The 538,651-nt window shown below is 39.5% G+C and overlaps 8 protein-coding genes and 1 pseudogene across 20 annotated transcripts; 3 read left to right on the forward strand and 6 right to left on the reverse strand.

Moving 5' to 3' along the window:
* Nucleotides 1-7,115: 7,115 nt before the first annotated feature.
* On the forward strand, nt 7,116-295,047 carry MAGI3 (membrane associated guanylate kinase, WW and PDZ domain containing 3). Of its 3 annotated transcripts, XM_053590926.1 has the most exons (22): nt 7,116-7,605; nt 180,419-180,535; nt 198,438-198,557; nt 199,887-200,096; nt 204,538-204,712; nt 207,439-207,518; nt 225,146-225,203; nt 229,629-229,723; nt 232,783-232,971; nt 235,393-235,998; nt 237,210-237,241; nt 239,539-239,695; nt 242,041-242,132; nt 243,920-244,112; nt 246,653-246,841; nt 254,978-255,163; nt 270,789-270,891; nt 271,648-271,774; nt 272,417-272,560; nt 279,278-279,416; nt 280,274-280,364; nt 280,954-280,998. In XM_053590926.1, the coding sequence occupies exons 1-21, from the start codon at nt 7,290-7,292 to the stop codon at nt 280,321-280,323; spliced, it is 3,378 nt and encodes a 1,125-aa protein (XP_053446901.1). In that variant the 5' UTR covers nt 7,116-7,289; the 3' UTR covers nt 280,324-280,364; nt 280,954-280,998. The 3 variants fall into 3 exon arrangements, with proteins under 3 accessions (XP_053446901.1, XP_053446902.1, XP_053446899.1); XM_053590927.1 differs by lacking the exons at nt 280,274-280,364; nt 280,954-280,998 and adding an exon at nt 294,944-295,047 and having other exon boundaries at nt 7,145-7,605; XM_053590924.1 differs by lacking the exon at nt 280,274-280,364 and having other exon boundaries at nt 7,145-7,605; nt 280,954-282,060.
* Nucleotides 39,324-40,650, forward strand: LOC128585730 (nucleosome assembly protein 1-like 1; annotated as a pseudogene). The gene has a single exon (XR_008380098.1). The product of XR_008380098.1 is annotated as a nucleosome assembly protein 1-like 1 (transcript).
* On the reverse strand, nt 282,222-341,810 carry PHTF1 (putative homeodomain transcription factor 1). 6 transcript variants are annotated; one of them, XR_008380097.1, is made up of 20 exons: nt 341,532-341,810; nt 341,176-341,250; nt 340,519-340,575; nt 325,550-325,619; nt 324,971-325,129; nt 313,912-314,068; nt 312,515-312,649; nt 304,561-304,720; nt 303,315-303,488; nt 303,125-303,217; nt 299,559-299,780; nt 296,922-297,050; nt 296,280-296,552; nt 295,498-295,629; nt 294,959-295,045; nt 291,645-291,800; nt 289,603-289,698; nt 288,319-288,444; nt 287,639-287,942; nt 282,222-282,315 (listed from the first exon to the last, which is right to left on the reverse strand). XR_008380097.1 is itself a non-coding variant. In XM_053590929.1 (19 exons), the coding sequence occupies exons 2-19, from the start codon at nt 341,218-341,220 to the stop codon at nt 287,794-287,796; spliced, it is 2,292 nt and encodes a 763-aa protein (XP_053446904.1). In that variant the 5' UTR covers nt 341,221-341,250; nt 341,532-341,810; the 3' UTR covers nt 287,083-287,793. The 6 variants fall into 6 exon arrangements, 5 of the variants coding, with proteins under 5 accessions (XP_053446904.1, XP_053446903.1, XP_053446907.1 ...); XM_053590929.1 differs by lacking the exon at nt 282,222-282,315 and having other exon boundaries at nt 287,083-287,814; XM_053590928.1 differs by lacking the exon at nt 282,222-282,315 and having other exon boundaries at nt 287,317-287,942.
* Nucleotides 341,811-343,985: 2,175 nt separating this feature from the next.
* Nucleotides 343,986-406,843, reverse strand: RSBN1 (round spermatid basic protein 1). The gene is made up of 7 exons (XM_053591683.1): nt 406,076-406,843; nt 391,650-392,323; nt 358,199-358,336; nt 357,713-357,855; nt 350,357-350,524; nt 349,109-349,217; nt 343,986-348,569 (listed from the first exon to the last, which is right to left on the reverse strand). Exons 1-7 carry the CDS (start codon nt 406,779-406,781, stop codon nt 348,096-348,098), a joined length of 2,412 nt encoding a protein of 803 aa, XP_053447658.1. The 5' UTR covers nt 406,782-406,843; the 3' UTR covers nt 343,986-348,095.
* Nucleotides 406,844-408,169: 1,326 nt separating this feature from the next.
* Nucleotides 408,170-462,198, reverse strand: PTPN22 (protein tyrosine phosphatase non-receptor type 22). Of its 2 annotated transcripts, XM_053592552.1 has the most exons (22): nt 461,984-462,198; nt 446,943-447,051; nt 446,598-446,674; nt 446,360-446,455; nt 445,320-445,358; nt 444,127-444,198; nt 443,957-444,016; nt 443,276-443,418; nt 442,874-442,940; nt 441,729-441,806; nt 438,082-438,168; nt 434,871-434,947; nt 433,771-434,591; nt 430,855-430,938; nt 430,588-430,718; nt 427,802-427,829; nt 423,690-423,773; nt 422,157-422,272; nt 417,893-417,923; nt 413,738-413,815; nt 411,100-411,151; nt 408,170-409,605 (listed from the first exon to the last, which is right to left on the reverse strand). In XM_053592552.1, the coding sequence occupies exons 1-22, from the start codon at nt 462,068-462,070 to the stop codon at nt 409,536-409,538; spliced, it is 2,487 nt and encodes an 828-aa protein (XP_053448527.1). In that variant the 5' UTR covers nt 462,071-462,198; the 3' UTR covers nt 408,170-409,535. The 2 variants fall into 2 exon arrangements, with proteins under 2 accessions (XP_053448527.1, XP_053448528.1); XM_053592553.1 differs by lacking the exon at nt 411,100-411,151 and having other exon boundaries at nt 461,984-462,190.
* A 5,331-nt stretch (nt 462,199-467,529) lies between these two features.
* Nucleotides 467,530-468,207, reverse strand: LOC128586339 (mortality factor 4-like protein 1). The gene has a single exon (XM_053592071.1). It carries the CDS (start codon nt 468,205-468,207, stop codon nt 467,530-467,532), a length of 678 nt encoding a protein of 225 aa, XP_053448046.1.
* Nucleotides 468,208-473,391: 5,184 nt separating this feature from the next.
* On the reverse strand, nt 473,392-480,192 carry BCL2L15 (BCL2 like 15). The gene is made up of 4 exons (XM_053592534.1): nt 479,884-480,192; nt 479,474-479,592; nt 474,366-474,590; nt 473,392-473,723 (listed from the first exon to the last, which is right to left on the reverse strand). The coding sequence occupies exons 1-4, from the start codon at nt 480,008-480,010 to the stop codon at nt 473,706-473,708; spliced, it is 489 nt and encodes a 162-aa protein (XP_053448509.1). The 5' UTR covers nt 480,011-480,192; the 3' UTR covers nt 473,392-473,705.
* A 16,414-nt stretch (nt 480,193-496,606) lies between these two features.
* Nucleotides 496,607-508,306, reverse strand: AP4B1 (adaptor related protein complex 4 subunit beta 1). Of its 3 annotated transcripts, none has more exons than XM_053591262.1 (11): nt 508,234-508,306; nt 507,847-508,028; nt 505,837-506,061; nt 505,005-505,135; nt 504,387-504,534; nt 502,787-503,283; nt 501,293-501,376; nt 499,999-500,102; nt 497,782-497,989; nt 497,284-497,565; nt 496,607-497,043 (listed from the first exon to the last, which is right to left on the reverse strand). In XM_053591262.1, exons 2-11 carry the CDS (start codon nt 507,957-507,959, stop codon nt 496,616-496,618), a joined length of 2,220 nt encoding a protein of 739 aa, XP_053447237.1. In that variant the 5' UTR covers nt 507,960-508,028; nt 508,234-508,306; the 3' UTR covers nt 496,607-496,615. The 3 variants fall into 3 exon arrangements, with proteins under 3 accessions (XP_053447237.1, XP_053447236.1, XP_053447238.1); XM_053591261.1 differs by having other exon boundaries at nt 508,163-508,294; XM_053591263.1 differs by lacking the exon at nt 508,234-508,306 and adding an exon at nt 507,398-507,485 and having other exon boundaries at nt 507,847-508,226.
* Nucleotides 508,307-508,507: 201 nt separating this feature from the next.
* On the forward strand, nt 508,508-520,481 carry DCLRE1B (DNA cross-link repair 1B). Of its 2 annotated transcripts, none has more exons than XM_053591265.1 (4): nt 508,508-509,020; nt 509,681-509,846; nt 510,188-510,370; nt 516,994-520,481. In XM_053591265.1, the coding sequence occupies exons 1-4, from the start codon at nt 508,832-508,834 to the stop codon at nt 518,046-518,048; spliced, it is 1,593 nt and encodes a 530-aa protein (XP_053447240.1). In that variant the 5' UTR covers nt 508,508-508,831; the 3' UTR covers nt 518,049-520,481. The 2 variants fall into 2 exon arrangements, with proteins under 2 accessions (XP_053447240.1, XP_053447241.1); XM_053591266.1 differs by having other exon boundaries at nt 508,891-509,328.
* Nucleotides 520,482-538,651: the final 18,170 nt, after the last annotated feature.

Genomic DNA, 538,651 nt, shown 5'->3' on the forward strand with positions numbered 1-538,651 from the left:
CCCTGGGTAGAGTGCTGTAGCATCACAGCTCACAGCAACCTCAAACTCTTGGGCTTAAGCAATTCTCTTGTCTCAGCCGAGCCAGGTTCAAACCTGCCAGCCTCAGTGTATGTGGCTGGCGCCATAACCACTGTGCTACGGGTGCCGAGCCTGAATAACTTTATAATTTTGAGAAACAAATTTCACTTTTTTTATTCTATACATTAAAAGGACAATAAATATTGTTTTACTAACTTTAAGGTGATTTGAGTGGATGTTACTTTAGGGATTAAAAAAAGCCCCTTGCAATTAGCATTATATCCCTTTGCAAGCTCTTTTATTTATTTCCTATTACTATAAGGGACATATGAATCGGTTACAGTTTTTGCATTTTTTAGGTAGCATCTGAGTTGCGGTTGAGTCCTTCACCCAAGAGGTATGCCATATATCCCTATATTGTACCCTTTAAATGGGAACTTACTGAGGCCCCTCCCTCCTTCCCTTACTTGAATTTGTTTTCCTCTCATGTGGGCCTGTAGGGAAGGTCTTTTCAATAAACATAATAAAAGAAAGAACCCGTATAAATTTAAACTTAATTAAGAACTTTTCCTCATTTTTTATTTTCTTAATCTTCTTATCTTACTGGGAAGGGACATTTCAACAAAGCAATTACATTCCACAATACTTCTTATTAAATACAACAATTGTAACTTATATTTCTTTAATCATGATCGGTCTACGAAATTAAAGCTATAATTCCTGATCTCCACAGTGCACTCAACATATTTTTATCTCCATTGTTTCTACCGTGGTCCAAGCCACCGTCACCTCTCCGTGAGTTCTCATTCGAAGTTTCTATCTGGCTTCCCTCTTTCTGCTCTCACCTCTATCCTTCTCAGTAGCAATCAATCGGGTCTAAAATGTAAAACAGATTATGCTCTCCTTAAAACTTCTGGCTGTCAGGCCAGGCTCAGTGGCTCATGCCTGGATTCCTAGCATTGTGGGAGGCTGAGGCGGGGGGTGGGGTGGGGGTGGGGGTGGGGTGGATTGCTTGAGCTCACAAGTTCAAGACCAGTCTGGGCAAAAAGCGAGACCCTGTCTCTAAAAAAAAAGAAACCCCAAAACTTCTGACTGTGCTCTCAATAAAACCCAAATTCCTTATTTTAGCCTAAAAGGCTTTATGTATCTGGCCTCTGGGATACCTCTTTGACTTAATTTCCTACCATTCCAGCCACTCTTTGTTTCTCACAGTCAGACAAGGGCCTACCTGAGGTCTTGGTGTTGGTCTGGAATGTTCTGGGCTCACTTCTCTTTGTTATTTCAACTGTCACTTTCTCAGTGAGACCTTCTCTAAGCTCTATGCAAAGTAGCCTATGTCCACTCCTAACCACCCCATCACTTCGTTGTGTTTCATATTCTATTTAATTTATAATACTTATTATTACTGGAAATTATCTTGATCATTTGCTCATTTCGAGTTTGCCTGTCCTCTTCTCCATGAAAGCAGGAATCTTGCAAGTCTGTTAATTGCTGCGAACTAGTACCTAAAACAATGCCTACTAATAACACATATTCTCTGTTTTTGTTGAATGAGTAAATGTGTGCTAACTACACTAAAGAAAAGCACCTCACCCAATGAGAGATACACAAATGAATTAAAAAGAGATCCTGACCTCCAGGATGTTGAGGTCTACTGGAAAACACAAAATACGTAGGCAGAAACAACACATTGTTGGTTCTGGAAAAAGAGTAAATGACATCCACCTATAGGTAATTAAGGCCAGCTCTGGGAACGAGGTTGTATTTTAGCTGAAAGATGAACATTTTGACATTTTCTGTTTCATTCAATGTTCTTTTTAACCTGCTTTGTTAGACAAACTTGACCTCTGACTGCTTAACTAACTTTCCTTTCCAAAGCATGTTGGCACTGCAGTTGATTTTTAATGTTCCTGTTGTTCTGTGAATTTGAGGTAGATTCATTAGGTCCTTTGCAGGTAACAGCATCTATGGGCAAGAAAAAAAAAAAGCACATTTATGTGCATAGTAATACCAATTTTAGACAATAAATTAGTTTGTTTAACTGAAATAAAATTTTCCATGTTATTGCTTTTGTAATTGAGCATATTTTAGCATTAGCATACAAATTAGCCCATAGGCTGAGGCAAATAAAAATGCTACTAAAATATAAAGATACAATAGAACATTACTACTAAATTTGGTTAGGCTATTAATGTTAGATTATGTTACACATATCCTTTCTATTACATAGGTAAATATAAACATTTTCTAAGCCAGTGAAAGATTTTGTGGACTAGAATTTTAACAATTCAAGATAACTCTATTATAATTATCTGTGTAGGGGGGAGGATAAATTTTCTTTTATTCTGTGTAAAAGACAAATATATGCTTTGTCTACCCTACCTCTTTTCCCCCCACACCTGTCACCTGAGTACTTGAATACTAAGTAAGGATGGTTTGATTTACTGTAACTAGAAATTCGGATTTCCATGAAACTAGTGGGAACATAAAAATAAATGAAATCTCACCTCTCCCCCTACACGTGTTTGGCTTCAGCACAGGGGCAGCACTCACATAGACTCTGAACTACATCACCTGATGACGTGTCTTTGTACAAAGGACGAACTGAGCCTGGGCCACTTTAGAAAAACTAGAAATTTATACTTCCATTCTGAAGTTTTCTACTTAAAGGGATGGGCTTATTTAGGTCTTATCAAGAACATTAGGCACAACATTATGAAACAAAACAAACTTTCTACCTTGCTTAAAAATTATATTAGAAGCAAATCAATGCTTCTAATATTGGGTGGGTATGTGGCAGGTACTGAAGATTGCTTATCTCAAAGCCAATCTCCTTTCTTCAATGTTACTAAAAGACCCCCCAGGTTTGTTCAAATGTTGTGCTGCCCTGTGTTTTAAAAGAGGCTGAGCCCTTTTAAACAGTTTAAACACTGTGACCACCAGAGGTGAAGCTGGTGGGTAAGTAATAGTGGTATTTCATAACCTTTAGCAAAGACTGGGTTAGTAAAGGACATTTGGGAAATTGTGACCAATGAACCGAAGAGGAAGTCTCACTGTGGGCTTTTAGGGGAAAGTCTGCCTTCATCTACAAAGAGGAATTGAGGAAAGGTGATATCTTCTTCCCTTCTTTAAGTTTTTGGACATTATCGTGTGAGGGTGTGATAGCTGGAGGCACTGCAACAATCTTGGGACCCAACTTACACAGTTTTCACACTGAAACATAGCCATCTCTATCTCAATGGATTAGATGAATATAGTCTAATGAAACCTTGGAGATCATCAGATTCAACTGTCTTATTTATTTTTGTTAAGCCAGGTTCCATATTGTTTGTCTTATTAATATTCTTCAATGGAAATCACAACTACTAAGCCAATCAATATGTTTAGGAAACAGTGATAAATATGGATATAATCTAATTTTTTAATTAGATGCCTAAAATTTATGTTCTATTTTGGAGACTTGTAATATGATCCTTTTAACTATGTAAACATTTCCAGAATAGTATCCTTTCATAGTTAATTCAAAGAGGTGGGTAGCTTATTTTTAGAATATTTTACAGACTAAGACTATGCTTATTGAGATGTGTGAATGTAACATGTGCAGAATTGTAAAGATGGGCTCAGTGCCTGTAGCTCAGCGGCTAGGGCACTGGCCACATACACCGTAGCTGGCGGGTTCGAACCCAGCCTGGGCCTGCCAAACAACAATGACAACCAAAAAATAGCCGGGTGTTGTGGCGGGCACCTGTACTCCCAACTACTTGGGAGGCTGAGGCAAGAGAATTGCTTAAGCGCAAGAGTTTGAAGTTGCTGTGATGCCACGTCACTCTAAAAAAAAAGAATTGTAAAGATCGTTAGCAATGCTTTTAATCTTGTCACAAGTATTACAATATAGCACTAATAATTTATTGTTTGTGATATGCTACATCCTATGTAAGTTTTTAAATAACTTCAGTTCTCATGACAACTCAGGTAAGCATTGCTATCATACCCATTTTGTGGATGAATAAATTGTGGTTAGGTGAGGTTAAATAGCTTGCTCAAGGTCACAGAGCTAGTAAGTAGAAAAAGCAGAATTTGCATCCTGACAGCAAAGCTCAGACTGAATCCTTATGGTTTTCTGCCAAATAATCAGTATAACTTATTCTCGGTTGAGGCATATGGGTCCCTACTTAATAACTACTCCCCCTTTCTCCTTTTATACAAAACCCCTATTCTGGGGGTGGAGGTGGGGATTCACAACCATTTTAATGAACTGTGGTAATCCCATTTCCTTTTTTCAGTGACTGGTCTGACATGTCATAATGATCGTCTTCTAGTCAATAAGGGAGATTCCACTAGGGAGAAGTCTGGAAAAGAGTTTTCTCCTTTATAAAAATGGGAGCTGCACTTCCTTTTCTTTCCATTCTGTTTTGTACAAAGATGTTGAGGATGTGATATCTGGAGCTGTGGCAGCCACATTGCAATTAAGAAGTAAAAAGTCTAGAGATAAAAGCCAACATGTATCTGATGGCAGAAAACAAACACAAAAAAGAGATTAGATTCTTGTTTACAAGATTGTGCTGCTCAACTAATCCTGAAACTACCTGCACTTGAACTTCCTGTTAAAGATGTAATAAATGACCTCATGCTTTCAGCTAGTCTTTGTTAGGTTGCTTGTGGCCAAAGGCATTTTAAGGAATACAATCTAGGCAAGGAAAGATGTTTTCTCAGAGTTTCAGCAAAAATCAATGATGCGCAGGGAATCAACATTTCAACCAGGTGGCCATTAGTACAAGCAGCAGTTCAGAAAAAAACAAAAACTCCAGCTTTGTCTCAGATCTGGTTAAATTTGAGCAACCCACATCATTATCTGTGCTGGGTATTTCCATTTTCTCTCTAGATGAAGTTTCTTTTTTCCATAACACTTACTGATACAGACTGCATCAAAAGCCTCTCTTGCCCTCTAGTCTCTGGTTGGATTTGGCCACTGGGGTGCATCAGCAGGTGACTGGAGAAGAATATTGAGATAAAATTCCCCAGCTTCTTCCTTGAGTGATTTCAGGGGTGGGGAACCTGTGGCCTCAAGGCCACATGTGGCCCTCCAGATCCCCGAGTGCCACCCTATACTTTATAGAACAAATCACTTTATTAAGACTGACTGCATCCATTGACTGAAGGTCAAGCTCCTGTTCGGCAGCTCTCTCAGAGTCTGAGTTTTGGTAAATGTTCTTCCCACCACTTCTATAGATCTAGGAGCTGTGGCCCCAGGGTTCCACACTTCCCTTGTGGTTTCCCACACCCTGCCCACATCTTTGTAAGCATGTGTGTTTCCTGCCAGGACTCTTACTGACACATTGGTGTGAACAAAATCACTGCAGCTATTGAAGCTTGCACCAGTCCACCTAAGATATGGTGAGGTTCTGTGGAGTTATTCATAGTTTAAATAGGGGCTTTCTCCTCCCATTAAAGTGAGACAGGAGACTACATAAATAAATGTCCAGTCACAACATGGAACAAAGTCTCTTGCCCTCAGAGAAAACACTTTCTATCTGAGGGCAAGAAATCAGAGAAGGCTACTTGGGAGAGAGGCATTTGGGGTGAGGATGGATAGGATTTTTAAAAGACATGAGATGAAGGGCATTCCAAATACAAGAAAGAGTCAGAAAGGAGAGACAGCTCAAGAGGAGTTTTGAATAGATATCCCTATTCAAAGTTAGTTCTCCCTCCACCTCCTTTACAGATGAATAAACTTGAAACAGATTTGGTCAAGGTCAAACAGCAAGTAAGTAGCATGCCAGGACTCCAACCCAGGTCAGTTCCTAATAATCTACCTTTTACTTCCACCCCACCCCACTCACCTCAGGCAATCTACTTATGTGTCAGTCTCTCATCCTAGACCGTAACCTTGAGAGCAGGGCCACTGTTTTCTTCATCATTGAACCTCAGTACCGATCACAATTGTTATCTGATATAAAATTGTCATCCTCACTATTTGCTATCAAATGTTAAGAAGTCTCCATCCTTTGCCAGACACTATGACGACAGTCCATATGTATCTTATATAATCTTCACAACTACTTGGACCGGTAGACATAATTATCACCACTTTTCTGTTAAGGATGCTGCGGTTCAGAGAGGTTGTTTAATTTGCCTGAGGTCACACAGCAATTAAGTGTAATTTTACCTTTCATCAACCACACTCCCTAGCCCTTTGAGGAATGAATGAACGAACAAGAAACAACGTAAAAAAGTCTGGCCGGTCCGGACGCGGCACACTGTCTTCCAGTCTAAGCACACCAGTCCCCTTCTGCTCCTCCAGCACAGGCTGGGAGTCTGCCTTGCTCCCCAGCCACGCCCCCACTTCGGAGAGTTCGGCCGCTCTGTGTCCAGGTTTGCCTTGACTCCAGCTGCCTCGCGGACGGCCTCTCCCGGCGCAGCGACCAGCATCCAGCCCCACTCCCCTGTCCCTCCCCTTTACCCTCCTCACTCTCCAAACTTCTTTTTTCCACCCTCTGTAAACTTCAGTCATTCTAATACCCGCCTCCTTCACTCCCTATAACCAATCAGTGATTTTTATTCTCTCTAGGGCCCCGCCCCCTGCCTGCCGGGGGCCAATCCTTGGAGCGAGAGTCGAGTGCTGGGGATCGTTCCCCAGCGCCTGGCCTGTGACGGCAGCGCGCCGGGCGCCGCGCGGCGGGAGGGGGCGGGGCTCTGGGTGAGGGATGGGCGAGGGCGGGGGGAAGGGAAGAGGGAGGGGGAGGTTGCGGCGGGTTTGAAAGCGGCAGTTTCCTGGCAGCTTGGGCAGGCGTTGGTCTCGGCGCTACCGCTCCGCAGCCGCCACGATCGATCCATCGACGGCTCGACGCGCGCTTCTGCGCGCCCCTGACGGATTTTTCCCGTTCCGGCTCTTCCCCCTTTACCTCCCCGCCCCCTCGCCCCTGCCTTTCCCGCCGCTCGGGCGCGGAGCCTGGGGGCCAGCCGGCGGCAGTGACCCCGCCCGAAACCCCTTCTGGAACCGCCTGGGGACAATTCTCTTTTCCTTTCTTCTGGCTAACCCGCGGTGGCCACCGCGGAGTCAGCCCCGGGGAGCGCAGCCAGGAGGGGTGTCCGAGGGGCGTCTCGGGCTTGGGGCTGCCGGGCCCCCAGCAGGCTGTGGTCCGAGGGGACGGAGCAGCGAGGCCCCCTGATCGGGCGACGCGGGCCGCCTGGGGCCCCCGGGCTGAGAGGGGGCCGGAGCGGCACCCCGGCCGCCCGCGCGGGGTCTCCCCCATGGTGCAGCGGGGTTCGGGATGTCGAAGACGCTGAAGAAGAAGAAGCACTGGCTCAGTAAGGTGCAGGAGTGCGCGGTGTCCTGGGCTGGGCCCCCGGGCGACTTCGGCGCCGAGATCCGGGGTGGCGCGGAGCGCGGCGAGTTCCCCTACCTGGGGCGGCTCCGCGAGGAGCCCGGCGGGGGCACCTGCTGCGTCGTCTCGGGCAAGGCGCCCAACCCAGGGGATGTGCTGCTGGAGGTGAACGGGACTCCTGTCAGCGGGCTCACCAACCGGGACACCCTGGCTGTCATCCGCCACTTCCGCGAGCCCATCCGTCTCAAGACAGTAAAGCCAGGTACGCCGGTCCTCTCTTTCTGTAGCAGAGTGGCGTGGGGGGAGGTCGGGGTGGGTGTCCTGGGAGCGGCGGCCCCACCCCTCTGTGCAGCGCTTTGGGTAGTCGTACACATCTAGGGTGTGCCTGACTCGCGGGCGAGGTAGATGGGTGGCGGTGGTGATGCCCATTTTGCTGGTGGGAAAACTGAGCTCTGGCTTGGCAGGGCTGCTTTGTGAGCTATGGTAGAATCGCCATCAGAAGCTGGGTTACCTAAATTTGTAGTTTTCGACTCTCACCGCAAACAAGAGTTTTTGACTAGAGAAAGCCAGCCCTTTTCTGCTGTCTTTTGTACAAAAGGTCCTTATAATTGTAGCATTTTCTTTGGAACGGTCTCATGCATTTCCTAACTGGGAGGGAAAAGGTTTTTAGATTGAGGCAGTTGGTGTCAAGGTTACCACCTAGCGTACCTGGGAGGGCTTAGCTGCTTCAGTGTTTCTTGCACACTAGCCGGTATCTCGGTGCTGACAAGCCTAACTCTGTCAGTCTTGGTGGTTCAGGTGTCTGGGTACGAATGAAGGTACGGTATGTGGTATGTGGCAATAGTGGTTGTGTTCTTGCTGGAGCTATTGAGTCGAGTCTGGGTTTTGAAGGAAGATCTAGGTGCCTAGCTGAGTATTTTGTAAAGCTTTTGATTTTACAGAATTTTGTTGAAGTGGTAGATTAAAAGAGTCTCTGTTGCCGTGATGTCTTTTATGCTAGTAAAATCTGCTGCAAAGCCTGTTACGTTTATGGCATACTTGTCAGTTTCAAAGCATTGATCAGACAGCTTTGAGATCTGATAGTATGTAGTAGTCCTTATGCATCTGTTATGGACAACATTGTTTGGCCATTTCAACATGGGTAGAACGTGATTCTGTCTTCTGAGAGAGAATTATGATTAGAAGAAATCAAACTGTTTTGCTGAATGTGCTCTACTGAGTATTTGGTGCATCAAAATTGAATGGGCTTCTTAATTGTGACCTGAACTAGATACCAGACCATCTCTTCACAAAAAAATGCTCGAAAATTCTGGAGAAAAATTTAATATATCTCTCTCACATTTCTTTTTTCTTTTTCGACAGCTCACTTTGGAAATATATTTTAAATTGTCCTGAGCTTAATTGGAACTGATGGTTTGCCGTGCAATTTACATGTGTGTTGTGGATGTACTATATATACATACGTACAAGATCCTGCATCTTAAATACAGATGTTCTTCAGATAGCCTAGTCCATCATATTCATTTTAAATTTATAGGTTCACGTGAGGTTTTCTTTTCATTGTTGTAAAATTTTTTTTTTTGAAAACTTTGGCGGCCTTTAAACAGCATTTTCTGTTTAGTTATGAATTGTGAAATGCTTTCTTCACTCAAACTTTTAGAGCCATATGTGAAGGGTAGAGGAAAGGCTTTTGGTGCTATAACTTAAGCGCTGCAAGATTATATGACAGCATTTACTAGCCTAGGTGACCTTTAGTTCAAATCCCATGAGTCACTGAATAATGATAGTCATTGCTTTTTGTTTTGTTTTGATTAGTTGGGGGCATAGATGAAAGTATAACTTATTTTAAAAAACAGTCTTAAAGTTGATATATTGATGTGGAAGCAAGTGTATTCCAAGTTATTATGATTTTTTTTAGAAAATTGGAGAGATGGCTATTTGATTAACATTAATCTGGTTTACATGTTTTGCATTTTCTCCACCTTTATATCAAATTTATGAAAATAATTCAAGGTATAGAGTGTGTTTAGTAATATTAATTGTATTGAGCGAACATTCTATGCCCTGGAGTATAGTTGACATTTTTACAGTAATAAAATTTTACCCTCTTGACAGCCAAAGACACTGTCCTAATTTAAATATTTAGCCAAAATAAAGGGAATAACTTATATTAATGGCTGCAGAACATTTTGTAATGATTAAAAATAAAGTTCTGAATACTACACTTATTTTTTAAAGATGCATTGTACCCTAGTAGGATATCATTATGTCTGTATGTCTTTCTCAGTAGGTTGTAATTTAAAACTTGTAATCTCTTTTAAAAACAGTATTCTGAATTTCTTAACATCATGATAGATGCTGTATTAAATGCCTTTTAAAAAGGGCTTTGTGTGAAAGCAACATTTGTTATAAAATAGCAAGATTTCTGCAGGTTAAACATAAGACTTTAAGTATTAGAAATTAAGAACTTGAAGAGGTTATTTGTAGAACTTTGGATTTGATGAAAACAACATAAATATTATCCCCGGAGGAGACAGAGATTTTCTACTGTTGTTATTTATTTTGAAAGGATGAAAATACACAGTAAGGGAATTTAAAAAGAAATTTGCTGGGCACATTTCACCCCTTTTTAATCTGAAGTCAGAGAAATGGATTTTTCAATTTAATAAGGTATTGTAAAGTGTATTTAGCAGTCTATCTCTTGTCTTGACTAGTAGCTTTTTATTTGACTATATTTAGCATGCCATTTAGGAACTAGCACAAGGTAAGAGTAAAATCTAACCGCCTTGGTAAGATGTAATACTAATAGGGAATGATCTCATAGAGTCCAAGGCAGAAGGGTAAGCTTGACTGTAGGATGTGGCCGCTGCACCATTGATTTCTTCCTGGCTTTCTCCTTTTCATCCAGTTCTAGTGGATGTTCAGGGGAGCCTGCCCAGACCCAGTGCCATCAACCAGATGACTTAATGAAGGCTCTTTCTGGCAGTGACTGCCTTTAGCTTTGGTTTGCTCTTTTTCTGTCTTTTGCCATAATCTTGAATGGATAATTGATAGTAACTCTTTAATGTAAGGTTCCTGATCTGAGGCTTTTCCTGAATGGATTAAGGAATTTCTTCTTAAGTTTTAGTGTCAGCCTAGTACTTAGCAGTCGGTACTTTTCCTGCTTCTAGGAGAATCTTTAGTTTTACATGTTCCTTGGCCCAGCAAGTCACCGGTTTCTTGATTATGACTGTTGTTTATTTTTCTACAAAGAGAAAAGTTGTCATTTGAATTTGAACTTTGTATTTTCCCAGTAGTAGAGGAAGTTGAACTTTGGACCTGTGGTAAAATTGTTTCATGATATAGTCCTATGACCAGGATTAGTTTCTTTGATTTTACGTGGAGTATATTTTTAAACCATTTCTACACTGATTAATGATACAAGTACTTAATTTTGTTTTAAAATTCCCCAAACTGTGAATGTGCAGACTGTTATGGAGTATATAAACATTTGCTTCTTCATACACTCTTTTTTTTTTTTTTTTTGCAGTTTTGGCCAGGGCTGGGTTGAACCCACCACCTCTGGCATATGGGGCGGGTGCCCTACTCACTGAGCCACAGGCGCCGCCCTTCATATACTCTTAAGCACTTATTTCAGCATGGAGTTTATTCCAGAGATTAAATATTGATACAGTAAGGGCATGAAATTATTATCTATTGCCTTATTATGCATACATCATATTCACCCACTCTGATTCTGGGGGTATATCCAGGGATGAAAATCACAAGGAACAATGTTATAGTTTGTTTAAATAAAAACGAAGTTGAAACAGCTCTTGCATAATGTTAATTAAATGTATGTAAAAGTCTTAATCACTGACTCTGGGACATCTGATTTGTAAGGGAATTTTGTTAAAATGAGCTCATTCCTAGAAATACATTCCCCATTGGTGAAGAAGCATTACTGGATGCTTTTAAATAAGAAATGTTGATGCTGTTGAGCTAATACATAACTGTGCCTTTTTTCTTGTTATTTGTGCATCTTTTTGTTAGTTTTTTTGTTGTTGTTGCTGTTGTTGTAGTGAGTAATTTGGGATTTTTGGTGAGTTTTGTTTAGTAAGGTAATATTTGAAGAAGGGAAGGATAAGTGAATTTCGAGTTGATTGCTAGCCTCCCAGGTTTGCAGTACGGTAAATTCCTTGGTACCATTTTTTGAGCAATGGGAACTAGAGATTGGAAAAGGCAGCTCCTTTGTTAGGGAAAGTAGCATCACATTTTGGTAGCAATCTAATTTTGTTCCATGGGCCTTAGTAACTTAAAAGTTCAAGTTCTGAATTATGTTCATTGACATCTTCATTTTTTATGAGTAATGGGCTTACACCATTAGCAGCAGAACTCTCATTTACTTAGATTTGAGAACTCCTATTTTATCAATCTCTTTGTACTTTAAAATTTCTTTGCCATTCCTTACTTGTAGGAGTACTGCGTCCACATATCTTAGATATTTATATTTATTTTTGTTTGTCTTCTGAAATTTTGAGAAATAGTTTTGTTGAAATACAGTATATCATTTTGGTTGCTTTATCCATCCTGCCCTCATCCTGAAACCTTTTATAATTTAGTTCTTAAAATTTTCTTAGGTTGAGATATTTTAAAACTTCTTTAATTTCTTGCTACCTTCATGGTACAACAAATATTCGTCCCCTTTAACTTTCAATTATCTTTAATTTTATTCAGTTTCTTGCTAAAACTGATTTTCATGGAACATGACTGTGTTCCTGGGGAATATAAATTATATTTTTCCTTTGAGATCTTGGTATTTGCTTTATAAAACCTCTTATGAGAGGGTGGTGCCTATGGCTCAAAAGAGTAGGGCATCCGCCCCATGTGCTGGAGGTGGTGGGTTCAAGCCCAGCCCCTGCCAAAAACTGTAAAAAAAAAAAAAAAACCAAAAAAAAAACAAAAACCAAAAACCTCTTATGAGAGATAAATTTTAGGGATTTTTTTTCCCTCTGGTCTCTAATTTATGTAAATTGCTGGTAAAACAAATCTAAATTTGTTCAAGTATCTGACTTACCAAGTCAGTGCCCAATCTTTTTAAGTGAATAGCTTTGTGTAGTCTTACTGTGCAACCCCCAAGTGAATTTTGTGGGCATTTAGTGTTTTGGGAGTGTGTTAAAGGAGAATTTTATTTTTATGAATCACTTCAATATTATTTACCAATTTCAAACTCTCAGTGATTTCAAGGTCAGTTTCTGGTGATTTTGTGATTTGACAAAAGATAAGGATTTTGTCTCTTTATTTTTGAGATTAGAACTTTGTCTCTTTATTTTTGTCTTCTGAAATTTTGAGAAATAATTTTCTTGAACTACTACATTTTTGGTAGAAAGAGTGAGTGCCCTGAATTAAAACTGTTGCCAAGGGCAAGCTTTCAGTAGCTTGGAGGCTGTTGTGAGAGGCTTATTGGTGATGTGTAGAGGCAAATCCATTCATTGCTTTTCTTGCTTATTTCGCTAACAAAATATCTTGCTAATATTTTGCACTCGAAGAACAAATATCATTCAGAAAGTTTTCCAGGAAATGGTGCTTAGTTTACTTTATGAAAAAATTAAAAGTTCTTTTGAAATGAACTATACTGGTACACTTTCACGTCCTCAATGACTATTTAGTGGGTCACCGACAATGTGCCAGCACTGGTGATACAAAAATGAGTCAGAAGAAATGGTGTGTCTTCAAGAAGCTTACAATTTAGTGTGAGCTTAATGACTCATTGGTAAGGAATACCTGTAGTAAGAATTTTGCTTTTTTCACTTCTCTCCCAATATTTAAAACTCTTGTAGTATGAATTTTGGTGAAAACCAGATGGAATTAGCTGGCTGCATTGTGTGGTGTTCTAGAAAGCAGTTGTAGAGTTGCATTTTACAGCTTCTCAAGTCATTTCAAAAAGAGGGAAATCAAATACAGATAAAGGTAAGCCTTAAATTGCCCATGAAATACGAGATTGTGCCATTTTTAGGATGAGTTCTATATGCCACTTTCCACTCAGGTTAGAACCATGGTTGAATACTAGCTGAAGTAATTAGGTTGCATTAAAGAGAAATGTGTTTTTTTTTTAAGTATCTTTTAACTCTAATCCACCTAAGTATAATGAATTTGGGAAGTTAAATTGTACATGAGATGAGAAAAAGGTTTCTTTTTTTCTTTTTTAATGTCTCCTAGGGTTCTTGCCACCTGCTCTTATTTTCTGTCTTAACTTGTTGGGGAGGAAATTGTGAAAAATTTTGAACTTATAAAACTGACCTTGAAAGATGGACAGGTTTTGGTTGAGTGAAATTAGGGTCCTTTCAAAGGTAGGTAAGAAGCAGAGGAGAAGAAAAACACAGGGCAGGAATGTACAATACAGAAAGGTTTACGGTGTGATCCAGCTCAATAATTTTGTATATGCGTGTAAAATCTTTATATTGTACAAATGAACGTAGTCTACATTATAAAATACTTGGGAAATAGAGGAAAATCGTATTAATTGTTAAAATGTGTAATCGTTTAAATGTGTAGTTCCACTGTCAGTTGTCTCTGACAAGTATTTTTGGAAATGTGTTTTCTCCTAGAAATAATTCTGTAAGGTACTTGAAGTATTTCCGCCTTTAGCCATATTCAAGTCATAATGTAGTGCCGAGAGTATTTTTATTTAGCCCTTAATATAGCTTAAATATAACCAGTAGTTCCGTACTTTATAGTTAATAGCTCTTTTTTGGATTATTTTGCAAACCTAGCCAATTTATGGGAAAACGCACAATATTGCTAACCTAGTAAAAAGGAAACCTTAACTCTGCCTTCTCTCTTGTTACAGTCACAGGTCACAGGTAATTGATTTCAGTGAAAAGGGTGTCATCAGTCTTATCTCCATTTTCCCCCCAACCCTAGCACTTTTATTCTGACCGCAGCCACTTGGCTGCACCCCAGTTATCACAACATGGCCAGGGGAACATGGACTACACTTTGAGGACTTAATTTGACTTGTGAGAAATCTAAATCCCTGAGAAAGGACAAACTGTGCTTATAGATACTTCACTTTATTAACACATGCTAGAGACATTGTTTTAGAGACACTCTAGTAAGAGTTATAAAGGGTTAAACTTTTCTGCCATTTGGAGTTTAGGGTTTAAAAAATATTATAAACTAGGAATTGGAAAGAAATTTTGTTTCAATTTATTAATAATTTAGATCTATTCTATTAGACTTTAAACTAAGGCTTGACTTCCTGTTGTCTTGGGTATGCAATATGAACAGTAACTGATCTACTTAATTAAAAATTTCTAGTATTTTAATCTCTTGGCTATTGCTAATTTTTTTCCACATACAATTTTAAACATATAATTATTTTTTCTTGCTTCAGGGCATTTTGTGAGAGGCTAGCCTGTATCTCATTGCTTCTGTGTTTGGAAATTATATATGTCAGTGAAAAATGGGATTTTACTATACATGATGACATTTAATGGAAATAGTTCATTTCCAATGAAATGAAAATGCCCTGCAAGGGAGGAAAAAGGAAGTATTTATTAATAAATGCTTTATTTTCTGAACTTAAATAGAAATAAGCTAAATTGGCTTTGTTTTTTCCTCTAATAAAATGACTTTAAAAAATTCACTTTAATGGAGTCCTACAGATCCATTACTCTTTGGATATGATTATCTAGTTTGCAACAAGTATCTTATGATCTATAGCTTAGATCTCAGCAGGAAAGAAAAACAAATCTTAATTCACACGTCAGTTTCCACATTTGTAAAACTTCTGTAGCAAGTGACAGAAACTCTGCAGAGGTGAATTTAGGCTAAGAAGAAATTTGTTGACTTATATACATAAAAATCTGGGCATTGATCTGTAACAGCTAACTTCATGTTCTCCAGTGGTAGTCCGGACTCTGACTTGAGAGTCTTTTCTTTGGGTGAGCAGCTTTCTCAATTAGACTCTAGCAGGAAAGGTAGCTCTGAACCCTTGAGTCATGCAGGGTCCTTCTTAGAGAATCTCGTCTTTTTTTCTGGGGTTTAATAGCATATCTCGTGAAGGTACTTTGGCCCTGCATCTATTGCTTAGACCAGTTACTGTGGATAGAGGGCAATGGGGCACTGTGATAGGTCAGGCCTGGGGACATATTGACTCAATATGATTAATAATTGTTGCAGAACACCAGGAGATAAGGGAGGAGCAGATCCTTAAAGGACGGGATGCTTTATAGGAGTCAGCAAATAGCCTCTTTTAAAACATTTACCTCTCCTACTTTGAGATTAAATTCTCCAGCAGCCATATATAGTTGTCATAAAACTATTATTTTAAAAAAATAGATTGGCTGTGAACCAGAACTGACTTGGTTTCTAGGCACTGCTTTTACACAGATATTTTGCTCAAATATTGTCATATTTGGTGTTTCTTAATCTCAAAATTGCCTATATCTAAAAGTTGTTTCCTCAAAAAATTGAAGTGCTGATACCTTAATGTGCGTAATTTAAAAGTACTATTTGTAATTTTTCTTTATTTGATATTTTTTAACATCAAAATGATTCTCTAAATCAGTGTTGCTTGTTCTTAGAATACTTTGGAGGATCATTTAATTATCTTTGGCAATGAGAAAATGATTATTAGTCAGTCTAGTTAAACAATGAAGTATTTAAAACTTAATTTAGTTATTCTACCATTTTGAAAATGAAATTCTAAACGAATTGCTTTTCAAGCTGTTTTGCTTTTAAAACAATGGCCTTTTAGTTAAGGTAGCATCATTATTACATCTAAGGCCTCCCTAATGATACCTTTTAACCATGATTTCATGGAGGTTATGCATACGGAAATGACTTCACTGACTCCTTAAAACACTACTTAAGTGTGGTTTAATATTACTTGGCAGATATTACAGCATAAAACCTGACCCCCTTTTTAAAGTTTTTTTTCTGCCTCCACTGGGGGAACAGAGGTGCTTGGAGTAGGGGTTGAGGGTTGAAAGTGAGGCAAGGGTGCTCTGAGTATCATTTCAGACTTTTTTTTTTTTTTTTTTGAGACAGAGTCTCATTATGTTGCCCTTGGTAGAGTGTCATGGTGTCACAGCTCACAGTAACCTCAAACTGTTGGGCTCAAGTGATTCTCTTGCCTCAGCCTCCCAAGTAGCTGGGACTACAGGAGCCAGCCACAACACCCGCCTATTTTTTTGTTGCAGTTGTCATTGTTGGTTAGCTGGCCCGGGCTGGGGTCGAACTCACCACCTTTGGTGTATGTGGCTGGCGCCATAACCACTGTGCAGGGAGCGTGGAGCCATTTCATACTTTTTATATTCTAATTACTGTATCAATGTCTTCAGTTTTGGTGCCATAAAAACAAGAGTTTTAATATTAACCTTCAGTTTATACAATTATATGACATGCACAGTACGAATTTTGCCAAGTGGCATCTGGTAGTTAGACCTTTAATGAATATTAAATGTTGGTGGGTTATTGGTAAATACATTTTATATACTTCATTGTACGTAGAAATGAACACACATGGAATTGGGTGTGACTTGACAGTTAAGAATCATTGCAGGCATTTCATATATTTAGACTAGTTTATGTCCTTTTGGGCTGTCTTTTAGATCATATGTACTGCTTTTGAAAAGCCTGAATGACTAGAGTTCTCTATATGTTGGTTAATTAAGCCATGAAATCAATTAAAATAATATCGTCTTCTTTACTTCTTTTCACAGAACTATGTCTTAACCCATCTTTTAGGAGAAGAACACTTTGTCAAAACATTATTAATTTTAGCTAAGATGATTCTATTCACTAATTTCAGTGTTTGATTTAAGTTAGAATGCATACGCTAATGAAAATTTTAATTTCCTTTGAAGAGAGTTAGGTTTGCTAACTAGGCTGTCTCAGTAATGCTAATGAGTGAAATGACGCTTCTTCCTCCCTCTGGTGGTAACCCCAAGTTCAGGCAACCTTGCTCCCATTTGAATAAGAATATTCTGAGCTGGGGACTTGTCATGATGTACTACTAGCTGTCATTTGGAGTAACAACCACGTGTCAGGTCATTAGACACCTATCTCACTTGGTTTCTAAGGATGTCCATGTTGCCATTTGTGTCTTCCTGTAAAGAAATTCACGTGTTGTTATTCTCCAGGAGTCAGGAATTCCCATCGCCCAGTAGCATGAGAAAAATGAGGTTCAGAGAGATTAGCACACTAGACTCACGGGGTGGGGTGGCGTGGTGGGGGGACTAGGAGCTAGAGCAGTGTCGAATCTTTCTTTACTATCTGCATAAACTTTATTACGTCGGAAGTCTCTGTCTTATTTCCTTTCTCTGGTAAAAGGAAAACCCCACAATTCAGAATTGTTTGAGGGGGTTTTGAAAGCAGTAAAACATTGGGCAGGTACTTAAAATAAAAGCCTCATTGCTTGGTTCTGTTTCTAAATAAAGTTTGTGGCAGTGCCATTTAATCCATACGGCTAACCTGTGTGACAAAGCTGTTATCCCTGAGAATTACTAATCAAACCAAAAGTTAGTATTAATTCTTGCTACATTTGTAAGAGAATAGTTTCAGCAGTTATATGTTAAAGGCTAGATAAATATTTTCAGATACATATGCCCAGCAAAATTGTATATAATACTTTGTTCTCGAATTTCTAGTCTACTTGTGCTATAATTTAGCAGGAAGATGTTAGCACACTTATCTTGAGGCAGGTACCCTAGAAAATGTTTTTAGGAGTATGGGAATGAATATATTTTGGAATAAGGGATCTTTTATAAGTATGCAGATTCTTTTCATGGTATATTTAGCTTAAGTAAATTTTAGCCAAGCCAGATAGAAGAATAACTTCAGGAGACCTTTCTTCTTCCAGGTTTCAAGTATCATCCACCAAGATGGATCCTTTGGAGAGGCAGTTAAAGGATGTGGAGTGTTGGCAGCTCTTACTCTTTAAGTGTTTATGCCGTTACGTTTTCTATTCTGGCTTGAATCAGTCACTCAGTGGAAGGAGACATAGCAATCCAGTAGTCTATAGGTGAATAACTTGAGGCTTAGCAATGGCAGGAATTGTAGCATGGGTCTGGTACAGTGGGGACTAGAACTCAGATTGTCTGGTTCCTTTTATTGTTTTGCTTCTATGCCTTCTAGCATAGAAATTTATGTAGAAAATTGGTGAAAAAAAGAATGTGTTAAACATACTGCTTCTTTGAGAAATCTGCATTCTTTTGGAATTAAGCATAAATGTGCTAGACTCAGTTTGTTAGGCCATTGGTATATATGCGTATGGTTAGAGACAGTGGTAACCCAGAACTTGGAGCACAAAAAAGAATTGTAATTATTATATGCCACAGATTTCAGGACGTTTTTCACCTTACATCATGGTGTAGCTTATGGCTAAGATTTTAAACAGTCATAAAATTGTTAGCTCATATAAGAGCTGACAACTTTTTTTTTTTTAGAGACAAAGTCTCATTTTATCACCCTTGGTAGAGTACTATGGCATCACAGCTCACAGCAACCTCCAACTCCTGGGCTTAGGCGATTCTCTTGCCTCAGCCTCCCACGTAGCTGGGACTACAGGCTCCTGCCACAACACCTGGCTATTTTTTTGTTGCAGTTTGGCTGGGGCCAGGTTGGAACCTGCCACCCTCAGTATATGGGGCCCGGCGCCCTACCCACTGAGCCACAGGCGCTGCCCAAGAGCTGACAATATTTAAGTATTTATTCTTGTTAATTGTTTTGTCTTTGAAAAGTATTTTTCCCTATCAAAGAGATTCTTAGTGCTTTCTGTAAAATCCTTCTGAATAGTAGCTGCTTTATGGTGGACTGTTAGCATTTCTTGCCTCTTTCTGTGGGGGTGATGCTACAAGTCTTAGAATCAGCTATACTTTTATCTTAGAATAGACTTAGAATCAGCTATACTTTTATCTCCCCCTTCCCCCTACTAGGGAATGCAATGGGGAAAGATACATTTCAGGCTGGAGGACACTCAGGGATGTGGCAGATGAACATCAAGGGCACCTTTGGCTGTAAGGAGGGTTGACGTAACAGAAAGGAGGGAGGTCGTTTTGTGTTCTTGCTGGGTGCCGGTGGGTGGGTGTCTCTGGCCACGTAGAGCTGGCTGCAGCAGAAGGCCAAGTGCTCATGGTGAGGCAGAACTGAAGAAAGGGGATTGAGGCGGCAGTTCTGGGGAGACATTGGTGATTCATTAGGTAAGACTAATGGGAATGATGGGTCTTGCTGGGCTCTTTGTAGGTCTATGGAAGAAGCACCGTTGTAGACATGAAAAGCTCTTTATACAGTCTACCAGATACTCCTCTGCAGTATCATTAGGGTTCAGTATACAGAACAGAAAGAGGCAGAATGCAGGGAATTAGCTTGGGAAATCTTTGAAAGGCTTGGGGGCTGGGCTCTAGGCCGGGCCTCTGAGAATGATCTCCAGGATACCATGAGCACCTTACCATGGGAGCTGGCACCTCTGCCACCGTCAAGAAGGTGGCAATCAGGAGTTTGCCATTTGGTGGGAAGAAAAGCCACTGTAGCTGTGATAAAGGGGATCATAACAGCCACTGCTATTGCCATTGTAACTCTTTGACATCTGTAACGCAATGTCTGGTTATTGCTGTGACAATTTCTTCTTGATGTCTGTGAACTAGTGACTAGATGCTGTTCTGTTAAGCCAGACCTAGCCTCTGCTGCTTCTGCCAACTGTCTGTAAAAGAAATAGGAAACAGGGCGGCGCCTGTGGCTCAAAGGAGTAGGGCGCTGACCCCATATGCCGGAGGTGGCTGGTTCAAACCCAGCTCCACCCCCAAACTGCAAAATTAAAAAAAAAAAATTATGAAAAAGAAATAGGAAACAATTAATTTTCAATATTTATTATCTTTGTTTTTAATGTAACTTAATTGTAATTTTATGCAAATCAGTTCTTGATGTTTGTGTTTGACTCTTAAAATTTCTAAAAATGTAATAATTGGTCTTGTGAAACAGGATAGCCAACTCCATTGCATAACTCCAAAACCTCCTAGCTGAAGCTTCTGCCTCTAATTGGAAGTTCTCTCTTTTTTGTCTTAGTTCAAAGCCGGAGATTGGACACTGACATGTTCATGACCTTGTTTACTAGCTAAAAGCAGCTACAAGTTACAGCTGGTGGGGCTCGGCTCCATTTCTGGCTCTCATATCTTGTGTCTTGCATTTTAATGGTGGAATCAAATTTGCATCCAGAATACTGGCTGTAAGGGAGCCTGGAAAAGAAAGCTTCTAGTTTTCTAACTTATGCATTTCAGTAAGCATACTCTAAGGAATTGCATGCTGAGCGATAGCTGATCCTTTCCCATACACTCATCGTTTTTTTTTTTTTTTTTTGCAGTTTTTGGCCAGGGCTGGGTTTGAACCCGCCTCCTCAAGCATATGGGGCCGGCGCCCTACTCCTTTGAGCCATAGGCGCCACCTCCACACACTCATCTTCTTAAACATAGTATTTTAATTACAGTTTAGCCCATTCTCAATGACTCAGTGCCATTTCTTTGAGCTTCTCTTTTTGAAATGGCCTGTAGTTGGAATGATCATAGGGCCAGTGGATTTTTAACATCTGCAGTAACCATTTGTACTAGGTTAGTTTGTGTCTCTGCTACCGACTGTATCTGCTGCTGAGACATTTGTGTTTTATACCATTTGATCTCAGCCTCTCCTGCAAGCCACAGGCATCCAGGGCAGGGAGGGCACCTCAACCAAAGCCACTAATTTATAGGCTGGTCAGGAACCTGTGATTTCCATGGCTTAAAAAGAGGAGTGGGGCTTATTGTCTTTTGAACTGAGACAATAAGGAGAGAATTTCCAATTAGGGGGAAGAGCTTCAGCTGAGAGGTTTTACAGTGATGTGCTGGAGTTGGCTGTACTTTCAAGAGGCTGATTGTTAAATTTTTAGGAATTTAGTGAGTCATTTGTCAAACAGCCATTTTTAAGAATTAAGTTGCATACAATGATAATTAAAAGCAAAGGTAATAAATACTTGAAAGTAATCACTTCCTAGTTATTTTCCCACACTATGCTACTATCCATGCTCTTGAATTTCCTGGTGTCTGTTGTGCTGTATGGTCAGGAGTACCATATAGTGGTTTGCTGCTGTACCCATCTTCCCAGCCTCATTTGCACGGCTGTCACAGCTGTCTAGGGTGGAGTTGTTAGCAGTTATTTACCAAACACGCCACTGATTGTGGGGGGTTGGGAATGAGAGTCAAAGTTGGAAAGGTCTTGACAAACCACGTGCAATCTGCAATTATGGAAGAAGCAGCTATGAGTACCCAGACAAAGCTGATGCATGATGTAGTCCCGAGTGGTGTTGATAGCAGAGCACTGGACGCAAGGGCCACAAACTCTCTTTCCGAGATCCAGAGTCTTGCTAGAATTACCCTACATTCCTAGTTTCTGTGAGATTCAGCCTTATTTTATTAGTTCTAGGAATTATATGAAATTGTGAATTTCTGTGTATTACGAGCCTCGATAGAACACGCTGGAAAGTAATTTTAATTTAATTTAATTTTTTAATTTATGCTTTTGGGCCTTCCTGTCATGAAGAGGAGGTAGTATGTTACAAGTCTGAAGCGCATTTTCTGGGATTGAGATGAGGTAAAGATACTAAAGAAGGGAGGGAGGAGTGTAGTGTCTGGAAATTTCCAGAGGGGGACGTATGTAACTTTTAAGTATATGTTCCACACTTCCCCCAACACATCTTACACTAGAATAAGATGGAAATCTCTAATGAGGGATGCCTCTTGTAAGTATATTTTTTTATTCTGTGATATTTTCCATGTATAAACATTGTGTAAATTATTGTAGTTGCTCATACCTAGGAGCAACTTGTCTCTGTATAAATGCCCTAAGCCTCAAAGGCTAGAGTATTGGGGTTCAGGTGTTTTCTGCCTCTTTACTACTATAGCTCCTGTCTTTGCCTTTAGGAGCTGCTAAGGTGCAGACTAGATCTGAACTGTGTCTGTAGCTCACAGCCTCAACCTCTCTGCTGGCTTTGATCTGTTTTCTCTCCAGTTTTGTTTTCTTTTTACTCTGATTGTTTCTCCCACGCTTCTCTGCTTTCCAAAGGAAAAAAAAAAAAACACCTGACCTTGTACAGATCCCGCCAGCCAATTGCAGTGCTCCTTAACTTATTTGTTTGCATTTTTGGCCGGGGCCGGGCTTGAACCCGCCACTCCTGGTATATGGGGCTGGCGCCCTACTCCTTGAGTCCAGGGGCCTCCCCAATGCTCCTTAACTTCTTCACTGTGGGTTGTTGAATCTCAGGGGGTCAGGTGTAAACCTGGGGTGGTATTCTCTTTCCTGTTATGTTTGTCCTTGCTACACTTAATCCCTAGAACATTAGTGTATATATTTTTTTCTGTTCTGGTTTTGAAAGTAGTGTAGAGTCCTTGCCTCGAGATAGATAGTATTTTACTTTTTATTTGGTACCCTTATTTTAGAAGTCTAAACTGGACTACATTTAGTAAATCAAACTCCACCTTGGAAAAAATCATCCTTAAAAAGTTAGTGGTTGGAAATGGATCTTTGAAAAGCCAACAGATAATCTCTTGGAATAATTTCTTATCAGTGAAAGAATAATAATTGTCTAATTGTGGTATAAATTAATCCACTATTAAAGTGTTATAATATGGATGAGAATTTCCTCAAGACTTTTAATGTGGAGTTTGTTCAGATTAGGTGGTCAAGGAGTGTGTCCCTGAGGAGGGGTCATGTCAACTCTGGGTTGAATGACTAGAAGGAAAGGGTCTGCTATATAAAAATACTGTAGTCAGAGGGAATTGTAAGAACCTGGTACATTATGTTAACATAGCATAACACACCAGGTACCTGGTAAGTAACAGGGTAAAAAATGATGAGGAAAGACCGAAGAAGTAGACAGGGGCCAGGAGGGTCTGTAAATCACAGTAAGGGTTTGATTTTTTTTATTGTTAATACCAATGGAAAATATAAAGTTGGAGAATGATTGGTATATATTTCCAAAAGCCACTATTTCTGATTCAGAAGAAGGTACAGAGTGGAAGAAGGGAGACCTTTTAGTTTGGGTGAAGATTAATGATGACTTAGACTCCTTTAAAAGTAGTGAAGGTAGGCTCGGCGCCTGTGGTTCAAGTGGCTAAGGTGCCAGCCACATACACCTGAGCTGGCGGGTTCAAATCTAGCCTGGGTGACAAACAACAATGGCAACTGCAAACAAAAAAAATAGCTGGGTGTTGTAGTGGGTGCCTGTAATCTCAGCTACTTGGGAGGCGGAGGCAGGAGAATCGCTTGAGCCCAGGAGTTGGAGGTTGCTGTGAGCTGTAATGGCACAATGTCTACCCAGGGTGACAGCTTGCGTTTTTTTTTTTTCTTCTCATTTTACAGATGAGAAAACTAAGGCATGGAGAAAAACATGCACAAGGTCATTTAGCTAGTTACAGGTGGATCTGAAATCAGCATGCACCTTATCCATAGTCTAGAACTCTAACGTGATAATATTTTAACTTACAAGAATAGAAGTGAATTTTGGAAACAGAACTAGTTATCAGCCAGTTTATGTATTAAAATCTCTTGGACCCACATTTCTAAGACAAAAATGTAAGGAATAAAGTTCTACTGTTGCATTTGATTGGATTACAAAGTTAGCGTAGCACTTAGGACTGCTTGCTGGAAAGTAGCTTACAATATTGTAGAATTGGAACGTTTTCAGGTATTTGGTCCAGGAAAGTAGCTTGGGATTCTTCCAAGGATGAATACTCTTGTTGGTAAGGCTTTTGCATTTAATTAGCAAATGTGCCTTGCATACCTACTATGTACTAAGCCCCGTGCAAGGCCCAGAGCCACAAAAGGGAATGATTCAAGTTCCGTGCTTTCAAGGAATTCAGCCTTTGACTTTCGTTTCAATTTTCTTCTTCTTCTTCTTTTTTTTTTTTTATTGTTGGGGAATTCATTGAGGGTACAATAAGCCAGGTTCTTTTTTTGCAGTTTTTGGCCAGGGCTGGGTTTGACCCCGCCACCTCCGGCATATGGGGCCAGTACCCTAATCCTTTGAGCCACAGGAGCTGCCCTCGTTTCAATTTTCTAAAAATTTTCTTCATCATTTGCTATCTGTTTGTTAAAAAATATAATAAAAGCTGAAGTTCAAAAAGGTAGACAACTTAATTGCTTTAAGGGCAAAACTTCAACCTTTATGGTAAAATTATATGAATGTAGTATAGGCCCCAGTTTCGTTTGCTTTGTGAGAGCACTTTATTTTCTGAGGAGTAAAAATATGATATTTTAGTTTCTAGCTTATGGAGTTAACTAGCTAGATTATCAGCTAAGTCAGCATCAAACCTGGAAGTTAATGATAATTTAAGTTGGTACAGAAATACGAAACATGTTTGTCTTTAAAAGTCAGACCAGTTGAGTGTGGTGGCTCACGCCTGTACTCCCAGTAACTTGGGAGACCAAGGCAGGAGGATCATTTGAGCCCAGGAGTTGGAGGTTGCAGTGAGCTGTGATGGTGTATTCCAGCATGGGCAAAAGAGTGAGATCCTATCTCTAATTTGAAAAAAAAATTAAATTAATTGTTTCATGTTGGTGTTATTTTTATGCTTTCTGATAAAATAAACATTTCCCTTTATATTGACCTCTAAGAATTTGGAGTTTAAGGAAATCAACCGAGTCGAGCATCATGTTCTTTCCTTGTTGTGGTTATTCTCTGTTCTAGCATTCAATATCCTCCAAGAGCTCTCAACTCTTATCTTCCCAAATTCTTTTTTTATTAGTATCCAAAATGGATATTCAGTTACAGCCAAAGTATTTGCTATATTTCTTCAAAATCCACTCCTAAATGTATTTCCTTTATATCTTTCTAGGATTGACATATTTTTTATTTATTAATATATTGATATGTTAATTTAAAATTAATTTATATTAATTTCAACCCCAGAATACTTAAATTGTTTTATACTTTGCCGTATATGTTATTAATTTAATAGTTATTTAACACAGTAATTTAGATTTCACCAGCGGTCTGGGCTAATAGAATTGGTCTATTACCAATGCTTTAAAAAATGTACATTGATGACTCAAAGGACAAAAAATAAAATTTACATTAATCAATAAAATTTACATTAATCACACAGTTTCTAGACTGGAAAGCATCATAATACCTTTGACTGAAGAGGAGGTTCACCTTGGTAGAAGCTTTCAAGAGGAACATAGATAAAAAAGGGGATCTGTTCTTTTTATTTTTCCCCAGTTGACTCTTCCAAATTTGATGAGAAAAAAGAAATGAGTAGAATTTAGTTTCTTCTTAGTAAGAATTAAAAACTAAAATTTATGTACATTTGAACTTATTTGGGATATATATTTCAACTAAGAGCTGACTTTTTTTTTTTTTTTTTGAGAAACAGTCTCACTTTGTCGCCCTCCGTAGAGTGCTGTGGTGTCACATCTCACAGCAACCTCAAACTCTTGGACTCAAGCGATTCTCCTGCCTCAGCCTCCTGAGTAGCTGGGACTACAGGCACCCTCCACAACACCCGGCTATTTTATTTTTTATTTTTTTAGTTATTATTAAATCATAGCTGTATATATTAATGAAATCTAGAGACGAGGTCTCACTCTGGCTCAGGCTGGTCTGGAACTCGTGAGCTTTAGGCAATCTGCCTGCCTTGGCCGCCTGGAGTGCTGGGATTACAGGCGTGAGCCACCAGGCAGGCCCAGGAGCTGGCTTTTTAAAACCAACTAAAAAATTTAACACAACTACAAAATTACTTTACCCAGTTCAATTAAGTAAAGTTATATGTACTTATTTTTGTAATATTTCGTTTTAATTTAAGCTTTGGGAACAAAATTCTTAGTATTAAGGGGGAGACGTGCTATTGTTATCTATATAGTTCCCCATAAACGGATTACGTGCATGGTTTTGTAAGGTACGAAATTATCATATATAATTTTTTTCTTTGGCATCTCTGACTTATTCCTGTGAAATATTCCTGGGAGTTTTACACTGACCACAGGGGCTGGCTAGTGTGGTCAGAATTGATGTAAGTAAGATGGTAAAGTGAAATTAGCATTTGGCACCTCCTCTTTTTATTCTCCTGTCCCATCCCCATCTTTACCTGTTGGTGTCACATTTCCATGTCTGCACAGTCTCCTTGTTTGGTCTCGTCATCCTCTCCTTGAACGGCTGTCCCAGGTCTTGGTATTTTTCCATCATTCTATATACTAGGTAGGTTTTAGGAAAGCTACCTGATAACTGGTATTCTGTGCGAGCTTACTGCGTATACTAAGCAGATGTGAAGAGTGAGCATTGCTAAACCTACTCAGGGATATATCCTCTTACTCCTCTCTGTGACTGACAATAACAGGATGTCAACCAGTGCTGCACGTGATGCCATTAAGTTTATTCTGCCGGAGTGAATTGATTCTGCTGTGTGAAAAGGTATCTGTGGTTTCTGGCCCCATCTTTTGTCACCTGTCTTCAGACAGTTTCACTTCTCTTGCCTGGGGTTTATCTCCATGTGTTACCTTTCTTTTATCTGTCTTCTGACCATGGTCCTTCTATTAACAGTATTTTGTTGTTCAAAATAAATCAGTTGAGAAGTGACCTCTCTTTTCTGAGTGACAGTTCTTTTTGGTGAGGATGGATGTTGGAAAGCTTCTTATAAGGAAGTCTAGAACCTGGATTTTGGTTATTAGTCTTGAATTCAAATCTCAGATATGCCACAAATTTGTATTCAAAAGTTCCATAGAATATAAAGGACCAGGACAAAAATTTACTATTGTTTGCCACCTAGAAGCAATCATAATAATTATTCTTGTTTTCTTTTGCTATTATAAATTATTTTGTCTATCATATTCCTAGACATGTGATTATGTGGTCAAAAAATATGAACTTCGGCGCCTGTAGCTCAAGTGGCTAGGGCACCAGCCACATATGCTGGAGCTGGTGGGTTCAAATCCAGCCCAGGCCTGCCAAACAACAATGACAACTAAACCCAAAAATAGCGAGGCGTTGTGCCAGGTGTCTGTAGTCCCAGCTACTCGGGAGGCTGACGCAAGAGAATTGCTTAAGCCCAAGAGTTTGAGGTTGCTGTGAGCTGTGATGCTCCAGTACTCTACTGAGGGTGACATAGTAAGACTCTGTCTCAAAAAAAAAGAACTTTTTTATGGGGGGGTCCTGATGATTATTACCTTCTGTCTTTCTGGCTCTGGAGTGCATACATTTTTATCATACCATATTATCTTAATATCTTTTGAGCTTTCTGTTTTTTTAGTTTTATTTTCTTTTATAGACAACATCAGATCTTTTAGCCAAAAAGAGGTTATTTCCTTTCTTGGCTCCAAAAAGCCAGCAATGACTATCCTATTGATAAACAATCACAATATCCCAGGTTGTTAACTCTGCCAAAATGGTGAAATAGCCCAATGAGGATGCTTAGTACCTATTGGTGACTGGTTCTGTTTTGTTTTCTATACTTAAAATTTTGCCACGAATAATTAACTGCTGTGATCAACACAGGGTAGAGTCCTTTTATTCTATCTGTAAACATCTTTAATTTGGATCTCTGGAACTTTTAATGCTTCCAGTTTCTGCTCTTCTTTAGACAGCCAGATGGATCTCGTGTTAAAGTAGAGGTAGTTTTGGCTATACAGTCAGAACTGTTGATATTTCCATTTAAAGAAGCTGAATCAGTTTTAAGTTTGAGTCAGTAAGTAAAATAAAACCAAACCGAGACCTGGGGTAAGCTACCAGTAAGTTCCCAAAGTGTTTAAAAACTTGCCAGATGTAAAACTCTAATACATGACTTACTCTCAGCAACTTAAATCTCTTTATTGAGTGGTGATGTTTCACTACTAAAGCTGAGCTATTTGGACACGCTGACCTTAATCTAGTGGAAAACAGTAGGCTTTTAAATCGGCACGTACACAGACCTCCTTGGTATGCACAAAATGCCTTGTTTTTAAATTATTGTTTTTAAGTCTTATGTTTTCTCTACTTCTGATAGCATAATTAGGCATCTCTATTATATCTTTTTTTCAGAAGACTAATTTGTAAATATAGGCAGGTTTTCATGTGTATTCTGGTATATTGGGAATTACTGCCACTGATTACTTCCGAGATAATCCATTCTAACCATCGGGTATCTAGAAGTGACATGTTTTAAGTCACAATGATTCTTGAAAAACTGCTGAATTAAGCGAACTATAAATTTGCTGGAAATTAAACAAAACTTGCTTCTTTGAAGAGAATTGATTTATTCCTTGGTTTCCTCTCTGAACCTTGAGCAAAAATTGACTTTAAAGAATGTTTATTTCTGTTCTATTTTACTTAATACTATATGCAAATAAAAATAACTATATTACCATTTAGTAATGCTAATAAAACAGTTCTGTGAGTTAATTTCTTTCAATCTACATTAACATGTTAGTTACTAAAGCACATTTAAATCAATGACACGTGTAAGAATTGATATAAGATTTTAGAGTTTTATCCATACTTCTAACACTAATCCTAATTGTTGCATGAAATTTGGTGTATCATTTCCTTAATGAGATGAAATAATTATTATTACAAGTTTTACAATATTTATATAAATGTTTTACTGGACCAAACAGTAAAAACCTGAGGCAAGTGTTTGCATTTGCAGAAACTAGAGCCATTTTTAATTCCAGATCCTTTTCCCCATAATGCTTTTGGTAGCTTTCTTCTAATTGCTTTGCCAGTAGTTTCTTTGTAACACAAGGAATGCTAATAACCAAGTAAGCAATTATAGTTCAACAGTCTTTCTGCTAAAAGTTCATTAAAATTTGAAGGAATTTTTAGTGTTTTTGAATGATCCATGCCATTGCTTTCCAGATTGATTAAAATACTGTGTGGATAAATTTTATAACCACCCTCAGCACCCCACACATGATGGGACATCTGACATTGATTGATTATTGGGGGAGTTTATGCATCCTGGCAGCACCCCAGAATGGAGTGATCTGAATGGATAGTTCTCCCTTTTTCCTGTCAGTTTATGCCTAGATTATTGATGATGGTTGTGATCTTCCTTTGCCTCTATTTTCTATTTCTCCCCTCTTCTGCCTCATCCTCTACTCTAGCCCCAGGATAATTCTCCTTGAGCTTCACTTTTGTTGGTCATTCCTATTTTTAAAAATCCGTGATGATTTTCTCTGTTGCCTACTAAAATCCTCAGTTTGGCATGCAGGTCTTACCAGTGTGGACCCAGACTACTCTTCATCCTCAACTCCAGTTACTCCTTCCTATACCAGTGAAATTGGTCTATTTCTTACTCCAGGATATGCTTTATATTTCTTTTTAAGCTTTTAAACTTTTAGTGTATCTCTTTACCCCCTCTCCCAGTAGCTTCACCTTCTACAGCCTTTAAATTAGTTCATTGTATTTATCTAGATAAATTTGTATATAGGGGATTAGGTCAGATTATGGAGGATTAGAAAACTAGTCAGAGAAGTTTGCATTTTATCCTAAAGCCAATGAAAATGGAGAAATGTTTCTGAACAGATGTGTATATAAGTAATAAAAGAATATATGGTTAATCTGGCACTGATGGGTGGGACAAGAGGAATTAGACATTAGCGTGGAAACTTTAAAGGAAGAGTCAGATTTCCTGGATAGGTAGATTTGATACATGGGGTAAGGAAGAGATAGCAGATATCAAAGGTAACATATGTTGAGGGCCAGTGAATGACAGAAGAAGGGTGATTATGAAGAAGAGCTGGTTTAAGGAAGAATGTGAATTACATTTTAAATAGGCTTGGTTAAAATGATGGTAGGATATAAATTTGGATTTCAGATTTTAGAATTCTATTCAAATAACAATTATAAAATTACATATTTATTAACAAAGCATATCTTGTTGGGAGAGTGTTATATTGGCTTTGTTTCTAATGTAACACTAACTATTGTATCACCTTTGACTAATTGCCATTGAATTTAGCAATTTGTAAGTCATTAAGGATCTTTTTTCTTAAATGTCTGATTTTTTTGAGTTATAAGTGACATAGTAAAATTCACCCATTTTAGGAGTTTGGTTCCATTGGTTTTGAGGAATGTATAGAGTTGTATAATCACTGTCATGATTAAAATGAGAATATTTTCATCATCCGTAAAATTGTCTGGTTCCCTTTTGTAGACTGGTGATCTTTTGAGAATGCAGTTTCATCTTCTAATATATTTCATCAAAATGGAAGTGTTTGGTTTTAAATAATCAAAATACTATAGAATTGAATTTTTGGAGTATAGCTAGGTCTTAAATTGAGGATCACATTTATTGATTTCTGTTAGCAGAATCTGAATCTCTTATATTTAACTGAGTAATTTAAGGTACTAAATGTATTTGCCCGTTTTTACCTTTCTACTTCCTATTCACCTATCCCCTTTCACGTTTGATTTTTTTCCCTAAAATCAGTTTCTTCTCATGATTTCCATGTTGGGTTATGTGCTGTTCCAATGTGTTTTTCTTTGCTCACTTGTAGTATCCTTCACAGTTACAACTGGTAATCACTTGTCTGAAGGTATAAGCCACACTGAGGTCGTTCACTGTCTTGATCGTTGTTTGATCTTTACCACCTAACTGGCATAGGAGCTACTCAATAAATATTTTCTCAGTGTGTTTTCCTTGTCATCCAGGCTCAAATACTTTAGAATATTATTACATTCTTTAAACCCTCCTTTAGACAAAAAGAAAAACCAATTCCAAGTTTTTCCAGTTCTTCTTTCTATGTAACACTTTTAATATTTCTGTCCCTTCATTTTAATTTTCCTTGTCTGGGCTTCTACCTCCACTGTAGGGTCCTTGGTTTCACTCTTTTGTGTTTCTCTTTTCCCTGGCATACTAATGTTAATTTAGTTTTGTGGAAGTCTTTCTCTTACCCAGAAAGCTCAGTGGGATCTCTTTATTTTACCGGAGAAAATATAAACTCACGGGCAGCACCTGTGGCTCAAAGGGGTGGAGTGCTGGTCCTATATGCCAGAGGTGGCAGGTTCAAACCCAGCCCCGGCCAAAGCGCGTGCGCACACACACACACACACAAAATAAATAAATAAATAAAAATAAAATACTTTAAAAAAAAGAAAATATACTCATTTATCTAGCATTGAAGACCTTTATAATTTATTTAAAAAGTTGAGTGTCCGATGCATCAAATGCACTGTGACGGGTAATATGTTAGGCTCTGCTCTGTCTTTTGTCCCTAACCACTTTTCCTGTCACCTTTTTGTACTTCCCTACTTATAGTTCTCCAAAGTGACGAATTTCATTGCTCACTCTTCTCTGAACATGCCTTTTACTTTCTTGTCTTTACTTGTGTTATTTCAACTAATCTGGTGTGCTTTTCTTTTCCATTTATTTCTGAGGCTCACCCAAGTTCAACCTTCAACTTCATTGACCATTCTATTTCTTTTTTTTTTTTTTTTTTTTGTGGTTTTTGGCCAGGGCTAGGTTTGAACCCGCCACCTCCGGCATATGGGACCGGCACCCTACTCCTTGAGCCACAGGCGCCGCCTGACCATTCTATTTCATAAAGCACTCTCTTTTGATTTCTTTTAGGGGACTTAACTATTCTACTCGTTTGTTATATTGCCTTGTATTGTTATTCTCTCTTTTTATTTATAAATATGCCCTCTTCTTATACAAGATTGAAAGTGAGTTGAGTTTGGGCACCATTTGTTTCTCACTCTTTCTGACATAGGGTTTGTGCCTAGTAGTCCTCAGTAAATAAAGTAGAAGCTTATGAGTTGACCACTGGGACTGTAACAAACTGGTCAACACATGGAAGCGGTCAACCCAAGGAGCTAAGCCTTAGGACATGTGGTGCATGTCCAGTCTGTTAAAACTAGGTCAACTTAAGGAAGTGGTCAACTATGGAGGTTCCACTGTATAGATTTGATTAGAATATGTAGAGACCTGTTTACATGTATGCATAGAAGCTTAATGAGAGTACTAGAGTGAATCATTTCATAACTAATAAAATAAATCTATAATCATTTTATATCTTTAAAATATAATCATTTATATCTGTTAGCATTCATGAACAGAAATATATTAAAACCTTGAAGTTTTTTTTTTATTGTTTTGGATTCATCGAGGGCACAAAGAATTAGGTTAAACTGATTGTATTTGTTACATAAAGCCCCTCTTACACTTGAGTCCTTGCCCCCAAGATTTTAAAGTGAATTATACTATAGGAAACAATGTATATAACACTGCATTTGTTAAATATATATATATTTTTTCTGTGTCATTATTTTGCTGGAAGGAATTAATGTTGGTAAAAAATCTATATAACTATTTTGTAAAAACATTTGGCGTTACTAATGCTATATTTGTTTAATTGATTTTGTAATAAATTCTGTATTTCATATAATTAAAAGTAAATATGTAGTTTAAGGGGACCATGTGTAAAAAGCTTAAATTGTATATATAATACAAGGAACTTTTGTTTTTATCTTCAATTTCCACAGTTGCTTTATTAATCAAGGAGTCATAAGACTGAAAATTTCTTGAGAAGTTATCTAATTTCCTTACTGTACTCTTAAATTCTTATAGATAGGAAAACTTGATAACTCTAGGGGTTAGATTATATTATTATTACTCAGTTTGTGAGAAGTAGAGGAATAAGACCTTTTCATCTTTTAGAAGATTAGAACTTCTGAACAGTTTAGAGTTCTGAACAGTTGTTTCATTTCAAGAGGTTGAAGAGATCTTTTAGTTTGGAAAAAGAATGATTGTGTTAGTTTCTATTGCTGTTGTAACAAGGTCCCACAAATTTAGTGGCATAAAAGAACAGATTTGTTATCTTGCAGTTCTGGAGGTCGGAGGTCTGAATGGATATGGAGGGCTTCTTTCTGGAGGCTCTAGGAAATAATTCATTGTCTTGTCTTTTTCAGCTCCTAGAGCCTGCCTGCATTCCTTGGCTCATGGTCCCTTCCTTCATCTACAAAGCGCATCATTTTACCTTCTCTTCCATTGTGTTCTCTGATCCTCTTGCCTCCCTCTTCTAAGGACCCTGGTGATTATATTGGCCGTACAAGGATAATCCAAGATAATCACCCACAACAAGATTCTTAATTTAGGGCAAGCTCAGTGGCTTATGTCTGTAATACTAGCACTTTGGGTTTGAGATCAGTCTGAGCAACATAGTGAGACTCCATGTCTATGAAAAACGGAAAAATTAGCCAAGCATGGTGGTGTGCATCTGTGGTCCCAGCTACCTGGGAAACTGAGGGAGTAAGATCACTTGAGCTCAGGAGTTTAAGGTTGCAGTAAGCTATGATGACCCCTGCTGCAGTCCATCCTGGGTGACAGAGTGAGACCTGTCTCAAAAAGAAGTCCTTAATCATACCTGCAAAATCCATGAGATAACACACATGTATACAGGTTCTGGGGATTAGGATGTGGACATCTTTGGGGGGCTGTTACTCAGCCTGCAATCATGAGAACCATCTTCAAATATTTGAAGAAAGGGCTGACATGTGGAAGAGGGAAGAAATATTAGGCTTTTTTTGTGTGGTTCCAAGGGATAGAATTAGAACCAGTGGGTGGAAATATAGGGACAGATTTGTACTCACTTTTAAGAGAGAACTTTCTAACAGAGCTGTAGAGATGGAGTGGGCAGTCTCAGAAAGCAGCAGCATGTCCTAGACACTGGCAGTGTTGATCAGAGGATGAAATACCTTTTCCTGGAGTTGTAAAAGGGATCTGAGCGTCGGCTGGGTCCTTAGACCCTTGCTGTCCCTGAGATTGGGTGATTCTTTGTGGACAGCCCAGTGCTGTTATCCTTTGGACATGAAACATGGCCACGTGTTAAAGAGTTCAGTTTGGCTCCATTAGTTGCTTTACTGTTTTATTGGCCCCCCTTCAGTAGGGCAGCACACACGAGGCCTAACAGGAAGAATGAAAACAAGGGCTGCGGGTGTTAGAACCCACTGCTAAGACAATGATCCACTTCTGTTGGATAAAGTTCTTGGGGGTTAGATATATTTTCACTTATTTTTAATGATTCATTCAGGTGAAAAAAATTCAGACACTTTTTTTTTTTTGTTTTAACAAAATAGATGACATTCCTAAAAAGTTGTGTGGAAGTAAGTTTCAATATTTAATCCTATGGTATTCCAGATAGGAGAAGACATTTTTGGAATTCAGTAGGCTGATGTGAAAACCTAGGTGAGGAATGTAGCATTTATTTATCCATGTTGAATATTTTGTGGTTTCAGTTGTAACCAACCAATTTCCGTGGTTTCAATGGAGAGTTCTAGTCCCTACTAGTAGTTCGCTTTCAGGTATATTCTGAAAGCTTTTTTACATCTCAGGGAATCCAAGCGCAAGGTCTGTACATAGGGAAGAAGCTTTCTTGCTGGTAGTCCATGGAGATTATACTGGGAGACCTGGAAAGGTTATGTACTTCTGGATACCTCATAATGTTTTATGGAGCAAATATGTTTCCTCTGAACATTTTGAATGATCGTATAGATTAAAACTCTTTTTTTTTTTTGAGAAGGCTGACTGTTTTTTTTTGTGAATTATTTTTGCTGAGAGAAAGTAAAACATATTTTCCAGCCAGTCTGGCCTGGCAACATCATGGCATTTACCTTTTTTCCCCAAAGCTGTTGAGCCTCATGTTTCTATTTAAGTCTGACTTTACTAATGATACATGGAAAATGTCCATGGTTTTTCTAGCTTCTTTATTACATTTCAAACCTGTCTGAGATGGTAAATATGCTTAAGGGTCCTGTTCAGTTAAAAATTCTGCACTGTTAGATCTGACAGTGAAAAAGAGGTAGTCCTATTCAAGAGTTGGATCAGAGTGTAAATCAGCAAATAATATCGTTAAAAAGGGCTTTAAGAGGTTGTCTTATCTAACCCCCTGCTTTAAAGAGGCAAATGACCTAATTCACTTGAGTAGATTTTTCAAAATGCAGACTCTAAACCAAGGTTTCATAAAACGTGGGCTTTAGAACCTTCCAACAACACTCTGAAGCTACATATAAAATTTCTGTAAATGTGTCTTTTTATGGGATGAGGGCTTATCAACTTGTATTAATTCATTCATGAATTATTCCCTCCCTCCCTTCCTTCTATCCTTCAATAAATCTTATGTCAATGTATCAGGCGTTTGGGCCTTATTCTTAATATAATGTATAATTCTTAATAAACATGACCTTTTGTTTGATCTGTGGCCTATAGGAAGTAACTAATCCTAAAACAAGAAAGTATCTTACTATTGTAATAAAGGATGCCAATAATTATTATTGTCCAAGTTAAGTAGCTCTCACAGGAATTTTTTATTATTTTAGAAAGGATCTCAGGAGTGGATGGTGTCCGCATGCAATAAACTAGATATAAGGGAACTGTAGCTCTGTCATTAATTCTGCATTTGCTTTGCCATGAATTTCTGATCTAGTTCTGTCTTCTTGTTATAGTCTAATGTATGTAACCACCTTGGATTTTTTTTTTTTTTAAACTATGTGTGTTGATTTGGCCTTATTCACTGATTATCTGATATAGGATTTGGTAACCTGAATAATGGAATGAGTGCTTTCTTAGAATTCATCTTTTTTTTTTTCTTTTTGTATTTTCTTTCCCCTTATTAGTGTGAACAGATTTTATAGCTGTAGATAAAAGATGCCCTGCCAACATCTCTGTCTTTACTCTTTTACTGTCTGTAAGGGAGTGAGTTTAGATAGCAATAAATTGCTTTTTATTTAATTAACATTTTTATTGAGATGAATGAGAAATGTAAATTCACATGCGGTTAGGAGAAATAATAGAGATTCTATGTACCTTTTCCCTAGTTTTTAACCAATGGTAACATCTTGCAAAACTATTGTCCAGTATCACAGAATATTGACCTTGATACCATCTTTCTTACCATGTTTCCCTAGTTTTACTCATACCCATTTGTGTGTGAGAGTATATTTAGTTCTGTACAATGTCATAACTTGTATAGGGTCATGTATCTAGCACCACAGACAGGACACAGAACAGTTCCATCACCCAAAGGATCCCTCTTAATGCCCTTTTAGAACCACATCTGCCTCTTCCTGCTCCTAGCAGCCACTAATCTGTTCTTCATTTTTGTATTTTTTGTCATTTCAAAAACGTTGTATAAGTGGAATCTTGCAATGTATAAACTTTTGGGATTGGTATTCATTCAGCATAATTTCCCTGAGAATTATCCAAGTTGTATGTATCATTTGTTTTTTTCTTTTTCATTGCTGAATAGTATTTTTGTTTAACCCTTCACTTGTTGAAAGACAGATGGACTGATCCAGTTGTTGGTTATTATGATCAAAGCTGGTATGAACATTCATGTACAGGTTTTAATGTGAACATAAATGAAAAAGTAATATTGTCCTTATAAAATGAGTTGGCAATATTTTCTATCCTATTTTCTGGAAGAGATTAAGATTATACCAAAGTGTTATTAATTTTTTAAAATGTCTTATAAAATTGTTGAGTGAAACCATCTGGAGATAGTTGGATTCTCTTTTTTCATAGCTTTTAAGTGACAGTTCAATGTCTTTACTGTTTGTAAGACGATTCAGATTATCTATTTCATCTTGGTTGAGTGGTTTTTGAGGAACAGACAGTGAGTATAATTGTTTACAGTATTGCCTTAGTATCCTTTAAATGGCTGCAAGCTCTGTAGTGATATCCCGTTTCATTCCTGATATTGGTGATTTGTATCTTCTTTTCTAGTTTTCTAATCTTCTTAAAGGTTAATGAATTTTAATGTTTTGCTTTTCGAAGAATCAGCTTTTTGTTTAATTGATGATGATTTTTTATTTCCAATATCATTAGTTTTTTTTCCTTTATTTTCTTCCTTCTGTTGGGGGTTTATTTTGTTCTTCTTTTTCTAGTTTTCTTTTTTTTGAAATTTCAGATTAATATGAAAGTACAAATGTTTAGGTTACACTGTTTCTGTTTCAAAGGTAAAGTTCAAGTCGTAGTTGAGCCCTTCACCCTGGGGCTGTGTTGTACACCTTACACTGTGCACAGTAGGTGAGAACCTGCCAATCCCTCTCCTCCTTTCTTCTTTAACTCCTCTCTCCTCTCCCTCACTTGAATCTACATGCGTTTTTCTTTCCTCTGGGTGTGTTGTTGTTTATATATTAGTTTCATATTAGTATTGAGTATATTGGATACTTACTTTTCCATTCTTGTGATACTTTATGAAGAAGAGTATTTCAACTCCATCCAGGTAATACGATAGATTTAAAGTCTCCACCATTTTATGGCTGAATAGTATTCCATGGTATTATACAGATACCATGGGCACTTAGGTTGCTTCCACGTCTTGGTGATTGTGAATCGAGCTGCATTAAACATTCTTTTTCTAGTTTCTTGAGGTAATAACAAATACTGATTTGAGACCTTTCCTTATTTCTTCTATAAATATTTAGTGCTATAAATTTTCCTGTCAGCGCTGCTTTAGCTGCATTCTACATATTTTGATATGTTGCCTTTTCATTTTCATTCAGTTCTATGTATTTTTAAAAGTTCTTTGAGACTTTCTCTTTGACCTGTGCATTCTTACAAGTATATTGCTTACTTTTCATGTGGTTAGAGAGTACCCTGTTTTCTTTCTGTTGATTTCTAGTTTGATTTTATTATGTTAAGAGAACACCATATGTGATTTAATTTTTAATTTTTTAATTTTTATTGTTTTGAGATAGAGTCTGACTCTTTCACCCTGAGTAAAGTGCTGTGGTGTCATAGCTCACAGCAACTTCATACTCTTAGGCTCAAGCGATTATCCTGCCTCAGCCTCCCCAGCAACTGGGACTACAGGTGCCTGCTACAATGCCAGGCCAATTAAAAAAATATTTTTTTGTAGTGATGGGGACAGGGTCTTGCTCTCACTTAGGGTGGTCTCAAACTTCTGAGCCCAAGCCATCTACCCACCTCAGTCTCCCAGAGTGCTAGGATTATAGGCATGAGCCTGCAATTTTAAAAGGATTTGTTAAGGTTTGTTTTGTGGCTAAGGATAGTCTCTCTGAGTAAGTTTTCTGTGGGTGCTTGAAAAAAAAGTGTATTCTGTTATAGTTGGGTGAAGTGTTCTATTTATGTCAATTATTGATTTTGCTGTTTAAATCTTCTATAACCTTGCTGGGTTTCTTTCTAATAGTCCAATGAGTTGATGGTGGAGAATGTTGAAGTCTTCAACTATAATTGTGGACTTGTCTATGTCTCCTTTCAAGTCCATCATGTTTTGCTTCATGTATTTTTTAGGATCTAATGATGCATACACATTTAGGATCATTATGTTTTATTAGTGGATTAATCCTTTTATCATTATGTAATATCCCTCTTTGTCTTATAATTTATTTTTGCTCTGAAGTCTACTTTATCAAATGTTGATATAGCCATTCCTCTTTTAAAAAATTGCATATCCTTGGTGTGTGCCATACCTTTTGGGGGCAAGACACGATTGCAAGAGGGACTTTGCCTAACAAATGCAATCAGTGTAATCTGGTTTATTGTACCCTCAATGAATCCCCAACAAAAAAAAAAAAGAAAAAAAATAGTTCACATAGCATAACTTTTTTATCTTTTCCCTTTCAGCTTAAAGTTGTTGAATTTAGAGTGACATACTTTTAGACAGCATGTAGTTAGGTCATGTTTTTTGTGTGCATGCTGCCAACCTTCATCTTTCTGTTAGTATTTAGATCGTTTACATTTAAGATAATTGTTAATATGTTGTAGGGATATCCAATCTTTTTTCTTTTCTGCCACACATTGGAAAAGTAAGAGTTGTCTTGGGACACACATTAAATATACAAACACTAACAAAAGCTGATAAACAAAAGAATGGGTCTGTGCATACTTAGTGTAGTATTTGACACCACAGATAAACAAAACAGCCCTCAAATAATCTCATGTGCCTTTTTTAGCTCCATCTGTTGGCGGCGCCTCTTCCCGCTGCCGCTGCCGTCCTGAGTCATGGCCTGCACAGCTTGGGCCACCTGGCTCCCCGAACAACATGTCCCTTAACAACATGGCAGACGTTGACAACAAAGAACAGTGTGAACTTGATCAAGATTTGGACGATGTTGAAGAAGTAGAAGAAGATGAAACTGGTGAAGAAACAAAAATCAAAGCACGTCAGCTGACTGTTCAGATGATGCAAAATCCTCAGATTCTTGCAGCCCTTCAAGAAAGACTTGATGTCTGGTGGGAACACAAACAGGATACCTTGAAAGCTTGCCTAGGGGAGTTAAAAGACGAGGGAATGCTCTCAAAAATCTTCAAGTTAAATGTGCACAGATAGAAGCCAAATTCTATGAGAAAGTTCATGATCTTGAAAGGAAGTATGCTGTTCCCTATCAACCTCTATTTGACAAGCAATTTGAGATTATTAAAGCGATTTATAAACCTACAGAAGAAGAATGTGAATGGAAAGCAGATGAAGAAGATGAAATTTCGGAGGAGTTGAAAGAAAAGGCCAAGATTGAAGATGAGAAAAAGGATGAAGAAAAAGAAGATCCCAAGGGAATTCCTGAATTTTGGTTGACTGTTTTTAAGAATGTTGACTTGCTCAGTGATATGGTTCAGGAACATGATGAACCTATTCTGAAGCACTTGAAAGATATTAAAGTCAAATTCTCAGATGCTGGCCAGCCTATGAGTTTTGTCTCAGAATTTCACTTTGAACCCAATGAATATTTCACAAATGAAGTGTTGACAAAGACATATAGGATGAGGTCAGAACCAGATGATTCTGATCCCTTTTCTTTTGATGGACCAGAAATTGTGGGTTGTACAGGGTGCCAGATAGATTGGAAAAAAGGAAAGAATATCACTTTGAAAACCATTAAGAAGCAGCAGCAGAAACATAAGGGACGTGGGACAGTTTGTACCGTGACTAAAACAGTTTCCAATGACTCCTTCTTTAATTTTTTTGCACCTCCTGAAGTTCCTGAAAGTGGAGATCTGGACGATACTGCTGAAGCTATTCTTGCTGCAGACTTTGAAACTGGTCACTTTTTACGTGAGCATATAATCCCAAGATCAGTGTTATACTTTACTGGAGAAGCTATTGAAGATGATGACGATGATTGTGATGAAGAAGGTGAAGAAGCAGATGAGGAAGGGGAAGAAGAAGGAGATGAGGAAAATGATCCAGACTATGACCCGAAGAAGGCTCAAAATCCAGCAGAGTGCAAGCAGCAGTGAAGCAGGATGGTCTGCCTTCTACTTCCCTGGAAAGGATGAATTTACATCTTTTGACAAGCCTATTTCAAGTTTCTTTTGTTGTTTGTTTGTTTTTGTTTTTGCAGCCTAAGATAAAAATGTCAAATACACTTTTAGTTCTTACAAAAAAAAAAAAAATAATAATCTGCATGTGGCCCATGAGCCACAGGTTGGACACCCTGTTTAGTCTGCCATTGTTATTCCTCTCTGTTCATATATATAATTATATATTTATATGTAATTATATACTTAAAAGTAATTATACATATATAATTACATATATAAATATATAATTATATAAGTAATTATACATATATACATTTATACATGTATAATGTACATATATACATTTATAATTATAAAAGTAATATATATATAAATTTTATTTACATTTATAATTATATATAATTATATATTATGACCTTTTCTCTTTCTTTCTTTGTGTCTCTCTCCCTCTCTCTTTCTCAAATAAAACTTCATGCAGGGGGCGGTGCCTGTGGCTCAAAGGGGTAGGGCGCTGGCTCCATATGCCGGAGGTGGTGGGTTCAAACCCAGCCCTGGCCAAAAACTGCAAAAACAAAAAAAAGAAAAAAAAAAACTTCATGCAGGCCGTCATCCTGTTTAGCTGTAGCATAATATCATGCCACCTTTCTAGGGCTGTGATTTCAATGATGCCTTAATTCTTAGAGCCTCCCACTGTGGTGTTCTTCTGGTTTATGATGTTTATCTGTTACCACAGGGGCTCCCAGAGGTCTCTGTTGGTGCTGGCAGAGGAGGTAAAAGGACTTTTCCTAGGCCGGACTACCTCTTGTCTCTGGGCGGAAAGGGGAGTTTCAGGTCTTTTGGGCCAACAATGTCTCCCAGGCTGAATACTTCTGGAGAAATTCCTCTTATCTTTGCTGTCTGGCCTCCCACCTCAGTCTCATTCCCTCAGGCGGGGGAGTCTCTGATTTGTAGAAAAGTAGACTGATTCCCTTGGCTGCTTATTACTGGGGCTCCCAATTATGCCCCCTTGCCTTGGGTGTTGTGTTCACTTGGTGTTGTAGGGATTCCTGTTCAATCCTAGGGAACAATGAGTCCACCCAGACTGCCTCCCCTCCTGGATTGGGGGTTGGGACGCGCTGGGACTGGCTTTCCTTCCTCTGTTGAGTGAAGGGCACACAAGATGTCCTGCCTCGGTATTGTTTCTCTAATCCTGGGACCCCAAACCAGTTTGCTTTTTTCTCAACACCATTTACAGTTTTCTTTCTTGGGTGTATGGTTGTGCTGAGAAGGGAGGAACAGGGAGAAACCGGTCTAAACTAGCTTGTTTAGACTGAAAGTCCCAGTTACGTTTTTAAATATTTATTTTACTAATTTTAATTTGAGGATACCTTTTTTAAAGGATAACTTATTTCTTAAATACTGACTCTCATAGTGACCATGTGTAGTCATGTGTGTGTTATCTTTAAAAAAGAATATATAGATGGAGCGTGGTGGCTCACGCCTATAATCCTAGCCATTTGGGAGGCCCAGGCGGGTAGATTGCCTGAGCTCACAAGTTTGAGACCAGCCTGAGCAAGAGCAGGATCCCGTCTCTAAAAATAGCCGGGCGTTGTGGCAGGTGCCTATAGTCTCAGCTGCTCGGGAGGCTGAGGCAAGAGAATCGCTTGAGCCCAAGAGTTTGAGGTTGCTGTGAGCTAGGATGCCACAACACTCTACCCAGGGTGACGAAGGGAGACCCGGTCTCAAAAAATAAAATAAAATAAAATAAAAGAATATATGTGTGTATTTCTAAAATGAATCAGAATTGGCTAGCTAGATTTGGTTTCTTGACTGGGTAAACTTTAGTGACATGAAATTTTCCTTAAGTAGAATGTATTAAGTGGGAAACAGTGGTCAAATGGGAGGCACTATTTTATGGGGTGTCCTTCCTGTGTGGGTGTGTCCCTCATCACCCCTCTTTTTCACATGCTTCCCCTACTCCAGTACTTTCTTCCTCAGTCAGGCTTACCTTTTCACGCTCTCAAAAGTTCTTAATTTTAGTGTAGTCCAATTTATCAGTTTTTCAAAATGATTAATACTTTTAAAGATCCTGTTTTGAAATATTTGCCTCGCCCAAGGTAATGATCTTTGTTTTCTTCTGACAGCTTTATTGCTCTGACTTTCTTGTTTAGATATACAATCTGTCTGGGATTGATTTTTGTTTCTGATGTGTGGGCTCAAAATTCATATTTTTCCCTTATGGATACTCAGTTCGCTCTACTGCATTTATTTAAAGACCATCCTTTCCTCACACACTTGCAGTACCACCTTTCTTACAAATTAGTGACTCTTTTGGACTCACTCTAATAGATAAATAATGCAGGATACAACTGTGAGCCACATGTTTACATTTTTTTAGCCGCCACATTTAAAAAGATAAAAAGAATTCACTTAAGGACTTTATTTCATTGAATCCAACATGTAAATAATATTCTCTTAACATGTAACAATATGAAATTTTTTAATGAAATAATTTGCATTCTGTTCTTTGTGCGGTGTCTTTAAAATAGAGCATTCGTTTATAGCACATCCGACCTCAGTCTCAAACTTTTCATCAAAAATCCTTGATCTGTATTTAGATTTATAAAATTCACATTTGAATAAGTAGATTCATGTATTTAATTTGATCTGAATCATAGCTAAAGGTTTTCCAATAACTGATTCAATTATCAGTTCTTGAATTTAAATTAATTAAACTTTTAAAAATTATTTAAAATTCGGTTTCCGGATTACACTAGCCACATAGTACCTGATGGTCAGCTGACTCTGGTGCCTCCTGTATTTCCTGGACAATGCGGCTCTGTAACGTTCTATTGTTCTGTTTTTGTCCTTGCTCTAGTAATATACTTTCTAATTACTGTTGCTTTATAATACTTCCATCAAGAAGTATTATACTATCTCTGATAGTATAAACCTTTTATTCTTGGCTATTGCCTTGGGGTATTATTAATCCTTAAATTTGCATATAACTCTTAGAGTCACCTTGTCAGTGTCTGCAGCATTTTTGCCTCACAGTTCACTACTGATCACAATGTTAGCTTCATACGTGACAAGAAAAACAGAGTGATCTGGAGATAGGAAGGTTCAGTAATTAGCTGGTTTGGTTCTTTCCCTAATGAAAGAACTAGTTCTGAAATTTATAAAGTGTAATATGAGGTGGCATAGACTTTTCTGGATTGTTCTGAATTATTTGAGCTACAAATACCAGGCGTAGGTCAGGGTTTTAAAAATATAAAATAGTACGAGGAAAAAAAGTGGGAAATTTTTCCTTATTTCTTCTTCTCAGGGAATACAGCCTATGAAATAGAGAAGAGGTTGGAGTGGCTGCTGGTTTTGGCAATGACATACTTCTCTCTACTGTTTCTAGTAGCTAGCACAGGACACAGCACATGGTAGGTATGCAAATATTTGAATAGCTAAATGGAAGCATTATACTTAGCTGAGATCATGGATCAGATACGGAGCTATGGTGCTTGTAGTTCCCTAAACAAGGCCCTCCATTACTGTAAACTGAGAGTTTTTTGGTTGAAATGGCTGAATAATACTGTGCAAAGTAATATGTGGCATTTTGGCTATTGGGACTATTTTTTAGAATATGAAAAGAAGTATTTGGGGATGTAATTATAATAGAATTGTATACTTTGGCATAACTCTTGATGTATGATATATGACTAGAAAGTGAATCGCCCTGATTTAAATAGAACAGTATTAAAGTAAATCATCTCATGTTTTTTAAATAGTTCTCAAATTGTATTCATGCTACACTGGTTATTTGGTTAATTGTTCTAATACAAACATTTCCACATTTAAATACCTTTGATTTCATTACCACCTGCATGAACTGACTTACTAAATCCTTTTTCTAAAAAAATTTTCTATTGGAATAGGCTATCCTAAAGTAACTTCTAGAATAATTCCTTTCAGGTAGAAAATGTTTAAAAGGTTGATGTAACTTAAGGCCTTATGTTGAGCAGTCAAGAAGGCATTCTTTGCATTTCTTTTTTGAACAGTATGGCTGACTGAATCTTTTATCTATAAAACATTAAACATGTTTGGTTAAGGAAAAACGGTGACATTAAAAAGTTATTTTAAAGGAATGGATAATTCTGCAAAAAAGAATAAGCAGGAGAGTGGCGCCTGTGGCTCAAGGAGTAGGGCGCTGGTCCCATATGCTGGAGGTGGCGGGTTCAAACCCAGCCCCGGCCAAAAACCATACACACACACAAAAAGAATAAGCAGGAGACCAGGGAGGTGAGATAGCTTCAAAGCCATTAGATAGACACCTTGGGGACACACGTAGCTCTAGGTGATGTGGGACTTTAGAGTATTGAGGTACCTGGACCTAAGATTTGAGCTTCCATAGGCTGGGGAACCAGATGGGAAACTACTTTAGGGAAGGGGTGAGTAAGCATAAAGGGAACAAAAGGGACCCTACAAAAGTGGGCCAAGAAAATTTTCTCACTGGCCTTGGCTTTGAGCAGAAGAGGAAAAAAGTCTCTTCCGAGAATTTGTGGTCACTCACTTATCCTTTCTCATGTGTTTTTGGTGATAAAATCATGAAAGGCATTTTCCACAGCTTGTTGAGAATGAATATTTTTCTTTGCATGAAGTGGTCCAAAGCCTTCACAAAGAAGAAGTGGCAGTCAGTAGTGCAAGATCTGGTTAATGCGGTGGAGCAGTGTTGCCTGGGTGTCACGTGTTGGAGCGTTATCTTGCGTGAGGATTGGCCTGTCTCTGTTGACCAGTCTCAGCTATTTAATTGTAAGCGTCCTCGTCATTTCATCCACTTGTTTGCAGTAGGCATCTGCTATAATTGACTGACAGGTTTCATGAAGCTGTGGTGGATACTATCAGTGCTGGCCCACCAGTCGGACACTGTTATCTTTTTATGATGAATATTCAGTTTTAGATTGTGTTTCATCTTTATCTGACCATTGTGCTGGATGCTTGCAACTGTCAAAAGAATCCATTTTTCATTACAAATAGAATGTGGTGTAGAAATGGTTCTCCTTTTGTTGTGACAGTAAAGAAAGGCAAGTTTTGACATGATTTCTCTTCTGACTTGTTTAATTCATGTGGAACCCAGCTATCTAGCTTCTTTATCTTGCTGATTTGTTTCAAGTGGTCCAATATTGTTGGAATAGTAATACCAAGGCTTGCCGCTAATTCATGCATAGGTTGAGATGGATTGCTTCCATTATAGCTTTCAGGTCATCATTTTCGACCTTGGTTTCAGATCACCCACATGGGTCATTTTCAAGATTAAAATCATCAGAAGGGAACATCTCAAACCATCGGTGTACTGTACATTCATCAGCAACGTCCTTTCCAAACGCTTCATTGATATTTCAAGCTATCTGCGCTACATGGGTTCCACGATAGAACTCATATTTGAAAATTGCACAGATTTTTTTACTTATCCATGGTTTCACAAAAATTACTCTAAAAAGATATGAAAGATAATCACAAGCCAAAACATATGTTTGAAAGAATGAGAATGTATGTATCTTCCCAGTGGAAATAAAACAAGAAGTGTCAAAGTAAAATGTCAGAGATAGCAAATGTCAAACTCAGTACTTAAGGAAATGGGACATTTCATACTTAATATGAATATACTCTGCCCAGGGTCATAGTAGCGGAGCCGTATTTGAACCTTACCCTATCTGCTGTACTGCTCCCCCATTTAAATGTGGAGGCAAGACTCTTAAGTTTGTCAGTATAAGGATATGTCTTTATAGGGTGATTTCACCCCCATCAAGGTTTTTGTTTTTGTGTTTTATTTCCTGGGTTTTTTTGAAGGGAAAGATTTTATGCTTATTATAAAGGAAAAAACTAAATTTGGCTAAATTAAAATTAATAAATTCTGTTTATCAGGAGATGCCATAAAGAAAAGGCAAGTCAGAAATTAGAAGAAGAAATTTGTAATACTTAATAACATGGCAGGATTGTAACCATAAATATAAAGAATTCCTACCATATCAATAAGATAGACGTTTCTGTTGCTCCCTGTCCTCTTCCGTGATTGGTATTTTAGACCTCTAAAACTTTTCTGATCCTGGTGGCCGTAAAGTTACATATTGATGATTTTAACTTGTATCCTTTGATTTTTAATGAGGCCATTTGTGTGTGTGTGTGTGTGTGTGTTTCCTTCAGTCCTGTGGGAATTAGGACATGGGGCTGACCAGTTGGCACTATGGGGAGCTTGTGAGTAGGTGAGGTGATGTTACCTTTAGGTGTTCCTGGGTGTATACATTTATCAGAGAAACAGCCATGATTGGATCTCCTACTCTGGTTGATTTTTTATTTCTAGGAGATTTTTCCCTTAAAGCTGTGCTCCTGTATCATTAAACAGTATGAATTTGCTGGTACAGTTCATAACATTTGAAAGGATTAACATTTGGTTTATTCTCTCTAAATCCACAGCTATTAGGAAATAACCTAAAACTTCAGGATTTACTTTGCAGAAATAATTTCCTTCTAATGTGTGTTCTTTCAAAGGAATTTAGAATCCTGTTACATAAGAGGCTATACACCCTTAATCCCATGCATTGATATTTAGTGACCAGTTATACTTCAAAATTGTTTTTAATTTCCCTAATTTAAGAAGTAATGTATCCTATGCGAAATGTGCAAAATATAAACATGTAGATAATAATAAATCATTTAGAGAACTGGGCGACCTAAAACTTGTAATATATTCTTTTGTGTGTGTGTTCCGTAACCTTTGTAAGCGTAGTTGGGAATAACACCCCCACTTTAAAAGATGAGCTTTAACTTCACATTATGCTCTTCAGAACCCCATAAGTAATCATAATTATTTAGAGATTTAATCATATAGAAGTTGGGTCAAAATTTGCAGTCTAATTTCAGTAATTGTGTCTCTTTTATTTTCTCTTCTTGTGCATGACTTTTTTGTTTTTTTTTTAAGTTACGGCCACTTTAAATCGTTTTGAGAAATGAAATGGGAGCATGTGCCAGTTACCAATTTCTTGCCTCTCAGTTCCAAATCCATCCTTCATGTTGCACTGGTTTGTGATACTGGAGCTGCACCCTGAAACTTTTCTCCTTTGCCAGCTGGCACGTGTTACGTTTGTCGGTGAGGGTGCTGGAGGGACACTGCAGGAGGCAGGGGCTGTTCCTGTCCTGGGTGCTTTCCTCCTTCTTGCTGTTTGCACTCAGCTGGCAGCGAAGCTCGCTCCTTCGTTTTAGCAGCATCTTGTAGCAAGTTGCCCAGGTACCGTGGTAGGCCGTTTCTTGGTGAGTGTTATTGATAACTATGGGGATGATTTCTTGCTTGCTAGTCAAATGAATTTGAGGTGGGGAGTAGGCGAGGACATAATAATATTTGTATAATTTGCCTTATGCCTGGCTTTTCCCCACTAGATCACTGGATGCTGGTAGCACGCACTGCTGTAACTTTCCTGGCCCTTCTGGACCTTTGAGTCTACAAACTGGCATAAGATGACATGTCTGGCTTCTGTAATTCTTCCTATTCGTTATTTTATTCACTAAATATTTAGTGCCTACTAAGTGACAGGCACAGTTGTAAACTTTGAAGGTAGAATAGTGTATCAGTAGGCTTTTTTTTTTTTTTTTGTAGAGACAGAGTCTCACTGTACCGCCCTCAGTAGAGTGCCGTGGCGTCACACGGCTCACAGCAACCTCCAACTCCTGGGCTTAAGCGATTCTCTTGCCTCAGCCTCCCGAGTAGCTGGGACTACAGGCGCCCGCCACCACGCCCGGCTATTTTTTTGTTGCAGTTTGGCCGGGGCTGGGTTTGAACCCGCCACCCTCGGCATATGGGGCCGGCGCCCTACTCACTGAGCCACAGGCGCCGCCGTATCAGTAGGCTTTTGATGATTAATGTACCACTCTAAAATGTAGTGGTGAACAACTGCCACCATTTTTTTTTAAGCTCATGATTATGTAGGTTGACAATTTATATTGGGCTCAAGGGACAGTTCTTTGGGCTCAGCTGGGCTTGTTTAAGCATTTATGCTCAGGAAGACAGTTCTGCTTTTGGGGATTGGCTGCCCATCAGGGGTCAGCTGTGGCCCCCAAGCTAAGAATGTTATTTATAATTTGAAGAGTTATAATAAAAAACCAAAGATGAATACACAACAGAAATCACATATGGTCTTCAAAGCCTGAAGTTTTTGCTCTTCTGTCTCTTTACGGGAGAAGTTTATTGATCCTTTGTCGGAAGCAGTGGGAAGTAACTGGGCAGTGTGTCTCTCATTATCCAATAGGCTATCCTGGGTTTCCCACATGGCAGGAGCAAGGTTCCCAGAGAAAGGAAACATGCAAGAGCTGTGAGACTCACATTGAAGCTGGCACGATGCTGCTTGTTCTGCATTCTTTTGGCAAAAGCAAATCATAAGGCCAGCTGAAATTCAAGGGATGAAGTAAATGACTCCATTTTTTTAGTGGGAAGGGCTGCAAAATCATATTTCAAGAGGGATAGGAATAGGAGAATTGGGGCCATTTTTGCAGTATACTAGTAGTGGAAAAACAGACAAAAAAAAAAAATCCTGACTGTTTTGGAGTGTGCCTTCCAGTGCAAGCAATAAATTTTCCTGTTTCGTTATACCCCAAAATATTCCCTTTAATTTAGCCTCCTGCCCTGGTTGCACATCCCTGAACACTCCTCTGATTCTCACTTCCCCATACTTTGACTCATGCATTTTGTAACGTTTATTGAATAAGTCTTTCCTTGGTTAACTCTGCTTTTCCTCAAGTCTTTACTGACCTTGAAGGCATTTCCTAACAATTTCCTCTGTACTCTGTGCCTCTCTCCTCTGCTCTTTGTAACTGTAGTCCCCATCCCCTAGGCTGTGCACTGGTAGCCAACTGCGGCCTGTCACCGCCTGGGCTGTACAGCTGGAGGTGAGCAGCGGTGGGAGAGCGAATGAGTGATGCTGCTTCTATATTTACAGTCGCATCACGACCTGGGCTCTGTCTCCTGTCACATCAGTGGTGGCATCAGATTCTCATAGGAGCGTGACTCCTACTATCAACTGCACAAGTGAGGGATCTAGCTAGCATGCTCCTTTGGAGAATCTAATGCCTGATGATCTGAAGTGGAGAGGAAATGATGATGCTAGTGCTGGGAAGTGGCTGCAAATACAGATTGTTGTTAGCAGAGAGGTTTGACTGCACAGAGACCATGATAAATCAGTTGCTTGCTGACTCATATCAAAACCATCCTCCCCTAGCCCCCAGTGCATAGAGCAATTGTCTTCCACGAAACTGGTCCTTGGTGCCACAAAGTGGGGGGGGGATTGCTGCTGTATAACCTACCGTATTACAGCACTGCTTAATGTTGAATTGTGATTAGCAATTTCTTATCCCTTTCATGAGGTGATTGAAGATGAGGATCAGTTTTTTATTTATCTCTGGCTGTTCAACAAGTATTTATTGGACACCTCCTGCACGTCAGTCACTGTGCTGAGTGCTAGAAGTAAACAGAACACGCAAGGTTCACAGAAGTAGTATTTTTAATAATACTGTTTTTTAGCAAGGTTAGTATATTAGGTTTTGCTTTTTTCCATTTTGGCCCCCAAACTACTTTTTATCTGTGAGTCTTTTTATATTTTATTCTTGCAAAACTTTATAAGGTTTGATCTTTATAGCTACATATTTAGTTGTTATACAATATGGTGTTTTGCAAACTCAGCATCACTAAGTATATTGAAATTTATATACTGTTTTGCTTAGTAGTTTATTTTTTACTTGTTTATTCACTTTTTCCCTCTTGTTACTTCATCTCCAAGGACAGTATGGCTTACATATTTTAGAATTCAGAGTTGAAGTTCAGAATTCCTTTTCCTGAAGGGAAATTAGATTTTAGTATTTAGTATGGTGACACATACATAGTGGGCCCTTAATGAGCATTTGTTCATAGTAATAGCTTCTTAGGTTTTCTAGTTCATGGAATTTCAACAAAGATGATTATTCTTGACTGACTTTTAAACGTCTAAATGAATTCTTGACCCTCAGCATAAGAATAATAACTTTTTCCATTATAAATTACGATACCCCTTCCTCTCTTCCCTCTCCATTTTACTTTTAATAAATATTAATGTGTAAATTTGTAAGTGTCTATTTCACAATTGCTAATCTACCTGAAATGTTTTGAAAATGTGCATATGAATTTTATAAATTGATGCCTGCGGAAGTGAAGTTAAGGCAGATACAGAGACGTGATTTATTATGTTAAAAGAATTAATAGTATGATTCTTCTTAACATGTTATTACAGTGTCACGTCATTTATTTATTGATTGATTTGTTCTTGGTTCATCCATTTAATAAGCATCTTTAAAGAGCTTCCTATATGTTCAAGGTTCTGGTGTTATGAAGAGGAATTAAACATAGTTGACACATGGAGGGATGTCTTTATTTTATATTTAAATCTCTATTTAAATTTGAAGTATTGCAAAAAGTTAAATTTATCAGGTAGAAAAAGAGAACAAAGGATTATAAGGATTTTATTAACCTTTTCTAGTATCTGACTTGACCATCCTATAAAATGTATGTAGCAAATAATCTGATATTTTGGATTGAAAGCATGAGACTGTAGAGTGTAGATCTTTCATAAATGAAGGATTTTGGGAGATATTAATAGCATCTTATTAAGTGTTTTGTATTTGTTGCAGTGAGTTTGTAAGGATTGAATTCAGTGTTTGGAAATGATTATTGAAAAACGTGTACAAACCTATCTGCATCTTATGAAAGTTACACAGATGAATTATTTAATATCCAAGCAGTTCAAATGATGAATAATTGTTAGTTTTATAGGATGATATAAATTATTTTGATTACAGATTTAGGGGAGGAATAGTTTGACAGCAGAAAAGAACTGAATAATAATGATTTTCTCATCCTCTTCTAGTTCCAGTGTGTCATGTAAGATAATATACTTTTTTTTTCTTTTAGAGACCAGGTCTTGCTGTATTGCCCAGGCTGGAGTGCAGTAGCCTGATCATAGCTCACTGCAGCCTTGAACCCCTGGACTTAAGGGATTCTTTCTCCTCAGCCTCCCAAGTAGGTAGGGCTACAGGCACTCACCACTACCACATCTAAATTTTTAATTTTTTTTTTTTAATTTGTAGAGACACGGTCTCACTATGTTGCCCAGGCTGGTCTTGAACTCTTGGCCTCAAGCAATCTTTCTGTTTTGGCCTCCCAAAGTGCTGGGATTGCAGGCGTGAGCCACCATATCTGGCCAAAATTTACTCTTATACAAGTAGAGTCATGTAATTGCCATCTCTTTATATGTTTTTTATTTGTAGAAGACCAAATTAAGACACGAAAACATCAGTGAGATAAAAACAGAAAATTTCTCTAATGGCCATTTGTTTTATAAGAATGATGATGATGCTATAGAGCAGCTTATTAATTTTTACTGTCTAAGTGATTTTTATTCCTTGTTTTTATTTAAATATAACTAATAAATTAATTTGTAGATCAGCAAGGAGGTTTAAAGTATTCAAAAATCCAAAGCTATGCTATTGGGAGGTTAATTTTTTCATTTATTTAACTGATAAGGATATTATTAATATTTAACCATTGAGCTGGCAATGTTAATAGTTCATGGAAGGTGAGAAATGGTTCTTTTTTCTCTTTGGGGGATTCTTTATTTAATAAGCAAACATCATTTTTTGTGGTGTTGGAGTGGCTTGGGGAATGAAGTTGTAGCTGCTAAACTTATATAAAAGTGAGGTTACTCTTAAAATTCGGATATTTTTGAAAATTGTATTTAAAAAGAAGTCTTAACCAAGTTAATTAAAAGATCCATTTCCATTTTGCACTGCATGAGTTCCCAGACCCAAATTATTCCTTGGAAAGCCAATAATATGTATTGTTATGCTTATTTACTTTTGACTAGGGAAATTCAATTCTGTGTTTTATTCAGTCTCTACTTCCAGAATTTAAAGGCGTATGTATGTGGGAGATATGTCTATATTTACTGTATATGTGAAGAAAAGTGCATAGGTCCTCCTTTTTCTCCCTAAAACATTCCAACTTTTATAAAGAAGCATATCCATCTGTAGAGTTTTTTTTTTTTTGTAGAGACAGAGTCTCACTGTACTGCCCTCAGGTAGAGTGCTATGGCATCACAGCTCAGAGCAACCTCCAACTCCTGGGCTTAGGCGATTCTCTTGCCTCAGCCTCCGGAGCAGCTGGGACTACAGGCACCAGCCACAATGCCCGGCTTTTTTTTGTTGTTGTCGTGGTTTGGCCAGGGCTGGGTTTGAACCCGCCACCCTTGGTGTATGGGGCCCGCGCCCTACTCACTGAGCCACAGGCGCCACCCTGTAGAGTTGTTTGAACATCCCATTAATAGAGAAGATGCCAGGTATGAGTAAAATCATTATTGTACTAGATGTTTTAAGGCTATTTTAGAACAACATAATTCAAAGTAACAATTTTAGAAAAGATTTCTTTTATCTCCCTTTATTTTTTTTATTATCTTTCATACTTCCATGGTCAGTCTACTTTTTACATACAGTTGTTTAATATTAATATTGTTTAAAATTTAATATTCTTTTGCAGTCTTTTCCATTTCCCTCTCCCTAAACTGGGCTTGAAACTAAATTCATCCGTATCTGTTAATGTTTAATAAAAATAGTAAAGTTGGAATTAGAGCGAGTGTATGCCATCTTTTAAAGTGATTACTACTTTAGTCATTCTTAACTAATTAAATATCTTGGCCAGGCTCAGTGGCTCACACCTGTAACCCTAGCACTTCTGGGAGGCCGAGCTGGGTGGATTGCTTGAGCTCAGGAGTTCTAGACCAGCCTGAGCAATAATGAGACCCCCTCTCTACTAAAAATAGAAAAAAAATAAAACTAGCTGGGCACTGTGGTGGGTGCCTGTAGTCCCAGCTACTTGGGAGGCTAAGGCAAAAGGATTGCTCAAACCCAAGAGTTTGAGGTTGCTCTGAGCAACCTCAGTTGACTTAGTTATGACTGCACTCTATCCAGGGCAACAAAGTGAGACTCTGTCTCAAAAAAACTACAGAAAACAACAAAATATCTTGATTTTTCTAGCTCCTTTCTTTCCTCCTCCTTTTTCCTTTTGGTTAATTTATTTTTTAGTTTTTTTTCACCCTAGACAATAGAAAGGGAAAGAAGGTAGGTCATAAGTAAGAATTACTTAATGATTTTTCATTTACTTATTTATTATTCAGCATATTTGCCACTGGCAGAAATATTTCTTTATTGCCTTGGTATATATTGAATAATACATGAATTTTTTTTTTAAATTATATAAATTCAGTTACTCTTTTCTTTTTTTTTTTTTTTGCAGATTTTGCCTGGGGCTGGGTTTGAACCCTCCACCTCTGGCATATGGGGCCTATGCCCTACTCCTTTGAGCCACAGGCGCTGCCCCAATTCAGTTACTCTTTTAGTTAGAAAGTTTATAGAATTAATTTTTTTTCTACTTGTATGCTGGAGCACCAGATCAGTTATAGATCAGAAGCTCAGAGGCTGGTCTTCTTACTTCTTTTGTTATATTACTAACTGTTTAGAATCTTTGTCTCATATACCCCTTTGGCCCTCACTGGCAATCATTCTTTTTAAATAAGGACTCTTATAATCTGTTCCTGGTCTAACTTGTCAGTCCCTTTTTGCTCCTCATTTTTAGCTCTAACTGCATCGAATTATAGGCAGTCCCTGGAATATGGATGAGATATGTTCTTGAGAGTGTCTTTAGGTCAAATTTATATGGAACTTGGGTCCCTGATGAGCGGCACCTATTATTTGTAATTATAATTATAATAATAGTAGCAATACTATAATGGCTCATGTGGTATAATAATACCATGTCATACTGTTATAATAATAATATTAAAAAAACCTCTTTACCAAATTACAGAAATGATTGTGTCCTTTTTTTTTTTTTTTAAACAAACAGGACATAAAAATAAACTCATAAAAAGTTTAGAAAGGAGAAATTTCAAAAAAGAATATTAAAGGGTAATGTTTGCCTAATGTTGCACCAACACTAGGCTATTAGGAATGTTAGGCTGGGTTTGGATCTTCATAAATCAGTAATAACCTTTCCATTTCACTAACAAGTCCACTATGATGCTTAGTGGTTGGTGCTGTCCTTGGAGTGCTGCCGTTCATGTGTTCCTTGTTCTCACTTTACCCTTGGTAGTTGTGTGATAGTGGGGCTTCTGAAGCCTAATGCTTTCCCAGCAAAGCTTTCTCTAAGGCTTCATTGTTTCTCCTTTTGTCTTTATCATAGTTATTTTTCTCTTTACCGAAGGCTGACCTGGACTTGCAGTAGACTTTCACTTTATATACAGTCTTTTTTTTTTTTTTTTTAATTGGGGATTCATTGAGGGTACAATAAGCCAGGTTACACTGATTGCAATTGTTAGGTAAAGTCCCTCTTGCAATCATGTCTTGCCCCCATAAAATGTGACACACACCAAGGCCCCACCCCCCTATATAGTCTTGATCATAAGTGTAAACACAGACACAAAAATATTAAACCAAAACATTGAGATGAAAGTGATGCCGTGCAGTGAGCACCCGTATAAACAGAGAGACGGGCTGGTAGGGCAGGGTGCCGTGCCAGCGAATCACGTATACCGTGCCGGTTTGTTACACGTGTGGAAGAAACTAGTTCCTATACTATTAATTTAATTCTTAATTTATAAAGTATCCTCACGGGGAGCTTTGGGAGCCCGTTAGTTAAGTATAGAACCCTGTAAGTCAGGCTGTCTGTAACCTGGGGACTGCTTGGACTTGGACTTTCTGAAATACAGTAGTTCCTGCTTATCTTGAGGGGATACTTTCTAAGACCCCCTCACCTCCCCGTGGATGCCGGAAACCATGGACGGCCCTGAACCGATCGCCGTCACTCAGAGCACGTCTCTGTTCATGTCCTCCACCTGCCAGTTTATTGCCTTTTCCATCTTAACTAAACCGTGTAACTATTGCAGCGGTACGAGAGCAAAATTAGCGCACATTTCTTTTTCTTTTCTTCACAATTTCACAGATAGATTTGTTCTTCCTATAGATCTAAGCAACCTCAGCATATGCTTTTTTTCCCCTTGAGTCAAGAACTTCACCTTTCATTTACAGAAGCACTCTTTTGTGGTTTCTCTTTGGCATTTCCAAATTGCTGGCATCACAGTCTTAAGCTTTGGGGCCATTATTAAGTGAATTTAGGGTGACTTGAACTCTGGCTCTATGATACTGTGATAATTGATCTGACAACTGAGCAGGCTGCTAAGTGACTAATGGTGGGGAGCGTAGAGTGGATGGAGACGCTGGACAAAGGAATGATTCACATCGTGCAGGATGGAGCGGCAGTGCCAGATTTCACCACTCATCTTAAAGCAATGTGCAGTTTAAAACTTATCAATTACTTATTTCAGAAACTTTTCACTTAATATTTTTGGACCAAAGTTAACATGAACTGCCGAAAGTGAAACTGTGGATGATGGGGGACTACTGTACAGCCAGCCTTCTCCTCCCCTGTGGCTTCGCACATGCTGTTCCCTCTACTTGGAGAATTTATCTGGCCTCGCTGCTCCCTTTCTCATCACCTGGCAATGATGAGCCTGTTCAGAAGTCACTTTCTGGTGACAGTTCATGATACCTCCTTTGCTGCCTTCCTATTGCATCTTGTGTGAGCCTCTGAGATTACCGTGCTCTAGTGTGTATCACATCACGTGACTCTGAGCGCCCTGAGAACACAAATGGAATCTTCCTTTTCCCTCTTTCATGCCTTGGACAGAACACTCAAATGTTAGCACGGAAAGGGGAAAGGAAATTAAAGTTTGAATGTCTCTTATGTGCCAGGGAATGTGCTCAAATGTGTGGTTTTAGACGTGTTTGAATAAATTCAATTGCTATAATAATTTTACAAGAGCATATTATCATATTATTATGTAGTGTTATTGTCCTATTTTTGTATACTTTTATTACTTATTATCTCCATGTTACAGTTTAGAAAACTAATTTGTCTATTTATTAAGTGCTACAGCCAGGACTTTACACCCAGGTGTGTTTGACTGTATAGTCTCTGGTTTTTTCATTTTACCAGGCTGTTTCCTTACTTTTACATATGTAACAATTGATGGTGGGATACCGTAAAATGTAGTGTAAAGAACATGGACTTGGACATTGTACACATCTGGATTGTACAATGGATTGTACAATGTACAATTGTACATGGATTCTGGTTTGCCATTGTAACAGTTGACAAGTGTCTTAATCTCTACAAATCTCTATTCTCCCTTTTGAAAATTCGGTTGATATTATTGTGTACTTCAGAATATTGCTGTGAGAATTAAATAACGTATATAGTGGATTTTGTGCAGTGCTAGGCACATGATAATATGCTTTGCAGATAGTAGTTATATCAGATAAGAATACAAAGCAAACTGATAGTAGCTTAGCAAAAAGAAATCAAAAGCCTTCACAGAATGAAAAGTTTGGAGATCATCTTTGGTGACTCAGGTTCCAGAAGATACCTGTGAAGTTGCAGGTATCATGTCTAAAGCTGGAAAAAGGAATGGGTCAGCCACGTCTATCTATATCTTTTATTAGAAGAGAAAAACCTTTTTGCGAAACTCCCCTTACATCTCTGGAATTAGTTACACAGACGACTCTAACAGCTTAACTGCTCTCCTACCACAGTCTTGCCATTATCTAAGCTGTGAAAAAGAATAGGGAGTAGAGATCTGGCTGGTGGTGATTAGAGCAACAGTAATTCTTCTTCTGGGAATGTGTGCATTGCTTTCTCATATACAGCTGGAGAAGCATCTTCTAAGTAGCGGTGTTGGTGATGATAATGATGCATGTGATGACTGAAAACTGTCTCAGTGTGTTTATCAGTTCATCATTCTGAATGAATTTAATAGGTGAGCATTGTGCATTGTTTTAATACATATCAAGTAAGAGCTAAGAATAGATCAGCTATGACCTTACATGATATTTAGTTGCTTACATTTTGCAAAATTGGACGACGTTTAGTCATTTTCCTATCTGCTTGGCTTAACAGTGCTTAAAAGAAAAGTAACTGCTACTGCTTCCTACCCCTGACACACTCCACACAGCAAAGGCTACAGCCACCAACAGGCAGACAAAACAAAACCTGTGACATTGCTGGAGTCCCTCTCGGTTTGTTGGCTACTGTTCTTTTTGTAGATCTACAACTTTAGTATCAATTGCCCAGAGATGACAGTATTCTTATGGCCACTTTTTCTGCCCTAATACCAAGGTCCCTCTTGGTTGGGACCTCTCTGTCATTCTCATCAAACTCAGTGAAAATGGGATCTTATGTAGTTCTGCCCCCTGCAGTTTCCTATTTGGGAACCTTCCCCAGTTATTAAACCTCCTCTTGCCCTCTCATCCTGTTGATTTCTGGCTGATTGGGAGAGAAAAGGGAAATTGAACTGTGGAGGTCTCGGTGCTTTGCCAGTGACTGAGGTGATATTAACAATGCAAATGTTCTCTTGGATTCTGGAATGAATTTTGCCTTAGAAACAGTGGTATAAAGAATGTTTGGGTTGTGTCCTGTTGTTCTAGTTCAACAACATTTTGGCTTTTGAGGACTGCCCTGCCATCTAACTACCCTTATACATTATTCCTCTAGGGAAATAACTTTATGACTGCCAATCAATTGGAAACAAACATTTCAAATAGAATATATAATGAGTTGAGTGACCTGTGTTTGGGTTTTACCTTTCTGTTCCTTGAAAGGGTGCTGGACTAACACACATTCATCCAAAGTGAAAAAACAGAAACCAAGGACATAGTTCATTGCCTGATTAATTAGTCTCTCTATATGAAAACTTAAGAGTACAGAAAATCTGACTCTTGTTTGCTGAGTGAAGCATGTTCTTTCTTATGGGTACTTCATATGCTTTTATTTTCTTTTTAATATTTCTATTTTGAAGCAGTTTTTTTAAATTAGGTTTTGACTCAACTTATATATATGTGTGTGTGTACACACATATATAAATATGTACATATATATGCAGAGAATTAGCAACTAATTATTGAATGATTCTTAACGAGTTTCATTCCTTAGGTCAACTATATTTTTCTACAAATTAATGTTAGTGCCAGATTTTCTAGATCCTTAGATTTACTAGATGGTTTTTAGTCATTCAGAAGCGAATTATAATTTAATACAGCATAATAATAAGCATAATGATTATCATCAAGTTCAGCTTCCAAATACTGAGAAGGGAGCACACATTCTGTACTGAGACAACTCCTGGAAACTATTTTGAGAGAGATGAAGACAAAGCAGAAGCTATGGGGAGAAGCAGATGTTGTATGACTAAAGTACCCAGCTGTGTACCAACAAGATGAATCTCACGCCGATTAGTTAACAATTCTTTGGCAGTCAGAGACATATGTAAAGCAGTAAACACAGCATGGGAAAATAAAAAAAAAATTAAAAGCATTTTCTAATCCTAAAACATTGGCAATGTCTAGTCTGCCATCTGTGTTATTGAAGAATTGATTTTATTGTGGGTAAGTCATACCAAGGTCACTTCCAGAAAAATATTGGTTAACCCATTAGTCTTCATTCTCAAATATTAGTGCTGTGAATACTTTGCTACTACTTTTTGGCACTTTAATTTAGTGAAACATGTTATTTCAGTGAAATAAATTTTACTTGGTATATATAAATCTAATTTTATATTAGCTCATTTGTCATGAAGCAAGTTTTTGTTTTGTTCAAGCCTTCTTTGAATTCTTTGTAGGTCAAATCTATTAATTATTTTAAAATTTTCTTTTGAAATGCTTCTTTGCCATATTTAGGTGTATGACCATTTAAGTACCAAGTGTAATGTTCTTGACCCTTATTATCACAGTCTTCTGTCAGAAGGGACAGGGCTTTCTCACCAAACCGTTGTCTTTGACTGAATAGATGGTAAAGTCTTTAGAGATGACCTACTTAGGTTAAAGGTTTACTCTTCAGGACTCAAAGTAATCTTCCATTCTACTTTCCCTTTATGAATTATAAACTGAAAAATTCATACCCATAGATTCGTTTCCATATGCTACATCAGCTCTTTGCAATTGGTTTCTTTAGATTTGATGATTTTCTTCCTCAGTATTTAGAAATGTTACAGTCCTCAACATGGAATTTTCTTAGAGACATAATAAAATATCTTAAAACTACGGACAGCAAGGCCAATATAATTTGTCCAAAAATGAAAACAAAAAGTACAATTAAGCGTTTATTAACATATGGGTGTGATTAAATTAGGCTGCACAAAAATTGCTAGGTTTTGGCATGTAATCTTACTGTATTAATAGTCTGCAGTAGATTGAAAGCATACTTTTACTTTGATTCAACAAATTCTCTGAGGATAGAAGTTCTTATATGTATAATATTATGAATCAGGAAAGAGATTCTTTCTTTACAAGTATTTAAGTATCTTTATACGTAACTTATTTTTTTAACTAAAACCTAAGATACTGAGGGCCTTGACATCCACGTAATTTAATATTGTTGTGGACATGATGTCTACAAAAATTCTGGCTTATTGGTATTGTTTTTCCCTGTACAACTTTGCTTCTAATTACAGTTGAAAATATTTCATGCACAGAATATAGTAATGTTTACCTTGTTGAGGACTGAGGGGAAGTTCTGTTTTGGTTAAGCACCCCTAGCGGTCAGTACACTTTCGAGCTCAAGTAGGAAGTAGACAGAAAGTCCTGCATGCCGGGAAAGGGGTGAGTTACAAAAAGAGAAAACAAAGAATTGAGAAGAGAAGTAGGAGTCATTGGCATGTAGAGACTTTTATTGCAGAGTCTTCTAGATAATCCATTAATTCACACAGTATCTTCGTGAACTAGAGTCCTAAAGCAGATTATAGAAAGGAAACTTCTTATAACCATTGTCATCCCTGGAATTATGATTATTTTTCAAAATGAAGACAACAAATGTTAATTGAATTTCTGTAACAGAATATTTCAGGAAATATATTTACTTGATTAAAAAACCTAATTTAAAAATTACCGTTAAGACACATTTTAATATTTAAGATTTATAATATCATAATTGAAAAGGCAATGCTTGTACATGGAAGGCATTTGAGCTTTCATTAAATTCTATAGTTTATTTTTGAAGGAAGAGTTTTATTGAAAGCCTTTATTATAACCATTGTCCCAGTTTGCTTAAATCCTCTCAATTTTTTATCCCAGTAATTTCAAATTTGCCATTATCTTAAGAGGTTTTATGTAGGGACTCAGTTTTGTTAAGCAAATGAAGAGTATGCATAGCATTTAACTTATTAATGAGCCCACACCGTGTATTATCTGTGGATAATACTTCTAAGGTGTTTCTAAATTCTATGGGTCTTAGTTTCCCACGTACAAAATAAAAGGGATGATGTAATAGATGAGGACTACTGCTTTTAGATGGCAGTAGATTTATTATTTGTCCAAATCCTGTAACATATTATTCAAGACTTTCGACAGGTAGAAAGCTTTAAGAGTTATTTTTTATTTAATTTACTTTCACAAATTCTGTTGTACTACCCCTTGTTCTCCGGAATTAATACATTTTATCTGTAAGCCTCAAGCTGAAGTAGTTTGCTACTTTGCTTACCCCTGTCAGTAATTCTGTTTTCCTTATCGTGGCCAGAGAGACCCCTGTTTACCTTGTCATCAGTGTAGCAGGCACTATGCTAAGTGCTTTACATGCGTTCTCTTCTAATTCAGCCCTTATGACAACCCTGCTATCTTGGTACTATCATTTTCCCCTTTTAACAGAAGAGATGGAAACCTGTAGAGATGAAGTCATTGCCCACTGTGCACAAATGGAATGAGTCAGAGTCAGACCTCTAACCCAGGAGAATTTGGTTTCAAAGCAAATGCAAGCCTTGACCTCCAGGCGATGTTGCTTCCTCCATATGCAGTCCCCAGGTCCTGAGTCTTTCCTCACCTGTCATTCTCCTGCCATTTCCTTGGTTTAGAGCAGTGGTTCTCAAACTTCCTAATTCCGTGACCCTTTAATACAGTTCCTCAAGTTGTGGTGACCCCCAACCATAAAATTATTTTCATTGGTACTTCATGAAGCAACGAAATGTCTGCCTTGTTGAAGTAGCAATGAAAATAATTTTATGGTTGGGAGTCACCACAACTTGAGGAACTGTATTAAAGGGTCGCTGCATTAGGAAGGTTGAGAGCCACTGGTTTAGATTCTACATCATCCTTATCTCAACTGTTGTGTTAGCCTTCCAACTGGTCTCTCCCTGTGCCTAGTTTTGTCTGGCACGCTAGATGGTTCAGATTATTTAATGGTTTCTTCATTACCTGTAGGTTAAGGTATAAGATCCTTGTCATTTATATGATGTCTCCAGCTTATATTACTTGCTCACTTCCATCTTATATTGTAAATTTATTCAATATGAGGGTTAACATCTGATTATTCTTCACCATATTATTGACATAGTAACTACTCAGCAAATAGTTGTTGACTTAATAAAGCAGACCTAGGGAGGTTCTTGGCTTAACAATTTAGTATAGTTTGCTAGAATTAAAATGAATTACTCTGTGTAGTAGGAATAATAAAAATACTTTGATATATTAATACTTTGTACATTATTATTTTAATATAGCATACAGTCCTCTGGTGCTATAAATTTGAATTCATAAGATTATAAGTTATTACATGCAGTTATTCTGAGTTCCTGTAGAATTATTTTTTTTTCTAGAAGAGAATTAATGGAATCGAGTCATAGCAAGAGCTTACAGTAGGTTTTGAACATTTATTGTTGTACAGAGTAAAAATTAGCAGCTACTCAGCTCAGTGCCCGTAGCACAGTAGTTATGGTGCCAGCCACATGCACCGAGGCTGGCGATTTGAATCCGGCCCAGGCCAGCTAAACAATGACAACTGCAGGAACAACAACAACAACAACAAAAAACAGCCAGGCATTGTGGCAGGTGCCTGTAGTCTCAGCTACTTGGGAGGCTAAGGTAAGAGAATCGCTTAAGCCCAAGAGTTTGAGGTTGCTGTCAGCTGTGACGCCACTCTACTGAGGATGACATAGTGAGACTCTGTCTCAAAAAAAAAAGAATTAGCAGCCACTGACTTTTGTTAGAAATTTGACTCCTGACAAGAAGTTTATGAAGCCTGTTTTAAGACTTTATAATCTTTACCTGTGTCAATAAATCAGTAATCAGGATCATTTATGATGCTCAGAATGTATCAGTGGTTCATGACTCATCCCAAGGGGTAGTGTGAGTAATTGGTGTAATCCCATCCCTAGTTTTCTTTTGGTTTGCATCTGTTCTTTTTAAAGTCTTTTTTAACCTGAAGTTGTGATGAATATATTGAAATGTGGTAAAAGTTATAGGTTACAAGGTGTGATTTTTAAAAAAAAATAAAAATAAAAATGTTTACATCATAAAAACAAGTTTCTTAATAGATACAGACTTTACTTTTTATATATTCATTCTTTTAAAAAAATTACATTTAATTCAGATATAGTAAAATTTACCCTTTTATAATATACAATCTAGTGGTTTTCAGTATATTTACAAAGTTAGGAAATTATCAGAAGAGGATTCTGAGAAGATAGGGAGGTGGGAAACATCACACATTTTTATCCCTACCTAGACAATAATTGTGCTGGCAGAAATCTGTCTCATATAACTATTTTGAAACTCTGGAGTCTATTGAAAGCTTTCAACTTCCAGAGGAAGGCTTGGACCTGATTGTGGTTATTTCTGGATCAATTTCAGCTCTTTACATTGTAGTAGCTCTGCATACTCTACCCCTAGCCCCATGGCAGGCAGCTGTGCAGGTGTTTGGAGAGGAATAGCTTGCACATAGTTTGTGGGAACCAGGGTGAGCAAAAAGCACCCTGTCCTCCAAAGGTAAGGGATCTGTTCTCTGCTGCTTATGATCACAGAGATGTAGACCAACAAGTTGGCAGCCAGTGTTGTTGTATCTACCCCCATTGGTTCAACAACCTCCCCCACCCAACCCCTGTCAACTGAAGTGCCTCCAGGGGATTTGTTTAAACATTCTGATTTGATTTATTTTCCCTCATTTTTCCTTTGTCCCCTTTTGGGAGCAAATTTTAAAGCTAGGGCTTTCAAAAGCAACTGCATATGCAGGGAAAACTGGAAAATGATCATGCATGCCAAGAGAATAGTACAGTTTCAGAAAAGATCTTGGAAGCCCTTAAATTTATACTTCAGGACAATCATTGTCACAAAGATTGCCTATACAATCTGAAATACAAAATGGTAAATAAAAACAAAAACAAAACTCAGCAGACCTTAAGGAAAGGGGAGAATCTGATATCAAGAGTTACTATATTATTAGATTTAAATGTCTAATTTTCTTTTTTTTTTTTTTTTTATTGTTCGGGATTCATTGAGGGTACAATAAGCCAGGTTACACTGCTTGCAATTGTTAGGTAAAGTCTAACAATGTGGTATATACATATACCACAGCTTGTTAATCCATTCCTGAGTTGGTGGGCATTTAGGCTGTTTCCACATTTTGGCGATTGTAAATTGAGCTGCAATAAGCAGTCTAGTACAAGTGTCCTTATGATAAAAGGATTTTTTTCCTTCTGGGTAGATGCCCAGTAATGGGATTGCAGGATCAAATGGGAGGTCTAGCTTGAGTGCTTTGAGGTTTCTCCATACTTTCTTCCAGAAAGGTTGTACTAGTTTGCAGTCCCACCAGCAGTGTAAAAGTGTTCCCTTCTCTCCACATCCACGCCAGCATCTGCAGTTTTGAGATTTTGTGATGTGGGCCATTCTCACTGGGGTTAGATGATATCTCAGGGTTGGTTTGATTTGCATTTCTCTAATATGTAGAGATGATGAACATTTTTTCATGTGTTTGTTAACCATTCGTCTGTCATCTTTAGAGAAAGTTCTATTCATGTCTCTTGCCCATTGATATATGGGATTGTTGGCTTTTTTCATGTGGATTAATTTGAGTTCTCTATAGATCCTAGTTATCAAGCTTTTGTCTGATTGAAAATATGCAAATATCCTTTCCCATTGTGTAGGTTGTCTCTTTGCTTTGGTTGTTGTCTCCTTAGCTGTGCAGAAGCTTTTCAGTTTAATGAAGTCCCATTTGTTTATTTTTGTTGTTGTTGCAATTGCCATGGCAGTCTTCTTCATGAAGTCTTTCCCCAGGCCAATATCTTCCAGTGTTTTTCCTATGCTTTCTTGGAGGATTTTTATTGTTTCGTGCCTTAAATTTAAGTCCTTTATCCATCTTGAATCAATTTTTGTGAGTGGGGAAAGGTGTGGGTCCAGTTTCAGTCTTTTACATGTAGACATCCACTTCTCCCAACACCATTTATTGAATAGGGAGTCTTTCCCCCAAGGTATGTTCTTGTTTGGTTTATCAAAGATTAGGCGGTTGTAAAATGTTAGTTTCATTTCTTGGTTTTCAATTCGATTCCAAGTGTCTGTGTCTCTGTTTTTGTGCCAGTACCATGCTGTCTTGAGCACTATGGCTTTGTAGTACAGACTAAAATCTGGTATGCTGATGCCCCCAGCTTTATTTTTGTTACAGAGAACTGCCTTAGCTATACAGGGTTTTTTCCGGTTCCATACAAAATGCAGAATCATTTTTTCCAAATCTTGAAAGTACGATGTTGGTATTTTGATAGGAATGGCATTGACTAGGTAGATTGCTTTGGGAAATATAGACATTTTAACAATGTTGATTCTTCCCATCCATGAGCATGGTATGTTCTTCCATTTGTTAATATCCTCTGCTATTTCCTTTCTGAGGATTTTATAGTTTTCTTTATAAAGGTCCTTCACCTCCTTCGTTAGGTATATTCCTAGGTATTTCATTTTCTTTGAAACTATGGTGAAGGGAGTTGTGTCCTTAATTAGCTTCTCATCTTGACTGTTATTGGTGTACACAAAGGCTACTGACTTGTGGACATTGATTTTATATCCTGAAACATTACTGTATTTTTTGATGACTTCTAGGAGTCTTGTGGTTGAGTCTTTGGGGTTCTCTAAGTATAAGATCATGTCGTCAGCAAAGAGGGAGAGTTTGACCTCCTCTGCTCCCATTTGGATTCCCTTTATTTCCTTGTCTTGCCTAATTGTATTGGCTAGAACTTCCAGCACTATGTTGAATAGTAAAGGTGACAGAGGACAACCTTGTCTGGTTCCAGTTCTAAGAGGAAAAGCTTTCAGTTTTACTCCATTCAGTAAAATATTAGCTGTGGATTTGTCATAGATAGCTTCAATCAGTTTTAGAAATGTGCCACCTATGCCTATACTCTTCAGTGTTCTAATTAGAACAGGATGCTGGATTTTATCAAATGCTTTTTCTGCATCTATTGAGAGGATCATGTAATCTTTATTTTTGCCTCTGTTAATATGGTGGATAACGTTTATGGACTTGCGTATGTTAAACCAGCCTTGCATCCCTGGGATGAAGCCTACTTGATCATGATGAATGACTTTTTTGATGATAAGCTGTAATCTATTGGCTAGGATTTTGTTGAGAATTTTTGCATCTATGTTCATGAGTGAGATTGGTCTGAAATTCTCCTTTTTGTTTGGGTCTTTTCCTGGTTTTGGTATCAGGGTGATGTTTGCTTCATAGAATGTGTTGGGGAAGATTCCTTCTTCCTCAATTTTTTGGAATAATTTCTGCAGTACAGGAATAAGCTCTTCCTTGAAGGTTTGATAGAATTCTGGAGTGAAGCCATCTAGACCAGGGCATTTTTTTGGTTGGAAGATTTTTCATTGTTTTCTTTGATCTCAGTGCTTGAAATTGGTCTGTTCAGGAGCTCTATTTCTTCCTGGCTGAGTCTAGGGAGAGGGTGTGATTCCAAATATTGATCCATTTCCTTCACATTGTCAAATTTCTGGGCATAGAGTTTCTGGTAGTATTCAGAGATGATCTTTTGTATCTCTGTGGGATCAGTTGTTATTTCCCCTTTATCATTTCTGATTGAGGTTACTAGAGATTTTACTTTTCTATTCCTGGTTAGTCTGGCCAATGGTTTATCTATTTTATTTATTTTTTCAAAAAACCAACTCCTTGTTTCATTAATTTTCTGAATGATTCTTTTGTTTTCAATTTCATTGATCTCTGATTTGATTTTGGATATTTCTTTTCTTCTACTGAGTTTAGGCTTAGATTATTCTTCTTTTTCCAATTCCATAAGATCTCTTGTGAGATGGTTGATGTGCTCTCTTTCTGTTTTTCGAATGTAGGCATCTAAAGCGATGAATTTTCCTCTCAAAACTGCTTTTGTAGTATCTCACAGGTTTTGGTAGCTTGTGTCTTCATTGTTGTTCTGCTCAAGGAAGTTAATGATTTCCTGTTTTATTTCTTCCTGCACCCATCTGTTATTCAACAGAAGATTGTTTAATCTCCATGCCTTTGGGTGGGGTCGAGCATTTTTGTTAGAGTTGAGTTCCACCTTTAGTGCCTTATGGTCTGAGAAGATACAAGGTAAAATTTCAATTCTTTTGATTCTGTTGATATTTGTTGTGTCCCAGGATATGGTCAATTTTGGAGAATGTTCCATGGGGTGATGAGAAGAATGTATATTCTTTATCTTTGGGATGGAGTTTTCTATATGCGTCTATGAAGCACAGTTGTTCTAGGATCTCATTTAAATCTCTTATATTCTTGTTTAATTTCTGTTTAGAGGATCTGTCCAGCTTTGTAAGAGGAGTGTTAAGGTCCCCTGTTATTATGGTATTATCGGATATCATATTGCTCAGACTGAGTAAGGTCTGTTTCAAGAATCTGGGAGCATTTAAATTGGGTGCATAAATATTTAGAATTGAAATGTCTTCTTGTTGTATTTTTCCCTTGACCAATATAAAGTGACCATCTTTGTCTTTTTTGACTTTAGTTGCTTTAAATCCACATGAATCTGAAAATAAGATTGCAACTCCTCTTTTCTTCTGAATGCCATTTACCTGAAAAATTGTCTTCCAACCCTTGACTCGGAGCTTTAATTTGTCTTTTGAAGCCAGGTGTGTTTCTTGCAGACAGCAAATGGATGGCTTGTGTTTTTTAATCCAGTCAACCTATCTATGTCTCTTCAGTGGGGAATTGAAGCCATTAACATTTATTGAGATAATTGATAAGTGTGGTAGTATTCTATTCATCTTATTTTGTGAGAGTCCATTGCTTAGTTTTATCTTTTGCATCAGTGTGGAGGTTAGGTTCTGTCCTTTAATTTCTGAGTTCTTCCTTTGCTGCTGATCCATTGTGGTGGTCAGTGTGCAGAACAGGTTGAAGTATTTCCTGTAGAGCTGGTCTTGTTGTGGCGAATTTCCTCAATGGTTGTATATCCGTAAATGATTTGATTTCTCCGTCAATTTTTAAGCTTAGCTTAGCAGGGTACAGAATTCTGGGCTGGAAATTATTCTGTTTAAGTAGATTAAAGGTAGATGACCATTGTCTTCTTGCTTGGAAAGTTTCATTAGAGAAGTCTGCGGTCACTCTGATGGATTTGCCCCTTTAGGTCAACTGGTGCTTACTCCTGGCAGCTTGCAGAATCTTTTCTTTTGTCTTGACTTTGGACAGGTTCATCACAATGTGTCTTGGAGAAGCTCGGTTAGAGTGGAGGCGACCTGGGGTCCAATAGCCCTCTGAAAGCAGTGTGTCAGAATCTTTGGTGATATTTGGGAAATTTTCTTTTATAATATTCTCCAGTATGGCTTCCATTCCTCTGGGGCATTCTTCTTCCCCTTCTGGGATTCCTATAACTCGTATGTTGGAACGCTTCATAGAGTCCCATAATTCTTACAGTGAACATTCTGCTTTCTCTCTCTTCTTTTCTGTGTCTTTTACTATCTGAGTTATCTCAAGAACTTTGTCTTCTACCTCTGAAATTCTCTCTTCTGCATGGTCTAACCTGTTGCTGATAATTTCCATTGCATCTTTAAGTTCCCTAATTGACTGTTTCAGTTCCTTCAGCTCTGCTATATCCTTTTTATATTCTTCATATTATTCATCTCTGATTTGATTCTGTTTTTGGATTTCCTTTTGGTTATTTTCCACTTTATTAGCAGTTTCCTTCATTGTTTCCATCATTTCTTTCATTGTTTTTAACATGTGTATTCTAAATTCCCTTTCTGTCATTCCTAACATTTCTTTATAGGTGGAATCCTCTGCAGTAGCTTCCTCATGGTCCCTTGGCGGGGTTGTTCTGGACTGTTTCTTCATGTTGCCTGGAGTTTTCTGCTGATTCTTCCTCATGAGTGATTTCTTTTATCTGTTTCCTTGCCCTAATTTTCCTTTCACTTCCTCTTGCTCTTTAAGTTCTCGTGCCTGTGGACTAAGGGTTACAGGACCAGAAGGGTGTGAAGGTTGAAGAGCAAAAAAGGGATGAAAGAAAGGAGGACCGAGTGATAAGAAAAAAAAGGAAAAATAGAGAAAAGAGAGGGGGTGGGTAAAAGGAATATTGACAGAAAGAAGAGAGGCACAGAAAGAGGGAGACAGAGCAATATAGGTGTACAGTAGGGTACTTTGACACAACCTTAAAAAAACCCCACCTTCTGTGGGTGCCCAGTTGGGTGGTTCCCTTGAGGTCAGCAGCTCTTTGCTAACCTGATCAGACACAGTACCCCACCTCCACCAAGTAGAGAGGAAAGACAAAAATGCTATACATCAAACCAAAACAAGCAAACAGAAAACTTTACGGGATAAAATTGGGTGAAAAACCAAATAATAGCGGTAGAAACACTAGCAAAAATGAAGTTCTAGTTATTGAAAAAGGCAGCAATGGGAAATTATAATTAAACTAGAAAAATTGAGAAAGAAAAAGGATCTGTATGGAAAAGGTTGAAATTAAAAAACAAAACATCAACAACATTAAAATAAACAACAAAAAACAACCAAAACAAAAAGAAAAAACAAAAACAAAAAAAAACAGAACCAAAAACAAAGCAGTATGTATATGTTATTGAATATTGTCTGGGCAACACGTGGTCTTCTGGGGTATGAGATGTTAATCACAGTTCTGATACGACTGGAGGCTGCTGATTTCTCAAACCCCAGCAGGTAGACACCCTAAATCTCTCTTCAGCTCAGTTAAAAGGCACTTTGAACTTGTAAACTTGCTGAGCAGAAGCTTTCCCAGGAAAGTGCTTGTCGCTGGAATCACTGCTGAAGTGGCTATCCACTTACCCAGTGTGCCAAAACTGGTCTCACTCTGCCCCTGAGGGTTAGGGCTGCAATGCGGCTCAGACCCATCCCTTAGGCTACTCAGTCGCTGGGTTACCAGCTCCCACCCGATTCTAGCTCTGCGACCCTGAGGGCGGGGCTTGCCGGGGCAGATCGCTCACAATGGCTCCCTGTGACCCACAGCCAAACACTATTAGCTCCAACTGGCTCAGCGGCTCAGACTGGGGCCCTAGACAATGGCCAAAGTTCTCCGCACTCCCGCTCAGGCTCTCCCGAAGGCAGTTCAACTGAGTGCCAAGTCCAAAGACACCAAAACAGTTCACAGGTAAGGCCTTTCTGGTTTGCAGTCTCTCTGCTACTGAACTTACAGTTGCAGGCGGGTTTAGACGGATTGAACACACGCGACCACTTGCCAGTTTTCCACTGTTTTAGTCCTCCTCTTGGGGTCCAGAAGTCTCTCGCTGACTCCCTGTATCCTGACAGGGGTAATGATGGGCAGATCCCACCAGCCAGAGATGCCTGGAGTCCTATCTCCCCAGACTCACGGTGCCCAGATGCAAGGAAGCTGTTACTCGGCCGCCATCTTGCTCCGCCTCTAAATGTTTAATTTTCAACACAAAATGACAAGGCATACTGAAAGTATGGCTCAGTCCAAGAAAATAAATCAACAGAAAGTGTTTGTGTAAAAGACTTTGTGGCAGATGTACTAGACAAAGACTTTAAACAACTTTAAACAACTGCTCAGAGTTTAAACTAAAGGAGATATGGGGAAAATCAGGAAAATGATGTATGAACAAAATAGAAATGTCAATAAAGAGAAAACCTAGGAAGAAACGAACAAGAAATTGTGGAGATGAAAGGTATACTAATTAAAATGAAAAAATCAGAACAGGAATTTAAAGGCAGATTTGAGCAGACAGAGGAAGGAATTGGCAAACTTAAAGATAGTATGATGGAAATTTTAGAGTCTGAAGAACAGACCCCAAAAAGATTGAAGAAAAATAAACAACTAAAGGGACTTTCAAGTGGACCAACACATACACTGTGGAAGTCTCAGAAAGAGAAGAGGAAAAGAGAGGGGGAAGATAGACTATTTGAAGAAATAATGGCTAAAATGTCACAAAGTTGATGAAAGACATGAATATAAACCTCTAAGAAGTTCCACAAACTTCAAGTAACGTGAACTCCCACATCAAGATATATTATATCCAAGATATATTGGAAAGACAAAGAGTCTTTTATTTTTATTTTTATTTTTTTTTGAGACAGGGTCTCATTTTCTCACTCTGGTTAGAGTGCTGTGGCATCATAGGTCACAGCAACCTTAAACTCTTGGGCTCAAGAGATTCTCTTGCCTCAGCCTCTCAAGCAGCTGAGACAACAGGTGCCTGCTACAAGACCCGGCTACTTTTAGAGATGAGGTCTTGCTTTTGCTCAGGCTGGTCTTGAACTCCTGAGCTCAGGCAATCCACACGCGTTGGCCTCCCAGAGTGTTGGGATTATAGGCATGAGCCACAAAGAAGGAATCTTGAAAGCAGCAAGAGAAGCAGCTCATCACCTACCAGGGTTCTTCAATACTATTATTGGCAGATATCAGAAACTTTGTAGTGCTAAAGGCCATGGGATGACAAATTCACAATGCCAGAAGAAAACCCTGACAACCAAGAATTCTATAGCTGGCAAAACTATCCTTCAAAAGTGAGGGAGAAATTAAGATGTTTTCAGATAAATAAAAGCTGAGGGATTTCATCACTATTAGATACGCCCTGCAAGAAATGCTCAAGGGAATCCTACAGGATGAAATGAAAGAACACTAGACAGTAACTCATAGTTATACAAAGAAATGAAGATCTCAATTACGGTAACAATAGTTTATAACTTTATTTTTGATTTAAGAGAATACTACATTTAAAAGCAATTATCAGAGTAACAGCTCGTATTATTGTCACTTTGGTTTGTAATTCCACATTTTTTATATACTCTCAGAAACTAATACATTAAAAATAATTATTTATGTTTTTGGGCACACTTTATGTAAAGCTGTAATTTTGTGATCCACAACTGAAAGGGATGGGGATGAAGCCATTAAAGGAGCAAAATTTTTGTATGTTACTGAAGTTAGGCTGGTAATAATTCATATTAGAATGTTTTAACTTTAGCATATTAAATGTAATCTCCATGGTAACCACAAAAAATAGTTGTGGAATATATACAAAGAGAAATAAGAAAAGAATTTAAACATTTCACTACAAAAAATCAACTAAACATGAAAGAAAATAGTGATATATGAAATGAGCGACAAAAAATTTGTAAAGCATATAGAAAACAAATTGTAAAATGACAGAAGTAATTCCCTTTTTATCAGTAATTACTTTAAATGTAAGTGGATTAAACTGTCCAATCAAAAGACAGAATTTGGCAGAATGGATGAAGATTATGATTCATTTTTATGCCGTCTACAGGAAACTCTGATCCAAAGACACATTAAAGTGAAAGGATGAAAAAAGATATTTAATGCAAATAGTAACCCCACAAAGAGCAAGCATGGCATACTAACATCAAATGAAATAGACTTTAATCAAAACTGTTATCAGAGACAAAAAAGATATTACATATTAATAAAAGTTTCAATACAGCAAGATGACACAACATTAAATTCTGAATATGGTACAGCATGGCTAAACCTTCAGTACATTATGCTAAGGGAAATAGACAATCACAAAAAGACAAACACTGATGATTCCACTTATATGAGGTATATAGCGTGGTCAGAATTATGGAGACAGAAAGTAGAATGATGGTTTCCAGAAGCTAGGGATAGGGTAGGAAGGAATAGAAAGTTAGGGTCTATTGGGCAGAGTTTCATTTTGGAATGACAAAAATGTTATGAGGTGGGTGGTGGTGATGAGTACATAACAATGTGAATGTGCTTAATACCACTAAACAGTATACTGGTATACTTTACCACTATCTTATCTGTGTTGCTATAAAAGAATATCTGAGACTGGGTAATTTACAATGGATTGAGATTTATTTCTCCCAGTTGGGGAGGTTGGGAAGGCCAAGATTGAGCGGCCTGCATCTTGTAAAGGCCTTCTTCAGCATCGTTCCATGGCAGAAGGGCAAAGAGAGGGCAACAGAGAGCAAGGGGACGAAATTAATCTCTTACAAGGAAGCCATTTCTGAGAGGTCAGCAATAATCCTTGCCCTCGTGGCCTAATCGCTTCTTAAACATCCCACTGCTTAATATTGTTACAATGGTAATTAGATTTCAGATGAATTTGGAAGAAAACTAATATTCAGAGCATAGCAGTTATGATAAAAATAAACTGGGAATTGAGAAAAATTGTGCATCTATCACCAATATATAATTCCAGAACCTTTTAATCATACTCCAAAGAAACCCAGATTCATTAGCAGTCACTTTTCCTCTTGGCTCAGTCCTTGGCAACCACTAATCTTTCTATCTCTTTGGATTTGCCTATTCTCTACATGGATAATACATCAATAAGTGGAATTATACAATATGTGGCCTTTTGTGTTTAGTTTAGCATAGTATTTTCAAGGTTCATCCATGTTGTAATATGTATCACTACTTCATTTCTTTTATGGCAGAATAGTACTTCATCGATGAATAAATGATCATTTTTTTCATTAGTTGATGAACATTTGAGTGGTTTTCACTTTCTGACTGTCACGTACAATGCTGCTATGAACTTTTATATACGGATTTTTTTTTTTTTGAGACAGAGTCTCAAGCTGTTGCCCTTGGTAGAGTGCCGTAGCATCACAGCCCATGGCTGCCTTAAACTCTTGGGCTTAAGCGATTCTCTTGCCTCAGCCTCCCAAGTTGCTGGGACTACAGGCTCCTGCCTCAACACCTGGCTATTTTTTGGTTGCAGTTGTCATTGTTGTTTAGCTGGCCCCGGCTGGGTTTGAACCTGCCAGTTTCAGTGTATGTGGCTGGCGCCGTAATCACTGTGCTACGGGCACCGAGCATATACAGATTTTTATGTCCGCATATGTTTCTGGTTTTCTTGGGTGTATATGTAGTAGCGGAATTTCTGGGTAATATGGTAGCTCTATGTTTAATCGCTTGAGAACCTGCCAGACTGTTTTCCAGAATAGTTGCAATGTCTTACATTCTCACTAGTAGTATATGAAGGGTCTGATTTCTTTTTCTTTTTCTTTTTTAAAGGCAAGCATGAAACAAAGTTTATTGAGGAAAAGAAAGGTAGGTTTACAAAGTAAAAACAAGATACAGATTTATAGAGCAAGGTAATGTTCTGCATAGACAGTGAATGGCTCTTCATTGCCAGGGCGGGTAGGCAAAGTGGCAGAGAGGCCCACGGGTCCTATTTCTTTATATCCTTACTAACAGTTGTTATTGTCTCTTTGGTTAATAACCACTCCAGTGAGTGAGAAATAAAATAAGCAAGTTTTTTTATAATTAGTATTAAATTAGACAAAGATAATTATTTTTTCGGTTTGTAGAAAAGTAACTAATTTTTGCCTCTTCTATAACTGTTATTAAATAATTGAGACTTACTAATTACTTATACTAGCTCCAGATACACAGAATTATATATTAAGTTCTTTTTTAAAAAAATGACCTATGTAAATATTTCATAAATTTTTCTGGTACTTCATCACCTAAGTAAATTTGATAACTACTGTTTTTATATATTTAAAGCTTAAGTACTTGTGCTCATAGAACAGTCTTTTTCTTTTATTGTTCATGTTGATTATAAAAGAAGAATTCTCTAGTCAGTACATTCACATTGATTTTAGCAGAGGTGTAAATTAAATAGCACTCTAGATCTTTCCTTTTAAAAATGTGCTAATGTTGCATTTTAGTAAGATCACATAAATGTATTGGAAATTCAAACAACTAAAAATAAAACTGAAGCTATAATAAGAATACATCATATTCTAATTTTGGTAATACTCACTGTATTTCAAGTTGACAGATAATATATAGAATGAGCAAATAATACTTTTAATAATTTTTTTCAGTTGGATTTAGAGACAGGAAGCTTCTTTTAAGACACTGGTGCATGGAGGAGGCTGTTAGGATTTCTAGAATGATTCTCTAGGCTGAAGGTCATCACCTGGGTTTTTCGGTGGTTTTTATGTGGGCATGTACAGCTAATGTGACTATTTTCCCAGCTGTTTTGGGGGGATATATGTAAGCTTTCATGTTTCCTTTTTGAGTGGAGTAATGGGATTACTGTAGTAAAGGTCCTTTCTTTACCCAAACTACTGCTTGGAAGTAGAAATAACTGGGAAATTTCAAGCTACTGTCCTCCTTTAACATTATTATCACTGGTGTTTTTGAGGCTGTAAGAGCAGAATTGTCAGGTTATAAAAAAATTAGATAGGAAAAGCTGTTTCAATTGATGTCAGTCTGCGTATGGCAGATGTATCTGTGTTCTTTCCTCTTCTGTTAATGGGAATGATGTCCTCCAAACCAACATTAGAGTACTTTGGTTGCTGTGACATGCCTGCTCAGAATAATAGTGAGTTTTTTCACTTCAGTAACCCTATTTTCTTTTAAAGGAATGATTCATGGTATTACGATCTAACTGCATTTTTAATGTTACATTGATTGATAAAAGGAAAGAACATTTTGCAGTTTCGACTGGCAATAATGTGATATACTGGAAAGTAAAGGATATGGTGACGTAGGTGCCTGGTTGGAGCAAAATGGTTAAGAAGTTGCTGATTGTAACTGATGATGAGAATGGCATCTCAGTGGGATTGCGCTAATACAAGTTGGGAATCCTCTTATTTAGACTTACTCTGGGGCAGGAAATAAATCCTTGTAAGTGTTGCCTTACATTTGTTGGCTTTGTGTGTATTAGGTTTCAATGCTTAAATCATACAATGTTGAGGAAAAAACAGATCAATTCACCTAGAAGGTTTTAGGATTAGATCTGTTATATATTATATATTTTTAATCTTTGTTAACATTTTGGGGTTACAATTTCTAGACTGTTGGAATGGACATACATTCAGAACAGACAAGATCCTGGAAATTCTGAGTGAAGTATCTGCAAATATATATGTATATTTTTTCAATAGAGTCATCTTAATATCAAGATTCAATTTGATGACTTTTTTTTAATTTAAAATTTACTTGCATAATTAAAATTAGTAAATCATTTATATTAGAGAAAGCAACTCTTACTCAATTTTATTATCAGGATTATGTTACCTATAGAATTAGCTAATAAACTTTTTATAAGGATTATGTGTTATTTATTTATTTTTGAGGCAGAATCTCACTTTGTCACCCTTAGTAGAGTGCTGTGGCGTCACAGCTCACAGCAACCTCAAACTCTTGGGCTTAAGCAATTCTCTCACCTTAGCCTCCCAAGTAGCTGGGACGACAGGCTCCCACTATAGCGCCCAGCTATTTTTAGAGATAAGGTCTTGCTCTGGCTCAGACTGGTCTTGAACTTGGTAGCTCAGGAAATCCACCTGCCTCGGCCTCTCAGAGTGCTAGGCTTACCGGGGTGAGCCACCACGCCCACCTGGATTATGTGTTACATTAGGCTTTAACCTGTAAAAATCATCTCGTTCTACATGGCTTGGAGAGGATATAGTTGACTAGTTTTCTGATCTCTGATTTGGGGTTTCTTCAGATGGTCTTCGTCTTCTTGGATTTGTTTTGGTCATTTATATTTTTCTAAAAAATAATCAAGTATCTTTGAATTTTAAAATCTTTAAAATTATACACAATATTACATGTTTTAAAGTATCTCTCTGTCTATGTGGTTTTATCATCCTTCCATTTATCACGTTCCATGAGACTCGCTTCTTGGTACTAAGTATTCCTGTAAATGTCATAATGAAGATCATTGCTGGAACAGTGTTATTCTTGAGATTTTCTTTCCTTATGAAGAAAGTGACATCAGTTAAGGAGGGCTTTATTTTGTTTTTCCTTTTGGAGGTAGAAATGAGTAGTGTGGTCAGGCAAGTCTTTCCCTGGGGAATACAGCAGAAAGAGGAGAAAATAATCCCAACTACTAATAATTTCCTCTGGATGGTGGGGTTGGGAGTCGTCTTTCTTCTCTAGCATTCACTTCTCTATTTTTGTACATATTTTCTGCATAGATGGTAAACAGGTAGTGGAAATAACCCTAATAATCTTAATCGCCATGGCAGTGTGTTTGTACACATTAATTTTTGCTGTCTCCTCACCTTACGCTGGCAGTCTCCCAACTGGCTAAGCAAAAGAGGATGCCTGCATGCTAAATATTTCTTCATCATTACTTCCTTAGCTCTCACTGGGAATTCCGAAGTATTCCACTGTAAGTGTCAGTTACGGACATGCTGAAATGACTACTTTTTGCTCTGGAGGGAAGGATCGTCCTTGTTTATTGAAGAGTGAGAGATAGATCACAGTATCTTTCTTTAATGAACAGAAGTATGAATTGTTCACTCCTCTCTCTTTTTTCCCCCCTGCAAAGAAAGGACCTTGCTTCCTTTTCCTAACTTCCCCTTTGAGGAAGAGGGAGGAATGAGGCAGGAAGGTGAATGGAGCAGAGTTAGCATGAAAGGAAAAAGGAAATGTTCCTGTCATTGGTGTAATTTTTAGGAAGTTAAGGTATGTGTCCATAGGGTATTCTTCTTGGGAATGACAGTACAGTGAAGTCATTTGGCATTAATTCATTTTTTGGAGCGTTGACTCCAAAGCTGCCTCATTGCAAAATTTTAATCTCTTCTGAAGATTGATGACCTCTCTATGAGATCTCTCTGTAACTGTTCCATTAGGACATCAGACTTAGCCAAGTATTGGTGTGTTAATTCTATTGAATTACCTTCTGTGTATTGCCTCTCTCTCTGAAACATCATTGGTCCCTGAAATTTTAATTTTTTTTATTGTTTTACTACTTTTTATATGCTTTTAAGGAGAGTTATGATGTGAATGCAGTACTGTGAGTTTGCACTGACAATACAGCTGTTTATTTTTCCTTTAACATTTGAGAGTACACCAAAACCTTTTTCAGAGACTTGTGACTTAGGATGGTCTCTTAGAAGTAACTTCTTTAGTAATATTTTATAGTGAAAAAGAAGGGTCACACACCATAGTTGTTCTGTATGTATATTTTTTCTCTGTTGACTTGAACAGAACTAAACAACTTCTGTGGTGATTTGCCTGTTGGGCACAGTGACGCAGGCGCAAGAGTAAGAAGAGTGAAGGAAGATGAGGGAGAAATAAGGAAAACAGGACAAAGGAAAACTCATAGAGATTCAGTGAAGAAATTTTACTCAAAGAAATGCCATTGAATTTTTTTTGCGGTTTTTGGCCAGGGCTGGGTTTGAACCCGCCACGTCTGGCATATGGGGCAGGTGTATTACTCAAAGAAATGAAGAGGTTTTTTTTCCCCTCACCATCTCTAAAGCAAGATGCAGGAATTCCTACTTTGATTCTTTAGTATCAAGCAAGCGAGAATAGAGTCAGTAGTTGACCAACAGATGGATTCCATTTTGCATGCTTAAGTCAGGTCATTATAAATAAGTAGTTGTGTGTTACACATTGTAAGTCTGTAAGAATATGTGAGTTACAGGGTCTTCATCGGAAGGCCAACCGGCCCACTGGCCTGGGTATTACCTTGTGCTCTCTCATACAAGCTGTCATCAGTCAACTATTGACTCCAAATTAGTGGATCCAACAGTTGATTGATTAATTGAAAGTGCTAGTTAAGGCAGAGAATCACAAAAATTGATATATATATATTTCATAAACATGCGGTTTTTAATTTGAAGCATATAGTATACGCTGACTGGAGACTGCTATCATCTTTATAGCATCAATAACCTATAATGCTTATCTACTGTTTCCAATTCCAGTTTCTGTAAAGTAGGGCAAGAATTTACACATTTGCAGAACCAATTGAGTGTGGAATACTACTTGAGTTTCACATTTTTTAAAAACAATTTTTCTTTTCTAATTTTTAGAGATTTACCTCCCCCAAGTTCTTGATGTTTTCCCAAAACACTTATCTTCGTTTTCATAGAAACGCCCTTTTTTGTACTCATATTTCATAATGTTACATTAAATATCAATTGTCATTGCATAAAGCAGTAAGAATGAGCCCAAGTACAGGCGTATTTTCCAAGTCTTTTATTTGGAAAAGCAGACTGGGTGGGCAGATCGCTAATGGAGTAGTCTGTTCAACTTAAGCATTCTGCTTGCCTGTGGGCAGCTGCATGTTGTAAAGAGGGGATGTGGAGCAAGCCCATAAAGCCAGGAGAGAGAGCCCATTTGGGGAGCTGCTGCTCTGTTTGATTTAGCTGATGCCCACCTTCTTCTACAGAGACTATGACAGGCCTTTATGGCTGAGGCCTTTAACAATATTTGGTGAGGTGAGTTGTTAAGGAGCTAAACATACAGGCTACTGTGAGAGAGAGCGACGGCGATCTGACGTCAGAGCTTGTGCACTTGGCCGCTCTGCTGTTGCTGTTCCCCGTGTGGGAGGCGTACATGCAACTGGTCCACAGCACCCGAGTAGATGAGAGAGAAACGGTGCACAGAAAATGATGTGGTAATGTTGACTTATTTTCTTTATTAAGTATTGTACTTAAAAAACAAAAAGTTTACTTTCTTTTCAAGTATCTCTAGAAGAGTTACTAAAACTGATCTTCTATTAGGAAAGCAGAATGTCAGTAAATTAGTAAGAATGGAAATTAGGCAAACCGTTTCTGCAGAAAAAATTAAAATAGGATTATAAATTAATAACAACACAAAAATAGACACATAGACATGTGGAACCAAAATAACATCTCACAGCCACCTAATCTTTGATAAACCAAACAAGAACATCCAGTGGGGGAAAGAATCCGTAGTCAATAAATGGTGCTGGGAGAACTGGATGACCACATGTAAAAGACTGAAACTGGACCCACACCTTTCTCCACTCACAAAAATTGATTCAAGATGGATAAAAGACCTAAATTTTAAGGCATGAAACAATAAAAATTCTCAAAGAAAACATGGGAAAAACACTGGAAGATATTGGCCTGGAAAAGACTTTGTGAAGAAGACTGCCATGGCAGTTGCAATGACAAAAATAAACAAATGGGACTTAATTAAACTGAAAAGCTTCTGAACAGTTAAGTAGACAACAACCAAAGCAAATAGACAACCTACACAGTGGGAAGGGGTATTTGCATATTTTGAACCTGATAAAAGCTTGATAACTAGGATCTATAGAGAACTCAAATTAATCCACATAAAAAGAGCCAACAATCCCTTATATCACTGTGCAAGAGAGATGAATAGAACCTTCTCTAAAGAAGACAGAAGAATGCCAACAAACATATGACAAAATGCTCATCATCCCTAATTATTAGAGAAATGCAAATCAAAACCACCCTGAGATATCACCTAACCCTAGTGAGAATGGCCCACATCACAAAGTCTCAAAACTGGAGATGCTGGTGTGGATGTGTAGAGGAAGGAACACTTTTCCACTGCTGGTGGGACTGCAAATTAATGAATCCTTTTTGGAAGGAAGTATGGAGAACCTCAAAGAACTCAAGCTAGACCTCCCTTTTGATTCTGCAACCCCATTACTGGGCATCTACTCAGAAGAAAAAAAGTCCTTTTACTATTAGGACACTTGAACTACACTGTTTATTATCGCAGCTCAATTTACAATCACCAGAATGTGGAAACAGCCTAAATGCCCACCAACCCAGGAATGGATTAACAAGCTGTGGTATATGTATAGCATGGAATACTATTCAGCCACTAAAAAAGATGGAGACTTTACATCTTTTGTATTAACCTGGATGGAAGTAGAAGACATTCTTCTTAGTAAAGCATCACAAGAATGGAGAAGCAAGAATCCTATGCACTCAATTCTGATAGGAGGACAATTAATGATCTAGTACACGGTGGGGGGTGGGGGAAGGGGAAAGTAGAGAGAGGGAAGGAGGCCTGGGGGGCCAGGGTGTAGGACACACCTTTTGGGAGTGCAACACAATTATAAGAGGGACTTTACCTAACAAATGCAATCAATGTAACCTGGTTCTTTGTACCCTCAATGAGTCCCCAACAATAAAAAAATAATAATTAAATTAAATTAAATTAAATTAAAACCCTAAAAAAATTTAAAAAATAATAACTAAAAAATCATTTGGTTGAGAATTTTTTAATTTGGGATGCATATTTTGCTTGTTTTAAATTAGTTTTCAATCTTCCTTGTGAGGATAGCTTAGCCCAGTCTTTAGCCTGATTCAGTTCCTCAAGAGAAGAAATGGTAACTCTATTTTATCCAAATGCAACATTACATGGGCTCCAGAGTCACACACAGGTCTGTCCAGTTCATGTGTTTTTATTTCGCTTTGTAGCTGTGTGATCGCTGGCAAGTTACCTAACCTCCCGTGTGTCAGTTACTTCTTTATAAAATTGGGATTAATATCTATCACACACAGTTTCAATGAGGATTAAATAAATTAATTGTTGTAAAGTTCTTACAACAGTGCTTGTTTGTGGTAAATGCTTAGTGAAAGATAGCCAGCGTCATTCTTCTCAATTTTGAGAAGGGGGAATAGTGATAATGTTCTGAAAATGTGCCCAGAAAGATGATTCTGAGGTGTGGAATATTGGAAATTAGGTACAGAAATAAATAAGAAGGAGGAGAACCAGAGGAGACGTGCATGAGGAATGAATGTGTGGCCCAGAAGAGTTGTCTGTCATACTTTTGGGCTTTACATCTTGTTCATTAAAAGATAAATACTATGGCAGCACCTGTGGCTCAGAGAAGTAGGGCGCCGGCCCCATATGCTGGAGGTGGTGGGTTCAAGCTCAGCCCCGGCCAAAAATTGCCAAAAAAAAAAGATAAATACTAGATCAAGATGGAAATAAAAAATAAGCTAAAGAAAGGAAATAATAAAAATGACACAAAAATTGATGTTAGAGAACATGTCCAGCCCTTTATACACTAAGATAAATATGAGAATAGACTTTCGTAAAAATCCCAGTAGGCAAACCTACACCCAGTCTTAGAGAGAAGAAAAGAGGAAATGGTTTAGAAAAGTAAAAAGGAATAGTACAAATTGGGAAGAGAAGAAATCTTAAAAAGTACCCCGTTTCCCCAAAAATAAGACATCCTCCGAAAATAAGACCTACATACTGGAAAGATAAGACGTCCCCTGAAAATAAGACCTAGTGCATCTTTGGGGGGAACACACCTTAAAATAAGACACTGTCTTATTTTCTGGGAAACAGGGTATGAAAGACTGTTATGCAGAGTTTTGTGGTAATGTATTTAGAAATCTTGATGAAATCTAAAATTTCTAGGCAAATGTAAAAATCAACAAGGGAAGCAGAAAACTGATTAAGTCACCCCTCTGTTTGAAATTCCCTTCAATGGGTCCCCATTGTTCTCATGATGAAGGTGTAAACTTTTAACCTGTGTTCAGATCCTCTGTAATCTGACCCTCCTGCCCTGCAGCCTCCCCACTTCCTCTGCAGGTCTCTACTCCCGCCAGCCCCGTCTGCGGGATCATCTAACACTGTTCTCTTTCTGGTCTAACACCAGGACCTTTGCATCTCCTATTTGTTTTGCCTGTAATGAACCGAACATTTAATTCTATTAATCCTTACTTTTCAACCTAAATTTCATGTCAGTGGGGAAACTGGCCCTTAATTTTCACAGACTAGGTTTGGGAGACAACCTGTTATGAGAGTCATATGCTCTCGTGGTTCCTTATACCTTTTCTTCATACTGAGCACTGTAAATTATTGTTTCCATCATTTTTGTCTCTTTTTCTCCAAATAGACTGCAGTTTCTTTGATGGCAGTGTTTGTGGCTGTTTTGCTCACCCATGGATGCTGATCTAGCATGTAGGTACTCAGTACATGCATTATGAATGAATAGTATTTGCACAGTCAAATAACTTTTTAAGGTTTTTATTTAATTATGAGAATTACAAGCCTATTCTCTCTTTCTTAAAAACAACAAAAAAATGTCTAAATGGCTTTATGGACACATTCTTCTAAGCTTTACTAAGAAATCATTTTTCTTATTGAACTATTTTATAACATACCCGTATGCATATTGAAAGCTGTTCAGTTCATTTGTCCCAATCTCAAATTTGACAAAGTGTTAAAAAGTAGAATTGTTGGGTCTGGGTGCAGTGGCTCATGCTGTAATCCTAGCACTCTGGGAGGCCAAGGTGGGTGGATTGCTTGAGCTCAGGAGTTTGAGACCAGCCTGAGCCAGAGCGAGACCCTGTCTCTAAAATAGCTAGGTATTGTGACAGGCGCCTGTAGTCCCAGCTACTTGGGAGACTGAGGCAAGAGAATTACTTGAGCCCAAGAGTTTGAGGTTGCTGTGAGCCGTGGCACTCTACTGAGGGCAACAAAGTGAGACTCAGTTTCAAAAAAAAAAAAAAAAAATGGAAAAAGCCAATATAAAATTCTGGCAAATCAGAGTAAATAGGATATTAAATAGGATATAGGATTTATAATCAGAATTTATCCATTGAATTAAAAAATGAACAGGTATTAGGTTAAAAATGAAAAACCACATATTCAACCGATGTCAGAAAAGAGTTTGATAAAACTCAATGTTCATTCTTTGGTAAGCATTTAATAGTTAGGATGAAGAGTTCTTTAGTTAAAAAATGAAAGAAAATTTCTATCCAAGCCTAATATTAGATATCCAATATGTAATATCATGAGGTATGATGAAATCATAGAGATATTTCTGTGAAAATAGGATAAAACAAAGAGGGTCACTAATACACCACCATTTGTTACCATTTTTTGCCAAGTTCTGGACATAGTAGATCTTAGTAAGCGGGACTTTTAGATAAAAGGAGATACAGTTCCCTTTCTTTACAGGCAGAATGGTTATACCTAGAAACTAAAAGGAAAACGAGAAACTGTTAGAATTAATAAGAATAGATTTGAATTAAAATGAATGTTAAGAGGTTGGATAAAACATAAAGTTAGTGACATTTTATAGGATAATACGCAGTATATAGTGAAAGATAATAATAATGATGATAATAATAGTGAAAAATGCTCCATTTACCATACCATCAAAAAACATCTTAATGAAAAAAATGGTAAATAAATGAGAAAAATTATGCAATTCTGCTGAAAGATGTAAAAGGAAATTTAAATTAAAAGTCATACCATAACGGCACTCTACTGAGAGCGACATAGTAAGACTGTCTCAAAAAAAAAAAAAGTCATACCATAATCCTTAAAAGGATGACACAATAAAGATGTGAATGCTGGGTGGCACCTGTGGCTCAAAGGAGTAAAGCTCCAGCCCCATATACCTGAGGTGGTGGGTTCAAACCCAGCCCCGGCCAAAAAAACTGGAAAAAAAAAAAAGTGAATGCTTTCAAAATTGCTACCCGTTTTCCCGAAAATAAGACATCCTCTGAAAATAAGACCTACTTACAGGAAAGATAAGACGTCCCCTGAAAATAAGACCTAGCGCATCTTTGGGAGCACACCTTAAAATAAGACGCTGTCTTATTTTCGGGGAAACAGGGTATTAATAGGCCAGCGCAGAGGCTCCCGCCTGTGATCGTAACACTCTGGAAGGCCGAGGTGGGTGGATTCTTGAACTCACAAGTTTGAGACAAGCCTGAGCAAGAGTGAGAGTGAGACCCCATCTTTGTTAAAAATGAGAAACTAAGGCAGGAGGTTCACTTGATCCCCAAAGTTTGAGGTTGCCATAGCACTTTACTGAGGGCAACAAAGTAAGATTCCATCTCAAAAAGAAAAAAAAAAATTGCTTGATAGATTCATAGTGCCAAACACCTCAAATATTTCTTTTGAAATTTGATCAGAAAATTTAGATTCATTTAGAAAAATAATGTATGATTAAAAACTAAGACAAATCTCAATGAATAATAAGGAGGAAATAGCATTACCAAATAGAGTTGTTCCTTGGTATCAGTGAGGAATTGGTTCCAGAACCTCCAAGGGACACCAAAATTTGTGGATGCTCCAGTGCCCTATATAAAGTGGTATATTAGTGTATAAAGCTGCACACATCTTCCTGTATACTTTCAATCATCTCTAGATTACTTATAATAGCTAATGTAAATGTTATGTAAGTATTTGGTATACTGTGCTTGGTAAGGAATAATGATAAGGAAAAAAGTGTGTACACGTTTAGTACAGACACAATTATTTTTCCAAATGTTTTCAATCTGTTGTTGGCTGTCTCTACAGCTGCAGAACCCACAGAAACTGAGTGCCAACTGCACCATGTTTTTTTGTTGTTTTTTTTTGTAGAGACAGAGTCTCACTGTACCGCCCTTGGGTAGAGTGCTGTGGCGTCACACGGCTCACAGCAACCTCTAACTCTTGGACTTCCGCGATTCTCTTGCCTCAGCCTCCCAAGCAGCTGGGACTACAGGCGCCCGCCACAACGCCCAGCTATTTTTTTGTTGCAGTTTGGCCAGGGCTGGGTTTGAACCCGCCACCCTTGGCATATGGGGCAGGCGCCCTACTCACTGAGCCACAGGCGCCGCCCTGCACCATGTTTTGTAAAACAACAATTTAAACAGTATTAGTAATACCAAGGAATAGACAAACACCTTGGAATAAGCCCAGAAACAGATTTCACTGTATGTAAGAAATCAATACATGTTTTTAAAAAGAAACTTGAAGATCAGGCAATTAGTTTTGTAAAACAAAATACACATAAATGGCCAATAAGTACATGAAAAAATGATCCATATTATTAGTCATTAGGTAAGTGCACATTAAAAATGCAACCAGATACTACTTGCATGCACAAGTTAGAATGGCTAAAATTTAAAAGCTTGATAATACCAACTGTTAACCAGGATGTGAAACCCTCATAGACTGCTGATATGCATGTAAAATGCTACAGTTTCTTTGGAAAACTGTTCAGGGATTTAGAAAAAGCATTAAGCATATTCCTAATGATGCAATCTAGCCATTCAGTTCCTAGGTATTTGGTCCCCTCCAAATGAAAACACATATTTATCCAATGACTTATCATTGAATGTTTATGTCAGATTTATCCACAATACTTCCAAACTGGAAACAACCAAAATGTCCACTAACATGTGAGTGGGCTAAAAAATATCTATGTATATCTCCACCAAGAATAAACTGTGACTAAACAATAATAAGGGGATGATCCTCTGATACATACAGCAGGGAAATGCATTTCAGATCTTTATATTGAATAAAAGATGCCAGGAACTAAAGACTTCATACTGTTAGCTTGCATGTATATAAAGTAATGGAAACTTCAAACTAATCTATACTGACAGCAGCAGATCAGCTTCTCAGGGACCTTAACGGAAGGGGTCTGAGAAGTCTGGGGGTGAAGGAAAAGTTCTGTCTTTTGATTGTGGCATTAGTTTCATAGATATATATCCATGTCAACAAACTCTTTGAATTATCCCCCTGGAATGGATGCAGTTTCTTGTACGCACGTCAGTGTGTACGCCTCGTCTACCACGTCCAATTTGCCCGCACTGCCTGAAGCCTTTGCTTTAGAATGCATTTAGAATTCAGTGACTTCTCATTATTCCAGTACTAGTCTAAGCCACTCGACTTTTGTTTGGATAATTGTTCTAGAGTTTAAACTGGTTTTGTGATGTTACATCTGTCTTTAGTTTGTCAGTAGCTAGAGTCATCATGTTAAAACAGGTCAGATCACATCCATCTTCTGCTCAACACTGTGTATAATGTCCATGTGAAGACTAGAACCAGAAGCCTTACAGGCACTTGGGAGCTCTGCCTTCCTGACTCCCCTTTGACCTCATTTCCCATGGCTTTCCACCTCTCAGACTGAGGCTGTGTTACTTCCTTGCCTTTCCTTGACCATGCCAGGCAGGTCCCTACTTCGGGGTCATTGACCTTGCTGTTGCCTCCCTTTTAATATTTTTCCTCCGGATATATACATGGCTTGTTCCCTTACCTCCTTTGCACCTTTACTTACATGTTACCTTTAAAGGGGAGCCTTCCTTGACTCCTTTATTTAATATCACTGCCAGCCCCACTCTTTTTCATAGTTCCTTTTCTGGCTTGTTTTTCTCCATAGCACTTGCCAACAACTGACAAACTACGTTTTATTTATTGCTTTTTTGTTTGTTTATTGTCTTTTTTTTTTTTTTTTGTAGAGACAGAGTCTCACTATACCGCCCTTGGTAGAGTGCCATGGCGTCACACGGCTCACAGCAACCTCTAACTCCTGGGCTTACGCGATTCTCTTGCCTCAGCCTCCCGAGCAGCTGGGACTACAGGCGCCCGCCACAACGCCCATCTATTTTTTTGTTGCAGTTTGGCCGGGGCTGGGTTTGAACCCGCCACCCTCGGCATATGGGGCCGGCGCCCTACTCATTGAGCCACAGGCGCCGCCCTGTTTATTGTCTTTTTCTCTCTCTTCTAGTGTGTAAGGTCAGTGAGAGCAGGGAATTTTGTATCTCCTCCCAATCCATCTGTTTTCACAGGGCCTGGCACATAGTAGGTGTTCAACATGTGTTTGTGGAATGAATGAAATGCTTTCATTTGTTCTACATATAAATCAGGCTCAAAATCAAAAACACTGAATACAAATGATAAGCTTCTGAAGCATGTTATTGTAAAGTGTTTGTTCTTTGCATCGTCCAGTGGATATTCTTCTTCTAAAATACGGAATTTTAAGGACTTGGTAAATTGTAGAATTATGTGGTATGTAGTAGAGTACTTTATTTCCTTGTTGTAAAATGAGGTAGGTAGATAAATGAACCCTGAAGTTCCTTTTTGTTCTCAGATCTGTGACCTGTTTAACTTGAAATACTAAGTTTCTCACATCTCACTTGGGGATGTGAGAAACTTTCCTTTTGTTACTCAGCATAAGTGAAGATATTAATTCCTTTATTTTCCCCTGTCCTTTTTCCTCTTTTAAAATTGCTGTACATCTGGAACTCAGAGTTTGCAAGTAAAAGGTTAATACTAGGAAGAGGGTGGCAGTGGAGGGACCCGAGTTTATCCCAGCAGCTGGGTTGAAAAGGAAAAAACAGCTTGAAGTGACTAAGTTTGGCCTGGATGTAACCTGAGTAGGAATCTGGGTATTTCCTTTGTATACTAATGAGGGAATTTAATGGTGGTTATGCCCCAGAAATTGGTTTCAAGTTGTAAATATGTCAGGAGAGAAAGTAGAATTTTAATAGATAGGCACAATATTTTATAGTGATTTCTTTATATTGAGAGAGATTTAGGATTTTCATTGGCATTACAAAAAGATGCAGATGACCTCGGTCTTGTCCCTTTGGGTCCTGTGTTACTTAGACTGTGCTGTTACTGCAAAGTGAGGAGGACAAAATAAGTTGTTTTTATCATCTAATGTGCAGCCTTTTTTTTTTTTTTTTGTTTTAGGTTAGTTTGAGGGTACAAAGAATTAGGTTACAATGTTTGTATTTTTTAGGTACAGTCCCTCTTATAATTGTGTCCTGCCCCCAAGAGGTGTGCCACAACCCCTAACACGGTGCCCTTTAAGGGGCTCCCTCTTACCCTCTACCCACTCCTTTGTTCTCCCGCCTCCCACCTTGAGTTGATTAGAGTTTTTCTCTTATGAGGGTCTGTATTGGATTGTGTACTGACTTCGTATTAGTACTGACTACATTGGATTCCTGCTTCTCCATTCTTATGATACTTCACTAAGAAAAATGTGTTCCATCTCCATCCAGGGTCATACAGAAAATTAAAGTCGCCATCTTTTTTAATGGCTGAATAATGGTCCATGGTGTACAGACACCACAGCTTGTTAATCCATTCCTGGGCTGGTGGGCATCGAGGTTGTTTCCACTAAAATGTAGCGTTTTTTATCGTTTTAAATTTCAAGGTAGTATTGATAGTTGAATTTGAGATGTTGTAAGTTTCACCTATCCTTCTTTTTAAGGCTATAACTAATTTTACGTGTTTTTGTTTGTATGGTTTGGGTATTTTTTGGGGGTGGGGTGGGTAGAGATACCCACTATGTTGCTTGAGGCTGGTCTCAAACTCCAGGCCTCATGTGATCTTCGCTTTTGCCTCCCACAGTGCTGGGGTTACAGACGTGAGCCACTGCACCTGGGTATATGTTGACCCTTACATCAGTTCATGTTTCAGTAATTTGGGGAAGCATAAAATACTGATAGAATTGATGAGTTTTGATTAATGCATCATTTTTTGCCTCATAGGATTGTTTTTTTTGGCATTGCTTTTGTATCAGGGGATCAAAAGAAGAAATATGTTAGATATTTTCAGTACACCAACATAGTTTAGTTAAAATAGCTAGATATTGGTTATAGTCAATCTGTTGGAAATTTTTAAGTAAGATGACAGTACCAGTCATTCACAATCGGTAGAGCACAACTATAGGTTATTTTTCTAGTAGTAAAGATATTTTGAGCTGATTCATACAAAGGGTTTTCAAGTTCCCTTGCATTTCTTGGGTTTTATTTGCTGAAAGTTGGCCAGTCATGAGTCAGGCGAAGACAAAGAGCCTGACCAGCTCCTACATTGCTCTGAACCATGTTTCTTTCTTTCAATGGAACTAAACCAACATGAATGTTGAAAGAGATTAAATTTTGGCAGCTTTTCATTTGCTTGTATTTGTAAACAGATTTTTCTTTCAGGAAAGGAATTTGGAGGAGGGCATTTTCTTTTTTAGAAATCTGCAATTTCCCACTTGATTCTTAAGAGATTAAACATATTAATACTCACAGTGTATTTGATTCTGAGACTGTATGACATTAATGGATTGACAGACATTTCTTTTCCTTATTCAGTAAGGAGGACTGAGTTAAGTATAGAGTGCAGGCCGTATCCTGCCCATGTACTTCTCCTTTTGTCCTTAGCAAGGAATATATGGTAATTTTTATGGATTTTCTTTTGCTAATTTAAAGAGCAATATTTATTGAGTACCTACTAAGTGCCACTCCCTATTCTTTGTGGTAGGAATGCAGTGGTAAACAAGTTAGTTGCTATTCTTAAGAAGGTCACATTGTTGGTGGCACCCATAGCACAGTAAGTAGGGCGCCAGCCACATACACTGAGACAGGAGGGTTCGAGCCCAGCCTGGGCCTGCTGAACAAAAATGACAACTGCAACCAAAAAATAGCCAGGCATTGGGGTGGGCGCCTGTAGACCCAGCTACCTGGGGGGCTGAGGCAAGAGAATCACATAAGCCCAAGAGTTGGAGGTTGCTGAGAGCCGTGATGCCACAGCACTCTACCGAGGGCAACGTAATAAGACTCTGTCTCAAAAAAAAAGAAGATCACATCGTAGAGGGGATTGATAGATAATGAACTGTACATAAATAAGATAATGTTAATTATCAAGAAGATAATATTGATAAATAGGGAGGAAATAAAATATCATAGAACCTCCCCACATTTACCACCTCCTTAAGTTGACCACATTTTCATTGTCCCACATGTGTGGATCTGTAGACCTAATTTCTTTGTTACCCCCTGCATATGTTGGCCAGTTTGTTACAGTCCCTTGGATGGTCCCTTTGCAGAGGCTCTACTGTATATATTGGTCAATTGTGAATGGTATGCAGTATGCACGAGCTAATTAGTATTCAGCTGGAGTCAGAGAAGGGTTTGCTAAAGCGCTGACATTTGGATCGTGTCATGGAGGATGAGGAGGATGAAGCCTTAAGAGGACCTGCTATAGGGGCCTTCTTAGAAGAAGGAACTACAGAGTGGCAGTAAACTGAGAATGTTCAAAGACAGAAAGGAGGCCAGTGTTGCTGAAGAACAGTAAAGTAAGGGGGGGAGTAATAAGAAGTAATGCTGGAGAGGCTGCCAGAGGCCAGAATGCTCCGAAACACGTGAGCACAGGAAAGAGCTCGGATCTTTAAAAATGTGATGAAAAATCTTCAGACTCTAGAGAGTTTCTCCCAAAGTGAAATGTCGATGATCTGTGTGGAAGGTAGACAGGAGGGGAAAGCAAAAGTGGAAGTAGGAGGACCAGGTAGGACACATTCCTTGTGGTGGTGATGGTGTATGTTTTAGTGGTAAAGCCAGTAGAACTTGTCCGATAGATAGGAATGGCATGAAAGAAAAGAATCAAGGATGACCCTGATTTTTTGGTCTCAGTAATAAACAACAGTGTTGCTGTGGGCTAGTGTTGGAAGTGAAGGTGTGAGTTGGGAACATTCTCTTGTGTTTGGACTGTGTTAACCTTTGTTATACCAAGGAAAATCATATCTTTATTTATCATCTGAATCCACTGTATCTTTCATTTACTTTCAATTTTTATATTTTAAGCTATTTTAAAAATAATTTATAGAAATATAAAGGAATAAAGAAAAACAACTTTATTAGACATTTTAATAATTTAGACATAGCAAATCTGATTTTTTATTCTGTATTTTCCTGGTTTTGAAGGCCTTTACACATTCAAAATGGAAAAAAGTCCTTCAAATATAGCGAATTGTTCATCAGTTCCCATATACAAACCTGGAAAACACATACATTGTATAAATGCTGATTTTCAGATTTAGAATATTTCTCTAATAGGTTCTGACTTATCACATTTTCATTGTCAAAAGGTATGATAATACTTTTGAAAACCTTGATGGCTACTAATGGTTTTGTTGAAGAAGGGATGATCACTTTCAATTTAAGGGTTTTCACTTTTAGATTTATCAACTCTACTTGAAAGGATCAGTCCAAAGATTTTTTAATTTTTATAGTATCTGTTTCCTTTAATACACTTTCTGTGTAGATAACCTGCCTTCAGCAGTTATGCATGTGTGAATTTCATCAAGTAAATTTGGCTTCACAAATACCAGAGAAAGATGAAAGAATGCTACCACGCATCCTATTCGCTAAGCAAGATGGTCTAGGAGCAGGTTTTTATAACATACTGTGTGCTGCATTTTCTGGTTGATGACTAACTGGCTGAGAGTACCAATTTCCTTTTTGTCCTTAAAAAACATATTGTACATTTATTGTCTCATAAGTTTGAGAAAATTCATCTAGGATATCATTATCTGAAGATTCATAATCTGAGATTTTACTACTACCTGTCTCTTTACCTTCACCATCTAGTAATTGTGAAAAGTCTTTGTCATTTTTTCCTACTCTTTGTCCTTATGTGGAAATGAAATATTCTGAATTCCCAACCACGTTTGCTGAAACCCTGAAGAATACAGGGGTGATATCTCCAGACATCCTTTCAAAAGATGAGGCAGTTTTTTTGTGTAATGCAGGAAGAAAACTGAAGGGGAGTTCAAGTTCAGTGGTGCAGTATCCTTTTCGATAATTCCAGTATTCTCCTATTAATTTTAGGGTTTTTTTTTTTTTTGGTATAAATTGGGAATAGTTGATATATAGTGATGAACAATTTTCGGGATGAGTAACTAGCATAAGATTTAAAGAAATAGGAAAAATAAGATCACTAAGGCCCCATAATATATATTAGATTTATAAGGCATATTAGATTATAGAAGAGATATCAGGTTTATAAGAGTTCAATGGACCCATATGGTAATTGCAAGATAAAATGAGTTTTTCTATTTTAAAAAGTAAGTTAAATTTCTGTTTGCTCCTTGGAAGAACTCTATGAAGGATAAAAGCCACAAAATGCCAATTCTTACAAATAGAAGTGCCAAGAAAGAAAATTAAAAAAACAAAAACTCCAGTCCAGTGGCCTAGATGGTCCTACCAGTGGTTGAGTTTGGAATGTTTGTTAGATACCCTGGAGGAGATGGAGAGTGGTGTTTTGTCTCTAGGACTCTGGAGTTCAGAAGCAGCGTCTGGACTGGATAGATATTTTAGTCGACAGACGTCAGCATGTATGTTATTGAAGTTGTGGATTTAGATGAGATCATGCAGGAAGAGAGTATAAATTAAAGATGAAAGAGGCTAACAACAGAGCCCTGCAGCACTCTAGGCTTGGGAAGTCTGGGGTGAGAGGACACAACCACCTTTGTTCTTTTTGCCCAGGATTGTTTTGGCTATTCAGGGTCTTTTGTGGTTCCATTTAAATTTTAGGATATTTTTTTCTGTTTCTGTGAAGAATGTGATTGGTATTTTGACAGTGATTGCATTGAATCTATAAATTGTGTTGGATAGTGTTGTCATTTTAACAATATTAATCCTTCCAATCCATGAGTATGGGATATTTTTGCATTTTTTATGTCATCTTTAATTTCTTCCATCTGTGTTTTATAGTTTTCCTTGCATAGATGTTTCATTTTTTGGTTAAATTGATTCCTAGGTATTTTATATTCTTTGTAGCTATTATAAATGGGATTACTTTCTTGATGTTTTTTCCCCAGACTGTTCGCTGTTGGCATACACAAATGCTACTGACTCTTGAATGTTGATTTTGTATGCTGAAACTTTGCTGAATTAATTTGAGTTCTAACAGTTTTTTGATGGTGTCGTCAGGTTTTCCTAGGTATAATATCATGTCCGCCAACAAGGACAATTTGATTTCTTTCTTTTCCATGCAGATGCCCTTTATTTCTCCTGCCTAAATGCCCTGTAGGACTTCCAGGACTATGTTGAAGAGAAGTGCTGAAGTGGGCCTCCTTGTGTTGTTCTAGATCTTACAGGAAAGGCCTTCAATTTTTCATCATTCAGTGTGCTGTTAGCTGTGTCTTTGTCATATATGGCTTTTATTGTTTGGGGGTATTTTTCTTTTATACTCAGCTTGATGAGGGTTTTTATCATAAGAGATGTTGAATTGTATTGAATGCTTTTTTGGCTTCTCTTGAAATAATCATAGTTTTGTTTTTGGTTCTGTTAATGTGATATATTACATTTTTGGATTTGCACATAATGAACCAGGCTTGCATCTCTGGGATGAATTCAACTTGATCATGGTGAATGATCTTTTTAATATGTTGGTGAATTTGGTTTGCTAGTATTTTGTTGAGGATTTTTGCACCTATATTCATCAGGGGTATTGGCCTCCAGTTTTCTTTTTTGGTTGTGTCCTTGTTTTGGTATCAAAGGTAATGCTAGCCTCATAAAATGAGTTTAGACGTATTTCTTCCTCTTCAATTTTTTTGAAGAGTTTGAAGAGAAACGGTATTAGTTCTTTTTAAAATGAACTAATATTTGGTAGAATTCAGCAGTGACACCATATGATCTTAAGAATTTTTTTTATGAGAGTTTTTTACTACGGCTTTGATGTTATTACTCATTATTGGTTTGTTAAGGTTTTCTATTTCTTCCTGATTCAGTCCTGGTAGGTTGTATATGTGTGTCTGGGAATTTGTTCACTTCTTCTAGGTTTTCCAATTTGTTGGCATGTATGAATAGTTGTTCATACTAGCCTAATGATTCTTTATTATTCCTGTGGTCTCAATTGTTATGTCTTCTTTTTTGTTTCTGGTTTTATTTATTTCAGTCTTCTTTTTTTTTCTTAGCATGTTCATCTTTTCTGAGATCAGACGAGATCAGGCGCGTTCAGGGTGGCATGGCTGTAGACTTGTTCATCTTTTCAAACAAAAATTTGTTTCATTGATCTTCTGTATTTTATTTTAGTTTCAATTTTATTTATTTCTGCTCTAATCTTTATTATTTCTTTCCTTCTACTGATTTGGGGTTTGGTTTGTTCTTGCTTTTTTCAGTCCTTGATGTACATTAGGTCATTTATTTGAAGTCTTTATACGTTTTCATGTAGGTGTTTATTTCTATAAACTTCCCCCATAGTCCTGCTTTTGCTGCATTCCATAGATTCTAATATGTTGTATTTCCATTTTCTTTTTTTTTTTTTTTTGAGACAGAGTCTCACTTTGTCACCCTTGGTAGAGTGCCATGGCGTCGTAGCTCACAGCAGCCTCCAACTCTTGGGCTCAAGTGATTCTCTTGCCTCAGCCTCTCAGTAGCTGGGACTACAGGTGCCCACCACAGCTCCTGGCTATTTTTAGAGATGGGGTCTCGCTCTTGCTCATGCTGGTCTGTGAGCTCAGGGCAATCCACCCGCCTTGGCCTCCTAGAGTGCTAGGAGGATTACAGATGTGAGCCACCGTGCCCGCCCTGTGTTTCCATTTTCATTTATTTAAGAAGCTTTTAAATTCCCTTCTTAATTTTTTCATTGGCCCATTAGTCATTCAGGAGCATGTTGTTTAATTTCCTTGTATTTGGGTGGTTTCTGAGGTTCCTCTTGTTACTGATTTATGGTTTTATTCCACTGTTGTCAGAAAAGATGCTTGATATAATTTCTACTATTTTGAATTTGTTCAGTCCTGTTTTTTGCCTAAGATATGGTCTGTTTCAGAGAATGTTCCATGTGCTAATGAGAAAAATATGTAATTCTATGGCAGTTGGTAAAATGTTCTATAAATATCAGTTAGGTCTATCAAGTCTAGTATGTAGTTAAACTTTTTTTTTTTTTGCTAATTTTCTATCTGTGATCCCTCTGGTGTTGACAGTGGTATGTCAAAGTCTTTACTGTAATTGTACCGCTGTTTTTCCCTTTAGATTTATTAATATTCACTTTATACATGTGAGAGCTCCCATCATGGGTGCATAGATAATTGTTATACATCTTCTTTCTAAATTGACCTCTTTATCATCATTTGGTAACTTTCTTTGTCTCTTTTTACAGTCTTTGATTTGTAGTCTATTTTATCTGATATGAATATAGCTACTCTTTTTTTGGATACCATTTGCACGGAATATCTTTTCCCACCTTCTCACTTTCAGTCTATGTGTAGATTAAATGGGTTTCTTGTTGACAGCATATAATTTGGTTTTTTTTCTTTACCTGTTTAGCCACTCTAGGCTTTTTGGTTGGAAAACTAAGTCCATTTTACATTCAGTGTTATTATTGATAGGTAAAGACTTACTATTATACTGTATTGCTGCTTTTTTTCTCATTGTTTTGTGACTTCTCTCTTCCTTTCTACGGCCTTTCTTTGTGGTTAAGTGATTTTCTCTGGTAGTATGTGTTAATTTGTTAGTTTTTAGTTTTAGTGACCCTATTATAAGTTTTTGCATTGTGGTTACCATGATGCTTACAAAAATATTTCTATTTGGGCTTGTATGAGCTATAATAATGGCTATCTAAATGATAAGATAGTCTAAAATTGGAATTCAGTGTATCATGTTCTTATATGAGCATTGTTTAGGATTTTGAAGAACTAAGTTGCTGAAAGATATTTTATGTTTTTAGTTGCCAGTAATTAAAATGGAGCAAAAAAATCTTGAAAATCTTTACTGTAGAAACTGGTTTGCTAAATCTTATTGAATGGGCCAGTTTGGAGCAGTCCAGAATGTGTACTTAAGACACTATGTTGGATACTTTACTCCGTTCTTTTAAAAAATAATATTTCTCTAGAGAATGTAAGGGTTGGAGCCTATGGAGTTGACTCTGATCACTTCTGATATTTATTGTTTTATATTTGGAATATAATTATTAAAAAAGATTTGTTTGGAATATGTAGTTGTACTAACTTCATTATTTTGTGATTTAAAGCAATCAGAATATCTTCTTTATAACTTTTATTCTTTATTTTACTTATTTTATGTTAAACTCTTAATCCTTTTGTGTTATATGTGATAGCTTCATATTGTAAGCCAGTTTAGACAATAGGACTTTCTGGAACAATTTTAAGTACTGTTCCTGGAACTCAGTGGGAGTTAAATAATACAGATGGCTTTTGGCTTTCAAAATTTTCATGGTTGCCTTCCATTAAATGAGATTGTTGGATGCAGAAATTATTTAGTATCATTGTCAAAGTCCCTCCAGACTAATTTCCAAATCTATTTTTGAGCAAGTGTTCAAAATTTCTTAAAGTTGATTATTTAAAATAAAAGTTCTTTGGTGTTAACAATAAAATGGTCAGTTAAACTTATTTGAAGTTATTTGACAAACTGTTATTTTACATGTTTATGCTCATATATTTTATATGTTAACTTTATTTAGACTCTTGGATTGAAGATATAGCTTCTTTGATTCTTCCCTCTTCCTTCCATTGAACACTCACTTCTTCCTTCCTTGGTTTTGCCACAATTGTAGGAGGAAAGGCCTCTTCAGCAAATCTGTAGTATCCTGGGGTGTTATATCATGGGCTCTAAAATGTTTAGGATTTGTTGCCCAAGCTTTGACCAGTTTTATGACTTTGGTAATCCTGAACTATTTATAATTTTTCTAGTAAACTCTCTGACATTCTTGGTCCTTTTCTTATGGTTTTGTTCTTTTTACTTACACACTGTGTCCCAATTTGTCTATCTGGCAAATTCCTATTTATTCTTTACATTTTTGCCGAAGATTAACCTCTTCTGTAATGTGTTTCCCTTGGACTGACTTTGCTTCTACTTTTTCAACCTTTTTTTTTTTTTTTTGTACAGACGGATCTTGCTCTTGGTTAGGCTGGTCTCGAACTTCTGAGCTTAAGCAATCCGCCCACCTCAGCCTCCCAGAGTGCTACGATTACAGGCACGAGCCACCATGTCTGGCCCGGTTCTACTTTTTCAATGCTCCTGCTGCACTTGGCAGATAATTCCACTGTAGAAATTATCTAAATGTAGTTGTTGCGTATTTGTCTTCTCTCTAGACCTATGGTGTACAGTATTGTCAGTAGCCTTAAAAGGAACACTTTAAAAAGTGGCTACTGTGATAGAGGAACTAAAGTTTTAATTTGATTCGATACAAGTCAAATGCAGGTAGCCACATGTGACTAGTGGCTAGTGTGTTGACAGCATAGCCCCTAACTTCTGTAGCATCTCAATAGGTGAAGAAGGGAAGAAGTGGATAAAGATCATAGTATTTCTAATGAATATTTAGCACCTGTGTTCAGATATGCTATAAGTATAAAATACACGCTAAATTTAAAAGATATAGTATGAAAAGAATAATTTGTCTTTACTATTTCTAAAGTATTGATTACCCATTAGTGAGATATAGTCTGGATATATTTGGTTAATTAGAACATTAAAAAAATAAATTTACCTCTTCCTTTTATATAGGAACTGGAAAGTTTAAAATTCTGTATGTGCCTCACATTTGTGGCTGTCATTATAATTATGTAGGACAATGCTGCTCTGACAATGAGCTTCTTGTGGGCAAGGACTTTATCCTTTCCTTTTAATCTTAATTATTACTATGCCTTAAATACTATATGGTATGTACTCAATAACCAGTTGTTGAGTGGATGAAATTGGTAGTCTCTGGAAATTACAACCACAGCATTTTGAAGGATTAAAGTTTTGGATTAAATTAAAGCAACTGACTTTACATGATTTTAGGTGTATTTCTGTTTCATAGTTTGTTTTAATATGTGATTGATATATACATAAACACACACACCTGTGTGTAAAGGGAAGAAAGAGAACTAGAAAGACAACAGTAATCACACTTGTTCAGAGCTGAATTCTATTAATAGTTGAATCCTTAAGTTCTCATAATGGCATTCGTGGGCCAGATTCTATTAATTATCCCCCTTTATGGTAATCTGAAGTAGGGAGATTAAATAACAAAATTAAGACACAAAAATAGTAAGCGGTAGACCCATAATTTGAATTCAGGCAGTCTGGCTTCATGGTTTATAATTTTAACCTCTATGCTAAGAAGATTTAATATAATTTTGGTCATCTGTAATTATTTAACAGCCTCCAAACTGTGAAAGGATTCGTATGAGGGAACCCTGAGCACCTTTGGATTTGGGAAATTTTATGATGCCTCCTTTGCTTTCTTGGAATGAAGAAAGTTTAATTAGGACTTGCAATCTGCTTTTAATTGCTTTAACATTTATTAAAGTTTAGCAAAGTCTTTGCTTTTGTTCCCTCAGTATAAGCTTTTTCAAAATATTTAAATGGGGTCTCACTCTGTTGCCCAGGCCTGAGTGCAGTTGCAGATCATAGCTGATTACAACCACCCACTTCCAGGCTCAAGCAATCTTTCTGCCTCAGCCTCCTGAGTAGCTGGGACTGCAGGGACGTGCAACCATGCCCAGCTGACTTTTTAAAGTTTTTGTAGACATGATGGTCTCTTTATGTTGCCCGGGCTGATCTTAAACTCCTGGTCTCATGTAATCCTCGTGTCTCAGCCTCCCAAAGTGCCTGGATTACAGGCATAAGCCATCATGTCTGACCACTCAGTATAAGCTTTTGAGTTTATACTTTTGGTAAATTTTCTTTTTTTTTCTCCAGCTCACAGAAAAGTATAAAGAAAGCATTGCTCCTGATAGTGTATGAGTGAAAATTACCATTTGACTTTTGAGAAAATGAGATGGTTGTTTATGTAGTGATCCTAGAAATCAACTTCTTTCTTGCATTATTAATGGGGATATTTCTGCTTGGTAACAGGCTTATATGCTTTACTTTTGCGGATGAAGCAAAAGGCAAGAATGTAAGTCTCTTTCCCCTCAGCCTTCTGTGAACATTTCCCACAGAAAGCTTTATTTCATACTAATTGTAAATCCAGTATCATGTTGTTCTGAATAAATCTTATCAAATGTATACTCATGAATGTTAAAGAGAGAAGATAACTTCTTTCTCATTTTTAACATACTGCCACAAAGAGTTTATTTTTTTCTGTTCCCATGATTCTTTTCAGTAGTGATACAGCTTTTTGAGAATTCTTACATTTGTAAGGGTATTCTGGAAAACTTAGCTTGAAAAATATGCCATCCAAAGATTTAGATGGATTCTGGGTAGTAAAATGGCTTTACTTGTAAGTATTATCCTTTTGCCTGCAGAAAATAGGTTTCTTTCTCTTGCTTGCCTGAGTCTGAGCTGGCAGGCGGTTCTGAATGCTGGGCTGCTCTGTTTCACGTTGCTATCCAGGGACCCCATTCCTTCTAGCTCATTCTGCCATCCCCTACAGTCCGCAGAGATGAATCTGTATCTCCACCACCACACTCACATTCTAGTTTGTGGAAAAAGGAAAAGAGAAACAAGTTCAAGACAAGCAGCTTTTAAAAAAGTACGTGACCTGGAAGTTACACACGATACTTCATGCTTACCATCACGTTAGCCAGAACTTAGCCACATGGGCACATCTACCTGTGAGGTCTGGAAATGTAGCTGTTATATTTTTAAAAGAAAGAAAATGGTTATTGGAAGATTATCAGTCTCTGCCATGTTAAATCTCATTTATTTAGCACCTGCTATATGTTAGTGTGCCTGGGGCTTTCCCTATTGTTACCTCATCCAGTCTTCCTGATGGAGATGGACACAGGTTACATCCTCAGACCAGGTCATCCAGAAGCTAAGTAGCAGAGCTGGGATTTAAACTCCAGAGTTTGACTTCCAACCATCTTACTACTACTACCACGTGTGCTGGGGAGATTAATTTAATTTCTGCATATTTGTGACTTTTTCGATTTTCCTCCTGTTACTGATTTCTAGTTTCATATCATTGTGTTTAGAAATGATATTTGATATGATTTCAACCTTTCAAAAATTATCAAAAGTTATTTTGTGGCCTAATATGTGATCTTTCCCGTGTGCTTGAAAGAAATGCAGATTTTGCTGCTCTTGGAAGGAGCGTTTTGTGTCTCTCTGTTTGGTCCATTTGGCCTGTGGTCTTCACGTTCATTGTCTCCTTTTTGATTCTCTGTCTGGATGACCTAGCCATTGTCAAAAGTCGGGAATTGAAGTCCCCTTCTATACTCATGTCTCACTTAACAACAGGGACAGATTCTGAGAAATGGGCCATTAGGTTATGCACTTGTACAAACCCAGATGGTGTACAGCCTGCTGTACACCCAGGCTATGTGAGGTGGTGAAGGCTGTCCAGCCTGCTACCCACAAATTTACCCACAGATAAATTTTGTTTATCTGTGATGTTGGATATCAAGCAACAGTATGTGCAGACCTTTATTTTATGCTCATCAACTGTCATTCATGTTTTTGTATTTATTGTGTGGCCTAGGACAACTTTTTATTCTTCCAATGTGTGGTAGAAAAGAAAAAAAGGTTGGACACCCCTGGGCAAACTGTATAAACCTGTATAGAATATTACTGTACTGCATATTGCATACAATTATAGAATGGTAAATACTTATGTATCTGAACATATCTAAACATAGAAAAGGTACAGTAAGAATATGGTTTAGAATAAAATATCATACACATATGAACACACGTGTATTCACTTACTGTGAATAGAGCTTGCAGGACTGAAAGTTGCTCTAGCTGTGTACTGGGTGGTGAATGACTGTGAAGGCTTAGGTCATTACTGCACACTACTGTAGAATTTATAAACACTGTACATTTAGGCTGTGCTAAATTTTTAAAAAGAACTTTCATTATAAATTAATGTTAGCTTAGTATAACTTTTACTTCATAAATTTTAATTTTCTTTAAACTTTAATTTTAATTTTCTTTAAACTTTTTAGCTCTTGTATAATACTTAGCTGAAAACATAAACACATTAGACAGTTGTACAAAATATTCTTTATTTATATCCTTGCTTCATAAGCATTTTCCTGTTTTTATTTCTATTTACTTTTTTTTTTTGGTTTTTGGCTGGGGCTAGGTTTGAACCCGCCACCTCCGGCATATGGGACCAGTGCCCTACTCCTTGAGCCACAGGTGCCGCCCTTCTATTTACTTTTATTTTTAAAACCTTTTTGTTAAAAACTGAGACCCAACCACATACATTGGCCTACTTCCACACAAGGTCAAGATCACCAGTCTTCCACCTCTTTCACAGGCAGTTACATGGAGTAGTCATCTCCCGTGATAACGACACCTGCTTCGGGAATACCTCCTGAAGAACCGGGCAGAGGCTGATTTACGGCGAATTTCCTTTTTAATAAGTAGACTAAAAAGTATAAGTATACTATAAGTCTGTAAAATGTTAAATAACAAGTATAGTATAATGACTACATAAACTAGCAACATTGTCATTTATTAACAACTATTATTTATTGTGAATAATGTCATGTGCTACACTTTGATACATTTCGGTGGCACAGTAGGTTTTTTCACACCAGCATCACCACAAACACACAAGTAGTGTGTTACGTTGGCTGCGGTGTCTTCAGCTCTGTTGTAATTGTGTGGATCCACTATTACACACCCTTCGCCCCTGACGGAAGCGTTGCTATGCAGTTCATGACTGTATTATTGCAGTGTTATTTGTTCCTCCTTTCTGTTCTGGTAGGATTCGCTTTATGTTCTGAAGTTGGGTGCATTTATGTTTATAATTGTTCTGTGGTCTTAATGAATTGAATTCTTTATTATTACATGATCTTCTTCGTCTCTTATGATGGTTTTTGATTGAACGTCTACTTTGTCTGACGTAAGTATAGCCTTCCTTGCTCTTTTTTGTTTACCGCTGGAATTATCTTTTTTTTTTTTTTTTTATTGTTGGGGATTCATTGAGGGTACATGGAATATCTTTTTAACGTTTGTTCACAGTTAGCCTATATGCATTTTTTTTTTTTATTAAATCATAACTGTGTGCAATAATGCAATCATGAGGTACAATGTGCTGGTTCCATATATAGTCTGAAATATTTTCACCGAACTGGTTAACATAGCCTTTATGGCATTTTCTTAATTATTGTGTTCAAACCCTTATACTCTACACTTAGTAAACTTTACCTGCACACTTCCAAGATGCACCCCAGGCCTATGTGCATTCTTAAAGCTAAAGTGAGTCTTTTGTAGTCAGATATAGTTGGATCTTGTTTTTCTTTTCATTCAGCCACTCTGTTTTTTTTCTTTAAGTGGAATCTTTAATCCATTTACATTGAAAGTGGTTGTTGATAGGTAAGGACTTACTGTTGCCATTGTGTTAATCATTTGCTCACTATTTTATAGTTCTTTTTTAATCTCTTGCTGTCTTCCCTTGTGATTTGATAATTTTTTGTAACAACAGGCTTTGATTCCTTCCTCTTTATCTTTCATATATTTATTACAGGTTTTTGTGCATTTATGGGATTAACATGAGGCTTACTGAAAAAATATATTGTTATAATAGTCTGTTTTAAGCTAATAACAATTGCATACAGAAACTTTACACTTTGACTTTTCCTTTCCCTTCATTTTATGTTATTGATATCACAATTTATGTATTTTTATGATACGTATCCCTTAACGAACAATTATAGCTAGTTATTTTTAATACATTTGTATTTTACCTTTTATATTAGGTTATACACTATCATTACAGTATTATAATAACCTGAATTAGACTTTATGTTAGGTTGGTGCAAAAATAATTGCGGTTTTTGACTATGAATTTTGACTAGGCTCAAACACATTTTTAAAAATTAAAATAGGAACCATTACAATCAACACATTGTTACCAACAAGAAACGAGTTTGTTTATTTCTGTAAGCATAAAAATTTCTGCTTTTGGATTCAGTGAACTCTTGGAAAGCGTGTTTTGCATCCTTCTTGGTGTGGAAGCATTTTCCCTGCAAAAAGTTGTCAAGATGCTTGAAAAAGTGGTAGTTGGTTGCCAGAAGGTCGGGTGAATATGTTGCATGAGGTAGAACTTGTAGCCTAATTTGTTCAATTTTTGAAGCATTGGTTGCGTGATGTGTGGTTGCGTGTTGCTGTGGAGAAGAATTGGGCCCTTCTGTTGAGCAACCCCAGCTGTAGGCATTGCAGTTTTCTCTGCATCTCATTGACTTGCTGAGCGTATTTTTCAGATGTAGTGAATAGACAAGCAGCAAACCAATAAACAGTGACCAGGACCATTTATCAGTGCAAGTTTGGCTTTGGGAAGTGTTTTTGGCCCAGCCATTAAACTGATTGTCACTGGTTATTGTATGAAATCCATTTTTTGTTCCATGTCACAATCTGATTGAAAAATGGTTCGTTGTTGTTGCATAGAATGAGAGAAGACAACACTTGAAAATGATGATTACTCTGATTTTCGGTCAGCTCAGGAGGCTCCCACTTATCAAGCTTTTTCACCTTTCTAATTTGCTTCAAATGCCAAATTGACCATAGAATAGTTGACGTTTGGTGATTTCTCATGTAGTTGTCAGAGGATCAGCTTGCACGATTGTTCTCAAGTGGTCATTGTCAGCTGTCAATGGCTGGCCACTATGCTCCTCATCTTCAAGGTTCTCGTCTCCTTGGCAGAACTTCTTGAACCACCACTGCACTGTACATTCATTAGCAGTTCCTGGGCCAAATGTGGTTCAAGTTGTCTCCATTGCTTTATGATCCATTTTGAAATCAAGAAAATCACACAAATTTGCCTTTTCTCTAAAATCATTTCTGTGGTCCAAAATAAATACAATGTAAACAGTAAGTAATATGTCTTCAGCAAAAAAAAAAAAAGAAGAAGTGAGAAATGTGCATTAAAATGATATATAATATAACCACATTAGAATAGCCGGGCGTTGTGGCGGGCGCCTGTAGTCCCAGCTACTTGGGAGGCTGAGGCAAGAGAATCGTGTAAGCCCAAGAGTTAGAGGTTGCTATGAGCCATGTGACACCACGGCACTCTACGAGGGCGGTACAATGAGACTCTGTCTCTCCAAAAAAAAAAAAAAAAAAAGAATGTATTCCAGTGGGCAGTGCCTGTGGCTCAAAGGAGTAGGACGCTGGCTTCATATGCCAGAGGTGGTGGGTCAAACCCAGCCCCAGCCAAAAACTGCAAAAAGAAAAAAAAAAAGAATGTATTCCAGTATCAAGTGGCAAATTTCAACAGAAACTGCAATTACTTTTGCACCAACCTGTGTTTTCATATTGTTAGCGTTTTTTCATTTTAACTTGAAGAAACTCCCTTTAGCATTTTTTGTAAGGCAGGACAGGTGGCTATGAACTCTCAGCTTTTGTTTTTCTGGAAAAGGCTTTCATTTCCAAAGGTCACCTTTGGCAGGGATAGTATTCTTGGTTGGCATTTTTTTCTTTCAACACTTTGAATATGTTATCCCACTTTCTCCTATCCTGCAAGGTTTCTGCTGAGAAATCTGCTCATAGTCTTAAGACAGTTTACTTACATGAGACAAGTCATTTTTCTTTTTTCAAAATTGTCTTCTTGTCTTTGACTTTTGAGAATTTGATTCAAAGGTGTTTTGTAAATATTTCTTTATGTTCAATCTATTTCAGGCTCTTTGGGTTTCATGGGTTTGGATGTTCACTTCTCCAGATTGGGATGGTTCAGATCCTTATTTCTTTACATAAACTTTCTACTCCTTTCTCTTTCTTGTCTTTTGTTATTCTCATTTGCATATATTGGTTATGTTGATGATGCTCCATAAGTCTCACAGGCTGTCTTTACTCTTTTAAATTCTTTTTTAACTTTTCTCATTTAAAATTACCTCCTGACTGGATAATTTTAAATGGCCTGTCTTAGAGCTCGCTGATTCTGCAGAAAGGCTTTATCAAGTCTACTGTTGAAGATCTCCATAGACTTTTTTAGTTCAGTGATTATGTTCTTCAGTTCTACAATTTCTATTTGGTTCTTTCTTTAGTCATTTATTTATTTATTTAGACAGAGTCTCACTTTGTTGCCCCTGGTAGAGAGCTCTGGCGTCACAGCTCACAGCAACCTCAAACTCTTGAGCTCAAGCGATCCTCTTTCCTCAGCCTCCCTAGTAGCTGGGATTACAGGGACCCACCACAATGCCTGGCTATGTTTAGAGGTTGGGTCTCGCTCTAGCTCAGGCTGTTTTTGAACTTGGGAGCTCAAGCGATCTGCCCACCTTGTCTTCCCACAGTGCTGGGATTACAGGTGTGAGCCCCTGGCTATTTGGTTCTTTTTATGATTTCTATTTCCTTGTTCAACTTTTCATATTGTTCATGTATTTTTTTTTTTGTATTTTGTTAGTCTTATAGCTAAAAGAGCTTCTTTAAGATGGTTATTTTGAATTCTTTGTCAGGTAGTTCGTAGATCTATGATTCTTTTTCTTTTTTTTTTTTTTTTTTTTGTAGAGACAGAGTCTCACTTTATGGCCCTCGGCAGAGTGCCGTGGCCTCACACAGCTCACAGCAACCTCCAACTCCTGGGCTTAAGCGATTCTCCTGCCTCAGCCTCCCGAGCAGCTGGGACCACAGGCGCCTGCCACAATGCCCGGCTATTTTTTGGTTGCAGTTTGGCTGGGGCCGGGTTTGAACCCGCCACCCTCGGCATATGGGGCCGGCGCCCTACCGACTGAGCCACAGGTGCCGCCCGATCTATGATTCTTTAGGGTTGGTTACTGCTGCTAAATTTTGTGTTTTGGGTGGTATCATGTGTCCCATATTTTTCATGATCTTTGTGGCCCTATGTTAGCATCTGCATACTCAAAGAATTGGGTGCCTCTTCCAGGCTTTAAAGAATGGCTTTGGCAGGGAAAGTCCTCCAATAATCATCCCAACAGAGGTTCTGCATAGGACATTTGGCAGAGTCTGTGGAAGGGGTTACCTGGTGCTTGGATCTATAGGGGCTGGCCTGGAACCTGGCTCTACACAGGCCAGTCTGTTACTGGGGTGGACTTGGAGCCAGAGGCCACAGGGTCTGTCTAGGTCCACCAGGCTTGAGTTTGTGGGAGTTGGCCTGGAGCCTGCAGCAATTATAGTCTGCACAGCATTGGGGTGAGCCAGGAAACTGGGTCCACAGACCTTAACACAAGGCCAGCCTGGCTCTGCAGGAGTTGGCCTTGTGTTAGTGTCTGTGGTAAAGCCAAGTGCTCACTTTCGTCTCCTTTTCCACATGAAAGGTGTCTGTCGACAAACTGTGCCGCAGGCTTGGGGTTTGAGTGATACAGGTACTGTGAAACTGTCCTTCCTACTCTCTTCAGTATAACTTTTCTTATTTCTGTGCCCCTCCCAGGTGCTGTAATTTCTTACCTGGATTCCTTAGCTCTTGGGAAGATATTTTGTGTATGGATGGTTGTTTAAATAAGTGTTTCTGTGGGCGGACAAGGGCTTCAAACTCCTATGCTGCAACCTTGCTTTTGCCACTCTAGTATCAATTTTGAATCTACCAGTAGGAAGCCTTTTATCATCCCCCAAATCACAGATTTGTTTAGCTGTTGTATTCGAGTTTGGAGGTATTGCCAGAAGTACCTGGTCTACAAAAAAATAGAACAAGTGACTTCATTTAATAAAATTAGGGACCAATTTAATAAAACTGAATTGAAAAGCAGGCTCTTAACCTACAAGCTCCTGTTGGCCTTAGCACTCCCCGTGTTACTTAACACTACACATCTTATGTCTTCTTTTCTTTTCTGGCATCATTCTTTCTAATGGCATGCTCATTTTTTTGGTTAGTTTTGTTTTGAAGGTTCCTACTTTCCTTTAGTAATCTGCCATTTAGTACTGTATGTTGCTTTTCTAGAACTGTGCACTTCAGCAAAGATTACATGAGGATTCAGAGATACTTCTTAACACAAGCTCTACTTACTTCATCCCCCAAAGCTATGAGCCTAGGTAGGTCTGCCTTTGTAGTTCACCATCTAACTCTGTTTTCACATATCTTAATTGTTCAAGTAGATAAGTTATTCCAAAAAATGAACAGATATTGAAAGTAACAAGGAGGCAAGTTTCACAAGAGACACTTAATTCAATTATGTTAGCAATGAAATCACCTTATAAAGCTTGTGGTTTTGAACTAATGAGGACCATAGTTTTAAGCCTTGGGTTTTTGAAAAAAGAGAAACAAATTTCTATCTTGAGTTTTAATTCTTTACTTTAGTGCAACTAAAGCTGGTGGCATGCATTTTATTATTGTTACTGACAGATTTCTATAAAATAACCCAAATTTCTCATTCCATTTTTTTTTCCACATTAAGTCCAGCATTTTCCATGGAATCCTATTAATCACCTGTAAAACAAACCTTATTCTGTATTTATATTTGTTTAGTTGCTGCTTTAACAACTTACCCCACATTTTGTGACCGAACAACACAAATTTAGTGTCTTATAGTTCTGTAGGTCAGAAGTCCAAAATGGTCTCCTTGGGCTGAACTCAAGATGGCATGGTACTACGTTCCTTTCTGGAGATTGTAGAGGAAAACCTGTTCCCTTGCTCATAATTCAGACAAGCACTTTCTCGTTTCTCTCTCCCCTTATCTTCCTTGTTTTTTTTTTTTCAATATGATTGCAGTCCCACAGTCCCACTAACGAAACTAACAATCCATGTGACAGGGACCAAACTTCAATATAACAACTACTTTCTAGTTATTTAATTGTGATATGCAGGAGACAGGAAAGAAAGGCTTTACTAGTGATGGCAATAGCAATTATGATGTCGAAACTTTTAAGAGTCTAGGTTTGCTTTTTATACACATGAAAGCTCGCTTTAAGAAGTCTTTTGACTGTTACTTTAACTGTGAAGATATTTGAGAGTTTCATGTTTAATTCAGTTCATCCAACCCGTTTTTTTAAACCAACTGGAGATCTTATTTTCTGACTAAATCTTGTAATTTATATGGAAAGTTGACTGCATTTGTGAATTGACAGTATGGTTATATACAAGAAACTCTTTCTGAATTTCTTTGTCAATATCAGAAACAAGAATATCTAGGATCCTTTTCTTATACTTTCTTGACCTTTTAAAAGATTACTGGAAAATTTAAATGTGCCTCATATTTTAACACATATGAATGCCATTTTGATAGGAAAGCAAGCTGGTGCTGATATTTACATATAAGATCTATCCATGGTAACTGACTTGAGAGGCTCTTTCTTCTTAAGTATTACTATGGACTGAATGTTTGTGTCTCCTCAAAATTCATATGTTGGAACCTAATCCCCAGTGTGACGGTGTTTGGAGATGGGGCCTTTGGAAAGTAATGAGGTCACGAGGGTGAAGCCCCTCATGATGGGCTTAGTGCCCTTGAAGGGACACAAGAGGGCTTGCTTGCTCGCTCTATCCTCTGTCACGTGAGAACACAGAAGGAGGGCAGTGTTTGCAGACCAGGGAGAGGGCCATCACCACACCTGATCACGCTGCTACCCTGGTCTGGGAGTCTCCAGCCTCTGTAACTGTGGGACATCAATTTCCATTTAAGCCACCAGTCTGTGACATTCTGTTACCAGAGCCCAAACAGATGTTTAAATTCTGTTGTCTAAATTAAAGTACCAGTTCCTCAAAATCCTGTTAACTTGAAGGAAATCTAAAAGATCTAAAGGTATGAAATGAGCATTGTTGAGAGTGAATGTGTAAGTTTGAATTTATTTTCTTTTAACTTTTATTTGAAAAATTTCAAGCCTCAGAATAGTATCAGAAACAGTACAGTATAGTACAAACTGTATCTTTTACCTAGATGCACTGATGGTTAATGTTTTCCTATATTGCTCTCTTTTTCTATCTAATGTTGATATATGTTTCTATCTTTCGATATCTTTATTTTCCCTGACCCATTTGAAAGTTGGTTGCAGATAATTTATAAATATTTCAGCATGTATCTCACTCGGGATGTTTAGCAAAGATAGAATATTATGTATTAGCTCATATTCACATTTCCCCAGTTTTCAGATTTCCAAAATTACAGATGGTTTTAAAAGGGTATGTATTACTTTAGAAATCTGAAAATCACTTTGAAAGACCTGGAGTTTTAAGGAAGATTTGCCATATGGGAAACCACAACAAATTCTGAATGAATACCTTGGTGTATACTTCCAAGCCAGAGACAATTCAAGCTGTGAATTTTCAATGTATTTTTGTTTATCAAAATTATCCCTAACTGGTGTGAGGTCCTAAACTTTGTGTGTTGTTGATGTTTTCATATAATTTACATATTTTCTTGAGAAGATAAAAATAGGGTCTTCAAAATCTTGAGATAAGAATTAGATTTCTTGTCAAGTTCTCTTTTAATTATAAAATTCTATGGCTTTCAATAATTTAACACATATCAACAAGCTATTAAATATGTAACATCTCACTGGATGCACTAGGAAATGTGAAGAAAATCCTTGATCTCCAAAAATTCAAGTGAAATAAGAAGTTATACACAAATATACAAATGAAATGGAACTGTATATGAAGAGCTGCAAGAAATACTTTAACAAAGTACAGTGAGAATTTAGAGCTAGAAGAAATGGATGGATGGGAAGAAGAAAACATAAAACCTTCACTGGGTTGTAAATATTTGTTAACAGAAACCCAGGGTTTCTACTATAATTTTCCTGTTTATACAAGAATTTTAACTAGAATTAACTGTATTAATAAGCATGTGGTAGGAATAACTCAATTCGATTAACTGGTGAAAAATAGGGGGAAACCGTGTTAGTGATTTACTATAAATAAAAAGAACCATTATATCTTTTAATGAAAATAATACATGATAAAAAATTTAAGTATAAAATAATTGAAATTAAAAAGAAAAATGTCATCTGTAGCCCCTTCATTCAAAGATAATACCTATGGGTCATTTCCCTCATATTGTTTGCATATTGTTTACATTTGATCAAATATAAAGTGTATTTTGCTTCAAATTATAAAATAATCAGTTTTTTTGTTTTAGTTCCATATTTTTGTAGACATCGTTTTTAATCGTTACATGGCATCACAAGTGGTTGTGGCAGAATTAAACCTTTTTCTGTGGTTGAACAAAAGAATTCATTCTCTGTAAGTATAACCAACTGCAGAAATGGTAAAGTTATAATAAAGAGAGAGTAAACCAAACATTTTTCCTTGAAACAATCTGTCTTGGCAATCGATTATACTTAATGCTTTATTTTTTTCCTCTTGCTTAATTTTTGGCTAACGTTTTAACTTACTAAATTATTTTAAGTTTTCAATCTAGATTTAGTCTAGAAAATTCAGTGCCTCCATGACCGTTGGGAAAGATTATTCTCTGTGTAATTTCACCTTTATAAAATACTAATATGTGAGAAAAGACATAAGAAGCAAATGAAAAAGAGACAACAGTGGTTGGCACACTCAAATTCAAAAAATACTGAAGGAAATTAATAAAAAGTATTCCCTTCTTTCTTTCCCATCTCTTCTTAGTTTCTTCCTAGAAGACAACTTCTGTTACCAGGTTCTCGTGTCTCTTTCTAGGAATGTTTGATTGACATATAAGTACATGTTCATATGTCCACACACAAACACATTATTAAAACTTACACAGTAGATGCCTCACCACATTAGAATGGATGGCTACTACCAACATTAGAAAATAACAAGTGCTGGAGAGATGTAGAAAAACTGGAACCCTTGTGCGCTGCTAGTGGGAATGTAAAATCGTGCCGCCACTGTGGAGAACCGTATGGTAGTTCCTCAAACCAAATATAGAATTTTTACAAGACCCAGCAACCCCACTTCTTGCTATATATACAAAAGAAGTGAAAGTAGGGTCTCAAAAGAGATGTTTGCACACCTGCATTCATAGCAGCATTATTCACAACAGCCAAGGGCAGGCAGCAACCTGGTGTCCGTCCCGGGGTGAGTGGAATAGGACTCAGCCTTTAATAGGAAGGAAATCCTGTTACATGCTACAACGTGTATGAACCCTGAGGATGTTATGGTTAATGAAATAAGCCAGTCTCAAAAGACATAAACCTACTTACATGAGAGTCAAATTCATAAAAATGGAAAGTAAAGGTTAGACAAGTTCTGATTGCATCAGACTGATAAGTTTCTACACAGTAGGGGACACAGTCAGCAAAGTGAAGAGACAGCCTATAGAAGGGAGGGAGTATTTGCAAACCATACATCTGATAAGGAGGTGATATCCAAAATAGATAAGGTACTGGAAATACTCGATAGCAAGCAAACAGTGGGCAAGGGACCTCAATAGACATTTCTCAAAAAAGACATGCAAGTGTCTATCTATCTCTGCTGCTTTTAAGAATTTTTCCCTTCTCTTTTTGGCAAGTTTTACTATACCAGGCCTGAGCATGTTGGTTTTTTTTTTTTTTTTTTTTTGGTGTTATTTATCCTTGTTGGAGTCTATATTGCTTCTTGAGTCCATGGCTAGTGTCTAAGGTCAACCTTGGGAAATTCTTAGCCATTATATCTTCATATATTGCTTTCCCTTTAATCTCTTGTCTCTTCTTCTGGGACTCAGTTATTAATGTATCTGTTAGACCTTTTGACTGTGTCTCATGTTCTACATGCGTTATCATATTTTTAAACCTTTCTCTCTGTGTTTTAGTTATAATTTCTTCTGACTTTATCTTCTAGTTCCCCGATTTTCTCTTTAGTTGTATGCAATCTGCTTGTGAACCCAGTCCATTGAGTTCTTAATTTTAGTTGTCTTTTTCTGTTCTAGAGCATATCAGTTTATTTTTTGTTGCTCTAACAGGATACTTGAGACTAGGTAATGTATCAAGGAGAGAGATTTATTTAGTTCATGATTCTGGAGGCAGGGAGCTCCAAGATCAGGCAGCCACATCTGCTCAGCTTCTGTTGTAGGCCTTTGCTGCGTCACAACAGAGGGGAAGTGGAAGGAACAGGCACATGCAAAGAAACTTAAACACAAGAGGCAGTCTCCTGGTAACTGATCTCACAAAAATGAGAACTCATTCCCACAACAAAGGCTTTAATCTCTATCAATGATCTAATCACCTCTTAAAGGCACCACCTCCCAGTGCCAAGCCTCCACATGAGTTTTTGTGGGAACAAACCAGAGTATGAAGTTTTTATTTATTATCCCTTCAACTTTTTTATTGTGAAAATTTAAGAAAATTGAAACTTTCAAATTTTTAATTTTAAAGAATAGTCACTACCAGTATATCATTTAACTAAACTTACTGGTTGAATACATTTTGCCACATTTTATTTCTATATGTAAATCCTCTCATCCCCTGATTATTTGAGAATAAATTGCAAACATTATACTTCTTCCCTAAATACTTCATATGACTTTTCTTTCCTAAATACTTCATATATTTCCTAAGAACCAGGACTTCTACTATATAAACTTAAATAATTATTGCAACTTACTGGAAATACTCAGTAGCTAGCAAACAGTGGGCAAATCCTCTCTTCTCTCAAGAGGTCACTCCATAAAGGTATCCAAAGGAGCCCTGACCTTTGCACCATGAGCCCTGACATTTCAGTCCTGGCCCTGTCACTGACATCGGACACATGACCTGAGCTGTGTGGCTCACATGAGTTCACATCTTCCCTGGGTATCTAATATGGATATAATACTTCCTATAATATAGAGTCCATATTCAAATTGTACCAATAAACTCCTTTATAACTTGCCCACCGACAAAGGTAATCACAGTTACATTCAGTTGTCCTGTTTCTTTCGTCTCCTTTATTTATTAAATTTTTTTTTTTTTTTGGAGACAAGGTCTCATTTTGTCACTCTCTGTAGAGTGCTTGGCATCATAGCTCACAGCAACCTCAAACTCTTAGGCTCAAGTGATCCTTTTGCCTCAGCCTCCCGAGTAGCTGGGACTACAGGTACCTGCCACAATGCCCGGCTATTTTTAGAAACAGGGTCTTGTTCTTGTTCTTGCTCAGGCTAGTCTTGAACCTGTTAGCTCAGGCAGTCCACCTGCCTCGACCTCCCAGAGTGCTAGGATTATAGGCGTGAGCCACAGCACCCAGACTTTGTCTCCTTTTTTTGTCAGGGGTGGAGGGGCAGGGGAGTCTTCCATGTTGACATTGACCCTTGCAGGTTCTGGGCCAGTTGTTTTGCTGTATGTTCAATTTGGATTCATCTGATTGTTTGCTCATTATTAATTTTGAGTACTTTTGACAAGAGTATATCATGAGTACAAGAAATTAGTCTGCCTCACTATTGGTGATATTAAATTTAATCATTCAAAGTTAAAAGTTATTAAAAATCATAATATCTGAATTAATAATAATTTCTATGTGTTAAATGATTTACAATGTACCTTTTTTCTTAAAAATATAAAACCAGGGAAAAACGTAAATCATTTTCTGGTACTAGAGTCATTCAAAAGATGGGATTCATAAGTATTGTTCACATTTTATGCATAGGTCATAGACAAATCAATTAACATGTCTATAAACAACTGTATTGTAGTTAGGGCCTTTCCTCTTTTGAATTTTGAAACCCTTGTAATTAATTCAGATTAATGAGTTTTGTTAATAATGACTTAAACTAGCTAGATTTTGTTTATTTACTTGTTTTGTTATTTTCAGGAATGACCAATTCTGCATCTGCTAACTTAAATATATCCCCCCAAAAGGGCCATGCATTAAAAAAAAGCCAAAGTAGACATGTATATTGGAAAGAATCTTCATAATTTTGTTAGTCTCTGATTTTTCTGTTTTCGTAGGACTTAGTTCTTAAGTAAGTACATTTTAGACTATTTTGTCTGTGAGAAAATGCTCCATTGACTTCAAGAAATGCAAACAATTGGATCCAGTTTAACTGTTGAGTAATTAGAAGTAATTCGGAATACCTGGACTTAGGAAATTGTAGCGTATCTAAATTTTTTTAAAAACCCATTTGTCAGGCTCTTGTATGAATGTAATGCTTTAAAAAATAATCCCATGTGCTTTTATAGAATTCAAGAAAATATTCAGCTTGTAGACTCCAAAAGAATGTATTTTGTTTGCGTTTTTGAAGATGGTGTTCCTTTCATTTAATGCCAGCTTATAATGAATATATGAACTTGCATCTATATTGGGTCTACGAAGTTAAGATGTTAAGATATATTGTACTTGAGTAGGAGCTAAACCTAGTTAAGGCCATCCTGTTTGTCACACAACATGATTAATTTAACACATAAAATGAATAATACATTTAGGACTAAAATTTGTATTTGTATTTGTTATTTGGGTTATAAACTCTGTTCTCCCACAATCTTACAGACTAATAAAAAGAGAAGTATAAACAAATATTTATGGTAAACTCTATAAGAAAGCATTATAGAAAATATCATGGGCACACAAACAGAGAGCTCCACTAACCCTACTGCATTAAAATGGAGCAGTATTAGGATTATATAAATCAGCGGACTGACGTCATTAGACCTGCTCTGATTCATAGAGATTTTTTGTCTGTGGCAAGTAGCTGTGCTATACGCAAGAATTTTTAGGTTTTCTTTAATATGTGAGATAAACCTGACTAATGGTTTGGAAGCTTTTAGTGGCTGAAATCTTTCTGTGAACTTTTTGTTTGTCTTTTAGCCTGATACGCTGATAAAAGAATCATGCCTTGGGCAGTGCCTGTGGCTCAAAGGAGTAGGGTCCCGGCCCCATATGCCCAGCCCCGGCCAAAAACTGCAATTAAATAAATAAATAAATAAAAATTAAAAAAAAAATAAAAGAATTGTGCTTTAATCTGTGACTTTTTTGCCTGTTATTAAGCTTTTTTATGATTTCTAAATATCTCAACTTCAATGATGAAAATTGAACATTTTCATGTACATATTTTATTTGGTAACTATGTAGGTTTAAAATTTGCTGAAATTTGTCTTTGCTGAGGGTAAGATTTCTGGTCAATATAAATAGAATTATCCTGTGTTTTTGTTCTAGAAAAATTGGCTGCTGATTTTTTTGAATTTGAGGCTTGAATTAGGATTTAGGGATGCCATTGATGGATGAGTGGGTAAACGTGTATGATAGCTCACTGTGATGTCCTACATGTGTTTGTTAAATGAGTAAATCAGTAAGTGGATTGTTTTCAAACCCTGAGTGAGGATAGGCAAAGTCTCTTAGAATTTCACAAAAAGAACAACATCTTTCTTCATGGAATACACTTAGATAATTAGGCCAGGCACAGTGGCTCACACTTGTTATCCTAGCACTTTGGGAGGCTCATGTGGATTGCTTGAGCTCAGGAGTATGAGATCAGTCTGAGGAAGAGTGAGACCCTTTCTCTACTAAAAATAGAAAAATTAGCCAGATATGGTACCACAGACCTATATAGCCTCAGCTACTTGGGAGGCCGAGGCAGGAGGATTGCTGGAGCCCAGGAGTTTGAAGTTGCTCTGAGTTATGATAATGCCATTGCACTCCAGCCAAGCTGACAGAATAAGACTCTGTCTCAAAAACAAAGCAAAACAAGAAAACCCCTTAGATAACTAATAAAGATCTTGTGTTTTTCTAGCATGTTATCTATCAATTGATGGCTTTTTAGCATAATCATAATTGCATTTTATATTGGGGAATTTTTAGACCATTTCTTATCACATCAAACCTATTTTCAATTATTTAAATTTTCAAGATGTTTAAATATTTATGCTTATAATTTTTTAAATTTTTCTCAGTCTTGGGATACTCCTGATTACCTAAGAAAACCTGACCCTTAATGAGTAAGTAAATTTGTAGGCTGGGCACATTTTTTTAAAAAGTAATTTTTATGTAGGCCAAATTACCCTTGAAGATATATGATCTATTAACTGAGACTTCCTAGATATCTTAAAAAATGTATTATATTGCCTGACTTGAATATTATATTATCTAGGTAAAATGATATCTTTAAAGCTTAATTGACTGAATCAGATTCAAGAAAACAGTTCTAAATTTTAATTTTCTCAGTCCTGTAAATGCCTTTTTCAATCTTCAGCTTCGTTAGCTTCTATGATTTGAAATTATCCCAATTATTACCTTATATTTGCACTAGAATTCCTTATAATAGATCTTGAATAACATTAAACAATAATTTTTCTCTCTGTATATATAATATTTACATATTCACATATGTGCACATTACATTATATACACACTGTGTTTCCATGACTTTAAACTCAGAAGCTGTTGGCTGGACGTGGTGGCTCATGCCTATAATCCTAGCACTTCTGGGAGGCCAACGTAGGTGGATTGCTTGAATTCAGGAGTTAGAGACCAGCTTAAGCAAGGGTGCGGCCCTATGTCTTCAAAAAAATAGAAAAACTAGCCGGGCGTTGTGGCAGGTGCCTGTAGTCCTGCCTACTCAGGAGGCTGAGGCAAGAGGATCACTTGAGCCCAGGAGTTGGAGGTTGCTGTGAGCTAGGATGCCACAACACTCTACCCAGGGCACAGAGTGAGACTCTGTCTCAAATAAATAAATAAATAAATAAATAAAAATTAAAAAATAAAGTCAGAAGTTGTGTTTTCCTTATCTTTGTATTTCTAATACTTAGCATCAGGTAGATATTAATTAAAGGTAAAAGGAAGGAAATGAATAACTTCAGGTTCTAAAATTGTCACACTTTAAACATAATTAAGTCTAATTTGCAATGTTATACATTAATTTAATTTGGTTGTTTCAACATTTATATGAGAAATACATGTGACTCAGAATGAAATTAATACAAACTTCGAAAAAATGAAATAGTAAGGTCTAGAGGAAATGAGCAAAACAGAGGTTATGTTTTTCTTTGACAGTGATATTGAAGAGGAACGTCCCATTAGAATGGATAGAAAATTCAAGAAATATCTCAGATCTTCATCTTTTATCTTCAAATTTATGTGAAAAGTCTATTTACTTTAATAGTAAAAAATGTCAAGGTTTTGTAGTGCATAGAGTAAAAAATGAGAAAGAGAAGAAAAATATCAGATGTCAAAAAGAGGAGGGGGTATTCTTAACAAAAGGAAGCAACAGATTTTTTAAAATTAAATCATAGCTGTGTACATTAATGCAGTCCTGGGGTACAATGTGCTGGTTTTATATACAATTTGAAATATTTTCATCAAACTGGTCAACATAGCCTTCACGGCATCTTCTTATTGTGTTAAGACATTTATATTCTACATTTACTAAGTTTCACATATACCCTTGTAAGATGCACCATAGTTGTGGTCCCACCAATTACCCTCCCTCCACCCATCCTCCCCCCTCCCCTCCCCTCCCTCTCCCCTTTCCCTTTCTTCTTGGGCTATAATTGGGTTATAGCTTTCACATGAAAGCTATAAATTGGTTTCATAGTAGGGCTGAGTACATTGGATACTTTTTCTTCCATTCTTGAGATAGTTCGCTAAGAAGAATATGTTCCAGATTCATCCATGTAAACATGTAAGAAAATAGATATTTAATAAAAGGGCACCATTTATTTAGGGCACCTTCTTAATTAAATAGGAAATGTAGAAGCTTGACAAGGAAAAGAATTTTGGCTATATGAAAGTTAAAACATAATAGCAAAAGAAAATATAAATACAACTAATAGTCCACAGAAAACTTGGAAAATAAAATATTTATAACAGATTTGCCAGATAAAGAGTTTGTATCTATGTAATATGCAAATACCTCTTACAATTTGATAACAAGGCAACAGCCCAATAGGAAAATGGGCAAAGGATATAAATAGGCAATTTCAGAAGATCAAATTCAGATGGCCAGTAATACTTTAAGAGATGCTTGGCCAGGCATGGTGGTTCATGCCTGTAATCCTAGCACTTTGGGAGGCCAGAGCAGGAGGTTCACTTGAGGTTGGGATTTCGAGACCAGTCTGAGCAAGAGTGAGACCTTGTCTCTACAAAAAAACCTAGAAAATTAGCTGAGTGTGGTAATACACACCCATAGTCCCAGCTACTTGGGAGGCTGAGGCAGGAGGATTGCAGTGAGCTGTAATGATGCCACTGCACTTTAGCCTGAGAGACAGGACAAGACAGTGTCTCAAAAAAAAAAAAAAATGGTGCTCAGACTTATTAGCAGTTAGTGAAATGCAAATTAAAATAACGTCAAACTATCACTTTGTATCCATAAGATTGGCAAGCATTAAAAATGATCAAAAACACTTGCTACTTGAGGATGGAAATGTAGGAAGTTATTTGAATACATTGCTGATGGAGATGTGAGTTGTTTCTGCCTTTTTTGGAAGGCAATCTGGCAATATCTATAAAATTGGAAATACATATACTCTGTGCTCCAGTAATTCCACTGAGAATCTATTTCTTAGTAATAAAAGCACTGGTATGAACAAAATAATGCCTATTAACAGTGGAATGAGTAACTATGTTACAGTATAGGTTATTATATTACTTTCACAAAGAGCATTATGATAGCTAACTTACAGGAACTTTCTGTAAGGTATTGTTGAATGAGGAAAGAAATCTGTACAGAAATATATATTAATATATCTTTGTAGAATACAGACCAAAAATCCCATGTGTGTGTATTTGTGTGTATGTTTTGCGTGTACCTTTATGTGTTCAGATGACAGTGGTAGCAGATAACAATGTAGAAGATTGCCAATTTTGTGGTTAACATGGTTTGGGGGGTTATAATAACCCAGAAGGGCTAGGGATGAAAAGGGGAGCATACTGCCAGGTAATTAGATGTGCAAATGGAATGAAGGAGGAAATCAAGACTGAAGATGTAAATTTGAGGGTCAATTATAAACGTAATATTTGATGCCAAGAAAAATCAGACTTAAGGCCTAACCCCTTCATATTTATCTGCATTTTTTACCATTTTATCAGTTTGTTTCACCGTGGTCAACAAGAGCTCAACAATAGGTTTTATGATATTTTCTGCTTTCGCTAGCTCTTGTAAAAACATAATTGATGCTTATAAAACAATGCTTCTCAGCCTGCGGGTCGCAACCCACAGGAACTGTATTAAAGGGCCGCGGCATTAGGAAGGTTGAGAACAGCTGTTATAAAAGCTTTTATTTATTCAACAAATATTTGTTGAGTTCCTGCTTTGTGGCAGGCATTGCTGTAGACCTTATAGTGACAAATAAGGCATACATGGTTCCTGTCACAACAAATACATACGTAAAATACTGTCAGATCATGTAAATGCTATGAAGAAGGTATTAAAGGTATCTACAGGGATAACAAGGGACAGAGCAGGGAAGAGAAAAGAAGATATGACTATTTTAGATAGAGTACTCAGGAAAGAGTTTTCTTTGACAAAGTGAATTTGACAAAAGAGCTGAATGAAATGAAGAATCAGGTCAACTGTGTATCTTGGAAAAGAACCTTTCAGTCACATAGAAGGCTTTGACATGTTCCTAAAACCTGAAGACCAGAGAGAGTGGATAGATGGGTTATAAAGGGTGGGTAGGGCCTAGCCTCACAGGGCTATGTTACTCTCTAGAGCAGGGGTCCTCAAACTTTTTAAACAGGGTACCAGTTCACTGTCCCTCAGACCGTTAGAGGGCCAGACTATAGTTTAAAAAAAAAACTATGAACAAATTCTAATGCACACTGCACATATCTTATTTTGAAGTAAAAAAACAAAACGGGAACAAATACAATATTTAAAATGCAGAACAAGTAAAGTTAAATCAACAAACTTACCAGTATTTCAATGGGAACTATGGGCCTGCTTTTGGCTAATGAGATGGTCAATGTCCGGTTCCATATTTGTCACTGCTAGTCGTAACAAGTGATGCAAGTGTGCATCAGTTAGTCTAGATCTGGTTGGAGATTTCGGATGTTTCATTCTGGAAAAAGTCTATTCACAGACATAAGTGCTGCCAGAGATGGTTGCCATTTTGAGTGCATGGTTCCTGAGATTAGGATATGTCTCAGAGGGCAGGGATGCATAGAAATTAGGAAGGCTGCTTGACTTGAATGTGTCTTTCAGAGAGTCACAATTCTGCAGTTCAGCCAGTTCCATTTGGTAAATCGTATCCACATGTTCAATGTCAATAGAAAATGGGTTACGGAAAAGCTGATGTCCTGTTCATGGAAATGAAGCTCTTTAAATCTAAATTGGAAATCCTTTTGCAACTTTTCCAGTGAATCCACACATGTTTTATTTGGAAATGCAACCAATGGATTTTCCGCTAACAGATTTTGAGTTGTGAGGAGATGGAAGAAATTTTCCTCCTTCAGTTGTTTGATGAGAAGGCCTAATTTTACTTCAAATGCTTTCACATGTGATTGCACATCACAGATGAGCTTCCCCTTTCCTTGAAGTTGCACATTGAAACTGTTGAGTAGCTCTGTTACATCTGTCAGAAAGGCAAGGCGCCATTTCCATTCTGCATCATTGAGCTCTGGTACTTCTTTGTTTTTTGAAAGCAGAAAAGCTGTAATCTGTGGAAGTAAGTCATAGAAATGTTTCAAAACTCTCCCTCGACTCAGCCAATGGACTTCTGTGTGGTATGAAACATCTTCACAGGCAACATTTAGCTCAGACAGAAATGCCTGAAATTGTCTGTCGTTTAGTGCATTACCTCTAATGAAGTTAACTCAAGATACCACAGTTTTCATAACAGAGTCCCACTTCAGTGATTTACTACACAGCGCTTGTTGGTGGATGAGGCAGTGTATGGCTATTGGATGAGAATGGTTATGTTTGTCCATCTCTTGGTTAATGCGAGCAATTACTCCTTTCTTAGACCCCACCATGCTAGGAGCACCATCAGTTGTCACACTGGCTAGTTTTCCCCAGTTCAGCTCCAAATTATTCACAGTTTGGCGAACCTTTTCATAAATATCCTCTTCTATAGTTGTTCCTTTGATACTTTGCAGTGCAGCAAGCTCTTCTGTGAATTCGAAATAGTCATTCGTCCCACGAATAAAAATTAGAAGTTGTGCAGAATCACGAACATCATTACTTTCGTCGAGTGTCAAGGAAAAATAGGAAAGTTTTTTTGTGGAGTTTTGCAAATGCTGATGGAAATTGCTTCCCATTTCTTCAATACTTCGTGTAATTGAGCGTCCTGAAAGACTCACTGTATTAAATAAATCGGCCTTCTCTGGACACATCTCTTTGGCAACAGAAAGAAGGCATTCTTTAACAAATTTTCCCTCCACGAGTGGTCTGCCAGTGCACGCTATTAGCTTGGCAACTTGAAAACTTGCTCTCAGTGATGAAGTATTTAGCTGTTTCTGCTTCACAAAAGTATTTTGCTGAGTTGTCAATGTATATTTCAGTTTTAATATTTTATCTTTTCTCACTTCTCTAACCAACCAATCATATTTATCTTTATGTTGAGTTTGATAGTGTCGACGCAAATTGTATTCTTTGAACACAGACACTATATTCTGGCATATCAAACACACAGTGCTTTCCTTATACTGCACGAAAAAGTAATCATAAGTCCACTATTATTTGAATATCCTACACTCCAAGTCCCACGAATTTTTGTGGGACTTGGAGTCCCAAGTCAATTGTCCCAAGTCAATTTTCCCTTTCTTGATATTGTTTCCTAGGGATTCCAAATTGCTATTAGTAAAATACCAATATATATATATACAGCACTCCAAAAACAATATACCAGCAATAACTTTGTCCACACAGAGACATATAGACTGCACTGCCCATCAATGCAGTCTGATCAGTGTCCATCAATGCAGCCTTGCCAGTCCACATCATTTCAGCCTCACCAGTGCCCATATGGTGGAAGTCCGCTTTTACCTCAGGCTCACACTGGTGCGGTGTGGGAACAGGCATGATTACAGAGCCAGTTCCTCCACCAACTTTCCAGTTCACACTACCCTGTGAGAACTGCACTGTGATCTGTGAACTCGCACAGGAATCTGATCGCATGGGTGAGAAGACCCATGTGATCAGATTCCACTGTAGGAAAAAAGAAGGCACGTATGCCTTTTTTCTTCCGAATCTAATGTGAGTTCAGCCATACAAGCATATGGCTGAACTCGCACTGCTCAGAGATCGCAACAGTGTGAACCGGGGCTTACACAACATACAATATCATACATAACTGAATAGTAATCAGAATATAAATGCACTTACTGTCAATTAAATTGGATTTCCTACTCCTCAGCTGTCTGCAGAGCTGGATTAAGTTCCCATGGGGCCCTAGGCAGATTACCAGTTTGGGGCCCCCATGCAATAACACTGAGCACTGACCATTTGCATTAACACTGACTGGAGCACTGACCATTTGCATTAACACTGACTGCTGACCATTTGCGATAACACTGACTGCTGACAATTTGCATTAATACTGAGCGCTAACAATTTGCATTAACACTGAGCACTTACAATTATCATCACCACTGAGCAGTATTTGCATTACCTCTGAGCTCCGACCATTTGCATTACCTCTGAGCGCTATTCACGTTATCACTGTGATGCAACCCTCCTAGAAACCACCCCCAACCAACTAACCAACTTACAAAAAAAGGCTCTTCTAACTTCAAAGAAAAAGGCACCCCCATCTTCAACAAAAAAGACCTCCTAACTTCAGAAAAAAGGGGCCCCCCTTAACTGCAAAAAAAAAAGGCCCTATTAACTGCAAAAAAAAAAAAAAAGGACCTCCTAACTTACAAACAAAAAATAAATCCTAACTTGTTCTTACCTCAGTCCTTAGGCAGCAGCAGGCTCTGCACAGGCAACCTGGTGACTCCTCTGATTACACCAGAGACTGAGAGGAGGAGTTGAGAGGCAGAGAGAAGGAGGGGAGTCGGAAAGCGTGGGGCACATCCCACACATGCTCACTGCAGGCCGGGACTAGTGGGCTGCTAAGCAGGACGGCAAAAACACCCAGTGGGGAGAGACAGAGAGAAGGAGGGGTGGGGAGAGACCGAGAGAAGGAGGGGTGGGGAGAGACAGAGAGAAGGAGCAGAGTCGGAGAGTTGGTGCACATTCCACACATGTGCACTGCGGCCTGGGACAAGTCGGCTGCTAAGCATGACAGGCAGGGCAGCACAAATACCTGGTGGGCTGGGATGAGTCGGCTGCTAAGCAAGACAGGCAGCTGGGGCAAAAACACCCAGCAGGCTGGATAAATGTCCTTGGCGGGCTGCATGTGGCCTGCAGGCCATAGTTTGAGGACCCCTGCTCTAGAGTTTGAATTTTCTTCTGGTTATGATAGGAAGCCATGGAAGAGTTATGAACACTGGAAGGTTGTGAGCATTGGAGGCTGTATTTATTTGGATTTAGGAATGCCCTTATGGAAAGGGCATTCCTTTCCACTATGGCTGCTCTTATGGAAAACTGACTCTAGGGGATAAGAGGAGGCAAGGAAGACTATTACATTACCCTAGTGTAGGCGAGAGGTGATGGTGCCTCTGTTAAGACTGCAAGTGGTGAGAACGGAGTCAGGTTCAGATACATTTTGAAGGTAAAGGAAGTGGAACGTGAAGACCAACATTTTAATTGGGTTCACTTTGGAATCACAGAAAATCCGTTTCAAAATTTAAATGTAGTATATTTTAGTACCCTCAGTTTTAATTATGTAAAACCCTTGAGGGTGTTAAAAACCAAAGCATATATGGGCGGTGCCTGTAGCTCAAAGTGGTAGGGCACCGGTCCCATATGCCGGAGGTGGCAGGTTCAAACCCAGCCCCGGCCAAAACCCAACAACAACAAAAAAAAGTTAGAAAAAAAAAAACCAAAGCATATAAATGATTAGAACTTCTTTTTACTATAACTCTCAAAGTAATCACGAGACCCCTGTAAATGTCATAGCCTTTTTTTGCTAATAGTTATTGATTTTTCCCAGTGTTTTGTATTTCATATTCTCTTAGAATTTGCTTTGGCCCTCAATGTCCTTCTGTTGTAATGACAGCCAGAGTGAGGGTAACGAAAACCACTTATTGTTTATCATAGGGAAAGTATTGGTTCAAGTGCTTTTAGTATAGTAAATGCTTTCATTCTCAAACAACCCTATGTGGTGGCTAAGGTGGGCCTTATTATTCCTGTTTCACATATGAGGAATCTATTAGCAAATATGTACTTCAATGGCATCAGATAAACTCAGCACCTGAGCTTGCTCAGCATGGCATATTATATTTTATAATATCCTCTCTTCTACTTGTGAGTGGATAGCATTTGTATTTTTATTTCACTAATTTTATTTTATTTTTCTGTTTTACATGGTGTTTGAGGGAATAGGTGAGTCCTTGTATTTATGGCACCTATACATTGGGCCTTTTCTATTGTATTTCCAACTGTAGATATCCTGTTGATTTCTTCTTTTTCCCCTCCTTCAGACCACCCAAATGTCTTGAAAATAACCAAGTTTCAAGTAAAGACTAAACAGTATCTCTCAGATGACAACATTTCACGTCTGGAAGTTCAAAGGAGTAGGGTGCCGGCCCCATATGCTGGAGATGGAGGGTTCAAGCCTTGGCCAAAAACAAAAACAAAAAACCCAAAGCATATAAATGATTAAATTCTTTGAACAGATAGTGTTTTGATTTTTGATTTACAAAATATGCCCATCACACTACTTCATCTTTGTATCCACAGTGCCCAGCACAACACTAGGCACACAGCAGAAGTTTAGTGAATGTTCACTGAATGGCTGAATGGAAAGACCAGTTTCTCTTTGCAATGTGGCTTCATTTTTGCCTACTGAAGAAAGACACATTTGCTCTGTGAAAAGGGGAACTATTAACTACCCCAGATTAGCTGCCCCATTGGAAAGACAGAGGTTCTGTCCTCCAATATTCACATGTCAGCCTTATTCACCTGTCAGGCTTTGGGGTCACATGTCCACCCTCTGGACCAGTCATTACTGCCACAAAATGAGATCTGAATGGCTAAGCCTAGGTCAGATTTTCCTTTTAATGGCCGTAGAGATAGCTTCCATTACTGAGAGGTAAACTGTGTGGAACTTGAGCAGACCAGAATGGCAGCTGTAATTGTCTACCACAAACATTAATTAGAATTTAAATTTTCAAACAAGTCTTGTATCTTTACTCCTTCAAATTTGTGGGAAAATGCAAATTGAAAAGAAATGGATTGGTGTTCTCCTTCTTAATGAGCACAGTGTAAGGGTACGTGGTGCAGCTCCTGGGTGTGGGACACAACTGCCAGAGGGGCTCTACCCAACAAATGCAAACGCCGTAACCTAGTTGTTGGTACCCTCATGTTAACCTGAGATAAAATTTTAAAAAGGAAAAGAAAAGAAGCATGAGACATAAACACGGGAAATGTACATCTTAATATTTTTGTTAGGGGGAAGAGAAAGGAAGAGTTAGACTTTGAAGTGATTGAAAGACAGAAAACGTAAGAGTAAGCACCTCTTTTTTCAAGTTTCTGCATGGGGATCTTACTCCCTCTGGTCAAAGGGCTACAATTCAGGTTGTTTTTGCAGACAGCAGCTCAATTTTCCACTGTTTTCCTCGCAAGCTCAAGGTCCATGGCAGTCTTTGAAGCTATCACAGCTCACCTTGTTTAGCTGAACTTCCCTAGGGGAGGTTATCACAGTTGCTAGACAGCCACGCTTGTTCCTGATAACTGTGGAAGGTGGGGGAAAACAAAAGAAGTGGATAGGGAGCCATTTGGGAAATGGAAGAAGTGTGGGTGCTGGTAGCTGTCCCTCCCTCATCACTGATGGACATCTGGCATCTAGTGCTAGTCCTTATTCCTTTAAATGTACTTCTGTCTTACATTTTGCTGTATGCGGAAAGTATTCTCTAATGAAAAGAATGGAGTCAGAGCACAAGGAAACATCTAAGCCTTATTGATCTGCACTTTTCCTACATTGCTGCTCCCTGCTGAGAAATTGATCCATGTTTTTTAAAAAAAAAAACCTTCAGGAGCCTTTGTTGAATGTTGCCATTACTATTTTCAAAATAGAAAAACAATTACACATAAATTGTGTGGAGAAAATATTTTGTTCATTTTTTTCATTCTGAAAATGAGTAGGAGGAAGTTTTAAAAAGTGAGTAAATGATGGTATTATTTAGAAACAATTCCATTTTCACTTAGGCAACCCTAGCATTATGCAAGAGGGTCTTTGTGAAGAATTTGCTGTTATATTGCTTGCTTACCCAAACTCCTTGATAAAAGGGAGTTTTTTGGTTTGTTTTTAAATTGCTATTTGAGATCTAGAAATTTTTCACAGCCACAATAAAATCATATCTACATTTGAGAAAAACAATTATTATTTTAAAAACTACACTATCAACCTTAAATTAAATGGGCTCTACAGTTAATTTTGCCTTCTTAAGAATTCCTTTAGTTAAAATCAGTATGTCATCACAAAGGAATTCTCTTTTCATGTAAATTACATCAGTTTTATGCACAAGCAGTTTCTGTGGCATGATAATGAGAAGGCCACCGTAGGAATAGTTCTAAAAGGCTTGTCCATGTCGTATTTTCTTTTTGTTTTCTATATCATGTAGTATTTTCTATAACACTGTTTACCAGAAGTTTTTTAATATGTAAAAAAAAAAAATACAAGTAGCAAGTTTATTTTTTAAAGCTCAAACATTTGTAAACCATAATCTCCTGCAGATTGCTGGGGTTTTTTGTTTGTTTGTTTATGAGACAGAGTCTCACTTTGTCACCCTCAGTAGAGTTCTGTAGCATCACAGCTCACAGCAACCTCAAACTCCTGGACTTAAGCGATTCTCTTGCCTCAGACTCCCAGGTAGCTGGGACTTCAAGTGTCCGCCACAACACCTAGCTATTTTTTAGAGACTGTGGCTCAGGCTGGTCTCAAACTCACAAGCTTAGGCGATCCACCTGCCTCGGCCTCTCAGAGTGCTAGGATTATAGGTGTGAGCCATGGTGCCTGGCCTCAAATTATTGGTATTATAAGTGCTAGTTTGGTAATAAAAACTGTAGGTATTTGGTAAGATGGTTCTAAACATGATACCTAACAATAACCTTCTAAGATAAACAGAGATGCAAAATAAATTTATGTATCATCTGCCCCCATAACATTTTAATTGTATTGACTTGAATAAATGTGCATGATTCAAATTGTCAAATATCTGTATCGTCTTTTCAACAGTTCTTCTTGAATCTGTCTCTTCTAATAAATTCATCTTTCATCAAGACTGAAAGTCAACTTAATATCGAGATGTCTCCTTAACCTTGTTGCCAGATTATTTTTCTAAATGCAAAGTTTTGATTATATCACATTTCTGCTTAAATATCACCATCATCTTTTATTGTAGCAAGGAAAAATTGTAAACTCTAGCATGAACTTAGAGGCCCTAAACGATCTGGCTTCAGCCTGCTTTGCTAGTTTCATAGTCTGCTCTGTGATCTTCCCCTAACCACCGTATTATTAGGCCATGTTGGACTTGAACTGCATACTGTTTTCAAACTTGACTTTATGACTCCATCTTCACATGTACTGTTTGCCTTTAGAATCCGTTTTTCTTACTTTCTTCCCTCTCCTCCTTTCTCCCCGCTTCCCATCTCTCTCCTTCCTTCTCTTCATCTCCCCTCCTCCCTCTCCTTTTTCAGATAGGGTCTCACCCAGGATAGAGTACAGCGGCATCATCATAGCTCCCTGCAGCCTTACACTCCTGGCCTCAAACAATCCTCTTACCTCTACTTCCTGAGTATCTGGGACAAGAGGCATTCTCAACTATGCTTGGCTAATTTTTCTATTTTTGTAAACACAGAGCCTCACTATGTTGGCCAGACTGGTCTCAAACTCCTGGCCTGAAGCTGTCCTCCCACCTCACCTCCCAAAGTGCTGGCTAGGATTACAGGTGTGAGCCCCCATACCTTGCTGCCTTTTCTTATTTTGCTGCTCAAATGGTCTTTGATTTCTATAGGACTCTGCATCTTTATAAAACTGCATCTAGATTGCAATTATAGCATTAAAATATATTAAATTATAATTCTTTATGTCTTTCTCACTTGACTGGGAACTCTTAAAGCATGGACTAGTCATTATTTTATAACCACTCCCCTGCCATGCTCGTTGTGGTGCCTTGACATGTGATAGGGATTCTGTATGCCTTTAGATACTGAAGTGGGTACACATGCAGAGTTTAAACATTATTTCCCACAAAAGAATTTGTTTGAGTATAAAAGTTTCTTTTTTTTTTTTTTTAACCTTTCATTCATTTAATGAAAATGTAGTAGGCACCTCCTGTAAGCCAGGCATTATTTTAGAGGTTCTGGATGTTGAAGACATTGGTGAATGAGATAAAAATTCCTGCACTGTGTTTATACCAAGCTGGGGAAGAGATATACCAGGTATGAATTCAGCTGGCACATGTTTGGTGAAGAACTGGGCAGATTGTGCTCAGGACTCTAGAGATAAGCCCAGAGCCACAATTCTGAGGTGTCTAGCATGGGTCAGAAAGGCTTCTGGAGGAATTTCTCAGAGATGGTATTTGAGAGCGTTGAAGGATGGATTAGATTTAGAAGTGTAGGTAGCCTATGTAGAGCTGAATAGCAAAAGCAAAAGCTTAAAGGCTGCTTATGCTAGAGACAAGTCCAGAGAACAGATTCCATTTAGCTAGAGCTAAATGATATCGCTCGCCTGTAAGAAAAGCTTGGGTTTGAATGTGAGGTTATTGAGCCTTCAGCACTGCTGTGGCACTATCTCTGAACTTTTTGCAGGAGGTCCTGGGGAGCCACTGTAGCAGTGTAGCAGGAGAGGCTGATCTGGCAGGGACGACGGGATGCGGAGTTAACCTGGGGCAGGAACCGAGCGATTCGGTCACACCATCCTCTTCCCTTCCCTTTTCAGGAAATCCGGGTCAGTCAGGCTCCACCGAGCGCGCCTCGGAGGCCCTAGGTCTCCCGCATCGCGTCCCGTACCACAGACATCCCTGCTGCTCCAGGGAGAAGTACGCGGCCATGTCTGTGAAGCTCTTGGCTCTTAGGCTCTATCCCTTTCTGGGTCCCGCCAGCTTGCCCGGGTACACGCAGAGGGAGACGAGGGCAGGGCCAGTAATGAAGACACCAGCTCCTCTGCCCAGGGTGCATGAGAGTATAAAAGTTTCTAAGGAATATAGTACCTTCTTTCCATCACATTCTTCCAAATTAGAACTTGTTCAGGCTATTCTGGTGATTTAGTAGAGAGGGGTATCCATAAAGTATGAAATGTAAAACTTTATTATAACTTACTTGGCAATAAGTACTTAAAATTGAGTTAAATGGTCCAAGAGAATGATCCTAAACTAACTCAAGTTGGGAAAGAATGAAGGGATAGTCATTTTTAAATTATGCTAATTCTTATATCTAAATTTGTGTTTGTCTGAGTTATTTGTGTGTTGTTTTTGCTTCAATGGGATATAGTGGTCATTTCAGAGTTCTGAACGTTCTACTTGGAAGCTTGTCATTGGAAGCAGTTGGTTTGAGTGTGTGCAGCCTTAGAAGGAAAAAAAAATCAGTTTTTGCCTTCTATCATCTGGTTTTTGTGTTTCTTCTATATTCAGCAACAAAGTGTACACATCATTTTAAAATTCACCCGTAGTTCAACCGAATCACAATATTTACTGTGCAAACGTAATAGATGTGTACTTTTCATTTTTATGGCTCTAAGTGATTCGTTTAGAAGATTTCGATTCATGAAATGGCAAATGTCTTCTCTGCCTTCACAAGGTAATTACGGGTTGGTTACATTTTTCCGTTCTATTGTCCACATAAAAATTTGCCTGCTACTGCATTTGAATTTATCATATCACTACCTTGACAATTTGTATTCACTCCTCTACCAAAAAGCCCTCCTCCCCAACATCTTTACTTAGGTAAAATCAAGTTAAATTGAAGGTCATAGCTAGAACTGAAGGAAAAAGGAAGCCATTGCGCAGCGCCGGTGGTTCAATGGAGTAGGGTGCCGGCTCCATATGCCGGAGGTGGTGGGTTCAAACCCAGCCCCGGCCAAAAACTGCAAAAAAAAAAAAAAAAGGAAGCCATCCATAGCATACAGCATAAAGGATGTCTGCTGAAGAGCTAGAGAGATAGCCTTCTTTGCCATAGACCTGAGAACTGGTTGCCTGCGGCACAGACTGGACACTCAATATGTGTTTAAATGAATGGATGGCTGAAAGTTTAGATTATTTTATTAGGAACAGTAGTTTGCTAAATTATAGGGATGTTATCTTGTCTGAAGTCGTATTAGGGTAGTTTTGTTTGTTTTGTTGGTATTTTGCCCAAATATTCTCTTAGTTTTAGGCCTCTAAAAGTCTGAATTAGTATTTACATTTTGTATTAGGTAACAAGATGAGACGAAGTAAAAATAGCTTCATAAGGAAGTCATGCATTAACTTTCTAGGCAACCTTGGGCAGATCCTTCATCTTTTCTGTGCCTCGGTTTTTCGTACAATTAAAAGATTGCATCAGCTAAACTTAAAGATTTCCTATTGAGTAGATTGTAAATAAAATGTATTTTATAAGGAAGTACATTTATTGAATTTTTTGAAGCTGATATTGGGATTTAACTTAAATGATTTTGACTCATTGAAAGTTGAATTGAGGAAAAGGTCATGTTTCAAGAGCATTGCTGTCAGGGAGTAGCAAATTAGAACTATAAGAGTAGGGTGGAGCAGGATGGCAGACCAGAAGAATCATTCAGCTGAGCTCTCCTAGAAAGAGCCCAGCCATACTTTGAGTCATAGCTCAGGGAGCACAGTCAGGAGAAGGTGAGCTGGATACTGCATATGATCCAGACTGGTGGAAATCTGGTGAATTAGGCAAGTGATCACAACCCTCTGGGATTGGCTGGCCCCCCAGGGAGGTTTGGGACAGGAGGAAGACTTTCCACAAATTCCATTTGTTGGGAGGAAGCTGCACGTTGAGTGGAAAGCTTGGAAGACTGGGCGGACTTGAACAGTATACAGTAACCAGATGTGAATGCCAGTTGGAGTGGATTTGTCACAGGTTTGGTGTCTGGTGAGGCAGCCATACTGAGAAGGGCTCAGCAGGCAGGGTGTTGCCATTGTGGGAAGGTGGTGAGAAGGTCTTAGCAGGGGCCTAAAGCATGGCTGTCTTAATTATGCTGGCCAAGATCAGAACTCTACTCTTGGGACAACAGACTGAGGGACTTCCATACACTGTGGGAACTGGAATTGAGGGACCCTGTGAGATCTGCCCCTGAAGGATTCTTGTGAACTTTAAGATCCCAACCTGGCAGTGTTTGAATGCTAAGGAAACAATCAGGCAATTACCCGGGGCAGCTATTACGAATAAGGCCCATAGAGTTGCTGGCTGTGCTCTCTGTCTCCTAAAAACCACATTGCCACCTGGTGTCCAGCAATGTATTGCAACATACTGTTGTCAAGAACAAGGACTCCTGTTTTTATGCCACAAGGAAGAGTTTGGCCTTTGCTCAGGCTGAGACTACTTCAAGACCTTATCTCTGAGATAAGGAAATTTGAAGCAAAGAATTAAGCAGGAAGGAAAAAAGGACAAGTGAACAAGGAAAAAGAACACATGAAGAGGAACCAACAGAAAAATTCAGGCAATATGAAAAACCAAAACAGAGGAACTCCCCCAAGGGACCATGAGGCAGCTACTGCAGAAGACTCCACCTATAAAGAATTAATGGAATTGACAAAAAGGGAATTTAAAATATGGATGATAAAGACAATAAAATGAATGGTCAAGAAAATGGTTGACCGGGCGGCGCCTGTGGCTCGGTCGGTAGGGCGCCGGCCCCATATACCGAGGGTGGCGGGTTCAAGCCCAGCCCCGGCCGAACTGCAACCAAAAAATAGCCGGGCATTGTGGCGGGTGCCTGTAGTCCCAGCTGCTTGGGAGGCTGAGGCAAGAGAATCACTTAAGCCCAGGAGTTGGAGGTTGCTGTGAGCTGTGTGAGGCCACGGCACTCTACCGAGGGCCATAAAGTGAGACTCTGTCTCTACAAAAAAAAAAAATGGTTGACCAAAAGTTGGATGAGAGATACTGTAGACTATAGAAAGGATATGGCGGAGCTTAAGGAAATGAAAGAGACAATCAGAGAATGTAAAGATGCAGTAGAAAGTATCAAAATTAGGTTTGACCATGGAGGAGAAAGAACCTCAGAGCTAGAGGATGAAGTGTTCAAATTAACCCAGGTGGTTGAGGTAGAAAAGAAGAGAGTGAAAGCAGAGCAGATGCTTAGAAAACTATGAGACTCCATGAAGCATTCAAACATGTACAATAGGGATTCCTGAAGGGGAAGAAGGTTGTCCCAAAGGAATGGAAGCCCTCCTAGAGACTTTCATTTCAGAAATGAAAATGTCTCAGGTTTTACTAAAGACCCTGAGACACTCCTTTCAGATGCATATCGAACCCTGGGTCATCTCAACTCAAACAGAGCTTCTCCAAAATACATTGTAATGAAACTGTCCAAAGTCAAGATGAAAGAAAAAATTCTGCAAGCAGCCAGGAAAAAGCGCCAGCTGACCTACAGAAGCAGAGCCATTAGGATGACAGCAGACTTTTCAGCTGAAACTTTCCAAGCCAGAAGAGCATGGTTGTCCACCTTCCACATTCTTAACCATAATAATTTTCAGCCCAGAATTCTGTATCCTGCTAAACTAAGCTTCACAATAGATGGAGAAATCAAATCTTTTGTGGATGTACAAACGCTGAGGAAATTCACCACAACAGGACCAGCTCAACATGAAATACTTAGACTTATTTTCAACACTGACCATCATAGTGGACCACAAGCAAAGTAAACACCCAGAAGCTAAAGGTCAAAACTTAGCTTCTACAATGGCACAAAGGATAAAACTACACAATGAACTTTCACAAATAAGACGAATAGAACTCCACCACACTTATTAATTCTCTCAATAAATGTCAATGGACTATGAATTCACCACTGAAGAGGCACAAGCCATCCATATGCTGCCTGTAGGAAACACACCTAGCTTTGAAGGACAAATCAAGACTGAGGATTAAAGGCTGGAAAATAATATTTGAAGCAAATGGAAATCAGAAGAAAGGAGGGATTGCAATCTTATTTTCAGATACAATTGAATTTAAAGCAACTAAAGTTAGGAAAGACAAAGATGGACACTTTATACTGGTCAAAGGAATAAAACAATAAGAAGACATTTCAATTTTAAATATTTATGCACCCAACTTAAATGTTCCCAGGTTTATAAAATAGACCTTGATGGGTCTGAGCAATATGATATCCCATAATACCATACTACTTGAGGACTGTAACACCCCTCTGACAAAACTAGACAGATCCTCTAAACAGAATCTGAACAAAGATACAAAGGACTTAAATGTTACACTAGAACAAATGATTAATAGACACAAACAGAACACACTATACCAAAGCTAAAGAATATGCATTTTTCTCGTCAGCCCATGGTACATACCCCAAAATAGACCATATCCTAGGATGCAAATCAAACCTCAGCAAAATTAAAAGAATAGAAATTACATCTTGTATCTTCTCAGACCACAAGGCAATAAAGGTAGACCTCAACTCCAACAAAAATGTTCATCTTCACACAAAGACTTGGAAATTAAACAACCTTATGCTAAATGATAGTTGGGTTCAGGAAGAAATAAAAGAGGAAATTGTTAAATTCCTCAAACATAACAATGAAGACACAAGTTACCAAAACCTACGGATTACAGCAAAAGCAGTCTTAAGAGGGAAATTTCTTACATTAGATACCTACATTTGAAAAACTGAAAGAGCACATCAACAAGCTGATGAACCGTCTTATGGAATTGGAGAAAGAAGAACAATCTAATCCCAAACCCAGCAAAAGAAAAGAAATAACCAAAATTAAAGCAGAGATTAATGAAATTGAAAACAAAAGAATCACTCAGTTAATGAAACAAAATGTTGGTTTTTTGAAAAAAAATCGATAAACCTTTGGCCAAATTAGAAACAGAAAAGTAAAATCTCTGATAACCTTAATCAGAAACGATAAAGGGGAAATAACAACAGATGCCACAGAGATACAAGCGATCTTCTCTGGGTAATACAAGAAACTCTACACTCCAAAAATTGACCATGTGGGGAAAATGGATCAACATTGGGAATCACACCCTCTCCTTCCACTTATCCTACTTTGAACAGACTGATTTCTAAAACTGAGATTGAGGAAACAATAAAAAAATCTCCCAACAAGAAAATGGTGTCACACCAGAATTCTATCAAACCTTCAAAGAAGAGCTTCTACCCATATTGCAGAAATGTTTTTAAAAAATTTGAGAAGGAAGGCATCTTCCCTAACACATTCTATAAAACAAACATCACCCTGATACCAAAACCAGGAAAAGACTGAACTAAAAAGGAGAACTTCAGACAAATTTTACTAATGAATATAGATGCAAAAATTCTCAGTAAAATCCTAGCCATTAGATTACAGCTAGAAACTCATTCATCACAATCAAGTAGGTTTCATCTCAGGGATGCAAAGCTGGTTTAACATATGCCAAGTCCATAAACGTGATTCACCATATCAACAGAAGCAAAAACAAAGATAATATGATTCTCTCAATAGATGCAGAAAAAGCATTCGATAAAATTCAGCACACCTTTCTAATTAGAACACTTAAGAATATTGGCATAGGTGATGCATTTCTGAATCTGATTGAAGCCATCTACGACATACCCACAGCTAATATTATACTGAATGGAATAAAACTAAAAGCTTTTTCACTTAGAACTAGAACCAGAAAAGGTTGTCCTCTATCACCACTATTATTCAACATAGTGCTGGAAGTTCTAGCCAATACAATCAGGCAAGAGAAAGAAATAAAGAGCATCCAAATGGGGACAGAGGAGGTCTAACTCTCGCTCTTTGCCAATGATATGATCTTATACTTAGAGAACCCCAAAGACTCAACCCCAAGACTTCTGGAAGTGATCAGAAATACAGGTATGTCTCAGGATATAAAATCAATGTCCACAAATCAGTAGCTTTTGTATATGCTAATAACAACCAAGATGAGAAGCTAGTCAAGGACATAATTCCCTTCACCTAACAAAAGAGGTGAGGTATAGGATCTCTACAAAGAAAACTATGAAACCCTAAGAAAAGAAATAGCAGAAGCTATTAACAAATGGAAGAACATATGCTCAAGGCTGGGAAGAATCAACTTTGTCAAAATTTCTATACTTCCCAAAGCAATCTACAGATTCAATGCAATCCCTATTAAAATATTATCATCATACTTTCAACATTTGGAAAAAATAATCCTTCCTTTTGCATGGAACAAGAAGAAAAACCTTGTATAGCCAAGGTTATAAAAACCTTGTTTTTAGTAATAAAAACAAAGCTTGGGGGTATCAGCTTACCAGACTTTCAGCTATACTACAAGGCCATAGTGATCAAAACAGCATAGTATTGGCACAAAAATAGAGACATCGACATTTGGAAACGAATAGAAAACCATGAGATGAAACTTACATCTTACAACCACCTGATCTTTGATAAACCAAGCAAGAACATACACTGGGGAAAAGAATCCCTATTTAATAAATAGTGCTGGGAGAACTGATAACCACATGTTAAAGACTGAAATTAGACCCTCATCTCTCACGACTTATAAACATTGATTCAAGATGGATAAAAGATTTACATCTAAGGCATAAAACAATAAAAATTCTTGACGAAAGTGTGGTGAAAACACTTGAAGATATTGGCCTGGGGAAAGAAGACTTCCATGGCAATTGCAACAACAAAAATAAACAAATGGGACTCAGTTAAATGGAAAAGCTTCTGTACAGCTAAAAAGAAACAACAACCAAAGCACATAGACAACCTTCAGAATGGGAAAAGATATTTGCATATTATGAATCAGACAAAAGCTTGATAACTAGAATCTATTGAGAACTCAAATTAATCAACAAAAAAAGACCCAACAATCCCATCTACCACTGGGCAAGAGGTATAAACAGAACCGTCTCTGATGAAGACAGACTATTGGCTAACAAACAATTGAAAAAGTGCTCATCATCCCTAGTTGCCAGAGAAATGCAAATCAAAACTACTGTAAGATATCACTATCCCCAGTGAGAATGGCCCACATCACAAAGTCTCAAAACTGCAGATGCTGGTGTGGATGTGGAGAGAAGGAAACACTTTTACACTGCTGGTGAAACTGCAAACTAGTACAACCTTTTTGGAAGGCAGTGTGGAGAAACCTCAAAGAACTTAAACTAGACCTCCCATTTGATCCTGCAATCCCATCACTAGGCATTTACCCAGAATAAAATTTTATCATAAGGATGTTTGCACTAGACTGTTTATTGCAGTTCAATTTACAATTGCCAAAAATGGAAATAGCCTCAATGCCCACAAACCCAGGAATGGATTAACAAGCTGTGGTATATGTATACTATGGAATACTATTCAGCCACTAAAAAAGATGGAGACTTTACATATTTAACCTTGCTGGAAGTGGAACACATTCTTCTTAGTAAAGCATCACAAGAATGGAGAAGCAAGAATCCAATGTACTCTATTTTAATATGAAGGCAGTAGATGATCTAGTATACAGTGGAGGGTGGAGGAAGGTGAGAGCAGAGAGAGGGAAGGAGGGAGGGGGTGGGGGTTCCATGGTGTGTGACACACCTTATGGGGGAGGGACACAATTATAAGAGGGACTTTATCTAACAAATGCAATCAGTGTAACCTAATTCTTTGTACCCTCAATGAATCCCAAACAATAAAATAAAAAGAACTGTAAGAGTAGCATGATTTTAGTGAAGTATAAAGTATTTTCTTACAGATTAGTTAGGATCAATCAATTGCAAGTGCATTGGTGGAGTTGAGGCGAATGGGGCAAGTTTGACTTTTAAAGTTACAGTAGCATCATTGTGGTTACCATCTTTCCCCCAAACTTCCCTCACATAACCAGAGGGGAGGCTGAACTTCTTAAATTTGGAGGTCATTTAGTCCCATAGGGAAGAAAAGACAGGAAATTTAATTTATTTAAATTTAATTTATTTAAATTCCAAAAACATTTAAAATCAACAAAAAAGTTATTTTTAGGATAAGACAAAATTGAGTAAAAATGACTTATTAATATTTGTGGGGCTAACAGAGTCATCATAAAAAAATATTTTTCTGTATGTCCAGTGTTAGATTTTAAAATCAAAGTCATGGCGGCGCCTGCTCAGTGAGTAGGGCGCCGGCTCCATATGCCGAGGGTGGCGGGTTCAAACCCAGCCCTGGCCAAACTGTAACAGAAAAATAGCCGGGCGTTGTGGCGGGCACCTGTAGTCCCAGCTGCTCTGGAGGCTGAGACAAGAGAATCGTGTAAGCCCAAGAGTTAGAGGTTGCTGTGAGCCCTGTGACGCCACGGCACTCTACCCGAGGGTGGTACAGTGAGACTCTGTCTCTACAAAAAAAAAAAAAAATCAAAGTCATACTTTGCAAATGTGTAAGCATGTTAATTTTCTAAAAACTAACTAAAAGACTTAAAAATGAAATGTTTAGACCTCTCTTTGTTTGGCTTTAATTGTAAATTGCAGGTTTTGAAGAGAGCATAATTAACTCTATTACTGCAGCAAACACTTAAAGATCTAAATATTTTGGAGTGTTCTGTTTGGAAATTAGGGGCAGATTACTTGCTACAAAGCCAGGGAGGGACAACTCTTTGTGTTGCCCAGGCTGGAGGGCAGTGACCCTTCACAGGTGTGGCCATAGTACACTACAACCCTGAACTCCTGAACTCAAGTTCCATGTCAGCCTTCCTAGTAGCTGGGACTACAGATATGCACCATCAGGTCCTTATTCTTTCTCCTTAGTGAATAGTTTGTTACATTCACAAGGAAGGGAAATAAAAATATGCTTTTGGGAACATAATTTTTAAGATTTATAAAGCCTGTTCTTTATATTCTGTCCTCTTCAGTGTGGTCTGCTTAATGATGATACAAAGGATTTGTACTGTTACAGTTTTCCTAAATCACAAATCCGAATTCTAAACATAAAACGTACCTCTAGGATCTGAAAGATGGCAAAGGATCACGTTTGATATAAAATTTAAAAGACAAGAGAAAAATTTTCATACTTAAAAATTCTGATATCTAGTAGTTCAAGGTCATTACCCTAATTGCCAACTTTCTCCTGATATTTTAAAACATATATTGTGCATCATTATAAGTGAATCTGATGTGAATATGATACAGCTTTTCAAATAAATGTTGATTTTTATCTCTAAATGAAGGTTTCTCTTTTATTGAACCTGGTGAAATGAAAGTATAGGAAGGAGAAAGCCATTTCTTGAGTAAAAATGGTTTAAAAAATGTGATCTCATTGCAGTGGACGCTCAAAGGCCATTGATGTTTACCAGTTCCTTGTGATATTTGACTGACCCAAGTAAGATTCGGGATCTGTAAAGGCACAATAGCAGGGCTTAGTATAGATTTTCATTAAAAAGGATGGGATTTTTACTGTCTCTTCTCAAATGTTTGTATAAAAGTAATCAAGTATCTCATTTCATTAAGAATCAGTTAAATTTCTTAACTTAAAAGTTGTTTTTATTTATATATGACTTCCGAAAATGATATGACTTTTTTTTTTTTTTTTTTTTGTAGAGACAGAGTCTCACTGTACCGCCCTCGGGTAGAGTGCCATGGCGTCACACGGCTCACAGCAACCTCTAACTCTTGGGCTTACGCGATTCTCTTGCCTCAGCCTCCCAAGCAGCTGGGACTACAGGCGCCCGCCACAACGCCCGGCTATTTTTTGGTTGCAGTTTGGCTGGGGCTGGGCTTGAACCCGCCACCCTCGGCATGTGGGGCCAGCGCCCTCCCCACTGAGCCACAGGTGCCGCCCCTCAAAATCAGGTTTTGTTTGATTCCAAAGCCTATGCTTTTAGCCACTGGCACAAAAGCAACTCTTAGTTTTCTTGGTTTTGGAGCAGGGATTCTTTTTCTTTTCTTTTTTCATTATTATTTTTTTTTTTTTGAGACCAAGTCTCACTCTGTTGCCCAGATAAGAATTCCATAGCATCAGCCTAGCTGACAGCAACCTCAAACTCCTGGGTTCAAGTGATCCACTTGCTTCAACCTCCTGAGTAACTGGGACTACAGGCACAAGCCACAAAGCCCATTTGATTTTTCTATTTTTAGTGGGGGTGGGGGGGTCCCCACACTTGCTCAATCTGTTCCCAAACTCCTGAGCTCAAGGAATCCTCCCACCTCAGTCTCCCAAAGTGCTTGGATTACAGGCATCAGCCAGTGCACCTGACCCTCTTGGTTACTTCTTCAGTGAAGGAAATTTTTAAAGTTCAAGTTCTGTCTACTTTTTAGTTTAAAAGACTGTATGCAGTGACTATAACAATGCCTCATGATGATCTCCAGATCAAATTATTATTATTATTATTATCATTATTATTGTTATTTTGAGACGGAGCCTCAAGCTGTCACCCTGAGTAGAATACTGTGGCATCACAGCTCACAGCAACTTCCAACTCCTGGGCTCAAGCGATTCTCCTGCCTCCGCCTCCCAAGTATCTGGGATTACAGGCACCTGCCACAACACCCGGCTATTTTTTTGGTTGCAGCCATCATTGTTGTTTGGTAGGCTCGGGCTGGATTCGAACCTGCCAGCTCAGGTGTATGTGGCTAGCGCCTTAGCCGCTTGAGCCACAGGCGCCGAGTCCAGATCAAATTATTTAAATTGTTCCTCAGAGGTGGATGTGTGTGAGTTGTTAAGTTGTGCTATACCCTCAGCACTGTTGGCTTTTTGGACTGGATAATTATTTGTAGTGGAGAATTTTCATGTGTCTTGTGGACATGAAATAGCATTTCTGGCTAGTCCCATTAGATGCCTAGAGCACTCTGTGACAGTGAACAGTGTCTCATGTTGTTTGGCTTTATATAGATACATCTCACAGAATACCTGAATACTCCTTCAAAATTTCAAGGTCATCAAAAATAGGAAATTATTCCAGCCCAGGGAAGCCTAAGGAAATACAACCAGTAAATGTAATTTGGTATCCTGGAACAATAACATAAAAAGAACTATCGGTAAAAACTTAGGACATCTGAATAAAATAAGGAATTTAGTCAATATTGCTTCAGTAATTATACCAAATGTATCATAGTAATACATATAATAGGTGTGATATAGGGGAACTCTTCATACTCTCTTTACAATTTTTCTATAAATCTAAACCTATTTTAAAATAAAAATTTTATAAAAGAAAAAACGGTCTCCAAACATTGGTATATGTCTCCTGGGGAGTAAAATTGTACCAAATTGAAAGAATTGCCATTATAGATAATACCATAGAGAGGGGAAAAGTACATTTCTTTTTGTATCTGTTGAGTCCTTAATGAAGAAATGACATTAGTTGAAATGCCTGGATAGCTAGCAGGCACAAAGCACATATTTGCTTCCCTTTTCTAATCTCTCTTCCCGTCCTTCAGGGCTGTCTACCTTTTGCTTCTCCTCTCATTCTGTTGGTCACCTTGGGTTACCTCATCCATGCCTCTGATAGCTTCACTGATGGTCTGTGTGATTCTACTCATTCAGAATCCTTAGGCTGATCTTAGTGAGCGAGAGGCTTGTATGTCTGGGTGCAGAGGGAGCATCTGTCTGCCTTCACTTCTATGTCCCATAGCCTGTCAGACTCACTGTTAATTCGGTCACAAAATCTGATCTTCCCTGCACCGTCTGGTTCCCCGAGCCAGGTACGTGGGAGTCATCCTGGGTTCCCTCTACTGTAAGGCCTGGATTATTACACACGAACTCCCTTCCTCCCAGTGGAGCTTCCACATCCCTGGGTCTAAAAAGAAACTTGATCCTTTCTCTTAAAACCCTTAATGGTTCCACACTGTCTAGAAGAAAAACTTTTCATTAAGGGCATTTCCTTCTGTCTCTCTATAAAATTGACTACCTCCTCTTTTGAACCCCAACCTCTATCTTACTGGCTTCTATTATAATACAAATGACACACGACTGACATTGCTGACCCGTCCTGCCTTCTGCACTGCTGTGAGGTCCTGGAGTACAAAGGCTTCTCTGTCACCATGGTGGTTCATAAATCTTGACCGAGTGAGGGGATGCTGTTTTTGATTTATGGCTATAGTTTTTATTTACTGTGTTCAATTTGAGGGATTTCCTGTTTTGATATTTCTTAGAGTATAGCTTTATAAATTCAACAGTAGGACCCAGATTTTTTACTTTAAGCAACAGCTTTCCCTTGAACATTATGGTTGGGCTTGTGCTTAATTCCATTTTATTAGTTAGGAAAAGCAGAATAGCTAAAATCCTATCAACAAAAACCCTTACTGTGGTTTTCTTATATCTCTACATTTAGTACAATAAAAGCATAATTATACATATATCCTAAACACGAATGTTTGATTCCTGAAGCATTCCAACCATAACTAGAATAACAGATCTCTTACCCCAGCCACATCCCCGTTATTCATTGCCTCTATTTGTACTGTGATTTGAAGTTTGGGCAGTGTACCTGTTCTTTCTACAGCTGAGAGAATTATTCCCAAGTGAAATTGCTATTGAAGGTTGTTAGGTCAAATACATTTTTCTGTAATGGATAAAAAGCATATTGCATTTTGTCTCTTAATAGGATCTTAACTCTAATCAGTTTAATTTAAAAAGTAATTATATTTATTTTGAATGTTATTTAATATTTTACATAAAATATGCTTATTCTAAGAAGCTATTTAAGAGTTCCTGTCAGTGCTTATTTAAAAATGGAAATATGTAATGCAGGAAGCAGCTAAACAATTTTTGGATAGAGGCTGTCTCCAAGCTTTACTTCTTCACAGGAATGAATCAGTTTGTACCCCCCAAGTTATTTTAGGAGGAAAAATATTAGGCACTGCTGCTTTCGGAAATCACCCTAGTGTCCCGACCTGCGGGACAGCAATGGGGGGGGGGCGCAGGAACCACCTAAAGGAGAAAAACAAACAACGGGCGCGAGAAAGGGAGACAAGACAGTTTTCTGATCAAGTCTCCCTTTATTGAAAAAACTTGTGCCTTATAAGCATTACGGGGAAGGTGGGTGTGTCTTGTTGGGAGGTTCAGAGGAGTTGTTAACTGGGAATTGGCTAGAGTAAGTAAGATGGGGCATAAGGTGATTGGTTGGCTAGTTGCCGGGTAAAGTTACCAGGAAAAGGTAAAACTGTTTTTTACTTAAAGAGGAAGTAAGGCCGAGCTGTACCTTATATGGCTTCCGACATCTCCTCCCTTTTTGTTTTAAGGAGGTGGGCATTAACCGAGAGAGGGAGTAGTGACCTGGCTCCTCTCGTGGATTTCCCAGATCCACATTTGTTATTTGCGGTATCTTTTGGAGAGGAGAGGTAAGCGAAATTTTTGATACCAACCTCTATGCAAGCCAGGTTTGCTCTCAGAGAAAAATCAGAGGGGGTCTGATCCTTCATTTGACTTCTCTTTGGGATCGGGAGGTCGAAGGATTGTGGGACCTTCTCTTGCAATGCCTTGCTGTGCACTCAACTCGGTGCCCATACCCTTTTTTCCTTTTATTAGGAATGGGTAAGTGTACCTCTGATCTATACACTTCCCTCATTATGAGGGGAAGCCATGAGAGTCGGTTTCTTGGTCAGACAGAGCCAGGGGATGGTAGTGAATTTGAATTGGTTTTGCTAGGGCAGAGTCTATTTGTTGTTTAATGAAAGTGGTGACCTTTTTGAATAGCCAGGGGCCGAAGGAAAGGACTAATAGAAAACCTAATAGGGGGCCTAGGAGTGGGAGGAGATAAGGAAGAAGTCCATTGAGTCCTGACCAAAGGGGGTTATCACGAAGTTCCTTTCTTCTTTCTTCGAGCTAGTCTTGCAGATTTTTTATCTTGTCTCGAACAATGCCTGACTTGTTGGCGTAGAAACAGCATTTTTCCTGTAAAGCCAAACAGATACCTCCCTGTTCTGCGTGAGGAGATCTAAGCCTCTATGGTTTTGTAGGACTACATCTGCTAGGGAGTCTATTTGATCTTGAAGATCGTGAATTGTTTCAGAAAGAGCTGAGACATCCTCTATTAGTTGATGAGACAGTTTGTGGTAGGAATGTGTAGATATTCCTGTTCCGGTAACTCCTGTGGCTACTGCTGTAGTGATGCCTAGTCCTGCTATTAGTGGGATAAGTTGAATAGCTCTTTTAGAGCGTGAATGTCCAGCTATATAATCAAGACTGGGGAGAGGAACAGGTTGATCTCCTAGTATAATAGAGATATCAGGGAGTAGTTGGGCGGTTACGCAATAGCCTGTCCAGTTACCTGGTAGGGCCGTGTAGGCCAAATTTCCTCCGCATACAAAAACATGTCCGGGAGGGGGGCACCGATGTGAGGTGATGTTAGAAATGGAGGAGCAGTTTGTGAAGGTGATGCTTCCTAAGTCTACATCATAATCATTGTTCTGGGGAGGTTTGTATATCCAAGGGGTTTGTGTAAATTCTATAGGTTGGACTCTAAAAGGTAGACTGTCGCTACAGTTTAGATGTGAGTTGTTTAGATGTGAAGTGGAGGTGTTTGTTAGTAGGGCTAGGGGCATAGGTGTGCCAAGAGTTAGACATAGCCAGCAGTTTTCCGCAAGGGTTGGGTTGGAATTATTTAAAGCTTTGAAAGTGGCTTCTAAAATATCAGAGGTTTGGATGTCGAGATTTAGGTAAAGCTAAGGGGTGGTATTGTAGGGGAGTATATTTTTCTTTAATTATTTTTTCAATTTGTTTTTGAACTGCATCTTCTCTTATCCTATCTGATGGCCCACCGCCATCAGATGTGTGAATTGGTGGTTTTAGTGGCCAGCAAACATTTTTGCCAATAGTGCCTAAGCAGGAGGCTTGGGCATATTTGGAGTGTCCCAGGTTATGAGTAGAATCAAGCTCACCTCCAAAGGAGCCAGAATAAGTTCTTTGTAAAATGGCTGTTAGATATGTGTTGCCGTTTGTGTGGGTGCACTGCTGGACACTATTGTAGCACATAGAGTGCATTTGATCGGTTATTTCGCACTCCATGGGACAAGGTCCTGGTTCGTTTTGAACTGGGAGTATTATTTTGGGTGCATTAACACACTGCCAGTTTTGTGTATGTCCTCCTCCTACCTGTGACGTGAAAGTTAAATAGGCGGTTTTGCCGCTGCAATCAACTTGGCTAGTATGGGAGGTGGGTATTATTGTAGTTGTTCCTCCCTTACAGTCACAAGGTGCCCCATATAGTTTTTGGAGTAGTTGTTCTGTGGTAATTGGGGGCCCCATGCCACCTAGGGTAGTGTTTAATAAGGTAAATATTATGGCAGGGTTAGAATTTTGGCTACGGGTGACTGGAAATGTAAGAACAGGGGGGTTGTCTTTGGCCCTTTTTGTTCTCCCTATTTTTTGTGGTGGTGAGGGAGATGGATTATTGGCGGTGAGGTTGGGGTTTAGTTTAAAAAGTTCAGTTTCAAGGGCCTGAATTTCTTTAATAAGGTGAAGGTGCTCATGCTTGGTTTGTAATATTTCTTTGAGGGAGGAGACTTCTTGAGTGAGTGTTGTTTTTGCTAGTCGGATGGGGTCAAGTGGGAGATTATTGGGTATAGAGGGAGGTTTTGGAATAACTGAGGTGTTGAGGTTGTAAGAGTGTGGGTTATGGGGGGGGGTTTATTGATGACAGGGGCTGTAAGGCCCCAGGGGTTATCATGGTAATGGACAGCCTGATTTTCTAGGGATTCTTCTTCCTCAGGGTTTAAATGATGTATTTGATTATTAGAAATGAGCGATGGGTAGAGTTTGGGAGATGAAGGTTTTTGAGGGAAAGGGTTGGTAACATTTGGAGTTTTAAGAGCGTTGTTGGGGCTGTTCAGGGTTTTAGGGGAAACTGGGGGGTTGTCAGGAATTTCTACCGTGACAGAGGGGCAGGTGGAAGGAGGGCGAGAAGCCTCTTTAAGGACTTCTTCTCCTACTTTGATGACATCTCGAATGTCAGGATCTAGTGAATGAACTTTTAACATGTCATGAATTAAATTCCAGTAGGAAAAGGCTGTAACTGGGACTTTGTCAGGACCAAAGGTGTGGTAAAAGTCCTGCAAGGCATCTCCTACTCGTTCCCAGCGTTTTTGGCTGATTGTTCCCTCTAAAGGGAACTAGGGGCAGGTGTCATGAATAAAATTAAAAAATTCTTTAAGGTCCTTTCTTTTAACCCTTACTCCTCGCACTCTGAGTGATCCTTTGAGTCCGTCAAGGAACATTTCATGTGTACTAAGCGAATTCCCCATTATGTTGGCTGGATGGCTCTCTCAGGATCTCGGTTCACACAAGTCTCCAGTCAACTTGGAACTTAAGTTTCTCTGTGACCACTCTCCCTGTGCCTTACGATCTCTGCTCGCGTGTCATAGGTCGGCAGGTATAATCCGCCTGCTCGGACCCTCTCAGGCAGGACAGCTGCCTACCGCCCTCAGGCTTAGCCTTTGGGAGGCAGCGTCCCTGGGAGTGCCCTTGAGGTGGACGACCGTGTAAGACGTAGCGAGCTCAGAGTTTGTTAGAGAGTGTTAGGCAGAAAAACTAGTCCAAGTGTTTTGGAGTTCTCACTGCCGAAACGGGTACCTCTCGTCCTTCCCCGCTTTGGCCCTGTGAGCTTGGTAAGTGAATTAGATCCGGGAGAGCCAATAATAACAGCCAAGACAAAGGGGTGAAATGTTTGAAATCTTGTAAGTTATCGTTTGCCTACCTTCTCTTCTGATCCGTCTCACGGCGGGTGAACCGAGGCGATCTGAATGGGGAGTGCACGCGGGTCCTCGCTGCAGCTCCGAAGGGTGCCCGGCCGGGGCTTCCGTAGGCAAGCGTTCTCCTCCAGGGGGTCCCGATTACCCCTCGTTGGGCGCCAGGATGTCCCGACCCGCGGGACAGCAACGGGGGGCCGCAGGAACCACCTAAAGGAGAAAAACAAACAAGGGGCTCGAGAAAGGGAGACAAGACAGTTTTCTGATCAAGTCTCCCTTTATTGAAAAACCTTGTGCCTTATAAGCATTACGGGGAAGGTGGGTGTGTCTTGTTGGGAGGTTCAGAGGAGTTGTTAACTGGGAATTGGCTAGAGTAAGTAAGATGGGGCATAAGGTGATTGGTTGGCTAGTTGCCGGGTAAAGTTACCAGGAAAAGGTAAAACTGTTTTTTACTTAAAGAGGAAGTAAGGCCGAGCTGTACCTTATATGGCTTCCGACACCCTAGTCCTTTCTGTGTAAACAAAAACCAAAGCCTCAAGAATTTTGGCTTTAAAAATGTATTCTTTGAGTTCCAGAAACCTGTTTTAGAGGTGCGTCTACTGAGATTTATATGAACTTGGTGATGGTAGGAGTGGTAGAAATGAGATTTTTTAAAGAGCAATTCTATTACTTTTGAGGTTGAGACCCAGTTCACGGTCTAAAGTATGATTGAATTTCTCATAATTAATTATCTTTTTGCTTCTTTGCCCCGTGAGGAAAGTCTACATTAACCACTGGATAGAAGTAATTATTGTAAAACACACAGCCCAAAGTCATAATCTTAATGACTGCTGTTAAATTTCTTTTTGAGGTAACGTTTTATGTAAGTGTGTTAAATGTTGGATCATTTTCATTATCCCAAAATAATGGGCCTACTATCTGATAGAGTATCCTGTGTGAAAGGGCTCCAGCCCCAGTTCCAGGTGTGCTGATTTGCTGGGAGCTCTCAGAGGACCAGCATGTAGATTTTTGGTTGTTTTTTTTTTTTTTTTTTTGAGACAGAGTCTCACTATGTTGCCCTCAGTAGAGTGCAGTGACATCACAGCTCACAGCAACCTCAAACTCTTGGGCTCAAGCGATTCTCTTGCCTCAGCCTCCCAAGAAGCTGGGACTACAGGCACCTGCTACAACGCTCGGCTATCTTGTTGTTGTAGTTGTCATCGTTGTTTAACAGGCAGGGTTTGAACTCGCCATCCCTGGTGCACGTGGCCAGCACTGTAACCACCGAGCTACGGTTGCTGACAGCATGTAGTTCTACTCATAGCTCTGAAAAGGAAAGCAAACCAAACCACATTGCTTGCACAGTTTAGGCACAGTGAGGCAGTCTTCTGAAGAAATAGTGGGAAACCTCCCCCCCCATCCAGGTTTCCAAGGGCTAACCAAAGGTTAACCTAGCAGGTAGTCTTTTCAAAGGATAATAGTCTCAGGCCTACCAATGTTAACTCTTTTCTCTGCATATGCAGTGTGACTTAAATGCTCATAGGTGAAGTTTGTCTATAATAATGACTGTAGCGTTGGAAGATGGTAATACATTTATGCCTGTTTTGTGATAGCTAATGTCTGTGATTTTACATAAATATAAATAAGTATAATAATAATAAATATAAATAAACCAAATAACATGGTAAGTTCAGACTTTATAACATAAAAAGTATGTTAACTTTTAAAAATAGAAATAAAAGATTACATTTTACAAAATGTTCACAAAAGGAGTGAATAAATTGAGATTTTATTTTTCTCAGTTCTTCATGTGTACATTTCATAAACGTGGAAGTTAAGCAGACATTTGAGTGCTTACTGTATACATTTTTCTGTTTAGATATTAGGGTTATAGAAATGAAGCAGACATGCTTGCTGCCATGAAGAAGCCCGCATGCTAACAAAGGTGTCAGAAATGTAAATAGAGAAATGTTTATAAATAATATAAATATTTTATCATGTTATGTTTCATAAGAGATTTTAAAGTACATTTCCTCATACTACTATTTCTGTGTCTATATATTTTATGGACATGCTGTGTAATCGTAGGGATTCTTTTTTTAAAAAATTTCTTTAATGTCCTGTTTTCTTCAGATTTATAGATGTTTTTGCTAGAGAATGGGAAAGAAGGTATACTTAATTATTTTGTTCTTAGCTATGATAAACCACTACGCCAGACCTCTATAAGCTCTCTCTACAAACAACTACAACAAACACTTCAGTAATTGGCTTTTAGAAGAATTTTGCAGTTAGTGCTAATTTTAATGTCCGTATTTTGAATGTTATATACAACCTTCTACAAAAAGATATTAGTTATCCATTATTTCCCATTTCAGCCACGCAACCTGCCTTTTTATTCCGACCTCCACTACTAAAATAGCCACGTTGTTAACTTAGCTTTCTTTCATGTTTTTATTTCTCTTTTTTATGTGACTATCTTCACACAACAAGCTTGGCATTTTGTCTCCAGTCTTTATGGGTCTGGGTCTCAGATGGTTGTTCCAGTCTTCTTTCTAACCTGGTATCAGAGTCTTCCGTCATGCCGACAGCTCCGCAAAAGAACGCTCGCATCTGAGCTCCAGGCCTGGAACTTCACTGACTTGTCTTCTCTGCTTTAAATTCCTGCATTGATATATGTGTACCTTTTGGTTATATATTTCTTTATAAGAGTTTGTGTGCTCTCTTGCCTTCTGTCCTCTTAGAGCAGGCATCCTCAAACTGCGACGCGCAGGCCACATGAAACGGTGTGAATTGTTTTTTACTTCAAAATAAGATATGTGCAGTGTGCCTGGGAATTTGTGCCTGGGAGTTTTTTCTTTTTAAACTATAGTCCAGCCCTCCAACGGTCTGAGGGACAGCGAACTGGCCCCCTGTTTAAAAAGTTTGAGGACTCCTGTCTTAAGAGGGTTTGCTTTTGTATTTCAGTTGTACAACTAATGGTGTGATTTGGGGTAAGTTGCTTAACCTCTCAATGCCTATAGGCGCTCACCCAGAGATATTAACAGTGCTTATTTCACAAAGATGCTGTGAGGATTGAGTGAGTTAATATATGTAAATATCTCAGAACAGTGTCCAGACCATAGTAATCATTCAATAAATGTTAGCTGTTTCTCCCCCACCCCCACCCCCAACATTTTTTTTAAGTTCAAACCTTCAACAAGGGTAGAAGAGTAAATGAGTATCCAGGTACCCTTGGCTTAGACTCATTGTTAACCTAGGCCAAATTTTCTTTGTCTCTTTGTTCAAGGGGTGTGGTGTTGGTTAATTTTTAACTACTATTTGAAAGTAAATTGCAAACATCATGTGTAATATGTCAGCATGTATCTACTAAGACTAAAGGACATTTTTCCTGTAGAGCCACCATGTCGTTTTCATATGTATCAAATGTAGGAATCAGATAGCAAAAGTAATGTGCAGGGTATGTTCAGTTTTTTTCATTTGTTCCTCCATAGCTTTTTATTTTTTTCTATTTTCTCTTTTTAAAAATCTAGGATCCAAACAAGAATCACTTTTGCTTTAGTTGTCCTGACCGTGTAGCCTGTTGATTTAAGCCAGTCTTTCTGCCCTTGTTGTTGTTGTTTTCTTTTTATGACATTGACATTGTAGAAGAGTCTAAGGCAGTGGTTCTCAACCTTCCTAATGCCGTGACCCTTTAATATAGTTCCTCATGTTGTGGTAACCCCCAACCATAAAATTATTTTTGTTACTATTGCATAACTATCATTTTGCTACTATTATGAATCGTAATGTAAATATCTGATATGCAGGATGGCCTTAGGCGACCCCTGTAAAAAGGGTCCCAAGACCTACAGGTTGAGAACCGCTCATCTAAGGCAATTGCTCTGTAAAAAACTGCCCGTAAAGATCAAAAGATAGCAGATTTTGTTAAACTATGTTTCCTCTCCGTAGTCTTCATTTTACTGTTAGTGTGTGTGTATTTAGTTGAGGGTTGTCTTGGGCCACACACTAAGACTCTTCTAAAATGTCAGTGTCATCAAAAGATAAAAACAACAACAACAAGGGCAAAAAGACTGCCTTAAATCAACAGGCTAAAACGTCAGGACAACTAAAGCAAAAGTGATTCTTGTTTGGATCCTAGATTTTTAAAAAGAGAAATAGAAAAAAATAAAAAGCTATAGAGGACAGTTTGGGAACAAAAAAAACTGAACATACCCTGCACAGTAAATAAAATGAAGTCCAAATTTTTGAGAAGTAAATAAATCATGGAGATAATATTCCAGAAGATAAGTTTAGGTTTACGAAGGAAAAAAATATTATGCCTAAAAGTTGTGCTGTTTGACAAAAGCTTTATATTTTTGTCGCATTTTATTAATTCTTCAGTATTTAATGGGCTTTTGCTAAGTTGTCCGTGTTTTCCTACTGTTTGCAATCCAGAGAGTGAGACAGACAAGTAATTGGGTAGGTGTCGTACACTGTGATAAGGTGCGTGGGCATATGAGATAAGGGGATTACAGGGTCCTGGGGAGCAAAGGAAAAGGGCAGCTAACTTGGAATGGGAAATCCAAGAGGTGTCTTCAGAGATAGACGTGAATATAGGGGTGAAGGTTGTGTGAGATTGCCAAACAAGGGGTTGAGGGAAGAGCGTTCGAGAGAAAGGGAGCATCACATTCAAAGCCCGAGCAATGTTTGAGAAATGTAAGAATTACAGAGGGTATAGAAGGGGGTCCAACCTTTTTTTCCCCTCTGCCCCACATTGGAAGAATCAGAGTTGTCTTGGGCCACCCACTAAATACACGCACACTAACAAAAGCTGATCAGCAAAGAAAAGGTCTGTCCATACTTTTTCGTGTTATTGGACACCACAGATAAAAACTACCCTCACAAAATCAGCACGTGACCCAAAAAAGGCTGCAGGTTGGACACCCATGGTGTAGCACATGCCGTGGCAGGAGAGGAGGGTGAAGGGGAGAGCTGGAGGTCTTATAAACCACGGGGGGATTCGAACGCTCGTCTTAGCTCAGTTGGGAGCTGTTAGACATTATTAATATTACTCAAGTGGAGGTATGATACAATCAGATTCATACTTAAGGAAAATCATCAGAAAACAAGGCTAGAAGCAGGGAGTCCAGTTAGAGGAAGCTCTTGGCTTAATTGGGCAAAAGATGATTATGACCTGGATTCTGGTGGTGGTCATCCAAATTGAGAGAACTGGATGAGTTTGAGAATATTTAGAGGATGATATCAACAGTACATGGTGATTGAGGAGAAGGTATAATGTACTAGGTAAAGAAAACAGACTCCAGAGGATATCATTTGGGGAATTATTAGAATATAGGTTGATAATGAAAGAAGTTGTGGAAGTGGCTGAGATTGCCTGGATGATGAGCATGTTAAACAGGGAAAGAAAAGGAATATAATAGGCTTTGTTTTCTTTAAGAATGTATTGCATCAACTGGACACCAAGGTATAGAGTTTGATGCCAAGTGGGGGGTTTAGAAGAATTTCAGCATTGAACACAACTTCACTGACATTAGCTTGGGCTTCAGAGGATATTGAGCTAGGTAAAGTGGGAAGTCAGGTGAAGAAAAGTCCTCACCTGTCGAGGACACCACACTTGCAGAGAAGTCACTTGCTGTCACTGAGGGAGATGCTGCTCACGACTTTCCTGGTTTTGCATGTGACTGCGGAATATAAAAGATGTAAGACTGATTCCCGATTAACAGAACGGCAGAGACTATGGAATGAGTTCTTAAGTCTTTCTGTAAATTATGTGTCCTATTTAAGTACATATGGCTGGAATTGGTTAATATTGTATTTTAAGGAATTCTATATTTTTTCAACTTCTTTTCTTTTTTTTTTTTTTTCTTGAGATAGAGTCTCACTATGTTGCCCTTGGTAGGGTGCCATGGTGTCACAGCTCACAGCAACCTCAAACTCTTGGGCTTAAGCGATTCTCTTGCCTCAGCCTCCCAGGTAGCTGGGACTACAGGCGCCCGCCATAAGGCCTGGCTATTTTTTGTTGCAGTTGGCATCAATGTTTAGCTGGCTGGGGCCAAGCTCAAACCCACCAGCCTTGGTGTACGTAATCACTGTGCTACAGGCACTGAGCCTTTCTTCAATTTTTTATTATGAGAATTTTTAAGGTGAGGCACAGTGGCTCACTCTTGTAATCCTAGCACTTTAGGAGGCTGAGGCGGGGGTGTGGGTATGGAGGGGTGGGCAGGGATTGCTTTAGCTCAGGAGTTCCAGAGCCAGTCTCCACTAAAAATAGAAAAAAGTAGCCAGGCATAGTGCTTCATGCCTGTAGACCCAACTGTTGGGAGGCTGAAGAAACAGGATCACTTGAACCCAAGAGTTTGAGGTTGCTGTGAGCTACAGTGGCCCCACCGTATTCTACTCAGGGTGACCAAAAAAGTCTCATTAAAAAAAAGAAAGAAAATTTTCAAGCTTACATAAAATTTGAAAGACTAGGACAATGAATACCTATATGACAACCATTTGGGTTTTATACCCACCTGTGTTTGAGAGAGAGAGAGAGAGAGAGTGTGTGTGTGTGTGTGTGTTGATACCATTTCAAAGTAAATTGCAAATCTCATGACATTTTGTCCTTAAAATATTTAGCTTGTATATTTCCTATTACATGTTACAATACCACTGTCACAGCTAAGAAAATGGACAATGATTTTCTTAGTATAACCTACTGTCTAGTCTATGGTCAGATTTCCCAGTTATCTCAAAAACATGTTTTATAGATTTTTTTTTCTTTCTTACCAGGATACAACCATTGTTGCTTTTAGGTGTTATTGTTGCTGCCCAGCCGGGTTCATCAGTCCGCTGCCCAAGAGAAAGCCAATATCCAGAGACAACAGTGTTCACAGCAGAAAAAGAGTTTATTCCTCAGAGTGCTAAGCAAGGAGATAGGAGAAATCTCTCCCTCTGCCTCCCTGAAAATTGGGGGGACAGGGTTTTTAAAGACAATTTGGTGGGCAGAAGATTAGATATTTAGGGTCTGCTAATTGGCTGGGTTCAGGACGGAATCAGCAAATCAGCAGTCCTTGGTATAAGCTGCTGTCTGGGTGGGTTTGCGGTTTGTTGAGTGGGGGGGTCCAAGACCAGTTGAGTCCGTTTCTGGGTCTGGGTGGGTCAGTTAGTCTGCTGGAAGACATGGCAAAAACTACCCTGAGGTGCTGAACAAGTGATGCTTTCTCTGGAGAAAAGTTAAGAATCTTTACAACCTCCAGCAGAATCTTCCAAAACAGCAGTTATAGCAGTGTTTTTCAGCCCTTTTTTTTTTTTTTAATCACAGGGCACACACTTCAGTTTCCACAGCACACTTAAATTATGTTGATTTAAAAAAAAAAAAGAGTACAAAGAGTAAAACGTTTACTGTGCTTTAAACTTCTTTCTAAAATTAATTAATGATCTTTAAAAACTTTTGCAGCACACTGGTTGAAAATCACTGAGTTATATAGAGAAGCAAATAAGGGTACAGTGACTATTATCAAGTAAATGAAGGGAAAGTGGCTAATTATGATCATGACTTTAGCCAGGCCTGTTCCTTCACTGAGTTTGGGGCTCTTACTCTGGTTCTTGCCTTATGCCCCTTCATCCGTCTGTAAGGGCAGTTTCATTACACCTCTTCAGTCTGTTATTTTAGAAAATGTTCACAATTGCCTCCCCCCAACCCCAAAGGGAACGTAGACTTTTTAAGAGATTAGAATGTTCTAAATTCTGAATTTGTCTGTTTCTTCATGATATCATTTCTCTTGTTCCTCTATACTTCATAATTCCTATAAACTAGAACATAAATCTAAGTTTATTAAGATTATACATTTTTGGCAAGAATACATCATGGGTGATACTGTATACTTCACATTATATCACATTAGGAGTTTGTCAGATTGTCCCACCATGAGCAATAATAATGTAGGGTTTAGGGGAAACTTGCCCTTTCCCCTGCAAGTTAGCTGAAAAGATCAACTTACAATTAAGGCAGGTTAATAAGAGAAAAGTTTATGTTTTGTTTTGTCTTTTACTGTCTGCATGGGGAGAAATGAGGGGACAGTGGCTGATAAAATAATTATCATTATTTTAGCCAGCCCTGTTCCTTCACCGAGTTTTGGGGGCTCTTAATCTCATTCTCAGAGTGATTACTCACTATCCCAATGAAGTTCAGATATTTTTATGCCTGTTTTAGAGGGGAGAAGGGAAATGAGAGGCATAGGAATTCTGTTTGGGGGGGAGGGAGGATAAATGGTGCTTGGGAGGACAAATGGATGGCAGAAACAGATTGACTTGTAGATTAATCTAAGAGACAGGTTTTAAATGATTTGGGCCTGTCTGATTCTTTTGTGATCATCTTTCCTGCAATGTATTGAGATAACTAGGAGAGGAGGGAAAGTCCATTGTTCTTTTGGTTTATGCAGATAGAGGGTAAATCTCTTCTAAGGGCTTTACCTCAAAGTATCCTTTATAACAAGGAGTCATATTTTTGGGATGAAATTTCCTGGGTTCCTTCAATAAGTTTGACCTTTTCTGTTTAATAATATACTTTTTCCCTTTGAGAATATCAGGAAATCTTTGGGAATAATTTAACACCAAATGGCATAGCACCTATTGATAATTCTCGCCCAAATCCGTTATTGTCACTGGTGGTTGCTAACCCTGTCATCTCTTCTGTGTTGTCAGGGGCAGTCTTAGATAAAGAAGGCCTTCTCAGGCCTCTTTGCCTACTCCTCCTGGCCATGGAGGCCCGTTCATTGTCCGTGACTATGTAGCCTGCTTTGTAACCTTTCCTACTTTGTAAATCTACCTTCCTATCCCTTTGGAAACTTTGTTCCATACTTGCATGTAAAAAAAAGAAAAAAGAAGTCATTTTCAGCTGAAAATGAATACTAGCTATTTCCCCAAAATTCAGGGTAAATTCTTAATTCTTTCTTTAATTAGAAGTTTTGAGAAAAGGGAGTTTGGTGTTACACAGAAACCTCCACTAATTATAGATAAACTTCTTTTTATTCTCTATTTAGTGTATCATTAGGCACTCATGGGTTTTTAAAATTTGTTATAATCACATAATTACTAATTTTCGATGCTCAAATTCTCTCAAATGGCGACTGAAACCCTATTGAAGCTGGCACCAGTGTCTTTTTGACAGCCCCCTATTAGTCTTTGAGTACTTTTCTACTTTCTAGAAAAATGTGATGATCTAGGGCAGGCTCACCTGTACTTCTCCCTCCGAGACCTGCAACCAGTAATATCTCTTAGGAGTCCTCATTCCTTTTAAATGGAGAAGGGTATTTAGAAAGCAAGATCTGAGCACTAGGGATTTTCATTGCTACTGGGCTGTCATTAATTACAGTGGATATGATTAATGTATATATATTTTTCTAATTATGTTTATGTGCATATATTTTGAAGTCATGGGTCATGTTAATACCTATGCAAATTTAATACTGTAATTTTATATTGTATCTTTAATCGCCCTATGAACATCTTCGTTTCTAATAACATTTATATAATTATTTGCTTCATTCCCACAGTATTTAAAAAAGGTTAAAAATTACAAAACCAAATATTAATCCTATAAACACTTGTAAAGTTAAAGATTTCTTTGTATTTTTCATTGTTTTTAGAATATATCCTAGTGAAAATGTAAGTCAGAAGCTATGTTCAAAAGTGACTCGAAGTATTTTTTTGTCTTCATCTGGTTGTATTACCAATTTGATAGGCAATTAAGTGCATTTTTTTCTCCTTGTTTTTGGTTAAGGTTGACTTATTTATATCTTATTTCATTTTATTTTATTGACTGTATAAAACATTGTTATTGGACAAACAGGGTCCGGCTGCCTGTCACTGTCAGCTAATACACAGGGATGGGGATAGGTCCACCAAACTTTGTCAAAAGGCTGGGATTCTGGAGAACAGTGAGAGTAGCCTCTCCAAGACTGTTCTGTTCTTCCATTTCCAAAATCACAGTTTTATACGCGTAAGTTTAAAGCAAAGACCGTGTTAACCCTTATCTTAAACAATAATCAGCAGACATAGTAAACAATAATCAGTATAACTTGTGACCTAAGACAACATTTTAATTCAGAAGTTAATCTCCTTAATCCACCTGAACTACTCAAGATGGGCCTCTTCAGGGTGGGAGCTAAATTTACAAAACCGGTTAAGCGTGGGAGATGGGGTGAAGGTCAGGCAGGACCTAAGTGACCAGACCAGCTGTGTCCTGTCTGCCCTACCCTGACAGGCTCCATCTTATTCTTACTGTATGTGCTTTCACATTTGTTGTTCATAAATCAAACTATATTGAAAATCATGTTAGAAAAGTTTCACCTCTATTTTCTTTTTTCTTTTGTCGCCCTCCGTAGAGTGTGTTGGCGTTACAGCTCACAGCAACCTCCAGCTCTTGGGCTTAGGTGATTCTCTTGCCTCAGCCTCCCGAGTAGCTGGGACAACGCCCGGCTGTTTCTTTTGTTTGCAGTTTGGCCAGAGCTGGGTTCGAACCCACCACCCTCGGTATATGGGGCCGGCGCACTACTCACTGAGCCACAGGCGCTGCCTTCACTTCTATTTTCTATCTCTACTCTGTACCTCAGTGCTTTTTCAATCCCACTGTGTGTAACCATTTCTATTAATTTCTAGTCTAGCCTCCCAATGTTTCTGTTTGTAACTGTCCTTGTCCCTTAAGGTGGCTGTCACAAAAATACTATAGACTGGGAGGCTCAAACAACAAGCATTTATTTCTCATAGTCCTGGCAGCTTGGGAAGTCCAACATCAGGGCATCGACAGATCTGATGCCTGGTCAGGGCTCCCTTCCTGGGTGGCACCTGTGGCTCAAAGGAGTAAGGCACCGGCCCCATATGCCGGAGGTGGCGGGTTCAAACCCACTCCCGGCCAGAAACTGCAAGAAAAAGAAAAAGGGCTCCCTTCCTGGTTCATAGATGGCCATCTTTTCACTGTGTCCTCACATGGCAGAAGGGGAGGCGGGAGCTCCCTGCTGTCCTCTGTTACAAGGCACTAATTTCATTCATGTAGGCTTTACCCTCTTGATCTAATCACCTCCCAGAGGCCCCACCACTACATACTGTTACTTTGGGGATTGGGTTTCAGCATATGAATGAGTTGGGGGCAGGAACAGTGGTTTCCAGCTGTCACTATAACTCTAGTTTTACTTCCACACTAGTTATATTGTCTCTGCCCAACCAGGTTCAACTGCCTGCCACCCACAAGGAAGCCAATACCCAAAGACAGCAGGATTTACAGCAGAGAGAGAGTTTGTTCTCCATAGCACTAAATGGGGAGATGGGAGAAATTTCTCTAATCCTCCTCCCTTAAGAATTTGGGATACAGGGGTTTTTTTGTAGAGACAGAGTCTCACTTTATGGCCCTTGGTAGAGTGCCGTGGCCTCACACAGCTCACAGCAACCTCCAACTCCTGGGCTTAAGCGATTCTCTTGCCTCAGCCTCCCGAGTAGCTGGGACTAGGGATACAGGGTTTTAAAGACAGTTTGGTGAGCAGAGGATTAGGCAAGTGGGGTCTGCTAGTTGGCTGGGTTCAGGGCGGAGTTAGCAATCTCTTGGTATGGGCTGCTGCTTGCCCGGTGGGTCAGCCAGGCTGCTGGAATGCAGTTCCTTCTTGGGTGGGGGGATCCAAGACCAGTTGAGTCAGTTTCTTGGTCTGGGCGGGTCAGTCAATCCACTGGAATAAAGGACCTGGAAAATAATTTGAAAAACTATGACTAGGTTTCTGAACAGGTGATGTAAAGATTCTTAACTTGTGTCCTTAGATAACAACTACCAGCTGTGCTCTCCAGAGAAGCAATCATAGAGCAACAAATGAGGGGGCAGTGGCTGATTAGTATCATTATTTTTAGCTAAGCCCAGTTCCTTTACAGAGTTTTGGGGCCCATCTCTAGTTCTTGCCTTGCCCCCCTTTGTCAATGTGTAAGGGCAGTTTCAGTATTGTTTTGTATTCCACACTGGCACACCTAGTTTATTTGCCTGATGAAGATAATTTTTTTTTTTTTTTTTTTTTTTTTTGCAGTCATTGGCCGGGGCTGGGTTTGAACCTGCCACCTCTGGCACATGGGGCCGGCACCCTACTCCTTTTAGCCACAGGTGCCACCAGATAATTTTTTAATACATTCCTCTTCTATATGACAAAATTATTTACAGTAATAACCATGAAATAAAATATAGTAATAGGTAGAAACAAGATGTAAACAATAAATATTTTTATTAAATGTTGAATATAGAATTATGCCAATAAAAGTAATATAAATAAAAGTGCAAAAAATACTTATTAAAATATGTCCACCAGAAAATTAATCTTAATTTTTTTATGTTTGTTAAAAATAAGTATAAAGTTTTTTTCTCTGCAAAATCCAGAGAAACAAGACAAGATGATGGCAACATTGATGCTGTTTATAACCAGGCGTTCAAATAAACTTGGCTCTTTACGTTTCTAATAGCAATCGTTGTAAGAGCAGCATCTTTCGTTGTCTCTCTCAGCATTCTTCAAGTTCTTACTCTTTTTTCAGTGTAAATATTCATTTTCTTACATTTTATTTTTGTATAGTTAATGCCCATACCACAGTTCCATGCACTTTCCTTTAAATGATAGTTTTAAAGGTTCATATTTTATTGTTCATTCCCACTATCTGCAAAAATGTTCATGTCTGATTAAGTAATTTAAAACTTTTTACCACAAACAAACAAACAAAAAAAAACACAAAGAGGAAAATCCAACAAAGATAACCTAGAAAAAAGAAACAGCATGCAGGGAGGCGGAGCAAGATGGCAGCCGAGTAACAGCTTCCTTGCATCTGGGCACCGTGAGTCTGGGGATATAGGACTCCAGGCATCTCTGGCTGGTGGGATCTGCCTATCATCACCCCTGAGAGGATACAGGGAGTCAGCGAGAGACTTCTGGACCCCAAGAGGAGGACTAAAACAGTGGAAAACCGGCAAGTGGTCGTGTGTGTTCAATCCATCTAAACCCGCCCGCAACTGTAAGTTCAGTAGCAGCGAGACTGCAAACCAGAAAGGCCTTACCTGTGAACTGTTTGGTGTCTTTGGACTTGGCACTCAGCTGAACTGCCTTGGGGAGAGCCTGAGCGGGAGTGCGGAGAACTTTGGCCTTTGTCTAGGGCCTCAGTCTGAGCCGCTGAGCCAGACGGAGCTAATAGCGTTTGGCTCTGGGTCACAGGCAGCCATTGTGAGCAATCTGCCCCAGCAAGCTCCACCCTCAGGGTCACAGAGCTGGAATTGGGTGGGAGCTGGTAACCAAGCGACCAAGTAGCATAAGGGCGGGGTCTGAGCCGCCTTGCAGCCCTAACCCTTGGGGGCAGAGGGAGACCAGTTTTGGCACACAGGGTAAGTGGATAGCCACTTAAGCAGTGATTCCAGCAATAAGCACTTCCCTGGGAAAGCTTCTGCTCAGCAAGTGAACAAGTTCAAAGTGCCTTTTAAGTGGGCTGAAGAGAGATTTAGGGTGTCTACCTGCTGGGGTTTGAGAAATTAGCAGCCTCCAGTCGTATCAGAACTGTGATTAACATCTCATACCCCAGAAGACCACGTGTTGCCCAGACAATATTCAATATCATATACATACTGCTTTGTTTTTCGTTGTGTTTTGTTTTTTTTTTTTGGTTTGGTTGTTTCTTTTGTTTATTTTGATGTTGTTGATGTTGTTTTGTTTTTTAAGTTCAACCTTTTCCATACAGATCCTTTTTCTTTCTCAATTTTTCTAATTTAATTATAATTTCCCATTGCTGCCTATTTCAATAATTAGAACTTCATTTTTGTTAGTGTTTCTACCGCTATTATTTGGTTTCTCCAGCCAATTTTATCCCGTAACGTTTTCTGTTTGCTTGTTTTGGTTTGATTTATAGCATTTTTGTCTTTTCTCTCTACTTGGTGGAGGTGGGGTACTGTGTCTGATCAGGTTAGCAAAGAGCTGCTGACCTCAAGGGAACCACCCAACTGGGTACCCCCAGAAGGTGGTATTTTTTTAAAGGTTGTATCAAAGTACCCTACTGTACACCTATATTGCTCTGTCTCCCTCTTTCTGTGCCTCTCTTCTTTTTGTCAATATTCCTTTTACCCACCCCCTCTCCTTTCTCTATTTTTCTTTTTTTTTTCTTATCACTCGGTCCTCCTTTCTTTCATCCCTTTTTTGCTCTTCAACTTTCTCACCCTTCTGGTCCTGTAACCCTTAGTCCGCAGGCACGAGAACTTAAAGAACAAGAGGAAGTGAAAGGAAAATTAGGGCAAGGAAACAGATAAAACAAATCACTCATGAGGAAGAATCAGCAGAAAACTCCAGGCGACATAAAGAACCAGTCTAGAACAACCCTGCCAAGGGACCATGAGGTAGCTACTGCAGAGGATTCCACCTATACAGAAATGTTAGGTAAGACAGAAAGGGAATTTAGAATACACATGCTGAAAACAATGAAAGAAATGATGGAAACAATGAAGGAAACTGCTAATAAAGTGGAAAATAACCAAAAGGAAATTCAAAAACAGAATCAAATAAGAGATGAACGATATGAAGAATATAAAAAGGATATAACAGAGCTGAAGGAAATGAAACAGTCAATCAGGGAACTTAAAGATGCAATGGAAAGTATCAGCAACAGGTTAGACCATACAGAAGAAAGAATTTCAGAGGTAGAAGACAAAGTTCTTGAGATAACTCAGATAGTAAAAGACACAGAAAAGAAGACAGAGAAAGCAGAATGTTCACTGTCAGAATTATGGGACTCTGTGAAGCTTTCTAACATACGAGTTATAGGCATCCCAGAAGGGGAAGAAGAATGCCCCAGAGGAATGGAAGCCATACTAGAGAATATTATAAAAGAAAATTTCCCAAATATCACCAAAGATTCTGACACACTGCTTTCAGAGGGCTATTGGACCCCAGGTCGCCTCAACTCTAACCAAGCTTCTCCAAGACACATTGAGATGAACCTGTCCAAAGTCAAGACAAAAGAAAAGATTCTGCAAGCTGCCAGGAGTAAGCGCCAGTTGACCTACAGGGGCAAATCCATCAGAGTGACCGCAGACTTCTCTAATGAAACTTTCCAGGCAAGAACACAATGGTCATCTACCTTTAATCTACTTAAACAGAACAATTTCCAGCCCAGAATTCTGTACCCTGCTAAGCTAAGCTTAAAAATTGACGGAGAAATCAAATCATTTACGGATATACAAACATTGAGGAAATTCGCCACAACAAGACCAGCTCTACAGGAAATACTTCAACCTGTTCTGCACACTGACCACCACAATGGATCAGCAGCAAAGTAAGAACTCAGAAATTAAAGGACAGAACCTAACCTCCACACTGATGCAAAAGATAAAACTAAGCAATGGACTCTCACAAAATAAGACGAATAGAATACTACCACACCTATCAATTATCTCAATAAATGTTAATGACTTGAATTCCCCACTGAAGAGACATAGATTGGCTGACTGGATTAAAAAACACAAGCCATCCATTTGCTGTCTGCAAGAAACACACCTGGCTTCAAAAGACAAATTAAAGCTCCGGGTCAAGGGTTGGAAGACAATTTTTCAGGCAAATGGAATTCAGAAGAAAAGAGGAGTTGCAATCTTATTTTCAGATACATGTGGATTTAAAGCAACTAAAGTCAAAAAAGACAAAGATGGTCACTTTATATTGGTCAAGGGAAAAATACAACAAGAAGACATTTCAATTCTAAATATCTATGCACCCAGTTTAAATGCTCCCAGATTCTTGAAACAGACCTTACTCAGTCTGAGCAATATGATATCTGATAATACCATAATAACAGGGGACCTTAACACTCCTCTTACAGAGCTCGACAGATCCTCTAAACAGAAATTAAACAAGGATATAAGAGACTTAAATGAGACCCTAGAACAACTGTGCTTGATAGACGCATATAGAACACTCCATCCCAAAGATAAAGAATATACATTCTTCTCATCACCCCATGGAACATTCTCCAAAATTGATCATATCCTGGGACACAAAACAAATATCAACAGAATCAAAAGAATTGGAATTTTACCTTGTATCTTCTCAGACCATAAGGCACTAAAGGTGGAACTCAACTCTAACAACAATGCTCGACCCCACCCAAAGGCATGGAAACTGAACAATCTTCTGTTGAATAACAGATGGGTGCAGGAAGAAATAAAACAGGAAATCATTAACTTGCTTGAGCAGAACAACAATGAGGACACAAGCTACCAAAATCTGTGGGATACTGCAAAAGCAGTTTTGAGAGGAAAATTCATTGCTTTAGATGCCTACATTCGAGAAACAGAAAGAGAGCACATCAACAATCTCACAAGAGATCTTATGGAATTGGAAAAAGAAGAACAATCTAAGCCTAAACTCAGTAGAAGGAAAGAAATATCCAAAATCAAATCAGAGATCAATGAAATTGAAAACAAAAGAATCATTCAGAAAATTAATGAAACAAGGAGTTGGTTTTTTGAAAAAATAAATAAAATAGATAAACCATTGGCCAGACTAAAGAGGAATAGAAAAGTAAAATCTCTAGTAACCTCAATCAGAAATGATAAAGGGGAAATAACAACTGATCCCACAGAGATACAAGAGATTATCTCTGAATACTACCAGAAACTCTATGCCCAGAAATTTGACAATGTGAAGGAAATGGATCAATATTTGGAATCACACCCTCTCCCTAGACTCAGCCAGGAAGAAATAGAGCTCCTGAACAGACCAATTTCAAGCACTGAGATCAAAGAAACAATAAAAAAGCTTCCAACCAAAAAATGCCCTGGTCCAGATGGCTTCCCTCCAGAATTCTATCAAACCTTCAAGGAAGAGCTTATTCCTGTACTGCAGAAATTATTCCAAAAAATTGAGGAAGAAGGAATCTTCCCGAACACGTTCTATGAAGCAAACATCACCCTGATACCAAAACCAGGAAAAGACCCAAACAAAAAGGAGAATTTCAGACCAATCTCACTCATGAACATAGACGCAAAAATTCTCAACAAAATCCTAGCCCATAGATTACAGCTTATCATCAAAAAAGTCATTCATCATGATCAAGTAGGCTTCATCCCAGGGATGCAAGGCTGGTTTAACATACACAAGTCTATAAACGTTATCCACCATATTAACAGAGGCAAAAATAAAGATCACATGATCCTCTCAATAGATGCAGAAAAAGCATTTGATAAAATCCAGCATCCTTTTCTAATTAGAACACTGAAGAGTATAGGCATAGGTGGCACATTTCTTTTTTTTTTTTTTTTTTTGGTTTTTGGCCGGGGCTGGGTTTGAACCCGCCACCTCCAGCATATGAGACCGGCGCCCTACTCCTTGAGCCACAGGCACCACCCAGGTGGCACATTTCTAAAACTGATTGAAGCTATCTATGACAAACCCACAGCCAATATTTTACTGAGTGGAGTAAAACTGAAAGCTTTTCCTCTTAGAACTGGAACCAGACAAGGTTGTCCTCTGTCACCTTTACTATTCAACATAGTGCTGGAAGTTGTAGCCAATACAATTAGGCAAGACAAGGAAATAAAGGGAATCCAAATGGGAGCAGAGGAGGTCAAACTCTCCCTCTTTGCTGACAACATGATCTTATACTTAGAGAACCCCAAAGACTCAACCACAAGACTCCTAGAAGTCATCAAAAAATACAGTAATGTTTCAGGATATAAAATCAATGTCCACAAGTCAGTAGCCTTTGTGTACACCAATAACAGTCAAGATGAGAAGCTAATTAAGGACACAACTCCCTTCACCATAGTCTCAAAGAAAATGAAATACCTAGGAATATACCTAACGAAGGAGGTGAAGGACCTCTATAAAGAGAACTATGAAATCCTCAGAAAGGAAATAGCAGAGGATATTAACAAATGGAAGAACATACCATGCTCATGGATGGGAAGAATCAACATTGTTAAAATGTCTATACTTCCCAAAGCAATCTACCTATTCAATGCCATTCCTATCAAAATACCAACATCGTACTTTCAAGATTTGGAAAAAATGATTCTGCGTTTTATATGGAACCGGAAAAGAACCCCGTATAGCTAAGGCAGTTCTCTGTAACAAAAATAAAGCTGGGGGCATCAGCATACCAGATTTTAGTCTGTACTACAAAGCCATAGTGCTCAAGACAGCATGGTACTGGCACAAAAACAGAGACATAGACACTTGGAATCGAATTGAAAACCAAGAAATGAAACTAACATTTTACAACCACCTAATCTTTGATAAACCAAACAAGAACATACCTTGGGGGAAAGACTCCCTATTCAATAAATGGTGTTGGGAGAACTGGATGTCTACATGTAAAAGACTGAAACTGGACCCACACCTTTCCCCACTCACAAAAATTGATTCAAGATTGATAAAGGACTTAAACTTAAGGCATGAAACAATAAAAGTCCTCCAAGAAAGCATAGGAAAAACACTGGAAGATATTGGCCTGGGGAAAGACTTCATGAAGAAGACTGCCATGGCAATTGCAACAACAACAAAAATAAACAAATGGGACTTCATTAAACTGAAAAGCTTCTGTACAGCTAAGGAGACAATAACCAAAGCAAAGAGACAACCTACACAATGGGAAAGGATATTTGCATATTTTCAATCAGACAAAAGCTTGATAACTAGGATCTATAGAGAACTCAAATTAATCTACATGTAAAAAGCCAACAATCCCATATATCAATGGGCAAGAGACATGAATAGAACTTTCTCTAAAGACGACAGACGAATGGCAAACAAACAGATGAAAAAATGTTCATCATCTCTATATATTAGAGAAATGCAAATCAAAACAACCCTGAGATATCATCTAACTCCAGTGAGAATGGCCCACATCACAAAATCTCAAAACTGCAGATGCTGGCGTGGATGTGGAGAGAAGGGAACACTTTTACACTGCTGGTGGGACTGCAAACTAGTACAACCTTTCTGGAAGGAAGTATGGAGAAACCTCAGAGCACTCAAGCTAGACCTCCCATTTGATCCTGCAATCCCATTACTGGGCATCTACCCAGAAGAAAAGAAATCCTTTTATCATAAGGACACTTGTACTAGACTGTTTATTGCAGCTCAATTTACAATAGCCAAAATGTGGAAACAGCCTAAATGCCCACCAACCCAGGTATGGATTAACAAGCTGTGGTATATGTATACCATGGAATACTATTCAGCCATTAAAAAAAATGGAGACTTTACATCCTTTGTATTAACCTGGACGGAAGTGGAAGACATTATTCTTGTAACGCATCACAAGAATGGAGATGCATGAATCCTATGTACTCAATTTTGATATGAGGACAATTAATGACAATTATGGTTATGGGGAGAGAACAGAAAGAGGGAAGGAGGAAGGTGGGTGGGGCCTTGGTGTGTGTCACACTTTATGGGGGCAAGACATGATTGCAAGAGGGACTTTACCTAACAATTGCAATCAGTGTAACCTGGCTTATTGTACCCTCAATGAATCCCCAACAATAAAAAGAAAAAAAAGAAAATGACACAGTCAAGAGACGCTGTAAACACAAGAAGCACAAAAAAAAGAAACAGCATGCAACTTGTCATTATTTATTGTAAATGTGTTGTTTAAATTCCATAATATGTAGTATCATGGGATAGAGGCCTGTGTTCGAAGGAAATTTGAATGATTTCAAAACATTATGAAGTTAACTTCTGAAATAGATGTGTGAGTCCATGCGTATCAGAGGCCAAACTGGAAGTTCTCCAAATTGGCTTCAGTGCTTATTGAGAACTAAGTATTAATGATAAAAATGTGCTAATGTGAAGCTTATATACGTGTAACAAAACTCAACTGTCAATGTAACAATTACTTAGAACAACAAAAGTTTTTTTTTTGTTTTTTTTTTTTGTAGAGACAGAGTCTCACTTTATGGCCCTTGGTAGAGTGCCGTGGCCTCAGACGGCTCACGGCAACCTCCAACTCGTGGGCTTAAGCGATTGTCTTGCCTCAGCCTCCGGAGTAGCTGGGACTACAGGCGCCCGCCACAACGCCCGGCTATTTTTTGGTTTGCAGTTCAGCCGGGGCCGTGTTTGAACCTGCCACCCTCAGTATATGGGGCCGGCGCCCTACCGACTGAGCCACAGGCGCCGCCCTAGAACAACAAAAGTTTTTTGGGGAGAGTATTTTATAGCACTAACATTGCTTGGAATTGCGGGCACATGATGATAAAAGGCAGGCTGATATTTTAGATTTAGTTGTTAAGCCCTTACTGGGGGCACCAGAGTGATCTGCTTCTCCCACCCCATCCCTGGTGTATACTGTACCCAGCAGCATATAGGAATGTCTGTGGCTCACGCCTATAATCCCAGCACTCTGGGAGGCTGAGGCGGGTGGATGGCTTGAGCTAATGAGTTCAAGACCAGCCTGAGCAAGAGTGAGACCCCCATCTCTAAAAAATAGCCAGATGTTATGGCTGGTGCCTGTAGTCCCAGCTACTCTGGAGGCTGAGGCAAGTGCATCACTTGAGTTTGAGGTTGCTGTGAGCTGTGATGCCACAGCCCTCTATCCAGGACAACAAAGTGAAATTCTGTGTTGAGTATTGGTATGATGGTCGAAAATTCATATTTCTTCCATTAGTATTTATCTTATGAGTGACAATAAATACCTTTTTACAAATATAAAGGCCATTGTATTTCTTTTTCTGTAAATTGCCTAGTCATTTCTTTCACTACTGTTTTTCATGGTGGCTTTTCACCATTCTTTTCGATTTATAGTTCTGTGTTCTGTTTTTTTGGGGGGGCAGGGGTGAATGCAGGGCACCATTTTTTTACTTGATCGACCATGGTTATGAGAAGCCTTAGTATACAACATTAACAAAAGTTGCCTTTCCCCCCGTAAGGTGGCCTGTGCAGATTGCAGCTATTCTGAGGAACTAAAACAACCTCATATGTATAAGCCTGGAAAACCCATGTATGGTGAAACAGAGCTTTTCAAATTGGACTAACAATGGTATCTATTTTTATACATTGGAATTTTTCATAAAATTTCTTTGACAATATAATTCTGTTCTTAAATTATTTTTTAAATCACTGCTATAAAGTAAGAAGACGCATTAGTAGTTCTTTTAAATCTTATAATATGCAATTGTATAATAGTAGCTACATAATTATGACCAAAACAATTAGAAATCAGTAATTTAATGAATAAATTGATTTCTTCACTGAAATCGGCTAGGTAATTTAATTAAAATAGCTATCACAAATATAGCCTTAGTCTTTAAATTATTCATACTTTTGATAAGAAGCATATGTATTTTATTTTTTAGAGTCAAATATGAATTTTTGTATCTCAGTGTTTCATTAAATTTTTATGTTATATAAAAACAGCTTCCCAGAAACAGAACCGAACATTTAACTTTATTTGTATGTCCATAAATTCCCTTTCAAAAGTCAATATTAGGCCAGGCCCCGTGGCTCATGCCTCTAATCCTAGTACTCTGGGAGGCTGGCAGGGGTGGGGTGTTGCTTGAGCTCAGGAGTTGGAGACCAGCCTAACCAAGAGCGAGATGCCATCTCTGTAAATAGCTGGGCTAGCACCTGTATAGTTCCAGCTACTTGGGAGGCGTAGGCAAGAGGATCGCTTGAGCCCAGGAGTTTGAGGTTGCTGTGAGCTATGACACCCTAGCCCTCTACCCAGAGAGACAAAGTAAGACTCTGTCTCAAATAAAAAAAAAGTCAATATTAATGTATGTATCTTTATAGTTACAAAGTATACCTACATGTTTACGTTTGGGCTTTCTCTCTCTCTCTTTTTTTTTTTTTTTTTTTTGTTTTTTCTTTTTTATTTTTGGCTGGGGCTGGGCTTGAACCCGCCACCTCCGGCATATGGGACCGGCGCCCTACCCGTTGAGCCACAGGCGCCGCCCTCTCTCTCTTTTTTTTTAATGTAAAAACAGTAACATTTAAAACAAAAATTTAAAGACAAGGCACACTCACTTTGCAATCTTATTACTACCCCGTTTCCCCGAAAATAAGACCCACTCACAGGAAAGATAAGACGTCCCCTGAAAATAAGACCTAGCGCATCTTTGGGAGCACACCTTAAAATAAGACACTGTGAAACAGGTAGTAACTGTTTATTTGCCAATTTGTCCTATTTTTTAAGATCTCTTCTAAAATTGTTACATCTGACTCTTTAAAAATCCAGATCACTATGGATAATCTTCCTTGTCTCCATAGTTCATTATCTGATAGTTCCTGTTTTAAGTATAATAATATTCTTCAAGAGTAGCAAAAATGGACTTGGCTTTAGTTTTTAATTTGAAACTTAGCAAAATATCACAAGTGCATCATATTATTTATTGGAAAGTAGAAGCGTTAGTTCAAGTGTGTGTACTGTAAACCTTTCTCATAATGTCAGTAACAAGGTGATAAAATCATATGACAGTGTATCTTTACAAAGAAGAGTTGATATTAGGGTCTTCTTTTGTAAACAAAGAAGAATTGCTATTGGACTTGACTTGAACTTTAAATAGACTTTTCCCAGTCTAATTGTGATTGATTCATGTGTCTATAAGCTGGGAACTTTTAACATCCTACCGTGAAGAATCAGGTGGTCTGTGGCTTGTGCTTGCTCCTAATTTCTGTTGGTTTTGTTATCTGTGTCTCATGGTTTTGTTTTTTTTATCATCACACTGCCGGTATGACATAATATTTGACATATTTATTTGACATAAATTATAAGATTTTCTTTTGACTTCAGCCATAGAGCTCCGGATTTCTTCCTTCATTGCTCTCTGAAGAAAAGGTAGTTAGATGAAATTTATCCTTCTTTATTTTTAAATTTAATACTACACTAACACCACACTCTGAAAGACCTTTTGTTGCCAAGCAAATGGGAGTAGAGATAACGCCTGTGTCTTTCCTCGCTGATTTGTCACTTTAATCTCTCTCAATTTGGACTATATAAATAATATCTGTTCTTTCTTGTGGGAAGCTGAGAGATTCCTCACCTCACTTCCCCTAAAAACTAAAAGAGTTTAAATTTTTATCCTTAGGATACCATTGACTTTTTTCTTTTTCTTGGGATACATCGAACCTTTCCATTTCCTGTCTCGTTTCTTTTTAATGTTTGTGTTTTCTTCATCTCCCCTCCAGTTTATTGAGTGTTAGTTCATTCTCTTTTCTTCTTCAGGGACACCTATAATTTGAAGTCTGGGTGCCAGCACTCCCTGCACACGCCCGTGAGTGTTCATTCACTCCGGGCCTCACCTCATTCCTCACGGCCGGCTTGTTCTTTGAGTCAGCCTCCTATTTCCCCAATCCAATTTTCTGCTGTGTTGATTCTTCTAAGGTTCCACTGCCAGTGTTAATTGGTTCGTGCTAAATTTATCCTGTGCTGGTCTTAGTGCCCTCGAACTGTTCTCATGGTCTCCATAGTTCATAGTGTTGCCAGAATGACCCATCTGAAATGCAAATCTGACTGTGTCATTCCCCTGGTAAAATGTTTAGTGACCTTACTGCGGAGAGGTGTTCTAACCCTGTAACATCATGAGTTAGACTAGAGCCTTCTGTTCTCTGAGCAACCTGCCTGTCATTCACGTCTTACAGTCCCTTGCCACCGTGCTGTTTATCCCCAGACCCCTCATTGTGGCCTTCCCCCGGCTAGCCTGTCCATCCCTGTTCATCCTACTTTGAACCTACTTTGCCTGCTTCCTCCACAGACACCGTTCTTTTCTTCTTGTGTATATTCCTGTGTACCTTGTACATGGTTCTCAACTGGGTTTTATAGCTATTTGTTTATACTTATCTATGATACCATAACAACAGGGCAGGTACTGTGACACTGAGGGCAGGTGCTACCTTGTGACTCTTACATCCCCAACACCTCACACAGTCCTTAGCTCAGACACTTTGTTTTATTACCTTCTTGTCCTTTGGTTTTATTGACTTTAAGGGAGAGGTGGACCTCTATCACAGGATCTATTTTTTTTTTTTATGGGAAGTATTTTTACTAGAGCCAGGCTATTTAATTATTTTTTTCTTGTTCATATTTTCTTGTATATAATGTACTAATCCTGAAGATACAGTGTCCCAGTAACATGCCCTGAATCACCATATGGTATACAATCCCTGAGTCAGGGTTCAGGAACCGGTTCTGTAAGTCATCTGTGAAAGGCCCAGGCACTGTTCATTTCGGTAATCAAATTACAGGCTTAGGTCAGCCAGGACTGGCTTCTCTAGCCTAATTATTGGATCTCAAGCTTGGGACGGTGCTCATCCCAAGCTTTTACAGCTTGTTCCTACTTAAGCGGCTCTGAAATTTGAAATCCAGCCACACTCGGCAGGGTGGTCTTCCTCTTCTGTTTTTGTTGTTTACGTCCAAGGTTATATTGTGTTCTAATGCTTAAACACTTAAGAAAAGGAGGAAAACTAAGATTTGTAGATTTCTTAAAAATGGTATACTTTTTTTGGTTGACTTTAAAAAATACTCTCGGTATAGAAAATTGTGAACGTGAAGGTAAAAATGCTTCAGTATCTTGCCACGCAGAGCTAAGTGCCTTTTAGAATGTTTCTGCATATATTTACATATGTCAGAAATGTGTACCTGTTTCATAAATGGCACTGTGCATTAAGTGCTGTTCTTTAGCTTCCTTTTTTTTTTAAACTCAGCAATATATTTAGACATCATTATGCATCAGTAATTGAATATGTGTTCCATTTTTAGTAGTTGACTCACCAGTTACCTATAGTTGAACCTTTAAATTCCTGATAAATAATGCTGCGGTGAACATTTATCTTTTACTTTTTAAAAAATTTGCGCTTGTGGGCGGCGCCTGTGGCTCAGTCGGTGGGGCGCCGGCCCCATATACCAAGGGTGGCGGGTTCAAACCCAGCCCCGGCCAAACTGCAACCAAAGAATAGCCGGGCGTTGTGGTGGGCGCCTGTAGTCCCAGCTACTCGGGAGGCTGAGGCAAGAGAATCGCTTAAGCCCAGGAGTTGGAGGTTGCTGTGAGCTGTGTGAGGTCACGGCACTCTACCGAGGGCCATAAAGTGAGACTCTGTCTCTTAAAAAAAAAAAAAAAAATTTGCGCTTGAATAGAGCTTTTTTAAAAAGGATATTCAAGCATATGTTGATAGATATTGGCAAAATGCCTTTCAGAAATGTTGTACCAACTTTTACCCTCATCAATAATGTATGAAAATACTTATTGCCCCACATCTCTTACAAAGCTAGATTTTTGTCAGTTACTCTCTGTGAGCTAAGGATGCCCAAATTATGGTTCTAAATTTAGGTATCTTACTAGTTTCCACATACTTGTATCCAACAACTTACTTGAAGTTTTGACATGGTGTCTGTCTACTAGGACCTCAAAACAACATTCCCAAACAGTAACCTGATTTCCTGCCTCACTTTCCAAACCTGTTCCTTCTCCCTTCTGTTTTTCTTCTTTGAATGGAATTTAAATTTACCTGGTTACTCAAGTTAGAAACCTGGAGTGATTTTTTTTTTTTTTGATCTCTCTTTCCCTGAATCTTCCTATCAAATTATATTACCAAGGCTTATGGATTTTACCCACAGTACCTTGTCTATCCAAACATGAGGTGAACCCCTTTCTTACGCTGGCCCACAATTACCAAAAGACATGGTTTTAAGAACATCTTTGGTTAGACAGTGTGAATCTAAACTTTTAGGGATATATTCGGATTTCTACTATGAATATTTAATTTATTTATAAATATACTTAAGACCATAGTTTACAAATACTGATTTTCCACTATCTTATGTAAAATCTTTTGTTAAATTTCAGATTAATAAGGGAGTATATATGATCACATTATAGGGTTTGCTTTTTAAGGTTAAAGTCTGGGTTGCAGTCGTTCCCTTCACCCAGGAAGTATACACTATACCCATGTAGTATACCCATTGTGGGGGAATGTACCCAACTCCTGGCCCCCCCATTAGTTGAATTTAATTGAGTTTTGAGAGAAATTGAGTTTTTCTCTCTGAGCATGTAGGTGTTAATCTACTAGCTCTAATTAAGTACTGAGTACATGTAATGCTTGTTTTTCCATTCTTGTGATACTTCCTTTAGGAGAATGTTCTCCAAATCCATCCAGGTCGTTAAAAAAGATGGGAAATCTCCCACCTTTTATTGCTGAATAGTTTTCCATGGTATACATATACCACAGTTTATTACGTGTGTTGAAGGGCACCTGGATCGTTTCCACATCTTTGCAGTTGTGAGTTGTGCTGCTGTAAACATTGCAGTGCAAATATCCTGATGGTAAAATGACTTTTGGGGGGCAAGTGTGGACACCTAGTAATGGGATTGCAGGATCAAACAGAAGGTCTACTTTTAGTTCTTTGAGGAATCTCCATACGTCCTTCCATAGAGGCTGTACTAGTGTGCAGTCACCAGCAGTGTGTGAGAGTCCCCTTCTCTCTGCTTCCACACCAGCATCTGCTGCGTTGGGACCTTGTGATGGGGCCATTCTCATGGGGCTAAGATGATATCTCAAAGTGGTTTTGATTTGTATTTCTCTGATGATTAGGGATAACGAGGATTTTTTTCATGTGTTTTTTGGCCTTTCGTCTCTCCTCATGAGAAAAGATTCTGTTCATGTTCCTTACCCGATTCTTAAGGGGTTGTTTGATCTTTTCTTATTGATTTTCTTGCAGATTCTGTAGATTCTGGATATCAGCCCTTTGTCAGATGTGTACCATGCAGATATTTGGAGCATGTTGTCTCCTGGTTCAAGGGTATCCACTTGGGGACAGAGAAAGTCAAACTATCACTCTTTGCTGATAATGTGATCTTATACCTAGAGAACCCCAAAGACTAAACCATAAGACTCCTGGAATTGATAAAGAGATACAGCAGTGTCTCAGGTTATAAAATCAACGTACAGAAATCAGTAGCCTTCATATATGCCAACAACAGTCAAGGTGGGAATCAAATCAAAGAAAGATACAATACACTTCATAATAGCATCAAAGAAAATTAAATACCTGGGAATATACAGGGGGGACATAAAGTTTATATGCAGTTGACTATATTCAACTATTTTAAATTGCACAAGAACTTTATGTGCACCTTGTATTTCACAAAAGATGTGAGGGACCTCTACAGAGAGAATTATGAAACACTGAGAAAAGAAACTGCAGAGGGTATTAACGTATCATGTTCATGGCTTGGAAGAATCAACATTGTCAAACTATACCACCCAAAGCAATCTACAGATTTAATGCAATACCCATTACAATACCAATGTCCAAGATCTTGAAAAAATAGTTCTACATGTCATATGGAACCAGAAAAAAACTCCAATAGCCAGTGCAATTCTGTGGAATAAGAAGAAATCTGGAGGCATCACTTTACTTGACTTTAGGCTATCCTACAAGTCTATAGTGATCAAAACAGCATGGTATTGGCATAAAAATAGACAGATCTATGGAACAGTTTCTAGAGATGAAAGCAACCTCTTACTGGTTGGAAGTGAGAAACCCCATCAATGCTAACAAAGTTACCTTTCTTATATGCCAGTCTGGTCTTGCTACTTCTTTGCTTAAAGCTGGTCACTGCTGTTTCCTAACTGCCTTTCTGTTTTGCCTCTGTTACCACTTGGCTCTTGGGATTAGCACATAAACTCTCTAGCTTGATATAGGTGGCAGATAACTTCTGTTTATTGGTTGATTTGTTGATAGGTTGATTGATTTTTAATTTTTTGGGGAGGGGGTGCGTAGAGACAGGTTCTTGCTGTATTGCTCAGGCTGGTCTCCTGGCCTCCAGTGATCCTCACGCCTCAGCCTCCTGAAGTGCTGAGATTCCAGCCACACTGGCCTCTAGCTATTCAGATATTTGAGGAGGTAGCAGGTAGGGTGGGGGCTATAGTCAATGGCAGCTCCATTATGGGAGCTTTCAATTTCTTTCTTTCAATTTTTTTTAGTCTCCTGCTCCTGGGTATTGGGAGTTTTTTTTCTTCCATTGTTTGAAGTCTGGGTGCTGGTTTCATTTGGTTCCTTCTTCATCAGAGTGAGCTAATGGGGGAATTAACAGGTCCCGCTACAGCAGCTTATACACCTTTTTTGTTTTGTAGATCATCGTCTACCATTCCACTTGCAAAGTCACTGTGGTCTGCAGCTTAGGAGTAGCTTTCCCTGCTAACATCACACCTCCCAGCTAAGAACTTGGACAGAGAAAAAAGGCCAGTGAACTTGGCCGATGAGTTCCACCTCAGTCCTGCCCTACCTTCTTGTAGTTCATGGATAGCTAAGGGTATTAGCAGAGCCTTCTGAATGTTACCCACTCAACGTCTGCAAAATGTGCTGTGCTTGTGACACTGAATTAGTTATTTGTCAGCTTCTGGCATTCTCTCGTGTGGCCCAAATTGTTTTGTAATTTTTAGATTTGATAACTTTTTAAGGAAATTAACTTTTCGTCCTTGTATTTTTGAGCATTTCTCCTCAGTTTGTTCTGTGTGGGAGAGAAGGCTTTTTGTAAAAGTGACTTGCGATTGCCATGTTACCTAGAAGATACTCTTACTGTTCTTTACCTGACATTTTTCATAACCGTATTTTATAGGGATAACTTAAAAATTCTTACACATGTGTTATTGATTATATAGAGAGATCAGAAATGGAAATGAGAAATAATATAAGTATTTTTTACTTATAAGTAAAGTATAAGTATAAGTATAAAGTATAAGTAAATTATAAGTATTTGTTTGTTGAATGAATATTGTCTCTTCTCCAGAGTGAGATTACTTTTGATGTGTAATGGAGTTTTTAGGACCTTTAACTTTAGAAAATGTTTGAGGATTGTAGTGTACCTTTTTAAATGCTATCAGAGAAAAGGAAACTATTAATTGTTCCTAATAGTGCTTAATTATTTCAGCCCACTGCCTGAACCTAGAGGTTGAGATTGTTTGCATAAGGAAGAGTCTTAAAATACAGTATGATTTCTCTAGAGGTCATCTTTCTAAGGCCAGCATTTCCTTTCAGCTGTCTATCAGATGTTGTAGTGAAATAGCAGTAACGCATCTCCTACCTCAAGTCTTGGACGTTCTATTGAAGCTCATAACTTTGATTTGCAAAGATTATTGAACCCAGCAATTCTACTTTCAGTGAAAAGGACAGCGCACAATCGATGGCTTTGTACCCTCTTGTCACAGGATGAGGCATTAATACTGTGACTCAGTTATTGGTAGCCAGCCAGGCATTGGTCATCAGGCTAGATTATGACAGGTTTGCTAAGGATTCCTGACAGGAGTATCCCAAAGAAAAAAATTACAAATAGCCTCAGGATAGCACTTCAAAAATACTGATTTTAAAAGAAATATGAAAACTGGGGAAAGAAAAGGAGCCAGTTTTTCTTAACTTTTGGAAATTTTTTCCTACTCTTTTCTGTTAGGAAGTTCCATCATATTTTGCTCTTCCTTTTAAAGGAGAAATTATGGTGATTTTGGAATGATGATTTTCATCTTATTTTTCAAATGTAGATTTTAGTTCTTTAGCTTATCAGTTGACTGAGAGTTTCAGTTAAAAGACAAATGGTTGTCATTTGCCTATGTATAGTGAAAATAATGCTGATATCGAATACAAATGACTAAAGAAAGCTCTCACCAGTAGTCTCAGCTTTCACAGAGAACTTGGAAGTTTTTTGTCATCATGGTTTTCTACATGGATGTCAGGCTTCTTTTTCTGCTAATGACCTTTTGAAGGGTACAGGTTTTGAAAATATGGTTTCCAGTTCCTAGAGAGTTTTTTTCTAATTCTAGTAATATATTTTCACTTTAGAAAATTTGCAAATACAAATTCTATGAAGAAAAAAGTTGATAAAGAAAAAAAAATTTTTTTTAATTTTTTAATCACAAGGTAATTACACCTGGTGAGAATACCTTAAGTATCGCTATGTGTTTAAATATGAGTTTGTTAAGCCAAGGAGCGGTCTGGCTGTAAAGTATCTCTCATGAAGTGGAGGAGCCAATAAGATGAACTGCTCTTCAGAGTCTCGCTCTAATGGGAAAGGACTGGTTAGTAATATTAGTTGTGTTGAGCTGGTTATATTGAACATTTTTTAGGTGGGGGAGTTACTACGTTGGCTTATAGACCTCATAGTAAGGAAGAGAACTGGGACGTGGTTATAACGGCCATCTTTTACCTTTGAGTCTAGCAGGGTTTTGAAAATTTATAGCATCTCTAGGTGTGGTTCCAAGGCGAGAGATTTCTAAAAGAATAATTATGTGAAGAAATTCTTCTGGGTGTGTAGCATGCTCTGAGCAGCTCAGGTTTCTCCAAGGATGTGTATGATTAACAGATGAGAGGGGTGCACAGTCATCACACAGTCCTACATGGATGTTAAGAAAGAAACATTCTAGAATTTTCTTTTCAAAGGCCAAAACTCAGAAGGAGCCAAGATGCTTAAGAAAGCACAAAGAGCTTTTAAGGTTATTTTGGGAGCAAAGGCAGTAAGAGGGAAGAAGTAGGCTCGCTGTCTGAAAAAGATTTTCTTTCTTTTTTAGATTTCAGATTAATGTGAGGGGCATGTGATTAGATTACGTTGTTTGTGTTGGTGAGGTGAAGTCCAAGGTGGAGTTGTGTCCTTCACCTACAAGGAAGTGTGCCATGTACCCATGCGTTGCACTGGTGGGTGGGAACTCACCCTACCCCCTACTCACTTTCTGAATTTGAGTTTTCTCTCATGTGGGCCTGTAGTGGTTAATTTACTAGTTTTGACTTCATATTGAGCACACGTGATGCTTGTTTTTCCATTCTTGTGATACTTCCCTTAGGAGAATGTTCTCCAAGTTGTTACAAAAGATACAAAATCTCCATCTTTTTATGGCTGAATAGTATTCCATGGTATACATATGCCACAGCTTGTTAATCCATTCATGTGTTGAAGGGTACGTGGGTTGTTTCCACATCTTTGCAATTGTGAACTGAGCTGCTGTAAACATTCAAGCGCAGCCATCCTCATGGTAAAATGACTTTATTTTCTTCTGAGTAGATACCTAGTAATGGGATTGCAAGATCCAACGGAAGGTCTGTTTTTAGTTCTTTGAGGAATCTCCATACATTTTCCGTGGAGGCTGTACTAGTGTGCAGTCCCCACAACGGTACATGGAGTTTCCTTCTCCCTGGACCCTCGCCAGCAACTGCTGTGTTGGGACTTTGTGGTGGGGGCCATTCTCATGGGGCTGAGATAATATCTCAAAGTAGTTTTGACTTAACATATCTCCATGATTAGGAATGATGAGCACTTTTTCATGTGTTGGCCATTCATCTGTCCTTATGAGAAAAGATCCTGTTCATGTCCCTTGCCCAGTTTTTAATGAGGTTGTTTGATCTTTTGTTGTTGATTTGCTTGAGTTCTTTGTAGATTCTTGACATTTGTCCTTTGTCAGATTTGTAACATGCAAATTTCTTCTGCTTTTTGGAAGGTTATTCCTTAGCTGTGCGGAAACTTTTAAACTTGATCAGGTCCCATTTATTTTATTTTTATTATTGCTTCGATTGCCAGTAGTGTCTTCTTTGTAAATTCTTTAAATATTGAAAGCTGTGGGGCTGAAGGGTGCCAAGTGGAGATACTAAAATTCAAAGTTTTTCCCATACTTTAGGGTATTTGTAATTTCATGTCTTGTATTTAAATCTTTTACCTATCATGAGTTAATTTTTGTAAGTGGTGAGAGGTGCAGGTGGTATTTGGAGCAAGGGCAATAAAAGGGAAGAAGTAGACTCACTGTCTGAAAAAGAAATTCTTAATGTTAGCTGTGTACAGGCAGAAGTCAGACCTATACTAATCTTACTTTGCTTCTATAATTTTAAAATAGAAGAATTACTTTTCCAACAATAAAAAGTAGAACAATCTGAAACAGGAGAAATTAAACCAAAAAAGAGAAAATAGTAAAAGTATTGTTCACTTTAAATGAATTTTAAGTTTAAAAGACTCAAATGAATGACCAACCATGAATTGAAGGAGCTTGGATATAATTTCAGAGTTATTGTCAGTATTGATACAAAACCACCAAGAATATGGGAAGTACCAGGAGACTAGAGAGAGACATATTTCCCATTTTCCAAAAAAGATTAAAGTATGTTGTGGAACTTTAAGTCTAGTTTCCCAACTTAAACTGTGGCAAGATTTGAAGTAATCGTAAAATATAAAATATTGTAAGCATGAAGAAGAAAATGGGATAATCATCATGAATTGATGTGAATTTCTAAGAACAAGACTTGCCAAACTGACCTAATTTTGTCCCCCCACCCCCGTTTTATAGTTACTACTAGATAAATAGTAAAGGCGTGTTGTGTCTTGATTTTAGCCAAGTAGTTGACAAAGTTTCCTGGACTATCCTCTTGGAAAAGATGATGAACTGTTGGTAATTAGATTGGTTTATAGCCGCTTACACGGCCATTCCCATATCATCATGCCACACGGTTTATAAACTAATAGCTGGTTATTCTATACACTGATTCCCCAAAGAGAACTGGTGGTGAATATTAATTTGCATATATTCAGAAAATATGAATTTGTGGTTATGAGTACTTTTGACTCAGGATTTATATGTTGAAACTTGAGTGCCTATATTTACTTACATTATTGAGGTTTTAGTTACAGACTTTTTGCCACTCAAGTTTTATTTGTAAGATATATAATCTGTTTTTAAGTTTCATAAATCACCTTGACTTATAAACAAATCACTTAGAAGTTAAGGAATAATCTTAGTTCTTAGAGCAAAGGCTGGCTAGATAAGAATGCCAACATTATGAAGAAATTTTTATTTATTTAGTAACAAGTTCAATAACCCCCAAATTTTGAAATGTCAAGTTTCTATGTACTATCCCTAAACAAAAGGCAGGGGTTCATATACAACTTGATAATGTATATTTTAAACAGTTCTTTTTGAGTTAAAAGTTAATGTATGTATTTAACGCCATCTTTTTGTAGTTAATCTTTTGGTAATCCCACAGTCAGTTCCTATTCAGGATATTTATAATAATTTTTTAAAATTCCAATTCCCTTCAATCATATCAAAGAGGGACCATAATATTCTTTCACCTCTAGAAAAGTTCTTTTGGTTTCTTGAGACAAGGAAGTTGACGATGACTCCAGGCTAGAGTGCCGTGGTGTCAGCTTAGCTCACAGCAATCTCAGACCCCTAGGTTCAAGCTATCCTCCTGCCTCAGCCTCCAGCGTAGCTGGGACTGCAGGCGTGAGCCACCATGCATAGCTATTTTTTTCTATTTATACTAGAGGCTTTTGCTCAGATTGGTCTTAAACTCCTGAGCCCAAGAGATCCTCCCACCTCAGCCTTCCAGAATGCTATAATTATAGGCATGAGAAGGATTTTTTTGGTTTGTGTTTACTAGTTTATAGTCTGAATGTAATCTCTAAACTTTAGAAACACTCTGATTTTCTGCTTATATTAACACCTTCTCACATAGGTTATGGTTACTTGCACATGTAAGAAAAGAGCAAAAGAGGGGAAAATAAATATAATATTGTAGAATAATAGAATGAACTGGTTTGTAGTATTTGGTTCATCTAAGCTTGTGGTAAGCATGTTGCTCCAAATACCACAAAGAGTGCACTTTAATTAACTAGTCATGATTAACTAATCATTTCTTCTTCAATAATATACTCTGTCCTAGCATTGGCCTGTTCTAATTGCTGAAGTCTCGTTTAATGAACAATGTTTGGACTGCTTTGATTTTCATTTTAAGTTCAACCCTTCCCACAGATTGCCTGCTATCACATTTCTGTAACCCCCCGTTTTCTGCTTACTATTTCATTGAGAGCCCTAATATTCCTATTTATCTCCCGTTTTCTTCACAAATAATAGAAAAGCACACTCTCTTATTTATTTCCATTTATCTATGAGTAAAACAAGTAGGCAGAAAATGTCTGGTTGATTTAGTGAAAGGCAGAAGACCCTGAGATGGGGCCCAGTTTGGCATTTTCAAAGATGAGAAGGGTGCCAAGTGGAGGCAGAGCATGATCATGGTAAGAGGGGGAAGAGGGAACCAGGTGGGATCAGAGGTGGTCAGAACACGTAGGGCCTTCTAGGCCTTGTACAGGAGTTTAGATTTTGTTCCAATGGCAAGAGGAAGTCACTGGGGGCTCTAAACAGAGGAGTAATCATTAGATTTATATTTTAAGTCTTATCCAGGCTGCCGTGAGCGATGGGGACAGGAAGGATGCAAGAATGGGTGCTGATTAGAAGGGTATTACAGAATTCCAGGTGGCAGTGGAAATGCAGAGTTTTAAAGGAAGATGGGTGGGTGTAGTGTATAGAAGAGAAAAGGGGAAATCAACGATGACTTCTAGATTTGAGAATTGTTCTGTGGGATGATGGCGCTTTTCTAAAGACCGGGAAAACGTGGAGAAAGGAAAACACTGGGGAAGGGTGGCATTAGTGTTCATCTGAAATTTGAGCTGCTTATTTGACTTTCAAATATGTGAATGAGTTTGATGAGTTTGGAGGTTGGTGGAGATAGGTGAGGGATGGAGAGATGATTTTAATCTCAAAGATATCCTTAGAGAGGTGATATAGAAAGCTGTGGGGCTAAATGAAGTTACCTTGAATGTCACATCCTCTGATCTGTATCTTCTCCCTCTTCTACCACGTAAAATGATACCCATGTTGCAGGTATATATTTTAATCATAATATTACTAATAATTTGATGTTATCTTCTTTTTAGTAAAATATTCTGATTATTTTTCTGTTTATAGTTAAATGCCTTAAAGATAACTCAGCCACCAGTTTCTGTGTTTAACTGGGCATCTAACAATTACGTGTTTTTCTCTGTGGTTTTCTTGTAGGTAAAGTCATTAACAAAGATTTGCGGCACTACCTGAGTCTTCAGTTTCAAAAAGGATCAATTGACCACAAACTGCAGCAAGTAATCAGAGATAATCTGTACTTGAGAACCATCCCGTGTAAGTATGTGGTGGAATACAAGATGCAAGGCAGAAATGTCCTTACTTAGCTGAGTAAACATCTAGAAATAACTCATGAGAGTATCACACGAAATTCTGAAGATCGAGTTGGGGACAAGAAGAAAACAAAACTTGGGTAAGAAGGATTTTCAAAGAAGCTCAGAGATTTTGTTTTTAAAATTAGAAAAACTGGAAGAATCTATATTGTGACTTTTAAGAAAATGACCAAAATGTAAGAATATATATTTTTCTTAAGGTTAACTAGATTTTATTCCTATAAGTCAATTACTAAAGCCTAAGCAATAAAAAGACTTTTTAGCTCACAATGCCTTCGTGTATCAAGAACTAGTATTTCATTAGAATACTACTGGTTTTAAAATTTCCTTCCCCAACAGATAAAAAAGGAAGAAAAAGAAGAAGCCTGCTTTGCCTTCATTGTTATAATCCATTTTGAATTTTTATCTAGATGTTGGTGGATGTATTCCAATCTCAGTAGTTTTCAGAAGACCTACTTATCATAGTAATGGTATCTTGTTTAAAAACACATAACAAGAATCATACATGCTTAAGTTTTGGCTTTAGTTAGTACAGGTCTTTCTCTGGGGGAATAAAAGGCAATAGAAAAAAGGGCGTGTAAAGACATTCTACGTTGTTTCCCTTTTACTAGCTCTCATAATGGTTTTTGAATTCTAGATTTCTTTTTCTTGTTTAATTGTATGCAATGTCTAATCTGTCACCAGGCCTTCCTAATGATGTTTTAAAATATCTGTCTCTCTGAAAGAAAGAAACCCTCACTCTTTCTTGCTTGAACTATATTTTTTTCCTTTCTTTTCTAAATGACAAATAGCCTTGTACACTTGCAAAGAGCTAGGCAAAACTGAACTCAGAATCTTGATCTTACTAGCTGCTGTACTTGGCTGCGTTATTTAATGTTCCTGAGTCTCAGAACCTGCATACCTGCAGTATAACGTGAGAACGCGCGTGTAGACCCCTTGACCTGGAGTCCACGGTCAGCAGCGTCTGCCCCTCCCCGTTCTAATTGCATCCCTGCCTCTCCATCTTTAAAGCGGTCCTCTCCCTGACCGCAGGATAAACTCGAAACTCCTTAGCATCATACAAAATATTTTTTATTTTTAAATCTGACTACTTAGCTATGATTTCCTCCCATAACTCTTCATTGTCAGATTTCAGGATCATAACTCCTGCCTTATTTTTAATTTGCATTTACCTGATATATCTTTGTCCATCTTTTTGTTTTTAAAATTCCTGAATCTCTTTTTAAAAAAAATTTCCTGAATCTCTTTATTTTCCACATAGTTCTGGACTTTACTCAATAGCGAAGGTTTCTCTTTATATTTATTGATATGGTCAGTACCTTTAGCTTTTTCTGTTTTACCCTGTACGTCTTTTATATAAGAAGCTTTTCACTATGTCGTCTATTTTATTTGAGCTCTATTTTTAGGAGGGTTTGTATCTTTATTCTAATGGTTACCTTTATACCTTTTATATACTCTTTGTTTTTCCTTCTCCCCTTTTTTGCTTTTGTCCCTCTATGAATAATATTAAAATTATCTGAAAAAAACTGTCTAGTCATCTCTCTTTTTCTACCTTCCCTCCCTCCTTTCCATCATCTGACTTGAAGTAGTATCTCTTCACTCCCCTCAAATACAAGGTAATCATTAAGCTTATGTTACATTGTATATTCTTTCCTTGTTCTTACCCTGTTTTTATTTTTTTTTTATTTTGGTGTTTTTGTTTTTTAAATAATTGAGCTATATCTGTATTGGCAAAGCAGCCAGCCATTATGTTACTGTGCTCTCCCCTTTCTAATCATCATTCATTCTGTGGGATAAATACATATTTAATCCAACCACCCATCCTTATGTTGTTATTTTTCAATAACTGTTATTGTCTAAAGTTTTTTCTCTACTAGATTTCCTAGGAAAGACTCACAGGATCATCTTAGCAGTTTGTGACCTTTATACTTTAATATTTTGTTTAGATGAATATGAAATTTTTGGCTCAGATTTTCCTTCCTGGACTACATTAAATATATAAATTGATTATCCAATTGTTTTCTGGCATAAAACATTACTCTTTAAAAGTTTGATAATGATCTCATCTTCATTCCTTTATAAGTAACTAGCTATGTGGCTGCATGGGGGTGTCTCAATAGAACATTTTTAGTTTCATAGCTCCAGAGCTTCCTCTTCCCTTTAAAACAAGATAATAAAAGTATATACTTGCACTTTCTAAGATCTGCCTTCTTTGCTGCCCTCTGCCACTTTCACTAGGATTTTTTTTAAATTTACTTTTCTTGTCCCAGTTTTGCAGTTTCCTCGGTGTGAGGTTTTGTCCTAGAAAGGAGCTATAATTTATTTAGTTTCAGTTCACAGGGCCCAAGCAGCTGCAGCCCTTTCAGATCTTAACAGGATCTCTCAACCTACCCACAGACTGAAGTGTCCAAAAGCCCCTCTGGGAACCTAGAAACCGTGACACCACAGTAGCGGGTGGCATGCAGAATACTTCAGCTACATCTGGTCTCTAAATGTCATTCTTTACTAAAGGATTCCAGGTCTCTTTGGAGAAAATGCTGATTCTAGGGTTGGGGCAAAGAAAGTACAAGATGAGCTTGGATCCGAGTGAACCAGGAAGTATATAAATGTTTAAAAAAAAAAATGGTAGGGACAGAAGGACATAGCCGCTTAAAGGGTGACAAAGCTGACACAATTTGAGTAACAAAATGAAGGGAGGGAGAGGAAGCTATGTTGTCACATATTGGACTGTAGGTAGAACAGAACTGTGGTCACTGAGAAAAGAGAAAGAGAGACGACAGGAAGGAAACAGATGATTTCCTCAACCTCCCACGGAGACACTTTCTGGACCAGAGCACAGGAAGTGGATCCTGAGTTGGGGGATAGATATCTGAGTTCAAGAAGCCTGAGCTGGAGCTGTCTTGAATGAAGGACAGAATGCCAGGGAGGAGACAGCTATGAAGAAAAAAGCTCAACCAGTAAGGTCACACCGTTGAATCTGCTGCTAAGGACTAAGCTAAGCCCGTGTAGGACCACAGTCCACAAAGCCAAACGAACAGCTCTCTGGGTCTGGGCACAGTGGCTCGTGTCTGTAATCCCAGCATTTTGGGAGCTAGAGGCAGGAGGATCTCTTGAGGGTAGGAGTTTAAGACCAGCTTGGGCAACATAACGAGATCTTACCTCTACCAAAAGAGAGAGAGAAATTAGCCAGACCTTGTGTGTGTGCTATAGTCTTAGCTACTTGGGAGGCTGAGGTGGGAGCATCCCTTGAGCCCAGGAGTTAAGGCTGCAGCGAGCTATTATTGCACCACTGCGCTCCAGCATGGGTACCAAACCAGACCCGTTTCAGAAGAGGAAGAAAAAAAAAAAAACAACACTCTCTGGCAGTTTACACAGGCCCAGGAGACGTTTCAGTTCTAATCAGCCTCTGTGGAGAAATCCCATAAGAGTCTTGCCTTATTAGTAGGGCTAAAATAGCCATAGATTAAGCTCCTCTAGGCTGCTTTAACAAAGCTTAATCTAGCAGTCCCCAGAAGGATCGGCAGATACGCATGGAATTTGAGTGGTAGCAAAGAAAGAAAGGAAGACTCTTTAAAGGAAAACAATAAAATGAAGACATTGAATAACATAATATCACAATGTCCAGCATCTAAAAAAATTACTAGACATGCAAAAAAAGCCCGAAAATGTGCAAAGAAAAGTCAGCTGATGAAAAAAAAGAAATAAAAATGACATTTCATCTGCAATTTTAAAGTTACCAGGAATTTTAGAGTTATTATAAATAATCTTCAAGATTTAAAGGACAATATAAACATAATGAAGAGAAAGTGAAATAGATAAGAAAGAACTAAGTGTAAGTTAAAAAATTCACTGGATGGGCTTCACAGCAGATTAGAAAGTGCAGAAGAAAAGATCTGTGAACCTGAACACACAGCAATATAAACTGATCAAACTGAAGCACAGGGAAGAAAAAGACTGAAAAGGAAAGAAAATTGTGAACAGAGAGTTTGAAAGAGAGATTTCTGTTTCTGCCATAAAGTACCAATGCCATACCTGGATTTACTGAGAGACTGGAAAGATGTGGATCACTTTTGTAAAGCTTGAGCCCTGGCTGTGGTGCGCTCGTCACCCAGACAGTGTCCACGGTACCCGTTAGACGGCTCCTTGCCCTCTCTCCCCCAGCTGCTTTCTACTTTTCTCTGTACACTTGCGTGCTCATCAGTTAGTTCCAGTTTAATAGTGAGTACGTGTGGTGTTTGTTTTTACTCAGCCATAAAAAAAAAAAAACACTACTTTTTGTCTTACATAGTTTAATGGCAGTATCACCTGTGATTGACTATAAAGCAGAGCCCAACAAACCTGTTCATTGATAGCCTGGGTAACTGCTGCCCTTGACTCTTGGGCAGGAATGACGGCTACAGATACTGTAATGTGGGTGGATTCTTCTGAGCGAGGCAGGTGCTCACGGAGAGAAAATGGCGAAATAGAATCAGATGATTTATTATTGCTATGAACTAATACCACATTTTAATGCCATTTTAAGTGATCTCTACTTGGTACAGACATTTGATAACAGAAACTCTTCTTTTTTTTTAATTAAATCATAGCTGTGTACATTAATAGGATCATGGGGCACCATACACTGGTTTTATAGACCGTTTGACACATAATAACAGAAACTCTTAAAAGAAGGAACCATTACCACAAAATAAGTGCCAAATAAAAATCACTTCAAACTTTGAAAGATAATCACACACATTTGAATTTTTCAATTCTAAATTGATATATATAATAAAGCACAAGGCATCAACCCTGTTGTCTAATGGTCTTGATCTTTGTTTAGTGACACATATTCTAGACATAGAAAAAATTATTTGAATTTTGCATTGATATTCATGAGATTGGGAGGAGTGTGTTCAAAAGCATCTTCAAATTGGGCACCATGATGTATTTTATTTTGGTTTGCCATTGAATCTGTTTCTTTTACTTGGGGTTTTTAGATGAGTTTCTGATTTCATGTTGGAGTGTTCCAGGACAGCATTCACTTCTTCTCTTTGCATTCCTTTTGTTAAAGTATTTACAAAAGCACTGAAGATTGGTGCAAATACTCAGTGGAAAATGCCAGAGAATATTATTGGATAGTATTTAAATAGCCTAATATTCAGATCTTTCAGCCTGCATGACACAGTCATATGCAAACTGCTGATTTAAGGGCTTATTTAGCTTCCAAACTTGTTATTGCTTGGAACAGCACTCATAGGATTTATATAAAGTATAATACACATACAATCTTATTAGTATTGTATTTGTAAGAAAAACCCACCACAAGCAGGTGGCACCATGAGCACACACAGAAACTCTTAAAAGAAGGAACCATTACCACAAAATAAGTGCCAAATAAAAATCACGGGAATGGCTGGAAGTAAGACTGACTTGGGCATAGTGTGACTGCTGCTTCTGTCCTGGTTCCTGGAGATGGCAAGCTTTTTTTGTTTTGTTTTTAATTTTTAAATATCTGTTTATATTCATGAGATGCAAGTGGGGTTTTGCTACAATGATCTGTTGCTTGTGTTGAAGTCAGACCTGTGAGTGCATCCGTCACAGGAGCAACGCACGTTGAACCCGCCCAGCACCTCCCCACCCCGCAGCGCTCCCTCTCTCACCCCACTCTGAGTCTCCCTCGTGCGTCATTCCACACTCTGTGCGTGCACATTATTTAGCTCCTATTTGTCTTTCTGTGTCTGATCAACCTTTACACTTTTTTCTCTTTTTAAATTATTTTTATTTTTAATTATTATAGGTACGTAATAGTTGTGTATATTTGTAGGGTACTCATGATCTTTTGATACAGGCATACAATGTGTGCAATAATAAAATCAGGGTAACTAGGGTATTCATCAACTCAAACATTTATCATTTCTCTGTGTTAGGAACATTTCAGTCCCTCTTTTAGTTATTTTAAATTGTACTATAACTTATGGTTGACTATAGTTACTTTGTTATGTTATCAAATATTGTTCATTCTACCTAATTATCTGACTATTAATATATTTTTGTACCCATTAACCATCTCCACTTTATTCCCCATTCCCTGCTACCCTTCCCAGCCTCTGGTAATTATCATTCTACTCTGTGTACATAAGATCAATTATTTTAATATTTACTACCCACATAAGAATGAGAACATGTGAGATTTGTCTTTCCATGGTTGGCTTATTTTCCTTAACATAATGTTCTCTAGTTCCATCCATGCTATTACATTCTTTTTTAGGTCTGAATGTTATTCTATTGTATATATATCCCACATTATCTTTACCCACTATTCATTGATGGACACTTAAGTGATCAACCTTAACATTTGATAATATTTTTTAATGTTTCTTGCTCTTTCTTTCAATTGATATTAGTTGATTTCTTTTAAACTAACATGGTCTCTATGTCAAATTTTAAACTTGAATTCACACAGGAAAATTATAGTACCTTTTTTCTGATTTTCCATACTAATTGATTTTTCTGGGGATTTAGAAAAAGTAAATTTCCTGAGAAACTTTAAAATGGATTTCCTACATAGAAATACTAATGTAAATTAACCCTAACTCTCATATCTTGCTAGTAGGAATGCAAAGTGGTACATCCAGTCTAGAAAATAATATGACATTTTCTTATAAAGTTGAACATGTACTTACTATATGACCCAGTAATTTTATTCCTAATATTAACTCCACATAAATTTAAATACATGTCTACCCATGGACTTGTAAATTCATAGCAGCTTTATTTATAATAGCCCAAATTTGGGGAAAAAAAACAAATGTTCCTCCTTGATGAATAGATAATCAAATTTTGATATATCCATACAATGGAGTATCTTTCAGCAATAGAAGTAAATGGAAGAGAACCAGCAAAAGATCAATGAGAAAACAGAGGACCTGAGCAGCACTGTAGACCAAATGGACCTAACAGACATCTAGATGACATTCTACCCAGTAACAGCAGAATATACATTGTCATCAGCCACACATGGAACATTTTCCGTGGTAAACCACATGAGGCCACATACAGGTCTTAAAAAATTTAAAATTTAAATTATGCAGAGTATCTTTTCTGATTATAATGGAATGAAACTAAAATTAACAGCAGTAGGGAAATGGGAAAATGTATAAATATGTAGAAATTAAACAGTGTGCTCTTAAAAAATATCAGTGGATCAATGGAGAAATTATAAGAGAATTTAGAAAATATCTGGAGACAAAAACAAAAATACAGCTTACCAAAATTTATGGGATGCAGTAAAAGCATTACTAAGAGGGAAATTTATAGCAGTAAACACATTAAAAAAGAAGAAAAATGCCAAATAAACTAATTTTATACTTTAAGGAAGTAGAAAAGAACAAATGAAACATAAAGTCAGCAGAAGGAAGGAAATAATATAGACTAGAACAGAAATACATGAAATAGAGAAGAGAAAAACAATTTTTAAAGAACAGCATAACTAGGAGTTGTTTCTTTGAAAAGATCGATAAAATTAATAAACTCTAAAGTAGAGTAAGAAAAAAGGCTTAAATTTCTAAAATTAGAAATTGAAAGAAGAGACAACTGATGTCACAGAAATAAAAAGAATTGTAAGAGACTGATAGGAACAATTATATGCCAACATATAAATTGGATAACCTAGAAGAAATAGATAAATTTCTAGAACCATAAACTGACCAAGACTCGATCATGAAGAAATAAAAAATGTGAACAACCTATAACTAGTGGGGAGATGGAAGCAGTAACCAAAAACCTCCCAACAAAGACAAGCCTAAGACCCAGTGGTTTCATTGAGGGATTCTACCAAATATTTAACACCAGTTCTTCTCAAACTCTTCCAAAGAAGAGAAGGGGATATGCCCAAACTCATTCAGTTTTACCACCCTGATACCAATACCAAAGGCACAGGAATAGGAAACTATAGACCAATATCCCTGATGAATTTTAATTAAAAAAAATCTTAATATAAATACTAGCAATTAATTCTATTTTATTAAAAGGAACATACATCATGACTAAGTGGGATTTATGCCTAGAATGCAAGATGGTTTAAGATGCAAAAATTAGTCATTAGGCTGGGTACAGTGGCTCATGCCTGTAATTCTAGCACTCTGAGAGGCTGAGGTAGGCGGAGTTTGAGCTCAGGAGTTTGAGACCAACCTGAGCAAGAGCAAGAGTGGGTCTCTACTAAAAATAGAAAAAAATAACCGGGTGTTGTGGCAGGTACCTGTAGTCTCAGCTACTTGGGAGGCTGCAGCAGGAGGCTCACTTGAACTCAGGAGATTGAGGTTATTGTGTACTAAGTTAACGCCATAGCACTCCAGCCTGTGGTCAATAGAGTGAGACTCTGTCTCAAAGAAAAAAGAAAAAAACAGTCAATATAGTATACCACCTTAACATCTCAATCAGTGCTGAAAAAGAATTTTACAAAATTCAGTACCCTTTCATGATAAAAAGGGGAAAAAAAAAATCAACAAAGTAGAGGTAAAAGAAAACTACCTCAACATAAAAGCTATATATGAAAAGTCCACAGCTACCATTATGTTCAACAGGAAAGACTGAATGAAAGCTTTTTCTCTAAGATCCGGTAACAAGGCAAGGATGCCCACTCTTGCCCTTATAATCCATGATAGTACCAGAAATCCTAAACAGTGTAATAAGAAAAGAAAAAGAAATAAAAGTAATCTAACTTAGAAAAGAAAAATTAAGGCCGAGAGCGGTGGCTCATGTCTGTAATCCCAGCGCTCTGGTAGGCCAACATGGGTGAATCGCCTGAGCTCACGAGTTGAGACAAGCCTGAGCCAGAGTGAGATCTCATCTCTAAAAATAGCCGGGCATTGTGGCAGGCACCGGTAGTCCCAGCTGCTCGGAAGGCTGAAGCAAGAGAATTGCTTAAGCCCAAGAGTTTGAGGTTGCTGTGAGCTATGATGCCACGGCACTCTACCAAGGGCCACAAAATGAGACTCTGTCTCAAAAAAAAAAAAGAGAGAGAAAGAAAAGAATTAAAATTATCTCTGTTCACAGACAGCATGATTGTATATGTAAAAAGAAATTGAATAACATGAGTGGATTTCAAAGCATCATGCTAAATTAAAGGAGTCAGACGCAGACAACAGTGATGTGGGGTTAAAAGTAAAACTATAGTGACTGTAGGTCAGTAACTGCCACAGGAAGGGGACTGCAAAGGGGCCCAAGAAAACTTGTGGAGGTGAGGAGGTCATAGTCCCCCAGCTCACAGAATTGTATTATTAGAATTAGTATATTCTCTTGTATCTAAGTTATATCTTTCATTCCATCAATAATTAGAAAAATGAAAGTTTACAAAAAGACACTATTATAGTAGAATATAAATACTTGAAATATCTATGAATTCAACTCTGAATAAGTATAAGACCTCAACAGGATAAAATTAAGTGGCACTCAGGAAGAACTAAATATGTTAGTAGTGATTTCTTGGCCTTGATTTGAGGACTCGGTATGGTTAAGATAAGAGTTATCAAATTTATTAATAGAGTGAATGTGGTTTCATAAAAATTTCGGGCTTTTCAGCCTATTTATCTGATTCTAGAATTTCTATGGAAAAGCCATGAATAGAAAAAATAAGATGGGGTGTACTTTCTGTACTATATATCAAGATTTATCATGACAATAGAATAATTATAATGCTGTTAATAGTACAGGATTGGTCAGTAGATAAATGGCATGTAATAGAAAGCCCAGTAGTAGACACTCAATCTTATATAAATGTTTCTTTGACAGAAATGCTACGCCTGATCAGAGGGAGAAATAAATTATTTTTCAATAAATCATGTTCAAAAGTCATTTGGAATAAAAAGATTGGATTGCTACTTCCCATCACCCCTTCCCCAATCTATTTTAGTATATCGGAGGCCTAGCTGTGAACGACAAAGCTTAATGCTCTTTAAAAAGAACATAGAATATCTCCATGGCCTTGGGAAAGTATTTCTTCAACTAGACACAGAAACTATTAGCAATAAGGGAAAGGATTGACAAATTTGACTTCATTAAAATTAAGAACTTCTGTCATGAAAGGACCATTTTTTATAAAAGAAAAAAAGTGAAAAATCAGAGTGGGAAAAGATACTGTCTGTTCTGGTATATTTGTTTCTGCAGTGCAGATAAGTTCATATGTGATTGGTGAATAGATAGGAGAATGGTGTTAATTTAACAGAGGTGATATTGGTTCTTATGCCTTTTTACTCAGCATGCTAATGTTTTATATCATCAAGTAGCATCAAGTAAAGAGAATAAGCAAACAGAGGTGAATGTCGCAGCTGAGGAAGAGTGTGGTAATTGCATGATACACAGTTTGTTGACATCCTTTCTCAATTTGGTCATGCACCCTGTCTTAAAATTGTATATTGCACAATTTGTCCTATCTTCATTTTTTAGCAGGCTGAACCCTTCCTTACACCCTGTTTCTTCCTACCTTCCTCTTCTCTCTCCCCCTTGGTAGAGTGCCATGGCATCATAGCTTACAGCAACCTCAACTCTGTGCTCAAGCAATTCTCTTGCCTCAAACTCCCAGATGCCCATCACAACACCCAGCTATTTTTTTAGAGACAAGGTCTCACTCTTCCTCAGGCTGGTCTCGAACTCGAGCTCAGGTGATCCATCTGCCTCAGCCTCCCAGAGTGCTAGAATTACATGCATAAGCCACCTTGCCCAGCCCTTCTTCATTTTTTTTTTTTTTATTGTTGGGGATTCATTGAGGGTACAATAAGCCAGGTTACACTGATTGCAATTGTTAGGTAAAGTCCCTCTTGCAATCATGTCTTGCCCCCGTAAAGTGTGACACACACCAAGGCCCCACCCCCCTCCCTCCTTCCCTCTTTCTGTTCCCCCCCCATAACCATAATTGTCATTAATTGTCCTCATATCAAAATTGAGTACATAGATTCATGCTTCTCCATTCTTGTGATGCTTTACTAAGAATAATGTCTTCCACGTCCATCCCCAGAAGGAAAAAAATCCTTTTATCATAAGGACACCTGTTCTAGACTGTTTATTGCAGCTCAATTTACAATCGCCTTCTTCATTTTTTAAAGACAAAGTGGGGCAAGGTGTGGTGGCTCACACCTGTAATCCTAGCACTCTGGGAGGCTAGGGAGTTTGAGACCAGCCTGGGCAAGAGTGAGACCCCATCTCTACTGAAAATAGAAAAACTAGCCAGGCATTGTGGAGGGCACATGTAGTCCCAGTGACTTGGGAGGCTGACGCAGGAGCATTCTTGAGCCCAGGAGTCTGATGTTGCTGCGAGCTACAGTGACACCGTTGCACTCTACCCAGGGTGACAGAGTGAGACTCTATCGGAAAAAAAGAAAAAGACAATATTTTTTATATATTGTAGTAGTTTTTTTATGAACAAGTAAAGGAAAACTAAATAAATGGCCAGTAAATATTTGAAAAATAATGTTAATCTCATTAGACAGTAGCACACTGAATGCACAGTGAGGTGAATTTGCACACGCAGCATATTGGCCAAGTTTTAAAAACCTGGTAACAGCCGTTGCTGTGGACACAGGAAGATGGTATCATATGATTCCATTCACGTGGGGTTACAAAACAGGCTCAACTAAGCTGCATTGCTTAGAAATGGGCTACTTAGTTGGTACAATCGTCAAGGAAAGGGAATTATCCCAAATACCAAGATCCTAGGAACCTTTGCAGATGAGGTAGGTAGGGGGTTATTATCAGAGGCACACAAGGAAGCTTTTAGGGTCCAAGTAATGTTCCTTTTCTTCACCTGGATGGATGTGGTTATAATTTGTTGTTTAACTTTAAATAAATACATTTTGTGTACTTTTCTGTATATTGCAGAACAAAAAGGGAGGAATGATCACTTACATCAAATGTTCATAAGTCAAGTAATATGAAGGCTCAGATTTGACCATTGAATTAAGCAAAGTGGAGACTTATTGAAGTTCAGATTGTCTCAGTGATTGGTTGAGGCAGTGATCTGATGGGAATAGGCACTAGAGACAGAGAGGAGATGGAAATTGTGAGTAAACAGTCCCCTTTAGAGGAATTTTTATATGAAAAGGAAAATTGTAGTAAGAATAGGGTGGTAATAGGTGATTTAGAAAGCTTTACATAAAATATATACAGCAACAAGAAAATGTCAGGACTCTAGGTCAGGCCCTTCTGGAAGATGGCAGCAGTGCGGGGGCAAGGTGAAAGTAGACCGAACCTGAGCAACAAGTAGTACTAATCATTAGTTCCCGAATGTTCTGCCATGTGATGCAAGCTGCTGTAAGTTTTGTTAGGAGGTCCCTGCACCAAACATCCTGGGCAAAGTGGGGTCAGCGGGAACTCTGAGTCAACTTGCTCCTTTCACAGCACTTCACAAGGATAAGCCACTTTCTGAACAAGAAGTGAGCTAAAGAGACACCACCACAACCAGGCTCCTTAATAAGCTTGTTGGGGAGTTCCAGGAAGTGACTTCGTCAGTCCTTTGTTCATCTGTGATCACCCACAGATAATGAGCCCTCTGGCTAAATGGCACTGCTCTGAGTTACTTGTCATGAGGAAAGAAATGCGCAACGCTACAGTGAACTGAGTGATCCCATGCAGCAGCGGCAGCTTCTTGAAGGCTGCTGGTGACGATGAGGCCATGTTCATAGATGCACGCTGAGTACCCCCCGAAGGTGGGCTGCCCTCCCCAGCTGGCCGGGGCCTGGGCATCTGCTGCCACCGTGTTTCTCACAGACTCCAACAACTTCAAGGAAGTACTTTTATTTCCTTCCATGAAACCTAAGACAAGAAGGAGGGTCCAGCAACCACTAACCCACCAGGAAGCACAACAGTTGGCGCGTCTGTCTAGAAAGCAGTCATAGCAAGTCACGTGCACAGGCATGTTTGCGTTATGGCAAAAGATGGAAGTCTGTAAGGGAATTCTTGTGTTGCCATTTATTTGACTATCACAGTTCAGCCTCTGAAAAAGAAAAGAGGAAATCAATAATTCCTTTTTATTCATCGTTACCAAATAAGCTATTTGTCTCTTCTCTGTTAAAAAAAAATTATATATGTGTGTGTATATGTATATAAAGATGCATTTTGAGGGATGCTGAAGGCAGTGGGGTAGAGAAAGGAAAATAACTTATGTATTTATCTATATGGGTTTTATGGTTTTAGAGGGAGGAAGTAAAAATTTTTAATACTTCAAAAGAAGAATTAGCATTAAAGCTACTTTCTAAAGCCTGAAACATATAGTCGGAATTGCACATAACATTCACGTCTGCTAACGGAAGGTATCGTGGACGACATCTTGCTCAACACCACTCTGTGGGAAGAGCATGACGCCCAGAGAGTTTATGGGCTTGCTCCAAACTGTGCCATTAATAACAATCTCAGATGAAAACAAAGTTTCTCCACTCCTTGGGACAGTGCTCTTTCATAATGTTATCTGTAATACAATTTTCTCTTAAAGTGGGTTTTTTATAGTCATAATGTTTTATAGTGGAGCTCGTTTGGATAGTATCTCAATTAACATTTGCTGCATAAAAGACCACCCTAAAACTTTGTGGCTTAAAATAATCCTCATGTTATTTCTCATGATTCTGTGAGTTGACTGGGCTCAGCTAGGATCACTCATGTGACTAGTCCTAGGCAGCCCCACCTGGGCCTGAAGGGGCTACGATGGTTTCCCTCATGTGTCTGGGGCCTTGGTGCTATGTGCTGGCTGGAGCTTGCGCATAACTCTGGGGTCTACCCTGGACTTCCTTGCATGGTTGGGGAAGCAAGCATTCCAAAAGTGTGAAAGGGCGAAGATGTAAGTTCTAGACCCCTACACTTATACCTCATCACATCCTCCACATTAAAGTGATCAAAGCAAGTCATAAATCTAGTCCAGATTCAAGAGGTGAGGCAACAGGCCCCACCTCTTATTGGGAGGAGATATATAATATTGTAGCCATGGTTTTCCCATTATAAATAATTATAATGTATAATTTTAGTCATTGAATTTACTTTCTCTTGTTAGGTTTTATTTAATATGGAGCTAAAAGCTGCTCCATACAATGTAGTTTTGGTCAATACACATACTGATGGCCATAAAGTTCTTGTGCCAAAATTGCACATGAACTTTAATGGCCGCCCTGTATATGAAAAACACAAAAACTTGCAAATGAAAAAGTGTATTATATTGTGCTAAGGAAAAAAAGGAAGTTAAGTTTTCTAGATTTTGTTTCTTCTTTGCTATAAAACAGACAAAGAAATGCTCATTTTTAGAAAAAGTTGGGGTAAAATGAGGGGGAAATTCAGTATTATCTTTGTTGCATAGAGTACTGGCTTCATCATTATTTTCTCAGATCATTACTGTTAATAAATTATCATCTTTGTGGATTTCTTCCATAAAGTAATGAATATAATAGAATATGCAACTGAACAGTAGGAGCAATTGAGTTGGCCATGAATTAATTCACAATTTATAGTAATTTAACTTATAATAATAACAGCATGTTGGCAGGTACTGTGCTAATTGCCTTTGTTTAGATTTTCACTTCATTTGATAGCTTGGTATATTATTGAGAACCTACTGTGATCTTTGCACTGTGCCAAGACCTGTGGCTATTACTCTGAATCAAATAGACATGGTTTCTGCGTATTGGGGTACCCTAGATGAGAATCAGGGAATATTCTCTGAAAGGAGCTTGCTAAGACAAGCCTGAGGCTAAGTAGGAGTTAGCGGAGTTAAGAATGAGAAAGCAAGTAAGATGTCCTCTAAGAAAAGAACAGCCTTGGAGGTGAGTGAATGAAAGGAACATTAAACGAATCAAAAAAAATTTATCTGGCTAAAGCATAGAATGTAAAGGGGATAAGGCAAGGAAGCTGAAAGGTAGCCAGGTGCCAGCTTGCAAAGGACATTATAAAATTTGGTGTAATAGAGTCTAGATTTTATAGCAAGGATCATGGGTATCCATTTTTGGCTTTTGTTGGGGGGGGTTTGCTCAGACTGTCACTTTAGAAAAGTCACTGGATGCAAATTGAATTGTGGGGGTAGAGGGTGTGATGGGGAACCAACGACTCAAGTCATTGATAATGAAATGGAATAGATGACTGTGGGGCTGAGAAGTGTTTGGAAATGTGTAGGAGGTGTGTTTGGTGACTGGATGTAAAGGGAGCCCCTGCAGGTGACTGACTTTCGTGTTTCTGACTTGGAGTGCCAGCACTGAATCGGGACCTACGCAGAGGAAAGGGCATGGGAAGACCTCCTTGCCCGAGACTTACTGCTGTATCCCAGACTTCCCAGCTGAAAAATCGGGACCTCTTTTTGAATCTATAGTATTCATAATGACATTTCTAATATCAGTTCATAAAAGTGATTGATTCTTATTTAGTAAAATTCAAGCAAATGTAGCAATGTTCACATAAACCAAATTTTGAGCTGAAAGAAAGATTTTATTTTTGCATAAATTCCTTAATATATAGAAATTCAGGTGCTGGGAGAACTGGATAACCACATATAAAAGGCTAAAACTGGACCCACACATTTCACCACTTAACAAAAATTGACTGAAGATGGATAGAAGATTTAAATCTCAGACACGAAATGATAAAAATCTTAGAAGAAAGTATGGGAAAAACTCTTGATGATGTTGGACTGCTAAAAGATTTTATGACAAAGACTTCAGCCATCACAACAACAAAAATTAATAAATGGGACTTAATTAAGCTGAAAAGCTTCTGTACAGCTAAGGACACCAACTAGTACAGCAAAAAGACGACCTTCAGAATGGGAAAAGATATTTGCAGGGTATGAATCTGACAAAGGGTTGATAACTAGAATCTACAGAGAGTTCAAATTAATCAACAAAAAAAGAGACAACAATCCCATCTACCACTGGGCAAGAGATATGAACAGAACCTTCTCTGATAAAGACAGATGAATGGCTAACAGACAATTGAAAAAGTCATCATTGTCCCTGATTGTCAGAAATGCAAATCAAAACCACCCTGACATATCATCTAACCGCAGTGAGAATAACTCACCTTACAAAGTCTCAAAGCTGCAAATGCTATTGTGGATATGGAGAGAAGAAAACACTTTTACGGTTGGTGAGACTGCAAACTAATACAACTTTCTTGGAAGGAAGTATAGAGAATCCTCAAAGAATTCAAATTAGACTTCCCACTTGATCCTGCAATCCCATTACTAGGCATCTACTCAGAAGAAAAAAAGTCTTGTTATCATAAGGACATTTGTACTAGACTGTTTATTGCAGCTCAGTTTATAATAACCAAAATGTGGAACAACCTAAATCCCCACCAACCCAGGAATGGATTAACAAGCTGTGATATATGTATACCACGGCATACTATTCAGCCATTAGAAAAGATGGAGACTTTACATCTTTTGTATTAACCTGGGTGGAAGTGGAACACATTCTTCTTAGTAAAGCATCACAAGAATGGTGAAGCAAGAATCCAATTACTCTAATATAAAGCCCGTAGACGATCTCATACATACCCACATAAGAGAAAAACTCAAATCAGGTCAAGGTCGGGATGGGGTACAAGGGGAGGAAGAGGAGATGAGGGGCTCACTGTGTAAAGCACACCTCTTGGGGGCAGGACACAATTATAAGAGGGACTTTACCTGCAAATGCTAACATCGTAACCTAATTCTTTGTATCCTCAATAAACCTAAAACAAACTCTCTCTCTCGTATAAAGCATAGTATATATATATACTTTTAATAGTACATATACTATTATATACTCTTGTATATAATAGTCTTGTATATATATATATAGAGAGAGAGAGAGAGAGAAATTTAGTAATCTGTTGCTATGGTCAGTTTTATAAAACAATTTATTTGCTGGTTAATTTTTTTGAAATTACTTGAAGATAATGGCTAAGAAGCAATACACGAACACTCATCTTAAGCCTTTTACTCATTTGTATAAAATAACCTCACAATCAGTGTTTGTCCAAGTTTTTAAAATAAACTTTTTTTTTTTGAGACAGAGTCTCATTTTGTGGCCCTGGGTAGAGTGCTATGGCGTCACAGCTCACAGCAAACTCCAACTCTTGGGCTTGAGCGATTTTCTTGCCTCAGCCTCCCGAGTAGCGGGGACTACAGGCACCCGCCACAATGCCTGGCTGTTTTTTGGTTGCAGTTGTCATTGTTGTTTAGCAGGCCCAAGCCGGGCTCAAACCTGCAAACCTTGGTGTATGTGGCTGGCACCCTACTCACTGAGATACAGGCACCAAGCCTAAAATAAACTTTATTAAAAGAACTTTTAAAAATTGTGTCTCTACTTTTTCTTGTCTTTCATGATGCTAGGAAGTAGAACGTTAGTTTACATTTATGCCAGAGAAGAAAAAAAATATGGGTAACCACTTCAAAATGAAGTATGTCTTTCACAATATATGCATATACGCTGTACATCAAAACATCGTGTACACTACAGATATAAGTCATTTTTACTTGTCAATTATGCCTTATTAAGGTTGGGGTGGGGGAAAGTTTGACATTGTGGGTTTTTTCCTCTCCTTCTTGCTACTAAGTAATGATAATTGACATTTAAGAAGAATCAGTTTTTGTGTCTTAGGAAATTAACCCTCCTTTGATACTAAAATTATTTTAGAGTTTTTGAGTTTTGAATTTCATGGTTATCTGAAGATTTTATTAAAGTATTTTCACCTAATAATGTTGTTGCCTGAAATATCCTGATCCTCATTCTAACAGTTACAATATGTTCAACACTCTGTGTCACCCATGTGTTCTCCATAGACTGAATATTCTGTTACTCCGAATGTTTTGTAGGTTTAAAAGCACTTTACAATGTACTTTTTTTCTTTTTCTTTAGGCACTACAAGGGCCCCCAGGGAAGGGGAGGTACCAGGAGTGGACTATAACTTCATTTCTGTTGAACAGTTCAAAGCCCTGGAAGAGAGTGGAGCACTGTTAGAAAGTGGGACATATGATGGTATGTCCCTCAAACTTGCCACCACCACCACCACCACTCAGAAAACAACCTGGATAACTGGAATTACTTAAGAGGAAATTCCATCAGTAAAATACCACTTTGGAGGAAAAATAACAAAAACAGAATAATTAGTTTTCATCTCCTATCTGTGAACTGTATACCCAGTGTACCCAAATCGGTCTCATTTGTTCCACTTTCTTGGTCCAGTCCACCCTGCCCGTGGCTACCATGCTGGTCTTCCCCTCATGATGCTCCTCTCCTATGCAGAACCTTCAGTGATTTCCTTTGACCTGCTAAATTTGACCTAACTGCCTTTCTTTCTTTAACATTAGCATAATGATTGATATAAGGTCAAAACTAGTAGGAGCCACACACAGTTAGTACAGCCAGACCTGTTGATGGCTTCCCCGCTGTATCTGAAGCTTGATTGGGAATTGCATGGCAAATGGAGAAGAGACTCAGTTGTTTCATTCTGCAACATTTATTTTTTCTGTAAAAATTACTGATTCTCAAGAGAAAATTAAAGTATTCTTTGCTTTCCTGAGAATAAACCAATACTGAATTATGTTTCTAAGGTCCCTATTCAATGAGTTTTCAGATAAAATGATATCATTGGAAAGCTCAGAAAAACTTTGTAAAATTACCTTACATCCTACATTTCTCAGTTTAACCTTTGCCTGTGTGCTTCCTCATTTTACCAGAATCGTTCATTATTTTGCACATTAGAATAAAATTATTTGAGTTAGCTTTATTCTCCTTTACTCCCACCTTTTATGCCACTTATTCTTACATGAGAGCATCAATGCTTTCAATTCACACATTAGCCCCTAATTCAGAACCCATGTAAAGCAAGCCTTGTAGGTATAAATAATATACACAGGGTCAGACAATTAAGTTTCCAGACTCATCCTAGAAAAAGTGCTACATACGTCATTGCAGAATATCACTGTGGTCACCAGATGGCCAAGGGGAGCATTTTGAAGGTGACTGTAGTGATATTCAGTAGTGAGGTATGTAGCACTTTTTCTAGGACAAGTTCACCAACTTAATTGTCTGACCTCATATAACGCAAACTTCCTCACCTTCCTGGCCTTAATATAAATAGTGTTAAAATGCTACATAATGAATGGTGAAGGGCACTTGTGAAATTAATTCTTTCCCCTATGTCTTCCCCCCACTCTCCCAAGGAGTGCTTTGGCTTTCTTTTGGCCAATAGTAGATCCTAAAAAACTTCATTGTAAGAACTTGGAGAGAGACACATAGTGGGTCAGATTGCTCTGACTCTCAGTTCAGCATCAGTACTTTCAGCTGCTGTTTTGTTCACTTCAGGAAACTTCTATGGAACTCCCAAGCCTCCAGCAGAACCCAGCCCTTTTCAGCCAGATCCTGTTGATCAGGTCCTCTTCGATAATGAGTTTGACACAGAATCCCAAAGAAAACGAACTACATCTGTCAGCAAGATGGAGAGAATGGACAGCTCTCTTCCTGAAGAGGAAGAAGATGAGGACAAGGAAGCTATGAACGGCAGTGGAAACACAGGTTTGCAAATACATGAACTCCTCCTCACTGATGGATTGTGCTATGACATTGAGTTGGACGTAGTAAAACCTTTTACAAAGCATGTGGAGAGCAAGTGACTGGATTCTCATTTTATTGAAAAGGTGGTATGTGGAGCAGAGTGTATCTTGGTACCATACTGTAAGCGAAAGTGAGTTGTCCGATTTTGATAAATTAAGAATAAGCTATCATTAGTGAGAAAATATATGCGATTATCTTGCTGCCTTAAATATTTGCGATTCACCTCCAGTGTTGGAATATGAGAATCTTACTGACCTAAGTCCTGCTTTACATAATGTAAGCAAAATATAGCTGTTTTCACTGAAAGAAAATTTTCAAATATGACTCCCATATTTTCCATTAAATACAAAACCAACAGAAATTTAGTGGCAAAGATTCTGCTCCTTTTGAGTACCCCTAAATAGCATGGTGATTGCTTAGGAGGTTCTTACGCTTATAACTGAGTGTGTAACTAGGAAGCCATGGAATCACACCTGCACTTGTTTCAGTGGTATTTATTGTAATAATTTTATTCAAAACACTACAACATATGCTTCCTACAGGCTGGAATTTCGCTTGTTTTGTTCACCGTTGTATCCCTTGCCCCCCCAAACAGTGCCTGGCACACAGTAAGAACTAAAGTTCCAACATCTGCAGAACCCGTGTCCTTATCAGTTTCCCAGAGTACCTTGATCTTTTCCTTCATCAGTTGTTAAAATTGCTATGTATATTATATTTATTGTGTTAATGCATTCTGTTTTTCTCTCTCCCTCCAAAGTGTAAATTCTCTTTTATACATCTCTTTTATGCCATGTGGTATAGTTATACCACATAGTATGTTTAATGTTAAATTAATTGCCCCAATGTAATTAGTTGTAACGACCGAAAACAGGTTTAAAAAGATTTAGGTGAATTCATCTCTAATCCAGGGTTTAGTAGGGAAACCATCGTAGCTCTGGAGCCTTTTAATGTTGATATCAGCTTTGCTATTCTACAAAATTAGTTCTATTAACGTTTTAAAATACCAAACACCAGGATTAGAGACCATGAATCTGTTCCAGTATGAGAATTAATATGGTCTTGATTTGAGGGAAAAGAAAATGTTCTTTTTTACTTCCTAATGCAGAGCCTGTCATTGACCACTGCAGTTCCCTTCGAGTAAAACCTGTCCAGAATCTCCATAGTTTATGCTTGTCATGTAAACCTGTTGTTAAACCAAATGTTACATACTCTTGGATGTGAATATTTAAAGGGAGTATGTCCAAGAGTCTGTAGGAGGCCATCTGTATACTACCTCCTTGTATAGATACCAGAGGACACTAACATTGAATTATATTTTTCTTTGCAAGGGAAATAGTCAGAATATTTAAATGAAAAATAACAAAACACCTGACTAAAAGCCCTTTGTCTTTTCTGAATAAAGGTGAAATTGAGGTTGTTAACATATCACTCAAAGTTAGCACAATGTACTTTGTGTATTGCTTTTTAGGGACTAGAACCCCTGCCTTGAAAGATCAAAAAATTGTTGGAGAGTGGGAGTGGGAAAGGGTATGTGGAGGTTTATTTGTACATACTATTACATATATTATTTTATATCTTGCTTAAGAATTAACCACCCAAAATGCTAATATGACCACATTGGATGACCTATGTCATGTAATAATGCTAAAAAAATTTTTTGAAGAGGTGATGTTATATAAAATAACACCCAAATCATTGGCTATTAGGCAAACTCCTTTACCCAGTCACTTGGAACTACATTCAGGAAAGTGTTATATCTCATACTCTTGTTCTTGCTTTTCTTCAACATATGTATTTCCCAAGAGTGTAACTCCCTTTCAGATTGAAAACACTGGGTGCTTTTTAATTTCATTGTTCAACATATAAAACAAATCTTACGTTTCATTCATTTATTTATTCAACAAATATTTATTGAGCACCTCCTGGCTACCAAGTGCCAGCCATTGTTCCAAATGCTGGGAATAAAGCAGTGAACAAAACAGATTAAAAAAAAAACCCTGCTGAGACAGAACTGGCCAACATACATGAGTAACATCTGTAGCATGTTAGACGGTGCTGAAGGAAAAGTAAAGCAGAGGAGAAGGTGGCTAAGAAATAGTGGCAATCAAAGTTTGCGGTTGTAGATAGGGTGGCAGAAAAGACTTGAACGAGGTGAATCAACTCAAAATATCTAGGGGAAGGGCAAACTCTAAGTACAGATGCCCTGATGTGGGAATATACCTGGAACATTCAGACAACAGCAAGGAAACCCCTGTGGTTGGATAGAATGTGAACAATGGATTATATGTAGTTGCAGCAGCGTGGAAGAAGGAACGGAATAGACGAGTAACCAGTGAGGCGAGTCAGATGCTGATGGGAGCTAGAGGTGGGAGGAGTGCATGTTATATAGATCTTATAGGTTCTTGGGAAAATGTTGGGTTTTATTCTGAAATGAGAAATGCTTACAGGGCTTTAAGTCAAAGAGGAACAGGATACAACAGGTTTTAATAGGCCCATTCTGGCTGCTGTGTTGAGAGCCAGCAGTAGGAGGTCAGGAACATAAACAGGGATACCAGATGGGAGGTTATTAAGGGGTGTGCAAATCAGAAAGCAGTCAACTGTGTCAGAACCCCTGGTAGCTCAAATAGATGGGACCTGAGAACTGGTGATTAGATGTAGCAGTGTGGAGGTTATTGGTGACCTTGATGAGAACAGTGTAGTGACAGGAGTTCAGAAGCCCTGTTGGAGCCAGGTCCAGCGAGAATTGGAAGAGTGGAAGTGGAGTAGCGAGTATAAACTCTTTCAAGGTATGTTTTGGTATGAAGAGGCGAGAAATGGTATGATTGCCCGGGGGGTGAAGGAGAGGATTATCTTCTTTTTAAAGCATGGAGAAATTACGTTCTTATGTGGATGGAAATGATCTAATAGATAAGGAAGATTGGTGATGCAGGAAAGAGAGTGAAAGAATTGCTGTAAGCAAGACAGGATGGGACATAATTTATAATTGGAGGGTTCACGTTAGCTAGGAGTACAGACAGTTCCTTCTTAGTAACAGATGGTGGAGTAAATGGGCACAGTTGCTGTGTAGATGTGATGGTGGGAGTTTATGGAAGTTCTCTTCTGCTTGCTTCTGTTTTCTTAGTAAAATAGGAAACAAGGTCATCAAATAAGATTAGGAATAAGGGAGAAATAATGATGGTTTAAGTAGAAGGAAGGTATGAAATAGTTATCCAGGAGGGTGTCAGAGCGAACAGACTAAAGAAATGTGTTGATTGTCACGCATCACGAAATGCCCACTTGAGGTTGGTGATCATGAACGTAGAGTGAACTGGTTAGGCTCGCCCGCGTTCAGCTGCACGTGCTGACGTGGAGTAGGCAGAGAGTCGGAGCTAAGTGGAGTGCGGTTTAGCCAGGCAAGTATGATGGAGTTAGGTTGGAGCAAAGGAATCAGGAGTGTATAAGGGAAGGAGTGATTATAGTGGTAGATCATGGGATGTGAGTTGGGTTAGCAGGGCTAAGGGGACATGAGTGGAGGGTGAGGAATAGTGAAAGGTAGGATTTGGTTGGATAAAAGATAGTTGAGGTTGAAGTACTGTATGTTAGGATATGTGAGGAGATCTAAGGTCTCTCCTCAGATTCTCTGATTTTGAGGCATTGCCTTTAGTATTGAGTTGTTGTATGATGAGCATCTTTTAAGTTCTAGGAGTAAGTTTTAGTTGCTACAAACAAGTTTACAGTACATGAATCATGAATTCCTTAGACACTAACCCACATTTTAGTGTTCTTACCTACATTATGGACTTTGGGACTCTAAAAGGATTTTAATATCAGCAACCAGAGAATTACATTTAACAACAGCTGCTCTACTGAGTGTAACTTTTAAAAGTGACTATTATTTAGAGACCTGTGTTTAATGCGTACAAAGCAGTGAAGAGCATGAACCACTTAGAGTCAAATCCTGGCTTTGCTGTTTACTGACGGTGTAACCTTGACCAAGAAGGTTGACTTAACCTTCTCTGTGCCTTCGTTTTTTCAATCTGTAAAACAAGGATAGTAATAATAGATACTCACAAGGTTGCTGTGAGAATTATGACTTAATGTATGTAAAGCACTTAAAATAGAGCCTGACGCATAAAGAACTGTAAGTGCTGCTGCGGAGGCTGCTGCGATGAGGATTTATACTGAATCGATTCCAGTGTTGTTTTTTGCTTCTTTCCCAGATTAGCATCAGAGGTGCCATATAGGGTTAATGTCACTGAGTAAGTAAACATTGAAGATAGGTATTCGCTATTTTCAAATGTATAGCAAAAGGTGGATTTAATAGACAAGGAAATTTGCAATATTTATATATCTGGCATTTTGTTAGAAATGAAAAGTGTAACTTTACCTACTTTTCGCACTTTTCTCTTTTGAATGACGGCAGAAAACAGAGAGAGGCATTCTGAGTCATCTGACTGGATGAAGACTGTTCCAAGTTACAACCAAACCAACAGCTCCATGGACTTTAGAAATTATATGATGAGAGATGAGACTCTGGAGCCGCTGCCCAAAAACTGGGAAATGGCCTACACTGACACAGGGATGATCTACTTCATCGAGTAAGCAAACGTCCGTGTCTCTCCTAGCGTGCCCTCATGTGAGCAGTGCTGACATGTCTTTAAATCTCCTTTTGGACATGTACCGTTTCACAAGACTCTTGTTTATTTTTTTTCTTTAAAAATATTTTTCATACAAGTGACAGTTGATTCTTAGTCTGATTTATCTCCCTGGATGACATTTCATTTTTATTTGACTCGGATAAGGAATGGTGCATTTGACCTCTGCTTTTATAAAATCAAGAGGATTAAAGGCAGGTTTATCATAAATGATAAAAAAATATAAGGACTAAATAGTGTCTTCCTTATCTTTTTCTTTTTTTTCCCCTGACTTTTGGGTAGATTGTCTAATTTATTGAGCATTTCAAGGATTATCATCGTAGGTGGGGTTATATTATTATCTGAGCTAATATTTCCAGTCATACACTTGAGATTTGATATAGTCAGGCAATATAGTTAAATAATATAGGGGAAAAAAATCACTGGTACAATATAAGTACACAGGAAACAAAATTATTTTTATGGATAAGCACTATTAATATAATATTTTCAGGGGTATCCAACCTGTACCCTGTGGGCCACCTGCAAACTAATGAAATATAATAGTTAAATAACAGTGAAAATATTGAAGGCTGGGCTTTATACTCAAACCACATATACTCAGAAATGAACGAGGGCTGGGGTACTGGTGGCTGTTTTCTTGCTTTGTCCCAGTTACATGTCCTTCCCATGGAGGGAGCATCTTGATACATCAAGTAGGATTCTGGTGTTTAAAAGACATAGATTTTTGTGTGCATGCTATTCTTTTTATCACATAGGGTATGTTATTGATTATATTTTATATTTATGTAAACTTTAATGACCAGGATTATACAAAACAGGCACAACCAGCTATACTCTACTTTATGGAAAACTTAAGGGATTTTTCAAGGGTAATTTAGACTTTTGACTTTTATTCTAACTCTAGAATTAAGCACTTTAGTAAGGTGTATAGTTAGTAGAAGTGGCTAAAATCTCTTTAGAAGTAGATTGTAAGATATTGAATCTGATAATACTTCACCCTGCAAATGGGATAAATGTGGGGGGAGGTAGAATTAATAAAAGAAATCTCTAAAGCTAATGTTATTTAAATGGATTAAAGACCTGAGCATAAAACACAAAACTATAAAACTCCTAGAAGAAAACATATGGGAAAATCTTCATGATGTTGGATTTGGCAAGGGCTTCTTAAATATGACTCTAGAAGCATAGGCAACAAAAGCAAAAATAGACAAATAGGACTACAACAAACTTTAGGAAATCTGCCCAGCAAAGGAAACAATCAAGACAGTGATAAGGCAGCCTACAGAATAGGAAAAAATATTGTAAACCGTATATCTGTAACTGTATATAAGATATATAGAACAGTGATTTTCAACCAGTGTGCCAAGGATCTTAGGTGTGCCTTGAAAATTTTTAAAGATTAAATTATTTTCGAAAGAATTTCAAGGCACAGTAAGTATATTTTTCTTTGTACTTTTTTGTATCAACATAATTTAAGTGTGCCCCAGAAGTTTAACTATAGGTTCAAGTGTGCGGTAAGATAAAAAAGGTTGAAAAATGAAAAACACTGATCTAGAATATAGTTGTGTATCTGCTGACAGATGAAGATGTTTTGTTTGTGATAGCTAATGTGGTTGATATGTGCTGTTGTTGCTGTTAAAAAATGGACCTGTGAGAAAAGACTATAGGTCTATAGGCACAAGTTACTCTGTTTTAAGAATAGCCCCTGTGGGCATTTCTTTTCTTTGGAAAGGATGGGGTAAAATCCTAGAGAATGGCCTACATCTGTTAATTTAGCAATAAAAGTTTGAATCATTAAAACCAAAGTTAAGTTTTTCTCAAGTAGCCCCTTTGAGTTGAGTTTAGCAAGGTAGTTCGATGTTTGTTTCTGTTTTGCTCAACAGACTATGAGGCATTCTCCTAGGCCTCTTTGAGTCCTGATCCCTTTCATTTTGCTAAAATTGGTTTAACTGGTTTTCGTGTAGGGACATTTATCACTGACAGAATGGGCAGCACAGACTTTGTAGAAACAATCTCAGGTTTTCCTACATAGATTACCTGTTACGTAGCATACAGAACACTCCATGCCAATGAAAACTTAAGTTTTGTAAAGTGAAGATTAACTGTACTCATTTTTACTTGCATATTATAGAAACAGCCATTTTAAAATGTTTCATTTTAGTTTATTCTATTTTACTTTAAAGAGTTCCTTTGAGGACAAGGGACTCTGTTTGATTTTGTCTTTATATTCCAGCCCCCAGTACAACACCTGTAGATTATAGGCAGTCAAGAAATACAGTATTTTTGAAGGAAGGGAAGAATATAGCCAGCAAGCAAGGACGGTTTTTAATGCAACTTTTTCAGCTAGATAATGCATGTGGCTGTGTGCCCAGCTTTTGAAACATTTTCAACTCCTTAAGTAAGTATCTATTATTCTGCACTTGGCATGTTTAAGCCTTCTTTAAAGTCTTTACTCTCGAATTAGAGCCTCTAGCATTCCCTTTCTTTTTCAGCAGTTTTGAAGTAACAGAGGGCAATCATATTAACAAATCAGAGGCATACAATGGAGCCTGTTGGAGATTAATGTTCAAACTTCATATATCTTTTAGTTGCTTTTAATCTTTACTGTGGAAATACTTTTCTACCTCTCTATTTCACTCTTTCTAATTGAAATCTTTATTTTGCAGCCACAACACCAAGACAACCACCTGGTTGGATCCTCGTCTCTGTAAGAAAGCCAAAGCCCCTGAAGACTGTGCAGATGGAGGTAGATCAGAAGCCTTTGTATCATGTTACTCTCTTCACCCCTTCTTGCTCTTCTTGCTTAGACAGTGGGTTTTCCAAAGCCCTAAACAACACAGTGTTCAGAAGCACAGTGTTCATGAGCCGTGGGCGGGTGTCACAGCCAGCTGACCATGGTGATTACATCATTACGTCTGATTTCATCACAGACTTCGTTTCTCTCTTTCTAAGGATACATAATTCTTTTATTTAAAAAAAATCCATAAAACTATATTTGCCCTGTTTTTATATGAGTTCTGAAGATAAACTTTTAAAATTCTAAATGAATATTCAATAAATTAGGCACATTCTGAACTACAAAGCGGCCTTATGTTTGTTAAGCTTTAAAAATATATTTCGTTTAGGGTGGCACCTGTGGCTCAAAGGAGTAGGGCGCCAGCCCCATATGCCGGAGGTGGCAGGTTCAAACCCAGCCCCGGCCAAAATATGTGTGTGTATATATATATATATATGTATGTATATATTTCGTTTAGGGCGGCACCTGTGGCTCGGTGGGTAATGCACCAGCCCCATACACCAAGGGTAGTGGGTTCAAACCTGACTCCGGCCAAACTGCAACAAAAAAAAATAGGGCATTGTGGCATTGTGGCGGGCACCTATAGCCCCAGCTATTCAGGAGGCTGAGACAAGAGAATTGCCTAAGTCCAGGAGTTGGAGGTTGCTGGCCCTCTACCGAGGGTGATAAAGTGAGGCTCTGTCTCTTAAAAAAAAAAAAAAAATATATATATATATATATATAGCCATTCATCTGTCTTCTTTCGAGAAGGTTCTATTCATGTCTCTTGCCCATTGATATATCGGATTGTTGGCTTTTTTCATGTGGATTAATTTGAGTTCTCTATAGATCCTAGTTATCAAGCTTTTGTCTGATTCAAAATATGCAAATATCCTTTCCCATTGTGTAGGTTGTCTCTTTGCTTTGGTTGTTGTCTCCTTAGCTGTACAGAAGCTTTTCAGTTTAATGAAGTCCCATTTGTTTATTTTTGTTGTTGCAATTGCCATGGCAGTCTTCTTCATGAAGTCTTTCCCCAGGCCAATAATTTCCAGTGTTTTTCCTATGCTTTCTTGGAGGATTTTTATTGTTTCATGCCTCAAATTTAAGTCCTTTATCCATCTTGAATCAATTTTTGTGAGTGGGGAAAGGTGTGGGTCCAGTTTCAGTCTTTTACATGTAGAAATCCAATTCGCCCAACACCATTTATTGAATAGGGAGTCTTTGCCCCAAGGTATGTTCTTGTTTGGTTTATCAAAGATTAGGTGGTTCTAAGATGTTAGTTTCATTTCTTGGTTTTCTATTCAATTCCAAGTGTCTATGTCTCTGTTTTTGTGCCAGTACCTCCCATTTGATCCTGCAATCCCATTACTGTGCATCTACCAGAAGGACAAAAATCCTTTTACCATAAGGACACTTGTACTAGACTGTTTATTGCAGCTCAATTTACAATCACCAAAATGTGGAAACAGCCTAAATTCTGACCAACCCGGGAATGGATTAACAAGCTGTGGTATATGTATACCATGGAATACTATTCAGCTATTAAAAAAAATGGAGACTTGGGTGGCGCCTGTGACTTAGTGAGTAGGGCGCCGTCCCTAATGCTGAGGGTGGCGAGTTCAAACCCAGTCCCGGCCAAACTGCAACAAAAAAATAGCTGGGCGTTGTGGCGGGCGCCTGTAGTCCCAGCTGCTTGGGAGGCTGAGGCAAGAGAATCGCTTAAGCCCAAGAATTAGAGGTTCCTGAGAGCCGTGTGACGCCACGGCACTCTACCCGAGGGCGGTACAGTGAGACTCTGTCTCTACAAAAAAAAAAAAAAAAGGAGACTTGAGAGGAGAGCAGGATGGCGGCCGAGTAACAGCCTTCTTGCATCTGGGCACCGTGAGTCCGGGGAGATAGGACTCCAGGCATCTCTGGCTGGTGGGATCTGCCTATCATCACCCCTGTGAGGACACAGAGAGTCAGTGAGAGACTTCTGGACCCCAAGAGTAGGACTAAAACAGTGGAAAACCGGCAAGTGTTCGCTTGTGTTCAATCCGTCTAAACCCGCCTGCAACTGTAAGTTCAGTAGCAGCGAAGCTGCAAACTGGAAAGGCCTTACCTGTGAACTGTTTTTGTGTCTTTGGACTTGGCACTCAGTTGAACTGCCTTGGGGAGAGCCTGAGCAGGAGTGCGGAGAACTTTGGCTGTTGTCTAGGGCCCCAGTCTGAGCCGCTGAGCCAGATGGAGCTAATAGTGTTTGGCTGTGGGTCACAGGGAGCCATTGTGAGCAATCTGCCCCTGGAAACTCTGCCCTCAGGATCGCAGAGCTAGAATTGGGTGGGAGCTGGTAACCCAGCGACCGAGTAGCCTAAGGGTGGGGTCTGAGCCGCCTTGCAGCCCTAACCCTCAGGGGCAGAGTGAGACCAGTTTTGGCACACTGGGTAAGTGGATAGCCACTTCAGCAGTGATTCCAGCGACAAGCACTTTAGTGGGAAAGCTTCTGCTCAGCAGGTTTACAAGTTCAAAGTGCCTTTTAAGTGGACTAAAGAGAGATTTAGGGTGTCTACCTGCTGGGGTTTGAGAAATCAGCAGCCTCCAGTCTTATCAGAACTGTGATTAACATCTCATACCCCAGAAGACCACGTGTTGCCCAGACAACATTCAACAACATATACATACTGCTTTGTTTTTGGTTGTGTTTTGTATTTTCTGTTTTTTTTTTTTGTTGTTTGTTTGTTTTTTTGGTTTGGTTGTTTTTTTGTTTATTTTGATGTTGTTAATGTTGTTTTGTTTTTTAATTTCAACCTTTTCCGTACAGATCTTTTTTCTTTCTCAATTTTTCTAGTTTAATTATAATTTCCCATTGCTGCCTTTTTCAATAACTAGAACTTCATTTTTGCTAGTGTTTCTACCGCTATTATTTGGTTTTTCACCCAATTTTATCCCGTAAAGTTTTCTGTTTGCTTGTTTTGGTTTGATGTATAGCATTTTTGTCTTTCCTCTCTACTTGGTGGAGGTGGGGTACTGTGGCTGATCAGGTTAGCAAAGAGCTGCTGACCTCAAGGGACCCACCCAACTGGGCACCCCCAGAAGGTGGTTTTCTTTAAAGGTTGTGTCAAAGTACCGTACTGTATACCTATATTGCTCTGTCTCCCTCTTTCTGTGCCTCTCTTCTTTTTGTCAATATTCCTTTTACCCACCCCCTCTCCTTTCTCTATTTTTTCTTTCTTTTCACTCCGTCCTCCTTTCTTTCTTCCCTTTCTTGCTCTTCAACCTTCTCACCCTTCTGGTCCTGTACCAAAAGGACTCATCTAACCCTTAGTCCACAGGCACGAGAACTTAAAGAGCAAGAGGAAGTGAAAGGAAAATTAGGGCAAGGAAACAGATAAAAGAAATCACTCATGAGGAAGAATCAGCAGAAAACTCCAGGCGACATGAAGAACCAGTCCAGAACAACCCCGCCAAGGGACCATGAGGTAGCTCCTGCAGAGGATTCCACCTATAAAGAAATGTTAGGAATGACAGAAAGGGAATTTAGAATACACATGTTGAAAACAATGAAAGAAATGATGGAAACAATGAAGGAAACTGCTAATAAAGTGGAAAATAACCAAAAGGAAATTCAAAAACAGAATCAAATAAGAGATGAACAACATGAAGAATATAAAAAGGATATAGCAGAGCTGAAGGAACTGAAACAGTCAATTAGGGAACTTAAAGATGCAATGGAAAGTATCAGCAACAGGTTAGACCATGCAGAAGAAAGAATTTCAGAGGTAGAAGACAAAGTTCTTGAGATAACTCAGATAGTAAAAGACGCAGAAAAGAAGACAGAGAAAGCAGAACGTTCACTGTCAGAATTATGGGACTCTATGAAGCTTTCTAACATACGAGTTATAGGCATCCCAGAAGGGGAAGAAGAATGCCCCAGAGGAATGGAAGCCATACTAGAGAATATTATAAAAGAAAATTTCCCAAATATCACCAAAGATTCTGACACACTGCTTTCAGAGGGATATCGGACCCCAGGTCGCCTCAACTCTAACCCAGCTTCTCCAAGACACATTGTGATGAACCAGTCCAAAGTCAAGACAAAAGAAAAGATTCTGCAAGCTGCCAGGAGTAAGCGCCAGTTGACCTACAGGGGAAAATCCATCAGAGTGACCGCAGACTTCTCTAATGAAACTTTCCAAGCAAGAAGACAATGGTCATCTACCTTTAATCTACTTAAACAGAACAATTTCCAGCCCAGAATTCTGTACCCTGCTAAGCTAAGCTTCAAAATTGACGGAGAAATCAAATCATTTACGGATATACAAACATTGAGGAAATTCACCCCAACAAGACCAGCTCTACAGGAAATACTTCAACCTGTTCTGCACACTGACCACCACAATGGATCAGCAGCAAAGTAAGAACTCAGAAATTAAAGGACAGAACCTAACCTCCACACTGATGCAAAAGATAAAACTAAGCAATGGACTCTCACAAAATAAGACGAATAGAATACTACCACACTTATCAATTATCTCAATAAATGTTAATGGCTTGAATTCCCCACTGAAGAGACATAGATTGGCTGACTGGATTAAAAAACACAAGCCATCCATTTGCTGTCTGCAAGAAACACACCTGGCTTCAAAAGACAAATTAAAACTCTGAGTCAAGGGTTGGAAGACAATTTTTCAGGCAAATGGCATTCAGAAGAAAAGAGGAGCTGCAATCTTATTTTCAGATTCATGTGGATTTAAAGCAACTAAAGTCAAAAAAGACAAAGATGGTCACTTTATATTGGTCAAGGGAAAAATACAACAAGAAGACATTTCAATTCTAAATATTTATGCACCCAATTTAAATGCATAAAATCTGATTCTTGAAACAGACCTTACTCAGTCTGAGCAATATGATATCTGATAATACCATAATAACAGTGGACTTTAACACTCCTCTTACAGAGCTGGACAGATCCTCTAAACAGAAATTAAACAAAGATATAAGAGATTTAAATGAGACCCTAGAACAACTGTACTTGATAGACACATATAGAACACTCCATCCCAAAATAAAGAACATACATTGTTCTCATCACCCCATGGAACATTCTCCAGAATTGATCATATCCTGGGACACAAAACAAATATCAACAGAATCAAAAGAATTGAAATTTTACCTTGTATCTTCTCAGACCATAAGGCACTAAAGGTGGAACTCAACTCTAACAAAACGCTTGACCCCACCCAAAGGCATGGAAATTAAACAATCTTCTGTTGAATAACAGATGGGTGCAGGAAGAAAAAAAACAGCAAATCATTAACTTCCTTGAGCATAACAACAATGAAGACACAAGCTACCAAAACCTGTGGGATACTGCAAAAGCAGTTTTGAGAGGAAAATTCATCGCTTTAGATGCCTACATTCAAAAAACAGAAAGAGAGCGCATCAACAATCTCACAAGCCATTTTATGGAATTGGAAAAAGAAGAACAATCTAAGCCTAAACTCAGTAGAAGAAAAGAAATATCCAAAATCAAATCAGAGATCAATGAAACTGAAAACAAAAGAATCATTCAGAAAATTAATGAAATAAGGAGTTGGTTTTTTGAAAAAATAAATAAAATAGGTAAACCATTGGCCAGACTAACGAGAAATAGGAAAGTAAAATCTCTAGTAACCTCAATCAGAAATGATAAAGGGGAAATAACAACTGATCCCACAGAGATACAAGAGATCATCTCTGAATACTACCAGAAACTCTATGCCCAGAAATTTGACAATGTGAAGGAAATGGATCAATATTTGGAATCACACCCTCTCCCTAGACTCAGCCAGGAAAAAATAGAGCTCCTGAACAGACCAATTTCAAGCACTGAGATCAAAGAAACAATAAAAAATCTTCCAACCAAAAAATGCCCTGGTCCAGATGGCTTCACACCAGAATTCTCTCAAACCTTCAAGGAAGAGCTTATTCCTGTACTGCAGAAATTATTCCAAAAAATTGAGGAAGAAGGAATCCTCCCCAACACATTCTATGAAGCAAACATCACCCTGATACCAAAACCAGGAAAAGACCCAAACAAAAAGGAGAATTTCAGACCAATCTCACTCATGAATATAGATGCAAAAATTCTCAACAAAATCCTAGCCCATAGATTACAGGTTATCATCAAAAAAGTCATTCATCATGATCAAGTAGGCTTCATCTCAGGGATGCAAGGCTGGTTTAACATACGCAAGTCCATAAACGTTATCCACCATATTAACAGAGGCAAAACTAAAGATCACATGATCCTCTCAATAGATGCAGAAAAAGCATTTGATAAAATCCAGCATCTTTTTCTAATTAGAACACTGAAGAGTATAGGCATAGGTGGCACATTTCTAAAACTGATTGAAACTATCTATGACAAACCCACAGCTAATATTTTACTGAATGGAGTAAAACTGGAAGCTTTTCCTCTTAGAACTGGAACCAGACAAGGTTGTCCTCTGTCACCTTTACTATTCAACATAGTGCTGGAAGTTGTAGCCAATACAATTAGGCAAGACAAGGAAATAAAGGGAATCCAAATGGGAGCAGAGGAGGTCAAACTCTCCCTCTTTGCTGACAACATGATCTTATACTTAGAGAACCCCAAAGACTCAACCACAAGACTCCTAGAATGACGGGGGCAGTGCCTGTGCCTCAGTGAGTAGGGCGCCGGCCCCATATGCCGAGGGTGGTGGGTTCGAGCCCAGCCCCGGCCAAACTGCAACCAAAAAATAGCTGGGCGTTGTGGCAGGCGCCTGTAGTCCCAGCTGCTTGGGAGACGGAGGCAAGAGAATCGCGTAGGCCCAAGAGTTGGAGGTTGCTGTGAGCCATGTGACGCCACGGCACTCTACCCGAGGGCGGTACAGTGAGACTCTGTCTCTACAAAAAAAAAAAATACAGTAATGTTTCAGGATATAAAATCAATGTCCACAAGTCAGTAGCCTTTGTATACACCAATAACAGTCAAGATGAGAAGCTAATTAAGGACACAACTCCCTTCACCATAGTCTCAAAGAAAATGAAATACCTGGGAATATACCTAACGAAGGAGGTGAAGGACCTCTATAAAGAAAACTATGATCCTCAGAAAGGAAATAGCAGAGGATATTAACAAATGGAAGAACATACCATGCTCATGGACGGGAAGAATCAAAATTGTTAAAATGTCTATACTTCCCAAAGCAATCTACCTATTCAATGCCATTCCTATCAAAATACCAACATCGTACTTTCAAGATTTGGAAAAAATGATTCTGCGTTTTGTATGGAACCGGAAAATACCCCGTATACCTAAGGCAGTTCTCTGTAACAAAAATAAAGCTGGGGGCATCAACATACCAGATTTTAGTCTGTACTACAAAGCCATAGTGCTCAAGACAGCATGGTACTGGCACAAAAACAGAGACATAGACACTTGGAATCGAATGGAAAACCAAGAAATGAAACTAACATCTTACAACCACCTAATCTTTGATAAACCAAACAAGAACATACCTTGGGGGAAAGACTCCCTATTCAATAAATGGTGTTGGGAGAACTGGATGTCTACATGTAAAAGACTGAAAGTGGACCCACACCTTTCCCCACTCACAAAAATTGATTCCAGATGGATGAAGGATTTAAATTTAAGGCATGAAACAATAAAATTCCTCCAAGAAAGCATAGGAAAAACACTGGAAGATATTGGCCTGGGGAAAGACTTCATGAAGAAGACTGCCATGGCAATTGCAACAACAACAAAAATAAACAAATGGGACTTCATTAAACTGAAAAGTTTCTGTACAGCTAAGGAGACAATAACCAAAGCAAAGAGACAACCTACACAATGGGAAAGGATATTTGCATATTTTCAATCAGACAAAAGCTTGATAACTAGGATCTATAGAGAACTCAAATTAATCCACATGAAAAAAGCCAACAATCCCATATATCAATGGACCAGAGACATGAATAGAACTTTCTCTAAAGATGACAGACGAATGGCTAACAAACACATGAAAAAATGTTCATCATGTCTATATATTAGAGAAATGCAAATCAAAACAACCCTGAGATATCATCTAACCCCAGTGAGAATGGCCCACATCTCAAAATCTCAAAACTGCAGATGCTGGCGTGGATGTGGAGAGAAGGGTACACTTTTACACTGCTGGTGGGACTGCAAACTAGTACAACCTTTTTGGAAGGAAGTATGGAGAAACCTCAAAGCACTCAACCTAGACCTCCCATTTGATCCTGCAATCCCATTACTGGGCATCTACGCAGAAGGAAAAAAATCCTTTTATCATAAGGACACTTGTACTAGACTGTTTATTGCAGCTCAATTTACAATCGCCAAAATGTGGAAACAGCCTAAATGCCCACCAACCCAGGAATGGATTAAGAAGCTGTGGTATATGTATACCGTGGAATACTATTCAGCCATTAAAAAAAATGGAGACTTTACATCCTTCGTATTAACCTGGATGGACGTGGAAGACATTATTCTTAGTAAAGCATCACAAGAATGGAGAAGCGTGAATCCTATGTACTCAATTTTGATATGAGGACAATTAATGACAATTAAGGTTATGGGGGGGAGGAAAAGCAGAAAGAGGGACGGAGGGAGGGGGGTGGGGCCTTGGTGTGTGTCACACTTTATGGGGGCAAGACATGATTGCAAGAGGGATTTTACCTAACGATTGCAATCAGTGTAACCTGGCTTATTGTACCCTCAGTGAATCTCCAACAATAAAAAAAAAAAAAGAATATACTTAACTATGCTTTTATCTTCTTTCAAAAATAATTTAACTAATGGTCTTTCAAAAACACCCGGTTTTTTGCGGCGCCGGGTTGAAAATCTCTGCTCTACGGGGTGTCTCTTTTCCTGGTCTCCATTCCTCTTCCTGCCCCTTCCTCGTTTCAGTTTACTTCTCTGCCTTGTCCTGTTTCTTTTGTAGAAGGCGTTTACGTTTACAACTTTATCCGTTTACTATAGCTGGCCCCATTATTTAAATCTCTAGTATTATCTTCTGTTCTGAATTTTATTTCTATGTTTTTTCTTGCTTTTGAGCCTTTTTTAAATGATCCTATTAACACTTAAAATAAACATATTCAAAATCAACTCTGACATCTTCCTTCCGACATGGCCCCTGGCCCCTGTTTTTGTCACTTTAGTGCCGGCCTCATAACAACCTGGGCCAAATCCTTGCGATCACATTTGCTGCTGCTTCCCTTCTTGCTCTGTTACCTATCTAGGGGTAAAGTCCTGCTGCTTTTTCTTTTCTCTTATTTTTGCTAATATACTATTAGGGAAAGTTCCAACATAGAAGAACATTGAAAGAATTTTATAGTTAACGTACGTACGCTCGCCCAGGTGTTCTGGTACCAGGTGCTGCTTTAGCTTTTTCACTGAGCTATCTATTTGTGTTTCCTCTGTCCCTGCTTTTTCTTTCACACCGTGTCTTCCTCTTCATTCCCCAAATCACCACATCCTTGGATTATTCCTGTCGTTTTTCCTCCAGTTACTTCTCCTTTTGTGCATCCTTTATGCACGTGGTCTCCACAATGATGACATGCAAACAACCCATTGGTATATTAGGAGAAAATTCTAGAACTTATTTTTCATAACGTTATTATTGGGAAAAAAAGAAACTAAACTTCAGTATTATATTACATACAGATTTGTAATGGCATTCTTCCTCATTCCATATGCTAGCCCGAGTGTCTGGAGGGAGGGATGACTGTGACACCCTTGCCTTATTGTCAAGGGCACTGTGAAGTTTTGCAATTCGCTTGTGGCCAGTTAAGTGGATTTGGAGGCTATGTTACATCGTTTTTAAAATAACCTACACTAAATGGAAAGTCTTTTAAAACATTGCTTAAAAGATTTCTGTAAAGTACTGCTGATTATACTAATACAGAAGCTTACAAGCCCAGGTTAATTATAAGAAAGTGGCAGAGCAGACACTCTCTGTACACTTCATGGACACTTTGTTCCACCTCAGTGAGGTAAAATAGTGATAATTGTTTATTTAGTCATCTCCTTTTCAAGTATCTCTTTTTGCATATGCTTTATTATATACACATTGGTAGAGTGACACATATATGTTTATGAATAAATATATCTTGGGGAGCAGATGTTTAGATTTTTTACTGAGATGGCTGTATGACCAGAAAACCTTGGAAGCGGGTGGCACCTGTGGCTCAGTAGGTAGGGCGTTGGCCCCATATACCGAGGGAGGTGGGTTCAAACCCGGCCCCCAGCCAAACTGCAACAAAAAAATAGCCGGGTGTTGTGGCAGGCGCCTGTAGTCCCAGCTACTCCAGGAGGCTGAGGCAAGAGAATCGCTTAAACCCAGGAGTTGGAGGTTGCTGTTAGCTGTGATGCTACGGCACTCTACCGAGGGTGATAAAGTGAGACTCTGTCACTAAAAAAAAAAAGAAAGAAAGAAAACCTTGGAAGCATAGACTGAATTAGTCTTTGTAAAACAAACTCTCTAATTCTTCCAGTTTTGTTTTACATTGTCAGCAGAAAAAAGTCCAGAGTCTTTGGTCAAATATTAAAGACTTTTTATCATTGAATCATATTCTGTATTTCTTCTTCAGTATATTTTCGTGTTAGAAGTCAGACTTATTTTTGTCTTCGCCTTTGCCATATGCTTATTTCTTCTGCCAGGAATCAGCCTTGTTCTCTGTGCCCCCTGACTCATATCTATTATTCTTCAAAGCTGAAATCTGAAGTTAATTTCTTTGTAGCCTCCTTTGTGGTTCTCTTCTGGGTCAGAATTAGGTGTTCCCGTAACTATGCTCAGAAGTGCCACATGACACAGCTCTGGGGTGGCGCTCACACCACATCCTGATTGCGGTGAGTTTTGTCTTATCTGTCTGTACATCCTTTCAACAGACATGTAAATGTTTGGAAGGAGGGAGAGGGTAGAAGGCAAGAAGCGACTCTGTCCTCCAAATTGTTTTGGTCACCCTTCTTGGAAAAACTGTTTAATCTCTGTAAGGTTCTGGGGAACCAATACATAATAAGGCTGGTCTGTAGTCAATAGAGAAACAAGACATAGAAGGCAGTGGTCAGCTGGCGAGTGGACGTGGCTTTCCGCGTGGTGTCCATCTCGGCTGCCAGGCAGTTTCCCTCTGCCTTGAGCCTCAGGCTCTGGGCTCTGGTCAGCTACAGGCCTCCTCCCCCAAGGCAGGCCTGGTGAAGAACAGACCAGATGCACCTCTAAAGGCAAGCTGGCATCCAAACCAGGGAGAAGACTCGGGGGTGCTTGAGCCAAGCGTGCTGCCTGTATTCATTCTATAATTCACCAATCCGGAGAGACTTTCTTTCTTCCTCTGGAAAGAAACTGAGAGGGCTCAGAGAAACTGGAAATGGCTTCTGTCATTTTTTTTTCTCTATGGAATTTGAAGAACTGGATGGACATGCCCCCTAGTGCCCTTTAACACTGACCATACGTCTTGGTTGTTCCAGGACTAATGCTGCTTATTCCTGTTGTCCCAGCGTAATCATTAATAGTGTCCCCTTTTATTCTCAAAAGGGAATACTGCATTATATGGGCATCCTAATAATCGCTTTCTTAAGATAGAACAAGCAAAACTGTATGCAATACTCTAAGAATGTTCAAACACTTTAAAATGTAAGGCCTATTCTCCATCCCCACAACTGGGTACACCTGTCTGACATTGTCCGGTAAGGAGCCTGCAGTTTGGAACCCGGTGACTGTTTTCAGCCAACCTTAACCGCTTCCCCTGTGCACTTAGCTCCCCCCTCACTAGGGGGAAAACAGCCCCTCATAGACTATACTCAGGATAGATAATAGCTGATTCCCATTGATATTCTCTGCAGTGGTTTGCACGGAGTAAGTGCTGAAAAGAGAGCAAGCACAGTAATATTTTAAATGTAGGTTTTTGTAGTTTAAGGTATTGTTTACATTTTGCTGAACATTAAGTTCTTCTAGAAAGATCTTGCAGTTTCTAAAACTTAGCCCCTTTTCTTCCCAGTGCTCTGATACTCAGAACCCAAATGTGTCTTTGCACTCCATCTGATGATTTAATTGATGTATGTTTTCTCTTCCATTCAAATAAAATAATTAGTATTTTGGTTAAGTAGTTATCTTAAAAATATGACATTAAGAATCCATTTTACTCTCAACCCACCCCATTTCTCTTATGATGAAAGAAAGATTAAATTTATACTAAGACAGCTCAGAAATGTATCGGGTGTTGATGCCATTTTGGAGCTTAGAGAATGATAAAATTAACAACTGAATAGAGCTGCACCATGAGAAAGCAGTCGTAATTCAGACGTTTAAACAAGAAAAATCCTATTTTGGGAAGAGGAAAGAAAGAAGGATGAATCCATGGGCTTTATAACCAACCAGCTGCTTGATGCAGCAAAAATAATTTTGTCTTTTGAAATCACTTTTTGGGGGAGTGCTTTGGCTTTATACCCAGGAAAAGATGGTTAGATTAGGTCTTTCCTATCTGAAAAATAAACAAAACACCTTTTCTCTTAGCCTAATCCTCCTCTCCCCATAGTTCTTTTACTGCTTTCCACAACCAAGTGAGCTGTTCCCAAGAACGCTGCTCTTATTTTTCTCTTCAATATTCTGACTTTTGCACCGCTCCTTTTCAGAGTTATCAAGAACCGCCTGACCCGGCAGACCCTTTGACTCCGTTTCGCCCTCACTTTTATTCCTGGCAGCCTTGCAGGCATTCGTTAGTAGTGACCTTGCTCCTCTTCCGTCCTCCTCCATGCCATTGCCCTTGACTGTTCTGACTTTCTCCATCTGTTCCTTAAAATATCGGTGCTCCCTAAGCTCTGTTCTCCACCTTTTTCTATTCACAATTTATCTAGGTAGTCATGTCCATTGCCATAGTTTTAACTGTAACGTCTGTCAAATATTTATCTTACATTTCTCTGGTTAGTACCAGGTTCATATTGCCAAGAGCTTGTGAACATATCTCTACCAGGATGCTCTACGGGCTGCTCAGATCTAATGCCTTCTCTTCCTGCCTTCAGCACATGGCACAACATCCTCCCAGTAGCTTGAGCCACAAACTGGTTATTATCTTTTTCCCCACCCTATCCCCTTTGTTGCAGTTAATTACCAAGTTCTATCTATTCGGACTTTTAAAAATCTGCTATTGTTGGAGTAGCCATTGATGACAGGCACTTTTTATATATCATCTCCTAAATTCCCTGAAATCCAAATGTTTTCCTCTTTTTTATTCCCACAGTCATTTTTGTACTTAGGTATTCAATAAATATTTGATAGTGTATTGCAGTAGAACCTCATAGTTGGGGCGGCGCCTGTGGCTCAGTGAGTAGGGCGCCGGCCCCATATGCCAAGGGTGGCGGGTTCAAACCCAGCCCTGGCCAAACTGCAACAAAAAAATAGCCGGGTGTTCTGGCGGGCGCCTGTAGTCCCAGCTACTCGGGAGGCTGAGGCAAGAGAATCACGTAAGCCCAAGAGTTAGAAGTTGCTGTGAGCCGTGTGACACCACGGCACTCTACCCGAGGGCGGTACAGTGAGACTCTGTCTCTACAAAAAAAAAAAAGAACCTCATAGTTAGCCATTTCCCTGCATTGACCACCTCCTGAAGTTGACCTGACTGTCATGGACTGGACGTGCACCACACGTGTGTATCAGCACAGCACGCCTAGTTCCTTATGTTGACGACCTCCACGTGTGGACCCGTTTGCTGCAGTCCCCTGGATGGTCAACATACAGAGGTTCTACTGTATTTTCATGCCTAAGTAGCCAGAAACCGAGGACTCTGGCTGTCCTCCTCTCATGGGGATCATTGGGTCCTATTACTTCAACTCCTTGTCCCTATTTTCCATTCTACAACCACTGCCTAGTTCCAGGCTTCATCATTTTCTTATCCAATTTGCCTGCCTCCATTCTCACTCCACTCCATCTATTCCATCCTGCTGCCCATAATCTTTCTCAAATAAATTTAGTCACATCACAGTCCACCTTAATCAGTCCCATCATCATCAAGATGAATATCAAACTCCTTAGCACAGCTCTCCAGGAATATTGTGATTTGATGCTGCTTCGTAAAATTCATCTCTCTTTGGATACAACTTTTAGTGCTACCAAATTATTTGTAATTATTGAAAATGCCAGGCATTTTTAACTCCTCCGTGCCCTTTGATCTATCCAGAATGACGTCCCTCTTCCTAATCCCAATTCATCCTTTAAGACTGCTCAAACATCACTGCTCTAAAAGGCTTTCCTGATAGCCACTCTTACCAGGGAATTGGTGGCATTCTTCTGCACCCCCCACCCCCTCCAAAGACTGTAGTTTTCTTCACCTTATCATTTATCTCTCTTTCTTCCTGTCTAGACTATGAACTCCTTGAGATCAAGAACTATGTTATTTCTAATTTGTATTTCTGCATAAGGAAGAAGGAGGGAGGAGGAAGGGAAAAAGGAAAGAAAAAAAAGAAAGGAAAGGAGTGAATGAATTGATACATTAGATAGTAGGTAAAATTGCTAGGTATTTTAGTCTTGCTTTCATTACCTTTATCTGTATTAATCTGCCCTGTAAAAAAAAAAGCTGACTACTGGTACCAGTGATAAGGGCTTAAAATTACTGAAAGTCCAGGTGTGGTGGAGTGTGCCAGGAGCCCCCACTGCCCAGGAGGCCGCAGTGAGAGAAGCACTTGGGCACAGGAGTTCCAGTACAACCTGGGCCACATAGCAACCCCATTTCTAATTAAAAAAAAAAAAAAAATCGCTGGAAGTAATCCAGAAGATAAATTGCCACATTTGTTTGCTCTCCAAAAGAAAGGACTGTACTTAATGTATTCGTTGCTAATTGCTTGGAAGTGCTAACTAAAACACTAAATCAACTTCCAAGTTAACAGAGAAATATATTTTATGTTGACCTTTTGTCTTTATTAGCTGTTAATACATCCTTTGTTAACAAATTTTCCAGGTAGCAAATGAACCATTTCAGCTATCTCTATAGTCCCGCAATTCTTCAAATTTCTCTTTAGACAAAATACAAATCCAATTGTGGTGTACTTAGAGCAGTGGTTCTCAGCCTGTGGGTCACGACCTATAGGAACCGTGTTAAAAGGTTGCGGCATTAGGAAGGTTGAGAACCAATGACTTAGAGAATTGTGGTGTACTTAGAGAATTATGGTGTACTTATAGAATTGTGGTATACTTTTAGAATTCATCCCCTTTTTTTTGCAGTTTTTGGCCAGGGCTGGGTTTGAACCCGCCACCTCCGGCATATGGGGCCGGCGCCCTACTCACTGAGCCACAGGCGCCGTCCCTTAGAATTCATCCTTAGACAGTGCCATTCATTTCTCATGCTATTTAATAAAATTTCTATTAAACAAAAAATATTTCTTTTGTAGAAGATCCATAGGTAATACTGTCATAGTGCATTTTTACAGATACAATTCAAAAAATACTCTTATCCATGGAAGAGGTACTTGGTGATAAAATATTGTACCCATTTAATTGATGATTACCCCATAGCTATGGAGAATAAAAGTGAACTGAAGTACATCTCACTTCTTAGTTTTATGTTCTGTTTTCACATATTTCAACTATTTGAATAGTTAAAGTATTCTCACCTCTTCCACCTCAGGCATTTCACCCAGGTCCTTCAAAGGAAAACCACAAAAATTCACCGAACTTTAAAATCAGCAATCAATATATATGCAGGAAAATATGCTGAAGAAAAGGGGTGAGGGTAATTCACAATTTTTCTTTTTTTTTTTTTTTTGTAGAGACAGAGTCTCACTGTACCACCCTTGGGTAGAGTGCCGTGGCGTCACACGGCTCACAGCAACCTCTAACTCTTGGGCTCACGCGATTCTCTTGCCTCAGCCTCCCAAGCAGCTGGGACTACAGGCACCCACCACAACGCCCGGCTATTTTTTTGTTGTTGTTGTTGCGGTTTGGCGGGGCTGGGTTTGAACCCACCACCCTCGGCATATGGGGCTGGCGCCCTACTCACTGAGCCACAGGTGCTGCCCAATTCACAATTTTTCATCAAGAGGTTCATCATCTGTTCTCCTATTCTGAATGCACAATAATTATTTTTATTAGAGTGAAACAGTTTCTATAGATTGCTCATTATAAAGGGATTTTTACTTACAAAGTTGATACAGTGTTACTACGGTTAAATGATAGAAGTCTTTTGATATATTTTAAGCCTGTTTGCTGTTCACCATACTTCTCTGTGGCTGTGTGTTTTGGCATAACAGAAACACAATAAAAGAAATGGGGGCTGAGCACAGTAGCCCGTGTCTGTAATCCCCACACTTTGAGGATCCCATGAAGCCAGGAGTTCAAGACCACTCAGGGAAACATAATGAGAAATTGTCTCTAATAATAATAATAATAACAACAACAACAACAAATTAGCTGGGTGTAGTGGCACATGCTTATAGTCCTAGCTGCTCAGGAAGCTGAGGCAGGAGGATGGCTTGAGTCCCAGGAGTTAAAAAGTTATATAGTCAGCCACTGTACTGTGTGAGACCCTGTGTGAGACCCCCATCTCTTAAAATTCTTTTTTCTAATTAACAACAGCAACCAAAAAGGAATTGAAAGTAAAAGTGTGGGACATCTTAGTTTACAATTTGGCGTTTTCCAAATTCGTTCTTGCTCTACTCCTGTATATAATTGATAGCACTAGACAGCAGTTCTCAACCTGTGGGTCGCGACCCCTTTGTAACAAGGAAAATACATGGTGACATTAGGAAGGTTGAGAACCACTGCGCTAGAACCACCTGCCAGGAGCAGGCCTAATTCATGGCTTGCTAATAAGATAGTTCTTTAGAAACCTTAGTTTTATAAAAAATCCAGGCAAGTAGAAAGGAAAAGAGGATTCTTTCTTGACAGGGTCAATTAATATTGAAAAGACTAGAAATATTTTGTAACTATCAGAAATTCAACTACCTTTAACATTTCTGGTTGTGTTTTACTGGTCAGTTACTTGAAATAAGTATAATTAATGCCACATAAGATATGTCTTTGTTACAGTTCACGGATACAGATTACACCAGGCACAGTGATAGTGAAGTTAGTATTCCCGATACTCAGATCAAGTATAAGGAAAAGAAGCCACTTCCTTAGATTTTAAGCAAATCTGTATTGCCAACTTGAAATGGCAAAAATCCAATGCTGGATTTTGCTCTGGGGAAAAGTGGGTCAGAATATAATAACAGAAGTGATCACATGTGATAGTGAAACATTGAACATGCAGTGGCTTTTTATATTGGACTACAGGGTAAGTATGTCTCCTGATAGTATCATCAGGCTTTTTAAAAGAAAAAAAACATACAATGTTTTTAATAATTAAAATATTTTTAAAATAATTAGCTTTTTTTATGGTTTGTTGATTTAGTTAAATGCCTTTTATTTTAATGTCGTATTTTGTTTGGGGCTTCTGTTTACTGGCTGGATGCTCCCTGGCTGTTGAAGAAGCCACTCAGACTGAAGCTGTGTTCGTTCATTGAAAGGGAACCCTCACCTTTCTGATTCCATAAGTTAAATTCGTTCATTGATGAGTTCTGTTCTGTCAGTTTTGAGTCCAGCCTTTCACTCAATTTTCTTTATTCACAGAGCTTCCTTATGGCTGGGAGAAGATAGAGGACCCTCAGTATGGGACGTACTATGTTGAGTAAGTTGGTATCTCAGTTAATATTCTCCAGAATGTTTTCATTTTCACATACAGCTTTAGGATATACTGGGTATATTGGCCAGCATTTCTCATGATTAAAAAAATATATTTTTAAAGGGAAATACTGGTATAGCACTGTATGCCTCTGTGATCCAGTTTTTCAACAAGGGGATAAGAAGGTAGGGGCAGTGAGCATTTACTTCGCTGACCTTGGGCTTCCCAGAAGTTGGCTTTGAATTTCTAAATATAGAGAGTAAGCCTCGAGGACTAACAGCTAGAGATTCTATCCTTACTACTACAGCCTTTACTGAAATGAGGGCACTGGACTAGCTGAATTATTGAGGTCACTGCCAACACCCCCACTGTGTGCCTCAGAAAGCAGAAAGACTTTCGGTACAATGGGACACAGTGATACAAAGTTGGGAAGCATGCAGTTAAAGGTGTGCTCTCTTAAGGACTCAGTCAAGGAAAACTTTGAATTCTTTTTGGTGAGTGGAAAGTGCTTCTTTTGCAGGTGTTGTGGTTTGACAATATAAATATGCATATATTTCGGAGAGGAACATAGAACACCTGCCCATGTTAGCCAGAGAAACAAGGCTAACGTCAGCATCTAACATGGGTGGGGGGAGGTGGGGGCTGTTACAAAGTGTTTCTGTTACATTTTGCACAATGGGAGTCAAAGTTATGAATTGCCCATCACCCAGGTGCTGTGCATTGTTTGTGCAAGGTGTGAATTTGCTTTATTTATCTCATTGCTACAACCTGGGGATTGCTTTCTATCCAGATGCTCCAGTTAGCATTTTGATCTTAGATGTCTACCACCAGACAAATAGTTTTATCAGAAACATTACTACTTATCTAGAAACTAGGGAACCTTCTGCCTAGGTCACAAAGGCAAAATGATATTATTACCTGGAAAAATATCAAACACAAAAATTTTCTAGTTTTACGATTGCTTATTAATTTTTCAACACTCGTAAACATGTACCACTGTCATTTCCTGGTAATTATCCCTAAAGCAAGTATCTCTAACTCTCGTTACAACTCTCATCTGTATTCTCATGTGTAAGTTGTTACTTGAGTCACTGTGGTTAGACAGATTTTTGGAATGATTTCCTAAAAATCCAACATGTACCCTAAAGAAATAAGTCAATTAGATTGACCCTTAGGTAGTAACTTCAGAGTTTCGACGTTTTGGGTCCTTTGAAAGGCTACGCTAATTTTATTTTTCATTGTGTTATTTAATGTCTTACTAATGCTGATGTATTACAGCAGCCCTTTTGTTATTTTTTCCCGAAGAGGCATATTTATTTAGGTAAATACATTTTTCAAGTCAAAGGAATATTTTGAGGCCAACTGAGAAGGTTTTGTGAATTTTTTTTTTTTTCTGGGAAAAGTTTAGTCCGTCTAAATTGGGCTTCCATCATCATTTGCTATTGACACTGCTGAACATTTCTGAGATAATGATTCTCATTGTCTTTATTGTCCATTCCAAGTGAATTTGAATACGGGGTCAAAAGGTGAAAGTCATTTGCCTGTTATAAAATCTTGAGCTGAATGATCTGGTTCCCATTATGCAAGGATAGGATATCGGAGTAACTCTAGGGCAAATCCCGAAGTGACCTGTTCCCAGTTATCATGAAGGTGCCTGAAATAGCCTGAATTAGAAAACAGAACAGCAGCAGCAACTTGATTTTGTGTGATTGTTCCCAGAAAGCGGTCATTTTACAGGAGGGTAATTTATTAGATTAAGAAAGAGCAGACTGTACTCATGATGTACCTTAGTATGGAGTCAGCTGAGCCATGGAGTATGGCTGGATTCCCAGATTAGTTAGGTTTTAAATCTCGACCACAGTAATCTGCAGTGAGTTTACCGATGGAGATAAAAAGCTGTTACTTGAATGGCTACTCTTTGGCTCTCTGAGTTTGTCAAACCAGATGGCACAATGATTGCTCTTGGCAGGAGTCTTGTAATAGTAACACCAACTGCAACAGCAGTTGTTCTTGGTGAGTATTTCAGAGGATGAGATTCTGAGATGTTAACTTATTTTTGAAAATAAAATTCTTCCAAAAATTTAATGGCGGGCCTTTTATAAAAAGTACTTATATCTATAGAAATATTGTCTTCATTCTAAAGCATGAAGTCTCTTTTTTCTAATTGACATATAATGATTGTATTGATGTATGTTTTTGAGAGATAGTGGTGTTTCTGTATACACATAGAATATGTACCTATCACATCAGGGAGTTAGAATTAAATGTCTTGATGCACTTGGGTGACTAAGTGAAAATATACATCTGCTTTTACATCTCAAACTCTTTATGATAGAATAACTATTTTAGTTGCAATATATTTTTAAGCCAGATATTAGGCATAAAATTTTAATACAGAGGATATTCCAAATCATACATATAATCATGCTTGTTTGCTACCTTGTTTAATTTTTCTGGTACAGGCAGTTTCCCTGGGTTACCACCAAGATAGGCTCTATCGGTTTGTTCTTAAGTTGAATTTGTATGTAAGTTGGAACAGGTATGCTTCCTATTACCTGTAATAGCCAACACTCATAAATGCAAATTACATGTCAGTCAGATGTTTGTAACTCAGGGACTGCTTGTAACCTGTAATAGTCTTCTCTCTTATTTCCCTTAGCTATATAGAAAACAAAATCTGGTACATCTTAATAATATTATGGGGATAAGTAAATGAAAAGGAAAGTATTTTTACTTTTTCATTCTGTTTTGTTTCTTTGGGTGGCATTTTAATCTAGATAGTCTAAGGTAATAGATGGAATTATTCCCCTCATTAAATCTTATTGTTTTCTTAAAGACAAATATAAATTCTTTTGTTAAAGAATTTTCAGGAAAGGGATTACTCATTTGTATACTTCTGCCCTCCTCTCTCACACATAACAAAGGGTATAAATACAAATTACTTTTTATGTTCTAATGCCTGGGTGGCAAAGTGAGTCATTTGAGCTGATGACATTCAAGTGAAAGTGAGCCCAAGTTCTTTCTAAATGGGTTTATTCTTTCCTGTATAGGAAACAATAAGCAGTTTTTAGTTTTGGGGTTTTTTTTTTAACATGTAAAATACCAATACCTAATAAAATTGTTTAGGTACCTAAAAATTTCATTTTCCCAGAGAGTTAAGCAGTTAACTTGGTAGATAGGGTGCCCCCTCATAGTATGAAGCAGAAGTAACTTGAGTGTCAGTGAAATCAGAATCCAAAGAATGTCAAGTGGAACTTGCCGCATTTAGAGCTCGGAGACTAAACAGCCGCGTCTGTCGTGGAGTTCAAATGCACTGGAAGCCTAAACGGCACAGAGAAAACTAACATTCCTTACTATGTTTTTTTTTTTTTTTAATTAAAAATTATTTTTGTCCCTTTTTCCAGCACCATTAATATTCACAAATGGCAAAGTAAATGTCCAGTTTGTCTGACTTTGTATGATGGAGATTTTGAATATTTAGCCTGTCTAATGACAGTCCTATTCTGAAATCCTCAAAATATAATGGTTAATTATTGGCATTCACTAACATCACTTCTTGTTAGGGTAGATTTTACTGGAAAACATGTATTCTTTGTTACAATGTTTTTGTACCATGGAATTGCTAGAATATGATGGGAATATGATTCCTGTTGCTTCTGCATTAAACCAATTCTGTGGTCTTAAATATCTGGGCTTTTTTTTTTTTTTTTTACAAGTTTTTAATGAACTTCTACCTATATGACTCTCAGAATAGCAATGGTCTGTTCCCTTTATAAAACTTACCCGTGCCTGGGATGTTGGGTGCGTTTGGCTAATCTGCTCTCAAGTCTCCACGCTCTCCTGCTTTCCCTCAGAGAGGTAGACCCTTTCCAAGAGTCAGTTCTGATATCAATGTGAAGAAATTTAGGTGTGTAAAGTTATTCTGGAAAACAATTTGATAAAAAGCAAGTCACTTCCCTAGTTGCTGCTGAATTGATGTGGGTGAGTCAGTGAAAAAGTAAGAGTCATATTCTAGAAGGATTCGGTACTAAGATTGCTTTGAAAAAATCTTGGCAGCTTGCTTCATTTTGGAGCAACTGAAATTAAAACCCTTCTAGCATTAACTACCTTTTAAGAAACATTAAATGACCAATTACCAACACTTCTGATCATTCCAAATAAGAGGGCTCCTACTATAGATTTGAAGACAGTCACTGACTTCTGTATGGTGTTGGTTTATGAAGAAGCTTAATTTGTAGGGTTCTCCTGTGGCATTTTGTTCAGTTGCCAAAAAAGACCCTCCACTATCATCTGTCGAGTTCTCTGTGTGCCGTTGCTGAAGGATATATATTTTCCCCTTAATATATGGTGATAAAACGGTATGATAATGTATTTAAAAATATGTAACTCTTACATCTTAAACTGAAATGCTTATTTTTCTATATTTTACAGTCATCTTAACCAGAAAACCCAGTTTGAAAATCCAGTGGAGGAAGCCAAAAGGAAAAAGCAGTTAGGACAGTCAGAAATTGGATCTTCAAAACCAGGTAAAACTTTTCCCCCAACCTTTTCTTTCAGAATAACTTGTGAAATTTGTATGGTAGGTTAATAAGAATGGGTTTGAACTTTTTATTGCTGAAGCTTTGAAATTCAACAGGGAACATCTGGTTTTTCTCACTGTAAAGATACAAATAATCTTAATAAAACATCTGAGCATTGTGGGAATACTGAGTTTCTTTGCCACAATTATATGAAGAGCCTGAAATTGCTGGGAGAAGGGTTTTGGGTAGCTTTTTTATGAGTTTGAGGCATTTTTGTAAAAATGAGAATGCTTCTTTATGTGTAGGAGAAGTCAACATTAGGTCTCTAGTTCATTAGGAACTTTTGTTAAGTGGATGTGTGAGGGAAAGAAAGGATTCCTGGATGTTACTGATTGAAGTTGAGTCAAATACAGAACTGATACTTTGTATCATTTTCTCATTTAAGTCTCAAAGTAGCTCTGCATGGTTATTAATACCATTTCCCCCACTTGGAGGCTTTGATGGCACCAAGTTAAAATCGTCTGATCCATCCATGGGCTATGCTTTCCACAAGGACAGAAGCCCTTGTGTGTGGGAGCCAGGGAACCTCTGTCCTTGAACAGCTTATATGGGTTTGTGCTCATTTACATTTATCGAGCACCTACATTTGTCAAGCACTGTTTCTTGTACTTTCTAGGTGTTACCTCATTTAATCTCTGTAACAATCCCGTCAATTTTAGGTAATACTATCCCCATATTCTTTATGAAACAACCGCAGCTTAAAAGTTTAATTAACATACCCCAGATCTCATGATTAAATCACAAAGCTTAAATTTAAAATTGGGATTGGTAGACTCAGAGGCAGTTTCTTTGTAACTTTATGATGGTCACTTCTCTGTTTAATTCCAATAAGATTTACTCCTGACTGACTTTTGGTTGGCTTTGGTGGTTTTATTTTTATTTTCTAAAATTAGATGTTAACCAAAACTCTCCCTTTCTCTTTGTCATTGACGCTTTTTGGTTTTATTCAGAGAAAGCAGTATTATTCCAGTATTCATGGGGACTAAAGCATGGGATAGCTAACCAGAAATATTTCAATATTTGACATAAAAATGAAAAAGGTACATTTTTTATCAAAGATGGTACATTTATCAAAAAAAAATGGCCAACTGGCCATCCTCTGGGAGACCTCACCAATGGCACTTCTTGGGTTAAGCGCACTGCTGGCTGGACAAGACTTTGAGAAGCCCAGAATAGCTGGGTTTAGTTTGTTTATATCAATTGCTGTTATTTGTAAAGGATCAGCGTATCTTGGGATAATGGGGAATATATCAAATAAGGGAGACCCAACTTTCTATCCCAAACCAGACTTTATTGGTATTTCCAGCCTGCCCCATAAGGGTGCTGTTTACACACTGCACAGTCTGCGTAACCGTACAGAGCAGCCCCCCGAATTGCTCTTCTCTGACAGTCATGGGTGCCACTTAGAAGACACTGCTGAGCATGATACCAGAGCCAAGTGTGGGCTAAGTATAAAACAAGCTTCCAGGGTTAATTTAAGTCATTAGGGGAATATACAACAAAACCAAAGTGAGATAGCATCCCACTCTCACTACAATGGCTACAACCTAAAGTAAAGTAACAGACAATAGCAAGTATTGACAAGGATGTGGGGAAATTGAGATCTTCCTGTGTTGCTGGTAGAAATGTGAATTCATGCAGCCACTTTGGAAAAGTTAGGCCATCCATGAAAATGTTAATCATAATTGCTGTATGTTTATAGAAAGTGCTGGAATTCCACTCCCAGTCTGTATCCGAGGTGAATAAAAGCATGTCCACACAAAACTTGTATGTAAATGTTCATAGCAACAGTATTCATAATAGCCCAAAAGTGGGAAAAGCCAAATGTTCATCAACTAATGAACAGATAAATAAAATGCATCTATACTGTGGAATATTATTTGGAAATAATAGATACTTTATATTTATTCATCTACTTAATATATATATTTATTATTATATGATTGCATTTATACAAAGTGCCCAGATTGTGCAAATCTATAGATAGAAAATAGATTTGTTGTTGCCTAAGGCCAGGATATGGAACGTGGATTGCAGAGAAACCTCTGCCTTTGAGGAAGGTACATGGGAGAATGTTCTAAAATTTGATTATGCTGTGAGTTGCACAACATTAAACTCTACACTTTTACTGGCTGAGTTCTATGGCATGTGAACTATTGATCAATAAAGATGTTAAAAAATAAATATGGCAGAACATTTTAAACCATTTCTTTTAAAAGGTAAGTTAATACTTTATAAATTATAAGTCTTTATAATTTGATTCTCTCACCATTTTCATAACTGCCGTAACGGCAGCCGTAGTGAGCGAGAGGAGAGAAAAGGTCCAGGGAGGGTCAGAAAGATGTTATTTATAAATGAGTGTGAGTCACTTTAGTTCTAGGATCATCTGGCCTAGAAAGTAGACCTTCCATAGGAGCTGTGTTTTTCTTCTTCCTAAAGTGTCTGCTAAACATGAGGGAAAGGGAGAGAAACATTCCCTTATTCACTTCGTGTGCAGTGACTCCTTTCTTCTGTCGGATATAAATTAGAGGACCCAGAAAGCCTGAGTTGTGAATTATGAAAATTCTCACTGTATCCTCATTCGTAAGTTTATGGCACAAAACTTCATCTCCCTAGGACACAGAGGTCAGTGGGTGCTTTTTCAAATGAAAGGTGCAGCTGAGTGAGCTTCCAGAACTGCCAGGAATTCAGAATTCACACAGTGGAGTCCGAGTCGAGGGAAGGAAGTGCCAACACGGCAGGGATGGGAATAAAGGGAATAAAGGAGACGCTTTCACTGCTCACATCACACGGAAGGGTCCTAGAAAAGAGAAATGATTTATTAGCTGTGTTTTTCCCAGTGATCTATGAGTTTAATTCTAACTGTTCTACAGCATTAGATTCTCTCTAATGTTCTTTCCTGTATGGTTTCTTCTATTTAAGTTATATGGATCGTTTTGAAGATTGGCTCAAGGGCGATTTGCACTGTGATTAGTTTTATTCTCTCGCTTCTTGTTTTGGCACAGATGTGGAGAAGTCGCATTTTACACGAGATCCAGCCCAACTGAAAGGTGTCCTTGTTCGAGCATCGCTGAAAAAAAGCACAATGGGATTTGGTTTTACCATTATTGGTGGAGACAGGCCTGATGAGTTTCTACAAGTGAAGAATGTGCTGAAAGATGGTCCTGCAGCTCAGGATGGGAAAATCGCACCAGGTAGTAAATTTTCCAGAATTACTTAAAGAGTAGTGATGCTCTAACAAGAATTATAGTGAAGACATTTTATGTATATATGTATGTTTACATAACAAAGAGAATTAAATTCTATAACTGAAGAGTGAAATTCTTACATTAAAATAGCTCATCCTTTAAATTAAATGCATATTAGCTTTGAAGAAGGGCCATTTCTACAAATACAAATTCATTAATACTTTGGAATGCTTCATATAATTTTGAGATAATCCTTTGGCTATATAAAACCAAAGATTGATTAACCATCCTAGAAAACTATTTGGTTGTTTGATTTTCTTAGATTATGTAGAATATTTTTAGAACTAACATTTACCTATCATCTTGTTTGAAAAATGTTCCCGTGTGGTATTTAGTTCTATCAAACAAATTGTTATATCCCAGTTTTTCCCCAAGTTTTTTTGCTTCCTTAATCTTTATGGTTATTAGTAAATTTAACCCCTAAGTTAAGAATTATAAACGCAAATATTACCATTTTTACAAAACTGCATAAACTTAAGTTGTCCTTTATATGGTTTTCCCAAAGGCTTTGCCCGATAGTTGCTGGATATTATAACATGGCTGGCAGTGTTGGTGGCTGTAGAGCTTGAAACGGGTTCAGGATAAGTTACTGATGACAGGGGAGGTTTGAGCACTTTTTTCCAGAAGGATGTAGTCTTGTGATGTGGTACCTTTTTGCAGTGTTTGCTAGACATTGCTAATCCTCTGGTATTTCACGTACCATGTAAATAGGGGCCCACATCTGCATGGCTGAGTTGTCATAGTAGTTTTTAATGCCAAATATCAAGTTATTTTTAGGTGATAGAAATAAAAAAACTTAAAATAACCAAAATAACATTTGTCCGTGAAACATACCTCTTAGCTGTCATATGCTGCCAGGATTTCATAACAAATTATAGTTTCAGATTTGCCTAAAACTGTTATTTTCTAATTTGCATAGCAATACAGTACTCCCATGAAAATTCTAAGAGCTCTCACCAGGGGTGGAAAAATCAAACCTTTGTTTCTAATTAGTCTAATTGCTGTATCTTAGATTATGAAACAAATTTCCACAGACTAACAATTGTTTTTTTTTGTTTTGTTTTTTTTGTAGAGACAGAGTCTCACTTTATGGCCCTCGGTAGAGTGCCGTGGCCTCACACAGCTCACAGCCACCTCCAACTCCTGGGCTTAAGCGATTCTCTTGCCTCAGCCTCCCGAGTAGCTGGGACTACAGGCGCCCGCCACAACGCCCGGCTATTTTTTGGTTGCAGTTTTGCCGGGGCCGGGTTTGAACCCGTCACCCTCGGTATATGGGGCCGGCGCCTTACCGACTGAGCCACAGGCGCCACCCTACTAACAATTGTTTTTTAACACTATTCAGGTTGATTTTTTTAAAGCCATCAGAACAAATTAAAGCATCTTTACTTGACAGTAACCTTTGAAATAATCATATTCAAATAAAAGCAAGTGGATGAAACAATAGAAGCTAAATATTAAGTCAAGACGGCATTAGAAAATGCCCAATTGAGGAACATCAAGTGTTAATGATTCTGCAACCAAAATAGATATACTAATGTAAAATCAAGCAAGTTTTATAAAGATTAATTCAGCTGACTTTTCAGTGTCTTAAATAATACATCCTTTGTTTATGTTGAGTTACTTGTTTTACCTTTTGAAATCTGATTTGTAATCAATTCAAAATCTCTACAGAAAGGTTGCTGAAAGAAAATACAATCATAAGCTAACATTACTCTGATACAAAGCTAGAATAAATTTTTTTAAGTACATCGTAATCAAGACTTCTTAAATTTAAGAAGTAAGGTGGTAGCTGATGAAGGGTGCCTGTAGTCCCAGCAACTTGGGAGGCTGAGGCAGGAGGGTCACTTGAGCCCAAGAAACTTGAGGTTGCCGTGAGCTAGGCTGACACCATGACACTCTTGCCTAGACAACAGAGTGAGACTCTGTCTCCAAAAAAAAACAGGAAGGTGCTATTTAAAGATAACCTGTTTGTCAAGCAGCCAATCAAGTTATTTGCCACTCTGCTGTGTACTAAGTGCTTATTATGATGTGCCTAGCTTTGTATGGCTACTTAGGTATGATTTAGAAGGTTTACTAATAATGATGACATGAATTTACAGGGTTTATTTTAATGATACACTTGAGCTTGAAGTCAAAACACTTTGCTGCTAAAATAATTAAGATTTTAGACATTCATATACACTTTTTTTGAGACATGTCACAAAGGGAAGAATGTCTGTGTTAGAAATCTATCTTTTCAGCAGTTAAAGAGCAGTAAGAGGTTTCCAGGGTTCAAATTGAGTTGTTAAATTTATCTTTGCCTCCCCTCCTGCAAAAAATTTACTTTATTTGGTGGTTTTAATATTTTTCACAATTGTGTTTTTCTAGGAGATGTTATTGTAGACATCAATGGCAACTGTGTCCTTGGTCACACCCATGCAGATGTTGTCCAGATGTTTCAACTGGTACCTGTCAATCAGTATGTGAACCTCACTTTGTGTCGCGGTTATCCACTTCCTGATGAAGGTGAAGATCCTGTTGTGGATATTGTGGCTGCTACCCCTGTCATCAATGGACAGTCGTTAACCAAGGGAGAGACTTGCGGGAATCCTCAGGATTTTAAGCCAGGAGTGATGGTTCTGGACCAGAATGGAAAATCAGGACACACCTTGACGGGTGATCGCCTCAATGGACTGTCAGATCCAAGCGAGCAGCGAGCATCCGTGGCATCGTCGGGCAGCTCCCAGCCGGAACTCGTGACTATCCCTTTGATGAAGGGCCCGAAAGGCTTTGGGTTTGCAATTGCTGACAGCCCTACTGGACAGAAGGTGAAAATGATATTGGATAGCCAGTGGTGTCAAGGCCTTCAGAAAGGGGATATAATTAAGGAAATTTACCATCAAAATGTGCAGAACTTATCACATCTCCAAGTGGTAGAGGTGCTAAAGCAGTTTCCAGTAGGTGCCGATGTACCATTGCTTATCTTAAGAGGAGGTGAGTAGAAAGCAAGGGGAAAGCTTCCGCATTAAGCATTTGTATCTGTCACTGATCCTTCCTTACGGATTAGCATGTCTTTTCCCAGTAGACGCAACTGGTAATTAGGGTGCATTTCCTTAAGGTTCTGTCTGATTGTTTCCATAATTCAGTAGTTTCTTGAGTTATTAGTGGTTTCATTCATGTCCATTATGGATTTCTTTTCCTCTGTATTCTTTTAAAAATCTAATTTATGGCTTTAATGATTAGAGAGGATCATATCATGATGTTACTTGAAATGAAATATACTCTCTTAATTTCATTTTCTCTGTTGATGACAATAATAGAAATTGACTCTTTCAACCAGTGGTGCTTCATCTGGACCTCTGAATGCACCAAAGATGTTTTGAAAGAGCTAGCATCTCTGTGGATAAGTAAAATGTTGGATGGTTTGTTAATCTGCTCTGCAAAGGCAATCATGATAGCTAGTGCTCATAAAGCTTTTATCTTAAGCTCTAATATCTGCCCATAAATGTTAATTAAACCCCACAGAGCTTATGTGAGGGAATATAATTTTTATTTTCCAAGGTCATCAGCTGACATGAACTGCTACCAGACATTATAAATCTAATTCCAAAGACTAATCACAAAGTTGTACTTTAATAGGCTTTCTTAAATCCATAGCTATGAACGACAAGTGTTTTAAAGAATAAAATTCAGCTTTTTATTCTTTTATCTCTCTGGCTTTTAGTTTTCATTTTTGAGTCCAATGAGCATTTTAACTTCTTCCGGAAGTTTCTTCTTATTCTTATTTCTTTGAACCATACTGGTTCCTTCTCCGGGTGATGGTAGAACAAGCGCTGAGTGAGGTGACAATCTTTACGTGGTGTTGGAGAGCTATTTAGGGCATCAATAAAAGTAAGGAGGAGACCAGAGTTTGATGTCACACAGATCTGACGTTAGATTTCCTACCTCACCATTTACTGGGCCTGTGGTATAGGGAAAAATCTTAGTTTACATTATCTATAAAATGGTCATATCGTTTATGTCTTAGGATTGTCATAAAAATGAAATAAAATATGTGTAATGCCTGGCACACAGGAGGTATTAGATATAGATAGAATTTACTCCCCTGCTGAAATCTAGTTTAGTTTAATTTAATCATAAATATTAGCAGTGTTGGTGATCTGGGAATGCTCTGTTTTTAAAATTTGGCTCATTTTTTTTTTAAGGTCCTCCTTCACCAACCAAAACTGCTAAAATGGTGAGTATATGTTGGTCCTCAAATGCTTCTTCCCAACACACTGAGAGAGATGCCCCATTCCCATCTGTGAGAGCAACTCACTGTGGGGTGATTAGTGCCCAGGAGAAGTCGGGAGGCCTGCTGCTCTGGGCTGTGTCAGACATTCCAAGGAAGCCCTTAGAAAAAGCCCCTAGTGAGAGGTGTGCTAAGGACGCTATTGGAAGAGCACTGGAGGCCGATGCCGTCAATACCAGTAATCTGTTCCCTAAGTAGTTGACTGTGGAAGCATTGAAGAGTGTCCTTGGTGGTCCCTTTACTGTCTTTGTGTTTCTGAGGAGCAAGGTAAGAAGAATCTAAATGTTAGAACAGATGATAAACTGTCACATCTTCTTGCTGGTGTTTGAAGAAAAGGCATGGTAACTTGATCCACGTGATTTTGTGGGAACTGTGTATACCCATGTTAGTTAACCTTCTTCCATTTAGGATTAAATAAGACTTTCAAGAATAATTGTGGCCTTCTTTGCTAAATTTTAAATTTTTAAAAAAAACTTTAAATTTTTATCTGGTAATCAAAATAAAGGACTGTCAGATTTGAAACAGTATCTTCTTTGCTTTCTTCTGAATAACTGAGTGGCTATTTAACTACCGCATAGAGAATCAGAACTAAAACATAGGCACCCCGAATAGTGCTTTTGTGGAAGAAATTGTATTGGGTACAATTATTTACTACTTAAATATCCACAGTTATGCAGATATGCATGTAAAGGCAATTATATTTAAAATCCTAATTTAGTCCAAGTTTGCCTACCTTAGAGTCTTCCATCTCAAAATTGAAAGAGGGTCTTACATAACTAAACCATACACTATTAGAGGAAAGACCATCACATATTAAATAGAGTAATTCTTTCCAGCCCAAGTAGGAATCCTCTGCAAGTTTGCTGTTTTATGGTTCAAAAGAAAAGAAACACTCAGCATCTGCCTGGTTTATCAAATATTGCCACCACTCGGGTCTGAGTGAACAGAAACTCTTTTTGTCCATTTAGTGACAATTTCCCTGTATCTTTCTGCATCTCTCTGGTTTCTCTGATCATCATCTCTAACTCCTGTGCCACCATGTCTGTGTCATAATGGATGCCACTGCAGCCACAGTGACCTCAATACTTTACATTCAATGAAAGGTCTCTGAAGACTTTGAACTGTTTCTGGCAGAATAGTAGGACACGTGAGGAAAGGGAAGGAGGTTGCTCTGACCTTCCCTGCCATCTGACTGGGTCAGTGAAAAGTCCCCTCTAGCACAACCCTCCGCAGAGACTGACCCCTCGTTACTCCCTGACAAGATGGTACCCCTGCCCTTCTGGTCAGCATTAATTATCACAAACATCTACAGTCTCCCTTTCCTAACCGTAATTCAGGACAAAAAAAAAACTGGTCTCCAAACCATATTTCCTAGGCTACTTATTGGATTTCATTTTTAATAAAATTTTATTAAAGAAGTCATTTTGCCTGGCTTCTATTTTGGGAACAGTCTATCTGATAGGAAAAATATCCAACTTTGCTACTCTTTTCCTTTATCTTATTGCCTGCGTGGTACATTTTTTTTTTTAATAAACAGTAGAACTTCAGTAAGTTGACCACCCAGAGAACTGTAACAACTGGCCAACACACGCAGGTGGTCAACATAAGGACCGAGGCCTTCTGTACTGATACGTACTTGAGGTGCACGGCCGGTCTGTGAAAATGAGGTCAACTTAAGGAGGTGGTCAGTGTAGGGAGGGGCTCCGTTATCAAGGTTTACTGTATTTGGATTGGCCAGGTGGGTTTTCACAGGGTCATCTTTGTAATCTAAATTAGCGTTCATCCTTCCTATCCCACTTTTTGAGAAAGAATATTGTCTTAAACATCTCCCCTGAAAATGAATCTTAGTAGGGTGGGGCTTATCAAGAATTTTATAAGGGTATTCTCTGAGTCTCCTTGCTTTGCTTAGAAGTGCCTGCCTTGTGTTGTGTTCTATTTATCTTCACCTCAAAGTCAGTCTGTGTCTTGGTGATAAAGAAAAGGGCAAGCTTGCTTAAACATAGGCCTGAGACTCTTCAGTTGATAACATCCTAAACTTTTTTCTAATTTAAGTTAAATACATTTTAACCAAATACATATGGCTATGAAAGTGAATTCCTGTAAGACTGCCCGTCTACTGTGGCTTTGACCTTGCCACCTACACAACTGTAATCAGTTGACGTACCTAGTTCAGACAACAGTTTTATGAGTTAATCAACCATCTGATTCTTAAAAATACTAAGTAAGGCCCTTTTCCATTTCAGAAAACAGATAAAAAGGAAAATTCAGGAAGTTTGGAGGCCATAAATGAGCCCATTCCCCAGCCTATGCCTTTTCCACCCAGCATTATCAGGTCAGGATCCCCGAAATTGGATCCTTCTGAGGTCTACCTGAAATCTAAGACTTTATATGAAGATAAACGTAAGTAGTTTGGAATATTTCAGGAAAGCATGTAACAAGATAAATTTGGATTTTTTTTTTTTTAACTGGGACCTTCCCATCTTTCAAAAGCACATTGAAAAGTGATTCCTTCATTCCCATTTTAATACAACTCTGGCTTCTTCCATGTACATTCAACATTCAGTTACTCATTTTTTCAAAACCATGTATTAAGTGCCAGGTATCTAGCAGATGTCATTTTAGGTAATTGGAATATAGAGATAAATATGGCACACAGGCCCTGCACCCCAAAATATTATTAAACCTAAATGAAAAAGACCAGTATATAATCAGATAAGTATACAGATAGTGTCCAGAGGCCTAAGAAGTGTAGTGATGGATGAACTGGATAAATTGGGATCCAAAGTAGGAAACTGTTATTTTATGCAGGTAGTAGGAAGTGTCAGGTAAAGCTTTATACTGGACATAAAGCTTTAACCGAACCTTCAGAGATGAAGAGCTATTTATGAGGAAGATAAAAGGGAAAGACAGAAGCAATAGCATTTGCACACTGGCTGTGCATGACCCAAGTTCTGCACGCAGTTCACTGTGGCTGGATGTAATTAGTAAAGGGAGTCAGAGACCAGAGCCGGAGCAGGTTGTAGAGGGTCAGTCACGCCCTTCTGGGGAAGCTGGACTTGGTCATGTAAGAGAGAGAGCCATGGAATGGTTTTAACTAGGGAGAAGATATTTTTGGACTTGGGAAGATTTTTCTGGCAGGAGGAGGGAGGACGAATCAGAGGTGTGTGCAATTTGAGGAGGTGTCTACAAGTTGAGGAGGAAACTACAGAGTTGAAGGAGTCCAGCTGCGAGATGAGGAGAGCACAGAGGGCAGACATGCATGTTTGTGCTCATTTGCTTACTAACAAGAAATCTCTTCCAAAGGGAGATCGCAGAGCAGTTTTAACTTTTTAAAATTTATTGGTTTGTAAAAAATAGATTTAGGCTCTGCGCCCGTTGCTCAGTGAGTAGGGCCCCGGCCACATACACCGAGACTGGCAGGTTCAAGCCCAGCCCAGGCCTGCGAAACAACAGTGACAACTACAACCAAAAAATAGCCAGGCATTGTGACACCATGGCACACTCTACCAAGGGCGACATAGTGCAACTGTTGTCTCAAAAAAAAAAAGATTTAAATTACCTTGGAAAAAATATAAACCGGTGGAAATATTATACACAGTTGACTTCATGCTTATTTAACTTGTTGCAAAACTTTACCTGGATATTCCCAGGCCATATTTAAAAAGATGGAAGTTGACTGTAAGCACAGTACAGTAATAGTTTAATTAGTGTAACTGTGTAGCATCCCTTTTTCAGACTTACCATTCCTAACCTGATGCATTCTTAATATTGGTGTAAGCTCTGCTGTCCTATTGGGCTTCAATCATAAAATAAGTGAGTTGGACTCAGGACTCTTTAAATTTCTAAAGTTCTAGAATTTTAATAGGAAGTATTTCTCGAAAGAAATTGCTTCTAAAGAATATTATTAGGAATTTACACCACATCATATCTCACTTTTATGTATATATAATATATTAACATACATCTTATTAATATATGTGGTATGTTTGTCTCTTATTAGTTAATACTTCTTACTTGTAAAAACATTATTTTTTACCCAGAGAAATAGATTTTTCTGACTTAATAGTCTGAGGAAGGAAACCTGCCCTTTGGGGGAAAGAGATAGTGTGATTTCCTGAACTCTGGGAATCAATCTGGGTTAAAATCTCAGCTCCACCACTTACTTGCTATGTGACTCTGGGCAAGTTACTTAAGCCATAGTTTCCTCACCTAGAAAATGGGGCTAATGAAGGGATTAACTGTTTTTTACATCATTTTACAAAATTAGGCAAGGTAAGTAATTCATATGTAATATTTTTTCTGAGACAAAGGTATTAACATTAGCATGAGAGTAGAAAGAAGGTATTTTATGGGCTCTCTTTTCCTAGGACTTAAATTATGTTATCCAAGTGTTAACTTAGCTCATTGTGCTTCCTGAATATCAAACTCAAATTGGATAATTCTAACTTTAATTCTGTGAATTGATTGGATAACATTCCAAGTGATAGTATAATATTGGGTGAGTAGAAGTGGAGTAGATATTTCTAAACAGTCTTGATACATTTTTGTTTAGAGCTCAAAACAGTGATTTATGCTTGATTTTTTGTGTTTGCATATCATGTTCTTGTATAAATTTTCACTTATCAAAAAGTTCTTGGATTATTGTTTTATCACTCTGTAGATACTATTCTACTACATATTGAACTTTGTTTTGCTTTAATCTTTTAAAATAAAGTATTTATTTGATATTTTCTGATTTTCCTTAGCTCCAAACACCAAAGATTTGGATGTTTTTCTTCGGAAACAAGAGTCAGGGTTTGGCTTCAGGGTGCTAGGAGGAGATGGACCCGACCAGTCTGTGAGTGTCAGTTCCTGTCCAGACTCTGAAGTGGTGATTTGGTGGAAGATGGTGTGTTTGGTTTGGTTTGGTTTGATGTTTCAAGGGCTTTTTTTTTCTCTAACATTTTCATTAATGTGAGGAAGAATTGCATTTTTATTAGTATCATAGTCCCTTGGTTAACATGGTAGAGTGGAGGCTAAAAACTATAGGCCAAAACTGAATATGTCAGCTGCAAATTCAGCAGTGATTAATTTATTTACTTCTATATGTAAATAAATAAAGCTTATTTTAACTTTTATTTCCTCTCATTAAACAGAGTCTTACACATTTTCCTTCTCTAAGAAACCTATAGTTCTATGTCCTCTTTCCCTCTGACTTCTGAATTTTCCTTAAACAGTTGGCAGAGCTTAATATGTTCATGCCAACTGTTTATTTCACCTAATAACATTAATGAGCGAGCATTTTCATGCTTGGTACTTTGCACATAATTTTATCCATTACCCATGAAACTAGAGGAATATAAAACAGTTCATATTTCTGTCTAGAAGGCATAAGGGTTATAGATGTTAAGTTTGGACTTCTATTTAAACTCTATTCTCACTTTAGTCAGTTAGAACAAATGTGGTAGCTTTGGTTGTCAAGTTTTGCCTTGGATTGAGTAACAAAGAAGTAATGAGCTCTGTAGAATTTAAGAACATAATTTACCCTTAAAAAAAAATTTTTTTTTTTTGCAGTTTTTGGCCAGGGCTGGGCTTGAACCCGCCCCCTCTGGCGTATGGGGCCAGCACCCTACTTCTTTGAGCCATAGGCGCCGCCCCATAATTTACCCTTTTGTGTATAAACGGGCTATATTATGCTTGGAATTAGGTGTAAAACAATAATCTTTAAAATGACAAGCTTCTTTTTCTGAATTCAACATTTGATTTTTATAGTATAAATGTGTTCTAATTAATCATATTGGTTATGATTCTAACTATCACTGGAAATACATAAAACTTGAGGGAGATTGCTCTATAGAAGGCAAATGTACAATCCTTTGTTCTTAATAGTATATGTATTTTTATCTTAATTGCTTTCTATTTTGTTGGTATTTAGATATTTTGTTGATATTTAGACAGTGTTCACTTAGGCATTCTAAGAATTTATCTTGAACAACTTGGGATAAACCTTTTTTTCTTCCTCTTAAATGTCAGACCCTAGCAGCTTTGAAACTAGCTCAAATATTCAGATTGCCTAATTATAGGATTCTAATTGCTGGTGAGCAGAATGAACCAGATTTGTTCACCCAGATGCAAGTGAACTGTAGTTAACCATCCGCTTTGAGATTTAGAAACAAGAACTGTTTCTTAGCTGTATATCCTGAACTTGCATTGTTGGCCATATGTGTCGGGAATATTGTGAGAATGATCCCAGGTGCTGTGGACATAGTGTAGAAAATCTAGCCGATGGCGTTAAACAGGTTTTTTCTACTTTTAGTAGCTGTTCCACAGAATTGCATTTTCTGGGTTTAATATTTTGTTTCCGTGTAGCGATGGACGATGATGGTGGTACCTTTTAAGTTACTGAACAACTTTGTATTTTCTGTCTTTTTTGGACACCCCCTGAGGACCTAGAAGGGATCACGCAATACAGTGTGGTTATTGGAGGTACCAGTTTGGAGAATGGGCAATTTCTAAGATACCACCTTTCTAAAATATGACTCTTTTCCTAACTGAATTATAAAAATCTGTTGGTTTGCACAATGCTGCGTCAGGATGGTCTGTTGTGCTTCTGGTGGGTCAGCCTGTGCTTTATTGTCTTCTCAGATATACATTGGGGCCATTATTCCCCTGGGAGCAGCTGAGAAAGATGGCCGGCTCCGTGCAGCTGACGAGCTCATGTGCATTGATGGAATTCCTGTCAAAGGAAAGTCACACAAACAAGTCTTAGACCTGATGACCACTGCTGCTCGGAACGGCCATGTGTTATTAACCGTCAGAAGAAAGATTTTCTACGGAGGTATGCAAACCTGTTCCTGCTCTGAAAAGTTGAAAAGAAACAAACTCACTCTCCTGCCTATGTACTTGTTAAGTTTATCTTACAATATTATATTGAATAGTCTATGAGATGACCCATTTGGTGTGATCCAGGACCTCATTGTGGAAAGCTATGTAAGGTCAGAAGTATCCAGAAATATTACTACAATTAAAAAAGAAATACATTTTGAGCCTCTATAGTAAGGTCATATTTATATATTGATGCTTTTTGCCCATGTGGCATTGTGGTATCAAATTAAATCTGGGGTTTTTTTTAAAACCAATACAGTTATTTAATCATACCAAGATGTGCCACTCACTGAATATGCAAAGATTTTGGATCCTGACAAAATGTCAGATACTCAAGGAAAATGGAATATTCCTACTTGAAAAGTATAAATTTAATTTAATTATACATTACATTAAATAAGTATAATTTAACCTTTACTATGTCCCAGGTACATGGGTTATTTTATTTAATTTTCATAACACTGTGATGTAAAGATTGCCATTTCTATAGTTACTCACAGGAAGATTGAGAACCACATAACTGGTAAGTGGTGGGGCCAGGATTAAAATTCTCAGTTTAATTGCAGGGACCAGAGTCTAAGCCATTACAATAGGATATGAACATTTTTTACAGTTTTTACAGTTTACTCATGGATAGTTTTGTGAATATTAAATAGGAACTTTTATAAGTGAATTCTTGCCACTTTAAAATTTAAAAGACAACTGTAGCATAGGATGTCAGTCTTGTGAAGATCTGGGTTAGTTATCTGCTATGTCCCCAACCCCTAGAAAAGTGTCTGCTTGGCACAGAGTAGACATTAATATGTGTTTGTGAACTTGATGAATATTTGTATCGGTCATAAAAACGAGGCACAATGTGTGTTTCTCTTTTAATTTTTTATTAATGCATAATATTTTGCATATTTATGGAGTAACATATGGGTCTTTGGAGTATCCATCACTGTGAGTATCCTTTCCGTGTTGGAAACACTTCAGGTTCTCTCCTCTAGTCGCTTTGAATTATACAGTGTGCCGCTGGACATTAGAACTTATACCTGCTGGCTAACGGCGTGATTGTACCACTGCCCAGCTGCTTTGTATGCCTCTTCAACCCCCCACACACCCTGGCCAGCCTCTTGTTTATATCATTCTGCTCTCCACCTCCATGAGATCAGCCTTTTTAGTTATTTAGCGGTGAACATAAGAGTTTGTCTTGCTGCATCTGACTTATTTCCTTTAACATGATGACCTCCAGTTCCATCCATATTGCTGTAAATGACATGAGTACATTTGTTTTTCTGATCAAATGGTATTCCATTGTGTATGTGAACCACATTTCCTTTATCCATTGTCTTTTGAAGGACCCTTGTGAATTGTGCTCAGTAAATGGGGATGTGATTTCTTTTCCTTTGGATAAATACCCAGTAGTGGATTTCTGGATCCTGTGAGAGTTCTATTTTTAGTTTTTTGAGAAATCTCTATATCCTTCCCTGCTGATTTACATTCCCCCCTATATCTGGGTGTCTAAACTCTTGGTAGACTTGGGAAATTTTTATCTATTCTTTTGTTAAATGGGCTTTCTAATTCTTTAATTTTCTCTTTGGCTTCTGGGACTCTGAAAATAAGCATATTTGGTCATTTTATGATGTTCTACCTGTCACAAAGGGTTTGCTTATTCTGTTTTATTCTTTTTTCTTTATTTTTGTGTGACTGGGTTATTTTTAAAAAACCTGTCTTCTAGTAAAGTATCACAAAAATGAAAAACAAGTATCTGATGTACTCAATATTATTATGAAGCCAGTAAACAAACTAACACATGCCCTCAAAAGAGAAAAACTCAATTCAATTCAAGTTGGGGAGGGGACAAAAGAAAAGAGGGGGATTGGTGTGCTCCCACCCAGTGGGCACAATGTAAGTGTATATGGCACACCTCCTGGGTGCAGGGCACAACTACAACAGGGACCTTAACCTAACAAATGCAAACATCGTAATATATAATCATTTGTACCCTGATATTAATCTGAAATTCAAAAAAAAAACCACAAAACTATCTTCAAGTTCTGAGATTCTTCCTTCTACTTAATCTAGTCTACTGTTGAAGCATCCAAATCTACTTTGTATTTCATTCGTCTTCAGGTCCAGAAGTTCTGTTTGGTTCTTTTTATGCTATCTTATTGGTACATTTCTAATTCATATCCTGAATTGTTTTTCTGATTTCTTTGTATTCTTTTATAGAATTCTCTTGTATCTCTTAGAGCTTTAGAATCAATCATTTGAATTCCAGGATTTTGTAAATTTTGTTTTGATTTGATTGTGGTTTGTTGCTGGAGAATTACGATGTTCTTTTTGAAGTATCGTATTTCCTTTTTCATGTTTCCTGTTCCTATTGTTGATATCTGTGCATTTTCTGTTATTAGAAATGAAATTTTATTGTGAGAAGCTTAGAACAAAAGCACTCTAGTTACCAAGAGTTACGGTATTTAGAAATATCAGAAATGATTGTGTTTATTGTAGAAAAACAACCTGAGGATGACAGCTCTCAAGCCTTCATTTCAACACAGAATGGATCTCCCCGCCTAAACCGAGCAGATGTCCCAGCCAGGCCTGCTCCCCAGGAGGCCTATGACGTTGTCCTGCAACGAAAAGAAAGTGAAGGATTTGGCTTTGTCATCCTCACCTCCAAAAACAAGCCACCTCCAGGAGGTAAGGGCTATTGTGTCTTAATTGTCCCTTCCAAAAAGTCCAGTTTTCTGAGCCTACCCCTGGAGCTGATGAAACTAATTAGAAACTATGTATAATTTGCCTTAAAGGCTTAACCATTTTAAGAATGTTGAATATTCTCCTTATTTGCAAAATTAAGTACCTGAATTAATTAATAATCTGAACCAAACCTTCCAAGCTTCAAGTTTAACTGTCATCTCAGATTTTATAAATAAGTCTTAGTACTAAGCTGAGTTTGCACCAAGGTTTTACTGAGACAGTATACAAGGAACATGACTTAATGGAGTTAATAAAAGAGACAATACTGAATTTTTTTAAATATGGGATATAGGTTTTTAAAAGTAGGATAAATCATGTATATAGAATTTAATTAAAACAAGAAGCAGTTGAGCAAAACAAAACAGATTAATGGAAAACTCTTGACCCAAGTATATCTTAAATAGTTATTATGCTATTTAATAATAATGGCCATATTCCAGCTACAACATGCTCTTGTTGAGTAAGAGGCATTCTTATCTTTCATATATATTTTCTTGGAAGATAAAAATTTTGTCTAAACCTTTCAAAGTTAGTCTAAATTGAACATAATAGTCTCATCTGGGAAGAATGAATATGTATGTATGTATTTGTCTTGTCTCAATGTTCTTAAGAAATAATAACCTTAACCTGGATGGAAGTGGAAGACATTATTCTTAGTAAAGCATCACAAGAATGGAGAAGCATGAATCCTATGTACTCAATTTTGATATGAGGACAATTAATGACAATTAAGGTTATGGGGAGGGGAGGAAAAGCAGAAAGAGGGACAGAGGGAGGGGGGTGGGGCTTTGGTGTGTGTCACACTTTATGGGGGCAAGACATGATTGCAAGAGGGACTTTGCCTAACAATTGCAATCAATGTAATCTGGCTTATTGTACCCTCAATGAATCCCCAACAATAAAAAAAATAAAAATAAAAACATTCTACTAAAAAAAAGAAATAATAACCTTTTATCTGATTATAAAAACCAATTAAATATAAAATGAGCACGTTGACATTTATGTATTATGCTTATCAGTAACTTTATTTTTCTGAGTTAAATGATGAAAATCTTTGATCATATGAAAATGTGCTCTTGGCTTTGCCAGTGGGTTTGATTATACCTTGGCTAGCGAGATCCTTTTAGATTAGATGATTACTTAAACCTTAGTAGGAGAGAAAAACCACTTTCAGGAAAATGCTGTGAACCAAACCAATTTACAAAAATCTTGCCAGAATTAATGCAGGTGTGTAAGAGAAGAAGTGGCTGTGACATGGATGGGTTATTGCTGTGTATTAGGTCACTGCTCACTGATACTGGTATCCATTTTCCAAAAGCAGTTGCTATGGTAACACTTGTAACTGGAACTGTCACTGATGCTGTGAGGATGATTATGTGGCCTGTGTCAGAAAAATGAGAGGAAAGCAGCTTTTAGATGGTTTTCATGTTGTATCATTGGAAAACAGTATTTCAGAAAACAAAAACCTTTTAGGATAATCATATTGTCATTCTAATACCATACAATAATCCCAGGCTTTCAGATTAACAGAAATAGTGAGAGATTATTACTATAGTAGGTAGAGGCCAACCACTTTTTGTATCGAAAATGTTCCTTTTCTAGCACAACAAAAATTAGGGGAGAGTCTGGTGTTCTCCGTAAAACTAAGTGGTATAGAGGAATTCAATAAATAAGTTGCTTTACTTAAATATGTTTAAATAAATTTTTTATATTTATTTATTTATATTTAAAAGTTTAAGGTACTTTTATATTATTTTGTTTAGATAGTTTTTTACTATTTTGATGGTTTTACCTCTGCAAATGTTCAGTCTCTGTACTCTGTATAAGACTGGCATTGAGTGTTGGGTTTTATAATCAGATAAACTTGGATTCAAGACCTGCTTGTACCTATTAATAGCTGTCTGATCTTGGGAAAAGTACTTACCCTCCAAGAGCTCCCATTTCCCCTGTGAAATAAAGATGATGATGATGATATTCCCTGGCTTTCTGAGTGTGAGGATGCAAAGAGATTCAGCAGGTGAAGCCCTGAGCCCAGACCGTCAGTAAATACCAGCTGCTGCTGCTGCACCATTGTCATCATTGTCACTGTCACTTGGAAAACTGCCACTGCCTTTGAGCTTTCTTTTAAAGAATTTTACAAAGTTTATCAATACTTAATAATAAGATGGAAAAGAAAGCCCAATTAAAATGTAAGATTGAGGCAGCAGCTAACATGTAGCAGGAAATGAGTGTTTGCAGCTCATTAATTATCATCCCAAATGGTAAATTGGGCTCAGGTTGTGGATGAATTTTGTATAAAGTACTTGAGATTTTTGGTCATGCTGCAGAACCAGAATTGATAATTTCCCTGAAATGCTAGTGCTAAGCCCTGCAAGCGTTCTTCTTAGAACTCCATTAATCTCGGCTCGGCGCCCATAGCTCAGTGGGTAGGGCATCGGCCACATACAGTGAGGCTGGCGGGTTTGAGCCCAGCCCAGCCTGCTAAACAACAATGACAACTGCAACCAAAAAATAGCCGGGCGTTGTGGAAGGTGCCCATATTCCCAGCTACTTGGGAGACTGAGGCAAGAGAATCGCTTAAGCCCGAGAGTTTGAGCTTGCTGTGAGCTGTGACACCAGGACACTCTACTGAGGGCAACATAGTAAGACTCTCTCTAAAAGAAAGAAAAAAAAAAACTCCATTAATCTCAGATAGACACACAAAGGACCTTGGGGCCCCCTTGGTGACAGCTTTCACTCCCAGAGGCTGAGCACTCCCTGCAGACTGCCTGATGGAGGAGGTTTGGTTGGACAGGACCCCGCACAGGGGAAAGGCAGGACACCTGGACACCTGTCCAGTCGTTCTGTGCAGACCTCGTCTCAGAACTGCTCCACATCGATTACTATTTTCTTCTAATTAAATGTATTTTCCAATAACGTGTGTCACAAGAAGAGCCCCTAGTGACATCTCTGGTACCATTTATGAAGCTCTGAGACTCGCTGTGGTAGGTCAGGGTCCAGATCCAATATCCTCAGTTTGTCTAAAAACTAAATGAACGGAATACTTAGAAAAGGCCTTTATTTAAGAAGAAAAGGGCATGGCTGGTTTTCTTTTGCCAGTACTTCAGAGCTTTCAGGGTTAGTCTTTCTTATCAGCTTTCAGTTCTGATTGCAAAGGATTTCTGTGAGAAGGAGACATTTCCAGTTAGTTCTTTCTTTCCTAAATCTTCCTTAAAAAGAAATATTTTAAGCGTGGTAAAGTGATCTCAACAGCTGGACAACCCAGGCTGTGAGGAAGATTTAGGCTGAAAGTAAATGAAAATGGAGAAGTTGGCTTAATGGCAAACGCCTGAAGACTCTTCATGTGAGCAGACAAGGCAGGGCTGCAGGCTTTTCCTGCCTGTGTGTGCTCTGAGGGGCCCCCGTGGAAAACTTCCCAGTCCATAAATGCCAAGACATCAGCTATCTGACTACTTTAGACAGAGTCTCACTATGTCGCCCTCAGTAGAGTACCATTGGGGCACAGCTCACAGCAACTTCAAACTCTCGGACTCAAATGATCCTCTTGCCTCAGCCTCTCATGTAGGTGGAACTACAGGTGGCTGTCATAACGCCCGGCTATTTTTAGAGATGGGGTCTCACTCTTGCTCAGGCTGGTCCCCAACTCCTGAACTCAAGCATGCCTCGGCCTCCCAGAGTGCTAGGAGCCACGGCACCTGGCTGTCTCACTTCTTTTATCTTCCTTCACCTGGACAACTCCCTCTTCAGGAGGTTGAGTTGCCCCTATTTGCCAATTCTTCTTTACCACGCTGCTCACATGTTAAGAAAGGAGACCACTGAGGCTTGAAAGATGAATTCCGTTTAATGCTTTCTCAAGTCTGAATAAACTCCTTACAGGGTGTGAAGGAGATGAATGATTTTCTTCCTAGGGGATCTCGAATGAACACAATGAATGGGCAAATCTCTTCTAAGAAGGAGACTACTATATTTTGCCATGTGTAATGTGTCAGTATAATGTGCACTCATGTTTTTGGTCCCAACTTTAAAGAAAAAAATCTTTCATTTTAACTTTTTAATTCAGATTTTTATTTGTTTATACACACACACACACACACACACACATATATATATATACAGGTACTTTTGCTTATAATGGAATTATAGCATTTATTTTTTAACATATTATGGTACACGAAATTTTATGTAACAAATAATTCCAAAACACAAAAACAGATGCAAGGTTGTGTGCCATTATGCTGTTTACCATCATAAAAGGCCAAGAGCTCTTTGTTACTGTCAATATCAGAAGTATCGACTTCAATTTTCACATTACCAGTATCTTCTGAAGAGTCACTCTCCTCGTTCTGGTACATTTCCATCATCCAAGTTGTAGCCATAGCACTGCTGATGCAGCATTTTTTAAACAACTTTACACCCACTTCCTTATTGACACCGTTCCATGATATTAGGATTCAATCACAAACCTGAGCAATGTGTACTTTTTGATTCTGCCTGTAGGCATTAAACCATTACCAGCTGACTGCATCCACAACGTCCACTGTTTTTCCATTAGGGTCTTAGAGGACTTGCTTACCGACTTGCTACCCAGTTGGCTGGGTAGCCCAGTAGGTATCACAGCAAGTTGGGTTTTCAAGTCCACTGCAATTGCTTTTGCACTTTGTGTAACAAGGGCTTGAAGTGATCAAAAGCAGGCAAGCTGGTTTTTTAAGTAATCCTCCAGGCCTCCATGACTAAACATTATTAACCAGATTTTCCTAATGTCTTATTCATCCATCCTTTTTCATGCACACAGAAAATAACTCCACTTAGAATCTTTATTTCGGAATATATTTTTTCTTTTAAAGATGATAACAGGTGGGCCAGGCATGGTGGCTTACACCTGTAATCCTAGCACTCTGGGAGGCTGGGCAGGAGGAACACTTGAGCTCAGGAGTTTAAGACCAGCCTGAGCTAGAGTGAGACCTCATCTCTATTAAAAATTAAAAAATGATCCAAGCATTGTAGCAGGCCTATAGTTTCAGCTACTTGGGAGGCTGAGGCAGGAGGATCACTTGAGCCCGAGAGTTTGAGGTTGCTGTGAGCTAGGCAGAGACGATGTATAGCACTCTAGCCAAGTAGCAGAGTGAGACTCTGTCTCAAAGGAAAAAACCCAGATAATTAGTGGTAGTTTTGTCCCATCTGCACAGTGAACAACACAGAGAACAACAGTGAAATGTGTTTTCTCGAGTCCTCAGTTTTAATAGTCACAGTCTTTTCTCGAGACTTCGACATCCACAGTTGTGTTGGATGGCTTGTTAACTGTGAGTGGAAACTCATCCATGCCGGCAGCATAGGAAAGGTCAAAGTCTTGGAGATTGATAACGTAACAATGAAGTTCCAAAACGTGATTCTCATAGTTTGAGGGGAAGCTTTCTGCCCTTGTGCTCAGACCTTCTCTCTTTGTAAAGTTAAAGCAGCACTTAGGCATCCCTGAGAAGTCTTCAGTGTATTTTTCTCATGCAGTCCCTTTACCCTTTTCTGCATCATCTTGCTTGAAGCAGAGATCCCAGCTTGCCGCTGCTCCAGAATCCAGGCCTCCACCCCCTGCTCCCCCTGCGGCCACTTTGCAAGTTTCCACACCTTCCTCTGTCTTCCCATCCAAAGACGCTTTTCTGGCTGTTGCCTCCAGTCTGATGACACTTTCTGTAGAAGGTCCATAGCATCTCAGCAGCTCTGTTGCTGTGCTCTTTGACGTATTTAATAACTTTCAGCTTAAAGTTTGCAGTGTACAAAAACCATTTGACATTTTCTAAAGGATTTTTCAATAATTTTTGTAAAAATATCAGCTAGACTAAGCCCTACTATGAAACTAATTTGGGGCTCTCACATGAAAGCTATAACCCAGTTACAACCTAACAATAGGGGGAAGTGGGAAAGGGAGGGGAGGGAGGTGGGTGGTGGGTAGAGGGAGGGGGATCGGTGGGATCATATCTGTGGTGCATCTTACAGGGGTATTTGCGAAACTTGGTAAATGTAGAATGTAAATGTTTTGGCACAGTAACCGAGATAATGCCAGGAAGGCTATGTTAACCATTGTGATGAAAATGTGGGTCTATGAAGCGAGTGTATGATGCCCCATGATCATATCAATGTATACAGTTATGATTTAATAAAAAAAAAAAAAAATGTATCAGCTAGATTATAGCCCCCGCCTAAAGTGCATGAAGAGAAATACATCACGTCACTCTTCATGGCCAGAATTATTTTGTTGCAAGTTTGTTATAAGTTCAACAAAATCAATCCCCATTTTCTTTTTTTTTTTTTTTTTTTTTTTGCAGTTTTTGGCCAGGGCTGGGTTTGAACCTGCCACCTCCGGCATATGGGGCTGGCGCCCTACTCCATTGAGCCACAGGCGCTGCCCATCAATTCCCATTTTCTAGGCTTTTATATTGCATATGGGTATTGTTAGTGCTTTCTAGAGTTATACTTTTAACACATAAACATAAAAAAAGAATTGAAAACATAAAGATACTGAATTAGTACCACCTGAGTATAAGGCACATCTTTATTTTACCCTCAAAAATTGGGGCAAAAAAGTGTGTGTTATACACAGCAAAATATGGTAACGGATGTATTGGTTTAGAAGGTGACCACAGGGCCACCATATGATCCACCATATGTTTCCTGTGTACAACCTGTTATATGCTATTAGTGAATCACTCACAATGCCTAGGTAAGCCCTGGCCCGTACTATGCTGGCATTTTTCTAGTTTGTTTTTAGGAAAGATGGAATAATAAATTCTTGGTTATAATTCAGAGCTTTCTTCCAACATTGATTTCCTGTATATTAAGATACTGTCTGATCCTGGAAGAGCCAGCGTGCTATCTGTAGGGTCATAAATCATGACCAAGCATAACTTTTCCAGCCCAAGTGAAAAGGGGAATTAATTTTCATGTAGAACTAATATGATTCATTTTAATGATCAGGCATTTCACTGTACCTGGAATTTTTTTTTTTTTTTTTTGAGACAGAGTCTCACTATGTCACCCTTGGTAGAGTGCTGTGGTGTCACAGCTCACAGCAACCTCCAACTCTTGGGCTTAAGCAATTCTCTTGCCTCAGCCTCCCAAGTAGCTGGGACTATAGGCACCTGTCACAGCACCCAGCTATTTGTTGTTGTTGTAGTTGTCGTTGTTATTTGGCAGGCCTGGGCCAGGTTCGAACCTGCCACCCGTGATATATGTGGCCAGCGCCCTACCCACTGAACTACAGACACCAAGCCTATACCTGGAATTTTGACCAATAGCTCCTAAGTCCTAAACTTGAGTTTGACCTGCCTGTATTTCCAAGGTTTCTTATGGGAGCAAGAGCCCCTTCAACAAAAGCAAAGATGGCCTCGTTGTGGTGTTTCTAAAGGAGCTAAAAACTTAATGCAGCCCTAACAGCCAACGGTGAACAGTGAGACATCTGATCAGTGAAATACTGTCAGGATTAGAGAGGACAGTAGCTCTTAAACAGAGTAATTAGGGTGATGATGTAAGAATCGGAAAAAAGCTTCCGGTAAGAGGAAAACAGCAAAGAGGTTTATACGTGTATGCCGCGGTTACAACTACTTACAGAGGATCATGTCTGGGGGCAGAAAATGGGAGGTGATTTAAAAATAGTTGCAATGGGTAAGATGATGACATGTGGTGCTTTTCTGCTATATTTTTTAAGAAATTTCTTTAATGGGCTCAGCGCCTGTGGCTCAAGCAGCTAAGGCACCAGCCACATACACCTGAACTGGCGGGTTCGAATCCAGCCTGGGGCTGCCAAACAACAATGACAGCTGCAAACAAAAAAATAGCCAGACATTGTGGCGGGTGCCTGTAGTCCCAGCTACTTGGGAGGCGGAGGCAGGAGAATCGTTTGAGCCCAGGAATTGGAGGTTGCTGTGAGCTGTGATGTCACAGCACTCTACCTAGGGCGACAGCTTGAGGCTCTGTCTCAAAAAAAAAATTTTTTTTCTTTAATGTTACATTGAATTTTTAAATGATAATGATAAATCCAACACTAGCATATATCACAGCTAATTGAAGAAACTGGTTTTTTTCCTATAGTTATTCCACATAAAATTGGCCGAGTCATAGAAGGAAGCCCAGCCGATCGCTGTGGAAAATTGAAAGTTGGAGATCACATCTCTGCAGTGAATGGACAGTCCATTGTTGAACTGTCACACGATAACATTGTTCAGCTGATCAAAGATGCTGGTGTCACTGTCACACTAACCGTCATTGCTGAAGAAGGTAAGGAACCAGCAGACTTGCCTTTCCCACGCCCCTCTGAGCAGCACAGAGCTTCCCCGGCAGTGACACAGGACTGTGAATGGACCTTGGCGTCTCATTCTTTGTCTTCTCCATTTAATGAACGTAGAAGATAGTTACAGCTGTCAGCAGCTCAAGAAAAATAATCCAGCTGGTGAGTGATAGCTGTTTATTTATGTGCTGGAGAAGCAAGCACTCAGAAGTAAGAGATTGGAAATACTTTTCAGATCTTATTTTCTTAATGTCTTAAGTCTCTGCTCAAGTGAGAGAAAATCCTTTAAACAGTTCAAAGAAAGTCACTGTTGATACCAAGCCTTTTAGTCAGGCCGATGCCATAGTGTGCTTTTTCTTGGGAGCAGGGCTCTGTTCTGGGTCATCAACGGGAAAGAGAGTGTATAGGAGCAGCTAGAAACCCACACGGGCAGCCCTGCAGTCTTACAAACGTGTGTGATGTCTTGCTTTGCCTTAAAGCTGCCTTTTGATCATTAAGAATTTCTAATTAGGAACCATTTTAAACCATGCATGTTCTTTATGAATTATGATATAACCAGTACATAATGCTTTTGTCATTTTTCCTGGTTTTATAGAACAAGGGGAAACTAAACACAGAATTATGAAGTTTCAGTCTTCTAAGTTAAAACTTCTCGTGTATTCACGTTCCATTTTCCCCCATGACCCTTTTACATGTCTTGATTCCACCTTTCTTTTCTGTTCCAGCCGAGCCATTCTCACATGTACATTTATTTCTAAGGTATTGCATAAATCATCTTTCTGTTCAAGATACTGTGGGTGGAGGGTATTCGTGCACTGATGCTAATTCACCTGCTGCCCCCCAAGGCCCTGTCCAGTCCGGAGCAGGACAGGCGTGGCGTCCCTGCCTCTGTTCTTTTCCTTTTCCTTTCTTTTCTCACACTCTTCTCAGACTCTTCGTTCTAAAATCCTCTTCCAAAGAAACTCCAGTGCCTCCCTGCTCTGCACAGAAAGTGTGCTATGATTTTGCTCCCAGCCTGCCTTTTAAGTTTGCCTCCCAGTTTTCTCTCCAAACCCTCTCTTGGCAGGCCTGTTGTCCTCTGTGCAGATGAGGCTCCTCCCCCCAGTTCCCACAGCACCTTCCATCTCTGAGTCCGTTAGACGGGTTATGTAAGAGGACATAATTTAAATGGCCTGCTCTTTGGAGACAGAGAAAATGTTGGTTGACTATGATACTTAGTAGGTGCTAAGTAAATATTTTTTGGGTGAAGAAATGAGTAAATGGATGAATGAACAAAGGAAAAGTCAAGGAGATACTAGTTCTCGGGCCTTTGTGCCATTACCTAAGCAAATGCAACATTAACCCTGTAGAAAAAGTAAGTCTTTTGACAAAGTTCACTGACACCTCTGTAGCTAGGTATAGGCTACTCAACATTTTTTTTTTTTTTTTTTTTAGGCAGTCTCACTCAGCTGCCCTGGATAGAGTTCCATGGTGTCATAGCTCACAGCAACTTCAAACCTTTGGGCTCAAGGGATCCTCTTGCCTCAGCCCTCCAAGTAGCTGGGACTACAGGCACCTGCCACGACACCCAGCTAGTAGATGTGGTGTCTCACTCTTGCTCAGACTGGTCTCAAACTCCTGAGCTCAGACAATACTCAACATTTTTAGTCTTCCGTTTTTTTAATTTGTGGAATGAGAGTACATAAGAGCTATTTCAGTATCATGGCGAGGGTTAAAGGTGCAAACACGCATAAGCTGCATACGTGCCCTAAGATGCCAATCTTGATCTTACCTGCATGACTGGCTCCCTCATTCAGGTCTCTGTTTAAATCTTACCTCTTACGAACATAATGACAATATTTAATAACCGCTTAGTAAGTGATAGGCACTGTCCTAACTACCTTATTTATATTAACTCATTTAATATAGTAATCCTACCTAGGTAGGCACTATTTTTTTCCCATTCTTATACATGAGGAAACTGAGTATATTAGAGAAATTGCCTGTGGTCATGGAATTAATAAGTAACAGAACCAGCATGTGAACCAGGCAGTCTGGCTTTAGAACCTGTGCTTTTACCTGCTGTGGCTTCCCCACCATGGAACCCACATAACCCTCCCCTGCCTGCCCCGTGTGCGTCTGATCCCTCCTCACACCGCGTTCCTTCTCTGCATTGCACTCTCTTTGAGGTTATTCAGTTATTTTTCATCACCCAATCCGCCCACCAGAATGTAAAGGCAGCTGGGCACAGTGGTTCATGCCTGTAGTCCCAGCTACTCAGGAGGCTGAGTCTGGAGGGTTGCTTGAGCCTACTAGCCTGGGCAACATAGCAAGACCCCTGTCTCTAAAAAGGAAAAAAAAAAGTACAATCGTGAGTTCATGGATTCATGAATTCACATTTTATCACATAAGTGGTCAATAACATTTTTTGACTATTACTTAAATGTGATTTCAGTCCAATTTCTTTCTTTACCATGATCTCTGGTAGCCTGTCTTCCAGCGTTAACATTCGTTCTGTGACCCACAGAGAAATAACATTTTAGGGTTGTTCTGAGAATGCTGTAAATCGTGCGTTTGTATCACTGTGTCTGGCAGGCAGCAGGCACTGAGTGAAAGGGGAATGGCCAGAAATGGCAGAACTAGCAGTATGGCTCGGTCGGACCATCCGTAGAAAAGAATCTTCTCCCCAGTCCCCCTCAGGCTAGTGTTTTGTGAAATACAATAAAAATTAAATGAAAACCTTTTTAAAAGACGTAAGATTATTGTGTCAACTTGTTAAGGAATTTTCTAAGTGGTTCTTCTCACTATCCTTGTGTGTCTTTTTGCTAACTGCCCAACAAACCACACTTGAGTAGTTTAATAGGAAAGGACCTCTTCTCTTACACTATATTTTTTCCCCAAATTACTGTTTATTATTGATAGTGGTTTGTCCAAGATGTTATCCAAAATTGCTCATCACTTTTCTTAGAACAATAGTTACCTCTGACATTTTGGCCCAAATACTTACCGGCAAACTTAAGATTTGCTGTATAATGTCAGTCATTGTGCAGAAGAAGAAATAGAATTGGGGAGAGAAACTCCATCGCAGGTGTGTATACTCAGGTGTATTTCATATGCAGGCACACAGCCTCTAAAAATGCAGTCACATTTGATATGTAAAATCACATTTCAGACATTACACATTATTTAATTATACTTTGGGATTTTTTTTTAAACTAGGAAAACATTTAGAATTGCTTATTTTTCCTAGGAAAAAATAGAAAGTCTCCCTCCTGTTCATAAAATTTTCATTCATGGAGTTTCTAAGCCTTCCAAATTTACCATAGAATTCAATACAAAATCTCTATCAACTGCTCTTTAAAGAGTCAAATGAATATTTATCATTTGCTCCCCATCCGATACTGCCCCTGCTCCCCAGGCTGTTCATTATTAGTAGGGAAAAGACCATTAGTTGGACAAAGAGACGTTCTTACTCCTTCCATCCTTTCCCCCACTTTGCTGTTTGACGTTGGTGCCTATTTTGCCAGGGAAATGGCAAGACAAGGGTCGTGTCTCACATAAAACTCCAGCCCCACCCTGGTGACTGGGGACTGTCTCTACCTCATGCCAGTCCCCACCACAACACCTCTCCCTCCACCACGGGATTGTGTTTTCAAGGACAATGTCTGATCGTACCTGCTGACTGTAGAGAAACCTTTATGTTGTGTTAATTTTCCAAACCTGATTTCCAATTTGGGGGCATAAATTTAAGGAGTGCAAGTGCAGTCTTTTTATGTCGCCTCTGTTGTGTAGGATGGTCTAAGCTTTTAGGGTCTCCTTCATTGAATAATGTACTTTGTGCCATTAAGTAATTTTTCGTCACTTTCCTCCTCCTGTCCCTCCCCCTTCTAAGTCTCCAATGTCTGTCATTCCACACACTCTGGGCCCCTGTGTGCACATGGCTTAGCTTCCACTTACAAGTGAGAACATGGCAGTATTTGACTTTCTGAGTTGTTTTTCTTAAGATAACGGCTTCCATATTGCTCCAAAAGACACGATTTCATTCCTTTTCGATGGTAGACTGTTGTGTATAGATTCCACGTTTTCTATATCTGGGCATCCAGTGATGGCTGCTCAGGGTGGCTGCATATCTTTGTTGTTGTAAACCATGCTGCAGTGAGCATGTACGTGCAAGTGCAGGGGTTTTTTTTGTTTTTGTTTTTATTTTTTTGCAGTTTTTTTTTTGGCCAGGGCTGGGTTTGAACCCACCACCTCCGGCATATGGGGCCGGCGCCCTACTCCCTTGAGCGACAGGCACCACCCGGGTCTTTTTTTTTTTTAGGGATTCATTGAGGGTACAAAGAACCAGGTTACACTGCTTGCATTTGTTAGGTAAAGTCCCTCTTATAATTGGGTCCTGCCCCCGAGAACGTGTGTTGCGCACCATGACCCCGAACCTCCCTCCTCCTTTAAGCCATCCCTCCACTCCCCCATCCCCCCTGTGTACTAGCATCAATTCTCCGCAGGTATCTTTTTAATAAAATGATATCTTTACCTTCAGGTAGATACCCAGCAGTGGGATTGATGGATTGAATTCTAATTTTCCGCAGGTCTTATTTTTAAGAGTGAACACGAGTTACCAAAGGCTGCCAAGGATTCATCTTGGAATGATTCTGGTAGTGTTGCCAAAACTTGGTTTTGTTTCCCATTTATTTCTCTGTTTATTTCTATTTATCTCCATTTTACATCCTCATTTCTCTCACTGCTCCCACTGGCAACAATTCTGGGATGTTTTATGTGTTGCGTTTCATCTGTGTGTCTTTTTACTTACATTTTCTTGTTATGTGTTGACATTTATTTTCAAGTTGTATAAATGTTACAGATGTTATGCTCGAGTTTTTCTGAGAACCATGATTTTCTTTCTAGATGTCTTCTTACTTTTCCAGGATCCAGTCCTCAGAACATTTAGTTGTTATATCTTCTTTTCTCTTTTGGATTGAGATATAATTTACATTCTGTAAACTTCATTATTCTGAAGTATACAATAGAATGTTTCCAGCATATACACAAGGTTTCGCGATCATCACCATTTCCACATTTTATCACCCCAACAAAGAAACTCTGTACCAATTAGAAGTCATCTCATTGTCACCAAAGCTCCCATTCCTGGGCAGCCGTAACCTACCTTCTGGCTCTGTGGATTCACGAGCATGTCACATAAACGGAATCACATACCGCGTGGCCTTTCCTGGCTGGCTTCTTTCACTTAGAAAAGTTGTTTCACTTGGGCTTCTTCCAAGACTTGGCAACTATGAATTGAGCTTCAATGAACAATCTGATGCAAATATCTTTGTTGCCAAGTGATTTTTGGCCTTTTGGATATACACCTAATAGAGGAATTGCAGGATCAAATGGCAGGTCTACATTTAGATCCCTGAGTGTTCAAGTGCCCATCAACTCGTGAATGGATTAATAAATTGTGGTATATGGATACCTTGGAATACTATGCAGCATTAAAAAAAGATGGAGACTTTACCTCTTTTTTTGGGGGGGGGGCCAGGGCTGGGTTTGAATTCACCACCTCCGGCATATGGGACTGGCGCCCTACTCCTTGAGCCACAGGCGCCACTCAGACTTTACCTCTTTTATGTTTACATGAATGGAGCTGGAAAATATTCTTAGTGAAGTATCTCAGGAATGGAAAAAAAAATATTCAATGTACTCAGTACTACTATGAAACCAATTTATAATCACTCACTTTCATATGAGAGATGAATCATAACTATAGCCCAGGATGAAGGAGGGAAGGGGAGGGGAATGGGAAGAGAGGGGGTGGTTCGATAGAGAGAGGGTTAATGGTGGGACCACACCTATGGAGCATATTGCAAAGGTACAAGTCAAATCTATCAAGTATTGAACACAAATGTCTTAGCACTGTGATTAAGTAAATGAGGTGAAAGCTATGTTAATCAGTAGGATGTAAGCACTCCAGTTTGTACAAATAATCCACACATTGAATCCCACAAAGGCATAAATGTATTCATGATCTATGTATATATGACTTAATAAAAAAAGAAGAAGAAAAAAAAGAAAAGTTGTTCCAAGGTTCATGTTTGCTATAACGTATACCAGGCTTTCATTCCTTTTTGTGACTAATGAGTAATATTCCACTAGATATATAAGTATATATATATATATAATCATTTGATAGACATTTGGGTTGTTTCTACTTTTTCACTACCGTGAATATGCTGGTATGGACATTGGTGTATAGGTTTTGTGCCAACATGTGATTTCATTTTTCTTGGATATATATATCTAGAATTGGAATTATTCAGTCCTATGATAACTATGTTGAACTTTTTGAAGAACTGCCAAACTGTTTTCTACAACAGCTGTGCCATTTTATTATATATTCCTAACAGCGATATTAAGCCTTCCATTTTCTCCATATCCTTGACAACACATACGAGGTCTGACAATGACTCCATAAGTTCACAAATTCATCCTAGAAAAAGCACTGTATACCTTGTTGCTAAGTCTCACCAATCACCTTCAGAGTATTCCCCTTGGGAAGCTGTGCACCAGGCCAGTGCCTAGTCTGCCCTTCAAAACAATTTTGGAACTCTTTCTGGAATGACCTTCGGAGACATCAAGTTCACCCGCTCGCCGCTGTGCACTTACATTGGCAGCACTGTACGTGCAGACAACTTGGCAAGGTGTCCTGACTCTGGTATGTCAGGGTCTCACAGCTGTGCTTGTGTTGACATGTGGCAGTGTCTTGCTGAGTGGTGTTCATTACTGTTACGTGTTTTTGTGGGCCACATGGCAATAGCTCTAAAAGTCATTCCAGAAAAGAGTTCCAAAATTGCTTTGAAGGGTGGACTAGGCACTGGCCTTGGTGCACAGCTTCCCAAAGAGAGCACTTCGAAGGTGACTGTAGTGAGACTTAGCAATGAGGTATGTAGCACTTTTTCTAGGATGTCAGACTTCACATTTTCTTTTTCTTCTTCTTTCTTTTTTTTTGGCAGGGGGGAGACAGAGTCTCACTTTGTCACCATCAGTAGAACCTGCCACCTCTGGTATATGGGGCCGGCGCCCTACTCCTTTGAGTCACAGGCACCACCCAGTAAACTTTTTTTTTTTTTTTTGAGACAGAGTCTCACTATGTTGCCCTCAGTAGAGTGCTGTGGCGTCACAGCTCACAGCAACCTCAAACTCTCGGGCTTAAGCGATTCTCCTGCCTCAGCATCCCAAGTAGCTGGGATTACAGGTGCCCACCACAACACCCAGCTATTTTTTTTGTTGTTGCAGTTGTCATTGTTGTTCAGCTGGCCTGGGCTGGGTTCGAACCCGCCAGCCTCGGTGGATGTGGCCGGTGCTGTAATCACTGTTAACCACTGTGCTGCGGGCGCAGAGCCTTCTTTTCTTTTTTTAAGTTCAGGTTGATATGAGGGTACAAATGTTACACTGTTTTCATTTCTAAGGTGAAGTTCAGGCTGCAGTTGACTTTGTCACCCAGGGTGCTTGCTGAACACCTTACACTGTGCACAGTAGGTGAGATCCCACCAACCACCCTCCCTCTCTCCTCCTCTTCCTTCCTGTCCCCTCCCCCTGGCTAGACTATCCTTGTGGTTTCCTTTCCTGTGGGCTTGTGGTTATTTATGTGTTGTTTTCATATTAGTACTGAGTACATGGGATCCTTTTTTTTCTATTCTTGTGATACTTTTCTAAGAAGAATGTGTTCCGACTCCATCCAGGACCTGGGATTTTCTATACCAGGGGCTTGTTTCCAGCCACCTTGGTGTGGCTGCAGCGCTGTCCCATGGGGTTTTGATCAGCATTCCTGATGGCTGATGCTGTTGGACATCTTTTCATGTGCCTACTGACTGTTCATGGATCTGATCTGGAGAAATGTCTGTTTGAATCCTTTGCCCATTTATGACTCAGTTGTCTTTTTTATTATTGAATTGTAAGATTTCTTTACATATTCTGAATACTAGACCTCTATCAAATATATGGTTTGCAAATATTTTCTTCCCACTCTGAAGTTGTCTTTTTACTTTCTTGTTACTGTCCTTTAATATACAAACATTGAATGCTGATGAAATCCAATTCCTTTTTTTTTTTTTTGGTGGTTCCTTACACTTTGATATTATAGCTTCATGTGCTTTAAGATTTATTCATATTGCTGGGTGAACATAATAGATTGCTTTTAAATGCCTGACAGTTTTCTGTAATACGTATTTACTACATATGACCTATCTATTTCCCTGTAGACAATCATATTGCCTCCAATTCCACAATATCACAAATAATTCTTTGGTACTAATTCTTGAATGTGTACTTCAAAGAACAGCATGAGAAGCTGGGCACGGTGGGGCACACCTGTAGTCCCAGCTATTCAAGAGGCTGAGGCAGGAGGATCTCTTGGACCTAGAAGTTTGAGGCCAGCCTGATAGCAAGACCCTATCTCTAAAAAAATAAAAATAAATTTCAAAAAGTGACATAGGGCGGCACCTGTGGCTCAAAGGGGTAGGGCGCTGGTCCCATATGCCAGAGGCGGTGGGTTCAAACCCAGCCCTGGCCAAAAACTGCAAAAAAAAAAAAAAAAAAAAAAAAGTGACATAATTTCTGTGAGTGAAATCACTTGATGAAAGCAGATACATGTGATTAACTAGTATTGTCAGGTTGTTCTCCGTAATTGCTGCATCCATCTCTGCTCCCACCAGCAAAGCACTGAGGGTGCTTATACCTTTATATCCCTGCCGGTACTTGGCATTAGCAGCTTTTCAATTGCTGCTCTGAAGCACAAAAGTGTTATCTCATTGTTACTTAATTGGCATTTCTCTGATTACCCATGAATTTGAGCATCTCTTCATATGCTTGAGATTGTTTTTGTGTGTGTATGAATTACCTGTTCGTCTCCTTCACTCATTTTTCTTGTGGGATTTCTTTTTCCTGTTGATATTTAGTTCCTCATGATTCATATAGAAACTCATCTAATTTTGTTTTAGAAAATGCACACGTCTTTTCCTGTCATCTGAATGTTAAGTTTGATCATGGTACCCTACATTATATAGAAATTCTTATTTCGAGGTAATCAGATTTGTCAGTTTTAACCTATGGCTTAGGTTTTACTTAACTTAGGTCATCCTTTTACCCCACATCACAGAGATTTTCTCTTACGTAAACTCCTACTAGATTTATAATTTTGTTTTTCACATTTAGGTCTTTAATCCATCTGAAGCCAACCCTTGAGTATAGTTTAAGGAGGGATCCATTTTTTTTTTCCTATCATGAGTCAGTTTTTTTAATACCAGCTGTTACATAGCACTGCTTTTCCCAATCGACTTGGGATGCTTTCTATCCTGGGTATTAACTTCCCCTTGCAAAATGAATCTCCACAACTCTCTGTTCTGTTCTATTGGTTTATTTGTCCTTTGGCTGATGAGATATATACATATCTTTGCTTACCTAAATAGAAAAGAAAGTGGTTTCTTTAAGGTGGAATCTACTCCTGGTGAAACATGCTGTGAACACCGCTGAGATGACAACAAAAGATACATTACAGAAACTCAGTTAATAAAGCACCTGCACCCACGGTGTGCATGATCCATATAGAAATATTCAGTATTTTTTTATCAATGATATTTTTCGTATCATTTTTATATAAATGTATATATTGTATTTTTTTTATTCTGAAAGTTTAAGTTCTGTCTTTTATGGCAGACTTGTCTATCTTTCCCTCTGAATGTAACTAGATATTCATGGAACTCTTTTAGACAAAATTTTAGAGCAAATTATTAAGCTCTTCAAAAAAAATGCAGCTATAGTTTTATTTGGATAAATAATATACATATATCTAAGTAATATACATACACAATATGTAAAGAAATCTTACAATTCAACAAGTAAGTAATGCAGACATACACACACACATATATATTAACTTTGGAAGAATTTATATATATATGTGTATTTTTTTTTTTTTTTTTTTTTGTAGAGACAGAGTCTCATTTTATCGCCCTCAGTAGAGTGCCGTGGCATCACACAGCTCACCACAACCTCCAACTCCCGGGCTTAAGCGATTCTCTTGCCTCAGCCTCCCAAGTACTACAGGCGCCCGCCACAACGCCCAGCTATTTTTTGGTTTGCAGTTCAGCCGGGGCCGGGTTTGAACCCTCCACTCTCGGTATATGGGGCTGGCGCCTTACCGACTGAGCCACAGGCGCCGCCCAGTGTATTTTTTTTTTTTTTGGCCGGGGCTGGGTTTGAACCTGCCACCTCCGGCATATGGGGCCAGCGCCCTACTCTTTTGAGCCACAGGTGCTGCTGTGGAAGAATTTATATCTGTACATATTAAAGTCATTCCACCTATGTCCTTTCATGGCGTCTTAGAAATTTTCTCACAGTGTTCTTGTTTACTGTAGGGAAGGAGGATTATCAATACCTTATAATGTTTATTACTATAGTTTAACTGTGATTTCTGTGTTTACATCTTGATAATACACTTTCTCTTGAGCACACACAGACCTCAGACATATTGGGGGTTCCAGTATCTAGAAGTTCCAGAGCACTATCAGCTAGCAAATATTGCAATAAAACAACTCAGAAGTCTTTTGGCTCCCCAGTGCGTATAAAAGTTGCATGTATACTATAGTCTATTAAGTATGCAGTGGCATCATACATACATATATATATGTATGTCTATCCACATTCCTAAATTTTAAAATACTTTATTGCTAAAATGTGGTGACCATCATCTGAGCCTTCAGTGAGTTGTAATCTTTTTGCTGGTGGAGAGTCTTGCCTTGATGTTAATGGCCACTGACTGATCAGAGTGGTGGTTGTTGAAGATTGGGGTGGCTGTGACAATTTCTTAAAAGAAGACAAAAACGAAGTTTACCACATTGATTAACCCTTCCTTTCACAGAGATTCCTCTGCAACCTGTGATGCTGATTGACAGCATTTCACCTACAGTACAACTTCTTTTCAGAATTGAAGTCAGTGCTCTCAAACTCCGCTCCTTCTTTATTAACTGAGTTTATATGATGCTCTGACTCCTTTGTTGTCATGTCAACAGTGTTCGCAGCATCTTCACCAGGAACAGATTCCATCTCAAGAAACCCCTTTCTCTGCTCATCCCATCTTCAGGCTCCAGTTCTTCTTCTAGTTTTCTTGCTATTTCCATCACATCTGCTGTTACTTCCTCCACTGAAGGCTCAAATCTCTCAAAGTCGTCCGTGAGGATTAGAATCAAATTCTTCTAAACTTGCCGGGTACAGTGACTCATACCCGTAATTCCCAGCACTTTGGGAAGCTGAAGTAGGAGAATCAGTTGAGGCCAGGAATTCAAGGCCGACATAACAAAAACCCATCTCTACAAAAAATTTTAAAAATGAATCAGGGATGGAGGCATGCACCTGTACTCCCCAATACTTGGGTGGTAGGGCGGGAAGATCCCTCTAGCCTAGGAGTGTGAGGTTACAGTGAGCTTTGATCATCCACCCTCACCTGGGCAACAGAGCAAGACACTGTCTCGAAACAAACAAATAAAATTTCCTCCAAACTCCTATTGATGTTGGTATTTTGACCTCTTCCCCATGAATCACAAAGCTTCTTAGTGTCATCAAGAATGGTGGATCCTTTCCAAAAGGTTTTCCATTTACTTTGCCCAGATCCATAGAAAAATTACTGTCTGTGGAAGCTGTAACCTTACATAATGTATTTCTTAAATAATAAGACTTGAAAGTCAAAATTACCCCTTGATCCGTGCTCAACAGAACCGATGCTGGGTTAGCAGGCATGAAAACAACATCCATGCCCTTGTACATCTCCATCAGCGATCTTGGGTGACCAGGATCATGCACTGTCAGTGAGCAGTAATATTTTGAGAGGATTGAGCAGTAGGTCTTAACAGTGAGTTTAAAATATTTAGTAAACCGTCCTGTAAACAGATGTGCTGCCATGCAAACTTTGTTGTTCCATTTTTAAAGCGCTGGAAGTATAGATTTAGCATAATTCTTAAGGGCTTTAAAATTTGGGAGTGGTAAATGAGAGTTGGCTTCCACCTAAAGTCACCTGCTGTGCTAGCCCCTAACGGTAAAGTCAGCCTGTGCTTTGGAGCTTTGAAGCCAGGCACTGACACCTTCCTTCTAGCTACGAGGGTCCTAGAAGGCATCTTCTAATAGACGACTGTTTCATCTTCATTGAAAATCTGTGGTTTAATGTAGCCACCTTCATCCTTACCTGATGACATCTTCTGGATAACTTGCTAAGTTTCCGTGTCGGCCCTTGCTGCTTCACCTTGTACTTTCATGTTCTAGAGACAGCCTTTTGCCTAAAACCAGTTCTAGCTTCAAACTTTCCTTCTACAGCTTTCTCACCTCTCTTAGCTTTCACAGAATTGAAGAGATTTAGGGCCTTCCTGTGAATTAGGCTTTGACTTAGGAGAATATTGTGGCTGTGGCTGGTTTGATCTTTAAACTAGACCACTAAAACTTTCTCCTTATCGGCAATAGAGCTGTTTACTTTTTTATCATTCTTATGTCCATTGGAGTAGAATTTTTAATTTCTTTTGAGAGCTTTTCCTTTGCATTCATAACTTGGCTAGAGGTTTGGTGCAAGAGGCCTAGCGTTCAGCCGGTCTTGGCTTTCGAGGTGCCTTCCTTAGCTTCATCATTTCTAACTTTTGATTTAAAGTGAAAGATGTGTGACTCTTCTTTTATCTGAACACTTAGAGGCCACTGTAGGGTTATGAGTTGGCCTAATTTCAACATTGCTGGGTCTCAGCGAATAGGGAGGCCTGAGGACAGGGAGAGATGGGAAAGCGGAGCATTCAGAACACACACAGCACTCATCAGTTAAGTTCACCATCCGAGAGGGGTGTATTCATGGTGCCCAAAAACAGCTGGAGAAAATAACTTGAAATTGACATACCTGGCAAGCAAATGTGCAAGAACTCATGGGAGTTTCTAGTGCATACAGGAACATAAAGATGAAAGATTGCTAATCGCAGGTCACCAGAACATATACAATAATGATGGAAAAGTTAAAGTATCACAAGAATAACCAAAATATTGGTTATTGAAACATGAAAGTGAGTGCATGCTGTGGAAAAGTGGTGCTGACAACTTGTTCGACACAGGCTCGCCACAGCCTGTAGCTTCTTCTTCTTCTTTTATTTTTTGTAGAGACAGAGTCTCACTTTATCACCCCTGGTAGAATGCCGTGGCATCACAGCTCACAGTAACCTCCGACTCCTGGGCTTAGGCGATTCTCTTTCCTCAGCCTCCCCAGTAGCTGAGACCACAGGCGCCCGCCACAACACCCGGCTACTTTTTGTTGCAGTTTGGCCACCGGGCTGGGTTTGAACCCACCACCCTCGGTATATGGGGCCAGCGCCCTACCCACTGAGCCACAGGCACCGCCCAACAAGCCTGTAGCTTTTACAGACTTTGGAGGCATCTACAAAGCACGATGGAGCAGAAAGTGCAGTAAAATGAGAGGTGCCTTGCTCACAGAATCCCCAGCAGGAAGAGACACTTAAACCGCTGCTTTACTATTTTAAGAATTTTCAGATAAAATTCAGAAAGAACATAGGCCTTCTTGACATCATGGAGTAAATATTTAATTTTGCTAAGTAATATAGCTTATAACAGAAATAAATTGGAGAAGCCAGGTAGCATTGGTTGAAGGACTAGAAATGAAAAGAATATCAATGGTAGAAACTCTTTATTTCACCTGGATGAGCACAAGAAAAACACATGTGTCTTAAAAAGTAAGCACCAACTGGTGGTACATTTTGCCTAGAAGTGATATCTCTCAACTTCAAGGGAAGCTAGAAGAAAACTTGATCAGATTATTACATTGACTTGCTCTTGGTACTCACACATTATTACTACAGCCAAGCCCAAAGCTGATGGATACCTAAACTGGACTCACACAGAGGAATCTCCAGCCATCTTTTTGATAGACATAATTTTCCCCATCAGTTTCTATCCCCTTAAGAGCAGCCATGAATTTACAGTCACAGAAAGTATTCAGCTCTGTAATGGACACCCGAGTGTAGATACAGGTAATGAAAGAAAAACAAATTTCCAGGTCACTCCCCCTCCCCAAGAAAAGGTTCATTACCTACTCTAGCCCCCTCCTCCCTTCCTGGGATACTTGACTTGAAGGCAGAAACACAATCCTGGGTGAGTCATGGTCCGATGGCTCGTCCTACCCCTGGGGTCTGGTGCACATTTTTGAGGCCCATGTCAGCACGCACACGGAGAGCATCAGAAGTCCTCAGGGCCACCTGGCCTGCCATATACCATTTCTCCGTCCTTCTGCCACTTCTTAGTCTTTTTCCTGTGTTTTTAGAGCACTCTCTAGTTTCCAGATACAAGAATTTCCTAATCTATTTAGCAGTTTGAAGTCCTATAGAACTTTGAAAAAGAATAACTTAATGCAAGCCGTGAAATAGTGGTGCACATAGAAAAGCCTGAAGCTCCAGATTTCTCAACAGAAATTGCTCCCTGACATTCACCTCTTATCTTTAATATCAGACCTTGTCTATCTCCATTATATTCCAAGATTCAACTGATAGCACTTTCCAGACCTTCTAACCTAAAATGGCCTCCACGTCAAAGACTTTTGAAAGTGAAGTAGATATTTTAGATACATACTTATGGAGAAATAGAGCCCCAAGTGCAGTCTATCGTTTTGACATGATGATGGTTATAACAGGAACTTTTATATTGTGAATATTATATGCCAGGGACTATGATAAGCAGGCACATTGTAAGCTCATTTGAAACAGTAACCCAATGAGGTAACAATAAGTCCTCTTTTGGGGGAGCGTAGAGAAGATAACGAATTTTCTCGAGAACACACAGCTGGTACGTGATAGGGACAGGCTCAAGCCCCATCCACCTTCCTCCGGAGTTTATGATCTTAGTCACTAAGCTGTGCTCCCGTCTTTGGTATTTTAAATATGCTGTGCTTTGATATTTGGACAGAGTAAAATGTTCCAGAATTTCAGCTTTAAAAAGATGAGTCTGACAGCCTTAAAAATCTCTTTTAACTATCCTTTTCTGTGACTTGCCATCGAGCTCAAATGCAGGCAGTTACTGTGCCTCGCTATGAAATGTAGACTCGTCTTTGGGACTCAGTGTCAGGCAGAATAATTACTCCTCTATTAAAGATGCAGGTTCGAAGACATTCGTGTAGCTTGCAGAGGGGCCTCCATGCCCCAACGTTCCTGAGACTCTCTTTGTTATCTAGAATGGTTTACCAATCATGAGAAGTGTGCTGTGGAAACTCATAGAAGAGGTTGCAAGATAATTCCTGGAGCTCTGTCTTCTAGATAAATGGTATCGAATATCTTCATTTCTGGTTTTCATGTTGTATGGATGACCAAAGCAAAGGTGAAAGTGGGGAAGGAGGAATGTGACTCCTGTTCTTCTGAAACAGAAATATTGACCAAAACCACAGGGAAAAAGTTGTTAATGTTTCAGTCCCAGACAGCTGACAGTGGTGCTGTTGGTGCTAAAGTCACCAACATCGGGAGAGCAATAAGCACGTGTTACTGTCTCAGTTGCTTAGAGCCACTGGCCTTCATGTTTTTATGTAAAAGTGCTTATTTCTGTTCTTTCTCATTTGAACAGATCATCATGGTCCACCATCCGGAACAAACTCAGCCAGGCAAAGCCCAGCCTTGCAGCACAGGTCCATGGGACAGGCTCAGGCCAACCACATCCCTGGGGACAGGTGGGGCTGTTCTTCTCATCTCTCCTCTCTTCATAACCTACCCCACTCCGTTGCAGTTGTGCAGAAGCCAGCTGTTGAGGTCACAGTGAGAATGCTTGTCTGTCTCTCCCTCAAGTTCCTTCCCTATTCTCTCCACCCTTAATTCCTTCCTCCCTCTTCCCAGGCCTCATTGTGGGCACATTGTAATTATCCGATCAAGCCTGACAGGTGAGGCCTAGAAGGAAGTGACGTGGCCTCTGGCTCTTGCACTCTTGGTCCTCACAGTTTGGGGAGGGAGGCCCTGGTCCCATGTGGACTGCCATCATCTCAGACCATCCGAGCAGAGCAGTATCTTGGACACATTTCTTTCTTCTTTTGTTTAATATCAGCTATGAAACCAAACCTAGATTTCCAGAAATTCAGCATCATCATAGGTGTTGGTGCTCCTGGAGAGTCATTTCTCACTGTGACAAGGTCACCTCATCTGCCCTCTGGTTCAGTTACTTGAGGACAGTTTTCCTTGATGTAAACTGCACTCAGAGGTGCCCTTAAAAAAAATTGGGATACTGACAGACTTTAAGGGATGTTGGCGGTAATAGCATCCAGGTTTTTCCTCGCATCTCTCGAGTTCTAGATGTAGTTTATCTTCATAGGTGTTTTTCAGAAGAAGAATGGCAATGTTTAGCTTTTAAACGAAAATAAATCCATCTGCCTTTACTTTTGGACTGTTTTTCATTTTCTCAGTTCAGAGCATGACTTGATTTCTCTCTCTCGTAGAAATATCCTAGAAGGCGAAATTGGAAAGGAGGTCTCCGCTTCTTACAGACATTCGTGGTCAGACCACAAACACCTCGCCCAGCCTGACACGGCAGTGATTTCAGTTGTAGGCAGTCGGCACAACCAGGTAACCAGATGTGCCCCTACACGTGGACTGATGCTTTGAGTTGCTGTATCACTGACACTGGCAAATTTTGATTGCAAATCAGTTCACGTGAATTGTTTCCAAAATGAATAATTCTGGAAGACCTACTTTGTGTTTGGCATTCTGCTAGCTTCCATGAGAAAACATAAAGAGTGAAAGAAAAGTTCGCCTTATAAGTAGGAAAATCTGAACACTTAGTTAAGTACTTAGACGTGAATATAGTTAAAGCAGGACATTTTTGTTTGTTTATTGAATAAATCCTTTTAATAAAATCTAGATTCGGTCAGAGGGCCTCATTCAAAGATCCAGAAGGGCATATGGACCCCAAGGCCACAGGTTCCTTACTTCAAAATACACGTAAAGGAAGCATTTTCCAAAATCATGTTCTCTGATTATTCCATTGCACATTGATCAACTAGGAGAGAAGATGCATCATCCTTAGATTAATTTAGGCTGCATTTATAAAATTAAGTAGGCCTTCAACCAAAACTTACATTCCTTCCTCATGATATAGAAATAAATATTGAGAGTAGAAATGATTTCTCCCAGCTATAAAAATAGTGTTTCTTCCAAATATAAACAAAGCAATCTGCAAGAACTTGTTTTTCTTACACTTCTCTCTAGAGCCTTGGTTGTTACCCAGTAGAGCTGGAGAGAGGCCCCCGGGGCTTTGGGTTCAGCCTCCGAGGTGGAAAGGAATATAACATGGGGCTGTTCATCCTTCGTCTCGCTGAGGACGGTCCTGCCATCAAAGACGGCAGAATTCATGTGAGTTGACTCCTGTCCGTTAACTGAGGTTCTGGCTCTAGACTGGAAACTTCTGAAAATAATTCATTTAAAGAGAATGTAGAAACCTCCTGAATCTAAGAAGCAGGGTTTTCTATCACTAGAATCTAAAAGGCAAACGTTTATCAATTTTGTTTTTCTAAGCCCTGATGATTGTTTATAGAGCTACATAAGACATTTTCCCTACTTCTCTAGATATTAATTAAAGAGGAATCTTATGGAGAAAACAGTTGCTGTCCTCAATTTGTTAAAAATAGTTAGTTCACTGATATTCAAATTTTTAAGTTCTAGATAACCTTCCTCCTGCTACCCAATAGAATTTTGCATTTCCTTTCCCTGCCACCAGTAGGCATCAGGGAAGGGGAACTTTTTTTTCCCCCTTAACTTTTAACTAAGTAAACCAATTGTAAAAGCACCCGATCCTGGTGAATTATTAGGTAGTATGTTCTAATAATGATTGTAAAAGGCTTCTGATGATTGCAGTTTTGAAATTTCCCTCCCATTACTCGTTTGCATGTGTTGAGTGTTTATACTACCCAAGGCTTCTGCCTGGTGCTGAGCCAGTTGGGAGAGAGACGATCAAAAGAAATAGAATACTCGGGCGGTGCCTGTGGCTCAGTGGGCAGGGCGCCAGCCCCGTAAGCCGAGGGTGCCGGGTTCGAACCCAGCCCTGGCCAAACTGCAACAACAACAAAAAGAAATAGGATGCTATATTCAAAATGACCATCCCTCCCCCCACAAAAAATATGACCAGCATATACACAAGTTCAAAGGAGGTGACTAGAGAAGACTTTGTGGACTAGGTGGCATTGAAAGGTGTGTAGGATTTATAAAGAGAGATTAAGGAGAGAGAACTTCCCAGGCTGAAGAAGCAAGCAGTGGGGTAAGACTAGGGAAGGATAAATCATGTATAGAGAACTTCAAGTGGTTTGAGTTACCTAGATTTTATTTCAAAACGCATAGGGATAGAGAGGAAAGTGAGCATATGAAAGTAGGTGTGTCACCAGCATGAAGGTGTCGACAGTGGGAAACCTCAGAAGGCTTTTGAGCCAGAGTTTCCCTCATAGCAACCTGCTGGTAACAATCCGGGTGTTAGTGGTGAGCGGGATGGAGGAGGGGAAATGGCAGCTGTAATGTGTGCAGGCAGCAGTGGCGGTACTGGGGATGGAAGATGGAGACGCATGTGAGAGCAGCTGTCAGTGAGGAAGCGCTGGGCTAGATGAGGACGAAGGAACAGGATGAGGATGACTCAGAGGCTTGCCCTGTCTGTACTGTGAAAAACCAGTCGGGAGGCCTGGGGGAGAAAGGACGTAGCAAAGATGTTGAGGCGGAAGCCTGGCTAGTCCCAGCAGCTGTAAATGTTTAGCAGGCAATTGAACTCGTGGTAGAGACGCAGATTGTGACACTGCTCAGAGGTGATGATTCCAAACCTTTGTTATGGATAAAATCACTAAAGATTTGGAGAATAGTGGGCTGAGCGCTGAACTCTGAGCCAGGCCTCTCATGAGTGGGCTGGAGAGGGTAAAGGAAGCAGGCAGGGAGAGAAGGCAGAGCCAGGAGCCAAATGGGGCCGGTACAGCTGATCCAGAACTGCTGGGCCCAGCCTCAGTTTCTCATGAAGACTATTAGAGAGTGTGAAGAGAACAAGGATCTGAAAGTCAGACACAGGATCAAACCCCCTTCTGCCATCCTGTAGCTGTGCACGCTCAGGTAATGTCTCTGAATCTCTGTTTCCTCGTCTGCAAACTGCAGGCCCTCTGCATACTACTTGGAATGCTTGGCCCAAGTCATCTTCTTAAAGGTCTTTTGGGTTGTTGTTTTTTTTTGGGGGGGGGGGTGTTTTTAAGAGACAGGGCCTCACTTTTGTCAACCAGGCTGATGATAGCTCACTGTAACCTCAAACTTCTGGGCCTGAGCCTCTTCTCGCCTCAACAGCCTGATTAGCCAGGACTATAGGTGTGTGCCACCAGGCTCAGCTAATTTTTAACATTTTTTTTTTGTACAGACAGGGTCTCACTGTGTTGCCAAGGCTGGTCTTGAACTCCTAACATCCAGCCTCCTGTCTTGGTCTCCCAAAGTGGTGGGATCACAGGTATAAGCCACTGTGCCCAGCCCTTGAAGTTTTAATCAGAGCATTTTTTATAGAGGATGGCATACTTATGCCTGGTTTTCGTGATCCTTTATCTTTTTCTTTCTGTCTCTTACACACACACACACACAAAATCTGTTCGGGTACTTTAAATCTTTTTTTTTAATCTCCCATTGTATATATTTTCACAAAAATTCAATTACATAAGATCCACAAATCTTACCAAACAAATAAAAGGCAAATAGGTCTTCATGCAAGAAAAACAAGTCCAACTTTAAAGGATGCCGTACAAATGGGCAGAAATGTTAGAATTTAGTGATTAAATAAGCTTTCATTTCAAAAATTAACTCTGAATTTGAAAATAAAGCAAATAAACTATTAACCGTTAGATCTAGGTCTATTCTAAACTATTAAAAAAGTCAGTTTCTCAAAGATTTATTTATCTGGCTATTAAATTATCAAATTCTTAACATGATAAGGGTCTTGAAAGCTATAACTGGTACTCAGTAAAATGGTATTGATGGCAACTTACTGTGGTGGCCACTGCCCAAGTGATAAGAGAGTGTCTGTCCAGCTGACCACCATGTACACATAGCCACCTGCGCATTCTCGCTGCCACCTCCTCCTGTCTCCTCTTGCCCCTTGATTTAGGTTGACGAGGATACTTTGTGTCCTTCACCCATTATTCCACTGTCTCCAGCACCCGACATAGTGCCTTGAATATTCATAGTAAGTGTTTCCATAGGTATTTGCCAAAAAGTAAAAATAGATGGATAATAATTCTAGATACTAAGAGAATTGTTGGTTTGGTTTTTTTAGTTTGTTTGTTTTTGGTTTTTGGGTCTTTTTGAGAATTGGTTTTTTAAAAAGTATTTAAAATTAGTTCCTGCTAAGTATTACTGGCAGGCAGGACGAGGGGTATATAAGGTAATTAGGCACAGTGTAATAGTATAATTCAGAAAACAAGGTCATGTTAACTCGTAACACCAATGGAAAGGTGTGAGAGTCAGTGAGAGGATCTGTGAATTTGGTGAGCCTTAACTAGTCCTCAACATCTAGTTGAGATTTAGAGAAGAGAAATACAAAAGAGTGTTCTGGGCTATGAGAATTAGCAATAGATGAATAGAAAAGGTTTCTATTAGGGAATAGTGCCAGACTGAAATATTTAACATAGCACAGAATCAGATTTAGACAGCACTGAGAATTTGCTGTCCTCTGGGCAATATGTATTTTTCCAGGCAACAGGTATTTTCACCTACATTAGTTTTGGTCTCACAAAAACTCTGCAGGAACTGACATTGTGCCCACTTAACAGATTTAAAACTGAGGCTCAGGGAAGACTGAGTCACTCACTGAGTTCACCCAGCTTGTGAAAGCCACAGTGGGACCCAGGGGTGACCCAGGTCTGTCCTCTTGGATCAGTCCCTGTGCTTTCTACCGTGTCAGGCCTTGGCTGGTTTCCAGATGGGGTTGGATTTCATTGAGAGGCATACAGTTTCATAACAGGTTATAAGATAATGTAAGCCATGTGTTAGAAATAACTATTTTGTAAATCTTAATACATTTTTCGTGGATTAAAAACTACTAAGACTGCCTAAAAATATATTGACTTTTTAGCCAAGCATGGTAGCTCTTATAATCCTAGCAGTCTGGGAGGCCGAGGCAGGCAGGTTGCTTGAGCTCAGAAGTTTGAGATCAGCCTGAGCAAGAGAGGGACCCCCTCTGTACTAAAAATAGAACAGCTAGCCAGGCTACAGGATCTAGAGCCTAGAGGATCTCTTGAGCCCAAAGTTTGAGGTTGTTGTGAGCTATGATGCTACAGCACTCTACACAGGGCAGCAGAGTGAGAGTCTGTCTAAAGAAAAAAAAATACATATATAGAGAGAAACACTTTTAAAGAAAAGAAACATTCTTTTTTTCTAATTTTTCTTCTGACTTCTTTTGCTTTTCTTATTTTTCCCCCTTTCATTCCTTTCTTTTCCCTCTCTTTTCCTCTGTCCCTGTAATTTTATTTCCCAATAATACAGAAGCACAGCCTGCGTAAAAATGAGACCCCATCTCCACAAAAAGTAGAAAAATTAGCCGAGCATGACACCTGTAGCCCAGGAAATAGGGAGGCTGAAGCAGGAGGATCACTTGAGCCGGGGAGTTTGAGGCTGCAGTGAGCTATGATGATGCCACTGCACTCCAGCCTGGGTAACAAAGCAAGACTCTCTCTCAGGAAAACGAAACTAAATTTGAATCTTTATCTGTTCTATTTATCAATGGAATAAATAGTTTATCAAAAGCTATTTTCTCCACTTTCTTATTACTATGTTTTTAATTTTTAAGGTAACCTAAAATTTTAAAAGAATGTTTACACTTCCCTCTCAGAGGAGCCTTTTAGTTGTATGTAGTTCAGTATTGAACTTTTTTTCTCCTGTATTCTCCCCACTTTCAAGTTCAACAAAAATGACACCTGGTGGCAAATATGTTCAATTACAAGTTTTATTTGCAGTTTCTTGTCCTAAAGAATTAAAAAGTGTACAGATTTATGCAATTTAAACCAAAGAATGTAATTGAAATTAACGCTAGACCTAATCATATTCCACAAAATGTGCTCAGGGCATGATCCAGACACTATCTACTTTTTCATTTCTTATCAGCAGAACCATATATCTAGTACTGGCTCGTCATCCATATTTCCTCATAGAAATGATCCTTCTTCTATCCCTTATCTGGGGAAATCTAGATATTTGCTTATAGAGAAGTCTGGATTGTAAAGGCTTTCTCATTAATTATTGTTATTACTTTTCTCTATCCTATTATCTTTATTATTATCTTACTATTGTTGTTTTCTTCAAGGTATATTCTTTCATTTCATATATTAAATCCATCAGTCTTGTTTCTGATATCCTATTTCTCAAAGTATGACTTTTTAAAATAAAATATGCAACAAAACATTTTATTTTCTATTTCATAGTTGAAGTCTTTTGCATTGTATAGAATGGGGTGTAGTCTACAGTTTAATCTTCAGAATGATGCACTTTAAAATAATCTGAAAAGTGGGCGGCGCCTGTGGCTCAAGGAGTAGGGCACCTGCCTCATATACTGGAAGTGGTGGGTTCAAGCCCGGCCCTGGCCAAGACTGAAAAAAAAAAAAAAAAAAAACCTGAAAAGTAATTTCAAGTGGATAATCGTGTTTTATCTCATTAACTCCTCCCAACACTCTCAGATAGATACTAATATTCTCATTTAACAGATGAGGAAAATGAGACTTCTCAGGTATAAAGAGGTAGAGCCGAGATGTGAGTCCCAGGCCTGAGATGTGAGTTCCTGACCACTGTGCCAAGCTGTGTCCATAGACACAGAGTTGTCTCTCTGGCCTTGGGGAAAGAACTGAATCCTCTGCTGTTGTGTTACTTCTGGCTTATTTTGGAATATTTGGTTTGAGGAACGTCAGTAAGAGTCCATTGTTAGTGCATCTGTTTGGAATTGATCCTTGAGTTGCACGTCACCTTGAATCATAAACGTCATCCTTTCATCGGGCTCTTTGTGAAAGTTAGACTCCGCCATGGTTTTCCTTTTTCTTGTAAGTAGCAAGGGCACTGAAGCACCTTACTCTGATCCCTAGCTTTATTTTCCTGGGAAATGATTTTAAACTAAAGACATTAGGCATATGCTAGTTATTGGTTTTAAATACATGTTCATATTAATCTAGTCTCTAAGCTTAATTTTTTAAATTTGGCTTTCTTTGTGGGTTGTTTGTTTGGAGATACAGTCTTATTCTCTTGCCCAGACTAGAGTGCGGTGGTGTTTGTAGTTCACGGCACCTTCAGACTCCCAGGCTCAAGAGCACGTCCTGCCTCAGCCTCCCAAGTGACTAGGGCTCTTGGCACTTGCTACCACACCCAGCTGATTAGAATTTTAATCAGTAAATGTCGTTTACTGAGTGCCTAATACATGGGCAGGACATAGTGGCGGCTTCAAAGATGAGGAAACATCTGTCCCAATTTTAGAAAATAAATTCAAGATTCCACCCACATTTGGAAGTATGTATCATGGTCAGATACAGTTTTGTGGTATCATTTGCATTATTGTAGAAACTTCACATTTTCACTTTAGCTCAACTCCCATTGTTTAACTTACAGTGGAATTTTTTTTAAGAGCTGGAGTCTCACTGTATTGCCCTACATATAGCTCGCTGTGACCTCCAACATCTGAGCTCAAATGATCCTCCTGCCTCAGCCTCCTGAGTAGCTGGGACCATAAGCATGCATCACTGTGCCCAGCTAATTTTTACTTGAAGAGACAAGGTCCTGCTGTGTTGCCATGTTGGTCTCAAACTCCTGGTCTCAAAAGTGACCATTTTGTCTCGACCTCCCGAAATGCTATGATTATTGGCGTGATCCACTGCACCGGGCCCAGAATTTGAGTCATTTCGAGATACGTAGATCCTGACTTACTATAAACTTCCCATGTAGGTTTTTTCTACCATCTGTCCTCTCCTCAACTGCAGTATGATAGCTCTGTACGTAAGTTGAATATTCTACAAAAGAAATAGTCGTAAGAGTTGACAGAAGCAGCAGTGAAGAGGCTGCACAGTGTCATGTTGTCCCTGTCCTGTCTAGGTTGGGGACCAGATCGTCGAGATCAATGGGGAACCTACACAAGGAATCACACATACTCGAGCAATTGAGCTCATTCAGGCTGGTGGAAATAAAGTTCTTCTTCTTCTCAGGCCAGGAACTGGCTTGATACCTGACCATGGTAAGTAAAGTAACCCACTGGTAGCTGAAAAATTGTGCATTAGGGAGAGAGCAAAAGAAAAAGCAATGTCTATTTGAAGGGGATAGATATTTTATTAGCTAATTCAGGGGTAATACTAGAACCATCAAAAGCTACTTACATAGAATTATCATAACAGTATTACAAAACAAGTGACTGCAAGCAAGACTTTTGTTAGAATGAAATATATTTTAAATTGATTTTTCATCAGAAAACATAGTTGCTTTTGCAGAGAAATGTGCCTATAAAAAGCAAGTACATTAGAAGCAAACAATTTAAATGTCATGAAAAACATTTTAAATCTCTTCATAATATCCCAGCATTCTCCCTTCCTTGGCTAATTGTGCATTACCAAGAAATATTATTTATTTCTGTATAGTAGTATTCTATCTTAATGAGTAAGTAGCATGAAAACTTCAGGGCCTCTGGTCACTTGTCAGAAACGAGTTGCTGGAGACAAGCAGTCAGACCTGAGGCCACGTCTGCCCTCCTGTACTAATCTTAAGCTTCTTCTGGTTCATTGTATGTTTCTGAAATATCGCAGCATTTAAAATATCGAAATATTTGAAAATCACTGTTTTTAACTGAATGCACTATCCTAGAAATAAAGGCAGTACTAATTTCAGTACTCGGCTCCTTTTGCCCACCCCCCCAAGCCCACCACAAGCTTTTGAGGAATAAGTGTAGACATAACCTCCCACAGTCCCTTGCAGCTTACCATTCTCTGACTGTTTTATCCTCCACCATCTGCTTGTAAATCATATGTTCCCAGTGACATCTTTGCTAACTGCGCTGATTTTTTTTCACATAGTCCTAGGCTTTTTCTCTTCCTTCTTCAGGTTTGGCTCCTTCCGGTCTGTGCTCCTACGTGAAGCCTGAGCAACATTAAGGCTTTCAGGGCTTTTCTTGGTCTTTCCTTAAAAAGACTTGGTAAATTTGCATGTCTTGTAAATCACTTCCTTCTTTTGTTTTCTTTTTAATTAAAAGTGATGCTATTAAATACATCTATTTCTATCTTCTGCACTTTTCAGTCTCCTTTTGACATTAAATTTGACAGCTTAATGCAAGGAAATTATTTACAAATGCCCGTGAACCACGTTCTGGTTACCACAGATTGGTTTCCTTTATTAATCAGTAATCTTGCCGTTACCTTAAGCTGTATCCATTGACAACCAGTAAGCTTCTTGGACCAAGTAATTTGGTCCAATTTTATTACTTCTAAGTTTTTGACTTGGCTTTACTAATAAAGAATGTATAGATCATGTTAGCTCACTAATTATACACAATTAGAAAAATGAATACTCTTACTTTATTATCCATACACAAGCTACTCTTCAAGTATGAATAGATGTCTGTACACATCTGCCTTTGCAGAGAGGTGTAAACAAACTATATAAAATACTCACACTCGAGCTATTTAAGCAGTCACTACAATTCAAATGGCTGTCAAAGTTGAAAATTTATTGTTCCTATTTATAATTCTAAAATGTAATAATGTCCACTCAAATCACTTTTTTAGGTGATTGGGATATTAATAATCCTTCATCTTCAAATGTGATTTATGATGAACAGTCACCATTTCCCCCATCTTCACATTCTGCTTCCATATTTGAAGAGTCTCACATGCCAGTGATAGAAGAATCTTTAATGAGAGTCCAGACATGTGAAAAGACCGAAGAATTAAAGGACACTGTGCCTGAAAAGAAAAGCACTTTCAATGAACATCCCTCTGAAGCAAAGCAACAGTGTCTTCTCCAGAAAAATATGAATAAGAGGGACCCACCCAACAGTCCTGGGCACAGTGACAAGAAAAAGCTATTAGAAGTAGAAAGCGGTGTTACACGGAGAGGTAGATCTGCTAGTCCCAAGAAGTCAGCCAGTCGGTATTCAGAGGAGCATTCGGAAAAGCTTGCTAGTAATCCAGAAAATGACCCCAAAAGAAGACCCCGAGAGCAATCACACAGCCCCAGGAAAGGGGAGAACAGAGGCTGTGAGATCAGCACCAAGGCAGGCTCCGGGCAAGATCACGGCAGAAAAAGCAGAGGACGTTCTTCCAGCCCCAAGAAGCAGCAAAAAATTGAAGGAAGCAAAGGTCTATCGAATGCTGAAGCCAAATCATTAGAAGGGGAGAGTCAAAGAACAGGCCACGCTAACAGTGATGCTGCCAGGAAAGAAAAGTCAGGTGCCGCCAGGAAAGAAGCAAAGCAGAGTCAGCTGGGATCGAGCAGAACCAGGTCTCCAGAGAAAAAGGGCAAAAGAGTAGAGGAAAAGCCTCTTTCATCCAAAAAGACTAATCACACTACTAGTAAAGCAGTGTCTGAAAATGAAAAAGGAGAGAAAGCAATCACAGGAGAAGCGAGTTTTAGTAAAGATAAAACAGGAGAAAATGTTCAAGTATCAGAAAAGAAGCTGAAGCGGGAGCCTGAAGAGAGAGCGGTTTTAAACAAGACAGAAGGTCACAGAGGGAGAGAACGAGAGGCAGCTGACGGGAGCAAGGAGCCCGGAGGGTCCAAACCTGGGTGTAGCTCTCCAGGCAAGAAAACACCAATAACTCCTGGGCCCTGGAAGGTGCCAAGTGCAAATAAAGTCATAGGCAATACTGGTATGGCTGAGAAACGACTATGACCTTCAGTATAAAACAAAGAAAAACAAGTTGTAATCTTTTCTTACTAAAAAGCATTTTTCCAGAAAATTTTTTTTCAGAAATTCTGAAACACACGTTTTAATTTGAGCATCACGTTACCTAGGCTGCATGAAGGGCCTTTAGGATCTCTAAGAACCAACTGTCATGGCTGGCTGCCCTCCGGGCACTCAGGAAGGAGCTGCATCCACGCGCTCGTCTGACACCTGCTCAGGCTGCCCGGCTCATCTCCACCAGTGTCTGAACAAATGACATAGGTTGGTATCAACAATGTGGTCACAACTCACTTCATATTTGTGCCAAGTTACCTAGCACAAGTTAGCCTTCTCATCCAGCTATTTCCACAGTAATGAAAAAAGTTAGATTTGGCTTGGAAGTTGATGTTATCAATAGCATGTTGCATGTTTGCAGAGAGAAATATTTGAGTCTTTGCAGAAGAGATTGTTAACTCATTGAAGATGGAAGTTGTCTCTTCTAACAGCCACTAATGATGTCCAGGTTCAAAAATAAAACTGAAACATCACTGCTTTTAAGGGAAAAAATGTATAGTGGAACATTGATGCTTTCTTAATGCTTTTTATTTTAATTTGCCTGGAGAAGGCATTTCAAATCACTGTTAAAGATATTACTTACAATTGAAAGTTCAAAATGAGAAAGAGTTTACCTCCTGCTGTGTTTCCCAACTCTGATGTAGCGATAGCATCTCAGGTGACCCTATTTCAGTTATTTCGTTATGAAACCACAAAGAAACATGGGGAAATAAAGCTTACTGCTCTTCAGAGAAAAGCTATCTATCTACTTTCTGGATATTTCGGTTGGACCTGCAACTAAAGTCAGTAGACTTTAGTACATATTTGAAGAGTCAAAATTATAAACTGTGCGAGGGACTTGATAATGAAACTGGTTGCATAGTCCATCAACAAGTAAAGTACCGACTCTTCTGGTAGCAGATGTATAAATTTGGGTATTTATTAATAGAAACAGAGCCTGTGTAAGGCCTGCCAGCACGGAAGGACAAATGTGGTAGACAGTCCTTGCTGGGTCCTATTTAACTTTTAGCAACATTAACTTTCTTATTTAAAAACAAGAAAGTGAGAAACATCTGCTTAGCTTGCACAAATTTTCAGAATTCCTTTTAAAAGTCTAAATAAAATGTTTGTTGGGAGTTGGAGATAGTTAACTCCATAAGATAGATCCAGGTTTTCCGATCCCCTAAAGTAGCATCTATAAATAAAGGCGCCTTCTCAAAATAAAACTGTTTTATGGAGCGTTTGAACGTGCTAGTTCTGTCACCCCGAGTTCATTTTGTTGTGAAGCACATTATGTCAGAGTCCTTCCCTCTGAGAGTCCAACTGTGAAACTCTTCAATATAACAACTGTATCAGCCCCTGTAGATAAGACATGTTTCCCAGTGTGAGATTTTTGAAATCCTCTTTTCATCCAGAATTATATTTACCCACCTATTGTAACTACTCAAATAGAGTGAATTTAGGAGGCTTGATAAATGCTAAGAATTTAGTACCACAGAAATGGTTTATTTTCCCTATAGTCCACAATTAGTAATACAAATCCTATTTTTATTGTTAGGTGTGACATAACTGATGTCCTATGTTGTCAGTCTGATGTGGCTCTTCCTAAGTAACCTGATTATATTCCGACTTAGCAACGTGGCCTTGGAATGCTGAGCAAAATATGGATGTACTGGCTGTAAATGTTTATATATTGTACAGTACCTTTATATATACACTTGAGGTTCTGATTAGAGAAAGAGATCTGTAAATCGCTCGTTATTTTTTATATAGATATTAAAAAACAAACCAAAAAAACCCAGTTTATTGCTTGCATTTCTTTTACTGTCAGATTTTTAAAGCTAGTTTCCCCATCATGGTCTGTCCCTCCAAGTAACACATATTCAAAGTCTGACAGTCAGGAAGACTCTTACAATGATGACTTTACCTGTAGAGTAATAGTTTTTTTTTTCTTTTTGAGACAGTCTCAAGCTGCTGCCCTGGGTAGAGTGCTGTAACATCATAGCTCACAGCAACCTCAAACTCTTGGGCTCAAGCAATCCTCTTGCCTCAGTTTTTCTATTTTTAGTAGAGAAGCAGTCTCGCTTCTGCTCAGGCTGGTCTTGAGCTCATGAGCTCAAGCAATCCACCTGCCTCGGCCTTCCAGAGTGCTGGGATTACAGGTGTGAGCCACCGTGCCTGGCCACATAGAGTAATGCTTTTATCTATATGTAAACTCTGAAACTAGTCAGTTGAATACCATCATACCTATTTTTCACCTTTCATTGTAAAGAAAATAGCTTTGGGCAAATAATTTGCTACTAAAAAAAAATCATTTCTCACACTATCAGGGAGGGAAAACAGTTTTTTTTCCCTTGGAAATTCAATTACTAGGCATTTATAATGGATATAGTAATGTAAATCCAGTTACCACAAGATCACTATTTCATCAGACGATAGCAAGTCACATTGTTTTTAAAGTTCATTTTATTTAGTTTTATACTTTCAGAATGACGTGTTCCTGACATGATTTAACTCTTGCTATGAATAAAACCTAAGATTATTAATTTAATACTCGAGAGGAAAAATAAATTCTTACCCACCACTGCTTTAAGTCACACTAAAAAGAAACAAAATTCCGTAGTTCTCAGGCTCACAGTGGAGAGGTCACAGGCTGCAGAAAGAGGTAGCAAACCGTTTGGGGTTGTTTTAGTATACAGTTTTCTTACTGGTCACAAGGGGCAGAAAAGTTTTGGGATGCTGTTACATCTTCTCACTGGTGAGGTTAGAGGGCTAAGACCCTATTTATAGCTGTCTTTATGGACCAAACAGCTTTTGAACAGGGTCAACTCCTATTTCAGAAGTCTTAGGCCCAGAAAAACCTTTGGCTTCTTATTTCTACATAGGAATATCTGTTATTTCCTTGTTCAATAGCAAGATATTCTTACGTAGAAAAAAGAAGCCAAATGCAAAAAAGTGTGGACAAATGAAGAATTTTATGTTTAATATATCCACCAAAGAGAGTGGAGTTTTAAGAAAGCAGTGAATAGGCTCGGCACCTGTGGCTCAAGCAGCTAAGGCGCCAGCCACATACACCTGAGCTGGTGGGTTCGAAACCAGCCTGGGCCTGCCAAACAGCAATGACGGCTGCAACCAAAAAATAGCCAGGCATTGTGGCGGGCGCCTGTAGTCCTAGCTACTTAGGAGGCTGAGACAGAGAATCGCTTGAGCTCAGGAGTTGGATGTTGCTGTGAACTGTGATACCATAGCACTCTACCCAGGGTGACAGCTTGAGGCTCTGTCTCAAAAAAAAAAAAACAAACAAGAAAGCAGTAAATATTGAAAGTATTTAAACAGTACAACAGTCTAATAACTTCCACAAAGACGTGTTTAAGGTGGCTCCCGCAGCCCAGGGGGTAGGGTGCCGGCCACATACACCCAGGCTGGTGGGTTCAAACCCGGCTGGGACCAGCTAAACAATAACTGCAATAAAAAATAGCCGGGCTCTGTGGTGGGTGCCTGCAGTCCCAGCTACTTGGGAGGCTGAGGCAAGAGAATGGCTTAAGCCCAAGAGTTGGAGGTTGCTGTGAGCTGTGATGCCATAGCACTCTACCGAGGGTGACAAAGTAAAACTATCTCAAAAAAAAAAAAAGACGGGTTTAAGTGGAAGCTCAGTCCACAGTGTGCTGCTGACACTGAGGAACACTGGTGTACACGTGGATCTGTTACAGAAGGTAACACTTCAGTCTGGTATGGGGAGTCTCTCAGAGCAAATTTTACATCATCATGGCATGCTCCAATGCCTAAAAACTACCTGTGCTTTTAAACAGTAACATATTTATTTGTTTATTTAGATGGCTGTTTTCTGGTTCTACTATCAAAATTTATCAGCAATTTAATGACTTAACTATGCAGTAATTATTACATGAAATCTATCATCTTTGCTTTAGTTAGCAGAATTAGTTTAAGATATCCACTAACTTGGATATATTTTCAGTGCTGCTATGCAAGTAGCCTTAAGAAGTATAAGGGAATATGAAGGCTTACAAAGAGCTGGAATTCTTCCCTGTAGAAAATTCTGAATCTTCTTCATTTATACATTAAAATATGAAAACGAGGCATGCTTCTACAGAACAGTCCTTCGAAAGGTAGATAAAGCCCCATGATGAAGTTCAACCATTAAAAACAAAATCACTCCTGCAGCATGTAGAATAGCTTTGCTTATCCACTTCTAGTTTGGCAAACTTGCCTCCTGTGTTTCTAACTTCGTAGTTAGGAATCTATCCGATTTTTGAAGGACTTCAAATATAATGGTAATAACAAATGTTTATTGTGTGGTATTTACTAAGTGCTAAATACTTTATACTATTCAAATAACTTACATGATAACCTCATTTAATCTTAATAACTCTAGTATATAGTACATTAGTAACTCTAGTATAGAGTTATTATCCCCATTTCACTGGTGAGGAAATGGAGACTCAAAGAGGTTACCTTGTCCCAGATTATGAAGCCAGTAAGCGGCAGGCTCAGGATTTGAATTCAGACAGGTCTGACCTCAATCCTGAACTTCTGAGAAATCCAACGTTAGAGCTCACAAATCATCCTGCTCATTATAGAATGTGTGTAGCTGATACTTTGATTCTAAATGAGTACACGCTTTACATGAAGTAACCAAGTTTCTAAATTACTTTCATTTAAAAATGCACAAAATCTTATCATGAAAATGTTCAGGCTTTCAATTTGCCTCAAGAGATTCTTCAAAGCAGGTAACATAATGAGAAAGAATTAGAAGTTGACTACTAGAGTTTTCATTAACACATGTCCATGAGTGTGTGTGGAGAGGGGATGCTAATAAGAGCAGCTACATCATCAAAGGCCCGGCCTGGCTGATTACAGACACTGAGAGTGGACTGTAGGTGAACAAATTAACTTGCACAACAGACACACTATTAATGACGCCTGTGCTGGGATGGGAAACACAGCTCAGATGATGTGTGTGGAAAGCACGTTGTGTGACGGACAGAGATGAACAAGCACATACTTAAATTTTTCATGCTGAATTACATAACATAGTATATGCATGACTTTCACCAACAATATAGTTATTAGAATTAATTCAAAATTATAAATGAATTAAAAATTTCTCCACAGTTTAGCGGAAGTTCACAGTTTAAAAGTTTCTTTTTCCCTTTCAACCACAAAAAAAAAAGCCTAGAAACTGAAATTTTCCAGTAAATTTCTTTTATTTGGATTCAACCTAAAATAGTGTGTTTGGTCTCTCTTTGATAGAGAAATGAAATCTTCAATTCTATAGACTGCAATAGAAAAGTACTGAATTTGCATATTTCCAATAAAAGATATGTTTCATGCTTTGGGCATCTACCAGTTACCCAAAAGGCTATTTCCAGTAAATATAACTGTCACAGTACTGAAGAGCCCGGATAAATTTCCTAACTTAAAAAATTGTCCTTGTGTTATCATAACACACACTCTTTAGTCTGACCATTCATAATGTTTGAAAACCATGAGAGTACAGATTTTAGCATGCACACCCGGTAGAAAGGACTTGTTCCTCTGCAAACACCATTCTTCAGATTTGCACATGTGAACAAGCAGGGGGTATCTCACTGGCTTCTGCCGTCCTCTCCTTCCTCAGTGGGTAAGTATGATGCCAGCCAGAAGAGAGAGTCCAGGCTTTTAATTCAGCTTATGATTTAATTTTCCACAGCTAAAAAAGAAAATCACCAAAATAAGTTAGTTTTAAGACAAACAGGTGAAATTCATTTAGATACACTTACGTGACTATGAACCAAGGAGAAAAAATATCAAGTCTGGCGATAGCCTCAAGAGAACATCCTAGAGAAAAAACATGAAAAACTCTCAGAATCAGAGAACACGCCGCAGTCCACACGGTGTTGGTTTTCATTCATTCTGTCCGTGTCTGTTTCCCTAGATCAGAATAAAACCCTCAGCAGTCTCATGCTATTAAACTGATAGGAAATTCAAACCATTTTTTGTTCCATTCAAGAGCGCAGTCTACTGTCCTTATGTAAATGAGAAAGCTAAGCTGAGAAGCCTGTGGAACACCAGTCAAAATGCTTATTTCTTTACACTCCAAGATTTATTTCCATGCTAGTCACACGCGTACACATGCACACCATGTCTGAGGAGGACAGATAATCACATGGCCACGTTCGAGACTGAGGCACTACTGAGGGGTGGTCATACTTACTCTGATATTAAATCCAAGAAGATCACTTATAACACCTGAGACAGCAGAGAGGATAACGACTCTGGTGATATTGTAGATTAAGGGATTCATCGTCAGTCCATAGAGTCTAAACGGCGTGTCCAGCTCCTACAGAAAACATGGGAGAGCTGAGATAGGAGACGCGTTTTCTCAAAGCTTCTCAGTGACTTCTCGCTATTGTTTTTAACTCCTGGGTGAGGATGGCTGCTTAAGGCTTTTTTGAAGCTACCTTCAAAAAATCCATAATGTATTCTCATCTACTTTTCCATTATGAATTTCAAGGTAATTTGACCAATGTGTCATTTGTGGTTTAAAAAAATATAATTTAAAAACTGTGACACATCAGCAATCATCAGAACCTGCGTAAGAAGACCAGAAATTTTTTCTTACATAGTCATTAACCTAAAACCATTAGATCAGAATTTTGAATCTATAAGCCTATTGTGTGTTACTAGGGCATTTTTCAAGAAGAGACCCATTGATTTATTTTAAACAGACTTTTCTGAATAAAAACACTACATCCTCCAGACAGACGCTTTAGGCCATGGTCAGTGAATTCCTGATAGGGAGGGCTGATTAAACATCTCTTTCCAGAGGTTTGGGGCGAGGTGGCTGTAGGCCTAGAGACAGCATTGAAGGTGTCCTTGGTGCAGCTGTCCAGGCAAGCAGCGCCGCCCTTGGCTGGCATGCAGCAGTGGGAAATTAGCAGCCAGCAGCAGCAGCTTCTTGGGTACAGGGCCCAAGATGATGTCAGTGCCTCTGAGAACAGCGCTGAGGCCACCAGCACAGAGCTGCAGCCAGCCAGTCACCTTACAAGGATCGTGTTGGGCTTGCCAATCTTGTTCCCCAGTAGCCTCCCCACAAAGGGACAATGGAGAACCTGACCATTATTACAGCCCCAAGGAAGGCACTGGCTACTTCCCTGGAGCACTAACACCCAGACTAACAGCCACTCTAGACTGTTCCTTGATGGGCAGGGAGAACAGGTAGATGTCCTCCCAGGACTTGATCTTCATGTCCTCCATCAGGTGTCCAACTTGGTGACAGGGACCCTCTTTTTGTCCTCAGCCTTGCCTCCAGAAGCTCTGCAACCTCAGCTCTGACCCTAACCTCCACAATAACCTGTGTCCCAGACTCCTGATTGTGGCTGAAGCCTTTGCTCCCAGGCTTCCTCCTTGCCCTGGGCATCATCTAACTTTGGTGCCTTCTCAAAGAAGCTGATTTAATTAAAATAGTAGTAAAAGTGTATCAAAGGATATGACTTACTTTCAACAACTTGGTGGACAGCTTTAATACATTGTTTACTAGAGTGAGCTGTTCCTTCTTATTTGGCTTTTTTTCCATCTTAAGATATAAATTAATCTAAGGAAAGGAATGGAGATTAAGGTAAGTTTCATAGTAGAAAGATAAATACACTGAACAAAATCAGTCGGATTACAAGGGTCATGTTTTCTTTTCTCTCTCTCTTTTTTGTTTTTTTTTTTTTTTGAGATAGAACCTGATTTGTCACCTGGCTAGACTGTCATGGCATCAGCCTAGCTCACAGCAACTTCAAACTCCTGGGTTCAAGTGATCCTTCTGCCTCAGCCTCCTGAGTAGCTGGGACTACAGGTGCCGCCACAACACCGGGCTAATCTGTCTGTCTGTAGTACAGACTGGGTCTCCCTCTTGCTCAGGCTGCTCTTGAACACCTGAGCTCAAGCAGTCCTTCTGCCTTGGCCTCCCAGAGTGCTGGGATTATAAGCATGAGCTACCGCGCCCAGCCAATGATTATGTTTTCAAGTAAAATGCTTTGAAATTTCAGGAGCTATTCCTACAGAGAGCATGGCATGTATCCTTCCTTCCTCCATTCTCCTTTTCTTATGGCAAAGAAAAACTATTGTAAAAAATAATTTATGTTCCTTTATTCTTTACAAGGTTTTTGTTTCTAATCCTTATCTTAAACATTGTTGTTGTTATTAATAATAATAATAATAATTAATGGCTCAGGACCTGTATCTTAGCGGCTAGGGCGCCAGCCACATACACAGGGGCTGGCGGGTTTGAACCCGGCCCGGCCTGGGCCTGCCCAACAACAATGACAACTACAACCAAAAAACAGCCAGGCGTTGTGGTGGGTGCCTATAATCCCAGCTGCTTGGGAGGCTGAGGCAAGAAAATCACTTAAGCCCAAGAGTTAGAAGTTGCTATGAGCTGTGATGTAACACAGTGAGACTCCACCTCAAAAATTAATAATAATTATGATGAAGCAACTTAAATATCAAAACAATGAAAAATTTTAATATTAACTGTAAGGTAACACAATTAGCATGTATACTGGAGTTCAAAAACTACATCTTAAAACAATCCAACAGCCTCATTAAACATTTTTGAATGAAAGGAAATAGCTGCTTTTACTTTTCTAATACCTTATTTTTTTCCCTTATAGAAAGAATGCTCCATTATGATTGTCAAGCAAAAAAATTTAAAAAGGAAATTTAAAAAAAAATGTTTTAACTCACAAATGATCACAAATGTTTTAATTTCAAGTTTATCCATAAACTTCAAGTTAAAAACAAAATTTTTAAAACACACTTTATACTACTCTGTATTTACAAGAAACATTTCTCAATCTTAGTATCTACTTACATGCTAAAAAATAAGATTTTCCAAACACTAAATATTGTGTTCTATGTCTGATATAGAACTGAAGAAGCTTATTATACATATTAAACAAAAGTACCTAAGACCTAACACTTGATGTAGACTATGAGATTAAAAGCATGTTCCATTATGACCAATACAAATGCGTTCGTAGTACACAAAGCATTTTCTTTTTTTATTTGTAGAGACAGAGTCTCACTTTATGGCCCTTGGTAGAGTGCCATGGCATCACACAGCTCACAGCAACCTCCAACTCCTGGGCTTAAGCGATTCTCTTGCCTCAGCCTCCCAAGCAGCTGGGACTACAGGCGCCCGCCACAACGCCCAGCTATTTTTTTTTTTTTTTTTGCAGTTTGGCCGGGGCCGGGTTTGAACCCGCCACCCTCGTTATATGGGGCCGGCACCTTACCGACTGAGCCACAGGTGCCGCTCCACAAAGCATTTTCAATTCATTAGATCTTAGTTCTCACAGTCCTGGGAACAGGTGAAATATTATACCCATTTTATATGGAGAAAACAATTACAAAGAAGCAGTGACTTGTGAGGTCACATAGCTAGAAAGTGATAACTAGAGAGTGATTCAAGCCTAATTCCTCTGCATAAATCTTACAGTAAGTCATGCTACCCCTAACCACTGAATCAAAAATCACAGGACCAATCAATACCTGTTCAGTAAGTAGTATTGAAACGTTACTGTATTTCTTATTTGTTTCAGACCCCAATGAGGCCAGGCGCAGTAAAAAAAGTAGTAAAGCTGTTTCCCAGATCAAAAATTCCCAGTTATAAGCATCATTCAAGAAAGTTTTATGTCCTTGGAGAACCTATATAAAAGATCAAAAAAGAAAGTTAAGTTTCTCATTTGTCTTGTAATAATTATTCCTTTACCCTATCAATTTTAAAACATTTTCAAAAATCTAATACTTGGCCAGGCATGGTGGCTCACACCTGTAATCCTAGCACTCTGGGAGGCCAAGGCCGGAGGACTGCTTGAGGCCTGGAGTTCAAGATCAACCGGAGCAAAAGCAAGACCCCCATCTCTACAAAAAATAGAAAAATTAGCAGGACGTAGTGGTGTGCCCCTGTAGTCTTAGGGACTCAGGAGGCTTTGGCGGGTGGATTGATGGAGCCCAGGAGTTTGAGGCTGCAGTGAGCTCTGATGACACCACTGCACTTTAGCCTGGGTGATAAAGTGAGACCCTGTCTCTAAAAATAAAAATAAAAATAAAGGAAAACGTAAGACAACAGAATCCTAAATGTGTTGAGAGGAAATACTGGAAACCTAGAATTCTATTACTAGTAAAATTTATTGCTGGGTGTGGTGGCTCATGCTTGTAATCCTACCGAAGTGGGAGGATTGCTTGAGACTAGAAGTTTGAGACCAGTGCAAGCAAGAGCGAGACCCACCCCACCTCTACAAAAAATAGAGAAATTAGTCAGTGTGGTGGCACACACCAATAGTCCCAACTATTTAGCATGGTGAGGCAAGAGGCTGATTTGAGCTAAGAGTTTGAGGTTGCAGTGAGCTGTGATGATGTCACTCTAGCCTGAGTGACAGAACAAACTTTACCTCAAAAAAAAAAAAAAAATTCAAAAATGAAAGTGGTAAAGGACATTTCAAAAAGCAAAAACTGAAGAGAATTCATCACCACCAGATGACTAGCACTAAAACAAATACTAAAGGAGTTATTCAAATAGGAGAAAAATAACCCCGCAGAGAAACAGAGAAATGCAAGAAATAATGAAAAGCAATCCAGGTAAACGGAGGCGGATGATGACACAAACGTAACAATTTCATCTGTGGATTTAAAATATCTGTACAATTAGATGAAAGGCAACAACGACACAGAAGGGGAACGGGTAAACGAGGCTGTGCTCTAAGATCCTGGCATTATAAGAAAATAGTACATCAATCATTTCATTAGACTACAATAAGCTAAGGAAGCACATCGTAATCACTGGGCTTATTACCAAAACAATAATAATTGAACAAGTTAATAGACAGGATTAAGTGGAATGTTAAAAAATGTTTGGTTAACAAAAAGATGGCAAGAGAGGAGTGAAAAGGAAAAATTAACAGGTGGACCAAATAGGAACCCAACAGTATCTGTAGTTATAGTCATTGCATTGAGTATAAACGGGCCAGATACGCCAAAATACTAAGATTGTGACGCTGCATTGAAAAATAAGAAACCAGAGAAGGGTATGTTGATTACAAGAGATACTTCAAAAATATGAAAGAGGGTAGACAAAGATAAAATCAAAAACTAAACAAAACATAGCTGGTGCAGTTAAATTAACATCAAATGAAGTAGAAACAACAGAAATAGAGACATTTATAAGGTCATAAAAGACCAAAAAAAGCCTGACACTTCCCTCGATTAAGGGAGACTAAAGAACATAACACCTACATGCGGCGTGCGGTGTGTAATTCTGAAGAGCATCCTGTGTTCAGGGGGAAAAAACAACAAAGGTCATAAAAGTCAATCCACCAAGAAGGTGGGGAACAATTCAAAATCTGGACGTACCCAGTTACCTGGCTTTGAGATATATAAAGCAAAATTCACAGAAATAAAAGGAAAAACAGACAAGTCCACATCCTAGTAGGCTTAAACACACCTCTATCAATGGCTGACCGAAGGGGGAGAGCAAAAACTGAGTGAGGATAACAGGTACTTTGACCAACACAACTAATAAACTTGGACTAACTGACATATATAGAACACTACTCCAAACGATGAAGGGTACAGGTCCTCTCAAAGTGCTGATAGAAGGTTTAATAAAACTGACCAAGTGCTGGATAATGAAGTAAACCCCTCCATGTTTCAAAGGACTGAAAACATTCAGAGTATGTTCTCTGACACAGGATTTAGGGGAAGGGCAGTCTCACTCTGTCATCCTAGGAGCCTAGGTAGAGTGCTGTGGTGTCACAGCTCACAGCAACCTCAAACTCTTGGGCCCAACTGATCCTCTTGCCTCAGCCTCCTGAGTAGCTGGGACTACAGGTGCCCAACACCATGCCCGGCTAGTTTTTCTATTTTTAGTAGAGACAGGGTCTCACTCATGCTCAGGCTGGTCTGAAACTTCTGAGCTCAAGCAATCCACCTGCTTCAGCCTTCTAGAATGCTGGAATCACAGGCCTGAGCCACCATGCCCAGCCTCTGACCACAGAATTAAAACCAAATAAATGGAAAAGCATAAAAGAAGCCATAACTTCTTGTAATACAGAAAGCACAGACGTGCTTTAAAAAAAAAGATAAAAGGACCTGTCAAAAGGACATAGGAGAGGACTTCTAGGGGACAATTAGGCATAAAAATATAGTAATAGTTTAACCAACTGTATAAAAATAAGAATGCACAGTTCCAAAGTATAATAAATAAGAAAGAAAGGAAGGGTCTACCTTGGAGTGCAAACTAATAAAGCCCAGAAGTAGAGATGGAGGTAGAAAATCCATGTTTTGTAATCATGGTATGACAGCTTTAGGATCCGTCAATAATTACCAACTGAATTTCATGTCTTGAATTACTTTTATTCTAATCTTTAAAAGTTACAAAAATTAACAAGTATCCCAATTAGTAAAAGAAATGCAGATGCATTAAAAATAGAGAAACAGGCTCGGCACCTGTAGCTCAGCGGCTTAGGGCACCAACCACATACACTGGAGCTGGCGGGTTCGAATCCAGCCCAGGCCCGCCAAATAACAATGTTGTCAACTCCAACCAAAAAATAGCTGGGCACTGTGGCGGGCACCTGTAGTCCCAGATACTTGGGAGGCTGAGGCAAGAGAATCATTTAAGCCCAGGAGTTTGAGGTTGCTGTGAGCTGTGACGTCACAGCACTCTACCAGGGCGACATAGTGAGACTCTTTCTCAAAAAAAAAAAAAAACAGTAGAGAAACACACAGTGACCTGGCCTAAAACATAAAAATGAACTCTTTAATAGAATTTTCATTTTTCCTTCAAGCAGGTATAAAAGGTTTACCTGGGCACAACAAATGAAAGCAATGGAAAGTGTCAGTAAGAAGACGGACGACACCACCACGTCGACTGACCGCTGCGGACCCCGTCTCTGTGGAGGGAGACACGCACGTTAACGCTCCACGTCAGAGCCGGCACAGCCCTCACAGCATTAACACGCTGAATGTTACTACATTAGTGTGAAACAAACATTTATGAGAAGTTCCTGACAGGATTTTAACATTTAACAGGATTTTGGACATCATGAACTTGAAGTACCTAAAATTCATACCTTTCCAAACAAGGGGTGACTGAGTAATTGACATATCTTTCAGCTGAAATACTTCCCCAAAAGTCAAAAAAGATGGAATGTTTATCACTACACCCTAGGAAACTAAAATGTCCCCTTTCTAAGCTCTGACTGAGCCCACCTGATCTGCATGTGGCTGACGTCCACCACGATGTCCAGCCAATGGACAGCCCACTGACCTGATTTACTCCCCAGAGCTGCACTGCCTACGGGTGAGTGCCACCAGAAACTCCAGTGAATCATATACAACTCACCTTTAGGTAGGAACGCAGAGATAACCATATTTTAATATTCTCCACCTTTTTAAGTCTGAAATGAGGTATTTCATATTTCCTAGCTTTCCTGGCAGAAGTAATATGGCTGAAGAGTTTTGCAAATAAAAATCTCTAGAAGAGGTTTAAAAACATCACAAAGTGAAATGTGCATATGTCTCTGTGTGAGCATTCACATAATTGTCAACAATATTCCCAGCATATAAAAATGTTTAAAAGAATGACATTCTAATCAGTAACCATTAGATGGACAGGGCAAAAACTTAACTTATAGCTCATGGCTCTGTTGCTTCCAAAGCACATTATATAATTCTTCACAATATGGTATACCCTGGACAGCTGCAAGGAATGTTTTTTGGTGATCCCCAAAGAATACTTGGAATTTATGAATCCCCAGCCTCACAACTCAAATGTTCATACGTAACCCTAACTTACTCTCTAATTACATTTCCATTCACAATCACATTTCCTGTGCACATTGTCAATATGTTAAGTCTTCAACCCATAACTCATCAAATTTCAACAAATTTATTTCTCAAAAACATTTTCACATACCTACATGGAGCTCAGCAAAATTTCAGACTATAATATGTAAGTTTTAAACAGTGACATAAATGTTAAAATTCACAAGTACCAAACATCCACTGTCAATCTTTCATTGCCCGCATTAACTTTTGGAAAGACACCAAACAGAAAGAACAGAAACTCAATGGAACATCATATATATATATAAACAAAGGTAAAAAAAACTTTCCTCCACTGACCTGTTTGTATGTTCTCTCTGCCACACACATCATGAAAAAAAACATCCAAGTAAGACACAATCTTTCAACAAAATTAATTACAGACAAAATAACAATCGGTATAACTGGCGGTGCCCCACAAAACAGAGTGAAGATCTCCTCAGCTGAAATGGACCTTAGCTGGTCAAGGCTCTTCTCTCGGAAAAGTCGATATAAAAAAGGGAAAAATGCTAATCCAACGGTGACCACATTTCCCAGCATCTGATAACCTACTCCTTGCTGGTACGCGTTAACCTGGGAATTAAAAGTTCCATCATTATTGCATAGCTAAATGGAGTTACAAGGCAATATTTAAACTATTAAAAACACATTTTAAAAGACAAATAAAAACAACACAGATTTATGACTTTTAGACCTTATTAAAAATTACACTTAAATGAGATAAAGAATATTTGTAGAGTACCCCTGAACAGCCAATCATGCTAATAAAGAACACGTAGAACAAAATTTTAAAAAATACTTTAAGATTCTAACTACAGAAATTCCACATTTGTATTTCCAAGGCAGTCATATTGCTTTAATCACAAGTAGATTCTTACAGAATCACTCCTGACCACTAAGTATATATTTTTGAAAAACCTGAAAACTTATTCCATCTCTTACCCTGCTCATGATGATGCCACTTATTTCCAACACAGACATATCCATCTTTTTGCACTCATTCCCTTCCCAGATTATTGCACTGACTCGATCGGAGGCAGGACTTGAGTTCTGAAGCCAGAATAAATGGTTCTGAGGAGAAAAACATAAAACTGTTTACCTCCACTCCTCCCTCCTCCCTTATTCCTTTCCCTCCGTCTAGCTCCCAGGCTACACTCACCAATGTTGTTTCTCATCAAGCTACTCTCTCACAAAGATCATCCACCACTCCAATAAACCACTTCTATGATGCTGGTTTCTAGTTCTTTTCACTTTTCTAAGCCATTTTCTTACCTGGAGAGAGGCTAAATGTCTTCTATAATGACAAGAGAAAGGATTCCCTGATCTACAAGGCGTTTCTATGGAAGTGATGATAAACTGAGCATATTCACGGCAAATTAAGGAAGAAAGTACTTGCAGAGCAGCAAGTCTGCACTGGGAGCAGCAGGAAGTAGGAGAGGTGCTAAAAAGGCCTCATGAGGGCCGGGTGCGGTGGCTCACGCCTATAATCCCAGCACTCTGGGAGGCCGAGGCAGGTGGATAGCCTGAGCTCACGTGCTCGAGACCAGCCTGAGCAAAAGCAAGACGCCATCTCTACTAAAAATAGAAAAACTGAGGCAAGAGAATCGCTTGAGTTGGAGGTTGCTGTAAGCTATGAAGCCACGGTACTCTAACCAAGGTGACAGCTTGAGACTCTGTCTCAAAAATAAATAAATAAAAAGGCCTCATGTAGCATGTGAGTGTCTATTCTAACCAAGACACAGAAAATTAGCAGGATTTAGAAAAGCTCAAGCTCAAGAGGAGACAGTGACAAGGCAAACACCTTCCTATCCTCCTCTGCTACTTGCATTATGTCCTACTTTTCAAGTACCCATTTTACCAAAGCTCAACACCCATTTTACCAAAACAGTTCTCTCACAAAGCTGCAGCTTCAGCTTGGCGCCTGTAGCTCAATGGTGAGGGCACCGGCCACATACACCGGGGCTGGTGGGTTCAAACCCAGCCCAAGCCAGCTAAACAACGACAACTGCAACAAAAAATAGCTGGGTGTTGTGGTGGGCACCTGTAGTTCCAGCTACTTGGGAGGCTGAAGCAAGAAAATCGCTTAAACCCAAGAGTCTGAGGTTGCTGTGAGCTATGATGCCACAGCACTTTACCAAGGGCGAGATAGACTGTGTCTCAAAAAAAAGAAAAAGCCACAGCTTCACTAATTTTGCCCTTCTCTAAAATTAAAAACCCTTATAGTCTTATCAGACAAATTAGCATCTTATTGTATGTTGCTTTTACAGTGTCCTCAACCTATTTCCTATATAATCATCTTGTCCCCAAACTAAAATAAGCTTCTACTAAGAAAATGCCATGAAGGCTATGTTAACGAGTTTGATGAAAATATTTCAAATTCTATATAAAACCAGCACATTATACTCCATGACTGCATTAATGTACACAGCTATGATTTAATAAAAAAATAAATAAAATAAGCTTCTAGAAAGGGATCGCATTTATTGCTTTTATTCACTGATTCACTGATTTATCCAATAAATATCTATTAAGCACCTACTATATACCGTGCTGCAGACAGATGGAGAACACGATAGATCTCCTTGCGTGAAGGAGCTCACAGACATCTGAAGGAAACGTATCATCTACTATTTGCAGCCAATATGGAAATATTTAACCAAAAGAACAAAAAACTAAGAAGGATCAAGACCACTGTCATCAAACAACTGAAAGGAGATATGAGGACCATTTCTCTTTTTTTGCAGTTTTTGGCCGGGGCCGGTTTTGAACCCGCCACCTCCGGCATATGGGGCCAGTGCCCTACTCCTTGAGCCACAGGCGCCACCCAAGGACCATTTCTTAATCATTCAATCTATCCAGCGCTAGAATAAGCTGTCTTAGGAAATAACAAGCCCTCCAGCTCCAGAAGAATTCCAGCAGAAGCCAGCTGTCCATTGATGGTGATATCAGGAATAATGCTAACATTTACCGGGGCTGGCTCTTGCCAAGAATAACGCTACACACTTTATATTATCTCATTGGCTATTTCACAACATTCCTAAGAAAGAAGTATTATCACCGTGACAGATGGTATAAAATTTCTACACATACAAAATGAATTCCTACCCTAGTTAAAGGTTGATAGGTTTTAAGAGATATCTGCTTTTATGATGTACAGTATACAGATATTATAAAACCTGAAATTAAAAACATCACTTGATTTATAAATTAGAGAAGCAAGCAAAGCCACTTCCTAGCACTTCACATAAATTCTGTGATGTTAATGATGATATAAGGCAGACGTACTAATTAAACAACCTTGCTAATGTAAAATGAACATCATTTAGGATCATTCTAAGGAAAATAAGGAAGAAAAGTAATATAAAAAAAAATTCAGGTTGCGGCAACTCTAGATTACTAACCCCAGAGTTCTAATCCTGCCATCTTGGCTACTGTGCTCAATTCCCTCACCTCTAAATTGGGAATAATAATATTGTCTACCTTGTAGGATTAATGTAAAGTCAAATGAGCTAACGCAGTGCCTAACACACGGTTAAGTACACCATAAATATGAGCTATTATTATTGTGTCTTCCCAGACCTGCTGAAAAACATCCTCTTTGGGGTCACGTTTGTTCCCTGAGTGAAGGGTGTTCACGTGGGCCCCCTCGCTGTCACTGGTGGCAGACGACCGGCACTCTGGGCCATGCAGAAGGTCATCCCACAACATATCTTCAGTCTCCGAGTCGTGGCGGGTACTTTCCGAATCTCTTCTTGACATGTTGATGCCTCGAGAGCCGCCGCTCATACCAGACCTAGAGCCCTTTAAGGAAAACAGAAAATGTTTCATTCAGCCTTAAAAATAATTATATGTCTGAAATAAATTTAAAACAAGTTATCTTATTTTATAAAACCTTCATAAGTCTATTATCACATATTCATTTGTCCACAAGGCTATAATACACTTTAATATTTAAATGGACAAGCAAGAATTTCAAAGGACTCCACTAAGAAGTTGCAGCCAAGTCGTGGGATTGTTCTACTAAGATGTACCGGGATGAGAATGACTCTGTCAGCATATCCAGGTCAGCCACCCCACTGGCTTGGCTGAAATCTTTGACATTTACCAAGCATCCCCAACTCTAAATATTGTGAGACTGCATAGACTGAATGAATTAATACTATTAGAATGACCATACTATCCTGAGCAATTTGCAGATTAAATGCAATTTCTACCAAAATACCAATGTAATTTTTCACAGAACTGGGAAAAACCAATGCTAACATTCATATGGAACTGAGAAAGAGCCCAAATAGTCAAAGCAATCCTATGCAAAAAAGAAGAAAGCAGGAGGCATCAGATCACCTGACTTCAAATTATACTACAAGCCTACAGTAATCAAACCAGCCATATTACTGGTATAAAAACAGACACATAAATCAATGGAATAGAATATAGAACCCAGAGATAAAGTTATATACCTACAACCAACTGATCTTCAACAAAGCAGACACAACCACACACTGGGGACAGGACACCCTTTTCAATAAATGGTGCTGGAAAATTGGATAGTCACACGCAGAAGAGTAAAACTAGATACCTCTCACCACATTCAAAAATTAACCCAAGATTGGTTAAAAGCTTACATGTAAAACCTGAAACAATAAAAATTATAGAAGAAAACCTAGAAAAATTCTTCCAGACATTGGCGTAAGCAAAGAATTTATGTCTAAGACCCTAAAAGCAAATGCAATAAAAACAAAAACCCTAAAAGCAAATGCAATAAAAACAAAATGAACAAATAGGACTGGACCTGATGACTTGAATTTATAATCCTAGCACTTGGGGAAGCTGAGGCAGGAGAATTACTTGAGCCCAGGAATTCAAGACCAGCGTGGGAATCATAGTGACCCCATCTCTACAAAAAAATTTTAAAAACTAGCCAGGGCCCGTAGCTCAGTGAATAGGGCGCCAGCCACATACACCAGTTCAAGCCCAGCCTGGGCCTACTAAACAATGACAACTACAACCAAAAGAAAAAAAAAAAAAAATAGCCAGGTGTTGTGGCAGGCACCTGTAGTCCCAGCTACTTGGGAGGCTGAGGCAAGAGAATTGCTTAATCCCAAGAGTTGGAGGTTGCTGTGAGCTGTGACACAACACTCTACCAAGGGCGACATAGTAAAACTCTGTCTCAAAAAAAAATAAATAATAAAAAAAATTAAAAACTAGCCAGGTGTGGTAGCAGGTGCTTGTAGTCCCTGATACTTGGAAGGCTGAGGGTAGAGGATCACTTAGCCCAGGAATTTGAGATCACAGTGAGCTATGATCGCATCACTGCACCCTAACCTGGGGTGATAGAGACCTTGTCTCTACAATAAACAAACAAACAAATGGGACTTAATTAAAAAGCTTCTGCACAGCAAAGAAATAATCAACAGAGACAATATACAACCTACAGAATGAGAGGAAAATATTCAGTAATTATGCATCCAGCAGAGGACTACTATCCAGAATCTATAAGGAACTCAACTCAACAAGAAAAAAAAACAAATAATCCCATTAAAAAGTAGACAAAGGACATGAACAGACATTTTTCAAAGAAAGACATACAGACGGCCAACAAACACATGAAAAAATGTTCAACATCAAATTATCAGAGAAATGCAAATAAAAACCCCAATAAAATACAATCTCACGCCATCAGAATGGCCATTATTAAAGTCAAAAGACAACAGATATTGGCAAGGATGCAGAGAAATGGGAACACTTATACACTGTTGGTAGGAATATAAATTAGTACAACCGCTATGGAAAATTTCTCAAAGAACTAAAAATAGATCTACCATTCTAGCCAGTAATCCCACTACTGAGTATCTACCCACAGGAAAAGAAATCTTTATATCAAAAAGATAAGTGAACTTATACATTTGTTGCTGTGCTATTCACAGTAGCAAAGTTATGGAATCAAACTAAATGTCCATTAACCAAGGACTGGATAGAGAAAATGTGGTATATATACATACCATGAAGTACTGTTCAGTCATAAAAAAGAATGGAATACTGTCCTTTGCAGCAACTTGGATGGAACTGGAGGCCATAATTCTAAGAAAAGTAACTCAGAAAAAGACAACGAAATACCGCATGAGCTGAACGATGGGTACACATGGTCACAGAGCCTCCAAAAGGTGGAAGCCTGAGAGGGGAGTGAGGGAGGAAAAGTTACCTGTTTGGGGACGGGTGCACTAAAAGCCCAGACGTTACCACTACACAATATATCCGTGTAACAAAACTGCACTCGTACCCACTAAATCTATAAAAAAAATTTAAAAAGTAAACAAATTACAATATTTATATTATAAATAAATAAATATCATAAGCCTGACTTTAGACCTAGTCACGTCCAGGGACTCAGCCCCAACATGTTAAAGGATAATTAGGCAAAGAAAAGGACAATGCACTTCTCCTTCAATACAAACATAAACGAGAAGTTATTCCACGGCCGTAACTGCACTGTCAATCAAAACAAAACAAAACCATACAACCACCACCGCCTCTGTTCAACTGTGAATTATAATATTCCAAATGATACAAAATGTCCATTAGCTTTCAGGGTGGGATTTACTACTCCCATCTTTCAGAGGTCCTATTTCAAAAATCTGTACTCAGTTTATTATGATGCTTAAAAATAAATCCCACATTCCAAATGAATGTTAAGTAAAGTTCTCATCATCTAGAGCAGCAGTTCTCAACCTGTGGGTCATGATCCCTTTGGGGTCTCCTGCATATCAGATATTTACATTACTATTCATAACAGTAGTAAAATTGCAGTTATGAAGTAGCAACGAAAATAATTTTATGGTTGTGGGTCACCACAACATGAGGAACTGTATTAAAGGGTCGCGGCATTAGGAAGGTTGAGACCTTCCTCTGATCTAGAGATTAAGCAACCTCTCTGAGCATCACCTATGATCTTGAAGAGAGGAGTCAAAGTGAAGAAGAATTCATTCTCTTTCCGAGTGAGTAGTTATTAAAAGTTGCTAGGTAACTAGATAGATAAATGGAGGCCAGGGAAAGGCAGGAAAATAGAAGCACTCCTTGACAGCAGCCAATAAAAAAAGGAATGGATAAAGTTATTATACTCAAGATCTTTCAAAAGGATACTTTACCTGGCTGAAGGCTGTTGATTCAAACTCTGATTCAACCACACTATCTGAATCCCGTACGATATGACTCCACCTTGTAGTGGTTTTCTTTACCTGCTAAAAAAATCAAACAAATAATAGAAAAACAAGTTAAATATTTTGGTTCCATTCAGTGATTTAGTCTTACGCTTATACAAACTAAAATGAAAATTACCGGAGAGTTTAGGTGCCTTGAAAGGATGGACTTTCTATTCTTAACTTCACAGCCATTGTCGCTGGAGGCCCCTTCCACGCTCCGACGCAGTAATATCATCTGTGTCCTTGCTTCACCATCTTCCTCACTTGACAGGTCATCTGAAATCCCGTTACCCAAACGTCTAAAAGCCTCCTACAAAGAGAAAACAATACCGTCACGGAGGACAGTCCAAATATTCTAATAAGCTGCATGTGTAAAAGAAAAAAATCGTGTAAAAATGAGCAAGCAGCAAACGAAACCAAAAGGGAACAAACCTACATATTCCTCAATCTCAATAAAGGAAAATATTAACTTTAACCTAGATAATTAAATGATGAGACAGTATTATGTAGTAGTTAAAAACCAGGATTCAGGTCAAACGCTTAGCCTGTATGAGAGTTCTTTTACTCAACTAACTATGTAAACTTGGGCATTTCACTCAATCTCCCTGGGGATCAGTTTCCTCATCTGGTAAGTTATGATAATAAAAACACCTCAACCTATCTTATAGGTTGTTGAAAAAAATGAAGTAAGTTACTGCATGTAAAACATTTAGAACAATGCTTGCTTATAGTAATGGCTCAAAAAATGTTAGAATAACAAGAAACCACTTCAAGACTATAAAGTAAACATATATGTTAACAGCTAGTTTTAGACATAGAATCCTGTACAATATGACACCGTATCTACCCATCTAGGAAGCTGTTCCTAAGCCCTTAACACTGCTTCTCTGGAATATGACACAGCAGCCTCCACACTAATCTGTTTATTAAACCTATGAGCTTACTGCTCAGGCCAGATAAGTAACAAAATCAATAACAAGTTTTAGTCCTAAAAATTTCAAGACTAAATTCCAGTCTTCATGTGATATTTTCTTTTCATATCTTGTGGTTTACTTGTTTTAGGACAGATTTACAAACCTACTAGGATCTATTTGGCAAGGCTGGCAGCAGGGGCTAACGGTAGAGAAATTTTACATGGGAAAGTAAAAATTTTATTCCAGAGGTACTCAAACTTTTTAAACAGGGGGCCAGTTCACCGTCCCTCAGACTGCTGGAGGGCCAGACTATAGATTAAAAAAAAAACTACGAACAAATTCCTATGCACACTGCACATATCTTATTTTGAAATAAAAAAACAAAACAGGAACAAATACAATCACACCACTGCATGTGGCCCGCGGGCCGCAGTTTGAGGACCCCTGTTACACCCATCTAAATCTTACCCTCCGGCACTTTTCTCCATCTGAAAATTTTGCTTTGTCTCTTGTTTGCCACGTTTTAGTCTCTGGTTGACTCTGTCTCTTCTTAATAATAGGATGGAGGCAACTTGAATTCTTGTCTGTTTCATTCCCTTTGTTGGGTATTAGTTTTACTCTTTTAATCCTATTTTTAAGAAAAGAAAAACAATTACTAGTTTTATGAAGATAGTATCTTTCATGAAATCACTTTCTTCTGAGGGTTATGATATATTGTTCTAGAAATTTCAGGAACTGCATTTTTCAGCACTTTAGCTTGCTAAGTGATGGGATGACCCAGCACTCACTCGCAGAGATGTGAATCTGTTCTTCAAAGACTCATGTCAATTAGAGCTTACACTTTTCAGTTTGGCACACGGGTAAAACTTTCCACCTTATCCTCTCAAGGCCAACTCCTACCTGCCAGTATCACTTCACAGAATATCTTTCCCTTTCTATCTATGAAAATACCCCTGGGTCTTCAAAGCTCAGTAACTCTAACTCCTTCATAACTCCTGCTGATCACTTTCCCCCCATCTGCTCAGCTGCGTGGCCTTTCCTGAGAATGCACGCACTCACTCCTGTTTACACGGCCGTGACAGCACCACACCTGCTACTCTTCTCTTCCTAACAAGACAGTAATATAACTGAGGACAGGAATGCACAGTGCCCAGCACCACGTCCTACACAAAGAACTCAAACACTTCAACCACAGGGTATGAAAAGAACTTAAAAAAAAAAAAATGGATATACTTCATTTTCAAAAAAATCTATTGCCAAGAAACTTAATTTTTAAGTCACAATCATTAATAAACAACAAAGTCAGTATTGAGTCATGCCAGCGCTGTCATAGACTGGTGACATTATAAATGAGGTAAAATTAGTTTTTAATCCATTTCCCGTTTTGTCCTAGCCACGCCAGGCTCCTGTGTAGCGCCCCATTTCATTTTTTTTTTTTTTTTTTTATTGTTGGGGATTCATTGAGGGTACAATAAGCCAGGTTACACTGATTGCAATTGTTAGGTAAAGTCCCTCTTGCAATCATGTCTTGCCCCCATAAAGTGTGACACACACCAAGGCCCCACCCCCCTCCCTCCTTCCCTCTTTCTGTTTCCCCCCCCATAACCATAATTGTCATTAATTGTCCTCATATCAAAATTGAGTACATAGGATTCATGCTTCTCCATTCTTGTGATGCTTTACTAAGAATAATGTCTTCCACGTCCATCCAGGTTAATACGAAGGATGTAAAGTCTCCATTTTTTTTTAATGGCTGAATAGTATTCCACGGTATACATATACCACAGCTTGTTAATCCATTCCTGGGTTGGTGGGCAGTTAGGCTGTTTCCACATTTTGGCGATTGTAAATTGAGCTGCAATAAACAGTCTAGTACAAGTGTCCTTATGGTAAAAGGATTTCTTTCCTTCTGGGTAGATGCCCAGTAATGGGATTGCAGGATCAAATGGGAGGTCTAGCTTGAGTGCTTTGAGGTTTCTCCATACTTCCTTCCAGAAAGGTTGTACTAGTTTGCAGTCCCACCAGCAGTGTAAAAGTGTTCCCTTCTCTCCACATCCACGCCAGCATCTGCAGTTTTGAGATTTTGTGATGTGGGCCATTCTCACTGGGGTTAGATGATATCTCAGGGTTGTTTTGATTTGCATTTCTCTAATATATAGAGATGATGAACATTTTTTCATGTGTTTGTTAGCCATTCGTCTGTCGTCTTTAGAGAAAGTTCTATTCATGTCTCTTGCCCATTGATATATGGGATTGTTGGCTTTTTTCACGTAGATTAATTTGAGTTCTCTATAGATCCTAGTTATCAAGCTTTTGTCTGATTGAAAATATGCAAATATCCTTTCCCATTGTGTAGGTTGTCTCTTTGCTTTGGTTATTGTCTCCTTAGCTGTACAGAAGCTTTTCAGTTTAATGAAGTCCTTTGTTTATTTTTATTGTTGTTGCAATTGCCGTGGCAGTCTTCTTCATGAAGTCTTTCCCCAGGCCAATATCTTCCAGTGTTTTTCCTATGCTTTCTTGGAGGATTTTTATTGTTTCATGCCTTAAGTTTAAGTCCTTTATCCATCTTGAATCAATTTTTGTGAGTGGGGAAAGGTGTGGGTCCAGTTTCAGTCTTTTACATGTAGACATCCAGTTCTCCCAACACCATTTATTGAATAGGGAGTCTTTACCCCACGGTATGTTCTTGTTTGGTTTATCAAAGATTAGGTGGTTGTAAAATGTTACTTTCATTTCTTGGTTTTCAATTCGATTCCAAGTGTCTATGTCTCTGTTTTTGTGCCAGTACCATGCTGTCTTGAGCACTATGGCTTTGTATTTCAGAGTAAAATCTGGTATGCTGATGCCCCCAGCTTTATTTTTGTTACAGAGAACTGCCTTAGCTATACGGGGTTTTTTCCGGTTCCATACAAAACGCAGAATCATTTTTTCCAAATCTTGAAAGTACGATGTTGGTATTTTGATAGGAATGGCATTGAATAGGTAGATTGCTTTGGGAAGTATAGACATTTTAACAATGTTGATTCTTCCCATCCATGAGCATGGTATGTTCTTCCATTTGTCAATATCCTCTGCTATTTCCTTTCTGAGGATTTCATAGTTTTCTTTATAGAGGTCCTTCACCTCCTTCGTTAGGTATACTCCTAGGTATTTCATTTTCTTTGAAACTATGGTGAAGGGAGTTGTGTCCTTAATTAGCTTCTCATCTTCACTGTTATTGGTGTACACAAAGGCTACTGACTTGTGGACATTGATTTTATATCCTGAAACATTACTGTATTTTTTGATGACTTCTAGGAGTCTTGTGGTTGAGTCTTTGGGGTTCTCTAAATATAAGATCATGTCGTCAGCAAAGAGGGAGAGTTTGACCTCCTCTGCTCCCATTTGGATTCCCTTTATTTCCTTGTCTTGTCTAATTGTATTGGCTAGAACTTCCAGCACTATGTTGAATAGTAAAGGTGACAGAGGACATCCTTGTCTGGTTCCAGTTCTAAGAGGAAAAGCTTTCAGTTTTACTCCATTCAGTAAAATATTGGCTGTGGGTTTGTCATAGATAGCTTCAATCAGTTTTAGAAATGTGCCACCTATGCCTATACTCTTCAGTGTTCTAATTAGAAAAGGATGCTGGATTTTATCAAATGCTTTTTCTGCATCTATTGAGAGGATCATGTGATCTTTATTTTTGCCTCTGTTAATATGGTGGATAACGTTTATAGACTTGCATATGTTAAACCAGCCTTGCATGCCTGGGATGAAGCCTACTTGATCATGATGAATGACTTTTTTGATGATAAGCTGTAATCTATTGGCTAGGATTTTGTTGAGAATTTTTGCATCTATGTTCGTGAGTGAGACTGGTCTAAAATTCTCCTTTTTGTTTGGGTCTTTTCCTGGTTTTGGTATCAGGGTGATGTTTGCTTCATAGAATGTGTTGGGGAAGATTCCTTCTTCCTCAATTTTTTGGAATAATTTCTGCAGTACAGGAATAAGCTCTTCCTTGAAGGTTTGATAGAATTCTGGAGGGAAGCCATCTGGACCAGGGCATTTTTTGGTTGGAAGATTTTTTATTGTTTCTTTGATCTCAGTGCTTGAAATTGGTCTGTTCAGGAGCTCTATTTCTTCCTGGCTGAGTCTAGGGAGAGGGTGTGATTCCAAATATTGATCATTTCTTTCCCATTGTCAAATTTCTGGGCATAGAGTTTCTGCTAGTATTCACAGATGATCCCTTGTATCTCTGTGGGATCAGTTGTTATTTCCCCTTTATCATTTCTGATTGAGGTGACTAGAGATTTTACTTTTCTATTCCTGGTTAGTCTGGCCAATGGTTTATCTATTTAATTTATTTTTTCAAAAAACCAACTCCTTGTTTCATTAATTTTCTGAATGATTCTTTTGTTTTCAATTTCATTGATCTCTGATTTGATTTTGGATATTTCTTTTCTTCTACTGAGTTTAGGCTTAGATTGTTCTTCTTTTTCCAATTCCATAAGATCTTTTGTGAGATTGTTGATGTGCTCTCTTTCTGTTTTTCGAATGTAGGCATCTAAAGCGATGAATTTTCCTCTCAAAACTGCTTTTGCAGTATCCCACAGGTTTTGGTAGCTTGTGTCTTCATTGTTGTTATGCTCAAGGAAGTTAATGATTTCCTGTTTTATTTCTTCCTGCACCCATCTGTTATTCAACAGAAGATTGTTTAATTTCCATGCCTTTGGGTGGGGTCGAGCATTTTTATTAAAGTTGAGTTCCACCTTTAGTGCCTTATGGTCTGAGAAGATACAAGGTAAAATTTCAATTCTTTTGATTCTGTTGATATTTGTTTTGTGTCCCAGGATATGATCAATTTTGGAGAATGTTCCATGGGGTGATGAGAAGAATGTATATTCTTTATCTTTGGGATGGAGTGTTCTATATGCGTCTATCAAGCACAGTTGTTCTAGGGTCTCATTTAAATCTCTTATATCCTTGTTTAATTTCTGTTTAGAGGATCTATCCAGCTCTATAAGAGGAGTGTTAAGGTCCCCTGTTATTATGGTATTATCAGATATCATATTGCTCAGACTGAGTAAGGTCTGTTTCAAGAATCTGGGAGCATTTAAATTGGGTGCATAAATATTTAGAATTGAAATGTCTTCTTGTTGTATTTTTCCCTTGACCAATATAAAGTGACCATCTTTGTCTTTTTTGACTTTAGTTGCTTTAAATCCACAGGAATCTGAAAATAAGATTGCAACTCCTCTTTTCTTCTGAATTCCATTTGCCTGAAAAATTGTTTTCCAACCCTTGACTCGGAGCTTGAATTTGTCTTTTGAAGCCAGGTGTGTTTCTTGCAGACAGCAAATGGATGGCTTGTGTTTTTTAATCCAGTCAGCCAATCTATGTCTCTTCAGTGGGGAATTCAAGCCATTAACATTTATTGAGATAATTGATAAGTGTGGTAGTATTCTATTCATCTTATTTTGTAAGAGTCCATTGCTTAGTTTTATCTTTTGCATCAGTGTGGAGGTTAGGTTCTGTCCTTTAATTTCTGAGTTCTTACTTTGCTGCTGATCCATTGTGGTGGTCAGTGTGCAGAACAGGTTGAAGTATTTCCTGTAGAGCTGGTCTTGTTGGGGCGAATTTCCTCAATGTTTGTATATCCGTAAATGATTTGATTTCTCCATCAATTTTGAAGCTTAGCTTAGCAGGGTACAGAATTCTGGGCTGGAAATTATTCTGTTTAAGTAGATTAAAGGTAGATGACCATTGTCTTCTTGCTTGGAAAGTTTCATTAGAGAAGTCTGCGGTCACTCTGATGGATTTGCCCCTGTAGGTCAACTGGCGCTTACTCCTGGCAGCTTGCAGAATCTTTTCTTTTGTCTTGACTTTGAACAGGTTCATCACAATGTGTCTTGGAGAAGCTCGGTTAGAGTTGAGGCGACCTGGGGTCCGATAGCCCTCTGAAAGCAGTGTGTCAGAATCTTTGGTGAAATATGGGAAATTTTCTTTTATAATATTCTCTAGTATGGCTTCCATTCCTCTGGGGCATTCTTCTTCCCCTTCTGGAATTCCTATAACTCGTATGTTGGAACGCTTCATAGAGTCCCATAATTCTGACAGTGAACGTTCTGCTTTCTCTCTCTTCTTTTCTGCCTCTTTTACTATCTGAGTTATCGCAAAAACTTTGTCTTCTACCTCTGAAATTCTTTCTTCTGCATGGTCTAACCTGTTGCTGATACTTTCCATTGCATCTTTAAGTTCCCTGATTGATTGTTTCATTTCCTTCAGCTCTGCTATATCCTTTTTATATTCTTCATATCGTTCATCTCTTATTTGATTCTGTTTTTGAATTTCCTTTTGGTTAATTTCCACTTTATTAGCAGTTTCCTTCATTGTTTCCATCATTTCTTTCATTGTTTTCAACATGTGTATTCTAAATTCCCTTTCTGTCATTCCTAACATTTCTGTATAGGTGGAATCCTCTGCAGTAGCTACCTCATGGTCCCTTGGCGGGGTTGTTCTGGACTGGTTCTTCATGTTGCCTGGAGTTTTCTGCTGATTCTTCCTCATGAGTGATTTCTTTTATCTGTTTCCTTGCCCTAATTTTCCTTTCACTTCCTCTTGCTCTTTAAGTTCTCGTGCCTGCGGACTAAGGGTTACAGGACCAGAAGGGTGAGAAGGTTGAAGAGCAAAAAAGGGATGAAAGAAAGTAGGACCGAGTGATAGGAAAAAAAGAAGAAAAATAGAGAAAGGAGAGGGGGTGGGTAAAAGGAATATTGACAAAAAGAAGAGAGGCACAGAAAGAGGGAGACAGAGCAATATAGGTGTACAGTAGGGTACTTTGATACAACCTTAAAAAAAAAAAAACCACCTTCTGGGGGTGCCCAGTTGGGTGGTTCCCTTGAGGTCAGCAGCTCTTTGCTAACCTGATCAGACACAGTACCCCACCTCCACCAAGTAGAGAGGAAAGACAAAAATGCTATAAATCAAACCAAAAGAAGCAAACAGAAAACTTTACGGTATAAAATTGGCTGGAAAAACCAAATAATAGCGGTAGAAACACTAACAAAAATGAAGTTCTAATTATTGAAATAGGCAGCAATGGGAAATTATAATTAAACTAGAAAAATTGAGAAAGAAAAAGGATCTGTATGGAAAAGGTTGAACTTAAAAAACAAAACAACAATCAACAACATCAAAATAAACAAAAAAACAACCAAACCAAAAAAGAAAAAAAAGCAGTATGTAGATGTTATTGAATATTGTCTGGGCAACACGTGGTCTTCTGGGGTATGAGATGTTAATTACAGTTCTGATATGACTGGAGGCTGCTAGTTTCTCAAACCCCAGCAGGTAGACACCCTAAATCTCTCTTCAGCCCACTTAAAAGGCACTTTGAACTTGTTCACTTGCTGAGCAGAAGCTTTCCCAGGGAAGAGCTTGTCACTGGAATCACTGCTGAAGTGGCTATCCACTTACCCTGTGTGCCAAAACTGGTCTCCCTCTGTCCCCGAGGGTTAGGGCTGCAAGGCGGCTCAGACCCCACCCTTAGGCTACTTGGTCGCTGGGTTACCAGCTCCCACCCAATTCTAGCTCTGCGACCCTGAGGGCGGAGCTTGCCGGGGCAGATCGCTCACAGTGGCTGCCTGTGACCCAGAGCCAAACACTATTAGCTCCGTCTGGCTCAGCGGCTCAGACTGGGGCCCTAGACAACCGCCAAAGTTCTCCGCACTCCCGCTCAGGCTCTCCCCAAGGCAGTTCAGCTGAGTGCCAAGTCCAAAGACACCAAAACAGTTCACAGGTAAGGCCTTTCTGGTTTGCAGTCTCACTGCTACTGAACTTACAGTTTTGGGCGGGTTTAGACGGATTGAACACACGCGACCACTTGCCAGTTTTCCACTGTTTTAGTCCTCCTCTTGGGGTCCAGAAGTCTCTCGCTGACTCCCTGTATCCTCTCAGGGGTGATGATAGGCAGATCCCACCAGCCAGAGATGCCTGGAGTCCTATCTCCCCAGACTCACGGTGCCCAGATGCAAGGAAGCTGTTACTCGGCTGCCATCTTCGTAGCGCCCCATTTCTAAAGAGGTACCTGATCTCACACTAAAAATATCTGATCTTTCAAAAAATTCTTCTACCTCTCTCAAGATGTTGGCTGATACAGCTTAAAATATTTATCTTTCCAGAGAATGTATATTTTTACAATCTTATGGTCTAAAAAATCATTAATGAAACGAATGAAACTTGACGGTAGTTTACTGGATTTACAGGTAACAGGACAATGAAGACAACATTCTGAGTAAGCAAATCCTCCCAAAACCCTTAAAACTCACACTATGATGTTACCAGGCCTACACCACTTACCGCTACCACCTGATCATACTGTACACACAGTAAACACTAATGTTGAGTACAAAGTCAAGTACAAATTGCAATGTAAGACTCCTACCTGTTGCCAAAGAGTGTGTCCCAAAAACCACCAATATTGGGTGCAGATTCCAAAGTTTCCATTCCTCTGGGTTTATCAGATGAGTTATTTCCATTTTCTCGATTCCCATCACCATTTACAGTTTTTCGTAATTTTCTACAAAAAGAATTTCAATAACTTCAGACTATTCAATACCTTTCCTATTTATGACTAAAATATCCCTACAGAAAAATTATTCTGACAAATTTCTACCTGAATTCAAGTGTAATTAACTTCATATACTGAGGATAAATTATGTAAGAACATTTCTGATTTAAGGGCAAAAGCAAATCCCAAACCAAAGTCCTATTCAATCACTTTGCTCCATCATTAAGGAAATAGAACTGCCATCCAGAAACCTTACTAGAAGGATGATTTCCACGTCTATGACCAAGAGTCTTTTCAGGCACATTCAACACCAGTAGCACAGGGAGCAATTTCAGTATGAGCATCGGGACTCTTCCCCTTTCACACATTTTATCAGAGTAACACAAAATAATAACAAGTGATCACTTTTTATTGATATCCTAGGCAATTAAAAGACCTATCTTACAAACACCAATGAGACACAGCACAAGGATTTCTTAGAAAACATTATTTCAATTTAGTTAGACTTACAAGAAATCTTTTTAAGTTTTGAAAATAACATTCAAAACTAAGACTATGTTGAAACTCATTGCACCACATGAAAAATTTTTATTTAGTAATTGCTTATGGGAGCAAAAATCTAGAAATGTTCTGAGAAAAGATAACGTAACTATGGAAGACGGTATTGCACATCCTTAAGAAATCTTCAACAGTTCAAAACTCAACTAGTATCACATCAACAATGAGAACATGACATGAATTCGATATGTAAAAAATTCCAATCAACCTTTGTTAAAAGTTTAGATCACATAAACATCGATTCTTATTATACATCTTTGGGAAAGGTAAAATGTTGGTAGCACTGACCTAGTGTACCGAGTTCTTTCTTTTACAGTGAATTTTCACCAAATTTTGATTAAGACTGAATTTCAAAGAGAATACTTTTCAAGACCATTACTTAAGATAAATTTTAGAAAGAATAATATGGAAATTGACAAAATCTTGGTTAGGGTTAAAAGTTCACAACAAGGTTTCTTAGCATGAAGGAGAAAAGTAAAATATTCAGTTTTTTTTTTGTTTTTTTTTTTTTTGGCCGGGGCTGGGTTTGAACCCGCCACCTCCGGCGTATGGTGCCGGCGCTTTATTCCCTTGAGCCATTCAGTTTTTAAGGCAAAAAATGATGAAAAAGTACACAAAAGAGGAAGATGTTAAGTTACTTAATCAAGGATTTTATAAATCTCTATGATGCCTCTCCCAGAAATATGCAACGACAGTACAATTCCTCATCTTACCTTCTTCTCCGGCTGCCATTGTTTCCTGCCGGCTTTGTTATCTGAGTAGACACAATTTGACAGTGGACAGTTCCCATGAGGAGCATAAGGCACAAGGGTCCAAGTACTTCACTTATATTCACAATGGGCATCATCAAATATAAGATGATCGCTATCACTGAAAAGAGGAGGATTTGAAATTCCTTCTAATAATGACACAAATTGTTTCTATAAAAATCCGACAGTTCAAAAACAACACAAGTAAAAGTAAGCGAGTTTCTGTAATTCTCATCCACTTGTACTTTAGCCCAGGGAAAATCTGAAGCCCTAATCCCTGACGAAGGGAAAAAGAACACAGTAAAAGGATCTGCTTTTCTGGCAGTATGACCATCTAGATGTTCCAAAAGGGTTTCAAATACGAAACAAGATTCTATATAAAACACACATTGTTTTTAAATTTCAGGTTAAGGTGAGAGTACAAACGATTAAGTCCCACTGTTGGCCTTTGTCGGGGGTCTCTTTGCAGTCTTGCACCGCACCCCGGAGGTTTGCCAGGTACCCTTACGTTGTCCTGCTAGGTGAGAGCTCACCACTCCCCCTCCCTTCTCCCCTTCCCACTCCCTCCTCCCCTTCCCCCACTCTGAATTGAGTTATTCTCTTGTGTGGGGGTAAAACACATTTTGAAGTGCTGTGCTGCTCTAAGGAAGACCATTTTCCAATGCTATCCAGAAAGCAATTACAGAGCTGGGTTCTGAACACACACAGCCATACACCAGAGACCTCACTCTTAACTTCTATGCTATATTACACTCTTTAAGTGTGTATATGAAATGCTCAAATGATGAAAGAAATGAAAAACTATCAAAAATTATCCCCACAAATAAAAAAATTATCTCATAAAATTACCACTTATGGACAACTAAGTTCTTTCAGACTTTTAAGATACCATATTTAGCCATGTATGAAGTATACTTTTTCCCCAAATTTTTGAGGGAAAAATAAGGATGTGCATTATGCATGGGGGGGTACTAATGCTTTGTCTATATAAATTTTTTATAATCTTTTTTTTTTTTTTGATACAGAATGCCGTGGCATCACAGCTCACAGCAACCTCCAATTCTTAAGCACAAGAGATTCTCTTGCCTCAGCCTCCCAAGTAGCTGGGACTACAGGCGCCCACCACAACGCCCACCTATTCTTTTAGAGATGGGGTCTCATTCATGCTCAGGCTGGTCTTGAACCTGTGAGCTCAGGGCAATCCACCCACCTCGGCCTCCCAGAGTGCTAGGATTACAGGTGTGCGCCACCACGCCAGGCCATTTTTTTAAAATCTTTTATTTACGTTTATGCATAAAAGTGTAATTCTAGAAAGCAATAATGATATCTATATGCAAATATGGTATTACCATCTGAAATACAGTAATCAGCTTTGTTGAACTTAGAACAAACTTCAACAAAAGCATTTGCAGCCAACAAAGATTGACATATATTTCTCTTTGTACATTTTAAAGCTAGCAATCTAGCTGGTATCTCCATAATAATTCCTAGAAAATCCCTTAGAAAATGTCAGAACAGTTTCTGTACACTGCAAGCTTTAGGTTAACAGTTATTACATACGCTAAGAGCATGCCAACAGAGCTGCTGAGAGACCCTGCGGACACCCTCCACAGACAGTGTCATCAGACTGTGGTACAAACAAGAAGAAAAGCTTCTGAGATGCGAAGACAGAAGGAGGCAATGCCAGAGAGACCTCCAAAGTGGCCTAAGACGGAGCAGAAGGTGGAAACCTGGGTGCTGGGGCAGCATCAAACTGGGATCTCTGTTTCAATCAAGACGAAACAAGAAGAAGGTAAGAGGATTGCACAAAAAAAAAAATGATTTCTCAGGGACACCTAAATCTATTCACTTTATGAATAGAAAAGGTTTGAGCATGAGGACACAAACAAAGCAGCCTATAAGAATCAAGTTTTGGAATTTCATTCCTAAGTTATCAACCTTTGAAAGACAACATTGAGCTGTCCCAAACTGCCAGTACAGACGAGGTCCCACTCACTTTTGGTGAGGCATCCAACAGAACTGTGGATGTCAAAGGAGCAAAGACTGTGGCTATTATAACCAGTGGACATGAGAAAACACATTTCACTGTTGCTCTAGCCTGTTGTACAGATGGGACAAAGCTACCACCGATTATCATCTTTAAAAGAAAAACATTTCTGAAAGAAAAGATTCCAAGTGAGCTACTGAAAAAGGATGAATGAATGAGGAAAGCATGAAAGTCTGATTTAACAAAGTCTGGTCATAACAGCCTGGAAGAGTACTTAAAAAAAACCAGCTTAGCTAGTTTTTGATCACTTGAAAGCTCATGTTACACAAAGTGCAAAAGCAATCACAGTGGGCTGGAAAACTCAGCCCGCTGTGATACCTGGTGGGCTAAACAGCCAACTGCATCCTCCTGATGCATCAGCAAACAAGTTCTGTAAGGCCCTAATGGAGAAAGAGTGGACACCAGTCAGCTGGTAATGATTTAATACCTACAGGCGTAATCAAGAAAGCATCCATCACCCAGCTTTGTGATTGGATCCTAAGGTCATGGAATGGTGACAAGAAGGGAGTGGCTGTGAAATCATTTTTACAAATGCAGCATTAGCAATGCTATGGATGGAACTGAGCAAGGTGAAATTTATTGAAATGAGGAAAGCGACTCTTCAGAAGACTCCGGCAATGTGGAGATTAAAGAAGACAATACTTCTGATATTGACAGTGACAAAGAGTTCTAGGCCTTATATGATGGATAAAATCATAAATTTGTTACCAATATATAAAATGCCTTGTACCTTATATCTGTTCCTGTGATTGCAAGAGGGACTTTACCTAACAATTGCAATCAGTGTAACCTGGCTTATTGTACCCTCAATGAATCCCCAACAATAAAAAAAAAAAAAAAAAAAATTAAATTTAAAAAAAAAAAAAGAAAATTTCTTGCACCATGTTAAAAAGTAAATGATAAAATTCTTTTATAATGCAAAAAAGCAAATACCTAAATATAAACAAACAAAAATTTGAATTAAAAAATTAAAACAAAAGTTTGTTTTGTTTTCAGACAGAGTCTCAAGCTGGGTAGAGTGCCATGAGATCATGATTGCTCATAGCAATCTCCAGCTCTTGGGCTCAAGTGATCCTCTTGCCTCAGTTTTTCTATTTTTGATAGAGATGGGGGTCTCACTCTTGCTCAGGCTGGTCTCAAACTCCTGAGCTCAGGCAATCCACCCGCCTTGGCCTCCCAGAGTGTTAGGACTATAGGCGTGAGCCACTGTGCCTGGCCTTAAAATAAAAGATGTTTTCCCTCAAAGTCTGGAATAAAAATGTGAGTGCACATTACACACGGGAGCATGTAATACATGGCAAAATACAATAATGGTGGGCTTGGTGCCCATAGTTCAGTGGTTAGGGCACTGGCCACATAATACCAGGGCTGGCAGGTTTGAATCCGGCCCAGGCCTGCTAAACAACAAGGACAACTACAACAGAAAGGTGGCCGGGCATTGTGGCAGGTGCCCGCAGTCCCAACTACTTGGGAGGCTGAGGCAAGAGAATCTCTTAAGCCCAAGAGTTTGAGGTTGCTGTGAGCTGTGACGTCACAGCACTCTACCAAGGGTGACATAGTGAGACTCTGTCTCAAAAAAAAAAAAAAATACACAATAATGGTAAATTTTGTTATATAAACTATTCTACGCTATATAAATTATTTGTGTGAAGAAAAAGAAAACTTAGCAAATTCATTTCATGCCCTAATAAAATCCAGATACTCAAACATAACAATGGCAGCGCCAAAACAGTGTCTACAGACCTTGCTGAGTTGTGAATATGGGTATAAAGTTACCACTCAAAAGGAAGCACTCTGAATGTGGGGATCTTTTTGGTTTTATTCACTGCTTACCTAGATCAGTATCCAGGGCACAGAGGGAGCACTCAATATTTGTTTAATAAATAACTGAAATACTATCAAAATGAATTTGACAATATAGACCAAAAGCATGTAGTTACAGCTTCATTATAACAGAAGAATATAAATGAGAAGCTGCACAGGCAAAGGCTGCTTCTGTTGTCCTCGAGTACCAGCATGCCCTGCCACCCAGGGAAGCTCACCGGGCTTGGGCATCTGGAATTTTGTAGAAATGCAACATCCTTGCATTTCTAGCATAAATTTCAAAAAGGAGGAAATTTATCTCAGCATCTACAATAGCCGGCACAGACATAGTAGGTTTAAGTATTTGTTGACTGAACTGAATTAATCTAATAATTTAGTATTTTTTATCACATCAGTACAAATAATCTCAGTTGAAAGTTATGTAATACAGAACCTGGCCTTTGATCCCCTGACCTGGGAGATAATATCTAAAACCCTTGAATTTCCTACTTGTCAGAAGTATCTTTTTTATTCGTATGGGCAACTTGTACTGGACTTAACAGTTTATGCTAATGAGGTAATTAAGGAAGAGGCCGATTCACACCAGAAAGACCAACTATGAGGTTAGAGGGGTGAGGCTTTGAGAAACATTGTATCCTAAGACCTCAGGGGATGAAGCCCGCTAGAAAATGAACTCAACCACGTGGCCAGTGATTCAATCAATCAAGTGTACACAGTGAAGCTTCAACAAAAATTCCAGATGCCCATGCCCGGTGAGCTTCCCTGGGTGGCAGGGCATGCTGGTACTCGAGGACAACAGGAGCAGCCTGCTGGGATCATCCCAGACTTTGCCCTGTGCAGCTTCTCATTTCTATCCTTCCGTTATAATGAAGCTATAACTATAAGCTTAGCACTCCTAGGTTCTGTGAGTCATTCTATCTAATTATCACCCCTGTGGTAGTGAGTGGGGGACCCCTAAAACTACAGCCAGCTGATCAGAAGTGGGAGTGTCCCCACAGACTCCTAAACCTGAGGCTGGTGCCTGAAGGGAGTGCAGTCCTGTGGAGGACTGTGCCCTTAACCTCTCAAGCCTGGCCCAACTCCAGGTAACAGTAAAAAAAAGTATTCCGTTAAAAAAAAAAAAATCAACATTTGGTCATGATTTGTAATTACTCTTAAATGCTAATCTCTTTTAAAATACTAAGAATATAAAATGTTTCCTTAACATGCTGAAGAGTATATAAATAAAATCAATGCACATCATGTATTAATGAAGACGCCCTGAATTGGGAACAAAACAATGACAACCACTCCCACTGTTATTACTTAATGCTACTCTTAAACGTTGAGCAATTTGTTAAAAGTAAATGAAGTGTATAGAAAAGAAGGAGATCAAATTTTTATTATTTGCCAACAATATGGTTATATAATTATAAGAGCTAAGAGAAGTGAAAAACTAATAGAATAAAAAAGGAGTTCAATAAAGTGGTTGATTACAACAATTTTAAATATAAAGAATATCTTTCAAATGTAACAGCAATAACTAATTGTAATTTATAAAACAAAAAAAGTTGTGTCTTAGCAGCAGCAAAATACCTATACAATATTTGAAATTCAGGTGGAAAACCTGAAGTGTTCATCACGATGAATGTGGTATACACACACAATGGACTATAATTCAGCCTTAAAAAGGGAAAGAATTCTCCACATGCTACGTGGATGACCTTGAGGACATTATGCTAACTGAAATAAGGCAGTTACAAAATGACAAAAGGTATATGATTCCACTTACATGAGGTGCCCAGAGTAGGTGAAATCACAGAGACGGAAAGTAGAATGGTGGCTCCCGAGGTGCAGGTAGGGGAAGGAGAGTTATTGTTTAATGGGTATGGAGTTTCAGTTCGGGAAGATGAAAAAATTTCTGAAGATGTATCCACCAATGATGGCTGTATATCAATATGAGTATACTTAATGCCACTAAATTGTACACTTAGAAATTATTAAGATAATAAATTTCATGCTATGTATATTTTACCACAGTAAAAAAAATTGAGTTTAGGGCGGTACCTGTGGCTCAGTGAGTGGAGCGCTGGCCCCATATACCAAGGGTGGTGGGTTCGAGCCCAGCCCCAGCCAAACTGCAACAAAAAATAGCCCGCGCTATTGTGGCAGGTGCCTGTAGTCCCAGCTACTCGGGAGGCTGAGGCAAGAGAATCTCCTGGACCCAGGAGTTGGAGCTTGCTGTGAGCTGTGATGCCGTGGCACTCTACTGAGGGTAATAAAATGAGGCTCTGTCTCTAAAAAAAAAAAAATTGAGTTTAACTTTAATAAAATCAAAGAGGGACTTGTAAGAAAAAAAATCCAACAAAGCTTTACTGAAGAATAAAATAAAAGTCTTGATTAAAAGGAGAGGTGTATCATATACCTATAAAGGAAAATAAATATTGTAAAAAAGTCAATTATCTGCCCTTCCTCCACAAGTACATCTATATGCATATGTGTTGGCAAAAGGGAAGGGTCTAGAGAATTCCGATTCCAATTCCAGTGCTGTTGGTTTTGGCTTTAGAGTTTTTGTTTTATTTTATTTTGTTATGATCATAATGAAATAATGCTAAACTATTTTGAAAAGTATAAGCAAGAAAACCTAAGAGAAAATGTTAAAAAGCAAAATAATAAAGGAATTATTTGAAAAGACAAATAAAGGAATATTTGTCTTGCTCAATATTAATCCGTATTAAACAGCTACAGAAATTAAAGCCGTAGGGCAGAGATACAAATCTAACCAAAAAATCAATGGTACAGAACGTGTAGTCCAGAAACAGACTATGGTGTGTATGAAAAGCTAATATAAATAATGTAAGGTATGTAAACAAGGAAAGAATAGATTCTTTAAAAAGTATGTGAGACAAATATTTAATTCACTCTTACAAATAACCAAGGAAATGCACATTCAACAAGCAAAATATTTTTTGCATCTCAAACTACATGACAATTCTAAAAATTATAACATGCTGGTAAGATTGTGCCAAACAGGTATTTTAATCCAGTGCTTGCCCAAAGAATTGTGCTACCAGCAATTTCACTATATAAACATTTATATTCTTTGATCTGTTAGTTCTATTTCAGATAATAAATCCTAATAAAATAATATAAGGAAAATTTTGTTCATGGTGGCATTATTAATTGGAAAAAAACAGAAACTAAGTGCCCACAATATGGAAAGATTCATACTGAAATCCTCCCCTCTAACGGGATCATACTAGGAGGCGGGGACTTGGCAGGGATTAGGTCCTGAGGGCAGAACTCTGCAGAATGAGATTAGTGAGATTAGTGACCTTACAAAACAGACTCTAGAGAGCTCCTGTGCCCCCTCCAGCCACGAGACATGAGCCAGAAGGCAGGCCGTCAGCAGACTCTGAACCTGTTCATGATCTTCAATTTCTCAGCCTTCAGAATTATGAGCAATAAATTACCTCCACCTGTAACTAAGCAAAGTGTTGAAGGTGCAGCTTGACTCTTCCCAAGTGCTTATGGTAAAATGCAAGAAGAGAGAAATGACCTAAAGACAGAATTGTCAGGCTGGGTGCAGTGACTCACACCTGTAATCCCAGCACTTAGAGCGAGGCAGGAGGACCACTTGAGGTCAGGAGTTTGAGACCAGCCTGAGCAAGAATGAGACCCTGTCTCTACAAAAAATAGGAAAGTTAGCTGGACATGGTTATGTGCAACTGTGGTCCCAGCTCCTTGGGAGGCTGAGACAGGAGGATCTCTTGAGCCCAAGAGTTTGAGGTTGCTGTGAGCTGTGATGTCACAGTCTCTACTCAGGGCACAGAGTCAGATGCTGTCTCAAAAAAAGGAAAAAAAAAAAAAAAGAAGGAGGAGGAAGTTTGCCACCTATGAACTAGAAAGCAGGCCCTCACCAGACAATCGAATCTTCTGGCACCTTAATCTTGGACCTCCCAGCGTCTAGACCTCTCAGAAATAAATTTGTGCTGTTTATATGCCACCCAATCTCTGGTATTTTTGTTACAGTGGCCCATATAGATGAAAACAGAAGAGTTACATAAATAATGGTACCCTTAAAAAGCTATAAAAAGGTGTTTATGGTAAATCCATATAACAGATTCTGATACAGACATTAAAATGATAGTTTTAAATGATGCAATGTCTGTGTGATAGATTATAACATAGCCATTAGATTGACAGTTATAAATATAATTAAAATTAAATTTTAAATTCAGTTTCTTATTGATACTAACTACATTTTTTTTTTCGAGACAGAGTCTCACTATGTCACCCTCAGTAGAGTACCATGGCGTCACAGCTCACAGCAACCTCAGACTCTTGGGCTTATGTGATTCTCTTGCCTCAGTCTCCCAAGTAGCTGGGACTACAGGTGCCGCCACAAGACCTGGCTATTTTTTGGTTGTAGCTGTCATTGTTGTTTGGCAGGCCCGGGCTGGATGCGAACCTGCCAGCTCCGGTGTATGTGGCTGGTGCCTTAGCCGTTTGAGCCACAGGCACCGAGCCAATACTAACTACATTCTAAGTACTCAATAGCCACACAGGGCCAAGCAGCTATTATACTAGACAGCACTGAACATCTCTATCTTCACAGAAATTCTTTTGGATGGTACTATTCAAAAAAAATTAAACCTATAGATTTGTAAATTCAGATGACACAAACAAAAGTAAACAAAATAACCCACAATTCTTTCACCTTAACCCAACTTTGTCCTACTCTTTGTTCTATTTCATGTGTTTTGCACAGGTATAACCACATTATATGCTGCCACTTTCTAAAAATATTTCTGATGGGCAACAGGGATATGGTGGCAAAGCAATTATACTTGGTCCCGGCACATAGCGAGAAGAGAAAAAAGCAATATCAGGTAGTGATGTATAATACAGAAATTAAAATTAACTCATCTGATGCTAACTGGGCGTTGGTAAAACCATTTAGAAAGTATAGGTTGGAATGGCCTCTCTATGAAAGCTGCATCTGAACTGAGATCTTACAAATGAGGAAAAAGCCAGCCATTTAAAAAGTCTTAAGAATGCTTGAAACAGGTAGTTCACTGCTGTAACCCCAGGACTTCGGGAAGCCGACGTGGAAGCACCACTTGAGACCAGGAGTGGCCAGCCTAAGAAACATAGTGAGACCCTATCTCTACAAAAAGGAGCAAAACTTGGCCAGATCTGGTGGTACATTCACAGTCTGGCTACCCGAGAGGCTGAGACAGGGAAACTGCTGGAGGCCAGAAGTTTGAGACTGCAGTGAGCTATGATGACACCACTCTACTCTAGTCAGGGTAACAGGGCAAGACCCTGTCTCAAAAGAAAAAAAAAGTGCTTCAAACAGAAAGAAAAGCTCTGTCTGAAGAAAAGAAAAAAATCGTCATGGGCTCGGTGCCTGTAGCACAGTGGTTACAGCGCCAGCCACATACACGGAGGCTGGCAGGTTCGACCCCAGCCCAGGCCGGCTAAACACCAGTGACAACTGCAACAAAAAATAGCTGGATGTTGTAGCAGCCACCTGTAGTCCCAGCCACTTGGGAGGCTGAGGCAAGAGAATCGCTTACGTCCAAGAGTTGGAGGTTGCTGTGAGCAGTGACGCCACAGCACTCTACCAAGGGTGACAATAGTGAAACTCTTGACTCAAAAAAAAAAAATAATAATAATAATAAAGGATTGGGTGGCACCTGGGGCTCAAAGGAGTAGGGCGCCAGCCCCATATACCAGAGGTGGTGGGTTCAAACCAGGCCCCGGCCAAAAACTGCAAAAAAAAGAAAAAAGATCTTTATGCCTGGAATGAACATGGACAACTGTGGGGAGAGGTGACATCTGAAAGGCAGGCAGGGAACAGATCGTGTAGGGCATTGCAGGCCAAGTAAGGACTTTGGATTCTTCTTATAAGGCTAACAGAAGTCACCAAAGAGTTTTAAACAGGAAAATGACATGATATGGTTTCTAGTTCTGAAAGATTTCTCTAATTGCTGTGAGAAGAATGATTGGTAGAAAGAAAGCTCAGAGTAGAAGTTATTTCAGTGGTCTAGACAAAGATGCCGGTGCTGTGGACAATGATGACGGCAGGACAGTCTGAGATAAACAGAGTTTAGAATTTGGAGGTAGAACCTACAGCCCTGATGACAGGATATAAGAGCTGATGTTAGGGTGGAGTAGGAAGATTTAATTTGGGGGGGGGGAGGGGTGGGCAGAGTCTCACTTTGGCATCCTGAGTAGAATGCCATGGCATCATAGCTCACAGCAACCTCAAGCTTGTGGGCTCAAGTGATCATCTTGCCTCAGTTTTTTTTAATTTTTAGTAGGGATGGGGTCTCACTCTTGCTCAGGCTGGTCTGGAACTCCTGAGCTCAAGCAATCCACCCGCCTCTGCCTCCCAGAGTGCTAGGATTCCAGGCGTGAGCCAGCACACGCAGCCTAAGATTTAACTTGCATACTGGTGATCAGTGGTATCATTTAGTGAAATGAAGAAGACCTAAAAAGGAGTAAGTTTGCATACACATACAAGAGTCCATCTTTTACATGACTAAGTCCAAGATATCCATATGGAAATGCCAAGCAGATAGATTTTTATACGTCTCAAGTTCATCACACAGATCTGGCCTAAAAATATAAATCTGGGAATCAGCCATACAACAATTACAGTAGACCCTCCATAGCTGACCACCTCCCTACACTGACCGCCTCCTTAAGTGAACCTACTTTTCATAGACATGGACAGTAGGCACATATCCGTACAGTAGGCCTCATTCCTTATGCTGGCCACCTCCATGTGTTGACCGGTCTGCTGCAGTCCCTTGGGTGGTCAGCGCACAGAGGTGCTACTGCATATTCAAAGTGACAGAGCTTGATGAGAGTAACCAAGAGAAGAGGAGAGAACCCAAGACCCAGCCGTGAGGTGACCCAAGATTTGCAAGTCAGGCAGAAGACAAGACTGAGAGGGATGGCCAGGGAGACAGGCAGAAGGAAATTCAAGAAAGGAGAAAGAGGTAGGCAATCCGGTTTAGTCTCCCATAGCAAATAATTTTAAGGTGACCCCAAATAGTGTCTGTCCCTTCATTTCTGGGTAAATATAAGAACAGTAGATCTTCACAGTACCAAAAGTAGGAAAAAGAAACTGTCATAGCTTATTCCTCCTCTGCCAATTACCTTGCATGAGGTAAAGCAGTAGCAGCCAAACAAAGATCCTTAAAGAGGTAACCTGAATCCACCAGTTGCTGAAAAATGGAAAAAGTACAACTCGTACAAGCCCCTTCCGAGTCAGAGATGTCCATGGAATTTCAGGCTTGGCTTTGGCAAATGTTGAGCCTTTAAACATACGATAAAACAAAACATTAAACATTTATATATTACACACCATACTGATGCCAACTTATAGCACTACCTTAAATACAAGTGAGAGCAAGAGTCAGCACAGGACCTGTTCAGTTAAAAAAACCCTCTCAGATGTTCATTCAATATAGAAACTCCTAACTTCAATCCCTTGAACAGCAAGTCTCCAAGTTCATCCCTCTTTCACCTTTATAATAAAAACCATGTAATTTACGTAACCACACAGTGCTAAGACAAAGGGTAAAAAGTGCGGATGCATGAATGTTGAGAGAAGAATGTTACCTTTAGAAAATGAAGCACACCACCACATGGGTAAGATATCGAAAAATAGTCTTCACTATCATTATGAAATAATACGATAATGTGCGTAAGAAACAAACCAGTTTTAGAACTCACCTCTGATTAAGTCAACATCAATCAAGTCTGGCTTTATGTGACCCAACTTTTTTGGTTTGTTTTTGAAGCCCTAGGATAAAATAAAAGCATACTGAAAAATCAGAAATAAACAAAGGAGGAAAAAGAGAAACATTTCTTTAATCCTAACGTTCCCAAAAGGAACTTGCCATTAATATATATTTCATTTTAGTTTTTAGCCTTATCAACTAATGCATCCATATACCTCATCACTTTTTATTAAAATATTCAAACAGTGCTGAAAGATCAGTAAGTGAAAAATAACAGTCTCCTGAGCCACCTCTGCTCCCCTCCCATTTCACTCCTCTAAACCAAGTATGTTTCTCTTTTTTTACTTCTATTATTATTTATGTATAATTGTAAACACTTATGGGATAAAATGTGATACTTCAAGACATTTACACAATATATGTACAGTGATCAAATCAGGGTAGTCAGCATATTCATCACCTAAAACATTTGTCATTTCTTTGTGGTAAAATCATTCAGAATCCACTCTTCTATTTGAAAATATGCAATAAATTGTTAATTACAGTCACATAGAGTGCTACAGAAGGCTAGAACTTACTCCTCCTATCTGGCTGTACTTTTGTAATTGTTAGCTAATTTTTGGCTATCCCATCCCCCACCCTTACAACCTGCCCATTTCTAGTAACCACTATTCTACTCTTTACTTCTGTGAGAGCAACTTCTCAAGCTTCCATATATGCATGAAAACCTGTGGAATTTATCTTTCAGGGCTTAGTTTATTTCACTTAACATAATGCAAATGACAGATTTTATGGCTAAATAGTATTCCATGGGGTGTATATATGCCACATTTTCGTTATCCGGTCACCTGTTGCTGAACATTTGATTCCACATCTTGCCTACTGTGATCAGTGTGCATTAAACACAGCCATACATACAGTACTTCAACATACTGATTACTTTTCTTTTGGATATATACCTAGTAATGGAATTACTGGATCATATGGTACTATGTAGTTGTATTTTCAGTTTTTTGAGGAAGTTCCATTTTTCCATGATGGCTGTACTAATTCACATTGCAAACAAGTGTATAGGAGTAACTCTTTCTCCGCTTCTTTTTCATAATAGCCATTCCCATTAGGGGACATGCTATCTCACTGTGCTTTTGATTTGCATTCCTCTGATGATTCGTTATGTTGGTCAGTTGTATGTCTTCTTTTGAGAGATGTCTATTTAGTTCATTTGCCCATTTTATTTTTATTTAATTTCAAACTAATAGAGGGTACACATATTTAGGTTACATTGTTTTCATTTCTAAGGTAAAGTTGCAGATGTAGTTGAGCCCTTCACCCAGAGGGTGCGCTGTTTACCCTTAGATTGTGCACATTAGGTGAGAAATTGACCATTGCCCTCTCCCTCCCCGCTCCGTTCCTCATTTGAATATACATGTGCTTTTCCTTTGTGTGGGCATGTAACTGTTTATAGATTGGTTTCATATTAGTATTGAGTACATTGGATATTTGCTTTTCCACTCTTGTGATGCTTTACTAAGAAGAATGTGTTTCAACTCCATCCAGGTAAATACAAAAGATGTAAAGGCTCCATCTTTTTTATAACTACATAGCACTCCATGGTGTACATATACCACAGTATGTTAATCCATTCATGAGTTGATGGGCACTTGAGTTGCTTCCACATCCTGGTGATTATAAACTGAGCTGCAATAAACATTATGGTGCAAATATGCTTGTGTTAAAATGTTTTTTTTTCCTTCTAAGTAGATACTTAGCAATGGGATTGCGGGATCAGATGGAAGGTTGACTTTTTTTTTTTTTATTGTTGGGGATTCATTGAGGGTACAATAAGCCAGGTTACACTGATTGCAATTGTTAGGTAAAGTCCCTCTTGCAATCATGTCTTGCCCCCATAAAGTGTAACACACACCAAGGCCCCACCCCCCTCCCTCCATCCCTCTTTCTGCTTCCCCCCCCCATAACCCCATAACCTTAATTGTCATTAATTGTCCTCATATCAAGATTGAGTACATAGGATTCATGCTTCTCCATTCTTGTGATGCTTTACTAAGAATAATGTCTTCCACGTCCATCCAGGTTAATACGAAGGATGTAAAATCTCCATTTTTTTTAATGGCTGAAGGAAGGTTGACTTTTAACTCCTTGAGAATTCTCCATACTGCTCTCTGCAGAGGTCATAGCTTGCAATCCCACTAGCAGTGCAAAAGTGCTCCCTTCTCTCCACATCCACACCAGCATCTGAAGCTTCAGGGTTCTGTGATGTGGACTATTCCCACTAGGGTTAAGTGATGTCTCAGAGAGGTTTTGATTTGCCCTTCCTCCACCCAGTTTAAAAGAGCCGTGGCATTTCCTGGAGTTCCTGCAGTAATAGGTTTGAACTGCTGCAGCCCCATAGACTATCCATGGATAGTCCCACTATTTCTGCCCCCATGGCACTGAGAGAAGATACCCAGGAAAATTAAATTCTAAAAAACAACAAACGAATTAAAAAAAGCTGTAGTTTTTTGCCGGAGCCTATGGCCCCATGCTAGTGGCAGCTAGTGGAGGGGAATCTGCAGACAATCTCAACTGTTCCTGCTATCAAAGCACAAATGTTCCTTGTTTGAGTTCGGAAAAGTCAGTTTTTCATTAGAGTCCTGCAGCCCACAGCCAGTGGTGGTATCTGGAGAAGGGGACAGTCCCAACTGTTCCCAATTCCCCCCAGCGAGAATGCCCCTTGCACAAACAAATTTTTAAAAAGCCACAGCTCTTCCCCCAGAGTCCTGGCTCCTTAGTTTTATCCATTGCAACATTGTGGAAGCTTGGCTTTGTTCTCTAATTTCTGGGTGTGTTTACATGGATTTATTTATGAGTTCTCTGTTCTGCTGCACTGGCTTCTCTGTCTACTTTTATGTAAGTATCACTCTATTTTGATTACCGTAGCTTTGTAGTAGATTCTGAAGTCAGTGTGATGCCTCTAGTTTTGTTCTTTTCACTCGAGATTGCTTTAGCTATTTGGGATCTTTTGTGATTCCATATGAATTTCAGGTTGTTTTTTCTACTTCTGTGAAGAATGTCATTGGTATTTTGATAGGGATTGCATCCGCTTTTGGTAGCACAGTTAATTCACAGTATTAATTTTTTTTTTGAGACAGAGCCTCATTCTGTTGCCCTAAGTGGAGTGCTGTGCTGACATCATAGCTCACAACAACCTCAAACTCTTGGATTCAAGCAATCCTTTTGCCTCAGCCTCCCGAGTACCTGGGACTACATGTGCCTGAAAGGACATCCAGTTAGTTTTTCTATTTTTAGTAGAGACGAGGTCTCTCTCTTACTCAGGCTGGTCTTGAACTCCCAAGCTCAAGTTATCCACCCACCTTGGCCTCCCAGAGTGCTGGATTAACAGGTGTGAGCCACCATTCCCAGCCCACAAAATTAATTCCTTTTAATACAAACATGGAATGTGTTTCCATTTTTTGTGTATCGTTTTCAATTTCTTTCACCAGCGTTTTGTAGTTTTTCTTATAGAGCTCTTTCACCTCCTTGGTTAAAGTTATTCCTAGGTATTTTCATTTAATTTTATTTTTTTGTAGCTGTTATAAATGGGATTGGTTTCCTAACTTCACTTTCTGCTAGCTCATTGTTGGCATATATAAATGCTACTGATTTTTGTATGTTGACTTGTATCCTGCAACATTACTGAATTTGCTTATCAGTTCTAAGAATTTTTTGGTGAAGCTTTTAGGATTTTCTGTATATAAAGTGGCCAAAAAGTTCATGTGCAATTTAAAATAGAATTGGGTAAAATTTAACATCCCTTCCTGATAAACACTCTAAAGTTGGATACAGAAGGAATGTACCTCAATCCGTTGGGCCCTATGTGACAAACTCACAGCCAACATCATACTGAACAAGGAAAAGTTGAATACCTTTTCTCTAAGATGTAAACTAAGACAAGGATGCTGACTTTCACCACTCATATTCAACATAGTACTATAAGCCGGAGGAGGCAAGAAAAAGAAACGAAGGTCATCCAAACTAGAAAGGAGGCACTCAAATTTTCCTTATTTACAGACAACATGATGTCTGTAAATAAAATACACTGTGCACTATTTTAAATTGCACACAAACTTCATGGCCACCCTGTATAATATCATGTTGTCTGTAAATAAGGGGGAGGGGGGAGTATAAAGGATCAACAAAATGAAAAGTTGTGAGCTATGATGACAGCACAGCACAGCACAGCACTCTACTCAGGGTACCAGAATGAGGCTCTGTCTCAAAGCTGTTTTTTTTTTTTTTTTAATCAGTCACTGTTTATTAACTAACTAGATTACAAAAATAATCATGGTACATACCTTAGTTCATTTTTCTAATAATCTGGTCTTCCCCATTGCCAGCATCTCCACCTTCTTTAAAATGGGTTATCTTTTTCTTCATTCTACCCTTTGAAGATGATAACTTGAAGGGCCCCAGGAAGTTATTTGCTTCTTTGAAGCATTTCCAATAGTATAGTTCTCCTGAATCATATTTTCCATGGAATGGAAGATATGGAAATGATGCCATATTTACTGACAGATCAAGGAATCTCTGGCTAGTTTGTATTTATTTATTTTATTGAGAGAGTCTCTGTTGCCCTGGGTAGATGCCTTAGCCTCCTGAGTAGCTGGACTCACAGTTGTACACCAAAATGCTCAGCTAGTTTTTTCTATTTTTAGTAGAGAGGAGGTCTCACTCTTGCTCAAACTGAGTGGGAATTCTGAGCAATCCACTCAACTTGTCCTCTAAGCATGCTAGGATTATAGGTGTGAGCCATCACACCGGCCAGTATGCTGTACTTCTATTTTCATTTGTTTCAAGAATTTTTATTTATTTTTCCTTTTTTAGACAGTCTCACTCGGTCGCCCAGGCTACAGTGCTGTGTTGTCAGCCTAGCTCACAGCAACCTCTAACTCCTGGGCTCAAGTGATCCTTGTCTTAGTTTACATCTTAGAGAAAAGGTGTTCAACTTTTCCTTGTTCAGTATGACGTTGGCTGTGAGTTTGTCACATAGGGCCCAACAGATTGAGGTACATTCCTTCTGTATCCAACTTTTAGAGTGTTATCAGGAAGGGATGTTAAATTTTATTCAATTCTATTTTAAATTGCACATGAACTTTTTGGCCACTTTATATACAGGAAGGCACTCACCCTTCCAGAGTGCCAGGATTATAGGAACGTAATTACCACCATGCCTGGTATGTCTCAAAAATTTTTTTAATTTCCTTCTTAATTGCTTTATTGATCTATTGGTCACTCAGGAGAATGTTGCTTAATTTCTGTATTTGTTTAATTTTGAAAGTATTTATTGTTCACAACTTTGTCCCAGATTTTTAATTGCCTCACTTTTTCACTCACATAGTTTTCTACGTGTCTGTTACCAATTCATCTTCAACATCCCTCTAGGTGTTACGCATCGGCTTCCAGGGTGCTCAAACACAACACCAGCTTCTCTACTCCCCCTTGAAGAGGTCCCACTCTCTGTCCTTACGGTCCATGCCAGACTGGGTGTTTTCTACACCAGACATAGGCTATCATCCCAGGACATTAAATTACCCTGAAATCCCTTTTATCTCTGTGTTGGCTACCCTATTTCCTGATAACTCTGGATTCTTCTTTTTATGGCTTATTCATTCACTACATTACAGTTTACATCCTACAGCTTTCAGAGCGAGGGAGCATGAAGATGCATTTTCTTGAGACTAAATATATCTTTATGTGGTGTCTTCACACTTGATAAACAGGCTAGGCATCAAGGTTGGGGCTGAAAATCATTTTCTCTCAGGTGCCACTGTCTTCTACCTGCCACTGAAGGTCGCCTTGTCTTCCAGCTTCCAGATGAGCTAGAAGTTGCCTTGGAAAGCCCAGTATCATTCTGACTCACATTCTTCTAGATGTGCTCTCTTTCAATCCTTCTCTCCCACCTTCTACTTCTGAAGGTCCTAAAACTTCATGATAATGTTTCTTAGTGCTGATCAAAGACGCTTTCAATATGGAAATGTGTACATAGTACTTCAGTTCTAGGGAAATTTTTTGCATTTTTGTATTTGATACTCTCTTCTTCTACATGTATTTGCTTTTCCTGGAACACGTCTTAGCTGGATGTTAGATTTCCTACATGAACTGCACTCACTGTACTATCATCTTTGTCCTTGTTCTTTTACACTATTTTTCTGGGAAATGGTCTCAACTTTATTGTCTCACTTTTCTCAGGTATTTGATTATTTTTCATGTATAGCTTAAGTATTCTTTTTTATTTCTTAAATTGACAGATATAAGTGTACACATTTAGTTTGTACAACACGATGTTTTTTGTTTTTTTATAGAGACAGGGTCTCACTTTATGGCCCTCGGTAGAGTGCCGTGGCCTCACACAGCTCACAGCAACCTCCAACTCCTGGGCTCAAGCGATTCTCCTGTCTCAGCCTCCCGAGTAGCTGGGACTACAGGCGCCCACCACAACGCCTGGCTATTTTTTGGTTGCAGTTTGGCCGGGGCCAGGTTTGAACCCGCCACCCTCAGTATATGGGGCCGGCGCCCTACCGACTGAGCCACAGGCACCACCCACAACACGATGTTTTAAAGTACATAGTCATGGTGGAATCACTAAATCTAACTACTTAATACACGCATTATTATATATTTATCATCTTCGTGTGAGACCACTTCACATTCACTCTCTGAATACAATATACCGGCTGGGCACAGTAGCTCACATCTGTAATCCTAGCACTCTGGAGCACAGGCGGATGGACTGCTCGAGCTCAAGAGTTTGAGAGTACCCTGAGCAAAAGCCAGATCCCATTTCTATTAAAATTAGAAAAAACATCCAGGGGTTGTGTTAGGAGCCTGGAGTCCCAGCTACCTGGGAGGCTGAGGCAGGAGAATTGCTGGAGCCCAAGAGTTTAAGGTTGCTCTGACCTATGACTCTACCCAGGGCTACAGAGTGAGACTTTGTCTAGAGAAAGTCTAGGATACAACATGTCAATTATAGTCACCATGTAGTACAACTGATCTCTTAAATTAATTCCAGTATCTTTTTTATAGTATCCAGTTCTTTAAAGATATGTCTTTAAAAAGTGTTATGATTCCTGAATTGCTTTTTTCTTTTCTTTAGGTCTCAAATATCTGATGATCTTTAATTTCGCATTTATACTTAAGAGTGAGGCACTAATATCAATGTACACAGCTATGATTTAATAAAAATAAAAAATAAATAAATAGGGTGGTTCCTGTGGCTCAGCGGGTAGGGCGCCGGTCCCATATGCCGGAGGTGGCGGGTTCAAACCCAGCCCCGGCAAAAAAAAAAAATAAAATAAAAAATAAAAAATAAAATAAATAAATAAATAAAAGAACCAGTACAACATGGAAAAAAAAAAAAAAAGTGAGGCACTAACAACCTCGGTGTGCAATGGATAAAGCTCTTGGAACAGAGGGCCTCACGGTAGGTCAGGGGCCAGCCATTTCACTTCCAGTATCCTTGGTTTTTTTTTTTTTCTCTTTGGTCAGTCTGTTTCTGTGAGAAGAAATCCAGTTTTCTGTTTGGAGGTTATAAACCTAACCACTAGACTGTCACTTAATCCCCACTATTAATACAGCACCTCGACCAACTCCCATTTGGTTCTGGTGTTCCAGAATCCAGAACTTCTCTGGCTCAGCCTCTCCAGGCTTCACTCCAGTCTCTGTCAGAGGAAGACAAGGGTAACTGTGTGGCTACGTAAAATAAGGAAGATGATCTGGGTGGGTGTATTGTCCTTTACACACATGCTCTAACAATCCTATTTTCAGTTCTGCCTCACTCGTGCAAAACATAACTGACATATCTAATTCTTAATTCTTAAATTAAACATGGGGGTTTCACTTGTTTCTTATTGGCTTTCCCTATCACAAACACTTAGATTTTTACTTTCTTCACTTTCCTTCTACTTTCCAACCTTCAAAACTGAACTAATAATTAACTGTGGTCTCCTCTTCCAGTCTTAATAGTCATTCTGGGCTGATGTCTTTCCATATTTTTGTAATTTTGGAGGAGTTTCAGGAGAGATCAGAGGGAGATTAATGTGTGTATTCGAACTGTCATCTTTAACGAGGAGCCTCATTTGTCATACACCCACCATCCAGCTTAAGAAATAAAACACTATAAATATAGCTGAAGTAGTCTCTGTGCTTCTGATAAGGCTTTTTTTATCCTATAGACATAGAACCACATTGTTTTCAAACAGTGATTTTTGTTCATTCTAATTTTTAAAAAAATCAAAGAGAAAAGAAAATATAATATTAATCAGAATGTTTTGCTTATCTTAGCAAACTTATCTCAAACAGCATGTTAAATAGTAACAGGGAAATTCTTGTTTCAGTCTTATTTTGGAGGACTAAATTGAGTTTCATTACTGAAAATAATTTTAGACGTTAGACTGAAAATATTCTCTCAATTAAGAAACTTTAGAAGGGCTCAGTGTCTGTAGCTCAAGCACCTAAGGCACCAGCTACATACACCAGAGCTGGTGGGTTCGAATCCAGCTTGGGCCTGCCAAACAATGACAACTACAACCAAAAAATGGCTGGGCGTTGTGGCAGGCACCTGTAGTCCCAGCTACTAGGGAGGCTGAGGCAAGAGACTCGCTTAAACCCAGGAGTTGGAGGTTGCTGTGAGCTGTGACGTCACAGCGCTCTATCCAGGGCTACAGCTTGAGGCTCTGTCTCAAAAAAAGAAAAGAAACTTTAGAAGATAATTTTCATAGTGAATATTGTATAAATGTCTTATGTACGTCATAATTTTTCTACTTTTTCCTATCATAGATTTTTAAAAATAGTTTTATAAGATATAATTTACACACTATTAAACTCATTTTTAAGCATATGGTTTTAGTATATAAATTTACAAAAATCTAAATTATAAGTTGTGCAATAATCACCACACTCGAACGTTAGAACATTTCCATTACCCCATTATTCTCATTTGTGCCTGTTTGCCAGTTTCTACTCCCGTAACCAGAGACAAACATTGATTTGCTTTCTATTTCTCTAAGTCTCTAGAAATTTCATATAAACAAAATCACACAATATGTTGTGTGTTTTGTCTGGCTCCTTTCACTTAGCAAAATATTTATAAGGTTCAGCCACGTTGTAGTATGCTATTAATAGTTAAATGCTGAACTGTGTTCCATTTTATGGCTGTAACACATTTGTTTATCCATTCACTGGCTAATGGATATTTTGAGTTTTTCCAATTTTTGGCTATTATGAATAGTGCTGCTATGAACATTGGTGTGTGTTTATGTTTGCACTTTTGGGGGTAGACACCTAGAAGGGGAAATGTTGGGTCCTCTGGGAATTATATACATATATCATTTAAGAAACGGCTGAACTATTTTCCACTTTCCGCACCCACTGACAATGTGTGAAAGTTCCAGTTCCTCCGCATCTTTGCCGACACTTAGTATGGTCAGTCTTTTTAATTTTAGCTATTCAAGTAAGTGTCTTAACACAAATACAACAGGGACAATACCTAACAGATGCAAACATTGTAACCTAATTCTTTGTACCCTCAAATAAACCTAATTTTTAAAAAATAAAATAAAAATAAGTGTCCTTGAAGTCTAGTAATGTTAAGTCCACCACTACTGTTCTTTTAAAATTTGTTTTACTTCATGTTCTTTGCATTCCATATATATATTTGGCCTCTTATGTAGTTTTCATTTGTACTTCCCTAATGACTAACAATGTTGAGCATCTTTTCACGTGTCCATTAGTTACTCATTTACCTTCACTAGGGAAATGTCAATTCAAATCATCTGCCCATTTTTAATTTTTCTGTCTTATTTCATATTCTGTATATAAATACTCCATTATATTCATGACTTGAAAATATTTTCTCTCAGTTTGTGGCTTGTTTTTTTATGAGATATTTTGGATAGAAGTTTTCAATTTATTCAAGTCAAATTTATTTCTTTTTTTTAGATGTGTTTCTAAGAAATCTTTGACTCTCCCAAGGTGACAAAGATCCTCTGTCTTTTTTTACAGTTTTTCTTTCTACAGTGTTGCTTTTTATACTTCCATCTATGACCCATTTTAAGTAATTTTTGTGTATAGTATGAGGTAAGAATCAAAGTCCATTTTATACGTGCAAATATCCAATTTTTCCAGTATTGCTTATTAAAAAGACTATCATTTCTTAACTGAATTGCTTTGAAATCTTTATTTAAAAATCAACTATTAATGCAAAGAATTTATTTCTAGATTTTCTATTATGTTTCATCAATTATTACTCATGCCAATACTATCTTGATTACTGTAGCTTTATAATAAATCTTGAAATCCAGTAATGTAAGTCCTTCAATTGTTTCCTTTATGTTTGTTTTTAATATTCTACATCCTTTGGTTTCTATATATGTTTGAAAATTAGCTATTCAACTTCTACCCAAAAAAAAAAAAGCCTGCTGGAATTCTGAAGGGATTACATTGAATATATAAATACATTTTGATAGAACTGACATTACAACAATATTGAGTCTTCAGATCATGAACATGAAATGTCACTCCATTTATTTAGAGCTTTAAATTTTTTTGAGCAATGTTTTCAGTATACAGGTCTTACACTTTCTCCCAACCAAGTACTAACCAGGCTTGAGATGAGATGCGATCAGATTTGTTCAGGGTCTTACATTTTCTATCTCAAACTTATTCCTAAATATGTTATTCGCTTTGATGCTGTTATGAATTGTTTCCTCAATTTTATTTCTGAATTACTCACTGCTGAAACATAGAAACACAATTTCTGTATACTGTTCTTGTATCTAGAGACGTAGCCAAATTCATTTGTCAATGTAATATTATTTGTAGATTGCTTAGGATTTTCTAAATAAAGGATAATGTCACCAGGCAGTTTTCATTTTCCTTTTCATCTTGATGTGTTTTATTTCTTTTCTTTGCCTCATAGCATTGGCTGAGACCCCCGGTAAATGCAGATATCTTTGCTTTGTTCCTGACTGTAGGAGAAAACAGTCTTTAACCATCCAGTGGAATGTCTGCTGTAGGCTCTTCCTAGACAACCTTTAACATGTTTAAGAAGTCATCTCTATTCCTACTTTATTATTAATAGCCATTGAACTAGATCAAATGCTTTTTCTGTGTCTATTGAAATCATGTAATTTTGTTTTTTATTCTATAAATATGATACACTGTAATACATTAATTTATTTCCAAATGTTAAACCTATATTGCATTCCTGAGATAAATCCCACTTGGTCACAGTAGATGATCCATTTTATATGTCAACATTTTGTTAAAGATTTCCACACTAATGTTCACAATTTTTTTACACTTTGTCTGCCTTTAGGGTAATACTTCAGAGTAATACTGGTTTCATAGAACGAGCTGAGAAGAATATTTCGTCCTTCGTTTTCTGAGTGAATTTGTGTACGATTTACATATTTGTTTTTAACTTCTATAGATCCTTTAGATCTAATTGTGAGCATCAATTTCTTAGAGAAAGTTATCCGACCTTGACAGGGTTCATTTATTTCCCTTATTTTAGGTATAGTAAAAAATAGCTCTTCTTCACAGCAAATTTACCACAAAGTAATTTTTATAAATTTATGGGATTATTTTTGTTATTTTTCTCTCCCTCTTTGCCACAAACTCCATGAAAAGAAAAATGTTGAATGTTTTTACTCACCATTATGTAGACACAGCTACTGCCTGACACCTGCTAGGTAGGTACTCGACAAATATTTGTTAAAGGAAGAATACTTAATAGCTGCTTTAATTTTATGTTTTGTGTTTATTCCCTTCTTTACTTTGGCTTATTACTATTTTCTTTCTCTAGATTCTTCAATATTAACATGATTCACTGTAACTCTTCCTAGTCAATCCAGACATCTGTTAATGTAGACATTTAGAGCAAAATGAGGTCTGACAATTAAGTTCACAACTCATCCTAGAAAAAGTACTACATATCTCTTTGCTAAATATCACTAAGGTCACTCAAAGTACTTGCCTTGGGAAGCTGTGCACCAAGGCCAGTGCCTAGTCCACCCTTTAAAGCAATTTTGGAACTTTTTTTCTGGAATGACTAGCAGCGCTGTCATTAAAAACACGCGACAATAACGAACACCACTTAGCAACACACTGCCACGTGTCGACATGAACACAGCTGTGACACTGATATACCAAGGTTATGAAACCTTACTGAGTGGCTGGGCTTGGGAGCTCATCCTGTAATCCTGGCACTCTGGGAGGCTGAGGTGGGTGGATGGCCTGAGCTCACAAGTTCCAGCCCAGGATGAGCAAGAGCGAGACCCCTGATCTCTAAACATAGCCAGGTCTTGTGACAGTCACCTACAGTCCCAGCTACTTGGGAAGCTGAGGCAGGAGAATCACTTGAGCCCAAAACTTTGAGGTTTTGCTATGAGCTATGATGCCAAAGCACTCTAGCCCGGATGACCAAGTGAGACTGTGTCTCAAAAAAAAAAAAAAAACAAGGTTATCAAGTTGTCTGTAAAGTGCTGCCAACATAAATGCATGGTGGCAACTTTGCAAACTTAATGGTCAGACCTCGTATGATGACAGCTCTGATAGTTTTTTTTCTATTTTTTCTATTTGTTTAAAAAATATATATTTGTGTCACTCTACAGTTCAATTGCATTAAATATTTTTTATATGCTATACTTTGGCCAATTTTTGTCTAAGACCTAACATATTAAAAAGATACCTTGGCTTTTCTCCTATCACTATAAGACTGGGAAACTCATGAAGGCAAAAACCTTCATGCTTAAGAGAAGGTGTATTCTTAGCACCTCATACATTAGCTTAGTAAGTTTTCTTTTTCTCTCTTTTTTTTTTTTTTTGAGACAGAGCCTCAAGCTATAGCCCTGGGTAGAGTGCTGTGGCATCACAGCTCACAGCAACCTCCAACTCCTGGCCTCAAGCAATTCTCTGCTTCCACCTCCCAAGTAGCTGGGACTAAAGGCACCCGCCATAAAGCCCAGCTATTTTTTGGTTGCAGCCGTCATTGTTGTTTGGTGGGCCTGGGCTGGAATCAAACCAGCCAGCTCAGGTGAATGTGGCTGCTGCCTTAGCCACTTGAGCCACAGGCACCGAGCCAGCTCAGTAAATTTTTATAGACGTTTTAAATTTCATTCTTTCCACTGCTGCTAAAGTAAAAAGCACACATCAAGGAGCTGATCGGTAGATTGCCCTATGAGAAGACAATGAGTAAAAGATATGCTCCATGGATGGGGTTCGATTAAACACAGCCACAGACATGAGTTCCTAATATGAATCAAGATGTTCTAAGTGTGGAATACAAATGGAATTCCTACTCTCAAGGACTACGAACACACATAGGTTAACAAATAACTTTGATCCGGTACACTAAAAGGAATGCATTAAATCAGGTGTCCTCAAACTTTTTAAATAGGGGCCAGTTCACTGTCCCTCAGACCGTTGGAGGGCCGGACTATAGTTAAAAAAAAAAACAAAAAACTATGAACAAATTCCTATGCACACTGCACATATCTTATTTTGAAGTAAAAAAAAACAAAATGGGAACGAATACAATCACACCGTCTCATGTGGCCCGCGGGCCGCAGTTTGAGGACCCCTGCATTAAATGATGCAGAAATAAGAATGGAGGAAATCTATAAATTGTCTAGGGGAAGGAAGAAGGTAAGGAAACTCTAAAGCAGGAAATAAAATCCTTTTAAGGATAAGGAAACCAAAATCCAAACTACAGTACTTGTTCAAGTTCACAAGGCTAGAGACCACAAAATGAGATCTAATGTCATACTTACTGTCATTACTATTTAGCAGTTCACAAAAGAACAATAGTATAGAATTTGGAGAGTGACAAATTAAAATTTAGGGATTTATTCATCCTAACTCCATCTCCCATTAACAATCAAGGACTATACAAAATTATGAAAAGTGAGTCAAGTACTTGTCTTTCAAATAACTTTCTAGTTGGTCTACTTAACAGAACTAGTAAGTTGTATTCACTCATTTTTTTAAAGCATTAACAGAGGATCCATAGAACATCTTTTTAAAAGAGTCCAAAATCATGAATCTGTCAGCATTTATCAGCACTTTCCAAGGAAGTGAGTGAAACCATGAATCTGTAGACCTAATATTAAAGTCAGTAGAGAAATAACATTCTTTTGAGAGCAAGGGATGGTTCTTTGGGCTTTTCTACATCTCTCAAGACTATTCAATTACTAAAAGCTACCATTCCATGACTAATTGGCACTAGCATGCCTATACATCTTGACCCCACAACCCCTCACCTTGGAATATGGGAAGATTATTTAACCCTCTCCTTCCCTATTATAAATTAGTCAACTGCTATTCCAAATTATAGAACAGATTTTCATTGCTTGGTTAGCATGAAATAGCCTAAGAATCTGCTCAGTTCTAAGAGAAGTGTAGAAAAAAGTTTAAGAACCTGAAAAACTTAAGACCATGCTCTAAACCAGTGATTGAAAAAATGGGGAGCCCACAGGCTGGATTCAGATCACTTATGGCTTTTATCTGGCTTGCAGGAGATGAGGGCCACACTTGACTTTCTTAAAACTCTGGATATTTCACATAAAAATGCATTATTTTCAGCTGCTCACGAAAAATCTGAAACTTGCAACAGTGCACCTACATTGCCATGTGGTAAAAATTGCCCAAGCTCAGTAACCGTAGCCCTGTTTATATAAGACATTTGCTCTCTAATTCATCATAGACCAACTACTCCTATTTCCCTGATACTGGGCCAAATGTCAACTGTCACTTATCACCATGCTTGCACTGTTGTTTTTCTAATAAACTACTTGGTAGATACGTGCAGATTTGTTAAAAAGTAAGTACAATCCATTCTTCATGTTGATAAAACCACGTTCTCAATTTACCCTAATCAAAGAAATTAAATCAAAGAAATCAATTTACCTTAATCTGAGTTTGTTCGATTGACTTTTCCCATATCTGCTGATCATACGCTCCAATCTGAAATAGGGAGCAGGCTATTTAAATGATGCAAAGAAAATCCTTATATTAGTCAAGACTCACAAAAGTCATGGATTATTTGGTGCCTCTCAGAGTTAGAATAAATTAGTACTTCCAAGAGACTGTTTCTTTCAGAAATCTAAAATAGCTCTACTTAAAACTTAAGTTAAAAAGCAAGGCCCAAAATATTTCAAATTAAATTACCTTAAAAGATATTTCCACTTCTTAAGGAAAACTAGAGAGGATAAAAGGGACAGCTCAATAAGATTGTTGATAGTACTAATCTGAGCTGTGCAAAGGCTTCATTTCTATTTTCTTTTTAAAGCAGTTTAATCAAAAGAAAACTTTCAAAGTATTGCCGCCGCATTGTGCATGCTGCCTGGGGCGGGGGTGGGGGGTAAGCGACTTGAAAATCTTATTCTGGGACTAGAACGGGGTTTAAAAGGCAGAATGACCTTGTCCATCAATTTTTTTCATTTATGTTCAAATACCACAAAAGAATGCCTGGCACTACCAAACTCGGGGGGAAAGTAACATGATATCCTTTGTGGAAGCTTTTAGTAGGAATAATGGTTCACAACGAAAAGATACTGGTATTACCTTCTTTTGGTACCACGATATAGCATCGCTCTCATTTGAGGCCATCTGTGTCTCCAGCCAGAGAATGGGATTTCACTGAAAATGAAGGAAAACCAGTCGGTGAGTCCAGTTGCTGAAGTTTATTCTCCCAGTTTGGGTAAAACTCGAAAATCGCATCCCTCAGCCTCTCCATGAGCTGCTGTCTATTTCTTCTGCCGTTTGCCAGGATAAAAAGAATAAATAAACCAAAAACACCCTGGCGCAGCGGCGACCCGAGCCAAGCCTCTGCAACATCTTGAGCGAGTGTGTTCCCGGCTGCGGGGGAGTGGACCGCTGGGGCTGACCTGCGCCCCACCTCCTCCGCTCCCGGCCCTCACCTGGTGCCCGCTGCCCCGCAGGCCAGCGGCCCGGGCCTCCGTCCTCAGTGGCCCCCGCCCGGCCGTGAGGCGGGGGGCGAGGCTGCGGGCCCTGCAGGCCGCATCTTCCCCTGGAGGCGAAGACGCCGGCTGGGCCGTTACCATGGAGACGGCGGAGGCCACCTCCCCTCCGAGGCAGCCCGCCTCCCCGCGTCCGCTCCGCCGGGGCCTCTCGCCGCAGGGGCGGCGCCCGACGAGCGCAACCTACACGGTCGTCAGACGGAACGTAAAATAAGCAAAGAATGAACGGGGAAATGAGAGGGATATAAAGGGAACGGGTCTACGCTAGGCCGCCATAGCTACGGCGACAGCTGTGGTTTTGTGCCAGGCTGGAAAAGACAGGTGCAAAGGCCCCAGGCCCGCGGGGCGGCGGGGCGGCGGGGCTCGTCTCTCGCCCAGCCGAACCGGGCCGGGCCGGGCCGGGCCGAGCGGTGACTCAGCCCGCCCAGAGCGAGGCGAAGGCAGCCGGGCCTCCCGCGGCGCGCCGCCCTCGGCTTCCGCTTTCCGGCCTTCTCCGCGGAGGCAGCTCCGCCCCTGGGCCGGGCCTCCCAGCCGCGCCTCGGTCCCGGCGCCGGGGTGGAGGGGCTGGGGACACAGAGCGAGCCGCCCCGGGTCACACACCAGGTCTCGACTTGAAAGTCGCTTTCTCGGAAATGACTTTCCCATCGAGCCACCTAAAGGAGGTCGGTCCTGCTATTCTGATCGTTCCCGGCTCATGTCTACGTAGCACTTTGCGTTTCATTCAACATCGGTTTTCCCCAGTGGCCTGTATGGGCTCAATGAGGTCGAAGACCCGGACCTTGCACGAGCCTGGCGCACAGGTTCTCAGTATCTGTTAGATGAACTAATGTTTGCTGGCATTTACGCTGCCCTGGGACGAAAAGCCTGGCAGGCTGCGGCTTAATGACTCCCTCCCCCGCCCCATCACCTCTGTGACTTTAGATTTCTGGTGACAAGGCTTGAGGGAGTCACAGGAGACTTTCCCCAGATTAGAATTAAAGGAAAGTGGCAGCGGAGACTGTTTCTAGATTAAGAATTCAAGCAGGCTGATAGAGGTCAAGAGAAAAGAAGGATTGGGATTGAGCCCTTTAGTATCCTTAGTATTGAAGGATATGTTAAAGGGGTTTCTGAGCCACTCTATTTTTGCCATTACTGGAACTCTGGCCCCTACAGGTCATTCTCACCTCAAGAACCTCTAGCTTGCCTGCAGCATGAATCATTTGAGTCAGGGAATGCCAAAGACGGTAATAGCTTCCACTTGAGAAAGCCTAAAAGGCGGGGAACTAAATGTTTTACAAACATTTCTTATACTCTGTTAAATCAGCACCTAGGAGGAAGTTAACTCCATTTTACCGACGAAGAAAATAGATTAAGATAAAAGTAACTCCCACAAGACTAATTCTTAAAAATTATTTCACCCAGACTTATTTTTGTACATTATTAAATACATTCCTTCTGCTTTTGTTCCGTGATAGTTTTTCCCCTTCCCCTTAGAGCTAAACATTAGGGTTCTGGTGGGCTTTAAGACAAATGGCCAACTTAAAAAGTAAATGAATAACAAATGAAAAAGTCATTTAGAGCACATCTATTTGCTTTAAAACCTAAATTACATTAACAGCAAAAGCATTTAATTTCCTTGTGAGGTAGTGAACGAAAGAGCTTGGTTTAGGGGTGTGTGGAGGAACTGAATCACTTAAAGTCCTTATGAGAGAATAGGGGTAAGTAGCAAACTGTTTTTCAGGAGCCCTGTCAGAAAACCTTCAGTGCTTCTAAGGCAGCCACTAACAGGGCATTTGAACACAGAACAGCATCCAAATCCCTGCTTCCACTAATGAAGTACATGATCCTAGGCAATTTATTCAAACTAACAAGCCTGTTTTCTCACCTGGATTATGGAGATAATTACCTTCCTAGTAAAGGCTGTGAGGATTAAATGAGATTCCCTTGTATGAAGTACCTGGGCTGTGGCATACTCAAAAAATGTTAGTTCCCTTCCTTGATCAGATCAAGGGCTGCTGTGGACAGGTGCTTAATGAAGAGTTCACACAAAAACTGATGAGGAAATCCATTTTGTTGTATCACGTAAAATACATCAAAATGACATCTGAAAAGTCTATTCATCTGCATTAATACTCCGTGTATATCACCAGAAAAGTGTTAAATGGTCCTCTTAATTTAAGCAACAAGATACATAAATGCCACGAATGTCAAAGGTAATTATTTTTCTTCCCCAAAACTAACTACATCTCAATATGGATGGAATTTCCTCCAGACATCTTTAGAAAGGAAAATTTCAAGATTTTCTAAATTTTTTGTAATAACGGGATAGAGAGAAGGGCAGGGATCAGTACCCTAAAAACAGGTTCCAGGTATCTAGGATTCACATGTGCTACTCATTTTGTAATGAAACACGAGTAAAGGACAAATCAGACTTTGTTTATTAAAAAAATACTTTACAGGAAAAAAAAAACCTCTATGCATTCCATTGTCCTATTTTACAAAGAAATAGCTTAACAATTTAACACACTTAGACAGCTACAAAAAAGCACTGTTAAAAGGATTATTATTCACACAAATTTAGATTTAAGACTATTCATTAAAAACCTTTTTAAAACACTTGTTAATGTCAATAAACAAACTAAGGCCACACAACGCAAATAGTCCGCCAGGCAAATTATACATTTCATCTATATGCAAAGACCTCTTAGATAAATTAAAGCCACAGGAAAAAAAGTCATAGCTGCCAATCAAAATGGAGTTTAGTCACAGAAAACACTATTACATGAAAATTTACAACATGTGATAGTAATACATAAGTATTTCTTTAGAAAGAATTGAAAAGTGCTATATTTTAAGAGACAGTGGTCTCAACTACATGCACAAGTGGATCCTAAAAAATGGATGAAGAAAATGGAAGGCCATAATATTTATGGAGAGACATTTGCTTTTAAAGCAACCACCTTTCAAGATAAGAGTAAGACCCTTACGTGCTAAAGAAAAACATGTACTGTGCATTTCCTCTACTTGCATGGCCAATAAATACAGCTACAACCTGTCTTAAAAACATAAAACTTAGCACAAACATCAACATCTGGTATGTGCTAGTGAAAGGTTCTTTTTTAAAAACCTGTAGCAATGATAAAAATAAACAAAATCGTCCTAAAAATATAAATGCAAATAAATTTTTAATGGCAAATACAGATGAAAATATAATAGGCTAATATTAATGATCAGGAATATATTCACTAAGGGTTTTCATGGATTTTGGAGTCTTGTTCCTATATTAGTTTTCATTCTAAACAATAACATTTATATAGGGAAAGGCAATAAAAGAGTTTCTCCAGTCATTAAAGTGTGACCTTTATGCCTATTAAGACTGATGCAAGACATTTTTTCCTAAGGTTTAGTAAAGAATTCATTTAATAAGGTTCTTTTTCCCCCTGTAAGAGTTTGTAATATTAGTCAATTGATATTCCAACTGTCTCTAAGGGGAAAGGGCACTTTTCAAAAGTCTTTAATTAAAAACAAAGTACCAGTTAAAAAATTCTAAGTACTAAATAAGCAAATTAAAAATACAATTAAGTCTAGGAATTCAGTTTTAAAGAATTAAAAGTTTGGGGGGACTAATACGCAGGTTTTTATTATTGCTTTATGAATTTGGACTACCTCTTTGTATCATAATCCTACTCAGAGCATATCTTGGTAATCAGAAAATGACTTCTGGGGCAAGGGGAAGACTTTAATCCTATTTAATGGATACCGTAAAATCACTCTATTTAACTAAGTTAGGAATATTCATTTATTGGGTCCTTTCCATAAGCACATTTTAAAAATATCCCTCTGCTCCACAAAATACTAAAACTTACAGCCACATTCTGCAAGTAATCTCAAGAGTTGGCACAACAAATAATATACCAAAAAGGAAGATCAGCTTAAATTCCAGTTACAACTTCACTGCCATCACTACTTTACAAACCAGAAGACGCCAGATTGCTCCATGCCTCACTCCACCAAACCAAGTAACTTTATGATTTAGAAAAGTTGTGATCATTTGCATCACTAAACTAGGATATAGCTTTGAAAGCAGTAAAAAACTCAAAAGGTCTGCTTTTATAGTCATCAGTCTTTAAAGCATGCTATTAAAATCTAATACTCACTCACATAGGACATTCAGGGTTTCCAGATACATTACTAGCTAAATGTTTCTCTCCATTCTATTGCAATTCTAACATACAATGAATTTACTAGTACATGATTTCAAACATTTTTATACTTTTAATGTGTTTATATTGGAGGTGAGGGTAGAATGTTTTATAAAAGGAAAATAGGGATTTGCTTTTGATTGTAGGTCTTTGCAGATCCGCTGGTTCCTGAGTGATTAAACACAGTGCTGGCTGTCAGGAGACAGTCTCCTTGTTTATTAGCAATGACCAGCTTAGATGACAGATGACATCTGCTGGATGGCAAGTGGGAGATGGGAAAATTGGATCTTGGAAGACAAGAAAAAAAACTTTTTGCTTAAACAACCTTGCTCTTCATGATTATTTTAAAAAGCAAATGTTGCCTGAGAAGAATTTTACTTTGCACAGCCTGGTAAAGCTCTATGAAATTCTTCTGGACAGAAAAATAAAAACGAGATACGCAAACCCACACACTTTGTGATTAACACTCTCCCCCCAAAATAACAAAAACACCCTCAAAGGCAGGTCCCTTATAAACTAGTCTTGATAAACTAGAATTTAGCCTAGAATTTATACCCAAGATTAAAAACACCCCTGCAATAATCACATTACCTTTCATACCATTCTAATTACCTTATTTACAAAGATAACTAAAGCCAACATCACTTCCAATTCATAAATGGTTTACATTAAAATGTTTCCCTATTTGTCTTCATCCTTTGTAACAGAGAATACATACATATACATATATATAAAGAATAATACAGATTCTAACTAATCACTGCAGTATTTGCTGTTGGTTACTTTTCTATCGTTTTACACAGTGACCTCTATACTTTGCTAATATGCATTTAACTACACAACAATATTGCACAAAGTAATATTTATATAAGATTTAACCTATTTCAGAATATTTTAGAAATAATTCATATTTGATATTTCAAAAGATGCAGCTAAGTTTTCATGGTGACAGACATAATAAAGCAGCAGCATCTTTTTTTTTTTTTTGCCTATGTTAATGTAAGTATTTCAAATCTCACCATCCAGGGAAAAAAAAAATCTCCAAATTGCACTGTAACCAGGTAGATACAAGAATCTGGTCTTAGGTGTGGAGAGTACTCTTCCTTTAAGAAACAAAGGCCTACTGTTATTAACTAAGAGAAAGTATAATGTGTATAGTGTTAACATTCTAAAATAATACAAAGTTAGGACCACATTAGCTATATGAACAGTGCCTGTTTGAAAGAAAAAAATTGAAATACTCAGGCACTAAGCATTAGGCTACCTGAAACTCTAGGATGAAGCCTAATGCCGTGTTCCTTATAGAAAATAGCAACACAGAGTAATACTAAAAAAAACCCAGGTATTCACCAGTTAAAACTGTGAAGTGTCTCAATAATAGATAGTTAATCATGAAGAGGTTGATGCCAAATACAAGAATAGTTTACCCTAAGTTTGATGTTCAAACTATGGCAGCCTCATCAGAAAGACTCATATCATTCTCTAAGTTTGATTATTTGTAATCAGTTTAGGCAGCAAAAGTACTCACACAAAATGTGAGGATGCTAGGATGCTAGAATAGAGTATCATGTCAACATTATCTCTTTTACTCAAAATATCTTCCATAGTTACCACATATTTTAGAATAGATTAATGAACCGTGGATAATTAATGACCAAGGACTATTCATCTTTAGATTTTTTTTTAATTGAATATCCACTGGGCTTTAAATAACATACAAAAAAGACAGTTTGGATCAGAAAGTGCTGTGCTTTCTCTTTTGTTAAGAAACCAGAGAGCCACTGAATTTTCCTTAGAAACTACTTGTTCTTTGTGGTTAGAACTAAATAATTTACTTGCCCATACACCAGATGCAGGAACTCTTTCCTGCAACCTATGCCATTTTTACTATAAAAATTGCATCTGTGCCATAAAGACATACAAATCCTAAATCATAAATCTGGTGTATCATAAAAACAGCAAATATGGCAAAAGACAGGCAAGATAAAATTAAGGGAAGTGAATAATTCACCAAATAAGAATCTGTTATTCAAGAGAATTCTCATTTTGATTTCAAGAAGAGATTGAAGTGTTACCTCACACCTTAAAAACAGAAAGTAGCAGCAGACCCACTATTACATACTGTACTAACGGGATAAGATACAACTCTTAACTTTGCATAATCTGTGTAAAAAAGATATGCTTGACATTTGTGGAATGTCATTTCTCTTTATAGAATTATAGGCAAGATTTCTCCGATAAAACTTAACTTAAGCCAGTTATAAAACTATAACTTCACATCAAAATTTAAAAAAGTTAAAAAATGTGTTTGAATATGTACATATCACACAGGAGTGCCTGAATGTTCTTGCAGATTGTGTTGCTGGTCAGAGTCCAGTCTACTTTCCACTTTCAAAACTGGAATAGGCTGAGTCTTCTGATCTTGCTGTACATTAAGTTCTGATGAAGATGGGAAGGGTGTTGAAGCAGTTGTCAGAAGCTGCATCTCTGTGCTTGTTTCTTCGGATTCAGTTTTTATCCTCACACACTGGGAGGGAACTTCTAATTCTCGCTTTCCAGTTAAACCACAGTCCATGTTAGAATTGCCTTCTGTGTTTTGAGTGGCTTCCACAACAGGGTGGTACTGTTTAAGTCTTATATGCCAAGCTAAGCTGCATACTGCTGACACTGTTTTGAACTGATGAATAACATTTCTAGGGATGAAGTAGATATCATTGTCGCAAAGCTGAATTCTAGCATAACGAATACCTTCCCGTCTCATTTGGTTTAGTTTAGCTTCATCCACCCACTGTACACACTACAGAAAGAAAAAAAGTTACATGAAACTTTAAAATATGTAATAATTTAGTGAAATGAAATGTAATTAGCACAAGAAAATAGTAGAGAGGAAATGTGTTACGATGACAAGTAAAGTAATACTCAAGGATGCATAACTTGCTAAATATTCCTATAATGCTTGGGAGACATTTTTCCTCATATTAAAGTCAGGATGGCCTACAGAATCATTTAAATAAGTATCTCAGAATGCAGCTACATATCAATATTCTTTGCCACATCTAAGGGCAACATTTTATCTCCCTTTCAGTGTCATGTCAACAAGTAAAGACTGCCCAGAACTGAGGAGCCTGGACCCTTTCTCCATCCCAGACCCATATGGCATCCCAAAGGTTGAAGAGACCTCAAGCATTCTGCTTGGGAAGCTCTGTTTTAATAATTTTTAACACCCTTCCCACTAGCCTTTGATAGTAATAAAATTAAAGTCACTATGCAAAATAAAATAGGTACAGATACTTATTTCAAGTATCTTACTCAAAGGGTAATAAAAAAAGTTATTACCTGGGAAACTGGGGGTTCATGAAGGTCTAACTGAAGTCTCTGTACAACATCAGTAAAATCCTCAGCATGAAAACAAATCACATCTTTGGTTATGCGAGGTTGGTCACTCCTAAGATTAACAAACTAAGTTTTAGAGATAAGCATGTCACAATGAAAAATGGCAAATTTCAATTTTCTTGTTCCTGGAAATGCTACTACTGGCAAAGAAATAAACACACAGATTCTAAGGACTAGGTACACTATTTTCAAAAAATAAAAGTAATAAAACAAAAAAAGATGAAAATCAGATTGTTGCAAAATTAAAACAAAGGCTAAAAAGAATAATTTTATTCTAAATTAGTTGCATTTATAATTTTCTCACCACTTTGCATCTCTATGTCCTGAGCTTTGTTAAATTGGGCCCCAACTTTAGACAGGTGCAGTGGCTCACACCTGTAATCCTAGCACTCTGGGTGGCCAAGGCAGGGGGATTGCTTGAGCTCAGGTGTCTCTACTAAAAAAAGGTATCAGTGGGGAGGGTAAATGAACATAAAATAGTGCACCACTATGGAAAACAGTCTGGCAGTTCCTCAAGAAATTTAAAGTATAGTTACCATATGATCTAGCAACTCCACTTCTGGGTATATATCCAAAAGGAATGAAGGCGAGGACATGAAGATATTTGTACACCCATATTCATAGCAGCATTATTCACAATAGCCAGGGGAAAGCAACCCAAATGCCCACTGATGGACAAATGGATTAACAAAATGTGGTATATACACACAACGGATTATTACTCAACCTTAAAAAAGGAAGGAGCTATGAAAAGGAGAGTTTGAGGGTGGCAAAAAAAAAAAAAAAAAAGGAAATTCTGACATTTCCTACAACATGGATGAACCTTGAAGACATTATGCAAAAAGAATTAAGTCAGTCACAAAAAGACAAATATCGTATGACTATATTTATATATAAAGTACCCAAATTCATAAAAACAGATGGGGAAATGATGGTTACCAGAGCCTGGGGGTAAGGGGAAAAATGGAACTATTGTTTAATGGGTACAGTTTCAGCTTTGCAAGATGAAAAGGTTCTAGAGATCTGTTTCACAATGATGTAATTATACTTTACTATTCAGTTTAAACATGATTAAGATGGTGAACTTTTTGTGTATTTTATCACAACTTAAAAATTGGTCCCCAATCTTTAAGTAGAGCCCACATTTTCTTAGATGTTAACAAACCTTGCAGTTGCATTCCATTAACTTACCATTCACCAAACTGTACAGCTTTCAAAACTCCAACAGCAGCCGTACTCTGCCAGTCAAACCCCTGACCTACATGATCAGCATGAGCTCTTGTCCTATCTTCAAAGAGGACTTCACGGGGTTCGCTGGTCCGAGGTAGGTACTGGAGATTTTTAATTTCATTCATTGATCTGGAGTTGATGTGGTTGTAAAGCAAAGGGAAAGCAAGGAAGAAAGAGCCCCCCAAAACTTATCAATAACAATAAGGCACAGAATACCAGATTCAAATAAGATGGGAGCTCAAAAGGGTTAAAAAATTTTGATCATTAGCATTTAACATACTATACTATCGTGCTTAATGTGATTAACTTCCCCTTCTTATAGGTCATAATAAATAATCAGCTATAGCTTAGATTAGGCTCAAATGTAGTATTTCTACATTAACAACGGAAAATGTAATTCAAAGTTTAAGGCTATATGCTTCTTTATCTTCAGTCATCTTGATTTCCAACCCTCAAAACATTTCACTAGAGATCTGATTTAAGTTGGCAAAGTAAGTATCCATGTGATCTCTTTCAACATTAAAATGAAAGTAAAAGGCTTCAAACTCATAATAGGAGGAGAGAGGATTATATGAGGGAATGAATGAGTATATAAAATGGGCCATGGGTTGATATTATTAAATACACAAGGAGATATCTTCCGCATTTTTATATGCTTAAAACTTTCTACATATAATAATCTAAAGGTGGACAGTAAAGGAATAAGAAGCAACAAAGGAAATAAATTAGTGAATAAACAATAATCAACAAACTTCTACAAGATCGAAAATTACCAAAGTCTTAGACTAATAAAACTGAACAGAGAAAATCACAGGCCTAGAATATACAAGAAGGGATAAGCACCCAAACAGACAGATCAACCCAGTAGATTTTGGAGAGGGCTATTTCAAAAAAACAGCCAACTGGCACTCTGGGAGGCTGAGGCAGAAGTCTGAGACCAGTCTGACATTCCAGTGAGCTATCATGACACCAATGCACTCTAGCTGAGGAGACAGAATGAAGCAAAAAAACAAAAATAACCAGCCAAGCATAATAATGACAATAACCCTTGCAGGTAGAAACAGAGACAAGCATTTACCCCAGGGAGTAGACAATGACTACCCATGCAGCATCCACTCCTCTTCTTTATTCCCCTTGACAGACCTTGGTTTTCATGGGGTATATGAGCCTACGCTATACATGATGTCATTCACAAGCTCCAGAGGTTTTAATAGATCATGATGAGTCCTGGAAAACTATGATAAGCTCATTTCCCCTGCCAGTGACTGATTTCAAAAAGACATGAACTGATTCTGGCTAATAATAATGAAAGGAAATCTGCTGAAGAGACTTCTGGGAAGTTTCGTAGCTCCTAAGAAAGAAGTACAAGAGGGGCGGCCCCTGTGGCTCAACGAGTAGGGTGCCGGTCCCATATGCTGGAGGTGGCGGGTTCAAACCCAGCCCCAGCCAAAACCCACAAAAAAATAAATAAATAAATAAATAAATGTGTTAAAAAAAAAAAAAAAAAAAAAGAAAGAAGTACAAGAGAAGACAGTCTCTTCCTCTACTAGATACAACCAGATCCAGATTGATGCCTGGAACTGCTGTAGCCATCCAGCAATCATAACAGGAAAACAGTGTGAATACAAAGCCTAGGAGGATCTTGCCTCTAGACTAGACCAAGAGAATGATAAAGCAGAAAAGGAAAAGGATCTGGTTCCTTGATAACAGCATTGAGCCACTGTCCAGATGAGCACCTAGAGCCAACTTCTCTGGACTTCCTGATACAGAATATAACAAACATTTTATTTTATGAAGCAGTTTGAGTCAAAATTGCCTATACAAAAACATCCTGGTAAACTTTCAGCCAAAAAAAACTACATTTTCTCTGAACACATTGAACTTGCCATATAAATAGAACATAATCCTCTGATGTCTAAACACATCATTTAATGTCCTCTTCTATGCCTGTTTACTCTAAATTCAAACCTACCTGTTAACGAGCCTCATCAAGAAGTAAACAGAACTCTCTAGGCCAAAGCTCTATCTTAAAATATGAATGGGTCAACTAAGAATTACTAGATATATTTGAAGATAGCAGACTGAAAGAGAAAGACCAAAATAAACAATGCTAAAATTTAAAAATTCAAAAGAAAAAGTTAGAAGACAAAATTCAAGGGGCCAGGAGTGGTGGCTCGTGCCCATAATCCTAGCACTGTGGGAGGCCTCAGCAGGTGGACTGCCTGAGCTCACAGGTTTGTGACCAGCCTGAGCCAGAGCAAAACCTCGTCTCTAAAAATAGCCAGTCGTTGTGGCAGGCACCTGTAGTCCCAGCTACTTGTGAGGCTAAAGCAAGAGAATTGCTTGAGCCTACGAGTTTGAGGTTGCTATGAGCTATGATGCCACAGCACTCTACCAACGGAGACAAAGTGAGACTCTGTCTCAAGGAAAAAAAAAAAAAGACAAAATTCAAGTAAATGTCTCAATCAAAAGCAAAAAGATAAATAACAAGAACTATGAGGATAATCATACCAGTAGCTGAATAATAGATTCCAAAAGAAATGAAGAATTACCAATTAAGCAAGAAAAATACCCAGAAAGGACATTTAAGAAGCCTACCAAACAATAAAAAGGATGATTAAAAATGGAATGAAAGACTGAAATAAAAATATATCACTGTGAAATTTTAGACTGCTAATGATAGAGGATCCCATAAGCTTACAGACAAGAAAAGAAACAGGGTACCTACAAAAGAATAAAAATTATACCAGCATTAAGACTTCTCATAAATAATATTAGATGCAGGAAGCCATAGAGTAATGCTAAAAACCCTTTTAATCATATTTAGTGTCAGAAAAAGAAATTTTCAACACATAATGACTTAAAATACTTTCCTTTTCCTAAAATTTAACTTGAGAATTTGCTCAAGCAAGAGAAGGAAATAAACCTAGGAAGACAACAACCACAAAATAATGCAGAAAAGCATGAAATGGGAAGTCCTAGGTTGTTGGATTGTGAACTAAGCCTTCCACATTGAGGCAGAATACAGAGCTTCAAAAGATTTCCATGGGCTGGGTGTGGTGGCTCACACCTGTAATCTCTGCTAGTCAGCAGGCTGAGGTGGGAAGACCACCTGAGCCCAGAAGTTTGAGGTTATAGTGAGCGAGGATCATGCCACTGCACCCCAGCCTGGGTGACAGAGCAAGATCCCGTCTCAAAATAAATGAATAAATAAATAAATAATTTTTTTTAAGTAAATAATATTTTTCTTTAAAGATTAATGTGTTAGAGCAGACAGCATTAATAAAATTCTGGAAAAAATTTGAGGCTACAATAAAATTACAGGATGCAAAGTAACTACCAACACCCTAAAAAAAAAAAGAGGTTATAGAAGAAAGCCATAGTCATGAGAAAGTCAGTGTGGTTCTAGAAAAAAGTAATGTATCTTAAGCAATAAACAGAAAAGAATTTATTTAGGAGATGGTCAAGAAAAGTTTATCCCCCCCCCTTCAAAAAGGGCAATCAGAAACTGCAAGAAAAGCAGAACTTTTTTAAAAAGCATGATTCACATATAAAACTTTTAAAAATGTGGCATGATTTTGAGTATCTAGATGAAATATAGGCAAGAAAGATTCTTTTATATAGTCTTCCTTTGAGTGGTAACACAAAATTGGAACCTTACAGTAAGAATTTTTAGCTTACTATCTGCATCTGCAGTAAACACAGATACCTATAATATTACAGATGCCATTTCTTGGCTTTCAAATTTTAGAATCCACCTATTGACAAAGCATATAAGACTTGATTATGATTTTAAAGCAGAATATGAATCAATCTCAACCATGTGTAAGTATAGCTGACATAAAGAACTAGCAAAGAAGACAGTAAAGTAGAAGTTATCTAACTAATCAGAGAATAAGAGAAAAGACTATCATACCAACAAGTCAAAACCCTGTCAAAACTTTTGGGAAAAAAAAAAGAGATTATAAACAAATGTTTTTGCTTCTAGTAAAAAATGTGTTTGCCCCTGGGAAGAAAAAGAGGACAGGATTTTTCATTATAAGCTCTGCTATAGTATTTCTTTTCTTTCTTTCTTTTTTTTTTTTTTTTTTTTAACTATGTGCATGTGTTTCTTTAACTCTAGAGTTCAAAAAGCCAAAGATCAGCCAGGCACGGTGGCTCACGCCTGTAATCCTAGCGCTCTGGGAGGCAGAGGCATAGGCAAGAGGCAGGTGGACTCCTGAGCTCACAGGTTTAAGACCAGCCTATGCAATAGCAAGACCCCGTGTCTTAACATAGCTGGGCATTGTGGCCAGGGCCTGTAGTCCCAGCTACTCGAGAGATTGAGACAAGAGAATCACTTATGCCCAAAAGTTTGAGGTTGCTATGAGCTATGATGCCATTGCACTCTACAGAGGGCAACAAGTGAGACTCTGTCTCAAAAAAAAAAAAGAAATCGGAAGATCAACTACAACAGCAGTGCCCTTGGTAAGTGAACTACTTCTCACATTTTTATTCTACCATTTTCAGCAACAAGAAGTTCTCATTAATACAAAAAGATAATATGAGTATTTACATTTTGATGAATTCACTGTAATTCAAAGTGCTTTTGAATGTTTCACTTAAGAACATTTAATACCAACAGAAATAAAATTTGATGGCAACTTAAGACTATTGGAGAAATAATAGATTATTAAATAAATGATGTTGGTACAGCTGCCTAACTACTAGGGAGAACATGTTAAAATTTCTCCCTCTATACCAAAACCAATTCCAGGTAGATTAAATAATACTGAAATCACAAAAATATTAAGAAAAAATGTAGGTGAATAATTTTAATACTGAAGAGAGAAGGCCTAACACTACTACTAAAGGAGAAACCTCAAAGGAAAAGATACATACATCTGTCTACATATAAACAAAAACTTCTGAGTAAAAAACAACAAAAATTTAGAGCCAAAAGAAAAAGAAAAATGTGCAACAGAAGAAAACAGAAGGTTAACAATCAGAATATACATGGAATTTTTACAAATGAAAAACATTCAAAAGAAGAAATAACAAACCCATAAAAGAAAAGCAAATTAAAATGAAACATTTTTGCACAATCAGATCAATAAAATTAAAAAGAATGTTAATTGAGAGTCTGAAGAGGCTCGAAGCTCATAGCTCAGTGGTTAGGGCACATACACCAGATCTGGTGGGTTCAAACCTGGCCCGGGCCTGCTAAACAATGACAACTACAACAACAACAAAAATAGCCAGGTGGTGTGGTAGGCACCTGTAGTCCCAGCTACTTGGGAGGCTGAGGCAAGAGAATCACTTAAGCCCAAGAGTTTGAGGTTGCTGTGAGCTATATGACACCATAGCAATCAACTCTCTGTCTCCAAAAAAAATAAAAAAAAAGTTGAAGAGTTTGAGGAAAAGGGCACTATCTTACTATACAAATGGGGTTATTAATTGGTATACTCCCAATGGTCCATTAGAAATGTGTATATTTTTGACTCGGCACCTGTAGCTCAAGCTGCTAAGGTGCCAGCCACATACACCAGAGCTGGCAGGTTCGAATCCAGCCTGGGCCTGCCAAGCGAAAATGACAACTACAACCAAAAAATAGCTGGGCGTTGTGGTGGGTGCCTGTAGTCCCAACTACTTGGGAGGCTGAGGCAAGAGAATCGCTTAAGCCCAGGAGTTTGAGGTTGCTGTGAGCTGTGATGCACCGCACTCTACCCAGGGTGACAGCTTGAGGCTCTGTCTCAAAAAAAAAAAAAAAAAAAGAAATGTGTCTATTTTGAGCCTTTAGGAATTTCTACTAAGAAAACAAACACCCATATGCACAGATACATATCTACCAACATACTTCTATGTGTAATCAGTGGTATACTGTACATGCTTAATACCTGGCTTGGGGCGGTGGGAAAAGGTGGCAGATTCATAGCTGATCTGCTGATTTCTGTGTATAAATACTCCCAACTTTCCAGCTATTAATGTGCTATCACTCAATGTGGAAGTAGAAGGTAATGCTAATAATGGCTCCCATGAGCAGGTACAAATCAGCTCTAGTGCACCACTGCCATGTTTGTCAAAATACTGTTTATATTGAAAAACTGGAAACCATTTACACTAAGAAAGAATTAATCAAGTAAATCCTTATACAACCACACAGTGAAGTACATAGTCATTAAGAAGCGATACAACAGCATCTTAATATAACACATCAACCCTAAGGGAGAAAAATTTCCAGTTTTAAAGTAAAGAATGAGTTCATTATTGCACAAAGAAAATTTATACTATGAGTATATATGAACTAAAGGGTTACAATGCCTAAATGTGTAGGAATATGGCCCCATATACGGAGGGTGGTGGGTTCACGCCCAGCCCCAGCCAAACTTTAACCACTACAAAAAAAAAACAAGTCAAGCATTGTGGTGGACGTAGTCCCTGTTACTCAGGAGGCTGAGGCATGAGAATCGCCTAAGCCCCAAGAGCTGGAGGTTGCTGTGAGCTGTGACAAGGGTAACAAAGTGAGACTCTGTCTCTAATAAAAATAAAAAATAAAACTTTAGCCCAATATGAACTACTAAAGCTCTATACTAGACTATAGCATTGGCTCCATTCAGCAAATACTGGACACTATTTTGTGTCACAAGGACACAGATGAATGGAACAGTTCATGTCCTCAAAGAGCTCCCCTCAAAGAGCTCCAGTAAAAAATAAAAACACGTGAACAGACGATTAATGAACGGGATGTTGTTGACACAGAAAAGGGAACAATTAATCACCCAAGGGAACAAAGAAAAGTTTCACATACAAAGTAACTCCTAAGTTAAGTTTTGGAAAACTGTATTAAGAGTCTGCTAGGTAGAAAGGAAGGTGGGGGATACCATTGTACGTAAAAAAGAACAGTACATACCATACCATTTGTATGTAAAAAGAACGATACAAAAGCAAAATGTTATGAAAGACCAAGGCTTGGAAACTGAATTCAGGATGGCTAGAGCAGACTTAGAAGCAGACACATCTGAAGAGGTACTATTGGGGCCATAATAAAGATCCTTACAGACTACACTGGAAAGTTTGATCTTTTATCCTGCAGACGGTTAGGACCAAGGTTTTAAGAAAATAAAAATTAAATTTGTTTTTTAGAATGATGCCTCACCCTGGATGACTATGTTATGAATGAGTGGATCAGACTAAGGAACTTACAACTAGAAGATCTATGGGACCTCTTCAAATAATCTAGATACATGGTCTTCAAGCTGTGGTCAGGTCTGTAGCATTTTCATAAGCAACCAACTGAATAAAAAGTGGCTTTGCTTATTTGAGAAAAATAATGTTTACCGTCGTCTTTTGAAGGGTGACTTTGGCATATCTGCTGTAGGGATCATCTGCTCTCCTGGCCTTACCCACATTATAGGCCCATCATCACTTTGGGACCTACACTGCAGTCGGAGGCTGGAGAGTGTACCCCAGGGCAAAGTCATCTAGAAATCAGATGAATGAGTTACATTAAAAAAAATTGTACATTATTTACAAATTACTCCCACCCATTCAAGTGAAAGTTCTAAAAAGTATATTTTGCAAGTATATACAAAGAAATAAATGCTATTTGCACAGTAATTTAGATAAAAAAAATAATTTGGGTACTTTGTAGCAGTACTTTTCTAGTATATGTGCTGCCAAAGCGAGCACAATGTAGCAGTACTTTTCTAAACATTTCTATTCAAAACATTGGATAAAACTTTAACAGGCAATGTTAACACTCTTCAATGTAAAATATCCACTTAAGAAATGATAAGAACTTTAATAATCTGAATTAATACTCACTTTCAGAAATGGTGATTCCTCTAACATATCAAGGAACTCTGGGAAATAATCACCAACTTCTTCATCTACGGCTCCAACAAGACTTATCTGCCGCATAGGACCTGCTCGGTAGGTGCCACAGCAGTATGTCCTGTTGACCTGAGATAAAAAGAAAGAGAGGAGAAAATGGACCAAAGTACACTATAATATAAAGTAGGAGAGGGTATTGTTTCCAATGCTGCTGTATCTTCTATATACTAAGAACTTAATTGTCTGTACCTTGGATGAAGTCAATAGTTAGAAAGAGACACCAAAGCACACTGACAAATACACTGATACATTTGCCATAAACAGAAATTTCAATGTGCAAGTTGGCTTATAGTCCCAACATCTCAAAGAAATATTGACAACATTAAGATAAACTTCTCTAAGAATGATGATTTTTGAACTTTGTAAATACTTTAAAGTATGATCTTTATTTAAGAAGAAAAACCAGAACAAACAGTAAAATTGGCACAACAGGAAATAAAAAAAGACCATGGCCGGGCAATGCCTGTGGCTCAAAGGGGTGGGGTGCCGGCCCCATATGCTGGAGGTGGTGGGTTCAACCCAGCCCCGGACAAAAACTGCAAAAACTGCAAAAAGAAAAAAAAAAAAAAAACCACAGCCAAATTAATCTCCCATATTCATTTTGTATTCCCTAGTTTGAAAGTCTTCATTTCAGGCCAGATACCAAAGCTGACCATTATCAAATCCAATCTCCCATTAATACTGTATAAGAGCTTCCACTTTTAGGTGAGCTTATCTTTTTCTCTATTTAAGTCAAACTTATTTCTACCTCCAATGATTTTTCTCTTGAATCTGCCCAACTTGGAATGTCCTCTTTTCTGTCAACCCAAATCTTATCCATCTTTCAAAGATCAGTTCAAAAGTTCTTCTTTTCCAGAAGTCTTCCCGGTCACCCTCCACAATCCTTCCCTTTTCTAAGGTCTATTACCTACGAGCACATAAACATTTTCTCTACATCAACTCGCTCATGAATCTAGGGCATACCCTATAGAAATTTGCAGCGTAGAGTATCCTATCTAGCATTTAAATCAGCGGTTCTCAACCTGTGGGTAGCGACCCCGGTGGGAGTCGAATGACCCTTTCACAGAGGTCAACCAGGACCATCCTGTATATCAGATATATACATTACTATTCATAACAGTAGCAAAATTACAGTTATGAAGTAGCAAGGAAAATAATTTTATGGTTGGGGGTCACCACAATATGAGAAACTGTATTAAAGGGTTACAGCATTAGGAAGGTTGAGAACCACTTATTTAAATGGAATCTACCTATTAATTCCATACAAATGATTCTACTCAATTAATTTATGTTTTTATCTTATCCTACCTTCAATTTAGAATAAAGACTTTTCCAGGGTAGAGAGATTCTGTGTATAGAAATGGACTAGACCAGAAACACTGGATTCTAACCAGAATTCCCACCTCAGATCCATTATCCAACACTTTCTACTTTAACTAAGCTGCAAATTAAATTGAAAAGCCTAACATATATAGCTTTACCTTTATAAAAGCAGGTTTCTGTTGAAGATTCAAAAAAAATTTTAAAGGACCAAATGTTACTGTTTCAAATGCCCCCTATTTTGTTTGTTTTTCAGAGACAGAGTTTAACTTCGTTACCCTCGGTAGAATGCCGTGGCATCACAGCTCATAGCAACCACAAACTCTTAGGCTTAAGCAATTCTCTTGCCTCAGCCTCCTAAGTAGCTGGGACCACAGGCACCTGCCACAAGGCCCAGCTATTTTTGGTTGTTGTTGTTGTTGCAGTTGTCATTGTTGTATAGCTGGCCCGGGCTGGGTGTGAACCCACCTGCCTCAGGGCATGTGGCCAATGCCATAACCACCGTGCTATGGGCACTGAGCCCACCTATCTTGTCTTAATAGGAAACAATCTGCATAAATGACCACCTGATATTTCACAATTAGTGAAATGACCACCCAGTACAAAATTCTTCACTATTAGTTCTTCAGCATTTTTGGAATCAACTCTTTTTTTATTCCCATAAACAATTTAACATCACCCTCACACATATACATATACACAGGAAAAAAAAAATCTTGAGATCTTGTTCTCAAGAAGCAGAGGGATTTCTTAATTCCTTGCAAATCCATCCCCTAAGATCATTGTAGGCAATCCTTAAGAAGCAAGTACCCAGGCCAGAATTACGTTGCATGTATTTGTACGAATTACCGTCCCTAAGTTTTGTATGACAGCCATACTATTAAATAGCCAGAGGAGACAGCAAGGAAAAGAGGACCACCATAGGGATAAGGAAGAGGAAAAAAGGACTCTTTTTAAAACCACTATTCAAACATTGCTAAGCCAATCATCCTAAAATAACTATAGAGTTAGCCTTCAACAACAGTTCTAGGAATCATTTACTTTCAGAAGTACTACGAAATACCAGTCTCCCCACTCCTCCCCCCCCCAATATTTCCCACAACTATTTCCCATTATCAGAAATTCCTTTACCTATTCCTTTACTAATCTGCACAGGGTAGTGGCATTTTATAGAAGAATGTCCTGAAGACCTATCAGAATTTAAAGCTCCAGAAATTCAAACCCAATTCTGAAAAAATACAATGCCATATCTGCTAGCTTTGAGATTATGCAACTCTTAATGCATTATTTGAAAGAAATCATGTTACTTTAAATTTGATACACAAAGTGAAACAGTATTTTTATATCACACCACTCCAAGCTTATTTAATTTAAATTTCATTAAAATTCACCAGCATTGAAATTGAAGACATCCTAGAAATGAAAACATTGGCCGGGTACAGGTGCTCATGCCTGGAACCCCAACACTTTGGGCAGCCAAGGCAGGAGGATTGCTTAAGCCTAGGAGTTCAGACCAGCCTGAGAATGTAATGAGACCCACCTCCACAAAAAAGAAAAAAAAGAATTGCAAACACCAAGGATAATAAATATGTGATATGAATAACTATAAAGCATCTTTCCCTTTTGGAAAGAAAAACAAAGTAAACCTCAAAGAGGGGAAGGAGGGATCGACATAAGAAAAAGAGAGGATGTGATCACAAAAGATAGCAAACTTTCATGACCTCCTAATCTTGCCAAGGTCAACGTGTTTATTTTCATCTACATGCAAAGAAAGCTGCTCATCTGACGAGGATCTTCAGGGTCATATTTATGTGTGAGTACCCAGGAGTGCTGAGGAATTAACAGTGTTCAATTTTTATTTAGCAGCCAAAGCACCATCAGGTAAATAAATATGCTACATAATACCAAGACTAGATTTTAAGAGCTGCAATGTATAAGGCCTATCTGGAAAAAATGTGGCTAAATTAGAGAAAGTCTTTATTATAAACCACAAACTTCCTGTTTTCATTCCTTTACTTACAAGAAATTAGACCTCTGGCGTTCCTTTACCTATGTCTCTTTCTCAGTATCAGTCCCCTCCTGCTTTTAGTGCCCTCTGCATTTAGCCTAGACTTCAAGATTTATACCCTTTCATAAAAACACACTCTGATATGCTACCCAAATCCTTCTACCAGCCAGCCCTGCCTGCAAACCCCAAGCCTGAAACATTCTAACCATTTAGTTCTATCTCTGGGCTATTCCAATTCATTTAAGCTCATTTTAAAATTAAATATTCTGCATCTTGCCATCACCTTGATATACCTTTTCCACATCAAAATTCTACTCCCGCAATATTCATCTGTATTTCCTGTCTCTACTGCCTCGCCTTACCTTTTATTCACATTTCATATGATTGCAATCAAGCTTCTGCCCAGGCCATTCACCTGAAACAAATCACTAATGACCTCCTAAGAGCCAAATTCAAGGAGTGTTTTTCAGTCATCTGCTTCCTCCTCTCAAAAATGTGGTTGTTGCAGAGTTGGCCCAGTTCTCATTCAACATATTATCTGTAGGTGGTTCCAATTATACTACAGCTTTAACTACCACCTGTACCTCTACTAAATTTCATAGCTACAACTCTAACTTAAAATTATTCCTCAGATGGGTGCAGTGGCTCATGCCTGTAATCCCAGCACTCTGTGACTGCCTGAGCTCAGTAGTTCAAGACCAGCCTAAACAAGATTGAGACACCCCACACCCCACCCCGTCTCTAAAAATAGCCTGGCCTTGTGAAAGGTGCCTGTAGTCCCAGCTACTTTGAGGCCGAGGGAAGATGAGCCCCAGAGTTCGAGGTTGCTGTGAGCTATGACACCACAGCACTCTACCAAGGCCGACAAAGGGAGACTCTGTCTCAAAAAAGGAAAGAAAAGAGAAAAAGAAAAAAAATTATTCCTCAGATTCAGACTTTTACATACCATTGCCTCCTGGACAGCCCACAGACATCCTCAAAACCTACAAAACTGGGCTCATTTTCTTATGAGGTTCCCTTCCACCCCCAAGCCTGCTTTTTTTTTTTCTTGTGTATTTGCTGCACCAGTTAATGATTTTCATTCTCAGTACCCAAATCAGGAATTAACTCCTCTTCCCCATCCCTTAAATCTCAAAATCTATCCTTCTAAATCTACAGCACCACTCACTGCCTTGCTTCAGGAAATAATCATTTTTCACTTAACCATAAAACCCTCTTAATCATTATCCTCACTTCAGGATTCCCATCCACAAGAGCCATCCTACAAGGTGCTACAAATAATCTCTTTAGGAAAAAACATTTTACCATTAAAACTTCCTGTTTTAAATCCTTTACTACACACAGATCTAGCTTAACATCCTTCTCAGTGCAGACAAAACCCCTACTGATCTATTATTCCCAAAAAAAGACATTTGCCACAAACCAAATACATATTTTCAGCTGGGCATGGTAGCTCTCCCTGTAATCTAGCGACTTCAGTGGGCAAGGCATGAGACTAGCTTGAGTACAGGAGTTCCAGATTATAGTGAGCTATGACCGTGCCACTGCAATCCAGCCTGCTGACAGACTGAAATACTTCAATTAATTAAAAATATAAAAAAATGTAACTACTTTATGATATAGTAATCCTACTTCTGGGTCTATATCCAAAGGAAATAAAATTACTATCTCAAAGAAAAAACAGAATACATTTTCAGTAAAGAACTAGGCTAAAGGAAGTTGAGAAATGACTGATAAGGAAACATGTTGTTAATTACATCAGGGTTTGGCACACTGCAATCCACAGGCCAAACCCAGGGCACCAAAGTTTACTGGGCCACAGTCATACTCATTCACTTACACTACAATGGAAGAGTTAGGTAAGTAGTTCCAGTAGTAATGGTATGGTCTGCAGAGCCTAAAATACTATCTGGTTTTTTTTAGACAAAGTTTGGCTAATTTAAACTACTCAAAAAGAAATCAGGGTATGTGTTTGAATGTAACCACTGTGAAAGGAAATAATCTGTACAATTCAAGCATGTGTCTGTAATACAAAGTGTCTGGTAAGTAGTAACATTTGTTGAATTTATATATGCTAGAAATAAAGTAATCGACCATTAAACTCTAGAAAAAAAAGAGGAAGAGCTGCTGATTAACAGTCTATCATATTCAAAAATTAAGTAAATGCAAATGTTTGTGATGCATTTAAATAATTAACAATATAAGTTAGAAGATGAGCGGCATTTGTGACCACAAATTCAACATGCACCAACTGGGTGAAACTGATGCCAACAAGCAAAATACTTTCCTTTTAGTAAAAGAACTTCCTGGGCATATGGCCAATGAGCTGGGATCCCTGACAGCTAACTGTGGCCTGTGACTAAATTCTGGCCAGCAGGATATAGCCTAAGTACATATGCAATTTCCAGAGCATGCCTTTACGTAGTATAAGGAAGTGGTCTGCCCTCTACTTCCTCTTTCTCTCCTTTGAAGGCTGAAACAGAGTGGTAAAGAGCGAGACTCAACCATACATCTAACCCCAGAAGGAAACTAGGATCCGGATGTCATCATGGAATACAGTTGCTTAACCCTGGACTGCCACACAAAAGAGAAACTTTTATTTTGTTCTAGCTACCGTCTCTCTATTATAGTTACTGTCTCTTTTATTCTAGCTCCTGGATCCAGTCTCTTTATTATGGTGGTTTTGTCTATATCTTGTGTACTTAGTACTAAGGAAGGCAATACTCTGCATTGCATAGAAAACATCTGGAGTATTATCTCCTTATCTGGGCTAGAAAATATCTGTAACTAAAGCACACACAAAGTGAACCATTAAGGTGTTAAGAGTCTTGTGACCAACACAGATCAGAGAAGTGTATAGGAAATTAAAGTATTTCGAAAGTACTTGACTATAGAAAAGATTAAAGGGAGTACACAACGGTCTTCAAATACTTAGAGGCTAATCACAGAGAATGAATTTACATAACCTTAAAGAATAGAAAAGCAGGTTTTCTTGGGGGGGCCTAACATAGCCACACACAAACCCTTTTCCCTCCTCCTCCCAAGACAAAGACAAGAAGACTCTAGCTGGGAGAAGTCCATGCCAAAAGACCATTTCTAGGCAAGCTAAGTGCCCCCACCACCACCAAGGGTGCAGACAGCACCTTTGCACTGCTCTGGCGGGTCACCCTTCTCTTTTCAATAAACCTGGCCTGAACTCCGCTACAGCCTTGTCTCTGGGTGCCACCTTTTATATCTGTCATGGTGCTAAAGATCCAGGACTTGTGGCTAACTAGAGGCTGACTGCTGGCCTCCCTAGTCACCCCAGTTTTCTCAGAACCTAGTCCAGTTGTGCCAGACAGACTGTGCTGACTCGCCTGTTGGACAGTCCTAGAGGATTTCGCCCCAACTACCATTCCAATGTAAGGCCTCTAAACAACTTCCAACAGACCCTCCTCAGCTCTCTCAGTGCCTCTTGTTCTCACCTCCACCTCCTCCTCACTGCTTCTTCACTTATTTGTTTGTTCACATCTAAGCAGAGGATTCTGTCTTAGTGCTATACTCTCTTCTGTGCTCCAGGGCTTCAAATCATTTCATTTTTGTTTTTTGCTTCAAGCCCAGTGCTAGACCCTCTTTTAAGCTTTTGTGGTGCCAGGAGCCCTAAGTTCGCTGAGAAAAAAAATAGAACACCTGACCTTTCTCAGTCTTTCTTCATTTTTCGCTCCTGATTTTTGGGAAACAAGGGACGCCTTCTTTTCCAGCCAGATAAGGGAAGGACATCTGAGACATGAGAGCTGGCTGTTCCACCTCCCTCAACAGAGACACCCTAGAGGTGTCTCCTTCGACCCCAATACAAATTAGAAATGAGACCTTTAATTTCAATATCTTAAAGAATTTAAATAATTTCATCCAAAAAAAAAAAAAAAAAAGGCAGATGGAACAAAATCCCCTATCTTCAGGCCTTTCTTCCCCTCTGCTCTTACCCCTTCCTATACAAACTGTTGCTAGAACACCTTCTCCTCTGTCTTTCCGGGTCTCCTTCCTTGTCTTCCCTCCTCCAGAGATTTCTCAAGCTCCTACCATTCCTCTACCTCTCAATCTGAACCCCAGAGCCTCAAGGCCCTCTGCTCTCCCCACCCTTCATCCCAGCACTTCTCACAGCTTCCTCCTCCCACCCAACAGCCAGCGTGTCCTTCCCCCTGGGAGAATGATGAAGCTGCAGACCTGGTAGCAGCTCCAGTGGCGGGGAGAGGGGTGGGCAGGAAGCCATGCGTGCTCCCTAGGCTGCACAGAAGCACCAGGCGGGGCAGGGTGGGGCAGGCTCACAGACAGGGAAGACACCTTGGCCCCCCACTGTGGTTCACCAAACTTCTCTTCGGCCTGCCCCACTGCTGGCTTTCCTCCACCCAGCCAGCTTCCCTCGGCCATGGACTTCCCCCACCCCCACCAAATTCCCTCTTACCATGGGCTTTAGATGGAGAAAGGATAAAGAGTGAAAATGGGACTAACAGGAGTTTTTTCATAGTGGTTGCCACTTAAAAACTTCTCCAGAAGGCTGGGTGCAGTGGCTCACCTCTAATCCCAGCACTCTGGGAGGCCCAGGCCGGTGGATTGCTTGAGCTCACGGGTTCGAGACCAGTCTGAGCCAGAGCGAGACCCCTGTCTCTACTAAAAAATGCAAAAAACTGAGGAAAGAGGATTGCTTGAGCCCAAGAGTTGGAGGTTGCTGTGAGCTACGGCGACAGCTTGAGACTCTGTCTCAAAAAAAAAAAAACCTTCTCCAGAGATAGTTACTCAGAAGGCCCAAGTGATACAACCACGCCCTTCTACAGAACAAAGCCTATGACTCTGTGTTCCTAAAATTAGATGCCCCAAAAGGCATCTTTTGATAAAACCCTGGAACTGTGTCTTCTCTATAAGGAGAAAGGCAGGAGAAAGGAGAGCATATTCACCTTCTGGAAACAGTGGTCCCCTAAATCAAAGTAGGAATGGCTTTCAACTGACCAACATGTCCAACTTGAAAATGGGCTCAACCTCATCACACCAGAATGGCCTTAAGTAACTTACTCTCTAACACAGGAAGTAAATTAATTCTAATAATAGTGAAGCCATATCCTCCAGTCTTTCTAAATTTTAAAGACCTCTATATCTCCTATCTCCATCTTAAAATTAAAACATGAAGTACACCCTCTTTTATGTATTCCAAAGTTTCTGAGTTCTCTGGACGATAAAGTTATCCTGTTCATCCTTTTATTGCTTTCCACTTGCTTTCCCCCTCCCACTCCCCCCACCCCCCATTTTAGAGGCTTAGATCTAACCATGGGAGAGGAAAGGGGACTTTACATTTTTACCTGCTGTTTCTACACCAACAAGTCTAGTCTGGTCCAAGAGGGCATCACCCATCTCCAGGAACAAGCTACCCACCTGAGATCTCAAAATGAGAGACCCTAGTTCCACAGCTCGTCGGGATGCTAGATCTTACCCCTGTTGGGCCCCCTCGCTACAATATTCCTGCTATTAACCATTGCCCCTTGTGTCATCCAATTCCTGTCCTTGTTTATCCAAGACAAGGTAAAAAAGGTATCAGCTGCAGTTGCAACCCAATGCCTATTACTCCCCAAACCCTCTCCCAGTGTACGCCAAACCTGAGTAGCCCTACCAACAGCCAACTCATCCCACTGAGGACTACAACTCTATCCAGCCAGAAGCAATTTTGGAAGACATACCATTGTCCCCATCACCCTTTTTAACAAAAGTTGGGAATGTTGGGGGACCTAAAGCATCCGTGCACACAAACCCTTTCCCCTCCTTCTCCTCTGACTCTCTTCCTAAGACAAAGACCCAAAGGATCTGTCTAGCCCAGCCCCTGAGAAGTTCATGACAAAAGACCCTAACTTTCCAGGCAAACTGTGGAATTTACCTACCCCCTATAGTCCCATATAAAAGGGGTCTCTAACTGCCCCTGGGTACAGAAGCCACCTTTGCACTGCCCAGGTATGTCACCCTCCCCTTTTCAATAAAGCTGGCTGAACATCTCTGCTTTGGCCTCATCTCTGGGTGTGGCCACCATTTATACCTGTCAAGTACCATTCACTTAATACTAATTTATTGTACAGTGTTATGTTGCTTAACAATGGGGATATGTTCAGAGAAATATGTCATTAGGTGCTAGACTACCTAAAAGCATGTTATTGTATTGAACATGCAGACAACTGGAACATAATGGTAAGTATTTATGTTTCTGAACAGAAAAGGGACAGTAAAAATAGTTTTAAAAAATTAAAAATGGCATAGCTATAAAGGATACTTACCATGAATAATGTTTCCAGGCCTGAAAGTTGCTCTGGTTGAGTCAGTGAGTGAGTGGTGAATGAATGTGAAGGCCTAGGACATTACTGTACACTACTGTAGACTTTATGAACACCGTACACTCAGGCTACACCAAATTTATAAAAAAAAGATTTCCTTTATTTAATAATCAATTAACCTGGCTGGGCACAGTGGCTCACGCCTGGCATAGCACTCTGGGAGGCCAAAACAGGAGGATCACTTCAGCTCAGGAGTTTAAGACCCACCTGAGCAAAAACAAGACCCCATCTCTATTAAAAACAGAAAAATTAGCCAAGCATTATGGCAGGTGCCTATAGTCATAGCTATTCAGGAGGATGAGCCAAGAGGCTTGCTTGAACCCAGGAGTTTGGGGTTGCTGTGAATGAGGCTGACTCCCTGGCACTCCCACCTGGACAACAGAGTGAGACTGTCTAAATTTAAAAGATAATAATAATAAATTAAATGTATCCTACTGTAACTTTTTTACTTCATAACTTTCTAAGTTTTTTAACTTTTTGAATCTTTTCTAACATTAGCTTAAAACACAAACATGCTGCACAACTGTCCAAAAATACTTTTTCTTTATATCTTTATTCTATAATCTTTGTTTCTATTAAAATTTCCTTTTGTTTTACTTCTTAAACCTTGTTAAAACCTAAGACACAAACATACACATAAGCCTAGGTCTACACATGGTCAGGACCATCAATATTACTATCTCTACAGCTCCTCCCACTGCAAAGTCTTCAGGGGCAGTTTACATGACTGAAGCCATTATCTCCCACCACAGTAACTATGCCTTCTTTTGGAATACCTCCAGAAGGACCCACATCAGGCTGTTCACAGGTAACTTTTTTTTTTTCTTTTTTTGAGACAACAGAGTCTCACTATGTTGCCCTGGGTAGAGTGCCATGACATCACAGCTCACAGCCACCTCAAACTCTTGGGCTTAAGCAATTCTCTTGCCTCAGCCTCCCAGGTAGCTGGGACTACAGGCGACTGCCACAACGCCTGGCTATTTTTTTCTTGTTGTTGTAGTTGTCATTGTTGTTTGGCAGGCCTGGGCCAGGTTCAAACCCACCAGCCCAGGTGTATGTGGCCGGAGCCTAGCCACCGAGCCTACAGTTAACACTTTTATAAGCAAAAGGAATATATATACTCTATAACAGCAATAAAAAGTATAGTAAATACTAGTGACAAGAATTTTTCAGCTCCATTTCAATCTTATGGGATCAGTGTCATATATGGGGTACTTCAGTAAATGAAACACTCTAATGTAACATATGACCGTATGTTACATGCCCAGGCACTATCCTCAACATAGACATCGCAGAACAAACTTATTCCTGGGCACTTGAGACTTACAGTCTAATAGGGAGAGGAAGACCCTAAACTAAATAAATACAGCAGAACCTCTCTAAGATGACCATTCATGATTCAAAGGACTGTTAACAAAATGGTCAACATATGGAGGTGGTCAACATAAGGAAGCAGGTCTACTGTACTGATATGTACATGTACTTACGGCTTTTATTAAAGAAAATTATACAAAATCATACATACAGTATCATACAAAATCAATATTTACTTTGTTCTCATGGTTCAATCATTCTTTCTTTTTGAAAAAAGAGTCAATCTCGGTCTGTTTCCTATTCTTATTATAAACTTACGTGGAGAAAGTACTCTCAGTACTGGCTATCCCACTCAGCACACCTGGGCATATATCCTTAGCAAATGACTTCAACTACATTACCAGATGCCTGATATACTCTTTTTTGGAATCTGCAATTTCTGTGTCATCCTCACTTGTTTGTTCCACTTCAATAGCTGCTTCATGCACTGCTACGCTGCTCAGTACTTAAGTCAGTATCTCTTGGAAAATTGCTTCTGGGTCAGTTTCATCACAAGTTGCCTCATCATCAACCAGTGCAAGAAAACTTTCAAAATCTGCTCCTTCGAATTCTGCCATGGGAAATAGAGTGTCCTACTCTTAGGTTATGACAAATCCAACTTTCTGGAAACACTTCTTCTGTATTGGTTCTGGCTGAACTTCATTCCAAGCAGAACTGATCTAGAGAACTCCAGAGCATTAACTGATGCAGCGGATAAGATTGCTTCCACAGGTGGACCATACAGGTTTGTGTTTTGGTAATGACCCACTATAGGAGCTGGGCTAAGTGATGCATTTTAAATGTTCTTTTTGTTTGTTTTTTTGTTTTTATTGAAACAGAATCTCTGTCACCCTCAATACAGTGCCATGGCATCATAGCTCACAGCAACCTCAAATTCTTGGGCTTAAGCGATTCCCTTGCCTTAGCCTCCCTAATAGCTGGGACTACAGGTACCCACCACAATGCCCAGCTATTTTTTTGTTTGTTTAGTAGGACCAGGCCGGGTTCAAACCCACCAGCCCCAGAGCATGTGGCCAGGGCCCTAACCACTGACCTACAGGCACCCAGCCACATTTTAAATGTTTTAATGATGCCTTGGTCAAGAGGTTGAATTTCTGAGGTCTTGTCTGGAAGCAGAAATTTATTTTGTATTTTTTTTATTTCAGATTAATATAAGAGTACAGAAGATTCGGTTACATTGTTTACATTTGTTAGGTAAAGTCCAAGTTGTAGTTGTTTCCCTCCACCAAAAGGTGTGCTATTATCCCCCTACATTGTGCCAGAGGTCAAAGCTTGCTGACCCCCCTCTTTTCTCCTCTCTCTCCCTCCCTGTTCTCCTCCACTTGAGGTTGTGTTTTTCTCTTATGTCAGTACTTGTTCATCTACTGGTTTCATATTAGAACTGAGTACACTGGATACTTGCTTTTCCATTCTTGTGATACTTTACCATGGAGAATATTCATGGAAAATATTCATTGAGGGTGGCCAGCAACCCTCAATTTTTCTTCATTTCTCAGTCAATACCCCTTACCAACTCCTCCAACAGGGCACCAGTCATACATGCACACTGTTTTGATCACCAAGTGATGGGGAAGTCTTCAGGCATTAGGTTCTTAAACGCACATGGCTTTGCTGATTTACCAATCACCAAAGACTTTAGTTTCTTTTTAGTTGAGCTAGTCAAAGCAGAGCTGTGAAACATTCTTAGTATAAGTCTTCCATTCTTACATTTGTCTCCCTTCATGATGAGGCTCCTGTCCGGCGTCACCTTGAAAAAGAGCCTGCACTCATTAGCGTTAAAGATATTATCATCTGTGAAGGCTCTGGTTAAGTCTTGGAACTTGTTGATGAACTTTTCCACAACTTCTACTGGAAACTGACTCACCACATAACATTTTCTGGGAGACCTCATGTCCCAGTTTAAATTTCTCAAGCCAAATTACTTGATGCTTGGAAATCTGCCATCCCGGATTTCCCCTCCTCCCCGCCAGACCAGAGTTTCACTTTGTTACCCTTGGTAGAGTGCTCTAGCATCATAGCTCACAGCAACCTCCAACGCTTGGGCTCAAGCAAATTTTTTTTTTTTAAGACAGAGTCTCACTATGTTGCCCTGGGTAGAGAGCCATGGCGTCACAGCTCACAGCAACCTACAACTCTTGGGCTCAAGCAATTCTCTTGCCTTAACCCCTCAAGTAGCTGGGACTACATGTGCTTGCCACAATGCCTGGCTATTTTTAGAGGGGAGGTTTCGCTTTGGCTTAGGCTGGTTTCAAACCTGTGAGCTAGGCAATCCACCTACCTTGGCCTCCCAGAGTGCTAGGATTACAGGCGTGAGCCATCATCCTGGATTTCTTCTCTTTTCTTTTTTGAGACAGAGTCTTACTATGTCGCCCTGGGTCAAGTGCCATGGCATCACAGCTCACAGGAAGCTCAAACTCTTGGACTTAAGCAATTCTCTTGCCTCAGCCTCCCAAGTAGCTGGGACGACAGGCGCTGGCCATATGCTCAGCTATTTTTTTGTTGTGGTTGTGGTTGTCATTGTTGTTTTTAGCAGGCCTGGGCTGGGTTCGAACCCGCCAGCCCTGGTCTATGTGGCCAGTGCCTAACCACTGAGCAATGGGTGCCACACCACCAACCCAGATTTTTTAGCAACTTCTTGCATCCTCAGCCCAGAGATTCAGACATTAACTGTCTTCATTTGTTCAAACCAGCTTAACGTGGCTTCATTGACTTCATCAAGAGAAGTTTTCTTCTTTTTCTGCTGTAGGTCTCTGTTTTCCTTACTATCTCTCTCCAAGTACTCATGTTTACATTTGGATATTACTGTGATCTTGCTAACACAAAAATGTCCTACTGTCCATCTTTGGCTGCTGTTTTCCAGAACGTGTAGATCAACCTTTTCCTTCAATGTCAGCTCTCTGAATTCTTTCCTTTGGGCCACGATGTCATTAACTGCAAAATTTTTAATAACTGTGAGATGTACCTACAATTCAGACCAGTCCTTCATGTTGAATCTAGAAAAGGCAAAATATATTTTCCCTCAGGTCCTTCAGAACTGTAAAAGAGTAATTTTGTGTTGTTTTACACCCCCATATTTATGGTAATTCGCTATAGCAGCAATGAAAACTATTAATAGGTACTTTGTATAACCAAGTATATATCAAAAAGGCAGCTGGGTCCAGAATCAAAGAAATCTGGACTAAGGTTATAAATTCTCAATAATCAGAAGTTTAGATTAAATCTAACTAGAGAAAATATATAGAGTTCAAGGTGGGGAGGGATATTCTTATGAATTCAATTAAATAACCTCAATTAAAAACCCCAAAAGGGGAAGAAAAACTATCAAAAAAAGGAATAGTCAAGTGGTCACAAAGGTTAAGAAGAAAACCAAGAGAGCACTGTATTCTGAAAGTCAAAGAAAGAAACACTTTAAGAGCTTGGTCAAAATGTTGCTGAGGCTTCTAGTAAGATAAAGATGAAAAATATTCATTGGTAACACCAAGAGATGTTTCAGGAAAATTACATGAATGGTAACCAAATCTGTACAGCCTGAGAAATGATGAAGAAATGGGCACCAGTGTAAATAATTCTTTCAAGTTCGGCTGTGAAAATAAGATTGACAAAAAGGGAAAAAGAATCAAGGGAGAATGTTTAAGATGGAAAGACTGAGCTACCCTCTATAATGGGAGAGCCCAACCCACAGCCGAGAGAGCACGTGTGGCCCAGAACAGCTATAAATGCAGACCAACACAAAATTACAGACTTACTTAAAACATAGACTTTTTTTGTGATTATTTTGTGGGCCCCAACTGCGCGGTCCTTCAGCATGAACTTTGAAGACAACAATGTCATGTCTCAAATGTCACATAAAATACACATATGCTCTCACTACTTGTACACAAATATAGCTTAGGTTTCACGGTGGCATGCAGCTTTCTAGTGTGTTATCTTCCAAGTGCATACAGCCCAACTGATACCATCAGATGTGACATGTGCTCAGAGTGACTTGGCAAGGCAGTGATTATCATAATATTTCAACCTATCGTTGCAATGTTAGATGTTTGATGTGACTTAGAAATCAGGTAAGCATTTTTATTTGATTAAGGGTACCTCCACGCTTCGGTGGTGCTTCACACATTGCTCACTGCACTTCGAAATCGGCCCTCCTTTTCACTGTGCCTCAGCAGCTAAGATGTAGAAGGGTGAAACCTTGCTTTCTATCTTCCTGTCAATTAATTTTCATAAAAAGTAAATATAGTCTCTTATGTTATTATTTTTTTGATCCCAACATGGCTTCTACAAGGCCTCAAAAGAAACAGAACCCAAACAAAGAAAAATTATAAACGAAGAAGATTGTTCAATGAAAGTAGACAGATGACGATTTTCGTGGCAAAGCAGTGACACACTTTCCTTAATTTGTAGGGAATTTGTGCAAGTTTTTAAAGAATGATTTGAAAAGGCATTATATGCAAAAACATGCTGCCAAATTCGATGGCTTATGAAGAAGGATTGTGTTAAGGACAAAACAACAAAACTGATCAAATGCTGCCTTCTCCAAAATTTTTTCTTTGAAGTTACAACTCAGACGGATTCCACTGTAAAAGCTAGTTTATGTGGTAGTGTATTTCATAGCCAAGAAAACCAAAACCATTTACTGAGGGTGAGTTTATTAAACCATGTATAAAAAGCATGGCAGATATAATTTGTCCTGAAAAGGGGGAATATTTCTAGAATCTGTTTGTCTCACCAAACTATAGGCAGGCAAACTGAAGAAATTAGAAAATCTATCAAAATTAGTTTGGAGAAAAAAAAAAAATTAGTTTGGAGAGGGCAACCCTTTCTTGGGTCCCTTCTGTGACTATGCAGAAGCTCACTTTCTCTCTCTCTGAAATAAATTGGCTCTGCAACACACACACACACACAAATTAGTTTGGAGAGCAAAGCTGCTAATTTTAAAGTATATGCTTTGGGAAGGGATGACAGCATTGAGGCTACCAATATGGCTCAACTTGCCTTTTAGCAGTTATTAATGACGACAGTCACCCAAAACTCACATTTGATGTATCATTAAATAATACATCAAAAAAATTATGCATAAAAGCTTTAAAAATGGGTAACATCATGCAAATCGCCACCAAAACTGTGAATTTCGTAAGGACCAAGAAACTGAATCATTGTCAATTCCAGGAATTCCTTAACAGTGTTGATGCTGACCATGGCAACATCATTTACTTTTCAGAAGTAAGAAAGCTAAGTTGAGGCCAAATGTTGAAAAGATGATTTGCGATATGTTACGGAGTTGTTTTATGGTAGTGCCAGAACATGATGATGGAAATTAGTTTACAGATTTAGCATTTTTAGTGGACTTCACCGCTCATTTAAATGAGTTAAACATGTGTCTTCAAGGTGAAAACCAACTTATCAATAGCATAACAGCATTCCAAATGAAACTGAAATTACGGCAAGCTCAAATCAAAGTGAGCTCAAATTAAGGCAAACAATTTTATGCATTTCAACATGTTGGCTAAACATAGTCCTGTGAACAGTAAAAAATATGCAGCCTTGGTTTTCAATCTGATAGAAGACTTTGAAAAAAAGACTTTAAGATTTCTGAGAAGGGCGGCGCCTGTGGCTCAGTCAGTAAGGCGCTGGCCCCCGAGGGTGACGGGTTCAAACCCAGCCCCAGCCAAACTGCAACCAAAAAATAGCCAGGCGTTGTGGCGGGCGCCTGTAGTCCCAGCTACTCGGGAGGCTGAGGCAAGAGAATCGCTTAAGCCCAGGAGTTGAGCTGTGTGAGGCCATGGCACTCTACCGAGGGCCATAAAGTGAGACCCTGTTTCTACAAAAAAAAAAAAAAAAAAGATTTCTGAGAAAATAATACTTTGGTACATCTGCGACTCCATTTTCAGTCAACATAAACACCTTACCTACCAGTTGTCAAATGGAATGCAAAGAGCTGCAATCTGATTTTCAACTTAAAGAAAAATTTGATCTTGTCTCTTTATTGAACTTATTTATAGGTCCTATCTTTCCTGAGACAAATATCCCTCCTTCATAATCATGCCTTATTCACGTCCTTGCTTTTGCGCAGCAACTACATTTTCAAGAATGAAGCACATTAATAGTAAAATTAGAACCAAAATATCTGATAAGCACCTTGAGAACTCACTAAGAATTTTGACTACTTCCATTCCATCAAACCAGATATAGATGTGTTAGTTTCTCAAATACAATGTCACATATCCCATTAGCTGTATGCTGCCCAATTTTCTTTTATAAGAAAAAATTTTTAAAAAGACATTTTATTACTTAGTTCTGAACATTTTCTATATTAGAGATCACAAACTTGGGACTTACACAACAATTTTAAAACACTCTCTAAACAGGCTAATGCATAATTAGGATTATGATGTGAGGACTTTTTTGCTTATCTGTGGTGGTAGATGTCACAAAAAGTATGCAGGGACCTTATTTTTTTCTCATCAGCTTTTGTTAGTGTTAGTGTACTTGATGCAAGTACATTTGGTCCAAATCAACTTTTCTTCTTCCAGTGCGTCCCAGAGAAGCCAAAAGGTTGGACACCTCTACAGTTACGTAATGTAAACTTCCATTCCCACCAGCAATGTAAGAGAAATACCCCACAACTTCACTAATAGAATATTATCAAACTTTCAGATAGAATATCATCAAACTTTCAGACTTTTACTAATTTCCTAAGTCAAAACTGGCATCTTAGTAATTTTAATTTCATTTTGCTTGTCAGACAGATTGCTTCAGCCCAGGAGTTCATGTACAGTATAAGCAACCAATGAGACCCTGTCTCTATAAAGAATGAATTAGCCAGGTGTGGTAGCACACACCTGTAGTCCCAGCTACTCAGGAGGCTAAAAAAGAAGAATCACTTGAGCCTAGGAGTTTGAAGCTGCAGTAAGCTATGATCATGCCGCTGCACTCCAGCCTGGGTGAAGAGTGAGACCTTGTCTCTTAAAAAAAGAAAAAAATAGAGGGACTTTACCCAGCAGACACAAGCAGTGTAACCTGGTTCATTGTACCCTCAATGATTCCCCAACAAGAAGAAACAATAATAATAATAATTTTTCTTTTTTCCTCTATCTTTTCAGAATTTAAAGGACCATCTATATTTTTTCTGTAAAGGGTCCATTCACACTGCTTACACTTAAACTGGGTTGTTGGTATTTCCCCTTGTTTATTTCTAAAGCTCTTTATAATCATTAACCTTCTGTCAGCGATATTGATACAAGGTTTCCCTACACAGGGCTAGACAGAGACTCCCATTTTTCTAGGCCTGAGCAGGCTCAGGTCCAGACCCCATTTCTAGGCACAAAGCTACTCTGCAGGTCACATTCTCTGGACAAACATGCTCATAAAATGCAGCCTGACCAGTACTTCATCTGGGCTGCCTCTCTCGGAACCCACCCTATTGCTTCTCCCAGAGCACAGCAACATCTCTCAGGCAGGACCATATTCTCCTGTATGTCAGTTTTAAAATTAATTATTGCCCAAGCCCCTGGCGCCAAACGGTTGTGACATATCCCAGACATACATTCCATCTCCTCAAAACGTCCTGCCCACAAGACAGGAAACACAGTATATAAACCCCTAGAAAGAAGGCCCAAACAAGCTGCCTATCTGGGCTCTCCCTGCCAGTACCAGAGGTTCTATTCCCCACTTTTACTTATCTCTTATCTTTTAATAAAATCTGTCCTTTCACTGACTCACTAGGGGTTCATTCCTTGAATTTCTGAGATCAAGGACTCAGCAGAGAGAAATTCCAGGTACAATATGAGTTGTAAATAATTTTTATATTTGTCTTCTGACTTTGTTTACAGTATTTTCTGCTTTTCTAGGGGTCATCATTAGAAAGACTTTTCCCATTTCAAAGTTATCTAAGATTCTTCCATGTTTTCATCTATCACTTTAATGTTCCCATTTTACACATTTAAATCTTCGATCCTATTTAAGATTTAACTTAGTATACAATAATAAGGATACAAATTCTAAGTATGTACCCAGATGTCCCAACCCTATCTTCTCTCTGCCACAAATGATCTGAGATACTATCATCTTTGTACATCGAATGCCTATATAATGGAGTCTATTTTTGGACTTTTCTGTCTCATCAAACAGTGTTTATAAACTAGTATACAGTGATTTAATAATTAAATCTTTAGAATGTACTGGTATGGTAGGGCACTCCTCCATCATTTCTTTTCTGGTTGTTCTTGCCTATTCCTTTTAATACATAAACTTCAAAATTTGCTTCTATGCCCCAGAAAAAACTATACTTTATTGGGATTGTATTCTATTGATAATTTAGGGAAAGTTCTCATACTGATGTTGATTCTGCTTACCCAAAAACATAGTAATATATTTTTCTATTTAGGCTTTCTTTTATGTGATGACGCTTCACTAGTAAAAGGAAGAATCTTATAAAGATGAAAAGGTAAAGAGAACGCATGTTTAAACATGGTAGACTGAGCACATGATTTATTTCTATTTCTTATCAAAATCTCATTCAAATGAGAGTAAAACAGAAAGTGTTTGAATGCCAAAAAGTAAAAGAGTAGAAGCAAAAACTACAAACAAAAGCTATGAAAACTTTTTTGGAAGGTGAAACGTGTAGGTAGAATTAGCAGACTGAGAACTTCTGAATACAGAGTACCTGCTTACCTGCACCGAGAACACGCAAAAAGCCAGTTTGTGCTACAGAACCCTGGGAAGGCTAAGTTTTCTGAAGGTGGAGAAAGAAGGAAAGACAAAGGAGATGGTTTTAAAATTTCACTGGGGTGTCTAACCTTTATTCTTTTCTGCTTCACACCAAAAGAAAGAGAATTAATTGTCTTTGGCCACACATTAAATACACAAACACTAACAACAGCTGATGAGCCAAAATCAGCTCATTCATGTAATGTATTGATAAGCCAAAATCAGCTCAGTAATTTTACATTAAATATACAAACACTAACAACAGCTGATGAGCAAAAAAAAAACAATAGAACAAAAAACTCCATGCATACCTTTCATGATACCCAACACTACAGATAAGTAAAACAGTCCTCAAATAATCTGCATTCAGATTGGAGACTCTTGGAAGGGCTCCTTAGACTCCTCTACTTAACTTTCTACCTTCCTACCTCATATTTCTTTCTTTGCCCTATTTGTGGAGGTAGGGAACGAAAATGATTACAGACGCAAGGATACAAGGCATAAGTATGAGAGAAAGGCATTGATGAAAAGCATGGGCTTAAATAAAACTCCATTTAACAATGCAACCACCTACCTACTTTCATAACTCAGTTCTGAGAATTTTAGCAGACAAGTGTACGTATAACCTACTCCATCCCCTGGCAAAAATATGATAGATTCTTAGCTACAGGAAGAAAGCCCTTGAAAATAAAAATCTCTAAATACTGCTATCTTGGTTCAGCACCTGTAGCTCAGTGAGTAGGGCGCCAGCCACATACACAAAAGCTGGCTGGTTCAAGCCCAGCCAGGGCCTGCTAAAACAACAATGACAACGAGGGGGGAAAAAAAAAAAATAGCCAGGGGCGGCGCCTGTGGCTCAGTCGGTAAGGCGCCGGCCCCATATACCGAGGGTGGCGGGTTCAAACCCGGCCCCGGCCAAAAACTGCAACCAAAAAATAGCTGGGCATTGTGGCGGGCACCTGTAGTCCCAGCTACTCGGGAGGCTGAGGCAAGAGAATCGCTTAAGCCCAGGAGTTGGAGGTTGCTGTGAGCTGTGTGAGGCCACGCTACCGAGGGCCATAAACTGAGACTCTGTCTCTACAAAAAAAAAAAAAAGTAAAAACAGGAGCGGCGCCTGTGGCTCAGTCAGTAAGGCGCCGGCCCCATATACCGAGGGTGGCGGGTTCAAACCCGGCCCCGGCCAAACTGCAACCAAAAAATAGCCAGGCGTTGTGACAGGTGCCTGTAGTCCCAGCTACTCGGGAGGCTGAGGCAAGAGAATCACTTTAGCCCAGGAGTTGGAGGTTGCTGTGAGCTGTGTGAGGCCACGGCACTCTACCGAGGGCCATAAAGTGAGACTCTGTCTCTACAAAAAAAAAAAAAATAGCCGGGCATTGTGGCAGACGCCTGTAGTCCCAGCTACTCGGGAGGCTGAGGCAAGAGAATTGCTTAAGCCAGGCAGCGCCTGTGCTGGTCCCATATACAGAAGGTGGTGGGTTTGAACCCAGCCCTGGTCAAAAACTGTAAATAAATAAATAAATTAATTAATTAATTAAAAAAAGAAATAAGATTTTAAAAAAAGAGAGAGAATCGCTTAAGCCCAAGAGTTGGGATGCTGTGAGCTGTAACGCCACAGGACTCTACCAGGGGCAACATAATGAGACTCTGTCTCAAAAAATAATTAATTAATTAATTAAATAAATACTGATATCTGAGGCTTTTCTCATAATGGTATACCCAGATTCCTTACCCACTCATCAAATGATAAGTCCTCCCTATGCATTCAGACTTTCTAATCAGTTTTATACTGACTCATATTTAAAAATGAACAGATCACCAGATAGCTGATGAAAAGCATCTAACATAAACAGAAGATTAAAACAAAAAGAACTTGAAAACAAAGACAACTGATAGCATAAAAGAAAACTTCAACGCAAGAATTAATATCATAAAGATAAAAAAGATACTACAGCCATGAAACAATATTAGGAAGTTACTTAAAAAAGGAATCAAGAACAAGAACAAGCTCTCGGATTTAAAAAATCAGCTGCGCACTGTAGGGCATGACTGCAGTCCCAGCTACTTGGAGGCTGAGGCAGGGAGATCACTTAAGCCTATGAGTCAGAGGCTGCAGTGAGCCATGAGGACGCCACTGCACTCTGTACAGGCAACAGAGGGAGCTCTTGTCCCACTGCTCCCCAAAAAATTTCAGAAAAGAACACTGAAAATTGAGAGAAGGAAATTAAGAAAGAATATGAGAAATTTTTCTTTTTGTTTGAGATAGAGTCTCACTCTGTCACCCTGGGTAAAGTTTCATGGCATTATAGCTCATAGCAACTTCAAACTCTTAGGCTCAAGTGATCCTCTTGCTTCAGCCTCCCTAGTAGCTGGACCTACAGGCACCCGCCACAATGCCCTTCTTTTTTAGAGACGCCCTTCTTTTTTAGAGACGGGGTCTCGCTCTGGCTCAGGCTGGTCTCGAACTTGTGAGCTCAAATAATCCACCTGCCTTGGCCTCTCAGAGTTGTAGGATTACACGAGTGAGCCACCATGCAAGCCAAGAAAAAATTTTTAAACAGAAGGACATGGTTTCCATATTAAAAAGATAGGGAAGGGAGCACAGTTATTTGCATTGGTGATGTTTTATTTCTTAGGGAAGGTGATGGAAACACAGCTATTTGTTATTATTCTCTATAAAATTTTATGTCTGAAATATTTCACGGTGGTTTTTTAAGGAAAAAGACCTATCTCAAGGCATATAATCCTTTGTATTCTGAATTCTATAGTAAAGAGATTTTGAAAGCTTCCAGAAAGAAAAAAAAGAAGACACCCAAAAAGAATTAGGAATCATTATGGTATTGGATTTTTCAACAGCAACACTAGAAGTGTAAAGACACTGGAGCAATGCCATCATAAATCTGAAGAAAAACAACCTCCAACCTAGAATTCCACACTTATCTAAACTACCAATCAAGACACAATAGTGGAAGAAAGACTTTTTAAACATGTGAGGTATTATTTGAGTCACTGAAACCAGGCAACAGTCATGACATGCCAGACAAGAGAAAAGGCAAATAGAGATACCAGGATAAACATGTGGATAAACAGATACTTACATAAATGCTAACTGTATCACAATAGTACAATACTGTACAAAAGCCTGAATGCCCAAGAATAAATAAATTGTGATACAGTCACCCAATGAAATACTAAATATCGTGGTTAAAATGAATGAACTAGAATTACATGTATAAACATAATTTTCAAAAACCAACCAACCCACAGAACAATAAATGAAATACACTATTCATAAAGTTTTAAAACACACAATTACATATAGTTTTTCAGTTCATACACGGTAGTAAAATATTCAGATACATGGAAACAGCAAACAAAAAATTCAGACTGAAGATTTACTTGTGCAGAGAAAGGAAAAGTTGATTTTTTGAAAACTGAAGGATGTATACAAAGCAGAAATTCACGTAATGTAATTTATACTTTTCTTCCTGTGGAAATGGAGGAGGCAAAGGTTGAAGGGGTGGCGGCAGATAAATGGGTACAGAGTTTCTATTTGATGTGATGGGAAAGTTCTGGAAATGGATAGCAATAATGGTTACACGACACTGTGAATGTACTTAATGCTACAGAACTATACATTTTTAAATGGTTAAAATGGTCACTTTTATGTTATGTATACTTTACAATAGTTTTTTAAACCTTACTGGGCTTATCAATGGACTTCAGAACAGAAAAATTATCCACTATAACACCTAAGCAAAACTATCATAAATCCCATTTTTATTCCTAAAGTAATGTATGTATGTATGGACAATTTTTTTTCTTTCTCCAGAGAAAATTCTGGAGGTCATTTTCTTCAGATTAGCCTTTGAGTCTGCTATCTTCTCTAAAAGGAAGGAATATGCAAAAGATATATACAGATAGAAAAATTTAAAGAATTATGGGTCAAAAATAAAGTGATTACAGAGAACAGGCAAGCAAGCTGACCAAAGAAAAGTAGACTTCTAGGCAATGATGAGACACCAATGGCAGCCTTCTGAAATCTTACAGAAAGACAAGGTCCCAAATGATTACCAATTCAAATGTAATTTTTTCCTTTGTAGAGATCAGACAAGATTATCTCTTAGCTTATGATGTTACAAAATTGTAAGAAGATGGTATCCACAGGTGAACTTAAGAGAATTGGAGTAATGATAGATAGGGTGTATGACTTAAAATAGTGTTCCTTAAACTTGGCTGGTTCTACAGATCAAATCGACTGAAGTACATATCTCAGGCCTTACTCAAGACCTAATTAATGAATAGGAATTTTCAGGAAAAGAACCTGAGATTTAATGAGTATCCTGAACTAGCAACACAAGATTATTCTTTGGATCTGGCAAGTTTGAGAAACCCTGGCCTGGAAATGGTACCTGAAAGCAAAGAACAAATTGAGTTCTACCCTTTCCACAGAGTAAATAGTAGGGCACAGTGGAGTAAGAAACGAGTGTTAGGAAGACTGAAGAGCAATAGAAAATAAGGCTGCCATAGAAGCAGGAGACATTACACCAACAGTAAAAGCTCAATCTTTAGTAAAATCAGAAGGCAAACTGGAAAGAAGGATGTGGGATCAAAGAGAATATATAAGCCTATGAGAAAACAGTAGCTAGCTTTTGCATAAAAAAATATATTTAGGCTTGGTGCCCATAGCTCAGTGGTTAGGGTACCAGCCACATACACCAGGGCTGGAGGGTTCAAAACCAGCCCAGGCCAGCTAAAACAATAATGACAACTTACAACAAAAAAATAGCCAGGAGTTGTGGCAGGCGCATGTAATACCAGCTACTTGGGAGGCTGATGCAAGAGAATCGCTTAAGCCCAAGAGTTTGAGTTGCTGTGAGCTGTCATGCCATAGCACTCTACTGAGGGCGACGTAGTGAGACTCTTACCTCAAAAAAAAAAAACTTAATATATTTATAACATTAATTAAAATATTAAACGAATACCTTTAAATGTATACATTGCTCTACTTTAATATACATATAGTATTTTACACTAGAAACTTAACTTTAAAAAGTAATAAGTAGGAATGTTTGAGAGTTAAGTAAGCTCAGCTGTGTTCCAATACATTCACCTTTCACAAAGAATAGTCATAAGTCAGTTAAGTCAGGACACCAAGCTAGAAATGCACTTTATGGAAAACACTAAGCTAGAAATGCACTTTATGGAAAACTCTGTATATGGGAGTTGAGGGAGGTGGATTATTCCACAGAACTCATGTTTCCGGAAGAAGTCTATTCAAGCTTATTATTTTAAAAAAACAGAAGTGCAAAAGCTAGCAGGGTTCCTACTAACCTTGTGACCTATGAATCAAAATGCATTTCCACTTTAAAAAAAAAGCAGTATGAGTGGGACAAAGTAAGTTTATTATAAGCTATACTCAAAATGAGACCAAAAAAAGAATCAAACTTACCACTTTTATTAGTGTTGTTTTATTTTATAAAGCCTGCTACTTAAAATATTTACTTCTCCTTTTATATAACACACTGATGTATAGTGTCCCTTACAGGTTTCTCAGTTATTCCTGAACTACATAGCCACTTTACTGGTTCCACTTTATTAGTACCACCAGTTCACTATAAAATGTTAATTATGTTTATTAATCAAAGATCAGAAAACATATAATAAGCCCATTTAAGGACTTTGTCCCAACGCACTATGAAGAAATAACATTTTGTTTTCTTTGGAACAAGAGGGACATTAAAATTGAACACTCCAATCCTACAAACATCATTTTATAGAATAGTAAAAGTAACATTATAAGAACTACAACTACCCCCAAAAAGTTTAAAAGCTGTGATCCTCAGTAAGATTTCAATATTATATACAGAATTTTTTTGAAAAGAACTTAAAATATGCAGATTCATCCACCTCCTCTTCCCCCATACCCAAATGTGCGTATGCACACGCACCCTTCAATTACTCAGCAGCTATAAGGTGAAAAGTCTCAGGGGGTGGTATTTAAAACAATTCCCTTTTAACTTTACTATATTCTTAATGTTTGTTATTATTTGTGTTTGTAATATATGGATAGATTTTGAGACCAGTAGCCTTGCTAGCCCACTGACAGCAATAACAGCATCACCTGAAAGTCTGTCTGCAGACTATAAAGACCACCTTAAAAGACAAAAAAAAGATGATTAAATAATTTGATATGCACAAACCTCAAAAAAAAGAAAGAAAAAGACCACCTCAGACCTCCAAAAGCAAAATCTGCATTTTAAGTAGATTTCCAGGTGAATTATATTGCATTATAATTTGCTAATCCCTAATCTATAGAACAGAATAATACCACCCAAAGTTAGGCAATTCTTCTTTGGAGATCTGCCAATATTTAAACTTGGGCATGTTCATAACCAAACTGTGATCTTGTCAACTATAAAAAAAATAAAAAGAGGTTGGAAACGGCTTCTCCCTGCTTTAAAATCCTGTTAGTCCATAAAATGACTGGAAGATTTGAATTTTTAATCAGTTTATCTGATGCTATAGGATTTTCACAAAGCAGGGGAACCAAGGATTGCATACTTACTACAAAAACATGACAATTCAGTTTGAAATCATTTAAAAAGTTTTCATGTAGCCAATAATGATAAAATTTAACACCTAAGCAAAACTATGATAAGTTATATTTACTGTTAAAGTGTGTATAGATTTTTTTTTTGGAAGAATACATTTTTAAGTGAACACTAATTTTTCTCCATTGCCTAACCTAAAGAATCTACAAACACTCAAAACTTTTTGATCAAAACTAGTATTCAGGGGCAGCGCCCGTGGCTCAAAGGAGTAGGGCGCTGGCCCCATATGCCGGAGGTGGTGGGTTCAAACCCAGCCCTGGCCAAAAACTGCAAAAAAAAAAATAAATAACTAGTATTCAGCCAATGCCTATTTAAAATGTACTCAGACCTGAATAATCCTACAGAATTATAAAGACACCATATTGTATCAATACATATGTAGTCCTTTAGATTAGAAACTCAACTTTACAAAGTTAGCCTGTGCAACAGCTGACAGTTAAGTAATCAAACAAGGACCAGCTTAGTGTTTCAAGTGATATCATGAATTTACCTCTTTTGATGTTAGAACATTTAAGTTTTATAGAATATTAACACTAAAAAAAAAAAACACCTATATATGGGGCAGCACCTATGGCTCAATGAGTAGAGCGCCAGCCCCATATACCGAGGGTGGCTGGCTCAAACCCAAGCCTGGCCAAACTGCAACAAAAAAAAATAGCCAGTAAATATTTTCTCTTGTTTTTCTATGTAGCTTAATTCCAACAATTTTGTAGTTTAATAAAATATTCTAAATATTAAAAAAAAAAATAGCCAGGGGGCGGCGCCTGTGGCTCAGTCCGTAGGGCGCCGGCCCCATATACCGAGGGTGGTGGGTTCGAACCTGGCCCCGGCCAAACTGCAACAAAAAAATAGCCGGGCGTTGTGGTGGCCGCCTGTAGTCCCGGCTGCTCGGGAGGCTGAGGCGAGAGAATCGCTTAGGCCCAGGAGTTGGAGGTTGCTGTGAGCTGTGTGATGCCATGGCACTCTACCGAGGGCCATAAGGTGAAACTCTGTCTCTACAAAAAAAAAAAAATAGCCAGGTATTGTGGTGGGCACCTGTAGTCCCAGCTACTCGGTAGGCTGAGGCAAGAGACTCGCCTAAGCCCAAGAGCTAGAGGTTGCTGTGAGCTGTGAGGCCACAAGACTCTACCGAGGGCTACAAAGTGAGACTGTCTCTAAAAAAAAAAAAAAAAAAAACTACATATAAGTCTTAGCTTTAGCAAATGCAATAATTTAAAAATATAAAAATAAGAGATCTTTTTCTTACATAAAACAACCCAAAATTTTACTTCCTCCTGCTACTGGAGATGAGTTCTAAAACTTCTCAAATCTTAATGTGCATACAAATCACACCTGGGGATCTTTTAAAATGCAGATTCTGATTCAGAAAATCTGGGTAAGAGCCTGAGCATCTACATTTCTAACAAGTTTCCTGCTAGTGCCAAATTCATAGGTAGAGTGCACTTTGAGTAGCCAAGCCCTAAAGAAAAGGCATAATGTACAGTATCATTTTGATGCCCATGGTTTGCAAAGCACTGGTCTTGATAATGTCTCCAATTAAATTCCAAATGACCAGCCTACCACTTTTCCATCCTTACTCGATTCTTCACATGCATGAAATACTTAATCAAGCTCACTCTTAAAATCTAAAACACCTAAATCCTAATCTTCTATCTTTCTGGTCTCTCCCCATGTTCCTCATACTTACATATGGGTACATCAGAAGATTTTACCCTTAGTTTCACCCCTTTTTCATTCTAATGCTATCTCTAGATCACCAATACATTAATGGCTCCAAAGTCTACATCTTCAATTTTACAGCTCTCAATTTTAGATTGATATATTCAACTACCTAATAGACATTTCTTTTTTTTTTTTTTTTTTTTTAATTTGGCCGGGGCTGGGTTTGAACCCGCCACCTCCGGCATATGGGACCGGCGCCCTACCCGCTGAGCCACAGGCGCCGCCCCCTAATAGACATTTCTAACCATAAATCCCCAAAGGAACCTCCAATTCTAATTATCTCAAACTGAACTCATTACCCCTACCTCACCAAAAACCAGTTTTTCCAACCTGTACTGACTTTGACCAGCACCACCGTCCACCCATTTATCCAAATAACATCTTGAGATTCTGTCCTTCTCCCAGTTAATCTCCATCCTCTAATTATTTTTCAGATTTCATTCTTTTCTCTCTTGTGTTCATACAGGTTTGGAAATGGATAACTTCTGATCTGGTCATTTTAGTAACCTAATCAGTTTTCTTACTTCTTTTCATTTTCCCCTCAATCCCATACCCCAAACTGCTATACAATTTTCAGAAACATAAATTGACAACACTCCCCTACTAAAATTCATCAATGACTCCCCTTTATCTTTAGGGAAAGTACTAACTTTTAAAAAGCATATCATAAAAGACTCTTGATTGTGTCTCTGCCTCTGGTCTCAACTCCTCCCATCCTTTAACAGTCAGTGTTTATATACTCCTGCTATGTCAAACTATTTGCAGCTCCCTGAAAAGTATCACATTCTCAAATGTCTCTATGCATTTGCATAGGCTTTTATTCCCTTAAAATGTCCCTACAGAAGCATTAACCTGCCCCTGTACATAAGGGCCTAACATAGGTAGTGATTCACTCCTGTAATCCCAGCACTTGGAGAGGCCATGGTACATGTCTGTAATCCCAGCCAGGGGAGTCTGAAGCACAAGGATTGCCTAAGCCCAGAAGTTCAAGGCTGCACTGAGCTATGATGACACCACTGCACTGTAGCCCAGGCAACAGAGCAAGAACCTGTCTCAAAAATAAATAAATATATAAGACTGTATTCAAGCATTACATGCCTTAAAATGTCTTTTCTAAACACCTTCTAAAAAACGCCTTGAAATGCCTTTTCTAAACACCTCCAATCTAAGTTACATAACATCATGGATTGTGCCCCCTCCATTATAAGGTTTTCCCTATGCATGCATACCGCTATCTAGTACTTACATTGTATAAATGCCTGGTTTACCATCTCATACACTAGACCAAACTCACCAATTAGTCCATTTAGAACACTGGAGTGCCCAGTACATGGCAGATCCTTAATAAATGTTTGTTGAATAAACTATCTTGAAATATAGTTATGAATAATTATTATGGCTACATATATTAAACTATCTTCTCACAAGATAGCACCAAAGGCAAAAAAGGAAGCTCCTGCCCCTCCCAAAGCCGATGCCAAACCAAAGCCATTGAAGGCCCAGAAGGCAGTGCTAAAAAGCATCCACAGCCATAAAAAAAAAGATCCACACATCATCCACCTTCCAAGGGCCAAACATTGCGGCTCCAGAGGCAGCCCAAATATCAACAAAAGAGCATCCCTAACAGAAACAAGCTTGACCACTATGCCATCATCAAGTTCCCCCCCCAACACTGAGTCCGCCATGAAGAAGACAGAAGACAACATAACACTTAAGTTCATTGTGGATGTCAAAACCAATAAGCACCAAATCAAAAAGGCTGTTGAAGAAGCTCTATGACACTGATGTGGCCAAGCTCAACACCCTAATCAGGCCTGATGGACAGAAGGCGTATGTTCAGCTTGATGCCCATAGCTCAGTGGTTAGGACACCGGCCACATATAATAGGGCTGGCGGGTTCAAACCCAGGCCGAGCTTGCTAAACAACAATGACAACTAAAACAAAAAAAATAGCCATTGTGGTAGGCAACTGTAGTCTCAGCTACTTGGGAGGCTGAGGCAAGAGAATCGCTTGAGCCCAGGAGTTTGAAGTTACTGTGAACTGTGATGTCACCACACTCTACCGAGAGGGATATGAGACTCAGTCTCAAGGAAAAAAAAAAAAGAAGGCATATGTTCAACTGGCTCCCAATTACAATGCTTTGGATGTTGCCAACAAAACTGGGATCATCTAAACCAAGTTCAGCTGGCTAATTCTAAATATATAACTTTTCACCATAAAAAAATAAAATAAACTGGGTGGCCCTGTGGCTCAAAGGAGTAAGACGCCAGCCCCACATGCTGGAGGTGGTGGGTTCAAACCCAGCCCTGGCCAAAAACTGCAAAAAAAATAAAATAAACTACAAATAACTTCCAATAACTGTCTCTAAGTAATAAAAAAAAAATGACTTTATTTATAGGGTTAAGAGAACTTTGTAAGATTTCACAAACACAGAAGTCCAAAATACCCAAGGCATTCACTTAATGCTATTTGTTAAAAATATTAGAAACAGGGCCAGGCATAGTAGCTCACACCTGTAATCCTAGCACTATGGGAGGCCCTGGTGGGAAGATCATTTGAGGTTAGGAGTTCAAGACTAGCACAAAACTAGCACACAGCACAAGTCTCATTATAGTCCCCAATATTCTTACATGGTTGAAGTATTTAATTTTGTAGACCCTGGCTCCACAAAAAAATAGAAAACCAGGCATGGTGGTGAATGCCTATAATCCCAGGTATTAGGGACGCAGGCAGATTGCTTGAGCCCAAGAGTTTGAGGTTGCAGTGAGATATGATGACATCACTGCACTCTGGAGGGTGACAGAGTGAGATTCTGTCTCAAAAAAAAAAAAAAAGAGAAAAAAATTAGAAACAAAAGCTTTTTGCACATTGTTTTAAACTGACATATTTTAATGCCACTGAGTTAGACAAATAAAAGCACTAATCTGTTCTCCAATGGCTGAAGTAAGTCAGAAATACGGTAAAATTATGTGAACTTTGTTCAGGTGGCCTAGGTTTACATTTGGACTCTTCTAATTAGCTATATTATTTTGAAAACAGTCACCATCTCCAAGCCTTAGTTTCCTCAATGGAAAACAGATAAAATTGCTTACCCATTCCTTAGGTATTTTCAAATACTCAGATATTAATATAAAAGGATGCGAGTCCTCAAACTTTTTAAACAGGGGGCCAGTTCACTGTCCCTCAGACCATTGGAGGGCCAGACTATAGTTTAAAAAAAAAAAAAAAATGAACAAATTTCTATGCATACTGCACATATCTTTTTTTGAAGTAAAAAAACAAAACGGAAACAAATACAATCACACCGCCTTCATATGGCCCACGGGCTGTAGTTTGAGGACCCCTGCATGTGCTAAATGAATCTGAACTACTATGCTAGCTTCCATCTCAACATCTGCCAAAGATTTACCAGGTAAGAACTTAAACCAAATTTTCATAGGCTAATCCAACTTCCTATATCTACCCCACACTCCTCTGTCCAATGACTGAAAATTCACAAGTAAAACTAAGTTCAAGGACCACCAGAGAACAAGACTCATTATAGTCCCCAATATACTTATGTAGCTGAAGTATTTAATTGAGTAACAATCTGATGTTCTCTAAAAGTGGTTATTTTATAAATCTCAAAGTAAACCTCAAGGTAAGTTGTTGGTACAGTCATTTAAATTTCAGCTCCCTTTAAAAAAATTAATTGGAAGACAAAAATCAGCAGGGAATATTTTGAGATATATTCTTTTCTTAATTATTTATATAGGATACTATCTGTTGACATAAAAATATGATGCACTACAGACTAATATGAAAGTGAAAAAAATCACCCTTCTAAAACCAGGACTTTTTCCTCAAAATTTCTCGCTTTATTTCTCAGATATGCTTACTGGTCTATCAATCTAAAGAGAAAATTTGTTGCATTTTTTTTTAAACTAAAAAAGTGATAAAGCATGGTTAACTCTGCTCTCAGCAATACCTTTCCTTTTTAAATAAGGACTTATGGGGATTAAGGATTATATTAGAACTATTCTCAGTCTCTTCTGCAATATTATAAAAATAAGATTCCTTAACCTTCAAAGGGCAGAACTCTTTAAAAAAAAAAAAAAAAAAGAAAAACTACTATGAAAGTCAGCACTTCGGTACCTGATTGCAGTAACAAGGCCAAAATCCAAGACGAAGCCCTTTATTGCACATCGTGTTCCAACATCTTGGGCAGCCCCATCTTGCGACCTCTCCAGATTGGCTGCTCCTGCTCTCTCTACTGCAGAGAGAACTTCAATTAGAGAAATTCTGAAGCTCATAAATCTAAACTGGATACTCCCCTCACTGGAGGTAAAGATGGTAAGACTCACTAAAAAGATTCAAGTTAGAGGAGGTTTCGAATAAATCTAAGTGCCTTGAAACCACTATAATGTAGGCAGCTGAGAGTCTTATGCAAGTCTATTTAAAAATATATATATATCTTACGATATATGAATGGCAGCAAATTACTAGATAATCTGGGGGAAAAAGGGATCTTTAAAAAGTGAAATACATACTCCACTAAACTTGAATTTATAATATATACAATACAAACTTATAGCTGACCATTCACATTCATAATCGTTATGAGAAATGCAAGCAAAAAACCTAGGACACATTATTAACTTCTTCTTATGCCCCCAAATAATTTCACTGAAAAAAGTGTTTGGTTAATACCACTGATTAAGAAGGAGACATTTCCCTGCTGACTTAAGCCTAGCTGCCCAAGCAAGGCTTCAGAAAATGTCTTCACCTAGAACAGTGCATAGGCAGAAGGAGCAGAGTCTATGGCGGTCTTCCTAATGACAATAAGTAAGGTATGTTTCTGGGATAGACTGCCAACAAGTTACTGAAAGAAGAAAAAAACTGAAAAACCTGGCAAATAAATAAACAGGCCAACACCCTCACGTGTTTTATTATGACACAAAAGTAAATCTTAACTAAAGTTACCTTGAGGCTACCAGATCTAAATCACATACTCCATACTAACATCACCTGATTTGTAAAAGACCGGATTAGTTTCAAACTGGTTTTCCATGAAGATCTGTAATGATACATAACATGTATAAAGTATTTCTTCAAGTAACAAGCCCCACCACAAAGAACTCAGCAATTAAGATTTTTCAAGTAGAGGTACAGAAAAACAATCTGAAGCACCTTTATCACCATGAATTTTTATCAAAAGTGTGCTGGCTAAGAGCTATGCAACAAAATGAAGTTAATACTGTTGAGATACTGTTATTATTGTTATTCAAATAATTGAATAATGATTATACCTTACCTGAGTGTGGAAATTTGAAATGGTGGTTGTTTCAATATCTTTCTTGCCCAGAATTTCCATTTTTACCGGAGTGTTGGGGAAATTAAAAGCAAAGTAGTCCAAGAAGTCTGGGAGATAAGCAGCTGCCCCATGCACTATTGCTAAAGCATAGTAAGCAGCATTCTTCTCATTTTCACTGAATGTCAAAGCAAGAAACTCCTCAGAAAATCTCTCCATCTCCATTGGAGACAAAAATGAAAGTTCATCCATGTAAGCATGAAGGACAAGAGCACCACCATTGGACTGGTGTTCCTCATGAATAAAGTTGCTAAATTTAGTACCTGTTTTTAAGTAATTTCTACGAATAGAATGTTCCTGGTGAGTCATAAATGGTGTTTGTACTCCCTGGGGTACCCGATATTCTTGCATGCCCAAATTTAATCGGCATAGCTGTTCATCTTTCAGATACCTGAAGGACTCTTTATTAACTCCTGAAGTGCTATTTATTTGTCCTTGGTTGAGAATTTCTTTACTGATGCGGGTCAGGCCAGCACAGACGGTTTGTACTTCCTTATTGTACATTTTAAGTCGTCTTCCTCGCATGTCTTCTCGGTGTTTCTTTTTCTTTTTCTTCTTTATTTTCTTCAAGACAAAATCATCAGCTCTCTGGGTCTTACCATTTTCATCTGATGTTTCTGGCCACAATAATTAAAAAGAAGTTAGTTGCTAGTATTAATGTCAACATACAAACTTTCTAGGGTACTTGATCTCAAATTAAATAGGCTATTCTCAATTTCTCTGAATTTGTCATTATAAGGTAAATGTTTAGAAAATGCATAAAACAGAGATCTTAAAATATAATGTTCTGGCTTAAAGATTATTTTAAAAACTAGATGATGCAAGGACAAACAATAATTTAATACGACTTACAAATGGAAATATCTAAGTAATTTCACATATGCTATCATAAAATCTAAATGAAAGCTGGTCATATTTTGTGATAGTCTAAAAGTTACTATGACACGTATAGTCAAATCAAACTAAGACAAATTAAGCCATAATACACTTTTTTTTTTTCTTTTGAGATAGAGTCTCAAGCTGTCACCCTGGGTAGAGTGCCATGGCGTCACAGTTCACAGCAACCTCAAACTCTTGGGCTTTAACGATTCTCTTGCTTCAGCCTCCCAAGTAGCTGGGACTATAGGCGCCCACCACAACGCCTGGTTATTTTTTTTGTTGCATCTGTCATTGTTATTTTAGCTGGCCCAGGCCAGGTTTGAACCCGTCAGCCTCGGTGTATGTGGCTGGCGCCCTACCCACTGAGATACGGGTGCTGCCTAATACACTATTTTTGACTAACTAACTGGCAAACGTTTTTGTTTTAAGGTTCTTTATCATCCTCATATACTGTTCCTGGATGTATAAACTGGTATAATTTTCTGAAGGACAATTTAGTGATATATGTCAAAAGTCTTCAAAAATACTACAGTAGAACCTCTGTAAATTGACTACCCAAGGGTCTGTAAAAAACTGGTCAACGTATGGAGGTGGCCAACATAAGTAAGTAGGTCTATTGTATTGATACATACATCCATGTCCGGTCCACAAAAATGAGGCTAGACCATCTTAAGGAGGTGGTCAGTGTAGGGAGGTGGTCAACTATGGAGGTTCTACTGTATAATCCTCAGACCCAGTAATCCCACTTCCAAGTAAAAGTTACCTAAGAAAATAATTAAAGATTTTATATAAAGATATTCATGACAGTATTATTTAAAACAATAAAAGCAAGGAATCCTCTAAATATTTAATAACAGGGAATTGATTAAACTCTGGTATTATATACTATGAAGTACTATCCAGCCATTACAGATTATCATAAATGAAAAATACTGACATACAAATTATAAAGTTACAAAATCTTTACACTGTCCCTCTTCCAGAAAGCCTTCTCTAATAATCTTCCCTATCCAATCCGGATAGCCTAATCCTGCTGTAAGATCCCTTAGCAGTATATTTTCCCTGTCTCAACATTTAATCATACTCTGTGTTATTACATATTTAAATTTTCTACTTCTCCCCTAGACAGTAAGTAATCTAAGGTCAGTTATGTGTATCTTATCCTTTTTTCCAGACCACTTAAACACATGGACATTCTGATCTCATATTTATAATATTAAACATTTTTTCATTTGAGTATTAATACCTCCTGTAGGTTAGGTACACTTCTGGGCACTAGGGATAGGCGCTAAGACAGACACAATCCCTACTCTCTTGGATCTTACAATCTAGTTAGACAAGAAAAAGAAAATACCAGGTAGAGGTAAGTAGGCTATTCTAGATGTTGGGGAAGCTCTTTTTAAGGAGGTGGTGCTTAGACTGAGTCCTAAAAAGATAAGCCAAACTGGTAAAGATCTAGAAGAAAATATTGCAGAGACAAAGAAAGGACTCAAAGAAAGGAAAAAGTCATGTTGATCTACACTTGTTACACATTTACTTAACACAGAAAACTATCTGGAGAAACATACACCAAGTTATTAATCATAGTTGTCTATGGGTGGTAGGATCATAAATGTCTAGCTTCTTTTCTGCTGATGTGTCATTTTCTAATTTTCTACAATCAATATTTTTATTATTAAAAAATTATTTTTCATTTGTAAAGGATTATCATGAATTAACAAGCCCAAGGCAGAATGGCATCTTTTATATACTAGTTGGAAAATATAATAAGAAATCTTGAGGATTAAGTATTAGGCACAGTACTGACCAACCTTCAAATCTGGTCTAGTATTTACAGTACAGTACTTCTGATACGATTCAAGTAACTCAACATTAAGACAAATACTCCAAGTAATCCCATTATACAGTGGCAAAGAAAAAATTCAACAAATATTACAGTGAAGAATTTACTAGGTATAATATGTAAATATATATTAGCTGCAGTACTCTATATAAAATCACTCCAAATCAACCAGATATTACAACAGAAATGAAACCTTCTGAAGAAAATATTTAAAAGTGTTAAGTCAAAGATTTTAAGGTGTACAGATAACACACAACTTTCATTTAATATTTGATTTTAAGAACAAAATGAAAACCTTTCATTTGCAAACATCATTTGTTTAATTAAACTCAGATTGAATACCATTATACATGTAATCAGATTGATTATAAACTGATTACAGCAGACAATTTTTATTCTACATGCAACTAAATGTTTGAGAATAATTTAAAATACTTAGTAACAGTCATTCATATTTCTTACCAACAAAATTAATCAAAATACTTTCCCCAATATCAAATCAGTAATTTTAATAATCCCAAGCAACTAGATGTTAACTCCATTAAATATAAAGGCTAGACCAATTTTAAAACAGTCATCTAATAACCCTCTGCTAAACGTTTTCACAGTTTCACAAGTAAAAAAGAAAAGAAAATGTCTCTGAACAGAACTTGTTATCTTAAGCTTCAGAAAAGGTTAATTGGTATGCAGAAGATGGACGGCAACCTAGATCTGCCACTGAAATTAACTCCAAAAAGGAACTGCCTCGACTGTAACACGTTTTCTATATTACTATCAGCTTACCAGTGGTATTTCTAACATAGCCAAGTCTCTGTGGCATTTATTCCAAAACTCATTTATGAAAACCATTCAATAAATCCAACATATCCCATCTCAAAGAAAACAAAAAACCAAGGAAATGAAAAAGACCGTAACCTGTAATCTCATTTGTCAACATGATAAAAATTTAAAATATGAAATAAATTCCAATCTATCCCCTCACTAATCCTGTTTTTCAAATTTTGACTCTTATCTAAAGCTGAGATATAGAAAGCTCAACTTTATTTATAGAGAAGTTTGAGACTACCCATCTCATATTAGTTAACAAATTTCCAAGAAGAAAATTTATTCTTGAGTAAGTTGTGGTGGCAACTGAGAATGGCATCCATATACATAAGCCACTAGAGGTTATTACTGTAAGTTGGCCACCATTGCTTTATGAGAAAGATATCAACTGTTTTGCCTTGAATTCAAGACATTATTTAAAAGTCAATCTAAGTCTGGGCACTATTTCCATTTCTAGTTTTAGCTTTCCAACAGAGAATGTATTCAAGTAGTCAGTCACATTTTGAAGTTTCCCAGGGTACAAAAGCAAAAATGTATTGACCATAGTTCTTTATAGAAAAAGAGCAAAGCAGCCGGACACAGTGGCTCACACCTATAATCCTAGCACTCTGGGAGGCCGAGGCAGGGGGATTGCCTAAGCTCAGGAATTTGAGACCAGCCGAAGCAAGAATGAGACCTTGTGCCTAAAAAAAAAAAAAGCCAGGCATTGTGGCAGGTGCCTGTAGTCCCAGCTATTTGGGAGGCTGAGGCAAGAGAACTGCTTCAGTCCCAGAGTTTGAGGTTGCTATAAGCTATGACGCCACAGAACTCAACCCAAGGGCAACTGATTGAGACTCTGGCTCAAAAAAAAGAAAAGAAAGAAAGCTTTCACATACTGAAACAAAATTAAATATAAAAAGAAATACGTAATTCTACAGAGGAAGATACAAACATTCATCTGAGAATTGCTGGCAGTCTTTAAAAAGTCTTTTTAAAAAAAATCAATTCTCATATGTGCTATTAATATCAATTATCAAATACCACCATTTATTAGACATCAGAATTTCACCAAGGCAAAAAAAATTAGCTTTCCACTTTACAAAACAAATTCATAACACCATTTTTATGGAAAAAACTGGAAAAAAAAGTAGTATCTTTATTTCCAAAAATCATAGTAGATAAGCCAGAGCAAAACTGCTTACATCTTATTAATCATACATTTTAAAAGGGCTACATTTATTTTCTGACAATAAATTCTTCTCAGTCTGCTTGAGAGTTCTACCAAAAAAAAAAAAAAACCTGACTACAAAGGAGAAACCAAAAGTGCTCATTTTGAAAATCAAATTCTTGTGAACATAACACTGCTTCAATTTACCCCACCCCTCTTATGGTGTTTTAGAATTGCTGGGTAGGTCTGTGGCTGGGCATGATGTCTCACACCTGTTAATAATCAGCACCTTGGGAAGGTGAGGAAGGATCCCTTGAGTCCAGGAGTTCCAAACCAGCTAAGCAACACAGGGAGATCCCCATCGCTACAAGAAACATTATCCGGCCATGATGCTACATGCCTGTACTCAAAAGGCTGAAGCAGGAGAATCACCTGAGCCCAGGAGATTGAGGCTGCAGTATGCTATGATGATGCCACTGTACCTCAGCCCAGGCAATAGAGCAAGATCCTGTCTCAAAAAAGAGGTTTGAATCCCTGTTCTAGCACAATTTTTTTTTCCTAAGACTTTATTTTTTAAGCAGTTTTAGGTTCACAACAAAAGTTAGAGAAAGTTACAAAGCTTTCCCATGTATACCTCCCATCACCACATATACACAGCCGCCCCCATTACCAACACCCCCCTTCAAAGTGGTATGTTTGCTACAACTGATGAATCTACACTGACACACCGTCACCCAAAGTTCATAATTTGTATTAGGGTTCATTCTTGGTGCTACATTAATTCATTCTATGGCTTTGGCCAAATATATGTATAACAACATGTATCCATCATAGTATTATGTACCACACAGAGTGTTTCCTGCCCTAAAAATCCTCTGTGCTCTGCCTACTCATCCCTCTCTCCCAAAACCCCTGATGACTACTGTCTCCATAGTTTTGCTTTTTCCAGCACATCATACAATTGGAATCATAGAGAATGTGGCCTTTCAGACTGGCTTCTTTCACTTAGTCATATGTATTTAAGCTTCCTCCATGTCTTTTTATGACTTGATTGTCCCCCCCTTTTATTTTGGCGACAGGGTCTCACTCTTGCTTAGTCTGGTTACGAACTCCTGAACTCAAGCAATTCTCCCCTGAGCCTGAGCCACCACACCTGGCCACTAATTTCTTTTTGATTATTTTTGATATTCCATTGTCTGGACGTACCACAGTTTATCCATTCACCTGCTGAAGAATATCTTGGTTGCTTACAAGTTTTGGCATATGAATACAGCTGAATTATATGATAAGGGTATGTTCAGTTTTGTAAAAAAACTGCCCACTTGTCTTCCAAAGTAACTGTACCACTTTGCATTCTTATCAATAATGAATGAGGCAGGATAACCTTTTGTTAATTTCTTTGTATCTTGTTTCTCAGTGGTAAAATGGGATGGGGGGTGGGGCAGTATCTCCTCATAAAAATCATGTGTAAACAAAAACTGCATGTTATAGTACTTAGTCCTAGAACATAACAAATACTTAATACACAATAACTATTATTGCCCCAAAATAGTGAATTCTAGACACAACAGAGTGTACTATTTAAGATAAGAACAGGTGCTTTACAGTTAGACCTAAGCTAATGCCCCGGGTCTACTGCTTACTAAAGTCTCTGGCCAAGTTCATAAATGTCAATTTTCTCTTCTTAAAAGACTATTTATACTAGTCTTTCTCACAGTGTTATTATAAGGATTAAATGAGACAATGAATATAAGGCCCTTATCACATTGACAAGGACAATAAGACCATAAGTCCTTATCTTGATTATCATAATCATAATACTATAATAGTATTTGATAACATTCCTTGAAATAACTGGCGACAACTCTGGAATATCAAAACTAGAGCTAGAGATTACTGGCCTACAGTACAATGTAGTGTACCACAAAAAACACACATAAAAAGGAAAAAAAAAATCTTCTGAAAGAGGAACGAAAACTATTATTTACCAAGTGTCTAATAGGGATCGTCTATGTTATCTCTTTTTAATCCTTAAACTAGTAGAGTACAACCTAAAATAAGATATGTAATTTATACACGTATTAGGTCATAAATTATGTAACAGCCAAGATCCAAACTCTCACCTAACTCCAAAATTCACTTCCAAAACACTACACTACACTTTCTTCCTTTCTGCCTTCTAGACAGGGCTCTGAGCCCTCCCTGAAACATTCCCAACTAAGATTATCTAGTTATAAGGTTGCTTGGAAGAACTTCCAATAAGTAGAGTATTACTTCATTAAACAAATATTTAGTTGCTGTCTATTACAAAATAATGGACAGATCACTAAGATGGCATTATTTATGTTACACAAAAGTTTTCAAGATCACTAAGATGGCATTATTTATGTTACACAAAAGTTTTCATATCCTTTTAAAGGTGTTTTTGCCTCTCTCTGGATGAACAGGGGAAAATATCGATACCGAAGGTATTGCTCTGATAAATGAGATTATCTGTTTATTACCAATTCTCTTTATAATCCCAGTAATTCTCTATTCTTATCACAAAAAAAAACAATCTAGTGTTTCTGGACTTAAAATTCCTCCCAACCTAGGCACAATGGCTTGTATCTATAGTAATACTTTGGGAGACAGGGGTGAGAGAATCACTTGGGGCCAGAAGTTTGCAAACAGCCTGAGGAAGAGCAAGACTCTGTTCCTACCAAAAAATAGAAAAATTAGCCAGGCATGGTGTGGCATGCACCTGTAGTCGCAGGTGCTGGGAAGGCTGAGGCAGGAGGATCTCTTGAGCCCAGCAGCTTGAGATTGCAGTGAGCTCTGATGACAACCACCGCACTCTAGCCTAGGCAACAGAGCAAGACCTCATCTTTAAAAAAAAAAAAAATCCTGCCAATGCTTTTTGACATCACAGAAAATTTCCATCATCTATCTAGTTTAGGAACACTTTCCCTGTGGTAACAGTTAGGCAGGTGGTCAAAAGCGAAAAACATATGAGAAAAGAAGGATGACTACCAGGGCATGCGTAAGAGCAATCCTGTCATTTAATGGCACTGGCAAAGGGACCCATGAGGGTTTGTCCTCCCACCCCTTTCATTTTTAACAATTAAAATAGTGTTAATATCACAAATTTACTGACCAAGAATAATTAAAAAGTATTACTTCCTTTAATTGTTTGACAAGTATGTTTGGCCTGTTTTTAAGAGCGTTAACAGGGAAAGAAATAAGGCTTCAAAAGACACTGCCTGTTTAGACTCAAGGCTACTGCTTACATAAAATAATTTAAATATTTCTTTATTAACTTCTAAATTCCAATATGCATAGTGGAAAAAGAAAAGCCAACTGGCCCATGAATCAACAAAACTGAGTTCTATACTCAGTTCTATCAATAACTAGAAAATTTTAAGCATTTCACTTCACCTCTTTTAAAATCACTTTACTTTCTGTTTTACAGATGAAGCAAGTTACTACCCTAGCATTTACAGATTAAATTTTGGTTTCCGCTATTTATGAGCAACTCCAAATGTCTGGGATTACAATTTGTAATTAGCCTACATATGAACTTGGACTGAATGCTATTGGGCTGGTGTGCTGAACATGTCTTAACTGAATTCAGGGCAAACTTTTCTGTACAGAGAAAGTAGATTTTGCAGGCCATATGGTCTCTATCTCAGCTACTCTGCCACTGTAATGCAAAAACTCCCATAGTTTTGAAGAGAGATATTCCAATAAAACTTTATTTCTGGAAATTGCCTCTAAATTTCACATGATTTTCCCATGTTATAAGGTTTTTCCCTCATAAAATGTAAAAATCATTCTTACCTCAATTTGTACCCATTTTTGACAAAGGTACAAAAAGCAGTTCAATGGAAGAATAATCTTTTCAACAAAAAGTGCTGAAGCGGGCGGCGCCTATGGCTCAGACGGTAAGGTGCCGGCCCCATATACAGAGGGTGGCGGGTTCAAACCCGGCCCCGGCCAAACTGCAACCAAAAAATAGCCGGGCATTGTGGCAGGCGCCTGTAGTCCCAGCTACTCGGGAGGCTGAGGCAAGAGAATCTCTTAAGCCCAGGAGTTGGAGGTTGCTGTGAGCTGTGTGAGGCCACGGCATTCTACCAAGGGCCATAAAGTGAGACTCTGTCTCTACAAAAAAAAAAAAAAAAAAAAGTGCTGAAGCAACTGGATATCCTTAGGCAAAACAAACAAAAAAACCTCGACCTAAAAACCTCACACTTATACAAAATTAACTCACATGGATAACAGATTTAAATGTAGAAGTTACTCAACTACTTGGGAGGCTGAGGCAAGAGAATTGCTTAAGCCCGAGAGTTTGTTGTTGCTATAAGCTGTGTGTGACACTACGGCACTCTACCAAGTGCAACATAGTTAAGACTCTGTCTCAAAAAATTAAAAAATAAATGTAGAAGTTAAAATTATAGAACTTTAAGAACAAAAACATAGAAGAAAACCTTTAGTACTTAGGACTTGGGACCTGAAACATGCCGCTAAAAAAAAAATTCAGTAAACTGGACTTCAACAAAATTTTAAACTTTTGCTCTGGGAAAGACCTAAGACAACATTAAGATAACCAACAGACTTGGAAAAAATATTGGCAAATTATATAGCTGACAAAAAACTTGTACCTGCAATCTACAAAAAAAAGCAGGTACAGAGACAGAGTCTCACTGTGTTGCCTTTGGTTGAGAGCCGTGGCAACATAGCTCACAGAAACCTCCAACTCCTGGGCTTAGGTGATTCTCTTGCCTCAGCCTCATCTTAAGTAGCTGGGACCACAGGTGCCCGCCACAACGCCCAGCTATTTTTTTGTTGCAGTTTGGCTGGTGCCAGGTTTGAACCCGCCAACCTCAGTATATAGAGCCGGCGCCCTACCCACTGAGCCACAGGCATTGCCCTACAAAAATTTCTTAAAACTCAGTAATAAAAACCCCAAGCAATTCAATTACAAAATGGGCAAAAGACATACAGATATTTAGACATCCTACTGACAAAGATACACAGATGGCAAATGATAACATGAAAAGTTGTTTAATATCACTAGCCATTAGAAAAATGCAATTTTTTTTTCTTTTTTTGGAGACAGAGTCTCACTCTGTCACCATGGGAAGATGCCGTGGCATCACAGCTCACCAGCAACCTCAAACTCTTGGAATTAAGAGATTCTCTTGCCTCAGCCTCCCAAGTAGCTAGGACTACAGGCACCCGGCCACAATGCCCAGCTATTTTTTGGTTATAGTTGTCATTGTTGTTTAGCAGGCCTGGGCTGGATTCAAACACACCGGCTCCAATGTTTATGACTGGCACCCTAGCCAATGAGCTACAGGCCCCAAGCCAGGAAAATGCAAATCAAAACCAAGATGAGCTATTACCACACATTCTATTAAAATAGCTAAAATAAAGACTAACAATACCAGATACTGGCAAGAATATGGGGGAAATGAATTTCTTATACATCACCGGTAGTAATGTAAAATGAAACAGATATTCCAGAAAATAATTTGAGAATATATTAAATAAAAAACAAAAAAGCAGGGCGGCGCCTGTGGCTCAGTCGGTAGGGCGCCGGCCCCATATACCGAGGGTGGCGGGTTCAAACCCGGCCCCAGCTGAACTGCAAACCAAAAAAAAATAGCTGGGCGTTGTGGCGGATGCCTGTAGTCCCAGCTACTCGGGAGGCTGAGGCAAGAGAATCGCTTAAGCCCAGGAGTTGGAGGTTGCTGTGAACTATGTGATGCCATGGCACTCTACCGAGGGTGATAAAGTGAGACTCTGTCTCTACAAAAAAAAAAAAAAGCAAATTGCAGTCATCCTTTGTATCCATGGGTAACTGGTTCCACGCCCTTTCAAGGATACTGAAATCCAAGGATGATCAAGTCCCTGCATAGAACCTATGCACATCCTCCCTTATACTTTAAATCATCTCTAGATCACTCACGATATCTATTACAATCTAAATGTTAAAATAGTTATGGGCAGCACCTGTGGCTCAGTCGGTACGGTGCCGGCCCCATATACAGAGGGTACTGGGTTCAAACCCGGCCCCGGCCGAACTGCAACAAAAAAATAGCCGGGTGTTGTGGCGGGCGCCTGTAGTCCCAGCTACTCGGGAGGCTGAGGCAAGAGAATCGCTTAAGCCCAGGAGTTGGAGGTTACTGTGAGCTGTGTGATGCCATGGCACTCTACCGAGGGCCATAAAGTGAAACTCTGTCTCTACAAAAAAATAAATAAATAAATAAATAAATAAAAATAAAAATAGTTGTTATACTATATTACTCAGGGAGTAATGAAAAGAAAAAGTCTGTACATGTACAGAATAGAAACCTTTTTCCCAAATATTTTTGATCTGAGATTGGTTCAATCTACGGATGTGGAACCCACAGAGTTGCGTACTTGACCATATAACCCAGTAATTGCAATTCCTAGAGAAACCAAAAGGTACATACACACAAGAACCTGAACATGAATGTAAAAGTTTTATCCATAATAGCCAAAAACTAAAAACAACTAAAATGTTCTTCAATAGGTGAACCGCAGTACATCCATATCCTGGTCTGTTTACTCATTTCATCAATGAAAAGGAGTGAGGTACTGAAACATACAACATGGATGGATGAATCTCAGTCACATCACACTAACTGGAAAAAGCCAATCTCAAAAGATTACATACTGTATGATTTCATTTACGTAATAGTCTCAAAATGACAAAATTATAGAGATGGAGAACAGAGTAGCAGCCGCCTGGAGTTCGGGAGGATAGGGAGACAGAGGGAGTGCCTAAGGCTATAAAGGGATAGCACCAGGAAGATATCTCTGAGGTGACAGATTAGTTCTGTTATCTTGATTGTAGTGATGGTTACACTAATGTACATGTGATAATATGGCACATAACACACACATACTGTACTAATGTCAGTTTGCTGGTGTTGGTATAATATTTATGCAAGATGTAGCCACTGGAGCAAAATTGGTGAAGGGTAAGGACTTCTTTGTACTATTTTTGCAATTTCCTGTGACTCTATAATTATCTCAAAATCAAGAGTTAAAATATTTTGTTTCTGAAAGTCTGAGAATAAACAAAGGAAAGACATAACTCTATAAATAACAAGGGCCTACACACTCTCTTTATTCATCAGTTGTTTCAAGAACCAAGTACAATAAAATAAAATGGCAGTTTTAACTAAGTGCCTACAATGAGCGAGAAACTATTTTAAGTGCCTTCCACACATTGCCTCATATAATCCACATAACTACCTTATAAATAAAATACCATAACCCCATTTTACAGAGAGCAAAACTGAGGGTGAGAGAAGTTAAAGCAATTTGTTGGTCAAACTAAGTGGTGAGCTATGACTTAAACTCAGATTGACCCTGTAACAAGTATAAAGATGTTCAGAGAATAAAAAAAGTATCAGTTATACTGTGCAAAAGCCTGGATTAAACAAATTCAAACCAGTTTATTTTCTGTGGGGTTTTCAAACCTATTTAAATATTAGTGCATGTCAAGCATCTTTCTTCTAAATCTATTGAATTAGGGAGCCCTTTTTTCCCAAAGTATAGTTTGAGTACATAATTCAACAATTTTTCAGCCAAAAGTAAAAAAGGGTAAATGGCCTGATCTTAAATCACTTCTATTCTTCACATACTGGCAAACTACAAATGTTTAGAGCTGTGCAGTGGTAGCTGCTAACCATATGTAACTAATTGTAAATTAATTAGAATTGAATAAAATAAAAATTCAGTTCCTCTGTCACAATGGACACCCTTCAAATCTGTTCAAAAGCCATATATAACTACCATATAGGACAGCACAGATACAGAACATTTCCATCACCTGAGAAAGTTCTATCAGTCAACACTGGATTAGAGGCTTATTTTTGTTTTTTTTAAAAAACAAGGGATCTGTGCAATCTTAAGAAAAGTACTCTGCATATTACACATGCTACTGCCACTATTCCCCTATAAAAGGGGACTAGGTCAGATATACTTGAGGATCTAAAATCAGCTCTGTTACTGTAATGTCAAAGCACAGAGAAAATGTAAACAAAAGACTGGGAAAATATGAATTGCAAGTAGAGAAATAAATAGCGTGCAGCTTGAAACTGAACTTAGTTTCAGGGGTCTGGGTTCTACTCCCTATTATGCCAATAATTCATCTTTTAAAAAATTAAAAAATTTTGGTACTTGGTACTATTACTTGATTAGAAAAGTCTCTTCACTACTTGAGCCTCTGTTTCCTCTTCTACAACATAAATTTAAACCAGATGACCACTAAGATTTCTTCTAGTTTTGTACACACACGCAAAAGAAATGAGGAGGTAAGGAATAAACGTAGAAATAAAAGAGAAAAATCATTGCACATTGGTGGTGCAAACTGGCACTCTTGTCAGCTTGCCGCATGGTTCTATTCTGAGAATAAGATTTGGATAACACCAAAAGAAGAAAGATTTAATTCTGCTCAATAAATACTTATTGAGCAATTATTTGTAACAAACTACACTATTCGTTTATAGCACTACAAAATTCACCTTGTAAGGAAGAGGTGTTTTTTTAAAAAAGAAAAAAAAAAAGGAAATAACACCACAAAAAACTGATTAGCCCTAAGTTAAGCCCAAATATGTGGGAAGAATGCAAGACCCCCAAAACTTTAGGTTAAAAGACTGGTGCATCAGCATGTAATAACTGGCCCAGTACTAAGACACATAAGTATCTTAAAACCTTGAGAAGAAACAACAAAGTACATAAAATAATATACAAAGTACAAACATATGGCATAGTCAAAAGCATATCCCGTTTCTTCCACGAATAACACAAATAAATGCTACAGGTACCTGGAAAAAAGAAAACACCAATTTTGACCAACTTTACTTCTTTAGAACCCACACAACCAGATAGTCCTACATTTTCTAGGTTGAATATTCTTCAGGGTTATTAGAATTAAACAGATTCACAAACAGTGCTAGACAGAATAAAATGTAAGTGTAATTCCTGCCTTTACTATCTCTGTACACGTCCCCCTTTTCAGTCACTGTTGGTCCTATTTCCCAGGATCAAAAGGAACAGAAAATCTTCCCCCTCCCTACTCTAAGAATTAAAATACCTAATATAAAAATGCAGAAATGATTTTGACTCTAGACAAAAAAAAAAAAAAAGAACCAAGATAAACTGCATTTGATATTTTACCTTACAGAAGCTAAGTCAATCGGTGGGTCATGTAACCTCTATAAGAATTCCCTCATCAAATTCCTGAACTATACCCGTGAATATTATGGAACAGAAAGAGAGTAAATACTAAAGCTTTCCAGGAGGGAAAACAGGGAGAAGGAATTGTAGACAAGCCTTTCCTTCAGAAAGGCAGTTTTTAATACCCCCACCTACTAATCTAACGCTCAGAACTGCGCGGCGCGGAAAGCCTCCCGAATTTGAAAACAAACCTAGCAAGGCTCGGGGAGACTAGTCGGGGGGTTAGTAACTGACAGCTCGGCCAAGGAGCGAGAAGCCTCAAGTAGGTCAAAGAGTGTCAACGGTCTAAAATCCAGAGTCCACCCCAGTGCGCTTAGCAGGAGATAAGCGAGGGTTTGGCGTCTTTCAGTGCTTAACGTGTGGGATACTGGAACTGGCAAAGACCTGGAGCCCAAGCCAGCGCAGTTCGCCTGCTCTCACCTCTCTTAGGGGCTTTAATCAGAGGCACTCCTCCAGCCCTCTCGCCGTTTTCCTGCTTGTCCTTGTGCTTGAGATCGCCCGGTACGCAGGAGCTGGGGTCCCCATCAGAGCCGCGGTGATGATGGTGCTTGTGCCGCTCCTTGTGGCCCTTATGCTTGGGCCCGGCCGCGCTCACCGTCAGGGGCGAGAAGGTGAAGAGGGCCGAGGTGCCTGGCGCCGGGAGCGGGGCAGCAACAGCGGGCCCGGCGGGTGCCAGCGAAGGTGGCGGAGGCGGCGGCAGGAGAAGAGGCTCAACAGGGCCTGGGACCGTTGGGGCTGCACTGGTTGGCTGCAGCGGCCCGGGATGTTGGCGGCTGCGACGCCGCCGGTGAGGGGGAGCGAGAGGGGGGTCCTGGCTCGGCCGCCCCCGCTTCTCCTGAGACCCCCCACTGCTAGCTCGGCGCTGCCGCTTCACTCCCCGCGGCGAGACCCCAGCATGGGGTTTCTCCTTCCCCTCTTTGTCCGGCTCCTCCTGCGCCGCCACCGCCCGTACTACGCGAACCGCTCCGACCTGCGCAGCCATTTCACCCACAAACACACATTTAAATGGCCCGACCGCCCCCCCGTCCGCGCAGCGCGCAAGCGCTACCCGCGCACGGCCCGCTGGGCATTGGAGTCTCTCCCGCGCCCTCCACTTGTCGGCCGTGCTTCGTCCAGAGCCCGACATGCCGGAAGCGGCAGTCCCCAGAGCTGCTCCGCAGGCCGCTCCGACCGAGCTTCTATTGTAAACACCCCGGCCGCGCAAAGCCCTCTGGGAGCGGTAGTTCCGCCGCGCCCCGCGCAGCATCTCCGGCTCTGAGTGGAAGAGCGGAAAGGGAGCGTGCGCCGAGTCACGCTCCGAGACGCGACGCAACCGCCGCTGGGCGGCGACTGGCAGACAACCGCCTTAACCGCCGAAACAATGTTTCTGGCTTTCCGAGTCTGGCGGCGCGTTCCCATTATCATCCTGCGCCCCTTCGTCATTTCACGCGGAGTAGGTGGTCTCCATAGTGACTTTTAAATTTCATATTCCTCTCGTAACCTTTATGAGGTAAAAGAATCTCCAGCCTTCCATCTTTGACAAGCGACGAAATGGAGGGGGAAAGACGATGTAGCGATGTGTAAAATGAGGGCCGCAAGTCGGCAACTGTTTGCAGCCCTGCGCTGGGCATTGCTATGGTTACGACGGCGCGTAATTAGGCAGGTGCCGGCGCCCCGGGGACCTGCCGCCCAGCCTCGTGCTGACCAGTGCCCGGAAAGGTAGAGACTAGCGTTTATCTCGAATATTTCCGTACGTGGAAAACCAGGTTTACGATTTTTTAGTTAACATTTTTTTTCAAATCGTAAGCGTAAAATTGCCTGTTTGAAAAGTGCATCTAACCAGAAGACACTCCAAAAATCATCACTGTTCACTAAGGGATGGTTGCTCCTCGCTTTAGCTTTTTTTACCTAGGGTTTTTTGTCTTTCTTTTTTTAAGAGACGGATTCTCGCTGTGTTCCCAGCCTCGGGCTCTGGAGTGGATGGGACTCCAGGTGTGCGCCACGCACAGGGCTTCACCTACGATTCATTTAATATATTTGGTCTTTGATCAAGATACTTGGAAACAGTTGATGCGGTGATACACTCAGCAGATGACATTACTGTGATTTTCACGCAGGACACCAGGGTAAAAACAAAATCAAAAAAATTAAAAAAGGTAAAGGAAAAAATGACTATAATTTGATACCACTGTTTTCCTGGAGAAATATTACCTAAATGAATACTATCTGCAGTGAAATTAGTTTAAAAAAGTAAAAAGTTTATTGATCATCTATTAGGGTATATTGTACCACAATAGGAACAATAGTTCAATTTGTCCTATCATTAGGCTTCTAAATGAAAAGCATTGAAGAGCAAAAATGATGTTTAAATAATAGAACATATACCTGAAAGTTAGAAATAGTCTTTTTTTTTTTTTTTTTAATTTTTGAGACAGTCTCACTATGTACCCCCTGGGTAGAGTGTTGTGGGGTCACAGTTCACAGCAACCTCAAACTCTTGGGCTTAAGCGATTCTCTTGCCTCAGCCTCCCAAGTAGCTGGGACTACAGGCACCTGCTACGACGCCCGGCTATTTTTTGGTTGTAGTTGTCATTGTGGTTTAGCTGGCCTGGTCCTCGGTGCAGGTGGCTGGCGCTGTAACCACTGTGCTACGGGCGCCACGCCAGAGATAAAGCCTTTTAAAATAAAAAGATGTTAACTCCTAGAAGTTGGGTGGATTCTTCATAATAATAATCATCCACTAATTTATTTACTACATAAAATTAGATTTAAAATAAATTTTTTTAAAGGCAGGCATATTCACATAATATTTTAAACTAGAATCTCTCTCATTGGTTGAATATAAATTTTTAAGTGAAGAAAATGCTACCAAAAGATAGCTGAGGGTTGATGATTTTCTGGAATTGATAATGGAATAATGTAGGTTGAAACTTATCAGGAACGAGTTGAACATCTTATTAGTTGGCATATCCAGATTTAAAAGTGATAACTGCTGTTATTTGCACATTTTGTTCTGTTAAATATAATTTCTCCATTTCTTGCCACTACTTTCCTCCAACATTTAGGAAGATGTGTATTTAGTCACAAATAACTACCAGAGAATAGTCATTGTCACAAGCAGGCATTTTATACTGCTACCACAAGGAAAGACTTACAACTTTTTTTTTAAGACAATCTCACTATGTCACCTAGGTACACAGCCGTGGCATCACAGCTCTCAGCAACCTCAAACTCCTGACCTTATGTGATTCTCTTGCCTCAGCCTCCTAGTAGCTGGGCCTACAGGCGCCTGCCACAATGCCCGGCTGTTTTTTCGTCGTCGTCGTTGTTGTTGTTGTTGCAGTTGACATTATTGTTCGGCTTTCCCAAGCCAGGTTCGAACCTGCGCCTCTCCATGTACATGACTGGCAACGTAACCATGGGCGAAGAGCCAAGACTTAAAACTTTTAATAGTAAATTCTAAATATTCTAAAAATAGTAAAAATTTAATTGAAATCCAAATCTTATCAACCTTTTAAAGTTTAAAAAATATATTGTATTTCCCATACAGTGTTCTTTACATAAGCTCCAGTGACAAACTTTTTTTTTTTTTTTTTGGTTACAGTTCAGCCAGGGCCAGGTTTGAACCCACCAACCTCGGTATATGGGGCCGGCGCCTTACCGACTGAGCCACAGGCGCCACCCAGCCAATGACAAACTTTTATTTGTAGTTTCCAGCCCAATGTAAATGATAAGAAAATGCAAAACAGATGGCATTTATTTGCATATTGATTTTCTTTTAAAAGTACTTTTAAAAACTATCTTCATTTTTAATATTATGAATCTAGAATACTTAACTAGTAGTATTCTAGTAGTTTTATTTGCAGATGCACTTGCAGCCTATATTCTTACAAATCCAGAGTTACATTAAATATTCCAAGTTGGTGGAGGGTTTCTTGGTCCTTTGGGTTTTGAAAAACGATTGGCAAAACCTGGGAACAAAAATAAATTTGAATGAAAAGAGTAGATGTTTTTAAGACATGAATGAATACTTGGATTTTAGAGTATATTTTAATATATGCAAATGCATGGTTTTTTAAAATCCAATCGTCATCTTTGACCAATTTAGTAATAGATTATAAAGGCATTATAATAATTTAAAACTTAAACGATAATAATATTTTAAGTTTGTAGAGCACTTAAAAATTTAATGATGGTAATAATAGGATGAAAATCCCTGGTTATGATAGCCTTTGATAATTTAATATATAATGTCATTTATTTATGGTTTTCTTTTCACCTACCACCCATCCATCAAAAAACCAAAGCTGGCAAATTAAAATATCACAAAAATAAGGACAATTAGGTAGGGGGCTGGGGGCACAATTATAAGAGAGACTTTAACAAATGCAATCAGTGTAACCTAATTCTTTGTATCCTCAATGAATCCCAAACAATAATAATAATAAATAAGGACTATTACTTAGAAAACTATTATATTAAATTTAGTTATACCTCTACATCAGCCCAGAAAGCCATAAATACACTAAGAGATTCCATTTGAAAAGCTGAGAAAAAATAAATAAGAAATCCTGAAAAGCTAAATAGTTAAACAATCATTTTTATTCCTCTTTCTTCCTCAAACTTAGGCTTCCATGCCCACCCCAAAAAAGGAGGATGAGGAAATTTTCCACAAATAATAAAGTCTTTCTGGATGCTTTCAAAATATTTGCAAATCGATGACATTTTTCTTTAATCACTTCAGCAACAAACTTTTCTTTGGTGGCAGTGTACTTTCACAGTTTTCTTACACTTAACAACTTCAGAGACTTAAGAAATGAAAGGTTCAAAACACAGAAGAAAAACAGAATGGGAAACTCAAAGATATTCCTAAGCCTTTAACGTAATTCATCTTACCAAATATATTATGTACCTTAAAGAACTGAGGTAAGGATCAAATGAGATATTTGTTGTGAAAGTATCCAATACAGTGCCTGACACATAGTAACTATTCAAATGTTGCTTAATTACTGAACCTAAAAACTATACCAGACAAGAAGAATATGGGCGGGGGTGGGGGTGGGGGGGTGGTAACCACTAAAATTATATGTATTAATGATGATGATAAGAAAAACTGAGGAAGGGGGCTTAAAGCCTAGTTCATGTACATTTTACTCTTCTTTTTTGTTGTTGTTGAGACAGAGTCTCATTATGTTGCCCTCAGCAGGGTGCCAAACCTCAAACTCCTGGGCTTAAGAGATTCTTTTGCCTCAGCCTCCCCTGTAGCTGGGACTACAGGTGCCCGCCACAACGCCACCTGACTATTTTTTGATACAGCTATCGTTGTTTTTAGCTAGCCCTGGCCAGGTTTGAACCCACCACCCTCAGTGTATGTGGCTGGCACCGTAACCACTGTGCTACAGGCGCCAAGCCTACATTTTACTCTTCTGAGTGGTGAGAAAGAAAGTAGAAAGAAGAATACTTACAGGTTAAATGGTTTCACACAATAGTCAAAAATCATCCCATCAGTATAGATAGCTTGATTACAACCCAAGCAGACGAGGAATAGAAGGAAGGACACATGTAAGTACTAAGTATGTAAAATTTTAGGAATACCTATGTCTCTTTTATTAGTCAATTCTCAGTAGCTAAGAACTGTGAGCTACCTATTTTATGTGCAGTCCAATTCAGGAAAATGAACCTGAACCATAATATTTTTTCATTCAAATTCAAATAGTTTTATAAATGATATGACCTTATAACTTATATTGCTTTCTTTATAAAAAGGATCCAGTGGAAAAAATGTATTGATTTTACATTTTATCCAGTGGATAAAATGTTCAAATTTAGGTATATTTGAGAGAAAGCAACATGGAACCAACTCTCTAATATTTTATCCTCATATTAGATCATAGACAATTGTAAAGATGAATAGGCCTTGAATTACTCAAATGGTATCACTGAGAAAAAAGGAGGCAGGGAACATTTGTGTTCTAAGAAAACTATGAAAAGAGTTTTGTTTCATATATATATGTATAGGTTTTGTATAATATAATTTTTGTGAATGTTTTTAGCTAAATAATTTCATAAAACTTACAACTTCTTTTTTTTTTTGAGACAGAGTCTCAAGCTATCACCCTGGGTAGAGTGCCGTGGCATCACAACTTACAGCAACCTCAAACTCTTGGGCTTATGTGATTCTCTTGCCTCAGCCTCCCAAGTAGCTGGGACTACAGGTGCCCGCCACTAGCCCGACTATTTTTTTCTTTTTGGTTGCAGTTGTCAATGTTGCATAGCAGACCCGGGCCGGGTTCAAACCCGCCATCCTAGGTGTATGTGGCCAGTGCTCTTGCTGCCCATAACTTCTTTTTTCTTAATTATAACATTGTAAAATGATAGCGTTAATTAAAGCCAAACATAATTTTACAGCTAAAGAAAGAATGCCAGATATTCTAATTAAACATTTTGTCAAGGTGATGTGGGGACCATATCCCAGGTGGGGCAGAGGTTGGCACCTGCCCACCAAAATCTTTCTTCCTCAAATAGAAATGCATCTAGTCATTTGTATCTATCTGCCTAGCAATATTACACTTCCCAGTTTCTCTTGCAATTTAGTTATAGCGCATGTCTTAAGTTCTCTTAAAGGAAATGTAAGCTGACTGCATTGTTACCACTTCCAGGCCAGGGCCTTAACACCATTAGAGGAGGCGGCGGCGGCCACATCTCCTCCATGTTTTTCTGTTTTCTTGCCACCTGCAATCTGAATGTGGCAGCAACTAATTTTGACAATACAAACAGGCACAATACCAGTAAACAGCAGTTCTCAAAGTGTGATCCAGGGATTAATTTCTGGAGGTCCCTCAGAATCTTTCAGAGGGTATGCTCTTTGGTTAATAATAATTTCTATTGGTCATCTCTTACTACTAATTGCTATACCTCTTACAAAAAATTGGATTATACGTGATACTTTTTAAAATAGTATCTTAGGGCTCGGCGCCTGTGGCTCAAGTAGCTAAGGCACCAGCCACATTCACCTGAGCTGGTGGGTTCGAATCCAGCCCAGACCTGCCACACAACAATGACGGCTGCAACCAAAGAATAGCCGGGCGTTGTGGCCGACACCTGTAGTCCCAGCTACCTGGGAGGCGGAGGCAAGAGAATCGCTTGAGCCTAGGAGTTGAAGGTTGATGTGAGCTGTGATGCCACAGCACTCTACCCAGGGCAACAGCTTGAGGCTCTGTCTCAAAAATAATAAAAATAAGAAAGCATCTTAGGCTTGGCGCCCGTAGCATAGTGGTTACGGCGCCAGCCACATACTCTGAGGGTAGCAGGTTCAAACCCAGCCCGCACCAGCTAAACAACAATGACAACTGCAACAAGAAATAGCCGGGCATTGTGGCAGGCGTCTGTAGTCCCAGCTACATGGGAGGCTGAGGTAAGAGAATCCCTTAAGCCCAAGAGTTTGAGGTTGCTGTGAGCTGTGATGCCACAGCGCTCTACTGAAGACAACATAGTGAGACTCTGTCTCAAAAAAAAAGTAATAATAAATTAAATAAATAGTATCTTAAATTTTTATATAATAGTAAATATACAAAAATGTTGTATAATGCTAAATACACAAAAATTTAAGATACTAAAAATAGTATCTTAAATGCTTAAAATAATATAAATGATCATTTTAAGTTCATAAGTCTTATAATAGGACCAATTAGGTGAACAGTTTCTTCATACTGCTGGAATTGTACTTTATCACCTAATGTTGAATGAGTTAGAAAAGATGAGACAGCACCAGCTACTATTCTTTTTGTCGCACTTGTATGTTTTTTTAACTTTGCTTTAGATATGAACCAGAATATCACAGCATCTCAATTTCATTTAGATAGTCAATTTATTTACTACATGCCAACATAATAATTTGGTTACCTAGTTTTATTTTCAGCACATGCTAGACAAGTTAGTTCTATGTATGATGTTAAAAGGTAGCTGAGGTTAAAAAAAATTATGAAAAAGAATATAAAGACTGTTACATACAACCTTCAATCATATTTACATTTGTATCTGTTACATTGCAAATGAATAACTTAGATAATTGTTTAAAACTCTGCTATAAAATAACACACATACCTAAATTCAGATAGGAGCTAGAGTTATTTGACGGAACAGATTCTGCAGGCTTGCTTGATGAGGAAGAATTACAGATAGCTGGAATCAAAAGAAAAAAATTGTAAGGGAAAGATTGAAGACAGACTCAGATTACTGTTTATGAGGTTGCATGATTGTTGAGATTAAACATTTTCACTACAGTAATTAATGTTCCCAAATAAAAATATCAGTATAAAACATTAACAAAATATACACGCTTACAAATGGGTTTACACTATAATCTTCTTATCTGTGTGTATGTGTAGTTTTTTTAAAGTTTCTTTTTTTTGTAAACAGATTGTACAGTAAAGCCCAAAACAAAATTGCCAAGGAAATAAGAAGCTTTTGGGGGGATTCACATTGGCTCTGGGCTTCATCTTACTCTGCTCTCTGATCATTCTTAGAACATTGCGCTTATTCTCCACAATAATTCATCCAGGGCAAGTTTGTGATTTTTCTTACACACTCCTCTACTTTTAGAATCTTTCTTCATTCTTTCCCCCCCACTATAGATGGTTCTAATTTAGTCCCATAATCTCCCAAAGCATTGCTATACTGATTTGTTTTGCTATTTTAGTTAGATAGCCACCCATGCATATGTATGCATGTATCAGTTTCTGCCCAGTTTTGAAAATAATCCAGTGAAATTCCACATTTTGCACATATATTATGTTGCAGTGAAAAAAAACATAATTTCAAGTTTATATAAACTTTCTAAACAAACAGCATATAAATGGGGAGAAATTAGTAAATATTCTTTCTCGTGGCGTTTTCAACATTTTCAGAATGTAATGTGAGAACTATATACATGTGTTTGCCCATACACACCTAATATTAGGGTTCAAAAAATTCCTTTGTCTTCCAGGAGGTAGTTGAGTATGAATCACTAGACTACATAGTAAATTTCAATCAGATCCAATTAAAGTACATATTCATTGAATACCCACTATGTGCCAAGCCTTGAGCTAGACAGGGAAGTTGGAGACATGAATTTGAAGTAGGTAAAGGTAAGGAAGTTCAGGAGACGTCAATAGTCTACTACATTTGAGCTGAGTTGTATATGTGCCTCATGAAGAAAACAATTGTCCCAAAGGTAAATTTTTTTTTTTTAATAAAAGAGGCAAAGATTCTCCACATATCAAAAGGAGCTGCTATTTTGCATATTGTCTTATCACAGATATTTTTATGCTGCCTGCCTAGCATTCATTTCCCCTTCTGGCAATAGAACTTAAATTTTCCTTTGGGAAACCATCCTTCCCCAGTCTTCAGTTCTCATACTTCCAGCAAAGCTGTTTTCTACCTTTATATCAAGGCAATGACCTATAAGGAAAAATGGTTTCTAATTGGTACATTGGCATTGCTACACCAGATGCATAAGTCTGATCTCATTCCTGATTGGTCAGTGTCTACATGTAACAAGTGTTAAATATGTATTTTGGGAGGGGGGACAAAGTCTCACTTTGTGAGAGTGCCGTGGCATCACAGCTCATAGCAACCTCAAACTCTGGGGCTCAAGTGATTCTCTAGCCTCAGCCCCCAGAGTAGCTGGGACTATAGGCTCCTGCTACAATGCCAGCAATTTTTAGAGATGGGGTCTTGCTCTGGCTCAGGCTGGTCTCGAACTCCTGGGCTCAAGCAATCTACCCTGATAGACCTCCCAGAGTGCTAGGCGTGAGCCACTACGCCTGGCCCAAGTGTTAAATGTTAGATATGGCACTATCTTGCCTAATCAAAACTTGAAATACACTGGCAATAATTGGTTCAAGGATGAGCAAGTGAACCAAGCCAAAATAATCAGATCCACGCACCCAATCAGCATCAGTCACTGGACTATTGTTTGAACAACCAGGAAGAACTATTTTTTTTCCATCATAAGCCTAAACTCACATGCTAAAAGCTTGCCTCCAAGGGAGCTAAACATGTGAAACCAACCTGAGAGAGATGGAATGAGAGATTAGGTTCTGATTACATCATTGAATCCTTGGTTACAAGCCAATAAATTTCCCTTTCTGCTTAAGTCAGCTTAAGCTGAGTTTTCTGTCACTTGGAACTAAAAGATTTCTGAGCAATTATAAAGTTTCCTGAGATGGCATCGGGCATCTTATTTGACAGCTTCCAGTCTTGTCACCCTGTAATTCATTCTCCACACAGCAGCCAAGATGATCTTTTTTAAAAATTGGAGGATGTAACATCTCTGCCTAGAACCCTTTAATAGCTTCCCAGAATAAACTCTAACATGACCCGTAAGAATCCAACTACTCCTCCCCCATCTTCCCAGCCTCACCTTACTCCTGTCCCCTCTTTACTTAACTACCCTGCAGCTCTGATGGCTTCCTTTTCCATTCCTGCCACACACCAAATCGTCACACTTCATGTTTTTTCCTCACTGTGGAGGGCTCTTCTCCCCACAGTTTGCCTGTCTGGTGGCTTCTGCGTGTTTCACGTTCAGTTATCACTTCCTTAGAAAGGGCTTCCTGGACCACTCATTCTAAAGTGATCCCCTTTGTTATTGTTCTCACAATTAGCCTTTTGTTTTCCTTCATAGCATTTATCACAATGCGTTATTTCATGGTATTTGTGAATTTACTTGTCTAATGTCATAATCCCTCACTAGACTTACTAAGCTCCACCAAGGCAGAGGCCATGTCTATCATATACCAAGTGCTGTCCAGAAAGCCTGGCCCTTAGAAGGCACTACCCAAATATTGATCAATTGAATGAATGAAAGATACTAGGCTTAGATGCTAACTTAAAATAACAGATGAAGGATCCTAATTTCATTAAAAGTAGGACCAGCTTTAACTATGTACCAATAAGAAATCCAGGCTACAGGGAGAAAAAAAGGGATTCTGGAGTTCTGAACCATCTCTAAGAAGCATAGGGTGCATATGAAGTACAGGTAGATAAATTCTAAAGCTTCAGGCCCAATTTTAGTGGCCAGTTAAGGGGAAAAGATCAGAAGATCAAGTTAACTGAAAAATAGAAATACAGCACAGCCTCGAATAGCCTGGAAGCACTGAGAGTGAGGCTATCTCTAAGAGCCCCACCACACCTCAAAGCTATATCAGTCTAAGTCTACCTGAAGTCTGAATCTCTGTTTCTGTGTTTGATCTTCCCGAATAGGATTGTTTCATAAGCTAAGCTGATCAATCTTTGGCTGACTATTCAAGTCACATAGTTCTTTGCTTTTTGACTGTTCCCCATTTACTACCATAATTTCCTTCTGAAATATTTAAATTCTCTTGTGAATGAATTTAGGAGAAAGGGCATATTTTCCAATCATAGGTTAGCCATGATGAGTAAGAAATCAGTTCATTTCAGACATTAGGTAGGATGGCAATGATGGCAAACTAGCTCAAAACTCTGGACTTTATGCATAGGGAGAAAGAGTAAAAACACAAAAGAAAAAATAAGATTCTACTATAAACCTTCCTACTTAGACTATATCTTAAATCAGATGTTTCCAGGGCTCTTTGTCCCTCCCTATAGCACCAAAATAACTTCAAGTAACTGTTTGGTCCTTCCTGATTGACCAAATGAATCAAATTTTTAAAAAGTGTATCGCCATGTTATATGTGTTTTGTGTTTGTAAGTAAAGATTTCTAAGATAATGTCTCACAGTTTCCGGAGTCTATGGGCTTTATTTTCATTACAATATAGCAAAAATAGTAAGCAACAGACTTTTGTTGCTAATAATACTTGGTAAAAATGTAAATGTGTCAGTGCTTTGCTTAATGCATGAAGTCAACACATTTGTTTCACAATATGCTTTGCTCTATTTTCAAAGAAAAACACATCAGAGGTTAGATTACTGGGGATTTTAAATAACACACATGTATGACAGCATCCTAGGGTGAGAAGGTAGTGCCAAACACTGTACTGATTATTATTTCTGTCTATTAAACAGAGAAATTTCCATTTTCTAATCCCTGCCCAATATTAACATTGTGGAGCCTAGCACGATGTGTGCAAGGATCAGGGTTGATTGTTCTGACCCAGAGAACCCTAGAGAGGCTCTGTTTAGAAAAAATATTGTTAGTTTTTTCACAGAGTGGTTATATAAAGCAAAATTACATAATCGTGAAAGTGACTTTTTTATATATATATATTCTACAACATGAATACAAAGAAACTTACTCTTCTTCATGTTTCGCAAAATTTTCAAACTCTACAAAAGTGAAGAAAGGGAAAATGTTAGTTTTTCCTGTGAAATCCAAAATACTTTAAATCAAGTAGAAGCATAGACTTAAGTCAAAAGGATTAACTTCTTTAAAAATAGCCATGAATATGCACAAAGTTATTTTTCCATCCTGCTTTTTTTTTTTAAACAGATTCTCACTATCTTGCCCTCAGTAGAGTGTCATTGTGTCACGGTTCACAACAACTCCAAACTCTTGGGTTTAAGCAATTCTCTTGTCTCAGCCTCCCAAGTTGCTGAGACTATAGGCACCCGCCACAACACCCAACTATTTTTTGTTGTTGTTGCAGTTGTCATTGTTGTTCAGCTGGCCTGAGCTGGGCCGAACCCACCAGCCTCGGTGTGTGTGGCTGGCACCATAACTACTGTGCTATGGGTGCCGACCCCATCTCGCCATTAATTTAGTACAAAGTCTCCACTTGATTCTATTTTGCTATTTGTACTACATATTTAGAAATCATGCTATCAGAGTATCAAGAAGGAAAAATAAAGTTTCTACTTCTCTCCTTTGTTAGGACCATTTCAGAAACCACGATGGCTTCAGAGTGTAGCTGTGATACATAGCCGTTCCCATGCTTGCTAAGAGTATTCTGCATTCTGTTTGCGAAGGCCCACTTCCATACCGTTAGTTCCTCCTTCTCCCTTTTCTCAGCAAATTCATGTCCTCTACCTTCTTTATGGTGGAATCTCTAACTTATTTCTTCAAGGAACCTACCTAAATTTCTTCTTTATTCCATACTTGCTCGGCATATTTCTTTTTAATCTGCTTCATGGTATTTTATTCTTTTTGAAAATTTTCTTCTTGTTTCTCATATAGGTGTTCTGTTCCAACAGAATAACTACTCTTTTCGGCTTGGCGCCTGTAGCTCAAGCAACTAGGGCACCAGCCACATACACCAGAGCTGGTGGGTTCCAACCCAGCCCAAGCCTGCCAAACAACAATGACAACTACAACCAAAAAATAGCTGGGCGTTGTGGCAGGTGCCTGTAGTCCCAGTTACTTGGGAGGCTGAGGCAAGAGAATCACTTAAGCCCAAGAGTTGGAGGTTGCTGTGAGCTGTGACATCACAGCACTCTACCCAGGGCAACAGCTTGAGACAAAAAAACTAAAACTCAACAAAACAACTAAACAAACTATACTCTTTTCAAGGGCAGATAGATGTCTTTTATGACATTTCTCTTTTCCTAACACCTAACAGAAATCTACTCTTACATAAATAGATGTTTAATACATTTTTAGGTTTTTTTTTTTTTTTTTTTTTTTTTTTTTTTGTAGAGACAGAGTCTCACTGTACCGCCCTCGGATAGAGTGCCGTGGCATCACACGGCTCACAGCAACCTCCAACTCCTGGGCCCACGCGATTCTCCTGCCTCAGCCTCCCGAGCAGCCGGGACTACAGGCGCCCGCCACAACGCCCGGCCATTTCTTTGTTGCAGTTTGGTCGGGGCTGGGCTTGAACCCACCACCCTCGGCATATGGAGCCAGCGCCCTACTCACTGAGCCACAGGCGCCGCCCCATTTTTAGGTTTTTAAAAGAATAATTTATTTACAATTTTTTAAATCCTAGCAAAATGTTCATATCCATGTCTTCTACCCAGTTTATAACCCTCCTCTTGTAGTTAACCACGATCAGTTTCTATGTATCCTTCCTGAGTTACTTATGAATATGTAAATAAATATGCATATAGATCATATTTTCCTTTTTAAACAAGAGTTAGTGAATTATATGTAAATATAATTGAGAGAGTCCTCATTCTTTTTTAAGCTGCATAGTATTCTATTGTATGGCTATACCACAACTTATGGCTTATTAATCAGTTTCCCTAATGATAAACATTTGTATTGTTTCCAGTCATCTGCTTTTATAAACAGTATTGCAATGAATACCTAGTATACCCCTCATTTCATGTGCCTGCAAGAATATTTGTAGGATGAATTTCACTTCTAGTGAAACTGTTGAGTCAAAGGCTATATGCATTTGTAATTTTGATGTTACTAAATTGCCTTTCATACAAGTTGTAACAGTTGACATTTCTTGACATTCCCACCCACAATATAGGAATGTGTTTATTTCCCCATAGTCTCCCTAACAGCTAATGTGCTCAAACTTTTGTGATTTGCTATTCTGATAGATGAAAAACAATATGTCCTTGTGTTCTTAATTTGTATTTCTCTTATTATGAATGAGGTTGAACATATCAAATGTCTAAATGACAGACCACACACATTTATTTTCTCTGCACTATCTGATCATATATATTTGCTCATTTTTATTTCAAGGCGATTATTTTCTATGAGCTTCTAAGAGCTCTTCGTATATTAAAGAAATAACCTCTGCTATGATGCTTATTGCAGACTTTTTTCCCATTTTGTTCTATGTTATTTTATTTATTTTTTATATTTATTTATTTATTTATTTATTTAGATAGGATCTTTCTCTGTCACTCACGCTAAAGTGCAATGGCATAATTATAACTCGGTGCAAACTCCAAGTCCTGGGCGCAAGTAAACTTTCTGCCTCAGACCAGAAATAGCTAGGATTACAGGTACATACCACAACATCCACCTAATTTTTCTAATTTTTGTAGAGAAGGGGATCTCAACTTTTGCTCAGGATAGTCTCAAACTCCTAACCTCAAGTAATCCTCCCACCTCAGCCTCCCAAAGTGCTGGAATTATAGGAGCCACTACACCTGGCCTTCTTTTGATTTTTAAGGTAATTTTTCTTTTTTTGCTGTGGAGAAATTTTCCATTCTGCTTAGTTGAATTTATATGTCATTTTTCTTACAGCTTCTGGGTTTTTTTTTTGGGGGGGGGGTTGTTTGGGTTTTGTGTGTGTGTGTGTGTGTTTTTGAGACAGAGCCTTAAGCTGTTGCCCTGGGTAGAGTGCCATGGCATCACAGTTCACAGCAACCTCAAACTCTTGAGCTTAAGCGATTCTCTTGCCTCAGCCTCCCAAGTAGCTGGGACTACAGGTGTCCACCACAATGCTTGGCTATTATTAAGCTGTAGTTGTCATTGTTGTTTGGTGGGCCCAGGCTGGATTCGAACCTGCCAGCTCCAGTGTTTGTGGCTGGTGCCCTAAGCTGCTTGAGCTACAGGCACTGAGCCAGTTTTTCTTTTCTTTTTTCTTTTTTTGAGACAGAGCCTCAAGCTGTTGTCCTGGGTAGAGTGCCATGCCATCACAGCTAACAGCAACCTCCAACTCCTAGGCTCAAGCGATTCTCCTGCCTCTGCCTCCCAAGTAGCTGGGACTACAGGCGCCTGCCACAACGCCCGGCTATTTTTTGGTTGCAGCTGTCATTGTTGTTTGGCGGGCCTGGACTGAATCTGAACCCGCCAGCTCAGGTGTATGTGGCTGGCATGTTAGCCACTTGAGCCATAGGCGCCGAGCCACAGCTTCTAGTTTTTAAGTCGTTATTTAAAAAGATCATTCATACTTCCAGGTTATAAAAGAATCTTTCTAAGTTTTTTAGTATTTCTATGGGTTAGGGCTTTTTGTTGATTTGTTTGTTAACATTTAAATATTTTAGCCATTAAAGAATTTATCCTGGTGTAGATATGAAGTACAGATCCTATTTTTTCCCAAGTGGTTATCTATTTGATCCACTGACAATTAATAAACCATCTATCCTTTTCCCCTGATTTAAGACACCTCCTTCATCATATACTAAACTCCTTCATATATTTGGAATTATTTCTAGACTTTCCAATTTACTCTATTGATATGTGTTTCTTTTCATATACTAGTATCATACTATTTTAATTATTAAGGGTTTATAATATTTTAATACCTGGTAAGACTAACCTCCTTTCATTGCTTTTATTTTTATTTATTTATTTGCAGTTTTCTGGCTATTCTTTCTCCTTCCCTTCCCCATATGAACTTTGAAATCAGATTGTCTTGTTCCAGGAATAACGAATCTGATAGATTTGGGGGGCATCTTTTAAATTTGTGAATCAAATTTAATTAGGGAGAAATAAATTCTTAACTAAGTTGTATTTTTTCTTCTTTTTGGTTTCCTTCCATTAATTTTGTTGTAAGATTAACAGTTTTAGTAAATATATTTAATCTAATTTTTCTTCTTAATGCTGAGGCGAGGGGACCTTCAATAGCAGAGAGTCTCTGGCGTGTTTTCTAAAACTCCCATCTTCTTTTTTTGTTTTGTCACCATGTGAGTGAACCCAACTATCTTCTTTACCTTACTCCTTGTGAAACTTTTTCCAGGAGTCTTCAATGTCTGTCTAGAAGATGTTGAATTTTCCATGATGTTTGAACAACTAGTAGAATAAGTTTCTATAGATTTGGCCTGTATACCTTAAAAAGAGAACGAAAAAAAAAGTCACATCTCTTTAAGCTGTCAGGTGTGTATAGGTATATATTCAGTAATGTTTGACTTTCTTTTTTTTTTTTTTCTTTGAAGACAGGTCTCACTTTGTCACCCAGGCTGGAGTGCAGTCAAGGCTCACAATAACCTCAAACTCCTGGCACAAGCTAATTTTTTTTTTTTTTTTTTTTTTTGTAGAGACAGAGTCTCACTGTACCACCCTCGGGTAGAGTGCCGTGGCGTCACACGGCTCACAGCAACCTCTAACTCTTGGGCTTACGCGATTCTCTTGCCTCAGCCTCCCGAGCAGCTGGGACTACAGGCGCCCGCCACAACGCCCGGCTATTTTTTTGTTGCAGTTTGGCCGGGGTTGGGTTTGAACTCGCCACCCTCGGCATATGGGGCCTGTGCCCTACTCACTGAGCCACAGGCGCCGCCCGGCACAAGCTAATTTTTTAAAAAATTTTGGTACAGATGAGGTTTCACTATGCTGCTAAGGTTGGTCATGAACTCCTGGCCTCAAGTGATCCTCCCTCCTCAGCCTCCCAAAGTATTGTGATTACAGGTGTGAGCTGCTATGTCTAGCCTTAGCTTGTCTTTTTTTAAGCATTATTTTACTACATATTATGGGTATTTATTTATTTATTCATTTATATATTTCTGGAGACAGAGTCCCACTCTGTTGCCCTGGGTAGAGTACCATGGCATCATTATAGTTCACAGCAACCTCAAACTCTTGGTCTGAAGTGATCCCCTTGCTTACAAATACCCAGCTAGTTTTTTTCCTATTTTTAGTAGAGATGTGGTCTCACTCTTGCTCAGGCTGCTCTCAAACTCCTAGGGCTTTTATTTTTAATTTTTTTTTTTTTTTTTCCAGAGACAGAGTCTCACTGTACCGCCCTCTGGTAGAGTGCCGTGGAGTCACACAGCTCACAGCAACCTCCAACTCCTGGGCTTAAGCGATTCTCTTGCCTCAGCCTCCCGAGTAGCTGGGACTACAGGCCCCCGCCACAACGCCCGGCTATTTTTTGGTTGCAGTTCAGCCGGGGCGGGGTTTGAACCCACCAGCCTCGGTATGTGGGGCCGGCGCCTTATCGACTGAGCCACAGGTGCTGCCCTATTTTTAATTTTTTTAATTGCCTAATATTTCTGGGGAACCTTATGGGTATATAAAATGTACTCTTTTATTTGATCATTCTTCTTCCATTTAGGTCCTACTTTACTGTTAATCTTTTTACGTCATCATTTTTTAATTTTTTTTTTTTTTTTTTGCAGTTTTTGGCCAGGGCTAGGTTTGAACCCACCACCTCCGCATATGGGGCCAGCGCCCTACTCCTTTGTGTCACAGGCAATGCCCTTACCTCATCATTGTTATAACTTTTGTGAAGAGAAACTACTGCTACTTACAATCTTCATCAGCAAGAAAGAAAGACTCTGGAGTTCTTTCTGGAAGTGGAGGTGGCGGGGGAGAAGAACGATCTTGATGTAGATCTGTGATTTTTAAAAAGTATACAACAAAGCAAAGAAATCCATCAATTAAAAGCGATAAATCATGACTCTTTTTGGAGTTCTATAATTTTTTCCATTAATCAATCTTAACCTACAACCACCAAATAAAAAATTATCTGAACAATGACTGGAGCCTCTAGAATTTTGTTCTTCTGTCTCTTTAGCAAATGAGCCTATGATTCACCCAAAAGTGAATTCAGTTTCACCTATGTTGAAACTGAATTTTTTTCTTTTTTTTTTTTTTTTTGTAGAGACAGAGTTTCACTTTATTGCCCTCAGTAGAGTGCCGTGGCGTCACACAGCTCACAGAAACCTCCAGCTCCTGGGCTTAGGCGATTCTCCTGCCTCAGCCTCCCTAGTAGCTGGGACTACAGGCGCCCGCCACAATGCCCGGCTATTTTTTTGTTGCAGTTTGGCCGGGGCTGGGTTTGAACTCGCCACCCTCAGTATATGGGGCCGGCGCCCTGCTCACTGAGCCACAGGTGCCACCCGAATTTTTTTCTTTTTTTGAGACAAAGTCTCAGTCACCCTGGGTAAAGTGCTGTGGCATCATAGCTCACAGCAACCTCAAATTCTTGGGCTCAAGTGATTCTCTTGCCTCAGTCTCCTAAGTAGCTGGGACTACAGGCCTGTGCCACCACACCTGCCTAATTTTTTTCTATTTTTAGTAGAGATGGGGTCTCCCTCTTGCTCACACTGGTCTCAAACTCCTGAACTGAAGCAATTCACCCACCTTGGCCTCTCAGAGCGCTAGGATTATAGTTATGAGCCACCATAACTGAATTACAGTTATATGCCCAGCTCCTGACTGAATTTAACCAAGTTTCTAGATCTAACTACCATTTTACATGAAATCCTAGGGATAGAGGAACATATTGATTGAAATCATGACGATACAATTCGCCAAATCCAGAATGTTAAGCAGTCTTTAAGACAAATGATCCATTCTCTTTAACAAATAAATGGCATGGAGAATATATAAAAACAGAACTGTTACAGATTTTAAAATATGTAAAGAAACATATAATCCAAATGCAATGTGTAGACTTTGAATCTAGATTTAAATAAGGCAACTGTTAAAAGACAGTTTTGAGACAATTGGAAAAAAATTGAACACAGTCTTGATATTAGATACTATTAAGGAATTATTAATTTTATTGTTATGATAATCCTCTCTGGTAGGTTTAAAATATGTGTTTGAAATTTTTCATAATAAAGAATTTTAATTAATGGAGCTATTTTCACACAATATTAGCTTCTTTTCTTTTCCACAATGTAAACTTCTAAAGATGTACATTGTGGTCTGTTGATATAAATGTCTCCTTGTTAGTGCTGAGTATTATTATATATTACATTAATTCCTTTTCTTTTTTTTTTTTTTTGAGACATAGTCTCAAGCTGTCATGCTGTGGCATCACAGCTCACAGCAACCTCAAATTCTTGGGCTCAAGCAATTCTCTTGCCTCAGCCTCCCAAGTAGCTGGGACTACAGGTGCCACCACAACAGCAGGCTGCTTTTTTCTGTTGTTGTTGTTGTTGTTGCAGTTGTCATTGTTGTTTTAGCTGGGCCAGACTGGATTCTAACCCGCCAGCCTCAGTGTATGTGGCCGGCACCCTACTCACTGAGCTACAGGTGCCCCCTTTTAATGCCTTTCAAATACAAAAATGCAGTTAGGTACTAGAGTTTCACCTATCATTGGTCATTGTGGCTTTTTAGGCCTTGGAATTCATCTATAAATAAGTGTTCTGGCTCAGCGCCTGTGGCTCAAGTGGCTAAGGCGCAAGCCACATGCACCTGAGCTGGCGGGTTCAAATCCAGCCTGGGCCTGCCAAACAACAATGACGGCTGCAACCAAAAAATAGCCGGGCATTGTGGTGGGCGCCTGTAGTCCCAGCTACTTGGGAGGTGGAGGCAGGAGAATCACTTGAGCCCAGGAGTTAGAGGTTGCTGTGAGCTGTGATGCCATGGCACTCTACCCAGGGCAATAGCTTGAAGCTCTATCTCAAAAAAAAAAAGTTTTGGCTCGGCACCTGTAGCTAGGCGGCTAGGGTGCCAGCCACATACACAGGGGCTGGCGGGTTCCAACCTGGCCCCCAGCCTGCCAAACAATGACAACTACAAGAACAACAACAACAAGGAGCCAAGTGTTGTGGCGGGCACCTATAGTCCCAGCTACTTGAGAGGCTGAGACAAGAGAATTACTTGAGCCCAAGAGTTTGAGTTTGCTGTGAGCTGTGACATCACAGCACTCAACCAAGGGCAACATAGTGAGACTCTGTCTCAAAAAAAAACAAAGTTTTCTTATTTTTGCTGGGTAATATACAAAAGTACAATATTTATTTCTAGCACCTAACCCAATGACTGAGGACAGTAGGCATTTAAATATTTGATAGCTACTCTGAAGTAGTTTATCCTCTTCCACTGCCATTAGGAAATATTTTGAGAATTAAAGCTATTAGTTAATGATATCCTGGCAGATATCTTCCTAAAATATCATTTTATCACAATAGTCCCCTGTTAAGGACCCCAATGGCTAATACTGCATTAAATCTAAATCCCTCCACCTCGCTTCGGGTATGTATAGTAAAATGCATAAAAGATTTGCCATTTGTGACATTTAGTATAGTCACAATATTATATAACTATCACCACTATCTTGTTCCAGAACATTTCTCATGACCCTAAAAAAAGAAACCTGCACCCATAAAGAAGTCACTCCCTATTTCCTCTTCCCCTCACCCCTGGCAACCACTAATCTTGCTTTCTGTCTTAATGCCCATTCTGGATATTTCATCTGACTGGCTTGTAAGGCTTTCAGAATCTTGCTACATCTTGTCTACCTAAATTTATTTTTCTGTCTTTCATAAAGTAGAACTTCTATTGCAGGAATAATAATCTACTCACCATTTCTCTGTACACATCATACCCATGTCTATCTTTGGGTCATTGTTAGGCTAATCCTAACAGTGCTCCTGCAGTTCTCTCCTTTTCCTTCTGTGTTTATACAAATTCTTTAAAGTTCTTTCTTCTCTACTCGGAGAAGCGTTTCCTAACCGTTCCAGTGATACACCATTCTGTTGTTCCAAACTTCTAGTGACTTTAATAAGGGCCACATAGATTATCATTAAGGGTTGGGTATTTGCTTTATCTACCCGAACATAAGCATTAAATATATATCCTAATGATTCTAACACCGTGTAAGGTACACAGAAATTGCTTAGTAAATGCTCGTTTAATGATTAATAAAATTGTAATAGGTAATATTTAATGAGGATGTATTATTTGACAAGCACTGTGCTAAATGCTTTATATGCATTATCTCCCTTAATCCTTATACAAATCCCACAAAAGGTTCTATTCTCCTCCTTTTACATATGAGAAAAAATGATAATTAGAAAACAGTATGTGATTTAACCAAGGTTATGCAGTTCGATAATTCTTCGTAGAGTGGGGATTTGAAATTAAAGTCTATCTGACTCCCAAAGCCCACGTTTTTTAACCTCTATGTTATATTGCCTACTTATATGTTTAAATAATATAATATGAATAAATATCTTAAAGCTAACTACCACCTGTAATAATGTATGCAAAGTACCTAATAAATGCCCAATACATGTTAGCTGTTGTTATTTAGTGTATAAAACAAACACATCTCAGGAAAGCACTGAAGAAGCGAATGGCAAACTGAAGAACGAGGTGACCAGAGATGGCTTTTTAGAGCCTCACGGTTAACAATGGTAAAACCTATGTAATGGAAATGAAGCAAAATTTTAAAACATTCTAAAATAACTTTTAAATGGTTATCCATTAAGGAGCAGAATTCTAAAATCTGTCTTCACCTTGTCCTTAATAAAACAAAATTCCTAGTCTGGGAAAACCAGATGTAAAAAATAAATAGTGGAACTTATTATGGGAATCAAGGAACCTCCTGAGGTAAATTAAACTTAATGAGTCAATCTTGGGGTACAGATTTTTAGGTCTAAAATCTAAAGCCAAGGGAAATTTTTACCTGATTTGGGACTCCGGAGTTTTACACTCTGAAAGAAAAAAAGAAAGGAAAAGTAAAAGAAGAATATGTATATAAATTATACAAATTCAAAACAAAGAATGGCACTTTCGAAACTATACATCATATACCTATAAAGGTGGTTATAAAATGTAAACTCTTTGTCCTCAGTTGTAAGTGTGCTGAATCACAAAAGGCATTCTTAACTCTTTTTTTTTTTTTAAGAGACAGAATCTCACTCTATCGCCCTGGGTAGAGTGCTGTGGCGTCACAGCTCACAGCAACCTCCAACTCCTGGGCTTAGGTTATTCTCTTGCCTCATCCTCCCGAGTAACTTGGACTACAAGCGTCTGCCACAACACCTGGCTATTTTTTTGTTGCAGTTTGGCCGGGGCCAGGTTTGAACCCACCACCCTCAGTATATGGGGCCGGCACCCTACCCACTGAGCCACAGGTACTGCCCACATTCTTACAGTGATTTTTTTTTTGTTGGTTTTGAGACAAGAGTCTCACTTTGTTGCCCTCAGCAGAGTGCTGTGATGCCAGCAACCTCAAACTCTTGGGCGCAAGCAATTCTCTTGTCTCAGCCTCTCCAGTAGCTGGGACTACAGGCACCTGCCACAACCCCTAGCTGTTTTTTAGAGACAGGCTCTCACACTTGCAATCTCCTGGCTCTGGCCTCCCAGAGTGCTAGGATTATAGGCGTGAGCCACCGCACCCATCCTCTTACAGGGATTTTCATATCCCGTGGTAATTAGTCCTAAATTGATCGCCTTCTGACATCTGTCCTACTTAGAAGATTTCCCTGAAAATTTAGAGATAAATTGTCAATATTGAAGTTACTTCATGACGTTGGAAAAAGAGTAATTGTTCTTTGCTTTGGGAGTTGTTAGGATAAAGACCATTAGGCTCATGCCTGTAATCCTAATACTTTGGGAGGCTGAGGCCAGAGGATCACTTGAGCCCAGAGGATGGTCAAGGAGTTTGAGCTCAGGAATTTGAGATCAGCCTGGGCCACATAGCAAGACTCCATTGCTACAAAAAAAAAAAGGGGGAGGGAGGAGGAAATACTGCCAGGTGTGGTGGCAAGCACCTGTAGTCCTAGCTATTCAGGAGCATGAGCAAAGAGGACTGTTTGGTTGAGCCCAGGAGTTTGAGGCTGCAGTGAACTATGATCATACCACTGCACTCTAACCTGGACAACAGAGCAAGACCCTATCTCAAAAATAAATCAGTCAATAAATACCACTATATAAGTGCCTATTATTAACAAGAATACCAATAACTAGCACATTAAAACTTTTTTTTTTTTGAGACAGTCTCACTATGTCACCCTCAGACTGCCATGGCATCACAGCTCACAGCAACATCAAACTCTTGGGCTTAAGCAATTCTCTTGCCTTAGCCTCCCAAGTAGCTGGGACTACAGGTACCTGCCACAATGCCCCACTATTTTTGTTTATTTGTTTGTTTGTTTAGCAGGCTGGAGTGGGGTTCAAATCCACCAGCCCGGGTGCATGTGGCCAGTGTCCTAACCACTGATTATGGGCGCCAAGCCTAAAAGGGTAATTTAAAAAGTAGACAATATTTTCCTGCCAGCACTGTAATTGTAGGACATTTTAAATGTTTGTTTAGCTAACTGCTTTGTTGGTATCTGAAATTTTAAGATAATTGGTATGCAGAATATATTGAAATGCATAACATTGTTGAAGCATAGATTTTTATTCCAGAAGTAGGAAATGTTATTCCAAAATATATCTTAAATAATGTGCACATCTGTCATTCAAACAAATTGGTCTACATAATACATTATCACAGCTAACATGATACAGCCTACTAAACTTATGAAACGTTTATTTTTGCCTTAACTATCCTTCAAGAATCAGTTCAAATGTTTCCTCTTCCACTAAATCTTCCTTGATCACTTCCAACCTGATAGGATCTCCCACACTTCAGAATCTATTTTTCATATGGCATTGATCAGACTTGCCTTGCTGTAATAAATATAGATAAAAATAAAGACTTAGGTACACATCCCTTATCTCTAATGCTAGACTGCAAGTTTCTTATGGGTGACAATTGTGTCTTATACAACTTTTTTATCACCTATATCCTGTATGTTGTTTGATATTTAGTATCTCCTTAATTTTTTTTGTGTGACAGATTCTTACTATGTCACCCTTGGTAGAGTGCCATGGCATCACAGCTCACAGCAACCTCATACTCTTGGGCTCAAGAGATCCTATTGCCTCAGCCTCCCAAGCAGCTGGGACTACAGGCGCCCACCACAATGCCCCGCTATTTTTTGTTGTTTTTGTCATTGTTGTTTAGCAGGCCCAGGCCAGGTTTGAACCCACTAGCCTCAGTGCATATGGCTGGCACCTTAACCACTGAGCTACAGCCTTAATTTTTTTTTTTTTTTTTTTTTAGATAAGAGTCTCCCTCTGTTGCCCTGGGTAGAATGCCCTGGTGTCACCATAGTTCACAGCAACCTCAAACTCTTGGGCTTCAGCAATCCCTGAGTAGCTGGGACTATAGGTGTCTGCTGCTACACTTGGCTATTGTTTCTATTTTTAGTAGAAATGGGGTCTCACTCTTGCTCGGGCTGGTCTGGAACTCTTGGGCTCAAGCAATCCACCCACAGTCTCCTAGAATGCTAGGACTATAGCCATGAGTCACCGCACCAGGCCAGCTTAATATTTATTGAATGATAGGTGTTAAAAATTAAACAGAGTAGAACTGTTCTCTTTTAAATACAAATGAATAGAGTCAGAAAAAAAGTTATTGACCTTGCTTGGTCTAAGTCTCACAGAGTCATCAAATTTCTTTGGTTCAGATGTTCCACTCCATTCCAGTGATGTACCAATTTTTACCTTCACAGTTGAGGAAAAGGATTTGGGAACACTTGGTGAGAACTCTCCTGGAAGAAAGCAAATATAGTCTAATTCTTAGGAGTGGTATTCTTTTAGAAATCAAATGTTGCTCAGCAAACAGCACATAAAATATTGAAAAGACCCAAGACACATTTTATTTTATACTTACTGAACTATACTCACCAGCTTCCTCTACCACAATAAATGATTCAGGTGTTCGTTCAGGAAGTGGAGGGGGAATTTCCTCATCTATCTTTACATGAGTTGCTATCCAAAATGTCAGAAATACAATCACAATTGTTAATTAGAACAAAGGAAATTCTTCCATATATTCTAATCTCACATTAAATATAAATGTAACAGAATTTATATTTAAATGTCACCGAAGTACCATTAACAGTAGTTAAGTTGGCATTGTATTTGTTCACTCAAGGAAAAAGCAAAATAAATTATCTCATTTTAAGATGCAGACACAGAAAGTTGTTTATTCCCCAGTTTTTTGTTGTTGTTGTTTGTTTTTTGAGACAGAGTCTCAAACCATTGCCCTGGGTAGAGTGCTGTGGCGTCATAGCTCACAGCAACTTCAGACTCTTGGGCATAAGCAATTCTCTTGCCTCAGCCTCCCAAGTAGCTGGGACTATAGGCGCCTGCCACAAGGCCCAACTATTTTTTTTTTTTTTTGCAGTTGTCGTTGTTTTAACAGGCCCAAGATGGGTTCGAACCCGCCAGCCCCAGTGTCTGTGGCTGGTGCCCTTACCCATTGAACTATGGGCACTGCCTATTCTCCAGGTTTTTTGTTTTTTTTTTTAAACAGAGCCTCAAGCTGTCACCCTGGGTAGAGTGCCATGGCATCACAGCTCACAGCAACCTCCAACTCCTGGGCTCAAGCGATTCTCCTGCCTCTGCCTCCCAAGTAGCTGGGATTACAGGCACCCCCCACACTGCCCAGCTATTTTTTTGGTTGTAGCCATCATTGTTGTTTGGCGGGCCCAGACTGGATTCAAACCTGCCAGTTCAGGTGTATGTGGCTGGCGCCTTAGCTGCTTGAGCCAAAGGCACCGAGCCTATTCTCCAGTTTTTATTATTTGTTTTAAAATCCCAGAAGTATTTTGATGGAGTCACCTAGTATTAGTCAACATAACATAAAACAATATATTAATTTAAGAAGCTTGGACTGTTTTCTACATAACTCCTTTCCTTTTGTTTCACATAGAATATACAATAAAGCATCATAAAGTACTTTGATATGCCAAAGATTAAGTTATACAGTAGGTAAAATCATAAAGATTTTAGTATTTCTTCTTCATTCCACACAGAGACCAAGAATATGGGTGTTTTTCCTTTTTACAACACAATAGTAAAACACAGTTTTCTATATTTCTGTAGAAACATCGAGAATTTGTATAGAAAAATTTAAATGTTATTATAAGAAACTGCCACCAGAGGGCACACATGTCAATGTTGCTGCAATCCCTGAAAATAATGACTTAGTTTTTGATGATGTTCAGAGTAGTCTAAGGTATTCTAGGTATCTAGAAGAAGAAAATACTTTTAAATTGTAAAACAAGATTAAAATGCATAAAGTAATCTAGTTGAGGAGGAATTCCCTAGATATAGATAAACTATTTTTCCAACAAAGTTACAAATCCAACATCTGTTAGGAAAGTCTGTAAAATAAATAAGTAATACTATAGAACAAACGTTTTCTCTACTTCCTATATAGGTCAAATATACTTTATAAATTATTTGAGTAGAATATACTGTATAAAGTATTTGATGAGGCCAGACACAGTGGCTCATGCCTTTAATCGTAGCACTCTGGGAAGACAAGGCAGGTGAATTGCTTGAGCTTAGGAGTTTGAGACCAGCCCCAGCAAGAGTGAGACCTGTTTCTACTACAAAAAAGAACTGGCCGGGCATTCTGGCAGTCACTTGTAGTCCCAGCTACTTGGGAGGCTAAGGCAAGAGGATTGCTTCAGCTCAAGAGTTTGAGGTTGCTGTGAGCTATGATGACACCATGGCGTTCTATCCAAGGTGACAAAGTGAGACTGTGTCTCAATAAATAAATAAAAATAAATTTAAAATAAATAATTTGATGATATGCCTAAGGGAGTTAAACTTGCTCATTTCTTTCTCTTATCTTCTCCCACTTCAAATTATTATAATCATCTATAACAGGACATTTGTTTCTGCTTGCAAGATACTCAATAAAACAAAACAATATGCATAATATGAAAAAATAGAGAATTATAAAAGAGATAAAATTTGAAAGTAAAGCTGTATATAAAATAAAAATTTTATATAAAATCCCAAACACATATTCTTCTCATCTATGTTATTACAAAAGGGCAAGAAATCAAGTCTTCCCCTTCTAACTTCTGCAGGAAAAAAATTCAGTTTTTAGCAATATGTTCAACTCATTGTAGCCACATAACCACACAACAAAACTTTTGGATGACCATGTAGTGCTGTTGATAACATTTTTTCTGCTGTTCTTTTGGAAGTTGCGTCTATATGTTAAGGGTAAATTGTGGGCCTTTGATTTAGGTACATTTCTAGAAATGAGAATTGCCTTCTGTAGAAGCATTCTTGCTAGCACAGCTCCTGAACCGGATCTGACTGCCTCCACTGCTACCTGTTTCATGAAATATTACATTTTTTTTTTTTTTTGAGACAGAGTCTCACTTTGTCACCCTTGGTAGAGTGCCCTGGCATCACAGCTCACAGCAACCTCAAGCTCATGGGCTTAAGCCATTCTCTTGCCTCAGCCTCCCAAGTAGCTGTGACTACAGGTGCCCACCACAACACCCGGCTATTTTTTGGTTTGAATTGTCATTGTTGTTTGGCAGGCCTGGGCTGGATTTGAACCTGCCAGCTCTGGCGGTGCCCTAGCCGCTGAGCTACAAGCACTGACCTATATATTACATGTTTAATGTTGCTATTGTCAACTTACTACATCACCAAAACACTCCTGAGATTTACTTCTTTGAGGATGAGAAGGAAGTACAGGAGAAGGGAGAAGGTGGAAAAAAGCCAAATATGTTATAGGAACAAAGGGAAATCTAAAAATCCTATACAAACTTTAAAAGAATAACTTACCCACTACTGCTGTCTCTTGGTTCATTGAGGAAGGAAAATTGGATGGAGGATTTAGTGATAAAGAATCGTGTGAATCGTAGTAAGAAAAGATGGTTGTAGAGGATGTTGGCAACAAAGAACAGGGAAAAACAGTTCCATCTTGCTTCTCCGGTAAATCAAGAGACATCTTAGAACCAGCACTACTTGGAGACAATGATGAAAAATGAGGATCTTCTACTAAAGACATGTAAGAATCTTCACTCAAACCACTGGACTGCTTTACATTAGAGGCATTACATATCTGGTGCTTAGAGTTACACGGCAGTGAATAATTCAGTTCTGCTGAAGAAACACACATTACTTTTTGAGCCTGCAACTCCACAAGACAAGAATCACGTTTTCCAGATTCCAAATAAGAAAACTTTTCCTTGATGTCCAACTCTTTGGTTTCTCTCTGCTGTATCAATTCAAAGGGAGTTGATTTGGTCCGTATTATTGGCTCCTTTGAATTAAAATATCTTCCTGCTGCATTTACAGGTTTAGAATTAGGACATGCCCGAGACAAAATAGAGCTCAAGTCCAAACTTTGATGCTTCTGAAGAGGTTCCCCAACAATTGGAAATGCCTTTGTCCGCCATTTCATGGTCCTGTCAACATTTTTGTTACAATCATAGTTTAGCTCCAAAAAGTCGAAAGAAGTGCTCAGTTTAGCAGGGTGCAAAACCAACCCTTCCTTTGTATTTATTTCGGAAGTCCTAAAGTCAAAGGAGGAAACGCCTGCGTTTTCCAGCTCTGTCCTTTGCTCACTTTGTTGGTTGATCACTTTTGCTTCTTTGACGATGCTAAAACAGACAAAGGAAAGATCGATGCTGATACCAGACGCCACAAAGGCCTCTTCCCAGCATCACAACCGTGTAAAATGAGATTCCTCTCCCAGACACCACATTCTCCCCACCCCAATCCACCCCCAGGGCTAAGACAGGATTTTATTAGACAGAAAGGATTACGGAAGCAGTAAAGAGGCAGAGCTTCTGGCAAAGGGGAAGACCTGAGTTGGAAGTCTCTCTCTCAGGTCCTTTGTCCAGGGAAGTGCAACATTTAACACATAAAATCATACTCACCTTTTTGGTGGATTCGAAGTATAAGAGTCTGCTTGCAGAGTGTGATTTGGCTCAGAAACTGAATACTTTCCTTGACCCTTCAAGAGAAATAAGTTAAGAGATTGGTTTTTAGTGAAGTAATCTTAATGAGATATTTTAATATCTAGAAGTCTTGGAAGTAATTTTTTGGAAAATATGAAAATTTTAAATAATTCCTGAAAGTTCTGTAATTATATAGGCAGTAGGAAAAAAATGATAAAAACAAAAAAATGTTTAAAAATAATTCATGAAGGCCAGATGCAGTGGCTCATGCCTATAATCCCAGCACTCTAGGAGTCTGAGGCGGGTGGATCACTTGACCTCATGAGTTTGAGACCAGCCTAAGCAAGAGTGAGACCCTGTCTCTAAGAAAAAAAATAGCTGGGCATTGTGGCCACTACCTATAGTCCCAGCTACTTGGGAGGCTGAGGCAAGAGTATCACTAGAGCCCAAGAGTTTGAGGTTGCTGTGAGCTATGACACCATGGCACTCTACCAGGGGCAATAAAGTGAGACTCTGTCTCAAAAAAAAAAAAAAAATTTAAAAAAATTCATGAAAGTGTTAGACGAGCTTCCAAAATATGGAAGCTAGCAAGAACTTGTTCATATACTGATATAAAAATGACAAGAATAAAAGATTAACAGTGGGCGTATGTGGTGGCTGTGCCTATAATCCTAGCACTCTAGGAGGTAGGAGAATTGCTTAAGGCCAGGAGTTCAAGCAAGACCAGCCTGAGCAAGAGCAAGACCCAGACTCCACAAAAAATAGAAAAATTATCCAGGTGTGATGGTATACGCCTGTAGGCCCAGCTATTTGGGAGGCTGAGGCGGGAGGATCAATTGAGCTCCAGGGTTTGAGGTTGCATCAGACTGTGATGACACCACTGCACTTTAGCCCAGGCAACGAAGTGAGACTCTGTCTCAAATAATAATAATAATAATAATAATAATAATTAATTGTGTGATTGAAACTAAAAAGGATTTGCTTTTATCTTCCCATTTTCAAATGAGAGCTTAAGATGCTCTTGGTGAGTAACTTCAAGTCTCAAGATCACTCCACCTTCAGAAATTTAGCATCTCAACCCTAAAGTTAATCGGTGTTTAGCAGGTCCCTGTACCTGTCTCATCTGGTTCTATGGTTTTCTTCCCAGTCTAGGCATATAGGTTTTCTTGCCATTCTTTTAGCATGCCAAATTCCCTTCCAATTCAAGGCTTTACCCTTCCTGTTCCCTCTGACTGATGTACTTTTGCTCCAGAATTTGTGTGGCTCTTTCTTAGTGATTCCTCTCTGGTTAACTGTCACCTGCAATAAGAAAACCTTCCCTGACCACCCAACCTACAATCACATTTCAGCCCCCTGTCCAACCACGCTCAATCTTTATTTTTTTTTAATAGCAAATATCATGTTATGAAACTTGTTACATAATTCATGGAATTTTTTTTCTTTTTGAGACAGGGTCTCACTCTGTCACCTTGGCTAGAGTGCAGTGGCATGATCACAGCTCACTACATCCTTGGACTCCTGGGCTCAAACAATCCTTCTGCCTTAGTCTCCCAAGCATCTGGGATTCCAGAAGCATACTGTCACCCTCAGATTTTTTTTTTTTTTTAAAGAGTCTCAATCTATTGCCCCAGGTAGGGTGTCATCCTAGCTCCCATAGCAACCTCAAACTCTAGGGCTCAAGAGATTTCTCTTGCCTAAGCCTCTTGAATAGCTGGGACTACAGGTGCCCACCACAACACCCGGCTAGTTTTTCTATTTTTAGTAGAGAGGAGGTCTCGCTCTGACTTAGGCTGTTCTCAAACTCCTGAGCTCAAGCAATCCACCTGCCTTGGACTCCCAGAGTGCTAAGATTACAGGCGTGAGCCACCAATGCTCAGCCTAGAACCTTTTTTTTTGAGACAGAGTCTCACTATGTCACCCTCTGTAGAGTGCTATGGTGTCACAGCTCATAGCAACCTCAAACTCTTGGGCTCAAGCAATTCTCCTGCCTCAGCCTCCTGAGTAGCTGGGACTGCAGGCACCCGCCACAGCACCCAGCTATTTTTTGGTTGCAGTTGTCATTTTTGTTTAGCAGCCTGGACCAGGTTCAAACCCCAGCCTTGGTGTATGTGGCTGGTGCCCTACTCACTGAGCTACTGGCACTGCCATTTATATTTATTTAGTTAGTTTTGAGATAGGGTCTTGTTCTGTCACTGGGCTCGAGTTCAGTGGCATTATCATAGCTTACCACCACTTCAAACTCCCATAATACAAAGCATATTCTATGATACAAATCATATTAAATGTCAATATGGAGTTGTAGTCCTGCATTTACTATCTGGAACATTTTGAATTACCTCTATTTATTCCATGGTTTTATTTTTTTTTTTTGTTTGGTGGGGTTTGTTTTATTGCTGTTGTTTGTTTGTTTGCACTCCCAGCTGGAGTGCAGCTCTGTGATCACCACTCACCAATAACTTCCGACTCCTGGGCTCAGCCCCCAAGTGACTGGGACTGCAGGTGCACACCACCTCGCCCAGCTAATTTTTCTGTTTTTAGTAGAGACAGGGGTCTCACCCTTGCTCAGGCAGGTCTTGAACTCCTGAACTGAAGCCACCCTCCTGCCTCGGCCTCCCAGAGGGCTAGGATTACAGACATGAGCCACTGCACCCAGCCTACGTAAGCCTGTTTAAAAATGCACAAAAGATTTCTCAAAAGAAGATATACAAATGGTCAACACAAGTACATGAAAAAATGTTCAGCATCACTAATCATGAGGGTAATGCAAATTAAAACCGCAAAATGATATCATTTCACACTTGTTAGGATGGCTATGATCAAAAGGCCAAGATACAAACAAATGTTAGCAAAAAGGGAACACCAGCACACTGTTGGTGGGAGTGTAAATTAATACAGCCAGTATGGAAAACAATGTGAAGATTCCTCAAAAAGTTAAACATAGTGAGACTGTCTCAAACAAAAAAAAAAAAAAGAAAAAGAAAAGTGTATGCAACACATTAACCAAGATACTGATTTTTTAGTTAAATTACATAAAATTAATTTGTCCTTCTCCTCAGGAGATTTTCAGTGCAGCCTTATACATACCTGACATCCATTTGAGCTGTGACAGTAGGTAAATCTTACAACTCATCTGAGATTCCCTTGAACAAAAGTGAGGATGAACAAGATTTTTGACACATTTAAACATTACCTCCGTTCCAGAGTATTTATCTCTGATGACATCCATCTGTCTCTTAAATAGTTCCAATACAGCACGGTAGACCAATTCATACTGTTCCTGAAGAGTGTCACGAACAGGAACAAAGGAAAAAACAAACAAACAGCTTGGTGAACTACCCAACCAGAGTTTAGCACCATGCCTACCAATCAAATCCTAATATAGCAGATCTGAAAGGACCATCAACGTAAACTTAATAACAATACCTTACATTTGTGTGGCCCACTTCATATCTCAAAGCACTTTTATGCTACTAGAAATGAATGGGTAAATATTTGATCTGTCCGGCTAATGTACAAGGATCTTATGACTTGTTTCTTTTATGTTCTAATACCACTTTGTTACTCATCTTTCCCTTGTTCATAATCCCTCTAATTCTGTTTTCTTTGCTCCCATTTTAAAAACTTATTTCACCCTGGATGCATTTTTTGTAAGCCATCTTTTCTGGATAAAGGTACACAGTAGTTGGTGTATACATAGATAGCTTCAATATGCATTCTTTAACTTGATCCTCACAATTGCTCTATGAATGATGTAGGCCATATTAGACCTATTTACAGACAATTTGTCCAAAGCCATTCAGAAGTGATTTATAGGACTTGGATTTAGAAACCAAATCTTCCAACTCTTAGTTTAATATTCTTAGATGTAATTGCTGAAAAGTCATCCTATTAAAGATACCAAAGAGAAGCTAACCACTGAATAAGGTTTGGAAATGTGTGGTTATAAAAGGATTTCATGATAGAAATGAGACCTTTACTGCCACAGGACTTATGGGTTATTACCACTCCATTTTTGCCTCTGTACTTCTCAAACATTTGATGTTGGATTCACTTTTTATCTGAATGGGTCTACACAGGGTTTTCCTGGACATTTTATATAAGCCCATGCAAATAAAGAACAATATTTTTCAAAGATAATGTAGCAAGATACAGTGCAGACTCTCTGTCATCCCGCACAGCTGTTGGTGCACTCTGTCATTTTTTTTTTTTTACTCTTTTTTTATTTTATGAACATAATTTAAGTGTGCCACAGAAGTTTAACTATAGGTTCAAGTGTGCCAAGAGATTAAAAAATGTTGAAAAACATTGTTTTAGAACTATCAATTTAGAGATCTTCCTGTGGTAATTGTGGCACTCCAACAGAAGTGTCAAATGGTAAAATTCATTCATTGAGGGGTAGCTCCTAAGTAGCTGAGAGTGCTATGTTTTGTTTATTTGTTTTCAGGTATGCCAAGATCAAGTTATCCTTTCACAGAACAGAGAAGGTTTTCAATAAAGGAGAAATCATGAGACTGTCGAATATTTCTAGACAATAAACCAAGATAAGAACTAAGAAGTGCTCATTTGATTTACTGATGTAGAAATTGCTGATTTCCTTAGCAACTGCAATTTCAATGGAACTGTTGGTGGGAAGAAGCCAGATTGCAATGGGTTGAAAAGTGAGTGGGAGGGAAGAAAGAATTCATGATGAGTTAGAGAACACTCCTTCCAAGTGCTCTGTTATGAATCAGGATCACTCTGTCATTTTTTTAAGAGACAAAGTCAGACAGGAAGCTATCACCTAGTTGCAGTGCCATTTCCTGGTTAGAGCAGTGTCAGAAAAAAGCAGCTACAACTGCTGAGATATTTGTTGTCAATAATGCCAAAATATGAAGGCTTTTTCAGCTGTCTTCTAACTCTTAAGAATAGACCTTAAATGGAAGTTTTTTGAAATAGGGTATGGTTTTATTAATTGAATATTACAATTTCCATAACTCGGTTGCATGCTTCCTGGAGTCTTTAATACATGTACACGAAATTGCCTTTTTCAAGCCTGACAGCACTAGCTGAGGCTTTCATTTCACAGGAACTTTCCTCCTCACAGGTTGAATATAGAAAACACCTACAGCCACACATGAAAAAAAATTAGTTTTTTTTCCACCAGCTATTCAGCGGAAAACCTGTGTAGGCTAAACAGATGGGTTTATAATAGCTCTTAATTTTTCCCCTTCAATCCACAACTTCTTCATTAAACTATCTGAACTGCCATTGTCACTTGTTTTATCTCTAAACTTATGAGCAAGTTCATTTATAAATTTTAAACACTTGAAGATCTTGCTATTTAAATAGTAAAATGCAGTTCTTACAAATTATGTAAAAATGCCTGTTACACATAAACGTCAATAGACATTTGACAAATGAATGAATGGGTAAATGCCAAATTCTATATTAAAGACAGAAAGCATCAGAAATGTGGGTAAAATTATTGCTATAGAAAGACGATGAAATGAATATTGTAGACAGAGAGGTTTGAGATAAGAAGAGAAGTACACTCCCTTCTTATGGGGTGAATGGGACAGACTAAAAGACTTTGGTATATAAATATAGTATGACTGTAATTTTTTTTTAAGTATGCATGTAATAAGGACCACAAGACCTACGGAAAGGCTAGGTGCAGTGGCTCACGCCTGTAGTCCTAGCACTCTGGGAGGCCAAGATGGGTGGATTCCCTGACCTCACAGGTTTGAAACCAGCCTGAGCCACAGCAAGACCTCGTCTCTAAAAATAGACAGCCACTGTGGCAGGCCCCTGTAGTCCCAGCTGCTTGTTGCTGTGAGCTATGACACCATGGCACTCTACCGAGGGTGACAAAGTAAGACTCTTATCTCAAAAAAAAGAGAGAAAAAAAAGGGCAGGGCAGTGCCTGTGGCTCAAAGGAGTAGGGCACTGGCCCCAGATGCCAGAGGTGGCCGGTTCAAACCCAGCCCCAGCCAAAACTGCAAAAAAAAAGAAAAAAAGACAGAAACTATGAAAAAACAGTAACAATGGCTCTCTGCAGGTAATAAGTATATGGTTGATCTTATTTTTATTTTTCAGTGTTTCCTAAAATGATCACATGGACTGCATTCTACAAATTCTATTGCCACTTCCTGAAGTAGAAATTACAAATTCCTGATTTTCTGTGGCTTCAGAGATTAATTTCAGTACTATAAAATTTCAAGTTTTATGTCAGCTATTTTTTTCGAATAAGTCAAGTAGCTTGTTAAATTTTTTCAGCATCTTTTGTAGGAAATATATTGGTTTCTTAATATTTTATGAATAAATAATAAAATATAAGGAATGAAAGGAATTTGATACAGAATTGATTCTGTATCCCTATACAGAGATATAGAAAAAATACTGGAATATTCAGAGTTAGAGAAAATGGCAGTGGACTTGGAAGCGTTAATAGTAAATTAGTGTTATATCTGGACAGTCAGCTATTTTGTTTTTGTTTTTCTGAGACAGAGTCTCACTTTGTCACCCTTGGTAGAGTGCCATGGCATCAAAGCTCACAGCAACCTCAAACTCTTGGGCTTAAGCGATTCTCTTGCTTCAGCTTCCCAAGTAGCAGGGACTACAGGCACCCACCACAATGCCCAGCTATTTTTTTTTTTTTTTTTAGAGACAGGGTCTCGCTCTTGCTCAGGCTGGTTTTAAACACGGGAGCTCAGGCAATCCACCCACCTCAGCCTCCCAGAGTGCTCGGATCACAGGCCTGAGCCACTGTACCCAGCCTCAGTCAGCGATTTTTAATGCCTTACTATTAAACATAGAGAAAACCCAGGTGCGTTATGATCCATTCACCACAGTCCATACCTGAGTTTGAACTAATGAAGGCCTCTGTGTTCGCATTTCCTGGATCAAACCAAAAACATTGAAGTTCTCAGGAATTATCTATCAAACGAAAGGGGAAAATATCTTATTCCTTTTGATCCCCTGTTAATAAATGATTGCCGCTCTCTTATAGTCTTGTACTTCCATGACATCTGCACTCCTAACATGAGATAGTATCAGAAAGAGAATGCATGTTTAAAACAAATGAGGTTTCTTATCACTTGCAACATGATTTTTAGAGCCTGGTATTTTCCCTAGAAAAGATTGAAAAAATTTTTCAGAATGATTTCACATGGTGTAATGAAATTTCTCAAACTAAAGATATAATGAGGGACAAGGGCTAAGTAGATGAGCAAGTATGAGAGTTTTGTGAAACGGAAGAAGTCAACAGATAGGTCTAAAGCCCATATTTTAAACTTCCCATTTCCTGTTAGACATTAAAAATGATTTATAGATTAGAATGCCAAGTTTGAGGCAGTGTCTGTGGCTCAGTCAGTGGGTAGGGCGCCGGCCCCATATACCGCGGGTGGCGGGTTCAAACCCAGCCCTGGTCAAACTGCAACAAAAAAACAGCTGGGCTTTGTGGCAGTAGTCCCAGCTACTCGGGAGGCTGGGGCAAGAGAATCGCCTAAGCCCTGGAGTTGGAGGTTGCTGTGAGCTGAGATGCCACAGCACCCTACCGAGGGCGATAAAGTGAGACTCTGTCTACAAAAAAGAAAAAAAAAAAGAATGCAAAGTTTGATTACAGTACGTTGGTTCATCTACTAAAGCAGTTTGGATAAAGGAAGGGTAATGTGATTTAGAACAGTGGCTCTCAAACCTTAGCATGCATCAGATTCACCTGCGGAGCCTGCTGAGCTCCACCTCTGGACGTTCTGCTTCAATCCACTGGGGTGGGGCCTAACGCTTTGCATTTTTAACAAGGTCTCTGGTGATACTGAGACTTCTTGTCTGGGTAAGAACCACCTACTCTAGGAACAAATTTAAGCAACTGACAGGGTGAGTCTATAGGTAAATATTTTAGAAAAGATGTATCACGAAGATAAATATTTTGAAAAACCATACAATTAGTAAGTCTGAAAGAAGTAGAGTAACCAAATGGGAAGAACTTGCGGAGAGAAACTCACCCCATCTTTCAGCAACATCCATGTGTAATCGATAGCACAAACAACGCCAGTCCTTCCACAGCCGGCGCTGAAATGAAAGGTCACAGTAACTTGTACACTTGGGGGGACTGGATCATTGACCTTAGCAGGGAAATTGTGCCACCAGAGTTGAGAAAGAAGAGGCCTAGAGGCCTTGAAACTTTTCAAACCCTGCCATTTCCAAAAGCACATCTGTCACACCACAGTGAACCTCGGGACAGGTACTGTTCACAAGTAACTTAACAGAAAAATACGAATTTAATGCTCAGATTGGATTTAGTAGAGTTTGGTTCTGCTATTGACCTTTCCCTTCCAATCACAGAGTCCGGCCGGACTCTGATGTTCGGTTTGCTGGAGGGAGAAAGCTCATACCCCGCATCATACCTGCAGTGAACGCACAGGGGCACACGGTCATCCTCTTGGTAAGAACGCACATCCCGGATGAGCTCGAGAATAGGATCTATGGACGAAGGCACATCATGGTCTGGCCAATTCTTGTAATGAAACTGATAGATAGTTCGAGTTTCCTATTCAAAATAAAAGTTTCAAGGTTAGGACTCCACCTAACCTTAGTCTGACTTACTAAGTTGTATCTATATTGCTTTTTCAATTTATTCTACTTTCTTCTCTATAGATCTTGGGTGAACAGGTGTTTTCTGAGAACAATTAAAAGCGATTTCAGGTCACTTACGATTAGCCCCATTCACAAGAGGAGGTAAATAAGAAAACAGTTCAAGCTACCACTTCCCAACGTGTGTGCTTCAGATGGGTCAGGGGCAGTGAAGGTACTAGACCCCTTTTCCTTAGAAAGGCTGAGCAGGGCCTCGGGCAGCCTAGTCTCTCATGTTGGTCCCTGGTCTCTAGTCATTGTTTAGCCTCTGTTCACCCCACAAATGTTATTCTATACATGTGCTATGGTGTGGAATTGATTGGGGAAACAGATCACACCAAAGGAAGAATGAGAAAACTCCCCATTTTCTTATGCCCAGGCTGAGTCACATGCACATTTACTTACCTGCCTGATCTCTGAAGGCTTTTGAGTTTATCACTCTGTTTTATACTTACACTATTGAACTTAGCTTTTAGAGTCCTGATGATATAATCGGATTTCCTTTTTTCATCTTCCTACGAAGAAGAAGATTAAAACATTAGTAATTTCAAAGGCAAGCAAGCTCTCTATAAACTAAACCCTGGAGCCTTTGCTCAGCCATCATGGGAACAGACTTTATACTCACACAGGATATAGAGAAAGGGCCAAATTGCAGCTGCTTCTCTCCTGGCTCAGCCCAGTAGCGCTCACATTTTTTCTGTTGCACAAAGCAAAATGTAGTGATTTCCTTCCATCTATTCTAGTCTCCCCTGGGAAATACAACCCACTCCCTCACTCAGGAGCAAATTCAGCTCTGTGTCCATCCTCTGAGGTCAGGTTCTTCTAACCCCTATCATTGTAATCTCTGAATCTTGGAATCTCCAAGGGTGGGAAAACAAACATTAAAGGATATAAACCACAGACTTCATGGAAGTCTAGAAAAGTGGAAATAGGGGTTTTTGACCTTTTTTCAGTATTTCAAAAGGACCAACAAATTACACATCTATGAAAACAAGTGTACAAGCTAAGTGAGATACCAGGTTTCCCTGGCTCTGATTAGCAGTATCAACCCAGTATCAACCCAGAATCAACAACAGTAGATTAGAACAGTGATGGCCGGTAAAAATTAAACAGGAGCCACACACATAACTTAAAGTTTTCTAAAAGTCACATTAAAAACTGAAAACAGATGAAATTAATTTTAATAATCCATCTTAGTCCAATATACCAAAGATTTTCAATGTATAAGCAATATAAAATATTTAATAGATATTTGACTTTTTTTTACTTAGCCCTCAAACTCCGTACTTTGCTGTGTATATATGCTCCTGTGTATGATGTGCACCCATGTTTTTTCCCCAAACTTTCAGGGGAAAAAAAATGTTCTGTTTTAATTTTTTAAAGAGGGACAGAGGTGGCTGTGTAGTGGCCCCTGCTCTTGCCAGAGGCCAGAGACATGAGGTGCAGAGCTGGGCACTGCCGAGAAGCCAGAGTACCCGACCTCACCCGCTGTCCCCTCCCAGCCCACCCTTGTCCCCACACCCTCTCATGTCCTATCCCCGTCCATGTCTGTCAGTCGGAACATGCAAGGGCTGCTCCACTGAGAACCCCAGTGGGCTTATTTCCTAGGAGGCTGGGAAAATGGAACAAAAAGAAAAAAAGAACAAAAAACTCCCCAAATCCCCAGAGTCATGTAGCATTTCCCAACTGAACACTAGGAAGATAACATAATTTTTACCTAGGCACACTTAAGGTAAGTTCTGCTGCCAGTCCCCCTCCCCACCTTTATTTTCTTCTTCCCTTTACCTTTAGGTCAGCAGGTACTAGAAAGTAACTCACCTTTCCCATTTCAAACTCCATGCATGCCATAACAATGATCTGGGGGGGATGAGATAGGTAGAAACGTCAACATATATAGTTACAGCTGTTAATACCTGAGTCCCCAAGTCAGAAATTGTTACTCATTCTTTGTTTGTTTGTTCATTTGAGACAGAGTGTTGCCCTGTCACTAGGGCTGGAGTGGCATCCTCATAGCTCACTGCAACCTCAAACTTCTGGGTGCCAGAGATTCTCCTAGATCAGGCTCTCAAGTCGCTAGGACTGTAGGAGTGTACCGATATGCCTGGCTTATTTTTTCTACTTTTTGTAGAGATAGTGTCTTGCTCTTGTTCAGGCTGGTCTCAAACTCCTGGCCTCAAGCTGTCCTCCCACCCTGGCCTCCCAAAGTGCTAGGATTACAGGAGTGAGCCACTTCCCCAACCTATTTTGTTTCCTTTTAACCGAGAAAGAAATTCTGTAACTTATAAAATATTGCTGTACTCTTTCTTCTTTCTGTCCCCACTTCCCCTTTTTCTACTCAAATCAGTAAGTTTTTATTACCAAATGAGGCTGTCAAGAATCTATTTTCTTGAGAAAGAATGATATTGTGATTTGATGCCTGAACCCTGAAATTTCTTGACAAAGAATGATATTGTGATTTTGATGCCTGAACCCTGAAATTTCTTCATCAACCAATTTTTTTTTTTTTAAGAGATAGAGTCTCACTTTGTCACCCTCAGTAGATGGCATCACAACTGACAGCAACCTCCAGCTCTTGGGCTTAGGTGATTCTCTTGCCTCAGCCTCCCGAGTAGCTGGGACTACAGGCACCCGCCACAACACCCGGCTTTTTTTTGTTGCAGTTTGGCCAGGGCTGGGGTTGAACCCGCCACCCTCGGTATATGGAGCCGGCGCCCTACTCACTGAGACATAGGCACCGCCCTCATCAACCAATTTTTAAAAAGCATTTTAATAGATAGGAAACCTTAGTCACACATTCTGACATCCTACCCCCTCTATCCCTAAGAACTAGAGAATAAAGTAACAAAAGCAACTCTCACCAGGACACTGTATTCCCAGATCATCCTCCAGAAGTCCAGGAGTGTTGAAGACAAAGGGCCCTGGGTGGCGATATAAGCCTTGGGTGCATAAACTCCCTAAAACAGAATAGAAATTGCATGGGGTAATTATTATTACCCTACAGATAATACTCTCTTCTCACCTGGTTTCCCTCCAACTCCCGCCTTTTTTTCAGGTTCCTAGAGAAATATAGAATGTTTTTATTTCCTTTCAGTGTACCTTAATGAAGTTGGCATTGATATAGTTGGAATCCTCATCCGAAGTTATCAGGGACAGCTCTACCCGGCTGTAATCATCTATAATACAAAGCAAAGGCTTAGTAAAATTAAGAGGGCTGGTTAGAGGGTTTACTGCTCTGTCAGGGTCTAACCCTTTGAATAATGGATGGTTATAAGTCAGAAGCTGAGTGAATGCATGCTCTGCTCTTTTGCAGTCATAAATAATGCAAACTAATTTTCCAATGCCCTGTTCTACAATTAAGAACAGTAAGCAATGAATAAAAAGAGATAGTAGTGATTGAACTTGAGAGCAAGTATGAGTTTAGAGGGGAGAAATAGAACTTACAGGGCAAAATATCCTTATATCTGTTTTTCTTGATATTCTTGGGCCTCTCAGCCACAGTGGTAGGATAAGTTTTGTCTGCCTTGTACTTGGTAGATTGCCTTTTCAGCTTCTGTAATAAAATTCCAAGAATAATTAACCTTCCTAGAGAAAGGAGGTAAGAATCTGTGTCTACAGAACTTGGCTTTGTCACTGCCCAGTCTACAAGCTTTTTAGCATCCTCTGGGTCTGACTTTCTTCACGATGGAGCTACAGGACATACGGACAGCAGAGTTCACTGACTTTTGGAGAAGTGAGAAGATCACACACACGGCAGCTGAACCACAAACAGCTAAAACCCAGGGGTGAAACTGGTGAATATTTTAAAAACCAAATATCTTCAGAAGGGGAGCTCTGTGCTCCACCCAGTAGGCAGGCATTAGAAGTTTGATTTACTTTCTTTATAGTTGCTATTTATATTTAGTTCTGTGATTAACAGGAAAGGTAAATGAGTCTTTTTACTTCAGATGATTTTTTTTTCCCTAAGTGGAAATAAAACTTAAGTTGCATAAAATCTGTATCTAGCAAAATTTCAAAGATTTCAGTCCCAAACTTTAAATCCACCCCTCAACCAAACAATAATCTTTTTTATTGTATTTTATTTTATTTTTTTGAGACAGTCTTACTCTTTCGCTCCAGGCTGGAGTGCTATGATGTCATAGCTCACCTCAGCCTCAAACTTTTGGGTTCAGGTGATCCTCTTGCCTTAGCCTCCCAAGTAGCTGAGACTACAGGTGTCCACCATGACACCTGGCTTATTGTTTTTATTTTTTCAGTAGTGATGCTCTTGCTCAGGCCCGTCTCCAACTCTTGAGCTCAAGTGATCCACCCACGTCGGCCTCCCAGAGTAGGATTCAGGTGTGAGCCACCATACCCAGCTCAAACAGTAACCATTAAAGAGCACCACATTCTATTGGTAGAATATGACCTGAGCCAGGCAGGGGCTAGCTTACTGTGGTTGAGCAAGATTCCTCAAGATAGTGAAGTAACTCCTTAAAACTATTCCCATTTTCCAATACTGTGCTGAGGACCAAAACTGAAGGTCAGAGGAAATGATAGCTCTTCTTTGGCTCTTTTTTAGGAACCCATCCTTCTCTAAACTTTTTTTTTTACTAGATCTTACTTTTGTGAACCCTTACTCAGTTTGCAAAAGATGGAGGGAGGTGACATCCATGATAATAAAAATATTATTGAATTAAACTGAAGAAAATAATTTTCATTATTCTCCCACCACTGAATGGTGAATGGTCACATGAGGAACATTATTTGCCTCCAGTGGGGTAGATACTCAGTGTCAATTCAGTCTTCCTCTCTGTAACTTCCTCTTGAAATTTCCTCCCACCTTGGCCCTGACCAGTTCACATTATCACGGTTCTCCTCTTTCTTCTCTGACTTCTCCTTCTCACTTCCCACTCTCTCTTCCTGGCTCCCTACTCCTTTCTATCTTCTAATCGAGAATCACCGAAAGTTCCAATGTTAATTCCTCAACTCTCTGCCTTTCTGTCATTATATGCAGAGATATCATGCACCACAGAAAGCATATAGAAAGCATCCTGTAGAAAGTGTTTGCCAACTCATTTAACTGATTCAAAGTGAATTATATTTCCAACCCCTATTGGATCAGTTTCAAATGTTTACGTTGAGATTTGATTGCTAAACTCTGGTCCTGAATTCCCAGCCACGTCCTGAACATTTCCACTCAAGTATGTGATTATGCCTTCAAACTCAGAACGTTTAAAACATCAACATTGTCTCCCCTGTAAACGCCAGTGGCAGTCTTTAACAGCCATACTCCAGAAACTGAGAGTCACTTTTGGATCCCTCTTCCCACAATCCCCGCCTCTGATTCAGTGAGCCAGTTCATTTGATTCGTCCCATGTACTGTCTTTCATTTGCCTTCCTTCCTTTACCCACAAACTGATATCTTAGTCCCAGGGGTGTCCAATCTGTGGGCCACATGCAGATTGTTTGAGGACGGTTCTGCTTATCTGCGGTGTCCAATATCACAAGAAGTATGCACGAACATTTTTTGTTGTTGTTCATCGGCTCTTGTTAGTGTTTGTATATTTAATGTGTGCCCCCAAGACAACTCCTCCTCTTCCAATGTGCAGCAGAAAAGAAGAAAGATTGGCCACCCTGATAGGCCTTTTCCCTTAAAGTTTGAACTACGACAGTTGCTTTCCTTTTTCCTTTGAGACAGAGTCTGGGCTAGAGTGCCATGATGTCATCACAGCTCACAGCAACCTCAAACTCTCGGGCTCAAGCAATCCTCTTGCCTCAGCTTCCCCAGTATCTGGGACCATAGGCACCTGCCACAATGCCCAGCTAGTTTTTCTGTTTTTAGCAGAGATAAGGTCTCACTCTTGCTCAGGCTAGTCTCGAACTCCTGAGCTTGAGCAATCCACCTGCCTCAGCCTCCCAGGGTGCAAGGATTACAAACATGAGCCACTGCACCCAGCTTCCACAGTTGCTTCTTAACTCATCTTCACACACTTCTTTTCTCCATTCAGGTCCATTGATCATTATTATGCCAAATTAATTTTATTAAAATACTGCTTTATTTTTCCTGTATTCAGAACAACTTCAGTGAATCCCTTTTGCCTCTAGGGGAAAAAAAACTCCAAGCTCCTTAGCCAGGTACTTCAGGCTCTCCCTAGGTAGATCCCAAGCTCACTTTCATAAACTTCAGGCGGCTCTCTAAGTGAGAGATCTCTAAAGATGACTTCTAGGTTCTTTCCAGACTGTACAAATCGATAGCACTGACAGCTATGTATAGTATGACTTCTTTAAAATTAGCATTTTCCTTTTCTTTCTCATAAATGTACCCCTGTACTGCAATTGAATTTTTAAGCCATACTGATGGTCTATTTTGTTCCACAGGGTGAACTAATAAAGAGAGGAAGATATTCCCTACAAAGGGAATAGAGGAAGATATTTTCTCAGGAGACCAGCAACAAGAAAACATTTTTAAAAAAGGAAATTGCAACTTAGTTGCTGATATTTCATATAAGCAACTAATTAATTAGGATATGCAACTACAAGGAGTTTACTTAAGGAGACTTAAATAAGTAGTTTTTAAAAAGGGGTGAGGGGCTGGGCAAGGTGGATTGCTTGAGCTCAAGAGTTCCAGACTGAGCAAGAGTAAGACCCATCTCTACTAAAAATAGAAAAACTAGTCAGGCATTGTCGCAGGTGCCTGTAGTCCCAGCTACTCGGGAGGCTGAGGCAAGAGGATCGCCTGAGCCAGGGTTTGAGGTTGCTGTGAGCTATGACACCACAGCACTCTACTCAGAGCTACAGAGTGAGACTCTGTCTCCAAAAAAAGGGCTAACGGTGAGGAAAAGGAAGCCTAAAATAAAGATCTGATAATATCGAGGGGGGAGAGAGAGACATAGGGACAGAGAAAGAAGTGGTAGAGAAAAAATTTTGATTCAACATCATCTCATCCAGCAAACTGCAGCTATAAGTGAAATGATGTGTAACAAAACCAATTTGTATTGACATAAACTACATTTTACTTCCTGCATCATATTTCTGATCACAAAACTTCTTAAATAAAGACCAAAGCACTTCTAATATTAAGTATTGAAATAAATGTGAGCTATACAAAACAAAAACACAAATCATCCGAATCTATTAGTAGGTTTCAAAATTGGCTAAGAATACCTTGTTGAATATGTAAGTGAGTCAGCAAGAAGAAGGAAAATGTTGAGATCATTTGTTTGTTAGCTGCAAGTTCATAATATAAACATTATGGCCCAGCACAATGGCTCCAGCCTGTAATCCTAGCACTTTGGGAGGCTGAGGCCAGTGGATGACTTGAGCTCAGGAGTTTAAGACCAGGCAGAGCAAGAGCCAGACCCCATCTCTACTAAAGATAGAAAAACTAGCCGGGTGTTGTAGTAGATGCCGATGGTCCCAGCTACTTGGGAGGCTAAGGCAAGAGGATCGCTGGAGCCCAAGAGTTTGAGGTTGCTGTGAGCTATGCTGCCATGGCACTCTACCAAGGGCAAGAAAGTGAGACTCTGACTCAAAAAAAAAAAAAGTATGTAAACTTTTTCCAACTAAGGATACCAAATGGAACAGACAGCCAATGCTTGCTTATTTGCTGGACCACAAATGCCAACATGTATTGTTACAATGACCATTTTTTTCTATTTATCTAGAGTTCAATCAGACGCAGGCAACCTTGAAGCAGGTACACAATCAGTTCTTAAATCTTCTTTTTAACCACACAGCACTCCCCTCTTATCTGCGGTTTTTCTTTCCATGGTTTCATTTACCTGTGGTCAACTGCAGTCCAAAAATATTACAGTATTTTGAGAGAAACTACATTAACATAATTTTTGTAACAATGTATTGTTATAATTGTTCTATTTTATTGTTACCTATTGTTGCCAAACTCTTCCTGTGGCTAATTTATAAATCAAACTTTACCATAGATGTGTGTCTGTAGGGAAAAGCAACATAGTATACTTGGGGTTTAGTACTATCCGCAGCTTCAGGCATCCACTGGGGGTGTTGGAATTATCCCCCACAGATAAAGGGGGACTCCTGTAGTTTGCATTCTTGTGGATTTTCAGAATTGGATAGGGATAAGAGATATCTGTACAGCGTATTTTTACACCAAGATTTATACAAGTGGACTAGTTTGGGAATTAAACTACGGGCATGACACAGATACATGAGAGCCTATAAAGTGCTTCTACTGAAGTTAGACCAAGTTCCCAGCCCTCTCTGCTCTTATGCAACTTCAGAATCATTATTTTCAGGTTGTTATTGATCTCAGGGCTGCTGAAAAGATCTTGAGTCCCTGCACAGTTATTTCTAGAAATTTCCAGAACTGAGTCCAGTGCCTACTCTTTGTTATACTGGTTTTTATTTATTTTGTTTTCCTTGTGGAATGCTTTCAAGGGAGAATGACATACACAAAGGTCTTTTTACAAAATATGCTTTGATTAATTCAACAAAGTATCACAGATAAAGCTCTGTGTGTCAGTGTGTGTGTGTGTGTGTGTGTGTGTGTGTGTGTGTGTAACTTAGCTGCCTTCACTGCCACCTTCAACAATAGAGCAGAATGTCTTTCCCCACTCTTCCTCTTCCTGGAGTCATTTGTTGGAATGACAAAGGGAGACATTCTTTTAGAAAAACATCACACAGGAAATACCTACAGAATTTTTAGCTTGTAGAGCAGCGGTTCTCGACCTGTGGGTTGCAACCCACAGGAACTGTAAAAGGGTCATGTCATTAGGAAGGTTGAGAACCACTGTTGTAGAGTGTGAAAGATTTTATTTCACCCCCATCCCCCCCAGACATCTTAACGTTAGACCACTGTGAAGGCCTCCCCTTGTCTGGATGCCAGATATCCAGGCTGCAACACCCAACGGAGAACCAAACAGGGCTGAATTAGGGCAGAGAAACTGACAAACCACACCAAGAAAAGGAACTCTGGGAGTAGGAAGCAAATGGGGTATAAAAAGGAAAGCAGGCCCCTGGGGGTGTGTCGAGGTTTGGAAAGAGGAGATGGGAGATCACAGGGGTTATAGGCATTTCTCTGCCAACCATAAGACCGGAGCTGTGAGTTCCCTAGAGGAGGCACCATCAAGAAAAATCCAGAGAAGAACTGTAAAGAGTGAAGTGAAGTGAGAGCCTAGCCCCCTTTGTGGTTCTGAAGTAGGATGGAGTGAGTGTATAAGGAACCAGATTCTCTGTGTGCTTGTTAAGCTAATAGTAAGTTCATTTGGTTGTAGACTAAACTACTACTTTCCTTTCAAGAAAGGAAAGAACTGGGGTGGTGGCCATGAGACTCTTGAAATTGGGATTGAGCCTTTTGCATACTCTTCTTACACACTAGATAAGGTCACTCCCGGAAGAGAACAGAAAGGGGAAAGCACGAGACCCTGATACCTTTGCCTTGAGGGACTACGTTATTACACAGAAGACATAACGTCAATTACACTTTAGAGAGAGGAAAGCGCTGGGAGGGAAAGGAGAATCCAAGCCTGGCTGTCTCCAAATTCCTTGCTGTGGTCCCTCAGGGCCCGACTGCCTGCAGCTCCGTATTATTCCAAGCCTCCATCAGGAAAAATCAAGCCTGAGTGCCAAACAATGGAATTAGGATCTCAGGCCTCTAACCCCAGTGAACGAGAGTACGGCCAGCAGGAATGAAGGGTGAGGCTGAGCTTCTCCGTGCACACACAGTCATTTCCAACAAGACCAGCAAACTTAGGGAGCTTGGGTTCCAATGCACTAAGAGGGTGAGTGGGAAGGTGGGTAGGCAACAACTAAATGGGGTGAGCAAACCAAGGTGTTTAGCCTTAGATACATAAAATGTAATGAATGGCAAGAAATTTATTTACTCCTGTGAGTAACCAGGAATTTTTTTCTTTTTTTCTTTTTTTAATCAGAGTCTCACTCTGTAGCCCTGGGTAGAGTGCCCTGGCGTCATAGTTCACAGCAACCTCCAACTCCTGGGTTCCAGCAATCCTCTTGCCTCTGTCTCCTGAGTAGCTAGAACTAAAGGTGCCACCATGACACCCAGCTAGTATTTTTTTTTTTTTTCAGTAGAGATGGGGTCTCACTCTTACTCAAGCTGGTCTCAAACTCCTGAGCTCAGGCAGTCCACCTGCCTCAGTGTCCCAGAGTACTATGATTACAGGCATGAGCCCCTGTACCTGGCCTCTATATCTAGCGATTTAAACTGACATAAGCACTTAAAACTGGCCTTCAGAACTGAGTATCTTCTCTCTATTAGGGGCTTGATGAATCCTTCATGTTTAATAAATATGTCTTTGTATTTAATAAATATGACATATCCTTTCTACAAAAATGCCCTACCCCTGAGAAATAGAAAATTCACCTTTTTTTCTTGCTTTTTGTTGTCTTGATCAATTTAACAACATTAAAGGAAAAAATTAAATATAAATCTTGAAAATATCATACTCACTGAAGAAAATTGAGAACATGGCCAGGCACAGTGGCTCACACCTGTAATCCCAGCACTCTGGTAGGCCAAGGCAGGTGGATTGCTTGAACTCAGGAGTTGGAGACCAACCTGAGCAAGAGTGAGACCCTGTCTATACTGAAAATAGAAAAATTAACTGGGCACTTGTAGTCCAAGCTACTTGGGAGGCTGAGGTAAGAGGATCACTTGAACCCAGGAGTTTGAGGTTGCTGTGAGCTATGATGCCACAGCACTTTACCCAAGGAGACGGAGTGAGAAAAAAGAGAAAGAAAGGAAGGAAGGAAGGAAGGAAGGAAGGAAGGAAGGAAGGAAGGAAGGAAGGAAGGAAGGAAGGAAGGAAGGAAAAGAATTATTAGATCTCGGCTCAGCACCCATAGCTCAGTGAGTGAGGTGCTGGCCACATACATCAAGGCTGGTGGATTGGAGCCCAGCCCAGGCCTGCTAAACAACAATGACAACTACAACCAAAGAATAGCCAGGCATTGTGGTGGGCGCCGGTAGTCCCAGCTACTTGGGAGGCTGAGGCAAGAGAATCACTTAAGCCTAAGAGTTTGAGTTTGCTGTGAGCTGTGATACTACCCAGGGGCACATAGTGAGACTCTGTCTCCACAAAAAAAAAAAGAATTATTAGCTGTCAAAAATTATTAATATCTAGAGAAATAGGAGTGTGAGGACTGTTCAAGACAGAGGTAACAGCGTGTGTGCAACTCTGTGGCAGGGAAGCCCGGCAAGGATAAGAAAATGAGCACGTCGCCGTGAGAAGCAGAGAGGCCCTGGAGGCCTGGCCTGGGCAGGACTTCAGTAGCCATTTTAGAGGAAAGTACTTTTAGCATAGTCTGGTACACAGTGCATGGTTTAGCTACTGTAACTGCAGAAAGTGAAAAGAAAATGTGTATGAGGAAATGCAGACTGAAAATAATCCTGGAACTTTTTGGGCCCCAAAACCAACCAAATGCAATTAACAAAGTACTTATTTTGCACTAATTAAATTAGAAAAAAAAAACATGTTACGATTTTACCAGATAAAGTTTAAGTAAAGAGGTTAAGAGGCTTTGGAATCAAGCAGACCAATGTTTCCAATCCTGGCTTTGCCATCTCTCGGGTAAAATGAAGATAATACTTTCATTGTGTAGCGAGTAACTGAGATCTGATGGTAATGCTCTGGGTAAGTGGGCCAAAAATTGTCCATTGTTATCTTTTATAGTTATTAAATGAATACTAGCAAGGTAGTAGATGTAAATTGGCATATGGCAAATGGAAAAACTCTTTTGGAAATAATTTGGTGATACTTAACCAATGAGAGCTTAGATTCTTCGACCCAGTCATAACACTTTTGGGGATCTGGTCTCAGGATTAAGCCAAAAGAAGGGAAAAAAATCACATAGATAAAACATATTAATTACAGTGTTATCAATTATTCTGAAAAAATTAGAAATGACCTAAATGCCTAATAGTAGAGAAATAATGCAATTATTTGGGTGCCTACTGTGTTTCAGGCAGTTTACATACTCAGGATCTTCATAGCAATTATGCAAAGTACATATTATTCATTCCCATTTTTTTAGTATCACATAGCTAATAATAGGCAGAACCTAAATTCAAACCAAGATTTATCTGACTGACTCCACAGTAGTTACAACTTCAGATGATAAAGCAAGACCACTTGAATTTGAAATTCATTTCCACCTCTCAATAGCCATGTGACCCTGAGCAACTCAATTAACCCACATGTCATCTATAAAGTGGAAATAATAACAGTACCTTCTTCAATGGAATGTGTTCACAGAGTGTGTTTAGAATAGTATCTATAGGAGTATAGAAATATTCACTCTTATGATTATTATTCTTTCATTATACCATGTTGCATCATGAGCCATCAAAAATTATGTACATTTTGGGTGACACCTGTGGCTCAGTGAGTAGGGCACCGGCCCCATATACCCAGAGTGGCGGGAACAAACTCGGCCCCGGCCAAACTGCAACAAAAAATAGCCTGGCATTGTGGCAGGCGCCAGTAGTCCCAGCTACTCGGGAGGCTGAGGCAAGAGAATCGCCTAAGCCCAAGAGCTGGAGGTTGCTGTAGCTGTGATGCCACAGCTCTCTACCGAGGGCGCCAAAATGAAACTCTGTCTCTAAAAAGAAAAAAATTATGTACATTTTAATCAGCATGATAAATAATTTGGTATGTTAACTGAAAATAATGAGAATACAAAATTATATCCATGCTCTGATTAAAATAATTTATTATTATTATTATTATTATTGAGACAAGAGTCTCAAGCTGTTGCCCGGGGTAGAGTGCCGTGGCATCATAGCTCATAATAACCTCCAATTCTGGGGCTTAAGTGATCCTCTTGCTTCAGTTTTTCTATTTTTCATAGAGATAGAGTCTTGCATTTTTGCTCAAGCTGGTCTCGCACTCGTGAGCTCAAGCTATCTACCCACCTCAGCCTCCCAGAGTGCTAGGATTACAGGTGTGAGCCACTGCGCCCAGCTCAAGACAGTATTGCTTAAAGATTAATTTCATAGGCTCTGAAATAAGACAGATATGGGATAAAATTCTGTTGTTTTTTTTCTCGAGACAGGATTTCACTTTGTCACCCAGGTTGGAGTATAGTGGCACAATCGCAGTTCACTGTAAACTTGAACTTCTGGGCTCGAGAGATCCTCCCGCTTCATTCTCCCAAATAGCTGGGACTACACAGGCACTAGCCGAGGCTAGTCTTGTCCCAGCTTGGCCTCCCAAGGTACAGAGTTTACAAGCATCAGCCACGGTGCCTTAAATGTCATCTTTCTGAACAACTGAGTGAGTTTACACCAATTACTTTTATTTTTTTTTATGGTTGGGCAATTCATTGAGGGTACACAGAACCAGGTGACATTGATTGCTTTTGTTAGAGAAGGACCCTCTTATCTTTGTGTCCTGCCCCCAAAATGTGTACCACACCCCTTGAGCCCCCCAACCCAGCCTTCCTTCCCTTTCTCAGCTCTCCCCATCCCCTACCCCTACACCAATTACTTAACCTCTCAGAGCTTCAGTTTCCAAGTCTGTAAGTCGGGGATCATAGCTGCAGCTACCTCAGAGGGTTTTTTTTTTTTTTTTTGCAGTTTTTGGCCAGGGCTGGGTTTGAACCTGCCACCTGCAGTATATGGGGCCAGTGCCCTACTCCTTGAGACACAGGCATCGCCCAAGTTTGTTTGTTTTCTTTTTTTTTTTTGGCTGGGGCTGGGTTTGAACCCACCACCTCCGGCATATGGCACCGGCGCCCTACTCCTTGAGCCACAGGCGCCGCCCAGTTTGTTTGTTTTCTAATGAGAAGGAAACAAGATAATGTTGATGCTTCCTTGACACCCACCCATATTATCACAATTATAATTAAATATCATTAGAGTAATTAAGGTTTTAATGCCTGCTCTCTAAGATAACTGTTTCTTTTCTTTTCTTTTTTTTTTTTTGAGACAGAGTCTTATTATGTTGCCCTCAGTAGAGTGCTATGGCATCACAGCTCACAGCAACCTCAAACTCTTGGGCTTAAGAGTTCTCTTGCCTCAGCATCCCGAGTAGCTGGAACTACAGGCGCCCGCCACAATACCCAGCTATTTTTTTGTTACAGTTGTCATTGTTGTTTGAACAATGGCAAACAACAATGGCAGGTTGGGTTTGAACCTGCAAGCCTGCGTGTGTGTAGCTGGCGCCCTACCCGCTGAGCTATGGACGCCGAGTCACTAAGATAACTTCTAATGTCCTAGGAAATAAGCCCCGCTAAAGTATGGAGCATTAGCTTGCATTCCCAGCATCCAGTGTCCTGCTCTGCATATAGTGTGCACTCAACGAATACTTGAGTGAACGTATAAAAATTTATATAGGTAGTCAGGGGCAGCTCCAACTACAGGAAGGTTTCTGAATTTAGTCCTGGCACAGGAAAAAGGCCTAAGCAGCATGGTCTTGGCTTCAGTTGCAACAGCACCGGTGCCACATCTAATTAGGAATATAGTCATCCCTCAGTATCGGCAGGGCATTGGTTTCGGAACCCAAGAGATACCAAAAGCTGTGGATGCTCAAGTCCCTTGTCTAAAATGGTATAGTTCTTATATACCCTACACATGTCCACCTGCCTGCTTCACATCATCTCTGATTACTTATCACACTCTACACATGTCCACCTGTCTGCTTCACATCATCTCTGATTACTTATCACACCCTACACATGTCCACCTGTCTGCGTTAGACCATCTCTAATTACTTATCACACCCTACACATGTCCACCTGTCTGCGTTAGACCATCTCTGATTACTTATCACACCCTACACATGTCCACCTGTCTGCGTTAGACCATCTCTGATTACTTATCACACCCTACACATGTCCACCTGTCTGCGTTAGACCATCTCTGATTACTTATCACACCCTACACATGTCCACCTGTCTGCGTTAGACCATCTCTGATTACTTATCACACCCTACACATGTCCACCTGCCTGCTTCACATCATCTCTGATTACTTATCACACCCTACACATGTCCACCTGTATGTGTTACATCATCTCTGATTACTTATCACATCCTACACATGTCCACCTGCCTGCTTCACATCATCTCTGATTACTTATCACACCCTACGCATGTCCACCTGTCTGCGTTAGACCATCTCTGATTACTTATCACACCCTACACATGTCCACTTGCCTGCTTCACATCATCTCTGATTACTTATCACACCCTACACATGTCCACCTGTATGTGTTACATCATCTCTGATTACTTATCACACCCTACACATGTCCACCTGTCTGCGTTAGACCATCTCTGATTACTTATCACACCCTACGCATGTCCACCTGTCTGTGTTAGACCATCTCTGATTACTTATCACACCCTACACATGTCCACCTGTCTGCGTTACATCATCTCTGATTACTTATAATACCTAATGCACGCAATGTACACACTAGGTAGACAGTTGTTCTACTGTATTTTTTTATTTGTAATTGGTTTGTTTTTCAAATATTTCAATCCACAACTGATTGAACCTGAGGATGTGAAATTTGGGGATATGAAAGCCTCTCTGTGTTGTATTCCACACCAAAATACCTGGCCAGGGGAAAGTGGGGACTGAAATCTGAGCCATGCACCTAGGGTTCAGGGTGGAGGTTAAGATGCACAAGGATCTGAAAAATAAAAAAAAGGATACACAGGGTACATTCTGGAGGTAGAAATGCCTTTTGGTGATTTGCACAAAGGTACTACCATGTAGCTAACAGTGGCCTTGTGTCACAGAATCAGTCCTCACACCTCAAGAACATTAAATCCCAAGAAAATACATTAAGAGCTTAAGGCTGGGTGTAGAATAGAACCAGGTGGAAAGAGCTCCAATTTAATGGCAGTATTTACCTTATCCAAGCAATCTGGCCTTATTCACCACTCCCATCTCCCTCAAAGCATACTCTCTCTCTCCCTGATGTCTCATCTGAACCTTTAGGTGGGGCTGAGGGCAAGACTCTGTTTTTTCCACTGGAGGACATGAGTCAGTGAACTGTGAGGTTCCACTTAATCACCACCCAAAAAAACAAAGTCCTTGCAATCAGGAGCTAGAAAAGTGAGGAAGTGATTGATATAAAAATCAGGATATTGATTATCCCTTAGTCAGGGAACGACAGGGAATAGGGGTGGGGAGGGGATTGATGGGGAAAGGGTCTTCTGAGGTCTGACGGTGTTCTATTTCGTGACTTGGGTGGTGGTTGCATGGGTGGTGGTTTCTTTATATTTATTCTTACATGTCTTATGTACTTTTCTAATTATGTGTTATAGTTGACAGTTTAAAGCAGTTAATACAAACTATTGGCTGGTGAGGTGGCTCATGCCTGTAATCCCAATACTCTGGGAGGTGGAGATGGACAGATTGCCTGAGCTCAGGTGTTCAAAACCAGCCTGAGCCAGAGTGAGATCTCACCTCTAACAATAGCCAGGCATTGTGGCAGGCACCTGTAGTCCCAGCTATTCGGGAGGTTGAGCCAAGAGAATCATTTGAGCCCAAGAGTTCAAGGTTGCTGTGAACTGTGACACCGCAGCACTCTACTGAGGATGACAAAGTGAGACTCTGTCTCAAAAAAGAAAAAAAAATACAAACTATAAAAGATTTTTAGGCAGGGGGGAAAAATTACCAGATTTTTATTATTAAACGATCATTTAGGTGTTGAACTGAAAATTGATTTAAGGTAGGACAATGCTAGAGGCAGAGAAACCAGTGAGGAGGCAGCTGCTATATTTTGGTGAGAGATTATAATTGCCCAAGGTAAGAAAAGAACCTTAGAGATGGAGTATACATTATTTAAAAAAACAACCAAAATAAGACAGAGGCTGGCACTGCTCCTCCATTCACTTTCTACCTGTACATCTTGGGTGACTCTGGCTTAAAAATTATAGTCCAGAGGCAGGCACGCACCTAAACAGACACATGGGCTAAGTAAGTTTCCCTCCTTACTATTACCTCCCTGGAGTCTATCCCGAGAGGCTCAGGCTGCCAACGAGCACATTTTTCAAGACACCACAAGATTATCCAAGTTGAGCTGACATAGGGGTTCTTGTCATAAAATCTAATCATGCGATCATAATATTTTACTAGTCAAGATACTCTGAATATTTTCACATGTACTGTCTGGCACAGAATGTCAGCTCTACAATGGCAAACGTTTTTGTTCTTTTTGTTCACTACTCTATCTTCAGTGCTTAGAATGGCCCTTGATACATAGTAGGTGCTCAGTAAATAGTATTGAATAAGTGACCATATTTAATCATTATTATTAATATTTAATCATCACAAAAATCTGTGAGCATAGGTAGGATGTAAATTATTATCTCCATTTTGTAAGTTAGAAAACAAAGCTGGGCACGGTGGCTCACTCCCACCTACTTGGGAGGCTGAGGAGAGAAGATCCCTTGAGCCCAGGAGTTCAACATAGCGAGACTTTGTCTCTAAAAAACAAATAAAAAATAAAAAAACACAGACTTAAGGAGATCAAGGAACATGTCAAATAGTTGATAATTTGGTGATAGAATCATGATTTAATTTCAGGTTTTATACTTGAATTCCCTTGTTTTTTTTTTTTTTATTTTTTACTTTTTCACAACTGAAAGGCTAGAGTTTAAAGTTATTATAGCTCTGAAATACCAGCTTGAAGTATTCTAAAATACACAATATATTATCTCCTTTATTATCTGATGTGCCTATAAGACACTTCACCAGCTTCCCAAGTGAATGAGGCCTACCCAGCTGCCATTGCATCCATACCACAGCTCCCTTAAAGGAGAAGCATTGTTTCTCTGGGTAATCAAATCTACTTGACCTGTTTCTCTCCAGGACCCTGACAGTCTCTGCACCCTAGCCATTCTGCTTCTCCAAGTTAAAGAAACCCTGTTATTGCAAAAACACATTCTAGTATTTTCAATAAGAAAAAAGGAAAGAAAGAAGGAAGAAATGTGGCAGTGTAACCCTTAACCACTAGGGAAGAAGAAAGAAAGAAGAGGAAGGAGAAGAGAAAAAAGAAAAGAAAAAGAAGAAAAAGAAAAGAAAGAAGAAAACTGTGAGTAGGTTTGGTGCCCTTCAAAGAACTTTGTTATCTGAATGGAATCCCATGGCGGAGCTCAAAACTAATGTACCGTGAAAAATTACTCTTGGTCTCTTTCTTCTTAATATTAATTAAAATCAATAGTTTGAGGCATAAACTCAGATACCTGGAGAACTCAGGATTGTTAAATCGAAGTTAGTATTCATGAATCTGGAGTTGTGTATGTCTTCTATAGGATTTCTACCCAAACTCCAAGAATTAGAATTCACAAACAAAATACTAAACCTTAAGAGAATTTCTAAAATACACACAAACCAAAGAAGTCATATTTTTTAGTTGCCTTCTTCTCTTCTTTCTCTCCAAAATCTGATATTTATTTCATAGGAGGAGCACCTTGGGCTAGGCAAGTTGGACCACCACAGTGAGTTAAATAGCGTCTGTGACCACCCTGAGAGTTTCACACATAGGACTCACCAGAAATTCACTGGACAGCTGCTCTTTGTTAATTTTCTTGTTTTGGGCCTCATCCAGGAACTTCTGCAGGATTTCTCTTTGGTCCATGCTGCAAAGCAAGAGAAACCGTCTATAAGGAGATTGAAGGAGGGCATGTTAAATGTGTGTCATGGCCGAGACAACTGAGGAGCCACTGCTGCCACCTAAGCAGAGCATGCTAAGGGCTGTGGTTAACTGACTTCATCACAAGCCCTGGAGGAAATTAGTATGCAACCAGCCTCTGTGGTCACACAACAAAGTCATCACCTCACTCCAGGGCCCTAGTGCCTTCCTTCTTAACAAGGGAACCTGGTTGCAATTCAAGTTTTTAACAAGTAAGAGGCTAACAAAAACATAAACCGTGGTCTGCTTAGCTCTGGGACTCCATCACCCTTAAGCAAAATTCCACTCCACTCCATCACTCTTAAGCAAAATTCACCCTTCTTGCTTCTCAGAAAAAAAGGCAGAATTACAGTTCTTGTGGATGAGTTCTGCCTCTCCGCCTTTCTCTGATGAGCAGCAAGTCCCCGTTAATACCTTCCCTTTTCCTCATGTCCTAAATGAACTCTGCAAAGTTCAGTTAGGTCTGGAAAAGGAGCTGGGTACTGTCTGGAGTCACACATCTTCTACAAGGACCATTCACCCAAAAGTTGCTTGTCAGTGTCATCAGTGGCAAATTCTGTTCATCAGAAAAGACATTTTGATTCAGAAATTTAAAGTCTGCCATAGGGACCTCAAACTCTCTTTTGGATGAAACAAAGTCAGCTGCTTCTGACAGTCTGAGTCTTTCCCAGGACTGGGGAAGTGCTGACCTACATTAAGGGAAGTGTTGATTTCAGCACCTCTAAAACCCACCAGAAGCTTTTGGAGCGTCCCTTGGGTTCTGGATATAAAGAATGAGAGTGATGGTCTACATAGGATCAGGAGCAAGGGGCCCCCACGAAAAGTGCCCGACCAGGTAGTTAGCACAGTGGCCCCATATGTAATGCTAAACTGTGAACAAAAAGAAAGTAAAATCAACCACCTGCTGACAACTGTAATTTTTAGGGCAGAATATCTGAAGGTGTGTTTCCGGAGAAGACATCTCTACTCTGCAACCAATGTCTTGGAGAAGACATTGTTTCAGGAAGCTGTACCTGTTACCTTTTGTCCCCGAAGGTCAGGCTGTTTAGAAAAAAGCTTCCTCAGCTAGTGTAATTTCTCTTCTCAATGGGTAGGAATCTCCCCCAAATGTCTGGTTCCATGTGAGAATGTCCCCAAATTAGCATATCATCTTGTTTGAGGGCAGAAGTTCAGTAAATTATGTGTTAACAAATTAGTCTTAAATAATACTGAAGAAAATTGGGAATTGTGCTGTTAGTACTTCCTCTTTTATGATATTAGCAATCAATTCAGGTTTGCAACATCATTCAAAGGTGGGCCAGGAGTTTGGGAGATCCAGGAAATGATTCCGAACACTATCCTGAACATTGAAGAGGTTGCACCTCCTTACTGAGCGCTACAATGAGAAAGGAGAGATCATTGAGGTATCTTGGTTATGGGCAGCCAAAAGACAATCTTCCAAATGAAGAATTTCTATCCCGGTCCACATAAATTCGTCAGCAATATTTTTGGAGAATAGAATATTTCTCAAATTATCCCCATCTAACATTAAAGGAAACTTCCTTGCTTCTCTATATAATACAATGTTTATTTTCCCTGTTTTCCCTGTTTTGAATAAAATGTGGGAAAGCTTTACATTCAGAAAAATGCAAAATTTCAAATTTATGACCAGGCTCAGTGGCTCACACCTATAATCCTAGCACTCTGGGAGGCTGAGGTGGGTGGATCACTTGAGCTCAGGAGTTCAAGACCAACCTGAGCAAGAGACCCCATCTGAACCAAAAATAGAAAAACTAGCTGGGCATGGTGGCACTTGACTGTAGTCCCAGCTGCTTTGGAGGCTGAGGCAAGAGGATCACTTGAGCCCAACTGTTTGAGGTTGCTGTGAGCTATGAAGACACCACGACACTCTACCCAGGGCAACTGAATGAGTCTCTGTCTGAAAAAAAAAACTTTTTTTCTAATTTACAATAAATACTGTGTAAAATATTTACATAGTTCAGCAAAGACAAAAAGATCCTTTCCCCAAAAAAGAATCAGTTGTAGGAGTGTGATAGGATTACGGATGCTTTAAAAAAATATTTTTAATAAAGCCAAAAAAATTCAGGGCTGTGCCTGTAGCTCAGTGAGTAGGGCGCCGGCCCCATATACCAAGGGTGGCGGGTTCAAACCTGGCCCTGGCCAAACTGCAACAACAAAAACAACAAAAGACAAAAAATTCGTTAATTCGTTCACCAGATTTATTGAGTACCCACTTCATGCCAAGCGCTATTAGGACCTAGTATGTAGTATTGAGAAAACCAGGATATGATGAAAAACACCCTTAACCAGTTAATTAAATATCTCAGAACTAAAAATAGAGACTTGATTACTGATAAAAATAAAAACATTCCAAACCAACTGGCTTTACCGTAGCAGAGCATAATCCTAAAAGGAAAATTATTTTCTATGTTTGGACAAATAAGAAAGAGTTTCATAATCTCTCCCCTTAGAATGTCCTCACATCCATCAAACCCAGAACTCTATTAATATTTGATTAATTAGGCAAAAAGGTACATAATAAAATAAAATTTAGATCTGCTTTTCTCAAGCTCATATTTTAGAACATTTTCTCACTAAGTTTCTTGTTTCTTCTTAGAGAGTGAAGAAATATAAATAAATATGAGGGTGAGCACGGGGGCTCATGCCTGTAATCCTAGCACTCTGGGAGGCAGAGGCAGGTATATCACTTGAGCTCACCAGTTCGAGACCAGCCTGAGCAAGAGTGAGAGCCCCCATCTCTACTAAAAATGAAAAATTGAGATAAGATGCTCGCTTGAACCCAAGCGTTTGAGGTTGTTGTGAGCTATGACACCATGGCACTCTACTGAGGGCAACAAAATGAGACTCTGTCTCAAGAAAAGAAAGAAAGAAAGAAGGAAGGAAAGAAAGAAAGAAAGAAAAGTAAACATCAGATAAGAAAGAAAAATTGCTTAGATGCCTCCGTTAACCTTTTACCCACGATCCAAGGGTCCACAGTGTCTTGGAAGAACTGCAGACTTAAAAAAAAAAAAAGCAGCATTTCTTAGGAGTCTTTTTTTACGGTAAAACCAAAATGTATAGAGATAATGTGAAATAGCCAAACCTCAAAAACCCACTTAGCAACAAGGCCATTTCCTGTGTAGACCACTCAAGAAAGGGGAAAAAAACAAACGGAAGGAGAAAACAAAAAAAAAAAAATTAGCTTTATTTTTAATAAATGTAAGCTACTACTTAATTTATCACACTTCCTTCTACATTTACTAGAGGGAAATAGGAACATAATGTTTTTCGGTGAAGATTGTGTTGACTCCTTTGTATCCTGTGGGAAGATCAAGAGCTGGGGAAGGGAAACAAGTTAGGCAGTGAAGGTTGGCAAATCCCGAAAAGGGTTTAAGAATTTACAATGAAACGTTTAAGTGAATGTGGCCTAAAACCTAAGCGAATGCAACAATATCATACAATAAAAGACTCATAAACCCTTTGTGGAAACCAGCCAGGGCGAGCACCTGAACAGTGAGGAGGGTGCCACACCTTTCTGCGGCCTCCCGTGGCCAGTGTTTTCAGAAGGAAGACTCCAACAAAGGGGAGTGCCAGTTACCGTGTCACACAGGAGGGGGTGTGCCAGGTTAAAGGGTAATTTCAGTGTCATGGAGGTCAGGAATTAGATAACAAAAAATGTTATTCAAAGAGAATTTCAGGGTCCCGGGCACGGTGGCTCACACCTGTAATCCTGGCACTCTGGGAGGTTGAGGCAGTTGGACTGCCTGAGCTCAGGAGTTCAAAACCAGGCTGAGCAAATTTGAGACCAGCCTGAGCAAGAACAAGACCCAGTCTCTACTAAAAACAGAAAAACTAGCCGGGTGTTGTGGTGGCCTGTAGTCCCAGCTACTCCAGAGGCTGAGGCAAGAGGATGACTTGAGCCCAAGAGTCATCTTAGGGGGCGGCGCCTGTGGCTCAAAGGAGTAGGGCACCAGCCCCCATATGCTGGAGGTGGCGGGTTCAAACCCAGCCTGGCCAAAAACTGAAAAAAAAAAAAAAAAAAAAAGAGTCATCTTAGAGCTCTCATAGCTGAGAGCTGAGAGCTATGACACCAGGGCACTGTAGCCTGGTGCAACAGAGTGAAAAAAAAAAAAGAAAAAAAAAAAGAGAGAGAATTTCAGGGGAGATGATTAGGGCAAAATAGTCAGTAGGAAAAACACTCAGATCTCTCCTATCATCCTTCTGTTTCTTTGAGGAGATGTATTTTGCCCTAGGCTTTACTTTCATTTCTCTTACTTATCACTATATCCCAATGTCATTGATTTGACATGGGTTATGCTCGTTGTCTGTGAAACAGAGTCTTTCGTAAGCATTCTCCTGGTCACCCACACATATTGGTCATTTCTCCTCAATGTCTTTTTAGATTCAACCTGTCTTTGTACTTCACTGCCATTCTCATTTTCACAACTGGATTCCTGCAGCTGTTAAGCTCTTCAATGATCTTCCTGTCTATATATCGTCCAGTCTAGTATTTCCTGGTAACCAAGGCTTGATGAAAGTTCTTAAAACTGTACTTTAATGCTAAAGAATGAAAATAATTACTGATAAGCTAGAGGACCAAGTCCATCTTCCTTAGCTTGTCCCCAAGCCACTCCCTATCAACTGTCACCACCCGACCTATCCAACCATATCACCCACAGACTTTGTTCATTTCACTGCTTCTTTTTCTTTTTGGAAATTTAAAGAAAAAATGTATTGAAGATCTGAAAAACAATTCCTAAAAGATTGACTTTTCCAGAAAACTAAGTACACAATGCATTGCATCTATCATGTTAAAACGTGCATTAGACACAAATACAGAAACCATGAAACAAGGCACCATTCTTCAACAATTTGAGCAAAGATAAAATGCCTAAGGAACAATATGGATGACTTGCAAAGGATGAGCTCTTTAAGCACCATTAAAAAAAAAAAAAAAGGAAGAAAGAAAGAAAAAGGAGCACAAATGGATGAGTGTGTTCAGTTATATACACTGAATTGAACCTTTGGCACTAGGAATCAGAGCATTTTGTCATACAGCATTAACACACATTATAAAAGTGCGTAGTGTCAAAGGAATAGAACCACCAGCATTCAAAAGCAGCTTTGTCAACTAGGCAATAAAACACTCTACAGCATGTCTTTCTGTTACCCATCACTGAGTACACTGGTAGCAACTTTGAAATAAAAAAAAGAAAAAAGGAGCTATAACCCTTTTTATTTTCTCTGTTTAAAATCAAACAGAAAACAAACATCAATTCCATTATACACTACCATCTTCAAAGTACATCGTTTGTACAAGAGAAAGACTAAGAACAAAAATGTGTTTACAGAGATCTAAACATAACATGAGTGAGACCATCTGTCACGCAACTTTCCGATGGTACTCAGGCGGAGCCACTTCGTAATCGCTGGCAGGTTGCAGAATTCTTTGCCAGATACTTTAGGAAATCATGAAGATAGTTCAATAATAAAGCAAGCCTCTTCTCATCCAAAGGTGTATAGGCCAACGTGGCTCCGATTCGTACAAATAATCTGAGTAGATGTGGCGCTCCACAGCCTTGGGACCTGGGTGCATCAGGGTGATCTGCAAGAATTTCAACAGACTGTGGTTTCACAAATTTGTACAGGAGCTGAGTGCCCAACATTACATTGAAGTATTCTTTTATCCCTGCCACAACTTCATTAACAGCATACTCCTTATTATCTGTGTTTCCACAAGATTTCTTATAATTTGCATAATCCTCCAGCATGGAATCCACATTCTTCTTAACAGGAAGATAAAAGAGCTGTTCTTGCCTGGTAATTAAGTCCCAGGCATCAACAAGCCAAGGTGTTAGCTCTTCAGGAATCTTTCCTTTAACTTCAACTCTGTTCATGAATGTTTCTTCATTTTCAGCAGTAGGGTCTACCAGGGCCCTTTTCTTCCTAGGAGGCTGAGGTCTCTCACTGGTACTGCCACCGTCTCCATTTCCAGGTGTCTTCTGCTTATTCTTCTTTGTTTTCACTTCAACATTTTTCTGTTGCAGACCAGATGTCTTCTTCCCTGGGGTAGCCCCTCTCATCTTCCCCTCTGCAGACTGCTCCTGATTGGCTTCTTGAAGTTCTCACTGTTTCTGTAGATTGGTGTCCACATATTTGAGTACTCTGCTCTCTGGAACCCAATCATCCCAACTTTTATTCCAACCACAGTAATGTATAAAGTATTTCACTTGTTTGTCCTTTATGGCAACCTTTACACACTTTGCTTCATAAAGAAGAGGCCCGGGAAAGCACAGTACTCACTCACCCTCCTGGAATTTTTTCACTGCTTCTTTTTCTACTTCTCATCTTTACTCTAATTTTTGCCAAGATGAAAATGAAGCCATAAAGCTTCACGATTTGGGGTTCTTCAAAAATCTTGCCCCTAATTCCATCTCATCATGATCTTGTCTTTATCTGAATCTCTTCAGTATAAATCTTTATATTCAGCTAAAGAAGTTTTCTTCATTTATTCACACATTCCTTGTCTCCTGTAAGTTTATTTAAACTTTCTTCAAAAGAGGACACGTTAAGATGCCTCCTATAGTTTCAGGCTTATCAAAGGCAACGGTAGCATCTTCCATGCATTTGTATAACCCATGGTTCTTACATGGTCTTGAGTATATCTCAGGGAAGTCTGTTGGGATGAAGCATGCTAGGTAATGAGGTTAGGCTTTGGTGAGAGAGCTGCTCTATCAGTTACCCCAGGCAATTTGCCTGGATAGTCCCTGGCTAGGCTCTTCCACAATGCCAGGAGCAGATGGGCCTTCCTTATAGGAGGTATAAGAACCTGGCAAAAGGCGGCGCCTGTGGCTCAGATGGGTAAGACGCCGGCCCCATATGCCGGAGGTGGCAGGTTCAAACCCAGCCCTGGCCAAAAACTGCAAAAAAAAAAAAAAAAAGAAGAACCTGGCAAAAGGTACTTTTTAATGCTGCTGCCTAAGCTACAGGGTTATGACCCTGAAAGGACCCTGTCACTGAGGTACAGAGTCCCACTCCGAATGACTGCAATGCCAGAAAGAAGTTACTTCCTTTATCTCCAGAAAAGCCCTGCTTCTCTTTTATAAATGGACATAGAAGATGCTTATAAATATCTTTAAAGTAGCTTGGTGATTTGTTCGTGTTTTCACATCATTTACAGTAGGAATCTCCCCTACTCATCTTCCAATCTGCTTATTGTTGTTATAGCTTTGTGAGAACTCACCAAGCCCTTCAGTTCACCTGCTACAGACTTCACGGTCAGCTTCCCACACAGCACACAGAGAATCACACTCTGCCGTTGCTGTCAGAATTTCAGAGACAAAGGTCAACCCATAACTTGCAGTGGAAACATTATTTTTTTAAAGAAAGGTGTGCTGTGGTGGCTCACACCTATAATCTCAGCACTCTGGGAGACCGAGGTGGGTGGTTTGCCTGAGCTTCAGACCAGCTGGAGGAAGAGTGAGACCCAGTCTCTAAAAATAGCCGAGTGCTGTGGCAGGAGTCTGTAGTCCCAGCTACTTGGGAGGCTGAGGCAAGAAGATCAATTCAGCCTGAAAGTTTGAGTTTGCTGTGAGCTGTGATGCCACGACACTCAACCCCAGGGTGACTGAGTGACTCTGTCTCAAAAAAAAAGAAAGAAAGAAAGACAAAGTCAGGACTCCTGGTAAGGCTTAGCATCCTGTTCAAAATATAGGCCAGGCATGGTGGCTCACGCCTGTAATCCTAGCACTCTGGGAGGCCAAGGCGGGTGAATCGCCTGAGTTCATGAGTTTGAGGCCATCCTAAGCTAGACCGAGACCCTGTCTCTAAAAAAGAAAAAAATAAAATAAAAAAAAAAAACAATAGCCAGGCATTGTGGCAGGTGCCTGTGGTCCCAGCTACTTGGGAGACTGAGGCAAGAGAATCGCTTGAGCCCAAGAGCCTGAGGTTGCTGTGAGCTGTGATGCCACAACACTCTACCGAGGATGACAAAGTGAGACTCTATCTCAGAAAAAAAGAAAATCAAATATGAAGTCTCACCTAAGTCAATCATCCATTTATTCATTTAATGAATATTTATAATATTCATGTACATGCAAGAGAATGGGGAGGAGGAATACTACAGAAATGTACAACAAATTGGATAATTCAAGGATCTTTTATCCTAGTAGGGAAGATAAATATAGAAATAACCTCAATTTAAGGCTGTTTGTGATAAGAACCATAAAAGTGGTGCAAACCAAAGTTTGCAGAGGCAAAGTTCACTTCTTGTTCAGGTTATCTGGATAACCATCATGGAGAAAATGACCACTGTTTTATAAAGGCATGGGGTTGTAGAGGAGAATCATGATTGATAAGGCTAGAAATGGTAGTCAGAGCCAGATTCTGGCGGAATTTCAATACCCAGATGAAGGTCAGCCTTTATTTGATTGACACTGGGGAGCCACTGACGGTTTTTTCTTTTTAAGAACTTTATTGAGGTAGTACTGACATACAACACACATCTCAAAGTGTATAGATCGATGAGCTTGCCGTGTATATACCCATGAAACCACCACCACAATCAAAATAATGAACATATCCAATCACCCTTGAAAGCTCCAGTGAAGGACTTTAAGAGAATGGCAATCAAAGCCATGCTATCAGAAAGTATTTCATGATTTAAAAATAATATATTCTTTTCTGCTGACACTGGGTAAAATGAGATGATAAAAGATACTTTAAAATATTTTAAAGAAATAAATGCCTCCTTCTGATAATTTTTTTAAAGTCTTATAATCTCCTTTAGTAGTATATTAATTTTTTTTAATTATACCATATCTAAAAACAAGTTAGGCTCAGCGCCTGTAGCTCAGCAGCCAGGGCGCCGGTCATATATACCAAGGCTGGCAGGTTCAAACCCAGCCCAGGCCAGCTAAAACAACAATGACAACTGCAACAAATAAAATAGCTGGGCGCTGGGGTGGGTGCCTTCAGCTACTTGGGAGGCTGAAGCAAGAGAATCACTTAAGCCCGAGTTTGAAGTTTCTGTGAGCTGTGACACCATAGCACTCAACTGAGGGTGACATAGTGAGACTGTCTCAAAACGAAGACTAAATAAATAAATAATAAAAACACGTTGACACAATGGACAAATAAGCTACCAGAACTTTGGTCAATCCGGGGTCAGCACATGACCAGAACAAGACAATCAATTGAAGGCATAATGAGGAGGATTTTTTTTTTAACCAATAGTTCAGACAGTTGGTAATAAAATCATACAGGAAGAACCATAACAAAAAGGAAGGAATGAATGAGAAAGCCAGGCATGTTGGCATGAATCTATAATCCCAGCTCCTCAAGAGGGTAAGGTAGGAGGATTTTTGAGCCCCAGAGTTTGAGACCAGCCTGGGGAACATATCAAGATTCTGTCTAAAAAAGACGAAAAAAGGACTAACTGGGTAAGTTGGCTGGAGCGAGGATGATGGTGATGGTAGAAATGGCAGAGGTTTGGGGCTAGTTGTATGACAATCTAGGAGAGGATGGAGATAAGAAAGGCACACATAAAGAATTAGAATTTGTGGCTATGGATTTGAGAAGAACGGAAATAAATCATATGTAGGAATCACTCACATCCAAGTAAGAGGTAAAGCCAGGAAGTGGTTTGCATCTGTGAGAGACAGAGTTGAAGGAGAGTGAAAAAGTCGACCGGGAACCACAGAATTCCATATCACAGAGGCGCCATGTTGTTTAAGATATCCTAGGCACTAGCAAAGCCCTTTACAAAGTGTATTTTTTTCATTCACCCCTCATAACAATCCTGTGAAGTAAATACCAAATCGTGTCTACTTTAAAAATGTGGAAACTGGCTGGGCATGGTGGCTCATACCTGTAATCCTCACACTCTGGGAGGCCGAGGTGGGTGGATTGCTTGAGCTCAGAAATTTGAGACCAGCCTGAGCCAGAGTGAGACCCTGTCTCTACTAAGAATAGAAAAACTAGTTGGGCATGGTAACACATGCCTGTAGCTCCGGCTACTTGAGAGGCTGAGGCAAGAGGATCAGTTGAACCCAGGAATTAGAGGTTGCTGTGAACTATAATGATGCCATGGCACTCTACCCAGGGCAACAGAGTTAGACTTGATCTGAAAAATAAATAAATAAATAAATAAAAATGTGGGTAGATGCTTGCTAGTGAGATGCCATGGCATACTATTCAGCCATAAAAAGATGGTGACTTTAAGTCTTCTATATTAACCTGAATGGAGCTGAAACACATTCTTCTCAGTAAAGTATCACAAGAATGGAAAAGCAAATATCCAATGTAGTCAATTCTAATATGAAGCCAGGCTCAGCACTTGTAGCACAGTGGTTACAGTGCCAGCCACATGCACTGAGGCTGGCATGTTCAAGCCCAGCCCAGGCCAGCTAACAATGACAACTGTAACAACAAAAAAATAGCCAGGCATTGTGGTGGGCACCTGTAGTCCCAGCTACTTGGGAGGCTGAGGTAAGAGAATTGCTTAAGCCCAAGAGTTTGAGGTTGTCGTGAGCTGTGATGCCATGATACTCTACCCAAGGTGACAGAGTGAGACTCTGTCTCAAAAAAAAAATTAAAGTAAATAAAATAATAATAATAATATGACACCAGTAGATGATTTAATTTATATAGGAGAAAAACTCATTTCAATTCAAGTTGGGAGGAGGCCGAGTGAGGAGGGAAGGGGAGGGTTTGGGTGCTCCCACTTAGAGGGCACAATGTAGGGGTGTATGGCACACGTTTTGGGTGCTGAACACAACTACAAGAGGGATTCTACCTAACAAATTCAATTATTGTGACCTGGTTGGTTGTACCTTCACATTAACAGGAAATTTTTAAAAATGTGGAAACCAAGGCACAGAGGAATGAGGTTAGTTGTCCAGTGTCACATAATTAGCCCAGGATGAAATTAAATTGTTAAAATCAGGCAATATGAATTCATTCTCAATCTCTGGGCTACAGTGTCTTCTTCCTGCAGCCCAAACACTTAAGCATTGCTAAGATTGGGTCTCCTAAGACCCACGACACCTAGGCCAGAGGCACTTACCCATTCACTTGGTGAATCCCAATGGGCAGATCTCAAAATAACACAGTATCCTTGGAACTAAATCTTCAGTCTGATGCTTTATGGGCAACATAGGGTAAAAGAAGGAGCTGGTATTTATTTAATTTAGGTTCAAATGCATAGAAGAATTTTATTTCATAAACAGAACACCATTAGTCAAAGTGAAAATGAATAGTTGCCATTGTTCTCCCTTTCCCCCAAAATACATCTAACAAAGGCCTGCCCCATTGCCTGGAATTCTATCACTAACAAGTCATTACTTTCTGTCTGGAGGTCTCTGCTTTAACAGAACTTCATTAACACTCAATGTAAGAACAGAAAGTAGAAAATGTCTGTAGGCTTTTGGGAACTGCTTCCAACTTTAACAATCAGTAGAAAATAATTTATTGTACTAAATTTAGTTCTGATCAAATGATGAAAGTGTCTTTTGATTTAACTCCAGAAATCAATCACAAAATCAAAGAAATGATGTTCACTCTTGGGAATAGCTCCACTTCTTCAGCTCTCCAGATTTTCCTAGGAAGAGACAGTGAAAATCCTACAGTCAAAGGAATGGTGTTCGGAACTTTCTAAGAAACCAGGGTATGATGTACAGATACTTCTGGGGAGTACAGCTCTTTCTAAGGTTTCTGCTGATCCTGCAAAGGAGGGGAGTGCTCCATGATAGCAGAAGTTCTAAAGGTTACTAATTACTAATACATGGGATTAGAATGGCGTCCTGTAGTTATCACTACAGCAGATAAGATTGGGTTTTGTTGGATCATATTTAGATGATTTCAAACTTCCTCAGCATACACCTAAAGATATTAGAGTAAGAAGACCTGGAAATTTACAAGGGTCAAGAGTGAAGCCAGCCTGAGATAAGAGCTCTACCACCAATGTTCTTTATAGATGATTATGTAGGAAGTAAATATTAGCTTTGTAAGAGTCAGCAGTCAACATTTTGGATAGCATTACTTGGCAGTCCAATCCCCACATGCTGATATTCTGTCTGCTCCCTTTTTCTATGGCCAGAAAATCCAGGCATTTTCAGCAAAGTAGGGAGGTCTGTTTTCCTGCTTGCTTTCCAACTTACAAAAAAGGTCATGATTTGGAATACTAGGTATTAGTACAAAAACAGCAAATGCCTACCAGAGCCAGGAGCCCCAACATACTTACCCAGCCTCCTTGGGCCTGGATGAATTCCCGGATGGCTCCTTTCCCATTGATCATATCCATGATGGGGCTAGCCATCTGCCTTGCTATTTCAGGAGCCCTGCAGGCCACACACTCCCAAAGTTTCACAAGCACTGCCAGAAAGGCTATCTCAGAAGCTAAGCTGGAATTCTGGGCACGCCATTCCTCGCTGAGTTTGTTCACTGTTTCCTCGAGTTCAGGTCCTACCTGAGGAGACATATACAGGATGTGTCACAGTAGAGTACAGGAGCCAGCAGAGCAAGTCTCTCAAAGAGCAGCGAACATACCATTGATGGTGTCTGAGGTAGTCTTAGGGGGTAAACTTTTCTCATTTTAGTATTTTGATATTTTAATTGGTATTAGCAAATATAAAAGTAGTCCATCAAACCCATGATTTCAGATAATATTGGTTGGCATGAACAAAATGAAAGAAAAATAAAATGATTTGAGTGAAAAATATTAAGTATATGATAGTCCAGCAGATTGAATTATAAAGGTATTACTTGTTTGACAAGAAAATGTCTAGGAAACTCTAAGTTAAAAATAAATGGTTAGCTCTTTTTCTTCCTTTTTCTTTCCCAAATGATGTGATCCAAAAGCAATTGGGTGGTGCCAAGCAAGATCTTTTGAGGTGTAGGGAGGTCGACAGTGCACAGAGAAGGATATCATAGCCCATACAACTTAGAGGGGCCTCCACCTGGGAGGGTACCTACATCTTGATTTTGAAATAGCATTCTCCATTGAAAGAAACTAGAGGGGCTGGGCATGGTGGCTCATGCCTGTAATCTCAGCACTCTGGGAGGCCAAAGTGGGTGGATGGCCTGAACACAGGAATTTGAGGCCAGCCTGAACACAGCGAGACCACATCTCTAAAAAATAGCTGGGCATTGTGGTAGCCACCTATAGTCCCAGCTACTTGGGAGGCTGAGGCAAGAGGATCACTTGAGCACAAGATTTTGGGGTTGCTGCGGTATGATTCCATGGCACTCTACCAAGGGTGACAAAGTGAGACTTTGTCTCAAAAAAAAAGAAAGAAAGAAAGAAAGAAACTAGAGGTTGCTAGAGAATAGCTGATTCCAGTTTGGGGCTTGGAAAGTTCAAGACTTTCTGCTAGAAATTAAGGAAGAATGACATAGACATGTTTAAAAGACGCAGTCCTGGCTCGGCACCTGAGTCCTGGCTCAGCACCTGCAGCTCAGTGGTGAGGGCACCAGCCACATACCCCGGGACTAGTGGGTTCAAACCCGGCCCAGGCCTGCCAAACCACAATGACAACTACAACAAAAAAACAGCTGAGGACGGTGCCTGTGGCTCAGAGGAGTAGGGTGCTGGCCCCATATACATCAGGTGGTGGGTTCAAACCCAGCCCCAGCCAAAAAACTGCAAAAAAAAAAAATAGCTGGGTGTAGCCAGGTGTTGTGGCGGGCACCTATAGTCTCAGCTACTTGAGAGGCTAAGGCAAGAGAATCGCTTAAGCCCAAGAGTTTGAGGTGGTTGTGAGCTGTAACACCACAGCACTCTACCGAGGGCAATATATTAAAACTCTGTCTCAAAAAAAAAAAAAAAAAAAAAGAAGAAGTAGAATCAGTCCAGATTAAAAGGACACCACTAGCTAAATCTCGGGCAACATGAACATCTAAATAAAAAACAATAGCAATAGATTATAAACCATTGAATAAAGTAGGAATTAAAGGGTCCATGCTGATATAGAAATAAATTTATTGAAAAGTTTGATGAGGGTGGCGCCTGTGGCTCAGTCGGTAAGGTGCCGGCCCCATATACTGAGGGTGGCGGGTTCAAACCCGGCCCCGGCCAAACTGCAACCAAAAAAAAAAAAAAAAAAAAAAATAGCCGGGCGTTGTGGCAGGCACCTGTAGTCCCAGCTACTCGGGAGGCTGAGGCAAGAGAATTGCTTAAACCCAGGAGTTGGAGGTTGCTGTGAGCTGTGTGAGGCCACGGCACTCTACCGAGGGCCATAAAGTGAGACTCTGTCTCTACAAAAAAAAAAAAAAAGAAAAGTTTGATGAGATATGGGATAGTTATGTAGTTTTAAAGTATCTTTCTATAAAACATTTATTAATTACAAAGGGGAAAGAATAACTTTACCATGGAGAAGCCACACAGACACTTTTTTTTTTGAGACAGAGCCGCAAGAGGTCCCCCAGGGTAGAGTGCTGTGGCATCACGGCTCACAGCAACCTCCAACTCCTGGGCTTAAGCGATTCTCTTGCCTCAGCCTCCCAAGTAGCTGGGACTACAGGCGACCGCCACAATGCCTGCTATTTTTTTTCTTTCTTTTTTTTTTTCTTGTTGTAGTTGTCATTGTTGTTTGGCAGGCCTGGGCTGGATTCGAACCTGCCAACTCTGGTATATGTGGCTGGTGCCTTAGCCGCTTGAGCTACAGGCACGGAGCCACAGATATTTTTAAGTGATTAAAATTAACAACACCTATAATGGGATAAAACTAAATCTTATGACAATTGACAGGATGCAGTGAGAAGAAAGCAGCAACACTTCTGTGAAGATGCAAAGGCTGAATCTATTCAAGACAAAACAGCAAACAAGCTCAAGTTAAGGGACATTCAATCCAATAATCGCCCATAATCTTCAAGTATCAAGGTTGTGAAAATCAAGGAAAGACTGCAGAAATATTCCAGATTGAAGGAGACTAAAGAGCAATGACAACTAAATTCAATATATGATCCTGATTGGATCTTTTTTACTATAACTTACTTTCCTGGAACAACTGGCAAAACTTGAAGGGGACCTACGCATTAGATGATAATGTATCAATGTTAATTTCCTAGTTTTGATAATTGTAGTTCTATAATAAGAATGTCCTTGTTTGAAGGAAATATTAGGAAGGAAGTATTAGGGGGTGATGAAATAGATCACCTACTTACACTCAAAGGACTCAGAGAGAAATTCTTTGTACCATATTTACAACTTTTCTGAGACTGTTTCAAACTTTTGTGACTGTTTCAAAAATTTTTTAAATGAGGTAGAAAAAAGTAGATTCAGCTAGAAGTTACACAGGACAGCCTCGGGGCAAGCAATTGGGAGTAATAAGTCCAGTTCTGCCTGAATGTAATGTAGGCACACTATCCCAACTGTGTACTGTAGGGGGAATAAAACATAAATGATTAAGAGCTTGGTTCCGGAATCAGTCTGGGTTTAAATCTTAGCTTCACGCAAGCCAGGTGCGGTGGCTCGTGCCTGTAATCCCAGCACTTTGGGAGGCTGAGGCGGGAAGATCACTTGAGGCCAGGAGTTTGAGACCAGCCTGGCTAACACAGCAAGACCCTGTTTCTACAAAGAATAAGGAAAATTAGCCAAGTGTGGTGGTATGCATCTATAGCCCTAGCTACTAAGGAGGCTGAAGCAGGAGGATCACTTGGGCCCAGGAGTTTAAGGCTGAAGTGAGCTGTGATCTTAGCACTGTACTCTACCCAGCACTTACCGAGTGACTTAATTACGTATTTCCTTGTGCCCCAGTTGCCTTATCTGCTTAAATGGTATCAGGTCAGGAAATACATACTTACTGAGGGCCTTTTGTATATCAGGCACTATCGAGGTTGTGTGATTACATCAGTGAACAAAATAGGTTTACGCTCTTGGTGTTACATGCAGAAGAGGAGCAGTTGCTCTAATGGATCAACAGCTTCTAGGATGCTCTGACAACTCAGACAGGGGTGAATAATTACATGAGATAACAATGGCACATAGGAAGTAATAAATCAGTATCAGTTGTCACTGTCGATATTAACCTGCAACATCTTCTAAGACACTGCCTTATGGTCTTTATATCCAACACAAAAGCCAAGGACTACTGTCAGTAATCAGCATTCTTTCTTTTTCTTTTGAGACACAGTCTCATTCTGTCACCCTGGGAGAGTGCCCTGGTGTCACAGCTCACAGCAACCTCAAACTCTTGTGCTCAAGCAATTCTCTTATTTCAGCCTCCAGAGTAGCCAGGATTACAGACACCCACCACAAAGCCCATCTACTTTTTGTATTTTTAGTAGAGATGGGGGTCCCACTTTGCTCAGGCTGGTCTTCAACTACTGATCTCAAGGGATCCACCTGCCTCAGCCTCCCAGATTTCTAGGATTACAGGTGTGGGCAGCCATGCTCGGCCTATTAATCAGCATTCTGATGAAAGGCCAGTGGGCTGTTGTAAGGGCTTATCCCTCATTGCGTCTGACTTGTAAACTGCCTGTCACTCCTGTATATAGTTCACTGCTGAGCCCTGGCAGGGAAAAGACATTGTGCCCCAATAAAATAAGTATTAAAATAACTTTTATTTTTTTTTGAGACAGAGTCTCACTATGTCACCCTTGGTAGAGTGTCATGGCATCACAGCTCACAACAACCCCCAACTCTTGGGCTTAAGTGATTCTCTTGCCTCAGCCTCCCAAGTAGCTGGAACTACAGGCACTCACCACAATGCCCCACTATTTTTTGGTTGTAGTTGTCATTGTTGTTTGGCAGGCCCAGGCTGAGTTCAAAGCCACAACCTCTGGTGTATGTGGCCGGTGCCCTAGCCGCTGAGCTACAGGTGCCAAGCCAGTATTAAGATAACTTTGCCAAGAGTAAAGTGCAATCACTATGGTGCACTAAGCACAGCTCTGATGAAAACGTGGAGGCTCGGCGCCTGGGGCTGCCAAACAACAGTGACAACTACAACAAAAAAATAGCCCGGCATTGTGGCAAGTGCCTGTAGTCCCAGCTACAAGGGAGGCTGAGGCAAGAGAATCACTTAAGCCCAAGAGTTTGAGGTTGCTGTGAGTTGTGACGACACTCTACCAAGGGAGACATACTGACACTGTCTCAAAAAAAAAAAAAAGAAAGAAACCCAAGTGGAGACAGGCTGAAGGCTGTTCAGCTTATGCCAAGAGCTTTCCGTCTCTATACCCACTTAGGTTTTGATTAACTTCTGAACAATTAGCAATTGGAGAATTCCTGCTCGGTCTCCTTGGATGAATATAAGCACCCAAATATTCCTAGTCACACTCACATAAAAGTAGTAAAAAAAAGAAGTTTGAAATAGAAACAAAGCATCAAATAGTAGCATAAAGTAGAAATCTGACCTGTCCCTGAATGGTTCCTGCAAAGTTTTTGACAGAAGCTTCCACCTCTTCATTAATCTGGTCCCCCAACAACCGAAGGCGACCAACAATGATAGTGCAGTCAAAAGCGGAAGCCTCTCCTACGTAAGAGAAAGGGAACATATTGGTTACATTTTTCACAATGCTTGAAGGGATGGCAAGTCCCAGGAATTGGGACAATAATAGAAAGTTCTCTAGTCTTTTAAACAATTTTGTTATTGTTCTCTCCCAAGAACTTCAATGCTGTCAATACCAATAGCCAGAAAATCTCCCTTCGTTGAACTCTTTTTTCCTTTAGGTGTTGCTAAAGCTGAGCGTTTGCCTTTGACACTTGAGAAGTAAAGCATAATCTTTTTAAACCTGTTATCAATAGCACAGGCCAAGAGCCTTACCTGAATCAGGTTTGTCTTCAGAGGTTAGGGTCCGATTAGCCACCTGTGGTGCTGGGCCCAAGAATTCCTTGAGCAGAGCATCCACAATGCATTCCGTTTGTTCCTCAAAAGTTGGGAGGCTTTTCATTTTTGATGTTTGTTTCTGAGTTTTACTCTTCCACAAAACAAGCAGTTTTCAGCCCAGCCGGAAGTTAGAACTACTATCAACCTACAGAAGTGTCTAACTCTTATAAAGTTTCCTAATTGGACATGTCCTGAAACCTTTCCTACCAGCTCTCTTTGAAAATACCTGCTCAGAAAAGTAGGACTTCTCTGAAAAGTTTACCTACACAGAACTGGGAGACTTGTTGAAGACTTTAAGTTCCTTATCCCACAACCACACCCTGCTGGTACAATGAGATTACTGCATAACTTTTATAGTTAACCCCATCTATAACTGAACTTGAGTTGAGAAAGCTTCCTGGATGATTTCATTAGTAATACTTCCTGTGAAATTCCATGCACCATACTTTGCTGGTATAATGTGAACCTTGCTTCTGGCTCAAATGTTCATGAAAAAAATCTTTCATTTAAAAAAAATTATTTTTGGAGGAGGAGCAAGATGGCGGCCGAGTAACAGCTTCCTTGCATCTGGCCACTATGAGTCTGGGGAGATAAGACTCCAAGCATCTCTGGCTGGTGGTATCTGCCTGTAATCATCCCTTTGAGGATACAGGGAGTCAGCGAGAGACTCTGGACTCCGAGAGGAGGACAAAAACAGTGGAAAACTGGCAAGTAATCGCATGTGTTGGATTGGTCTAATCTCGCCGACACCTATAAGTGCAGTAGCAGCAAGACTGCAAACCGGAAAGGCCTTACCTGTGAACTGTTTTGGTGTTTTCAGACTTGGCACTCAGTTGACCTGCCTTGGGGAGAGCTTAAGCAGGAGTACAGAGAACTTTGGGCATTGTCTAGGGCCCCAGACTGAGCTGCTGAGCCGGATAGAACTAATAGTGTTTGGCTGTGGGCTGCAGGGAGCCATTGTGACAGAACTGCCCCAACAAGGTCTGCCCTCAGGGTTGCACAGCAAGGATTGGGCAGGAGCTAGTAACATAGTGACTGAGCCGCCTTACAGCCCTAACCCTCGGGGGCAGAGTGAGACCGGTTTTGGCACACTGGGTAAGTGGATAGCCACTTCAGCAGGGATTCCAGCAACAAATACTTTCCTGGGAAAGCTTCTGCTTAGCAATTTTAGGAGCTTAAAGTGCCTTTTAAGAGGGCTGAAGAGAGACTTAGGGTATCTACCCTGTGGGGATTGAGAAATCAGTGGAGGCCTCCAGTTGTATAAGCATTGTGATTAACATCTCATACCCCAGAAGACCACCTGTTGCCCAGACAATATTCAACAAGATATATATACTGCTTTTTGGTTGTTTTTTGTTTATTTTGATGATGTTGTTGTCGTTTTGTTTTTTAATTCCAACCTTTTCCATACAGATTTTTTCTTTTCTTTCTCCATTTTTCTAGTTTAAATACAATTTCCCATTGCTGCCTTTTTCAATAACTAGAACTTCATTTTTGCTAGTGTTTCTACCCCTATTATTTGGTCTTTCACCCAATATTATCCCATAAAGTTTTCTGTTTGCTTGTTTTGGTTTGATTTATAGCATTTTTGTCTTTCCTCTCTACTTGGTGGAGGTGGGTTACTGTGTCTGATGAGGTTAGCAAAGTGCTGCTCACCTCAAGGGAACCACCCAAATGGGCACCCCCAGAGGTCAGGTTTTTTTTAAGGTTGTGTCAAAGTACCCTACTGTACACCTATATTGCTCTGTCTCCCTCTTTCTGTGCCTCTCTTCTTTTTGTCAATATTCCTTTTACCCACCCTCTCTCCTTTCTCTATTTCCCTTTCGTTCTTTCCTTCTTTCTTTCATCCCTTTTTCCTTTTCAACCTTCTCATCCAGAATTTTGGTCCTATACCAAAAGGACTCATCGAAACTTTAGTCCACAGGCACAGGAACTTAAAGAGCAAGAGGAAGTGAAAAGAAAATTAGGGCAAGGAAACAGATAAAAGAAATCACTCATGAGGAAGAATCAGCAGAAACTCCAGGCAACATGAAGAACCAGTCCAGAACAACCCCTCCAAGGGACCATGAGGTAGCTACTGCAGAGGATTTCACCAATAAAGAAATGTTAGGAATGACAGAAAGGGAATTTAGAATACACATGATGAAAACAATGAAGGAAATGATGGAAACAATGAAGGAAACTGCTAATAAAGTGGAAAATAACCAGAAGGAAATCCAAAAACAGAATCAAATAAGAGATGAATGATATGAAGACTATAGAAAGGATACAGCAGAGCTGAAAGAACTGAAGCAGTCAATTAGGGAACTTAAAGATGCAATTGAAAGTATCAGCAACAGGTTAGACCCTGCAGAAGAAAGAATTTCAGAGGTAGAAGACAAAGTTCTTGAGATAACTCAGATAGTAAAAGAGGCAGAAAAGAAGAGAGAGAAAGCAGAACGTTCACTGTCAGAATTATGAGACCTTATGAAGCGTTCCAACATACGAGTTATAGGAATCCCAGAAAGGGAAGAAGAATGCCCCAGAGGAATGGAAGCCATAGTAGAGAACATTATAAAAGAAAATTTCCCAAATATTACCAAAGATTCTAACACACTGCTTTCAGAGGGATATCGGACTCCAGGTCCCCTCAACTCTAACTGACCTTCTCCAAGACACATTGTGATGAACCTATTCAAAGTCAAGACAAAAGAAAAGATTCTGCAAGCTGCCAGGAGTAAGCACCAGTTGACCTACAGGGGCAAATCCATCAAGTGACTGCAGACTTCTCTAATGAAACTTTCCAAGCAAGAAGACAATGGTCATCTACCTTTAATCTACTTAAACAGAACAATTTCCAGCCCAGAATTCTGTACCCTGCTAAGCTAAGCTTTAAAATTGATGAAGAAATCAAATCATTTATGGATACACAAACATTGAGGAAATTTGCCACAACAAGACCAGCTCTACAGGAAATACTTCAACCTGCTCTATACACTGACCATCACAATGGATCAGCAGCAAAGTAAAGACTCAGAAATTAAAGGACAGAACCTAACCTCCACATTGATGCAAAATTTAAAACTAAGCAATGCACTCTCACAAAATAAGATGAATAGAATACTACCGCACTTATCAATTATCTCAATAAATGTTAACGGCTTGACTTCCCCACTGAAGAGACATAAATTGGCTGACTGGATTAAAAAACACAATCCATCCATTTGCTGTCTGCAAGAAATACACCTGGCTTCAAAAGACAAATTAAAACTTCAAGTCAAGGGTTGGAAAACAATTTTTCAGGCAAATGGAATTCAGAAGAAAAGAGGAGTTGCAATCTTATTTTCAGATACATGTGGATTTAAAGCAACTAAAGTCAAAAAGACAAAGATGGTCACTTTATATTGGTCAAGGGAAAAATACAAGAAGATGTTTCAATTCTAAATATTTATGCACCCAATTTAAATGCTCCCAGATTCTTGAAACAGACCTTACTCAGTCTGAGCAATATGGTATCCGACAATACCGTAATAACAGGGGACTTTAACACTCCTCTTTCAGAGCTGGACAGATCCTCTAAACAGAAATTAAACAAAGATATAAGAGATTTAAATAAGACCCTAGAACAACTGTGCTTGATAGACGCATATAGAACACTCCATCCCAAAGATAAAGAATATACATTCTTCTCCTCACCCCATGGAACATTCTCCAAAATTGATCATATCCTGGGACACAAAACAAATATCAACAGAATCAAAAGAACTGAAATTTTACCTTGTATCTTCTCAGACCATAAGGCACTAACGGTGGAACTCAACTCTAACAAAAACTTTTGACCCCAAACAAAGGCATGGAAATTAAACCATCTTTTGTTGAAAAACAGAAGGGTGCAGGAAGAAATAAAACAGGAAATCATTAACTTCCTTGAGCATAACAACAATGAAAACACAAGCTACCAAAACCTGTGGGATACTGCAAAAGCAGTTTTGAGAGGAAATTCATCGCTTTAGATGCCTACATTCGAAAAACAGAAAGAGAGTGAATCAACAAACTCATAAGACATCTTATGGAACTGGAACAAGAAGAATAATCTAAGCCTAATGTCAGCAGAAGAAAAGAAATATTCAAAAATCAAATCAGAGGTCAATGAAATTGAAAACAAAAGAATCATTCAGAAAATTAATGAAACAAGGAGTTGGTTTTTTGAAAAAAATAAATAAAATAGATAAGCCATTGGCCAGACTAACAAGAAATAGAAAAGTAAAATCTCTAGTAACCTCAATCAGAAATGATAAAGGGGAAATAACAACTGATCCCACAGAGATACAAGAGATCATCTCTGAATACTACCAGAAACTCTATGCCCAGAAATTTGACAATGTGAAGGAAATGGATCAATATTTGGAATCCTACCCTCTCCCTAGACTTTGCCAGGAAGAAATAGATCTCCTGAACAGACTGATTTCAAGCACCGAGATTAAAGAAACAATAAAAACTCTTCCAACCAAAAAATGCCCTGGTCCAGATGGCTTCATACCAGAATTCTATCAAACCTTCAAGGAAGAGCTTATTCCTGTACTGCAGAAATTATTCCAAAAACTTGAGGAAGAAGGAATCTTCCCCAACACATTCTATGAAGTGAACATCACCCTGATTCCAAAACCAGGAAAAGACCCAAACAAAAAGGAGAATTTCAGACCAATCTCACTCATGAATATAGATGCAAAAATTCTCAACAAAATCCTAGCCATAGATTACAGCTTATCATCAAAAAAGTCATTCATCATGATCAAGTAGGCTTCAACCCAGGGGTGCAAGGCTGGTTTAACATATGCAAGTCCATAAACGTTATCCACCAAATTAACAGAGGCAAAAATAAAGATCATATGATCCTCTCAATAGATGCAGAAAAAGCATTTGATAAAATCCAGCATCCTTTTCTAATTAGAACACTGAAGAGTATAGGCATAGGTGGCACATTTCTAAAACTGATTGAAGCTACCTGTGACAAACCCACAGCTAATATTTTACTGAATACAGTAAAACTGAAAGCTTTTCCTCTTAAAACTGGAACCAGACAAGGTTGTCCTCTGTCACCTTTACTATTCAACATAGTGCTGGAAGTTCTAGCCAATACAATTAGGCAAGACAAGGAAATAAAGGGAATCCAAATGGGAGCAGAGGAGGTCAAACTCTCCCTCTGTGCTGATGACATGATCTTATACTTAGAGAATCCCAAAGACTCAACCACAAGACTCCTAGAAGTCATCAAAAAATACAGTAATGTTTCAGGATATAAAACCAATGTCCACAAGTCAGTAGCCTTTGCATACGCCAATAACAGTGAAGATGAGAAGCTAATTAAGGACACAACTCCCTTCACCATAGTTTCAAAGAAAATGAAATACCTAGGAATATACCTAACAAAGGAGGTGAAGGACCTCTATAAAGAAAATTATGAAATCCTCAGAAAGGAAATAGTAGAGGATTTTAACAAATGGAAAAACACACCATGCTCATGGATGGGCAGAATCAACATTGTTAAAATGTCTATACTTCCCTTGGGCGGTGCCTGTGGCTCAGTCGGTAAGGCGTCGGCCCCATATACTGATGGTGGCGGGTTCAAACCCGGCCCCGGCTGAACTGCAACCAAAAAATAGCTGGGCGTTGTGGTGGGCGCCTGTAGTCCCAGCTACTCGGGAGGCTGAGGCAAGAGAATCGCTTAAGCCCAGGAGTTGGAGGTTGCTGTGAGCTGTGTGATGCCATGGCACTCTACCGAGGGCCATAAAGTGAGACTCTGTCTCTACCAAAAAAAAGTCTATACTTCCCAAAGCAATCTACCTATTCAATGCCATTCCTATCAAAATACCAACATCATACTTCCAAGATTTGGAAAAAATGATTCTGCGTTTTGTACGGAACCAGAAAAAAACCCATATAGCTAAGGCAGTTCTTAGTAATAAAAATAAAGCTGGGGCATCAGCATACCAGATTTTAGTCTGTACTACAAAGCCATCATGGTCAAGACAGCATGGTATTGGCACAAAAATAGAGACATAGACACTTGGAATCGAATAGAAAACCAAGAAATGAAACGAACATCTTACAACCACCTAATCTTTGATAAACCAAACAAGAACATACCTTGGGGGAAAGACTCCCTATTCAATAAATGGTGTTGGGAGAACTGGATATCCACATGTAAAAGTCTGAAACTGGACCCACACCTTTCCCCACTCACAAAAATTGATTCGAGATGGATAAAGGACTTAAACTTAAGGCATGAAACAATAAAAATCCTCAAGGAAAGCATAGGAAAAACACTGGAAGATATCGCCCTGGGGAAAGACTTCATGAAGAAGACTGCCATGGCAATCGCAACAACAAAAATAAACAAACGGGACTGCATTAAACTGAAAAGCTTCTGTACAGCTAAGGAGACAACAACTAAAGCAAAAAGACAACCTACACAATGGGAAAGGATATTTGCATATTTTGAATCAGACAAAAGCTTGATAACTAGGATCTATAGAGAACTCAAATTAATTCACATGAAAAAAGCCAACAATCCCATCTATCAATGGGCAAGAGACATGAATAGAACCTTCTCTAAAGAAGACAGACGAATGGCTAACAAACATATGAAAAAATGTTCATCATCCCTATATATTAGAGAAATGCAAATCAAAACCACCCTGAGATACCATCTAACCCCAGTGAGAATGGCCCACATCACAAAATCTCAAAACTGCAGATGCTGGCGTGGATGTGGAGAGAAGGGAACACTTTTACACTGCTGGTGGGACTGCAAACTAGTACAACCTTTCTGAAAGAAGTATGGAGAAACCTCAAAGCACTCAAGCTAGACCTCCCATTTGATCCTGCAATCCCATTACTGGGCATCTACCCAGAAGGAAAAAAATCCTTTTATCATAAGGACACTTGTACTAGACTGTTTATTGCAGCTCAATTTACAATTGCCAAAATGTGAAAACAGCCTAAATGCCCACCAACCCAGGAATGGATTAACAAGCTGTGGTATATGTATACCATGGAATGCTATTCAGCTATTAAAAAAAATGGAGACTTTACATCCTTCGCATTAACCTGGATGGAAGTGGAATACATTATTCTTAGTAAAGCATCACAAGAATGGAGAAGCATGACTCTTATGTACTCAATTTTGATATGAGGACAATTAATGACAATTAAGGTTATGGGGGGGGAAGGAAAAGCATAGAGAGGGAAGGAGGGAGGGGCGTGGGGCCTTGGTACGTGCCACACCTTCTGGGGGCAAAATATGATTGCAAGAGGGACTTTACCTAACAAAGGCAATCAGTGTAACCTGGCTCATTGTACCCTCAATGAATCCCCAAAAATAAAAAAAAAAAAAGATGAAAAAAGAAAAAAAAATTTTTTTTTTTAAATTATTTTGGCTTGGCATTGTAGCACAGTGATAATGGCTCCAGCCATATACACCGAGGCTGGAGGGTTCAAACCCAGCCTGGGTCAGCTAAAGGATGATGACAACTGCAACAAAAAATAGCCAGGTAGGGCGGCGCCTGTGGCTCAAGGAGTAGGGCGGTGGTCCCATATGCCGGAGGTGGCGGGTTCAAAAAATAGCCAGGTGTTGTGGCGGGCACCTGTAGTCCCAGCTACTTGGGAGGCTGAGGCAAGAGAATCTCTTAAGCCCAAGAGTTTGAGGTTGCTGTGAGCTGTGACACCAAGGCACTCTTCCCAGGGTGACAGAGTGAGACTCCGTCTCAAAAGAAAAAAAAATTGTGTGTGTCATAGCTTACAGCAACCTGAAACTCTCAGGCTCAAGCCATGTACCTCCCTCAGCTCCCAGAGGGTGGGATTACAGGCGTGAGCCACTGTACACAGCTTCATGTCCTCTAGTTTTAACAGCTACTGTCTTTGCTCCTCTGACATCCACAGTTCTGTGGAATGGCACGCCAAATGTGAGTGGGACCTCATCCATGTTGACAATTTGCGTCAGCTCAAAGTTGTAAGTCTCAGACATTGATAACATAAGTATGAAATTCCAAAATGTGATTCTCATAGGCTGCTGGAAGTTTGGGGGCAAGTTTTGTTCATGTTCTTATGCTCAAACCTCTCTTCTTAAAGTTAAAGCACCATTTCGGTGTCCCTGAGAATTCATCAATGTTTTTTTTCTTGAGCATTTTTTTTTTTTCTGTAGAGACAGAGTTTCACTTTATTACCCTCAGTAGAGTGCTGTGGCGTCACACAGCTCACAGCAACCTCCAACTCCTGGGCTTAGGTGATTCTTCTGCCTCAGCCTCCCGAGTAGCTTGGGACTACAGGCGCCCGCCACAACGCCCAGCTATTTTTTTGTTGTTGTTGTTGCAGTTTGGCCGGGGCTGGGCCTGAACCCGCCACCCTCGGCATATGGGGCCGGCGCCCCGCTCACTGAGCCACAGGCGCCACCCTGAGCAATCCTTTTACTCTCTTCTTGCATTATCTTGGTTGAAATGGAGCTCCCAGTTTGACGCTGCTGCAGAATCCAGGTCTCCCTCTCCAGCCTCTTTGCAGGTTGCCCTCACATTGCCGCCTTCTCTCTTGGCCTCTGAAGGAGCTTTTCTTCCTGTTGCCTCCACACTCCGATGACACTCATGGGAGGAGATCCAAAGTGTCTCTCAGAAGCTCTTTTGCCATGCTCTTAGCATATTTAATAATTTCACAAGGGATTTTCCAATAATCTTTGTGAAAATATTAGCTAGATTGCTAGTTCCTGAAGTACAAAGTATAGGAAGAGAAATACATCACTCTTCTCTGGCCGAAAATGCTTCCATTACCATGTTCCAGGTATTATTTTGCATAGGCGTATTGTTATTGCTTCCTGGAGTTACACTTTTGATGCATAAGCATAAATATAAACATTAAAAACATTTATAAAGAGGGTCGTGCCCGTGGCTCAGTTTGTAGGGTGCCGGCCCCAGCCAAAGTGCAACAGAAAATAGCCAGGTGTTGTGGCAGGCGCCTGTAGTCCCAGCACCTCGGGAGACTGAGGCGAGAGAATCACCTCAACCCAAGAGCTGGAGGTTGCTGTGAGCTGTGATGCCACAGCACTCTACTGAGGGCGACAAAGTGAGGCTGTCTCTAAAATAAAGAACAAAATTTATAAAGATATAGAATTAGTATGACCCATGTATAATGCACATTCTTATTATTCCCTCAAAAATTTGTATAAAAAATTGTGTATTATATGTGGCAAAATACAGTATGGTATAATTTAAAGGAAGGTTTTCAAGTTTTAATAGATTAGTTTTAGTAGATTTTCATTTATCTTTTTACTTTTAAAATGTATTTTTATTTAAAAATTAATTATTTTTTTTAGCATTCAGCTTTTATCACAATCATTTAATTATTTACTGAGCACCTCTGTGCAAGGAACTATACTTGGCACTACAAATAAAACAGAAAAGTGACATAGGCACAGTTCCTGTGTTCACAGAGCTTATATTTCAGTAGAAATGGCATTAAATGACTAATCACATAATTTTTTGTGCTACTGACATACAGCGCGCTTTGAGAGAATAATAAGAAAACAAACGTAGGGGATTGGGAAGACTTCTTTAAAGTAGTAACATCTGAAATGAGCTCTTCTGAAGGATAAGTGGGGATTCATTAGGTGAAAAGGGAGACATAACATAAGAGTGCTCCAGAAGGCTGGGGAGGTGGAAAAAAAACAAAACTTTTGAGCATTTGAGGAATTATAAATGGAGATAATACAACGTATTTTACAGGGAAATTATGAGGAGTAAAAAAGATAGGTAGAATGACCCAGCACTGTTTGGCATGTAGTGAATGTTAAATGTCTTTCCTTTTATCCCAAGGCCCATTGACAAGATAAAAGGGATCTGAGATTCACTCTCTAATGAGAGAATTTTCCTAACAGTGTTGGACTCCATCATAGTTTTAAGAGATTTCAGAATTGGACACTTACCTGTACTGGCTGCTTTCTTAATGCAACTAAACCCGTTTGGAGTCTGGGTCTCAAAAGCAGTACTCATTATCAGCAAACCTATTGTTCAACCTTTCACTCAAACCTGTCTGAGGGGAAGTTATTAACAGCTCCAACTAATAAGATTCAAGCATAACCAGTAAGTCATTTGTTCAGAATACAATTTCTACCTGGCAAAATAATCAGAGCCAATCTTCTGTTTTCTGTCCCATTTTAAACAACAAATGACCACTACAGTTTTCAGAACTACATGTCCAATTAGATGACCAGCAATGATAACCTAAAGAACAAGTTCTCCAGAGACAGAGGGAACACATTTGTTACAATGCTTAAAGGGATGGCAGTGAATACACGCATATTATAGTAAAATGGACAAAATCCAGAACACTAATGAAAGCAAATGCTGGTGAGCATGTGGAGCAACAGGAACTCCCATTCATTGCTGGTAGGAATGAAAAATGGTAAAGTGACTTTGGAAGATGTTTTGACAGTTTCTGACAGAACTGAGCTCTTACCACGTGATCCAGCAGTTACACTCTTTGGTATTTACTCCCACAGAGTCGGGGTCCACACAAAAACCTGCATATGGCTGGGCGAGGTGGCTCATGCTTATAATTCTCGCACTCTGGGAGGCCAAGGTGGGTGGATCACCTGAGCTCAGGAGTTCAAAGCAACCAAAGCAAGAATGAGACCCCGTCTCTAAAAATAGCTGGGTGTTGTGACAGATGCCTGTAGTCCCAGCTCCTTGGGAGGCTGAGACAAGAGGATCATTGAACCCAAGAGTTTGAGGTTGCTGTGAGCTATGATGCCATGGGACTCTACCGAGGAGACAAAGTGGGACTCTGTTGCAAAAAACAAAAAATACTGCCAAACTTAGAAGCAACCAAGATGTCCTTCAATAGGTAAATGGATAAATAAATTGTGGTATATCAGCTCAGCACCTATAGCTCAGCACCTAGGGTGCCAGCCACATACACCAGAGGTGGCGGGTTCAAATTCAGCCCGGGCCTGCCAAACAACAATGAAAACTACAACCAAAAAATAGCCTGGCGTTGTGGTGGGCACCTGCAGTCCCAGATACTTGGGAGGCTGAGGCAAGAGAATTGCTTAAGCCCAAGAGTTTGAGGTTGCTGTGAGCTGTGATGCCACAGCACTCTACCCAGAGTGACATAGTGAGACTGTCTCAAAAAAAAAAAAAATTGCAATATATCTAGACAATGAATATTGTTTAGTGGTAAAAACGGAATGAGCTATCAAACCATGAAAAGAGAAGGAGGAATTTGGGTGGTAATTGTGGATTCTTGGTGATAATTTATGAGGTAAGTTTACTAGTTATAACAAATGTACCATTCTGGTTAGGATGTAGATAATGGGGGAAGCTATGCGTGTTGGGGGCCAGAGTGTGTACAGGAAATTTCTTTTTTTTTTTTTTTTGTAGAGACAGGGTCTCACTTTATGGCCCTTGGTAGAGTGCCGTGGCCTCACACAGCTCACAGCAACCTCCAACTCCTGGGCTTAAGTGATTCTCTTGCCTTAGCCTCCCGAGTAGCTGGGACTACAGGCACCTGCCACAATGCCCGGCTATTGTACAGGAAATTTCTATACCTTTCTCCCAAGTTTGCCGTGTACCTAAAACTGCTCTAAAAAGTCTTAATTAAAAAAAAAATGATCATAAATTGCTTTTGGACTAGGACCAGAAAGTAAGCTCCTATGTACCTAAAGGACTATTTTCATCTGTTATTCTTTACCACTCCTCTCTAGAAATAAAAGGGCTGGAATTTCAGTTACTACTAGGTAGGCTTCAGACCTCTAGTGTCAGAAGAGCCCTCAGAGAAAATTCTAGGTTTCCTGTCACATTAGAGACAGCTACTTGACAACTCAAGGATTCTAAAAATACATTTATGACATACTCCCAAAACAATATACAAAAACAAAATGTTTATAAGAGATCATCAAACTGGTGTTAAAGAGCTTGCCCAAGTTCATACATCAGCAAGTGGCAAAGCAGAGATTTAAAACAAGGTCTGTCTTACCACAAACTCAAGCTTTTCCCACAATAATCAACCACCTTCCTCATTTCACTATCAGTATGCTTATGTCATCTTTCTAATCTCATCTTGATTGCTTTGCATTATCTTGTGTAATCAATGCTATAAAGCTACAGAAAGCTACAGGTATAGGCTCTCAAGGGGCAAGGTGGACTACATTTTCCTCCTTTGGTTACTTCTCTCTGGGACTTCAATGTAGCACTTTGCCAAACCATCCTTCCCACCCACATCCTGGCCAGCTACCTTTATCCCTGTAGTCCTAATTATTACTGAAAAATGACAAGGCCAGAAGTTTTGTAGTCACTTGTTTACTTTGCCATCCTCTGGCCATACCAATTTTCATTCCTCTCCCCAAAACTTCTTCTCTTTATTATCTTTGGCTCAGAGTCTAGGATCGGATCATCTCTACCAGGTGTGCATGTACATGAAGAGCGTATAGCACCTCTCAACCAGAAGAGTAGTCATGTGTCCTCTCTCCTCCAAAGACCTGATAATTGAAAGGGATAGCATGATGATGATAGAATTCCTGCTCAAAAAGAGGGGAATGGAGATGCACAATAGTCACTGGTCCATAGCAATAAAATTATGGTCTAGGCACAGTGGCTCATGCCTATAATCCCAGCACTTTGAAAGACTGAGGCAAGAAGACTGCTTGAGGGCAGGAGTTCAAAACTAGCCTGGGCAATATGACGAGACCCAGTCTCTAAAAAAAAATTAGATAGACATGGTGACACGTGCTGATAGTGCTAGCTACTCAGGAGGCTAAGGCAGGAGAATTGTTAGAGCCTAGGACTTTAAGGCTTCAGTGAGTTATGACCTTGCCACTGCATTTCAGCCTGGGTGACAGATTGACACCTGTCTCACTAAAAAAAAAAAAAAAAAAAAGGAAGAAGAAACGGACTTCATGATATACTTCTTGACCTTTGCTCACTTTGCTTATAAATTAGTAAATTTAGGCTACAGGACAAATCGGTTCTTCATTGAGATCATTTTAAAAGTACAATTTCAGGCTGGTAATGGTGGCTCATATCTGTAATCCTAGAACTCTGGGAGGTTGAGGCACTGGGTCACTTGAGCTCAGGAGTTTGAGACTAGCCAGAGAAAGAGTGAGTCTCCATCTTTACTAAAAACAGAAAAATTAAGGCTGGACGTGGTGTTTCACGGCTATAATCCTAGCACTCTGGGAGGCTGAGGAGGGTGGATTGCCTGAGCTCAGGAGTTTAGGACGAGCCTGAGCAAGAGCGAGCCCCCTGGGCGTTGTGGCAGACCCATGTAGTCCCAACTACTTAGGAGACTGAGGCAAGAGGATAGTGTAAACCCAAAAGTTTGAGGTTGCTGTGAGCTATGATGCTATAGCACTCTACCAAAAGTGACAAAGTGAGACTGTCTCAAAAAATTAAAAAGTTAAAATATTTAAAAAATTAAAATAGGCTCAGTGCCTGTAGCTCAGCAGCTAGGGCACCAGCAACATATACTGGAGCTGGTGGGTTTGAATCTACCCCGGACCTGCCAAACAACGACAACTACAGCCAAAAAAAGCCCGGTGTTGTGGAGGGTACCTGTAGTCCCAGCTGCTACTTGGGAGGCTGAGGCAAGAGAATCGCTTAAGGCCAAGAGTTGGAGATTGCTGTGAGCTGTGACACCATTGCACTCTACCCAGGGCAACAGCTTGAGACTCTGTCTCAAAAAAAAAAAAATTAAAAGAGGCTGAACGCCTGTAGCTCAGTGGTTAGGGTGCATGCTGCTCACATGCTCCAGGGCTGGTGAATTCAAACCTAGCTGGACCTGCTAAACAAACAAAAAAACAAACAAAAAAACCTAGGCTCAGTGCCCATAGCTCAGTGGGTAGGGTGCCAACCACAAATACTGAAAATGGTGGGTTTGAGCCTGGTCTGGGCCTGCTAAACAATAACAACTGCAGTAAAAAAAATAGCCAGGCAGTGTGGCGGGCACCTGTAGTCCCAGCTACTTGGGAGGCTGAGGCAAGAGAATTGCTTAAGCCCAAGAGTTAAGACGTTGCTGTGAGCTATAACACTACAGCACTCTATAGAAGGTGACATAGCGAGACTGTCTCAAAAAAAGAAACAATCTAGCCGAGAGTTGTGGAGGGCGCGTATAGTCCCAGCTACTAGGGAGGCTGAGGCAAGAGAATTGCTTGAACCCAAGAGTTTGAGGTTGCAATGAGCTATGACACCATGGCACTCTACTGAGGGTGACAAAATGAGACTGTCTCAAGAAAAAAAAAAAAAAAAAAAAATTACCTGTGCATCATGGTGGGTACCTATAGTCTCAGCTACTTGGAAGGCTGAGGCAGGAGGCTCGCTTGAGCCCAGGAGTTTGAGGTTGCTGTGAACTGTGATGCCATGGCACTTTAGCCTGGGCACTAGAGTGAGACTCTGTCTCAATAAATAAACACATAAATAAATAAATAAAAATAAAAAACAAAAATAAAAGTACACTTCCCATACAATTTTCTAGTTTATACATATGCCCATTAATTACATTACATGAAAGTGACCAAGTAGAACTTAATCTTCTAAAAGCTCCAGCAGTAGGGATCACTTTGGTATCATTTACTCAATTGCTGGGACACATCTAATTTTCTTCAGGTCACAACTTCAGTTACAGTCTTCGGTTTATTAAAGCCAATCAGTTTATTAAATTTCCACCACTTGCATTCTATTCCCTTGTTATACTCTGAATTAATATCACTTCAGTTTTCCTTTAGTACCTACTTAAACATTCACAGTTTAACTGAACAAATAAAAGCCCACAAAATGTACTTCTGAAGCTGTCCTGATCCCTCCCTTTCCAGTCCCTGGGGATCCAGGGTCTAAATCAGTGATTCTCAACTAAGGGCTATTTTTCCTCCCACTCCCCAGGGACCTCTGTATATGCTCAGAGACATCTTTATTTGTCACCACTGGGGTTCTACCAGCACCCAGCAGGTAGAGGCCAGAAATATCGCTAATAATCATTCTGCAGTACAGATGAACAAGCCCCACCCCACACACAGAGAATTACCTGGGTTATACTTTGTGGCTCACACCTGTAATCCCAGTGCTTTGGGAGGCCAAGGAGGGAGGATCGCTTAAGGCCAGGAGCTAAAGACCAGCCTGGACAGCATAGAAAGACCCTATCTCTAGAAAAGGAAAAAAAGAAAAGCCAGGCACAGTAGCTATTCATAAGGCTATTCTTAGCTACACATGAGGCTGAGGCAGAAAGATCACTTGAGTCCAGGAGTTTAAGGCAGCAGTGAGTTGTGATCACACCACTGTACTCTAGCCTCAGCAACAAAGCAAGACTCTATAGAAGGAAAAAAAAAAGAAAAGAAAAAAGTGAATATTTCTTCCTGTCTGATCATTTTAAAACTGACTGCTGAATCACCTATGCAACCAAATCTGAGGCTCAACTGTATTATTTATGTAGGTCTCTACCGCCTGAACATTTGTGTATTTCCCCATCTCCAACCCATGTGGTCTTAATTGGTATTTTCCTTTTCCCCATTCTGGATTCTCTGGTCTTATTTATAGTTTACCATCATTTTATTACATCTGTTCTTGCCATAAGTTGTCTCAATTAGTGCATAAAATGTGGTCAGGTATGAATAAAAAGTGAGGACAAGTAACAAGAAAACAATTACAATAGTGCTGCTGGATGTGTGCCCTACCTACTCTGATAGCTCAAATAAGAACCCTAACAAAGGCAGTGAGGGTCACAGGAAACGTGCTGAAGGAGCTCATGAAGAGCTTAATACCGAAAGACAGAGTACATATTAATTAATGAAGATACAAGAGTGAGGAAATGTTCTAGACAAGAAATAAAAGCAGATACTAAGGCACAGAGGTAAGAGAGGCTGCTACATTCATAAAAATGCAAGTGGTTTGGGCGGCGCCTGTGGCTTAGTCGGTAGGGCGCCGGCCCCATATGCCGAGGGTGGCGGGTTCAAGCCCGGCCCCGGCCAAACTGCAACCAAAAAATAGCCGGGTGTTGTGGCAGGCGCCTGTAGTCCCAGCTACTCGGGAGGCTGAGGCAAGAGAATCGCTTAAGCCCCAGGAGTTGGAGGTTGCTGTGAGCTGTGTGAGGCCACGGCACTCTACCGAGGGCCATAAAGTGAGACTCTGTCTCTACAAAAAAAAAAAAAAATGCAAGTGGTTTGCTTCTGCCAAAAGAGAGGGTGTTTTGGGAGTGGCAAAACATGATACTGAAGAGGTACTTTAGACACCATGCTAAGGACCCTGGACTCTAGCCAAAACAGCATGATCAGAAATAGAACAATCAGGAATTTACTGTAAAAATCCAAGGAATAAAGAATGATCCTCGCAAATGATGACCTCTATCAGTTTCCACCCATTAGGCATCTTTAGTTATTAATGCCATCCCTAAAATTCATTAGAAAAGAATCGAATTCCATCCTCACCCCATTCCTACCCCTTACCAACATTAATCTTTACAACATCACCGTTGAAAAATTGGGTCAATGATCAGTAAGCATGAAAGGAATAAGTTGATGGTCTTTGGGCAAAGACAGAAAAATCCTAATTCCATTCTCCTTTGCATCTGATATTATCTGGACTTACAAGCAGCTCTAATAAGAAAAACTAAGAAACTCTGATAGTTATCCATCTTATTCAGGACAAGCAACAAGAATTTGCTATGATTTTATGTCTCTAATTGTCCCAATCACAGTTTCTAATACAGAAATAAAACTGTTCAGTGTCTCCATCCTTGCCTCAGTTTGTTTCACAGAGATCTGTATTTCTGCGTTCTCGGGCTCCAACAGCAATTCTGTTAAGAAGAGACAGCCAGTATCATCCTGAGCACTGAGGTACGCTTTCCATGGCTGAGCCCCAGCCCTGCTCATTGCGATGGTCTGGATGTTTACTACTTGAAGAGCCATCTGGAGAGTGTCAGGATGGACTGCTCCTGGCCACGGCAATATGTGCTGATGAGCAACTTTGAGGCTAAGCCAAGTTTTCTCAAAATACTCAGCAGTTAGCTGGAGATTGGGAATTAGCATGAGGCTTCCAGAATCAGGGAGTCCTTGTATTCTCTCCTTGTTTTCTTCAGGAATCAGGGATCCTAGAAGAGTCAGAAAGCTTGTGTAAGAGATACTCTTAATCTGTAGGAGCTAAATTTTTTAACCTAAATCCCCATAAGGATACAATGTGTACTTCTGTCTTTGGACCAATAGCTTAAGTAACCAATGAACCTCTATCTTGCTCACAAAGTCTTCAAATTTTAGCATACTCTACTTTTACAAATCATTGCAAAGATAAAGATTTACCATGACAAAATATAAAATGTAATGATTATTTTTACCTGATGTGGTAAAAGATGCGGTGTTAGAAAGCTCTGGGCTATGACGCTTTGCCCCGTGGCATTTAGAAATAGTTGCCCAGCGGGCTTTGCCATAGACTGGCACCAGCGTGTTGAAGTCTGAGGCCCAGCTGTTCACAGGTCTTTCTGCTGGATCCTCCAAAAGTCCAAGAGAAGGGTCAGATTTTGGGCTACACAGGATTCGCTTAACTTCGTCAATACCGGCTAAGAGGAGGCGATAATAAAAGAGACCTCGGTCCCGGACAGCCATATCCTTCTCTTCCTCTGAAGTAAGACAACAGATTGAGTTAATTAAAAACAAAACCCCCTTCCTCCTATCCTCATGACAACAATAATAGGAGAAAAAAAAAATGAAGAGAAAACCCTATATAGTATTAGCATTTTCTTCTTGGGCCCCCGACATGACTTATCAAACAATGAAAACTGGGAGAATTTTTACTGTGGGTCATACCAAGTACTATTTCCTTCTGAAAAACCTACCTATGCAGTAATGTAACAAACGTCCCAGCATGTCCTGGCACTCAGCAGGTCGAGAGAGGAAAAGGCGCAGCAGAGCCGTGAGTAGCTCCATCTTAACAGCTGGAAATGTCTCTGATTTCACATTGTCTACAAAGTCCTCTAATACATAAGGAGCATTGGGAATTCTTTCCCCGTGGACCCCAAGTAGCCAAATAAGTGCCTGCTTCCCCTAAGGAATAAAAGAATTAGAACAGGTGTGCAATACTTGGCTGTCCAAAACACAGGACAGTGGGTGGTGCCTGTGGTTGAGTAGGGTGCCAGCCCCATATACCAAGGGTGGCGGATTCAAACTCAGTCCCGGACAAAGTGCAACAAAAAATAGCCAGGCATTGTGGCGGGCGCCTGTAGTCCCAGCTACTTGGTTGGCTGAGGCAAGAAAATCACCTAAGCTCAAGAGCTGGAGGTTGCTGTGAGCTGTTACGTCATGGCACTCTACCGAGGGCAAGAAAGTGAGACTCTTGTCTCTAAAAAAAATTAAAAATAAAAAACAAAACTTAGGACAATAAACAACCTAGTTTTGTTTTTCCCTAGTGATAGCAAAAAAGACATAATCTTTCATTCATTCCAACTTGCATTTTATTGATTACCCTCTACTACACTGTTAACAAATACGAACAAAATTCTAAGGTATAAGAGGAAACTCAAAATTGTCATAACCTACGTTCATTAAGCAATAAATAAGGCTTCTTCAGCTTTGGGGCCTCTTGCCCAATGTGCGGTTTAGTGTTTAGTGGAAGCTACTCAGAGTCTTAAGTTTTTCATGAAAGTGGTGAATAAATTAATAACCTAGAGTGCACATCAGAGTTATCTGTGATAGTTTTTTTCTTTTTTTTCTGAAACAGAGTCTCACTATGTTGCCCTTGGTAGAGTACCGTGGTGTCATAGCTCACAACAACCTCCAATTCTTGGGCTTAAGCAATTCTCTTGCTTCAGCCTCCCAAGTAGCTGAGATGCAGGTGCCTGCCACAACACCCAGCTATTTTGCTCTTTTTTGTAGTTGTCACTATTGTTTGGCAGGCCTGGGCTGGGTTCGAACCCACCAGCCTTGGTGTTATGTGGCCTGCGCTACTGAGCTACAGGCACTGGGCCTGTGATGATTCTTAAAAATACATCTGTCTGGGCGGCACCTGTGGCTCAAGGAGTAGGGCGCCAGTCCCATATGCCGGAGGTGGTGGGTTCAAACCCACCCCGGCCAAAACAAAACAAAACAAAAAAAAATACATCTGTCTAGGCCCACCACTCCTGAATATTTAAGTCAGTAGACCTGGGATGAAGCCCAGATCTGTAAAAATTCCACAAATGATTGATTCTAATTCCAGCTAAAAACTCCATGGTCTAAATCTCTTACTCAAAAATATTGAAAAGAACAGTGGCACCACAAAGTATTTATAATAAAAATCATAGATAAAGGCCAGGCACACTGGCTCTCACACCTATAATTCTAGCACTCTGAGAGGCTGAGGTGGGTATGTTGCCTGAGCTCACAGCCAGCCTGAGCCACAGCGAGACCTCATCTGTAAAAATAGCTGGGTGCTGTGGCAGGCATCTGTAGTCCCAGCTACTTGGGAGGCTGAGGCAAGAGAATCGCTTGAGCCCAAGAATTTGAGGTTGCTGTGAGCTGAGGCCACAGTACTCTACTGAAGGTAACAAAGCAAGACTCTGCCTCAAAAAAAAAAAAAAAAAAAGATAAATCCTATTTTTATTTTTAATTTATTTCCTATAATCCTTTTGAGAAAGGATCTCTCTCTGTCATCCAGACTGGAGTACAGTTACACAACCACAGCTCACCGCAGTAAGTCCAACTCCTGGGCTCAAGCAAGACCCCTGGCTCAGCCTCTCCCACGTATCTAGGACTGTAAGTGTGTGCCACCATGCCCAGGTAATTTTAAAAATTATTTTAGAGATGGGTTTTGCCATGTTTGTCAGGCTGGTCTTAAACTCTTGTGCTAAAAAAATCCTCCCACCTCAGCTTCCAAAACTGCTGGGATTACAGACATGAGCCACCACGTCTGGCCTATTTTATAATTTATTTCCCCTCTAAAGCCAAAAGAGAATCTGTGGTGACAAAAGAGTTTCCACTTCTAACATGGGCTAGAAAGAATAATCCGATTCTATTTCAGAGAGCAGGGTCCCAAGCATTCCCCTTCTACCTAGAAGTAAAGGAGAATTACAGTCTACCTCGCTGTCCTGAATGTTCTCCTCACAGCCGGGCAGCGCCTCACACACAGCTTCGGTACACTGAGGACACAACCAAACCAGGTCTCGGAAAGTCTGCACCACCACTACAACACATCCCAGGATACAAGAAGACAGAATTAAAGCCTCTCTGCAGGAAGGAAGCTTAAGAAGAGTCATATATTCAGACTAGTTTTCTGGCTAAATTTCTGTAAAACTTGTTTTGGAGGGGTAGTCAATGATTATCTGAGAAATGAGAAATGCAATCACACGGTAATAATTTTTTTTTTTTTTTTTTTGCGATTTTTGGCCGGGGCTGGGTTTGAACCTGCCACCTCTGGCATATGGGGTTGGTACGCCACTCCTTTGAGCCATAGGCGCCCTCCCCCCCCACCAGTAATAATTTCTTGAATGAATCTCTTATCAGACATCTCTTATCAGACTGCATGAGGATAAATGAGGTAATGTATGGGAAAGCATTTTGTAAAATGTAAAGCTATGTGCAAACGTGGGGTAGTGTTGCTACTGAATGATACTCTAAATTTAGATCATGTAAATGGAGCCACCATGACTGGGACTATGGTGAGGCAAGGGAGGTGTATCTAGGGTGCACAATTTAAGAAGTCATACGGGTTGGTTATTACATGAACCTGACAGTTGTTTTCTTTTTTTTGAGACAGAGTCTCAATCTGTCACCTTGGATAGAGTGCGGTGGCATCATAGCTCACAGCAACCTTAAACTCTTGGGCTCAAGCAGTCCTCTTGCCTCAGTCTCCCAAGTAGCTGGGACTATAGGAATGCGCCACTAAGACAGCTAGTTTTTCTATTTTTAGTATAGACGGGGTCTTACTCTTGCTCAGGCTGTTCTCAAACTCCTGAGCTCAGGCAATCCTCCCACCTCAGCCTCCCAGAGTGCTAGGATTACAGGTGTAAGCCACGGCACCCACCAGTAAGAGCTTTCTTAAATTTTGCATCCTAAGCACCTTGCTTGCTTTACCCTTATTATAGCCTGGAAGCCTACAGTATACAGGCATAAAAGAAAGAGGGGTAAAAATGGGGAAATAATAAGCAAGTCATCCTCGTACCCTTCATTATCTGTGTACAGCCTTGCAGACTCATGGTAGCCCGAAGACTCAATACCCTGTTAGGTCTACACACTGTATGCTTCTCTGACAGCAACAGATGATGATATAAGGAAAAGTTAAAAACGCTGTATTACTCCTTCAACAACAAATTTTAAAGCAACTACTACAGGCCAGGCACTTGTCGAGAAAGCTCCTAGAAAGGTAGCCATTACCTGTGGTAATGTGCTCTTGTCGAAGCCCTAGCAACTCTGTTAGAATCTGTACACATTGATCTGTGTAAGTCCTAGCAATGCCACCTACAGAGAAAGCAAAGAAAAATATTAAGTCAAATACTAGTACCTCATTCTAGAATTATTTCCCACCAAAGGCAAAAGGGTCAGAGACTACAAAAAAAAAAAAAAAAAAAAATTTAAAAAATCACCTCTTATTTGATAAAATAAAAAGAATTTAAGTTTGCTATAAATGTAACTTCAGTAAAAAACATTCCATTTTTTTTCATTGACTACCAGAAAATTAAGAATTTCTCACTGAACAAGGTTGGGAACTTATAGTAACAAAGGTATTTATGTGGCAGCCAGCTATATGAAGCACTGCTTCTGCTGAAGCACATCCACAAAGGGTATTCCTGATGGAAACACGTGCCAGCAGTCTCCTGAATGAGGGATTTCTATCTCCCCTTTTCTCTGCCCCTAAAAATAACTATGCTTTATTTTAAATATGAGGATTCCTCCATTTCCTCTTACACTTCAAAACACTCCAAAATCTAGCTCCTTAACTACTTTTAATTTTGTTATTTTTCTCCCAGAGACAGAGTATCGCTCTGTTACCCATAGCTCACTGCATTCTCAAACTCCTGGGTTATTTGATTTCTGCCTCAGGCTCCCGAGTAGCTGAGACTACAAGCATGTGCCACCATGCCCAGCTAATATTTTAATTTTTTTCTAGAGATTGGCACAGGCTGGTCTCAAATTCCTGGCCTCAAGCAGTCTTCCCACTTCAGCCTCCCAAAGTGTTGGGAATACAGGCATGAACCACAGCACCTGGCTTGCTCTCAGTTTTGAGTTACTCTAGGCTTTTACATCCTAGACAGAATCGTATGAAAAAGTCTAGATGATTTAAGAATTCTTTTGTGTTGGTCTATACTCAGCACAACACACACTCTATAGCAGAAGTTCAATAATGAATTGACATAGGACTTTGAACCAGAAAAGCTAGACTATAGTCCTAGTTTGGCAATTTGATAACCTTTTTTTTTTTTTTTTTTTTTGCCAGGGCAGGGTTTGAACCCACCACCTCCAGTATATGGGGCTGGTGCCTTACTCACTGAGCCACAGGTGCCACCCTAACCTTTTTTTTTTTTTTTTTTTTTTGTGCAAGAATTTCGTTTTTAATAACACTTGTCTACTTATCCTGATTGCCTTGCAAGACTGTGGTAAGATGATGTATAGGACAGCATTTTGGACAGAAGACAACAAAAATTTTAAATGTTGTAGTTTAAGTTACCTGTATTCTCTTATCCTGGAAGATACACAGCAACAGTTGGGGAAAAAAGTCTCCCTTATTTGTAGTCACTGACCCAATTCTTGAGTGCATGGTACTTTATCTCTGAAACAAGATTCATGCCCTTTTGCTTTCTATGTTCTTCTGACCATAGCTTTCTAGCTGGCTCGTCTAGCTTCTCAAAAGGAAAAGCAGCAGATATTTACCTATGGCAAAGATGGCAGCCTGTGAAAAGTCAGCAGACACATCAGTGCAGTACCCACGGAGCTCCTCCAGCACCTGCTGCACGTTCTCGTCATTCACCAGCTCACACAGCACCTCCACCTTCTGCAGTTTGATGTAGTGGGGCTCCGAGTAGGAGCAAAAAAACTTTTTATAGTGGCTGCTAAAATGACCTGGCAAACTATGCAAGATCTGGCGCACGTGGCAAAGGGCAACAAAACAGAGTTCTCGGCTCTCTGAAGAACAGGCAGCTAGCAAAGGCCCCTTGACTCGCACAAGCACATCAGTTTGTACATGTGGAAATTTTTTTGCCAAGATCAGAAAGAGTTTTGTGGCTCCTATCACCACACCTGGGCTACTGCTTTTGAGAAAGCTGTCCAGCAAATTGAGAATGTCAAACAATTCTTCCTCACTGCGGGGTTGGTAGCGTAGCAGAAAGTTCAATACTTCAGCCTGGCCCCACTGGTCCAATTTTGACATTCTACACCAAAATGAAACAAAAGCACTATTTTAGCAAGAAAATTAGCACTATCTCCATGCTACTGCCACTTAACCAGTCAGCTATTCATCATAACAAGGGGAGAATTCTTTTTTTTTTTTTTTATGGACAGAGTTTCATTTTGTTGCCCTTGGTAGAGTGCCGTGACGTCACAGCTCACAGCAACCTCCAACTCCTGGGCTTAGGCAATTCTCTTGCCTCAGCCTCCCAGGTAGCTGGGACTACAGGCGCCCACCATAATGTCCAGCTATTTTTTTGTTGCAGTTTGGCCGGGGCCGGGTTCAAACCTGCCACTCTCGGTATGTGGGGCCGAAGCCCTACCCACTGAGCCACAGGCGCCACCCACAAGGGGAGAATTCTTAAAAATAAGCTATAACATATTGAATCATTCTTTTTACATACTATTAATATGTAAAGGTAACACAAAATAGTCTTTAAATTCCAAGATGAGCTGATGATATAAATGCACACTCATTTAAGGTCAAAGATGTGATCAGTACAGAAGGGGTACTGATTCTCTACATTTTAAGACACTAAGTACGTTAATTTGGGAGGACATAATGACCAATTATAGATAGGAGGAATCTATCTCTTCAGGATTTCCTGCTATCTCTCTGTATCACCAAGAGAAACTAAGATTGTAAAAAAGAAAAAAAAAAATTCTCACAGTGAAATGTAAGGAAGTTAATAATTATGGTTATGGCTTAATGTCTGTAGCACAGCAGTTACGGCGTCAGCCACACACATTGAGGCTGGCAGGTTCAAACCCAGCCTGGACCAGCTAAACAACAATGACAACTTTAACAAAAAACAGCCAGGCATTGTGGTGGGCACCTATAGTTCCAGCTACTTGGGAGGCTGAGGCAAGAGGATCACTTAAGCCCAGGAGGTTGCTGTGAGCTGTGACGGTACAGGACTCTACTGAGGGTGACATAGTGAGACTCTGTCTCAAAAAAAAAAATTATGGTTAACTGTCCTTTCGACCCTATAAAAGTTGTTCAAGACTTCGTAATTCAACACATCAGTAAGATTCCATTATGTTGCAGATCTCATAATAAAAAAAGCAGTAAGGAAGGCATCCAAACCGATTTAAGAGATGGTGGGCAATGGGCTTATTGATGACAACACCTCCTTCCTGTTTCAGAATTTCCTCTAGAGATCTCAGGCAGTTCACAACCACAATTGGATCCTGGTCACGTAGCAAACTGTATAACTCATTTACCAGGGCACCATCTGTAAAAAAGTGAACAAAGATCTCAGATAAAGAAAAAAAGCTTCAGAGTCACAGGGATAGAGCCAGAGTAATAGTTCCTGACAGACAAAACTGAACTTCTCTGCCACAAAAACCACAAAGGCAATAACAAAGTGCAAGGCAAAAAACTGTCATCTCCAGACTGTTCTAAGTAGCTAAGTGAGAGCATAGGCTCTCACTTGTACCCCAAAGAATTTCTTTAACCTCAGAAAATACCAAGCTCTACAGCCTATTTAAAGAGACATGTTAAAAATGGGACCACATTTTTATTTTCTACCAAAGCTACATAATCTTAAGCTACATTTTTTTCTTTTTTTTTGCAGTTTTTGGCTGGAGCTGGGTTTGAACCCACACCTCCGGCATATGGGGCAGGCAGAGCCACAGGCACTGCCCAAACTACATTCATAATAGAGGAACAAATATTGGTCATGAGGGGTTACACCGAACTTACCCACTTCAGCGTCTCCATGAAGATTATGCATCTTGGCACAGCCAAGGACTGCTACCCTCCTGACATATGAAGCCTTATCCCGTAAGCCACTGAGAATAGGTTGTTGGATATATTCCTGCACACCAGGCATCCTAAGCAACATATCCTGGAGTTAGCCAGATCCTGAAATACTAGTTTTTATATAATTCAGCCCTTTTTCACTTAGCAGAGAGTTCAGTAGATGTTTAAATGTGTTATCATCATGAAGAACTGCAGAAAGCTTCCACCAAACTCAAAAAGCCATAATTTCACTTTCCATTTGGAATAATGCTGCACAGGTATAAAGACAGATATCTAGGTAATAGTTTAGAAATCTTTAACAACTGAGGGCTATCTTACTGAGATGAGTATGGAAAACTCCCTTTAACCACATGATATTGCTTATTAAGTCAAAGTAATAACTAAAAATCTGAGTTCAGGGTATAATACTGTTTTTTCCACTATTAAGCTCAGTGCCAGGCATGGTGGCTCAAGCCTATAATCCTAGCACTTTGGGAGGCCAAGGGGGGGTGGATTGCCTGAGCTCACAGTTTTGAGACCAGCCTGAGCAAGAGCAAGACCTCCTCTCTAAAAATAGCCGGGCATTGTGGCGGGCACCTGTAGTCCCAGCTACTAGGGAAGCTCAGGCATGAGGACCTTTTGAGCCCAAGAGTTTGAGGTTGCTGTGAGCTAGGATGATGCCATGGCGCTGAACCCCAGGACGACAGAGGAAGACTGTCTCAAAAAGAAACCTGCACCACGATCTCCAGAATTCATCAGGCACTGAGGACCAGTCAGAGCAGAGGGTGCTTACCTGAGGCTACACATGCTCCGTAGTGCCAGCCCTCGCACCATCGGGTTGGGGTCTGAGCAGTCTTTGCACAGTGTATTGATGGCAAGAAGAGCCAGATCTGGTTTCAGGGGGGCATATGTGCACATGTAAAGATAAACCAACTTCTTCTGAACGATGTCCACAGTGGCACTGGCCTTCACCATTTCCATGAAAACACCAGACATATCCAAGCCCTGAGTCATGTGCCTGAAAACAACACACAAGGCAGAAAGAAATAAAATACAAAATCTCCAACTTACAGTGGAGGTTTACTTACACACATACTGGTTATCCAACAAGATCACGATTTCTTCCAAGGAAGTAACTAAGGCTACCTTGTCTATCCACCACACAATACTTCATACCATGGGCCTGGAATAAACATTATTCTTCTATTCATTCAATAAATACTTATTGAATCCCTTGTACATTCTAGTGAAATTCAGCTTTTCCATCCAGGGACGTGCTCTGGGGACATAATCTTGAAGAAGGTATGACCTCTGGGAATTAAAAGTCTATTAAGGAGCCAGACAAGAAAATCACCAATTCCATACAACAAACAAGTATTTAAACAGAAGTAATGTGCAAGGTACAGAACACCACTAATTATAGTACAACAGGTAAGTACTAAAACAGAAGTAACGTACAAGGTATAAAAGGGATCCAAGTCTGACAATGGCAGGAAGTCAGAGAATCAGTTCACAGAGGAAGTAATACTGTAGCTGCATGAGCAGGAGCTCACCAGGCAGATGTGACAGAGAGGTCATAAGCTATGAGGCATGTACATATGAGCAAGAATAACACACTCGTTTAAGAGTATGCAGGGAGTTGGATTAATAGGTTGTTCCTTGGCTGCAATGATGTTTGGACTTTATTCTGTAGATTATCATTTCACTGAGGTCTCTTACTGGTATCAGCTATGTATACAGAATATACAGTTGTGTATATTCAACAAACATCTATTCTCCTGTATTCCATTGCACCCTACTGTAATCAGAATCAATCCTTGGACTGGATAAAAAAATCTGCATTTTTATGCCAGATGTGGTACTTGTAATCCTAGTACTCTGAGAGGCTGAGGCAGGTGGCTTGCTTAAGCTGAGGAGTTCAAGACCAGGCTGAGCAAGAGTGATAATCTATCTCTACCAAAAATAGAAAACCTAGCCAGGCATTTTGGGGGGAGGCACCTGTAGTCCCAGCACTTAGGAGGCTAAGGTAGGAGGATCACTTGAGACTAAGAGTTCGAGGTTGCTGTGAACTATGATGCCATAGCGCACTACCCAGAGTGAGAGTGTCTCAAAAAACAAAAAAGAGAAAAATATGTATTTTAAAATAAATCTGTATTCTGTGCACACTAAAGCTGATGAACCACAGCTGTAGGCGAAAGTTCTATGTTCAGATTTGCAAATGGGAAAATTCTGACTGAAATGAGGTAAAGTGGCCTTTAAGTAAGCTTCTGCAATTGCTGTGGTGATAAAGGCCTTAGCCAGAACAACAATGCCAGTAAAAAAGAGGATGGATGTTTAGAATTATACATTCATACCATTAACCTTCAGCAGTGAAGGATCAGGTGTTATTAAGGTTGACTTGGCTGGCTTACAGTGGCTGACATTCACCAACACAATTATAAGCTGAAGAGCAGATTTGGAGAGAAGAATGTCGGTGTTGCACAAACCTTTGATAAATTACCCAGGTAGCAGTGGGATATGTGGATCTGAGGCCTGCACTGTGATATATCTTAGATTCAGGTGTCAGTAGTAATTGTTCAAGCCCATGACAAGTGGAACCACTCAACTGAGTAAAAGATGTCACACAAGGAAGACTGAGATGGTACTTCAGAAAAGGACGATGTAGACCGAATCATACAACTGCCGTGTATGGACGTTCATTTACTCTTCCAGAGCGGCCAGGGTAGTGAGCCCAGATGGGGACTGCTACGGGGGTCGGGGTTAGGGTGGGGGCATTTAGGAAGCCAAAGGAACTGGGTGATACCTAATCACTCGTTGGATAACATTCCGGTAGCGCAGCCTATCAGCTTGAATGTGAGGATTACACAGAGCCTTCTTCAACTCCTTCACCACGTCCTCGGAGCCAAAGTAAGGCATCTTCTCTAACAGTCAGGAGGCAGTCCCCACAAATCCCTGGGTAACTCCCGGGAGTCGCGTTGCGGGAGCCTGAGTAAAGGAAAAAGACTAAGGCGTGCTCTCGCCCCAGGCCTGGATTCCCTAGGCCCGGAACCCAGGCCCTCCGACACACTTCAACTCCCTCCGCTCCCCGGCGAGCCCCACCAAGGCCGTTCAAGCCCCACCCTAGACCCGCAGGCGTCTGCTCCGCCGACAGGACGCTCCGCGACCTCTAGGCCCTCCGCCCGATTCCAACCCCACCGCCGACGTTCCGTAGACCCCTCCCTCTGCAATTCCAGCCTTTCCTGCGCCTCCGCGCCGTTGCCGTCACGGATAAGCCCAATCATGCTCTCTGCGGAAGTCCCGCCCCTTCGCGCCGTCACGGATAAGCCCAATCATGCTCTCTGCGGAAGTCCCGCCCCTTCGCCCGGGGAACAAACAGAGCAGCTGCCACTCTCCCAGCGAGCACAGAGCGTAGTCCGCACACAGACCTTAGGCGCCCTTCCCCCAACCTCTCACCTCCTGGCGCAGCCGCACGGCCGCCTTTCGGACGATCGGTGATCGGCTACTTCGGCCTGTCTCCTCCCAGCAGCGCGCGCTTTGAGTGCCGGGCCTGCGCTCCCGCGCGCGGGTTGGAGTGTCCGGCGCCTGGCGAGGTTGGGGTATCTACGGATCGGTCGCTTTCTTCTTTGCTCGCACTAGAAACTTACTTCTCTACTTAGCTGACTTTCCCTTAGAGTTTCTGGCCCTGTTCTTGCCCCAGCATGACTTTTTTCGGGTCGCCATTGTGGAAGCCTCACACAGAAGCCCTGTCCTCTTGAAGTTCCCGGCGGTGACGCTCCAGCCCCGCCACCATGAACGGGGTCTTGATCCCCCATACGCCCATCGCGGTGGACTTTTGGAGCCTGCGCCGGGCGGGTGCCGCGCGGCTCTTCTTCCTGTCCCACATGCACTCGGACCACACCGTGGGCCTCTCCAGCACCTGGGCGCGGCCCCTCTACTGTTCCCCAATCACTGCCCACCTCTTGCGTCGGCACCTCCAGGTACGGCGGCTGGAGCCGGCCTCGAGGAGCTGGGTCGGACATCTGCGTGGGGACTCCCGCTCCGTTACGGCCTTGGAGGCGTCGAAGGGGGGCCAGGAAAACGGATTTGTACAACTGCGGGAGTTGTTTGAACGTAGAAACGCATCTTTAGTCCAGAATAAGAGTGTGGCTTCCGGCCTACTGACTTGAGATATTTTAGCTATATGCTGTGGAGATCTTCTTAGTCTAGCCAAGGAAACTGTTCCCACTTTTCGGACAAACTAAATATTTCCCAAATTTGCCACATCTTAATCCAGCTAATGTGCTGGGTACGTAGTACAGACTCTCCAGCCCCTTCCCCACCTCTATCCCATTTAATTCACTAAATATGGCTAGTATGGATTCTGGATTTGTGCTCAGAATTTTTAAAACAATTGCTTTCAATGGGTTGTTAAGACCAGGAGAAAGTTTGAGAATCGCTGACTAGACTACCTTCTGAACTCTTAACAGAGGGTGAGGTGGGGAGGAGGAGGATGGGCGGTTTGCTTGGGAATTTCCATCACAGCTGCTGTTCCAGGTGGCTAAGGATTTGGTTAGCTTTCCTTGATTCGTGCAACAGTGATAGTCCCTGATGCAGGAAAGGGAGTCTGTGTTCATTGGGATGACCAGTTGTTTCCTCAGGTATCTAAGCAGTGGATCCGCGCACTGGAGGTTGGTGAGAGTCATGTCTTGCCTCTAGATGACATTGGAAGAGAGACCATGACTGTAACCCTCATCGATGCCAATCACTGCCCAGGTTCTGTTATGTTTCTCTTTGAAGGATATTTTGGAACCATCCTCTACACAGGTGGGCCTCTGGAGGGTCCCTCCTACCTTTCCAGCAAAGATACCACTTTCCTTGGGCATCCTTAATTCATAACAGAAGTCTGAAACCTTCTAGCTTTATCCCATATGAGCACAGTGACCCCTTATCAACTAATTTCCCATACTTTAGGAGTCTAAACCTTATAAAGAGTAATTTAAAAAGGAGTAGAATGGAGACATTTGTATACTGCCTAGTTCAGTGCCAAGCCACATAACAGTTCTTCCACAGACCTATAAGCAAATGCTAATCTGGTGTGGGAGGTAGGAAAGGCTTGTCTTCTGTTCTTTTGTCTCTGACCTTCTCCCATATATGTATTTTTCCAGGTGATTTTCGATATACACCATCCATGCTAAATGAGCCAGCCTTGATGTTGGGAAAACAGATTGATACTTTATACCTAGACAACACCAATTGCAACCCAGACGTGGTTCTTCCTTCTCGACAAGAAGCTGCCCATCAGATTGTCCAGCTCATTCAAAAGCACCCACAACATAACATAAAGATTGGTGAGTTGTTGCCCCTCCTTTTTCTCTCACCCATAGCTAGTGAGTCAAGGTTTTTTGAGGGTTCTTAACATTTAAAAAATCTTTGTGTAGCTCTTATGTGCTCCATGAAACCTACTTTGACCACCTTGTTTAAAATTTCAACCTGCTCTCCGTCCCCTTTCCCAACTCCCGATTCCTTACACCAATTCAATTTTTTATGCCACTCATCACCCCTGAGTATACTTTATATGTTTTTAAAAGTTATTGCTTATTTATTATTTATTCCGCCATTTCCCTTGCCACCCTTCACATACATGAATATAAACTTGAGGGCATAGATGGAAGTGGGGATAAGCTTCATGCATTAGTAGAACAGAGAGTTGGTGACTCCAGTATGACAGTGGGCAAGAAAACTGGAAAATCATAAGGGGCTGGAGTGTTGGCAAGCCATTTTGGACTTGATCCTAAATCCAAGAATATTAAGTAGAAGAGGGACAATATGGCACTCATTACCTTACAATATATTCCATAATTTACATATTTACTATATTTTTTCTTTCTTTTTGAGACAGAGCTTCATTTTGTCATGGCATCATAGCTCACAGCAACCTCAAACTCTTCGGCTCAAGCTATTCTTTTGCCTGAACCTCCTGAATAGCTGGGGCTGCATGTGCCCACCACAGTGTCCGACTATTTTTAGAGACAGGGTCTCACTCTTGCTCAGGCTAGTCTAGAACTCCTGAGCTGAGATGATCCACCTGCCTTGGCCTCCCAGAGTGCTAGGATTACAGGCATGAGGCACCGTGAATTTGCTTTCTATTGTGTGTCTCACCCTACTAGAATGTAAGTTCCATGATGGTGGAGCTCTTTGTTTTATTATGGGTAATATCCCAACTGCCTATATTGATACCTAACAGAAACATTCAATTGGTATTTGTTATGTGAATGAGTGGAATTTATTAGTACATAGTTGTTGTTTGTTTTTTTTTAAGTGATTCTTTTGCCTCTGCCTCCCAAGTAGCTGGGACTACAGGGGTCCTCCATAACGCCTGGCTATTCTTTTGTAGCAGTTGTCATTGTTGTTTAGCAGGCCCAGGCTGGGTGAATGTGGTAGGCGCTCCACTGCCTGAGCTACGGTTGCTTCCTAGAACACAGATATTTAAATGAGCAGTGTGCTTTAAATTAGGTACATTGAGGGGAGTTCTTCAATTCTTTCCCCCTTCCAGAAGCTCTGGTGCTTTTTACTTTTTCTGTATTCCTTTCTAATTTCTAATAAAAGTCCTATCTTACCACTGAGGGAAAAAATAATAATAATAAATTAGATACATTGAAAAAACAGCTGAGGGGGGCACCTGTGGCTCAGTGAGTAGGGCGCCCGCCCCATATGCCGAGGGTGGCGGGTTCAAACCCAGCCCCAGGCAAACTGCAACAAAAAAAAAAATAGCTGGGCGTTGTGGCGGGCGCCTGTAGTCCCAGCTGCTCGAGAGGCTGAGGCAAGAGAATCGCGTAAACCCAAGAGTTAGAGGTTGCTGTGAGCCGTGTGACGCCACCGCGCTCTACCGAGGGCGATACAAGACTCTGTCTCTACACAAAAAAGAAAGAAAAAACAGCTGAAGAAAGAAAAGACAGCCATATGATTGTTCTGGTGATTCCACAGAGGTACAGAAGTATTTGGGGGACTCTTCTTTTGGAGTTGCCTTTTGAGATAGTTTATGAAAAAATATATTTATTTTATTTAAAAAAAAAAATTTTTTTAACCCAGCCCCGGCCAAACTGCAACCAAAAACATAGCTGGGTGTTGTGGCGGGCGCCTGTAGTCCCAGCCACTCGGGAGGCTGAGGCAAGAGAATCGCTTGGGCCCAGGAGTTGGAGGTTGCTGTGAGCTGTGTGATGCCACGGCACTCTACCGAGGGCCATAGAGTGAGACTCTGTCTCTACAAAAATAAATAAATAAATAATAAATAAAATTTTTTTTTTTTTTTTTGTAGAGACAGTCTCATTTTATCGCCATCAGTAGAGGGCCATGGTGTAACACAGCTCACAGCAACCTCCAACTCCTGGGCTTAGGTGATTCTCTTGCCTCAGCCTCCCGAGTAGCTGAAAAATTTATTTTAAGAAATGTAATAGCTGAGTGGGGTGGTGCTCACCTTTAATCCCAGCCAGTAAGGAGGCTGAAGCAGGAAGATCACTTGAGGCCAGGAGTTGGAGCTCAGCCTGGGCAATAAACCAAGACTTTGTCTCTAAAAAATCTTTATCAAAATTTAGCTGGTTGGTGAAGAGGAGGAGGGGATGGGTAAATTTACCCATTGGGTACAGTGCACACTATCTGGGTGAAGGGCACACTTAAATAATTTTGACTCAATCTGTACAAAAAGCATATAAATAAAACGTGTACCCCTAATATTTTGAAATTTAAAAAAATTAGCTGGGCATGGTGGCACATACCTATAGTCCCTGCTACTCAGGAGGCTGAGACAGAAGGATTGCTTGAGCCCAGGAGTTTGAGGCTACAGTGAGCTATGATCACACCACTGCACTCAAGGCTGGGTAACAGAGCAATATCCCTCTGTTTAAAAAAAAATTAATAGATTTAATTCTAAAGAACTTTTTTGATTCTTTCCCAAAAAGTCCATAAAAGGGAAAGATTTGCCAAATATTTTAAAAGGAGATATGCCAACTCTGAAAGGAATTTCAAAGTGAGATTAAACAAAGGCTTTGAAAAAATTTTATACCTTCCAGGGTGACTACCAAACTGCTTGAAAAATATTCTCTATTCCCAGAATTGCTTAACTGGTCATAAATATTAACGCTAATCATTCTTGAAGTTTTAATGCAGAATTTTCCCAAAGAAATACAGTTGGCTAGAAGGGTGTTGTGGTAGGGCTTGATAAACTTGCAAATACTGTGTGTGTGATAAGCTCTGTGCCAAATATCCAATAAACAGTGGTGAAATAAAGCTGAGTAAAATGGTCTCTGACTTTGAGGGCCTACAGTCCACTAGGGAAGGACCTAGAGAGGAGGAAGAATGGGTATATGTAGAGAGAAGAAAATCCGCTACATTTTTGCCCAGAGAGTGAGATTTTGAACTATAATTAGGAATAAAGTGAGAATAAAAGCAATGTAAGTTCTTCCGGGCAGCACCTGTGGCTCAGTGAGTGGGGTTCCGGCCCCATATACCGAGGGTGGCGGGTTCAAACCCAGCCCCGGCCAAACTGCTACAAAAAAATAGCCGGGCTATTTTGCTGTGAGCTGTGATGCCATGGCCTTCTACCAAGGGTGATAAAGTGAGACTCTGTCTCCACAAAAAAAAAAAAGCAATGGAAGTTCTTCTAAGGAATTCACCAAACAAAAAGGGTCCTTTTCTTGCTACCTTCTTTCTCTCTCTCTGAAAAAAAAAAGAAGGAATTCACAATCCGATTGTGGATTTATTTGAAATAATTCTTCAGAAAAGATCTGAGACCAACTAAGAACAATTATTAAATCATAACCATTACCCAAATTTATGTCTCTGTTCCTTTCTTTTTTTTGAGACAGTCTCACTATGTCGGCCTCAATAGAGTGCTGTGATGTCACAGCTCACAGCAAACTCCAGCTCTTGGGCTTACGCAGTTCTCTTGCCTCAGCCTCCCGAGTACCTGGGACTGCAGGCGCCCACCACAACACCTCACTATTTTTTGTTGCAATTGTCATTGTTGTTTAGCTGGCTTGGGCCGGGTTTGAATCCAGCACCCTCAGTGCATGTGGTTGGTGCAATAACCACTGTGCTATGGGTGCCAAGCCCTTTTTTTTTTTTTTTCTTATTAAATCATAAATGTGGGCTGGGGACAGTGGCTCACACCTGTAATCCTAGCACTCTGGGAAGCCAAGGTAGGTGGATTACTTGAGCTCACAAGTTTGAGACCAGCCTGAGCAAAAGCGAGACCCTGTCTTTACTAAAAATATAAAGACTGAGGCAAGAAGATCTCTTGAGCCTGAGTTGGAGGTTGGTGTAAGCTATGATGCCATGTCATTCTATCCAGGGCCACGGCTTGAGACTCTGTCAATAAATAAATAAATAAATAAATCATAGCTGTGTACATTTATGGGATATAGTGTGCTAATTTGATATACAATGTGGAATGCTTGTATCAAACTGATTAACATAAACATCACCTCACTTATTTTTTGTGGTCAGACATTTATACTCTTAATAGATTCAAAATGTACTATTGCATTGTGCAGAATAGGTGAGGTCCCAACAAATACCCTCCCTCCTCCCACCCTCTAAACTATACTTGGTTTTATCATTCGTATGAATATGTCTTTCAACTGGAACTTATACTTCCAGCTTCTTCTCCAGGCAGTCAAATAATATTGCTGCTGGGGTTTTTTTTTTGTTTGTTTGTTTTAAACAAAGTCTCACTTTGTCACCTTCAGTAGGTGGTATGGCATCCCAGCTTAGTAGCAACCTCAAACTCTTGGGCTCAAGCAATTCTCTTGCCTCAGCCTCCTGAGTAGCTGGAAATATAGGCACTCACCACAATGCCCAGCTATTTTTAGAGATGAGGTCTTGCTCTGACTCAGTCTGGTCTCGAAACTCTGAGCTCAGGCAATCCACTCGCCTCAGTCTCCCAGAGTGCTAGGATTATAGGCATGAGCCACAATATTGCTGCTTTCTAAAACACTGCTCTATTTGGGACCAGTGAATTGCTTAAGCCCAAGAGCTTGAGGTTGTTATGAACTCTGACGCCACAGCAGAGCTCAACAAATAAATAAATAAAATAAAACACTGCTCTGATGATATTATTCCGCTCCCCCCCCTTTTTTTTTGCAGTTTTTGGCTGGGGCTGGGTTTGAACCTGCCACCTCCAGCATATGGGGCCGGCGCCCTAGTCCTTTGAACCACAGGTGCAGCCCCCTCCCCCCTTTTTTTTTAGACAAAAGTCTTACTTTGTCACCCTGGGTAGAGCGCTGTGGCATCATAGCTCACAGCAACCTCAAACTCTTGATCTTAAAGGCTGTGTGCAATGGCTGACTCCTGTAATCCTAACACTTTGAGAGCCCCAGGCGGGTGGATTGCCTGAGTTCAGGAGTTTGAGACCAGCCTGAGCTAGAATGAGACCCCATCTCAAAAAAAATAGGTGTTGTGGCAGGCGCCTGTAGTCCCAGCTACTTGGAAGGCTGAGGCAAGAGGATTACTTGAGCCCAAGAGTTTGAGGTTGCTGTGAGCTATGATGCCATAGCACTCTACCAAGGATGGCAAAGTAAAACTCTGTCTCAAAAAAACAAAACCGGAAATTCTTGGGCTTAAGCAATCCTCTTGCCTGAACCTTCCAAGTAGCTGGGACTACATGTGCCTGCCACAACGCCTGGCTATTTTTAGAGACAGGGTTTCAATCTTTTTCAGGCTGGTCTAGAACTCCTGAATTCAAGCAATCTACCCACCTCAGCCTCCCAAAGTGCTAGGATTACAGGCGTGAGCCACCGTGCCCACCCTTGTTCTGACGATTAGAATTAGCTATTTTCCTGCTTCTGACTCGATGACTCTCCTTCACTTACATGATTTGAACTCCAGCTTCTTAGCACTCTGCATGAAGGCCTTCTAATATATAGCCTTTGCTTAACTTCCTAGTGTCATTTCTCATCTATTCCTTTTTTACTTTAGTAATGTCGAGCTGACTCTTAAAATGTTTTCTACCATACCCTTTCCTTTCCAGGATAACTCTGACCCATCTTTTAAGACTTAGTCCCCCCCCCCCACACACACACACACACAAAAAAGACTTAACCCAGTGGTTAACAGGAAATTCCCTGACTCGATCAATTAGTAGCTACCGTTCTTTTGTTTCCTCATAACACTATATACATGTCTCTAACATTGCCCTCAATTGTCTTTTTACTGGGTCTCTGTGTATGCTGTTCTTCTGGAGGGCTAGGACTTTTTTTTTTGAGACAGAGTGACAGAGTCACTATGTAGAGTGCTGTGGCATCACAGCTCATAGCAACCTCAAACTCTTGGGCTTAAGTGATTCTCTTGCCTCAGCCTCCCAAGTAGTTGGGACTACAGGCACCTGCCACAATACCCGGCTATTTTGTTGTTGTAATTGTTGTTTAGCAAGCCAGAGCCAGGTTTGAACCTGCCAGCCCCAATGTATACGGCCAGCACCCTAACCACTGAGCTATGGGCACCCAGCCTGTTGGTTAGTTTTCATAGTGCCAAACACTTAGTAGGTCCTTTTTTTTTTTTTTTTTTTGATGAATGGAGTGAATGAGTGGATTCTGTGTGCCGCCTCCCCCATACTCCATTTCAATTTTATTTTATTTTTTTTCGAGACACAGAGTCTCAAGCTGTCAGCCCTGGGTAGAGTGCCATGGTGTCACATCTCACAGCAACCTCCCAACTGAGGCTTAAGCAATTCTCTTGCCTCAGCCTTCTAAGTAGCTGCCACAATGCCTGGCTGTTATTTTTTTGTTGCAGTTGTTGTTGTTTTAGCTGGCCCGGGCTATGTTTGAACCCGCTAGCCAAGGTATATGTGGCCAGCACCCTACCCACTGAGCTATGGGCACCGCCGAATTTCACGTATTTTTGTTACACATTTGGTTGATTAATTAGGATCTCTAGTAGTGTCATTCTCTTACTTTCCTCACTCTTTACCATTATTCAGGACTCTATAGCCTGGGAAAGGAATCACTGCTAGAGCAACTGGCCTTGGAGTTTCAGACCTGGGTAGTATTGAGTCCTCAGCGCCTGGAGTTGGTACAGCTGCTGGGCCTGGCGGATGTATTCACGGTAGAGGAAAAGGCTGGCCGCATCCATGCTGTGGACCATATGGAGATCTGCCATTCTACCATGCTGCATTGGAACCGGACTCACCCTACCATTGCCATCCTTCCCACAAGCCGTAAAATCCACAGCTCCCACCCTGGTATTCACATCATCCCTTACTCTGACCATTCCTCGTACTCTGAGCTTCGTGCCTTTGTTGCAGCTCTGAAGCCTTGCCAGGTGGTACCCATTGTCAGTCAGCGGCCTTTTGGAGGCTACTTTCAGGACACCCTGAGCCCCAGGCTCTCTATACCCCTGATTCCAGACTCTGTGCAGCAGTACATGAGTTCCTCCTCTAGAAAACCGAGCTTTCTCTGGCTGTTAGAAAAGAGACTAAAAAGGCAGAGAACACCGGGTGTTGTGTTTGAGTCCCCTGAGAAAAATGTTGATGAAGTTGATAGAAACTCAAAGAAGGCTGAGAAAGGGGAACATTTTCCCTGGTCTGGGGACCTTAAAAAGCAGCCCTCCCACCATCCTTTGCAGATCAAGAAGCAGTTGTTCCCAGACCTCTGTGACAAAGAATGGAATAGGGCAGTCTCGTTCTGTGAATCCCAGGAGAAGGTGACTGTGCTGCCATCTGCCCCTTTGGGATTTTCAGTGCACTTAAGGTCTCTAGAGGAGAAGCTTATCTCTCCAGAAACGAGGGAGGAAATTGGTTTAGGGCCCCCTTTGGTACTCATGGGAGATGATGATAGCCCAGCAACCACAAGGAACCAAGGTGCCTGGATGGCCTGTGGTTCTCCCCTGTCACACAGTAAGGCCACCCCTGTTCTAGCTACTGAGTTCAGTGGCTTTGCACTAAAATACCTTCTGACTCCAGTGAACTTTTTCCAGGCCCAGTTTTCTTCCAGAAGCTTTGACCAGCAAGTGGAAAAATACCATAACCCTTGCTGAAGTATAGACAGGAAAGTGTAGAATGATAGCATTATTTGAGTGCACATTGCAGTTTTAAAGACAGTAGCTGATGACCAGAAGGGAAGAGTTTGGGGCCTTTTTTTTTTTTTTTTTTTTTTAAGAGACAGAGTCTCTTAAAGATCCCTCAGTAGAGTGCTGTGGCATCACAGCTCACAACAACCTCTAGCTCTTGGACTTTTAGACTATTCTCTTGCCTCAGCCTCCCGAGTAGCTGGGACTACAGGTGCCCACCACAGTGCCTGGCTATTTTTTGTTGCAGTTTGGCTGGGGCTGGGTTCGAACCCATCACCCTTTGTATATGGGTCCGGTGCCCTACTCATTCAGCCACAGGTGCCACCTGGGGCCTTACTTTTCTACATTTATAGGATCCTTATGGGCTTATACTGGAATGGCACTTCCCAAAGCTTACTTAGTTGGCTTTGAAATATGTAGTTTTATAGTTGACTTTTTTTTTTTTTTGAGACAGAATCTCACTCTGTTGTCTGGGTTAGAGTGCAGTGGCATCATCATAGCTCACTGCAACTTCAACCCCTGGGGTCAAACAATCCTGGCTTAGCCTTCACTACGGCACATGCCACCATGCCCAGCTAATGTTTCTATCATTTTGTCTCACCGTGCTGCTCAGACTGGTCTCTTTACTACTGGCCTCAAGTGATCCTCCCACTTCGGCCTCCCAAAGCGCTAGGATAGCAGGCATGAGCCACTATGCCTACCCTATGGTTGACTGTTCAAGAAATAACGTTTTGTTATAAATTCTTTGGAGTATGTATGAGTACACTAAAGGTTGTTAGGAGTCCTGCAGTAATTTAATCTAACTTTGTTTAACTCAGTATTTCTCAGACTTTTTGAGCGTGCAATCGTATGTTAGTACAGAAAGAGAGAGTCTGAATCAAAAAGGACCAGGTTATTCCCATTGTTATTTTGTGTGTCATGTGTAATTTCCCTTGTCCCCTCCTCCCTTTTCCCAGATAAAAGTCACTTAAGTCGTTCTGTTTTTTAAATTATGAACTGTGGTACGGGAAGACAAAGTGGTGATCCAAGCAGTACATTCCAATTCTGAATGTCACTGACTTGCTGTAACCTCCATCCAAGTAACTTCCTGTCTCTGCCTCTGGGAGAGAACAGGAAGGGATTAAAGGGGCCTTGGAACAGTGGTGAAAAATTCCACCTCTGCCTCCTTCATGAGGCTGCGAAGTCAGGTTGCTGGGGACCCACCTGAAACAGCCACCTAGGGGGTTGGACACCTACCATCAAGGTAGTATCTGGAACCCAGCTGAACATTAAATTAAGGCTTGAGTGTGACTAGGCTCCCCAAGCCCTGAATCTTTGGCTGAAGTAAAGTTACAGAAGATCAAATGTGCTGCCAGATATTCCTCTGATTGTACACATAGCTGGCATTTTGTTCCCCCCCCCCCCTCTTGATTTGAGTAGGGAGCCAGAGCACACAGCCTCTTTGTTTTAGTATCCAGGGAAGAGACCAAGAAGCCAGCTGGCTGGACGGGGTGGGGGTGTGCAATCTGCCCTGTCCTCTGCTCATAACCTGACAAAATGCCAAACCAGTAAGCAGGACAGCCAATACCAGGGTTAGAAGGGAATAGGCCTGAGAGGGCATAAACACTCCCGGCTGGATATGTTGATAAGAACTGTTTCTGAGTAGAACCCCAGGCCTCAGTACTGATGAAGTCTCTGATTCTTGTACAAGGGGAAAAAGAGTTTTCTACTTTTGGAGGAAGAAATGAAGAGTTTAGAAAACAAAATAAAGTCTTGCTCTTGGGCAAGCCATATACAGCTCTTGTTTTGCCATTGATTTTCACTGTAAGTCTCCCGAGGGCTTACTAGGAGCCACAGCAGGTAAGGCATTTGGTACAGTAGGAAACATGGGCATTTCTGGGCTTGAATCCAGGGCACCCAGAGCCAATTGCTTAAATAGTGGAGCCTAGTCCCTCATCTGTAAAATGGATTGAGATACCTACCTCTCACAATTGCTAGGGAGAGTAAATAGTTTGTAAAATTCTTCTAGCTCAATGTCTGCCGCCTGATAGGTATTTCAAAAGTTGATTCTCCTTAGCCTCTGGTTCTTCATCAAGAAATTATTCTGAATATAGGCCAGATGTGGTGGTTCACACCTATAATCCTAGCACTTCAGGATACTGAGGCAGATCACTTGAGCTCAGGAGTTCAAGACCAGCTCAGCTGAGCAAGAATGATACCCTGTCTCAATTAACAATAGAAAAAAATTAACTGGGCCTTGTGGCAGTTTCCTGTAATCCCTGCTACTCAGGAGGCTGAGGCAGAAGGATCACTTGAACCCAGGAATGTGAGGATTCTGTGATACTGTAGCCTGGGCAACAGAGTGAGACTCTGTCGCCTGTGGCTCAGTCGGTAGGGCGCCGGCCCCATATGACGGGTTCAAACCCGGCCCCGGCCAAACTGCAACCAAAAAATAGCCGGGCGTTGTGGCGGGCGCCTGTAGTCCCAGCTACTCGGGAGGCTGAGGCAAGAGAATTGCTGAAGCCCAGGAGTTGGAGATTGCTGTGAGCTGTGTGAGGCCACGGCACTCTACCGAGGGCCATAAAGTGAGACTCTGTCTCTACAAAAAAAAAAAAAAAAACAAGAAAAAAATTATTCTGAATATAAAGTATGAAACTTTGGAAATGATAAACATAGAAACATTTTTTTTTTTTGTAGAGACAGAGTTTCACTTTATTGCCCTGGGTAGAGTGATGTGGCGTCACAGCTCACAGCAACCTCCAACTCCTGGGCTTAGGCGATTCTCCTGCCTCAGCCTCCTGAGTAGCTGAGACTACAGGCACTTGCCACAACGCCCGGCTATTTTTTTGTTGCAGTTTGGCTGGGGCCGGGTTTGAACCCACCACCCTCGGTATATGGGGCCGGTGTCCTGCTCACTGAGCCACAGGCGCTGCCCAACATAGAAACATTTTAATTTCCCCACATGGATCAATTGATATGTTTTCTTTTAGTCTTTTTTTCTATGCATGTAAATGTGTTAAATATATGAATTTTTTCAAAATTGAGATATACTATATATAATTTTACATCCTACATTTTACTTTTTTTTTTTTTTTTTTTTTGAGTTAGGTAGAGTACAGGACTGATCATCTTATTTGTTTGTTTTTATTTTTGTTTTCTTTGGTTTTGTTTTCATTGAGGCATTTCATTTGTTCAGTATATATTGCATCCCTAGAAAAAGAATCGCAGGATTTTCCCTCCCGTGTGTTTTCTTCTTGCTTCTTCGTGGTCCATGATGCCAGCTGAAGTTGTCAGTACAGTGAAACCAAACCGGCAGGATGGGAGCAGACAATTCTGCCATCTTTCTAGAGTTGCACAGCAAACCTGGGGCTGATCGCTCCACACTCGTTTAACCTGTCTGTGAGGTTCTCAACGATTTTCCCAGCTCTGCGATCATTGAGGATTTCAAATTTACCAATGTAACCATGCTTCATCATCACAGCGGACAATGGGGTGACTCCTGTGGCTCACTCCTCCGGTGGCTCGTCTCCAACCTACAGGCTTCCTCATCGTCCAAGCCTTTTTAGATAGACAAAACCTCGTTGCTTTAACCCGTCAAAGAATCCCTTTTTTTTTTTTCTGTAGTGTTGCGCGACCCGAGACGCGAACGAGCAGCAGCTTTGCTCTAGGTGTGAACTCGCTCCTGTAATTATTAAGTCAAGAAACAGACTATACACCATGGGATGGCATATAGCTACATTTTACTTTCTTAATATTGTAAGCAATTCATGTCATTAAATATTATTTTAAAAAGTAATTTTTAATATGTAATATCCTAGCATGTGACTATTCTTTAAACCATTCCCATATTAACATTTTCAGTACTATTTTTAAAATTGTATACATTACAATGAACATTCTTATGCATATATTTTGCATTTTTGTTTATTTCCTTTGAGCAGATTATTGAAAATAGGGTTATAGTTTCAAGTTCTTGATGCAGATTATGCCACATTACTCTTCAGAAAGTTTTCCTCACCATCTTTTTTTTTTTTTGTACAGACAGAGTTTCACTTTATTGCCCTTGGTAGAGTGCTGTGGCGTCACACAGCTCACAGTAACCTCCAACTCCTGGGCTTAGGTGATTCTCCTGCCTCAGCCTCCCGAGTAGCTGGGACTACAGGCGCCTGCCACAACGCCCGGCTATTTTTTGGTTGCAGTTTGGCCGGGGCCGGGCTTGAACCCGTCACCCTCGGTATATGGGGCCGGCGCCCTGCTCACCATCTTTTAAGTTCTAATGATTATCACTAGAATAGTACAAGGATAGCATATGGAAAATCATCTCAAGTGTTAAGTCAATAAATACTTACTAAACTGTGGGCAGGGCTCAGCCTGACTTCCCTTAGCAGCCTTTAGCTCCTCTCACTTCTGTGTGGCCTGAGGGTGGCTGGAAGAGATAAGGTAGTTGTCGGTACAGGGGACCCTGTGTTTGTGTTGGTGTTATCGTCACCAACAACAGCCTGTCACTCTTGGCTTGTGCTATCTTCTATATGAATTCAGATGGGGAAGCAGAAGCAAAAGGCTTAGAGGAATTTATTGTTGGTGGCATGGTTTTATATATATATATAATATATAATATATATATATATTATATTATATAATATAATATATATATATATATATTTTTTTTTTTATAGAGACAGAGTCTCACTTTATGGCCCTCGGTAGAGTGCCGTGGCCTCACACAGCTCACAGCAACCTCCAACTCCTGGGCTTAAGCGATTCTCTTGCCTCAGCCTCCCGAGTAGCTGGGACTACAGGCGCCCGCCACAACACCCGGCTATTTTTTGGTTGCAATTTGGCCGGGGCTGGGTTTGAACCCACCACCCTCGGTATATGGGGCCGGCACCCTACCGACTGAGCCACAGGCGCCGCCCGGTATGGTTATATTTTAATAGTGAGAAAACTTCATGCTATTCTCCTTAAGTAAAAATGTCTGACTTCTTAATACTAGAGCTTGGCAGTTGCCTTGTTTGGTTTTGCAATGTTCTCTCATACAAAAATGCCACATCGTGGGCGGCACCTGTGGCTCAGTGAGTAGGGCACCAGCCCCATATAGAAAGGGTGGTGGGTTGGGCGGCGCCTGTGGCTGAGCGGGTAGGGCGCCAGTCCCATATGCCGGAGGTGGCGGGTTCAAACCCAGCCCCGGCCAAATTAAAAAAAAAAAAAAAAAAAGAAAGGGTGGTGGGTTCAAACCCAGCCCCAGCCAAACTGCAACAACAAGAACAAAATAGCCGGGCGTTGTGGTGGGCGCCTGTAGTCCCAGCTACTTGGGAGGCTGAGGCAAGAGAATCGCCTAAGCCCAAGAACTGGAGGTTGCTGTGAGCTGTGATGCTATAGAACTTTACCAAGGGTGACAAAGTGAGACTCTGTCTCTAAAAAAAAAAAAAAATGCCACATCATGCCTATCTTTAAGTGGTCAATTAAAGTTAGTTTATTTTTAGAATGTGGGGGTGACCCCTTAAATGTATGAAGATCTTAAAATTAGGCTTGAAGGTGCTGGGAGAAAGGAAGGTCCCTAGAGAGCCATTAGTTAACTTGTTTCATGATCTGTGAGAGGACTTGAACTTTTCCACAAGGATACTAACAGTGGCTTAATCCATTACAGAAAAAAAGTCTGGCTGCTTTGGGGTACCATCTCTCACTCCTGACCCAGCTTACTCTATTTACCTATGCGATAGGAAATAGACAAGTGAGTCTGCTTGTTTTTTTCTCAAGAAAAGGCTTCAACTAAGGATCTCTATCCTAGGGAGTAGTTCTCTTTGCATCCTTAGAGCAAAAGAAATTTCGTGGTGCCTGTAGCTCAGTGGGCAGGGTGCTGGCCACCTGGACTGAGGCTGGTGGGTTCGAACCCAGCCCTGGCCAGCAAAAGCAACAATGACAACTGTAACACAACAACAACAAAATAACTGGGCGTTGTGGTGGGCGCCTGTAGTCCCAGCTACTTGGGAGGCTGAGGCAAGAGAACTGCTTAAGCCCAGGAATCGGAGGTTGCTGTGAGCTGTGAAACCACAATACTCTGCTGAGGGCAACATAATGAGACTGTCTCAACAAAAAAAGCAGAAGAAATTCTGTGGGGGGGCCATGTGGCATATCATTTGATATCACCATAGTGAGTAGCTGTCAGTTCCTCCCACTGCTCATCCACCACATCTGTTTTGGATTCATGGTGCTTTCCCTCTTTTCCCCAGGACATACTGCCTCTACCTGTACAGAATGACACTGCTCTCCTTTATAATCATGAGTCTACAACTGCCTGTGAGGGATTTAACTATATCCTTCTACTTTGACTATCTCATTCCTAGGCAACTTTGTCTTTCTTGAACATATCCTTGACCCAATGAGTCACAAATACTCAAAATCTTGAACTTGGTTCTCTTCCTATAAAGATAGCTTACCAAATTCTTTCAATCACGAAAAACTTGTGGCTGGCCTTGAGTTAGTCTTTCCCTTACAGTATTTGCTCTATTGTAGTATGGCTATCTTACCAGTCCTGCCTCCTCCCCTCGATTTATAACAACTTTGCAGTGTGGAGGATGGAGAGTTTTTTTCAGTGTTATATCCAATCCTTACTGTTCTCACTGACAGGTGTGCTTTTGAGGAGCTAAGAAAATTGGGTTAAACTCAGGCTCTGTAGAGATAAAGCATTAGGGTGGAACCAGACTCCTGGTGTTTAGGGAGTCAGGGATATAAAGTTTAGAGAAAACTTGCCTTCAGGAGGAAGAAAAAACCTTGATTAGCTCAATTTCTTAAAATTCCTACCATAGGCTTTCTAATTTCCCTCTCAATGATGGGATAAAAATCCTTTAATTACCTCTTATTAAGAAGACATGTCCTGTACTCAAAAACCTTTAAGAACCCAAACGATGGGCAGTGCCCGTGGCTCAGTGGGTGGGGCGCTGGCCCCATATACCAAGGGTGGCAGGCTCAAGCCCAGCCCCAGCCAGCCAAAACAGCATGACAACTGCAACAACAACAAAAAAAGCTGGGTGTTGTGGTGGACGTCTATAGTCGCAGCTACTCTGGAGGCTGAGGCAAGAGAATCACTTAAGCCCATGAGTTGGAGGTTGCTGTGAGCTGTGATGCCACAAGACTCTACAGAGGGTGACAAACTGAGACTCTGTCTCAGAAAAAAAAAAAAAAAAGAACTCAAACTATTCAGCTTCAAACTTCAGTTCTTACCAAATTCAGAAAGAATTTGGTAAGAACATTTTAGGGCCATATGATACAAGGGCCAACCTATCCTAAGACAATAAGCCATAGTGGTAAAGGCATAGATTTTTGAGTTAGCTGACTTGGGCTTGAAATAGTGATCCTATGACTTGCTAGCTGTGAATTTATCTCTAGCAAGTTAGAAATTAGGTTACTTAGTTACTCAACTTTTTGGCACAGAAGGTTTTTTGTTTTTAGAGTGAGAATAATAATGCCTACCTAATGGGGTTTGGAGGAGAATGACATGAGATAAAGCATCCCATACTTTTTTTTTTTTTTTTTTTGCCTTATGCTTCCTGCCACTCTTTAAATTCTGGTTACAGTGGAGGGGCTAACATTCCTGGTGCATGTCCTGAATAATGCCATTGGCTAATCCTATCTTCCCAGCCCAGAAAAACCTACTAAAAGGTTGGTTGATGAAGATACTTCCTGGAGGGGAGATTCTCTACAGCAGTGGTTCTCAACCTGTGGGTCGAGACCCACGGGAACTGTGATAAAGGGTTGAGGCATTAGGAAGGCTGAGAACCACTGCCCTAGAGCCATGCCTAGCCAAAAGGGCCATTACCTGAGGCATCCAAGGAATTGTTTGTCCACATGGAAAAAGAGAGTAAGGTGAAATCAGGTTTCAGATGCTTTGCCCAGCAGATTTAACTAAAATCCTAAGGCAAGGCCCAAACACAACGGAGGTATGCAGGGTACAACATCAGGGCTGAGAGAGTCAGAGAGGAGGAGGCTGGACTGAGCATTTCAGAACACTGTAAACAAAGGGCAGACGCTATGACTGATCTGGTTCTAGGTTCTTCTGCCACACCTGCTTTGGATCAGTTCTGGAATTTTCCTTTTCAGCTCCTAAACAAGAAAAGAAGGCAGAACCACTGGAGAAAATAACCATATTATAACTGGAATCACTACAAATTTCAGCCTTGGGTATCTTCAAAGCTACTTCTCATTTCCTTATGCCCTCGATCCACCCCCTCTCCCAGGCACCTCATGGTTTATGAGTCAAACTCTTACAACATATCAAGCCTTAAGAAGATACCTTTGAACATCAAGGGTACCGAGCGAGCTACAATAACCTGGGGTAACCTCCCTGGGCCTTAAGAACAGATCTGGTCACACACCCTCCCCTGGAAATGGTAGAATTAATCCCTTTACACCTATAGCCCTGTTTAAACCCCAGTTACTCTCACAGGTCTATCTGTAAGGCCCAATTCCGGCCCTTTCCTGCACTCCTTTTACTAGACTTTCAGGTCTCATGCTCTGTGATCAGCAATTTCTCCTGTGTCCTAAACATCTTTTCTAAAAGTCTTCTTCACCCTCCTTGCCTAAACTGAAGACTAGCTGTCCTCTGAGCACGTTGCTTTCTGGCCAGCCCTCTCAAACAGGGGCCATTTTTCTCTGGCCCGCTTCAGGGAAAGGAAGTGACCCTGATGTCCTTGCTCTCCTCGCTGCCTCCTGACCATTACCACCACCACTTCCCATGGAAGCCTCTTCTCCTTTCAAGTGCAGGTCATCTGGCTGTACCATCCTCTCCCCTCCTCACCAACACTCTTGAGTCCTTCTCCTCCTTCACAACGCTGTCAGCACTCTGACCATTCGGACTCTTTGACCTCCTCATCTCCAAAGACCTTATTTTCCCTCTATCTAGCCACCCTGTTATTACCAGAAATTATACAACATCTAAAAAAATCTCAGTGAGAAGGGCGCCGGCCCCATATACCGAGGGTAGTGAGGTCAAACCTGGCCCCAGCCAAACTGCAACAAAAAAAAGCTGGGCATTGTGGTAGGTGTCTGTAGTCCCAGCTACTTGGGAGGCTGAGGCAAGAGAATCACCTAAGCCTGAGAGCTGGAGGTTGCTGTGAGCTGGGACACCATTGCACTCTACCCACAGTGACAAAGTGAGACTGTCTCTAAAACAACAACAACAAAATCTCAGTTGTAAACCTTTTCTCCTGGCTTATTTATTTAAGTACCTATTCATAAGCCTTCCCCAAGCTTCCCTTCCCATCTGGAGTTGAATGTATCCCTCAATATAATATTACTCTCCTATTCCCTCTCACATACCTGCCTTGAAAAACTCCAATTCTGGCTAAATCATCCTGTCTATTTACTCTTTGCCTGCACTGGATCAGCTAGATGTTGGAGACACCAGGATAACTGATTTCATTTTAAATTAATGATTTCTTTTTTTTTTTTTTGTAGAGACAGAGTCTCACTTTATGGCCCTGGGTAGAGTGCCGTGGCCTCACACAGCTCACAGTAACCTCCAACTCCTGGGCTGAAGCGATTCTCTTGCCTCAGCCTCCCGAGTAGCTGGGACTACAGGTTAAATTAATGATTTCAAACATGCAAATGGCCTTCTTATTCTGTGCTGCTGAGCAACCCTGTTTTGTTTCCATAGTAGACTCAGTGCCCTGTTCTCCCTTTTGCTTTTCCTTCCCCTCCCACCCACACTACTATCTGTCAGTAAAACTGTTGACTCTACCTTGAGCACATCCCAAATCTTACTTCTTTTCACCATGTTCACCTCCACCACCCTTGTCCAAACAACATTCTCTGGGCTATTATAATAGCCTGTAAATGTTCTACCTGCTTCCAACCTTGTCCCTTTCTGCTCCCCAAATAGTCTATTCTCCACAGCAGGCATGCTATAAATCAGATCATACTACTTCTCTGCTCAAATCCTCCAATGTCTTTCCAGCTCACTCAGAGCTGGAAAAAAGTTCTTAACAGTGGTCTGGGGCGGCGCCTGTGGCTCAGTCGGTAAGGCGCCGGCCCCATATACCGAGGGTGGTGGGTTCAAACCCGGCCCCTGCCGAACTGCAACCAAAAAATAGCCGGGCGTTGTGGCGGGCGCCTGTAGTCCCAGCTACTCGGGAGGCTGAGGCAAGAGAATCGCTTAAGCCCAGGAGTTGGAGGCTGCTGTGAGCTGTGTGAGGCCACGGCACTCTACCCGAGGGCGGTACAGTGAGACTCTGTCTCTACAAAAAAAAAAAACAGTGGTCCGCATGGCCCACAAGATCTGCTGCTTCATCTCCAACTACTCCTGGACCGTTCACTACTCCACTCCAGCCCACACTGACCTTCCTGCTGTTACTGCAATGTGCCAGGTAAGTATCAGCTCACTTGTTCCCTCTCCCTACAATGTTTCCCATGCAGATACCTATCTGGCTCCCTCATCTTCTTCAAGTGCTTTCTCTATGAAGCTTTTTTTGGTCACCTTATTCAAAATTGCAGCCACCCTGCCTGCCACTCCTTAGCTTTCTTTTTGCAGTTTCTGGCTGGGGCTGGGTTTGAACCCGCCACCACCCGGCATATGGGGCCCGCACCCTACCCCTTTGAGCCACAGGCGCCGCCCTCCTTAGATTTCTTTTTAAAAATTTTCTCTGGATGGGCGGCACCTGTGGCTCAAAAGGAATAGGGCACCACCCCCATATACCAGGGGTGGTGGGTTCAAACACGGCCCTGGCCAAAAACTGCAAAAAAAAAAAAAAATAATAATAATACTAAAAATGTTTTTCCTCTGCCTCAGCACCTATAGCTCAGCAGCTAGGTTGTCAACCACATACACCGGAGCTGGTGGGTTCAAACCCAGCCTGGGCCTGCCAAACAACAGGGACAACTACAACCAAAACGTAGCCAGGCATTGTGGCGGGCACCTTAGTCCCAGCTACTTGGGAGGCTGAGGCAAGAGAATCGCTTAAGCCCAAGAGTTGGAGGTTGCTATGAGCTGTGACAACACGGCACTCTACCCAGGGTGACAACTTGAGACTCTGTCTCAAAAAAATTAAAAAAAATAGGGCGGCACCTGTGGCTCAAAGGGCGCTGGCCCCATATGCCAGAGGTGGCGGATTCAAACCCAGCCCCGGCCAAAAACTGCAAAAAAACAAAATAATAAATTTAAAAAATTAATAAAAATAAAAAATTTCTCTATAGGGCGGCACCCATAGCTCAGTGGGTAGGGTACTGGCCATGTACACAAAGGCTGGCGGGTTCAAACCTGACCCAGGGCCAGCTAAAACAACAATGACAACTGCAACAATAACAACAAAAAAATAGCCGGGTGTTGTGGCGGCTATGGGCATTGTGGGCCTGTAGTCCCAGCTATTTTGGAGGCTGAGGCAAGAGAATTGCTTAAGCCTAAGAGTTTGAGGTTGCTGTGAGCTGTGACACAGTGGCGCCCTACCCAGGTGACAGCTTCAGACTTTGCCTCAAAAATATACTCTCTCTATATTTTGCAACTATCCTTTGAGAAAACTAGTGTCCATAAAGTCATTCGTTTGTTCATTCAACAATCATTTATCAAATACCTACTATGTGTCAGCCCCTGTTCTAGACATTGATGATACAAAGCAGAAGAAAATGTCCTGCCCACGTGGAACTTACATTCCAAAAGACAGATAGGGCATATACACAAACATATCAGATGGTGAAGGGGCTAAGAAGAAAATAAAACTGGCAAAGAGTGGTGGGGAGCAGTTTAGGTACAGTGGTGGAGGAAGGTTTCTCTGTGGGATTGACAAGACCTCAGTGATGATAAAGAGTCAGCCAGGTAAATATGCAGGAGAGATCAGGAGGCATCAGAGCCCAGATCATGAAATGGATGAGCTTTGTGCCTAAGGAGTATCAAGAAGAGTACATGGCTGGCTTGGCGCCCGTAGCTCAGTGATTAGGGCACCAATCACATTTACCAGGGCTGGCGGGTTCAAACCTGGCCCACGCCTGCCAAACAACAATGACAACTACAACCAAAAAATAGCCAGGGGCAGCACCATGGCTCCATTAGTATACTGAGGGTGGTGGGTTCAAACCCAGCCCTGGCTAAACTGCAACAAAAAATAGCAGGTGCCTGTAGTCCCAGCTACTTGGGAGGCCAAGGCAAGAGAATCGCTTAAGTCCAAGAGTTTGAGGTTGCTATGAGCTGTGACGCCACAGCACTCTACGGAGACTGTCTCAAAAAACAAAGAAGAGCACATGGCAGAGGGAGAGATGTAGAGAGGACATTAGAGTGGGAGGCAGGAATTGGATTAGAAGTGACTTACTGGGAGGTGCCTGTGGCTCAAAGGAGTAGGGCGCCAGCCCCATATGCCGGAGGTGGCGGGTTCAAACCCAGCCCTGGCCAAAAAACTGCAAAAAAATTTTTTTTTAATTTTTGAGACTGAGTCTCACTCTGTCACCCTGGCTAGCGTGCTGTGGCATCATAGCTCACAGCAACCTCAAACTCTTGGGCTCAAGTGATTCTCTTGCCTCAGCCTCCCAAGTAGCTGGGACTACAGGCACCTGCCACAATGCCCTGCTATTTTTATAGATGAGGTCTTGCTCTGGCTCAGGCTGGTGTCGAACCTATGAGCTCAAGCAATCCACCTGCCTCAGCTTCCCAGAGTGCTAGGATTACAGACGTGAGCCACCGCACCTGGTCAAGTTTTTCTGCCTTTACTAGAGATAGTGTCTAGCTCTTGCTCAGGCTGGTCTTGGACTCCTCAATCCACTTGCCTCAGCCTCCCAGAGTGCTAGGATTACAGGGTGAGTCACTGTGCTGGGCTGTGACTTATTTTTCATTTTCATTTTCTTTGAGACACTCAAAAAAAAGTGGGAGTGTCAATATGTCGCCCTCAGTAGAGTGTCCGTGATGTCACAGCTCACAGCAACCTCAAACTCTTGAGCTCAAGCAATTCTCTTGCCTCAGTCTCCCAAGTAGCTTGGACTACAGGCGCCCACCACAACGCCCAGCTATTTTTTGGTTGCAGTTGTCATTGTTGTTTAGCAGGGTTGGGCCAGGCTAGAACCTGCCAGCCCTGACGTATATGGCCGGCACCCTAACCACTGAGCCACAGGCGCTGAGCCACTGTGACTTTTTTTTTTTTTTTTTGAGACAGAGTCTCACTTTGTTGCCCTGGGTAGAGTGCTGTGGCATCACAGCTCACAGCAACCTCCAACTCCTGGGCTTAGGTGATTCTCTTGCCTCAGCCTTCCGAGTAGCTGGGACTACAGGTGCCCGCTACAACTCCTGGCTATTTTTTTTTTTTTTTAGAGACAGAGTCTCACTTTATGGCCCTCGGTAGAGGGCCATGGCCTCACCCAGCTCACAGCAACCTCCAACTCCTGGGCTTAAGCGATTCTCTTGCCTCAGCCTCCCGAGTAGCTGGGACTACAGGCGCGCGGCTAACTCCTGGCTATTTTTTATTGCAGTTTGGCCGGGGCCGGGTTTGAACACACCACCCTCCATATATGGGGCCGGCACCCTACCCACTGAGGCACAGCCGCTGCCTGATTTTTTTTTTTTTAGAGACAGAGTATAACTCTGTTGCCCTGGGTAGAGTGCCATTGTGTCATCATAGCTCACAGCAACCTTAAACTCTTGGGCTCAAGAAGTCCTCTTGTCTCAGTTTTCTGAGTAGCTGAGACTATAGATGCCCACCCCAACACCTGGATGGTTTTCCTTTTTTTTTTTTTTTTTTGAGACAGAGTCTTAAGCCATGGCCCTAGGTAGAGTGCCTGGCATCAGAGCTCACAGCGACCTCCAACTCTTGGGCTTAAGTGATTCTCTTGCCTCACCTCCCAAGTAGCTGGGCACCTGCCACAGTGCCTGGCTATTTTTTGGTTGCAGTTGTCATTGTTGTTCAGCAGACCCAGGCCGGGTTCAAACCCACCACCCTAGGTGTATGTGGCCAGAGCCCTTGCCCACTGAACTACAGGTACCATCTGGTTTTTTCCTATTTTTAGTAGAGACAGGGTCTGGCTCTTTTCTTTTTCTTTCTTTCTTTTTTTTTTTTTTTGAGACAGTCTCACTTTGTCACCCTCATTAGAGAGCTCTGATATCACAGCTCACAGCAACCTCAACTCTTGGGCTCAAGCAACCCTCTTGCCTCAGCCTTTTGAGTAGCTGGGTCTACAGGCATTTACCACAACACCTGGCTAGTTTTTAGAGATGGAATCTTGCTCTTGCTCAAGGTCTCAAACTCCTGAGCTCAAACAATCCGCCCACCTCAGTCTCCCAGAGTGCTAGGATTATAGGTGTGAGCCACTGCGCCAGGCCCTACAATGAGACTAAAGAATCTAATCTCTAGGGTTTTGATGGAGCACATTCTCCTCTCCCAACCCCAATGGCAAGAATCACTTGTTGAGTGCTTGCAGGTTTTATCAAAGTGAGTATCCAAAAGTAATAATAAAAAGCTTAGTTGAGGGTGGCTCCTGTGTGTAGGGCAGCTCCTGTGTGTAGGGCGCCGGCCCCATATACTGAGGGTGGCAGGTTCGAACCTGGCCCCAGCCAAACTGCAACAAAAAAATAGCCATTGTGGTGGGTGCCTGTAGTCACAGCTATTCCGGAGGTTTAGGCAAGAGAATTGGCTAAAAAAAAAAGTTGAATTCACAGCCAATGGGCTGGGGGCAGAGGCTTATACCTGTAATCCTAGCACTCTGGGAGCTGAGGCCAATGGACTGCTTGAGCTCAGGAGTTGAGATCAGCCTGAGCCAAAGTGAGATCCCATCTCTACTAAAAATAGAGAAACTAGCCAGGTGTTGTGGTGGATGCCTATAGTCCCAGCTACTCTGAGCTTAAACCCAAGAGTTTGAGGTTGCTGTGAGCTGTGACTGACTACACGGCACTCTACGGAGGGCGACAGAGTGAGATTCTGTCTCAAAAAAAAAAAAAAAAAGAAAAGAAAGAAAAAATGAGAAACAACAAATGGCCCAAAGAAAGGGGGAGACAAACACTATTCCTTGTTTTTGTTGAACAAATGGTCTATGACAAAAGTGGAAGAGAGTAAAATGGTAATGTGTAGAAAAAGGGAGGCATTAGAAATGAGCATGGAGGAGGAGGGTCTGAGAAGTCAACATGGGTTGTACGAGAATTTAAGGCACTTGCTCATCCCCTGGAATAGTCTCTGGGTTGACCCCTGAAAATTAGGGTTAGAGACTCTTGCACATTGTCTCTAGATCCTGAAGAGCTCCCTCAACCCACCCTTTTTTATTGCAGTAAATTGACATAATATACAATTAACCATTTTAAAATGTACATCAGTGGCATTTAGTAGCATTTGGTGCATTCAGAATGTTGGGCAGCCAGTACCACTGTCTAGGTTCACCTCTTTCTTCCTTTGTGTGGTGTCAAATCTTCCCCTTCAATCCCATGGCATGCCTTGCATTGTTCTGGGTGTACCTGTTTCACCATACAAACTCTATTCTATCAAGCTACCATTTCTGCTGAGACCCAGTCCTCAAAATGTCCTTTCCTAATTTTTGGCTAGGAAGTCCTTCATGAAACCAGTTAAGGGGCCAGAACTTCCCCTGATGATTCCTGCAAATCATGATTAAGTTCATGACTTCCCGAATGTAGGCAATATGGACAGCACAGACCCCAGCAGTTTGTTGGCTATGAAGAGGTGAATATAGCTATTGACCAGAACAGATTAGATCATCCAGTTGGACCAAACCATTGTTCCCAGCTTACTAGTCACCACTCATACCGTGAATAAACCCACACAGGAACCACTACAGCATCTACTCCAATATGCCGCTAAAATTGTTCTCGCCAAGACCAGGAGTGACCTTTCAATTGCCAGATTCACTTAACACTCTTCAGTTTTTATTCTCCTCCATCTCACAGAGCCTTTGGATAGTACAAATTAGCTCTTTCTTCTAGACAATCTCTTCTAATTTTTTCCTGTATCAGTTAATAATGATGTTAGCGGCAAACAATAGAAAATGTATCTAAAAGTAGCTTAAAGCATTAAGAACATTTATTTACTTAAAAGGATATCCATACAAGAGAAACTAGGAAGAAAGAAATAAATGAGTAAAATTTTAAAAAATAAAAAAAGAAAGTCCAGAAGTGTACAGTCCAGGTTCATTCAGAAGCTCAGCCATGTCTTCAAGGACCCACTCTTTTCCTGGGTCTCCTCCGTTTCCTCATCAAGCCGTCTTCACTGCTGTTTGTTGGCACATTTGTGGTCACGAGATGGCTGTGACAGCTCCAGGCTTCATGTCTTCATGCCTTTATCTCAGGAAGAAGACAGAGGCAGGAGCAAAGACTTTTTTCCCCTCTAAGTGCTATCTTTTTTTTTTTTAAATACAAAAAGCATTTTTTGGCTGGGCACTATGGCTTATGCCTGAATCCCAGCACTCTGGGAGGCCAAGGCAGGACCTCTGTTTGAGCTCAGGAGTTGGAGACCAGCCTGAGCCAGAGTGAGACCCCATCTCTACTAAAAATAGAAAAAAATAGCTGGTGTCATGAGGGGGGCCCTTAGTCCCAGCTACTTGAGAGGCTGAGGCAGGAGGGTCGCTTTAGCCCAGGAGTTTGAGGTGGTAGGGACCTAATGCCACTGCACTCCAGCCAGGGTGACAGAGCAAGACTCTGTCTCAATTAAAAAAAAAAAAAAAGGGGCGGTGCCTGTGGCTCAAGGAGTAGGGTGCCGGTCCCATATGCCGGAGGTGGTGGGTTCAAACCCAGCCCTGGCCAAAAACCAAAAAAAAAAAAAAAAAAAAAAAAGCTAGGCACCTATAGCTCAGCAGCTAGGGCACCAGCCAGATACACCGGAGCTGGAGAGTTCCCACCCAGCCCCGGCCTGCCAAACAACAACAATTACAACAAAGAAATAGTGGGGTGTTGTTGTGGCACCTGTAGTCCCAGCTACTGGGAGGCTGAGGTGGAAGAATCGCTTGAGCCCAAGAGTTTGAGGTTGCTGTGGGCTGTGACGTCATGGCACTCTACGGAGGGCGACATAGTGAGACTCTTGTTTCAAAAGGAAAAAAAAATAATTTTTCCCAGGAGCCAGGAGTCTCTCAGCAGACTTCCTTTCATATTTTATCAGCTAGAATGAGTCCCATACTCATCCCTAGAAATATATTTGCAAAGAGAAATGGAATTACCAGGATTGGTTTAGAGTAACTGATTTATCCTCTAAATTGTGGGAAGAACTAATCTTCCTTGAAATCAAAGGATCTTCCTTCTACCTGAAAAAAATGGGGATTTATTAACAAGGAAGGAATAATTTAAAGAAGAAGGGTACCACACTTTTATTTTTATTTTTTAGAGACAGAGTCTCACTTTGTTGCACTCGGTAGAGTGTCGTAGCATCATAGCTCACAGCAACCTCCAGCTGTTGGGCTTAGGTGATTCTCATGCCTCAGCCTCCCACGTAGCTGGGACTACAGGCACCCACCACAACGCCTGGCTATTTTGTTATTGTTGTTGTTGCAGTTTGGCCAGGGCTGGGCTTGAACACTCCACCCTCGGTACATGGGATGGGGCTGGTGCCCCACTCACTGAGCCACAGGCGCCACCCAACACACTTTTAGATAATTATTAACAGAAACTGGATAATTTTTTTCTTTTACTATAATCATATCTCTTTTCCACCTGGGCACATAGCTAGATTACATCTCCAAACCTTGCTTTCTCGTTAGTATCATGCATCTTCCAGAAATCCCACCAACATAACATGTGCAGAATAGATAAATGTGTTTGCTATGTCCAGGTCTCACCTTTAAAAACTCCCCGTACAATGATCCATATTTACTCTTCTCATTATTATTATTGTTGTCATTGTTATTATTTTGGCCAGATACAAAGGATATAGTAAAGAAACTCAAGGCTTCAAGGAATGATGAAGCCACAAAAACCTAGATGGAAAGGTGCCTTAATCCTTGAATGACTTCATGGAGCAGAGCAAATCCCATTACCCCAGGCATCCACAATGGATGATGATATGAGCAAGCAATGAAAACTGTGTTAAGCCACTGAGTAGGGGAATTGTTTGCTACAGAAGTTAGTTAACTCTAATGATTCATTTGAAGAGGCAATGAACAATGTCTACCACATTCCCGTATGCAAGCTTCTCTGCTAAGGATAGCCTAAACAACAATGACAACTACAACAAAAAAATAGCTAGGCATTGTGGTGGGCGCCTGTAGTCCCAGCTACTTGGGAGGCTGAGGCAAGAGAATTGCTTAAGCCCAGGAGTTGGAGGTTCCTGTGAGCTGTGATGCCACAGCACTCTACCCAGGGTGACAGGGTGACAGCTTGAGGCACTGTCTCAAAAAAAAAAGACATGATAACTAAATGTAATATGTGGTCCTAAACAGAAGCTTGTGCTGGAAAATTAAACTAAATGCTAAGGATGTTATTGGATCAATTGACAATAATTGGAATATGAATGGAAGATTAAAGTATTATGTCAATGTTAAGTTTCCCAGATTTCATAATTGTATGTTTTATGTTTATGTAAGTAAATGTACTTATTCTTAGGATATTCAAGTATTAAGGGGCAAAGAGGCCTACAATTTACTTTCAAATGATCAGAAAAAAGTGGATATGTGTGCATAATAATATATCTTTGTTTAACTCTGTCTATCTAAGAGGAAAAATGTTAAAAAGAGGGACAATATATATATATATTTTTTGTAGAGACAGAGTTCTGCTCTATGCCCCGAGCAGAGTGCAATTGTGTCATAGCTCACTGCAACCTCAGACTCAGGCTTTGGGCGTCCTGCTGCCTCAGCCCCCGAAGCTGAAGCCGCTGGGATTACAGGAGCTCGCCATGTCTCCTGGCTGTTTTTTTCCATTCTTTTTATGAGTCACGGTCTCTCTCTCACTCAGGCAAGCCTCGAACTCCTGAGCTCAAGCAATCTTCCCGCCTCAGCCTCCTACGTGCTGGGATTACAGGTGTGAGCCACCGCGCCCTGCAAGAGGGATAATGTTAATAAATGCTTTTCTCCATGTTTGAAATATTTCCAAGTAAAAGTTTTTCTTTTATTATTATTATTATTAAATCATAACTGAGTACATTAACACGATCATGGGGCACCATACACTGGTTTTATAGACCGTTTGACACATTTTCATCACACTGGTTAACATAGCCTTCTGGCATTTTCTTAGTTATTGTGTTAAGACATTTATATTCTATATTTACTAAGTTTCACATGTACCCTTGTAAAAGATGCACCGCAGGTGTAATCCCACCAATCACCCTCCCTCCGCCCGTCCTACCCCCTCCTGCCCCTCCCCCAAGTAATAGGTTTTCAGGGGGTCTGGATTAAAAAAAAGTCACTGAGCTTCTCCTGTTGGTTCAAGGGGTTTTTCCAGGTTCTTCCTCTCATCCCTTACTTCAGATCTTCACTTTCTTCTGGCTTTCCCATACTGACTTCTATTTGAACTCTTTTTCTTCCTAGCCCCTGGATTCACTTCTTGTTTGGACAGTTTGCCTAGCTTTTTGATTCAGGTTTTCCCAAGACATAGCCTTCTCCCATTTGGCCTTAAGCACTGCAGCGCCTGAGCAAGAGACTTCTTGCCTGAAACACCAAATTCAGGCTCTAGGCCCCAGGGGGATATCATACCCTAAATGAGACTTCAATACTTCCAACTGCTAACAGCCCTTCTCCCTTCAGCTGTCCTGACTTTATCTGGGAGGAAACATTTCATATATCTGCCCCCTTATCTCAATAGTCCCTGCTTGATCAAACCTTCATCATTAATTTTCTACCTAGACTCCCTTTCCCACTCCAGCCATCCTCCTCCTCATCATTAGTTCTCTCCTAAGACCTGTCTGATTAAACCTCTAAAGCTCTTCACTGCCTTTCAAAATCTGACTTAACCTACTTTACTAATTCCACATCCTGCCACTGCTCTGCTGAACTGTAAGCTCCTTCAGGGAATGGGCACGTCTTTTCTTCTTTGTATCCTTAATTTCTAACATGAGTGTCTGGCACACAGAAGATGCTCTATAAACATCTGTTAAATGGACAAATGACCTTCAGTTGTACTAAACTTGGAAACTTCTTTGTACCATGCTCAAATATTACCTTCTCTGATGGTATTCTCTCCCTTATTTAAGTCTTACATATGTATGCGCACATTTTTTTCCTAACTAGACTGTAAGGTCGCTGAGGGAAAATACAATGTTTTATTCATATTGTATCTGACCTGGAGTCTAGAAGAGTGTCTAGCACAGAACAGGCACACAAGCAGTTTGCTGAATGAATGAATGAATAATTCTAGAGAGGAGAAAATATTAGACTTTAAGAAGCTCCTGTAATCTAGGGCAAGGGCTCATGTCTGTAATCCTAGTTCTCTGGGAGGCCAAAGTAGGTGGATCCCTTGAGCTAAGGAGTTCCAGACCAGCCTGGGCAAGAGCAAGACCCTTTTTCTACCAAAGACAGAAAAACTAACTGGGTGTCATTGTGGGCCCTAGCTACTCAGGAGGCTGAGAGAACTACTCTTCAGCTACTCTTCAGCCAAGAGACTGAGGTTGCTGTGAACTATGATGCCATGGCACTCTGTCTCCAGGGTGACAGAGTGAGGCTTTTTCTCAAAAAAAAAAAAGTTCCTTGTACAGTGAGAC

This window comes from Nycticebus coucang, chromosome 5 (assembly GCF_027406575.1).
Source record: "Nycticebus coucang isolate mNycCou1 chromosome 5, mNycCou1.pri, whole genome shotgun sequence".
Taxonomy (NCBI): domain Eukaryota; kingdom Metazoa; phylum Chordata; class Mammalia; order Primates; family Lorisidae; genus Nycticebus; species Nycticebus coucang.

Excerpts from the sequence above, each read along its gene's own strand:
- MAGI3 (XM_053590924.1), top strand. The coding sequence starts at position 7,290 with ATGTCGAAGACGCTGAAGAAGAAGAAGCACTGGCTCAGTAAGGTGCAG. Across the intron at positions 207,519-225,145 it reads TGAAGACTGTGCAGATGGAG|AGCTTCCTTATGGCTGGGAG; the intron begins GTAGATCAGAAG and ends CTTTATTCACAG. Across the intron at positions 235,999-237,209 it reads ATTGCTTATCTTAAGAGGAG|GTCCTCCTTCACCAACCAAA; the intron begins GTGAGTAGAAAG and ends TTTTTTTTTAAG.
- PHTF1 (XM_053590928.1), bottom strand. The coding sequence starts at position 341,220 with ATGGCCTCAAATGAGAGCGATGCTATATCGTGGTACCAAAAGAAG. Across the intron at positions 312,650-313,911 it reads AATGGCAGCCGGAGAAGAAG|AAAATTACGAAAAACTGTAA; the intron begins GTAAGATGAGGA and ends TTCTTTTTGTAG. Across the intron at positions 296,553-296,921 it reads GTGGCATCATCATGAGCAGG|GTTAACGCGTACCAGCAAGG; the intron begins GTAAGAGATGGA and ends TTTAATTCCCAG.
- RSBN1 (XM_053591683.1), bottom strand. The coding sequence starts at position 406,781 with ATGTCGGGCTCTGGACGAAGCACGGCCGACAAGTGGAGGGCGCGGGAG. Across the intron at positions 358,337-391,649 it reads TTTCAAATTTCCACACTCAG|GTCAACAGGACATACTGCTG; the intron begins GTAAGGTATAAT and ends TTTTTATCTCAG. Across the intron at positions 349,218-350,356 it reads GCTGTACAGTTTGGTGAATG|GAGTGACCAACCTCGCATAA; the intron begins GTAAGTTAATGG and ends TGTTAATCTTAG.
- PTPN22 (XM_053592552.1), bottom strand. The coding sequence starts at position 462,070 with ATGGACCAAAGAGAAATCCTGCAGAAGTTCCTGGATGAGGCCCAAAAC. Across the intron at positions 423,774-427,801 it reads ACTCCGGAGTCCCAAATCAG|ATCTACATCAAGATCGTTCT; the intron begins GTAAAAATTTCC and ends TAAAAATCACAG. Across the intron at positions 409,606-411,099 it reads TGTGTGAAACCATTTAACCT|GTTTTGCCAATCGTTTTTCA; the intron begins GTAAGTATTCTT and ends TTTTGTTCCCAG.
- LOC128586339 (XM_053592071.1), bottom strand. The coding sequence starts at position 468,207 with ATGAGAGGGGCTACCCCAGGGAAGAAGACATCTGGTCTGCAACAGAAA.
- BCL2L15 (XM_053592534.1), bottom strand. The coding sequence starts at position 480,010 with ATGAAAAGCCTCCCAACTTTTGAGGAACAAACGGAATGCATTGTGGAT. Across the intron at positions 479,593-479,883 it reads TGAAGACAAACCTGATTCAG|GAGAGGCTTCCGCTTTTGAC; the intron begins GTAAGGCTCTTG and ends TCTCTTACGTAG. Across the intron at positions 474,591-479,473 it reads CAGGAACCATTCAGGGACAG|GTAGGACCTGAACTCGAGGA; the intron begins GTCAGATTTCTA and ends ATGTCTCCTCAG.
- AP4B1 (XM_053591262.1), bottom strand. The coding sequence starts at position 507,959 with ATGCCTTACTTTGGCTCCGAGGACGTGGTGAAGGAGTTGAAGAAGGCT. Across the intron at positions 503,284-504,386 it reads GCCCACCATCTCTTAAATCG|AATGTCAAAATTGGACCAGT; the intron begins GTTTGGATGCCT and ends ATTTTGGTGTAG. Across the intron at positions 497,044-497,283 it reads CGCATCTTTTACCACATCAG|GATCCCTGATTCCTGAAGAA; the intron begins GTAAAAATAATC and ends TGACTCTTCTAG.
- DCLRE1B (XM_053591265.1), top strand. The coding sequence starts at position 508,832 with ATGAACGGGGTCTTGATCCCCCATACGCCCATCGCGGTGGACTTTTGG. Across the intron at positions 509,021-509,680 it reads TCTTGCGTCGGCACCTCCAG|GTATCTAAGCAGTGGATCCG; the intron begins GTACGGCGGCTG and ends TTGTTTCCTCAG. Across the intron at positions 509,847-510,187 it reads TGGAACCATCCTCTACACAG|GTGATTTTCGATATACACCA; the intron begins GTGGGCCTCTGG and ends GTATTTTTCCAG.